Here is a 576716-nt window from a genome sequence, read left to right on the forward strand (position 1 = left end):
ATTTTTTGGATGGCCTGGCAGGGACGTTGCTGATCTTCTTTTATCACACTATAGCTGGTTCAATGGTGCAATGATGGGATGCCTAATATTGCTGCTTCACCATTATCTCTCTTGGAGCTGAAGGCACTAGCATGGAAACAAACCACTTTGCTTCTGCTCCCCATTCTGCTTGATTAAATCTGTGCCACCTTTTCTGATGTCAACACTGTTGCTGCAGAAGAGAAAAAACCATCCCAGGGTCTGGGGATCCATCTTCTTCAGGGATAGGAAGCCTGTGGCCCTCCAAGCATTGTAGGATTTCAACTCCCATCAGTCCCAGCCAGCATGGTCAATGGTCAGAGATGATGGGAATTGTAGTTCAACAACACCTGGAAGGCCAATAAGTTCCCCACTTCAATCTACTTCCTAAGCAGAAACACCACCAACCATCCTGTGATCTTGCATGAAGGGTGGTATAGAAATTTAATGAATAAAATAAGCACCTCACATGAAACTGAGCTGTGCTCCCCTGCCAGCCCATACTGCTCTGCTGCAGCACCTTTTCAATAAACAGGTACTTGCTTGGAAAAAGGGTAGTCCTTTGGTGGGTTTTTGGTACTGTTTGGTTATAATATTTTATATATTTTATATATAGTCAACAATCTAATGTTCATAGTGTCATTTACGTTCATTTGGTCTCTTTTATCAAATCATTTGATTTACTTAGATTGTGAGGCCCTGGGCAAGCGATTGTTCCAAGAGAACTGGCTTCTCTGCCACGCAGGTAACACTCTTACTTTATCAGATTTGTACCTAACATTTTGTTCACAGCAGCTCAGGATCTCTTGAACAGGTTTTCACATTTTGTGCTCAAAACTGCCTGGGGTGGGATGGGGACAGATGGGGATGTTGGGCTGAGAGATTGTGAGTGGCTGAAGGACGCTCAATAATCTTTAGGATTTAGCGAGTTTCTCTGGTCCAAACCCAACTCTCCATCCACCATAACTTGCTAGCATCATTCATGAGTCAATGGGGACATCTGTAGCATAAATTTAAAGCGCATCAAATGCCCATTTAAAGTTCATGGCTCTCTCCAAAGAATTGTGGGAACTGTAGTTTGTGAAAGGTGCTGGGGAGGGAGTGCTGTGAGGGAGAAGTTTTTCTCAGGATTCTTGGGGGGTGGGGTCAGGGCCAGATTTAGGGTTGATGAGGCCCTAAGCTACTGAAGGTAGTGGGGCTCTTTATATGTCCAGCTGTCCTTTGTCAATAACAAATTGTCACTGTTTTTTGTGTTGGATATATGCTATATGGTAATTCAAATTCAAAATCCTTTATTAGGCATAGCACACCACACATAAATAACATAATACAATATAATATAAAATAATAATACAACGCAACATCATCACCTATTATATGGTAATTTATGGACCTAATAGGTTTCTAAAGCCATTTGCACATGTTGCCATGCAATCAGCCCATGCAGAATGTAGGCACCCAAATATAGGTAAAGGTAAAGGGACCCTGACCATTAGGTCCAGTCGTGACCGACTCTGAGGTTGCAGCGCTCATCTCGCTTTACTGGCCGAGGGAGCCGGCGTACAGCTTCTGGGTCATGTGGCCAGCATGACTAAGCTGCTTCTGGCAAACCAGAGCAGCACACGGAAACACCATTTACCTTCCTGCCAGAGCGGTACTTATTTATCTACTTGCACTTTGACGTGCTTTCAAACTGCTAGGTGGGCAGGAGCTGGGACCAAGCAACAGGAGCTCACCCCATTGCGGGGATTTTAACTGCCGACCTTCTGATTGGCAAGTCCTAGGCTCTGTGGTTTAACCCACAGTGAGCAGGGTGGCAGGCGGGGCCCATTTCTTACATCATAGGAGCCTACACAACACAAAACACTGTTGCTGTATGTAGGTTTTATTTTATTTGTTTTTTATCTTATATTTTGGAAATGTACATCCAGGTCTTTTTTTCTTTAATTATTTGGGGGAGGGGGCAAGAGAGCCCTAAGCTATAGTTTGTTTAGCTTATACATAAATCCAGCACTGGGCGTGTGTGTGTGTGTGTGTGTGTTAAATGAAAGTTGTAGATCTGCCCTTCAGGTTGTCAGAGCTGCTCAGGAGAAAGCTGGAAGAATTGGCACAGTCTTTCGCTTGAACTTACAAAACAGGCCTGCTGTTCTGACGCTGGTAAAAAAGAAGGTTATTATTTAATCTCCCCAGCTGAGTTCACAATGACTCTCCACAAAACCCTGATCTTGTATCTGATGCAGGAGGTAACCCCCTGCTTACCCCACCATGAAAAAGAATCTGATTGCCTGAGTGTTCTGCTTGATACTAAAGAGGAGTATTAAGGTTCTCGTCTCCATGGTGACCGATGTCAACACTGAAGCCTTGTCAGGGAGGGAGAATTCAGAACCTGAGGAAATGATGTATGAATGTAGTGGGATCAGAAGAGTTTCCCCATTGTTGTGACATTTTACATGGGACCTGTCAAGTCCACTTCTCATGAACATACACGCTGGGGGGAGATCTAGCCATGGACAGATGAAATTCAGGATTCAGCTTACACAGGCAAGCGAGCAAGAGCACCGTGAGGGACGGACAATTTGCATTAGGGGTTAGCAAACTTTTTCAGCAGGGGGCCGGTCCACTGACCCTCAGACCTGGGGGGGGGGGGGCGGACTATATTTTGAAAAAAAGGTGAATGAATTCCTATGCCCCACAAATAACCCAGAGGTGCATTTTAAATAAAAGGACACATTCTACTCATGTAAAAGCATGTTGATTCCCGGACTGCCCGCAGGGTGGATTTAGAGGGCGATTGGGTCAGATCTGGCCCCCGGGCCTTAGTTTGCCTACCCATGCATTCGGCAGACCCCAGTTGAGAAGAGGTGGAGATGCTTCCTCTGGGAACTTTACAACAAAACAGAACAAAGCCATGCTTTTCAGGGCCGGCCCAATTCTCGTTGGCACCTGGGGAAACCGCAAAATGCCTCCCCACCAACAAAAAGGGGGGGGTGTAAAGCTCTACATTGGGACCTGCTGTCCTTGTGGATCTTCACATTGCCTCCTGTGTGGACTAGCGTGGACTCTTTGGGGCAACAGGTTGGAGCAAGAGTTTAAGGAGCAGTACTTTGGGGATAGAAATGAACCTGTATCCCAAAGAAAACGATCAGACCTAAGCATTTAAGGATAGAGTGAAGTCTCACTGACTTCCATGCAACAGTCCTGCGCATACATGGATGGGAATAATGCCCATTCAGCATAGTAGGGCTTATTTCAAACAAAGTGTTATACGTAGGGTCGCCTCTGGAGATAGTTCGGAAACTTCAGCTGATGCAGAATTCAGCAGCCAGGCTGCTCACGGGAGCAAGACAGCATGGTCACATGACATCAATCCTGGTCTGACTGCACTGGCTACCAGTTAGTTTCCGGGCCCAATTCAAAGTGCTGGTTTGGACCTATGAAGCCTTAGAAGGCTGAGGACCGCGATACCTCAAGGAACGCCTCTCCCCACATGAACCGACCCAGACCCTGCGGTAATCATCTGAGGCCATTCTTCATGTGCCTCCTCCACAAGAGGTCTGGAGGGGGGCAACAGCAGAAAGGGCCTTTTCTATAGTGGCTGCCCATTTGTGGGATGCTCTCCCCAGGGAAGTTTCCTTTGTTATATATTTTTAGGCTCCAGGCGAAAATGTTCATAACAGTGTACTGTATGTCCTTTTAAATGTGATTGTGAAAGGGGACAATTTCCTTTCCTTTCCTTTTTTTTATTGTGTCTGCGGTTTCATCTCTACACATTAAAAAGCTTCCTTATACAGGGCTGGCTTCAGATGTCTTCTAAACAACAACAATAAAGTTCTAGATCTTTGGCTGAAGTATACAAGTAATAATAATAATAATAATAATAATAATAATAATAGGCTGATCATTTTGCTAGAATGTAATACATAAGCTAGTATACAATGTATATTTCTTATTAAACTAGGGCCATGATCTGTTTTTCTAGAATGACAAAAGGGGGCGAGGGAGCTTTCAGCCAACTGTTGATTGGCTTATTTTTTTGTGATCTTTTTCACTGCATGGTTCCTCGAATAACTGCTGGTGTTACCAAAACAATTGAGAAATCCAAGGGAGAGTGTGCAACATGGATGATGCCAGCTCGCCCTCCTGTGGCTGAAGCATGTATCTTCATCCATACTGATAAAGAATCTTGTCTTATAATTTCGCTTTCTGTCTTTTGCCCTTTGTACAGGCTCCTGTTCTTCCCCCATCTATGATATGCAGGACATGTTTTGGATGTGTTTTCCTGCAAGTAATAACTTGAAATGATGTGCTCTTAGAGGTTTCTGTGTGCTTGGTACCCCTCCTGGAGTTTCCTAGCATGTACCAATTCACCAAATTGTGGCCTGAACTTGGCCCAGACCTCCTGGACAAATACTAGACTCATATATTGGTTCTGTGTAGGGATGTATGAACCTGTTGATTTTGGATCTCTACATTTCTCATTTTTCCAAATTTTAATTCAGGTTTCCACATTTCCTTTGCAATTTGCAATTGTGTATGCTTCTGCATAAAAAGGGACGTGGGTGGCGCTGTGGTCTAAACTACTGAGCCTTTGGTTTGCCGATTGGAAGGTTGGTGGTTCGAATCCCCACAACAGGGTGAGCTCCTGTTGCTCACTCCCTGCTCCTGTCAACCTAGCAGTTCGAAAGCACACCAAAAAGTGCAAGTAGATTAATAGGTACCGCTCTGGCGGGAAGGTGAACAGTGTTTCTGTGCGCTGCTCTGCTTTTCATGTTCTGTTGCACCAGAAGCGGCTTAGTCATGCTGGCCACATGACTCGGAAAAAGTGTCTGCAGATGAAGGCTTGCTCCCTCAGCCTGTAAAGCGAGATGAGCTCTACAACCCCAGAGTCGTTTGCGACTGGACTTAACTGTCAGGGGTCCCTTTACCTTTACCTTTATGTTCCTGCATAAGGGCTGGCTCAAAGACCAGTGCTTGACCACAGTGACAACAGATAATATATGTGTATATGAATGAGATATCACAGATATTACACTACAGACACTTCATTATCCTAAAATGTAATGCTTTCCAAAGGAGTACCCTAACACATTCAGCTGCTTGTCATTATTATTTTAGTAATCAAGTGCAGAAAAGTAAATTGATGTACATTAGTGTGTGAATAGGTCAAAGTATTTATGGATAACTAATTAAAGTATTAAACTCAGCTCTTCCTGCCTAGTTCATTACATACAGGGGCGGAGCTACCTGCCCAGGCACCCAGAGTGGCGCGGGGGCGGGGCTAGCCATCCGCACGGCAAGCGTGGGGGGGGGCACTGCTAGCTGCCTGCACGGCGAGCATACCTAGCTGCTTGCCACCTGCACGGAGAGCAGGGGGGGCGCTGCTAGCCACCCGGGACAGCAATATCCCTAGCGGTCCACCACCCGCGCAATGAGCGTGGGGTGGGGTGGCGTGGCGATGTCCCCCGCCCTCACGGCTGACACCCACTGTGCACCACACCCTCTACACCTTCCTCTGTCAGTGATTACACCTCGCCATTGTTGACTGTTCTCTAATCGAAGGTTTTGAACTCATTATCCAGAAAATGCATTTCACAATATCAGTGTTCTGTACTAATAAAGAGCTTATATGAGGTTTCCCTCTTCTCTGAAAACCCAACTTTTCTGCAGCCTTCTGATGCCATTTCAAATTAAATTTAAATAGTACAGCAAACACACTATTTCTAGTTTTATTTAACAGAGTATGAGGAGCTCTTCTTCTCAGTTGGCCTCACCTAGAAGGTGGGAAGACATCTTCACCTTCAGAGTCTATCTCCCATGGGATAGCCCAACACATGAGGAATTAGCAGGATGGCACAGATTAGCCCCACCCCCTGTGCCAGCAGGCTTACTAGCCAAGGTCCTGCCAGCTGCTCCTATAAGGGCTGAGTGAAGAGTTCCTGTGCACACATGGACTGATCCCTCACATGGAGAAGTTCCAGAAACATAGCTTGGTACGTGCATAGGGTCCTTTCTCACAGTTGACCAATATGCATATGGTTTAGGAGGGGTGTTTAATGGGGGGCCCCGGAAGCCCCATGGTCCTCTCCTGCCTGCTTTTAATACTTTAAGGACATTGTCTGAACATCCTCATAGCTTCTGGTGGGTCAATGGGGAGGATCTGCCCTCACCTATGCCCCCTTCTGGAGCTTCGGTGGAAAAAACTGGCATGATTATGAACACTACTAAAGACAACAAGCAAAGGAATCTCCAAACTGGGTGAGACCCACTGGTCAGCTGTCTAAAATTTCACAGAGCAGTAGCGGATGGTGCGGTCCTGCAGTGATTCTCACTTGACCTCCAGTTGGTCCTGTTGCTCCTGCTGCTTACTGAGAAGTAGGGGTGAGGGTGAGCTGATGGCTTGGTCAGCACAGTACCATGCATTGCTGGAGCCAACCCACTGCTCTTGGCATGCATTTGCAGCACACCAACCTCACGGCCACCTTGCCCATCTCTCTCCTAGTAAGCACCAGTGAAGCAACCAGCCAGAGCTCAAGTGACTACTGCAGTCCTGTCATGCTTTGCACTCCTGGCAAACAGGATTATAATGTGCTTTCCATAACAAGGCAGATACTTATTCTGGGCATCTGCTTATCTTTGACAAAATGTGGTAATAATTTGAATAAGGCTGCTGTTCATTTCTTTCTTTCCCTTTTAAAATAGCTATTTTAATAAAGATTTACTTGAGTGCAGTTTGCTGCACAATGATGAAAAGAATAGATGGAACCCGACCATCATTCTTTTGCATTAAGAGCATTGCGGTAGGAAGTCGAAATGTTGGGTTTTGCAGTTCCTTTTCCACGCTGTTGAGCTATGCTACTGTGGTATTCAAATATTTATACTGGGAGGCTTTTTAAGGAAACTTCCTATTGACAGTATTTACTTTAGAAATAATTCATCGAACAACAGCATTCAGCAATGCAGATAATAAATCAGTGAAAGTGCTGGATTTCAAAAGCTCATAGGTGTGCATATTGCGGATGTGGCAGAGGTCACTTGGGTCAGCATATACCATGTCCTTTCACTATTGATTCACCACTGTTGTGCATGTGTCAGCACCAGAGCTTCCGCTGGGTCTTGGACTAGAGACTGAAAGAATGGCAGGGTTTCTGCCTCTGCATCACCACCTCAGCAAGGAATGAAAGGCTAACTAGCCACATGGCCCTTGTTTGTGTCCAGGGCCGGATTTCGGTTTGATGAGGCTCTAAGCTACTGAAGGTAATGGGGCCTTTTATTTGTCCAGCTGTCCTTTGTCAACAACAAATTGTCACTGTTTTGTGTGTTGAATATATGCTATATGGTAATTTGTGGACCTAATAGGTATCTAAAGCCAATTGCACATAACAAAATATGTATTTTATCAAAGTAAATCCAGTTTTTTCCCTTTAATTTTTTTGGGAGCCCCCAAGAGAGTGGAGCCGTAAGCTATAGCTTGTTTAGCTTATACGTAAACCCGGCACTGTTTGTGTTGTCCACAGCTGGTCAGGTAACACTACGGCTGAGCTTAAGTTTCTACAGGAGTGAAACGGGCACCAGGGGTCTCAGAAATGCCCCCCAAAGCACCTGAACTGCCTTTAAACTTGCTTCTTCTAGGAATGTTCACAAACTCTTCAGCCACCAAAGAAGAAGAGGAGACAGGCAGCACAGCACTGAAAGAGACAAGGGGCCACCCAATTGCTAGGCAACCAGGCAACTCACACTGTGCTGTACCAGATGAATGGGAGAGCTCTCTGTCCAGTCAGCTGAATAACTCTCCCGTCGTTGTGTTACAAACTGCAGAAGAACATAAAGAGAGAGAGACTTGCCCTGGCATTGCCTCCACGTGCCCCGAACTCTTCCTGCGCCAGACCGTGAGACTGCAGCACAGTGCAGGAAGAGAAGGAAGTGCCCCCTGGTTGTGAAGACAGAGCTCCTTTCCTCCAAGCTATGCCCATCTTCAAAGCTCCTTCAGCACTAATGAAAGCTTGTAAATGGGACTACTGATTTCATAAAGAAAATCTGCTTCTGTTGACCAGCTTTACCTTGTCACAATCCCAACAGCTCATCGGCTGGATCTGGTAGAGGGACTTGTTCTGTCCAATTGAAATTCCCACGTAAGTGTCATGACCTCGGTGCTGATGGGATTGATTCCTTCTTGAAAGGGGCGTGTCTTTCCTCCCCCCTCCCCTGGCTGGAGGTGGCTTATGCATGTGGTGGAAGAAGAGCAGAAGTTCATCCCACAGAGCCTCTCCAGGGCAAACTGACAATATCAACTATTTTCTACCAGCCTGGAAGACATGAAGAGTGTTATGCTATCACCTCTGTCACAGACATTAGAGTCCCCTCTATGCATTCATGGGGTAAATGACCAGTCACAATGGTCCACCTCTCAGAGATGGAGAGATCTGATTGGTTTTTAGAACTCTTCTGGGGATTTTTACGTTAATGCTGATGGCTGCTCTGCAGGTGGTCTGGTCCTCCTCGAGAGCCAAAGGACCATACATGCAGTTGCTTTGCAATATGTTGCTGTGCAACATTATGTTCTACAGGTTGTCATCTATATCCATTGCTGCCTCTATCTATATGAAGCTGCTGCAAGAGATATGCTGAAGTTTTGGAGTGAGCTGACATTTCCATGCTGATGACAACCAGTTCTACTCTTTTTGGTTCCATAGCACCATCCTAAACTTGTATATGGCAGGGCCAGGGAACCTGTGGCTTCCTTGATGTTGCTGGGCTACAGTTTCTGTTGGCTTCAGCCCCCATGGCCAATGGTTTGGGACAGGGGTCAGCAAACTTTTCCAGCAGGGGGCCAGTCCACGGTCCCTCAGATCTTGTGGGGGGTGGGACTATATTTTTGGGGGGGAAATGAACGAATTCCTATGCCCCAGAGATGCATTTTAAATAAAAGGACACACTCTACTCATGTAAAAACATGCTGATTCCCGGACCGTCCATGGGCCGGATTTAGAAGGCAGTTGGGCCAGATATGCCCCCCAGGCCTTAGTTTGCCTACCATGGTCTGGGATAATGGATGTTGTATCCCAACAATAGCTTGTGGGCCATGGATTTCCCCATCTCTGGTGTGGTTACTAATAGACTGGATAGGAAAAAACAGCCTTGAGTTCAATATAGTCAAGAATTATGGAACTTCTAGGATCTTTAGACTTAGGAAGAAAAAACCTCATAGATCAAAATTATGTCTCCTATGGCGCATCAGGTGATCCGAGTTTTGGTGTGTGGCAGCAGTTGCTGTGGCAGCAGTAGCTCCAAGTGCCGTTTGCCAATTATACATCATCTTACATCTTCAACCTTTACTACAAGATGAGGGCCTGGCCACTGTTGTCCATGCATCTGTAACCTCAGTAACAGACTACTGTGATACAGTGGTACCTCGGTTTACGAACGTAATCCATTCTGGGAGTCCGTTCTTAAACCGAAAGTGTTCTTAATCCGAGGCGCGCTTTCCCTAATGAGGCCTCCTGCTGTCAGTGCCCTTCCACCGTTCAGCTTCCGTTCTTAGACCGAGGTAAAGTTCACAATCCGGGACACTGCTTCCTGTTTTGCGGAGTTTGTAAACTGAATAGTTCATAAACAGGGCTGTTCTTAAACTGAGGTACCACTGTTTATGTTATGTCAGGCTGTCCTTCAAGAGGGGTCAGAAACTGCAATAAGTGAAGAATGAAGCAATCTGTCTCTTGATGTGAATCAACAGCAAGTCGTGTTGACTTCCTATGAGCTTCTGCACTCCATTTAACTTTTTGAAGCCTTAAACCAGCCTAATACTTGCACAGCTTAGTGCTGACGTCTCCATAGAGGGACCCCCTGCTTGTTTCAGATTGAGCCAATGAGTTTTTGTAAGTTCAGCAAAACCAGGAAGCACAACATTATCTATCATGCTCCCACTCTGGCATTACAGAGTTTATGTAGGCAAATTAAAACCTACTTAACCAAACAAGCTTTTGGTGATATAGCAACATTTGCATACATTTTATTGACAAAAACTGCTTTGGTTTTCTATTAAGAGAGACCATACTATGAAATTTAACCCAACAGATAGACAAATGTGTCAGAAGACTTGCCACTTAAGACTTGGGGGGGGGGGGTTAGGGGGAGAAGACAGCTGCCCTCTTATCCAGATGATGCTATCACAAACAGTAAGAATTTCTTTTATTTATCATTTTTCTATTAATCCTGCTGATGTGATAGCAAGGGCATTTTTATTTCAGCATGTGCAAGGAAAAAAATTAGGACATGATCCAGTCAACATGATCCAATGGATTTCACCAGTTAATCCACAGGCTTCATTGTCTTCCACTGTGATCAACTGAACTTAACAGTGCTTAACTTTGGCAGAATTGTGTTCTTTATATATTTTGCTTCCCCACAACTTATCATGAAGCTTGTAGCACCAGTTAATCGACACCCATGAAGCAATGCCAATCACAACTCCGTGTCAACATTTTAGATAGAGATTTGTGGCACTGTAAGCAAATTTGCCAATGGAAAAGTTTAGAATTTCAGATTGCAGTAGGGTACAGGCAAACAAAAATTCTCAGTAAGATCGAAAGAATTGTGGGAAATTAAATTAGAAGGGAGGGAGAACATTGTGCCTCCAATGAAGTTACTCTACCCAATTTGGCTGTGTTAAATTGTGGTTTGACACAAACATTTTAGCAAGTCAAAAAGGACTAGTATTTACAATATTGTGTCTACTCCTCTCTTTTTGCTTTTGCAACTCAGACCAATGCATGTTTACTTCACAGTAGGGATGGAGGAAGTGGGATGCGGGTGGTGTTGTGGTCTAAACCACATAGCCTAGGGCTTGCCGATCAGAAGGTCAGTGGTTTGAATCCCCGCGACAGGGTGAGCTCCAGTTGCTCGGTCCCTGCTCCTGCCAACCTAGCAGTTTGAAAACACATCAAAGTCCAAGTAGAGAAATAGGTACCACTCCGGCAGGAAGGTAAATGGTGTTTCCGTGCGCTGCTCTGGTTTGCCACAAGCGACTTAGTCATGCTGGCCACATGACCCGGAAGCTGTCTACGGACAAACGCCGGCTCCTATGGCCTATAGAGCAGGATGAGCGTGCAACCCTAGAGTCGTCCACAACTGGACCTAACGGTCAGGGGTACCTTTACCATTACCTTTTAGGGATGGAAGAAAAAAATTCTAGCTCACATATTTGAGCAAATCAACCTACCTTCCAGATTAATCCATAGATCACAATGTAAATATCCTTCAGAGTTCTCAGTTCTCTGAGTTTTGCTAGGTCAGCTGAAAAATGCTCAAAGAGCATATTTTAGGATTATATGTGATTAGAAAGGTGTGCATTTGAGATAGATGATGTATTTAAATATGTATCTTGTTCAAATACATATTTTTGAACTTTCAATTTTTTTAAAAAAAGCACTTTTTTTGAGAAATGGGATAAAAGAGACTTATGAACACACACGGGGAACTGACACAAACTAGTAGCAGACTGATCCATCCATCCCTACTCAAAAGTAAGCCCAAGAGGTTGCAATGAAAGCTTACTTTGAGGAATGTATGGCATCCTTAACCAGAAAGAGAGAAAGAGCAGGATGAAGGTGGCCCAGGGGGAAGAGCTAAAAGAGCCCACAGTCCTTCAGATTCTCTTTGATGATTATATCTGTCACAGCATCAAACACAAACTTAACATTCTGCGTATCGGTGGCACAGGTCATGTGGGAGTAGATCTCCTTGTCCTCTTTTCTTAAATTCAGATCTAAGAATTGGTTCTTGATGTAATTTCCTGCATCTTCAAATGTGTTTGATCCTAGTCAGAGGAAGACAGAAGGAACTGTCAGTAAAATGCCATACTAATTAATTTGTTAGAAATAGCGCTTTCCCTTCTCTTGGCACACAATCTGTCGGGTTCAGCCTCCACTGACCTCTGCCCTCCTCCCCAAACAAAAAGTACGGCGTGCATGAAATCTTCAGTGCACATGTAACTATCTCTACAATTCTCATTTACTGCATGCAAGGGATCCCTTTTTCATTCATATAGAAAAGTAATGAACCATGAGTAAGATTAAAAAATTATTTCCCTTTCCCAAAACTATCCCATTGCATTCTTTTAATCGTTATCCTTATGGGAGTCATGAAAATGCACAACTGCGTCCAGAGATGGACCACACATCTGGACTCACTAAGCTGGACACAGCCTAGTCTTTTGGTGCTGTGGGTTAAACCACAGAGCCTAGGACTTGCCGATCAGTAGGTCGGCGGTTCAAATCCCCGCGATGGGGTGAGCTCCCGTTGCTCGGTCCCTGCTCCTGCCAACCTAGCAGTTCGAAAGCATGTCAAAGTGCAAGTAGATAAATAGGTACCGCTCCGGCGGGAAGGTAAATGGCGTTTCCGTGCGCTGCTCTGGTTCACCAGAAGTGGCTTAGTCATGCTCCCTCGGCCAATTAAGCGAGATGAGTGCCGCAACCCTAGAGTCGGCCACGACTGGACCTAATGGTCAGGGGTCCCTTTACCTTTACCAAGGGCTTAAGAAAGCGGTCTCAAGAACATGTATCTTAATTCAGCAGTGGAAAATCATTTCAATCTGGGGACTATGTTCCTCATGAGCAGTCTTCAGAAACCAAAGAAGTGGGGTGTGTAAGCCAGCACTGGCTCATCTGTGGCCCTCCAGATGTTGCTGGACTGCAACTCCCATCATCCCAGATTCTTGTTCCTGCTGGCTGGGACTGATGAGAGTTCAACAACATCTAGAGGAGCACAGGTTCTAAACTTACCATCATATTCTGGAAAGCAGACACTGAGATGAACTTTCAATATTTTTTCTTGGAAGAGATCCTTCTTATTTAGGAAGAGCACAATAGAAGTGGTTGCAAAGTACTTGTGGTTACAGATGCTGTTGAACAGGTGGAGACTCTCATGCATTCGGTTCTGTAAAAGGCAGGGAAATGTGGCTATTAGGCCCCATTACCTGGTGACATGCAAAGTCCAATGTTCTTTTTAAATCAAATAAATAGGAATTCAGTGGGTTAGGGTTATCAGAGCAGGGAATGTGAATAATGTTCTTAAGGAACCATGCAAGGTTACCTTAAATGCTTTCCTCAAATTGCAACTCCCTTGCCCCCCCTGCCCCCCCCACATTTGCTGTTCTGACTCACCACTTCTTCATCTTCCACCAGGACCATGTCATAAGCGCTTAAAGCTGCACAGAATATTATGCAAGTAACTCCTTCAAAGCAATGAATCCACTTTTTCCTCTCTGATCTTTGTCCTCCCACATCAAACATCCTAGGAAATGAAACAAAAGATAAACATGTACGTCCATTCACTGCATCTCTGACACTAGTTATGTTGGGCGTGTGGGGGGGGGGTGAGTGTGTGTCAGGATTCTTTCATCACTACAAGTCTCAGAGATTTGCTGTGTGGTGTCTGCATGAGAAGTATTGTATTCAGTGGTACCTCAGGTTACAGATGCTTTAGGTTACAGACGCTTCAGGTTACAGACTCCGCCAACCCAGAAATAGTGCTTCAGGTTAAGAACTTTGCTTCAGGATGAGAACAGAAATCGTGCTCTGGTGGCGCGGCGGCAGCGGGAGGCCCCATTAACTAAAGTGGTACCTCAGGTTAAGAACAGTTTCAGGTTAAGAATGGACCTCCAGAACGAATTAAGTTCTTAACCCGAAGTACCACTGTACACAGTGAGCCAAGAAATCCTTCTATCTCCAGTATGGGACTCCTGATCACAAATTATCTATGTGAAGTGCTATGGAAACTCAAATGCAGAGCTTTTGTCAAACCAATCCATGCCTCTTGCATGGCAGTTTGTTGTTTCTTTGCTATTTGCTTGCCTAGATTTGTAAATAGCATGCAAAGCATTTCACAAATATTTATTTGCTTCCACCTCCAACAAGAACCACTTTTCAAATATTAGAATTGGAAATGATATGTTCAGCATGAAATCCAACATGCCTCTCACACAGCATGATGGATACAGCAGGCAAAACAGTTTGCTCCATAGAGCTTACCAGGCAAAAATGAGAGGGGATGGGAGGGATTGGATTTGCACATGACACCAGGCTGCACAGGTGTACATGAACAGTTGCAAGTTATGGACAAGTACAGAGGTAAGACTAAGACGAAATGAGCTAGCTGCAAAGGTACGGCAGGCAGCAGGAAGCCTGCAGTTCCAATAATGGTTTGAGTTTCTCCTGAGCACGGGCTTTTAAATTGTTCCCTACCACAAATAAGCTAACTGAGACTGCTCTGCATGTGAGCTGTTTATGTGCAGCATCTTAGTTCATGAATTGGGCAGTTTCCACCATGTTGCATCAAATCCTACCAGCTAAATCCTCCAGCAGTTTGGAGGAAAATCACCTATCTGCATCTTGAACTGATCCACATGACTGGCCCAATGTAATGTAATCTGCGCAGCTCAACCATAATATGTAAAGCAGCTGAGAAGAGAACAGCCAGAGATTCAGAGACTTTCCAAATTCAGTAGCCCATGTGCCGCAACCCACAATTTTAATTCTATTACTATTTTTTTACCTGCCAACATCACGGAAGCTGACTGTGTACAGCTGTAAAGTTTCCATAGGTGGAATAGAGAGAGAGCATTTACAAAATGAAACTGCAAGATTTCCTGGTAGAACATTGGATGTGGGGAGGCTCAGATTGCTGGCTGTGACCATAGCCATACCAAAGCCTCCAACTGCCCTTTAAGCTGTTTAAAATGTCAGAAATCCAGCAGCCTGAATCAGGTAAACTGCTTTGGCCTCTAATCTCAAACCACATGCATATCTGTGTATCTGAAGAAGTGTGCATGCACACGAAAGCTCATACCAAGAACTAACTTAGTTGGTCTTTAAGGTGCTACTGGAAGGATTTTTGTTTTGTTTTGACTATGGCAGACCAACATGGCTACCTATCTGTAACTGGAACACATGCATATCTGTCATACTTAGGAAGAAACACGGAAGAACAGCTTTCATACCTAAAGTGCAAATCTTTGAATGAAAACTGTGTCTCAATAATTCCTGTTGTCTTTACTCGTGAGCGAAGGACATCTTGCTCATTTGGGACATAGCCAGGAGCTGTTATCCTCTCCAGATCATTGAGATAGCTACAGAATCAGAAAGAGAGAGAGAGAGAGAGATAAAGCATTGCAGCTCCATCTTCCTGCAAGGTGGAAACAGGGACACTCTTGTGCATGAGGAGGTGAGGCTGGGGCAGCGTCTGGAAGTCCAGTGCCATGGCCTGGGGGATAAGGGTAGGCCAATACAATCCAGCCATAAATAGGGCACAAGCGGAAATAAGAAACCAAATCTGCATCCAACTGGATGGTTCTACATGACAAACGTTTTGGGGGAAGTCACATATAGAAAATACACATTCATGCCAGGGGTGTGTAATAGTCCCAGGATCCACCTTGCATCTGTGCATTAAAAAAAATCCGATCTGTTTCTGAGTTACTGGCCCATCTGCACTCTCCATTTAAAACAGTGCCATACCATTTAAATGGCGATAGCTTCCCCCAAAGCATCTTGGGCAATGTGGTTTGTTAATGGTGCTGAGAGGAGTTAGGAGACTTCTCTTCCCCTCAGAGCTACATCTCTCAGAAAGGTTTAACAATCAGTTGCAAAGTCATGTCAAAAATATATTTTTTTTACTGCTTTTTATTCTTTGTTTTTCATATCCTTTCTCACATTGCCTCCTCCTTCTTATTATTATTTAATTCGATTCTGCAGTTTATTTACTGTGTTCAGTATTCATTGGCTTGTATCAAACCTGGTCACTCCCAAGGAGAATAGACTTCTGTTCAGGCAAGAAGACTCTACCTTCCTCCCTTCCCTCTGCTGTCCCCTGTGCACTCCCATGTGGAGGGTTGGGGGATTCTCTGGAGAAGATTTTGGGAAACATGCAGGGGGCTGCAAGGGGGAGGAGCAAAGTGAAGCCCCACCGTGTGAGCAGAAGTCTTCTCATGCCATTTGGATTCTACTCACAACATTGGTATTTCAGCATTGGCTCACATTGTATGCCTTCCGGCCTGTTTGAATGTTTGCAACTGTAAAGGCCTTTAAAAAATTGAACTGCAAAATAGTAGCATTAACCAGGATGGAATTGGTCTCAAAGATACAGAGATACATGTATTCAGTAACACACACACACAAGCACACAAACACACATGAGAGAGAGAGAGGGAGGGAGGGAGGGAGGGAGGGAGGGAGGGAGAGAGAGAGAGGTTATAGGTACAATTTGATTTGTGATTCCTGCGCTAGGTGTCATCTTTAGCTGGCTGCCACAGGGACATACAATGTGAGGAAGATGAAGAAAGAGGAGGAGTTGCTGAAGGAAAGAAGAGTGCAGTTGATAAATGAAAACTGGGATGTTTGGAGGGTGGTTTACAAGGCTCTACTGGAGAAGAGGATAATTAATAGTGTAATTCTGTTGTGCTTATGCTAGTTTAATAGCATCATAACAATTGCTTAATACCATAAATACAGAGCCAGCACCCTGAAGGCGGAATCAATTAAGTAACTTCTAAGCATATCATTGTGAAAAGCAACAGGCATTAAACACACACACACACACACGGTTTAGGATTACAGAATTCAGTTGTAAACTGGCCCCTTACTAGGCAGCTGAGTCATTGAGTTGGTACTCTGATGCTCTTTCAAAGCAGGCCTGAATCCCTGAATCCTTCCACAAACGTTTGATGATCCCAGCCAGTTCAGAAGACATGGTGCCATCTTCCATGGAATCTGCAATTGCCAAAAGCTGCCTTTCATCTTCCTGAAACGAGATTTCTGTGAATCAGGCTTGACCATTGGGGCTGATACTTTATTTTTTAAGTAATGAAAAATGATCTGCCATATTAGGAATATGGGGGTGTGGGGAGAGGGAAGCAGGGAGCAAAAGGGCATGGAGAAAAGTTAAACATCTAAAACATTTATCAGGTTCTTAATCAGGGAATTTCAAATGCAGAAGCTCATTTTTTGCTTTTGTTATCTTTAGAGATAATAAGATATCCTTGTGGTTTTGTTGTTCTTCCGGGACACAACGCTACCTCTTGCTTCTGTTGGTCTTCTCAGGTTCAGAAGAGCAGCAGGGAGGATAAATAAGGGGTCACAGAAAAACAGTGGTCTATATATGGCTCTGGGCCATAGCCCACCCTGGTGCCTGTCTTGGCATACATAAACTTATAAGAAGATAACAGCCCAGCTAGTTGTGCCAAAGGTCCATTTAGTTCAGAATCCTGTTCTCACAGCAGCCCATGGGAAGCCTGCAAGCTCCCCCCCCCCTTGTGATTCCAGGCAGCTGGTGTTCAGAGGATGCTGCCACCATCAGTGAAGGCAGAGTATAGTTGTCAGGCCTTGTAGTCACTGGTAGTCCAGACCTCCAAGGATTTGTCTAGTTCTCTTTTAAAGCCATCCAAGCTGGCAGTCAACACAACATCTTGTCAGCCTTATTCATGACTGCTGTGAACCTCTGTTCCTCAGTTGTTTTGAAGAAAGGTCATGGCAATTACCAGGTTTGCTTAATGCCACCCTTAACAGTTCTGCATCTAAATCTATGAGGTCACTAAAAGTACTCTGTCACCTTGTGACTGCAAGCAACAATCCTTTCTTAGCATTTTTTTTGTACAGCTTTGACTCATTATCTGAATGGTTTACGGGTCTTTCAGATTAAACTGACAGCCATAGCCGAATGTGAATAATTGAAATTACCGCATTTTTTGCTCTATAAGACGCACCAGACCACAAGACACACCTAGTTTTTGGAGGAGGAAAACAAGAAAAAAAATATTCTGAATCTCAGAAGCCAGAACAGCAAGAGAGATCGCTGCGCAGTGAAAGCAGCAATCCCTCTTGCTGTTCTGGCTTCTGGGATAGCTGCGCAGCCTGCATTCGCTCCATAAGATGCACACACATTTCCCCTTACTTTTTAGGAGGGAAAAAGTGAGTCTTATAGAACAAAAAATACGGTATGTTCAAAGCAGTTTTCAAAAGGATAAGGAAATCTCTCACTGGTGTCTTATCTCTGCTGCAATAATATGAGGTCTGTTCAAAGCCACAACTTCTTCACATTTTCATTTGAAGGAGTTGGGTCATGTCTGCCCATGTCTAACCCTAACCCTTGTATATTGCATAAGAATAAAGGTCTGCACAAGAACTATGAGATCCTTTGCTCTCATATACAGAAATATATACGTATGAGAATTAAGGGTTTTTCAGAGCAATGGTCACTTGGTGACCCTGAGGCTGTTACTGTCTGGGCAGAATGTCTCAGGCAAGCTTGTGAGTGGGATAATGTGCTTGAATGGCTGGATGAGGGCCAATAAACTGAAACGGACCTTATTCAACAGAATGGCAGCTCCGCTTCCCAGAGGTGAACTGAATGGCACTGCTGTGAAAGACCAAAAAATGAAAATAAAATAAAAAAGAAAAGTTTGTGCAGGAGGAGAGCAAGGCTGCAATCTTCCCATGTTAGAGCATCTTGAGGTTCTGATGTGAGAATTCAAAACTGGTGTCCTGGGGTGACACTGGTTCAGAGACAAAATAATACTAGTTGAGAGAGACATTATACTCACTTTGCTTTCTGAGTTCCCATATTCAATTCCTAATGTGGACATTGCCTTGACAATGGCCAGAATGGATTGTAGCATATTGCTGTAAACCACAGATCTATACTCTCTGCATTCCTGATCTGTATAGCCATCTTTATGGATGATCCTAGGAAGCAAAGAAGGAGACAAATCTCACAATAATCTAAAAGAAGAAGAGGGTGAGAGGGCAGGATTCTGAGAACTGGAACTGGGGAGAGACTGGCAGTCATAGACATGGCTGCATAATCAGATTTGAATGTCCCATAGCCTTCCAGATGTTGTTGGCCTACAAATCTCACCATCTCCAACCATTGGTCATGCTGGCTATGGCAGATGCAAGTTGTATTCGATCAACATCTGGAGGGCACCGCATTGGCTACCCCTGCTCTAAGCAATGACATCTGGCACACCTGTCACTGGGGAGGAACACGAGCCCTGCCCATGCTTAAAGTCAGCAGGACCAGGGTTTGCTTTCTGGGGGTACTCAGGGGTACCCAGTACCGGCACTTTTTCCCTAGAAGAAAAGTGCTGAGCAGAACCACATCATCCAGCCCCAGCCCTGATACCCACTGGTGGAGAAAGAGGAGTGCAGGGGGGCGCACCTCCCCTGGCAGCGCGATCCGAGTGGGGTGCCATCGCGGCTGCCCCCTGCCTGCACTGGGTGCCACGCCCCCACAGGTGGCGTGCCACGGCCCCAGGATGTACGCCAGCCCCGCCCCTGCCTGCTCTCCGCCCCCCCGGTGCCGGAGCATGAAACTCTGCCACTGCTGATACCTGCACACTTCCTGGCCCTGTGCCACTCCTTTTAAAAAATGATCCAAGGGAAGGGTGTACTCATATGCACATTTCCATGTGCTTTGATGAGAACAAGCATTACAATGTTCAGATGTGAACTAATATGCCATTGAACACATCGGAAAGTCCTGCCAATGTAAGAAAAAGGCATATTTGTTTTTGTTGATAAATACATTGAGCAGTGAATATGACTTTCAACGGCAGGAAAATAACTGCAAAGCTTTTAGGAAAGGGTGTGGTGTGTGTTTGTGTGTGTTTGTGTGTGTGTGTGTGTGTGTGTGTGTGTGTGGCATCTCTCCCCTCCACTCTAATACCTATCTTATCTGTCCCTCTGTCTTTAAACTGGTATCCTTGGCTTCAGATGGAAGGGGCCAAGCACATATTGATATATTGGGTAAAACATCAGGTTAGTGAATGAGGTATAAAGGATTGCTTTTTTGCATCCTCATGTACAGTATCTGTTAGGATTAGATTGTCAAGCTTGATTTGTTTGATCGCTCCCCCACCTCACGCCCTTTGGCATTGTGCCTCATGCAGCACTTTGTGCTACCCAATGTGATATGAATATTGATGCACCTACTTCATTTGTTTCACAATAGTGCTCTTCCCTGATTCTCCAGCTCCTGCGGACAAAGAACATGCACATATTGGTCACATTTAATGTCGTTAAAAAGGAGTCAAGTGGGAAAACGAGACAAAGAAAGTAAGTGATGGAGGGAAAAAAGCACATAAAAATATGCCAAAGTGGTGGGTTTGTTTGCTTTTTTTTTTTAAAAAAAAACAACAACAATTCTACTTGGAGAAGAGGCATTCTGTTTCACCAGCACATGTTGGTCCAACAAAGGCTTTTGTGTGTGTCCCTCAAGCAGTGCGTGTGCTTTAGTCAAGTGGGCAATTTGCACTAGCCATGGTTTGGGGACATTTGTTTATGGACCAGGGTATTTAGCAAACCCTAGAGGAGTATGGATTGCCTCTAGAAACATGCTGATTTGTAGCTACAACACATTTAGCTACTCCAAACAAAAGCACTCAGTTTATGGAAGCCACTGTGAGCATATCAAGCTCTGATAAGCATCAAATAAAAGTGTTTGATCTTACAGGGTGAATGTATGGGGAAAGGGCAGACCTGCTGGACCAGAAATCTAAGCGTCTTTATTTTACTACTCTCTGGATTTCTTCTGATATGACTGTGGGGGTGGATGTAGATAAGGATCAAATGGAAAGGCTTTCACTGCACTGTCAGACCGATGTCCCCCCCAAAAAAAACCCCCACTTTAGTATTAGTGCTTGTTAAATACATACATATATATATATATATATATATATATATATATATATATATATATGTTGCAGTAGCTGAAAAGACAGCCATAAGCAGTCAAAACAGAGAATGATTGGGCAGAGAAACCATTGCAAGGGCAGTTTTGTGGAGCTGAAAAATCAAAAAGCACGGCAACGATTTCTCATTTTGTTCAACCTAAATTGTCACATATTATGAGCCAGAGATCTCAGATAATCACATCTAAACATTTTCCACCATAGACTCCCCAAGTCTTTAGACATATGTGACAATCCAGGTTTAAGGGTTTTATTTTAAGTACAGATTTCTTTCTTTAAAAAAATCCGACATTAATGCAAAATCTTGAGCACATTTTTATTTAGCACATGTATTAAGAGATCTCTTGACCTACTCACAGAACTGCAGTGGAAAAGAGGCAATTCCTTCTATTCTAGTTTAGGAATGTCAGGGTAGTCTGAAAAACGCCCTCCAGATATTGATGAACTTCAAGCCCCATCAGCTCCAACCACGATGGCCAATGGTGAGGGAAGATGGGAGTTGTAGTCCAACAACATCTGGAGGGTACCATGACAGTACCTTCCAGTACTACAGTACATTGTCTCCCCTATTATTTCCTGTTTAGATGGTCTCCCTGGGAGACATCTCAAGTTTCAAAAGTCAGGATAAAGAGGTGCATCTTCAGCATTTGAGGAAAACTAGTTCCACAACTTAGGGGTTGCCACAAAGAATGCCCTTTCCCAGGTCACCCCACCCAAGTTTATAAGACAGTGGGGCTACCAGAAGGACCTCTTCTGCTGATATTAAACTGTAGGGAAGGAGATGGTCTTTCAGATATTGGGGTCTAAATGGTTTAGGGCTTTAAACACTATCCTTAGCACTAGGGTAGTGCTAAGGGCCCAGAAATGAACTGGCAGCCATGTAATTTTTAAATTTGGAGGCAGAGGACATCTAGGTGGAATGCCAGCCAATCTGGAAGTTACCAGAGCATGGAGTACAGCTGCCAAGTCATTTCTGTTCAAAAGAGACCATGGCTGGCAAACCAACCAGAGCTGGAAAAAGACACTCCCAGTCACCAAGGCCAACTGAGTCTCTAGGGACTATCCCCAAGCTAATGACCTGCTCCTTCAGGGAGGTGCAATCCCCAGGCTGCCTCCCCACCTCCTGGACTAGAAAACTAACCCTTACACTTCTGTCTTTTAGGATTCCATTTCAGTTTATTGGCCCAAGTCCAGCTCATCACCACATCTTAGAAATGGTTTAACAGCTTAGCCACCTCCTTCAATTCAGATGGAACAGAGAGATTGAGCGGGGTGTCATCTGCTTATTGATGACCATTCACTCTCAATCCCTCACTGATAGATCTCAGTTTATGGCACTCTGTAAAGCACCAAGAAATTGATGCTGCCAGTGTATTCACTTACAAGCACAAACTTAGGGCTCACCTGCACATACATGTACTTTATGGGTTGTTAGTCATGACAAAATTAAGTCCATTGATTTCATTGGGTCTGCTCTGAGTATGTTAGTCAGATACAATCCAGTGTTTCATCACTTATTAATTTCTGGCAGAATTGCCTCCACTGGAAATGGCTGAATGAGATGCAATATGGGAGTTCTGTAGGTGGTGTTCATCCACACTGCTGCTTTCAAACACAGCAAGCCATCACTCAAGGACTGCAGCATGTATGTGAGACCTCACTCTTAGTGGAACAGACCCAGTCTCAGGACCCACTTAGTTTAAAGTCGTAGGGAAAGGAGACTGGGGCGGATGACCTCCAAAACGTTTTCAGCCCTGCATCCTCATTAGTTAGAATGGAACAGTCTCAAAAAATATTGTTGAAAACAAATTTCAGCAAGTTAGCAACAGTCAACTGTGAGTGATAAAGGGACAAATGATCCATGTTACAAAAATGTATGTAACAAAGAAACGGTATTACAGTGGTGCCCCACAAGACGAATGCCTCGCAAGATGGAAAACCAGCTAGACGAAAGGGTTTTCCGTTTTGGAGGCGCTTCGCAAAATGAATTTCCCTATGGGGTTGCTTCGCAAGACGAAAAAATCTTGCGAGTCCCCGCAGGTTTTTTCGCTCCCCCCCTTTTCCTAAGCCGCTAAGCCGCTTAATAGCTGATCCGCTGATAAGCCGCTTAACAACTGATCGCTAGAAGCCGCTAGACCGCTGTAGCGCTAATCCGTCAATGGGCTTGCTTCGCAAGACGAAAAAACCGCTAGACGAAGAGAATCGCGGAACGGCTTCTTTTCGTCTTGCGAGGCACCACTGTATTCCTTTTTAAATGAAAAACCTTTTGGAGGCTGAGATTTTGAGCTGGGAAGTCAAGTGATGCTTAACCCTTTCCCTGCCAGCCCATTCCATCTCTCCAGCTTTATTTCCTTGCCATGAGTTCCAGGCATGTGTTTACAGGAGTGAGCATATTTCTGATCCGGTGGCGGTGATGGTGAGAGCAGCTTGAGGGGTGAAAGGGAGGCACTGAGTAGAAAAATGGCTTCACTCCAAATATGAGGCTGCTGAGGTTACCTTTTATTTATTCATTCATTTTCAAAGGCTGAGCTTCATGATATGAATTTGCGTGTAATATGTAGCTTGCCCTAACTCAAGCAAATGAATCATGACAAATGACCCAATATATGGAAAGTGATCCCTAAAACCCACGATGTAAGAAAGAGAGAGAAACACAAGCAGCAGGTTCCATGATTATGCAAAGTTCCTGCCTGCCAAGTTTGTATAAATAATGACAACTTTGTCAACAAAAGTTTTGCATCTGAGACTTGCAAATTCAGAATTGCTCCCTGCTATTTCCCAAATGCATTTCTGAATAAACACAAATGCCATTAGGCACAATGTTTTTACTATGGAGCAGAAAGAGCACATGAGCATCGTATACATGCAAAGTACAGGGAAGGCTGAAGAATCACAGTAAAAAAATGTAAGCAAATGAAGCCCTTTCCTGGGCATCTGAATGGCAACGCTAAACTACAGTAAGTCTTATGTTGGTAATTCCCAGGTTGTGTGTCGAAGCTCTTGAATGTGCTATGAGAGTGCGTGCACAGGTGCCATGAGCCCCAAAGGGCATCAAATGCTGTGTCTGCAGCAATAAAGGACACACTGACACTTGTTTTGGTTCAAATCAGGCTACAGTTTTAACAATTACAGATGGAGGTTTGTTTGGCTTAGGAACTGGGTATCTCCCATATCATCCAGCCCCCCTGCCAGAAGATTTATTGGGGTCGATCCTGGGATGAGGTTAGCCTATGACATACATCAGGTAGGTGCAACCTTGACTGGATCACCTCGCTAGCAATGCTATGGCCCTCAGCCCCTGCCTGGGCATTTGGACAGATGTACCTCCCCTAGGATTCCTTTAGCAGGATACCCTACAACCCGGAGGGGTGGCAGAGGCATACAAGCTCAGCTCCTTCCTCGGCTAAGGATCATACCCAATGCCTATCCTGCCAAAGTTGTGACAATTGCAATGAGGGAGACAAAACCTGCAGAACGAGGCAATAAGTCTTGGGGGGGGGGGAATCCTCCCTGGCCCTAAAATATGGCGGCTGAAGAATATCAAGGTTGTAGCAAAAGACCACCCTTTGATGAGAGGGTACATTACAAGCAAAGAGGGAAGGGTGTGGGTGGGAGATCACATGACAACTGTGGCACTGAGGAGAGGAGGCAGGTTGAATTTAAGCCAAATTTTAGTTGAATTTAAGCAGACCTGAGTGAAGACTCTGACTCTGGACCAATCAGGTCCACTCCCCGGAAGCCCATCTCCAGGCCTGCCTATGCTTGGCCAAAGTCAGGCACGCAAAAAAATTTGAATTCCCAATGGCCAATAGGAGAGGACATTATGTCTCCTGCCAGCTGCTGGGTACCATCTGCAGTGCCGAACATGAAGTAATGGAGATCAGTGGGATTCCCAGGAAATGGATTTCTACAGCATTGGAGCAATTACTGGGAAGGTTGTTTCCCAGCTGGACACACACCTTACCTCAAGGCAGGAGACTGCAGAGCAGTCCCTCCGAAGAAGAACAGAGTGAATGATTATGCTCGTGTCCAGGTACTTTTTGTGCACTTCTGGTGTGCCGGTGCACTCCACATTTGCCAAAGCACCACAGAGGAAGAATCTTGTTATAGCCATATGCACAATCACCTTTATTACAATTTTAATTTTGCAGAGCTCAGCTGATGCACACATGTACATCCTTGAATTAAATTTGGAAAGTTATAAATGAGCTGAAAGAACTGAAATAAATGCAACAACAAAACAGTGGGAAATTCTCAGTGCGCAGTGGGGAAGGGCCACAGCTTAGTGTGGGTTTCCACACTAGAGTGCAAGGGGAAGATTCACCTCTGGCACTCTGCCCACATTTGCCTCTGGACCCACCCACTTTTGCCTTGGTCTCTGTCCACCTTTGGGAAAGTGGCTCCCAAAGGTTCTCTGTGAGAGAATGTGGTTCTCTACCCCTGTTTTAGCTGTAGGGATTAGAAAACAAACAAACCCCATTTTGTAGGAGGGTTAAAAAATGATGTTGCAACCTGGAATGGTAGAGTCTGGATTCTACCACCTGATTCTGCTGCACCTGTCAACCAAACTTCAGGTTGTGATAAGGAAGCAGCTGTCTGTCCTGTAAAATTTAGGGAACCAGAAAATGACAGCTGTATAGTTCCCCCTTATCTTTTGCTCCAGAAGTTCAGGATGGAATCACTCCACTTTTTTATGGCAATAAATATTCCACAAGCAAATTCCCCTTTCCATTGACAGGCGTCATTTTGGTGTGTGATGAAAAGGGTCTGTGTGAGCCGCCTGAAAGAAACATCAAATGTCAAGCTCCCATGTGGTAGCTGTGATAATTCTATTCAAATCCCTGGGGTGCGATTCCATCCTCAGAGTGATGTCTTCCATAGACAATGGAGTGCTGGTGAATTAGACTCCCTAAATTTTGCAGGAAGAAAACCCCCAACCTATCTGAAGTAAAATAAAAAACAAAAAATGCTAATGACAGAAATTAATACAGCTACAAATGACCCCTTTCATAAATTCAGAACTAGAAGCAATATAAACAGTGTACTGTTTTCCTTAGGTATACCAGGACTCTTAGTCAATAGTCATTTATCTTTTCTCCCTGGTGCTTTATTGCTGCTACAGGAACAATACTGACATCTGGTCCTTAATATGGTGGTAAAATAAGACATGGGAGTGTGATAATCATCCTTCTGCATTAAGCTCAGGATAATCCTTGTGAAACTATTGCAGAATAAATTGGTTTTGAGATCATTCCTAGCAAGCAATATTGAAAACTGAGTATGAATTCTTTGGTGTCCACCCACCACAAAGTAAAAAAATACAGGAGAAAAAAATCAGAAGCAACCACAAATTGTCTAAAGGAAATATAATTACCATCTACAAAGTGTCCCAGAGTTACCCCTAAATCTGGAGGTTCTTACTCTGGCAAAAAATGGAAGAAATTTCACAGGACGCAAGAAGAGTTTCAATAGCCCAACAAACCCATTTTTCTGTGGCACAGAATGCACCCCTCTCCCATCCCATCAAGGTTCACATAAAGCAAACATTTCAAGGCAAGTCTGATTGGGAATTCTAAAGAAGCAAAAGGTCTAAGACTAGTGAAATTTACAAGGTTTCCACACATCCTTAGTACTGCAAAATAATAATATTTTTTTTTAAATGACCCAGGATCAGCTGAAGTTACTGAAACATCAACAAACACTACTCTGATCCACATGTGGCACTCCCATTCATTTCCATGGAGCTCCAGCCTGAATGCTTCCTGGCTAAACATGCCTATAAAGATTTTCAGGATTGCAGTTAGCAGCGTTTGAGCAAAATATTTTGAGCTGAAGATTTTTTAAGCTGCAGGCAGAACGTGCATTTCCCCTCACTATATCATCTGTTAAGTGTTTGATTCAACAAGCTGTAACAGCTTTATAAAACTATAAAACTAACCAGTAGCATCTGGTGTTTTTAAAAATTATTATTAATCAGAGAAACCATTAAAAACATTTACAAGTGCTAGCTTTTAACTTTTTAGAATGTATTTTAGGTGATATGCTATATATTCCCCCCAAAAGCAGACAGTTTTACTATCAGATAATTATCCAGACAGTATACTGTTCACAATTTGTTCTATTCACAAATTCACATTTTCATATCCCAGGAAACCATATAAATCAACAGTCACAATTTGGCTAACATGATCTGCAAGCAAGTCTCTTTAGATTTATTGAAACATGTTTCTTTTCCTGTGTGCACATTCCTTATATAATATTTATATCATATTAAGGCTACAGGGGCCGTCCACTCTGAACGTTCTCCGGAACTGAACTCTATGGTCCTGTCCCAGAATCATCCATGCACTGTCATTTGCTCGGCCCATTGCGATGCAGGAGGAAATGCACATTTATACCACAAGCTTTTTTGTTTGTTTTTTTAAATAGACATCTTCCATGTGCATTGCCAAGGATGCTATTCAACTCAGTTTCACCCTAAGTCGGCACATGACTCAGTTAAGGACAGTAAAACTCAGTGGGTGTACCCTGAGTAAAACCTAGTTGAATGCCACCCCCAGTGTCACACTCGCTGATATGGATTGTGCATCCACGTCCATTCTGCGCATGCAGATCCAACAAGGGAGCGCACCTGTGAAGGCTGCAGCCACACAAATATCTCCATTGTTGGTCTGAGTGTCTGGATCATCTCCAGGCTGATGAGTGTCTTGTGACTTGCAGCAAATATCTGAAAACAAAAACCACTCATTTCCAGTTCCTACCAGTCTCTATCATTCGATTTCATGATTAAAATAAGTGGCATGCCCAAAGTGAGAGCTCAGAACACTTCGGACTATCAAACAACTTCTCCCATTCATGCAAAGGTTAATGTAGCCGTTTCATGAATGAAATGACACATATTTACCCAACAAGAGCAACTTGACTGTCCTGGCATCTCTCACGGCATCTTCTTGGAGTCTTTTTTCAAGTTCCCGTGACCTTTTGGCTGATTCTTTAGACTCAGAGCTGACTCCACTGCCCATAACTGTGGAGCTAAATTATTAGCTTATTGTCCAAGCAAGCTGGCAATGTCTAATCACAAGGAGCCTAGTGCAGAAGTCTTACAATGGAGCTTAGTTATTCCCTAGTCAGCCTTCTTTCTGCTGCCTGCCTTCACTCCAAAGAGCAGCTTCTGGTCTGTCACATGTCTCAGAGGACAGGACAGAAGGGATTTTGTAGATGCCCATGAAGTCAGCTTGCTATGATGTCAGACATGTAAATGTACCACATTGCTGCTTTACCTTTGGAAAAACATGTGTAAAAAGCACAGCAATGAAGGCGACGACTCTGTGTTTGTGACACCAGCGGTGCTTGTAGCGCAGAGCAATTTCATAGGGGAGGGGGGATATGTGGTGCAACCAAAGTAAAGCAGTATGTTTTATTCCCATTGATCAAAACAGTTAGGCACATGCTTAATAGAATGAGAAAATCAGGGACCATGTCAGATGCTGCTGTTGCTGCTGATTTATCTACCCATCACCTTGTGGTCCCAGGGCAGCTTATAACATTAAAACACAGAAGTTTTAAAAAACTTACATGTTGTGTTCACCTCCATGCCTTTTTATCCTTAGCCCCCCTTTTTTGGCTTCATAACCCCCCACATTGTTTGCTTTTTATTCAGCTGTGTTTTTATTCCATGACACAGAAGGCTTACCTTTTCCAAATGTACTCTTCACAACAACCCCGTGAGGTAGGTTTGACTGAGCAGGAATAATATCTGGCTGAAAATCGCGCCAATGCAATTCATAATTGAGCTGAGATTTGAACCTGGGCCACCCCCACCGAAGTCGAACGCTAGAGCTACTGCACCATACTGGTTCTTTATTGTAAGCTCTTTGGGGCAGGGATTTGTGTTTTGGGGGATTTAATGTCATATACATACTTGGATGGTTCACTAATGACAACAACAACTGTCAGACCACAAAAGTCAGTGGGACCTTTAAAGTGATTGGAGTGTCTGTTTGTCTGGTTGTGTCCTTTGCTATTGAGGGGGGAATAGCACTCTCTGTCAGCAGGCAAACCAACTCCATTGGTGTCTCCCTGTTCAATGAGGCCAGTTCATTAAACTTCACAGCTATGGCAGAAGGCTACGTAACAACAGGGTGGGAGCTCTGTCTTCCCCCAAAACTCTTCCTTCCCATGCTGCTCTGCATGCATGTGGCAAATGAGGCAGTTGCTTCTCTTGCAACTCTCATCCAGAAGGAGAAAAGGTGGTATTCATGTGGGAAAGGGACAACGTAATTGATCCAACACCTATACATGACGTTGTTGGCATTCCACTGTCTCAAGAAGCAATGGAGTGTGCCTCTGGGGTGAGGTCAAACCACTGCGTCAGTAGCACTGAAGTGACCTCCCTGGGGCATAAGCCTGGGCAGTATGTATGGAGGTCCTGGGCTGCCCAGACAACATGACCCCCCTCTTGCCTCACTGAAGTGATCCAAAGGAAAGCAGAGCAATCCGTTTGGCACCAGCTTGGCTGCAGGAGTTGCCAGAAGGAGGCGTACAATGCGTCTTGCATTTGTGTAGGGTTTACTCCTTAGCCTTTTCTTCTCCTGAAGACGTCCCACAAGGCAGGAGAGGTTTAGGATCAGAGTGACCCTCTTAGCCACTGCTGTCAATGGAAGGCAATATTCAGTGCACAAGAGCAGGAGCTGGGCCTTTGCACAGGAATGGAGACCTGGAACCCCAGCAGCATACAAGCAGCCTGCTCTGTGAGTGCCAATTGCCCCTGCCTTGCCTGCCTTGCTTCCAGTCATCCTATGCTGCTGAGGTTTTGCATCCTTTTTTGCATTGTTTGAAAGCCCAATGCAGTGATAAGCATATCTGGGGGCCTCATTTATTTTTCAAAATTACAAACAGACCACAAGATTTGGTTTGGACCTCACTTCTTCAGAAAACAGCCAATTTGGTCTGGTGCGTCAGAAGCTGCCTGGTTTGGTTTCACTCCACACCCAAATCCTAGTTTCGAAAAGCAAAGTTTGGTGACTTCCCAATGCACTATAGGGAAATCTAGAATCAACTATACCCCTCCCCCCTTTAAAGTGTTAGGTAGACTTTGCAGGCACAGTAGCCTTTCCATCCATCCAAATGTCCGAGAAATAGGTCCAGGGTTTTTTCTTCCATGAATTGTCTATACTTTTATTATTTATTATTCTTTCATTTTTGGCAAAAACTAATAAAATTTGCCTCTTTGGAGGAGATGGATCCTGTCAAATTTCAGAAAGATAACCGTAGCGATTTTTCTCACACGGCCTTTACAGTTTGGAGATGGTTAAAAAATGACTCACTTAATCTTCCCTATTGTTTGTTAGCAATATATACATCCAGTAGTAATATACATCCAAGAAGTGTAAAAAAAAATCCTGCCAAAGAGATGAAAGGGGGCTGTGGTGGGTGCTTTAAAGTGGATTTTGGGGGTATCCCTTCTCTCCCTGGGTTTTTGGGAGAGCAAAAGGTTTTCTGTGATGAACATGGCATTCAATGAAGAGATGCGCCAGAAGAGTAACCTGCAATATTTCAGAAAGAGGAGTGCAGGGACCAGAGAGTTAAGATGAGTGGAACAAAACAGCTTCAGGACTGTGTTCTGCTCAGCTGGCACCAAAAATCACATAAACTAAATTGCAGATTTGACAGGAGCAGAAATGTGAGCCTGTGGCACCCAGGCAGGAGGACTGGAAAGCCCAGTGCTACCCAAACCATGAGCAGAACTAGCAAAGAGCACAAAACAGACAAGAACAAGGCTGGATTTAGACCACGTCAAAGTAACAATTCAGTTAAACGCGTTGTAAACTCACACAGGGAAATCCAGTAGGGAAAGACGGGACTCCACAGTGCCACCTGGTGTCACAGTGTTATATCGCACATAAAATGCTTTTTCTTTATCAATCTAGCTGAGTCCAAAGTGATACATTGCTTCAACCACCATGCCCCAAACTTCTGCAGTTGAAGAGCCTTGGTAAAATTATTTCCTCTGTTTAGAAGTTAAACCTGTCAGTCACAAAAGAGCTCTCTCTCTCTCTCCCTCTCTCTCTCTCTCTCTCTCTCCCCCCCCCCCCCCCCCGCTACTCTCAGTCACCCTGTCATTTCACATGTCAAACTTTGGGAACAAATGTTTCTGGTTTTTTTGCAGACATGGTGCCTTATCAGAAATGCCGGTGTATTATCTGGATACCATTTACAAAACAACAACATTTATCATCTTTGAAACATGCAAATCTAAAACACCATACAACCCTGCCCCCCTCAAACCCTACACAACAAATGGCATTTTGAAATGATGGCTCTATTCTCTTCCATGTAGTGGCTGGTGCACCAAAAGCCATTTTGAGCCACAGGTGAGAACTCAGTTGTTTTCACTGAAAGCAGAACACTGGAAAATCTTTCCATGGCTTCACTTTAAGCAAATTGAAATGACAGTATGGGCCTGGAGATCCTGGGATGTCATCATTTAGGATAGAGTGTCTGTGAGATGGCATGTCACGGCCCATCCCAGATAAAGAAGAAGCACACGCCTGATATTTTACTGTCTATTAGCAAGAGAAACCTTTGCAGCAGCTTCCGTGGTGCTCCAGATACACACGACGCATGCCTGCTTCTCGCCTGTAGACAGTGGTCCACCGGTCTGGGCCTTATGAAGCAGTTGCAGCAACAGTGGGGCCCCTCTGCTCCTTTGGCTTATATACCCTCCTCCGATGGGCTGCGTGCCCACCACCTGAGACGTTTCCTGCATGGAAGTCATTGCTGCTCTGCCTTTTTCATGCCCCTCCTGGTTCCAGGAGACTCTGGGGTGGGGGGAGGTGGGGGATCTACTGACCCATCCATTGCCTGAACTGCCCCTTCTTCCTCAGCTACATCCTGCACATCTTCCTCTGCCTTTGACTGCCCTGACTCTCCCTCCTCCCCTAGCTCCTGCCTTGTGGGTGGCACGACTGGTCCCCTCTCCTGGGTCACTCCCCTGGTCTCCTGCCTTCACCACATTCTTTTCAGGAGCCCTGCAAGGCTCTGACATGGCAGATTTGGCCCAACAGCTTTCTTCAAGCCTAATTTTGGGAGAGGCGAGAGAGTGGGAATGTGTGGTTGCAGAGTGAGCACAATGCCCACAACATGCTCTCTGGTTTGCAAATGTGCCCACGAGCCCCAAGTGTTGGAAGCCCCCGAGACTGTGTTTTTCTATGTTGCTTTCTCTCAAAATACACATTTTCAAATGCATTTTGAGAGCTCATTTGGGTCAAGAACTGGGTTGGAACAGTATGTAACAAAGTTCTGGTATGCACATTTGTCCAGGGTTGCCCTCCTGCAATAAGTGAAAATCCGGACACATATTCCAAAAAGTGAAAACCCGGACATTTGAGCAATTTACGGCCGGACATTGTTTCCGACGACTGAATCCCAGCTGTGTCCAGGAAATTCCAGGCGCATAGCAACCCTACCTTTGCCCATCAATCTGGATGAGAATTCACAAAGATTAAATTTGCCAAGCATCCTCCACAGTCCTGGATGACTTTACTGATGGCTTACCTCAGTTTTAAAGCAGCTTCCTATTTTTACTGTGGCCTTGCTTAAAAGAAGAGTCTTTTTTAAAAAAAGAATTAGAGACACTCCTGATCTCCCTGAAAAACAAAGTCGGAGCTCTTCCAGGTTTAGTCAGCCTTCATCCTGATTTGTTTGTACTGCAGTTATACAGCCTCACCATCATTCCCACTTTCCCAGCTATTTTCTTACCACATTCATCCATGTTTCATTTAATTAGTTGGCCTGTTACACAAGTGCACCAATCCCAACTTAATTGTACTGTATAACTTAAATCTGTCATTAAATGATCTGAAGATCTGATACAAAATACTGCTGTTGTGCACTAGATGGCAGGATAAACACCTGCAGATAATTGCTGCGGAAACTGACACACTGTTCATACTGTTTTTTGAAACAAGAACAGCAGGCAACCCACACAACTATATCGAACTTGGAATGTGGAAAACCTCCACACCATTTGGTCTGCCGTGTCTTTTCATTTGAGCCACCTGGTATCAGGTGCAGAGCACGTCAAGGTAGGGAACGCTCGTGCAAAGTTCTGCCCTTCCCAAGCACTGAGCACAGGGTTTGCACAGCCTTTGAGCAGTGCTGGGTGCCAGGCGTTTGGGAATTGCTGTCAATTACCTGATGCCTTGGGACACGGGTGGCGCTGTGGGTTAAACCACAGAGCCTAGGACTTGCTGATCAGAAGGTCGGCGGTTCAAATCCCCGTGATGGGCGAGCTCCCGTTGCTCGGTCCCAGCTCCTGCCAACCTAGCAGTTCGAAAGCATGAAGTGCAAGTAGATAAATAGGTCCGGCGGGATGGTAAACGGCGTTTCCGTGCACTGCTCTGGTTCGCCAGAAGCGACTTAGTCATGCTGGACACATGACCTGGAAGCTGTACGCCGGCTCCCTCGGCCAATAAAGCAAGATGAGTGCTGCAACCCCAGAGTCGGTCACGACTGGACCTAATGGTCAGGGGTCCCTTTACCCTTTACCTGATGCCTTTATGATGTCAGATGACTGCCAGGTGGGTTGTCCCGCCCACCTGCCAAAGTTGGTGCTTGTCAGTGAGAGAAGTAAGGATCTGGCCCTCTGTTTTCTACCTGAGCTGTTGGAGGTAAAGGGTGAAGATTGCAATCCAACTTGGGAGTAAGTCCCATTGAATTCTAAAGTATTTATTTCAGAGTAGACAGAGGGGCGTGCACTCTGTCCTGCTAATTCCAGTGAAAATCTGGAGTATTCCTCCCAGTGCAAATGATTCTCCTCATTTCTAGCTAAGCCCTAAGGCTGCAACTACATAAGGTACACAGGAAAAGCTAATGGGTGCGCCAGGCCTGGGGTTAAACCAAGCAACACGGTCCAGGAACGGTCCCAAATCCAAGGGTTCCATGAGGAGTCAGTCCGATAGGGCCAAGGCAGGACACAAGGCAGAAAACCAGGCAAGGTCAGGCACAAGGTCACAGGCAGGGTCTGGCAGACAGCAATGTTGCTCCCGTAACCTGGGGTGGAGTCCAACAGCCTTTTATCTTTGTCGGGGTAACGACTGGTCCTGATCTCTCGGTGACTCACCTCCCTGTTTCTCCCGAAGGCGAGCACTCCTCCTGTGAGTACTCAGGTCTCTCCTTCTCTCAGACCTGAGTCTCTGCAGCTTGGGAGACGTAGGTGGGTTACTAGACCCAGGGGCCGTCTCAGCCTCCCCTGACCCAACCGGTACTGGAGCAGGTGTAAGTGATTGGCCAGCTGGAGGCAATGAAGTAATCCCCGCATCTGGAGCCAGGGCTGGCTCAGGCCCCTGACTCAGCCCAGCTGGTGCTTGTTGCAGGGGAACCTGTGCAGACTGGGGCTCTTCAGAATCTGGCCCGAGACTAGGTTCAGCTGCCGCCTGAGGCAAAGGATCCGGTGCGGACTGAGACTCCTCTGGCTCTGAGTCTGAGCCTGGGTCCCAGGCCATCACAATGGGTGGCAAACAGTGCGAAGTTTCCATTTTGAAGGAAATGTTAATAGTGATCAGCATCTGGGGCAATGCAACATGCTCTTTCCAAGAATCACTGCGTGGGTAGATGGGGCAATGCCTGATACAGAATGTTCCATAAATTTGTTCCTCAATCCATTAGGTGATTGAACTGAATATCGATGCGTGCAAGTTGCAACAGGATATGCTTTCCACAGTCTTTTAAACAGGAAGATTGCACACTTATAGTAAAACAACAGTGCAGAATATATGTGTGTGTGTGCATGCGCACATGCGCGCACTACTTAAAGCTATTTTGTACCTATAATTTTCAGGGACCACAGTGCCAACAACATTTACATTCCAAGGCTAGAATGTATTTCTGGGCCTCTAGGGGTACATTTTCTGCTGATGGTGTATGTTGTCACCCAGAATCTAAGGACAGCAAAAGAAGATGAACAGAATACAGCACAGACTTCTTTAAGAATGTCTGAACTGCATATTTCCATTCAGAAGGGTATGGGCCCAGCTCAACCCGGTGTCAGACTTTTTGAATTCAGAACGTTCACATCATGAGTTCCCCTCACTGTGAATATACCCCATCCCTATCTCTCTGATGCCTTGAGGAAATCTTTGGGAAAAGAAAAGGCCATGGAGTAAACCCTACACAAATCTGGAGTGGAGGTCCTAAGACGGTTGGTACACCTGCTACAGGCAAGCTGGTGCCAAACAGATTACTCTGCTTTCCTTTGGACCACATCAGTGAGACTGAGAAGGGAGTCTTGCTGTCTGGGCAGCCTAGGACCTCCATACCCGCTGCCCAGGCTTGTGCCCCTGGGAAGTCACTTTGGTTTCTGGTTTGACTTCACCCCCAGAGGCACACTCCATTGTCTCTCAAGACAGAGGGATGCTAACAGCAACAACTGGTAGTGGCTTTCAAGGATTTCAGGCTGGGTTTGAACCTAGGACCTTCTGATTGCAAAACAGATGCTGTCCTATTGCCCTTCCTCCTTGCACCACAACATTCCTGCTCTAATAAAGCAAAGGGATTTATGTGTGGTTATGTGTTTACCATAGAGAAGCTTGCAGAAACTCTCCTCTGTGCAACTCTCACCTGATCCCTACTTCCTACGCTAATGCAAAAACAATGCAGCTAACCATTAGATGCTGCCCGGCTCCAAATCTTGCAACATTATCTGTGGGCTCAGCTCTAGGCAGGAACATTGTCCTGAGAGGAGAAGAAGAAGGGGAGTTTGGATTTAATATCCCGCCTTTCACTCTCCTTAAGGAGTCTCAAAGCGGCTAACATTCTCCTTTCCCTTCCTCTGTGAGGTGAGTGGGGCTGAGAGACTTCAGAGAAGTGTGAGTAGCCCAAGGTCACCCAGCAGCTGCATGTGGAGGAGCGGGGAAGCGAACCCGGTTCACCAGGTTACGAGTCCACCGCTCTTAACCACTACACCACACTGGCTTAAAAGACGCTGATACAAAAGACCTTCATCCTAAAAGAGTTTTGCCTTTTACCAGGTGCAACTCGTTTTCAGTGCGGAAGCTTCAGTTAGTGCAGAATGCAGCAGCACAATTGCTGACAGGAGTGAGGCCTTGTGAGTGAGTAACACGTGTTCTCAGAGAGCTGCACTGGTTGCCAATTTGCTACAGGGCCAATTTCACGGTGTTACTATTAGCATACAAAGCCCTTAGCTTACCTACAAGATCGCCTTACTCTGCATGTGCCCAGTTGACTGCTTCAATCCGCAGAACAGGCACGACTGCAGATGCCACAGAATACCCTTTCTGCATTTGTAAGAACTGGATCATTTAGTGTGGCTGTGCATCAACTTTGGAACTCCCTCCCTATTAAGATCTAGCTGGTGCCTTCACTGTACTCTTTTTGCTGCCTGCTAAAATCAGTCCTGTTTGGACAGGCCTACCCAGGTGCTTAGAAAGCTGAGGTAATTTTCATTTGTTTTAGTATTTTGACTTTTGTATGTCTTAAAGCATGGTTGTGATTTTTTTCTTGATCTTGCTGTTTCATCCCTGGTATGCCGCTTTGAGGTTTTTGTGTGTGCAAATTTATGAAATAAATAAATTATATTGGTGAGAATTGCTTGCGAAGATGTGTATATTAAAAGAAATATGCACAAGATTCTTATAATTATTACTGAGGACTTCCTTTTGTAAATAAAAAAAACACCATGAATTGATGTGGAATGTGGAGAAGTGAATTTAGTAATTGCGGGGGGGCGGGGCGGGGGAACAACATTAATCCCTTGTTGCTCCTTTGTTTTCCTTTGTGGCTCTTTTGAGAGCTCAAAAAATCTGACTTGTGGGTTTGAGGAGAGGAGGAAGAGCTGCCCCATCTCTCTGGGGTATGAGTAGGAAAACTGGCAACTGAAGCTCTTCGTGAAATGAGGACTCAGGAAGCTGAACGAAGTCTTAGAGAGGCCCCGCCTTTCTCAATTGCTTGACATGAATTTCCTGTCAAAGGAACATTTTGTGTCCTGCGACAAAACACCTCCACCCTAAAAGAGTTTTGGCCCCTTTAACCTTTTTCTTTAAAAACTTAATTTTAATCCCCACATCAATTCACATTTTAATCAACAGTGCGTTGCAATCATAAATCATGCCTACTCTGAAAAGCAAACCTCATTGAGTTCAGGGGGGCTTACTCCCAAGTAAGTGTGTGTTGGATTGCAGGCTATGCAGTTATATAACTTTTAAAGTACTCCACACCTATTAAGCCCTTTTTAATGATAACCCTGTGGCTCAAATTTAACACCACCTTATAAAAGGGAAAGGTTGAAGAATATGCTTCGGCCAGAGCCATTAAGCGCCTAAGCATCTGTAACTGTATATTATGGGACTAGCAAACATGTTACTGGTCTTCTAAAAATTGAATATCAGGTTTGTGGATGTGTGTGCGCGCACACACACACAAGATATTCATCAGGTTGCCCCCAAGATTGAGGAGGCCCAGCACATGTAGTACATGTATGACATCATATGTGCGAAATGCATCACATGACATCACACGTGTCTCCCAACTTCGTGTAGGCTGGTGCCGCCTTCTGCTAAGCTCTGCTGGTTTCTGCAGCATCCCCTGCCACCATGCAGGCCAGGGCAGCTTTCTGTGACATTCAAACAAATATTGAGGGGGGCCAAGTCTCTTGCAAACATATTATATAAAATTGTTGAATAATACAAATAAAATCATTGACTGCCTTTTCATTACCTCAACCCACACGGTTCCAGGAAAGAACAGCAAGACCTTTCTTGATATTTACTAATCAGTTATGTTATCTTAAAGGACAGCCGAAGGCATAATAATTTGCTTTTCTATAAATACCCCTAGGCCTGGGCATTTGTTAATGGATAATCCCTTTGATTTCTGGAAAATAAATTGCTAGCAGGGTAGGAGTGTAGGGCTTCTAACCTGGGCATACTTCTTCCAAAACTTGCATTTGGATCAATATAACAAATGGCAGAAAGTAACATCTAGATTTATCTGGTAGAGGAAGACACCAAGAATAAAATATAAATTACTAATTGATTCTAAAGAAAGAGGGGGCTGAATATAATCTGAAGTTATATTATGAAGCGTCCTGCCTCTGCTGGTTGCGGGAATGGATTTTGTTAAAAAATACAGATTTACTAGACCTGGAAGGTCATGATAATAGATTTGGGTGGCACGCATATTTGTGGTGTAATAAAACAAAAGTACATAAAGGATTCCTGCACCTTTGATACAAGGTATGGGATAGGTATAAGAATTTATTAGAATGGAGAACACCATAGTGGCTCTCTCCATTGGAAGCAATTTCGGTAAAAAAAGTAAACATGAGAGGCCAGTGGGCCACCTATAGAGATTTGTTAAAAGAGGCAGGAAACCAATTAAAATTGGGGGGGGGGGGAATTGAAGATATTAGAGAATTGTTAATGGACTGGCCTCAGTATCACCAATTAAATGATGTGTTTAAGGTTGGACTTCCGGGTTGGCGCCATCGCCGAATGGCGGACTCCCTCCGAGCTCCGGAGGGAGCCTGCTCGGCAGGGGCTGGGTCCTACCGCGCCGGCAACGCGGGGACCCTCAAAAACCATGGGCGCTGAAACCCATGGGCATGGTGACTCGGCGGGCACCGTTTGCGCCCCCCCGACCCGCGAAGGAGCCTTTTTAAAGGCTACGGAGTGGGTGACAGGGGGTGGTGGTGCTATGAGTCCTCTGCTTTCCCTGCCGAGCGAGCGGGGGAGGTGCAAAAAGGAAGTCAGCCCCCCCCGTTGTAGAGGAGTTAAAGCAAAGGATTTGACAACTAAGATCGAGTGCAACCTTATTTTGATAAAGTTATTAATTTCGCGATGGAAAATTACAAGACTGGGCTGGAGGAGAAAAGTGGAATGTGAATTAAAATGCAACCCCCCCCCCGGAAACCCCGGGAGCGATCCGTGAGAGTGCCGGGAGAGGAGAAATAGAGGTTTTGACAGCTGTCAAAGGAGCTGTCAAAGCGGAAGAACAAAAAGAGAACTTTGTTACGAGGACTTTGCTGGTTACATTTGTTACAAATTGGATATAAATTGTTTAAAACAAGGAATAATAAGTTACTTTGACTGTTGGGTGTGATCGGGAAGGAAACTGAGTTATTATAATCCCTCTAGAGGAGCTGTGGGACACTACAAGTATTGTTGGCATGGAATTTGAATAAGACTTTTTATCTCCTGGGAAACTGCAGAAATGGAACACTATTTTGTCTACAGAGGTCTACACACTAAAGGAGACAATAGATTTATCTATTGATGAATGGAAGGGACTTGACGTAATGTTTCGTTCCTGAATAACAAAGCCTCTGCAGAGGAATTAGAAGCTTTTGGAATTAGAACATTTGTGCAGGAGAGCAGGGGGGAAAAAAAAGGAGGAGAGAGATCAACAAGAACAACAAGAATAACAAGAACTGGACAAAGTTGGAATTGGGAACATTTGGGACATCCAGATCTGAAAGGTCTAAAGAAATAAAATTGGAGTTTCTACTCTTAAAATACAAAGATCTGGATGGAAAGAATGGACCTTTTTGAGACAGACTCCTTCCAAGATTGGACATTCGAAACTAAAGATGACTAAAAGACGGCAAAGACTATTAAAAAGATGGCAAAGCGGACTGCTGAAAGTCTATGGCTTAGATGCGGGAGCTCCAGGAGGACAGTAGACATTGATGGACATTGGGAACACAACTGGGAAAGGGGGGAGGGAAATTTGGAATCCAAAGGGTGTTAAATTACATTTTATTCTTTTTTCTATTTTTTTTTTATTCTAATCTGTATTGCATATCAAAGAGGGGAATTCGTGGAAGGGAACAGGTCGATTTTAGGGGATGGGAAAATATTTTTAAATTGGGACAATGGTAATAATTTTAAAATTTGGGGTAAGAATTTGTTGAATTTATTTGAAAGAATTGGAATACAAGAGGGGGAGGGGAGGGGAAGTCCTGGAAAGATGCCAATGAAAATATGGTTTTAAATTTGGATGTTTTTCTTTTTCTGTTATATTTGAAAATCTTTAATAAATATTATTATAAAAAAAATGATGTGTTTAAGGTTGATAAAAATGGTTTTGATACAATGAGATTGAGGTTTGAAATAGATCTGTTGGAAAATAATGTCAAAGTGTTATCAAAAATGTACAAATTACTTTTAGAATGGCATACAAAGGATGAAGAAGGCAAGGCAGTGATGATACATTGGGCTAGAGATTTTGGGTATAATATCCAACTTTCATCTTGGGAAAAGCTATGGAAAGAAGAAATAAAGTTTACTGCATCCTGTTCATTGAAAGAAAACTATGTGAAAAATGACATATCACTGGTAAAATTGCTGAAATGTACAAAACAAGTTCAAAATTGTGTTGGAAATGTAAAGAGAAGAAGGTTACTTTTTACCATATGTGGTGGACATGTACTTTCTGGCAAATGTTATATAATGAACTAAAGAAAATGTTTAAAAATACATTTGTTAAAAAACCAGAAGCCTTCTTACTAGGTATAATAAGTGAAGAGTTACCAAGAGAAGATAAAAGACTTTTTATGTATGCAACAACAGCAGCGAGAATGCTACTAGCCCAGAGATGGAAAGAGAAATACCAAAAAAAGAAGAATGGCAGATGAAACTGATGGAGTACGCAGAGCAGTGGCGTAGCGTGGGGGGTGCAGGGGGGGGCGGCCGCACCGGGCGCAACATCTGGGGGTTAGGGTTAGGGGGCGCAAATCCACGGGTTAGGGGGTGCAAATTACTTGCCAACCCACGCTACGCCACTGACGCAGAGATGGTGAAACTGCCGGGGAAGATCCGAAACCAGGAACATCAAGTATGGTTAAGTTTTATATATATAAAATTATCAAAAACCCATATATATTTCATATATTTCAATATCTATCTATCTATCATCTATCTAATCTATCTTTCTATCTATATCATCTCTATCTATCATCTATCTATCTATCTATCTATCATCTATCTAATCTATCTTTCTATCTATATCATCTCTATCTATCATCTATCTATCTATCTCTACTATATCTATATCTATCTATCATCTATCTATATCTATCTATCATCTATCTATCTATCTATCTATCTATCTATCTATCTATCTATCTATCCATCATCTATCTATCCATCATCTATCTATCTATCTATCTATCTATCTATCTATCTATCTATCTATCTATCATCTATCTATCTATCTATCATCTATCTATATCTATCTATCATCTATCCATCTCACAAATCTTCCCTTCTTTTCTGTTGGAGCATATCTGGAAATTATTAGGATGGGTAACAAATTCAGGAGTCTTATGGCTCAAAAACCTCCTGCTCTTTTCTCTCAAGTTGCCTTTTCCAGATTGCAATTCTCTTTCTCTAGTTGATACAACTTGCCATTGGGCAGGTGGGTTATTTGAGCAACCTTTTAATTTGAATAACATCTCCCTGTCAGCAAACATATGAATCAGAAACCAAAATTTATTCCATTCATCAGTTCAGATTCTGTTTTCATTATTCTGCTGGATTTCTTCACTGGCCTGTTATGAATGATCACTGCAAGATCATCTGGGGCCCTCTTCCTAGAAGAATCACCATGGGAATTTGAACTTTTCCCCTTGTTCAGTTCCTTTCCAAGTATATTTATTCATCCACCATTTGCTGCTTTTCCCTCCAGTCTTCGCTGTAGGACAGGAAATGAGGTGTGTCAATCTGAAGTCCCCAAAGTTCCATCAAAACACGCCTGATTGGGGCTTGAACAAATCAGATTAGGTGAAGGGCTGAGATCATTTCCTTGGAAGGCAGCAAGTGGGTGGTCACTATACTCCTCTCCTGTCTATAGCCTTGGATCCAGAGGGGTTAGGTTAAGAATGAAAAGCGACTCCTCCAAGCCCATCTCTTGAGCATTCATACTGATGTGAAAGCAAGTTTCCGAGTTCAGGTTCAGATCTTGATAGATATCATTTAATTGTTTTGCTACTGTATTTCATAGGGACTTACTGAGCTCAGACCCATCCCAATCTTGATGTACCTTCAAAACTTCACTAACTTCAGTTTCTTTGCTGGTAGGTCTTTGCTGTGGTGATACAGTGATAATTTGTTGTCTCCACTAACCTGGCCAATGTACCATTTATGGCATTCAAACCTGAAACTTCTTTTTCCAATTCTGCTAAAGATTTACTGTTTGTTTAGACAGGAGACACTGGTTGTGTAAAACTTCCCATAGTGAGGGAGTTTCAGTCTCTGTTGTGGCCAAGTCTGTTGTGCCAAGTTTATTATTACACACAGTTGATGTTTCATTATATGGAAGAAGTTGGCGTTTGCCTGGGAACATATGTATCAGCTCCTAATAAACCCAGATCAACTGACTAGTTAGCTAACCTTTCATTAAAGGAGTATGTAGCAAATCCTCTTATTTTGAATAAGGCACCTCCAGCCCCATTCCTTGCACACTCGCCAATGTAAAGGATCAAGGCTGTCCATATAAAACAGGTTAAGTACCTTTTGCCACAATTGCTTTGCAGGTACTGCTGCCTTCCTTGCTCCAGCTGCTGAGTCATAGTTCAGCATAAACTTCTGTATTAAATTTGGCAATGGAGTTCTGGAAGACTTGTTTGAAGCACTGTATGTCTGTGCTAGCACGTTAATCATGATGAAAGTGTCAAAACTGCAGCGTATCCTTCAGGCAAGATGGGTGGTTAAGCGTTCCTTATCAGCTGAACACTGAGCTGAATCAGCTGTTTTCCCATCACCTCTCCAATTAAAATATATGGCCATTAAACCCACATAGAAGTAAAACAGATAAAACTCATACACTCCTTGCCTGTATGTTACAATTAACACTGCTGAGGCAACTAGAACTATTAAAAAACAAATTTAACTAGAACAGAAGGCAGACCTCAAAGACAAGCAGGCTTCCTTGTTGCTAACTTCACCTCATCTTAGTAATAAATATTCCCTCCCTGCATGATACGGCACCAGTGGCAAGTTTTATCCTCATATCTCACCAGGAAAAGGACAACTTAAACACCTTCTCCCTTCATATTGTGGGGAAGACTACTGACCACCTCCGACTAGTATTTAATTTTTAAAGAACAACAACATGCTAATTTTGTTACTCTCATATTGTGTACTTAGTAAGAATCTGAGTGTTCAATTTACAATTGATGTGAAATTTGAATTGGGAATTTACAGCTAGGGAGTGAGTGGAGGGATTCAATTCAGTTTGCAATTAAAGGCAAACTTATCTAATTTGGACTTTCTGAAACAATGAGCAAACCGAAACAGAGTCATCTTCAAAATTCTTATTTCTCCAAAATATGCAGTGCAGTTCTCCAGCCAAATAAGGTGTGCACAAAATGCATATATTAGTAAAATAACATACCAAAAATGCATTATTAGGGACAATTGCTTGTTAAAAAGTGCATATTGGACAAAAATGCAAAAAAAAAAAAATGCATTAAGTGGAAGAAATTTGCATCAAATTCTGGTAATTTTCAAAAGGACTTTTCTAACAAATATATTTAAAAATGAAAAAGAAAACATTGCAAACTGATGTGGAAATGTGGAGAACAGAATTTAGGACTGGAAAAATGAGAAAGGGAGATAAAGTGAAATTGACAGATTTGCCCATCCCTTTTTCCAGTTTACAGTCCATGAACATACCCACTGCATGATATAACCAGTTGTAGTTGCTAGTAGCAGTCATCTCAGTACCCAGACAGTAATCTGAAGAGAGTATCACATGCCCAGAATATTCTCTCCACCTCATCTAATTAATATCTTCAAGAATCCTATTTGTATTTTGGTTTCACTCCTCCAGCAGTAGTTGCTATTGCTGGAAATAGGTCAAAGCATTATGTATATGAGACGCAACTCCCTGAAACGAACCTCTTGCCGTCTTAATTCTTGTAACCATCTGGATTTAGCCAGGCTTTCATTTATGGATTCTTCCCACTCTTGATCCTGCAGCTTCTCCTGGGACAATAGGCCTAATTTCATTCAGTTCATGACAGTAGATATTAAAAGGGACAGGTAGGCGGGCATCTACAAAAGTTCAGGTAAGCACACAAGTCAAGAGGCTGGCTCATTAGGGCAATGGGGCACTGCCACACCAACGTCATTCTGACCTCATTCAGACCCCACATGTCTGCCTTTTTCTTATAACCAGCCCAGAGGGTGGAACTGGCTAATCAATGGTTCCTCGTCATCCCGGAAACAAGTGACAAGTGGGGTGCCGCACGGTTCCACCTTGGGCCCATTGTTGTTCAAGAGCTTTATAAATAACTAGCGTGAGGGTATCAAGGGGCTGCCTATCAAATTTGCAGATGACACCAAACTGGGAGGGAGAGCCAATGCTACAGAGGACAGAATTGGGATTCAAGATGACCTTAAGAGATTGAAGAGCCGGGCCAAAATGAATTTCAGTAGGGACAAATGTAAGGTTTTACACTTAGTCAGCAAAAACCAGCTGCACAATTATAAAATGGGGGACACCTGGCTTACTAGCAGTACATGTGAAAAGGATATAGCGGTCTTGGTAGACCACAAGTTTAATATGATACAGCAGCAAAAAAAAAAAGCTAATGTTATTCTAGACATCATCAACAGAAGCATCCAGATCAAGGGAAGTAACAGTACCACTCTATTCTGCCTTGTTCAGACCACACCTGGAATGCTGTGTCCAGTTCTGGGCATAACAATTTAAGAAGGATTTTGACAAACTGGAATGTGTGCAGAGGAGAGGGTGACCAAGATGACGGTTCTGGAAAACAAGCCTTATGAGAAATGGCTGAGGCAATTTGTATGATAAGGAGATAAGATAGCCATCTTCAAATATCTCAACGACTCTCACATGGAAGATGGTGCAAGCTTGTTTTCTCCTGCTCATGAGGTTAGGGCCAGAACCAATGGATTCAAGTTACAATAAAGGAGATTCCAACTAAACATCAGGAATGACTTTCAGACAGTAAGAGCTGTTTGACAGTGGTACGGAGTCCCACAAGGGGTGATAGACTTTCCTTCCTTGGAGGCTTTTAAGCAAAGGTTGGATGGCCATTTGTCATGCATGATCTAGTTGAGATTCCTGAGGTTGGACTAGATGACCCTTGGGGTCCCTTCCACTACAGTGGTGCCTCGCAAGACAAAATTCATTCATTCCGCAAGTTTTTTCTTCTGGTGAGTTTTTCGTCTTGCGAAGCACGGTTTCCCATAGGAATGCAATGAAAATCAATCAATGCGTTCCTATGGAGACCGTCCGGGGACAGAGGGGAAGCGCCGCGCGCCTTCCCCTCTGTCCCCGGACGTGTTTTAAAGCAAGGGGCAGCGGGGAGAAGATTGCTTCTCCCCGTTGCCTGACCCGCAATCTCCGGGGACAGAGGGGAAGGCGTGCGCGCCTTCCCCTCTGTCCCCGGACCTGTTTAAAGCAAGGGGTGGCGGGGAGAAGATCGCTTCTCCCCGTTGCCGCCCCTTGGTTCAAAAGGGGCGCGCGCCTTCCCCTCTGTCCCCGGAGATTGCGTGGCTGGCAACGGGGAGAAGCGATCTTCTCCCCGTTGCCGCCCCTTGCTTCAAAAGAGGTCTGGGGACAGAGGGGAAGACGCGCTGCGCTTCCCCGCTATCCCCGGAGCTTGCGGGGCAAGCTTCTTTTTGCGAAGCAAGCCCATAGGGAAATGCGTCTTGCGAAGCGGCTTAGTAAACGAAAAACTCCTTCGTCTAGCGAGTTTTTCGTCTTCCGAGGCGTTCGTCTTGCGGGGTACCACTGTATACAATTTTTTGATTCTATGAAAATGGGGACAACATTAGAATTAGTTGGCTTTGCCTGTCACTGACTCTAGCTCCATCTTTCTGCTTTATGCCCTACCAGTTCTGATGGGCACCAGCCACCTGTGACTGAAGCCAATGAAAATGTCCAAGTACTGCCACAATAATTTCATACTGACCAGTCTGCAAACTTGTTGCCATGTTCTGGATCCCCTGCATTTAGGGTGCTTCTAGGCAGTCACTATTTTAAGGTTTGGGTTCAATCTCATGCCAACAAATTCAGTTTGTTCAGTTAAGATTGATTTGGCATCTTATGCAGCAAAACTGTCCCCCTCCCCAACCCCACACTCTGACATTTCACAAAAAGGAAAGAAAAGGGGAAATGCTCTATGGAGTAATGATTGTTTGATGCCTTATCATATAACCTCCTCACAAACAAATCAGAAGGAACACTCAATAAATACCCAGTGTTGTTTAACCTCCCTGCAAATTTCTGCAAACTAACCAGCAGGAATATTCCATAAACAGGCTGCTTGGAAGTGACCTTAGTCAACAACTTAAAAGAAGAACAACAACAACTCTGGTTTACACATAAAATTTAGGGCAATTTGTGGCAAAGGTTCTGAATGGAGCTCCTCATATAGCTTTGAGGACATTTATGGGGGGGAAAGCCACTAACTTTTGGATCAGATGATCAAGGCTAGGCATTAACCATTAGCTGCTGTGCTGCTCCTGAGGTACGTTTTCCAGTCTTATTTTGGGAGGAGGGAAATGAGGCTTTCCTGTTGCTTCAAGGCAGCTGGCATTTATCCTCCTAGGTTTGCCTTTGCATTGTATTTGCGGCAGGTCTGGGTGTAAGCCTTCAGACAAGATTGCAGTTAACTGGTGTATTTACAAGAGGGCGGTGGGGAAGGGCCGTGTAAAGAACATCTACTTCCGGAATACACCCATTCCCATTGTAGCACCTAAGGCTGTGCAATCCATCAGTCCCCCCACCGTGCTTTGGTACACAAAATGGAACAATAAGAACACAACCTTTCCTCTTACCTTTCCTCCAATAATATGAGGGGAAATGGGCACAAATATTTATAAGTATGCTGTTTAGGCATAGCTCATTCGTTGCTTTCCATATCTAAAGAAGTTCTTTCATCTTTACATTTATGTTTACTTCAGTCCTGGGGGTGGGATGCGGCCTGTACAGCTGCCTGCCACCCACAATCCAGCCTACGGACTCCTCTTCTTGGCTTGCTCCGGGCACAGCAATGAGGCTTCTCCACTGGAAGCTGATCTTAAACCTAATTTCCATGCAGATCATTTGGATGAAGGCAGAGCATGGGGTGGGTTTTAAATGGTATTACAGCTTCCTTCGTATGCATTGTGACCCTCCGCTGTCCACCCCCTTCAGTGTGGCAATTAGGCTTGAATATTCATGGCAATTGTTTTCAAATTTAATTGCCACGTGAATGGTGGGGGGGGGGAGCTCTGTGGAGACTACAGTTAGTAGGAATGGATTAACCCTTCCTTTCCCACATAATATTAATAATAAATATTTTATTATTTATACCCCGCCCATCTGTCTGGGTTCCCCGAGTCACTCTGGGTGGCTTATAGCATATATAGAAACATAGGAAAATACTATGTTGGCATCTCCACAAAGATCACTACACACACACACACACACACACACACACACACAGTATAATGTGTGAACATGGCTTTGTGTGAGCATGGATTTGTGTGAACACTATCAGACCTTCCAAGTGTCCCTATTTTCCAGTGATGTCCCTGATTTAGAGAAGCCGTCCTGGTTTCTGATTTGATCCTGGAATGTCCCGCTTTTCCTTAGGATGTCACTATTTTCATCAGAGAAATGTTGGAGGGCATGCACTGTGTGTGAATGTGTAGGAATGCATGTGGGAAGGGTACAAGAGAGAGAGAGAGAGAGAGAGAGAGAGAGAGAGAGAGAGAGAGATTTTTTTCTCCTGTGGGAAGGTCAGTAATACACTGAAAGGGGAACACAGGCTAATATTTTACAAAAAAGAAGAAGAGAAGAACAGTGCCTATACATTCCCCCTCATATCTCAGGTTCCACAAATGCTAGAAACATGCTTTAAAAAAAATGAAACTAGCAATCCAAGTGGTGTGAGAGGCTGAGACACTGCCCCCTTGCACCCCACTTCCACTGTTGTGGAAGTGTCCCTGTCCACTACTGTCATGTAGCTCCCTGATGGCCCTCAATTGGGGGGGGGGGGAAACACCCCTTCCCACTTTTTGCCCAGGCAATAAAAAGGATTGGGCTCTTCCTTTATGCTCCTGGGCCATATTAGAGGCTCCTGTGTTGCTCTACAGAGCCCTGAACAACTTGGGCCAAGGTTCCCTTAAGGACCACCTCAGGATCCAGAGGAGCACTGTTAGTGGTTCCTCCTGTTGCGGAGGACCAACTGGCCTCAGATAAGAGTTTGGGCAATTCACAATGTTGTTCACATGTTGTGGAACACACTTCTGGCAGAGATTGGGCAGCCCGCCTCCCCTTTGACTTCCAGGTGCCTTTTGAATACCTTTTTGTGTCAGCAGACCTAATGAACTGTACTTTTGTTGTTGTTGAAATGGTGTTTTATGTTTGAATATTGCAAATAGCCATGATATTTTGTGGCAGGATGGCACAGAAATGGTTTTATAAGTAAATAAACAGGGAATCTCACTACTGCAACTGGATCTGGATCGTGCTCATGTCTTGGCAAACCTTCTCAGAGCAAGCATATGGTAGTTGCCAGCTGTATGAGCCATGAAATTTTGATTCAGACCTCACCTTAGTTGTGAACTTAGCAGGTGGTTTCATAAAGTGCTTTCATAAAGCAGCTCCAGCCTTCCATATTTAATAGGGATAATCTATGGGGCTTTTGCAGGGATTCTTGAGAAGTGCATGTGAAACACTTTGAACTGGTGCCAGGTATTATTGTTTCTCCCTCGCCCATGTCCAGGGCCACCAAAACCTCAATAAAGGTGTGCCTTCTCCATTGTCTGGCATTAAACTGCTTTCTCTCTATCCCTGCCATACCTTCTTCAAGCCAGGAATAATGCCTTCCTGTTGGCATGTAGATAATTACAGCTGGGACCCATTGGACCATTCTGGTATTGTTGGCCTTAGACTCCTGGCAGCTCTTGTAAGCTGACGTGGGGAGGTGAAGCTGTTGTTTGGTCAAGCCTGGTCTTGCTTATCCCTCGCGGGCATCCTTGTCAGTGACTCACACTGTCCGCAAGCAAATTATTTTCAAGGCAACAGTGTAACACACAGCCTGGAATTGCTGAAACAGATCCCTTTTCAGGATTCTCCCCTGCCAAAGGTGCTTTCCCATTTTACTCCTGCCTAGTTAAGAATAGATGAAGCTGCCATATAATGAGCTAGACAATTGTCCCATCCGAGATGAAGGTGATGGACTGGCGGAAATGACTGGCAGAATCCGAGACCAGGGAGAAGAGTCGGTGGAAGAAGATTGGAAGAAATTTAAAGTTTATTTACAGAAACATTGTAAAATTAAGGAATGTTAGAAGGATGTTGGAATGAAGTTATGTGGTTTTAGCAGAAATGTTATAAAAGATTAAGTAAAAATAGATTGTTAACTGGTAAGAATGTAAAGCTACGGTACATTATATTAAGATAAATTATTAGGATAAAAACAAAGATGGAAAGGATTTGCTGAAATAGCTAATTGAACTAGAATACAAAAAAGGGAGGTGTGAGGAGGTGAAGGAAACAAGCAAATGAAAGATAAGTTATGGAAGGATTGATTTGTTTTGTTTTTTCTTAATTGTTTTTTATTTCTCTGTATTTTTGTATTTTTGTTTTTTCCTTTTCTTTTTCTTTAATTTTGTAACCTTTCAAAACCTTAATAAATATTATTTTTTTTAAAAAAAGACAATTGTCCCATCTGCCTCAGCAGCTCAGTATTGTCTCCAATGACTGGCAGCTACTCTCTTAAGATTTCAGGCAGGAAACATTCAACCTGTGACCTCCGCAGGTAAGGCTGATGCTCCGCCATGGCCTATGGAGGGTCAGCTCGAGATCTAAGGAAGCGTTACGCATCCTCTGATGGACCCGCTTCCTCTGGTGGTGAGATTACCTGGTTGCAGTGGCATCGTTCCAAGCTTCACTAAAGGGTGTTCAGCCACCCTTTTTATCTCCCACAACTCCCCAAATTGGTGCTACATCAGAGACCCTGAGGGAAATGAAGAGAGAAGAAAGAGCCAGCTGAATGGCAATGTTTGGAGTTCATATCTGCATATTTCAAGGGAGAGCTGGGCAAGCATCAACAGTGAGCCCTGGCAGCTGTCCAAGTGTGCCAGTGTCATCACTTTGGCTTTGCTCCAGTCCTGCTAAAAGGGACATCCTTGGCCCCGATCCCAGTGAATGTTTCCCACGTTCCTGTGTACAGCATCTACTATGACAATGAACATGACGGAAACATTTCCTCTCAAGGGGACCTTCGCCCACAAGTGTTACATTGCAGCTTCAGATGAAAACAAAAGCTTACCACTTATCCCTAAAAGCAATTAGCATTGCATTATGCCTCCCTGAATGCTTCGATACAGGAATAATGTGTTTCCTGTCTAAAATACATGAGGCCCACCCCTCTGAGGAATTTGAAAGAAATAAGAAAAAATAGAATGGCATATTTGTGGCTAGGACTGTAGCAATACCCTTTGCTCACTTACTGGGGCTGGGCCCCTGATTAGGCCCCAGCTAAATTTGGCATATTTAATGGGATTTTGATGAACTAGGTACAGACAGTCATGAATGAGCCCAGAGGTGGGATGAGCCCAGAGCTCATTGCTTTCAGGCAGGAGGAAGAGGGAGGCAAAGCAAAAAAGTATTAATAAAGAAAAACACTGAAAAATGGTTATATATAATTATATGATATGATAAGGGCTTATCTAAAGAGCTAAATGATTTTAGTTGGTTCAAGATGATGACACTGAGTTACAACTGCTATGGGAAGATTGGTGTGACCCTTTGATTGGTGAATAGAATTTACATGTGTAATCTGGAGGTGAATAAGGATCGTTGCTTTGGATATGGTTCCTGGCAGCAGCTTCCTGATTTATTTTAGGAAGCTGATCCTACATACATTTGTATTCAATAAAGGCCTATTCTTTCACTTGGAGCCCACATCCTTTTCTTTGGGGTTTCTGTGAAGGATTCATCCAGTCTAAGAACCCCTTTTAAATTTATCCATCATGGACACTGCAAAAAATTGTCTATGTGATGAGCACTGATCCAACAATAAACAGTAAATGCTCATCACAAAGCACCCATAGAGTCTTAAGACTAACAAATATACCAAAGCGTAAGTTTTTGTAGGATACTGCCAACATTGACAGATGGGTTTTCTGCAGCTGGAGTGTTATGAACTGAGTTGAATAGGATCCAAAAGGCAGCAGTCTGATTGGTCCTAGAACAATAGGACTCAGAATGCAGCAGTGTGATTGGTTCACAGGAGCCACCCACTCCAGCTCCAGGTGAAAGGGAATCCGCAACCTGATTGGCCTACAGGAGAATCCCGGAATTAGCCAATCACGTGGGGCCCATTGTGTAAATAATGCATATAAGACAGACATTCTGGGGGAACTTCCATTCCTCCTCACCACAATGAGATGAATAAAGAGCAGGAAATCCACTCTTAACTCCAAGTATATTTCATGGAGATCCATCATTTGATCAATACACAGACATATTATCTACAAAGTGAGGTCAGATCCTCATTCAGGTTATAGGTGCGTCAAGCAGAAAACAAGTTCCAGTTCAAAGAATAGAAGATCATATCAGAGTGGGTGTGACCCATTCTCAAGAGGTTAGCAAAATAAGCTGAGTAGGGTTCATCAACACAGTATATGTGGCAACAATTATATTCTTATAATGCCTATAGAACACCACATTGAACCCATCCAGTCCTGGTGCCGATTGCACATTCATAGAGTCGATTGCTGAGCTAACTTCCTCCTCTGATATATCCTTATCCAATTCCCTTCTATTTTCTTCATTTAATTCTGGGAGTTCCAATCCTTCACAAAATTGATCCACCTCTTTGTCTTTAATTCCTTTATTTGCATACAATCTATTACAGAAACCTAAAAAGGTCTCCAATATTTTCTTAGGGTCTTTTTCCAATTCCCCTTTATTATCTCTAATAGCTCTAATATTTTTCCTTACCTGATCATTCTTAATTTTATTTGCCAATATTTCCCCTCCTTTCCCTTCAAATTCGTAATATTTTTGTTTAAGTGGTACAAAGCAAGGATGCCCACTTTCTCCCATGCTCTTTATTTTAGCACTGGAACCATTAGTAATTAAACTCAAAAAGAATAATGAGATTAAAGGATTTCAAATCCCAGGGAAAGGGAGAACAGAAGGGGAGTTATTGACAATGTATGCGGATGACATGATGGTGACAGTTAGGGACCTGGGGACCCCAATGGTGCCATTAAAAAGAATTTTGCAAGGATTTTCAAAAGTATCAGGGTTAAAAGTTAATTTTAATAAATCATCAATTATATGTTTAAATGTGAAACCTAAAATTCAACTAGAAGCCTCTAAATTATTGGGTATTCCTATAGCAAATAAGATGGTGAAATATTTAGGGGTAAGGATAACTAAAAATGTGAAGAAAATATTTGAATATAATTATAAAAAACTTGGAGCAGTATTCAGTCAAAATTGAAAATATGGGAGAAAAGGAAGGAATCAATTAGTACAAGAATTGCATTAGTTAAAATGTTTTTATTACCCAGATTAATGTATCTTTTTTATGTATTATCCTGGCACATAGTGGAATGAATATTGAAAGAGTGGCAAGGGAAAACTGATAGGTTTGTTTTTGCATCTAAGAAACCAAGGACGGCAGGAAGCTATAGGTATCATAGGATCCAAGATGGAAGATGGGGGATTACCAACTTGGTTTTATATTACAAAGCCTACCAACTGAGGCATCTTATAGAATCATAGAATCATAGAGTTGGAAGAGACCACAAGGGCCATCGAGGCCATCAAGTGGTTGGAGGGAGAACAGGGGGAAGATTTGGGGTGTATTGAGCGGGAGAATTTGGAAGTAGTAGGAGGGAAAATAAGAATATTTGATAGGAGGAAAAGGAAAAGGGAAGTATATAAAATATCAACATTTACGGGGTCCATTTGGGTATGGGAGAACTGGAAAAGGGAGCTTTTTCCTGACCTCTCTTCCCTTACCAAAATGTGGTATTATGATAAAATGGCCCCGTTATGGGAGCTCATCCCAAAGGAGGTAGGGGATAAATTAAAGGATATATTGAGGAGATGGAGAATTGAGATGGAGAATAGTTGGGGAATACAAGGTACAATGGAACAGGAAAGTGGTATTTGGAATAAAATGAATTGGTTACAGAAAAGACAAATTTCCTCTCTGCTAAAGGAAGAAGAAGTTTAAAAATGTAGTAAAATAATTATTACACCCTTCGAAGAATTAGTGAAAGGATATAGGACAGATAGGGCCAAAATAGTTTCAAAATTGTACAGTATAAGGTGTTATTAAACAAGGGGAAATCACCAAAGGAAAGTTTGAAAGAATATTGGAGGTTAGCTACTCAGGAACTGATTTTAGATGAAGATTGGGAAAGAATCTTTCGACAACCACCCTTTGTAGCGACCTCTAGGATAATCCAGGAACAGGGGTTGAAGTTGGTACAAAAATGGTACTATATACCAGTAAGGGTATATCATTTTACAAAATCTGGAAGTAAGAATTGCTGGAGGAAATGTGGAGTGATGGGAACGTACAGTCATATGTGGTGGGATTGTCTGTTAGTTAATGAATTTTGGAAACAGATTGGTATAGAAATATTGGGAATTGTGGGAAGGAACATGGAAATAACTAAATTAATGGTTCTTATTACCCTGAGTAGTACCGAGTTAAAAACAAAAGAGGAATGTGAATGGGTAAAATTGATAGTAATTGCAGCCAGACAGGTTATAGCGAGTAAAATGCAGAAGAGCTAGGGGTGAACCAATGGAGGAAAAAAGTGAATAATATTATAATTTTAAAATACAGTGGTACCTCGGGTTACATACACTTCAGGTTACATACGCTTCAGGTTACACACTCCGCTAACCGAGAAATAGTACCTCGGGTTAAGAACTTTGCTTCAGGATGAGAACAGAAATCGTGCTCCAGCGGCGCAGCGGCAGCAGGAGGCCCCATTAGCTAAAGAGGTGCTTCAGGTTAAGAACAGTTTCAGGTTAAGAACGGACCTCTGGAACAAATTAAGTACTTAACCCGAGGTACCACTGTACCTAACTGTGAAGATACATAGAATGAAAGGGTTTAAGGTCAGTGAGAAAGAGGAGGATTGGTTTGAGAAGATATTTGAGTAGCTTGGAACAATTTGGGGCAATTAACATGTTAAAAGTAAAATAAACCTTGTGGAAGGAGGAGTGTTAAGGTATATAGAAGTGAGCATATGGTTAATTTGAATATGTTATTATTGAATATTATTGAATATGTATATTATTGAATATTGTATACCCAATGTATCAGCTGCCTGGGAGGTTTCACTGTTTGTGTTTTGGTGGTTGGTAAAAAATAAAATATTTTTTAAAAAGAAGAAAAAAGAAAAATCCCGAGGTATTAAAAAAATTACTAACAGATTGGTTACAGATACATCCGATTAACCAACTGTTTAAAATGCATAAAAAAATGGATTTTCCCAATTTACAAGGGATTTATTAGTTAAAAGTATTATCAAAAATGTACAAAGTGCTGCTAGAGTGGGATACAAAAGAGGAATTTGTGAAATCAATTATGATTAAGTGGGCACAGGGTATGGGCCATAACATTGATTATGAGCTGTGGGAGAATCTATGGACGGTAAACATGAATTTTATGGCATGTTATGCATTAAAGGAAAATATGATGAAAATGACACACAGATGCTACTCAACACCTCCCAAACTAGAGATAATGTTTTAAAAAGAAAAAGATACATGTTGGAAATGCAATGAAGTAGAGGTATCCTTTTTCCACATGTGGTGGTCCTGTAAAGTAATCAGGGAATTCTGGGAAATAATTTACAACGAATTAAGCAAAGATATTTTAAAAAAAACAACACCTTCCCACAAAAGCCTGATACATTCCTTTTTGGAATGGTAACAACAGAAGTCCCTAAAAAACCAAAATTATTATTATATGCCACCACTGCGGCTATAGTTTTATTGGCACAAAAGTGGAGAATGAGTACAGTACCCATTAAGGAAGAGTGGCAGTTTATAATGCTTGAATATGCTGAATTGCCAGGTACAGCAAATAGGATAAGAGAAAAGGATGATAAAGAATATAAGGAGAATTGGAAAATGTTTATTGACTATTTTAAGAATCAGTATAAAAATGTAAATAACGTAACAGGCATTGAGTAAATCCAGCAGAATGGGAGTTAGTAGAATTTAACAGAGGAAGAAATTTGAAGATGACAAATTTGGAATATGCAATTTAGTAGAAAAGTAAAGAAACCAGGAAAAGGATGGAAGGGGAGTCACTAGGTATTTAGTTGTATGTTGTGACTGAAATGAAAGTTGAACAATTGGTGGATGGAGAGAAGGGGATGTGGGAGGTGTGTGTTTTGTTCTGTATTAAAAATGCAAATTATATATATATATATAGAGAGAGAGAGATTGTTGTACTCCAACTCACATGTCTAGTGGTCAGACATGTGGTCCATCAGTTTTCTATCACTGTTATAAATAAATCCAACTCAGCCTGGAGCTTTGAAGCTCTGCCCCCCTCTAATGTTTCCAGTACTACATGGGCCACTAACCTTCTAAACTTGGATTGCTGGCATGCTTTGTATCGGATCCTGGTTATATGAGCAATATTACTCTAGACTGGGGTAGCCAATGTGGTCTTCTCCAAATGTTGTGAATCCCAGCTCCCACCAGCCCCAGTCAGCATGGTCAGTGTTGATTGAGACTGATGGTAGTTTCAGTCCAACATCTGGAGGGTACTGCTTTGGATACATGCTTTGATCTAAGGCCACAGTATCTTACAGACCTCCTCCTTCGCCTAAGTTCTTCATTCTGGACTTGGTTCCATGCATATGCTAAGCCCATCAAGATGGAATGGGAGCCTATCCACTCAGTGTGTAGTGTTGATTGTCAGTGCCCAGGACAAGACACAAAAGGGGCGGGTGCTGCAGCTCACCTATAGGAAGCCCTACTGGTCTGGCCCAGAAGCCAGTGCACTGCCAGTCAGGGCTCACACAGTGGCCTCTTTGTCTGTGCTGGGTGCTCCAGTGGCACCCACTGTGCCTGCCGTCTCCCACATGGGGGCCTTGCCTGGGGGCTCTGTGGCAGCCCCAGTAAGAGGGAGCAACTGGGGCATGCAACATTGGGGCAGAGCCAGTGGGAGCTTCTCCTCCTCCACATGTTTAGCATGCATCTGGAGGCAAAGTACCTGAATGGGGATAAGGCTGGTAGCACTTCACATAAAAATCAGACAAAATTTCTTGTCAAGATGGAAAAATAGTTGGGCTGCCTTCAGATTTGAGGGGAGCAGTGCATCCATTACTACAAAGTGAACAGAAAGGTTGATCAGCCGTTTGAGCCCCACCCCCAGGCCAAGTTAGAAACCACTGGTTCTGGTGTGATAACATGGCTGTGTTACCAACTCAGTGCAAAAGGGTTTACTCTTCATAAAGGTGTGTGTCAAAAAAAAGTTCCCATGAATTAACCATAAAGCATTATATTTATTAGATCAGAATTTTCCGAGTGCTGAATGGGCATGGTTAACTTGAGCTTCTTCTGTTTTGTTTGCTTACTACAGCCAACATGTTGATAGTGTTTTTGCAGAGTCCCTGCACTTTGACTTACATTAGGTGGTGAAAATAACATTTGTTCTATAAAGGCATGCAGGCTATTAACCTGAGGCAATTTCCTAACATTGTCATTACTTCCTATTTACATGCGAACCTCCCCAAAGAAGAGGGCTTATTGACAAAGGTGGGGGGTGGCTTTGGCTGTCCAAATGATGGTGGGTGATGGCTTTTTATGGAATATATTACTTCATGCTTTATCAGTTTTGGGTCATTCTCACAGGAAGTAGCTTGCCACGGAAAAGTATTCAGTCCACCTTCTTCCAGACATGCTATTTATTTATTTTTTTATTCAGTTTTTCTGTATGCTATTTTTCTGTATGCCCTGTATGGAACACAGAGCCAGTTCGCTCAAGAGGCATATCAGTTTGCCTTGGGTGGCAGGATCCCATGGGGCAGTGCCCCCACAGGGAAACCCCACCCTGGCTGCTGCCAGAGTTTTATGGTATTGGTGGCAGTGGCAGCAGCTGCAGCTTCCAGCAAAATTTCACTGCTGCCACATGACCGCAATATGTGAGGCTACAAAGAGGGGGGGGGGCACATTCACATTTCACCTCAGGCAGGAGACGGGGTGGGCCATCCCTGGTGGAACAGTATTCAGATGTATAAATCTTCATATACAACCTGAGCAGATTAGTCCAGGGGCACTTAAAAATACTGGTTTTTCACACCACACATTTACAGTTTCTCTCTATTGTCAGTGCTGGGAGAATTATTAATTCTGAAATGGGCTCAGAAAACCACCCCCAAAGGGCTATTTTTCTTTTTCTGTACACAATAAAATTTGGAGCCTGTTGGTTTTTCTGGGTGTGTGTGGGTTAGAGTGGCTTCCTGTGACCAGACTGCAGATGCAAAGCATTAGAGCAGGGGTAGATAAGATGGTCTCAACATTAAAAACAAAGATCTTGGTCACTTGGCCCATCACCTCCTGACAAATAGAAGGGGAAGAAATGGGGGCAGTGAGAGGTTTTTCTTTCTTGGGTTCTATGATCACTGCAGATGGTGACAGCAGTCACGAAATTAAAAGACGCCTGCTTCTTGGGAGAAAAGCAATGACAAACCTAGACAGCATCTTAAAAAGCAGAGACATCACGTTGCCGACAAAGGTCCATATAGTTAAAGCTATGGTTTTCCCAGTAGTGATGTATGGAAGTGAGAGCTGGATCATAAAGAAGGCTGATTGCCGAAGAATTGATGTTTTTGAATTATGAGTCTCATGGACTGCAAGACCTCTCCATTCTGAAGGAAATCAGCCCTGAGTGCTCACTGGAAGGACAGGTCCTGAAGCTGAGGCTCCAGTACTTTGGCCACCTCATGAGAAGAGAAGACTCCCTGGAAAAGACCTTGTTGTTGGGAATGATGGAGGGCACAAGGAGAATGGGATGACAGAGAACAAGATGGCTGGATAGTGTTCTCGAAGCTACCAGCCTGAGTTTGACCAAACTGCGGGAGGCAGTGGAAGACAGGAGTGCCTGGCGTGCTCTGGTCCATGGGGTCACAAAGAGTTGGACATGACTAAATGACTAAACAACAACAACAAAGATAATATGGTGCCAGATGTCATGGACTTCAACTCCCATCAGCCTCAGCAAGCATGGCCAACGTTCAGGAATGATGGGAGATGTAGCCACAACATTGGATGGTCTCTGCATACATGGATTTCCAGGAGACATCGTGCTTCATGTCCTCATAAAACCTTTGCAAGGGTTAGTGTTAAATTAAATTATAAAATATATTCTCTGCTGCTCTAGGAAGAGATGCAAATGGGGACACTCACCCGCATCTGCAATAATCATATTGACTTACCTTTCACAATTATTGGAAGGAAGGGATTGCCAGTGTGGTGGCGCAATTGCACCTACGGAGTCCTTCACTGGCATTTGCCTGGTCCCCTCCCCTGCTGAAATGTGGCTTTTTTAAAAAAAAAGGTATGCCGGGGGGGGGGGGCTTCAAGGATAGTCAGTGGTGATGTGGCAACACTGGCCTCTGTCCCTCTTTCCCTCCCTCCTCTGATGTCCTCTTGCCTCCCCAAGGCTTGCACAGCTGTTTCTTGTAGCAGCCCTGGCTATAAGCTCTGCAGGTGAAGGAGAGGAACCTCTCTTTGGGGTGGGGTGGGGGCAGCTCAGAGACCAGGGACGGCGGCAGCAGTTGCCCAGAGGACTCCCAAGGAGATAGGAGAGGAGGTGAGGCTGAGGGAACACTCCACAAGGGAGGGTGTTCGAAAAAGGGTGAGAGGCTACTAGGCAGGCAAGGAGTGACATAGCTGGGCTCCTGAGCCCAACAGGCATGACGCAGAAAGAATGCAGTTGGTCAAGGGAACCATGGATGCAAAAAAGTTGAAAACATCTGGACTAGGAATACATCTGGACTAGGAATACAACTAGATCAGTCATAGGCAAACTCGGCCCTCCAGATGTTTTGGGACTACAACTCCCATCATCCCTAACAGGACCAGTGGTCAGGGATGATGGGAGTTGTAGTTCCAAAACATCTGGAGGGCCAAGTTTGCCTATGCCTGAACTAGATCATGCATGTAATGTGCTTTGAACTCTTGGAATTGTTATTGATCTTTCCTCTGCAGAGGTTTCTAGGAATTGCTCCACACTTCAGCAACCCAGCGAAGAGCTTAGCCTTTGTTAATATGTGTCTGTCCTCCCTTTCCTCAGGGCAGAATGGGAACCATATTTAAGCAGAATCTTCTCTGAGGCGTAAGGAGACTCCTCGTAAAAACCTCCAGGTAGGCCAAAGGTAAAAGAGACTTCCCAGAATGTGATAATGTTTTCTGGGGAAGATGGGAGTTGTAGGTCAGTGACATTAACTTTATTGTGTTGAGTTTCTGCACAGCACTGTTGTAATGAAGTGGCATATAAACTGTTGAAATGAATAAATGAATAACATCTGGAGGACTCGCGGTTTTCCCCACCTTGTGTATAGGATTGTGGCCCTACCAGCTATGCTACACTAGCTCTGTTACATCACAATCTGCACTTCTACTCAGAGGTAAGTCCTATGGTATCAAGCAGGATTTACTTTCAAACAAGTGTAAGCTGCAAAGTCCTGCATTTCGTAGTATACATTTTTAAAAGTGTGCACCTAAAGTGGTGATATGCAAAAGAGGAGACCTTTAGTAGCTGAGTGAAATGAAAAAGGGCAGAAAATGCAGCTTGTTCTGGTGTCCTCTTTTGCATCTCACCACCTTATGTGCACCTAGAAGAGGGATAGCCAATGGGGTGTTGTCCAGACGTTGTTAGGGATGTTGGTAGTTAAAATCTATCAGCATATGAAGGGCACCATGTTGGCTATTTCAGACCTAAAAATATAATATGTAACTGAAACACGCATGTTGGAAGCACATGCCAGGTTACTGTTTATTCATATACATAATATAGCACATGTATTATTTAAGTACCCTCAACACAGATCCAAAATCCACTATAATATGTTGTCAAGTGTATACAGAGATCCGAAATCAACTGTAGAGTGCTGTCAAGTGTGGGTGGGTGTGTAAACACACACACACACACACACACACAGAGAGAGAGAGAGAGAGAGAGGGAGGGAGAGAGAGAGAGAGAGAGAGAGAGAGAGAGAGAGAGAGAGAGTGAGTCCATGCTATTTTTCTAGAAAAAAGGGTGCTGGAACTCACCATGAATACCTGTATACCTGAAGGAGCGTCTCCACCCCCATTGTTCAGTCCGGACACTGAGGGCCTTCTGGCACTTCCCTCAGTGCGAGAAGTGAAGACACAGGGAACCAGGCAGAGGGCCTTCTGGGTAATGGTGCCCACCCTGTGGAATGCCCTCCCATCAGGTGTCAAGGAAATAAACAACTATCTGACTTTTAGAAGACATGTGAAGGCAACCCTGGTTAGGGAAGCTTTTAATATCTATTGTATTTTAATATTTTGTTGGAAGCCACCCAGAGTGGCTGGGGAAACCCAGCCAGATGTGCGGGATATAACTATTATTATTATTATTATTACTACTACTACTGCTACTACTACTACTACCTCCTTTGTTCTCTTACAATGACAATGGCACCTACCTGAGAGGGGCCGGAACTGAGTTCCAGTGAGTTCTGGTTGAAAAAAAGCCCTGCATACAGTACACACACACACACACACACACACACACACACACACAGCAAGAGCGAGAGCTGCAGACCTAAATTTGCTGCCACATAATGAAAGCCCATACATTAATATCCCCTTTAAACAGATTTCATACATATGGTCTCATGGCAAAAATGCATCTTCTGGCTGCCTAACATCAGAAGAGAACCAGCCCCCAATCCAGTTCATAATACATCCATGTACATAACAGTAATATTTTGGATAATAAAGCACAGTGGAAGAAAGATGAGTGCATAAAATACACAGAGACTTGGGATCCCATCGTGTTATCATACTAACTACAGTAAAGTAGGGATGGCCCTACTATTAGGCTGAGTGAGGCAGCTGCCTCAGGCACCCAAGTCTGGGTGTCATGGAAGGCCAGCAGATAGATAGCTCACTGAGTGCGGTGGAACAGCTGCACTAGTTTCCCATGAGCTGGACTGGTGTTGCTTACTGGGTGGGAGAGGTGGAGGGGCCACGTGGTGTGGAGGTTGGTGTAGCACCTTGGGAAAATGGGGGGGGGGGCAGCATCTGCAAGGCTTCAAAATGTGCTTATAAAGCACATATAAAGATTCATATTTCCCACTCTCTCAAACCATGTCCTAGTTTAAGAGTACAAACCCAGCTGTGGCGGCTGGTGTCCAATGGGGTAGGTAGAGTGTAAGGCAGGAGGTCAACAGCAGGTGGAGCCAGACTGAGTGGCAGCCTATGTGACATGATTTTTCATGACTATTTAGTCCTAGAGTTACTTGTGCATAGCTGGAAGGGGTTTGGGTTTTCAGATCATGCAATGCCCTTCTGCGGTTTGGCTCAAGCAATAAATTAACTAAGGAAGAAGATGCATAAAAGCAATAATGTTAATACAGAGGCCATGCCTGTGGCAACTAATGATGAAGGAAAGTTGCTGAATGCATCAGGTTTGCGACTCCAGTGTAATGCTTTAGAAAAAAAGCTGAGTTTGTGCCATTTTAGTTTCCAGAAAATTTGCTGCGTCAGTTTCTTGCAGCAAAACCAGCAACATATCTCATGACACTTTGAAAGCAAACCCATTCACTAGAGCATAAGATTAGTGGAAAACAGTTTGATGGAGAGTGGACCGTATTTGATACATCCATTGAAGAGGACACAGGAGCTTATGCCATAACAAATACGTTTTTATAAAGATCCAGGCTTTTGGCCTATCATAATAATTTAATAATAATAATTTATTATTTATACCCTGCCCATCTGGCTGGGTTTCTCCAGCCACTCTGGGGGCTTCCAACAGAATATTGTATTTTAATATTCTATTAAAAAATCTATTAAACATTAAAAGCTTCCCTAAAAACAGAACAGAATCTATCCATAAAAATATTGTTCTATATGTGGTCCTGACTTTTGAAGAAATGTAGAAGCTTGCAAAATCAATGTCAAAACATGGTAGTGGGCAAAAGAGAAAAGATACCAAGAGACCAGGTTGCTTGGAGTGTCAAATGAGGGCTGCACTGTTGTCTACACCTGAAATGAATTATAAACAACTTAGTATTGTGGCAAAAAGAATGAAGGATACTGTTATTGGGGGGGGGGGGAGAGTTGAGACCCTTCTAACCCCTGGACCCAGCAAGTGTTAAAATATAAGATAGGCTGGCTTCCTGTGCTGAGGTGATTGCCTGGGTGACAGGCCACTAAGAGAACAAAAGCTCAGTGGAAGACAGCAAATGGGTGGGTTTCCCCTCCCTGAACAGACAACGCCAGAATTTGAAGTGGAGTTTTGCAGGAATGGGACCGAGAAACAAAGCAGCAAGTTGGAAAGCCAGAGAGGCAGAACAATGGTTTATTTCTGCTTGAATCCAAGGCTGTGGCTATGTGAAAACAAGACATTTTTGGGGTGTTGAGGCTGTGAAGCCCTCCATCATAGGCTCAGGTTGTATATATGTGTAAATAAAGCATGTATCATAAAGGCACCACAGCCTCCACTGCCCCTCATTCCAAAATATTCATTTGAATGCAAAGCAGCGCAGAAATGTAATAAATCAAATCCATTCTATCAAATCAAAAGGAAACACGAGTCCTGGGAAAGCGCCTGGAACCGCTGAAATATCAAACCGCTTGGAGGGTGGCGTGGCGTGCGACAGTATTCCTTAACTGTGGGAGAAAATACACTGTGTAAACTAGGTACTAAACTCCTTTGGGAGGAAGGACAGGATATAAATCGCATAAACAAATACATTCATAAATAGACTTCCTGCACATGAAAAGAACACAGAACATAAAACTTGCTACTGCCAGTGGGAGGAATTACAGCAATTATCGTCACAGGTAGGGATGGGAGACTGGTTTGATTCAGTCCAGATTTAAAGGACAACCTGCTTCATTTGTACTAACTGATACACAGGAAACTTTCAAAATTCATGTTTGTCTGAATTTTGCAATACAGTTCTCCTGTCAAGTAATGTGTGTGAATGGTGTGAATAAAGTAAAGTGTGTAAAGAAATGCATGTTGTTGTTGTTGTTGTTGTTGTTTAGTCGTTTAGTCATGTTCGACTCTTCGTGACCCCATGGACCAGAGAATGCCAGGCACCTCTGTCCTCCACTGCCTCCCGCAGTTTGGTCAAACTCATGCTGGTAACCTCAAGAACACTATCCAACCATCTCATCCTCTGTCGCCCCCTTCTCCTTGTGCCCTCCATCTTTCCCAACATCAGGGTCTTCTCCAGGGAGTCTTCTCTTCTCATGAGGTGGCCAAAGTACTGGAGCCTCAGCTTCACAATCTGTCCTTCCAGTGAGCACTCAGGGTTGATTTCCTTCAGTATGGAGAAGTTTGATCTTCTTGCAGTCCATGGGACAAAAATAGCCTGCAAAGGTGCATTATATTTGGGGGAGGAAACTTTGCAAAAACATTTATGCAGTATTAGCAGAAATGGCATATAGAAATATATATTTCTGTAGAATTAGCAAAAATGTTGATGAATTTTCAATATTTTTTTTTGCTAACTGATGTGGAAATGTGGAGAAAGGAACTTAAGAGTGGAAAATAAGAAACTGAAATGAATAAATTTGCCCATCCCTAGTCATAGTGAGGTTTGAAAACCAAATACTAACAGATACTACAAGTTGAAAAGAAATATTGGAAAGACTGTTAGATGTTACCTTATATCTTGCTACCAGGGCCTCCAGTGACAGTGCTGGCTCCAGAAGTACCCATAGTTGTCAACTTTTCCCTTTTCTTGCGAGGAATCCTATTCGGAATAAGGGAATTTCCCTTAAAAAAAGGGAAGCTATGGAAGGACCCAGGATGCAAACCTGGTCCTTCAAAGGGAGTGCAGCTCCCCCAAGGTAGGCAGTTGACCACCATCTCGGACATGGGAGCTACTCACCCCCAGTGCCTCCATCTTGCCAGGATTCAAGCTCAGCTTGTTTCTCCTCATCCATCTCACCACTGTGGCCAGGCCCTGATCCAAGGACTGCACGGCCTCTCCTGATTCAGATGTTATGGAGAGACAGAGCTGAGGGTCATCAGCAGATTGAGAGCACCTTGTCCCCAGCCTCCAAATGACCACTCCCAGCAGGACTCATGAGATTATCTGCGTGTAATTTGATCATGGTATGTGTGTATGCAGGGGCGCCAACTTGAATAAAATATGGGGGGGCAGGCAAGCCCCACCCCACATAATCACATGACGTGATGCAGACACACCATTTGGATGGCAGTGCCCATCAACTTGCCCCCCTCAAATATTTTATGGGGGGTGGGGCTGAAGGGACCTTAGCGTCTAGGAGTTGGCTCCTATATGTGTACGAGAGAGAGAGTGGAGGGGAGCAGGTTACAAATTTGTATTGGGAATGAGAAAAATGCTCCCTGGTCTCTGCTCTACAGGTACCAGCAGCTTCTCTGACAAAATGCAGGGAGCACAGCATCGTACTTTGAGATGATGGGAGGCAGAGGTTTTTTGTGTGCAACGGTGCTCACCAGTACAGAGTACTGTCTCCTCTTATTTTGCCGCCCAGGTAGCCATTTTGTGCACTGCACTTTTATTAAGACATGAGTATCAGCACTTCATTTTTTTTTTTCTAACCAGAAAAAGTTTCATATATGGGGTTAGATTTCTGAGGAGTCATTCACTTTCTCACTCTCTCACACACAAATCATCACTTGATACTGAAGTCACCAAGTGACTAACAGGCACAAGAGAATCAGGTTTAAGAGTTACACAGAGGGGGAAGTTGCACTCAGCGTGGGTTGGTCTGTTTTTCTCCAGGATTTGGAAACTCCGCCTGGTGAAATTCTACTTCCTATGGCACTTGGGGGTCTGGACCTGGCCACCCTAGATTTAGCTAACCATGTGTGGGGAAACTTGGGCCCTCCCATCATGCCAGACCATTGGGCATGCTTGCATCTGCTTTACTGGTTTAGGCTGTAACCCTAACCATGTCTACTCAGGCAAAACTTTTATTAAATTCGATGGGGCTTACTCCCAGGTAAGCAGGATTAAGACTGCAGCCTTAAACATTTCTCTGTAAGAAAAAAACAGAGAAGCCAGCTGATGTGCTCAAGTTGTTGCAGAGTTTGATCTTTCTGTAGATTTCTTGGAAGTGCAGCTGAGTAAAGCTTGATTAGCATTTGACCCAGATGGAGGAGGTTAAGTACTTGAGAAACAAACTTTTAGGACACAGCCAACTTCCCTACTAGGCAAGCTGTAAGTCTGGTGATTGAAAGAGTGATATGCGTATTTCATGTCCTGCTAGGCCTGAAGTAAGGTAGGTACTTACTGTGATGCAAGGTCTGGAAAAGTACATCTTTCCACATAGAGGGGAAATGGCATTTTAGGAAAATAACAGCTATTAATAATATATTAAGACAAGCATTGCTTGGTGTATGATTTTGAGATTTATTATTAAGTAGGCCAAAGTAATTGATTTATCTCTATGAATGCTTATGTTTTAATAAATCTCTGTTAAAAGTAAAGCTTAACAAGAGTGGTTTATTCAAAACTTCATGCTATTTTTGAGCAGTAACATCTGGCAAACTGTTTGGTGAACATTTTCCAGGAGGCTTCTGTGACACTTTTTTCTTCTTAGTAGATGTTGCGATTGGCTTAAGAACAGTATAGTTTTGGGTCCCCTCCCCACTTTCCCCTAAGTTTTGTTCTGCTTTTGCTGTGCTTGTGTGGGTATCCTGCCCACATCTTGTTTCCATAATACAATTTCATAGTATTGTCTGGACACAGTGGTGGTTGACACACACACAGACACGTCAGAAATCTTGGGGAGAGTTCATCAAAGAGGCAGTTGTTTGTTCTCAAATTTTACTGGGAAAAAATCTGTCTTGAGTAACTTTTGCTTTTTATCTAGTTAAAAGACAAAGTGGCTGGAGAGAAATTTCACAAGCTCTTTTATTTTTAGATGTGCATCTGAGATAAATTCCAAGGGTCCCAAGTAGACCTCTTTAAGTTAATTTGCATAAATTAGTAATGTGTATTAATTCCAGTGGGTCTATTCAGTAGAATTTATGAGGCTACAACCCTGTGTGTGTGTGCCGCAAAGTAACTGATAATTGTCTATAGGCCTGCATAAAGTAACAAGGTTAAATATCACTAAATGTTAGTTTTCTTGAGCTTATCAAATGAGGTATAGGGGTTAGAGTGGTCAACTTGCCACTAGATGTGGGGGATAAATCTGATTCCGTTTGCCTTTTAATGTGAACCTACCAAATTCATGCTTCTGAAACAATAAGTGACCTGAAATGCAGTAATCCTTTGAGTTCCCTGACCCCAGAGTATGTATGAAAACAGTGCAGTGTTGTATAGTGGTTAGAGTGTCAGACTAGTACCTGGGAGAACGGGGTTCACATCCCCACTCAGCCTTGAAACTCACTCTCAACCTAACCTCCCTCACAGGGTTATTGGAAAGATATAAGTGCAAAAAACCCCTAAGTAATAAATAGAAACGTGTACTAGGGGAAAATGTGAAAGGGGCTTGTAAAAATGGATTACATTAGGAGAAATTGCTAGGCAAAAGGGCATTTAAAAATGTACCCTTTATGAGTAAAGGACACAGTTTCATGCAAATTTCACCCACCCTCAAACTAAAGCGGAAATGTTAATAACAGGACATAGAATTGGAAAAAAGGAGAAAATGAAATAGACTTACCGATACAGCCCTCATTACAGTCTCCTTTTCTTTAGAAAAGTTTCTTTGGGGAGGGACAGCTGAGACTGAAGAAGTTGCAGAGGTGCATAAATAAAATATTGAATAATACTGAATATTGAATAAAATATTGTGGGTGGGGGCAGGCCTGGCTCCCTCGGATATTTTATTGGGGGCTGAAGGGACCTTGGCCCTAAGAGTTGGCTCCTATGAGAAGATGTAATGGGGGTGTAACACCTCCTCACCTGCTCTTTCTTTATTCCATTAGCAAATTGATATTAAGCTTGAGAACATGCTAAATGTAATCCCCCCCCCCATCATGAAGACTGAGGTTGGGCAGGGACAGAAAAGCCCTGGGACTCTTTAATATGTACATTTACAGAGAGTTTGCCCCTTAGAGGCTGCTTCTAAGTCCCTTTATCAAAATCTGCAAAGTTATCAGGGGAGTGTTAAGCTCGCAAATAAGCAGAAATACCATGTGCAACAGCTGTGTCTCTTGAACCTCATGTGGTGGGAAGGGAGAGAAGAAATCTTTGCTGAATACCTTTTCCTGGTTTTTCTTTTCTTGATCAGCACATGAGCTGTGTCACGGATGGGAGGAAAACTGCTCCATAAATGCAAGGAACTTATTAAAAGGCTTATGCAATATACTTCTGGTACAGTGGACTTCCTGAGAACGCTGCCTGTCGATATGATTTAACGATTATCTGCCTGAGACTTTCCAGTAGTTATTTTGGTCGTGCCTCTCCCCTAGGCCTGACTGATTTGCCCTAACTGGGCCACTAGTTACAGAAAGGGATAAGAAAATGCAAGATGTAACTAGGAGAGCAAGAGGAACAAAATAGAAGCTGCAATGGTAAACAAAAAAGAGGAATTAAGATGCAATTCAAGCTTTGATTTATGAGCCTGAGTCACCCTTAATCTTGCTTGTCATGTGCTTCTTCTGTTAACATTCAGTGTACTCTAGTGAACTTCCAGTCTAAGGAATTGGAACTTTGTCCCTATTTCTGCAGATGTACAGGTCTTCGTGGATTTCACAGACGCTTACAGGGGGATTGGACAAATTCAGGGAGAGAGCTCTATCAAAGGCCATTAGATTTTTTTTTTATGGTGTGAAGGGAGTGTTCATATTCTCTTAATTTCACTTTAGACAAAATTTGGCAATTCTACTGTTGGGGAGAACCTTTGAACTCAAATCGTATAGCTCAGCTTTGAACGCTGTTGTACCCATTAACACAAAGCAAGATTGGGAGCATAATATCCAGTGCTATTTTTCTAGAAAAAGAGGTGCCGGAACTCACTGTGAGCCCCTCCCTTGTTCTCTTAGAATGACAATGGTGCCCACCTGAGAAGGACCAGAATTGAGTTCTGTCGAGTTCTGTCTGGGGGAAAAAAGCTATGATAATAACTGTAGGTGAAGTGATCTGGGAAGGGTTAAGACTGCTGTGGTGAACCTAGGTGTCCCTCCTCGTCATGTTTATTTGGATGGGGAAACTCTGGTCCTTAGATGGTTGGCCTGTGTGAGAACCCTGAAATGTCCAGAGCATTTCTTTATTAACCCACAAGCTCAGGAGGGATGGAACATCGTTGTGAAACTTGGCATTTGTAGGCAATGTAAATTGGGGAGTTTTCTCCGCATTCTTGGGCAACGCTTGTGGGCTTGTGGTTGACACTAGCATATTTTGGGTGCAAGAGCAGCAGATGTGATGTTATGGTCAAAGATAAGGAAAAGCAAAGCACTTTTGATATGCTTAGGTGACTGAACATGTGCATGGGAGAACTCTGTTAAGAGGGCTAGTGGGTGTGAAAGATGAACGCCGCCTATGAAGTGGCTTTAAAGGAGCCAGGGCTGTTCTGCCACACCTTTGGAAAACACATCACAAGGTGGGAAGGTGGGAAATGATGTGTATGGTTTGAGCTCTCTGAGGCTCTAGTGCAAATAAAATGAGTTTCTGTGGGCAGGAAGGAGGCCAGCTTATGTGGGAGTTCATGCCGTTTGAGTCAGGCAAGATCTCCTCCAGCCAGCTGCAAAACATTAGCTTCTTGTTAAATGACAGGCCAAGCAAATGCCTTCACTTCTGATTTGGGGAAAAAATGATAATGAGGCATTGGGAGTACAGTGGAAGAGACACGTGTCCTTGCTAACTGTAAAAACCTCTTCAGTTTTCAAGTTTTGCTTTCCCCCTCAAGAAGCAGCCTTGAAAGACGTCACTCTCTTGCAGCAGAATGTGCACATTTTGCATGGGGGTGTGTGTGTGGAGAGAATGAATGGCCTTCATTCGGGAATGGAAAGGCCAAACTCTTTTTTCAAAAGCAGACTGCTGTTTCCTTGCTGAATGACAAGAGGTGGTGGATCCAGAAGGCAGTGCTGTGAGTCAAACTAAATATGACTTCAAGTGCCGTTTTATATTGTAATTTTATGGTGTGATTCATGCTGAGATCTATGGATGGAGGGTGGTATAAAATTTTAATAAAATAAAATGAATAAAATTTTAAACGGCATCTGCAAGACTGGCTAAATCAAGTTCTCTGGCTTTTTTAAACAGCCAGGGGCCTGGGAACAAGGTGTAAAAGGAGGAAATCAGCACTTCCTGTTTCCCCGTGCTTTCTAGGTACAGTTCTGAGTGTTTTTCAGTTTGCCCCACTGCTTTCCCCAGGAAAACCCACTGTTTAGCGCTGAGTTGGAATAAACATTAATCTGCAGAAATACAATTGCCCACTTTTTAAACTCAACAGCAGCCTGAAGTACAGAAAGCCAGCAAAGCTTTTCCTGGCTTGGGCTTCAAGAAACCAGACTCCTGCAGCCTCTCTGGTTGGATGTTGTTGGACCTCAGCTCCTGTCAGCTCCAGGCAGAATGGCCAACAGTAGGAACCGCAGTTCCAAATGTCTGGGGAGCTGCTGTACTTGTGGGGTTATGGGCTGAAGACATAGGGGTGGAACTAGTAAATTGGTACGCCTCTGCTCAGATGCATCTCTTCTTCTTTGGCGGTCACTCGTAGCTGAATAAGATTTGTCTTCCATAAACACAGTTTTAAAAGTGAGTCCGTAAGTGACTGTGGAGGCCAATTCTGGATCCACATGTCCTTCCACAGTGGGGACATGGGTTTATGGGCAGGAGTTGATCATGGAGAGGTTTTGCCAAACGTGCCTTCTTCCTGATTCATTTTTCCCTTTCGTCCTGAGTTTGAGTGTCTTCAAAACCCATGACACCTTTGGTAAAGGCTGTTCTCCAATTGGAGCACTCGCAGATCAGGGTTTCCCAGTTGTCAGTGTTTATATTACGCTTTCCATTTTTAAGTTTGGAATAGAGTAGTTGCTTTGGAAGACAATAATCAGGCATCTGCACAATATGACCAGTTCAACGAAGTTGATGTTGAAGAATCATTGGTGATCTTTGCTTCTTCCAGTATACTGGCATTAGTTTGCCTGTCATCCCAGGTGATGTGTAAAACTTTTCGGAGACACTGTTGATGGAATCTTTCACGGAGTTGGAGATGGTGTTTATAAGTGGTCCACGTTTCACAAGCATACAGTAAGGTTGCATCTACCGCTAGCTAGCAAAAGTGGCTGTGGATGAAGTCCTTTGATGGGAGATCTGTGACTGACAGCAGGCACATGGCTCAAATGTTAAACACAGTGCTTTTCTTCTAGAAAAAGAGGTGCTGGTACTGCGTACCCTTGAGGACCCCCACAAAAAAGCAGTGGTTAAACCCTACTTATTTCACTGTGTGTGTTTCTGTTTTCCCTATTCAAAAGGACTCTGTCTCTACCAAACAAAATCCCTCCCCCCATTCTTTCAGTCTAGATTTCTTCTACTAGGGCTTCCATTCTCTCCTTTGGATGCAATCCAAGATGCTGCAGGACTTTTCCTGAACATATTCTAAGGCCTGCTAAATGAGCATATTCGATTTCTGTATAATTTAAAGATTTATTGGAACAAACAACCGAGCCTTAAAATGCTACCCAGCTGTTGCCAATGAGGACTCTCTCGCAGGTGTCTAAACTGCATGGTGTTCTGCATGGATAAGTGCTGGATAAGGTTTCCAAACTTGTGTACAGGTTAACTTATAAAATTCTTGTGCTGAAATGCCTTTCTCTCTGCGTGTAGGCATTAATATCAAACCTTTATACAAAACATAATGGCTGCTCAAGTGGGGACCCATCCTACTGGGGAGAAAGGGGGTGGGCTTCTGGTTTTCCCCAATTCTGTTGGAGCCACTGCAACAGACCAGGTAGGCACTGACACTGCACCCTCTTGTGCTTGGGGTGGACCTCTCCTGCACTGGACTGCAAGACTTGTTTCTGGTCTGTCGTCTTATCCCCGTTCTGAGTGCCATCATTTTCTTCATTGGTAGTTTGGGGCCACAAGGATATCATTAGGAATGGCAGGGAAGTCGATTCAGTTCTCCTTTAAAGATTAGCCTACCTAATTCACATTTTCTGAAACAATATGCTAACTGAAACGCAGCCATTCTTTGACATTCGCTCTTCCTCTGCAAAAGTGCAAGCCAAGCCAAGTGTGCATAAAATGCATTTATTAGTGAGAATAACATACTGTTGAATCCAACCCAGTGTCTGAGTGGTGCAAGATTCTAGCAGTTCCAGGTGCTTACCCAACGTTCATGTTTGCTTTGTAATGAGGTATAATGCAGACTATGGTGTCTTTATGATACATGGTCTATTTACATATATACACAACCCGCTTCTACAATGGAGGGGTTCACAGCATCTACACCCCAAGAGGGTCTTGCTTCTTCCATAGCCACCATCTTGGATTCCCCTGCTTGGGGAAATTGTTTTGTACTGCTGCTATCAGGTGGTGTTCAGCCTCAGCTGCTGGTGGGGAATCCAAGGAGATGAGTCTTCTCCTGTGTTGGGCCCCTGCCACACGTCAGGGTTTCTCAGCAGTTGGGTTGTGCTTGTGTGCAGGTGCAGATTAAAGCCTCTTCTAATTGTTTCATACCCAACCAACTAGAAGTGTGGTTAGGCACAGCGGTGTTCTGTTTGTTCTCCTACTTCTGCGTTGTGTTCTCAGTGAGAGAGTAAGATGGAAGTCAATGTGCATCATGCATTTTGGAATTTCTCCCATCTGTTTATTCCCTAAATTGAAGGGTGTGTGGTGAAACCTTTTAACAACTCCACAGGTGACTAGGTGTGGCCACCACATTGAACCAAAACTTTAGTGATGGATTTTATACTTTGGTAAGAAGTTAACAATTGAAATGATATGATACATACACACACACACACACACACACACACACACACACAAAATATTTGAAGAGTCTACATTTAAAATAAACCGAAATTTGAATGTAGTGGCAGGTTAATTCTCCCTCTGCTGACAGCTCTTCTGGGAAGATCTACTCCTGCCTACTTCATACTGATTTGTTTAAGGGAGGTATCCTGCTGTGCCATTCTGAACTTGATGCAGATGCAGGCAATGTGCTGGCGCCAAGCACCTGGTGATGAGCAGCTTTCTTTGTGTTCAGAAGCCATTTCTTCTGACCCTCTAATAGGCTGCAGTTCCAGCCCCATGAAACCATCTCCACTCCACCCTGTAAATGTGGCTTAAGCCATGTATCATGATTAAACAGGGAAATGTGGCAGTTATTTCTCTGTTCTCTTTCTTCAAGGCCTATTCTTTCTCTGTTCCGTATCAGCAAGGATGGTGGCAAGGAGAGTGATTGATTAGTTATTTCAAAGGCTTCCATTGTCCTCCAAGTGCCTTCTAGCACAATGCTCAAGGTATCTTAGGAATTCGTCTTACAGCCATAGTTTTCACCGTGCAGTAGATCTCTCCTCCCCCCTCCCCCGGGCCAGATGAAGAGGAATGGGAAGAGATTTTAGACTGGAGGTAGTTGGCAGGATAGTTACCCTACTTTCCAGCAGGGCTTCAATGACTTTGACAGTTCACTGAATGATACAAGATTCAGCAGGTGACATTCTTTCTTTGCATTGAGATTTGCAGTGCAATCCTATGAACATCTACTTTGAAGTAAACACAACTGAGTTCAATAGTTCTCACTCCAAGGTAAGCATGGAGAGATTTTGAGCCACAAAGATAAGTTGAAAAGGGCACAAACGTCCTGCAAAGGAGTTAAAAGAAAAGGCTGGTGGCTTGCTCTTTGTGTCCAGTAGGTTTTATAGTTCAAAATAGACCGAGCACAACAAGCTATTTGAATATTTCCACGATTGTTGTTCAGTCAATTGACTGTAAATGAAGCCTATGCAAATTTGGTTAACTGCCTGCAGTACTATGGCACCTCTCATATTTATATGACTACTTGAAGATTTTAAAATTTTGTTTTAAGCTCCATAAAATAAACGGGATTCAATCTTACTGTGTCAAGTCCAAACATACATTTGTATGTTGGCTGCCTCTAACTGTGACTGCAAGCCTCTTGCTTTTCTTCAGCCTTGGTCTTAGGTTAGTTCTCTTACCAATAAGTTCCTTATCAGTTTAATAGTCAGGTGCTTCTTAGATAGGGCTGGATGGTGTTGTCTTACAGAAGAATTGGTACATAACTCACCCACTAAGTAAAGGAATTCTTCTCGTGGAAAAAAAAAGACCTTGGTTCTCTGGTGGCTGATGAGGTGAGTTTAATTATTTTGCTTCTAAACACATCAGTTGGATTACAGTCTTTAGCATTCACATACAACAGATCCCAGTGATTAAACCCCTACATTGACAGAGTGGAGAAAAAGCCTTTGAGGTTTTTGGGGATGGTGAAGGGGGGGGCGAGGATGTTTCCAAATGCTTAAACTGGAATCAGTGACTTTTTCTAATGTTGCCATCCCTGGGGGTGATAACAAGCTTGCTGCCACTGTCATTAGCCATTCTGGGCTGGATCCAGACACATCAAAGAAGCGTTTGAGTTAAATGCGTTGTAAATTTAAACAGGGAAAATGGGTAGAGAAAACTGGACTCCACAGCACCATCTGGTGACACAATGTTATATCACATACACAACGCATGTAAATCACTTTTTCTTTACCAATCTAGCTGAGTCTTTGATCTTGCCATTCCTTAGCTGTTCCTGAGTATTTTCCTGTCTTGCCCAAAGGCACGTAATGGAAGACATTAAAGCTCCTAACCCATTTCCGTTGGCTAAGGGGCAGCTATGTGTGCAGATGAGGGAGAAATTTGCACTTCTCCTAATTTTGCAATGTAGTTCTCCAGCTAATTGATGTGCACACAAATGCCTGTACTACATTAAAGTGTGCATAAAAATGCATGCATTACTTTAAGTAAGGCAAATCTATTTGACAAACTAGCATTGGTTTGCAAAACTGTATGCACTGGGCAAAATATCATGTGTATACTGGAAGAAATTTGGAATAAACTGCTGGTATTCCCCCCTACAAAGTCACACTTTAAACAACAACAACAGTATCACTAACTGATATGGAATTGTGGAGAACTAAACCTAAAATTGGAAGAAATTGGAATTGGAATTGGAAGAAAAAAAAATTGGAAGAAAAAAAAATGAGAGAAACCAAAATGGACACATTTGCCCATTTCTAGCTACATGTAATGCGAAGATTGTGGGTATCATTAGCCCTTAGCACCTCAATAAATATAGAGATGTACCACCCTTATTCTGTGCTTCATGAGGTGCTGACTGCAGGGGAAAAGAGAGGCGACAACTTAGCCCCATATCACTAGAGATGCCTCTAGGTTGGTGGCATCACGGGATCTTGTTATAATGTGCAGTTTGCTAGTTGTAGGTTGTTGTTTTGCCTACCTTGGAGCCCCTCAGATGTATTGGGACCAAATCTTCCATCAGTTCCATCCAGCATGACCATGGCACATAAATGCTGCAAGGGAGACAGTTATACCTGCTTCAAAAATTCAGTTTAATCTCTCTCTTTCAGAAGGCTGACTTAGGGCCAGTGAAACATATTGTTCACATTTCCTTTTCCAATGTTTTTGTATTAAAATGGAATGTAAAAACATTAAAAAATATGAAAAGGGTGTATTGTTGCCCATTCTGCATGCTGGTTGTTTAGTGTTTCTCTTTCTATGAACTTCTGTATTCCTGCATTTCTCTGTTGAAAAGGCCATTGGGCTGCATGTTTGCAATAGCATTTGGAGACATTTTGTCCTTGTAAGTTGTGGAGTCCTTGGGGCGATTATAGTTTAATACAGATTGCTTAATGGATATGACGTTGTGTACTTTAGGAACTGATAGGATTCTACCCCAGTGCTTTGTTTTGTCCCTGCAAAAGTTTATAAGACAGCAGTTCCCTTCTATTTAATGGACTTAATATTCTGACCTTCTTCCTGTTTCAGGGTTGCCAGGAACCATATCTGTCAGCTTTCAAGCACCTGGGTCCATTGTTTTATGTTACCATATGTTCCAGAGGGCAAAATATGTCATGGGAAAATTGTCCCAAATTATTTTTTATAAGGAAGCCTGCAGTTTAAATCTTATACAGTGGTACCTCGGGTTACAGACGCTTCAAGTTAGACTCCGCTAACCCAGAAACAGTACCTCTGGTTAAGAACTTTGCTTCAGGATGAGAACAGAAACCGCACGGCGGTAGCAGGAGGCCCTATTAGCTAAAGTGGTACCTCAGGTTAAGAACAGTTTCAGGTTAAGAACAGACTTTCAGAACGAATTAAGTTCTTAACCAGAGGTACCACTGTATAGCAACAACTTGTTGGGTCACAGCCATGCTTGGATGTAGCCCATTACATTGTTAGGTGTTTTAAAACTAATTCACTACAGCCCTTTGGGGGAGTTATATAACTTCTGTAATAGCCAATAATGTTTTGGATGGTTGGTGGAGAATTTGCCCCCAATCTGAGCCCTATGATCAGCTGCAGAGGCCTTGCTTGCAGACCTTGCATGGCAGGAACATGGAGTGAGGTCTTCTTCATGGTGGCTCTGTGGTAAAACAGAAACCTGTCAGAATGGAGATAGTTCAGTATCCAAGGATGCTAACTCTATAAAATAAAGGATAGAGGGGGATGTATTGGTGGTGATGGGTAACACTGTAAGTGAGAGGGCATGCAAACTAGAAAAATAAGAGGAGTAGCTGCCTCCACAGATCACTGTGGGTAGTAATTGTAGACCCAAAAAGATTTTTTTTACTGGAAACTTTCATTTCTAAAGAGGAGCTCAAGCTGGAGAAAGAAAACAGGAAGTGAAACTGCTGTAAGAAGTGACTTCAATTAACCTCACAGTTTGCAAAACAGCACCCTCCTGCTCTCCATGGTTAGGATGTTGGGAAGAGGTGCAGGGTTTTAATAAGCCTAATTAGCTCTGCCCCCAATAAAATTCAGCTCAGGTGTTCCCCAGGTTAGGTTGTGGTGATCTGCGTCTCTCATTGGATCAGGGAAAGGGGCACAGCTCTAGTATTTTCTGTTCCACAGGCCTGGTAAACAGGTTTTTTTTGTTTCTAAACTTGTGTATGTGTCTAATATATTTCTTTAAACATTTGTACTCTTGCTTTAGGAGTTTAAAGGTTTGCAAATGTCAGGAGCTGGAGTCAATGGTAGATTAATCAAAGAAAAACACAGTGTCAATGAAGTTAACCAAAACAGTGCAGGCCTAGTGATCCCAGAAACTCTTCCCAATGAGGCAGCTGCAAGGACGGAAGGTTCCTGCCTTCCCAGTGCTCCCTAAGGCTCCTTCCCCAGCAGCCTAAAGCTCCTTTGCTTGACTCTTTGCTCCACCGCCATCATTTTTCTGTGTGTTCTAGGAGACTAGTGGGGAGGGGAGCTTATCACAGCAGCAGGAGGAGACCCCCTGGCTTCTTCAGCAGCCTGCTTCATCTTTGCCTCTTTGCCCCCTCCTCTCCAGCTTCCTCTTCTGCTTCTGATTCTGGACTGCCCTCTTCCACAGTGTCTTCCTGTTCACTAAACCCTGTTAGCTCTTCAGCTTCTGACACCGCCTCATCCTAGTCTGCTCCCTCTTCTCCCTCTGACCATTCATTGTCATCCCACCACCAATCCCTTGGCTCTGAGCCTTTCCCCCCAGGGCATTCCCTTTGGGATTCCCCAGCTGGTGCCTCTCATCACTTCATCCAGCCTCTCCATGACAACAAAGGAGTGTGTGTGTGTGTGTGTGTGTGCACGCTAGTGCATGTCATAGGTTTCCATTTACGTGGAATGTTTCCTACTCTTATAGGGAGTCATAGCTTCTCCCCCATCTACTCACATGCTTATTAAATGACTCTAATTGAATAGATGCTTATAGAATAAATCCACATTGGGATTTAACATAAGTTATTAAACGGGCTGAAAGGCAATGGTTAGTTTTAATTAGAAATGCAAATAATCTGGGGTCTCAAAGCCTATACCTATTGAGCAGGGTTGAGACAACAGTTGTATGGAGGGTAAAAGCCCACCTCCAAAACTACGTTGGGGGCAAAACCCCTCCAAAGCCATACCATTCAAGGGAATCTTTTTGGGGGTGTCATAAGAGGGGAGAGGAATCCTAAAATGGGGCACAACTTATGGTGAAAGGGGGTCAGCTGTCACTTTTAGTTTGTGATGGATGCATACCTATCATGTTTTCTTCATTTGGGTCCATAAATACATAAATACTTTAGTTAGGTAACAGGTTCTGCCAAACTTATAATGTTTGCATAACTGCCTGAAACTTTCTGATATAGAGGACTTCTGCTGAACCTGATTATTACCTAAGAGTGAAGGAACTCCAGATGAGCAAGGATGATTTCTGTTAGCTGATATGGCTGGCATTATCTGTCTGAACCAGAACTGCATGTCATGTGTCACATTGCTAGCAATTTCATTGGTCAACAAATAGACCTGAAGGGGTTATATCACCAATGTGGTGCATGAGGGGGGAAAGAGAAAGGACCAAGGAAGAGGGGACCTAAGACCATCTTCACATGTTCTGACCAGACCATTAACCTGTTTGGAGATTTGATCGATCTCTCAGCGAGGGCTGGAGAGTTGGTGAGACAGTCTTGTTTTGTAGTAGATATTCTCATATATTGTGTGAGCAATGAAGGCTTTGAACTTTATTACTGAATGAAGTATTCCCTTGGGCTGGAGGGTGCCTGACTATTTCTGGGAGAAATATGTAAGATCTGCTGGAGGTGATATGATTTCCTGAGCTCGGCATTTGTGTACTAAGCATCTGCAGAAGAGAAGTGAGGTGTGGTGACCCTGTCCACTTGTCTAAGACGGTTTGATGTTTTGAACAAATAATAATAATAATAATAAATAATATATTTATATCCCGCCCCTCTGGCTGGGTTTCCCTGGTGATAAATTGTGTGCATCTTCTTTCTGCACACTAGATCCAGAAGCTTTTTCCAGCCCAGTTTATTAAGTAAACATTTAGGGAATAAGTGCTGTGTTTCATTAGCTGCTGCTTACTAGAGCTTTGGCATTTGGTGGTTTTCTTTTGGTTTTTGGTTTAGCTGTTTAACGAAAGACTAAATAGTTTCTGGGCTGTATTTTCCCCCTGATAGAATCTCTCTCTTGCCTTCTCGCTTCGTCTGATAGAATATTATTTCATAAGATCAAATTTTGCTAGACCAGAAATGTTAGGAGTGGGGACAACGTGTTCCTCAATGTTATTGTCCCACTTAGCACATTTTCTAGTTCAGGAAGCATTGGCTTTCTGCTTCTACCCTTTCCTCTCCATCCGGTTTTCATTTTGCAAATTTCTGAACTTATGACCATGCCAGAGGACATGAAAGGGGTAAGAAAATGCTTCTGGCTTTCCCCACTTGCTCGTGTGTCAAAATAGAAATAAGATCCATCTCACTCTTTCCATCTTGTTTTCTTCAGAAATTATCTATGCACGTCATATATGTTTTGATACTTGTATAATGGTAAGTGTGCTCTTCTCCATATTTGAGGGCTGTTTTACAGCCTAGGTTTGTTTCCTTAAGGGTGCCTGTAAAATGTGGGCGGTAAAATGATGTTGCAAGCACACAAAAAAGCCTCTTCTGTATGTACGTGCACTACATGGGAGCATGAGGCAGAAAACGGGGAGTTTCCGACAAGCAGAGGCATGTTGGATAACAAAGGTTTTGCCATGTCCATGTGATGTATGAAACAATCCAAAAGATGGGAAATCCTGCTGTGAGGGCAGCATATATTGTACCCAAATCACTTCAGCCAATTGTGTGGTGGTTGGATTGCAAGGAAAATGAGCATTATTAGATTGGCATTACTTTAACCCATAAAAATAATAGGCAGTTAACCTAGTCACCTGCAGTGGTAAGAATTTCCTCCAGGTGAGCAGGGAGAGCAGAGAGTCTCCCTCCTTATCTTGAGGATGGTGCAAGTGCATGAAAATTTGTAGATTAACTACGCATTCATTACCAGTAACTTTACTTGGACCTAATGCTCCATGATTTCTGAAAGATGAATGTTGTTAAGAGGCCTTATCGCCCCAGCACTTATCTGAATGTTTTTCTTATAAGTCTTCAGGCGCCTGATAAAGAATGCGGTTTGATTTTCTGCAGACCTCATTGAATCTGTTCCTTTCTCTTCTGAGCTTTTAATAACAAGCAATAATGCCTCTGTGTTGCTTTCTGTCACATGCTTGGAATTTGATGATTAAGAAGAGCCAAGTCAACATGTCTCAATGACCTCTTGAGAAATCTTGGCCTGTCCTCCGATTATCATTCATTGCCACTTCAAGAAAATATCCACAGTGCTTCTGTTTCCCCCATGAGCTCCAAACTCTGACAAAGTGAAAAGGGCCTTGCAGTGTGGGCATACCATCAACCGAGGGACTGCTGAATGGCTTTCTCCTTATGATCTCTTTAAGGTAAAGGGACCCCTGACCATTAGGTCCAGTCGCGGACGACTCCGGGGTTGCAGCGCTCATCTCGCTTTATTGGCTGAGGGAGCCGGCGTACAGCTTCCGGGTCATGTGGCCAGCATGACTAAACCACTTCTGGCGAACCAGAGCAGCGCACAGAAATGCCGTTTACCTTCCCGCCAGAGCGGTACCTATTTATCTACTTGCACTTTGACGTGCTTTCAAACTGCTAGGTGGGCAGGAGCAGGGACCAAGCAATGGGAGCTCACCCCATCATGGGGATTCGAACCGCTGACCTTCTGATCGGCAAGCTCTAGGCTCTGTGGTTTAGACCACAGTGCCACCCGCATCCCTAATGATCTCTTTAGGTTACTACAAATTGTTTTAGCTGTGGAAGCAAAATGTAAGACCATTCATGAGGGATAAGGCTAGTCACACTGGCTATGTCCTCCCTCCACTGTCGGAGGTCCTGTGTCTCCGAATACCCATTGCTGTGGTCCACAAGTAGGAGGAGGACTGTTGAGCTTCCTGTTGGCCTCTGCTGGCCTCTGTTAGAACAGGATGCTGGACTAGATGGGCCTCTGCTCTTAGAGACCTAGTCAAAGCATTTTGTCTTTCTTTGCCTGTTTCATGCATGCTGCATGTCTGTGCTGAAAGCAATTCACAATTTACAGTGATATAACTTTATATGGTCTAATGGACAGAATACGGAATGAAATCTGGATGGGTAGAAAAGCTCCTTCAGGTACCAATTCTTGCCATGCAATGGCACATGGCTCCAGCCAAAGTTCAAAGGCTGTTCAATACCCCCAATAAAAACACGTGTGTTGAATAGCTGTGGTTGATAACATATCTGTCATTATGGTCTATGTTAAAGAAATCAGCTTGGGTAAAAAAGTTCTTCCTTTTGCCAACACAGGTAAACAGCTGTTCCTTCTTGCTGAAGACATAGTACTTGCCCTGTTTAACTTGCTCCTGTATCCAGTAGGAATGGGCAAATCTATTAGTTTGCTTTCTTTTGCTTTTCTTACCTTTCCAGTCTCAAATACAGCTTTTTTACATTTCCACATCAGTTTATTTTTTAAAAGTTCTCTGGAAGATTCACCGGCATTTTAGAGCAGTTTTCCTCCTGTATGCAACTTTGCTCTAATCTTCGTATTTCTGCAAAACATGATGTATTTTTGTGTGCATGTCTGGAGAACTGCCTTGGAGAAGGGTAAATTTAAAGGGATTCAGTTTGCCTATTGTTTTGGAATGTGCACAATAGGTAGGTTTGCCTTTAAATAAAACCCGAATTGAATTTATCCACCATTCCTAGTAGCCACTCAAGTGTGTCAAAACAGTGTCTGTAAGAAATACAGGTTCTCCAGACTATTAAGGGAATGTTTTCTCAACATTGCCTAAAATCCCATATCTGCTGATGGGAACTCTGTGGGAATGGCCTTGTTTGTTTTCACTTTGGGCTATTCTGTGGCAACTTGGATTCAACAGGAATAGTTTACATGTAGAAACGTGTCTTGCATATTCAGAACGTTTTCCCATAGAACGGATTATTTTTATTTTAAAAAATCCTGGCTCTATTAGCACTTGATATGGGAGGGCTAGAAGCCTACCCTGCCTGCTCTTGACTGGAGATGGGCAAATAGGTCAGTTTCTCATTTTTCTAGTCTTCAGTTTTCCACATTTCTGCATCAGCTTGCAAATTGATTTTTAAAAAAGTTTTCATGAAATTTCATTATTTCAGTGTGAGTTTCTCCTAATATTTGTATGCCTAATGCATACAATTTTTGCAAAGCTATGCTCCCCAATTTTGTGCAGTGTTGCATGTATGTTTTCACTAATATGTACATAGCTATGCACACCGTACCTCGGGTCCAGTATTGGACCACTTTGACCGGATATTCCCAGCCGATGTAGACAGACTCCTCCGAGCTGGAAAGCCCACCACCTGTCCTCTTGACCCGTGCCCGTATTGGCTGATTAGAGCGTGTCTAGACAAGGTGTGGGCCCCCCAGGGGATATCATCAATTTGTCCCTTGGCACTGGGACATTCCCAGGGGAACTGAAGGAGGCAGTGGTGCGCCCATTCTTAAAGAAAACATCATTAGATCCCTTAGATCTACCCAATTACCGCCCGATTTCAAATCTTCTGTTCCTGGGTAAGGTGATTGAGAGAGCGGTTGCTGAACAGCTTTGTGGGTTTCTGGATGAAACATTGGCTCTGGATCCATTCCAGTCCGGATTCCGCACTGGTCATGGGACCGAGACGGCCCTGGTCGCCCTAACAGATGATCTCCGCAGGGAGCCAGATCAAGGCGGGTCGGGGCTGCTGACTCTTCTAGACCTGTCAGCAGCCTTTGACATGGTCGATCACAAACTCCTGGACCACCGCCTTGCCGATGTGGGGATCCAGGTCACAGTCCCTCAATGGCTGCGCTCGTTTCTCTCTGGTCGGGGACAGAGGGTGGCGCTTGGGGGGGGATTGTCATCGCGCCACTCCTTGGTGTGTGGAGTTCCTCAGGGTGCAATACTCTCCCCGATGCTTTTCAACATCTTTATGTGCCCCCTCGCCCAGCTTGTCCAGAGTTTTGGGCTGGGCTGCCACCAGTATGCTGATGACACCCAACTCTATCTGATGCATCAACTCTATTGATGGATGGCCATCCTGACTCAGCCCCAGACACACTGATCAGATGTTTGGAAGCTGTGGCTGGATGGTTACGTGGGAGCAGGTTGAAGTTAAATCCTTCAAAGACAGAGGTCCTTTGGCTGGGTTGGGACCATATGGGATTGGGGGGGCAACTCCCATCTCTTGCGGGGGCGCAATTAGTGCCAGCACCATCCATCAAGAGTTTGGGTGTAATCTTCGACACCTCCCTTTCCATGGAGGCGCAGATTGCAGCTATAACAAAGGTGGCATTTTTTCATCTCCGCCAAGCTAAGCAGTTGGCTCCTTACCTCTCTCGCCCTGACCTAGCCACAGTGATCCATGCGAAGGTCACCTCCAGACTTGATTATTGTAACTCGCTCTACGTGGGGCTGCCCTTGAGACTGACCCGGAAACTCCAGCGGGTGCAGAATGCCACAGCGAGTGAGCACCAACACAGAAATAATTCAGGACTTGGTACAGGAATCTATTTTGGCAGGACAAATTGTAGAGGAGAAGAAGAAAGCACCTAAAATAATACAAGTGGGATCCTTAGTCTTACAGAAGCAAATTGAGGACTACAAGTTGAGGCCTTTTATGATTGAATCTAGAAAAAGTCAGATTTTGAGGATTGGATCCCGGCTCGGACTGAAGAAGGAAAGTTGGAAAGATCCCTCTATGCAGGGATTAACTGACTTCTGGGACATGGACTTGGGTGAGGAGATTGAAGTTTTGGGGGCCTTTGGATTTGGAGGAATCTTGAAACATGTCCTGAAATACTCTATGGATCTTAGCTTCAACTATGGAAATTTGGCTGACCTGTCCAGAAGGAATAAAAGTATTGTTAGGTTGGAGTTTTCCCGAGATTTGCTCTTTAACATTAAAGAATATGAAGAAGACCTGCAGAAGGGACCTGGAAAAGAGTTAAGAGCCTCGGACATAAGATCTCCAGGTTAATGGACTATATGGAATTGACGGAAAGGACTGGCAGAATCCGAAACCAGGGAGAGGAGATGGTGGAAGAAGATTGGAAAATTTAAAGTTTATATATAGAAATATTGCAAAATTAATGAGTGATAGAAAAATGGTGGAATGATATTTTATGGCCTTAGCAGAAATGTTATAAGGAGTTAAGCATATATAAGTATTTTAGTTTTAATGGAAAATAAGGTTAAAAAATATGTTATTTATAATATGATAAAAATAGAGGAAGATGGAAAGGATTTGCTGAAACAATTAACAGAAGTGGAATACAAAAAGGGAGGTGAGAGGAGGTCGAGGAAACAAGGGAATGAAAAATAGAGTATGGAAAAGATGTGATGTATGTTTTTAAATTTTTTTTTTTCATTTAGGGTTAGGGATTGGGTTTTGTTTAGTTTAGTTTAATGTGTTTAGTTTAATGGGTTTAGGTTGTGTTTTGTATTGTCTATATATTGTATTGTATTGTCTTTCCCCCCTCTTTTGTCTTCTTTTCTTTTCTTTTCTTTTCTTTCCCTTTTTTGTAATCCTTAAAAGCAATAAATATTATTTAAAAAACAAAACAGAATGCCACGGCGAAACTCCTTACGGGGTCCTCGCTGTGAGATCACATTCACCCGGTGCTATACCAGCTGCACTGGCTCCCGGTGGAGTACAGGATCAGGTTTAAGGTGCTGGTTTTAACCTTTAAAACCCTATACAGCCTAGGACCCTCGTACCTACGGGACCGCCTCTCCTGGTATGTCCCACAGAGGAACTTACAGTCTTCAAACAAAAACATCTCGAAGGTCCCAGGCCACAGAGAGGTTAGGCTGGCCTCAACCAGAGCCAGGGCTTTTTCGGCTGTGGCCCCGATCTGGTGGAACGCTCTGTCACAAGAGACTAGGGCCCTGCGGGACTTGACATCTTTCCGCAGGCCCTGCGAGACAGAGCTGTTCCACCAGGCCTTTGGTCAGGGCACAGCCTGACTCCCACCTTTGGCAATCTTCACAGAATGCTAGCCCAATGGTTGCCATCAATTTGATTTGAATTAATTTTATAATGAAAAGATTTTAGAATGTTGTATTATTTTATTGTTGTTAGCCGCCCTGAGCCCGGCTTCGGCTGGGGAGGGTAGGATATAAATAATAATTATTATTATTACCTCAGTATGCACATTTTTTATGCATTGTTTGGCTGAAGAGCTGCATTGCAAAATTCAGAGCTGTGTGAATTTTAAAAGGCTTCCTTTCGGTTTGCATCTTGTTTTGAAAAGTGTATATTAGGTAGATGCCTTTAAATTTTTATTGATTTATATTTATTTATTAAATTTGTACACCGCCCTTCACCCATAAATATCAGGGCGGTTCACAGCATAAAAATACAAGATAAAAGCACAAGATGAAGTGATCAAATTTCTGTACTGATGACCATTGTTTTATTATTTTATCAAAGCACAGGTAGCTAGCATGTTTGGGGGACTAAGGGCTGCAACATCATAATTTGTTGGCATTTGTCTGTCTTGAGGTGAATGGAGTGATAGCAGCACCAAAGTGACCTCCTTGGGGCGCAAGGCTGGGCAGTGTGCATGGAGATCCTGGGCTGCCCACACAATAACCCACGTCCCTCAGCCTCACTGATGTGGTCCAAAGGAAAGCAGAGCAAGTTGTTTGGCACCAGCTTGGCTGCAGGAGTTGCCAGAAGGAAGCGTGCAAGGCACCACTCAACCATCTTAGGCAGTGCACTTTGGATTTGTGTAGGGTTTACTCCTGAGTCCTTTCTTCTCCTGAAGATGTCCCTGGGCTGCCTTCTCAGGTGGACAAGCCCCATCTGCCCCTCAATTTCTTCTACTGCACATTCAGAAACCACCACCTTGACTGTTGGACCCACTATTGGTCTCCTCCGCTCAATCCACCAGAGGTACTACTCCAACGTGGCCCCTGCCAGAGGTACTACTCTTTCCCTAACACCCTAACACCCCATAATATACGTTCGTGTGGCCAGAGAATAGAAACAGGCATGGCAAGAACTGCTGTTCTCAAAGCTGCCTTCCAGAAGATCTTATCAGCTTTTCAACAGTATTTTAAGCCATTTTATTGCTCATTGTTTTGTTTTGTTTTGTTTTGTTTTGTGAGACAATTTGGGGGCCCTGCAAAACACTTTTGGTATCACCATGAGGGATCTCCAGAAATATTCATCTTTTTCAGAATAAAACTATTTTTCAGTGACAAGCTTGGGGGAGCCTTGATGGTCTTTGCCCATTTTTTAAGGGGGTCAGATACAGGCCACAGGTTCATTCCATACCATGGAATGAAGTTCATTCCATTTTAAGCAAGGAAGTTTTATCCTGCCTTTCAGCAGAGATGCTTTTAAAGTAGCTAATAAATCCAGGCAGTTGAAGTAACATACATTAAAATAGCATAAAAACAAAGCAGAAGTAAATTGTAAAAGCATAGCAATTGTATAAAATCACGAGACACAAGGTTTTTTAAACGTGATAAGGTTAGGTCAGCTTTCTTGGGGTGAGCACTCTAGAGGTGTGACTGCAAGTAGACCCCTTTCTTGGTTGCCAGCTGTTTCTGGAAACTAGTGGTGACCTTTATATGCTCCCTTTATCCTGTTTGAAATGAATTCATTGTCCTGTTTGCTTCATATCTCAAAGGGAAGGCGGGAACAGGTCTTCTCACAGTTTTCTGACAGTTCATTGCTTCTCTGATGTTTGCAGAAAGAGTCAACTTCCTTTAAATAGAAAAAAAAATAGAGGTGGGTGATTAGAATATAAAAACAGACAACACAGCAGAGATACCACAGGGCTAGGAAATTTTTCCTCTCCCCTGAACTACAGAAGTGGACAGGGGTGCCAACTTGAATAAAATATTTGGGGGGAGAGCAACATAATCCATCACAAGTCATGACGCATGCATGTCATTTGGATGGCAGTGCCCATCGACTTGGGGCTGCCCTCTCATATATTTTATTGGAGGGTGAAGGGACCTCAGCCCCTTGCAGTTGGCTCCTATGGAAGTGGATATTTTTTTAGTAGTTGCCATTTCCTGGTCGATAGCCCTCAAACCCCATAGCCCTACAGTCTGTGGAGTCTTCATTATGCACCCATCTGGACCTTGTGAAGCATCAACATTTAATGACCTGCCAGTTGTTTGTGATATAATCACAATGTGAGATACAGCTTACAAGCCCTGGCTGGTCATAAAGCACATGACTGGTGGGCTGCCTTCAGATTGGTGAGTCACACAATTTGTGTGTCCATACTGGGTAATCACTAGGGGATGGGAAAATGTGTCAATTTTGATGTTTCCCGGTTTCTCATTTCCCCCCAAGTTTAAATTCTGTTCTCCAGATTTAGGCAAGTTTGTAGGGGAAAAGGTGTCAGTCTGTTAAATGCAGCATAGCATAGCGTTAACGTTAAAAAATGACAATATTGCCAAGCAGTTGTATTAACTTTGCAACACTGACTTTCAGACATTGTGTATGCGACCATGATAGAAATATAATGGTGTTTATTTGGTATCCTGGGTTTAGCTGTTCTTTGTCCAATGTAGGAAACAGGGTGCTGAACTGCCTTTTCTCTGACCAAGCAGAACTCTTGTGTTCTCATGATCTGAGTAATTGTTGAGCATGTTTGTTATTGCTTTAGACATGACGGCCTGACAAGTCCCTGAGCTGGCTGCACCCCTGTAAATCCATGTTCTTTGGGTTCCTAAGAGATCTCTTGAGCTAGGGTGTTGTTGTCTTTCAACCTACCCCAGCTGTTTCCAGTTTGGCACCCTTATTTGCGGAAGCAAAATTGGTGTGCTTAAAATTGGAAACAGAGAATTTCAGAAGGGCAGCTGTGCAGATTTAGGCAGCTGTGATACCATGTATGAAATAACCTTATTGAGTGCAGTGATGGTGTATCATACACAAAACCATAACTAGAGAGAAAAGCTTTATGTCCCTTTTCCTTTTTTTAAAAAAGAGGAAACTCCCTCTAGAACCAAGGGATCTTGTGACTTTGCTTTCTTTAATAAAAGTCTCTCTTGCTGTCACAGCCCGAGCCAGCTTTGCTTTGCTGGCATGCTTGCTTCTCCCCACTCCGATGCCCTTGCAAAAGTGTGGCTGTAACCACTGCTTCCTGAGAGGGTGTGTCTGTTTGGGAACAGGGATGTAATTACAGGGAGCGGTTGCTTGTCACACCGCAAGCAGGCTACAAGACCTTATGGTCTGGAGCAGCCAGTTCATTATGCTTTCATCTCATTTCTCTCCCCCCCCCCCGCATATAATTTCAAAAAGTGAAGTTGAATAACGACACCCCCTTTCCCCAAACAGTCTCATCTTCAGTTGCATTTTAACTGAATGCTTAAAAAAGGGCAGAAGAGAGCAGATTGTGTGCCAGCCAGGCTGAGAGAGGATCGTACAGTGTCTCTGTCAAGACATTTCTCTGTGTTGCTGTGCCTTCCTTCCTTCCATTTCCTCTTATGATGCATCCTTTGCTCCCATCAGATCTTATCACTCTAGGCAGAAATCTCTTCCTTTGGCAACTGTTCAGCAGGTAGGTGAGTGGCTAGCAAGTGTGCTGCTTTAGCCTGCTCATCTGGTCTGAGCAGGTGTGCCTCCTCTTTCCTTGTCTCTCAGTGCTGTTGTGGACCAGAGTCTCCAGGCAAAACTGAATCAGCCTCCTTGAAGGAAGCAGCAGCTCCACAGTTCTCCTCCCGTGTGAAGTTAGTGGAGAAAAGGAAGAGGACTGGAGACAATCTTGCTGGTGGGTTCTTAAGAGGACACTGTAAGGAGGGGAAGGGAGAGTGTTTACTTGAGACAGTGGTAATGTTCTCTCTGTAAACAGAGAGTTGGCTTGGGACCCAGTTGCCTAAAGGATCACCTCCTCCCACGCACACCTGTGTGGCCTCTCTGGATGCTCTCACCAAAGGACATGTGGCTGGTGGCAATTAGAGAAGAGGGTCTTTGCAGTGGTAGGACATGGCTGTGCAATTAACTTCCAAGACTAGCACTAATGGTGAAGACCTTTTCGAGTCTTCTAATCTTTTCAATCTTGAAACATGTTATAGTAATATTTGAAGATCTTTTGGGTGTTCTTGGAATTCTTAAGGTGTATGATATTTTGGTGTTCCTGGTTTTATTTGCTGCATATGGTTTTCTGCTCTCTTTTTTCAGTGGTTTCAGATCCTGCATTAGCATTGGAAGCTGCCTGGAGAACCTTTGGGTGACATATAAGCATTGGTTTTATCCAATGAAGTTCCCCTGTTTGTGCAAGGCATTTACACCATGGAATGTCCCTTCCCTCAATTATCTGGAACAGATTTGAGGATGTATAGGGAGAGCATGGGGAAGAGAAGGGACATTCTGTTGTACAAGTGACTGTCCTTGCGCAAACAAGGTGACTTGGGTTAGATACAACATACTGTAATGAATGGAAATGGAAAAGAGAGAGAAACATCAAAAAGGTTCTCTGGTTAAGTGAACATCGGGGAAGGAACAGCTGGACCAGAAGAACCTATGCTCACTGCTCATGGACCCGGCATACTGTTTTGACACTTAAAATAGACTTTTCTACAACTTTGTAATATCTTTGACAATGAAAAATTGCTAATTTTACCATTGTGAGCACTCCTGACCTATTATTGCCTTTGCTGAAATTGTGGATGCTCCTTCTTGTTTTTAAAGTACAGTACCAATTTCCTTCCATCCCCATATTTAGAAAAAAAAAAATGAATGAAGCTTTAGTGGAACTGTTTAAAGGGTAAGTGGCTGCACATTTTGTTTTGAATGTGCCCAGTCTAGCTTGGCTCTGGGTTTGTAGGAAATGGTTCTTGAATGATTTCCATGGTTGCTCAACCATTTGCTTACATGTAACACATGCTTTGCTTGGCAAGGTGGAATATTATATCTGGCCTGTGGGCAAGATCCTTATCTCTCCTGTTGCCCATGGGCAAAGATTGGCAGCCCCACCTGTCAGTCTGATGCTGACTGAATTTTACAAGGGCGATTCGAAATTAAACTATGCATGGCGTGTGGCACTTTGAAGGCCCAACAATCTATTGATCATTGGGGCTTCAAAGCACTGTGCAGGGCTCTCTGCAAGCCCTGACCATCTCCTGATTTGTCTGTGCTCCCAAAGAGCTACACAGGGTACTCTACACCGTGGTGCAGATCAGCTGATCGATAGTACTTGCAACCCCACTTTTAAAAAGTAATGTATTTGCATCTTATGTATGACAGGGGGGTGGGGCTTTCCCAAAACTCTCACCAACTCAATGGCAGACTAATTAGGCCCACATGGAAGAAGTTCTGCACTGCTGTTTTATGACAAATGAACAAAGTGCCTAAAAGGAATAAATGCTGTACCAACCATCTGCCATATTAGGCATTTCAGGTGGATAGAGGTCTTTTTTTAAATATGCCTGCCTTGTATCTTATCCTTTTGTTTTCCTTGATATTTCTGGAATATGTCCATTTTGAAAAGGAAGACAAATGTTTTCCAGCAGCATTATAGAGCTACAAAATGTGGTGGTACTCAATTTGTCTAGTTATTTTTAAACTGATTTTCAAAATTTTAATTTACGAAGTGGTTTACAATAAACAACAAGGTGAAACAATAAGCAGGATCTTCTCCCCCCCCCAAAAAAAAGAGACTAAAAAGGCAAGAATCGTGGAATAGGAAGGAACTCCAAGGGTCATCTAGTCCAACCCCCTGCAATGCAGGAATCTCAGCTACAGCATCCTCAACTAATGGCCACCCAACCTCTGCTTAAAACCTCCAAGGAAGGAGAGTCTACCACCCCCTGAGGGAGATGGTTCCACTGTCAAACAGCTCCTACTGTCAGAAATATTTTCTGTGTATTTAGTTGGAATCTCTTTTCTTGTAACTTGAAGCTATTGGTTCGAGTCCTATCTTCTAGAGTAGGAGAAAACCAGCTTGTTCTGTCTTCCATGTGATAGCCCTTGGCTATTGTATCCCCTCTCAGTCTAATCTTGTCCAGGCCGAACATATCCAGCTCTTTCAAATGCTTCTTATAAGACTTGATTTCCAGATCCCATCATCTTGGTCGCCCTTCTCTGCACATGTTTCTGCAGAAAGTCCCAAGTTCAACCCCCAGGTGGGGCTGGAAGAGAACCTTGTCTGAAAACCTGGAAAACCACTGCTGGTCAGTATAGACCAGGCATCCCCAACCTTCAGCCCTCCAGATGTTTTGGACTACAATTCCCATCATCCCTGACCTGTTAGCTAGGGATCATGGGAGTTGTAGGCCAAAACATTTGGAGGGCCACAAGTTGGGGATGCCTGGTATAGACAATGGCATGCTAGATGGACCCAGTGAAGTGACTCAGGGGTCATCCAGACTTCCTTTTGTACTACGCTTTCCAGGTGCAGGTCTGTGATACAGTGGTAAAACACAGGTTTTCCTGGGGAGAGCACTGGGAGGGGGTAAAAAGCCCCACTCCACTCAGACATGGAGCTTTAAAGTCTGGACCTGTGCCTAGAATTGCAACACAAAAGTAAGTCTAGGTGAGTCTTCTGTATGAGACATTCTGGAAGCCAAAGCAGTTGCTGGAGAGAAAAGGTATGTTAATTGAAGCTTTGGAACTTTCTTGAAGGGCAGTCCCACAAAGAGTGCATTGCAGTCATCTAATCCGTGTGTTATCAAGGTGTGATAACCTCAGTTTACCTCAGTTGTTTGGAGCATGAGTGATTCTGGCACATGTTCAGGGACTTCACGGCTCCATCCAGATCCAATGAAAAGGGAAATGGCATTGGAAATAATCATCATACTGTTGGCTGGATATTTCAAACTATGTGACCTAGAGGAATCTCATGGGTGGGGAATATCAGGCTTGGGAACTGAAAGACAGGGCTGCAGTTTGGCTCTGAGCAATCCTACAGCCACAACCACAATCCTTGCTGGTCCGGCTTTACAACTTGTGCTTTTGTATGGCTGTGATGTGTCCTTGAATTCTGATAAGTCTTGCTGTTCTGAATAGAGAGGAGTATGTGTTTAGGCTAGAAAGTAGCCTAAAATTCACATTTGTTTCTCTGTCCACATTTGCTTCTGCTCTTCACTGGCATCTAGACTTAGGAAGGTGGCTCTCAAGCTGGCCTAGAGGCTTCATAGTAGACAAAATGGTACCCTGAGGAGGACCAAAGACAACTCCAATAGGGTGTCAAACTAGCTTCCCAGTGCTGCCTTCTGAAACTTACTGTCCCATGAAGAACTAGAGTTGCTATAAAGCCGTGCCCTTCAGCCATATCTCCAAGTGATTTCAAGGGACCCTAGAGTTATCAGACCGCCTAAATCTCTTGGGAGGTGCAGGAGAGATCACAGTTCTCTGGATTGAAGTAGCAATTGTACGCCAACACTAAGGAAGACTGACTGGGTGGGGGAAAGCCTTGACTCGGTTGGTAATGGACCACCAGGGAACTGGAGGGATGGCAGCAGTGTTAATTTTGTGTAAAGTTCTTAAGCTTCAGACTATTACCAAGCCAACTTTTCAGTACAGCAACCTTGCTCTCCCGTGTGTCTTGTGCTCTCAGTCTTCCCCTCTCTCTCAAGTAGTAACCTGAGCAGGCTTTAGTATACTGAGTGTGGAAATAAATATTGTACCTTCCCTCTTTGTTTACCTCCCATGTATATTGGAGAGGATTAGTGAAGTATTAAGGTTAATATCTGTGAAGAGTTTTGTAGACCAAAAGTGCCACATAATTGTTGAGTGTGATTAGTGTAATTTCTTCATTCAAACCTGTTCTCCTGGATTGTCCAATCCAATATATACTTGATACTTTGCCTTTTGGTTAAAGGCCACTGTACTGGAAGAAGGGAACTGGATGCAGTGTGAGTTTGTCTTATTCCACCACCACGCCTGCTGTGGTCGGTGCTTGTTGTGAAAAGTAGGGGAGAGGGTTTACTGTCCTGACGTCTGGCAGTAAGTCTTGATCTCTGGAGACTATTAAGCCACTCAGGCATTTAAGTCTCTGCAACTTGCCTTTTTTTGTCCCTACTGAGGCTGATGAAAGATCAACGGACTCTTGGAGAACTGGGCAGTCTTGTGGTGCCATAGGTTGCTATAGGGTTGCTACAGCAACCTAATTTCTCTGTGAATAAGGGCTCGGCAAGCTTTTCTGCAACTCTACAACTCCTTTTGGCAGGGCTATTGAGAGAGAGAAGTTCATCCATTCTTCATCCAGGTTTGTTGGCATCTTCAGGCAAAGATGGTGCAGGCCCTCAACTAATGGATAAGCTTTGCAGTGGTCTTAGATGCCAAGGGGCTATGTGGACTGGGAGATAGGTGTCAAAACTCATCTAGAAAGTTAAATTTCTAATGAAAGGAAACTTCACATGTGAGGACTCCTAAGAGAAAATGTTAACTTGTGTTCACGTGAATGTACATATAACTTTATGTGCTCCTCTTGATACTAGGGAATAGGTGTCTTTTTTATGTCAAAATATTGTTTGGATTTGGGCCTGCAGATAATCATGTATGCATTAATGTTTTTTAAATTACTCTAAGAGGTCAACAAGTGTCGATAGATGCATTCAAATTCTAAGTTTTAATTTGTTTCTAATGTTTCTAATCTGATTGAGCTAAATGACTTCATCTAATTAATTTCTAAAGCTAATGAGTGTATGAACAAGTGGCAGTCTTTTCTATCTTTGTGAATCTGTGATGCTGCAATTCTAAACATGCCTGCTACAAAGTTAGTACCATTTTGAAATCTATGATTGAGCAATGCAAAGTTTTCCCCTTGTTTCTAGTTTTATTCTCTCTCCAGCCTTTCTTCCTTATAACTACATAGTAAATCTAAAACATGTAATTTGAACGATGCAACTAGATTACCATCTTAAAAAGCGTTTTCACTCACAGGAAAGCATAAAACTAGGGAGGGCAGAGTCAATCTCTTGTATTCAATATTTCTTTTGCATATGGGAGGGTCACTGCAGGAAAACAATGACCTGGAAATATTTTAGGCATATTGCAGTGGGATTTTTTAAAAATAAAGGAACTATGCAAAGTAAAGTAGAATCTGACTGGAGAGAAATGACTTTGTATGTATGGCCCTATCCTCTTGTGGACTCTTACGGGTTTTCAACATTGTGCTTTCCAGTTGCTGTGGACTACCAGTCCCATAATCTTTGAACATGCTGGTTGTGGCCAATGGGACTTAGAGTCCAGCAACTTCTGGTGGGCCGCCACAATGGCTACATCTGCTCAAAGGGTTCTTCCAGCATCAACACTTTTTATTCTTGCAGGTGTTCCTCTTTCCCCCCGGTGTGTTTCTATCCAATGATGGTTTTCGTTACAGATAAGTGCCCACGTTAAGACACCTGATGTGCTGATATTGTCACACGCACCCAACTTTGTGCCACAACCTATTCTTTCCAAATAGTTTCCATTTCCTTGGAATCAAAGAGGTTAAGTAGGAGAGAGGTCAGCATAAAGAGAGTGCCCTTTCCTGCCTTGCATAAGCAGAAGTGCTTTCTCTAAGACAAAACCTCAACCCCTCCTGAAGCCATGGGGAAGGTAGCTGCACCTTTATCTGCCTGCGGAAGGGCAGCATAATCTGCACACAACACTCCTTGCAGGTGGGTGGAGGATCCAAAGACAGGGAGCCACCAGAAAGGAATCCTGTCCATGTCAGGGTAGCCAAATCTGTCAATTTGGGTTTCTCACTTTTCCAATCTTAAATCCAATTCTCCATAATTCTGCAACATTTGGTGATACATCTTTTAAAATCCTTGTGAATACCTCCGGTTACAAATGGGATCTGTTCCAGAGGTCTGGCCTCATCCCAAGGAATTCGCAACTAGAGGACCGCTTCTGCACATGCGTGTGGAGCGTAAAGCACTTCTGCACATGCACGCCTCCAAAACCCGGAAAAATACTTCTGGGTTTGTCGCGTTCGCATCCCAGAGTTTATGTATCCAGAGGGATTTTAACTCATGGGCAAGTTGATACGAAAGGAAGTGCTCCTTCAGATATTTAGGTCCCAAGATGCTGCAGGTTTTATATATCCACATCAGCACCTTGACTTGGGCTTTGAAATAATTTGGCAGCAGGTGCAGTTTGTTCAATGCCAATAGTATGTCTGAGTTTGAACAGTTGTGCCCACTAGGATGCATTTTGCACAAACTGGATAGCCTTCAAGGCACACAAACTATGTTGCACTGTGTAGCAATTCATGTGCCATTTGCCAGCCCAGGTGACTTCAAGAAGCTGGTTTTCTCCCTCAACTCCTAGAAACGTTCACCATTCCGCCCCCCCATTGCTACCATGCTTTTTAAAAACATTCTTTTCTGTCCAAAACTTTTAAAAATGGGGGAATCTCATTTTCTCCAGAATGGAAGCCTGTGCTGTCATGTTCAAACTTTCTGTGGGGGGCAAAAGCATGTGACTAGCTAAATTAACTGAGCAGCCAGATGGATATATGCACAGAGAGACAATAGCTTATTTCCTTTTTGGCTCTTTCACTCTGGAGGAATTTGATTACATTTCTGTGACAAAAGAAGGAGTTAAGATAGCACTGTGGTTGCCTGCAGGATGCTCTGTTTAGCTAGCAAAACAATGGCCTTACACAAATGTTTACAAAGCTCCAGAAACTGTCTGAAAGGAACATGAAAGTGGAACATCTTACTATACTGTGTGAGAGGGAAGCAGCCTTGGGTGTGACGCTTCTTACAGGGACAACTGGTCTGCTTTAGGAGTTTCCCTTCTCTCACCCTGGCCCTTGCCTTACTTGGATCACCAATTCAGCCCCCTCCTTGCAAAAAGCAACACTGTCAGTAAAGCTTTTTTCGCTGGTATAAATAGCCATTAAATGGCAATGCATGTTCAGAGCATCTTCTGGCAATAAATGGAGAAGTCAAATCAGCCATCTACCCCATGAGTTAATGGATTTTATTTTTGTCTTTAGTAAGGATATGCATTTGTTCTATTGACAGAGTTTCTCTCAAACTCCTTTACAAGGAGGGGTCTCCTCTCTCTAGAGGTAAGGAGTTTCTTATGCTGGTGTTTAGAAGTTGTTTAAACATATTCAGTATCTGTGGCAACTTCGAGGATATTTCATATATTGGAAAAATTGTTTCTCTGCATTATTTGAAAGGCATCTGGCTATTTAAGCAGCTTCAGTAGGCTTGTTCTATGTGTTTATCCTTGGTTCCTTTATGATTTTAGACAATTGGAGAAATACAGTTAAAGACCCCCCCACCTTCTGTGCTGAGGGAATTCTTCTCTGAGTTTGGATTATTCCCTGAATACTCAAGAAAAGCTTGGCAATTTTATTTGAGTACTTGTATTTAATATCCTGGGATATTTGGGTTCAGTTTTGGGCAGCTTATGTGTACTGGCATTTTGTTACTGACCATTTGGCAACTGAGAGATCATATTTGTTTGCTAAAGCAAGCTATGCCCAGAAGTCTGGAGCTCTTTGATTTTGAATCCAAAACTTGAATGGAAGGATTGGAAACTCTTTTGTTGTTGCTCAGAATTTGGAACCTTTCTAAATACTCCATTTAGTGGTGCTGTAATTCTCACATATAAAATGGCAACACCTTAACTTGTTTATACTTAACTTATTATAAGAAAAACAAATAAACTCAAGGTGTATACAGATATCATTTTAGCCCTTTGTTGCTGCCTGATGTACTTGGGTTTCTCAGGTGCAAAGGAAGACAGGGTTTGTAGGAACAGAGGAAGCTGCCTCATAAGGAGCCAGACTTTTGGTCCACGCAACCCTATATTTCATACACTGACTGGCAGCAGGTCTCCTACCTAGGGCTGGAAGAGATGCTAGGTATTTAATCTGTGACCTTCTGTGTGCAAAGCATGCATACTGCCACTAAGCTATAGATCTACTCAAAGAATAGATAGGTGTCACTTGTCAAAAGGGGTGGGCGCCAGCTGTACAATTATTTTAGCCGTACAGGAGTCCTCATCTAATCAGACCCTACAAGGCTTCAATTTCCAAGTGTACCTATTAAATAGAGCCAAGGGATAGAGAAGGTGTCCCTGAAATTCTACCAAGTATGCCTGCAGCATGTCACTAATGAGGGGAGAGATGACTGCAACTTCTTGAGTAAAACTAATGCATAAATATTGTGAAACATGAGGTTTGCACAAGCCTTCTGCAATATGCTCTCTGGCTCAAATGATTGGCAGGGACCCCATAGTGCTGTGGCAGCTAAATGAATATCTGTCCAGATAGAAAATCATGTAGGATTCTCTGGACTTTGTCACAATAATTCTGTATGGAAATACAGAGACTGTACTGAAAGCTTCCTTACTTTCTTTCCTTACTTTTCTGTAAGATCTTCTGAAACCTTCCAAGGTTTGCATACTTGTGAGTTTTACCCCAGTGGTTGTCTATTTTTTGAATTGTTTCTTTAATCTCCTTGTAACAGTAATCTGTGTTGTCAGTAGCTCAATCACTAATGGTCTCTTATTGACCCTCAACTGCAGTTATCAATAACCTTGTTACTATCTGAATACATTGAACTATTGTGAAACATTAATCAACATTGTGTAACTTGAAGGATGAGTCTCGACTGGCTGTTTTTTTACAGTTACAGTGGTGGATAGAACTTTCAGTAGTTGGCAGACTTTGCTAAATAGCTTGTTGCAAAATCTTGACAGTAGTTCAGAGCAGGCTGCCCTGCATTATGTAGCTGAAAAGAAGATTATCTGCTAGTACCAGTATGTTTTTCAAGAGGTGGTTTGCCAGTATATTACCATGCAGGTTCACAAGAGTGTTGGGTAGACAAATATGGAAAAGGTGTTTCCTTCTGAAGAAGAAGAAGAAGAAGAAGAAGAAGAAGAAGAAGAGGAGGAGGAGGAGGACTTTGGATTTGATACCCCGCCTTTCACTCCCTTTAAGGAGTCTCAAAGCGGCTAACATTCTCCTCTCCCTTCCTCCCCCACAACAAACACTCTGTGAGGTGAGTGGGGCTGAGAGTCTTCAAAGAAGTGTGACTGGCCCAAGGTCACCCAGCAGCTGCATGTGGAAGAGCGGAGACGCGAACCCGGTTCCCCAGATTACGAGACTACTGCTCTTAACCACTACACCACATTGGCTCTCCTGAAATTAGGATGACTTTTTTTCAAAAAAAAATGAACAGTGGATAGAGACTTCTTTCCCTAATCTATCAAATTGCTGTTTAAGCATCTCACAGCATGGACCCAAATAAGTAGTTATTATTAGGTGCAGATAGGTAGCCGTGTTGGTCTGCCATAGTCAAAACAAAAAAAATTCCTTCCAGTAGCACCTTAAAGACCAACTAAGTCAGTTCTTGGTATGAGCTTTCGTGTGCATGCACACTTCTTCAGATACGTATGCATGCACACGAAAGCTCATACCAAGAACTGACTTAGTTGGTCTTTAAGGTGCTACTGGAAGGAATTTTTTTTGTTTCTATTATTAGGTGTGCACTTATAAGGAGGAGAACTGAGATCACACCTACTGTACCTAACTTTTACATGGCGATGCAACGGGGGCCTTGTTCACATATAACTGTGGGTTCACCCACTGAGCAACTGGATGAACACTTCATTCACATGTTTGGGTGACTGCATGGAGGTCAACACTGAGGGGGTGGGAACTGTCCTCTCCTTTCTCCATATCCCCACTTCACAAGTGGTCCTTAGAGTGATTTGTCTGTTGCCTGTGTTGGAATTGCTGGATGCAGCTCGGGTCCCATCTGCACTACGCTGTCATCAGTGGTTTGATTGCACTGGGCATGGAACTTTGGGGTGCCACAGGGGGTGCTACAACTATGAGGTAGCAAGGAAGGTAGAGGCAGGCGGGGGCACCAAATGTTGGCATCACATAGGGCACTGTTGAAATTTGAGACAGTGGAGCTGACTCCCACAAGAGGTGGTGGACTCTCTTTCCTTGGAGGTTTTTAAGCAGAGGTCAGATGGCCATCTGCCATGGATGTTTTAATTGAGATTCCTGTGTTGCAGGGGCTTGCACTGCATAACCCTCAGGGTCCCTTCCAACTCTCTAATTCTATGTTTCTATGATTCGATCATAAACATCTTTGTAGAATTATGTCCCTGCATCTCAAGCTACACAAGTACAGTTTGGAGTGTATATAATCATAATCTCCAGTGCGGCATTTGAATCTTGAAATTAACTTTAAAAATAGATTTTAACTCCTCTGTCTCCGCAGCAGACATTTTGGTGCTCCGTTCTTGCCAGGAAGTAACGTTACACGTGTGGAAAAACAGTTGAATCTGGAAAATTAGCATGCAGATATCTGTTTCTGTGTGTTCCTGTATGAACTGACCCAGACCCTGAACTCAAAATCTGAGGCCCTTCTTAGTGTGCTCTTTCCATGAGATGTCCGGGGGGGGGGGGGGGCTTTTCTGCAGTGGCTCCCTGCTTGTGGAATCCTCTCCCCAGGGAGGCTCAGCTGGTGCCTTTGTGACATATCTTTAGGCACCAGGCAAAAACATTCCTCTCCTACCAGGCCTTTGGCTTATTCAACAATCTATGGTGTTTTAAACCATATTTTTATTGTTGGGTATTGCTTTGTTTGTTATTGTATTATGTATTTCTTTATACTGTGGTCCTTGGATGAATGGTTGTGTATAAATTTGTTGTTGTTGTTTAGTCGTGTCTGACTCTTCGTGACCCCCTGGACCAGAGCACGCCAGGCACTCCTGTCTTCCACTGCCTCCCACAGTTTGGTCAAACTCATGTTCGTAGCTTCGAGAACACTCTCCAACCATCTCGTCCTCTGTCGTCCCCTTCTCCTTGTGCCCTCCATCTTTCCCAACATCAGGGTCTTTTCCAGGGAATCTTCTCATGAGTTGGCCAAAGTATTGGAGCCTCAGCTTCAGGATCTGTCCTTCCAGTGAGCACTCAGGGCTGATTTCCTTCAGAATGGATAGGTTTGATCTTCTTGCAGTCCATGGGACTCTCAAGAGTCTCCTCCAGCACCATGTATAGATTTAATAAATAATTAATACAGACCTGCTGAAGAATGCAGCAATTGATGAAGAATTGTGTGTGCAGATTATGCTGCCATAGTTCAAATTGGAGGTTTAAATGCTTTATTAAGCATGGTGCCTTTTCAGTGTTGTGGTCCCCCATGTTCAGCCGCAGGTTGAGTGTTGAGTGACCACAGGAGAACCTGGTCCCCTAAGACTAATCTTTTGATCCATTTTTCTGACGCTTCTTGCTCCAGTTTTGGGTACAGAGTTTCCTGTGTGGAGAGAGAGCTTAGTACTAAGTAGTTAGCAATCAGCACATGAGTATGCATGAGTATTTGCTGTGCTTGAGTACTTACTTATCTGTGTTGCGAAATGTAATAATAATAGAAGCGAAAGGGTGCATAACTGAATTCTCTGCTACAACCTGCAAGAAAACTATTAAGTGTGTGTGTGTGTGTGTGTGTGTGTGTGCAACAATTTTTTTTAATGGTTAGATTGATGTGAGTGTGTTGGGTGATATCTCCAGCTGTTGCTCATACTGTACTTTGTACTTTGATCTCTTTTGAAAGCTCATTTAGGACCTTGCTGTGTTAGAGGCTGCTGCTGCTGCTGAGAGGGTGCATGTGTTCCTGGACGACAAAGTTGTAAGAGCTCCCAGAGGTGGAAGAAATTGCAGACCAGAAGGATGGGCGGTTTGCTGAACTGTGGTTTGCTGAGTGGAGCAGTCATTGGAGCAATTCTAGCCATCCTTGGAGGTGCCTTGATACCACTTGGAAACTATTTTGTTGAAAAGACAGTAAAAAAGGTAATGAGCTTCTATAAATCCTGTACATTTTGGTATTGTTTTAATTCCCTCTTTGGTCTCCTTATTGCAGTGCCATCCCCCAAACACACCTGAAACAAAAGTGGCTTTACGTGTGAAAAGAGTAAACCCTGTTCCAATACTAAAAATGAATTCCAGGATTGAGATGCATGCAGAAGTGTCCCAATTCTATGCCCTTGTTATGCATTCTGCTTTGGCTTGTGGACTTTGGGTTTCCAGCTTGAAGTCCTCTCATCTTTCCAATTCAGTGATGCCTTTTTTGGGGAGAAGGCCTGTAATGACAGCCTATGTAACTTGTGATATTAAGATAAAGGAACTTTCCCCAAATCTATCTACACCTATGAATGAGGGAGGGAGGGAAAGAATACAATTACTTGCTTCATTTTAAATGACTCCAGCACTCTATTTGTGGATAGGGTAGAGGGTTGGGAGACCATTTTACCAAATCTATCCAGGTAGAGGAGAAATTCAACAGTTCCTTGCAAGTGGAGCCCACCATGTAGTGTCATTCTGGGGCATTTTGTGGCATGTGGAAACAGTGAGAAGTGGCCCTTTTTCTTGAGGAGGGTGAAAGAAAATAATATAAAAATGACTTCTGAGAAAATTCAGCTCGGAAAACCAAAACTTTAATATCCCATTCCATGCTCTTTGGTATGAATTTGGAGTGCATTTAATGAAATTTGAAGTTTCAGGCTGACAAGACGAAACTTTCCACACAACTTTCTACTGAATGTTGGCATGCATATGTCAACCCTGACAATCTCTGCTTATGTTCAGAAACTGAGACGTCATGATAAATGTTGACTGTCATTGAATTCTGGTTGGCACCAGATCAGTGCAGATCAAATTGAGGAATTATGTTTTATTTTTGGTCCTTGGAGAAATTCATTTGGGATTCACATGTGAATTCACATGTGACTTTCAGTGTTCACCAAGGTTTAGATGTTCACTGTACACACTACAGCCTAACATTCAATTGTATGTTAACAAGAGCACGTTATTGAGGAAGTTAATTTGACACCCCCCACTAATAATATACATCTCAAATCTGTGAGCATGCAGCTACTTTCTTCAAACACTGAATACTTCGGGTGATCATTGAATGCTTGTGCAATGAGACTTGCCTTCCTATCTGCTCCCCACATCTTTTCCATAACCTTTTCTGGAGGGTCTGCTACCCCTACAGAGCTGATTTTAGAAGGACACAAGGGGCTTCAATGGGGAAGAGAGGAAGGAGAGTCCTCTTTCACCAGGGGAAGTCCATTCTGCTGGTGGATGGTCTCAGCTAGATATCACATGGAGTGTTTAAATATATATTAGTTGCCAACAGCAACATGCTTTCTCAATCATAATTTAACAGCCTTATAAAGCATTATTCCATGTTGCTAAAGACACTGACAGAACAGAAGCTTTATTTGAATCTGGGATCTGCTAGTTTTCATTTTTTTTTCTTCCTGCCTGCACTGACCGATTTTATTGGCACTGTACAGGAGTGCCAGCTTGACCCTGTGACTGTAGGTGCCCTGGCTTGTGGGTGCCGTGCAGCATGCATGGCCCTGGCCCTGAAATTTGTGGGTGCCCAGCCCCTTTATGGAGAATTTTGTGGGTGCTTGGGCATCCAGAGCCCCAGGGAGTTGGCACCTATGGCGCTGTAGATGACATTTGAAAAGTGGTTTGCTTGAAATTTTTGAAACCCGGTTACAACAAGCCATGTGAGAACTTACGGGGTGGAGTTTATAGTCAATTTAAAAACTATTCCCCCCCCAAAAAAAAAACCCACTGTAAAGTGCATGTTTATGTACTGCTGTGTGCTGAATTTCTCTGGTATCTTTTCAAGAGCCAACATTTCATAACACTTATCTTTTTATCGGTAGCTAATCTTTATGGCACAATACCCTCTGGTTGGTTCCAACACTGTCATAAAAGCTAGGGAACTTGACTTTAAATATAGATAAAATGGGTTTCAATCCGAGAAGATGGAATCAGCTGGTGGGATACTATATAAAGTTGGTTTTTGCTCAATATTAGCTGCGGCAGAATTATTACTAAAGTGTTTTTCCAGCAAAGCACTTTTGATTTCAATTACTCTTTTTGCTTGTACAGGGGCTCTTAGAGTAAAATGAGTTCCAATGTCATGGATATTTTTTTTAAAGCATTAAGGCATCCTAAAATTTCAGAAAGCTAAATTCAGGCTGTAGGCTAGAATATTGTTGCTATTGATGTGTGCTTGCCTTCCTGATATGAAATACATTTCTTTGAACAGTGGTTTCCAAATGGGCTTTTAAAAAATGGGTTAAAAAAAAACCCTGGGCTTACTCTAAACTGCTTGGAGTTCCTCCAATGACAATATCAAAGGGGTTTGCCTATAATTACTAGTCTTCTCAGAGGAGGAAGAGGAGGAGGAGGAGGATTCTGGGATGCATTCAACAAGCTTGGCCAGATCTCCATATGAACTATATGTTTCCTAGAACACTTCCCCAGAAGCTGGGCATTACTCAGCAGGTTAGTTACTTGTTGTATGTTTTTTGTTGTTGAAACACACTGGGTGCTCCCAGAGGGTGGATGTTGTGGGATTAGTGCTCTTCAAGCATGCAAGTTTCTTTGAAGCATCCACATGATATTTTATGTTTACCTGTTTTTAATATTGCTTAGAGCATTTGCTGCCTGCTTTTTAGCCAAGAATGACTTATGCACAATCGATTAAAGCAGGGGGGGGGGGAGCCATGGATCAGTCTCTCCCCCCCCCCCGGGATCCAATATGGCTTGTGAGGTCATTTCACCCAAACCACACACACCTGTCAATCAGTTGACATCACTTGTGATATCAGCTGGTGGGTGGGAGTGTGGGGCTCAATTGTGGGTGTCTGATCCCAGCAAAATTTAAACAGCTTAGCAGTCTACAGGTGATGGTTTAGCCCTGCATAATTTGGCCAAGCCATCTTCGGGGGAAATGTACACAGCCAAAGGAAGCAGCAACACGCCCCCCCCCCCCGGTCTGCTTGCTTTTAACTGCATGCACCTGATCTCTGGGAAGGGGCGACTGGTGAAAGCAAGCAGACATCATTGCAGAAAGGAGAAGTACCATCTCCTTAGAACTGTTTTGGGGAGGCTGGACTGTGCAGAAGGGTTTATCGTTCTCCTTTCCCTAGGAGGCCTGTATTGAAAAAGGGTTAAGTTCTGCTCAGTTTTACTTCATGTAGCTCCCCAGGAAAGTAGAAAAAGAACTGCTTTTGCAAGTCTTCCCCAAGTGCTGTGGTGAGGGGCCCATCCACATGCCAATCTTGCCACACAATGATAATATCACATGAGTGACAGGTGGGTGATCCCTCCCACATGTCAAAGTTGACCTGCCAGGCTGATCCTGACCAGCGACACTAAACACCTGACTTCTAGTTGAGGCCAGTTGGACCTCTGTAATATGACAGTGGTGCTTATCGGGTCTGGAATCATCCATTTAAGATTTATACCATTGCCAATCCAAAAACTGCATTCTATCTCTTCCACATTTAGATACTGGGGTTCCATATAAAATGTTTGGTACTGCATGTGGGAAACAGAGTTGGTATGAGCAGGGAGCCACAGTGCCTGGAAAAAAGTAGACCTTAGAACCTGAACACACCCACAAAGAGCACATTTTAAAATATTTACTGTGACCCACATGAAGAGCAGTCTTTCAGTGTTAGGACTCAGAAGTGGATTGGCAGCATTGTACAGATCTCTTGGCTGATTGTGTTTGTGCTCTTGAACAGTCACTCAGACAATACTTTTGAAGTGTTGCCCAAACACTGATGAACTTGTGTTCTACTGGGGCTTTCTTGTATTTGCAATTTAAATTACTTTGGGTTTTTGTTTTGTTTTGTTTTAAAAAAAAGTTCAAAGGGAAGAATTCAACTTTGTCCTAAGGTGCTCCTTCTGCCAGGGCAAGCATTTTTGCTTGTCAGATGGAACTATCCCAGCTTTCCTCCCATTGTGTTCTGTTCTGGGGGTTCCCCAATCCCCCAAGTCAATTTCAGGGACACAGCAGGACATGGTGTGAGGAGAGGAGGAAACCCCATTGCTCAAGCAGATGCCATTGCACAGGGCTTCCCCTGATGGGACTTGTTGAATCCTGCCCCGTATTTTTAGGGGAAATCTTTGAACTATTTGTAGGACATCAGCTTTTCTACCAAAGGAAGCTGAGGTCTGTTCAGCATAGAACTTCCTTAAGTCATCTGTGGCTCCACTGCACTATTCTTGTTTCCTGTGATTTTTGTGTGCCGATGAAACACAGCTTTGCTAATGTGTCAGATTTTCTGCCCCCACCTCCCCTTCCACCCAGTCCCCCATCTTCATCTACCTGTGTGATTTCTGCTTAGATGTTCTGCGCCATCTTGGAAATGTCTAAATATAGATTGTAAGCTTCGCAGAGCAGGAATTGGACTCTTTGCATTTGTATGTTCTGTAAAGCATCACACATGCTGATAGAGCTGCATACATTAAAGCAGAGGTTTTCAACCTTTTTGAGTCCATGTCTCCCTTGACCAACTGCATTATTTCTGTGGCAGCCCTGTGGGGCTCAGGAGCCCAGTTCTGTCACCCCTTGCCTGCAGAGCTGGCAGCCTCTTACCCTTTTCCAAACACCCTTCCTTGTGAGATGTTCTCTCAGCCTCCTCTCCTCTCCCTTCTCCTTGGGAGTCCTTCGGGTAGCTCCTGCTTCCATCCCTGGTCTCTGAGCTGCACCCCCCCCACCCTAAAGAGAGGCACCTCCCAGAGGCACCAATTGCAAGAGGGCATTGGAGGAGGGAGGGAAGGAAAGAGGGACAGAGGCCAGTATTGCCTGTGGCACTCCTGACCAACCTTCAAGGCAACCCAGGGTGCCAAGGTACATTGGTTGAAAACCACTGCATTAAAGTGTTCAATGTCCAGCCTTCATCCTTGTTCTGAGAATCTGTGTTGGGGAAACCCTGGTAGCAACACTGTCCTCCGAGACTTTGCAGTACTTGACTGTGTTTAAACAAATGCAATATAGCAGGCTGGTAGTTCTGAACAGAAGCTTCAAATTAAAGCGTAGGACTCCAGGGCAACCTGAAATGTCCAGGTGTGTATAGAGTATCATCCAAGAAACTAAGGTGTGCCCATATCTCTATTATTTAAGAGGCTGAACTGCAATTAAGCTTCCCAGTAAGGGGTAATTTTCTTTAACCAGCTTAGGTTTCGGAGGCTGGTGGCAAGAAAATGTAAAGGAAACTGAAACAGGCTTATTTGGGGTTTTGGAAGTAGGGAAGGAGATTGCTAAGTGGAATTGGCACAAAGGTTTTAAACTTGGTGGAGTTTCTGTGTTCTCGTTTAGAAATGGGTTGGCAAAAGAGGCTTTTTAATGTGGCATTTTTGTCATATTTCCTTGAATTGCTTACTCCAGAATGAGCAGCCAAGTAGCCAAATTTTTATTGTCAGTCTAGATAATTCTTTAGCACTACTGGAAGGCATACGAATAGTATTGCAATGTGTGGTGCTATTTTATCAGTTTTGGCCTCCCCTTCTGATCTTTAAATAGTGGCTTGCTCAAGATTGACTGGCTTTACGGATTACCAGGGACAGCACGGCCCAAGTCCTTTAGTCACTATACTGACACTAATTTTTAAGTGCCTCAATCTAAAGGAAACAAGACATAACAAGCAATATTATGCATAGCAATCTCGGGTCAGTTTCTTGATTTTCATATCTGATAGGCAGTATCTGGTGAGTTTTTTGTTTTGCAAAGAATGCAGTTCTTTATGAAAACTTATTCTGCACACTGCTATCTACTGATTTGAAAAGTGGCCTGACTTTGCCCTTGGCTAGATAAATAAAATGACTGCAAGCTATTCTGAGATAATGACTTGCGTTGCATAACTGACTTGGGTTACTCAGTTTAAACGGGGGGGGGGGGGGGAGTAGTTGAGATGCCCCTACCAAAACTTGTAACAGTTAACTCATCTCTTTTCTGCAAAAGTGAGAAAAAGCAGCTCATGAGTGTCCTGCATCAGACTCCTGATCCAAGAAACACTATGGCGTGTGTAGTTCTATATAATGGAATTGTGGGTGATTCCCCACTTCTTCCTCCATTTCATCTCCATATTTGCTTCTGTTAGGGCTGTGTAAAGGGACCCCTGACCATTAGGTCCAGTTGTGGACGACTCCGGGGTTGCAGCGCTCATTTCGCTTTACTGGCAAAGGGAGCCAGCGAACAGCTTCCAGGTCATGTGGCCAGCATGACTAAGCCACTAAGCCGTTTACCTTCCCGCCGGAGTGGTACCTATTTATCTACTTGCACTTTGACGTGCTTTTTCGGAGCTCACCCCGTCACGGGGATTCGAACCGCCGACCTTCTGATCGGCAAGCCTTAGGCTCTGTGGTTTAGATCCATGGCCAATTCAGGGAGAGTGGCCAGCAGGAGGGCCAATTGACCAGGGCCTCAAGATCAAAAGTGGACCTCAAATGTAGACACTTGTTAATGTTTTGGCATTTGATCAGTTTTGCAACTTGTTTTTATGTGCATTGGACCAAAATGTGACATGGTCTTTCAGCTTTGAGCTGCAAATTATAGCAAATAAGAGATGTGATTTGGTAGAAGGCATAATTATTCTCTTACCTGGTATGTCTCACAGTCTTCTTTTTGTGGTGTCTTATTCTGTCTTAATAATAATAATAATAATAATAATAATAATAATAATAATAATAATAATAAATTTTATTTATACTCCGCCTTCCCTGGCCAGAGCTAGGCTCAGGGTGGCTAACATCAGTAAAATTACACTAAAGTCATGAGTCATTGTTTCTTATTTTTATTGTGGCAAGGTACCTTAAGGACTGAAAGTGGCCTGGGCCTCTCTGGACCTCTGAGAAGTCTTGCATACATCTGTCTGGCACTGAGTCAAGTGCTACTATGCAGCCCAGAACAAATGTCACATTGAACTAGCTTAAAACAATCCACAGTTTATTGTGAAGTTCTTGCAGTGCTGCTGTAATGTTGCAGATGAAAGAAGCCACAGACTGAATCTGGGCTCTTGGCTCATTTCTCTCCAAACTGTGAGCAGTAGCCAAGGTTTGTTTTTGACTTACCAATCATGAGCCCAGATTCAGATGACACAACAAGCCAGACTTTGGTTTGCTTCATTTGAGGCATGACAGGATTGCTGTAGGAGCGTTTGAGCACCGTGCAAAACTTTCACATTGCAATATAGTTCATTTTACAAAAGCAACTGATGCGGAGCAACAATCAGTTATAGGTTAAATGTACATTTTTGCAAGGAGTATCAAGACACTGTTGAAAACTGGAGGCACTTTTTTGGCAATGTTGAAAGATCTTCAGAAGCATTTTTGGAACATATCTGACTCCTCACCTGTGAAGAATGGCTACATGTGTGGTAGAAATACACCAAGTTAACATGGTTGAACAATTGCCAACTTTTTAAAAATAGAAGACAATCTGGGAAATTTGCCAGCATTTTAGTATAAATTTCTCATAATCAACACATTTTTGCATGCAATTTTGACTAACGTACACATTCCCCCAAATATATAATGCATTTTAGTATACTATTACTTTCACTTTTACATTAGCACCAGTGGCGTAGCGTGGGTTGTCAGCACCCGGGGCAAGGCAAGTAATTTGCACCCCCTAACCCATGGATTTGTGCCCCCTAACCTGTGGATTTGCACCCCCTAACCCTAACTCCCAGATGTTGTGCCCGGTGCGGCCGGGCCCCCCTGCACCCCCCACGCTACGCCACTGATTAGCACACTTTCCCCTAAAATATGCATTTTTGTAAATATTGTGTGGTTGGAGAAATCCACTGCAAAACTTGTAAGTGCAAATTTTGAAAGATGGCAGTTTTCATATGCTTTTAGGAAGTGCAAATTTTATAGATCTACATTTGAATGTGAACCGAATAAAATTTCTCACCCATCCCACACTTTTGACTGCTGCAGTAGGACTTCCCTTGCAGGCTAAAAAAACCCTCATGTGTAGGTCATTAACTAGATGTACAGTGAACTGGAATTGCTTCTGGCAGTGCTGAGTAAATAAGGAAGGCGCCCAGAACGCTCATCTAAATTAATTTTAGAACAAGCCCTCTTTCTGGCACTGGGTGCCATTTTGGCTCAGGGATGGGGAAGCTGTTGCCCTCTGGGTGTTGCTGCCCTGCAGCTCCCCTCATCCCTGACCACTGGGCTTGCTGGCTGGGTCTGATGGAAAGTTCAACAAAACCTGGATGCACAAGTTCCCCAACCCAAGTTTAGCCTAACAATCCTAGTTTATTTCTCTTTGAGATTTCTATTGCATATGAGAGACTGACAACATTTAGCGTAGCCACAGGAATGCAAGCCTCAAAGTCTTTCAGGCAATAGCTATCACTACTAGCAGGTTATTTTAAAATGGCATATAAGTAACTTCCAAGTAGAAAGTAACAATCTTGTTTTACTATTTTTTTCTTCCCACATAAAAATGCTTGGTCTTGCAGAATATGCAAAGCCCTTTTGCCAGGAATTGCAAGCACACAATAGTCTCTCTCGCCCACCTACCTCTGCCACAGTTTCACTGTTTCAAGAAAAAAGAGGAAAAATAGGATACACAGGAGCTGCATGTGTATGTGCAGATACACACACACACACACACACACACACACACACACACACATACACACAATGTGATGCATTGAATGTGATCCAGCCTTTATATTTATCCTGCTTTAAGAATGTTCAGAATTAATGTGGATGTTGCTAACTTGACCAACTCATTCAAAGGCCAACCCTCAGTGCTGGAGAGCAGAAGGTCTCTGGGTCAGACTGAGTAAGCCTCTTGTCTGATACCTCAGAGAGTTGCTGCCAGCCAGTGCAGGAAACTCATCCATTGGTCAGGCTCTATATAAGGCAGGTTCATTGGTTCCACATTCACGGGTGGAATGTTCCCTTGCATTTTGGGTGCTTCCTAACTCTTGCTTGGTTTCTGACTTGCCTTGCACACCCACCCTGAGTTCTCTGACTCCAACAAGGCTTCTGAGTTGACCGCTAAGGAAAAGATGATGTCTCTCTGTAGCATAGGAATGACACACTGCGCAACATCAGTGGACGGTTGACACAAAGAGTGCTTTGAGAAGGTGGGTCTCTCTAGGCTGGTCTTCCTCTTGCCTTCCTTCTGCATCTTGAAATGTGTTTCCTTCCCTGGTAGGCCAGTTTAGGACTAGCCCCAACTTTTCTTTACATCAGCCAGGAGATGAAGCAGAATAGTCACTATGCTTTTTTTTTTTTTTTTTTTTTAATGAATTCAGTTTCATTGGATGTCCCCAAGTTCTAGAAGAGTAATTTGATAAGAATATAATATAAATTCTCCCTGAGGGTGCATGGAGTAATTGAGATGCTTCTTATTGCAGGTTTCCCCATGCAAATCTAGACGCCTTTTTCATAGGAAAAAGCTCTAGGAGAAAGTTGTTCTTCCTAAGAGGCTGCTTTTCTCTGTGTGGATCATAGGGAAAACCTGAGGCCCCACCTGCAGCTTGAAGTGGGAGACCTGGGTCTCAGGAATACCGTCGCAGAATTCTCTAAATAAAATGACTGAAGGCTTGAATTTCCTGTCCAACCTCACAGCGCAGGGGAGTGGGGAGCATTTTCTTTGATGCATATTTCAGGGATATGATCGGAATGGCAAGTGCTAGCATGTGCACCCTGGCTTTTTATTGCTTCATGTTGATGCTGTTAACACCCTTTTAATCTGTTTGTGGAGATTAAGGGTTGTTCTGGAAAGGGCAAGGAGGCCTTTGCTATAGGCTGGTTCTGAATGTTGAATTTCCATCCGGGTGACTGTTGCTCCATCCCTTCCAGTTGTGGCCCAAATCAGGCTGCCAGATGTGTTTACCAAACAGCCTGACTTCCCGCTCAAGGAATTAACTGTACCCTGTTAACATGGGATGAGCAATAGGAGAAAACGGCTGTCAGCTGTTTAGCCGCAGTTAGTGCCTGTGAACTTTCTGTATGCTTGTGTCTCATAGGTCATGTAAAGATGGCCTTTTCCCCTCTGAAGGCCTTATCCAAAGACCCAGACAAAGCATGTTGACCTTTCCCCAGTAGATTCCTGACTTTTCATTTCAACTCCTCCTCCTCTTTCTCAGTGCTCCACATAATCCCTGGCCTCCTGGGACCTGCTCAGTGTTGAAAAGCTGCAAATGTTGAGTCAGGGTGACACGAGTTTGTAAGAGAGTACATGAACAAGCAAGTCTATTGCCATCAGGATTTGGCCTTCTGGAACACTTCAGGCAGATCCTGTGACAAAGCTTTTTAAATAACAAAAATGGGTTACCTTCTCTATCAGGTTCTGCTACCTCCCCCCCCAATGCATCTTACATTTCCTTTCTGTCTGGCTGTTTGTAAAGGGACTACGGACACTGAAGTGCAGTGGTTCCAGCATTCAATGGAGTTGTGGCATTTGCTTAGCAGGTTTTGACAGCATTGGGAAATGCACACAAAGTACATTGCCTGACCCTGAATAGCTTAAGTTCAGCTCAGTGCAGTGTATGCCTGCTGTACAGATACAATCCTTGGTTGCATATTTTGGAGTGAAGGTTAAGTCCTTGGCAAAAAGATGAAGCAAATTCCCACAGGAGCCTTATGAGGACTTGCTCAAAAGTTGCTCTTTCGCAAACTTTGAAAAGACATGTGAAAATCCTTCCTTTTTTTCCACTCTGACGTGTCTTCATTTCCTGATGTTTAAAAAAATAAATGGTAATTCAGACAAATGGATTCTGAATGGGAACCTGTTTTGCTATTGGGATGAAGAAATGAAACCAGCTATATACAAGTCAGAAAAGATGGTGGCAGGAGGGGGAGCAGTGAATAGATATAAAATAGGACTGAAAATTTGCAGGTTTGATCCTTCGGAAGGGTAATAGTTTGACCCGAATTTCATGGGATCTAAAATACAAAAGTTATAAGTGACAGAAGATTGGTGGGGTGTCCATTGAATTAAATGGGAAATGAAAGTGAATGAACTGCTTCAGTTGTTAAAATGAATAAATTATAGAATTAATGATAGTTTATCCTATCTCCACGCTTCAGTTGTCACTTGAGTAGTGAAGCCAAGAGGCAAGATGAGTATCGCCAAAGTTATGTATTTAATATCACTTTAAAAATGCTAAGGCCAAATTCTTTGGGGGTTCTTTGTATTAGTCCTTCTGTTTGCACAGAAGATTCTGATCTGCTGTTTTCTTCTTCTAATTTAGAAATTAGGTCTAATTAACTTTCAGGCAACGTGCTAAAGTCTACTTCAAAAATCGTGGATCTAACTTTTCACTTTCTTTATTTCAAATGAGATTTTGTATCAGTATCTGTACATTACTAGTTCAGAGTCTTCAGTAATTCTTATTATTCTCTTAACTTGCAGGATTATCCTGACAAAGTGTGTTTCTCCTTTTTGGGAAAGACCGGTCCTAGAACAGCTATTTGTAATTGATGAGCACTATTTTAGGAAATGTTGAAGGAGAATCTTGCTATAACCACCACAACTCCTACTGCATGTCAAATAAGATACTTTTAAGGCCACTATTCCTTAATGTAGTAGTTGAACTAGTTTGTTTTGACTTCACTAGAAGCTCCCCCCCCCTTTCTCCCCTTCTCACACATACATATTGACCTGGAATAAAAAGGAACAGAGTTTAAATCTGCACTGATAAATGGAATACTTAGTTAAAATGTTTCCTAAGATGTACAGTGGTACCTCAAGTTAAGTACTTAATTTGTTCCAGAGGTCCATTCTTAACCTGAAACTGTTCTTAACCTGAAGCACCACTTTAGCTAATGGGGCCTCCCGCTGCCACCGCACCGTCGGAGCACAATTTCTGTGCTCATCCTGAAGTTCTTAACCTGAAGCACTATTTTTGGCTTAGCGGAGCTTGTAACCTGAAGCGTATGTAACCTGAAGCGTATGTAACCTGAGGGACCACTGTATTAATCAATTATTAGTTTGAGCAATTATAATCTACTTTTATAACATATTTTCCAATTCTTGTGTCTTTTTTTTAAAAAAAGTAACTTTTTTTTACATCAGGTTGAAATGTATGAAGGTTCACACTACTGTATTAGCCTGATTGGAGGGAGCACAGCACACAACACTCCTCCTTTTCTCCTTGTTCTTTTCTTCTTCCAGGAAACAGTCATTGAAAATGGTACAATTGCATATGAGAACTGGCTTGTACCCGGGAGTCCAGTCTACAGGCAATTTTGGTTCTTTGATGTGCAAAACCCAAAAGAAGTAATGGAAAATGGATCACATCCAATACTCAAGCAGAAAGGGCCTTACACTTACAGGTAGGCAAGGTTTTTTTTGTTAAATGTGTGTTTCCTTCTGTTCTTTTTTGAGGGTGAGTTGGTGGGCAGACCTGATTATTCCAAATCTGCTGGTTCTAGTGTTGTGCCAAAAACCTCTTCTCCAATTACACAAAAGTCTTCTGTGAAAAATGAGTCCCCCCTCCCACCCCTTGTGTTTTTCCTAATACCGTATTTTTTTGCTCCATAAGATGCATTTTTCCTCCTAAAAAGTAAGGGGAAATGTGAGTGCATCTTATGGAGCGAATAGCACTGCGCAGAGAGGGAGAGCTGTGCAGCGCCCCTTCAGCGAAACGCCTCTCCTGGCTTCTGCCTTAGCCACGTGCAGCATCTTCAGGCAGGGGGAGTCTTCATCCCGCTACCTGGGAGAGGCTTGGCGCGGCTATCCCAGAAGCCAGAACAACCAGAGGCTATCCCAGAAGCCAGATCCCTCTTGCTGTTCTGGCTTCTGGGATTCAGAATTATTTTTTTTCTTGTTTTCCTCCTCCCAAAACTAGGTGTGCCTTATGGTCTGGTGCATCTTATGGAGCGAAAAATACGGTAATCTTCCTGGGTTCAGGACTGAGGTTACCCTGTCTTTGTGAGGTGGCTATCTTTCTATTAAACACTCATTCAGACTCCCAAGCAGCCTTCATTTCCTGATTTATTTATTTTTAATCTCCATGAGAGGAACTACATTTTGTTGCCTTCCCTGAGCTTTAGTTGGGGAAACTGAGTTTGGCCACCAGCCTCCATTGCACTATTTTCATCTTTGTTTTGAAGGAGAACATAGGCGCCAACTCCATGGGGCCTGAGGGGGCCCAAGCCCCCTCAAAAATTCGTTTGGGGGGGCAGAGCCCCCCCAATAATTTAAGAAAATTATTACCGTAAATTTTGCTCTATAAGACACAGATTTTTTCTCCTAAAAAGTAAGGGGAAATGTCTGTGCGTGTTATTGAGTGAATGTGTGGTCCCTGGAGCTGACTCGCCGGAGCGCAGGGGCAAAAATAGGCAAAAATCAGGCAAAAATCAGATCGGGCGGTCGGGCGGAGGGAAGGCGGAAGCTGCTGCTTTCCTGCATTCTGCCTCAGGGTCTTACTGCCCACCCGCTTCTGTTGCTGCGTTTGCTCAAACTCAACAAAGAGCAGGGAATCCCCTGCCCTCCTGGCAAGCAGAGGGTTAAGGAAAGGATGAGTCCTTCCTTCTAATTCTTTCCTAGTCACACTGCGTGCAGGCTCCAGCCCACCACCTCCTCCTCTCCGTGCTCTAGGGACTCGCAGGTGGGAGAGAGAGAGAGAGGGCTGGCTTGGGGGGGGGGACTTTTGCCTTCCTTTCCTCCCCCCCACCCCGTTAAACTCCTCCCCTGCATTCTTAGCCAGCTGCTTCTCCGCACACCCTCTTGTGCTTCTTGTCCCTTCTGTGTTTTTCCTTCCCTCCCCATTTAAAACGTGGTGACAAAGCACGGATCCACATGGATCCTCAGGATTTTTGCATTGGGTCACTCCAAATTCACCATCAGATCACATTACATGTCCATGGCTACAGTCTGTACCAAAAAAATCACGCACCCACTGTTGCCTGGGGCTGCAATGGTGCAAAAACGTGGTTACAAAGCATGGATCCTCAGGATTTTTGCATTGGGTCACCCCAAATTCACCATCAGATCACATAGCATTTTCATGGCTACATCTTGCACCAAAAAAATCACGCACCCACTGTTGCCTAGGGTCACAGTGGTGCAAAAACGTGGTTACAAAGCACGGATCCACATGGATCCTCAGGATCTTTGCATTGGGTCACCCCAAATTCACCATCAGATCACATAGCATGTCCATGGCTACATCTTGCACCAAAAAAATCACGCACCCACTGTTGCCTAGGGTCACAGTGGTGCAAAAACATGGTTACAAAGCACGGATCCACATGGATCCTCAGGATCTTTGCATTGGGTCACCCCAAATTCACCATCAGATCACATAGCATGTCCATGGCTACATCTTGCACCAAAAAAATCACGCACCCACTGTTGCCTAGGGTCACAGTGGTGCAAAAACGTGGTTACAAAGCACGGATCCACATGGATCCTCAGGATCTTTGCATTGGGTCACCCCAAATTCACCATCAGATCACATAGCATGTCCATGGCTACATCTTGCACCAAAAAAATCACGCACCCACTGTTGCCTAGGGTCACAGTGGTGCAAAAACGTGGTTACAAACCATGGGTCCACATGGATCCTCAGGATTTTTGCATTGGGCTACTCCAAACTCACTGTCAGATATTAAAAATCTTTATAAAATAGAGAATTAAATACATACAGAATGTTAAATTTTCAGTTTCGAAATATTAGTACTAGTTTAGTACTGTATTTCTATATTACTATAGTACTGTACTAGTTATTTTCAAATACTTAAATATTTTTAGGGTGTAAGACCCAATTAAAGCCCGTTATTTACATACAGTATTACAGTATTTACATACAGTATTAGGCATACTGTATTAACTTTATTAACTGTATTAAAGCATTAACTTTGAGATATTATATTTATTTAATGAACCCTCAGCCTTATTCAAAGTAAGCTTAAATTAGCTATTTCACTTATTAATCAAAGTGCTATTACTGTGCGACAGCAATATTTTATGTTTTATTCTTTTAATGATAGTTTAGGATTTATTTAAATATCATTTCAGTCTTTTCAGAGCTATATATTCACTGCTCTGTAATAGTCTATAAGCATAATTGTTACTGTAAATTAAATTAGCTTTTTACGAAAATACCGTGCGTGTTTTTGTTTTGTTTCTTTTTTCCAAAGACAAAAAGTGTTTCAGGCTTGTCGAGTTTCCCGGAGTGTGGAGTTATAGAGAGTCGAGTTTTCGGGGTTCTAATGTTGATCATATGACTTTAAAATACTTTTAAAAAACTTTAAAACTCACTAATTTTCATCTAAAATTTAGAAAACTTCCCGGGGCAGGACCCCGGTATGCACCTCCCAAATATTTTTTATAAGTCGGCGCCCCTGAAGGAGAACAAACCTTCATCTTCACTTTAAAAATAATAATAACAATAATAATGAAGCCCAGCAGTCAGGTGCACAGTAGCTGGCACCTCTGCCTTCCCCTGCTTATGGGACAGACTGGCTGATGTCACTGGGGAGGTTGCAGGAAGTGCACGTGGGTGGGAAGGCTGAACAGTTCAGGTCACTGAAGAGATGATTTGTAAAGTAAAACAAGTGTAGCGCCCCTCGACCACCTCAGAAGAACAAAAACCCTGCACCCAACCTATGACTTAGAATAGGTAAAAGAAAGGACTTCTTCACGCAGCACATAAATTATGGACCCTCTTCGCCCAGGAGGCAGTGATGGCCACCAACTTAGATGGCTTTGAAAGAGGATTATTCAAATTCCTGGAGGAGAGGACTATTGATGGCTACTAGCCAAGATGCCTGGGCTCTGCAGCAATGCTGCTGAATACCAGTTGCTGGAAACGACAGGAGGGAAGAGGGCTCTTGTGCTCATGTTCTGCTCCCTGGTCTCCCACAGACACCTGGTTGGCTCCTGTGAGTGCAGAATGCTGGCCTAGATGAGCCACTGGCCTGATCCAGCAGGCTCTTCTGCTCTTATGTAAAAAATTTTTGGGGAACTCTTCTGAAAGTATTGACTTGAGCTGGATTTATGCACAGATACATGTTCAGGATTACTATATAAAACTCATTATGAGGGCAAATTTAATGCGGCCTTAAATATGCATTGCTCGGCTTTATTTTCTCACTGCCTGCTGCTCCCCACTTGTAACAAAGGTTCTTTACCATAACGGGGTAAGAATAAAAATAAAGCATAGGAGCACTTTTTGGAGGTGATGTCTGTGTTGTCATAAGGTGGTATTCAACTAAGTTTAACTCAGAGCAGACTCATTGAAATTAACCAATAATCAATACAGTGGTGCCCCGCAAGACGAATGCCTCGAAAAACGAAAAACGCCAAGACAAAAGGGTTTTTCGGTTTTTGCGTCGCTTCGCTAGACGAATTTCCCTATGGGCTTGCTTTGCAAGACGAAACGTCTTACGAGTTCTTGCGAGTTCTTTTCTTTTTTCTTAAAGCCTCTAAGCCGTTAATAGCCGCTAAGCCGTTAATAGCCGCTAAGCCGCTAAGCCACTAAGCTGCTAATAGCCGCTAAGCCGTTAATAGCCGCTAAGCCGCTAATAGCCGTGCTTCGCAAGACGAAAAAACCGCAAGACGAAGAGACTCGCGGAACGGATTAATTTCATCTTGCGAGACACCACTGTAATAAAAATAAGTCATGTTCATTACTTTCAGTGGGTCTATTCGGAGTAAAACTTAGTTGGATACCACCTATATATTTTTTGAACAAAGCATTGCGATGCAAACTTATACCCAAAGGAACCCTAACGATGTTAAGAGTGTTTGGGTGGAGGGAATGCTCTGGCACTGGGAAGAAATGCTGATTCAGCTGGCTGGTGCTAAATCGGCATTCTTTCAATTCAGCTTTTGCAGTTAAATTTCTTCTTTGATTTCTAAGGGTGCGCTATTTGCCGAAAGAAAACATCACTCAACATAACGACTCCACAGTGTCTTTCTACCAGCCAAATATTGCTCTCTTTCAGCCTGATCTCTCAGTTGGGCCAGAAAACGACACTTTCACAATAGTCAACCTTGCCGTTGTGGTACGTAAGCCAGGCAAATTACCTAATTATGTAATATTAAAACTTTCTCATCTTCAGATTACCTTTTTCTCACACATGCATCTTTCCAAATGCACAGGTTGAGTAATGAGGACAAAAGTTGTCCTCCAGCTACAAAATTAAATCAGTTTACAAATAGTGTGGTTGTCTTTTTGTTTTCTTTTTCCACCACAGAAAAGGCACTGTGTGGAGTTTGCGTGATTGTAGCCATACTCTGCTGCTTGAGCCTTCTTTGCCTTAGCCGCTGGGGATGGAGAACCTTTCGCAAATCCCTTGTCCAGCCTATACTTGGCTTCTATGACAAGGCTACTAACAATGGTGCCAATTAGTGCCAGAGTGAGGCATCTCCAGAGCCATCCAGCCCTACTGAGACTGGAGCTCTTAAGAAAAGCACATTGCCAAACCCCCTTGGGGCCTGATTTGTAGAACGATACACTGCATGTTTGCATCAATTTGAATTGTTTGTTTCTTTATACGGGAAGAGTGTTTCACCCTTCTTAAACCCTCTGATTACACCACAGTAGCGCTAATTTCTTCCAGAGTTGACTGCTAAAACAGGTAGGGCTGGGAATAGCTTTCATTTTCCCAGATTAGAATTTGAGGTTAGAGATCTGGTGATGATCTTGATCTAATGAGACTACTTTTCTTTGTGAACTGATGTTAAAGCTGCATAGTTATTGATGATTAGGTGAATATAGTTATGTGAAGGGCTTGAAATTATCTCAGAAATCTTGAGCATCCCTGTAATAGGCCCCTCCCCTCTTCTCTCTCTTCTGAGGCTGAGAAAGTAGTAGCTAAGTGTCGTAGGTAAGATTGGAGTGTCAACTGTGGTGCAGTCGCTCCATTGATTGGCTGTCTCTCCCTTCTCCAATATTTACCAGAAATATCCCTTCAGGAATTATAATGCTCCATTCTATTTTTAGGGGCAGAAATGAAAGGTGTTGTGGGCTCTCCATTATAGTTGAGAGAGCCAGGATGGTGTGGGGGTTTCTGCATCAGATTAGGAGAGGGGAGACCAAGCCTGAAATCCGCACTCAGCTACGAAGCTCACTTGGTGGCCTTGGGCCAGTTGCCATTTCCCAGCCTCACCAATCTCTCAGGTTGTTGTGGGGACACAAGGGAGTGTGTGGGGAGAATTCTTGGAGGAAAGGTGGGATTTATGCACCTTTCCGCAGAGCTGTAGCTACGGGGGGCCTATCCCAGATGAAGCCTCCCAAGGAGCACTATTGAGGCTTCCAGCCAAACTGGGTCTTTGACCCAGGTGAAAATGAGCCTAGTTTTGATGCAGCCTTTCTGTTACAAATATGTTTCATTGCATCTTGACTCTAGCAGCTTCCCCTTAAAGAATCCTGGAATTTGTAATTTTGTGAGGCCCTAAGAATATGCTCTTTACAGAAGCCGGGGTAAGTTTGCACCTGGCCTTGCAGTTGCCAAAATAGAAGTTTCCTCCTGGCCCTTCGTTGTCTGAATGATGAGCAGCTTTCATAATACAGTGGTACCTCAGGTTACATACGCTTCAGGTTACAGGCTCCGCTAACCCAGAAATAGTGCTTCAGGTTCAGAGCTTTGCTTCAGGATAAGAACAGAAATCGGGCTCCGGTGGTGCGGTGGCAGCAGGAGGCCCCATTAGCTAAAGTGGTCCTTCAGGTTAAGAACAGTTTCAGGTTAAGAACGGACCTCCGGAACGAATTAAGTACTTAACCCGAGGTACCACTGTACAAACTGCGGGAGGCAGTGGAAGACAGAAATGCCTGGCGTGCTCTGGTCCATGGGGTCACGAAGAGTCGGGCATGACAAAATGACTAAACAACAACAACACCACCACTGTACAGCCTATAAATAAATTCTGTAGCAAATGGAAGAGAACTGTGAAGCTGTTGATCATGTGGCTCCACACTTAGAGTCTTAAACCTCAGTTTCCTCTTTCCTTCTCACAGAATAGATATCCCTAATGTAGACATCCACCATATTCTGTCATACTTAATAGCATGAAATCATGTCAAGCAATTAGATTCATTGTAGAATCAGAAGTTGGAAGGATCTTTGATTTGTGTGTGTGTTTAAAAATCCAGACATATTTTTTTCCCTAGAAGACTAGGGCAGGTTTCTAGTTCTTTTTGTACATGGTGGGCTTTTAAAACATTGGGGAATGCTTCAAGATTTCCTTCCAAAATGAAATACAGCAGACAGTGCACCAAAACTTGAACCATGTCACTGCTCTGATTCCAATCAACCATAATGCTTATCACTAGTGTTCAAAAGTTTTCATTGCCTGGTCTCTGGCTGGGTTATTGCAGCCTCCCCCCGCCCCAAAAGAGGGGAGGCATCTTGGTCGCAACCTGAATGCAAGTAGGTTAGTCAGAGGGAATACAGTGGTACCTCAGGATGCGAACAGGATCCGTTCCAGAGCCCCGTTTGCATCCAGAAGCAAACGTAACTAGCGACGGCACGTCTGCGCAAGCACGGGTTGTGATTCGCTGCTTCTGCGCATGCGCGTGACATCACTTTGAGCATCTACGCATGCATGATGTGCAGAGGCTTGAAAACCATGTGTCAGGAGTGCTCTGATGGTGTTTCCTGCTTGGCAGGGGGTTGGACTCGATGGCCCTTGTGGTCTCTTCCAACTCTATGATTCTATGAGCGGTGAAAAGCGGAAATAACATGCTCCATTACTTCCGGGTTGTCACAGAGCGCAACTCGAACGCGCTCAACATGAAGCATATTCAACCCGAGGGATGACTGTATATGTGTTTGTGTTTGTCTCAGGCCGCACCTGCTTTGTATCAAAGTGGCTTCATACAAGCGTTGTTGGACATTTGGGTGAAGTCATCGAAGTCCCACTTCCTTCAAAACAGAACTGTGAAAGAAATACTCTGGGGCTATGAAGATCCTTTCTTGAAGAAAATTCCACTTCCAGGAGTTGAAAGGGTTGTTGGCGTATTCCTTCCTGTACGTATGTGTCCCAAAAGGGAAATAAACCACTTGTCTTGGTGCTGGGGGAGAATGGAAAGGCCCTTAGAAATCAGATCTTACAACCAGGCTGGGCAAAAAGAGAGGGTAGGGTCGAAGAAGGGGAGGGGAGGGTGAAACAACTCAGCTGTGTCTTCCTCGGCTGAGCTTGCTGTTTCTCAGCCTTAAAGTAGCAAACCTGCTCCTTAGGGCCTTGTTCCGCCATTGCTGGGGGCAGCGGCAAAGATTGTCTTTCCACAGGCCACCATGTTGCCTCAGTCCACCCCCGCTGGACTAAACAGTGATCATGTACCCAGCCTGGCCTCTCCAGACCACACTTCCCATCAGCCTCAGCCAGCATGTTGGGAGTTGTAGTCCGGCACCATCTGTAGTCCACCCCACTGGCTAATTCTGATGCAAAAGGAGCAGGTGGTCTCGTTCCATTAGTGCCCACCCTTGAGAAATGAATAGAGTGATTTTCATTTCTGTGTCATCCTGTTGACTGAGGCTTTGAATTGAACATGAGTATTTCAGTATCTTACTTTGGGTTATTTTTAAAAGATGCAAATTCTTGGTGGTGTCTAGCCCATTTTAAATAGATATATTGCTGATAGATCTACTTTTCTTGCCTTCAGTTTTGGCAAATCCATGCTTTAGAATGGTATGTCTGCATGCAAAAATGTGTAAGAGAAATAAATTGATTGATAAGAAGCATGAAATGAGGAATGGTGTACATTTATTTGAACATAGAAAAGATCCCTGGGATTTACATTCATTATCAAACCCGTTTGTACTGAAAATTGTGCATTTTCTCTCCTCTCTCAAGTATAATGAGACACTGGACGGCCTTTATAGAATCCACAATGGGAAAAATGACACAAGCAAGACGGCACTCATCGAGACTTATAAAGACAAAACGTAATGTATATCTGAAAAATGTGCATAGATTTTTTTTCAATGCTTTGTAAAAGATCCAGTAATCATGTACTTTGGATCCTTTCTTACTTTGCTGTTGCAAACTTTCGTGTCTCTGCATGCTTTTACAGCCACCTGTTAGAAAATCCAGGATGGAATAAAGGGCTTTCTCACACAGCACATGGTTGAAATATGGAATTTCCTCCCCCAGGAGGCAGTGATGGCCACCAATTTGGGTGGCTTTGAAAGAGGATTGGACATTGGGGATAAAGCTATGTCCTGCCTCGACTGTTGGAGGCAGGATGCTTCTGAGTGGCCCTTGCAGGGAGGGTGGTGTTGTGCCCCAAGTCCTTCTTTCAGGCTTCCCGTGGGCACCTGGTTGGGAGAACAGGATGCTGACCTTTGGCCAGATCCAGCAGGTTCTTCTCAGATTGTTATTTCAGTGCAGAAAGATGGAACACAGGAGATTGCTAGGCTTGAAACTACTCTATTGCAGAGATGTGTTTGACAGCACTTGTTCGGGATAAATATATTCTGTTGGCTTTATGAGCAGATACAGGGCCAAGATGACTGTCATTGGGTCCACATGCCTCCCTGCCTTGAAGCTATGGAGGAGAATGAAACTTGCCACCACTAAGGTTCTGGTGCAAAAATTAACTTTAAGGGGATCACTTCTTCTCAGCATACGCTACCTCACAAGATGGTTTTAAATATAAAATCAAATGTCCTATGTACGCCTTCCTGAGTTCTTTTTTTGGAGGGAGGGATACAGATGAGATTTTAATTATTATTATTATTATTATTATTATTATTATTATTATTATTATTATTATTATAAATTTTATTTATATCCCGCCCTCCCCAGCCGAAGCCGGGCTCAGGGCGGCTAACAACAATAAAACAGTACAAAAGTACAGCACAAACAACACTCTAAAATCATTCATTATAAAATTGATTCAATTTTAATTTTGTGGATCAACAGCACACTACAGCCAAGCCTTGATTTTTACACTAGTATTCTTGACAGAGGTGAGTTTTGTAGACCTTCAAAGCCATTCCTACCTTTGGCTCATAGAAGCAGGTCCTTCAAATGCAATGTGTATATATAGCAATGCTTCACCTAGCACAGCACCCACCCTTCTAATGCACTGGTTTGGGCAGTTCTGTTTTGTTAAATGTTTCGCTTAGGCTGGTTTCGCAAGTCTTGAAAGAGCAAGTAGTGTAGAGGGCAATGAGGAAATAATCGCCTTGGCTTCCCTCACTAACAAGTAAGATGTAAACCCAGCCTCCAAATGATAAGGCTCTGGCAGTAAGGATGCAGATGTACCTTCTTGCGAGTAGGCCATAGAATCCTAGAACTGTAGAGTTGGAAGGGACCACGGGGACCATCAGGTCCAACCCCCTGCAATAATAAATTATATTATATATATTTAGGGAAGCTTTTAACACTTAATAGACTATTTTTGTATTTTAATATTCTGTTGGACGCCACCCAGAGTGGCTGGGGAAACCCAGCCAGATGGGCGAGGTATAAATAATAAATTATATTATATATATTATTTTATATGCAGAAATCTTTTGTCCAATGTGGGGCTCAAACCCACGACCCTGAGATTAAGCATCTCATGCTCTACTGACTGAGCTCTCCAACATGCACGGCTCCTTTCCATTTAGCTGTGCCTGAGGCGTGACATGGGTTGTCCATTCTTGACATGGCTGACACCTGCCAGTGTAAGCCAGGCTTGTGAATCCTGTAGCAGCCCTAGACTCTGGGGTAGGAAACTGCATTATTGGATCAGGCCTTGGATTGCATCAGAGAATCCTTCTAGAAAGAAGGCACTGTGCCATGAATCAAACTCCTATATTAATATAGAAAAATGTATAGCAAAATGGATCTTTCTTTGAAGTTCTGTCACCTGACCTGTATCATCCCACTTTTTTTCTTTTAAAGCACCCTTTCATACTGGGCCGGAGGTTGTGCTATGATCAACGGCACAGGTAAGTAAGTGTGGGTGGGTGTAAACTACTGATATTTAGGACCAATTTCTTACTAAAAATCTTGAGCCAGAGGGATAAGAGCACAAGTGTTCTGCATTGTCAGTACACTTAATGGTTCTTCGATATGGGTCTGTCCCAAGCACATTCCTACATGTCATGCACCTTGCAAAGAAAGACTCTGTCCTGCAAATGCATTGTCATATCCATGGGGTTATTTGTGGGCTGCACTGCGGATCTCTGTAGATAGAAGGCGGAGCAGCAGATCTGCCTGTTCCTACAGTTGCTGTGCATGACAAACTGATGCTCCACACCCTGAAGAGGTTTGCTTGAAAATGAGGCCATGGGCGGGGGACGGACGGACACAGGAGCGCCCTTCTACAACTTTGGATTTAGAGGCACAAAAATTAGTGCTGGTAGGGCCTTCCCCTGGTGACCAATTTGAGTGCATTGATGAGCACAGAAAACAAACAACTGTATGAGAAGGGTTTTTTTTTAATTTGTATTTTGCACTGCTGTTTGCATTGTGTTTTTGGTGGAAACTACACACACATAAAAAATGCTGTGAAAATGTTTTATTTTAAGACATTTTAAAAATACATTGAATCTTGCACAGCTCACTGTTGCCTTCTAGTGTCACATTTGTATATTGTACATTACAGCACCTTTAAAATGTTTTATTTGCAGCTGTGTAGCTGAGTCCCTGGGGACGCAGGTGGCGCTGTGGGTTAAAGCCTCAGCGCTTAGGACTTGCCGATCGAAAGGTCGGCGGTTCGAATCCCTGCGGCGGGGTGCGCTCCCGCTGCTCGGTCCCAGCGCCTGCCAACCTAGGAGTTCGAAAGCACCTCCGGGTGCAAGTAGATAAATAGGGACCGCTTACCAGCGGGAAGGTAAACGGTGTTTCCGTGTGCGGCTCTGGCTCGCCAGAGCAGCGATGTCACGCTGGCCACGTGACCCGGAAGTGTCTCCGGACAGCGCTGGCCCCTGGCCTCTTAAGTGAGATGGGCGCACAACCCCAGAGTCTGGCAAGACTGGCCCGTACGGGCAGGGGTACCTTTACCTTTACCTTTACTAGCTGAGTCCCTAATGTGCTGTGTTCTGCCCTGAGACCCTCTGGTGCAGGGCAAGTAGGAAAAATATAACAAATAATATTAAGTAGCACACAAAGCCTGAGGTGAAAGCTTTGAAAGGTCTTCTTGGGCAGGAGCCACTCTGCCAAGAGAATCATTACTTTGCTTGAGCTTGTCTCTTCCTCCCTGTTTTGGCTGCTGCTGTTCTCCTATTACGTGCAGAAATGCACTGCGAACACAGGAGGTTGGTGACGTTTGTACCTGAGATGCCTGGTGATGCCTCTTATCCCACATGCCTCACCTCTAGGATGTCTTCTTGGCGGGGGAGAGGGATAGAGAAATATGGAGCAACAAGACAACTAAGCTAAAAGCGGACAAGTGCCAATAAACAAACTTTGTGAGATTTTATTGCAGCACCATCTCTTGGGAGCTCCTGTGTGCTGTGTTTGTCCTTCAGCCAGATGCTGTGTGTTCCCTGCAGGCCATGGAAGCCTGCGGGAATTGAAGGAGTGTGTGCTTGTTATGAGTCAATGGAGACAGTGCTCCTTATGCCATGGGGCTGGCAGCCATAGCTCTGCTGTGAAATCACAGAGAATATTCAGATTTAGATGTGATCAAAAAAGCTGGTGCTACCTCTGCAGCTCATTTATTTCAACAATCACAAACAGAAACACTACTTACCCTTGGAATTGGTTCAGAGTACTTCTGACCTAGAGAATGGTAATTGTTCTTACTGTGGGCACCAATTATGAGTTGTTAATGCTCCAGTCAAACAAGTACCCACAAGTCTAGTTCAATGAGGTAGTAAAGTCCCATTCACTTATAGGAATGAGTCATCTAGGAATGCTTATGAAATTTCTACTTGGCCGAACTCCACCTATTTGGGGTTTCTAAATTACCCAGCCTTAGTTCTTGGATTGGCACCAATAAATTAACCTAGCATTATCAGGTGACATCAGTTTTCTTATTCTACTGTAGATTGTTTTCCTGTAGGTGCATGTTGGGTCATGATAGCCTTTCCTCCAGTTTTGTCGGTGTACGTTTGATTTCCCTCCTCTATTTTCAAGCCACTAAATAAGCATGACTGAAAACGCTTGCAGATATGAGCAATTGCTGTCGCTCTCCCTATATCCTACAATAAGGGTGGCTGTGGGTTGTAAGAAGGTAGCACAGTCCCTTCTGTCATTCTGCATGGTGTTACCATTTGAAATTGGTAGCTGTGCTCAGTGAATAATTCCCAAGCACTCTTAACTTGCTTTTCTTAAACACACACCAGGAGGTTGCAAGTTCTCTTACCACAGGTCTTTTTAGTTCCTATCCTGTGACTATTTAATTGCAGGCCCAGGCCGCACACTTTCCCCTCAAATAAAATGCCAGTAAAAGACACAAGAGTTGAAGTCAGGCCACAATTGTATTGACTACAGATCAAGAGACTTGGGATAGGCAATGGGTACCCATTTATTTCCCACCCGCCTGCCAGAAATGACATCAGGGTCAACCCAATAGTGGGAATTCCTATGACTTACATCAAACAGAGGGATCCCCACAAGGATCGCTGCTGAGGCCCAAAGACCCTGTCAGGGCATATGGACAGAAGCAACTCCTTCACTGATCCCTTTAACGGGATACCCTATTTTTGGGGGGGGGGGGAGCGAGGGTACAACCCCTCCTCCAACCAGGACTAAGGTTACCCAGTGCCTAAACCACCAAAGTTGTGATGATTGCTATGAGGTAGGCAAAACCTCCAGGTCAATTCGCCTGATAGACAAATTCCTACCTGGCCCCGCTAATATGGCGACCGCACCACCCATAGCAAGGCCAATTCATTAAGTGAAATACGAAATTAATGGAGTGGGTGGGTGGGTTGATCTGACGTAGAAGAGCTGGGTGTCGGGGGCTGTTTAAATCCCCTGGGAGAGGACCTGAGGGAAGTCCGATTGTTCCTTCAGGCCCTCAGGATTTGCAGACCAAAGACAACATACCTCTGCACTCCTTTCACCATTTTGTCATTTGGAGTTTTGAACAATAGCTCAGTGCCATACGCAAAAGCAGGCTGGTCAGCATTTTAAGCAGTAAGCGCTGCAGTTTTGCTGGGATGTGTGCTCATATTTAAACAAGAGGTAGTCATGGTAACCTTCAGATGTTGTGGATCACAACCTCCATCATCCCCAGACATCCTGGCCAAGGGATAGCCAGGGATGATGGCAGTTGTGGTCCACAATATCTGGAGAGCACAAACCCATTTAAATTATGAATAAGATCCTACCTATGTGGACAGAATGTATCTCGCCTACTTTTTACAATCCATGTCTCCAGTCATTGGATGTATCACCTCCTGCCGCCCCTCCAAGGCAGTGAAGTAGAAAAATAAGAAAATATCTGTCACCCCTAATCATTACAATAACATGCGAACTGGTCTGTTCATTATCCTGCTTCCCTGATATCTGGGATAGCTGAGAGGTGGAATCAGCCTCACTTGCTAGTCAACAAGATGTGGGTGGTGTTTGTTTAAATCCAAGGAATGGTTTCTTCTTTGCCATGGACTCTGTGTAACCTTAGATGACTTTCTGTATCTTGGCTTCAGGTCAACCAATGGGTGGTTTCCAAATTAACTCCGACAATATTTTGAAAAGTACCATTAAAAAGCTTCAGATCTTGCACTCTAATGTTAAAAGCCTTGGGAAGATGTCAGATGTATGTTTTTCTTGCCTTCCTCTGAAACGTCTGCCTGCAGTGTCTCTTAATCCAGTTGTGAAAATTGGCCAGATGAGATAGATGAACACAAGTGAACTGGCAGCTGAGTTTTGCACTTACATGTGTGTTGTGCAAACCTGAGCGCAAGTTGGGAATTTATATGATATTTCTCATTTTATTTGCAGATGGGGCTTCCTTTCCCCCTTTTGTCCAAAAGACTGCAAGACTTGACTTATTTTCTTCTGATATTTGCAGGTAAAGGCCATCATAAAATCCTTTTCTATGCTTGAGTTAGGAAGGATATAATGATTAAAAGTTTGTTTTTGTTTTTTATATATAAAAAAATCTGGTTTATAGTCAGCTTGGGGTAACACTGAAGAGAACCAACATTGATCTGGCAAAGCTTCTGCATTGTTTGGGCCGAATTTGGGCATCATATGAGAGATCAATGACCAAATTCTTCCACATTTTTTAAAGTTAAAGGCAGGCACAGAATGCCCCAAATCACACAACTACAGTGCTATTTGCCAATAGAAACCGTCCCCCAAAGTTACTATTTACCCATATGGAAAACTAGTGTGTGAACTCCTCTGGTGCCATTCTTTTCACCAGTTTTTTTTTATGGCAGCCCATCAATTTTTTGGTCCCACTGTATCAAAAACTGCTGTGAGGTAATACTACTGAAGCAATATTTCTTCAGGCCTTCCCAGGAGGAAAATCATCCATAAGGGTTGCAAATTTAAATTAGCTCTTCAAATGTGTTTAGGCTTGTTTTGGTCACCTCATGCGTTTGGAGAGGTGTTGAAAACACACTGAAAGTAATGGGCAGGTTGAAATCTCTGGCTCGTATTTTAATTTTGCAGATAGCCACCAAATGTATGGGAAGTATATGGATAGCAGATTAGGATAATAGAAATTATGAAATTACAGGTGCCTGTATGTTTGCTCCTAAATTAAGACGCTACCTTCCTGCCCCATTTCATATCCAGATCCATCTACAGCAACTTTGACAGTGAACAGACTGTGAAGGACATCCCACTCTATCGCTTCATTGTCCCTCCAGGTGCTTTTGCATCTCCTCTTGTCAATCCTGACAACATCTGCTTCTGCACAGAGAAAGAGATATCCCAGAATTGCACATTAGCTGGGGCACTGGACATCAGTTCTTGCAAACAAGGTATCTGCCTGCAATTTGAGATGAGCAAGCTACTGGAGTGGTTAATATAAAGATTTGGAGCTCTGGACAATATGAACTTGGGAAGGGTGCTGCCATAGGCTGTGCCCTCTGCTATCCAACTAACAGCTCTTTGCTGAGAACGGAGGCACCAGGGGCAAGGCTCTGCACTGGGTCCAACTTGCACTGAGTTCTCACTGATTTCATTGTCTTAAGTTGTCCCATTAGATTCAAAAGGGAACCAACAGCCCTTTCTCTATAGCAATACTGCTAAAATGGAGTTGATCTATTAAGAGTAAATCTATTAAGGGCTGCGTCTGAACTCACTTGCCAGGGCACTTTGTGATTGAGGCTTTATAATGTAAAGCTGAGTAAAATTCAACAATGGGGTAAATTGAAAAAAGAGAACTGAAACACTTGTGAGAGTTTTGTTTTTATCTTTTAAAATGCAACAGATCTTATTCACTGTACACAAACTTTTAATACTTCAAATGTACACACATTCATACATCTACATATAGGTGTGTGCATGTGTACACGGAGCAGAATTCCACATTGTAAAAGTTTTGCTTGCATATACAACAACCTGTACAACATTACTCATAAGAATTGCAGGTGTGCCTGGACTCCCACTGGAGGAAAAGTGAGATGAAAATGAAATAATTTGAAAAGTCTTTCTTTTTTTGATGTTAAGCCATGTTAGTATCCTGAGCTATACACATTCAAAACTTATATCTGATCGTGTGGTGGGGGCAAAACAGACCTGAATTGTGGTTGCATGTCACAGGTTTATTAGCTGTGGTTGCATCATTTTTTTTACAGTATAAATTAATGTACATCTAAATTGTCACTGTTGCACAATGCAACGTCTTGTGCAATTTAAGTAGAGATGTCATTATACTTGCCACAATGCTTACTGTGAGTCCAAAATCCTTTTTCAACTCAGTTTTTAAAAATGAGAATAACTCAAGGACTTCTGCCTTTTCTTTCCTCACTACCTGCATACCTTTGAGCCCCCTCCACCTCTTACCCAATTAACCTGACCATTGTTGGCACTCTGGCAGCTGCAAGCATGAAGAAAATGGCCTTCAGTTCCATTCTGAGCCCCTGGCATGCTGCTGCATAGGGTCTGTTTGGTGGTGGCCCCTGGAACAGATGTAGTTTTCCCCATATAGGCTGAGTAGCATGGTTTTTAGCATGCTAGGTGCTAGAAAGAGAAGGGAGAAAGTAATCTTGCTTGCTTACTGCTGTGGGATTGTACTGATGTTTTTTCTCCTCTTCCTCCTCAGGAAAACCTGTATATGTCACACTCCCCCACTTCCTCTATGCAAGTGAAGAAATTGCTCAAGGCGTTGAAGGCTTGCACCCAAATCCACCTGAGCATATGACCTTTTTGGATGTAGAGCCAGTAAGTAATCACACTGTACCCTTTCGCTCTCTCCCCCTCCCTAAGTGCCTCAGTTCTGTCATTTAGAAAAACTAGGATTTGGCTTGCAGTAGAGCTCAGACTGATATCCTTTACATTCATAACTTAAACATAACTTAAATGTAGCCCCACAAAGGGGGTGAGGTGGGATCTCAGCATCTTCTGTCTTGTCACACAGGATCTTGGCACCAGCGCTCTGGTGCAGTAGCAGCCTGTAACTTATGGATACTGCATGTGATCTTGGGATTAACTTTTGGGGTTCGTGAAAGAGGGGCCAGAGTGTTTGCCTCAGGAAAAGCTCCTTGAGGGACCTGTTGTTGCCAGATGTTTCTGAAGCTGGGCAGGGCCTAGTTTGCTTCAGCCATGTGAGACAAGGGACAATTATTCTCCACTCTTGGCAGAGGTCTCCCCTGCCTCCCCTGCCCCATTTCTTGATATCAAAGAACATAGGAATCTGCTTTAGACCAAGTGAGACATCTAGCTCAGTCCTGACCACGCCGACTGTGCAGCTCTCCATGGTTTCAGGTGCGGAATATTTCGAGCCCTAACTGGCAGTGCCAGAGATTGGACGTGCACACAAAGTCCTTCCCATATTGAACAAAAGCCTGATACAAAATCTTAAAGCGAAATGTCTTAAAATTGGCTGCCATCACTTTAGGGCTGTGGTCAAATTTTGCACTGTGGGCTCGTGCACACCTCCTCTTGTGTGGGGCGGGCAAGCCCATATCCTGCAAGCCGGACCAGGCATGACAACCCTCCTCCCTATCACAGCACTTCCAGGCCAGCAATGCAGATGGGATGGGGGATTCACTGCCTGTGTTCCCCCACCCAGCACTGCACAGGGGCATGGGGGATGGGGGGAGCAAGTGAGTGCAGGTTTGGGGGCATTTAGCCCCGGGAGGTTTGAATATAACCCTCAGGTCAAACAAGGACTTAGCTACTCTGATGTAACTCATGTGGAATCATGATAAATAGCCTCTGTTCAAGGTGTTGCTGCTAGGAATTCACTCTTCCGAAAAGAAAAAGTGGACTGAAACACAGCCCTCCTTCAAAATTCTTCATAGCTCTTCTCCAGATTTTTGCAATGCAGTTCTCTCGCCAAGTATTGTCTACAGAAATGCATATACGACAATTAAGTCTACGTATCAATGCATATATTGCCAAAAACATCTTCAGGACGCATTATAGTTGGGGAAATTGCATACAGACATGTAGATTAGGATAAATTTGCACATAAATGCTGACAAACATTAATGAGAGTTTCAAAATGCTGTGGAAATGTGAAAAACCAGACCTAAGATTGGGAAAATGAGCAACTAGGGAAATCTGAAATTGCAGTAGTGCTGGGATTGCCAATGTCTAGTTGCAGCTAAAGATAAATCGTGTAACTTTGGCCATTTCCTGTTCAGCTGCTCTTATAATAGGAAATGCTCTAATTTTGGATCCAAATAAAAACATGTTACTGTATTTTAATGCTGCTAATTACTAGTGTCCCCCCCCCCCCCGCGGCATCAATTGTTCATGGCACTTCATATTTATTTGTGTTGTGTTTTTTAGACCACAGGGTTTACACTGCAGTTTGCCAAAAGACTGCAGATCAATTTGTTGGTGAGGCCTACTACAAAAATTACGTAAGTTGCTGTTTTAATTGAATTAAAAAGTAGTGCATGTGCTTCTCTGTAAATTCTCAGTGTTGGGTTTGTAAGTCCCTCTGCATTCTTGAACCTGATCATTTTCAGGGTTGGACACTTTGTTCCTCAACATGTTATGGATACAGTAGAAATTATCACTCATTGTATGTCTGGGCAGTTAATTTGAATATGTAGTGTGACATAACTGGACCCAACTCTATCCCAGGTCCCCTGCAATCTAACGTAGAGTTTAGATGACAAGGAAAAGACAGAAGTTTCCTGGTACATAGCTCCTTTCTGAAGAATACACAGTATTCAAGTCAATATTATTGGCTTGAATAGGAATGGAGAGAAATCAGATACAGTTTTCAGTTAAAGCCAGACTTGCTGAAGTTGCACTTTCTGAACCAAAGCACGTCCATCCTGTGATGGCAGCAGGGGCTGATGGGAGTTGGAGTCCAGCAACATCCGAAGGGGACCCAATTGGCTCCTGCTGCTTTAGGTTTTCTGCTGAAGATGAAACTTCAGAAAGAACTTCTATTCCTGCTTAATGCAACGTAATTTTGACGAAAACCAAAGGAAAAGCATCACATGTGCTCTGGACACCTGTAGCTTCCCACCAGACATGCTGAAGTGAAATTTTGGGAGAATCTTTATTTAGGTTTTAACTTGGTGAAAAATGTGAGGAAATTTGTGACAAGTCATATCGTTCTTTTCTTCCATGCTACCTTGAAGAATATTCAGGTCTAGCCTTAGGACAGCACACAATAGTGACAATATTGTCTAAAATGCAATAGGAAATACAGATCATTCTCTTTAGCCGCCCATACTGGGCTGGTTCCAATGATCATAGCTATATATGTATGCAAATAATTTAATAATTTGGTTTATTAGAGAGATGAATGAGTCTTTTGCCTGGTCACAGGACCTTTGCTCCTCCCTTCGCAGCACAATCAATTGAACCAAGAAAGCTCTGGAACCTTAGCCTCCTCTTCTGTCCAAAGCAGGGAACTATGGTTACCAGCCTCGGACACTAAGGTTAGAGTTTTTACGGTTTGATGGCTCACACTGTGAAAAGGGTATGTGTGTGGGCTTTTAATTATTATTAAAGACTGCTTCATAAGATGTGATCATCTGAACATATCAGGATGTAGGTAGTTCTTTTTAGGTTTATTCCTGTTGAACATGCAAAAACTGCTGCATAAATGCTATTCTGACTTATGGATCTTTGCCCAATTTTTTCATTCTAATTATATTTTCATATGTTTTATTGCAGCGCCCTAAAACAGGTCAAGTTGCCATTTCTCTTTCCTATTTTGTGGCTGAATGAGGTAAATTCTGTTTGTTGTTGTTCTCTGTTGCTCTTTATTAGTTATATAAGTACTGTTGTGACTAGCTATTCCTACCCCTTTAAAAATGTTGGCCAAGATTTGAAGACTTTCTTTCTATCACAGTTAATCTATATATTATGCTTGTCCTACTTCTTTAGTGTTGATGAGTTCCATGGGTGCAGCAGTGGTGGAATTTAGTTTTTAATATTGGAGGTTATTTGCAGCTGAGGCCCTGGCGACAGCAAATCCACCTGCCCCCCATCAGATCTCCAAAGGAGCAGCAGCTGCTCCCAAGGACACTCTCCTGTGTTTCTCTCTGAGGCCTCACTCAGAGTAAATCCTCTTCCCAAAATTCTTTCTACTGTGTTTTCTGCTTAAACTTGCTTGCAATATGGCTGGATATATGGAAAAATAAGTCTGAGTCATCATCTTCAAGTGTCGCCTTGGACCACTTTTCTGTTGCTTCCCAAATGGAAGGTGTGCCTTGCAAACTTCACTGCATGAGAAATGCCTAAAGCAGGCATGGCCAAACATGGCCCTCCAGATGTTTTGGGACTACAGGTCCCATCATCCCTAGCTAACAAGACCAGTGGTCAGGGATGATGGGAATTCTTGCCCCAAAACACCTGGAGGGCCAAGTTTGGCCATGCCTGGCCTGAAGTCATCCTGGCTCCATTAACCCTCTCCAATCCAACCTGCCGTATCCCAACACCATTGGGTGAACTGAAGTGGCACAATCTTGGATGGTGTCCCTTCCCTTCAGGGGCTCATCTTTTCTGAATGCTTTGTGTTGTAAACCAGCTGCCCTATTAGAGTTGTTTACCACAGCCTTCTCCCGTGTGTTTGGCTTCCCAGCTGTCTTCTCTGTCTGTCTTCTCTATCTGGTCCCCTTCAGAAATTGCTGAATGACATGATCCTTAACCCTTGGCCATACTAGCTGGAAGTCCCAAGAGCACCTGAAGGCCAGCGCTGCTGTAGAGCACCTGGGTTCCCAGGGTGTGGCCTTGAGACATCACTTTGTTGACTAAGCAGGTGGGAGTCTGGGTCATTGCCCAGATGGGAGGCCTCCTGGAAACCACATTCCCAAACTTCAATCAAGAAGATAGATAGATATGACATTTATCTTCCACTGCACTATGTGCAGCATGTGCTGGTAAAACATTTTGAGCAATGTATGGATAACCACTTAAGTCCCTGACTCTCTTCTTGCACCCACTCCTGGGTGGGGAATCTCCAACACATGAGTCTGTATAGGCCCACTGAGCCTCCCCAGTTGTCCCGCAATGCTATACTCACTGAGCAAACCTGCCCATCATGATGCCAGGTGTGGGGCAGGTAAAAGCCTGATGGCCACAAGCAGGTTTGCAGTTCTTAGGTAGCACTTTGAAAGAAGATGTGCCAATCAGCTGGTTGTTGTTCCTCCCCCTCCTTTCACCATTCCATTTATTATTATTTTTATGCAATGGAACTGGGTGTAATCAGGGATGTAAGCAGGTTCCTTTTCGTAGATCCAAGATGGAAATAACTTGACATTGCAGTTCCCACATGTAGGGAGGAAACTGCTTGTGGACTTCTGTGTGGAATAATGTTGCTCTTGGTCTCCCTCGTCTTCCTCCAGACGGCCATTATTGATGATAAGAAAGCTGAGTTTTTCCGAGAGAAAGTGACCAATAAGATCAAGCTTTTGCATCTGTTGGAAGCGGTGCTCATCATTGCTGGCAGCGTGATGTTCCTTGGATTCCTCGTCTCGTTCTTAGTATGCCGAGCGCAGAAATCAAAATAAGTAAGGAAACAGGGCTCTGGCAGGATTTCCTTTGATGATTATTTCTGAGATTCTTTGGCTGAAATAATAACAGCAATTGGGCACCCACAGTTCTGTGTAGATGAGACCACTTTGCACATGTCGAAGGCAAGGCTTGGAAAAAGATGTATTGATTTTTATCAAGCAAATCTATACCTTGGGTGAACATTAAATGTGCCGCTACTCTGATTCCAGACACCGGGTGGTATATCCAATGAAACTGTACTGTCAATAGCAGATAGCTTTTTAGAAGGGTTGTATATAGATGGTGCTCAGAAATGAAACTTCCAGTGGCCTCTTGGGCTCCCAATATCCTTATGCAGTGGCTTAAGGCTTAGTGTGTGTCTTCACACAATCCTCTTAAATTTCAGCTTTAAATAAGCATACACTTAAAAACATAATGCAAGAAATAATTTTTTTACCAGCGAATCCAAATTTGCTGCAGTTTTCCAGTGAGTTTACATTAATGGGAAGCTGGAAAACCGAAGCAGATTTGGATTTGCTGGTAAAAATCACAAGTTTTGCCTCCACATGATATATGGGTTGCTTCCAAACCTACCCCTCTCTCACCACTCCCTTCAGGAAATCCATATAGACTAGCCTTGGTCCCTAGAAGTTGTTGGACTACAACTCCTATCATTCATAGCCAGCATGGCCAGTGATGATGGGAGTTGTAGTCAACAACATCTGGGGACCGAAGGATGAGAAAGGCATTAATATAGATAGTAGTAGTTGGTCCTGGAGCACTGCTTTCCTGACCTCCCTTCCACTGGGTGTGAGGCAGCAGTGAGCTTGGCATGATGGAAATGCACCAGTGGGAGACCAGATCCACGACTGCATTTGCACTGTGCCAGCCTTGCCACTCCCCCTCCTGGTAAGCCACAGCAATGACAGTGATGGGAAGTCGGGCAAGCAGTGTTGCCCCATCAACCACTACCAACAGCCACTGACTCCAGCTCCTGATATATGTGGGGCGGACCATCTCCAGCGCTCCAGGCTTTGGCCTATAAGAAGTGTTGGCATTCATAGTTCTGTCGCTGAATTTCCACATCATGCTAAGTCATGCTTTACTGTTAATACGCAGATCACTTTTGCTATGCTTCTCCCTAGCAGCTAGTGGAAGCAACCCCCGCCCCCCCCCCTTGGCTTAGTGTTACATCTGACCTGGGGACTGTGGTGCCAAATGACCCCTGCATGGCAAGCCAAGAACAAATATTGGCTTCAGATCACAATTCCCAATTCAGATGTAATTGTTGTCAAGAATTGTTGTCTTCGCTCTCGCTTTTTATCGGGGAAGAGCGATGTGGGAGAGATCTGCATATTCATAGGAAAACATTTACTATGATGCAAGAATCCAGCCATTGTCCTCTTCCCCAAAAGTCAGAAACATACTTAACAGAGTTTGCCTATGGTATGAAGGCCCTGTGCAATATAAGTTTCAAAAAATTACAGAAAGGTTACTCCTTTCCCCAATGAATGTTGCTTTTCACATTAAGCGGGTTTCTATCTTTAGCCCAATTAATACAATGCGAAGGATGCTATCTGAGGCTTCTGATAAACGATCAAAAGGCCTTTATGGTTCTATTATAGAACCACAATCTCTGCTGTGATATGTCTGCTAAAGCCTTCCATGAGAAAATGATCCAGATACCCCGGATCTGCTGAACTAACTTGGGGTGATTTCTTTTCTCAGGTATCAAGCTACTTCAGGTATCAAGCTACTGCAGATGTAGGCAATAGTCATTTCAGACTTTAAGCAAGGGAGGGTAATGATCCTTCCAGATGAACCTTCCTGATGGCATTGCTGGACTGTGCTTTGTATGTGGCAAATCAGCTTAGGATGAAGCCCTGCCTCAGTGTGTTGAGTGAAGTGCGTGCCTTTGCCTGCCAGAACACCAAAGATGTTCTGAAGAGAGACTATCGTTAAATCTGACTTTCTGGCATTCTATGAACCTTTTATAAGACATCCATCAAACCTGTGCTACCTTTTATGCAGCTTGCTGCTGCTGCCACAGTCTCGTCCCACCTGGGGAATTCAAGAATGGGAAGAGAAGTTCTTTGCCTTAACTGTGTCCAGAAAGCACAGAATCTTGCTCTCAAACATGTTCAGTCATTTGTTTTTCATCCACATCTTCAAGAAGTTGAAGAAGCCTCTAAAATTAAGCTGTGTTCTTTTTTTCTCTCCAAAGATGTGATTTTAGAAGATGAGAAATGTAAAACACCATTAATTGTAACATATTGATTTCAGTAAAGGGTTTGTCAAAAAGACTGTCTGTATTTCCTTGTTTTTGTACCCATGCTTGCAAGTATATGTGCAACTACACTCCTGCTCAACGCCAAAGTGGAGATGGGTAAATCTGCTAATTTCAGTATCTCCATTTCACCTCCACTGCATTTTAGTTCAATTACCCACATCTCCACACCAGCTTGTGGATTTTTTTAAAAAAGAAGTCCTTGTGAAAATTCACCAGAGAATTCCTCCTAATAAGCACCTTTGTTTGCAATTTTGGCCTAATGTAACACATTTTTGCAAAGCAATTTTGTGTATTCATGTATGTTAGTTTCACTAATACACACATATTGATGTACATTTGTATTTTTGCACACATTACCTGGCTGGAGAACTGCATTGTCAAATCTGAAGAAGTGCCTATTTCAAAGGATTCAGTTGGTGTCTTGTTTCAGAAAGGGCAGATTTTGGTATGTTTACCTTTAAATGTGCAAGGAATCCAATTTATCCCCTGTTGCTGTGTTGCAGCCATGAAAAGTAGACTCTGTAGCATATTGGGAACTTCTCTTCACCAGATATACTGTATCCAAATGGCATCCATTGGACTAGCTGTCTGTTAGCTCTCAAAGTCCCCATCTGTGCTGCTGCAGACCTTCACATGGGAAGGTAGGGGAGCTCAGTGTTCCACATCCATTTTCACATACATACATCATCTCATAGGCTGCTATAAGAAGTGGGACACTGCACTTAGATTCGCCTTTGGTTCTTGCAGCAGGCCTCTTGCGTCTGGTTGTCAAAACAAACCCAGTGATGGTTCAGCTACAATTGCCATATTGCAAATGATGGGGCTGAGGATAAAGAATGGAGTTTTTATTTGCTTGCTTACAGTAGTTTTCTTGGTTGTCTACTAACAGATCTAGGTAGATCACAAAGATAAAATAAAAACAGGATATTAAAAGTATAAGAAAGTTGCATAATAAAAATATCCAGCAGAAAACCCTAAATCCAAGTTCACCTTTATCAGAATAGGCTTTGTTTATGTTCTCAGGACGTCGATTGCATGAAGCATATCTTACTGCATTGTGGGCAGTACGAGCAAGCAAGGGACCAACTGATCAACCCCCTACTGGCAAATCTGCCGGGAAAGTCTGAAGCCTCCCATATTAAATATCTGCTGGAGGACAGGTCTAATGATATTACACTACCCGTGGCAAAGTTTCTTTTGGAAGTTAAAAGAAACAAAGCTCATCATGCTTGAGACATAACAAAATGACTGCCTCGGTTTCTCTCTCTCTCTTGTGGTTGGCTGTCTTAACTGTATTTTGTTCTGTACTTGTTCTATGGGTCTTTGGACCGCAATAAAGATTTAAAATAAAAATAAAAATGCAATATGGAGGCAGTGGGATAAAAATTCAGATTTCACATGGTGCGGAGAAGACTGTATTTAAGGTGCCAGACAAGGTTGTCTGAGGAGGTTTATCCATAAGTAGGGTGCTATCACTGAGAAGGTCCTGTCCTTGGTTGTCATGCCTCTCCACAACCTGCGCAACCTTAGTGGCTAAGGTGAAAGTTGAGCTGCCCATCTGCTCCACCTGGTCCTGCTAATGCACAACTATAATTCACTTCTGTGCAGCACAAGTAGACTTCATTTTTGTTGCCTGAGATTCTCAGAGCCTGTGTGTTGTGACTTGTACGCTCACCACCAGAATCAAATCTTGGTCGTGGCGAAGTAATAAGCCATGTTTCCATTATTAACTAGCCGCAACATGACATCAAGGCATCAGTTAATTGAAACTCTCATTTTCACGTTATCTGGGAAGTGTGAATGTTGAATATGTGCAACTTAAGCAATGACCGCTAGGTGGCAATGGTGCATTTCAAAGTCAACTATTTTCTTCCATACTATTTCAGATGAAATCTTGCACATTTTCCAGAATGCTGAACACTATCACCTCAGCAAAATTATGATCTTGAAAGATTTGGAATACTACATGCCAAAGGAAGTAAAAGATACAGGATTATTATTGAGAAGGAGTTAAGTAGTAGTTAACACAAGTTAAGGCTGAGTCAGTCCCTGTTTCACAGCTTACCAGTAAGTGAAAATGCCCAGGATAGAACCAGTAGAACAAGCCAGATTTCTCTGCCATAATCTCACTAGGCTGCATCCAGATTCTTAGTATTTTGTGGGAGGAGTTCAACTGCATGCTTTAAATTAAATTTAGGGTTCTGCAATTAAAGTGGATTAAAACTCTGGCACAACAAATCCACTTTAACAGAAACAGATTACTGGTAGTTTGCGGAAGTGATGCCCCCAAATGTGTGGGTCTATGATTGATAAATGGGGAGGCATAAGATCTCCAGGCAAACTTTTCTGAACAAATGCTCAATAAAGAGTGGATGCTGTAGGACAGTGGTGTCCAAACTTTTTTCAAAGAGGGCCAGATTTGATGAAGCGAAAGGTTGTTGACCTTTTTTTAGGATTTGAAGTTGTTGAAGGTTTTTTTAGGATTTTACCCCAGCAAATAAACTGCCACAGGGGCCAGATTAAACTGACCGGCGGTCTGGATTAGGCCCCCGAAATGGACTTTGGACATGCCTGCTGTAGGATTTCCACATAAACATTCTGCAAGCCAAGCTGGATGCTGACTTGACTCCAATAGAATTGTAAGGATTACCAGGGGATAAAAAGCATGTGAGGGTTTCAAAGCGCTACACAAATGTTGTGATAATATTTGGAGGGCTCCGTCACTTTTATCATGTCTTTTTTGCAAGATATTAGAATCCAAATACAGGCTGCCAATATTTGTGTATGTTTATATTATAATCTAAGGGACGCGGGTGGTGCTGTGGGTTAAATCACAGAGCCTAGGGCTTGCTGATCAGAAGGTCGGCGGTTCGAATCCCCACGACGGGATGAGCTCCCATTGCTCGGTCCCTGCTCCTGACAACCTAGCAGTCTGAAAGCACGAAGTGCAAGTAGATAAATAGGTACCACTCCGGCAGGAAGGTAAATGGCGTTTCCGTGTGCTGCTCTGGTTTGCCAGAAGCGGCTTAGTCATGCTGGCCACATGACCCGGAAGCTGTATGCTGGCTCCCACGGCCAGTAAAGCGAGATGAGCGCCGCAACCCCAGAGTAGTCTGCAACTGGACCTAATGGTCAGGGGTCCCTTTACCTACATTATAATGTAATCCAAGATCAGGTTCGTGCAAGTATTATGCCTTTAAAGGTGAGTGTCGAAACAGTATGTGGTCCTTCATGTTTCATTTTGAACTAGTTCTGCCAGCCAACAACTTTGCCCCAATACTGAAGGCCAACCTCTTGCATCTGAATTCAGCACAATTAAAGGTAAACTCTACTTTTAAAACTTAGGCACACTGAACAGCTATTTAATATGTTGTGCAACTGGAATTTCTGTAGTGGAACTATTTGTGCCATAATGTGAGTTTTCCCTTTCTGATCAGAGTTTTGAATTCCGCTGAGAAACATGAACAAGTCATGCTGGCCCATTAACTCTACACTTGTCCAAACCCCAGATTATTCAAAGCAGTTGGCCTGTTCTTGGCTGTAATCATTTTTATTCAGAAGAGTTTAGGTTCCTAGGTCTCTGTTCTATTCGCTCCATAATCACCTTTATACTGTGTACCTGTTGTCTGCAGCACATTTTATGGTTCAGATCTAGGGAAAGGCTTCTGGGTGATTTTTGCAATAATAATAATAATAATAATAATAATAATAATAATAATAATTATTATTATTATTATTATTATTATTATTATTATTATTATTTATACCCCGCCCATCTGGCTGAGTTTCCCCAGCCACTCTGGGCGGCTCCCAATAAAATGTTAAAAACAGTATACCATTAAATATTAAAAACTCCCCTAAACAGGGCTGCCTTCAGATGTCTTTTAAAGATAGGATAGCTGCTTATTTCCTTCACATCTGAAGGGACGGCGTTCCACAGGGTGGGCGCCACTACCCAGAAGGCCCTCTGTCTGGTTCTCTGTAACCTCACTTCTCGCAATGAGGGAACCGCCAGAAGGCCCTCGGTGCTGGATCTCAGTGTCCAGGCTGAACGATGGGGGGTGGAGACGCTCCTTCAGGTATACAGGACCGAGGCCGTTTAGGGCTTTAAAGGTCAGTACCAACACTTTGAAATGTGCTCGGAAATGTACTGGGAGCCAATGCAGATCTCTCAGGATCTGCCAACAGGACATGTTGAATTTTTCAACTTTCAAATTCCAAAAATGAGGAGTGCTAAAAAGTTGTAACATGTGTGTAAAATTGCATAGAAATGATTAAAAATGATTGCCGGTTATGTTATTACCTGACACTCTCAGAAGGTAAAACTAAAATTCTTTGGTTTTCCAAGAGCAATTTATTTGCTCCTTAACCAAACAAAGACATACCAAGCTAAATGACCAGTCACAAAAATAATAGCAGATTTGAATCGCTCACACCCAAAGGCATGTTTTTAAGATCCCTTACTGAAGGGATGTGCAAAAATTGAGTTTCACCCCCTAAAAGCACATGCCCTGCTCTGCCAATAATGACCAGATGGTCTTCTAGTTCTTCTCCAATGCTGCTTCGATGAAACTATGGATTATCATTATCTAAGCAGATGCCAATTGATTTGGGGGTGAGGAGAGATAGTGCAGAGTATATTTTTGTTCTGCTTTAGCTAATGATGCTTAAAATGCCTGGCACTAAGTGGTTTAAATTTGATTGATTGCTGGCATTTGCTAAAGTGCAAAATAACACTCTGGGGAAGAATTGATTCCTTCTGAGAGCTGCCTGCACTTTTGTTTAGTCCTGGATTTATCAAGACACACCATCTTTGAGCATCTGGAGTAGTAGGAGTCCAAAACAAATTGTCCGCTCCCCACATTGTTTAGCCCTGGCGTGGTCATTTGATTCCTGAGAAATGAACACATTTGGCATGTGCAGGACAAACTCTTCACCTCCAAGAATGGCCGTCTAGCAAACACCAGCTGCAGAGAGCACTGAGCCAACTGAGCAAGGAGGGGGAAGCCCCAGCCCTGTGTTCACAGCTGCATTAGCACTTAATAACCGGGATGCCTTTTAAACACCGACCAAAACCGGCCAGCAGGAATTAGGGGATTTGGGTCTTAGAACAGAAGAACATGACCGGGTTTTGTGACAAGCCCACTTGGGCCAGCAGCCTCCCTTTCATACAGCTGCATCACCATCCCAAAGGGATACTAAATCCCCCCCCACCTCCTTGGTTTGGACAGAATGGATTATGCAGTGCTTTCAAGTAACAGCCATAAGGTCAGACAGACGTAACGATCTTGCAATCTGTGGTGCAAAGTGCACCGAATCCTGAGATTGGCTTGTCTACATAGCTCTCCTTGGATAGTTATGGATAGCTAACTTCATTCTATGAAACAATTTCGCTTTCTTAAACTGCCCCAAATAGGCCTTTCTAGTTAATAGCCATTTCACCACTGAAGGTGATGCCTCAGAAATATGGCTGTGATGAGGGGACATTGGACAACTGCTTCATAAAATCCACACAAGGCAATCATGGTCACCGGCGTACAAAGAGCCAAATTCACAGAGGCTAAGTCAGAGGCAGTGGGAATCATAGAAGGGGAGAGGGAAGGCTGTAGCCCTCAGGTCCTGTGAGAACACATTTTAAATGGGCATCGAATGTCAATTAATCAAAGGCCTGGTTGATGACGAACGTTTTTGCCTGGTGCCTAAGGGTGTATAATGAAGGCACTGTAGTCACTTGTCTCAGAAACCTGGACTGGACTGTTCTCCATTAGTGTGCCCACAGCCTATGCAGGTTGTTTAGGCAAAAACTCATCCTTCCAACCCTCCAAGTGTCAGGGACAGTCTGAGATTTATAGATGTTGCCTCACTTTCTGATTTGCTCCCAGAATGTCTCATTTTTCCTTGGACATCCCTACATATTTTCATCAGAAAAATGTTGGAGTGTATGGAGTTACAGTGGTGCCTCGCAAGACGAAATTAATCCGTTCCGTGAGGCTCTTCATATAGCGGTTTTTTCGTCTTGTGAAGCAAGCCCATTGACAGCTTAGCGGATTAGCGCTACAGCTGTCAAGCGGCTTCCAGCGATCAGCTGTTAAGCGGCTTATCAGCGGAACAGCTGATAAGCGGCTTAGCGGCTTAAGAAAAGGGTGGAAAAAGCGGAAAAAACCCGCGGGGGATGCAAGATTTTTTTCGGCTTGCGAAGCAACCCCATAGGGGAATTCGTTTTGCGAAGCGCATCGAAAAACGGAAAACCCTTTCGTCTAGCGGGTTTTTCGTCTTGCGAGGCGTTCGTCTTGCGGGGCACCACTGTATGTGGCACCTGAGCCAAGGATCTAAGCAACTATACAACCTTTAGAAGACATCTGAAGGCAGCCCTGAATCATTTTGTTATGTTTTTATAGATGTTGGAAGCTGCCCAGAGTGGCTGGGGCAAACCAGTCAGATGGGCGGGGTATTATAATTATTATTATGGAATGGGACATCCCTATTTTTGTCAGAGAAATGTTGGAGGATATGCATCCTTGAGAGAGGAAGCAGGTGGGAGGTTTCTGAGACAAAGGGATGAGGAACGGCCCCTTGGAAGTACATCTGAGTGACCTTGCTTCTAGCTGCTGAAATAGTGCAATGTTGAATTTCTCCCACAGTCTATATGGCACTCAAAAAGCTCTCCTCTTCCATGAGAGAGTGAAGCATCTGCCTTGGGACAGCAGGTGCTGGCCACCATTTAAAAGCCAGCATGCTGTTGGTGCCCTTCCAGCGAGAGTTACATTTTCTGGATTTTCTGCCTTTGGGGTGGCCAAATCTCCCAGTGACCTATTCTGTACGACTCTCTTCAGGAACTGCAACTGGCTTCCTTTCTCACATGTGCATGGCAGACAGAGTCAAGTCTTGATTCTGAAATGGGCTAATTCTCTCCATGCCTGTTCTGGACTAGGGGTGAGGAATGGGATCTGTCCAGTGTCAATCACCCACTCTCAGGCAACCTTTTTGCCTGGAAGTATCTCACGGAGAGCTTTGAAAGGGGCTTCTCATGATTGCCAGTCAGCTGACTGTCGGGTCCTCCTGAACCCCTTGCAAAACACTTTGCAACTGCCTGCATTCAGCTGATTGACAAGGCCCACACACTCCCTTTCAGTTGAGCCGGGTTTTAACCTGTTTTACCCCAGATGTCATACACAACATCAGGTGTAGGACAGTGGGCAAGACTTGGGCAAAATGGCCTTGTGGGTCAAATGGGGAGGCCGAGGAGGTTTAATTTGGTCCCTGGGACAAAGGTCCCCAAAGCCGAAGGGTTTCAACACCTGTATTTTGGGCTTTTCTTCTTGGCCATGAGCTGCTTCCAGGATTTTAAATTTTTTAGTTTTTGCTTGGCACTAACATGATGAAGACAGCAGACAGCAATCTGGACAGGCTTTCTCTCCCCCGCCCCTTTTTTTGTAGGAGTGCTAGGAAAACAAACTGAACATATGACAATCCACTTAGAAAACTTCTCTTAAGGTCTCTCTTCACCTTACAGGCCTGTCAACAATATTTGCTTGCTTCCCTCTCCCCAAGCAGCTGGATGTTGAGGCAGCTCTCTGTGGCTGTGTGGTTTATGGATCAAAACCCCAGAAAGGTAATTTCTTCCTCTTTGAATTCTTAGATATAAATGTTTATACCACAAGATGTACATAGAGGATGACATATAGACTTCCTTGCTTCTCCCCTTCCACTTTCTATTCTCCAAACAGCCCTGTGAGGTAGGTCAGGCTGCCGGACAGTGATTGGCCCAAGGTCACCCACTGAACCTTGTGGCTGTGTGGGGATTTGAACTCCGACCTCCCAGGTTCTAGCCCAACACTAACCACTGCACCACACTGGATAATGAATGAAGGATGACGCAGAACCAAATACAGATCTGGCTGATGTAAAACCATGAGCAATGCTTTTAAAGCAGGCATCCCCAAACACGGCCCTCCAGATGCTTTGGGACTACAGCTCCCATCATCCCTAGTTATCAGGACCAGTGGTCAGGGATGATGGGAGTTGTAGTCACAAAAACACCTGGAGGGCCGAGTTTGGGGCTGCCTGTTTTAAAGTCCTGTGTCCGTCTACTCAGAAGTAAGTTTGGCTAGAAATCAATGGGGCTTACTTCCAAGTAAGTGAGCATAGGGTGGCAGTTTAAGCTTCTTCCAAAAATAAGGTATTTATTATTTCTTTATTTTATATAATAATACGGTATATAATAGTAATCTTAATCATTAAATTGAAAACAAACAAGCAAACACCAAGCAACACATAATTCATTCTTTTGGAATCCCCAAAGCAAATATATGTATGAGCACATTTAATGTCTCCAAAATAACCCCCTACCACTTTTAATTTGCTTTAGAATTGTTTTATATTGTAAACCACCCTATGATCTTTAGATGAAGATGGTATCCTCTCACCCTCTGCTTTGTATGGCTGTTTGGAAATCTACCTGCTTATTTTTTCAGAACTGCTTTGGAGCATTGGCAAATCATTTGGCAGCAGCCCCATCTAGAGTCTGTTTCAAGAATCACACCTCTGAACTTGAACTGTTCTAAGTATTCAAAGCATACTTCCTGCTCTGTTCAGCAACTCATTTCTACCAGTGCTGCATCCGAGTTGGCTAAGTGGCTGTGGACCTGAACAGAAACTTGGGTGGAAGACTATTGCAAAGCCTCTGTGTGTAACAGAAGTATAACACTTTGTTTAATTATACTTTGTTGCTATAAAAAAAGTTTTTTAAAAAACCATTTCACCCAATTGTCCACTCTAAATGCCTTGCTTGTGTACCCTCAATAACCATGTTCTTTCTAATCTACACTGTGTGAGATGGATGTATATCCATAAATGGCATTGGGACGATTTATCATGAATCCCTTCAGCTGTAATCAATGGGAAGCAATAAAACATGCAAGGCATGCAAAAAAAGAAACTTTAATTAACCTTAGAAGGGACCTTTGCTAAAGGGGATTTACTAATGGGACACATTATGGAAGCATCTTGGTCACAATCAAACACATTGTTGGATAATATAGCCATATACTGCACGGTGTTCAGAAAGTTGCAGAAATAGGAAGGTCAAATATCACTACTGAACTGAACACGGACCAGTTGGAGAGTCAGTTCAGTGGTTGCAGAACAAGTGAATATGTTCCTGTGTCACCCAGCCATAACATGATGTGAGCTGTTCTTCATGAGCAGCTGTCCCTAGACAACAAATTGGAAACTTGTGGCCCTCTAGATCAGGGGTCAGCATACTTTTTCAGCAGGGAGCTGGTCCACTGTCCCTCAGACCTTGTGGGGGGCCGGATTATATTTTGAAGGGGGGGGGATGAACGAATTCCTATGCCCCACAAATAATCCAGAGGTGCATTTTAAATAAAAGCACACATTCTACTCATGTAAAAACACGCTGATTCCTGGACAGTCCGCAGGCCAGATTTAGAAGACGATTGGGCCGAATCCGGCCCCTGGGCCTTAGGTTGCCTGCCCATGCTCTAGATGTTGTTGGACTACAACTCCCATCACTCCTGATCATTGTCCTTGCTGGCTGGGGCTGAGGGGAGCTGGAGTTCTACAACAGCTGGAGGGCCAAAGGTTCCCTCCCCTTGCCTTGGACCAATCTTTCTCATTTTTCCACCCTGATAATAAAGATTAAAAGGATATGGTGGTGATCAGATTCTTGATATCCTTTAGGGGTCCAATCTGCTCCTTGCAAATAAGTTGTGAACTTCACCAACTTGGTCTGTGGAGCTAATATATATGGCCACTTGCAGCCCTGCTAATGTTGCTGTGGGCTGGCTTTGGTCCAGAGCCTCCCATCTGAACGTAGCTCTTTGGAGACAGGCAACACTTTCATCTTCCCTTCAGGCTCTCAGTTTGTTTGGCAAGCGAGAGATGTGGGCTTATGGCTGGTACTGCCTACTTGAGACAGATCCAGTTTCAGCATCAAGTACCAGTTTAATTTATGATGATTAATGTAAAGATTTTTGCCCAGGGGTGGTTTTTATTATTATTCAAAAATCCCAACTCTTGGCATAGTGCTATGAAAACTCTCAGGCAACATTACTTGTATGATTTCCAAGGGCGTTGCTGGCTTGACTTGAAATCGGTTGGGAAGATGTAGAAACCATTTCTGTTCACCTTAGAACATTTTTCTTCCTCCGCTTTCCCATTCCAAAGTATCGTGCAGTTTAGCTCCTCTTGACTTGCCTTGTTAACAGCAAAGAATAAACAGGCCTGGTGGTTCTTTGCCAGACTAATGGCAACACTGAGAAATGATATGTAATTTTCCACCCTTTGAGGTGAAATTGGGATGAGTCCAGTGGAAGCAGGTAATTTTCAAGCCTCTTGTGCCTGTGCCCCCCTCCAGAGTGGTGGGGTGGGGTTTTTTTGCTAGTGTTGTGCAGCATGTTGGTAGAATAATTGTGCGTCAGTGGTGGACTTATTCTGGATTGTCCACACATCATTCTGCTTTAATAGTTCTTCTGTGATGCTTCCCCAATGTTGCTGCTTTATTGCCAACTGGACAGGCCCTCTTGGCACTATAGCGCAACAGAAGCAGGACAGGATACAGAACATCTGTGGTATAAACTGTTACAGTATTTCCACAGGAAGTTTTGCATACCCTCCAAGTATCCCGATTTCCCTGGGACATCCCAGAATTACAGAAGCCACCTTAGCTTCTGATTTGATCCCAGAATGTCCTGTCTCCTCCCTCCAGCACTGCCGCTGTTGTGCTCGGGGAGGAGGATGAGTCAGAGCTTGCAGTGGTGCCACTGAGCCAGCTGGCTCCCACAACAGCGCTGTACCAAAAGGCACATGTCCTTTTCCACTGCGCTGCTGCACAGGTCAGCTGGTTCCTGCAAGAGTGCCACACCAAAAGACACACATCCCAATTTTCATCAGGCTAATAAACCACAGAGCCTAGGACTTGACGATCGGAAGGCCGACGGTTTGAATCCCCGTGACGGGGTGAGCTCCCGTTGCTCGGTCCCTGCTCCTGCCAACCTAGCAGTTCAAAAGCACGTCAAAGTCAAGTATATAAATAGGTACCGCTCTGGTGGGAAGGTAAACAGTGTTTCCATGCGCTGCTCTGGTTCTCCAGAAGTGGCTTAGTCATGCTGGCCACATGACCTGGAAGCTCCCTTGGCCAGTAAAGCGAGATGAGCACCGCAACCCCAGAGTCAGTCATGACTGGACCTAATGGTCAGGGGTCCCTTTACCTTTAATGTTGGAGGGTATTAGTTCTGGGACATGGACCTATTGGAAATGAAGTGGTATGTCGGCCCTAAAACTCTTACAGGCACACAGAGTATTAAAGTGAGATTGCCCTGTTCCCATCACAAGCACAAATGGTCACAAAAGCCCAAGGAAAAGGGCATGTGGAAGAGCATTGTGTTCCTTCCAGCTCCAGCTAGGATACTGCAGCAATATCCCTTTTGCTTCCTTACTTTTGTTTCCTGACAGGCCAGCAGCTAAGAGGTGCCAGGCTCCACCCAAACAGCAGAATTACTGTACAAGGTACAACTTGTCACTTCAGCCTGCAAGAGACAAGAGATGACATGTTTGACTCCTCCTGTATATTAAAAAATTCTCATTGAATGTAGAAAACGTGCATGTGGTGACCAGGCAAAGGACCTGACTTGCTACTTTTCTATAGGCAGAGAGTTTTTAAATTGGAGGCTGCCTTCTGGCATGCAACCCCTGCTCAGTGTGGTTCTGTGTTCCTGTACATCCAGATTCCACACTGTGATGCTGTTCTTCCTCTGGAAGGACCAGAGGTTGCATATGTGTCATGTGGTATTGTAAGTATTTAACTCTGAGACACATTATGGTTATGCTTTAGTCCCTTAACAGGCTTTCAGACCTTTTAAGACACCATGGAGACAGGCTGCATCGCATCTGTGTCCATGCGCTTGACAAACACTTGTTCATAGGCTCACTTCAACCGCTGAAATGAAGATGTGTAGTTCAGGGGACAGAGCCTGCCACTGCAGTGCTGATTCTCTCTACCACCAGTGCATTCATTTGATATAGCTGGGCTTTCGTAGCAGTAATCGTGAATTTGGTGGGCATCATAGTTCATGCATCTTTTGACTACAACTTGCAAGGTGCATGCCACAATAAACTATTTAATTCCCATGACTACACAACCTGCACATATGAAGAACATGGACGCCTTGCTGGATATGTCTTGTGTGCATTGGCTGCTATGCTGTAAACAGTGGACTTGAAGCACGGCTCTTTGGTTGAGATCAAGGACCACAGTCTACCTTGGCTTTGCCCAGCACTAGTGATGGGACCCCCAACTACTGTGATGGTCTTTACTTGTTGACACTTATTTGTGGGGAATCCAACATGGCGGATGCAGCAGTGCAGCTAACGTGAACAGTTGCACTGTGGTTTGATTCCTAAAGGGAAATGTACAGAATGTCCACCAGCAGAATTTCTGAGGTTGAGCAGCTGCTAATTTAGCAAGCTGGTCATAGGGGGAAACAGATGCTCATCTGTGAGAAACTTTTGAGAATTAGTAGTGGTCTTTTGCTCCAAAGGGTTTGGGAATGGTGGGGCAAGAGCCTCAGCAATTATACGCATCTGATGAGAAACTGTGTGGGACAAATCCGATTGGGCACTGAACAGAATTCATTTGGGGAGTTGGCTGAGCTTTCCTACATCCACCTCTCCCTTGCTAATCTTGGTTTTGCACAGCTGCGTCTGATTAGAAAGATTAACTCTGGTGGAGATGGTGAAATAATCCTAGAGAATCAGCACAATTAACACGCCATTGCAGCTTTATCCCAAGAGAAACACACCCGGATTGATTAATTCATTTGATTTCTCAGCTGCCCTTCATGATGAGATCCTAGAACAGATTACAGCAATTTAAAAATACAGGATTAAAAACGGTTTAATGAAACAGGGTGGACCCTAAAATGTACTGTATATATCAGGTGTCAAAGGTCAGGGTAACATCTTCGGCATACAATGAAAGCTACATAGTGAAAGTGCTAGACAGGAATTCCATAATTCAGCGGCAGCTGCAGGGAATGTCCTCTCCTGAGCGGCTACCCCCAAAACTTGTAAGGGTGGTGGAACTACTGGGAAGCTCCCACTGCTGATCTCAACACTTCAGAGAGTCTGTAGGGAAGGAGGCCCAAGTCAGGCTTTAAATACTAATTACATATCCTCAATTAGGCCAGGAAATGTACTGAAACTAGTGCAGCTGTTTTAAAACAGGGGCTTCATGAATTCTAAACAGAACCCTGGCCAGTAGTCTGGCTGCCACATTTTGGACAAGATGAAGTTTCTGAATCATCTTTAAGGCAACCCCGCATAAAGTACATTGCAACAATCCAGTATGAAACTTACCAGAGCACAGAACACAATGGCTAAGCCACTGCCTTTTCAGGGATATTGAAGAGCCCATGGTCCTAGTTGGTGGGAAAAGATATACTACCCTGGACTGAGTTTTCTACTGCATTGTGTATTTTAAAAAGGACAAACCTGTGTGTGTTGATGTGCCCGTGTGATTTTAAAAGAATAGGGTGCAGAATATTATACCATTTTGATGGGATTTCTGCAACATTTGCGTTAAATGCAAAGAGAAAAAGAGACATGGATGTCCTCTGATTCAAAGAGCCTGAATTCCCCCCCCCCCCAATCTTGCCTCTTCCAAAGAGGAAGATCAGTGTTTGATGTGGAAAGCGTCCAGAAATGAGTTGCAAGCAGAGGCCAAAGGCTAGGTCATGAGTAAAACAGATCTGAGGCCAAGATGCTTAGAACACTGTCCACCACAGGCAAGAGGCTGAGGTTTAACTCTATATGTAATTTTCCTTTATTGCTACAAGCTGTCAATTTCCTCTTGACACCCTTGTATACATAATCTCTTAATATGGTAAATATGTTTGCCAAGGTTTAAGCATCTTTTAATTTGTGCCAGTTGGCATGTTTCAACTTGTTCTAGAGTACTTAGCAGTGTAGAATTTTGTTTCAAATCCCCCTTGGCTTTACACGTTAGGCCTACAACTTCCTTTAATGCAAGGGCCAAGGTATCTTCTGGTTCATATTTAAGTCTGGCATTCAGATCTGATTTAATGAAGCGGATACAGTTCGAAGTGCTCACAAAATGCTTATTTGCTCTGTACATTGACTCCAGTACCAATCCCTGAGACACAAATGCAATCCCTTAGTTGACTTGTTCGTAAGGTAGTTTTGAGTTGAACCAATTTTCTTTGCTTCACCAAATTCCATCTCAGCCTTTAAGTTCTCATTGGGCACAAAAAAGTCTGATTGTACATCAATTGATTCCACAGACTTAGAAGGTTGGAGGAAGAAGGCAAATTATAAAGCTCTTTGGTTGCTTCCTTAGCCTGAAGCCTCTAATGTTTGATTCAGTTGCCATGATAACTTAGACTGTATTCAGACGTGGGGTTTATTGCGCTAGCTTCCCTACTTTTAATGCTAGTGCTTCTGTCCCAATTTCTGACATTCCCTTTGCAGTACCCGTCACATTATGGAACTGTGGCTTTTTGACTGATATGCTGACCATGTCCTAGTTAATTTTCAAAAGTTTGAAAGAAGTGTATGCTACCTCATAGTTTATCACATGAAATTACAATGCAAAACTCCTAGAATTTTACAAGTTAGCTGGTTTGCAAATGGATTTTTTAATATATATTTTTACAATTAACACAGAAATGAATTCTAAACCTTCACTAGATTTCCAGGACTGGCTTTTGCATCATGTGAAAGGTGGCATAAAACACAGAATTTGTCAGGTAAGGAAGTATCAGGAGAACAGCATAAGCTCTGGCTCATGACTGAAATAGGCCTGAATGCCTATCTTGAAGGCAGAAATGTTTTTCAGTCCGGAGTGTGTGAGAAGCACAAATGTTGACAAGGCCTTAATCAAGCTAAGATAATGCACCAGTTTGAAGAAGGTGCAATATTTGTTGCTCCCTGTGGCTAGCAGCACTGAGTGGCCTTCATGCCTCTCCCTGTATCCTAATAAGACTTGGGACCATGTCCACCAATGGAAAACTGTTTCTGCAGATGTTTACCCCGTGGCCTTTCATTTGCTAACAGAAAGAAGTTACGTTGTGATAAAAGGAGGAATTAAAGGGAAGCAATCAGTGAGGAGCAAACGGTTTCTGGGATGTTTGGTAATAGAGAGTTGAGTAGAAGTTAATTTAATCTGGCATACTGTTCTTCTGAGTAGAGTACTGTTTAAAAGCATATTCATATTCTATTTTGCATTTCCATATAATCATTATTTGCATATGCTGTGTATCATTTCTCCCTTACCCAAGATTCATCACTGCATAATGTACTTTTCTTTTTTCTTTTGTATTATGCTTATATGTGAAATGCATTCACTAGTCTTCTGTTGAGGGATTTGAAATGATTATTTCCAAACGGATTTTTGCCTCTTGGGTCCTGTTTGGCCTCCATCCATTGGAGCAAATTAAGAACATAATTTCTGTCTCATTCTAGGCTATGTATTACATGTGGTCAAATGCTTCTAGCAAAAGAGTTACCGTACATATTCCCCCACAACCCCTCCATGCCCCCCCCATGCAAAACCATTCATGAAATTGACCAAACACCCTTTATTTTTCAGGCAAATAACATTTGAGATATTCAGTTAAATAGCATTGTGTTACTTTTATTTTTAATCCAAGGGCTACTGAGTATTCACCGTAATTGGTTTCATCATGCTAAATTTGTACACGTTACCATACTTGGTTGAAAAAGGGGGTGTTGGTTGTTTTTTTTTAAAAAAAATGAAATACACATATCTACAGTAGCAATTATCACAAAGAACACATGGTTGAATGAAGATTTCAATCCAACTTTACAAACGACAACAAAGGCATCATAAAACAAATTTCGTACACACTGATGAATAGTATTGACTTTCTTTACATTTGGCAAAGTTATGACCAGAAGACGGCATTTAAAACATTTTTTAAACAAATGCAAATATATACAGGGGGTTGCTTCCAATGCCTCTTTTCTGTTCATGCAGCAGAGTTCCACTTGCGCAACAGAACTTCCCCTTCCCTGAAGCCCCCTTCACACCCTCAAAATCTGCTCCAAACAGTTGCAGACCCCCCCCCCCGACAGAGCAGATTTTGGGTGTGTTCAGGAAGAGGAGAGGAAAGGGAAGTCATAGAACCCATTGGATACAACACTTTTGTCAGTATCCTCAAAACAGGAAGACATTAAATAGCAACAAACAAACAAACCAATATTATAAACATAAGTGTTCATGTTACGTATATGGGGATAAACTCTGAACATGTAAAAACTCTAACGGAAACTACCCTGTACATGTAAAAAATAGGTTTGTTCATCACATTTTAGCAACTCTGTGTTCGGAGGTAAACCTGGTGGTAGGGTCTCAGGACAGAATAGGCCAAATATTCCTAAGGTTTGTTGCCCTTAATTCCAAATGAGAACAATGACAAATTAATCATCACGTGAGTTCAGTTCAATTGCTTCCAGTGGGACTCCAGCTTGAAGCGTCTTTGTGGGATGGTGCACACACTCGCCAGGAACAGAACAAAAATTGAAAGGTCTGGTTTTCTTTCCATTTGGCATGTGTTGATGGTAACTTGTTAAAGAGGAGGAAGCAGAGAGCAAGAAAAATGGTCAGTTCCCATAATAAAGGGATGTAGGAAATCCTCCGCTTGCTTTTTAAACTTGTTCATAAATGATCTGAAGTGAGGGATGAACAGTCACACGACCATTTTTTTTTTTTTTGCAGTGGCATCAACTTATTCAGGGTGGTCAAAACAAAAGTGGATTGTGAAGAGCCCCAGAATGATCTCTCCAAGCTAAGCAAACAGGCAATGAAATGGCAAATGTCGTTCCAGGCAACCAAGTGCAATGTCATGCACACTGCACCAAAAAATCCTAATTCCACATATCCACTGATGGAGTCGTGGTTGGCAGCTTAATTGAAAAGACTGACCCAGTGTGCAGCAGCTGTGGATTCTGTGTTTGGAATCATTAGGAAAAGGATTACAAATCAAACCGGCAATACTGTAATACCTTTATACATAGCTATGCATTGTGTGACAACACTTGGAATACTATATACAGATCTGGTCACCACATATCAAAGGAGATCTTGTAGAGATGGAAAAGGCAACCAAAATGATGAATGGATTGCGGCCATGCCCATACCTTGGGTTACCTACCATATGTACATATAAGACTTACTCCTGCTATCTATCTCTGACAAGAAAGGATAAACACGTTACTAGATTTGGGCCAAGCAAGCAGGCCTTGCCTCGTACAAGATGGTGAAGGAAGCTAGCATGAGCCCAAGACTGGCTTCCAAGCAGGACATTTGGTTTATTTCCATGACCCTGGAGTCGCTCTGCTCCACAGGCTACTGTAAAGCATAATGGGTGAACAAAGCCTTAGACACATTATTGCCATCTAGTGTAAGCTAGTTCACAGTCATCTATAATGATTATACTTAGCTGAAGACCTGGATTTCATAAATGCTGGAGATCTGTTGCAGCGTGGAAGTGGCTACAAACCAATAAAAGGTCTTTATCTAGATACACACATTTTTCATGCAGCAGGTGTGTGGGGAAAATGTTTAAGTTTTATCCCTTAAACAGTCATACCATTGTAACTATATATAAAGCAGCTTTAAAAATATTATTATGGAAAAGAAAGCTCTACTGATTTTGTTAACTGAACCACACATATTGCCAACATTTTGTTTTTAATAAAGCATGTTAACTGTTGTCATTCCTCGGGCCTAATGGGCGCCAAGTCAGATACAACCATACTTGGCTGTTAAGAGAAATAAATTGTGCCCTTGAAAGCTTATCAGCCGCCGTCCTTCATCTGGAAGCAATTACGTTATAAATGATATTAAATGTTGTATCAACTGTACTTTGAATGTGCTTGGTAGAAGAAGAAAAAAGCCAAACAAGTAACTGCAGCACTCAGAAAATAGGACCTATAAAGGACCAGCGTTCAGACTACAGGAGGTAGCTTCATTTTGTGAAGGCCCAAAGTATTTTGGTTTTGTAACTTGGATGTCTCTGTGACATTGTATAGTTTTACACACACACACACACACACACACACACACACACACCATGATCCCATCATGCCATGGTTTAGTGTCCCTAAATGTTGCAAGGGAAAGGAGGACAACTCACAATGTGGATTCTGTTTTCAATAGCATCTCATGAGACACATCAGGTGCACCTCAGTCCTGTGCTTTCCAATTGACAATTGGGTGTCATGTCTAAGGCTGGAATGCACTGAGGAGCTGTGAAGACTGGAAGGCAGATTATGTAGTTTGGCAGAAGTGGTTTCTTCATGATCACTGGGAGAAGAGCAAAACCTCTGGTTGACAGAAGTTATTTGAAGGTAGAAGGAAAGAGTCTAAAATGGCAGCAGAATGGTGGTGGTCTTAAACAAACGTGCTTACCTAATGGAGGCTGTAAATTCTATAAAGTCTCATAGAAGTTTTCAACTTCAAAATTATCTCTCCCCTCATTCAAATATACAAAGGAGGGGAGAGGTGGGTGTGTTTTGATACAGGGGTGGGCAGATGGTAGATCAGTGGGTGATTTGAAGCAGATCAGTGAGGATTTCTGACACTTCATGGCTTAAAAACAATGGCAACAACAAAATGACTTTCCTCTTATAATTATACTGCTGACATGAGTAAAAGGGAGTGACTAAGTGAATTTTTGAATAGGAGGACTGTGAGCTCTGTTCAGTTCTGTTACTCAAAACAAATTCCTGGGCTCTTTTAACTCTAATCCTTTACCTCTGGATCCACTTGGTGAGTCTCAGTGTTCCAGTAAGAAAATAAGGTAGATCCCACAAACCTGAAGTCTATTTTAATGTGTTCAACCTCCAAGTCTGCTGGAGACATCAAAATTACAACATTGCCAAAACACAGCTCCACTGAGTTCAATAGGACTGAATCTCAGGTAGGGATGGGTGAATTTATGCATTTGTATGTATTACTTGGTTGTAGAACTGCATTGCAAAATTGTGAGAAGTGCAAACTTTGAATGATGCCTGTGTATGGCCTCCGAAAGTGTGAATTAGGTAGCTTCTCCTTTCAATGCAAACTGAATCAAATTCCTCCCCCATCCCTACTCCCAGGTAAGTGTGGATTGCAGCCTCAAAAGTGCTTAACTTTGGTCCTATTGCCCTCCTGCACCCACCTTTGCTGGTTTCCCAAGGCAAATGCCCCCCCAAAAATTGAAATACCAAAGGGCACAGGACTACTAATAGCAGCTCAACACCACCTGCCTCTACAGCCCATGTGATTTTATCCTGGTTTTAAAAGGTATAGTACTGCCAGTGCTCTGTTCTTGCATTCATAAAGTATATTCATTGCCTACAATTAACTGGCTACATAAGGATCAAATAACACATAGCACAGTTTGACTCCTGAAACCTAGCAGTTCTGTCCCTGGACTGGGAATCCAAAGGTAAGCTGCACTGAAGCTTTCTGAGGAAGAAAAGATATATTTAAAAGCAAGAGAGTCACATGACATAGAGTTTACCATGTCAAAAAAGATTGGGAGTGAGCTGTACATGTAATGAATCCCACTACGAGGGAAGGAGATATAATCGTTACCGCTCCCACGTTACATTTGAGAAGCCCTGAGCTGTGTTTTCAATACTAATATGAGAAACGGACTTCTAAGTGCTTGCTTCAGAGCTTTTCAATGCAATGTACCATAAACAGAGACATATATGGAAGAGACGTTCGTACAACACTTAGTACATCCCTCTTAACCCAAACGCTTCCTTTGCATTGCCACCAAGTTTGAGATCTGGCGTGTCTATTTCTGTGTCCCTTCTCAGGAAGAGAAAGATGGCATCTAAACGTCATGCAAGAAAGTGGGTTAAGGCAAACCATCTGGTGTTAAAGTTAAGGATCTATCTGGTGTCAGTGGGCACTTCACAAATAAATCTCTTTGGATTTGTGGTTTCCCGCCTGCCCTCCTCTTTAGCTTATGTAGGTTGTATTTCGTGATCTTTTATCTTTTTTCGGGCTTGCTTTGCTAATGTTTTGTCTATGCTCTCAGCAGGAAAACAAACAACCCCCCCCCCCAAAAAAAACCCCAAAATCCCTTGAGGGAGGGTATGAAAAAAAGTTTGATGCTCCAAGACAAAACCTTAGGACCCAGGCAATTGATTTCTTCGGTTCCTGCTTTTCCTGCTGTTGATGAGAGCCTTCAACTTGCCATAATCCCCTCTCATCTTCTGCGAATCTTCGGCCTGCTGGCCAAGTTGCCTCGTGTCTTTGCAATATTGATTAATCATCTGCAGTTCCGAGTGGCTGAAGGCTCCCGCCAAGTCCTTTGGATGGAACGGCAGAGACTGGAGTGAACTAGCCCAGGTCCACGGGGACCACTTTTCAGTCATGAAGGCCACCGTGTCTGAATCTAACACCTTGAAGTTCACCTTTGCTATCGTTTGCTTGAAGCCATTTTCCGTCGCAATGCAGTGATAAAGCCCTCGGTCAGCATCCTGGACAGAGCGAATCAAGAGCCCTTGTTCGGTTGATATGATTCTTTCATTAAGTTTGACCTAGAAGACAGACAGGCAGCATGTGATCTAATGTCATGGGTTTGAATATGACCAGTATACTAAAAGAAAAATCCATATTTATCTAGATATACAAGATATATAAGCCAAGCAAGCCATTTTCTTTCCACTAGACATAGACTCCCTGCTTGAAATGTATTTCTAAGGGAGAGCTAATTAACACAGCAGTGCCTTTAATATTCTTAACTAATAAGTTTAGTCTTGTTTTTACATCCTCATTATTATTTATTAAAGGGATTAGTCACTTTTTTGCCCTGCAACTTGAGGTGACTTACAATATTTTAAGCCAACAAACATTAAAATCGTACATTAAAAGATTTCACCCAAGCAGGAAGGCCTAATGGTTAAAAGCCAAGTTGGTTAAAAACTTGGTTAAAAAGGAATGTTTTGGTTTGTCAGCTGAAGATATGTAATGACGGCGCAGAGGCAAGCCTCCCCAGGGAGAACATTGCACAAGCAGGGAGCCACCACTGAAAACTTAAGACCTGGAACATACTGTTTCTCGTGTTGTGTGCCATTAGAAAGAAATTGACAACACAGAGCTCATGTCCTGGTGAGTCAGGAAAATCATAGGACTTGAACTCACAACTACATACCTCACTGGTGAGGCTTAAACCATAAAAACACATTTTCCAGAAGACAATTTCAAACTGGGGGTGTAAAGCAGAGGTGGGGAACCTATAGCCCTGCAGACATTTTTGGACTTCAGCTGCCATCGGCCTCGGGCAGCCTAGCCAGTGGGAAGGGGTGACGGAATTTGTAGTCCAGTGTTTCTCAAACTTGGGTCTCCAGCTGTTGTTGAACTACAACTCCCATCTTCCCTAGTTAGGAGGACTGGTGGCTAGGGATGATGAAAGTTGTAGTCCAACAACAGCCACATCTTCCCCACCCCTTTCCGCTTGCTATTATTCAGACAGGTTCATTCACAAAGAACAGGAGCATTTTTCCTCCTGCAGAGACACTGCTTGAGATATGTAAATAGCAATAATTTCATTTTTTATTTATTTAAGGAAGGATAAATATGGATCCAACTTGGATCCATATACACAATCGCACTGTATATCATCAGAGTTGAAATTTGAGAGCTTTGGAAAGGAGAGTAATGGAAAATGTGATTACACAACGGTCAGGAAAATTCTTGTTGCTGTGAGTATTTTTAGTTCAGGCTAAATCCTTGCTACAAAAGCTTTCCATATCATCTTCTCTCTCGGCTCCTCAGACTTAACTCCTCTGTTATGCCTGTTGTTCCTTTCTCACATTGGCAGCACGTTTTAACTGCTGGAGACATTCCCATGCTGCATACAGAAGGCAGCATCCAGCCAAAGCCAAGTCCCCACTGATTTCAGTGTTATAAGGTTAAGCACATTTAGTGATAAGAGGATGCCCCGGGGTGGGAGGGGGAAAAATTATTTATTTATTTTGCAAACTGATCAATTTGCATTTCCCAAACCAAAACACAGCTATGAATTTTGTGAAATGGGTCTCCAACCAAAAATGCATACCAGAATTATCTATCTATCTGAGGAAAGTGCATACAAAAATGTTTATATTGGTGAAAGTAATGCACAAAAGCTTATTACATTGAGGAAAAGTGTTTGCTTTGAAAGAGTTTACAAACATATTATGCTGGTTGTGGGTATATGCTGGTTGTATGTCTAGAGTCTCAGCAACTCAGATGGGTTCGGTGCCTTGTATTTTAAGTTTCATGCTACACTGCCATGGGCATTTGGACACTGGCGTAACTCGAGAGAATATTCTATATGGACAGAAGACCCAGCCTTTATCTTCAGGGTTCCCAGCTGAGTGCACCCTCTTGCCTTCGACCCTCCAATGCTTTTGAGTGAATTTCTCACCTCTTTCCTTCTGTCATTGTCCTTCTGCAAGAGCCATTTAACGGAGGCCTGTGGCGATTTCGGCGTACACTCAAGGAAGGTGGTGTTATTCTTCACTCCGTACTGAATTACCTCTGCTGCATTGCGGTAAGCTGGAATGTGAGAGAGGCCAGATGAGAATTATGCTTCCTCTTGACTTGGAAATGCATTGCACTGTTTATAAAACTGGGAAGTGCATGATCACACCTGAAACAAGGAGGATCTCAGGCAGACAATATTCAAGAGCAAGAAATCCGGGGCAGAAACACAGAACTGGAGCTGTTTTAGGAAAATGCTATTTTATTCAATTAATAGCGTGGCTACAATAGATGGTTTAGTCACCTGGACTAATTCAGGATCCTATTTCCAACACTGCCCCTGTGAGTGGGATGGAGCTGGTAGTAGACCACATAATTAGATGTTAAAATATCCTAGCCTAGATTCCAAATGTATACCAGATAACTGAAATAAAAAATATCCATTGAGTTGTTCAGGTTTCATAATAGTGCAGTTTGGATAAATGTATCTAAAATTAGGGACACAATATTGGAGAATTACAAAATAAGAATTGAAACAAGGTGATAAATTGCTGGTTAAAGTTTTATAAACCAGGAACGCAGGAATGAGAGATGTGAGGAAGTCCAAAAAAGTGAAGAAAATATGGCTATTATAAGAAGTAAGGGTTTTTTCTTTATTGTTGTTATTTTGTTTTTTCTTCTTTATTGTATTAAGAAAATCTTTAATAAATATTTTATTAAAAAAAAACATAATAGTGCAGTTTAGACAAATAATTCCTGATCACCCCTCTTCCACAAAAATTCACTCTTCCATTATTTGCTTTAACCATTTATTTTTAATATTGCTTGACAGATTGCATTTTTATCCTGTTCTTCTTCCAAGAAGCTACATTTCACACCCACCCACCCCAAATCTTATCCTTTTCACTATCAAAAACACCCTGTGATGTGGGTTAGACCAAGATGGGAGTGACTGGCTTTGTGGCTGAGTAGGATATTGAACCTGTATCTCCTTGATCTTAGCTCATATTAGTATAAACATGATTAAAGCAACATGATTATGTGCAACTATGGTATGCAAATCCACTTCAACTCATGAACTCACAGTTCAGTTACCATTGCATGGTTTGCTTTTACCATGGTCACCAAGAAACATGGATCCTATTCTTCACTATGGTTAAATCAAATCATGGGGAGAGGGAGGTATATATAATCATAGTTAGGGGGACAATATATGCATGTACTGGATTGTAGTATCCAGAAATGGTTAGAAATAGCTTAGAACATCACAAACAGAAGGGTGGGAAGATACTTTGTCCCAGATGTATCCAGAGGCAGGCATTTGGTACATCCTTAGTAAAAAAATAAAAATGTTTTTTTTAAAAAAATATATAAATATTTTGGAAGCCAACAGTAATTTAGCATTCCTAATTGTTTTTGTGAACAGAATGTTTGTGTGATCATTAGCAGCCTCCAGCATTCTATTTTTAGAAATTTGTGCTCATTAAAGTCAAAATGCTACAGCTTTATATACTCTTAAATATGGGATCAAGCACGGGTTAAGCATCACAGTTAAAACCCAAGGCTGGGGAGAGAAAACCATAGACTTTGAGCAATAAAAGTAAATGGTGATTTTTGTTTTTGTATTTGTCCATTTAAATTTTGTTGTACTGTAGCTTCCTCCAATGACCACTCCAGGATTTTTGGGAGCCTCAGAGAAGGAGCCTCTCATGGTCACTTTTAACAGCAATGGGGGGGGGGGTCTCTAAAAATGACTGATCCTAACTCTGAATATATTATCCAGACGTATTTCCCAACCATGACTCTGGATTTACCTTTTTGGGAGGATATCCAATTTTTATTTTTTTAAAAAAGTTGCCAATTGCAGTATCTCAAGGACCTCCTTCCTTACAGTATTAATTACTCCCCCCCCCCCAATAGATATGGAAACACTAAGGAAAATAACAGCAGCTGTACTCCATGTGACCATGGATGTATCTTCATTTGTGATGCTGTGATACCATACTGAGACAACATTATAGTCACAGACTGTCTCAGGATCAAACCTTTTGTTTCTTGCATTGCTGTTGTTTAAAAAGATCAACATTAAATCTCCCAAACAAACATAGCACATGAAAAGGAGAAAGGAATGCTAAAAATACATGGGTACTATACTAATTTTTACCACTAAGCCACAGGGATATTATGATTCACTTATAAGAATGACCACATGAGTTTATAGCTCGTCATATTTCAGTTCAAATTACCTTTTAGGTTAAATCCTCGGCACTGAGTCATAGGGTTTCCATGCTTCACATCTTGTCTTCGGCTTCTCCTAAGATATTAAGGGAAAGGAGCAAGATGGAATTGCAAAAATGACTTTCAGTTCCTAGGTAGCTTTAAAAGGAAATGCAGTACTCAGGTCATTTCAAACAGTAAGGTCAATGAGCTTCCTATAAATAATTGCCCAGTCTCTATGAGAAGATAAAGTCTCATTAAGCCACTTTATCCAGATCATGATGAACCCTTACAAGTGATTCTATACAGTGGAAAGAATGAAAATAACTTGCATTTCATCCAAACATCTGCCTTCAGGTTTTGGGGATTCAACAAAATGTTGCATTTTGAGCAAGGAAACTAGAAACTACTTCCACATTTATGAAGCATAAGCAGTAGCAGCAGATTGTTTACTTAGGCTTTCCGCATAACACTGTGGTTCTGAATGAACGCTGTAATGTTCTGATTGAGTACCACCCACCTACCCACGTTTACTTGGTGCAGTGGCATAGCGTGGGGGGTGCAGGGGGGGCCGGCCGCACCGGTCGCAACATCTGGGGGTTAGGGGGCGCAAATCCACGGGTTAGGGGGCGCAAATTACTTGCCTTGCCCCGGGTGCTGACAACCCACGCTATGCCACTGACTTGGTGCCACTGCAATTTATGCAGTTCTCAAATACGATGGTATTCTTTGAGCTCAGTGCTCACATAGATCCCCATTGGTTGCCCCATGCCAATGTTTCACCCTCTCCCCTATGCACATTGTGCATTCTTCCCCACAGCAGTGGCCCAAGTTCTAGAGTGCGAATGGGAAAACAAACCAATTCGTGATGCTAGAACTAAACATTACCGAAACATTATCAGAGAAGCGGGAGGAATGGAAATGTCACTTTTGGCAGCATCTCAATGTCACTTGCAATGTGCAGTTCTGTATCGATTAGCAATATGAAGTTTGGAAGAGTGGACATTAACTAAATTGAACTTAAAGCACTTATGAACATAGGAAATTGCCTTCTATGGACCATTGTCCCATCCAGCTGAGTACTCTCCACTCTGACTGGCAGCAACTCTCAAAATTAACAGGAAGAAGTCTTTACAAGCTCTTTCTCTGGAGAGGCTTTTAAATTGGCGATCTTGTGGGCTGAACATGGGAACTTCTACGTGCAAGGTGTGAGCTCTGTGGCTGCACAAAGCTCCTATACATACACAAGAGACACAGTGCTATGTAAATATTAGCACCTCAGAAGAAGGATGACAGAATTTCTCAGCCAAACCTTCACTGAGAAAGTTTCTACAAGTTGAATGTTACTCAAGGCTGGCTCAAGATTTTTTGCTGCCTCGGGTGGCTGCACTACAAAATCCATGCAGCTTCCCTATAGTCGTGTAGATGAACTTGAAGCACTTATGTCCAACTTTATTCATGCTGCTAAAAATATTACTGTCCTAAGTGTCACCTGAGTTAGTGTGCAGTTAGATGTCACTATATAAACTGCATATGTGTGGACTCATATAGTATGATATTTAGTTGTCTTTCATTATTGTGGTCTGTATTATAATTGCAAATGGGACAATGTGCCATATGATGAGTGATAATATTTTAATTATATATTTTTCATAGAAAGTATTCTCTTTATATGGAAGTGTGGTGATTTCCCTTTCGTTGGGTAGCAACGTCAACAAGCTTACATGGTTTGAAATGCCATGTCCCCTCCACTTCCCTTTATAGAAAACTGTCAGAATTATAGTTATGGATCAAGTTGATGGATTTCCAACAGAGTTCTCAGCAGTGTTACAAAACTCTAATTCCTGCTGTTGTTGGTGGGGAGGAGGGGGAAGATGACAAAATAGTTAAGAACATAAGAAGAACCTGCTCAATCAGGCCAGTGACCCACCTAGTCCAGCAATCAGGTGCCAAGGGGAAGGCTGCAAGCAGGAAGAACCCCTCCTGTGGTTCGCAGCAAGTAATTTTCAGAAGCCTATTGCCTCTGACAGTGAGGGCAGAACATGGCAATCAGGTTTAGGAGTCACTGCTAGCCTTATCACCCATGAATTTATCAAACTCTCTTTTAAAGACATTCAAGTTGGTGGCCATCACTGCCTCCAGTAGAAGCAAATGCAATGTGTGCAATGATTAGGCAACTACACTGTCTTTCCTTCAGGGTGGTCATTCTAAGGATTCATCCCATAGAAGGAACCTCTATTTATCCATTCATAAAACCTTGCCTTAACAGAAGCCAGAAATATGTGGTTTGTATCCAATGTTCGTCATACACAGAGTAAGCCCACTGTAATTTATGGACATGACTAAGCGGCTAATTAATTTCAAGGGGTGTGCTCTGAGCTGAATTTAGTTGGATACAACACACTGGCTCTTAAAAGAAAATTATTGAAGAGAAATACTTACAGCATGCTGATCCATGATCTTTAATACTAACAATCATAACTTGGCTGGGGTGCTCTGATCATCTCAAGAGAATATTGTAAGCACAAGAAATGAGATGCATCTACAAATTCTAGCACTGCTTGCTTGTCCTCCCCCCCCCCCCGAAGTTCCATGCAGACACTAATTCATGGAGGAGGGGGCTAATGACAGCTGTTGTCCATGATAACTATGTTCTGCCTTCAGACTTAAGAGGCTCTTGTGCTCAAATCCTGCTTGTGGGTTTCTCATGGGCATCTAGTTGGCCACAGTGAGAGAACAGGATGATGGTGGACTAGTGGAGCCATCAGACTGCTCCAGCAAGCGTTTATGTTCATACTGAAATCTGCATTTTAAAGGAGCCTATAACCCTGGTGAAGAATGGACAAGTAGAAACATTTGTTAAGAAAGATGTGTCATGAGTGTATTTTGGAAATAAGGACATGATCAGATATCCTGAAGTTCTGTTTTGGGAACAAAATTTAGTAGGAATCCAAAGGGCAAAGTAATAACAAATGCAGCCTATATAAAAGCTACTACTACTGTCTAGACTTTGAGACTTGACTTCACTCCAATTACTGATGTTTTCTCAATCATAATCTGTTGTTTTTTTTAAAGATAAAGGAACAACTTATTTCCTAAACATATGAAAACCAGACTTCATTCAATATGCATTTATTTTTTTCTCCCCACTATAAAAAGCAAAGGATATGCAAAACATTATCTCAACTAGATGATGTATTCTGCTAACATGCTGGAGATATTAAGAAATCCATAGGCATTTGTAAATGTTTGGCTAGGTTCAGTCCACACCTATACTATACTTGGCAACTGGATAAAACATCTGAAACCAGCAATTGTCATACATCCCTTGTAGGAAGGACATGCTGCCTTACTCCAAAGCACAAGAGCACCGCTGGGAAATAAAGTAACTATAGTAACACAGGGAACTAAAGTAATGCTCTGTGTCTTAGCTTCCAGAATAGACAAGGCTTTATTGAGCCTTATTTTTGATATGGCTTTAATACCACTTCCAAATGCTGGCAGAGAAGAGAACTTAGTATTGATGAATGCAGTTGTTCATTGGCAGGCACAAATTCTGCTTTTGCTCATTTCAGAATAGAGAGATAGTAATGAGAGATAGTAATGGCTCCGTGATGAGAGGACATCTTTTGCTCACCAAATGGAGCCTATCAGCCACCAGGTAAGATGGTTCCCTAGGGACTTGTGAAATCACAGGAACAAAAGAAGCTTCCTTATATTGAATAAGGCTAATGATCCAGCTGGCTCAGGGCAGTCTACACTGATTGGCAGCAGCTCTCCAGGATTTTAGACTGGGATCCGTCAGGTTGAAAACTCCTCAATAAAGCAGAATCAGAAAGGGCTCAAATCTGCCTGAATCATCTTCCTTGGCTACGTATTAAAAATGGACACTAGTATTAGAAACTGATGTCCTGTAACTTTAGATACTCCCTCCAGATAGTGGCAAATGAAATCACGACAGCAGCAAAAACAATTTCTGATAGTCTTTTTTTTTAAAAAAAATGTGATCAGTAAACTATTCTGTTGTGTTGATTATCTATCAATGAAGAGTCTTCTATGGTTCTATCCAATGCTGCATGGTCAGTATTCCACTCATGCAACAGGATTTGCCTTTGCCCTTCCTCTTCGTCCCCTTCCCTCACCTCCCTGCAACGCCCCAAAAGCTGTTCCATTGAGGCCCTCAATACTATGGAACAGATTTTGAGGGTGCCCAAGGATCGGAGAGGAGGGTCAAGTTCTGTTGCACAAGGGGACGAGTGGAATGGCAGGGTTGGATACAACCACTATATGGAATCTGTTTGGCGGGGGAAAAAACAGACCCTCAGTACTTTCAAGGAAGTGCAACACCTTTGCAGTGCAAAGACTTCAACTAGCAATGCTTTGCCAATAAAAATGGGTGGTATTTTTTAGCCCTTAAAACATTAGCAGTGAAAAATACTCCATTCCAATATTGTATTAAATGCCTAGCAAAGGTTAAATGTTGTCTTGTGGTTTGTTTTTTTCTTCCAAAGACAATCTAACACTTTGTCACCTTTTCCCTGTTGGGTAGAACCTGGAGCAGGAATTGCCATCCCAAGCACAGTAAGGGTCTCTGGCGAGGCAGCAGTCGGCACAGGCCGTCCCGTAAAAATGACAGCGGTGGAAGGAAACCTGGGTGACCCCTTCGTCCGAGCTCACGTACAACTGTTGCTGTTTGACAGGAAAGGGAGAGATTTATTTCAGGCACGGAGATTAGAAGAGGAACTTTAGCCAGGATGCAACTAATAAAGGACTAAGCTCTCCCATTCTTTAGGTATTAACAGTGAAACCAAGAGGTGAGCTACCTATGGGTAAAAGGCCAAAATAAACATAAGAGATCTGTGTTATAATATGCCTATAACATTATACCTTCCTGTTAGAAAATACTTAGGGGAGAATGTTAATGCTTTTGAAACACTGAGGGTCATTGTTCTCCTTTGTCAGGCAGAGGGCTGCACTCAGCTTTGGAGATCTGATATGCTACTTCTTTCTGATATGCTACTTTAAAGTTCTTGGGCCATTTTACCCAGAATAGACCCACTGAAATTAATGAGCACGGCTAAATTAGGCCCATTAATTTCAATAGGTCATCCTGAGTAAAACTTAGCTGAGTACCACCTATTGCCCCATAAGAACCATTATGCTGCATGTGGTCTTCAGCTCCTACTCCCCCTCCCCCGAATAACATGTCAAAAGAACCACTTTATATTATGAATGATGAATGCACATATGAAGTTGTTACCCACAAGCATTCCATAGTATATATGTACAATAGAATGGACACATGTAGCTGCTTTGGATATGACAATAAGTACTATGAGTACAATCCAGCCACCTCAAAGCACTTTGAGCCGCCCTTAATTTCAATGTCAGAGAATTAAGCATGCATTTTTAAGCCAATGATGTAAAAGAGGATGTAAAAGTGCTCATCTTTGACTGGGTTGTGTCCCATGTCTACATCTGCGGAAATCCCTTAATCTACAGCATGGTGGCCCACAGCAATATAGTTCAAATTGTTTGAACACGGGAGAGTCTGTTTTAAAGTCCTGCTCACATATGGAGCTTTTTGGCAATCATAGAGCAAGTCACTTTCTCTCACCCTAACCAACCTCATAGGTTGGTGCAAATATAGCTTCAAAGAGGACACAATAAAATGGGTTGGGCCCAGACTAAGCCAAATGCATATGCAGTTGAAATCTATGTGGCACGTTAGTCGTGATCTACAATATCTGCAAGTTATATATATCTCTCTATATATCTATAGAGATGCATTTAAAATTACATTAACCCCAGACCACGGCTGCTGAATGAATATTATTCCTTTCCTTACCTTTTTAGATGAAATGGCCATTGTTGTTATAGGAACATTATTCTGCAAGACAAAAATAAATGATAGCTCCAAACTCCAGTCTTCTATTTTGGTTAACCACAGTCATAACATTTTCCAGTACACAGAACGGCACCCCATTCTTCTAGAAATACTTTTTTCCCCTTCACGGTCTCATCGTTTGCCCCTCATCATTCTCTTTGACAAAGCAATGTTTGACATGGATAAAATATTGATGCTATGCGCATGAGCCCCTTGTCTTGACAACTTTGAGCCCCTCACCACAAACACTTGCAGCTTAGACAATTCTAGATGAAGAGCCCATCAATAGCCACCTCAGGACTGAAGATAGCCAGCTTATGCCTTCAAACCATCACGTTCTGTTGGCAACAAATCCCTGTATTTATGCTTTGAAGATAATAGTAAGGAACATTTTATGCCACAGCTCATATTTAATTAGCACATTAGGAAGATGAAGGGGAATATCTAACATTTCCTGCATGCAATACCTAACGTTGCACACTATTTCATGGTGTGAGCTTTAGATTATCGATGGAAAACGTCAGCATTAAAAACGAAGTGTTGCTCTGTTTGACGTTTTGTTTGCATTTGGGTTATTCAAAGGACACATGGAGTTATCCAGCACATTGCTCTCTTTTGCTCCACTGGCCTTCGGTTGAACACAAAAAGGGCAAAAGACTCCACCAAAGTGTTAACAAGCATGCCATGTTGAATTAGAGAGACAGTATGCACTCTATTTGTATATATAATAGACAAGAGTGTGAATCATTATTCTGGGGCTCAGGGATTAACTAGAATGAGAAAAATGAAGTTATGGCAGATCATGTTGAACTGGATCCAGCTGCATGGAAGATATGAAGTGGAACAGACAAGGCGGGGTAGACAGAAGATAGACTTGTGGTGGCCCATCGGCCAATATTTTGACCACTTTGTATCTGCTGGTTGTTGGGATTCTTGCAAAGAATGCTAGGTGGGCCTGGGTCTGATTCTGCATTCTACTTCTTATGCATGCTCAGGATCACTGAAGACAAATTAGTTATGTCTTAATTGTTAGGCAGCTCTATGAATGCACTGTTGCTTGTTAAGCAACTCAGTTTGTTGGATGAGAGGGTTTCTTTCTAATAGTTGTTCTGCTGCTGCTGCTGCTGCTGCTGCTGCTGCTGCTGCACAATACAGAAGACTGAAATGGGTCCATGTCTGAAGACCATACTGGGGAACACTTATTTTGACACGAATGATCACATTTGCTGTTTTAAACCTAACATTGCAGGTCATACACAGCAAATGCTTCACATTGCACCATGGAATATCCCCCTCAACAAGAAAGGCCACAACATTTGTGACTCTCTAAAATGGCAAGTAAGCAGGGGTGTGTGTGACAAAAGTTTTTAAAATTTTGTATGGTGTTGAGAAAGTGAACAGAGAGAAGCCTCTCTTCTTCACTCATGGCATTAGAATCTCATGAACAGACAAAAAGAAGAACTGACCCAGCCAGGCAACTGAGGGAGGCTCTGGTGAACTCCAAGGTTTGCAGAAGTACGGTACAAACAAAACCCCTCCTAAACTGTCTGTTTGGGGTAGAAGATGGGGAATATGGAAGCAGGCAGAGAATGGAATGAATCATCCTGCAAAATGACATGACCAGCTGGGACCTTAAACAGGAGCAGACCGCATCACAACATTTTGTTGTGGAACCCACTTGCTAACTTGTTCTGAACAGTCAGTGGAGTGAGCAAGGCCTACTGGCTTACCATAAACCACTTCAAACACACTGGTGTGTGTGTGTGGGGGGGGGGAGGAACAGGAGTGGCTCTCACTGCCATTGCCCCTCTACTGATCTGATCTTACAAAAGGTAGCTGCTGCTGGACCAATTCCAAGCATATCGGCTCCAATTCTGGATATCTATCACAAACATAATAGCAAGGTGAATTCAGGCTCTGATTTAAGAATCCTAAAACCTGCCCCAGACAGAAAGTAAAGCAGAAGAGGATCAGATAGAGGATCAGATAGTGATTATTCACCTGCCTCTTGGTTATTTATGCTTATCTTAGATCTCATTTAGATGCATATTTTCCTTAGGAACTAAGAAGAGGAGTGGCAGGGATAATTAGCTGAAAGAAAAGAAGGCTGGATAACAAACTGGTAGAAAAAGGTTGCCAAATGTTCTAAAATTCCCCTCCGGCATTCTCTACTCATCTCTGGAAGAGCTTTCAGAAGACTTAATAGTCATGCCAATGAAGTTGTCCAAATTATTGCTGGAAACAAGCTTTCTGTGCTTATAAAACCCCCCCTTGAAATGACAGGTGAACTGTACAAGCCTCAACATTCTTTTCTGGTTTGGATGAAATCCAGGTCAAAGAGGAAATCCTAGTTTCCCTTCCACATCTGAATCCACTGCACTTTCCATCTCAAAAAGCTGTGCCTCACCACACATATGCTTCCCTCTCCCTCAAAGCTGGGAAGCGGCATCCAGAGTTTTTTGGGGGGCATTGCTTAGGTTTGTTTGTTTATTGTCTCCCTTCCCCTTCCCCACCATTCCATCACACTGGCTAGCAGTATGTACCAGACTGTGAAAGGAGTAATTCTCCCAAGGGCTTCTGATAGGTGAGCTATTCCCTGATTTGGGGATGGGGGTGTTAAATCCAATTCAAGCAGAAGGAGGCTATTAGTCAGATCCTGGCTTACAAGTAGGTACATTTAATCTGATGAGAATAAATTATAGCCAGGATTTTGTTCTATGAACTGCCCTGAGACCTCAGAGTATAGCACGGTATATAAATAAAATGATGATGATGATGATGATGATGATGATAATAATAATAATAATATACAAAGGCAGTCACAACTGCTGAGAGTGAGCTGATAGGAGCCAGATAGTGCCAGATTATCTTCACTCCATGAAAGAGAATGAGGCAAGTGATGGCAATCTAATAAGCTTGTCTTCTCCTATCAGCTGTTCAGAATGATGATCAATAGGAACATGTTGATCTATTCTGATTTCCAAACAACTAAAGAAAGACTCCTAGGAAAGTGGTGGAATAAGTATACACAAACTGGGATAGCCATTTAGGAGCATAGGTGCACAAGAAGTTGTTTTATACTGGGTAAGAGCACTGATCCATCTAGCTTATTATTACCTACACGGTCTCTCCAGGGTTTAAAGGTACAAGAAAAGATTTTCCTTTTTTGCTCTAATGGAGGAGCATGTCTACCTGTCAAGGCGGGAGCCGGTAAGAAATAACTCACAAGGTGTCAGTGAAGTTAACTTTTTATTCCAAGAAACAAAAACAGCTCACCTCTTCCCAGTAGGTCTTGCCCCAATGAGGCAGTTGTGAGAACTGAAGGTCCCTGCTTCCCTACAGCTCCCTATGTCTCCTCCCTTGGGTCCTCCCCAAGTGACCTGAGAACTTCTCCGCTTTATCTGTCTTTGCTCTGCCCTCGTCACACCTCTGCAGGTTCTGGGAGACCGGGGGTGAGGGGACTTGTTCACAGCAGGAGGGGGAGACCCCCTGGCTTCTTCAGTAGCCTGCCACATCTTTGCCTCTTGGCCCCCTCATCTCCAGCCTCTGATTCTGGACTGTTCTCTGCCACAGGCCCTTCCTACTCATTAAACCCTGTTACCTCTTCGGTTTCTGACACCTCCTGCTCCTAGTCTGCTCCCTCTTCTGCCTTGGACCATTCACCATCATCCCACCACCAATCCCCAGGCTCTGAGTCTTCTTTTCTTGGAGGTTCCCAAGCTGGTGCCTCCCACCACCACCCTGTTCCATTACGTTCCGTTATAGAGGGATTCAGCAAGATGATTATTTATTTATTTAATTTATTTAATTTGTAGACTGCCCTCCATCCAAAAATCCCAATGTGGTTCATAGCAGAGAAATACAAAATGACTGACAAGGCCTGGTTCATTTCCTTTCTCAACTATTTATCCCAGGTCTATGGTTTTCTAACACCAGGAACATCTGGGCTTTCAATACATACAGGAGAGCAAAACTAAGCCTATTTTCCTTAAGATTTGTAGCTTGCCATCAGAAATCCTATCAGATCAACAAAAAAGCAAGAGAATTTGGCATTCCTCTGCAGGCGGTTGAAAGAAAAATAACAATATAGCAAAAAGGCCCGTTTCTGGAAGCCGTTGTATCGTGGGGAGGGGAGGAGAAACAGTTATCGAAATCCTTTAAGCCAGGATGACAACATAAGAAAAATAAGCAATTTAAATGCAGTATAGAAGATTTAAGACTCTTCACTTGGAGAACTCCAGCCTCAAAAAAAGTTACACTGTTCCTCATTTGATCTTTTATCGAAGACATTTCAGTCAAACCAAGCTATATTAGATCAAAGTGTTTTGTACAGATGAAGACACCCATGAGACAAATAAGGCCGAGGGAGAGAGAGACCAACCTTAAAAACTTCCAGTTCTTCTAATATGAGTTCTCCAGTTGCAGAGGAGTTAGTGGGCAGGACTACAACCTTCTGTACTGTACCCTGGTCTGGAACAGAGAAAGGGTAGAAGGAGAGGGAGGAAAGGAAGAAAGAGGGAGAGAACAAAAAATAATTAAAAGGATGCAATGCTGAAAACAATAGATGAGAGAGCTGTGGCTGCCCTGTGTCTAACAGCATGCAGGAACTTCATGATAAAACCAACGTCTTCCAATGGAATATCTTGCAACTGCTATGTATAATATCTTCCATCATAGTTTTAAAAATACTAATGTATTTATATCTTGCATAACAGGTTGTGTGTGTGTTTTTTAAAAAATTATTAATATTTATCTCATGTTCTTCCAATGGAAAAGTCCCGTCCCCCCCAATTGCTAATTGTTGCATGTGTGGCTACCATTGCAATTTCCCCTCCTCATACACTGCAGCCCTGATGACAACCCCACAATACTGAACATGACTGCTAATAACATCATCAATGTTAAGTGTAGCTGGGCCCTAAGTTTTTGTGAAATAGCAACCTTTGCAGGCTAATTTGCAAGGCTATGTTCAGCCAGGGTTGAAAGCTACAAGAATCATGAACACTGCCAAAAGGAGTGATACTTATAAATCATGCTTTTCAGAAAGGAAAAAGAGTTGGATCAAACATACTTCTCTGCATGGAATTTCTGCCTATGCTACCAGTGGAAGGAGTAATATTTTAACTCCCCCTCTCACGCCCACTGGGCCCATCCAATCACTGAGGCAACCTCACTAGTATTACACTTCATGGGGCTGGTACATCGGAGAGTGTGGTTCAAACTAGAAACGTAGGAAACTCCTTAAATATTGGAAAACTCCATCACCTTTCCTAAATTTCTTGGTTTGCCAAGGAAGAACCCCCAAATTCACAACCAAAATTCACTTTAGCTTAAAGGTGGTAGTGCCTTTGGGCCAGGCATGTGATAGCCTTATTCTTTGTTCAGCCCCATGCAATATAGAGACACTCCCAAATTTGGGTACACATAGCACCAAAGCAGATACGACATAAATTGGGGCTTCCCCTGAAATGCAAAAAGCAGCGTAGGATAGGTGTTTTTTTGGGGGGTGGGTGGGTGGAGGACTATGGCAGGGAGAGGAATAGTTAACATTTCCCAGCCCCAACCTGCATGATCCCAAGGCTGGCCAGGCTTCTCTGTGAATAGTTTTTGCACAAGAAGGAGCTAGGCACATTACTTACTTACTTAATTTCAAGACCACTTTCTATCCATCAGGATCACAGGGCACTCATTCATACTAAAGCACCAATAAAACAGCATTTAAAAAACACACCACACAACACCCATGAGATCATAACTGAGCCAGTTAAGACAACTGTATCATTAAAATGACAACTATTTCTGCAGCAAAGTGATGATTTCATTTTCAGATGATTTCATCCCACGACACAGCTCTCCCATAGTCCTGGGTCTTAAGGCAAGGGTAGAAGAAGCCCACCAACAAAGGTGTCATGTGTGCTTCCGGGGGTGGGAGTTCTACAAGGTTGATAAAATGAGAGAACGAAATTGACAGATTAATCCATCCCTACTTGCAGATGTTTAGGACTACATCTCTTTCTTATCTGCTCTAGCCAGTCAAGGTTCCCAGATACCATTTGCTCAGTTACAGTCAAAGAACTATGACGGTTTACATCAGGCTACGGTTTGCATCACACTATACACAACACTTAGGTGGTATGGAACACCCAGATGTTTGGCTGTTTATGCAGTAAGTTCAACTTTCTAATTTAAGGGAAAAGTTCAACTCTTTCCATATATTTGTAATATAAGCCAGCCAAAAGAGAACGTTCTAGTCAGTATCGTCAAAAGAGAGACGTCAAAACAGACCTATAAAAGCCCTTCCCTAAGAAAACAAACAAACAAGTAAGCAAAAGACAACATCTGAAAGGACAAGCTAAGCCACATCATAAAAACCACCATCAGCACCACAATGGTAAGAAGTGCTGACCCGGGTGGCAGTTTTATGAGGGAACCTTCTCCTTTGTGGTGGTCCCAGTTCCCCACCTCCCAGCCCAAGGATGAGACAAATTACAATTGCAGTTCTGGCTCAGATATGTATGTCTGACCTCAAGGTCAAGAAAACAAAAAGAAGAGAAAAGGGAAAACCTAAAAATAAAAATAAATTCTGCTTGGAACATTTCTGTCAAGTGAAAGTACAAGGATCCACTGGGATGACAAACGATGCCTCCAGAATCTTTTTGCTGGTGTTGACAAAACTCCCACTCTGCTGCCCTCAGGACTGTTCAGATGTTTCCCATCACAACCATCCAAAATTATTTCAGAAACTTGGTGGCAATTTAGGGAGACTTGTGCTCCTGTGTGAAATGTTAATTTATTAAATTTATATCCTGCTGTAGCAGATCCCACCTTCCTGACTACCAATGGCAGCAGACCCACCGCTCTGTATACCACCACAGGTTTGGTGCAAAGTAAAACTGATGCTTGGAGACTCAGGCAGAAGTTGAACAATTACTCTGAATATATAACAGACCCAGGAGATACCCACTAACTGGATTGAGAGTCTTCTCTTTCTAAAAGATCTCTCCCCTCCTGACTGGAATGAGACCCAAGGAGACTCATAGCTTCTACTTCTCCTGCTCAAACTCAGCCCTCCAGTTAACTCCTGTCTCCATACTCTCCGAAGACACTAAACACTGTCTTCCAATCTAAGCTCAGAGACTCCTTTCTCTAGTTGTAGACATTTTCCTCAGAGTGGATGTTACACACAGATTAGCTCTAACTCTCCTTCTTTCCCACCTTCTCTCTCTTCAACTATCTCCCTCTCTGAACTCTCTCTCAGAAATAGCTCCTTTTACCCCCCCCCCAGTACTGCTCCACCCCCTCCGTCTTGGTAGCCAATCAGAGAGAGGCTCCAGCCCTCTGGTAGAATCCCAAGTCACTGCATCACCAGACTCTGGTCTGGCTCAGCTGTCCATCACAGCTGTCCTTCCTCCCAAAGTTGCTCAGGGCAGCAGATCTTATCCAAACCCCTTTTTGTTTCCAATTTGAGACATGCTGGAAGGTTGCTGCTGAGGCAGACAAGAAAGTTATATGGAGTGAAGCAAAAAAGGGGTTTCAATAAGGCCAGCACATTGTTTTTGGCAGGCAAATGTACCTGGTGATGAGCCTTTATTACGCAGTTGCCCCAGGGGTGGCCCATCCCATTTCGCCACATGAGGTGAATTGATAAAGATGCCTCTTTCCCCTGCTGCTGCCCCCCCCAAAGCCTTGCTTACTAGGGTTGCACACAGTAGTGCAATTCTGGCAGTTTTATTTTTCATTCTTTTCCCAATGATCTTGTGCATGGAATGAGCCTTTTCCCCATCTGCCGCACACTTTTGTAAAAGTTATCACTAATGCCCCACCACATCCCAGCAAAAGCCTGCTTTGGCGTGGGAAGAATGGTCTGATCAACTTGGTGAGCACTTGAACAGCACACTGTGAGTTGACATCTGCTAGACTGAGTATTTTTTAAATGGCCTCCACACAACGGCAAAAAGTGTGATTCACCTTTGGCCAGAGAATCACAGAGTGTCTGTCTGCATATGCTGATGTCTCTCTGCTTTACTGTCTGATCTGTAAAAGTTACAGATAGGTAGCCGTGTTGGTCTGCCATAGTCAGAACAAAAAAAAATTTCCTTCCAGTAGCACCTTAAAGACCAACTAAGTTAGTTCTTGGTATGAGCTTTCGTGTGCATGCACACTTCTTCAGATACATGACTCTTAACGACTGCAATAGGTCTTACAGGAAAAAGCAAGGGGTGAGAAGGTGAAAAATGGCTTTGTCATGTATAATGAGATAAGAATCCAATGTCTTTGTTCAGACCAGGTCCCTCCATGGTTTTAAGTTTGGTAATAAGTTGCAATTCAGCAGCTTCTCTTTCCAGTCTATTTCTGAAATTCCTGATTCCTGATGTCAGACAGAGAAACCAGTAGGAGAACACTTCAATCTCCCAGGACATTCTATACAAGATCTCAAAGTAGCTGTTTTACTACAAAGGAATTTCACCTTCTCACCCCTTGCTTTTTCCTGTAAGACCTATTGCAGTCGTTAAGAGTCGTCAACAGGCTCATCACAGCTATCTGCCAATCACCCATTCCCACCACCCTTCTGAGTAATACCCCTCCCCACCTTCTCACTATATAGAAGGGTCTGGAAACTTCTGTTTCAGTGTATCTGAAGAAGTGTGCATACACACGAAAGCTCATACCAAGAACTAACTTAGTTGGTCTTTAAGGTGCTACTGGAAGGAATTTTTTTTTTGTTTTGATCTGTAAAATACACTTTTGCAGGGCCATGGTGAACATTTCTATTATAGCTTCTCCACCACTTACTACATCTAGTGTCAAAAAATACTTTACACACCCTGTCTGCACAGTTCTCGGCGGGACAAGTCACTCCTCTTCCTGTTGCACAGATGGACTCTGAGGCTGGAACTGAACATTTGTGTTTGTTGGTGCTGTGCCGAAACCTCAAAATTTCCTCAAAAGATTTATTCTCCTGCAAAAGATGCTTCTATTTTTCTCTCTCATTCTCAAGAGCACTTTTAAAGTTCTCTCAAATTCCTTCAGCATTTTGGGAAGTAGAGGATTGATCTTACTTCATCGTTGCAAGGTGGCCAAGGGTAGCATATGTTCCCCTGAACAGCTCTAACAAACCTCCACCTGCAGCTCTGTGCATGAGATTTATCTGCATGAGTAGATCAAGTCCTAAAGCTACATGGGAGGAGGTATTTCTGAACCTGGCAAGCAAACAACCTAGCTGGAAGAATGACTCACTTCTTAGGCCGAGAGAGACAGAACTGGCAACATTTCTGTCCCGCTTCGTAACTCATCCATGCTGCCTCGTGTCACCACGCTGCCAAGTCCCTCTTGCCCTTGCCAAAGGGATGCCGGGGCCTGTACCACCAGTGATCAAGCCTGCCAGTATCACACAATGCACTTGTCAACACTCGTAAGAAGGAAATTTGACACAAATCTTTTAATTAACCCATGATCCCCATTCCTTTTGCTCGCTTGCTTTTTGTTGGTGATTGCGTTCTCTAGCAAATCCCTTTAGTCCTATTGAAAGGACAAAACACTGGAACAGAAGAAAAAAATGCCACACCCTTGGGCTTCATTTATTTTTCATCAGTTGTTGTGTGCCACCCATGTTCATGACATCAGAGACATGGTTGGTGGTGACATGAGAGCCCTTTTGTGGCTGCTCCCTTCCAAGCCTCCCTCCTCGTTATCCTTCTGCCAGAAGACTAAGACCTTCCTACTCGGACAAGTGTATGAAAACGAGGTGCAGACTAAATATCTAATATAAATGAGATTACTTGACAAAAGCAAGTTCACACATCTCATTCAGCTTGTATACATACTCAAGGTACATATGTAAGAGGCTTGTTTATAATTATATTTTGGAAATGATTCGTGTTCTTATGTAGCTGCATTGTTTTATACTTTCTGGATGTTCCACAAACATTATAAAGTTGCTGTGTTCTATGTTATAGATCAAGCACTGCTAGGAGTTATTTCCTTTTGTTTTCTCTTTTTATCAATTTAAGAAATTGGTGCGGCATGAGCAAATATTTATTCTGAAAGTGTGGCCCAGAGAAAAAAGTTTGAGAACCTCTGCTTTAAATAAACGACAGCAGCAACAATTTTAAGGAAGCAAAGCCAGGGGGAAGAGCAGGGACCTATGGAAAACACTTCCATTATCAGGCTGGGCTGGAATATGGATGGACCAGTTCAAAGAAAGAGGAGCCCTTTACTGGTGTCAAGGCAATAAGAGCTAGGGCTCTTCCCTGGCTACCAGAAATGCAAATCATGTCGGAGTGTGTGGCGTCACATTGACAAGCCACACAGACTATCACCTTAGTCCTGTTTACATCCTTCCATGAGTTGGAGTGTGAATTTGTGAGGGGCGGGGGTCATGCAGGGCTAACAGACAGTGAACAGCCCCCCCTTACATTTTGGCAGATGTGTCCAACACTGCCTTAACCTGATTATTAGGAGAGAAGCCTTGTTTAGCCACTGGTGCTCTGAGAGAATGTTCTTTTAACGGTTGTTAGTAATTATCAAAATGATGGGCAGCGTGAACAAGGAGGGAGGGCTCAGACAATGCAGTGGATGAAGTGAGGAGGAGACAGGTGGCTTTGCTCTCAGCGCACTGTCTCCACGTGCAGCCTTTTCTCCTTTGATGTGGAAGAAGGGAAATGCCTCGGGTGGACTAAACCTGCCCTTGGTGCCTCTAAGCACCGAGAATCAAGCGTTCACCTTCTTAGCCCCAACTTGTCTTCTTGCAAGCCCAAGTGGCGTGATGTGTGACACAAAGCCCCTCTCCGCAGCTAAGGGCTGGCACACCAGCGCCAACTTCTCCTGGGCAGAGACCCATCAGCCAACATTATCCATGCTGTGGCAACGTCTAGGTTAGACTACCACTGTATGTGCTATATTTGAACGGGGCTTCCTTTAGTTATCATAATAGGGCTGGTAGTTGCTGACTGCGACCAGCCAAACAGACCCCATTTTGCCAGTCCTTTAAACAGTTGCACTGGCTGCTGCTTCTTTTCCACCTCATCCGCTGAAATGGGACAGCTGTGTCACGAAAGTATAACATTTGTATAGACACCATAAGATTCTACTCTCAGTTGACCAGAGTATTGGCATGTTTGAACATTGGAAAGCATAGCTGTTCCTGAAAGAAGATCAAGAATTTTCTAGGAGGCTACAGTGTGAAACTATGAGAACGCTGAGCTGGAATGCTGGTTTAAGATTTCTCCAGAGGTGACTATAGTATTCATCAGACTGTATTTTTAAGAAAAACAAATCCAAAGCCTTCAATATGAATACAACTTTAATTTAGAGCAGATGACAACAATCCCCCCTTTAAAAAACATATTTTAAAACACTTTTAGGAGATCTATAGCATTGATTAAGATACCTAAAGAATGGGAGGATAACCTTCTAGGCCTCTTTATCTGGCATCCATAACTCTTCTCAGGCCACACCCTTCACTGGCCCTTGCTTTGCTCTCTGATTCCACCCCCCACCCCCCGGCTGCAATGTGTCCTTAAATTCCGATTATGCCTGTTGTTTGACTGGATGGAGGATAGAGGTGGATGGGTGTAGAAACTGCCTACTGCACAAAGGTGAAATTTGCATCCATTACTCTTCCCATTTTTGCCCCTGGTCCTAGCTACCATGAACAGGGAACACAGCCTTCATATTGAGAAAAGCTCCCCTGACTACCGTATTGGTGGGGATCGCATCCATATAACAGCAAAGTGGCAGTGGTTGATCTCAAGGCAACCTGTTGTGGAAAACAGATGCCTGCAGATTACTAAAACAGCAGGTGTTTGTTTGTCCTACCTGTTCCAAGAAACAAGACGTGGTATTTTCCATCCGCCGCATTGACACGATCGACAGCAATCTTTGTATATTTGTAGTCTGTGCCTGTGCGGATTATTAATGGCCTCTTATGGACTGGATAGATGGGATTAAACATCAAGGGATGGTTCCTGATGAAGGTGACCACATCATCTGGAAACTCCTTGGTGGTCCGTATGTTGGGTGTGAAGGCTCCTCCAGGACACTGTAAAAGAGGCACTGGAAGTCATCACTTAGTAACTATACCAAGGATCTTTCAGTTCCCAGTTCTTTTAAATACCCCCTGAATTGCAGAAATGTGCATTAATTCTCCTTTGTCCTTGGGATAAGGCAGGCAAATCTAAATCAATACGAGAGCATGAGCTGGCATTCAAGCATTTCAAGGTGTACTTAAGCTTACTTCATCAAAATATGATTTCATTCCCGTGCCCTTAAAGCTGTGTTTGAAGAACCGCAACTACAAAATTCCAGTGAATCCTAACACTGAATTTGTGAAGTTCCTGCAAATAATATATTTGTGGTGGGAAAACAAGCGACCTACTGCTAAATGATACCGACTTGTTCCAGTAAGAATATTAATTAACCTGATGTTGATGCCTATCAAAATCTAGTCGCCATTTAATTTGACGGATGCAGAAAAGGCTGCACAATCCTTTACGTGGCTACTAATCACTCACAATAATGCATACTCAAAAGCTGGGCTGGGGCCTTTAACCAGGACACATAACTCACCACAGATGTACACATGTAATGTACTGCAGCAATCTGTCACATGCATACCTTCACCCAAGTTTAGTTCTAGTACTAATGTACCAATTCTAATTGTACAAACAACTCTGATGGCTTATGGAGTGGTCTGCGTGTGCACAAACTACGTGGATGCAGAATGCAATGCTGAAAGTTAGCTTGCAATAGCGTTCAACGAGTTACTTCAGGCATACAGGTGGCTGGGTGAAATACGTTAAAACACTTTCTCACAAACAAGTCCTCCCCCCCCCCTGCCCCCAGTGTAACCTCAACCCGATCCTGGCAAATCCCTGTCTGCTTTTTAATGAAATTACATCATTTTGGGGAATGGGCTGTTTCTAGCATCAGAAAAGGGAAGGGAAGGATAGGACCACTTTGTTGATCTATTCTGAGGTTTACTTATACTGCAAGGGCAGTGACAAATCTTAGTGCAGCTGCTCATTTGACTGAGTCTCAAACAGTGTGGTGACCAGGCCCGTCATAGCCATGCTGCATTTTAACAGCTTCCTGTAACTGCTGTAAGAAGGGAATGATTGCAAGATATGTCAGCACTCACTGTAAAACCACAATACAGGCTAAAATGTCCTTGAAAGGCAATGTCAAAGTCAAGACAGTTTAACACGGTTTTACATTTTGCTTGAGCAAATTATCTGATTGCCAACAGTTGATGAAAGTATAAACTTCCAAAATAAGAAAGAAAAGAAAGGCAAAAAAAGAAAAAGCAATCCTGTTAAGCATCAGCTTGTCTTGTTTTTTTCCACCTGTTGTGATGATTGGAGGTGCAGGTTCCTACATCCAAGGCCACAATTCTAGCTGCTGTTTTAGCATGCTACTTCTGACCCTCTGACTCCTTTCTGCTGTTTCAGTATGAACTGGAACAGCCCAAGTAAACCCATCTTATTCACCTGATTTACACTCCACTTATTTCACAAAACCTTTCCTGGGCCATCATAGCCCCACGGACTCACTCATTACAATATGCTAGTGGCCTGGGAACTGCAGTGACACCAGTCTTTCCTGAACCATAGGGAAGAGATAGCCAATGTGGCACCCTCCAGCTGTGGTTGGACTACAACTCCCACCATCCCTGACCACTGGTCCTGCTAGCTAGGGATGATGGGAGTTGTAGTGCAACAACAGCTGGTGACCCACACTGCCCTAAAACTATACCTCAGTTGTAAAGGACATGTAGGGGGTGGTCAGGAAAAGGAGGGCCTTCCAGGTTAGAGGCTGAGAGTCACAGTGGGAGTGCAGACTCAAGACAGAGGAGTCAGAGGTTGTCCCAGCAGCAGGGCAGTCCTAGCCCTGTTGGCTCGCCTCCTCCTCTGACACCCCCCTCGAGGAGAGTCCTGCACGTTGCTGAGAAATGGGCCAGACAGGCTCATACTCTTGATGCAGCCTTCGTCTGCTTGGGAGGGATCCAGTGTGAGAGGCTAGAGGGGGAAGGGAGGAGGGACCAGTGGTCAGTTTCAGCAATGTCTCAGTTGGATTAAGATGTGTTGCTATTTTAGGTTAAAAAAATGCTATTTGCACCCCATGCTTTCCTGCCCTGTGGATCACTTGAGAGCTCCTTGTCAGGCTAGTCTAACTCAACAGAAGGCAACTTCATTTATCCAGCTTTTACTTCACTTTCACATTGAGGAAGCAGAGCGGTACTGTACCCGATTCCCTCGAGACAAGTTCCAACAATGCTCAAGAGAGAAAAATCTGTTCCATCTATTTTATGCACACACAGAGAAACATCACAGTCCATGCCAGAAATGGCCCACTTATTGATCACACTTATACATGATGTAAACAGCATTATAAAATATGATTCCTTGGCAGAATTATTTATACATTTGCCACGGGGCAATTAATGCACCAGGGAGACAAAATAAATGGGCCTCAGACCATGAAAAATGACCAGCCTCTTGTACTACTTCAAAGCTACACCTCTATTCAGTTTCGCAAATGCAGAATTAGAGACTGATTGATGCAGGAGTTCAGCCTTGGTATGAAAGAGAAGTAACTGGCCAATGGCTGACATAGACACAAGGTAGAGTGTTCTAAGACAGTAGGACTTTAGTTAGTAAGTTGTAGTCTCATGACTGAGTTACCTCATTCGTGTCACAAGCGCCATGTCTGTGGAAAGTTAATATGCCAAGTTTCTAATGTAGCTTTTTCCTGGTTCAGCTATTGTTCTGCATTTAGTGAGTTATGCACACACAGAGAGGTGTGCAGGAAACATTCAAATATGCAATCCCTTATCTGCTGTACAATTCTGGGAGGACTTGAGTTACTACCTAATGCTTTATCTACACATATGGTTTGGCCGTAAACTGCTCATTTAGGACAGGGATAACTAATATGACGCTCTCCAGCTGTTATACTGCAGCTTCCACCATCCCTGACCATTAGTCATGCTGACTGCGCTGAGGAGCATTGCAGTCTAACAACATCTGGAGGACTCCTATCTCTGATTGAGATGAGCAAACTGGCTTTGCTATCTTCTTCCATAACAATTAATAATGGCTCAATTAGGTCCTTTGGCAACAGGCTGATGCTTTGTTAATGTAAAGAAGAAAGTGCTCTTGTGAGCTTTCCAGAGGCTTCTGCTCACTGAAATGGAATGGTGAACTAGGCAAAGCTCAGGCTGATTTGAGAAGCCAGCACTAACCTCCTAAGGTACTCATTTCAGCAATAGTTTTACGTGGATTTGAATATGCAATATATTCACTGGGCAAAAGCCAAGCCCTGCAGACTTGGCATTCCTGCAATACATACCAGTCATTGCAGATATTTCTTCCACGATTGAATATAAGTCAAAGGAAACATTAATGACGTAACATACTGGTTCATGCTGGGTTGGCGGCTGTGTTTTAAATCTTGTTAGTCAACTGGACTTTATACAAATCATGTCATAGAATACGTTATGAGCCTTACATCATTCCTTGTGTAAGGGAATATTCTTTGCGTCCAGTGACTATATAACTGGTTCATTTCTTTAGGGTACAGAAGAGTTCGCTGCCTCCAGATAGTGCTTATTTAAAAGTTGTTTTACGTCTGCAATAAGCCATTCTTTCTGCCAGTTAAGAAATGCAAAGCCAAATAATACAGGAACTCATCTCAGCTGTAACCGAATAACATCCCTTTCCCCCGCCAGTTTGCCCTGGGCATACCCACATGCTTTTCTTGGAGATGAATGCTATGTTGTAGTTCCTAGGAGAGGGCTGTTCTTCGAATTGAACAAATACGGGAATGTTTTATCCTCTTCCAAGCATGACCCCCTGCTTAAGATGTGACCACAGGAAAAGTACAGTGTTCTTAACCGTTAGTCTTCTGTCAAACGTAAGAACCAAACTGCATATCCTAAAACCTCACATAGCACAACCTTTCCCAGACTGTACCACTTTGGAGGGTCATGGGTTTGAGCCCTGCGTTGGGCAAACGATTCCTGCATTGCAAGGCATTGGGCTGGATGATCTTTGTGGTCCCTTCCAACTCTACAATTCTATGATTCAATGAACCCAAGGCAGTATATTGCTAATAATGTCTGTGATATTGTGTCAGAAGCTGTTATTCTAATAGGATTACTCTATTTAAAATATTCATAGAGCACAAATGTAACTTTAACATGTAACTTTGTTATGTATATTTGCTTTAAAATTGTTGATTTTATTCATATTTTGATAAATTCCACATCAATTTGTTTTACTTTTCCAGATTTTTAAAATGCATATTATACAGTGGTACCTCGGTTTATGAACTTAATCCGTTCCGGAAAAGCGTTCTTAAACCAAGGCACACTTTCCCTAATGAGGCCTCCTGCCACCAGTGTCCTTCCACCATTCAGATTCCATTCATAAACCGAGGTAAGGTTCTCAAACCGGGACACTATTTCCAGTTTTGCGGAGTTTGTAAACCGAATCGTTCTTAAACCGGACTGTTCTTAAACCAAGGTACCACTCTATATCTTTTCTAGGTAAACTGCTTATTGTTTTTTTGTTTTGTTAATGTTATTGATTAAATAATCTCTCAAACTTTTCAAATAAATAAACAAATGGATATGTGTTAATTATTTGCTTGCATAAAAATGTCCCAACACACCAGTCCTAGGCACAGATATGGTATACATACATAGTACATATCTCATTGCGTTCCATTACTTCTGAGCTTGGGAAGAGAGTGTATTTTAGAAGCTATATTCTTTCATATAACTCAACTTTAACTTTTGCATATGGAACATCTGTCTTTTTCCAGAAGCATTTAACAATCCCAGGCCCACTAAACTTCCTTGCAAAAGGAGTAACTTGATTTGTATATCCCAAGAATACTATTAAAATAATGAACCTCTGAAATGCAAGCTATTCGTTACTATGATCCTTCATTCACCTTTTATCTGTTAAAAATGGCTTAAAGTGTAACCTGCATTCATCTTTATGTAAAGCCGCACTGATACGCTTGGCGCTAAAGGGAATTCCATTTCACTTGTGTCTAGTATTGTTCGCCGTCGAAAACCCCAGATGCAGGAACCGGATCTGTCTAAGCTAATCAAATTATTTTAATCATCAGTGCCATTAACAGCCATTACACTTCGGTTACAAGTTTATCAGCAAAGCTCTCATTGCTAATCAGCAGAGTAACTGATCTTTGCTAACAAGGCTGCTGCACTTTCTCTATCTGAAATCACTGAAATGTTATTGTAAGTTCCCCTAGGACCAAGAAAAAGGAAGACAGGATATTGAGGAATAAATTGGCCATGACCTTAGTAGAGAGCTGCAATGTCATTCATTTGCTGCTTAAGGAAAACCAGTGTACGCTATTACTCCTGTAACTTGGGAAAGTGCAGCACATATGAGGTTGCCCTCTGAACACTGATCCATTTAACCCAGCGCTACTTCAACTGGCAGTGGCTCTCCATCTTCTCAGGCAGATCTCTGAGCCAATCTAGCCATCACAATGAATGGTGCTATCCTAAGAAAGCTTGTGGAGATTTGAGTCTTACTGGCCTTGCATAGGATTTCAGTCTGAAAGATGGAGACTGAACTGTATGCCCTACTGCTGAGCTCCCTGCTGTTGTCACCACTGTGTCCAAACAGTGTGACACGGCAGCTAAAAAAGCCAATGCAATTCTGGGCTGCATCAATAGGAGTATAACATCTAGATCAAGGGAAGTAATAGTGCCACTGTATTCTGCTCTGGTCAGACCTCACCTGGAGTACTGTGTCCAGTTCTGGGCACCACAGTTCAAGAATGACACGGACAAACTGGAACGTGTCCAGAGGAGGGCAACCAAAATGGTCAAAGGCCTGGAAACGATGCCTTATGAGGAACGGCTAAGGGAGCTGGGCATGTTTAGCCTGGAGAAGAGGAGGTTAAGGGGTGATATGATAGCCATGTTCAAATATATAAAAGGATGTCACATAGAGGAGGGAGAAAGGTTGTTTTCTGCTGCTCCAGAGAAGCGGACACGGAGCAATGGTTCCAATCTACAAGAAAGAAGATTCCACCTAAACATTAGGAAGAACTTCCTGACAGTAAGAGCTGTTCGACAGTGGAATTTGCTGCCAAGGAGTGTGGTGGAGTCTCCTTCTTTGGAGGTCTTTAAGCAGAGGCTTGACAACCATATGTCAGGAGTGCTCTGATGGTGTTTCCTGCTTGGCAGGGGGTTGGACTCGATGGCCCTTGTGGTCTCTTCCAACTCTATGATTCTATGATTCTAATTATTTCCTATGTGCAAGGAGGAAAGCGGAGTAGCTGGCTGGCTGGCTGGCTGGCTGGGGGCAGGAGAAAGTGCTAAATGAAGGTTGGGGAGATTCAGCCTCCAGGGATGAGCCTCCAGCCCTCTCTTTCCAGCCCTTGAGACCACACCCCTCATTGGCGCTGCTTGGCACTCTCCTCAAGTGCAACCTGGTTGCAATGTGTACTTCACCTCTGATAATGCCTCTTGCCTGCTTGGATACAGGACAGAGAGGCTGTCTGTGATTGTATGCAGAAACCATCCCACTGTAAAAAGGGGATCCAGGCCTTCATTGTCCACTTTTGCCTCTGGCCGCTCACTGCCATTGATGGAACTGCCCTCATAAGGTTAAACAGAAGGTACTGTGGCTCTCAGGCTGAAGAAGGTTCCCCCTTGCACTAAATCAGCTTGAAATCATAGAGTACCACAAGAAAATTGTCTCACTTCCTCCCCCTTATCTATTTTATCTTTTCTTTCAGTCTTGTCACAGACAGATAGCCCACCTTTTCCTAAGTGAATCCAGAACTTTTAAATGTTTTTAAAATATTCTTCAATGTTTTAAATAGGTTTTTATCTGACTTTAAATTGTACAGTTTTAACATATTGCTGCTTGCCGCCCCAGGCTCCTTTAGGCAGAAGGGTGGGATAAAAATCTAATAAATAAATGAAACTTCTCTAGATAAGTCACTTCCATTAGCTAAATGTTTTTACAGGTTAACAACTTTCTAACAATTTAAAAGTCATGTTGCCATAGCCTAGGCTCAGTGGTTTTCATCTCTTAGCGCTGAGGAATATGCAGTAAATTGTTCTCCTTCCCTTTAGATCAGGGGTCAGCAAACCTTTCCAGCAGGGGGCCGGTCCACTGTCCCTCAGACCTTGAGGGGGGACTAGACTGTATTTTGAAGGGGGGGAAGAACGAATTCCTATGCCCCACAAATAACCCAGAGGTGCATTTTAAATAAAAGCACACATTTTACTCATGTAAAAACACGCTGATTCCCGGACCATCTGGGGGCCGGATTTAGAAGGCAATTGGGCCAGATCTGGCCCCCAGGCCTTAGTTTGCCTACCCATGCTTTAGATGACTGTCTTTTAAAAACAGCTATCTTCTCTCTAGGCTAAACACACTGCAGAACTATCCACTTCCCCAATTCTGTCAAAATCCCCCACAGCTTCCTTTTATCAGCTTTACTGCTTCTTAATCCTAGCCAATTTGTCCACATGCCTTCTGAAATGTGGCCAAATGAAATAAAACCGAAGGGAGCAGTCCGGGAACAGACCAAAGCGATGCTGAGTGAAGGATCATGCCTAAGGCTGATAAAGATAACACAAAGGCAAGTTGGACTTGTAAAACCTTGTTTAGATGAGTACTTACAGTCCCAGGTCGTGGATAAGGAATTCTTCCCTGATAGGGAATCAGCTGGTGGTTTGGCCCTTCCTTGTGTGCAAACGGCCCATTGAACACTCTCTGGATATCAGACAAGTGATACACACAGACTGCTGAACCTTTAAATACAGAGCTGGGGAAGAAAAAGAAACAAACAAAAATCTGTTCATGCTACCTTCTTGTTAATGTGCACACAAAATCATTGACACCATTCTAGCTTGCTTACAGAATCACAGAACTGGCAAAATTGACACAAGGCTAACTGTGACTTTAAAGAGGAATGGGAACCTTTTACAAAGTACCTAAAGATGCAACAAAGTGAACTGGACTCCTTGGCAGCCTTTGAATAAACACTCACAAATTTTTTTATTGATAATAATTAGTTAGATAAATTAAGGACTTATACAATTCTGTAACATGCAGAGAATAGCATTCATAGAGAAACCAGAGATTGGAACTGAGGGAAGTCGGTGTGTGTGTGTGTGTGTGTGTGTGACAGCAGGTTGTTTATGGGAGGGAGGGGGTGGGGGGAAATGAGGGGAGGGGGAAATAAGAATGATATGTTTTAAGATGTTTTGTTGAATTACCTAATAAAAATTTAAAAAACAACAAAACAATAACAACATTTTGCTGTGTTTTTCACAGTGTTTGTCCAAAGCACTTTGCCAGCACTATTGAGTTGTAATTCTTACAACAACCCTTTAAGGTAAATCAGCCTTATTATCCCCATGCAAAGGACTGAGACTGAGGAAAAGCATCTTGCCTAAGGCCACCTAGTGACTTTGTGGTAGATGCAAGATCCACACAGGATTGTTGTAAGGATAAAGAAGATTATGAGGAAATACTTTGAATGCTCTGAAGTATTACATTTCTATTGACTATTGACAGCCACTTTGCTTAGAAACAGGGATAAGTAAATTCTAAATAAGATTAATGAAATGTCGATCTTGGTAAAAAAATTTTTTTTTTCATTTTTTCCCAATTTTTCTGAAATAGATTTAAAAAATTTAAGCCGTGGCTGAAAAACACGAGAACCCAAAAGGAGACCTGAAAGAACACAGAGTAATAGCAACCCCTGACTTTTCAGTTGCTTCCAAATGTCTGCACACAGAATGGCTAAGAGGTAAATGGGCCTCATTAAAGGGGTAATTAGTTTTCCCAGGTTGATTATGGAGTTAAAGGATGCAATCTTGGACTGCAGAAGGATGCATCCTGTTTAATCTTCATTCTCCAGTTTATGCAAATATATCTGCTGAAATGCTTATCATGGCAGCTTGAAGCTAAACACTACAACAAAGTTTTTTTTTTAAAAAAGCAACTACACTTAAGCAAATTAGAATTTAATTAAGGCTGCACTCTGAATGATTAGATGCAAATCTCATGCCACTTGGTGATTCTAGACGTTAATAAAATCAGCGATATTGAGTTGGGAGTAAGTGCATTTGAGACTGGAGTTTAAATGTAAAACACATAGATATTTATGTTTGGTAAGACAGTTTAAGATGTAAGACCTTGCCCTCCCAAAATTTACATTGTATCTTCCTTACCACCCAAATATTCCCTTCTCTGTACCACCAGTGAAGCATGAATATATCCATGCTGTACAAGTGGATATGCTCAGTGTGAGTCCTTCAAATTTTATGGGAAATGCTGCCAACAGAATGCGGAAACAGAATGTGCATTTTGCTGGCAGTGCTTATTCACTTGTAGCCACTTTGCTTTTCTAAACATTAATCAAATTTTACATAGTACGGCATGAAGCTATGTGGAGGGGGCTAAAAAATGTCTTTCACAAATGGAATGGAAATTGGCCCCTGCAGAGAGGAATATAATTGCTCCCATAGTGTTGATGGGCCTCCAGAGACCTAAAGCAGTGAAGTGGCTGCACATCACAGAAATTCCCTCTTTAGTCCAAGGAATAATGTGCTAGACCTGGAGGCAGAACATGTGGGCAGATGGAAGTGGCAGGAAAGTCTGCCTCTTAAGGAGGGTAATTCGTGTTTCTGGAAGTGGCCTCTTCATGCCTTGTGGAGCAGCTAAGGATCGGAGGTGGCAGGAAGCTGTCTTGCCGACAAGCCAGTGCAAATGATTGCAAACGTCAGTCCTCTCACAGTGTGCGACATGAGTAGCTGCTCTGTATCAAGGTGCTGGTGTCACAACTGGGCATTCAGAAGAGCAAGACCCTTTGAGTAAGGCGGCTCCATTTAGCTATCCTAGTTGATAGTCACTGACAGGCAGATCCATCGTGAAATGGACAGTTCCTTTTCTAAAGCCACCTGCGTGAGAGGCCATCCCTGCAAATTGTGGTACAACTGCTGTAAGAATTACCTATTTTCTCTCTGTGTGAAGAGCTGCTTGTTTTGTCTGTGCTAAACTGGCTGCCAATCAGCTTCTCTGGATGCCTCTCAATACAATCCTTAAGGAGGAATGTTGTAAAAGTGCCGCAGAAATAAGTGCCCAAAGGAACATGCATTTGGTGACAGTAGGACATGGCCCAGCCAGGCCAGCTAAGCTTCCCACTCATGTGACAGAGACCAATGCCCATGTATACACCTTGGGTTCCTTCACACTACTATGTTCTACCTCTGCAGGCAGAGGCCAGTTGCTGAGGACCACAAGTGGGGAGACTGGTGTCTCACTCAGGTCTTGCTTGTGGGCTTCCTATAGGCTTCTGGTTGGTTACTGTGAGAAAAGGTAAAGGTAAAGGTACCCCTGCCCGTACGGGCCAGTCTTGCCAAACTCTAGGGTTGTGCGCTCATCTCACTCTATAGGCCGGGAGCCAGCGCTGTCCGCAGACACTTCCGGGTCACGTGGCCAGCGTGACAAGCTGCATCTGGCGAGCCAGCACAGCACACGGAACACCGTTTACCTTCCTGCTGGTAAGCGGTTCCTATCTATCTACTTGCACCCGGAGGTGCTTTCGAACTGCTAGGTTGGCAGGCGCTGGAACCGAACGACGGGAGCGCACCCCGCCGCGGGGATTCGAACCGCCGACCATACGATCAGCAAGTCCTAGGCGCTGAGGTTTTACCCACAGCGCCACCCGCGTCCCATACTGTGAGAAAAGGATACTGAATTAGATGAGCATTTGGCCAGATTCAGCAGGCTTCCTCTTAAGTTATTACTTCTGAATGAACGGTTTCAGGGTGGGTACGACCAGCAGGTCCTAACCCACTAGCTTCTTTGCACTGGATGTATTTGAAGAGGGCTGCTGTGTTCACAAAAACAGGGTTTGGCCTAAAGTGCAGCCTAGCTGGAACCAAACAAGCATACGTGAAATCCTGCATGTGAGATAAAAGAGCTTTTAATAAGGTGCCTAAAAAGCCAAGTAATATACGATGCACTTAAACTCAAATGGCGCTGCCATTATGTTGTGTACATGAAAGCAGATGGATCCCTAGGCTTATGTTAGAATGGACAGGAAAAAGCAATAGGAATGTACATTGCCTGCACTTTCTTATGTGAGAACCAAAAACAAAAAGAAACAAACAACTAAAAACAACATTTAAAACAACAACAACGAAAAACATTTCTGGGAGTCTGGTCAAGCATGAGAAGTGTGAGAGCTGACCTGCCTTTTATTTGCAATAAACTCAGCCTGAAATGAAAGGATTTATAACAAAAACTGAAACTCTAAAACTGAGCACGGTGCTGGTGGTGGGGTAGAGAGAAAGGAAATTACAGCTGACGATGAAACTAAGGGAACACTCTCCAAAGGAGATTAACCAGTGATCATTAGGGCATGCCTACGTTACAGACTTAGTTTAATGGTTATTAACTCACTCCAGAGACACCTGGAAGTATAATTCTTTGCCAGGCGAGGATTCTCCAACAAAGGTTTTCTGCTCTGTAAATTTGAATATTGCTTTGGATGAAGACATGACAGTGAAGCTGGGGGTACCTCAGGCTCAGGAGTCCAGTGGGGCCTGTCAACACTCCACAACTGCCCCACCACCACATACCTTTCTCCCCAGGGAACAAGGCTCCCTGATGCAGAAACAAGCCTGCTGTCTACAGCCGAGGTGGTACAACTGGGTCCACCTGAGGGCCACCCTCCCTTTTGGGCAGCCTTCTGGAGTGCTGTGGGGCTCCAGGCAAAAGCAGGGAGAGCAATGAATTTTACCTTAGCCTAGATTCCACGTGCACTCACTCACACACCTCTCTCTGTTCTCCATCCAGGCAAGGAAGAGCCATGAGCAGAGTTCAAGGGCACAATCCAGCCAGGGGGGAAAAAAGACTCAAGGAGGCTGCAAAATAGAGCTGATGAGGGTTTCCCTTGGGTTGTGGGGAGGATAAAGGTTCAGTTCCTGGGCCTGAGGTCCCCCACCTTGGGAATTTAGGTAAAATTTACATTCACTGCTTCACCCACTTTTGTGTCTCTCCCAACCTGCCCCTGGCATGTAGCCCGCAGAAGTTTGCCCCCAAAGGAATGGGGTCCTTGAGCCAAATAACCTTTCCCCTCTGTGCCTGGATGTAGCTCCCTCACTGGAATGGAGAGAAAATGGCAGACACACCAACTGAACAACTTCTTAAGTTGTATCCTGCTTTCCATGTGGGATTTGAGACGTGGCCTTCTGATGGATGTGTGCATGTGGGGTTTGCATTTGGATGCAGGAACTTAAACTGCAAACGGGAGTGATATTACACTAGGTATGTAATGATTACAATAATATAAGCCTTGGCATAGTAATTCAACATGGGCTCGGAAAGGCAGAATATTTACCAGACACTGGACTATATCCTGCATTTCAGTGCTGTACAAACCTTACATCAGGTTCTAATCTGATATTAAAGTTTTCAGCTTACTGAACCTTCCCTTCCCTCTCTGAATCTTGCAAGATAAGCAAATCTGATTCTACATCACATGTGGGTTCCAAGGAAAAATGTACCAGGATCTGTTGTCCTAAAATCACTGTTCCACTGCTCATATAAGTGTGAGCATAAATCAGGTACAAAATGCATTACAGTAATCACTTCAGGCTATGCACCCTATGTTGAATTTATTATGTTTTCTTCAGCACAAAAAAACCTGATTCATTTCAGAAACACCCATAGAAACATGGGCTTCAATTAAAACTAATTACAATCCTGTGTTCTAACATGTATCTGCTGTTTGGAGCATGCAGAGGTTGAAAATAAAATAGGCTCTGCTGCCAAATGAAATCCATTAAGACCTTTAGTTTTAATTATACTGCATGTTTGGAATGGGGTGTGTGTGTGTGAGAGAGAGAGAGAAAGAGAGAGAGAGAGAGAGGGAGGGAGGGGGAGAGGGAGAGATCCTTAGGGTCATGTGGAGAAAAACATGTACAGCAGAATAAACTCCTGCACACAGGACAGGAAACGTCTCCAGGGCCTGGAATAGAGTCAGTGCTCCCTTGCTTACCACCTTATATGGCCTGCCTGAGCCTAACCCATTTTCCACTTCACCATATGCATTAGGCAAACCAATTTCTAGCTCACACATACTGCGTATGTAATCATAAATATGGTCTTTCTGCCCCCCCCCCCATCCCCCTGCCTCTACTCCGGCTGGTAAACTTTATTCTTTCACTGTTGACAGTTGCTCAAAAGAAAAAAAGGCGGCTCAGCTGCTTAAATGATACCTTTTTGATTGCCAAGCAATTAAGAAAGAAAGAAAATTATCATATTTATTAGTCTGATGACAACTGAAAATGCATGCTACCAATGTAATTTGGTGATGTGCCTAGACAGGGAGCAGTTTCAGATTATTCAGTACACACACATACAGTACAAACCAACCTCAATGAAAATTGAGCTGTTAAAGCTTTGGGCGGTGGGTCCTTTCAATTTGATTTGTCTTTTGACAGTGAAGTGTCTTACTGTATTTTTTGAGCCCAACGGACAGAGTTAGAATTTAAATTATTGGTTATAGATCACATCACTAAGAGATAACTAACTGTTCTCTGTTGTCAACAAAACAGCTACAGTGTTGGCTGATACAGAACAACAGGTAAGAAGGTAGGGAAAGGTTCATCTCCAATTTTAGAACGACATTCATGAAAAGCAATGGGAAGATGGCAGACAAAAGTGTCTTCCAGTTAACAAATGTGTGGAAGCCATTTATCTGACCCAATGCCTATTTAGAGATGTCGCTGGAGCATGTGAGACCAGACACATGGAAAAGGTTGAAATGCTGCTCCAGTATTGTGTGACTGGACCAGAGGGAACGGACGATGAATGGTTTCAGGGGAAAACCTCATAAGAAGCTTGGAGAGGTGTGTGTGTGTGCAGAAAGCTCTCACTTTTTTCATGGCTGCAATGCCACCCACTGTGGGGTCGAGGGGTCTGTGGTTCCCACTCTTCTCTTTGCTGTATCTCTCGCTCTACCCATTGCCTCAGGCCCTGTGGTCCCCAGACGTTAGCGAATGAAGAAATACAGTCCTGGGGCTGGAAAAGGTCCTGCATCCCTGGCCAAGGCAATCAGACCACCACCTTTGATGTCCTGATGCAGCTTTATTGTACAGAAAGCCTTTGGGTGCTGCTATTCCATGATAAAAGCTATACTGTGATGTATGGAAGTGAGAGCTGGATCCCAAAGAAGGCTGATCGCCGAAGAATGGATGCTTTTGAATTCTGGTGCTGGAGGAGACTCTTGAGAGTCCCATGGACTGCAAGAAGATCAAACGTATCCATTCTGAAGGAAATCAGCCCTGAGTGCTCACTGGAAGGACAGATCCTGAAGCTGAGGCTCCAATACTTTGGCTACTTCATGAGAAGAGAAGACTCCCTGGAAAAGACCCTGATGTTGGGAAAGATTGAGGGCACAAGGAGAAGGGGACGACAGAGGATGAGATGGTTGGACAGTGTTCTCAAAGCTACCAGCATGAGTTTGACCAAACTGCAGGAGGCAGTGGAAGACAGGAGTGCCTGGAGTGCTCTGGTCCAGGGGGTCATGAAGAGTCGGACATGACTAAATGACTAAACAGCAACAACAACAATTCCATGATAATTTAAATTACGGCAATATTGGAAACATTTGCTTGCCATGTTACATAAAACCCCCACCTATTCCTATGTGCGGATATCCCCTTAGACAAGAGGCATTTGTAAAACATGGGAATCGCCTCACCACAACTGCTCTCAGGCGTAATATTTAATCTGTGGATTTTCATTCACAAACGTGTAAGATTACCTGGATGTTGTGAAAATGCCATATATCAGCGTTGTTCTGGGGTTATCTGTTTCTAGCAGGAACACATCCTCTGTGGGAAAGAAGCAAAACAGAGGCTGAATATATCTGCGTGTGATTTCCAAACTGCACCACACATACCCTGACCTTATTCCATCTGAAGCCAATGGAATTTTTTGTTTAGGCTACAAACCCATGTTGCACAATACTTTTATTATGTCACTGACAAGACAGTCTGTCTGATGGAAGGAGGAGAAAAATGTTTAAAAGTGTATGTAGCTTATATGATAATCAAATTGGTGCAAGTTTCAAATGGATGACTCCCAATCCTTGATTGCGCTGAGGACATCACTTGCTCTATGCTCCTGAAGGCACCTCAGTGCAAATGCAAAAATCAGAGGGAAATTAGAGGAAAAAATATTTTTTTCTGTTTAGAAATTACTACAATTATATACTTTAGCCTGTAATGTGGATGTATCTGAATCTGTCATTTTAGCTTATAATGTGCATTATAAGGGCTGATTTTGTTCATATTTTGATTCTGATTTTAGCACTGACTTTCATTGACAATTTTAATACATATTTCACATGCTTTGTAAACCACTTAAAGGTTTTGGCCACAACAAGTAAGCAGGAAATAATAAATTGTACCTAATTCATCAAAGTACGTTTCTGTGCCATCGTCATCCATTACTGAACACACAAGTCTTGCTTTCAAATAAGTTGTCCACTTGTTCACAAGGCTGCGTTGTCCACCAGTGTCATTCTGGGGGTGGGGGGAGCAGAGAAGAAACCACTTACTAACTCCAAAAACTACACGGACATCTACTAGCACTTTCAACATTAGTTAGTGAGGTGTTTGGTGTTTTTTTTTTTAAAAAAATGCATGAAAATACACCAGCATTTTACTGTCAATTTCTCCTAAAACATGCATTTTTGCAAAGCAATCTTTTCACCACACGTATATATATTCTAACACATGAATTTTTGTACATATTACTTGGCTGAAGAACTGCTTTGCTAAATCTGGAGAAGTGTGAATTTCAAAAGATGACTGTGTTTCGGTTCTGTGTTTACCTCTTACTGTGAGTGGAAGCAGAACGATGGGGGTGGAGACGCTCCTTCAGGTATACTGGACTGAGGCCGTTTAGGGCTTTAAAGGTCAGCACCAACACTTTGAATTGTGCTCGGAAACGTACTGGGAGCCAGTGTAGGTCTTTCAAGACCGGTGTATGTGGTCTCGGCAGCCACTCCCAGTCACCAGTCTAACTGCCGCATTCTGAATTAGTTGTAGTTTCCGGGTCACCTTCAAAGGTAGCCCCACACAGAGCGCATTACAAAAGATTCCTGTTGCTGACTTCTAGTAAGGTCATCAGATACAGAGCATCACACACATCCATCCCATGTTCTTTTGAAGCCTGGTTTTGCAAGTTTTGGCATAGACAAATGCAAGTGGAATTGTGCCCCGGGACTTTTAGCAAGTCATCTGGGTTTCATTATGACAATAATGGTTTAATAATATTTAGTGTTTTCTGCCTCTGGGTGCCTTCACAGCAACAACAACAACAGCAACAACAAAGAAGAACCAGATAAAAGCACAACAGGCCTTTTTCCATTGCTCAGCCCTACCACTGAAATGAAAAGACCCAACTCACCAACCAGTTAGACCATGTGCTAGGGAAACTGTTTGTACCAAGGAGATTTGTGATGTTGAAAGCTTTCCTATTACAATGCAGCGTTTGATGAAGGGAAGAGCTGTTTTCATGTGTTTTGGAGAGGGAGGCTATGTCATGCTTGAGCCACCTTGTCGTCTGCCACCTACAGTGATCCCAGGCGAACAGGAGCACATTTGCTGCCCAGAAGAAGGACCCTACAATATCAACAATACTTGCATAGAGCCAGCCGGCCCTGGGCCTTATGAAACTAGCTGCGATTAAGAACCAAAGATGAGTCTACTGGATAAGACCAATGGCCCATCTAATCCAGCATCATGTTTTCACAGTAATTAATCCACTAGATACCGGTGGGAAATCCACAAAAAGGACCTGAGCACAAGAGCACTTTCCCCTCATACAGTTTGACGTAAAATCGACTCATTCCTGCCTTCCTTCCTAAAGGAAAGCACAGAACTGTATCTAATTCCAGCCATTTCCAGAGACGTCTTTGGATGCTGCTTCTGTTGAAACATCATATCTATTTATGCAAGGGAGAAGCGATCAAGCAAGTCAATAATGCTAAATAGAAGCTCACGGTAAATATAGACTCAAGCAGAATAATTTTGCTGACTCAGGCAACTACTCCACTGCAGGAACACTGTGCAAAACCAGGCACAGGGTATTGACAGCTGTCCTTCCTACACCACTCCCTGCTTACCGGGCATATTCTAGCAATCATAGAGTGGATCTGCTTGGTGCTGCCACTGTTGTCCGTCAGTTTCTCCTTGAAAAAGAAGTAGACTTTAGCATCGTTGGGGTCAGTGCCATCTGGGATGAGGTGGGCATCCACAAACACAGGCTCTGAAATGACACAAAACATGCACCATGGAGAGCAAGAATCTACACCACAGACCAACTCTGCAGAAGCCTGCAACAAAATGGGACTCCCTGTGGTCATACAGCTGTTGCCTGCTGTGAGCTGTGGGGAATGTATATTCCAAAAGTCTGATTTGTTACCTGCATGTCAATTATTAATAAATTTATCAAGCCTAACTCGATAGTCCTGGAGAAAAGGTTTGCTTCAAGATACATATTCCAAGCATCTGATGCTATTTTTGTCTGAGAAATTATTAATTATGCAAAGTTTACTTTCTCTCCTCTTTCTCTTGTGTAAATTGATAGAATATTTGATTGAGTGAGGGACACTGCAAAAAAGACTTAAATCTTAACTTTGAAATCTATGAAATTTGAAAAGTGCTACTTAGTTTCAAGAGTACTACCTTGGAGTTTGGCTTGTCACACAAACCACATTGCAGATTACATGTCACCTGAGCAGAGATGTGTAAAAAGACATGCATACATAGTGTTGGATAGCAGATCAAATACTATGGCTGACAAATCACATGCCTGATATAGTCTGATGATCCATTTGAAAAATTGTATATATTGAAACTTGTCAAATTTGCCAATCAATTTGTCAAATGTGCCAAATTAATCTCTTGTTTTGCAGAAAAGCCAACCAAGCTTATTTATCTGTTTATAAAAGCATTTCCATGTCACCACTTACATGCTGCAACATGCACAACAATGAAACTCAAAACCTGGCCCTCTTACCACTCAGCCATTTGGAATTGTGTTGGTCGGTCCTCACAGCATTCCGCCTGGTTAAACTGCGGAAAATGGCAGCGTCAGTCCCCATGAAATCAATGTACATCCCTGAAAATAGTTCTTCATCTGCAGAAAGGAAAAAAGAGGGGGGAAATAAATGCATCCTCATTTACTTTGGGACAAATTCAGCAGTCATTTCCTATTTGATCCATGCACACTTTCTAATTCTGTCAGAAGTGGGATGAGAGCGGGGCTTCCCTCTGACTCACGATTCCAGGTCTGCAACAGAGCATCCCATCTTCATGGAAACCTTTGGGCAACCATATAATTAAACAGAATAGCGTAACCAACCACAAATGTGGAGGAAATGTTTCGCGTGGAAGATCGTTTAGTGGTTGAAGTTGCCAGGGGAGTCAGCTTCGGAAGATGGAAAAAATTAACATGATGCTACTTCCAACAGAAACAGCCATCCCAGTTTATGTGCTATAAAAGTGGCAAAGTGGGGTGAAGGAGGCTCAAAATAGTTTTGTTTCTGGTGTGGGTAGGCAATGCAGCAGACCAAAGCCACACCCTAGTTCAGTCTCATGGGTGATAGAGTCTAGAGCTATACATAATCAGGAGTGCAACCCGACCCTCAGGATACTTCGTGTTCCCAAGGGCCCATGCACGACTGTGCACCCTAGCCACTTACTGTGGCAAAGGCAGAGACTGTCTGACTGTTTCCTCCAATAAAAGGGACTGTTTCCTCCCCATTTCGTAGCAAGGGGAGATGAAGAAGCAAAGATGAGCAAATAAAAGCACACGGCTGAGGTGAACAATGAAGAGAAGGCCGTACCAAAGCTCCTGTTACTGGAGTTCATTAAATACTTGAGTTTGCTAAAGACATGGGAGTTCATTAAATAAGTCACGGCTTGTGTTCTGGTGTTCATGGCCACTGATCAGAGATGGGAAACTCAAGCTTGGGGGCAACATATGGCTCTTTAGGCCTCTCCCTCTGCTCAAGACTCTCCCCAGGTCACAGCCCTCCCAAGCCACACTCCCTCCCCACGGATCACATCCTTCACCATCCCTACTTTGCCCCCTCCTTGAATTTTTTCGCCTGGCTGGAATGTGTCCTTGAATTTTGATAAAGATTCTTGCTTGCCTGCATGGGAGTGGTAGTGTTTAGAAACCAGTCTATTGTACAAAGAAACATTCACATACATTGTTCTCCCCGCTTTTGCCTCTGGCCCCACACATCACATGGGCCCCAAAAAGGTTGTCCAGAAAGAAATGTGGGCCTCAGGCTGAAAATGTTCCTCTACGCTTGCTGTAGATGCCTTCCTCCTTGGAAATGGGGGCCAGACAGGAAACCTTTCTAGGGAAATAGCCAACACACAAGGAAGAGGATTCAAGAGTCCTGGATCCCGAAATGAGAAATTCTGAATCTGGGCCATTTTGCCTTTGTTTCCCTTCATGCGTGATGAACATCTGACAATACTACTGGTCCTTCCGGTCTTCTCAAGGGGCAGAGGCTTGAGAAAGAACTGCGAGCAGAGGGCTGTCTTTTTTCCACTCTCGGGACCCCCTGGGAAACTCACCAAACCCACTGCACCCGGAGCTGGGTGCGGAGAGTGCAGCTGCTTCTTAAGGCGCCACAGCAGTGGGCAACATGAGGAAACACCACCCAGCTTCTTTACCACCCCATAAAAGCAAACTCTGCCCATGGGGTGGTAAAGAAGCTGGAGGAGAAGCAGGCAGAGGCCGGATAAAGAATGATGAGCAGAGGGGGACTATTTGTATTTGCAATGTTTTTATATGTTAACTGTATTTCTGTAATATTTATGGTTCTTTAAGTTGTTGGTGGCATGCATATATATATATATATATATATATATATATATATATATATATGTAGTGGTACAGAGATTGTGTGGGGGACAGGGACACACATCTCAATTTCAGTGTGGCACTCTGCAGATGGAAGCCACAGGAAAGATCTAGCCATGTATCCTTCAGGTTTCAACCAGCTAATAAGACTGAACAAAAGCTGAACATATTAAATTGGAGCCAAAGTGAATTTCAGTCTCAAAATGTTTCCGTAAAGGGAATTAGGCCTGTAACGTTCACTTGTAATAACAGGATTATGGACCAAAATTCTTTTGCGCTGAAGGATTCAGCTCATGTATCACAAAGTGTGTACACTGTACATAGGTATGAATTACAATTCCCCTCCTGTCTGGGGCCCTCAACACAAGTCTGGTGGGTTGGCGAGGCAGTTCATAGAAACAAACCATTAGGAAAAAATAATCACTCACTTTTACAGTTACTGTGAAGAACTGGCTGAATTCCCTCCCCTCCAATGGTATCATTTTTACTTTGGTTTGCAGATTGCCCACCAGCAACAGGAAATGGCCATTCGTCCACTTAACTATTGTTAGTTGCTGTCAAGATCACCAACTCAACACCCACTCTTCATGCAATCACGGACAACTTTCAGCCTCAAGGCACCTTCCATTTCCTCTCTTTCAACAAAAGCAACACGGAACCTGTTGCCGAGGGACAGGGCAGCAGCCGAAAAGTGAGCTTTGCTTCTTTGTCCAGGTACATAGAAGCAAGGTGGCTTGAGTCATATTGTATAGCTTTAGCACTGGCCTTGAGTGCAAGTGAAGATGGAAAGTTTAAAGCAGCTGCAGCCAATAATAATAATAATAATAATAATAATAATAATAATAATAATAATTTATTATTTGTACCCCGCCCATCTGGCTGGGTTTCCCCAGCCACTCTGGGCGGCTTCCATAGAAACCAAAAATACACTAAAATATCACAGATTAAAAACTTCCCTGAACAGGGCTGCCTTAAGATGTCTTCTGAATGTCAGGTAGTTATTTATCACTTTGACATCTGTGGTGCCTTTCAGGTGCTCTTGGGCTACAACTCCCAACAGCCCCAGTCAGAGTCGCCAATGGCCATGGATGACAGGGTCCAACAATCTCTGAAGGTCACTCACAACAACATCTGGCTGCCCCTGGCATAGAGCCTGAGTTCAGGTAACTTCCCTCTGCCAGAGGCTTACCAGTGCCTTCTGTAGATGTAACACTGGATCTCTGTAAACTACGGTTTGCAACCATGAACCCGTCTTGGGAATAATGCTCCCTTTCACTTCAGCACATATCCCATCACACTTTAATCAGCTTTAATCACAGGCTAGTTTTATAGCCAGGCATTTATTTATTTAAATGTAAGTCAATGTCCTGCCTCTTTTCCCCATAAAAGCCTAAAAGTGGCTTATAAAAAAACAAAAGCCTAAAAACCGCAGTAAGTGGGATGAAACATTTCAATTTAGTAGGACTAGTTAATATACAGGGAGGCAGCAGCAGCAGCATACTAATGTCAGCAAACTCAATAGCTACAGAATATTTGCCAATTAGTCATCTGAATTGGCCTGTCAGTTCTTATTGTGAAGGCAGCTCCATAGCAGAGATGCATCATTGAAATGCTTCTGCTCCTGTTAGACAACTACTAGCTGCAGGTGATATTCCAGTAAAAGTTTCCAAGCTGTCTTAAAACCACAGATATGGCGGCATTTGAACTAGTGGTATTAATAACTGTATCATAAATTGGTATTGTTATAATGAGGCTATTACTGGATTGTAATTGAAAACTAATCAAAATTATTATAAAATAAAATAAAACCACAGATATGGAGAACGACTTTTAGGTCTGATAATGCACACTCCTCCTTGATGTAGGAGATCTATAGGGATAACATTCCCAACCGATGGCTGTTCAGTCTCTGCCTGAAGACCTCTAGCAAGTGAGAGACTATGCCACCCAAGTAAATGGTTCCATTGTCAAACTGCTTTTTCGATTAAAACAGGGGCAAGGAACCTTTGGCTTGCCAGATATTGCTGAAACACAGTTCCCATCATCCCTGGCCATTGGCCACAGCTGCTGGGCATGATGGGAGTTCAGCCAGAGAGGAAGGAAGGAAGGAAGGAAGGAAGGAAGGAAGGAAGGAAGGAAGGAAAAGAAAATGTACCCTAAATGGATGGAAGGAAGGAAGGAAGGAAGGAAGGAAGGAAAGAAAGAAAGAAAGAAAGAAAGAAAGAAAGAAAGAAAGGGAGGTATTGTACATTCCTGAAGCTGGTTCCTGATTTGTACACCATAGTTTGCCAGTGTTTTGTCTGCAATGAAAAAGGGCTATATAAATCTGAAACACATTTTAATTAACCTTTCCACTGCAAACACAATTACCCCATATTTTCCTGTCATTGATTTCCTACAGGATTGCCTGTTACAGCTCAGCTTTATACCGTAGTTCTCACAAAGCTCTTATGTTTATCACTGATCCAGTTTTTTAATATAAAAAATTAAACACTGGAAAAAAATGGTGCTATTCTTAATCCCACTGCATACCAGCTTTATTAGTTATGTCTTAAGCATTCCAAGAGCCTACTTGTCTAATCAGGCACCAATAATATCTGTCAGCTCCACTTCCTTTTGGCTTAATTGTTAAATTCCCCCAAACAATTTGTCTTGGTGAGTGCAGTAACCAGCTCACACACTTTGGTATTGCTTCTCTCCAATGCATACCTGAAAGAACACACAATTAAGTTTTTGGGGTTTTTTCATTGCCAAAAAGATAGAAAACAAACCATAAACTAGTATTTAAAACCATAGTTTGAATATGGACATGAGGACAAGAAGAAGAAGAAGAAGAGTTTGGATTTGATATCCCGCCTTTCACTCCCTTTAAGGAGTCTCAAAGCGGCTCACATTCTCCTTTCCCTTCCTTCCCCACAACAAACACTCTGTGAGGTGAGTGAGGCTGAGAGACTTCAAAGAAGTGTGACTGGCCCAAGGTCACCCAGCAGCTGCATGTGGAGGAGCGGAGACACGAACCCGGTTCCCCAGATTACGAGACTACTGCTCTTAACCACTACACCACACTGGCTCCACAACCAGTGCAACTCCACAACCAGTTAGTTAACCATGGTTACCAATGGTGCACATATTACTCTACACCAGTAAAGGAAAGGAGACCAGAGGAGGAGGAGGAGAAGTTACATGTTATGGTAAACCATGGTTTGCAGGAAGCCAGCATTATATTTGCACCAGACTGTACTGATATATATGTTGAAAAGGTTTAGCTGTTCAAGATGCAAAATTATAACTTGTATTTAAAATCATGTTGATGCGTTTGCATTTGGCTATGACTGATTTTAACACAACTTTCATTATTTATCCCGTTGCCAGTGAACTTTTAGGGTTTCATTAAAAAAAAATCAGTTGACCACCAGTGAATCCCTATTTATTCATTAGAATAAACGTACATATTTCAGAGTGCTACTGTTGTTGTTTTTAAACTCCTAGGAATAGTAGGAGCTGCCACTCTACAGTATCCCCCCCCCCCCTTTTCCTTTCTTTTTTGAAATATTCATCTGGCAACCCAGTGCAGAGGTCAAACAAATGATCCTCTTCCCGCTGCCAAACGCCTGTTGATCTTGGTGTGAGCAGAAGGCCTAAAGCTACAAGACATGCTACACTGAAATCACAGAGCTAAACAGCCTCTGCAGTTTGTTTTCAGTTGCTACGAAGGACAAAAACCGTATGCTAAGGTCAATGCCATTTTTTGCTTTGTCCAGGAGAATCTGAAATCCGGACAACGATGGCTTTCTCCTTTGGCTAGGAACGCCGGCGTGCTGTGCTGCTGGCTTAGGGACGGTGGGATTAGATACAGAGTCATGATCCTAGACTTTTGAATCAAAGGTTCTTCCTGCCCCCTGCTGAAGACAGTGCAACTCTTTGCATCCATAGTAGAGAAAGTTGCTTCTGATACATTCATAGGGATGGGGAGGAAATTTGATTCAGCTCACATTTAAAGGCACAGCTACCTCAATTGCACTTTCTGAAACAACAGGTGAACTGAAGAAAAAGCTAGAACTGAAGATTTGCACCGCCAAATTTTGCAATGCAGTTCTCCATTCAAATGATGCACACAAAAATGTATATGCTGGTTAAAGTCACATGCCAAAAAAATGCACTACATCAGGAGAAATCCCTTGGTGAAAGTGTGTACTTTGGGCAGAAATTCACACTAAGAGGCTGATGAATCTGCATGAGGACTTTTAAAAAATGGCAAGCTGATATGTAAACATGGAGCACCAAACACAAGGCAGGAAAAAAATGAGCAAGGAAGAGAAACTGAAATTTACAGTTCTGCCCATCCCTAATTGAAAATCATGTGTAGGCAATACTGCTGTGGGAATAAGTACACAGCCATTTCCAGCCAGGCAACTAACACAGCTCTGATGATAACTTGAGAACTGTGAACAGGCAAAGGGGAAAAGATTACACACAAACACACCTGTTTATATAATCATTTGGATGCAACAAATAAATTCAAGATATTATCCAACCTCCAGAGAGGTCCATTATGCCTCAAAGCTTATCTTTCATCCCAAAACAAAATTCCTATCATTTCTTTCTTGGGAAATCAGTGAGGGATGAGGTCACAATGCAAATGGACCAATTGTATTGGGAACATTTCTTTTCATAGACTAACCTGTCCTGGGGCCTTTGATCAGCTGCTCTGCACTCTAGTACAAAAGCGAGGTATGTAACATCGAAAGAAAGAAAGCCCTAGTTTGACTGAAAGCATATGGGTGAAAGATGGGGAGGTGTGAGGGACATGCCTGAAAGCCCCACCCATTGCTGCCCATGTCTGCTCCACCTTCAGGCCTTCTTGTGTCTCAAGAGGGATTCTAAGCATGTTTGTCAAGGTTCCTGATCTCAACACAGGAAGGTCTGGAACTCAGGGCACACAGGGAACATTGGCGTCAGGACCTGCATACCCTCCCCACTTTTGAGCCACACAATTTTAAGTGAACATCTGAATGGAGCTCAAATGAACCAGCATTGATGAGCCAGTAGAACTTGGTCCAGTTCCAGCATCTGATAAAGTATGATGGAACTGACGAAGTGGGCTCTACTCCAAGACGATCCTGGTGTCTCAGTAAATCTGTCACAATAAATATGATAATCTTTATAGCAGAATAGGACTTACTGTGGTTTGGACCAAAAGATTTATACCTCAGCTTTATAATAGGGTACAGTTGGAAGCAGAGGAAGACCACTGGGAACAGAGGAGGAATTGCTGAACGCTTGAATTCAGGAGCCTTGGATTCACCATGAAACTTTTAATGTGTAGCAGATTTAACCAACGTCATGATCCCCAGGCCATATATGGCAGGCCAGCCATCTCAAGCTGCAAAAGCCATGTGCTGTTAGGTGCTTTTAAACTTAGAGTTGACATGCTGTCAACAGGTAACAAGTTGCCTTACAAAGGCCATCAGGCTAATAGCATCTGTGTATAGAGCATTTGCAGCAGAACAAAATCTGGGGAAAATTCCTTTGGGAGGAAGGGTGGGATATAAATTCACTCACTCAATAAACTTGAATGTGAATTAAGTTCATTTTGCAGAGGAACATGGGGCAAGGTTCAATTCATTTTAACTTTAATTTTAGTGCAATAATTTATGAACATATAAGGGTTTCATTAAATTAAGCTCTGTGGCCATTGCACTGACAATTTTTACTGATCTTAAAAGTTGGATTGCTGTTTAAGTTTAAGTATCACAATTATTGGGAAGAATAAATATAGCAAGTGCTTATGTTACACTATATGTGTGTTTTGATATTTTCTCAGCCTTCTTAAGTATATTTTATACTTTAGCAGAGCAGAATTCTGTAGAATTCAGAGGGCTGGGGGAAATGCTATGGATCAGGCATAGGCAAACTCAGCCCTCCAGATGTTTTGGGACTATAACTCCCATCATCCCTGACCACTGGTCCTGTTAGCTAGGGATGATGGGAGTTGTAGTCCCCAAACATCTGGAGGGTCGAGTTTGCCTATGCCTGCTATGGACGTTGTGAACTGAACTGTGAATTAGTTCCTTTTTGGAAGGGATGAACTTGAGCTGAAATTAATGTTACTGGCCTGCTGGTGACTGGAAGAGCTCTGTCCTCCCTCTGTATTTCTATGATGAGTGTGTGCAAAAGCCCATTTGGGTCTGTACTGTGCTCAGAAAAGAGATATCCACCATTCAGCCAACAGCCCACTTCCATGTGGGCATGGAATTTGATGCATTCACCTCCATGCTTCCTATGGCTACCAGGCAAGTGCTCAAATGCCTAAGGGAGCAACCACCTTTTTTTCCATACAATGTCTTGCAAAGGTATCATGGATGTTGTATGGGGTAAGATGCATGCCCCTATAAGGAATTGGGAGCGCTCATCTTTTTCGCCATGCAATCTCCAGGAAGGGGCTGCATTTTGAACCAGGTATTTTACTACATGGCCCCAGGGGAGGCACTGGTGTTCTAAGCAGCCGTAAAATGTTAGAGAAAGAAAAGGGCAGTCCTTGGTCTACCTTTCAAGCACTTAAAAAACAACAACTGCATTGATTTTGTGGGATTTTTCATTATCAAAAAATCTGCCTGCAAAAAAGGACAACATTGAGCTTTTTTTGCATTGGAACTAAGTTAATCCACTCTTTCCTAGCAATACATTTTCCTACAATTCTAAAATCAATCTCTCAAAATCTACAGCAACCACTAAAACCTAGTCACGTCTCTTTCCTTACTTTATTAAACTAAATCAAATATTCTTTTATAAACATTAAGGTTGGAAAAATTATGCAAGGCAATCTTGTTTCCCCCCCCACCCTCAAATTACACTAAAGTGCCTTTGGACCCACATATTATCTGCTCCAATAGACAGCTGAAGATCTCTAACATATTTCCTGAACTCAGCAATCACTTTTACATGGAATTCAGCCTAAAATAATGGAAACATGTTGCTGGAAGTGGCCTGTAGTCCAATTCCCTTAACTGAGGAAAGATTCACTAGAACTAAACAGTCACTGACAGATAATTTTTTCCAGTTTCTTCTCTTACCCTGTGGCTCAATTTGTTTACAACACCCTCTCATTTCACTCTCGGCACCTAATGATTTAAGCCCCAAGAAACCCTAGTTGTTTTCACTTACTGATCATAACAGAGACGGTATTCACATTAGGGTTGAAAGAGCAGCGGCCCTTCCCAGATTCACATTTGGAATCGATCTTGAAAACTTGCTCCTGTAACAGAGAAATAACATGCAATTGGTAGGGAACAGTTGAAGGTTAATTTTAAAATGCCTGGCTTGGGTGGTGTACTGTGTGGAAAAGCAGTTAACGACTACCATAAGACCTGCAAAAATAGTGCCTGAAACAACAGCAGGTCTTCTGGCATCTTAAAGGCTAAAACATTTATTGCAGCATACAGCAACCCCTGCGCAATTGGTCCTTGTTATTCTGAATTTTCATTTGATTCCGTGGCTATAGCTGAATATCAAAACCAAAATGAAGGAAGGAATGGCTCTCCACTTTTCTGTGGAATTTTGCCTGATCCAACAGACCTCTTCATTTAGGTCTACTTTCAATTAAGAATGGACAAATAAGCTTATTTCCCTTCTGTGTCAGTTTCAAATGCATCCATTAGTAAGTCCATCCCATCCTGTTTTCTGTTTATATATTTTTAACTACATGAAAAATCCACACTTTTCCCTAAAATATACACTTTGTATGCTTTTCATTCACTTTTACATGCATTTCCTCCATAAAATTAATTCAGTTTGCTTTAAAATGTGGACCAAATGAAATTATCAGTCACACACAACCATTTATTTATTTGGATAGATGAAACACTTATTTTCCAGATTCCCAGACTGAGATTCCTCAGTCTCCAGTACTAAGAGCTGTTCCACAGCCAGGCTCCCATTCCATTTCACAGAGTGACTGTGTTTCACAATCTCCACATGTTCTGCACAGTCATGTGACTATAGACAAGGGCTGGAGAGCCTATGGCCTCTCAGAGCCTCTCAGACTCCAGCTCCTATCATCCCACACTACTGGCCATCTTGGCTGCACCTGATGAGAGTTGTAGTCTAACAACATAGGGGCAATGGCGATGATATTAAACCTCTAAGAAAAACTACAGCTTGGACCCAGAAAGTCTTGCATTGGTACCCACTCTGAATTCTGTCAGCCTGGTTCAAACTTTACAGCACAGGCTAGCTCTGTGAGTCCTGAAATGATATACTGTCAGTAAAAGTCTATTGAGGAGTCTTGTAGGAAGCTGTGAAAGTCAATGACCACCCTAGCAATCAATCATTTATGTGTTCCCTGCAGGCAACACCGTTGTAAACACAGCAACTGCACCTGCTACTGGAGCTGAATCCTTGGTCACAATAATGTGATATGAATGAGGCAAAAATAATAAGGCCTAGCCTTCTCTAGCCCACCTTTGATGGCTAGATGTTCAGTGCCAGCTGCCATGCAGAGACACGTGTTATAGCTAGGAATGGAAGGATCTGCCATTTTTGTTCTTCTCCCCTTTCTCAGTTTCCCAACACAGTTTTCCACATTTGGCAGCAATTTGTGTGTGTGTGTTTTTTAATCTCCATGAAAATACAGAAGCATTTTAGTGTGAATTTCCCCAAAGAAACGCATATTTATATGCAGTTTTCACAAATGTACACATTTTTGTAAGCATTTTTTCTTAATATAATGAACTTTTGTCTGCTATTGTCTGCTGAAGGCTTTCTTTTTTGTGCACCCTTTCCCCTAGGACATGTGTTTTTTGCAAACTTTGGTTGGAAAGCTGCATCACAAAAATTTGGATAAGTGTGAAGGGTACCTATGCATTTTGTTTTGGAAAACACACATTTGATCAATTCGGCTTTCCGTGTATACTGCATCAAATTGCTTCCCCATCCCTAGTTATGGCAAGGTGGGCTCTCAGTCCAGTTTCATGCAGGTGATGAAGGGAGGTGGGTAGGAGAAAGAAGAAGCGAGTGAAAAGGGGTGACACAGAGAGAAAAGGGGTGTGGGAGAGAGAGAGAGAAAAGGAAGGGGCTCTGCCCATTGCTGGCTCTGATCCTGCCATTGCTGGCATGTCCCTTCCCCAGACAGATTATCCTCAAGGAAAAGGTGGCCTTCAATGGAAAAAAAGTTGCCAGTGTTATAGCGTTAGGAGAGATTCTAGCTCTGCAGATAAAGCAAAAGAAATTGCTTTTCAGCCTCTTTTTCTTTCTCTCCCTTTTCACCTGGAAAAACAGCCTTTCACCTATGAAAAACGATGGCATTACTTGCTGATAAGCAGTGCAATTTTCTCACTAGTCTTGCTAAAAATAAATCCCCTCTGTTCTGCTAATTAGGCCCATACATGCAAAGGGGGGGGGGAGGCTCACATTAAACCCTGATACTCCAAGCGGCTTTGCTGTTGTTGGCCATCACCATCCCAGCAAGGAAAGTAGAAGGCCTAACAGTCCAGTGCCTAACAGACTCCAGACGTCTGAGGCAGCAGTTTATTTAATCAATGGATCACAGGCATACACTCAGGAGACAGGCGCGCTGAAGCCCAATTCCAGTATGCTCAAGATGCGTATCTATATTTTGCCACTTAAGAGCACCACTATTTCCTCCTCACTGCGAAATCTTGCATTTGATTGTAAATTAATTACGCCAACAAAAAGTGTCTGCTGGGTGCAAGCTTGTTGAAGAATAAATTGAAGGTTCCTTTAAAAATGGGGCAAGATTCCTCTCACATTCGTTTCAAGCTGCGATGGGGAGGGAGAAATGCGATGCCTTTCGTCACCCAGTGCGAAGCGCCCCTCCGACTTTTCGGCAATTTTTAACAGAGGTGTTGAGAAAGGGGTGAAAGTATTTGCAGGCATGGGGGGGGGGGAGCTCACGGCTCAGTGCCAAAGCAACTGGGCAAGTCTTGCTGCATCACACTGTGCTGCTGACAAAAAGAGGGGCACTGAAACCACCGCAGAGCAGCACTAGGCAGTCTTCCACCCAGCGAACTCACGCACCACTACTTGACTGGCATACGTACCTCTGCCCTTCGCCCTCTGTTGAGATATGCACACACAGGGCTAAACGCGCCACTTCCACAAACATATAAATGGGTGCGGTTGAATGTCTGTATCACACGAACAAAGTTGCCGCAACCGTGCTGCAGAGGGAAGAAGAAAACAAACAAAAGGGGGTTGTAAATCTGCTCCCAGAGGTGACTGATTTCCACTGGGACCATAGGAGCCAACTTCCAGGGGCTGTGGGGGCTTCAACCCCCCACAAAAAATATTTGAGGGGGCTGGGCCCCCACAAAGTCGATGGGCATTCCCGTTCAAATGGCGTGCATGTGCTGCATCATGTGATCGATTATGCGGGGTGGTGCTTACCTGGGCTCCCACAATATTTTATTCAAGTTGGCAGCCCTGACTGGGACTGATGGGTGAAACATTTGGGAGCCCACCAGCAGGTGGAGCCAGAGCCAATGGCAGACAGAACCAACCAACTCTAATTTTGCCCCTGTCCTCCTCCCTGCTGAATTCCACAAGTGGCATCACTGAGACTACAGAGGAGGAACCTGAAGGACAGCGCCACCCTCTGGACTGCTTGTTAGTAATAAGGCTGGAGGGTGGCTGAAGGCAGACTCCTGTTGGTGGGGCAGTGCCCCATTTGTCCTAGTGGACCAACCTACACTACTTGCTCCCCAGTACCATAGACAGGAACCATACTACCTTAAGGCATAAGGAAGAGGAGCAGAATAGGTGCTCTAACAGATGCCTCCCAGATTATGGACTTGACTTGGCATACTAGGTGGCACAAGATTGGCTAACCCTGTGGCTAAGGAGCCACAAGATTCTCAGCGCCACCTGTAGATCAGGATCTGGACACTGACAGTTTCCATACAACGTTCCTACCTGCGGTAACCGAGTCCAACTCGTTGACAGCTATACTTGTACATGAGGACTTACCAGAAGAACCATTACAGTTGAGAATTGGTATACATGCACATCATAAATGAAAGGCAATGGCTGAGATAGCCCCTGAAGAACTTAAAGCAAAACGAAACAAGATCTCTCCTTTTCCCTTTTTGGCTCTTGCTATCACTTTGAGGCTGGAAGTGTCAGCAACATGTTAGTAGTCCTTTCTTGTCCAGACAGAGCCAACCCCACCCCACCCTCCAGTATCGAAAGCCTGGCATGCTTGTAGCATAGGCCCCAGTAAACATGAAATATTTAGCCACATTTTCAACATGTGGCAAGGTTTTCAAAGCCACACTCATAGGGAAAAACTGTAAACCAGTAGTTGGCTGATCCAAGTTCTGATCTCTTTCCTTCCTGCTATACTTTCACATTCTTCCTCATTCTACCTTTCAGGAGCCTGAAATGTGCCTTAGTACACAGATGTTTCCTTTCAGATGTGATGCTATGGAGGACCCATGAGTGGGCCCGTATGCCAGTTGTCAGAGCATCACATTCATGTTCCATTCTACATTCCATTCCATTGCACTTGTTTTACATGACACCCAGATATGGACGCATAGATTAGTTAAGCAAATTCAATTATAATTTTGCTGGCTCTCCCTCGTAGGTCTGTTCTGTCCCATTTGGCTTCCCTTTGGATTTTTATTTTTTTAAAAACCTTCCAGCTAGTCTCTGTTGCTCCTCAGCATCTCATGCATCCTGGAATGTCCACAGACAAATGTCCATTAGGACATCTTCTATGGGTATTCTGTGAAGCATGGAAGGCCGAAGGCTGCCTGGAGAACACCAAAAGGCAGTGAAGGATCTTATTTTAAATTAAAAGAAAGCTTTAACTTTACAACTTGTTAAAAAAAACTAAACAAAAACATATCCACTGTTCTTTGGCACCCTGCTGCCAGTCTCCCTGCTAGATGCACATAGAATCCTCTTTGTAGAAGTGCAACTTAGCCTCCCAGAAGTTTGCATCATTGACCTCCAGTGATTCTTACTTCTGGGAAAGTGTGTGCAGAAATGCAGCCTAAGTCTCATGCAAAATTCAGCCACATATTGCTCTCCCTTGAATACTGACTTCATTAATGACATACAGCATACCACTAGATTCAAATAAACATTCTTAATATATAAAGTACATTGCATTTTGCACAGTATGGGGAAATACTGGAGCTTGGTATATATGATGTATTAGATTGTTATAGTCATCTGGGAAGGGAAGCAGACACCATGCTAACATTTTCAATGCTAATTTAATTAAACAGAAATCACTTGAATCCATTACTGGTGACATTTTAATGGAAAATGCTACGCTCCATTACGCTCTGCAGATCCAATATTTTCCTCCCTTGAGAAGTGTGGATCAAGATAAGATCAAAATGGAAAAAGTATTTGCCGTATACTCCTTTTAATTACAAGTCCACAACCAAATGAATCCTTATTAGAACATAGCATAATATGCTATTATTTAATTAAGATTAGAAATTGTGCACCTTATTCAAATGCTGGTGGGAAAAAAGACCTGATACAACACCTAGATATATTTAATGGATCAACATAGAAGCCCTTTCTGAGCTGCCGCCTAGATGCATCACAAACAATTATTTATTTGGGGGCTGGAAAACTTTGACCAATCAAGTGGAATTTATTTATTACTATTTCTAAGTCATAAATAAGATGCGGGTGGCGCTGTGGGTTAAACCACAGAGCCTAGGGCTTGCCGATCAGAAGGTCGGCGGTTCGAATCCCCGCGACGGGGTGAGCTCCCGTTGCTCGGTCCCAGCTCCTGCCAACCTAGCAGTTCGAAAGCACGTCAGAGTGCAAGTAGATAAATAGGAACCACCTGGGTGGGAAGGTAAACGGCGTTTCCGTGCGCTGCTCTGGTTTCGCCAGAAGTGGCTTAGTCATGCTGGCCACATGACCTGGAAGCTGTATGCCGGCTCCCTCAGGCAATAACGCGAGATGAGCACCGCAACCCCAGAGTCGTCTGCGACTGGACCTAACAGTCAGGGGTCCCTTTACCATTTACCTATTTCTAAGTCCACCCTTTAGCACCAAAACAGTCCTCTAGATAACTTACAAAATATAAAAACAACAATCCAATCCATGGAAAACTGTATCAACAGATAAAATAAGTTGGACCACTCCAAGAGGAATAGTAAAAGACTATGAGAGGGATCAAAAGTCCCATTCAGTCAAGAACTTCAAATGTCTTCTCAGATGGACAAATTTTAGTAGTCATCTAAAGGCAGCTGTGATTGCTGCTGTAGATTTGCAACTGCGTGGCCCCTGTTCTCCATTTATATATTTACATTATTATTTAAATTATTAATTAAATTTGTATACCACCTTTCATCCAAAGATCCCTGGGTATCTCACAACAGAAAGATAGAAAATGAGAATACAAAATACACAATGAAACAAAAGCAAACAAATAATTCCCCTCTTACAAACACATTTTAAAAGCCATAGAATGTTAACCAGCAGAATGCCTGGCTGAAGAGAAACGTTTTCACCTGGTGCCTAAGGATCTGTAATGAAGGCACCAGGTGAGACTCCCTAGGGAGAGCATTCCACAGATGGGGAGCCACTGCATAATTTTTAATTCATTTAATAAAATCTTTGTACCACTCCATCATCAAAACCTATGAGATCTACCTACAATATAAAATAAATTAAAATTGCTGATATTTAAAACTGTTAGCCTATTTCCTCTCTCAAAAATGTGTACAAAACCAAAAGTTTCAAAATAGACATTATAAAATAAGATAACGCTTAAAAATCCAGGTAAAATTTACATGCCTGGGTAGGCTTGCTTGAACAAAGAAGTTTTTGGCAAGTGTTGAAAACAGCACCGTGAAGGTGCCTGGCTAATATCAATGGGCAAGGAGTTATTTTCTTAGGGTTCCTTATCTTTGAGCCAGACGGCCTCCTTAGAGTTCTTTCTTTGTCAGAGCAGCCTCTCAAATAGAGGACAGCTTCAGATCGAGAACTGCCCTCTGTAAAACTGGCCACCCTACTTGCACTTGGCACACTGAAATCATTTATTGTTATAGCTGCTACTAATATAATTTCCAAGTGCCTTTTCCCTAGTATTGCCTGAGGTGATGTACAAGTTATTAAGCTCGTAACAATTAAAGGAGTGGTTTGTTCGTTTGAGCAAGAATCACTCTGAGATTTGGAAGAGGTAATTGGCTCAGCAGATGGTTCTCGTGCAGTATTCTTGCTTTGACTCCAGTAACAGTCATGCCACATTTACCTGCGTTAAGGAAGTTCTGCTTTTTTTCAGGCATCTGTTCAAAATGTTGCTTTATAAAACCAATAAAAGGGTCTTTATGATCAAGCAGTAAGTGCTGTTGGAATGTACAGGGATTATTATTTTTTTCCATACAAAAGGCTGCCTGTACCATCTGGGAGTCTGTCCAGGCACTTACATTAGCATTAGCTCAACAGTCTGCAATATATTCTCTAGGAGATACGCAGAGCAAGCCTTATTAATGATATCCATCACTAGCAACAAGGTAAGCAAGAAATGGGTTTCCTTTTTTAAAAGGGGGGGGGGGAAATGTCCTGAACATAAGCAATGTGCTCATTTTTCCAGACATCAGGAGGGAAATCCAGGCTGTGTCAATATCTTGCTTGTTTCAGAATTTTGCATGACTCTTTCAGCCTGCAGAGTATTCAACAAAAACACGCCTCTTCCGCTACGCTTTTGGCTGCACCCAAGGCGCTCTTTCTCGGTAGCCAAACATTTAATTAAAAAAGGGGGAGAATACTTACTGTAGGATCTTTGCCAGCCATTTTGCACTCATCAACTTTGGTTGTTGATGCTGGCCAGAATATCTGTGTGGAAAGAAAATACATACATATACAAATATGAATTACATAATATTCAATGCGCATTTAAAGGGGTTGGGGAAATGTATCATTTCCACCTTGTTCAAACTACCACACTGCCTGCAAGGCATGCCTAAACTCGCAAGATCAATATTTTCACAGACCTGTGTTGCTGGGGAAAGTATTTTATCCAAGTTTTTCTTGCTCAGAGAAACTCTGAGCAAGCAAGCCTCCCACAATGCTGCGTTAGTTCAGTAACAACTGATAAAATGCATCCCAAATAGATCGTTTCAGTTACAAGCTGGCGTACGTTACAGCCTTCCAGAAAGTAGAACTTTTGAAGCTAATGGGTTTGTCATCTGAAGGTGGTGCAGGCCTTGCAAATCTGTGCCATGAGGAAGACAGTTATTGGGCAGATGACTGCCCTAACATTTGTTAACCTGAGTACAGCAAGGATGAAGGGATCCCAAATTGTAGCGTGGGGCCAGTTCACATCCCCACCCAAATATGAATTGTTGTTTGGGGTGGAGGGGGTGGCACACACATTCCCCCACCACCTGCATAAGGCACCATGGGACCTGGGTACCTTTCCCCATCAGTCAAGGGTTGGGTGAAAACGTGTGAATGAAAACTATGCATGCACAAATTTTGGCTGCTCATTTCTTGCTCTGTAACATAGCATCCACTGAGACAGTGGAATGAAATTTGGCACACACATTCAGAACACAGCCTCTCCATTTCAAGATGTATAAGCTCACACAGTGCCTATAAGGTCCTTCCACCGTAGGACAATGGGATTGTTCTAACTGGGTAAGTGAATGAAACAGTCTATTGAAAGCCTCCTCGGGTGTAGGAAAGATTGTGGACTGTGCCACTCAATTTCACCTATCAACAAAATCTGAAGTACATTGGAAGATCCTTCCGAGTTGAAACGTCTGCAGGGATTTCAAGGGAAACTAACAAGAATTTTTATCAGGTCTCTGGAGTTTTTCAGAATGTAGTAAGAAGCTATATCTTGGTTCCAACAAATGTGACCTAAAGCACAAAAGCTGTGCCCAGTCAAAGTTCTGCCTCATCAGAACATTCTGCCTAGCCAAAACATCTGTGGGGAAGTCAAAGTAGTGATTAGATTTGGGAACTAGGTCAGGATATCTATGCTCTGCAGCATAAAAATGTTAATCAAATAAAATGAGAGATAAAGTAGTGATGGCTGAACTCGGTCCTCCAGCTGTTTTGGGACTACAATTCCCATCATCCCTGACCACTGGTCCTGTTAACGAGCGATGATGGGAGTTGTAGTCCAAAAACAGCTAGAAGGCCAAGTTTAGCCATCCCTGCTTTAAGGGTTTTCAGATCAAGCACCCTTCAAAAGCACAAAGCTCACAAGTATGATCTGCAACAAAATGTCACATGAGGAGTGCTGCTGTTAGGATTCTAGCCACTCCATTTCACGCCCAGCAGCCAATTTTCTGTGCTCCCCACCCCTTTCATCAGTTGAGACCTATGTTCAAAATACCCCAGGCGCCAGGCACGTTTTGTGACTGGAGCGGGTCCAATTGCAACCATGTGGAGTTCTCTGGATGCCACGTTGGTGACGGACATCTCCATCTGGCTGGCCTCTCCAGAAAAGTACATGGTTCACCTCCCTCCTCCGTTAATCCCTACAACAAGCCTGTGAGGTAAGTTAAGAGGCTGTGACTGGCCCAAGCTAGATGGAAGTTACCTCCTATGTGTGGTGTGCAAATGCCGTTTTGGCTACAGCATGTATGTCAGAAACAGAGGGAATCATGGTACCTCTTCTATTTATCTCTCCAACTGCAATGGGGACCTTCTGTCCATATCACACTGACTGTAAGGATGTCTTTTGGGTGTTCTGTTTCCTGCCTTTTAAGATAGACATGAAAAGTAAGTTGATTGAAGCAATGGAACAGCTTGGACCTCCCTTGAAAATGCCTAAACCTCCTCAGGGAAGCTGACCTCCCACACTGAGAATCCCAGAAAAATATAAAGTTGCCCTCTGACCTTTGGTGTTGTTAGGAGTGGAACTGAAGGCGAATGAGAATAATCAGACATAAATATGTTTAAAATGATTGCACAAAGTTTGGTTGTTGTCATTGTTGTTTTTAACATGGACGCTGCTCATTTCTTTCAAAGTCTAGATCAACTATGTGCAAAAATGCTTCAAAATGAGGCTGATGTCGAAGAGTTTCTTTTTAGATGCCAAAGTATAACACAGGGTGTCACATAAGAAAATATGCTCCACTAAGCTTCCAGCTGAACTGAGCCCAAGAGCTTTAGTTAATTTCTAGATAAACATCTCAGCTTCAGAAGAATCCTCAACCAGCACACACCCAAAATCAGAACAATGGAGGGTTCATCTCTCTAGCAGGCTCCAGTTTAGACAAGCAGTAGAGAAAAATATATTTCCAAGCAGTCAGAAGGCAAACTCTTCATGTCATGCACATGCTAACGCTTGCATTTGATAGAAAGAAAGAAAGAAAGAAAGAAAGAAAGAAAGAAAGGTTGTAAAAAAGGCTTTTTGTATTTAATCTTATGGTACACCACTTTGATAACCACTGGCTGTGAAGTGGATTATAAATTTGTAAAGCAAATAAGTAGTAAATAATAATAATCCATTGTCATAAGCAGCATGACATGTCTGCTGTAGAATGCAGCAACATCTGGAGGTTCTCCACACCTGCTATAGAAGGAGACCTTAAAAATGCTTTTTTGAGGGTTCCATGTGCTTTCTCAGCAATCTTTATACCAAAATCTGTACTTGATCAGGCTGATACTAAAAGGACAGTGTCTACATTTCCCAATAAGTTACATGGGACTTGCTTCCAAGTAAATAGCTATTAGGCAGCCTGATTTGTCTAATGCACCTAATACTCTACCAGTGAGTTAATAGTTGTGAGATGTGGATAAGAGACTTTGCATCTCCCACTCTTAAACAGCTTTGCGTGATATTTCCATTGATATTTATCAAATTCAATTTTAATATTTTCTTCACCACTATCATATATTTTATCCCTCATAATGGCAGATTTTTATTGTTTATTTATTTATTTCAGAAGAAGAAAAAAATAACACCCCTTACCCTCAAGCTTGAAATCTAAAAAGACATGACACAAAGGGGGAAAAGAGAGGAAGGGGAAAGGAAAAATGAAAACTATGGCCTTGGTTGTAAAGAACACTAAGTAAAGAACAGTTAGATGTGAAAACAGAAAAAGGAATAGCAAAGAAGCACAGTTTCCATGAATAATGAGCAAGTGTCAGTTCTTTATGACTGTTGGACATATTCCAGTGTGTAGCAGTCTAATGTCTGGTGATGCTATACCCTGCCAATAATATATGGAGCTACAGCTTCATTTACTGTGTCTATAAAGTTGGGTAGCAATTATCTGGATTCCGGTTCACTCTGTGATGTTTCAGCAAATTCTGCTCAGACGATTCCACATAAAATAAATCCCTAATTTCTTTAATCGATTTAGCACTGTCAGTGTGACAACATTTTTTCCAGTGAGATGTTAAAGGGGGATTAGTGAGTGCAGTAAGGACCTGCATGTGGTTGTTCCAAAATCCAGATACTAGGATACAGCCTCAAGCAACACATGTTAACGTAGGAGACTGAATAAGGAGCCAAGCAGCATATTATAGAAAGACAATTTCTGTGCTTAGGAAGTCAGGAAACTGCTCATAATTGCTAACACTGTCTCTAAAAGTCAAGACTCCTCCTTTGTTCCATGGGATTAGTTTGAGTGCTGTACCAAAGCATTTCTTGAAATTTTTCCTCCCCTGCTAAATAAACTTCTATGTTTCTGCTATATTTTCAGGGAAGCATCAGAGTTTCTTTATAATCATAGGTGATGTAGATTGTGGAAACAATCCCTATTTTTGGAAGACTTTAAAGATGCCTTTTAAAAATGTTGCTGGCATGTCCATTAATGTCATTTCCGTCAGGCGTCCTCATTGCCAGATAACACATGTTGATGAATTTGTTTGCAGCTAGCTTGTAATATGTGCAATCAGATCCACCGTGGAGTTAAACACTGTTAATTAAAAGTAAAGAAAGTAAAGAAAACTCTACTGCCAGCTTACTAACACTCCCTGCCTCAGAAGCCAGGGCAGGACATGGTATTGCAGAGCAAATAAATATAGTGTGATGCAAAGACATGGGACGCGGGTGGCACTGTGATCTAAACCACTGAGCCTCTGGGCTTGCCAATCGGAAGGTCAGCAGTTCGAATCCCCGGGACGGGGTGAGCTCCCGTGGCTCGGTCCCAGCTCCTGCCAACCTAGCAGTTTGAAAGCACGTCAAAGTGCAAGTAGATAAATAGGTACTACTCTGGCGGGAAGGTAAACGGCATTTCCATGCGCTGCTCTAGTTTCGTCAGAAGCAACTTAGTCATGCTGGCCACATGACCTGGAAAAACTGTCTGGAGACAACCCTCAGCCAGTAAAGCAAGATGAGCGCTGCAACCCCAGAGTCGTTCGCAACTGGACTTAACTGTCAGGGGTCCTTTACCTTTTTTTAATGCAAAGACAAGAGCCTTCAGCAGCGTACAATAGAAAGTGAGGGACTATTTTGGCAGCAATTATTGGTGTAGGAATAGGGTGTTGTAAATACACAAATGTGTCCCTGTTTTGCATCTGTGAAATAAGGAAGAGTATTTTCTCTGCTGCCCATGATATGATTTCGTAGCCCAGTGAAGAGCAGTAGGAAAAAGACCCAGCATCTTCACAAACTATAGTTGGGCTGCTCTCAGGATGCAAGCCACCTGGAACGATCCAACTCCTGCTGCCTGTCCTGGGACTCCTTTTAAATTAGTTAAAACCACGTTGTTAACTCTCCATCACTGATGATCTGGGACTGAGCAGTTTCCAGTCACAATCTGTCTTTTGCCTTAAATGTTCCTGATATTGTCATTTCAGGACAATGTCAGGTCAATGTTCCACCTTCCAAGGGTGGAAGATGGCCACCATCAAAAAAAGCATGGCAGCCACTATACTATTGAGTTTACCTCTATTTGGACTCTGGCAGTCATTTTCCTTCTCATGGCAAAATAAGCAGAGATAAAAGAAGTAACAACTTTGTTTGGAAAGGTGGAGAACGTGCATTCACAGGTTGTACTTGGAAGAACTGGAGAGCAAATTTCCAGGGAGGAATTACACACCCCCAGGGAGAAAACTGCAATTAAGAGGCCATGTGCTTTTGCCTCTTACAAGTTTCATGGACTGGTTGGACACAGAAGAATGGTGGGAGGAACCAGCGAGGGAACCACCAAGGTCCAGGGGCTTTTTGTGTAGGAAGTAAAAGGCTCAGAGTCTGGGGAATGATGGTGAGATGATGAGTGGTCAGAGGGAGAAGACTGGGAGGATGTGTCAGAAGCTGAAGAGGTAACAGGGCTTGGTGATCTGGGTGAGTTTGTGGCAGGGAGCAAACCAGAATCAGAGGCAGAAGCAGGGGAGGAGAGCGGTCAAGAGGCAAAGATGAGTCAGGCTAGTGATGAGGAATGGATCTCCCCCTCCTTCTGAGAAAACCTCCCCACCCCCCTGGTCTCCAAGAACCAGAAGAGGCATGAAGAGGGTGAAGGATAGGTTGACTTCATGCAGGTGCAGTCTCTGATTGCTTGGGGAAAACACTCAAGATGAGGGGACTTTCAGTCTCAGCAACTGATCCATTATCTGCTGTGCTCATTAGGTGTGTCTGTCAAGTCTGTACGAATCGGATTCTTGCTAATAAAGAGTTAACTCCAACTTGCACAGTGTGATTTACTGCAGGCTCACTCTGTCCCCAGATGCAGCTGAGCTTTTCAAAGCAGCATCCTGAGAAGCCAGTAGACATGTTTCCCTGCTAGTTTACCTAAAGAGCTCCTTTAATGAGGTGCACCTGGGGGGAAAAGACTGCTGCTGAGAGACATCCTTACACAGGGATCCTCCTGCTCTGAAAGGCTTTCACCCTCCACACTCAGCAGCAGTCTCTCTGGCCATGGCTTGTCTTCACCAGCTGCTACCTCATCCCTTTTCCCCAAGACTAGGGTCCTTTTTTGTTGTTTTGAAGCGGAGCAAGGTAGCAGTCAGTGGTCAGGTATGAGTAGACTTAAGGAGATGAACCTGCTTAGGGTGGGCTCTCCTCACCTGGATTCTGCTTATAATAATCTAAGTGGGGTATTCACATAGCCAGCAACCCCTACTTCTAATTTTTGACCCATCACCGGACAATTTGTCAAAAGCACTGGTTGTAAGTCTAGGTTCACTAAAATAATAATACCCTAAATATCAGACAAACATATTTTCCAGCTTTGGACAGGAGCCCCCTCTCCAGAGTGGATCAGGCCTACCAAACTGCAGACAAATAGGTCCAGGGCCTTCTTGTGCTGGAAGTCAAAGGGATTCGTTTTCCTCCACAGTCCCAAATGAGGGGGCGGGGCGGGGAATGAGGCTCTGTCTTAAATATGCTGTTTGAACATATTGTTCTGCTAATGTACAAGCAGCAACTGTTCTGAGCAGGCGTGGAGCTGGCATGTTGCCTGACAATGGGATAATGATGAAACACCCTCCTTCCTCTTTTCTTTGAAAGCAGAAGCATGCAGTAAAACGATCCCAGCTTCCCAAAGCGCTTTGTGGACTTACACTCAGAGGGTCCTGGCTTATATTATTGATATTCAAAGACAGAATGTGATCTTTGCTGCCAACGTAGATGCGGTCCTGATCTTCATCCATCACCAATATCCTGTAGTCTAAGGGGTGGTGGGAAAGAGCATAAAACTGAGCGGTCTTCGTTTCCTGCAGTTCTGCGAAAGAAAGAGGAAGCATAGCTTAATAGATGCATTCATTTGTTTCCCTTGCTTGTATAACCGCATCTTGATAAAAGATGTAGCGTGCCAATAAAAAAGCAGATTTAGTTGTACCCTCAGCAACTTAAGAATTTAAATGCATCATTCTTAGACTGAAGTAAAGCATCTGAAATAGCCTTATTCATTCATCCAAATGTTGTCTTAATGGAAATTAATATTTACAGCTGTGCCTTCTAAAGCACATCATATATCAAATTAATCAATGAGAACTTTGCATATTATGGCCCACAGAAATAAACTTCATCTAACATAACTAAGATATAGATTAGCAGAATCAATTGAGGCTTATTTTCTGGGGAACTATTATGTCACAAAGAAATGTTTTCCCCAGTCTCTTAACAGCCCAACCCTGCGCATATCTACTCAAAGGTAAGTTCCACTGGCTTCTCTGGAACTTGCTCTAAGATAAGTATGTACAGGATTGCAGTATAAACTGATTTTAACTCTTTCATGTATAACTTTTTTTCACTTTTAAAAGTGCCTGACTTTTTAAAAAAGGAACAATCACACACACAAACACATACAGAGAGATATGTTTGTGTGTGCACAGAGACATTTATGAGCTACGTTCTTATTTTCTTGCTAACTAGGAATCATATTCAGATTGTCTAACTTTGCATACCATCGGGCTGCTACAACTCAACATTATGAATATTGCTAGAGGACAACACTGCTGGCATCAAACATAGCTTTGGTACTTCAAAATAAGCCACCAGCATTTTAGTGTGTATTTCTTCTAATAGACACATTTTTGCAAGCAATTTTCCTTAATAGAAAGAATTTGTGCATGTTATTTTTGCAAAAGCAGGCATTTCTATAGACATGTTCCCCCTAATATGTGCATTTTTGTGGAAATAATTTGACTGAAGCACTGCACTACAAAATTCAGAGAATTGTAATTTCAAAGGAGAGCTGTGTTTCTGTTCACATATTGTTTCAAGCCAACCATGCAAACTGCAGCATGACAGCATCCTTAGGATAATTTGTATTAGGACAGGTGTAGGGAACCTTCTGACTTGCAGATGTGGGTGAGCTACAACTCTTATCATCCCTGGTCACTGGCCATGTTTGCTACAGCTAATGGAAGCTGTTGTTCCAGCAAGTTAAAGATTCCCCACTCCTGCATTACAATTTTCAGTGGTGGTAAATTTGTGGTTGTTCATTCACACATGCCTATGTTCACCGATGAATACCCCCTCTTTCCACATAAGTTCAAGTGATCAAAGTCGAAGGATCTGCTATCATTTCATTAGAAATAATATGTTCTTTTTAAAAATAATAACTTTTAGTAATGACTCTCTCTCTCTTTCTTTCTCTCTCTCTCTCTCTCTCTCTCTCTCTCTCTCTCTGTGTGTGTGTGTGTGTGCGCATGATGGCCAGATCTGCAACTTTGATCTCCTGAAAAACAATCCAAGTCGCATGCCTTATGAATCTGGGAATGTCACCAAGGAAAGCATTCAAGCTTAGATGTTAAATGAGCCATTAGAAAGTAAAGCCTCTTAGCACTTTTGCAAGTAATATTTTTGCATGCCGATCAAAACAAGGCTCCAGTGTACTCCTTCAGTAAATAACTACTGACCCTTTCTCTACAAGAGTTACCTTTGTTCTCTCTGCCTAAAAATGGTCAATGAATAAAGTCTTGGCTGTCCTGAGGTGATTAAGTCAATACCAATGACAATCACACACTCAGAAATCTGATCTATAACAAACCAGTTACTTAGTGCTCCCATTTCTTAAATAACAATAGATTATAAATATTTGCTTTCCAGTACACTCTGAAGCTATTATCTGAAGGCAAACTGGAGTTGTACTGAGGCCAAACCATATGATGTGTGAAATATGTGGATACATGTTGATGTGTGTGTGTGTGGGGGGGTGAAATAGCAACCAACAGTAGGAGGAAACAGGTCATCAGGCTTGCACAAAGCAGGAAGTATGGGTTTAATCTTTTTGCTCCATGCCATTGTCCTCACAAATATGCCCCATAGCTGCTTTTTACCCTAGGAAGATCTACTGGAGCCAATTGAAACATCTCTCTGGAAGCAAACAGCAGCTTGAGAGGAGGGAATTTGTGCTGGGAACTCAGTGTTGAGAAAAAGAGGGTTTTAAATAATAAACCTTCCCTACAAGGCTTGATCTCCGTCTCCCAGATGTTATTTAATTGTGTTTGTTTTCTTCAAAAAAGAACAACAAACCACCAGCAGCTTGACCCATTGCCTACTGGCTTTGCCATAACACCAAGATCCACATCAACAGTTGAAAACAGAAGATGAAATAGAAGTGGCGGACAATGAATTCTGCATTGCTCCTCAAGGTTAGCCATCTTAACATTCCTTTTAATTTATCTGGACTCTACATCAAGCAAGTTCACATCTGCACATTTAGAGCACAACGGTAGCTTGCATGTGTGAATGAGCCACCACAGACCTGACACCAGAGATAGCTTATTTGTATCACACACAATACTTCTCAGCGGAATTGCCTCATTCAGCCAGCTGCAAATGATCAAGTCCTGAGTGGCAGGGGATTGAGAAATCAAATGATGTACAACCATGTGTAAACCAGACCGGTACCATACATTTCATTCTCACTGTTATGCTTTGGTTGCTGCCACAACAGACACTGAAATAATTTGTCTATGTGTCCATTCTCTGCATGAGGCATGCTGAACTGGAAGGCATAGGAATGACTCCCATGGCAGTGAGGATAGGCTTGCAGGCATTATCCTGCAACCATATTTGGGCAGAAAAAGATTGAGACTTAAAAGATAAACCCCAATATAGAACAGAAGAGGGGAGATAGATAGAGGGGAGATAGATAGATAGATGATAGATAGATAGATGATAGATAGATAGATGATAGATAGATAGATAGATAGATAGATAGATAGATAGATAGATAGATAGATAGATATAGATGATAGATAGATAGATTATAGATTCCTTTTTTTAAAAAGCATATAAGACATAGGGCCAATTCTTATTTGATTGTATTGATTATATTGGTCAATATTTTGCAAGTTGCTAGCTTTAATTAAAGGAGCATATAGAAATTACGAATTTCTTTAAAGGCTCCAGTGGAACTGCAATCCAGCACACACACAAAACCCCCACACCCACCATTTATGCAGTATCATTTGAATATAGACCCCGTAGAGAGTGTGGTGGCTAACCTGATTCAAAACACCCACCCACCCCACTCACACATGAAAACAAAGACCACCACAGCCAACCACAAATGAACAACCACACCCTAGGCCAACCCCAACCTCTCTCACCACCAAAGGAACACAAGTGAACAGCAGAAAACCCGCACAAGCAACGTTGACACAAATCCCCACATATATTAACTAAAATAGAAACATCGCCACCCGATCCCATCCCCACTCACCTTTCCCCCCTCCACCTAGGACATTTTTAGACCTTGTCCTAGAGTTGAGCTGAAAACACTACCCTACTGGGGCTGCAAAGGGGCCCATGAAAGTGAGGCAGCATTTTCTGCTCAGTATTATTAGCATGATGGAAGGATGGGCTCTTCCACTGACTGAACAGAAGGGATGGTGTCCCTCTGGCCTTCTAGATGTTGTTGGACTCCAACTCCCATCAGCTCCAGCCAGCCTGGCCAGAGGACCCAAAGTTTCATAGCATTTTGAGAGTCAAAGGTTTCCTATTCCTGCTCTGCTGCCAATGTGCAGTGGCTCAGAGCCAAACACTCAAGGGTTGATTCAAGTGAAAATCTTTGTTTGGAGGATTGCATAAACTGAGCCTATGTGCATCCGTGCATCCATGCTACACAGTAATTTAAACACACATTGGGATATATGCATCCCTACTATCCTTCGTGACATGGAAAAGATCCTGTGTAGGCATGCAAACAAGCCTTAAGTTAGGCTTATTATATGTGTGCAAAGAAAATTATAAAAGGCCACTCACTCATATATTAAAAAGAAAGACAAAAAGCAGTAAGCAAGGGTGTCAGTCTGCAGTTACGCACCATGTTTGATTAAAGACTTCTCTGAGTCCATATAGTAGCAATATGTGTGTCAGCATTTCCCCCCTTAATAGATTGAGTACCCTCCAAAAATCTATTTCTTATTTATTACAAAAAGATTGCTCTGTTGGCTTTTTAGCCAATAAAATATACAAACACTGGAGCTTAATTAAAAAGGTGCCATGATCAAAGCTTCTGCCGTATAACAAAGGAATGGATTTTAATTCCCCAAGATGCTGTTTAGAATTAAGATTTATTGTCCCAGTGTAGGATATGGGCTTTCTCAAGGTGCCCTTGGAAGTGGGGGAGAAGCCGGGAAGGGGGGGACATAGATATGGAACATTTTCTCCTTAACTCTAATGGTTATAGAAATATTTATTGTGCAGTAAGTTTAAACAGCAATACAAGGCAATAAATCCATGCCTGTCATGGATTGAGAGGGGACGAGAGCTGTTCATAAAACAGGAGGAGGGATCCAACCGTCCTCCAGATGTTGTTGGACTCCACCTCCTACCACCTCTGGAGAAATACCACAGTAGCTGGGGCTGATGCAAGTTGGAGTCCCACAATACCTGGGGGGGGGGCACAAGTTCCCCATCTCTGCTGTCTTGGACAAGTGCTTTGATATGACACACCTTTTCGAGCATCTCTTCGGCTTGTTTGCAATGTGCATTTTTGGGTGTCCAGATAAGAAATTCTTCACACACACAGAGAGAGAGCTGCAATCAATGAGAATGAATATTTACACAAATTCCTTAAATCATCGTGTAACTATGATCATGACTCAGACAAAGTTAGGTGCTAAACTATGCATGTCAAATCAGAAGTAAGTCCCTTATAGTTGAATGGAACTTACTTACTCCAGACCCTCCAAGGGTCCCTATTCTCCAGGGACGTCCCAGATTTTATCAGGGAATGTCCCACTTTTCCTTAGGATGTCCCTATTTTCATTGGAGAAATATTGGAGGGTATGGAATTATCCAATCCCTGAGCTATCTGAAGGCAATCCTGTATAGGGAAGTTTTTTTAAAAAATAATAATAATATTGTTTTTTATATATGTTGGAAGCTGCCCAGAGTAACTGGGGCAATCCAGTAAGATGTGTGGGGTACAACTAATAAAGCTGAATTACTGTGTCATGAAATGATGCATGTCTTAAAAGTGTGTCAACAACATGGAATGTTTGGAAAGCTCTGCTCCACACCGTGATCCAGCCAACACGAGCAACTTTACTCATGTTTTCTAGGTACTGCATAAGACTTATGACACATTTAGTGGTTAGGGCACGATCCTAACCTTCCCCTGGTTGGCATCCATCTGTCTCGGGAGAAACTGAAGGAGTCCGCCTTTGGGGGTGAGGTCAAGCTGTTGGAAGGTTGCAGCACCTGCTGTGGCTGTAGAGTAACCTTCCCCTACTCCACCCACAACCAGGTGGTAGTAGAGGGCTTTGCAGCATTGTGGGTTCATCTCCATATCCATGGCTCTGTAGCTCGTGGAGGCCACAGTGGAAGATGGGAGGGGCAGGACAATTGGGTCAGGCCCCATGCCTTTGTGTGATGACAGTAAGTCTAGCTCAGGATCCTGCAGAATCCAGACTGCCCCTGCACCAGAACTGCCCCACCCTCAGGATACCCTGTTTGGGGATTTCTGCTGACTCCTGCCACTGCAAATCCTACCACTAGGCCTCCCACCTGCCTGCACACCTCCACTCATTTCAGCACCTCCTCCAGTCCAGCAGAAGGGTGTTTGCATTGCTCTGTTATTCAGGTAAGGATTGAAGAGCGTGAAGTGAAAGTTCCTTTCTCACTGGATACAGCAGCTATTTTGCCCCCATGTCTGGCTTCAGGTTTGGTCGCTAGTAAGGTTTTGTGGTGTGTTTTGTTTTTTCAATTAACTGCTACCGAGCTGTTCATCTACCCCATGCTGAGTGAATGTACGGAACAGGAAATTGTTAAAATGCTGAAGCTCTCCAAGTCACTGGGGATACACAACTTCTCCACAACAATTCAAAGCTTTAACCGGCCCCACAGTTATGCATTTGTAAGTCTCATTTGTTTTAGTATGACTTTCTGTTTGTGCCTGTGTGCAGATAGCAGGTCAAATATGAACATCACACATGACTGTGAAAACTATTCCCCATCCCCTTTCCAGCCACTCTCTTCTCTACTTGTACATAATCACAGAGCCCCACTCCTTACATAGACTTGAACAGTCACAGCTTCCTCCAAAGAACCCTGGGAACCACAGTTTGTTCATCACAGAGCCATAATTCCCAGCAACCCTGTATAAAGCCAGATGAAGCACCTTCATCACACACTCTTCATCAAATACATTAATAGTAAGGTAAAGGTAGAGGGACCCCTGACCGTTAGGTCCATTCGTGGATGACTCTGGGGTTGTGGTGCTCATCTTGCTTTACTGGCCAAGGGAGCCGACATTTGTCCGCAGAAAGTTTTTCCGGGTCATGTGGCCGGCATGACTAAGCCGCTTCTGGCAAAACCAGAGCAGCGCACGGAAGCGCCGTTTACCTTCCCGCTGGAGCGGTACCTATTTATCTACTTGCACTTTGACGTGCTTTCAAACTGCTAAGTTGGCAGGAGCCAGGAACCGAGCAACGGGAGCTCACCCCGTCGCGGGGATTCGAACCGCCGACCTTCCGATCGGCAAGCCCAAGGCTCAGTGGTTTAGACCACAGTGCCACCCGCATGGCAGTACTGTGCTAAAACCTCTCTTCCTGTTTCTTGAAACTTCTCTTGCAAAAGAGGCTTCTGTTTTTCTGCTTCATTTGCATGCTGCTTTAGGATTTCTAAAGAACAGTAAGGTACTTATCATTGCAAGATGGCGAAGGGTGGGGTTTGTTTGTCTTTCCATTAGCCATTTCCCCAGTGCAGCCTAGGTAATCCTCCCCTGAGCTATAACTGAAGCCCAGGAAGCCCAGGAGGCCTGGCTACCAAGCACCTGAGATTAGGGTGCTTGCTGGGTTTCTTTTAAAAGGAAATTCTTCCTTTGACCTTTATAAAACACATCTTTCAGTACTTCAGAAGTAAATAATAATAAAAAAAGAAAATTAACTGTCGGGAGCATGGTGTCAGGGCTGCCCTACCATTAGGCATACTGAGGCAGCCTCCTCTGTGCCCCATAAACCTGCCTGCTGCCCTCATTTGTGGTGGGCCATGCTGTCCTACTGCCAGTGCTGAAGCTGACTTTGGTACATGGAACTGGGGAGGGAAATGCCATATTGTCCTTTGCAGGTATTGGGATGCTCTGAGAGGCAGCCTATCCATCATTTTGTTCATAGCAAAGTCCAGCAAAGGAGCACCTGGGAGGGCTGCAGACCACCAGACGGATTGTGAAATGAAAAGAAAAAACACTCACAAAACAACTTGGCCACTTCAAGGTAAGCACAAAAAAACCCACCCTGCTCCCCACTCATAAGAATTTTGTAAAAAAAAAAATCCCCCTCCTCTTTCATAATTTTTGAGAGCAATTTCTTTTCTCATTAATTGATGGAGTATAGCCAGACAAAAATGAGAAGACCTTTTTTTTTGGCAAAGCAATAATTAATAGACTTTTTGCACCTTTGAAAGGGGTGATTTAACCCCTTTTAGTCCTGATCCTGTTCAACCACCCTCCTGCCCAAAAAGCTCTTTGACAGTGAGGGTGAATGACACATTTAATGCAGCATAGAGTTTGGCCTTGTGACAAAGCATTAACAGAGCGTTTCTGAAAAACATCCAAGCACAATGGTATTCTTCTGACCTAAATAAACACCCAGAGCACCACAGAATGGGAGCGTATAATACCTGTTTGCACAAGAAAAGTTTCCATTTGCCTTTTGCAAATAATTTTGAAGCATTCCATGTACTGATCTGTGTTCATGACAAATGAGTATGTCAACTGGCTTGCAACGTTTGGAGCGGACTCAGAATCCAACTGTAGCTCAGGGGCACTGTGGTTAATGCGAATTGGCTCCTTATTGGTTCCTCTTCTACATCCCAATGAGACATCATATTATTACGCCACTTCTACCCCTCACAATTGTGAAAGAGAACCATATAATCCTAGAGCTAGAAGGGACCTCAAGGAACATCTTCCAATCCAACCCTCTGCCATTGCAGAACATTCAATACTATAGCCTCCATGAACCTCCTGCAAATAGTTTTGAAACGGAATGAACTACTTTTATTCCAAGCTGTGTATGAAAGAAGCACAAGTCCGTTGTCTCTCCTCTCCCGTGACTCCCCCGAAAAAATATCTCAGCTTAGGTTTAGCCAAAACATTGGTTAGGATTTAAGAGATAACTTGTGTGCTTTTCTGTTTAGGTTTCATCCGAACAGAGAGCAATTTAAATAAATAAGCCATCTGCAATCACTCACACCATGTTTAAACTAAACTTGCCATATTTATTCAGAGGCAGCAGAAAAGCCATACTTTGGTCTAGAAAAAAAATTTAAATGGAATTTACTCTCCTCTTACCCTTTGATTAAGCATAAAATTGCTTCAGATAAGAGCCACTGTGTTTAGAAATCAAACCTTACGAGTTATTTTAGCATACACAATGTTTTAAGCAATAAGAGTTACTCATATTATCAAGCTATTTCTCTCCTTGGTTGTTAATAATCACAAAGAATGCAATATAGAGTCCTTTTTTATGATGCGCTGGCATGGACATTAAGGTAGAACCTAAAGGGGATGGATTCTTGAGAAGCACAATGTGCGAGCCAGCTTATCCATCAATCAAGGGGGAAAATTAGATGTGACCCATTCAGTAATGGCTGGCACAGCAGGAGCACCTTCCTGACCTCCTATCATCAGCATTACTCTAGCTTATAGGAGAGATGGAAGGATGAAGAGGCAGTTAGGTGGACACAGTGAAAACACACAGGAGAAAATAATCTATTGGCACCAACCAGGTATTCCCTCCCAACACAAGCAGCACTTTCAGAGAATTTTTCCTCAGGACTCTCAAAATTCATTAGATGTTTCACCCCAAACGGACCCTCTATTTTACAGTTAGTAATTGAGTTGTGCAAGGCCATTCAGTGAATACATTCATGAGAAGTCCAAAGGCATGTAAAATAGCATGGTGTCTGCACAAAATATTGTGGCAGAACTAACAAGTGAAAAAACAAGTCCCACTAGGACAGTGATGGCCAAACTTGGCCCTCCAGCTGTTTTGGGACTACAACTCCCATCATTCCTAGCTAACAGGACCAGTGGTCAGGGATGATGGGATTGTAGTCCCAAAACAGCAGGAGGGCCAAGTTTGGCCATCACTGTACTAGGAGAACATCTGAGAAACAGCTGCCTTCAAATATTGGTTTCCAGGCCAATACAGGCACTCCAGCTGGTGAGTCAGGTATTTCTCAATGTGATGAATAACAATTGATATTCTTTCCAACTCCACCTGGTACGCAGGCTGAGACCCTACCTGCCCGCGGACTGTCTCGCCAGAGTGGTGCAGGCTCTGGTTATCTCCCGCTTGGACTACTGCAATGCGCTCTACGTGGGGCTACCTTTGAAGGTGACTCGGAAACTACAGCTAATCCAGAATGCGGCAGCTAGACTGGTGACTGGGGGCGGCCGCCGAGACCACATAACACTGGTCTTGAAAGACCTACATTGGCTCCCAGTACGTTTCCAATCACAATTCAAAGTGTTGGTGTTGACCTTTAAAGCCGTAAACGGCCTCGGCCCAGTATACCTGAAGGAGCGTCTCCTCCCCCATCGTTCTGCCCGGACACTGAGGTCCAGCTCCGAGGGCCTTCTGGCGGTTCCCTCACTGCGAGAGGCCAAGTTACAGGGAACCAGGCAGAGGGCCTTTTCGGTAGTGGCGCCCACCCTGTGGAACGCCCTCCCATCAGATGTCAAAACGATAAACAACTACTTGACATTCAGAAGACATCTTAAGGCAGCCCTGTTCAGGGAAGATTTTAATGTATGATATTTTAGTGTTTTCTGGTTTCTATGGAAGCCGCCCAGAGTGGCTGGGGAAACCCAGCCAGATGGGCGGGGTACAAATAATAAATTATTATTATTATTATTTCCTGAAAGTTTAGCATTACAAAACTCTTCTCTAAAAAGCACAAACATGGGTGAGTGCTGGATATCCTGTTAGCTTGTACAGATCAGAAGTGAAGCCTAACAGGCCTGGCTTGTGCCCCATGTAAATGGTATGTGCTCTAGAATTTGCCCGAGAATAGTGGTTGTCAGTGTGGGACTCTCCAGCTGTTTAAAATACAATTCCCATCAGCCTCAGCGAGCAGGACCAGTTGTCAGGAATTATGGAAGTTAGAGTCCAAAACGTCTGGTTGGGTACCATGTTGGGGACTCTTAGCAGAAAAATAAGTGCATCATGAGTTCTCTGAAGTTAGGGTGCCCTCTAAGACACAAATCAGAATATGCCCTTTATATGTGTTTTCTCTATTTCTTTCTATGAGGCAGCCTGACAAAACATACACATCTGTAGCTAATCCTGTTTCCTATTCATTACTGCCTGAAAAGGTCTCCTTCCATCGACTTGTGTAATCCTGGGCATTCCCCCCCCCCCCCATCTTCCTGGGTCTTGGTTGTCAGTAGTGTTTATCTGTTAGGTTTATTGCTGGCTTAAGCTAATAAACGGTTAAAATTTTCACACGCAGAACTTCAGGTGCAAAGCAACTCGCACAGCCAGTAAACAGACAATGCCTTTGGTTTCACTTCTACAGATGGGACTGTGACTTTCTTTCCAGAGAATGCCAACTATTCCGAAGCCAAGACTGCATTTAAATGCATTAAACAGGCATGACAATTACTTGAGTAGGGCAAATGCTTTCTTCACCCAATTTAAACCTATCAGATGCATCAGCAATAGATCCATATGAATCACTCTGGGATTTTTGCAGAGGACAAAAGGGACATGCTTTGCTGTTGAGCTCAGTCGAAATGTTTTGTTTTTCAGCCTTTTGCATCCTTTCCTCTCATCTCTTCTCACATCATTTACAGTTTTCATTATTAAAGCACAGGCGGCAACCATTTTGTTCCATTCCCGGCCCCCACACGCATCGATGTAGTGTGTATAAGCAAGCCCCTTCCACCCCCCTTCTGCCTTCTTCCGGGTCCAAAAGGACCAGTGTGTTGGCGATTGTGCATCCAAACACACCTAAAATGGTCACTGCTCTGTATATTAAATAGTTGGTAGTGCGCAAACATTATGAGTCTCTTTGGAGACTCCAGGCAAAAAAGGAAGGTGAAAAAATATTTTAGTTCCACACTATTTATAGGCTGCTTAACATCAAAATGGTCTCTTAGTGGTTCACAAAGAAGGAGAAGGAGAATGGCAAAGAAAACAAAAAGCAAAACATGCCACCAATGAACCCTGCTGTTGCTAGGTATGTTAGGAGGCTTCCTGTGAGACACATGCGTTCTTAGGTTTTCCTGCCACATGCAAAGCAGGGATAAAATGTGATTTAAAGCTTGAAGTGTGTGCATGAAGGATGAGGACTAAGATCTCCCAATGTCTTCCACTTTTCCCATCCCCAGCAGTCTGTTGCTCAAGGGAACAGTGATTTCATCCCAGCTGGACTTTAATGCTAGAAATGAGCTTGGTTAGTAGAACAAAATGGTGGCATGGGACGAAGCGGGTGGGCAGCCTAGTTCATGCCCCCATTTCTCACTTTAAATGATGCCCTCCATCCATGAACATCTATGGGGGGCCCAAGGAGAGCATTCACCTCCGCCCATATGAACCATAACCCCCAGAGTCCCAAGCTTAAATTTTAAAAAAGTGAAAGTTGCCACCATCTGTAGAACCTGAGACATCAGGCAAAACATACATTGTTCTTCTCATTTCTAGCCAGCTCCTCCCTTACACTGTCTTGCTTCCCCAGTGCTCCCATGGAAAAAAATGTTGTGGGTGCCCTTGCCTCCACATCTGCCACTGTAATAAGCTGATTTCCCATCTGCCCCATTGATTTCAACAGAATTAAGGACAGTTTACTTTCTTTCACTTTAAAGAGCACTTCACTTTCACTGAGTCATGCCCTAACTTTTTTAAAAGTCCATACTATATTATTTAACAAGGATTTACTTGTGTCAGCGGAAGTCCTCTCAAAACATTTATGTTCAATCATCTTGGTTAATCAGTTGGCTCCTTTTGAGCAAATAAAATGTAGTCCACACTGTTTTCCCTTGGCTGTATTAATCCTTCCCACCCCCTGCCTGCCAATGATCACAGAAGGGGCTTCAGACTGGTCCCAGTATCACTGAGCTATGATCTGATTGGTATGTGAACTCTGTGGTGTAGATACTGGTAATCTTTTTAACGGTGAAAGGTTCCTGAAAACAGGTTTTCCTGTTTAAACAATATCTTTAAATTATGCAAAAGGTTAAAATAAAATCTTTATCATAAAATATTTGCCATTGATCAGATGCGTTTTGAATACGATAGAGTCATTTCAGTAACTTCATCACAGTTTAGATATGGCTTATCAGTCTGCTCACAATGGCTGTTTGTTTTCTGGTTAACAAAATGTGCCCTAGTACATTGCCAACCATGAATGATTGATTGTTAAACTGTGGTACTGTAGCAAGCACAAGGTGAACAGTACGAAGTGTGTGAACTAATTCTCCTGCGGTGATATTACTGCTTACTCTGGGGCTTTATCATTTGCATGGGAACAAAAGAACGCTCTGTTAATATCTTCAAGGGAAATGTTCTAATCAGAAATGAGCAGGGTTTGGGGTTCGGGGAAGACTGTCAATGCAAAAGCCAGAAAAATTAGGCAAAGGACCATAGCTCAGAGATAAGAGTATCTGCTTTGCATTCAGAAGGTCCCATGCTCAATTCCTGGAATCTCTAGGTAGAACTGGAAGACACCAGTGCCTGAAATCCTGGAGACCCACTTTCGGTCACCGAAGGCAATTCTGAGCTCAACAGACCAATAGTCTAACTCAATATAAGTTATATATATATATATATGTTCCTGCAATGCCATATATATATATTTTTTTACCACTTAATGACTCAAGATAGCAGTGTTAGATAGCATCTGGTTAGGAAGGTTTATATAATTGAAATACACTAGATTTCTCCCCAAAAGAGGATGAATCAGGACTCCTATCTGCATGAAGTTTATGAATGTCAATTAGCATGCAATGCTATCAATTTAGAAATAATTACTGTAACTTCAACGGAGGTCTAATCCATCTCATCATCGTGGGGGAGACCTGGCGACCTATGTGCCTAAGTCAGTCTGCTGTCCAGGTGTTCTCTGTTGATGGACAACTTCCAGGCTCCTGTTCTCCCTCCGCAGTGGTCTTTCTCTTTAAACCAGACATGGAGCAGACAGGGCTTCAAACAGAGGACATTTACAAAAAGGGGACTGTCCCCTGAGAGAACCTCGGAGAGATGACTGCCCTCTGTAAAGCAGCACACATGACCACTCTAGATTTCTTTTATCCAACAAGTAGCTTTACTGAAAAGTTTGTTTTGAAATAAAGCTTTTGGGGCTCATGGAAGTGACTTACCTAAATTAAACAGCAACCACAAAGGTCTGACCTGGCATCACTTGCGGTTAACAAACATCCAAGCCCACATTTACAAACATATGGTGTCATTGATATCTGAATCTGTTTATTTCGGCATCTCAGAAGTGTTTATTTTCCCATCTGTCTTTCCTGAATGCATCTGGAATTTTCCTTCCACCTTCATTGATGGTATACTAAACACTTTTCCAACCCGTTTCCCATTATTACAGGCATGCATGATCTCCCTAATAAATTGGAAGAAAATAATGCCCATTCCCTAAAACCATCCCTGTTTCCAGGTCCCCATCCTATAATAAATTACCATCCCTACTGCTGCTACTGCGAAGAAGAATAAAGATAAAAACAATATCCTCATCATATTTCTTAAACCTCCTCTTTCCTCTCAGGAGAGCCCAGTGTGGATAATCTGCTTTAAATGTTTTTAATACTCTATTTTAAATTGTTGCAAGCCATCCTGGGACCTTATGGAGACAAGTGGGTAAGAAATCAAATAAATAACAACAATAAAAATTGAGTATTAAAAATAAAAGTAGATCATTGACTCAAAATGCAATGATCTAAAGGCCTGTCAGAATAAATTGGTCTTAAACCACCCCTGGAATTAATACAGTGTGATCACTGTTGGGAGGGAGGTCCATAGCCAGGGTGTCCCTATAAGATCACATCTTTAAAAGTCCCCAGGACGTTTTCCAGGTTGAGAAGAGATACCACCAACATGGTAGTGTCTTTCGCAGTAACAAGAATCAAGGCCCCCCTTCTGTCTTGACATATACTGTACAGGCCCACAGTTCCATTCTGTTCTTCTTATGCCTACTTCTGGGTAGTTTTAGTGTAATGAATGGGTGGCATTGTGAAACCAGTCCTCTAATAAAGAGCCTTTTGATTGCATGTTCCAGTTCAAGATTCTTACAGCACTTAAAATTTGTTCTGCAGCACTAAGTAGGGAAATCATAAACACCAGCTTAAGTGTATACAGGTCTTTGTGGGCCCTTAACAATATTCTACCTGTGATTAATGGATGTCTGCAGACTATATAATAGCATGCTTTAATTAGTATGTTAAGGCTGCATGGAAAAAATCACCCCTCTTAATACATAATAATTCTGATTCAATGGTACTACAGAATGGCAAACCTTTTTTTCATTAGATGCAAGTAGCAAATAAAGGTTTGCAGCAACTACAACTAGACCAATAAAAAATGCATCCAAAAATCTGAGCAATAAAGCTTGATTCTTTAGCCTCCCAAATAATGAAACATTTTTTTGTTTACACCAGTTAGACAATGATTGGATATTTTAGCCCCTGAAAAAGGATTCTATTGCTGCTTGAACCCATAAGAATTTTACTTATCAAATGATCCGTACAATGCCCACCACTAAAGATGTGGGTATAATAGTAAGAACTGAGCATTTGCAGAGTTTGTATTGTAATGATCAGCCATTGTTAGGGAAGCACAGAGGCTTCAGAAAGCTTTTTACCTTTCTTCATTAATGCATGTCTCTAAAAAGACCATACCAAACAGAGCTGACAAATGTTCCATTAATAGAGCAGCATTCTTGATATCTGAAAATGTCACTCATACACACTTTATTATTACTTAATGCTTCAGTAGATTTGAAATGTAAATTTGAAAATCGTCAGAAATATTAGGTGTAAGCCTTAAGAAATGCCAAACCATGCTGGATAACAAATCAACAGCTTTGTACAATTAGATTTGGCAAGGCTGAATACAAGCCTTAGATAAGTGCTCACAATTAACGTTGATTAATTGGCTAAATGCTAATGAAAGGATGCTGCAAATGAGCAGAATTTACAACCAAGGAAAATGCTACATAGCTCTAAAATCATTTCAGGCTTTGTGCTAATTCCCTGCATTTTCAGATAACAGAGAAGGACAAGGGCAGGTTGTGACAGGATCTACAACCAGGAAGTTTCCTTTCTTCAAAATACTTATTTATAAGATTATTTATTTATTACTCCTTCCATAGTTTCTGCCCAAAATGGCTGCCACTGATTAGCAAAACACAAACAAGTAAGGAAGCGGGCAAACTCCAGACATTTGGATATCTGAACATCCATGTCGTGAGGTTTGGGTTGAATTCTTTGTGTTTCTATAACTCAGGTTTCAAATAACAAGAATTCTGATAGTGGGGACTGTGTGTATACACTAACCCTCTGGCAGCTTTCTCCTCCCAGTACAGTAGATATTAATTAAAGCCTATTCCAACATTTAGGAAGCCACTTTACACTGGACTTAGGAAGCCATTGTACACTGTCAACAAACATTTGAAAAGTAGGGCATGCATGGCACTCAAAGGGGTTGCACAATCCAGTTGCACATGGTACCCCCATGAATAGGGCTAAGCAAAGAGCCCAGAATGAGCAAAGGCAGAACCTTCTGGTTAAGAGCAGAATCTGGAGAAATCTGGCTGGAAAAATATCGCTGCTGGGAGGTAACACACAGAGATCCAGCCATAGGAAGCCTCAGCAGCGCTTGGTCCATCATCTTTATCCTCCTTGACTATGCTGCCCTGAGCCATTTGTACCTGTCCCAACCAGGCAGAGCTGGGTGTCTCCACAACCGCCACCTGTGCCAATTAGGGCTCCTAATCTGGGCAATCCAGCCCGAGCTGGGCCACCCTCAAGGCCAGGAGTGCTCCTATGAGGACTCACAGGAAGGGTTGGCTGCGCAAGGCCAAACCTACACCTCCTTGATCTTCTTGCAAGTTTCCCACTACAGCTGGTGACCGTGCGGGTCCAGCTGGCCAGGAAGGAGGCAGAGAGTGAAGGTCCAGGGAAGTGGTGAGCATCCGTTATGTGAACAAGGCCCAATGTGGCTTCCACAAGCCTAGAGAGTTTGGATCCCAGGTCCTAATGCCTACTCTGTATCAGTAAAACAAAGAAACAAATAAATAAATGATAACATGAGATGACCGTGTGCCTCTGCTCATAAACGTTGGCATTTTATACTCCCCTCTTCCCCCAATGCATCCTCCAGCAAAAGGGTGCCAAACACTAATTGGGCCACCACAGAGACGCTTCAAGACAGCACACTTACTAGCTTGTGGTATTGTTGACACACAGCCATGTGCAGAGATAAGAGGATGCCATCTGTTGCAGGAAGGGAGACAGTATACTTGTTGTCATGATTCAGGTGGCCTCAGTGAGTATCAGTACGTCTTAAGCTGCCCAGGTTAGTCCATAGTTGTCAATGCAGAAAACTCTTCTGTGGGAGGAACGGGGCAAAACTGACCATTCCAGAACAGGAGAGTGAGAGGATGTGAACAGAGGGATTTTCAAGTTTTGTCAGGAAACACTCAAGCTTCCAACCTCCAAAGTTGTGCTCTTATTTGCAAGACTGAGTTTTCACCTCACACACACTTACAATAAATCATCCCTGTGGACGATATATTTACTAAGTATAAAATAAAATTATACACCATCTTTTATCAGAGATGTCAAGGCAGTCTGCAAACAATTAAAATAACTAAGTAGAAGAACAAATATGCTCAAACCAGCCAGCGGATAAAAGCAACACAAAAAGACAAGAGTCCTTGGTTGGGATACAAGGCAGAAAAATGAGGTGCATTCAAAAGAAGTTTTTTAAAAAATAAACTGACACAGAAGGAAATTCTCCTCCAGTCCATTCTCAGCAGCTACACTAGTCTTTTTAATTTGAGAGGTGTTTTTTTTCCAAAGTGAGCATTAAAAAAGCAGACGCTCCACCCATTCTAGTACCTCAGACTCTGCCACATTATTCACACCTCAGTCTGTTGCAGGCAGAAATTCTGAGAGGTAGAAATGATCAAACAACTCTAACTGGAGTGGAGTAGGTGGCCAGGCCTACAATAGTCCGTTGAGTCTTAGCTGTGACTTGAACAAAAGCACTATAATATTGTGATACCTTAAAGTGTTCACTTCAAATTATTCTGCTCTGCTTGGGGTCTCAGAGCTGGACAGCCAAAAGAATGCTGTTAAATTTATCAGAAATGCAAACAAAAGTTTCTTCTTCAATTGCCTCATGAAGAAATAGGACCATTTTTATGACAGGCAGCCCAAAGTATTTTGCTGCCTGTATCGAAAAATACAAAATAGTGGTTGAAATTATATAAATAAAAGAAATGACAATTTGCTCTCTTTTAATGCACTCTGATTCCATCTTGAGATAGGCTGCCTCACTCTGCTTGATGGTAGGACTTGATGATTACTAAATGCAAGGAGGCCAGCAGGCTTTTCTGGGCCTGGTACACTGCATGCAGTCCCCTCCCCATTATGAAAAAAGGAAACAAATTTGCATAAAATGCACATAATCATTGTGTTGCATCTCCATCCTTTTTTGCAGGTGAAGTGTACAGCCCCAAATCAATTCTCTACTAGGGAGGACAAAAAAGAAGCAGCCAACAAAGCATCAGCAGCTTGAAAATGAACCGGGAAGCCCCTTCCAAGCAAGCCATTGCCAAAATCTACACACCAAGAAAGACCTGAAAACCAAATCAATTTTCTTAGTCATTTTGAAGTCATTTTCAGGACTTCTCTTGGGATTGTATGGTTGTAAAAGTCTCTGCAGCACTCATCAGTCACAGCTCACACTGAAGGAGGGGAGCAGGCTCATAATTCACAAAGTAATTGGTTCAAATGGTAACTGCACATTTTGCTTCGTAACTTTATTTCTAAAGGAGGCAGAGAATTACCCCCTTTTTAAAGAAAGCTCTGAGTCTAGGCTGCTGCTGGCCATGGCCCCAGTACAACAGCACCCCTGTACAGTGGTACCACGGGTTAAGAACTTAATTCATTCCAGAGGTCTGTTCTTAATCTGAAACTGTTCTTAACCTGAAGCACCACTTTAGTTAATGGGGCCTCCTGCTGCCGCCACTGTGCAGTTTCTGTTCTCATCCTGAAGCAAAGTTCTTGAGTTACTATTTTTGGGTTAGCAGAGTCTGTAACCTGAAGCGTCTGTAACCCAAGGTACCGCTGTACCTTTTCTTGGCATCCCTGTCTACATGTACTACACTAATGAGAGTCAGCATGTCTTATTTATTTTGGTAGCTTATCCAGTTTTCCTACTATGGTGGCACCATTATATTTCTAAACTGGAAGATTCAAAATACTCCAAGAGCTTCTCACTGTGGAGCCTGAACAGTGTCAGCAGCTATCCCTGAGGTAATTCGCACATGGCCAAGGAAAACTGCCAACAACCACACCCCGGGCTTTCTTTCTGTGAAATGGAAGGTCAGTTCCAAGAACAGCTCCTTGGCTACAGGCTACATATGTCAACTTGGAAAATCAGATCTGATTCTGATCCAAACCAGAAGCAAGCGAAGGAAACCGCCGCGCCTCAGATTCAGCAGACACGTCTCCTCTGATACCAATATCTAAAGTTCATGCCACTAAAAAGTTTGCTATCTTATAACATCAGTGGCACAATTCTTTTTTGGTTCCACCACACACACTCCAGCAACTATTTCAAACAATAATTCTAGTGTGTGGGTTTGGGAGCAGGCAACACGGGCCATTTTATATTTTAAAATTTTCAGTACTGTATGTCATATACCAGCATGCAAAGGCACCCAGCTTGCTCTAATAGGGAGAAATGAAGGGGGTGGCTTTATAACTTGAGAGCTGTGAAAACACTTCCACTTAATGCTAGGCTCTAGTAACAGACAAGGATATCACATGTATAAAAGAGATCCAGCTAGTGTTGGAGAAGGAATCAATTCAGTCTGCTTCTGGCTGCAATTTGACCCAATTCAACATTTGCAAACTTGGTTACAGTTCAGAATAAAATTATGAGTCAGATGATGGATTTCAGTCCCAAAAAGTACACCCCCAAAATATGGATTTTATATTGTTGCTATTTTAAAAAGAATGCAAAATGTGTCTTTGTGGGGAAGAAATGCATAGATATTATGAACAAATGCATGCAACTTATATGCAGATTCTTTGTGTATTCTTTCAGAAAGTTTGCAACCCGAAAAAGGGGGCTGGAACAAACCTATGACTAAATGCCAGAAAATCTGACACAAAACAGACATGGGCTGTATCAGTTCATCCCTAAAGCAACAAGATAGCACTTGTACATCTTCCAACAGTTGAAGAGAAGGCTTGTTATTGGGAGGCTTGTTATGTAATATAAGAAAAACTTATTTTGCTAAAAATCTCCTCTACAGGAGCTCTGGCCTTTATAGCCAGAGGTGGGAGGGAGGAAACAGGCCTGAAGCAACTACCCAATGCCTTCAGCATTATTAAGATAGTGAGAGATGGTCCATGCCTGACTCTGTGGATCACATTTCCACATCAGGAGAGCCTTTTCCGTGGCTGCTCCTAAATTGTGTAATTTCTTCCCTTGTTATATTTCCGCTGGCAGGCTAAGACTTCCCTATTCAGACAGCCCTTTGGAGACTAGATGCTGCTGTCAGGGCAATTGTTGTTTTAATGCTGGTTGTTGTTGTTTAGCTGTTGTAAATATCTAGTTTGCTTTTGATAGTTTGCATTCGTAAGGGTGTTTTTAGTATGTTGTAAGATGACTTGAATCCCAAGTTGGGAGAAAGGTGGGATAGGAATCCAGACAAAATGACAATCTCAAAATTACCTCAATAGTGAATCATAGTAAATTTCAACTTTTTATTTCAGTTTGGATGGTTGCTGTACGCACTTGTCTACTGAGAGTAAAGCATGAAGCCCTGATCTAAGGTAGCCCAGATCTTTGATGTCAACTATAAACACATGTGTGGCAGGAATAAATGCAGGAGCGCTAGCTTTGTGCTGGAGGAAGCTTTCGCTTGCCTTAGAACACCCTTTGATGTCTGTCGTAAATTTGCGAACCAGATGCCACAGGTCCTTTTAAAATAAAGTTCAAATGCAGCATGGTGGGCATAAATGTAATTTGTAAAGCAAACTGTTTAAAGACTTGTGGAATAAATAAACAAAAATTAAGGCAGATGCAGAAGGGGAAAAGTCTAGCCGAGTTATCTCAAAACGTTTTGACAATGCAATATTTAGTTCCCTTGAACTACATAGTAGAACAGAGCTAAAGAAGACTACAAACTACAGCAGAACACAGACTGGGGTTTAAAATGGAACTCTCGCCCACCAGGTTGAAAACTGAATACTGCAGGCAGGGCACATACATTCAAATAAGAGTCCCACTCGAACAGGAGTGGGAAAGGGGCTGTCAGAAAGGGGCTTTGCTGAAGCAAAGGCCGTCAGCTGATGGGTGGGCTTTGCTCAATGAGGTGGAAGTGGCTTCCATTCAGTGGACCCCACTTCTCTACCCAGCACTGCTCTTTGAGGGAGAGACTCAAACAGAAAAGCATCTTGCAAATCAGGACTCCTAAGCCCCACTTGATCTGATGTCACCGTGACATCAGATGATTGAAACAGATGATTGGTATCTGAAGTGGTATCTGAAGAAGTGTGCATGCACATGAAAGCTCATACCAAGAACTAACTTAGTTGGTCTTTAAGGTGCTACTGGAAGGAATTTTTTTTGTTTTGACTATGGCAGACCAACACGGCTACCTATCTGTAATCAGATGATTGGTAAGTGTGGCCTTGTACACCTGTCAAATTTTGCCCCCCAGACAATGGGGAGATAATCATGGGGAAATAATGAACAGATAGAAAATGTCCCCACCCCTGATGTAGGAATCAGAGGGTGAGGGAGAATTACCCAGAGAGTGAACCATGGTGGTCCTCACTGCCCTGGAAACACTCCAGCGTATGAGGAGGAAGCCATCTTGTCAACACCTCTCCAGCCTCAGGAAGGATGTATTGCTCATTTCTGACCCTGAGGACTTCAGTCCAGCAGCTCCAACAGAAACACATTCTGCCCTGCGCCATAGAAGTCTACAGCTGCTGAAATGCACAAGGCCCTCTTAACCTGATGGGTCTCTTTTAACTACCCAGACTGAGCTACAACCTGACGTAAGGGTCAGACAAGGGATAATTGTTGCCGAAGGAACATTCTTAACTTGCTCCAACTCATACTCCACACAGAGCTGCCCAATTTGAATGCCTTGCTTTATCTCTTCTGTGTACCAGAGCTGTTTGGCTAAGGTCTTTCAAATCCCTGCTTCTCAAAACCCCTTGAAGAGACTGAATCCAAGACCTTGCAGATATGCAGCACATCCTCAGCTGCCGAGGTTTGTTTCCCTCCACCTTCCATTCAAGAGTGGGCCTTTGAACCTGTCTGCTTTCTTTAAATCTCCTGACAGACAACCTTGTGACCGAAATCCAAAGGCGCAACCCTTTAAGCATATGGACACAACTGCTTCATACACCCATAACACGCGAGAACAGCTTGGAAAAGAAAAGGCAATATGAATTGGAAGCGTTTCACAACTGCCTCTCAAGCAAAGCCAAGTAGACAGTCTGCTTTCCAAGGAACAAATTACACTTCTGATTATGGTTACCAGCTTCTTTTCATTTTTTTTAACAGCCCGGAGGAATAGGTCATTAAAAATAAAGGGGCCTCGGCATTCAAAGGCCAGCCGGGCTGGTCAAAAGCTGCCCAGGTGGCAACCCTACTTCTGATTAGCCCTTATGAGGATCCATCTTTTTGTTGCCTCCATTCAAGCCACAAAACCCTTTCATCTAAATGAGTTGCTGTTGCTGGTTGGGCTATTAGCAGAGAAAACCTGCTGCTGTAAGCATCCATTACCACCAAGCTGCTTATGACATATTGATTTCCAAGCTGGAGTCACTTCCCTCGAGGCTGCAGAGCATATGGCTGTTTGCTCAAACCTGCTGGCGGAAGCATGGCGAGGGTAGGGAAAGGAGAAGGCAGCCCTAATACAGGTGCATATTTCCATATTTTGAACACTTTGATTAATTAAATGGCATTCTCTTCGGGGAGGGTTCAGGTCGTCTTTGTTACTTGACATATTACAGCTTCGTGCTGTTGTGACATTTGTGTCATAAATACAAAAGTTATTATGGGGGGGGACATGGTTTAAATGTGGGTTGCTACCCACATTTAATGTGGGAAATGCTAATACAAAAATTAAGAGCAGCACCAGAGGACAGTGTTTTGTGGTAGCTTTAGATGCTTCAGTATTCAAAATGCAGTTGTCGTGACTTCCTGGCCTGCCATCTTCCTTTCAATGGAAAAAAAACAAATTATTTATTTGTGCAAAGGAAGACATGATGTACTGAAGTTCTCTTTCTGTTAAAGCAAATGGTGATTATCAGCACAACCAGGCCTCCATGTGGGATCTTGAACATGTACAATGCTTTGGACTGAGTCAATGAAACAAGCAATGTCTTACTTAATGGGTCATGAATTCTTTGTAAGAATAAAAGTATACAAGTTGTACAAGTGGCAATAAAGTATTTCAATCAATATTTCAATTTCAAGTAGTACACTGTGCTAATTTTTTACCTGTTACTATTTTAAAAGCAAGTGTGAGAGGGAAGCATTTGTGTGACAGGTTTCTTGCCACACAAACATTATCCTTATCTTATCCCCTCTTTGCAGCTTCTTCTCCCCATGATCTGCAGGGAGGTTGTTTTTTTTAAAATGAAAATAGAAACTTCTCTTTGAGGCAATCCCATCTCTAGGGGGATCATTTAGGAAGCATAATTATTTTATGTCATCATGCAGCTAATCGGATTTGGCTATGTGACCGGTTCCTTCAGACACGGTGCTTACAGAAAACATTGCCTGATAAGACCGCACCATGCCTCAAAGTCAATCATATTTGGCTATATGATCATCTAATGAAGGCACATCAGAGAGAAAGTGTTGCTTGCTGTCCTCACATTTTCTCCCCTTTTTGTGTGCATGCACCCCAACAATTTCCCAAAAAACAGAGAAAGTTTATAATGAAATGCACTTTCAACCTCCTCTGTTTAACTCAGCTTTAAAAAAGAGGTCAGGCTACCAACATAAACACACGTGACAACAAAAGAGGTAGCCCCCAAGGTGTAATGAAAGCTGATTGGGCCCAAGATTTTTCAAGGATAGACTTCATCAACCACACCATTTTAGTTCCATCCCTGGAAGCTATATATTTCTTGGAGGCTTCCTGTTTTGCTCTTTTAAGCTTTTAAAAAGAATTACTATTTATGCAAGACACATGGAATAAACTAAAATGTTGGCATGAGTGGGCTCATTGCATAGTACTATAAACCAGGACGGATTTTTTTCCAGCCTTCTTTATTTTTGTTAAACAAAATAAGCTAAAGAAACAAATGAAGTCCTCCTCTACTGCAGAATATACCAGACTGGAAGAAAGATCAAACCAGTTAAATCTAAAACCACCACAGTGATCATATACAAACCCATGTTTAGCTATTATTAACTGAGCTGTAACTCAAGGGTGGGCCTCTCCACCTGGCACTGGGAACTGTCTTTGGGGCAACCCTGCACTCGCCTTGCCCATGCCCCAGTTGCTTTTGTGAGGCTGAAATGCATCCTTGAACTCTGATCATGCCTCTTGCTTGTCCGGACAGTGGATAAAGAAGAGCGTGCGAGTGTGTGTGGAAACTAGCCATCCTGTCTAAAGGTAAAATTTACATTTGTTGATCTGGCTCCACCCACCACTAGCATGTGGCCCTCAGGAAAGGAATGTTGGCCTCAGATTGAAAAAGGTTTCTCACTCCTGCTGTAAGTCATTTGTTCATCATCTGAAACCTGCGCACACAAGTATCAATCTGTTTTTAAAAGGTGCAGATTCTGTATCATTTGTTCCACTGGGAATGGGGGGAAATCAAGATTGCAGTCAAGATTCCACCATCAGCCATATGATTTATTCACATTCACTGAATGTCAAATAGGACAGATTTAAAACTGATGAATATTGCATGGAGAGGTGTGGAATGCTGCAATCACTAGGCCATTTTCCATTTGCATTTATAGGGCAAACGTTTAACCCTTCATTTTTAACAGGAAGAAAGGAACATTGAGAGAAACTTCACATAGGCAATGAATGGGCATCTCGCTTTTCCTTTATTATTATTATTATTATTACTCCTGTGCCTTAATCATTTAAAGTAAATGTGCAGTTTCTGAACATTATAGATTGTTTTCCGAACTGTACAATAAGGAAAGGCAGATCAAACATCTGAAGAAAATTAAGGCTTAAAAGGAAGCAATAAATCTCCACGCAACTGAAAGTACAGTTGAACCAAGCATGTCAAGACAAGATAGCTGCGTGCACACAGGACCTCTAAAAGTTGCACAGGGCATCTTTGATTTGGGTCTGATCAGCGCCTGGATGAGTGACTAGGAACCATACATGCTTTGGGTTTCATGGGAATCCTGGGGTCCATTAAGAAAGCATCCAAGAAGGGCCCAGCTGGATCAACCCAGTAGCAAATCTAGTCCAGGGTTCTGTTCTCACATTGGTCAGCCAGATGCATATGGGAAGCCAGGATAGAAAGGCAGAACAGAAAAATAATAATTAATTAATGGTGTGTGGTTCTTGATTGATCTCTTTGCGTTCTGGTATAATCCTTTCAAAATACCAGCTTGATTTATTTATTTTAATTGTTTTTATGCAGGGGGGACCTGGTCCTTGGGACTGGAAGAAATAAATCCAAATGCATGATGGCAAAATGTTCCAGTGAGGTCCTTGATGCCAAGCATAGTGTTCCTCTTGACTTAAAGCTACAGCTGTTGACCAAGTCATGCAATATGTAGCTGTACTTCTGAGGCCAATTTCTTTCAATGGCCTCATTGTGGACACGGGATACAGCTGCAGAAAACTGCTCCAACAATCCCAACAACTGGTTGTAGGTTTCAGCAATGTGGCTACCAGCAACTGTTTGTGAAATGCTTCTGTTAAGTTCTCTCTAACATGGAGAAATGAAGGCAGAATTCTGAAAGGTCCAAGGAAAGGAAAGAGTGCTCGTTGTTGGTTTAAATAAGCTCAAGAATCAACAACTTCCCCTCAGGTTTGTCCCTATGGATCAAACTTTATACAACTGAGAAATCACCTCGGTACCACCGCGGCTCCATGTCCAGTGCAACCAAACTGGTTGCGCTCCCCTAATTCCACCTCTGTCGTGGGGAAGTTGTCTAAGCCTCAAAGGATCAGATTAAAGAGTTGGAGGGGTAATTAAGACTTATCCTAAGTAGATAACATTCTTCAGCCCTTGTTTGCCGAGGCCAATGGATTATCCCTGGCCCTCATCAAAAGAAGAGGGAGGCATCAGAAGATCTCCATGTAACTGAGCTAAGAAACCCAACTTTCCAAAGACAGTTGCACATGTGGTTGAAAAACCATCACTCAGATTTTTGGGAACTTCAAAAAAATGCACAAAGCAAAAATGCACAAAACCTGTTAGACTTTTTGATATTTTGAGTACCATGGTTTTTATTGTTTAAACACAAAATCTCCACCATTTTTTTCTTAATAGAATTTTTGTATGTTCTTTGCAGCAGGTGCTGAAAACTGTTGACAGTGTTAGGTGCCTAAACTGTACACATGGTACAGGTATTATGGTTAAATACTATAATATTAGTTCAATAAAAGTTACTGTATTGGGGATCATTGTTTGACTCCTGTCTTGACCTACTGTTAACTTCATCTTTTTTGTGTTTTTCTCATGAAAAGATACTGACTGTTCACATTTTTTCAAGCTCTAGGCTATGCACTAATCTGTATATGTACTGTAAGAATACAACCCAATGCCCACTTATCTTGGATTAAGCCCCACTGTAGGCATTGTCACCTGCTGACAGCTTCTAGCAGCCACAGGTGAGAACTCAGTGCTCAGTGGTGGGGATCAAAGGTGGACGGACTATCCCAGAAGGAGCATGACATGCCTCCCATCAAATGTACTACCCTTCCCCTAACACCCCATAAATATTTGCCACCCACACCAAAAATATTTGCAGGCCCTTTCAAGCTCCGTCCCAACCCCAAACCCCACTCCTCAAATTGCCCAAAAACATTCAGTGCATCTTTTGAAGGACATGAAATTTCTGAATAGCTCTCACACAGGAAGACCTTGAATGGCCCTTGTTACCCAGGGTAACCTTATTTTGGAAGCCATACAATAGGATGAGACTGAAGCTCATGGACTTTTGAACTTTCCCAAACTAGTTTGGCACATCTTTCATTATAAAGTTCACGGCCTTCCAGAAATAATATCGTGTCTGAAATGCAGCAGTCCAGTATCGTTTTGCAGCTCTCCTGCCACCCGTAAATGTCGGGTGAGCTTGGAAAACTGAAGGAGTTAGAGGCAACTGAGTGGGAATCTGCCAATAGATCTGGCAGCTGAAAGAGATCTAGGCTAAAGGTCACAACCTACATTTGTGAACAGTGTGGAGTAGACAAAAACTAAAGTTGTCACTAGCCCATTCTGGTTGCCTGGTGCCACAGCACAGAAGAAGCAATGCATGACTCAGATCACCTCAGTCATCCTTTGAAAGTCTGAATTTTGCAATGCAATTCTCCAACCAAATACTGCTGTACAAAAATGCATATACTAGGCTAAGTTTTGTATTAAAGTATTTTTATTGTTTTATTGCTTGGTGTTTGCTACCTTGGGCTTTGGGAGGAAGAGCAGGATATGCATTTAATGAATTCTATTACTGCTGCTACTACTAATGATAATAATAATAATAATAAAATAATCTATTTGTGAAAATAACATAGGAAAATGCTTATTAGGGAAAAATTTCTTGCAAAAATGTGTATATTAGGGGAAATTTCATACACAAATGTGTATATTTGAATAAAGTTACACTAAAATGCTCCAATGACTTTGGGGAAATTAATGACATGTTACATGTATGCCTAATGGGTCCAAGATGTGGAGGAACTAAAGGAAGTTGGTTGCAGATGGATGGACTACATTACCCTTGGAGGTCCCTTCCAACTCTAAAGTTCTATGATCCTCAATATCAACCATCTTGGGCACTATGGTCAGCAGGGAAGGTCTTGTCAATGGTGTTGCTGCTGGGGGTTGTTCAGCTGGTGCTCAGCTGTGATGGGGCCTTCATGTGGTGCTTTCCTGCTTGTGGAAGGCATTCCCTAGGGATGTGTATCTGTATCCCTTCTTCTTAACATTTCAGAGGAATTTAAAATAATTCCTGATCACTTAGGCATTTGATGGCTGAAAGAGACTGTTCCTATAAACCTTGAGATTTTTAGCTTTGAGGATAGGTGGCTTTTGTTAAAAGTTTTCAATGTGCGGGTTTTTAAAAATTGTACTGGTTTGCTATTTTGTTGTTTACACGCATAAATCATAGTCCAGCCAAGTCGATGTAGCTGTAAGATTAACAGAGAAGAGGAGGAGGAGGAAGAGGAGAGATGCCATGATCAGAGGATCTGATCACATCTTGCAGAAATGTACCGATGCAGGACAGAGAAGCCTTACTCTGTAAATTCAGGGTGAATCACCAGCTTCTCTTAATATGAACCCAGCAAAGCCTTCCATATATGGCTACATACAAGGACAGGCCCACTGAAGCCACAAGACAAGAACGTTCCTTTCAAAGAGCTTCCCTTAGGCTCTAAACTGCTTGAAATGTTTGGCAACATGCACACATTAAAGCTGCCACATGAAGCTTGCGTTTACAAGTCCACCGTAGGGCTTGGCGACCTTGACAGACCACACGGTTCAAATTTCCATGCATCAATGGTTCTTGAATGATTCCCCAACCCCAAAGGGGCAGACAACAAATAAGCTTTCTTTCTCAACACAAGGTCTCCCTATATTCTATAAATACTTTTGCTTCCTGTATTGCATTTCACTGTATTCCACAAATTAAAATAACCAACACACTGGGCTAATGTTACAAAAGGGGTGATTCCCCCCCCCCCGTCCCTTTGTCATCTACATGCTGCACTTTTTACAGTTCTCTCTCACTCCTTCCAGTGACCAGGGGCTCGTCCACACTTCAAGCAGTTTCCCACTTGACCTGCACTTTCTAGGCATGGATCCAAGTGGTTTCCCCCTTGACCCGCTCCTTCCCCAAGGAAACCTCACTCTTAGGTGCTAAATTGGAGCAAACATCAACCCGGGGAAAACCTGAATTGCCATTTTCTCCGACGGAGCTCTATAGAACACTTCTCCCCAAGAGAAAGCAACAGGACAAGAGGAAGTGTGGCTGAACCCTAGGAATGCAACAAATACACACAACCACCAAGGATAAAATGCATATCCACAGCTACAGAGTTCAGGTCTCTTAAAAGTAATAATAACCCAACTAATTAGTGTCTTCTTGTACAGGATGTTTCACTTTTAAGTCAATTGCACAGAACAACACAGGAATAGACAGGTGTTTGGGATACAGCTCAGCAGATACCTGTCGATTTCAGAAAAAATCATTTGCTGTTCAGATGATGAACAGCAAATGATGTGGATTTAAGCTAATCATTGCTTGAATAATTTCCGTCTTGAAGCAACTACTAAACAATTTCACTGGACAATCCGAGTGAAAACAACCATGCTATTTTCAGAGGCAAGAAAACAGTTCTCTCCATTCATTGTCTCCATGCTGCCCCTAACTTTGTAATTGTTTATTATGATTTCTCACTGTTACCGTAATCATCACCCCCCTCAACCTCACAGAGAGTCTGAAGAACAGAAGCTGAGCAAGAGAATGGATGCCAGCAAATATGCAGTCCTGTTCTCAGACACTAATGGGTGTCTGGCAGTTGTTAAGTAAAGCCAGAGTCTTCCTTTTGTGTAGTCTCTTTCTTTCCTAACACATTTCAAGGACACAGGTTCTGCTCTGACAAGTGTGGGTAAGCATCTGATCATCTTCCCAAAACTTTCCAGCAGAGTCTAAACAAATTTGCAATGTTACCACCCTTCCTTTTCAACCCTGTTCTCCTCTGTTTCCCTTCTGTTCCCAAGGACACACCTAATGAAGAAGATTGTTCTCCGGGCATACAGCACATCCATCAAGAGGACAGGAACTATTTGCTAATTGGCAAACATGCTTTCATTGCCAGTACACATAAGCATTTGGTGGTCATTGTAAACCAGAGTGCTGGACCAGGTGGGCCCAATCTAGCAGGGCTTTTCTTAATGTTCTTTAAAAATACTAGTTTATTTTAGGGCGACCTTGCACATTCCTTTTCTAATTTTTAATGCCTACACTTAAACCCTTATGAAGACCATGTAAAGATAAATAAAGTCTGCTAACATCTGCCTCATTTCAGGTTCTATGCACAGTTTGAAAGCTGGAAGGCTGGATCCTGATCAAGTCAGATGCCCTAAGGTTCTATGGAAATCCATGGCACCAGTGCTCAAAGTTGGGGGGAGATTGGAGAGAAGTCATCCCACTTCTTTTTGGGTGGAACTAATTGAGTGTGATGGCCTAACTATCTCATCTTCTGTATTTCTCCCACTTTCTTCAAAGCCATCCCACTTTGGGCACTGAGTGGGTCTTAAGCCAGGAAATGGAAGCTAAGCATGTCTAACTCAATAGGTCATCCAGCCCATAGTCTCTTCTTTCGTCTCTGCTTTTCCATTTTCTGAACCACTACCTCACACGAACAAGAAGACAGAAACAAGAAGGCAAGGCAGCTGGGAAAACAAGATGACTCTGAACTAGGGGACCCCAAGTTAATTCATGAAAGAAGATAAATGGTTGGGCTTGGGCTGATGTTGAGGAATACTTTTTCCAGTGTAAACACTGGTAACAATTCAGCCTTCAGCTTCATCATTTCTTCTGGATGTACTATTTAAATATTGCATCTCATTAATATGATATCATTCCTGGTTCTTTCTTTTTTTTAATGCTTATTCTCTCTCTCTCTCTCTCTCTCTCTCACACACACACACACACACACACACACACAAGTACCTCCAGCTTCATTGGAATTTATTACACTAGGTAACACCTGCTAGGAGCCTTCTATCGCAAAGCTTTCAAAGGCAGATGGGAGCACCATGCTAATACCCTTCAATGACTCTGGGATTTAAACCTACATCCTCAGGATTAAGTAAGATCAACTGGAAATGAATAACTCTTTATTGCAAATAGCCCTATGTAATTCACCATATGGAGAATGAACCTTCTTCGAAAGGGGGATTCTACATCAATCCATCATTTCAGACAACACTTTCACACCCTCTTTGTATAGATTTAGTTGGGGCTTCTTCTTCTTCTTTTTCTCTCTCTCTCCCGCCTTCCCAGTTTTATCATCCTCATATGTTGTGATGAAACATTCCCTTCTTTAACCCAGTCAGTAGCAAAGCTGTAATTAAATTTCAGTGCCAGCTCCAGTTTTGGGGGGTCTTTGGGCAAATTAGCCTAGAAAGTCCCCCTCACTGACTAGCTGCTCTTGGTGTGCATATCCACAACTGAATGGGGAAAGGGGACATAATAGGCGGCTACTGCCCAGGCATTTCCTAAACCACAAAAGCCCCATATACAGGTCAGATTAGCAGAAACATTTGTTTGTTGCACACATTAGTCACTCAGTTAACGCAACATGCTCTGCCATGAAGAACAAGTAAAAATTATTTTTTAAAAAAGAAAAGAAAATTGACCAAACACACAGAAAGAGAGCCAAATATCACAGCACCTCAAACAATGCAAGCACAAATAACAGGCATCCCTTTGGTATCACTTCTATGGGGAACTGTAAAGACAAGGACCCAAAATGTCATGGGTTTTCCCTTTTTCTGCCCATGAAGAAAGATATTTATGTATGCATTTACTTACTTACTTACTTACTTACTTACACTTCTGCAGAAGAGCCCAGAGTGATAAATGCATCTCAAATATGAACAAGTGCTGGTCCCTACCAATATGATGTTATTGTTGCTTTTATGATCTTTAAAAAATCTTCTGCAAGGGGTGGGGAATTATTTCTCTTGATTCTGACGCCGATGCCTTACGTAAGTATTGATCCGCTTTTAAATAATGGCTGGACCACATCTGGGGAGCAGAGTAGATAGTAATAGGGGCTTGGGTGGGACCAAGTGTTGGGATAGAAGTGATAGTGGGATGCTACAAACTATACCTTTAAAGCACATTCAAAATACCTCCCCCCCCCCCATGCATTCTTTGAGAGAAAGAACATGTTTTGAAATGATTTAAAGGTGCAGTGTGGATACAACCTAAAGGGCAGCTCAGTAACTGATTTAACCCTGGATGCGTAGGCAGACCTGGAATGAGTAGATGAAAAGGTAGGATTACTCTCTCCCAATTGGACCCACACTGACATCCACTGGAACAGAAGGAACCTCGGACACACCTTACTTTGCCCAGAGTGCATTTGTATTCTAATTAGAAATTGCAAAGTTAAACCCTGTCTCCAGTTATTGTTGAGCGGGAGATAAAACTCCACCATTCAACTTGATCTTGTAGTTACTGTCACTTCTCTGTGTTGTCATATGCTAGCCTGTTCATCAGTAAACAGCCTTCTGTTCTGGGCCTACAAAATGAGTGGTTTAATAGTGTAACTCTATAATTACTAATTACTATCCTAAGCAACTTCTTGGGTTGCTTGTGCAGGTTGGATAGGCACTAATGTTATTGCAGGGTTTTGTTCCAGATAAGCATATTTGAGATAAGTCACTTGGTTGTCAGACATCCATATTCCTGCTTCAGTTCTCCTGTCTCTTTCAAATGGTCAGCCTTGAGGACCTGAGCCCAGTTTCCTCAGATCCAGCCCTAGCAAATATGCTACACTGGGGCCCAATTTCTGTACATACATATTGCAGACATATGTTAGCCGTGTGTACAGCATTCCTGCTATACAGTCACACATTGTTAAGTGCCGTTGATTGAAGTGGAAATCTAGTCAAATCAGATATAGCTGGAAGGCAAATGTCTAAAGCTTTAAGTGCAAATGTTTATTGTAAAAATGTGAGCTAATTGAAGAGCATGTCTTGACGCTGAATGGGGATGAAAGCATGTAGAACATAAACTACACAATACAGCTACAATGGGGTGTGCTACAGAGGGTGGCCTTTCAATGCCATTTAATCCCTCAAAATTTAGCTTGCAATGCATTCAGTTTTTCTGTCAACAAGATCACCAAAATAGCAAAGATAAAATCCCCTCTCTTCCATTTGAATGAGACAGCTATCGTTGGCGACAGCACGCTTTCGTCTAGCTTTATGTCACTCACAGCACAAAGCATCTTGGACAGCAATCTTTGTTAGGATGGAATTGTGTCAGGAAAAGAAATGGACACATGGGGCATTTCCCCCTCTTTGGGCTGAAAGCACCACACTGTCTTGTAAAATAAACAGAATTGGCTCTTGACAATGTGCAATATGCCAAATGTTGGATTTCCTAGTGGAAAGAAAGATCCATTCTCTAACACACAAACAGCTGCCCTTAAGTAGTTAGGAGAAAAGGCTATTGTGAACACAAAACTCAGGGTGGATCTAGATTAATTCCAGAGAAGACAAAATACTGCCATGTTGTAGGAACCGCTCCAAACATTGGCTAGGACTGCAAGCTCTTGAAATAAAAAAATCTGGTCACCTTGGTGGGGTCTGGAAGCATATAAGAGAGTCTGTGTACTGGTCCAGTAAATGCTTCCGCTGCGCAACCAGCAACAGTTCTCTTTGCAGAGTATTAATTAAGTCCAGTGCAGAGATTCTTGTTACAGTACAAGCTTCAGAGTCTCAGTAGCAAAGAAATAACGACACAGGGAAGCCTGTCTTTCCAAAGACAGGTTTATTGCAGAAAGATAACAGAAACACCTCCAGAGCTTTCAGACATTTTTGCTTCACGCCCCGCAGGCAGAGAAAACAAACACTCTTTATATACTGAGCAACTTAACAACTTAACGAGCTTGACTACTTAAAGTCACATGACATTGCTAACTTGCCAGCGTCTTAGGTTTCACACCCTAACACCCCCTCTCGCTGGCAATACAAAAACAAAATTACTTCAGACCCATTTCTTCACAAAAGTTTTCATGCCGCTGAAACCCAAGCGGTTTTGTAAAACCATCAGCTTGATTTTCATGACTGGGACAGTAATTTAATTTAACAATTCCTGCTTTTACCGTTTGACAAACATTTTGAAAGCGGATATCCAAATGTTTTGTATGACCTTTAAACTGCCCATTTTGTGCTAACTTAAGACACGGTTGATTATCACCCCATACAGTGATTGGAGTGATGGCCTTTTCATACATCTCTTGTGCCAAGCATTTGTAAAATTCTAGATCTCTACATAACTCAGATAAGGCACAGAACTCAGCTTCCGTTGACGACAAAGCAATCAGGTTCTGTTTCTTGGATCTCCACCCAATCAGAGAGTTACCAAATTTTATTACACAGCCAGACACTGATTTTCTATCCTTTAAATTTCCCCAATCACTATCTGCCCAACAAGTAATCTGTGCTTCTCCTTCAGCAGATAATTCAAGGCAAAAATCTTTGGTGTATTGTAAATATCTTAACACTCTTTGAATTCCTTTCCATGCATTTACACTAGGTTTTGAAGCTTCTCTGCTGAGTAAGTTAACAGCGTAAGCAATATCTGGTCTACTCCATTGCGAAAGATGAAGTAAGCTTCCCAGAGCTGACTGAAAGATTTCAGCACGCTTGAATTCAGCACTATCCTTGAACTCATTGTCTTTTACAAAACCCATTTCCACTGGTGTTCTAACACCTGCACACTCTGTCATGCCAAACTTTTTCAACATTTGCAATATCTTGCCTTTTTGATTCAGTAGAAAACTGCCATTTTTGGTCCTATCTATCTGAACACCAAGATAGACCTTTACATCACCAAGATTCTTAACTTTGAAGTGTTTATTTAACTCTTTGGCTAGTTTTTTTACTTGTTCTTGTGTCTTTGAAGTATAAATCAGGTCATCTACATAAACAAGCAAAGATTCTTGAGCATCTCCTGAACCTCTGAAATATAAGCAATTGTCAGCCTTGCTCCTGCTAAAGCCAATGCCTACCAAAACGTCATTCAAACACTCATTCCAATTATGAGCAGATTGCTTGAGTCCATAAATAGATTTATGTAGTTTCCATACCTGATTTGATTTACCAACTTTCAATCCTGGCGGTAGCTCCATATAGAGCTCTTCAGCCAAGTCTGAATGAAGATAAGCTGTAGAGACATCAAATTGATTCACTTTGAACCCTTTATGAGCAGCAACTGCTAATAGTGCCCGTAGGGTTTCACTCCTTGAAGTGGGCGCATAGACTTCAGAATAATGTAACCCCTCTCTTTGCGTAAAACCTCGAGCTACAAGCCTTGCTTTGTACTCTGGTTTCCCCATCGCTGTTGTCTTTATGCTGTACACCCACCTACAACTTACTGCCTTGGTACCTTCTGGCAGTTTGGTGATGGAAAACACACCCAGTTCTTTCATAGAATTCAACTCTTTTTGCATGGCCTCACGCCACCTACTGGCCTCGTCCTGGGGTAATTGCTCAACCTCCTCAAAACTTTCAGGTTCGCAATTTGCCAAACCAGCCCAAACACTAATAGCTTGGTACCTTTCAGGAGGTATACCTTTGTTGGCACGCTTGGAACGCCTTAACAGTTCCTGTGATGTTCCTTCAGTTTCCCCCTCTGACCCAGAATCACTGGTCGTCACCTGTTTGTCACTAGTAGTTGAAGAACTTTCTGATTCTGACTTTACACTCTCTTGCTGTACAGGTGAACTTTTAGAGCTAGAAGATTCTGACTTTACAGGTCTTTCTTGCTGTACAGGTGAACTTTTAGAGCTAGAAGATTCTGACTTTACAGACTTGGGTGAACTAAACGATTTCTCACCCTTGTCCTCAGACTCAAATTCCTCAGCCTGTTCTGGAACTAATACCTGCCCTGGGGCCTGAGTTTCATTGTTACTGTTCACCACGTCAAATAGTATGTCAGGATTTCCATGAATTTTATTCCAACCATCCTGTTCACAAAATTCTGCACTTCTGCTGATTGTGATTTTCGTTTGATTGCCTTCTACATTCACAAATCTCCAACCTTTTGTGTTTGCTTGATAACCACAGAAAAGCATTTCTTTAGATCTAGGATCGCCTTTCCTACGTTGTGCCCTAGGCACCAGCACATAAGCACGACATCCAAAAACTCTTAGATGATCAATTTTTGGTTTTTTCCCAAATAGCATAAAGTAAGGAGTGTTGCCTACTGTGCTATTGTACACTCTGTTAAAAGTATAATTCGCATACAGTGCAGCCTCAGCCCAAAACCGCTGTGGAAGTCCAGAATCAAACAGCAAAGCAGCAATGGCTTCCTGTAATGTTCGAAATTTTCTTTCAGCAACTGCATTCTCCTGTGGTGAATAGGGATTAGTAAGTCTATGAACTATACCTTTCCTTTTTAACCACGTCTCCAGCGTGTGGTTCACTTATTCCCCACCACGATCTGATTGTATTTTACGCACCCTGGTGTCAAATTTACATTCGACTTCTTCAATCCAATCCATCAGGATGGAAGCTGCTTGTGATTTTTCTTTCAGAAAGAAAACCCAACTAGCCCTTGAAAAATCATCCACCAAAATTTGCATAAATCTCGCACCTCCAAGCGATTTGACTGGCATAGGGCCACACACGTCTGTGTGTACAAGTTCAAAGGGTTTCTTGCTTACTCTATCAGATCTAGGATAGTTACATGTCTTAACCTTAGCATGTTTACAAGCACAACAATCCAGAAAATTTGGACAGGGTTTAATGTTACACTCCTCAGCTAAATCTGGCATCTTGCTTACATACTTAAAGCATATATGAGCTAACCTTCTGTGTAGTAGATGTGCACAACCTGTATGAGGAGCCTTATTTACACACTTAGCTTGCGCTTCACCTGTTGAACATCTACCTGCTGCTAACTGCTCTTCATCCAAAACAAAAAGCCCATCCTCACAGGGAATTTTAACTAGCTCCTTCCCCTGTTTCGAAATGGTGCACACATCATTTTCAAACTCAACCTTAAAACCACTTTTTACCAGGCATGACACACTCAAAAGTCCATTCTTCATTCCTGGAAGAACAAAAACAGGAAGGTTAGTTTGCAAACAATTAACATAAATTGTGCCTTTAAGGTTCATCTCTCGTTTACTATTGTCTGCTATAGTCACAGTTTTTGCAACTGGCAATGTCTTGCAGTTCTTCAAGCTGCCACTAGATGTCGCTGGAACTAAACTGTGACTGGCTCCACTGTCAATTATCCACTTCAAGGTTTGTTGGCTCCTTTTAGGACTCTGTTGTGCTGCCATTGCAGATAGTCCCTTATCAGCACCTGCTCCCCCTCTGGATCGTTGATTCTTGTAGCTCTCACTTCGTCTTCCCCTGTAGCTCCGGAAACTGACCTTGGGCTGTTGAAATTCCTGTTGCTTTTCAGGACACTTTGCTATCAAATGAAACCTGCTGCCACATCGAAAACATGACTTGCTGGCCATAGCAGACACTTGTGAGGCTTCCTTACAGCTCTGCCTGCTAGTTCCCCCACGCTCTATGGTGGCTCTATGGTGAATTCGCCTAAGAGCTTCCCAAATTTCAAATGCAGACCTTAAATTTTCCACATGAGGTAATTGGGAATCGTCTATCGATACCATCAACATGCATCTAGCTTTAGTGTCCATTTTATCATGTTCCCTGTTCTGAGCATGTGCAACAGCCTCTTGCTCTGCTGTGGCATCTGCTGCAACAGCCACAAACGGCTTTCACCTCTGGACATAGTCAGCCCACACTTCTTTGGCTTCCAACCAGACTTGAGCCCTCTTAGACCACTGCACGTAATTAGCAGAGTTCAACTTTGTAAAGGGAACCTGGAAATTTTCCACTGCCATTCTTGGGGTCTGCTGCTACTCCCTCTGTGTGCCCTTGCTTCTCTTTCCCCTTGGGATTTGTTTTACTCACTTTTCAGACGCCTCCAGCCTCCTCTGAAGCCTTTTAAACTTTTTTCCTTCGTCTCTTCACTAGCAACCTACCACCGTCCTCTGTTTTTATTAACAAAACAAAAACACAACGGGAGGTCAAGCTAGCCTTTTGCAGCTAATGAAGCTGTAAATCTTCACTTACGCAGCTCTCTCAACTTTCTGCAGCCTCTCAGTTCCTTTAAGAGCTGGATTTACGACCAAGCCGGTCTTCTCTCATCCGAAAGCTGCTTTCACTTTCTCTGCACACAATACAGCTGTAGAAACGTAGAAGGAGCCATAACCTAAGAGAGTCTGTGTACTGGTCCAGTAAATGCTTCCGCTGCGCAACCAGCAACAGTTCTCTTTGCAGAGTATTAATTAAGTCCAGTGCAGAGATTCTTGTTACAGTACAAGCTTCAGAGTCTCAGTAGCAAAGAAATAACGACACAGGGAAGCCTGTCTTTCCAAAGACAGGTTTATTGCAGAAAGATAACAGAAACACCTCCAGAGCTTTCAGACATTTTTGCTTCACGCCCCGCAGGCAGAGAAAACAAACACTCTTTATATACTGAGCAACTTAACAACTTAACGAGCTTGACTACTTAAAGTCACATGACATTGCTAACTTGCCAGCGTCTTAGGTTTCACACCCTAACAGCATAGCCCATTGCAGAGGTAGCCAATGTGTTGTCCCCAGGCATGTAGCATAGGGGGCGGGGGGGCCATAGCCCCAGGCACATGACTTTGAGGGGGTACAAACTAGGCGCTGCCATGCAGGGAACCCTATCCCGCCCTGCCTACTGCCAGGGGCCTTTGGGCCCCGAAGCCTGTCCTCGTCTTGCCGCCACATCCCCGGCTCCCTTGCTCAATGGTTGCCTGGCCAGAGTTGGGGGCATGCGCCTGCCAAGGGCCATGTCGGCTAGCCAGGCTTCCCCCTGAGTGGGCAGGCAGGGGGCACAGTGTGGCCCTGTGAACCTTCACCTCCCTGGCAGCATCGGTACCAAGGCTGGGCTGGCGCAGCAAGTTCTGTTCACCCTCCACACCCTGCCCTCGCTCCTGCTCAGTGCTGGCCAAGCAAACAATGCTACTGGTTGCCTCCGTATGTTGTTGGAATCCAACTCCCATCAGCCCCAGTCAGCATGATCCATGGGGAGGGATGGTGGGAGTTGTAGTCCAGTAACATCTAGAAGTCACCACATTGGCTATCCCTGGTCCAGTGCAAAAGCTGCCCCATTCCCCTATGGACAGTGTAGCCAACATAGCATGCCCAGTGGAGCTACAGCAGAAACTCAAAGAAGGTCGTTCTCTCCATATTGTGGAATGACCTCCCTTTAGAGATACAACGGGAACCTACAGTACAGTTCTTCCAGTTGGTAAAATGTTATTTATTCATGTGGACATGCCCAGGCACCTTAGCACCAACTTGACTGAACTCCAGATATTCCGCTGTATGCTTTATCGTTCTTTTATTGCAGGTTTTATTTTATAAATTGACTTTTTTATTTTTTACAGTTAATGATAGCCTATAAATTATTTTCAATCAAATGAATGAATGCAAGTAGAGTTATTACTGACTGTTCCCTGCTGAGCGAACATTCTGTGTTAAACCTGGTTTGGCCTTTTCTGGTCCATCTAAGAAAGATTTTGCTATGTTCAAAATTATAGTATGTCATGTAGCTCAAAAATAATCATCAGGCCAACTCTTTTCTGAGCCGCCTACAAATTAAAGCCCATAAGACGCAATCTACAAAAGTAAGGGGAAATCCCAACACAGTATCTGGTGTGAAGGGAGTATGAGCATCTCAAATTGACCTTTCATGGCAGTGACTGACATTTTGGGCATGTATAATACTTGCATTATTCATATGGTCATCCTTGACCCCAACACTGCCTGTTGCTTAATGCCATGCATATATAATGCAAAGTTTATGAGAGTCAAATCAGTATCTTCACACGCGACAAAGCCAAGATTTCTACTGAGCAATTCTATGTGACCACATAGACAACCTGTCATTTCAATATGCAATGATGATAAACTCATAAGCATAGCAGTCACACAGCCACAACAACTTTAAGCTTCCAGAGATGTTGCAAAACTGCCATCTTAGTCCTAAGACAATTTGCACAAGGCATGCCAAGTGGGAATTGCAGCCCCTCTAAAACTTTGCAGGAAAGGTCATTCATTCTGAAAATGCTACACATTTGACTGAGGAATCTACACTGCGCCTTCCACATGGCACTTACAATGATGGACTACCCAATCACAACTCCTGGCTCCACCCATATTATATAATTTGTCCGAATTTCCTGGAAATTTGGGCACAAACACCGCCTACTTTTCTACCAGTTCACATCAGAAGAAACAAGATAGTTTGCTTCAAACCCAGCTTCTTCTGTGACCTCACAGAGTGGTATTCACATAGGTTTTTCTCAGAGCAGACCCACTGAAATTAATAGATCTAACGTCATTAACACCAATGGCTCTGCTCTGAATAAAACTTAACAAACTACCACCCACTAGGACTAGGTGGTCTTAGGCAACCTGCTTCTCCATTTGCAATATGGATGATATAATACTGACTTGCTTAGAGAGTCGCTGTAAGGGTTGCAAGGATGACACATTCGCACTTTGCACACCTGAAAGCACTATATCAGTACTAACTATCATCATTCACACAAAGCCAAGGACAGACATGCAGCCTTACTCCTCCACCCCTTCAACTTTTCAGTCCCCTAAACTGAAAATTGCCCTATCACCATAGTACCCCATCACCAGAGCCCCCCCCCCCCCCCGGTCTGGACCTTATGAATTCTAAGTATGCAAGCCATAAGACTGGAGAAACAGAGCCTCATGCTGCAAATCTCATCTGTGTGGGCTTTAGCTAGGGGTCTAGATGTGCTCCGATAAGAAGCTGAGTTACCCACACCCTGAACTCAGTCATCCCAAGATGGGAGGTGTGGGGACAGCTTTGCCATTCACCTCCCACTAAAAACAAAGGGGGGGGGGAATTGCACACATCAGTTCCTGATGTAAAGTTATGCTGTTCTTGGAAGAGTGTTGCCAAAATGAGAGGGCTTAGGCTATGCCATGCTCACATCCCAATCTGCTCTGCAAGTATAGCCTCTAGAGTGGAGCATGCATGCCGCCATACTGTGGGAGTTCTGCCAGCTGAACATCATTCCACTGATGTGATTCCATCTCACAGGGGAGATCTCACCATCCCCACTGCTTCCTAAGGCTGCTCAGCCAGTATAAGTGTGGTGGCAAAGTTACCCCCTAAATGGTGCAGTCTTTCTTGTATATACCATGCTGGTATCTAATGCATCTCTGTCTCGATTTTCTTGCAATATAGGACACAGATAGAGAATTAAGGTTGGACTTGCATGCCTTCATGTCCCCAGGGCACCTATCACAGTAGCTCCAGAAGTTTCAGAGGAGATGCAGCTCAAACAATCACACTGTGGCCCATAGAATGAGATGAAACAGAGGCATTTTTCACAGTTGATCACAATGTTATGGTGCATGATTAGCACTTCATAAAGCACATAAAGTGTCTTCTTGTGCATGATCTGGAAATGCTCTCCATCACTAAATCCAGACACATAGCCTGAATTAAAAGACAATAAAGACTAACTAAGGGATGCCTTTAGTCTTAGCAGTAGGTTGCATGCATTACAGAAATGGTGCATTGGAAGCAATTAGAATGAATTCTTGCTAGTGGCAGGAAGTGGGTTTATAACAGAATCAGCTTAAGAAATTCCAGCTGTGTTCACATTAAACACACCCTCAAAAGATCTAAACCCAGGATCAAGTTTTCCATGCCAACTAAGCCTTTATCAGGCCTCTGAAAGTGACTTTTTGAAGGAACGCCAGCCATGAAAACAACTTAATTGGTTCATATGAATAAAGGCGGCAAATGCCACTTTCCGCAATGACAGTGCTGGCATTGTTTCCTGCTGACTTGACATTTTCATTTCCAAGAATGCCGTGCATCTGTACAAACTCCAAAAGACCATTCCCTTTGCTGAAATGAGGACCAATTGATTAAGTTGGGATGATGACAACAGGATGACGAAAAGGCTTTTTATAACACTACATGGTCAGAAAGTATCAGATTTGGACAGGGGCAAGAAATCTAAAATACCACAGGTAACAGCTACTTGCATAATCAGCATTCTGTAGAGTAGGACACAACAGATTGCATAGATGGAAACATCATGCATTAAAGACTCTTTTGTGCAGTGCTTCAATCATCCCATGTGTGAACCTGGGCACAGTGGCATCATGCCTAGCCCTGACCTGGTGCCAAGCACAGAGTCCTTGTAGGATGAACGTGACACCTCACAGGTCAAGGACCTTGGAAAGAAAGGTTTCTCAAGCCCAATGCTGATGATTCCTTTGAGGAGCCCTCTGAGTTGGTACCCTAGTAAGAACCTCAGTACATTGTAGGAGTAGAAGGTGGAACTGCCCCACAGTTCACACTTTTGGAACCAAGAGACAGCTATTCTTCAATATTCATACATCTCTGAATTTTGCAATGTTGGTCTCTGTAACAGGGAAATGCACACAGAAATGCATACATTCATGAGAATAGTACACAAACATGCATTATAAGTTAAGTTGCTTACAAAAATACATATATTAAGCAAACAAATGCAGCATTGGGGTGAATGTGAAGACTGGTCAATGAGGGAGGCAGAGAAGCCCAAACTAACAGATTTTTTCCATCCAAAATAATGGAGAATACCCCAATTCAGATGTGGGGAAATTATTCCTTATTCCTACTCACAGTAACAAAGATTAGCTACTCATCCTACCCTTGAGCCAATTATTATTTCCACTGTAAGACTCCAGACTGGAGCTGTCAGAGTTCTTCCTTTTCCTCCAAGCAGGCAGGCAAATTGAAGGAGTGGCGGACCCAAGGACTTGCAGTTGTGCTTTTCACTTTTGCTGGGAGCAGTGAGCCTCCGTAGCACAGCCTAAACTGCTTTTGAACTTCCCTTAAGTTTCAAGATCAGTTTGCCATGTGGTGTGGGATGTTGTTGGTTTAGAAAGTTAAGTAGAAAGCACAGCTGGGGTTATGGATCTAGATGCATCGTTCTCTGGATTGTGCCCTACAAGTACATTTTGCTTGGGTTTCTGGCAGCATCTGATCAGGTCCATCAGCAAGATGAAAGTCATATGTTTCTTCCCTCTTCCCCGCTGAAGAGGTTTGTGATGTGGTGTATCCATTGCAAGCCTAGAAGACCAGTGTTGATCTAACCACATTAAAAAGACCAGATATATATTGCTTTATAGCTAGACAATCTGATCCAACCAATCTATCAGGGTTAAACCATCGTTAAAACCACCTAACAACATGCTGGATTTAAATTTGCAAATCTCATTCCCTTGCTCATTTCAGCTGGGCCACAAGCAGAGTAGCAGCAAGATTTATGCAGATGTTCAAAGAAGGAAAATATCTGCCAAATCGAATCTCCATCTATCAGATTATTCTGCTACTTGCAAAAGCTGCTGCCATAACAAACATTTTTCAAAAATATGAAGAATAAGGGAACATTCACCACAGAGCCATGTTCAGGGTCAGGGGGAGAGAGAAAAGGAGCCGAAGAAGACCACTTCATCCACATGAAAGATGAGGTGGTTTTATTTCCATTATTCTTTTGGAAACTCCTGGAATATGAAAGTAATGAATCCAAAGCCTGAAAGAAATGATTTCTCCAATAACAGACCACAGAAAACACTGAAGAGGAGAAAATGTAGAGTTTTGAATGTTAGCATAGTGTATGCAGTATGATGATAAAAATCTGCATGCAGATTCGATGATAAAAAATAAAGCAAGTCTTTGTAGGATATATTAGGTATAGGTAAATTAGGAAAAGGATGCATCTTGTTCCTTCCAAATCCTTTCCATTTCAAAAGAAGCTTGCCTTAGAATTTGAGGAAAAAGAGAGCCACTGTTTCAGAAACACAAGCTAAAGGTCCCTGGAGCAAAGCACAGTAGCACTGGTCTTTGGATCCTAGCCTACAAGTGTATAATGTTGGCTATGCAGAACAAGGGATTCCTATATAGGAAATTCATGGGGGGACCACAGATCCCCCTCCCTGCCTTACATGAATCTACCCTCCATTATGCATATGATCAGCCCTAACTGGATCAGTATAACCATGGCCTGGATCCAAAAGTGACCTGCATGAGCAAAAGGCTCTTCTGTTAATCGAAGAAACAGTCTCAGATTTCCGCTTACCCCAAGAGGACATTTGAATGAGCACTTATACAACACCAATAGCAATGCCTTTTGAGCATTCGTTCAGGATGCCATAGTTTAAAAATCATAATTAAGTGACTGCTCTGAAAGATTTTTTTTTTTCAAAACTCCTGCAATAATAAATTACATAGGGAAACGTAATCAATTTGCAGACTTATGGCACCCTCTGTAATTACAGGTAACACACAGTTCAAAGCACTCTGCAGGGAATATAATATTCTCTTAGGGCTGTGCATTTCAAGTCATTAAAGACGTCTCCTACTGCAAAGTTGTGCTTGGCCTGTGGTCTGATCTTTACTGCAAGATGGTCTGATCAGCAAGGGACGGGGAAGGTCTTCAGTTCAGTTTGCATTTTCACATGAAACTACCTAATCTGCACTGCCTGAGCCAATAAGTGAATTGAAACACAGAGATAGCTCAAAAATTGCTGTTTTCCAGATTTTGTGGTCCAGTTCTTCAACCAAAAACATACACTACCTGCACATTAGTAAAAATAATGTACCAAACAAATTTATATTGGGGAAAATTGCTTGCAAAAATGCTTGTGTTAGTTCAAAAATGCATATATTAGAATTCTGCACAAAAATGCATATGGGTTTTTTATTTTGTAAAGAAAAATGCAGATTGATGAACTAGGTGAACTGGACTTAAAAGTTGGAAAAATGAGAAAGCAACACTGGCAGATTTGTACACCCCCAGTACTGGTTTACAATGCCAGCTCAAGAGGAATGTGTTATTTGTCACATAGAGCTGTGTTTTGTTCCCTGGGATATACACAACGGCTTCTGTGGAAGTTGTCAAAATAAGCTCTGAGCTCTTCCAACATGTAGACTTTTGTGCCCAGAATGTCACCGTGAACACGTCCTGCTGTGAGGCATTTATTACCAATGTTCACAGTGTAGTCAGAGTGTTTGGATATTAGGAACGCCTCTGACCTTTGCCTTTCTCCTTTAGAAGGGAAAGAGAAAGAGCTATTTACCCGAGTCAGCATGGCTTTTCGCTGCAAGGCCCAGAGCCTCAGACAGGGGGGAAATGAAGAATTCAGAAGAGTAACCAAGGTACTTGTTTCATCAATAATGAGGACTTTCTTCACTTTAGTCTTCTGGTCAGACTCAGGAATGCCATGGAAACTCTAAATTTTCTGGAACTAAATCTTAAGTTTTCCCTGAGAAAAATGACACACACACACACACACCCTTTCACTGAAAATATCAGGATAGGTACTCAGGAACATAAAGCTGCAATCTAACTAGGTCCAGTGGGTTCTCCCAACTCTATGGGTCTTCAGAAGGAATTCTTAAGGGCGTATTGGTGCAAGAGGAGGTGGACACCAAATAATGTTGAAAATGTTCTTCTGTTTTATTTATAATCCCTATCCATGATGCCAGAAATTAGATCCGTGAGGAGTGACTACTTGAGCAACAGCAAGATTGTAGTTGTAAATCTGGAACCAGCATACATTACATCAGATATGGGGGAACTGGGGACCTCCAATTGTTTGTTGGACAAAAACTCCCAATGTCTCTTAGGACCATCAGCCATGCTGGATGCCCTTCAGCCCCAGCCAGGAACATCTATCAGCCACATGTGAATCACTCCACCATTCTGCGCATGAGCAACCCTAGCAGGATCAGGATGGTCACGAAAAAGGTTGAGCACAAGGGGCAGTCTGAGATTTCTGCTCACCCTTCATTTGATTTCATGCCACACACCCCATCAAGTGCAGAGAAATTTTGGTTTTTTGCACCTCTGGGGGTTGTGACATTGCTATGAGAAAAATGAGCTGGAAAAGTTGTTCTTGCAATCCTAGCCTGCAAGTGTGTACAGGCAGACCCAAGGTGATCCCAAGCAAGTGTGCAAACATTGTGGTGTTTTTTTTTAAAGGACTGACTTGATTTGGGCTAATCATGTCCATTATTATCTGAATTCGGTAAGCAGAGCTACACTAAGCACAGCGACAAAACAGCAAGACAAAGGAGCAGATTTGGGGGGGGGGGATTTTCTTAGACAAAAAAGAGCTATGCGTATGGATTTTTGTACAGTCCACTGTTCTAGAAGAAGCAAAGACAAATGAGAGGAGAAATGGTTAGAACTAAATCTCCTGGCTAGAGTTTATGTGGATTCACTTGAGCCAGCAGAAAGCCACTAAGATTTTAACGGGAGAAAAATCAGTTAATTCTGAAGATGGACACTTCATGACACTGTGCACAGACAGTAACAAAGAATGGTTGTCTGAATGCACTTTAAAGACACGTCCTTAAAATTTAGATACAATTTTAATCCAAATATAAAGCTTACTCAATAAAGCAACATGCCTCGATTTAAATGTGCTTTTAAATTAACTATGTAATTTACAATATTCCCAACGAGCCATCAAAACAAAAAGAAATGTGCATTTTTAAAAACCCTTTATTTCCTTTACAGCTCAGCATTCTTATTTCTTTTGGAAGCAACTTTAAAGGGGGGGAAAGCTTGACCACAGTCTCCCTGACCTTTTCAGCAAAGAAAAGCTTCTACTGGCTACTGGCTTGTCATCAACACAAAGTGCCCCAAATAATAAATGAATGCTTTATGAGCTGTGGGGCAACATTAGCATTACAATGCGGGATTGTTTGGGAAAGAGGTATATTACTGTTGCTCAGGGAGATAAAAGAACGTCTCTCAAGGGTGAATTAAAAAAAAGAAAAGAAATAAAGAATGATCCATGGGGGTTATATTAAATCTTTCTTTAAGATGTTGACACTTGGGGAAAGTGCTTTCCTTTGCTCAAGTGACCTTCCCCGATTTTTAATTGCTTTTAATGAAGTGAGTGGGTTGCTTGGATATTTTTGATTTTTTTAAAATGCTAGGTACAATTCAGCTGAAGCCAAGCTCTTTAAAGTTCTGTTGGTTTCAATTCAGAGTCAGTAGCGTTTTTAAATGGTTGGATTGTCTCACTGTTTGCTTATTTGACAAGGATAATTGTATAAAAATGCTTTCATATATTTAGAGCTGACCTGGCAATCGTTAACTATTTCCTGTGCAGAACAGAGAGCAAAGATAGAGCAGTAGGTGAAAAAGCTGCTCAAATCAAGATGTTGTGGATAAACACAAATGAAATGCAGGCTACGAAGCCGAGATCAGGATGGTTTTTGAGTCCGCAAAACATTTGAGACTAGCCTGTGTTGCTGAGGAACCAATCAAAGGACCCAGGGTTCATATAACTTTTAATCCGTCAATTTATTAATTCATTTAATCAAATTTCTACACTGCCCTTCATCCAAGGGTCACAGGGTAGTTTACAATATAAAGCACAAACATACATACCATAGCAGAAACAAAAACAATACCCCCCCCAGTTTTAAAAACCATAAGATTATTTAATTAGCCAAAGGGCTGGGAGGAGGAGAATATTTCTGCCTGGCATCTAAAGATATATAATGATGGAAACAGGCAAGCCCCTCCCTGGGGACAGCATTCCACAAATGAGGAGCCACCACGGAAAAGGTCAAGTCTTGTGTTGCCACCCTCCAGACATGGGCGAAGCTAGGGGGGTTGGGGGACAGCTGCCCCCCCCAAATCTAGTAAATAAATAAGAATACTTAACTAAAAGTTGAAATAATCAGAATATTTGAAATTGAAATGCTTGCTGCGGTCCCTTGGATGATGTTGTGGCGCATTCTAGCGATGCAACTGGCAACCCAACTGAGTGATAGATTATTTTAAAATAAGGTGATTTTGTAATTTGATAAAATAAACTAGTTAAACACAAGGGAAGTAAAAAGGAGAGTTTCTTAAAGAAAAGTATTCTACTGTACATTTGAGCAGCATGATATGACATTGTTCTCATAAACGCTGTTCTTACCATCTGGACAACATACTTTAAAAACAGCAACTTAAATTTTTCATTTTACAGGAGACACCTGCCACTTTGTGTTCCAGAGAACACCAAACATGTTTCTTTTCGAAAGTCTTTCACAAAACTGTTAAAAGCGTCTCCCTTAACTGTTAAAAAAAAGTCTCATACTCCTTTGTGAAAATGGAAAAGAAAATTGCTCTTGGATTGACATTTTCATGTACACAACTCAGATCATGTTCAAGGAAAATCTTTGAACATCACTAATAGCTCTCCTCAATTTATGGAACAGTTAAAAGAAATCAGCCTGTTCAAGAGAACTCATTTTTCTTCAATTCTTCTCACCTTTTTTCTTTGTCTCCTTGTGAATGAATGAATGAATGAATGAATGAATGAATGAATGAATTTATTTATTTATTTATTTATTTATTTATTTATTTATTTATTTATTATTTATTTATTTAAAGGATACCTATACTAAGAGTGTTTACATTATCAATATTTCTTAAATACCAGGATGTCAACAGCTCTGTACTGGGGCCAAATAACAAGGTGAATCAGGGTTATTTCACCCCTCTACAAGTCAAACCAGAAAATCAGTGTCCTCACAAAGCCTCCGACTGTCATGTGGTTCCGTACTCTCTACTTTTCTATACATTTTCTCTCTGTGTTTTTTCCTATGTCTCTGCATTTCTCTCCTCTGGATCCATGGGCTTTGCGCAAGGTGAAGTGGTGTAAATACTTGCTCTGGGTGATTTATGTTGCTGTTAAAGCAGAGCTTCATTCTCCTAAGCTCCTAGGTCCTCTGGACCCTCCTTCATCTGAGCTCCTGAGCCCTTGGCCAGTGCCTGACCTGGCCAGCTGCTGCTGCTGCTGAAGCTGTGCACCACAATTAGGCTTGAAAGAAGTGTTATTGGCTACAGCAGAACACTTTTTCTCAAAGTTAATTTCAGCAGGGTGGGAGCGATGCTGCACTGACTGGGTGGGGAGTCCCAAGGTTTCCGCCAGGGCATCAGGACACAGGCTGGTGATCCCTGAATTACAGCTCTGCATCTGCCCAAACAGCAGCTTGCACCAGTTCAAACCATCATAGAGTGTTCTATAGAATCAATTCACACTGCCTTTGTAGCTGATCATCCACTCCTTTAAATTCTGATCACTTGGGGAAGCCTATCTTTACATATGAATGTGTTATTGCATGACGAATATACAGTTCCAAATTTTTGTGGCTGTGATTTTTCTTCCATGATAAACAAGCCCAAGTCCTCTGTGGTGTGATAACCTTTTTCAAAATTGAATTTCACAGATGCACCAGTAACTGGGCATCCCCACTCTACTGATACTCTATACTTGTACACAGATACAGTACAGATATGCTTAAATATGCAATGACCAGACAAATCTCTCCCCCTCCCCACCTGAGGCCTATCTGGAAATGCTAGTACCTTACACATCTAGCAGAATGGACCAAGGAACTCTGCCCAGATATTTCTGTTGAGCCAACAAGATTACTAACTTTAGTTGTTAAACATGATATGCTTAAGACATAAAACTTTGCTGGTTCAGGGCAAAACACTATGCAAATATAGTTCCCAGTGGCACCTACACCAGTTGCCAGATGTCTTCTAAGTGTGCAGATGGGGATGAGGTGTCAGGGTTGGACAGGGGAAATTTGGAATCCAATCTCCACTCAGCCATGAAGCTCAGCGGGTGATCCTGGGTAGCCACAATCTCACATGATTGTTGCAAGGATAAAACGGGACCGATGAACAATGTAAAGCACCCCAGGCAGTCAACTGCCAAGCTAAAAATATACTAACTCGGCTAACTAGTTAGCAAAACAGACACACCTTGGGTTGGGGCTGAAGCAGAGACACACCATGAACATTGGCAAGAACTGCCCTCTCGTTGCCATCACAACAATGAGTCTACACAGCTCAAACATTATGGAAAATATAAGAAAAGAAGCTGTCATGGTGCCTAGACTTGACACCTTCAAGGTAACCAAGAAGGAAACAAAGGGAAATTTGCTCTTTGCCCCATTGAAACCGTGCTTGCTGTTTGCATGTAATGAACGGAATTTATATAACAATATTGAGTCTGAAAGCGTAGGCGTATATGAGGCTGCTTCACATATACTGAGACAGACCACAGGTTCTTCCAGCTCACCACTGCCACCCTGGCCAGCAGAGGACATAAGACATAGGGTCTTTCCCCACATATATTTCCCCACTCTTTACTGTTAAAGAAGCCTTTCTCTGGCCTCATTCCCTGCATAAAATAAAACCAAACAGGGTCAATTGTACACCATTGTGTGGCTGCACCCTAATTTTGGAACCAGCTTCCCAGGGAGACCTTACAAGCATTACAGCACCCCCTCTAAGCATATTTTTAAAAGGTGAAGGTACCCCTGACCGTTAGGCCCAGTCACGGACGACTCTGGGGTTGCAGCGCTCATCTCGCTCTATAGGCCGAGGGAGCCGGTGTTTGTCCGCAGACAGCTTCTGGGTCATGTGGCCGGCAGCGCACGGAAACACCGTTTACCTTCCCACCAGAGCGGTACCTATTCATCTACTTGGACATTTTTACGTGCTTTCGAACTGTTAGGTGGGCAGGAGCTGGGACCGAACAATGGGAGCTCACCCCGTTGTGGGGATTCGAACTGCTGACCTTTTGATTGGCAAGCCCTAGGCTCTGTGGTTTAGACCACAGCGCACCCGCGTCCCTCCTAAGCATGTTTACTCAGAAGTAAATTCCTCTGCATTCAACTTAATCTCTGGTTAAGGGCATTTAGAGTTGCAGCCTGAAGCGCAAACATAACTCCCTTTTATTTTCTTGTGCATTGCAAAACTTCAAATTCCGTGATGTAATTTTCCACTTCCGTTGTCTCAGTTACCTACAGCACATTCCTATACATGATTATGCAGAAGCAAGTCCTACCATGTTAAGTGGAACCTATGTCCAGTTAAGTGCATAGGACTGCAGTCTTAGCTTTCTTTAGAAATCAGCTTAAATGTTTTGTGTCCCTGTTTTTAAGAGAATGGCCATTTGCAGCATTTTATAAAGGGCATGCATGCATTAGCGGCTGAAAACACAAAAGGGTCATTTTCCCTCCGCTACATTTCAAGCTGCATTTTACATTGCCAACACACCCCATCACTCAATTATCTGATTGGTTTCCCTACACCTGCAACCCCTGTAAACTCCTATTCAATGAAGCTGTCCTCTGCACATGTGCAACGGTTGTTTCAAATGGACACACCTCAGCTTCACTGCAGCTTACATTTTTTTAACCTGATGGAAGCTGCTTTGAGGGTAAGCACATCATTCAGAAGTATTTCTCACGAAACAACAGGATACCTACGGACTGGGGCTAATGTCATTTGCACTTAGTTTCAAACACCAACAGTGGGAGCACATGGCAGCCGGAGTAAACACTAATGTGTACACAACAAAAGGAATGAAAGGAAAAGATAAATATGCATTCCTGGGTTTCATCTAGATTTTGCTATCAGCATACAAGTCAGCTGGGGTGGCAATTTTAAGCAGAGAATAATGAAGCACAAGAGCAACCTTCTAGACACTTGGGTGACTGTAGCAACAGGGGAGCAAACAGCCAGTAATTAAAATGGAATGGGGGTGGCAGAGAACCTGAATGGATTGACTGACAGAAAGCCTTATCCCATTTATTCCTCTGGTGTTTCTTTCTGTTCCGTTTATTACCTCTGGATTTTCTTTTCTTTCTTTTTTTCTTTACAAGCTGAATGACTCACACATTCATTCCACTTAACAAGTGGTTTGGATTGTATGGGCTGCTGCTACATGCGCTTGGCAGCTTGAGCTTTTAAAATTCGCCTGAATTTTGTGATCGCTGGTAATTCCTTACATGCCCCAGAAGATACACATGTAAAACAGAAATCCAAACAGAAAGCATATTTGCTAGCCTTACGTTTTATTCACCCTGAAATGCAGGCGTTGGCAACAAAGTCGAGAGACACCACACACCCACACCCCTTTTTTTTTTTTTTGCAGAAATACAGACAATTGACTACTCAAATGACACATGGGATCATCAGTCTATTGGCACATAGCCAGCATGCTATTTGAGACCTTCTAAAGAGAATGCTTCAATGGTTAACACACAGCTAGACACTAATTATGCAGTTTTGCTCTGTAAGTGGGTAAGTGACAAAAATCAACAGCAGCGTTTGGAGTCTATCCAGAATGTGCAGCAACCCAGGCTCAAAGATGATGAAAGATTCAGTTTACATCCATGCCCAACACAATGTTGATAGGAAACTTTCATATACATGTTTCCCCACTCCACATGGACACCTGGGTCAGGATGACCCTGGCTGCCCACCAATATTAACATGCATTCAGCACGCTTTGATCATACCAGTATACTCGCTCCCAAATACAGCTGATTAGCTTCAAGTCAAGTGAATCCATGGATATAAGGACCTGCTTTAGATCAAGTGGGACCAGTGGTCCATCCGCCTCAGACGTCCATGGTTCACCGGTCCCAGAAAGAGCTCTTCACTGCTCTCACAAGTGAATGGGGATATTAACATTCAAACCTAACACTCCCACTTGGTTCAAGGTAAAGACACATTCCTTTCTGACAGTTCAGGATCTTTCACATTTAGCATTTTGCAGTCATAAAAGTTGCCACTTCAAAAATGTGCTGGGTTTTGTACACAGATAGCTTCATTTTTCTTTTCTCAAAGCATGCAAACCACATGTTGTATACATATTTCTTTTTAAAATTCTGCAAAGTAAGGGCAGTCAACAGCTGTTTTGAATTCTGCATTTGTCACTGCGTCCCTCCAAGGCTTTCAGGAACAAAAGACCACATAAATGGACCAAGGAACAGCATGAACAAGGAGACAGGGTGTGTGTACGATGACAACAGTAAGAAAAACCCCTTCTGACATGGAAAAAATATTTTCCTCTGAGCACAGGAGAGTGAGCAGCAAAAGATTGTTTTGAAGCTCCCTGGGATCTTCAGATATATGGCAGTATACAAATTTAATAAATATTAATAATATTTATTAATAAATATATGAGGGAAACTCTCAGCTCAGTTGATACAGGAACAGATACCCAGATGCTTAGACAGTTGAGGTGATTTTAATCTGTTTTAGTATTTTAACTTTGGTGTGCTTTTAAGTATAGTTGTACATTTTTTCTTGATTTTATCATTTTACCTTTTTGTAAACCACTTGGAGGTTGTTGTTGTTGCTGCTGCTGTTTCTTACAATCAAACGGTGTATAAATGTTATGAAATAAAAACAAAATGTGCAGGTGACCCTCTTCTCCTGCCCACACACTCCAGACTTGTGGTATCAGGCCAGCTGATGTTAAGTGGCACATCAGTGACATGGTGTGCGGAAGTCATATTGAACATAACGTGTAGACAAGGGGTAGTCAACATGAGGCCCTTCCAGATGTTGTTGAACTCCCATCTACTCCAGCCAGCATGGCTGAAGATGGAGGATGATGGGAATTGGAGTCCAACAACATCTGGAGGCCCAGCTCCCATTTATATTCTTGGGAAGCCACTGCTAACTGCAGCTTCCTTGCATATGTGCCTTCAGTGAAACACACAGATAATGAAGTTTGCCAAGTTTGCAAATATTTTCTATTAAAGGTAAAAGTAAAAGGACCCCTAACCATGAGGTCCAGTCGTGACCGACTCTGGGGTTGCGCGCTCATCTTGTTTTATTGGCCGAGGGAGCCGGCATACAGCTTCCGGGTCATGTGGCCAGCATGACTAAGCCGCTTCTGGCGAACCAGAGCAGCGCACGGAAATGCTGTTTACCTTCCTGCCAGAGTGGTACCTATTTATCTACTTGCACTTTGACGTGCTTTCGAACTGCTAGGTTGGCAGGAGCAGGGACCGAGCAACAGGAGCTCAGCCCGTTGTGGGGATTCAAACTGCCAACCTTCTGATCAGCATGTCCTAGGCTCTGTGGTTTAATCCACAGCGCCACCCGCGTCCTAATTTTCTATTAGGGATGTGCTACTCATACAGAGGTTTTATCATCTCAGAAGCAGCTCTACTAGCCGCTTGAAATGCCTCTCTGTATATCCTCCTGAAGGCATTCCCATTTCAAAAAATAAAAGGATCCAGTGAATACTCAGGATTACATTTGTGCTAAAGTACCTTTAAACTTTTCAAAGTCAAAGAACATGCCACCCTTTAACCTAAATAACCAAGCATGCTTTATAAACGTTGGTAAGATCAGACCTAAGGCAGAACATTAAACTTAGCAGATCAAGCAAGGCAAGTTAGGAAGATGAAGCCATAATTTCCTTTCTTGCTTAGTTACTGGCGTAAAAGGAACGAAGACAATGTTCTACAATAACATTTGCCTAGGAATGTTTATCTGCTTTCTTACCATTGAATGTTAAGAACACCCTGGCCTGCGGCAGCGAAGATCCGTTTACAGTGCAAAAGAAAATAAACAGCCCAATCAACACTTGGAGACTTAGAAATGCCATTATCTTCAGATGCAAAATGTAATATCCAAGATATGAAACCTAAAACAAAGCACAGGGAAAGAGAGAGAGAGAAAGGTCACTGGAGATTCTACACATTTTGCAAGATACAACGTCCACAGTATGCAATGTCATTGGAAAGCATGTTTGTACCATTTTCTCTAAAATGAGAAAAGCCTGGCACAGGCAGCAGCAAAATAAAAAAGCACTGGAAGTAAAAAAAGGGGGGCTGCAGTAAGGATTAGTCTCAGTTTATTTCAATAAGGATGATTCCCACCTGCTGGAAAAATAATTACGTTAAATGTCAAGGCAGAGCAAATCAAGGCCAAGAGATCAGGTTTCATGAATGAAAACGTCTTGATATTTTTAGACCTGTCTTTACTGTGCTCTTTTTCAAACATATATAAAGGACCTACTCTGCTTGAGGAGACCACAATAAAAACTTTGGGGTGGCATTAGCATTCTATAAAACAAAGGACAGAAAAACGCCTCCAGGCAATGCATGCAGCCCAGTTCTGTCTGGAGAGCTGGAGCAGGATGACTAACTAAGGGCCTCCCCCATCTCGATGCTTTTGCACAGGGTACAAGTGACACCTGAGAAGGCTGGAGGCAGAAGGAGAAGATTCTTGGCTGGCAGGCTGCCTTTCACCCAGCAAAAGGCACCGGTTAAGGGGCCCTCCTTCAAGATGCTTTGCCTCCCAAAACCTGGAACTGGCACTGAAAGCGTGCGCTCCTTTAAAGCCAACAAAAGGATGAACACGAACTTTAAGAGCAGAGAGCTCATATACTCCAGACTTGTCTCTTGAGCAATCAGACATGCACTGTGGCTTTGGCAAGATCTATTCTTGAACAGCTCAGCTAAAGACCAAATGTTGCTTCTGTGAAAACTGAACAGCAGAGCCATTTATCGATGACAAGTATTCAGGCTACTATAATCCATAATCCATAATACAGATTATGCACATTGCTGGGTAACATGCATAATGAACATGCAGACGATACATGTTTATTGGGTGATGTACAAAATACCCTAACCCTATAGATACTGTCAGGTTTTGCATATTGTCTCTGTCTTCAGGTGAATGTGCACAATCACTGATAGTCATTTGTTAGTTAACTAACCCAGAAATAAATACAGATATATGCAGGCTTAACAAAAGATGTAAAGCAAACGACAAAAAAATAATCAGAACAATTAATACAAGCCACTAAAGTCATAGTAATTTATAGTATTGCCAGGATACTTCCTAATCACATGGAACCTTATTCCAGAACAACAGAAAATGGGATTAGCTGTTGGAAATCAAATGCATTGCTTTTCAACACTGCAATGGGTGGAAGCCTCATTCACTGTACATGAACTATACACTTACATGGAACTATACATTAGGTGGGCACCTTGCTAATGTATCAAGGTACAGTATAGTCAGAAGTAGAAATGGGAGAGAGCTAGCAGCTTTGATATCTACTTTCTAAACAATTATTTTACACAATGTAGAGAAGCTACTTTGAATGAACATTATCTATTAGCTGCGTACATTTAAAAAAAAAATACAGAGCATCATTTTCACCCAATAAATAGACCATTACAGCCTATATATAAAACAAGGGTGCTAGTTCCTGAGGGCCCAGCCCTTTTGGGGTCCCAAAATATTTTGGGTGTGGGGTTCCAAAAAGCACTGAGGCAAAGCCAAGCATGGAGTGGCTCCAGTAGTTATTTCCTTCTCCTTCTCCTCTTGCCGCAGAAGAGAAAGAGGGTCAAAGCAGGCTGCCATCAGTGGCGGTGCCGAGAGGAGGCGGAGGAGGAGCTGCCAGCCTTTGAAGCTGCACGGCCGCCACGTTCAGCTCCGCCCCCAGCTCCTGCCAATGTCCTAATGTCACACACACGACATTGCCCCACCCCAGTCACCCTCATAAGCTGGCACCTCTGATATAAAATATTGCATATAGCCAGGAATGTGTGGTGGTGAATGACTCATTCATGGATTTACTCATCCATGGAGTTACACTTTTGTTTGTGGGTTTTAAAACTCAAAAACTGTAAGCGAAGCAGCAAACGGATTGAAGTCATAGTGACTGCATATTAGGCTGAAGAGCAAGAAAGAAATAACTTACAGCCCTAAGAAACTGACAGAATAGATGCCACTTTGAATTCGTCACACTGGCAGCTAGCCCATTCCTTTGGGCTAGTTCACTACATCAATCAGGGGGACTTTCTTTGTCACCGACAACCAGTACAGGGCATGATTAAACCAGCCTCTACGTGGTCACTGTACAACATGCACTGCCCGCAATGCCATGTCACTGAAGCAGATCACATCCCCTGCAAACAGTACTATGAAACAGGAAATGGGTTTCTACGTATTCAGAGAAAAAGAGATGATGGCATAGAGACTTGGGAGTCTTAGAGCAGAAGTTTTGCTCATCCACAATGCTTGATGGAAACGTCAGTATGTCAATCACCACCTCTCAACCTGATGTGCTTCACCAGTTTGTTACCAAGAAAACCCTAAAGTACACACTCTTGAATGCGAATGCTTTTAGGACTGATATGGAAAAGGAACATTTTTTGGCCAAGATTTTAATCACCTCTTAGAAGTGCCGCCAGCCATTTTTTCAACAGGAGCAGCTGAATAATTGCCTACCATGGTTGCCTACTGAAAGAAGGGCAGAATTGCCTGGACTCTGAACTGGCTTTATGATGCTATCAGATAGCCAACTTCCAACAAACTGCATTCTGACTCCATGCTGCCATGCTGTTATCAGACTATATACTTGCTCCCCAACTGGTTGGGATTGCATAACTAGGAAGAAATTGTGCAGGTTTAAACAGAAAAACGATGTTGAAGATGTGCTGCAAAAGACCAAAAAAATGCTGAGGAATTTCAAGGGATGCTATAGTCCCCTTAAAACTGAGAATTTAACACCAAACATGTTTGCATGTGAAACTCTGGCAATGTTCTGGAGGATTTGCAATGCATGGGACATTGTAGAACATGTGAATATGAAAAAGAGCCATGCTGGAACTGGCCAGTGGTCTGTCTCGTGTCTTCAGCCTGCCGCTTCTCACAGTGACCACCAACTAGTGCATCCTCCTGGACGTACATACAGGACCTGTGCAGCTCCTGCTCATTTCAAGAGGGCTTGAGCAAGAGTACTTTTTAGAATAAGGGCAGAATTGATCTCCATTTCACTCACCACATTCCCCTTTGTAATTCACATGTATAATTCAGACATTGTACACATAAGACCAATGTGTGAGCAGGAATTGGGGCCACACGGAGTAGCCACTCTCCTAATGTTGCACTTCGTTGTTTAAACCTGGGCAATTTTTTGCCCAACCAACTGGCGAGCAGGTGCCTAGAAACGTAACAAGGGAGTCAGCCCTTTGGTCCTGAAATCAGTTGACTTTGAGGCAGAAATTACTTCGGGATCAAGCCCATTGATTTCAGTAGCGTTGTTGCAGAATGAGCTGTTTAAGTGCCCTGAGGTTCGTACCTTTGCTGCACAGTATTAACTTCCCACTGCAGCATGCGGGAGCCGAAAGCACTCTGCACCTGCCCCTTAACACTGTGAACATTATACTCCCCAGAGTGTTGACAGCAAGCCATAAGCTTTTTATCCTCATATTACATGGATCATTCACAGCCTCTGAGTTCTACGGGGGCAAACTCAAGGAGATATATTTCCCCCCTCCGTGCACATTTAGACTTCACCGTCCTTGAAGGGAGAGAACACCTGCTTCAAAAGAACCACAGCAAATCCTTTTGCACAGCGTGGCCAAGGAGGGTGGACTGATGTGACCACGTCCAGTGCATGAGCCAGAGCGACAATTTAGGCTGCAGTCTTAATCGCCACACTTAGCAGAGAATGGGTTGGGGAGTGCGGGGGGCTGAAGCGAAAGGCTCATAATCCCACTTTCAGCCAGCAAATCGCCATGCACCCGCCATCATTTGAAAGGAGCGACAGGCTTCATCAAAGTGACCTGGAGAGAAATGACGCCTGACACAACCATTTCCAATTGGCATTGACTGATGGGGGACTCCCAGCGGCCCCTGGACCTGCCCACTCAGTTAGAGCGGGATTTCTGTATTCCCCCACGAAGCTGGCACACCCTCAAAATAGCCCTGTTCGTTTCTTCCCATTTTATACCTGGGGTTCAGGAAAAGGATCCATTTGGAGTGCAGGTCAAGTTTCTCACCTTACTTTCAAATAACATTATCAGAAAAATGCACAAATATCACAAGGAAGAAAAAATGTCTCAGTGCCAGTATTGACACATTTTCCCAAAAAAAGCCTTCAGCTTTGTCGTCATCCCGCCCCCCATTACTTCTGACATATCCACTAGCTGATAGGATATCCTTCACTATCATCCTTTTGTCTTTTCTTTCTTTGGCAAGGGAAGAAAATGCTATTAAGTCCCATTAAGATTGCTTTGTTCAACCCAAACAAATGGCCAATTACGCTGAATTTGCAAGTTTAATAGAAGCAACAGGATTAGTATTCCACAGTTGTCAGATGTATTCCTTTTAATATATTAAGGGAAGAGAGGATGGAGTTATGCAATGCGCATTCCAATTATATTGGAAAGAAACAGCCACAACAAGTGCTCTTTCCAATTTATGTATTCTAATTTAATTTAGGATGTGTATGACCAAATTTTACTTGTTATTTTCTATTTCAGCTTTGCTATGCTCCACTGACAATCCCCTACGAAACCAATTTTTTTAACAAACAAATAATGTGGGCAAGACTGCAATATCAGGCACAAGTTGAAACCGAATGGGGCTTACTTCTGAGTAAATATGGATAGCATCAGACTGGAGGCTGCAGTATTATAGGCATTCACTTTGGAAAAAGCCATATTTAAAGCACAGTGAGATTTACTCCTGAGTAAATATGCAAAGCACCAGTCTGCACGTGGCATTGCTATGTTATTACAGCATTGTGTGCCATGTGAATTTGAGGGCGGAAACAGAATTTTTGAAACAGTCTCTTTTTAAAATTCCATTCTTTCACAGAAAACCATATCGTTTTAATTCACAAAAAAGGAGCATCGCTTTTGAGCTTGCAGTCCAAGTGAGAACTTGATCTTGCCCAAAACCAAGGCAGTAAAATATTCGCATGTGTCTTAATAACGCACCATCTCTCCCGGCAAGCAGGGAGATCCTTGCAGAAGCAGAGCGCCCAAGAAAAGGGAGATCCTTCCTGATCCCAATGCTCACTGCTCCTTAGTTAGCAGACCATGAGGAGGAGGAGGAGGAGGAAGGGACCCAAGGCGCTCAAGTTCAGGCACTGCTCTAGGGGAAGCGGAGGGGGAAACAGCAACCTTTTGCCTGCTGCTTTTGGAAAGCGCTTTACAGCTTCCCTGGGAAGGCAGGTGTCAGGCGCTCGCGCCGGCACTAAGGGGGGGGGGGGGAGAATTAGTCTGTGGAAGGAAAATAAAAATATTCACATTCAGCGGCTATGAGAAATGTGTGTGTGTGTGTGTGTGTGTGTGTGTGTGTACATACACACAAATATATTTACACATACACAACGCACACATTTTCTACACAAGCACAATATTGGCGTCCACTAAGAGTTAAAATAAAATCCCAATATTCAGTCATCAGTTTCCTCATCCATTTGCCAGGCTGAAAGGGAACTTTCGATGGTACTCACCGACCCACGGAAGGATTGAGTCCTGAAGGGGCCCGGAGGTGCCCAGCGGTTCCGGTTTGGGGGAGCCAAAGAAGACTTTTTAAAATCCCAGGGCTCCGAAAGCACTTTTTCCTTTCCTGGGTTGCGCTCAGGAGAGTCCCAGCTCGTGCGCGGTGCCGAGAGAGAGCCGCGACTGGCGGAGTTGGCGCCGGATCCTGGCAGGTCCCCGCAGCCTCTTGCGCGCAGAGCCGGAATGGCCAGCAGGAGCGGCGGCGGCGCGGCGCGCTGGAGGCTGCGCTTCCCCGCCCAGGACCCGCCTCACTCGCCCCGGCAGCGCCCACCAGCCTTTGCATACATCCCTGGCCGAGCAAATCGGCGGGCTGAGCCGGCGGGGCGCCTCGCAAAGAAACGCCCGAAGCCCCACCTACGAGGAAGGAGCCCCGGCGAGAAGGAGGGAGCGCGCGAGTCCGGGGCGCCATGGCCGGCGGGCAGGTCGAAGCGCCGCCCTCGCCGAGAGCCCAGCCCGGCCTGCCTCGGAAGGAAGGGAGCACAGGAGCCCCCCTTCGGGAACCGGGGGCTTCAGCCCTCGCAAGAAAACGTCGGAGGGGGCCGGGACCCCACCAAGTTGAGGGGCGCTCCCATTCCAACGGTGAGCGTACACGGCATCACGTGAAAGATATAACCTGGGTCCCCACAACATTTTACTGAAGTTGGCACCCCTGGAAGGAACCCCAAGGGTCATCTAGACCAACCCCCGCAATGCAGGAATCTCAGCTCAAGCATCCAAGACAGATGCTTAAAAACCTCCAAGGAAGGAGAGTCCACAACCTCATGAAGGAGTCTGTTCCACTGCTGAACATGTCTTACTATCAAAGTTCTTTCTGGTGTTTAGTCGGAATCTCCTTTCTTGTAACTTGAAGCCATGGGTTCAAATCCTACCCTCCAGAGCAAGAGAAATCAAGCTTGTTCCCTCTTCCATGTGACAGCCCTTGATATATTTGAAGATGGCTATCATATCTCCTGTCAGTCCCCTCTTTTCCATGCCATGCTAAACATTACCAGCTCCTTCAACCGCTCCTCATAAGGCTTAGATTCCAGACCCTTGATCATCTTGCTGGCCCTCCTCTGTGCACATTCCAGCTTGTCAACATCCTTCCTAAATTGTGGTGCCCAGAATTAGACACAGTATTCCAGGCGGGGTCTGATTAAGGAAGAATGGAGTGGTACTATTGTATAAGATTCCGCTGCTGGGCTGCAAACCCCTGCAAGTAAACGTGGAAGTAAATCCCATAGGACTTTAGGATTCCTATAACATCCTTAGGAATGGCTTGTTTTCCATTTGTTATTGGCTCAGAGATACAGCAGGACCTTGAAAACAGACAGATTCACTTTCATCACAGACTCCCACTGATAATTGTTCCCCCCCCCCAAAGAAAAGATGGCTTTGCATTCCCACCCCCATATTATTTCAAGGCTAATCTGTTGTGTTGGGGCCTCTAAATAAATGTCAAGTTCAGGTTCCAGCAGCAGGCAAGCCTCTGAAAGCAAAACTGCAGAGTAATTAAGATGAGCCATAATGGCCGGTGTGCATACAGTGGCATACCTCTCGCAGACCCTCAAGCACCTCTGCCAGCCGTTCAATCCTTCAGTCAATTCGCACCTCCCAGCCATTGATTTCTGCAACCAGATGTCATTCCAAACATTTGCAAAGGACCTCCTTGGATCCTGGGCTCCGTTCCAGAACTCGATGCTATGAATGCTGGGGCTCAATCTTAGAACAAGCGAAAGAAAGAACATCCCTGAGCATGTGCAGAGTGCATCTTGCCCATTTATAATCAGCAACATCCCAAGTAAGGGTCAGAATCCATAACACCAAAAAGGGTTGGACAAATATCAGTGCCATCAAAAGCTTTCAACGCTTCAAAGAGTTCCCAGAACTTTGAGCAAACTCCTGCCTTCTCGCTCCAATAGACCAAAGGGGTTAAAGTTGGTATGGGAAACCTGTTCCACTTTGGATGTCATCAGACTCCCATTCCAATCAACCCCAGCCAATGTTGTTGGCATCCCTCTGTTTCATGAGACAATGGAGTGCACCTCTGGGATGAAGTCAGCACTGAAGTGACCCACCCCCCTCCTGGGCACAAGCCTAGGCAGTAGGTACGGTCCTGAGCTGCCTAGATGACACAACCTCCCTCTCAGCTTTGCTGATGTGGTCCAAAGGAAAGCAGAGCAATACATTGGGTACCAGCTTGGCTGCAGACACCATCCAATTACTCCAGATTTGTGTAGGGTTTACTCCTCAGCTTTTTCTTCTCTTAAAGTTATCCTGCACAGCAGTGGAGGTTTAGGATCAGAGTTTTCCTTCTCCTAGATTGGCTACCTTCCCAAGTTGACCAGCTCTCGTCTGCTTCTCACTTCCCTCTACACCATGTGCAGAAACTACCTTCTTGACTGTTGGACCCAATATTGGTTTCGTCCACCCAATCCCCTGGAACCTGTCTTCTCATGCAGGGGAAGTTCGTAACTCACTGAGGGTTTGAGACCCATCAGCTACACTCACCTGTTTTAGCCAGCCACTCGAAGCTGATTCCTGGGGAGTGACTGCTGCTGCATGCTGACAGCTTCTTGGAGCCACAGGTGAGAGCTGAGTGCAGGGTGAGGACCTAAGGTGGATCAACTACCCTAGAAGAAGCATGACATGTCCCCCAGCAGAAGAACTACCCCTTCCCTAACCCCCCATGTATTCAGTAGTGACTACATTAACAACTGGAGTTCAATAACATCTTGAGGGAACTATGTTGGCTACTCCAGGTTAAATAATGCCTTCTTTTACCCATGGAGATGGTCTTAGGGATGCACTAATAGGATCACTGTCAAATATTTATTTGAGTTTGGATCCAGAGAGGCTGACCCAGAAAGTCCCAGACAAACTAGGGAAAAACTAGGCTTTATTTCACTTGGGTTAAAGACCCGGTTTGGCACACACCTCAAGCACATTTGCGCGCGCGCGCACACACACACACACACACACACACACACACACACACAGAGAGAGGCTGGGAGCCTCAATGGCACCCCCTGGAGGCTTCACCCGGGGCAAAGAACCCAGCTAGCCCCCTCTGCCCATAGCTACTGCACTGATTGAAGGTTCCGGTTTGTTTGCATGGAGGTTATGTAACAATGAGGACTCATCTTGATTTGCTTAAATTATTTGAGCAAATAATTATTTGCTATTAGTCATTCATTCATCCCATATTTTTTAATGCATTTCTCTCTCACTTTCTTAGTTGCAAAAAACTCTTTTCTTTATCTCAAGCAGATATGTTGTGCTATGATGACGGAGTGCTTTATTCCACTTAATCACACAATGCTAAATTTCCTGGTATGCATGTGAATCCCTCTCACAAAATACTGACATGCTGGAGGTGTGCTCAGTAGGGAAAGAAAGGCACCGCACATGCTTAGAGGCACTCCAGTCTTTCCTGATTTTTCCTGAGAAAATGTTACTGCAAGGAGGGGTTGGGGCTAAAATCTGGTGAGCCTTGATTCAGATTAATGACTGTGGGGCAAGAGGAGGAGACATGGAGCATCACAGTCCATTTGTTGTCTCTGGAGCTCATATCTCTGTGATTCTCCTGCGACTCTAAACAATAAATCTGTTCTGTACTACATTTGTGAGAGCCGTTGTCTCCTTGGCAATATTTTCTTCCCAAGTCTCTGGAAAGTGAAAACACATACTTCAATGGCATGCCAAGTTAGATAAGTATTGCCAAAGTAGAAAGGGACAGGCCCACGGCCCTCCCAAAGCTTGCTCACTCCTTCACTTGGCTACAGTGTTGAGATTGTGGGCTTATCATTGCTTGCCTCAAAAGAGCAAAGCAAATTCCCCAGGGTTCAAAAGCCATCAGAGTGCTAAGAAAAATGTAATCTTGCACTAAGTGTTTCTCTTCTCTCTCACTTTTACAGAGGTAGTAAGAGAGAAAATCCTAGCATGGCCAATTTCATGAAAAGCCAACGTAATGGGGACATGCCCTGGATTTTCTCATTAGGAAGAGGTCCATGCCTGCCTTCTATTAAATGCTCGAGATGAGATATCCCCCCCATCAGTACAGAGGAAGGACAAGGCTTCAATATATTATGATCCAGTAGATGTCACTACACTGTGAAGAGAGGGTAGATTAAGTAAAGCTGTGCTTACATGCAGAGAGCAAATCTCAAATCTGGTGTTGACTGTTTTTTTTAAAGTGACTTTTACTGTAAAACTTTCATTTGTATGTTTGTGTATCCAGGGTGCATACAGGATGGAACAGGATTCCTAAATATTTCAGAGATTCCAAGGCCCTTTGATACCCCTTGGTCTTAGGAAACTATGCTATACAGAGTCAGACCAGTGATCCATCTAGCTCAATATTGTCTGCATTGGCAGAAGGTGTCCAGTTGTTTTGCAGCCCTACTTGATGATGCCGGGGATTGAACTTTGAATCTTCTGAATGCAAAACAGATACACTACCAACGAACTATGACCTTTCCGCATCGGTTCTAAATGTTCTGCTTCTTTGTTGAGAGGTGACCATGTCAGAACTCTATAGACACTTTTCTGGATCCCAGCTGGAGACATACCAGACCAAGGATGCAGATGGGGCAGCACTAGCATTTATGCACACAGCACAAGGAGTGAAGGAAGCCTTCCAGGTGCATTTTGTTTTTCCAGCTCCCACAAGGAGCCGGAGCATTTCTGTTGTAGCAGAGGAGGGGAGGTGTTGATCCTAAGCATTGCATAGCATCCTTTGGCCTTCTGTGGGGTCAGAGAACTTCACCCTCTCTCTACAGATATAGAGGACAGGGCCCCTACTATACCGCTTAAGGGTGTCATCTTCTTCACTCTTCTGCTTAAGTGGAAGGTTTGAACTTTCTTAAAGATGATTGCAGTGGCAGAAGGGCTTGCTCAACCCCTAAAGCTCCTTTTTGAATATGAGAAGGGAGACAAAAGGAAGAGCAGCTGCAGCAGAAAAAGTGGGAGAGGGTAAGGGTGAAAGTGACTTGAGCACACACACACCCCTTCCCTGCCCTCCATCTGACACATCATGGTCTTTTACCCACTGGTGGAGGAAGAGGAGTGGGGGGGGGAGCGCACCGCCCCCGGCAGTGCGATCCTGGTAGGGTGCCATCGTGGCTGCCCCTCCTGCCCACACTGGTTGCCCCTGCAACCGGCATGCCACACCCCCAGGATGCCCGCCAGCCCCGGCCCCGCCTGCTCTCCGCCCCCCAGTGCCAGAGCATGAAGCTCCGCCACTGCTTTTACCTACTTATAAAAAGAGTTAAAGCTGACTGTGCTCTCATAATCACAGATCAAAATAAAGCTCACCTCTCTCTGAAGTTATCACAAATTTCCATAAAAAAAGCTTCTTTCTAATGTCAGCCAGTTATCTTACATTAACTGACTGCTGTTTGTATTTTTGGTCATAATGTTACATGCAATTTGAACAGAGAATGCAGTCCCTCTTTCATTCATGTGGACATCCTGTTGCTTTCAAAGTAGCCATTTGTGGCTGGCAACATACCTAGGAGAGATTTCTGGAGGCTGGTCAGTTCACTCATGCACATTACTTGATTACTCAATATTTCATTGCTGAGCATGTGAATTGACTCCACTGAAAGCCCAAAGCTGGAGGTAGTGTGAGATAATGTGAAAATTATAGGCATCCGTACATGCAAGTCACAGCTTGATACAGCCATCACCTATCAAGCAATAACCATTGGTGTGTGAACCAGCCCCTGCAAATCCATCATACTGAACCGTCAAAGCATTTTGCAGTTATTATGGCAGCATCATTAACTATGACGTTCACAGAATCTTGACTGGAAACTTGATATAGAACAGAAGTTCTTACTAAAACCTCAAGATCCTTCACTCAGAGCCAGTTGCAAAAGTCATATAGTTAAAAATGAAAGCGTTCCAAGCCCAGGAATTTATTCAGAGTACCAGAACTAAAACAACATTCAAAGTCCTTCCCCACCTCCCTAAAGTTTCTTCATTTCAGCAGCCTAATTTAGGATGGCAGCAAAGCAGGGAGGGTCATTTTGTTGTTTAAACAATTGGTAGTCAGAAATACTTGCCAATCTAGTGCACATCACCTCCATCACTGGATCCCAATCTAACCTTTGTCCACATCTGATTTAATGTGACTTGTCAGTCAATGCACTCTAATATTTTCTCAGCTGAGTAACAGAGACCTTATAATAGATATGCTATTAAAACTTGCAAAATAATCACGATCCTTTATGTGCAAGCAATAGATCAACACAGCAACATCTAACATTTAAAGGCATCACCTTTGTCACCTCCTAGTGCTCTCAAATCGAGGGTCTTAAGGTTTTATATGTCATTGTGTTGACATATTTCTCCCACATAAAAGATTGTGATAATTTTGAAAGTCCTGAGCACAAATAATCCTAATAATCTGGGCACATTTATTTTATGAGCAAGAAATAGTAAGAATGTGAGCTCATGCTATATTTTCAACATTAGACATCTAGCTTAAGTAGCATGCCTCAGTTTTTGTTTCAGTTGCACTGCAACAATATGAGTTAATGTTAAACCAGATGTATGAATAGTTGTCCAAAACCTGGGGTTTCGATACAAGCAGATATCAGGCTTGTGAGTGAAGGAGTGGGGAGCAAGATTTGCTTCTGGCTGCAATTTTTAAAGCAATCCAAGAAAGGAGAAACACAATAACTTTTATCTGAAGACGAAATAAAATGTGTGAAAGCCCTACTGAAATGAATGAAGGGGTTAAAACTAGAATTAGCTGGCTCTGCCTGTCATTGGCTCTGGCTCTACCTCCCGGTGGTCTCCACATTTTTCACCCTACGGGGCACCAACCACCACTGGACAATCACCTTTCCCATCACAGCCATGTAAGAGACAGAAGAGCCTTATAGGATCCAGTCTAAAGGGGAAAGAATTTTGGGCCAGAAAGCCTCATAATGATATTACCGAGAAAAAGATGAACAGCGGGTTCCCTTGTTTTATTGAGAGACAGTCAGGTTGTATATCCACAGCAGTGACTAGAGGAGAAATAACTGCTGGGAGGAGCATAGAGAGAAGAAATGCCATGGTACACCTGCATCAGCACAACCAGATGCCTTCATCTACCCCAGATGCAACAAAACATGTCTCTCCTGCATCAGTCTCTACAGCCACAGCAGGCACTGCAACTCTCCAACAGTTTGACTTCACACCCAAAGGTTCACTCCTCCATTGTCTCCTGAGACAGAGAGATGCCAAGCACCAATGGTGAGCCCAAGAGAAGGGCAGCTTCATATAGATGCAGGCAGTTCTTCAAATCACTTGGTCCCAACTTAGTCCTTATTTCATCTTCCTTATTTACATTTTTTAAAAGTTGATCAAAGATACTATTGTTCCAATGACATCATGGAAAGAGTGCAGATGCCAAAAAGACAATAGAGAAGACATGGCGAGAGGGCAGGCAATAGTAACAACAACAATGGAAAAAGTTTTTAAAAAACAAAACAAAACCCTGTTTCATGACTCCCACTTTAAGCGTTCATCTTGGCACTTGGCAACTTGCTTCATGAGGGTGTATTGTGAAGGCGCCAATTAGTATAATAATTGAAAGCAAGTTGTTAGGAGGCATTTGGGACCAGGATGGATCGTGATGGTGGAAGAAGTTGTGGCTCTACAGTTTGGTCTGCAGAGGATCTGAGTATGTACCCATGTGCTGGAGAAATCCCCTGGGGCCAGTAGCAAGCCAGGCCACTGTATACAGGTGCCCATAATTCCTCTTACACCTTGAGTCAGAGTCCTTCAAAGCAATACCACTTCTTTTGCTCAAAGAATGCTTCATAGTTTCTCCTCCCATCTCACTAAAGATGCCAACAGATTCATCAGGAAATGACACAATAGTGGTGGAGTAGAAGACTGAAGACTTGGATGATAAATCTTGAAGAATGCCCTTGGCAAGAGGCAGGGTTTGGGATAGGCAGCAGAGCGGATGTGTTGGCAGCAAGGCTTAGTCTTGGTGTGCAACTCTTTGGAGTTGTCTGCTAAGTTCGAGCTCTACTTGAGGTCTCCAACTCTATGCTTCTTGTTGTCTTACTGATTTCTGTCTGGCCTTTGCTGTCAGGAGGACACCAAGTGGACCGCCCTTGCCCACTGCATCCCAGCCACCCTTCTTCAGGTGGGCTCTGCTTAGTCCCCCCCCCCCAGTGTTGGTTTTGTCCTGATAGGACTAGACAAATCCACTGAATTGTGCTGAAAATCTGTCTTCTAAGACGGTGAAGGCCCATGCTAAGGTAGTGTCTGGTCTGATCTGACACTGTTGCAAACCACATGCAGAAAGGATTAAATAAAGTAGAGCAAAGTTTTTCAGATGAAAAAATAAATATGAGAAAAGGGGGAAAGGGAATGTGAAGTAGGAAAGTGTAAGGATAAGCAGCATGGTTACATGAAAGGGAAAGGTGGGCATTTATCTAATTGGAATGTGAAGCCCTTCAGAAGATCAAGAGGCACAGCAATGAGCTTTGTGTGCTTTGATTGTAATCAAACACGTTTCTGATAAATTGTGTAATTATTGGCTCTTACTGATGCACTAAAATCAACATCAAACATTAGCTGCAGCACAAGAGGAAAAAAACCTTACAGACATAGCCAATATCCTCAGACCAAGGTTTGTATCCAATGTTGGTCCTATTCAGAGGAGACCTATTGAAATTAATAAACATGAATAACATAGGCCCATTCTTTTCAGTGGGTCAGCACTGAGTATAACTTAGTAGTACACAATAGAATAGCCAGCATGTCATAGAATCCCATGCTAATTAAACTGTGTTGCAGGCTAACAGAATGATCTTTCAAGCACTCTTCCAGAGACATCCTTTGCAAATGGATGAAATGCTAGAACTGCTGGGTAGCATGACACCCATATAGCAAACTATGCATTAAAGATGTAGAATCACACTGTAAATGAAAAATAAGAAATGTGTTAGGTTTCATTAGCCTCACACATATCAGGAAGTCAAAGCTGACGCTGTTTAACGAGGGGGTTTTAAAAGTCAAATGCACAGTGATCATCTGTATTCAGAAGAGCACATAGGCTGTCATCTATTCATGTATTCAATTTTCAGATAAAGCCAATTAGAATTTGCTGTTATTTTGCAAGCTTGATGCAGCGCTCCATGGCAGATGAAGTAACTATAGGTTTCAGTGGCAGCAGGTTTTTGAGCAGGAGTGTGTGGCTCACTTCCTACGTAGTCCTGTATGTGTAACCTCTTGCAATGTCCTTTTAGTTCCTGGGCTATATCCCAAGAGAATAGAGAAGAAAAGATATAAAAAGATAGGGAAATAGAACAGAGAGGAACTGCAAGAAGACTGCTGTGCTCTATTGATCTGTCTGCAGCATCTTAGCTACTAGCTAGGGATGACTGCAGACTTCTACACATCCAGTCCTGAACCCTGCAGTGATGATGAGTTAGACTAGCTGTCCCCAACCTGGTGCCCTCCAGAACTTTTGGACTACAACTCTCACCAGACCCAGCCATCACGGCTGTACTGGCTGAGGATACTGGAAGCTTTGTGTTCAGCAATGGGAATAGTCAGAAAGATCTCACATTAAAATACGAAAAGGGTTAAAAATCAAGGTCTATTCATAGATGTTCTAAGAAACATGAGAATGGATCTTTGTTCTTTTTACAGTTGCTTTCTGAATAATTAGCTGTAGCCTATGTACAGCATGCAAAAAATGTTGATATCCCTGGAAAGATGCCAAAATACACATTTGCTTTTGTCCCATTTGTGCTGATGTAAAATTTGGAACTGATAATTTTCTTCTTCAAAAATGCCAATTTCCCGCTCTTTCCTATTAACAAATGTTAGCGTGACAATCTGGTCTTTCTGAAAGATATAGCCAAGACCTTCCCATCCCCTTCCCCAGCCACCATTATCTTTTAGCCTTGTCGTTGTTCATAGTCTTCAAGTATTCTTCTTTGGTTGCTTTCTCATGCAATGCTACTTTTCCTCTTAAGCTTCTTTATCATTCTTAATGCTTAACAGAAAAGGAGACTTAGGAAATTGATTTGTATTGTGAAAACCATCTTGGCAGACGTGCCCTGGACTGTAAGCCAAGTCCACTGCAAAGTGAGTAGCAATCATGTGAATGAATCCCAAATCTAATACAAGGTAGTATGAGTGGTCTCCCCTTATCATCATGGCTCCAGAGTGATCTCTGTCTCCCAGACAAAGAAGAAGAAGAAGAAGAAGGAGGAGGAGGAGGAGGAGGAGAAGAGGAGGAGGAGGAGGAGGAGGAGGAGGAAAAAAGTGTTATCATTGTTAAAAGTTTGGCAACAAATAAGACCTCTGACAAACTCTGGGCTAAATTGTGGGAATCATGAGTGTGTTCACACTTGATCAGGAATGCTACTAATGCCAGCCTGGATATGTGATAAGCGATAATGTCACTCGCTGCACACCAGACCTTTGCAAGAGAATGCAGAAGAAACTCTCCAGCTCAGGGAAGACCCAAAACTGGACAGGAGGGAAGGAACGTGGCAGGGATTTGGTTTGGCTCATATTTTGATTTAAACCTAACCAGTGCCTTCCCTCCCCCCTAGAAAAAAGGTGGCACCATGAAGTTGTTACAGTAAGTGCCACACTTTTAACATATCCTCTGATGTACCCTCATCTTCTCTAGATCACTTCCTGCTTTTTGTATCAACTGCAGAATGACATCCTTGTAGCAGCTATTATTCCACACATTTGGTAGGGCAAGATAAGGTCCTACCATCCTGATGAACGTCAGCAAAGAAGTTGTCCATATAAGCATTGCCATTCAAATGGTGTGCATGAACTGTATCTTGTGATTGATTATGTGGGCTGGGGCTCCCCCCCCCCCCATATTTTATTCAACTTGGCAGCCCTGGTTTGGACCTTGTTTACTTTTTGCCCAAGGTTTCCACATGCTGCAACTCTCAGTAATGGAGAGTGAGAGACGTTGCCTAGAAAAAAAAAAAAATGCTGATTAACACCTTTTATTAATCTAGCCTTAGTTAAGAACAAAAGAATGCAGAACTCACACATCAACTCCCCCTACTAGGACTGAAGTTCACATAACAGCATGTCTTCAAACAGCACTTGTGCAGCAGACTAAACAGTTCCTCAGCGAGTGGGGCTTGGCCAGGAATGCAGTTTTTGGAGCCTTCTGCTTTGCTGATGGACAATTTACAGAAGAGCCCTGGCTCTCGCCTTTCAGTCTAATCTTAAACAACTTTAGGTATTCCTAGAACATCAGTCGGCCTAATGATTGACAGGTGAAAGCATGCTTCTTTTTTTGCAAATAAATAGCAGAAACCAAAACAGCTCACCAGCAAGAAAAACCAAGAATGTGAAAGTTTATTTCTTGGGAAAGGTTTCGGGAAAAGACTGGCTGGCATCTCTCAAAGATGCTCTAGATCAATGTCAAAGAACATTTTTGAACCAGAGGAACTCATTCCCTTCTGGACTGTTTTACAGGGGCCATGTACCAATGGCAGGCAGGACCTGACACGCAGCGTAAATGAATAACGCAGAGTTTTTAAGTGAAAGAATAAGAATTTTACTGAGTTAAACTTCTTCATAAACAACATGGTTCCATACAGTTTGACTGAGATTACATGCTGACTCTGTTCACAACTCAGGCAGACTGACTCTGACTGAAATTTTACAGAGGATACAGAGAGAAAATGGCTGCTACTTATAAGGAGAATGAGTCACATGTCAGAGTGACTCCACAGTTAGCAGTTAGGCCTGAATAACTTTAGTAGGTCTGAATGATTGTGAAGTCCCAGCACTTCCCAGCCTGTTTTCCTGCTTCTGCTCTCGTGTGTCTTTGTCACATGACAGGACCAGAGGCAAATGGGGTGGGAGCAACACCAATTTTTTAGTCCAGTGGAGTACCGTATTTTACACTCCATAAGACGCACCTGACCATAAGATGCACCTAGTTTTTAGAGGAGGAAAAACGGGGGGGAAATATTCTGAATCAAATGTTGTACTAAACTATTTAAAACAGCAAAGCGGTCGGCTCCTGTCTGCTTTGCTGCTTTAAAGCAAGCCTCAGAGAGAAGGGAAGGAAGGGAAGGGAAGCCATGGCTGCCGTCCGTCCCTCCTCCTCAGCTCGCTTTAAAGCAGCAAAGCAGACAGGAACCGCTTACACGTCCCTCCTCCGCGCAGCATTCACTTCATAAGACGAACAGACATTTCCCCTTACTTTTTAGGAGGAAAAAAGTGCGTCTTATGGAGCAAAAAAATACGGTAATTTCTTCACACACTCACACACCCCTCTCTGGCCCCCTCCCAGGCAAAAAAATGGTGAGAAGCAGAGTCCACGAGGACTGTGGTCTGGGGAGAAGTTGTGGGGGGTGGTTTTTTTTTGCCAGGAAGAGGCATGGAGGTCCACAATTGGCCCCCAAGCCCCTCACTGCTGGTGTATACAATCTGTTTGAAACAGGCACAGCTTCAAAACTGTCTCTGAAACAATAGGGAGATGGGAAGAAAAATTGTGCTAGCAAATGGTCATGCAGAAGCTATCGACTTACCACATTCCTGAAGGTTTTTGCTCTTGCTCCCCCCCCCTTCTACTTCTCTCTGCATGTCACAGCCTGGGGCTCTGCACATCCAAAGCGGGAAGACCAAAAAAAAAAAAAAAATTAAGAAGGTCAAAAGTGAATAATAAGGAGTCCTAGCATTCCATCTCTTCACATGACAATAGAGGGGGAAGCCAAGGGCTCTCAGGCATGCATCTTCTCAGGGACAAAGCAGTGCAAACAGGTGCTGAAGGAGACAGAGAACTGCCCTGGGAGGCATCTGTATCATTCTAGCTTTACCGCGGTGGGTCAGGCTGCCTTGAAAGCCACAGAAACAGCAGGGCCAATTAAAAAGAAAAGAAAGGGCATTGAAGCACCCTAATTAGTACAGAGGGACACACACACATGTAAAAACAAGCATTTCATTACAGCCCTTTTCAGGTGTTCTAGCCTGCATTGCACAAAGAAAGATCTGGAGCGGAGACCCCCACCCAGGATGGGTGAATCTGCCCATTTTCGTTCTTCTCCATTTCTCATTTTCCCAGCCATAAGTTTCATTCTTCACATTCCTACATCAGGTTATTTTTTTAAAGGTCCTCATGAAAATTCACCAGAACTATAGTGAGGATTTCTCCTAATATACGTGTTTGTATGCTATCTTGCCTACCAGGCACAGCTTTGCACAGCAATACCCCCTAATATAATGCATTTTTTGTCCATTATTCTCTCCAAGATATGTATTTTACTCTACTATATGCCTTTTGTGTGCCATTACTGGGCTGGAGAACTGTATTGCAAAATTCAGAGAAGTGTGAATTTTGAAGGAGGAGGCTTTTGCAGAAGGCTGCATTTTGGTTCATGTATTGTTATGGAAAGTGCAAATTAGGTAAGTTCTCCTTTAAATGCAGACACAATTCCATTCTATTTGCATTTAAAGGCAGATCTACCTAATTTGCACCTTCTTAAACTTTATGCAAACCAAAGCATAGTCATCCTCCAACATTTGTACATCTCTAAATTTTGCAATGAAATTCTCCAGCCAAGCAATGTGTGCAAAAATGCATATACTAGGTTAAAGTGTGCATATAAATGTTCATATTAGTAAATTAACATCCAAAACCACATGATATTAGGTAATTCCCACCCCCACAAAAATGTGTCTATAGTGGAAAAATACAGACAAAAATATGTGTATTAAAAGAAAAACCCAGAAAACTGCCAATTAACTTTCAGAAGAACTGTTTTTCAATAGAAAATTTTTTAAAAATCTCAAACCAATGTGGAAATGTAGATATCCAAATTCAAGACTGGAAAAAATGAGAATCTGGGAAAAGCTTATATTGAAATATTCAGTCATTCCTACCTGGATGTAAACTTCATTGGACAAAGTGGGGCTTACTTCTGAGTAGACATGCATAGGGTGCACTGTTAGCAATTTCTTGGCAATTGCAGCTTGGAAACTGCTGTATGTGGTGTCACAGAAGCTGCCCTAGTTAATAATAATAATAATAATAATAATAATAATAATAATAATAATAAATTTTATTTGTATCCCGCCCTCCCCGGCCAAAGCTGGGCTAACATCATACAAATAAGCCGATATGCCGAATACAAGCCATCAATCAATTAAGATACATCCCACAATTAAGTCAAACAATTAAAATTAAAACTGTGGCAATCTTCAGTTAAGAGATTTCAAATTGCCACATTTGCATTATAGTCTTAACCCCCACCCCAATGATCATTGAAAGCAAGCTCTAATTTGCACAAAATAAAGTAATTCAAATCTAGGACTGTATTTTAGATCAATAAATCCAATATTCCCATGTGCATGTTCCTTGACAACAGTGACACGTAGCTGACACACATACAGTAGACTTTGGAAAACAAGTAGCCGGCCTCTTATTCTTCTGCTACACGTTCAGGATGACTGTGCCAAGGACATGTGATTCACTCACCGTTGAAGTTGATAAATATGTACATAGGTCAAGGCAACACTCCCAGGAGCTCTACCTAGGAGTGTCTTAACCTCAATTCCCCATTTTGCCTGAGGCGCAAAAAAGCAACACAACTTTATGGCCTTACAGTGCAAATATGGGATTATTGCTTGCACTAAGCCATCATCATGGCAAAGTCCAAAGAGTAACTGAAATGGCTGGTATGCCAGCTTGGGTTTTAAAAAATAAAATAAATGAAAACATCATAAAAGCAGAGTGTTTTACAATTAGGTCACTCAGAAGGGTTAAATCATTTTTATTTATGGATTCATTTATTATATTTCCCTACTGCTTATCTATTCTCTGGGCAGTTTCCATAAAAATAAAACACAAAATTCACAGTAGCTTTGTTCACACTTAACCCTAAGCACAGGTACAACAACCAATTGTGCACACAAGTACCCAGACTGCACACTCACCGAATGTAACGTGTCAACAGCCCTAAGAGAAAGGCCAAAATCCTAAAGAAAATGAATCAGGGGGAAAACCAACCATAACCAGCAAATTTAACAAACCGCCTTTTAATGAAAGAAGTGGTTCATTTTGAAATTCTATAGTGAGGAGGACTAAACACACGCAGAGGTGTGCAGAAAGGCACCCATGGGAACCTTTGGGAGTCTCGATGAATGGGGTCCCAGGTTATGTGCGAGGAGGCCAAGTTTAGGTGCCAAGTTTTTCTCTCTACGCATATTCATACTGAATGCACAATCATGACATGACTTAAGCCAGCGTATGTGATAAAGGGTGGGTGGCCTTTCAACACAGCCCAGCTCCCCAGTACAACGAACATGTGAGCATTCTTACTAAACGGGGCTTAGGGTAATTTGCAATTTTGTAAACAGAACGTACCCCTTAGTGCTAGAAGAAAGGCGTTATTCAGATTCTCTTTTTTATTTCATGTTATAGTAACAGAATATTATTATTTTAAACTAAAAAAACCCCGAGAGCCTTTTTTTACAGCTCCCCAGATTCACCTTTGCTAATTAACCAGTTATGAATGAATAGGTTTAATGGGCAGACGGAGGCATGTCACTCTAGCGATAACGCTCTGAGTCCTCAGCATTCCTCCCATTCAGAAACACCACATCTAGCTTCCTCCTACATCCTCTCAGCCAAGGATTGTATTTCAATCGATTACGCTGCTGCCTGCCACACCTTCCACATTTTCCAGCTCCAGAGAAAGAGGCGTAGCGATCAGCGGCTGCTCATTTCAGAAAGTTCAATGCCTCCTGCCGTAAAATCAGTTTCCTCTTTCATAGACCTTGGACAACTGGCTTGACTCAAGATGTAACAAATGTTTGCAGAAGAAAAGCAAACTGTAATTTTCTTTCAGCAGTAGCCAGAGTGCTGACAACAGATGCCTGATTAAGTAGACGAGGGGGTCAAGGAGGCATTTAGGATTCCAGTTCTCGTTTCAAAGAGGGAGTCAATTTTAGACATCTGCTCTTTCAGCACCAGAAGGCAAATGTATCAGTGAATTAGGATCTATGTGGTAGACTGAGAAACTGGAGTTCTTGGTTATCACTCCTTCACAGTGGAAAATGTCGAAACCATCAGTGGCAATAAAAGAAGCAACTAATACCCATGATTTTTTAAATAAAAAATTGTTTTTCAACTTAAGATTTTTCAGAGAGAAAGAGCTATAATTTCCATATTTGTTTGCTCTTACATTTCTCACATTTCTTTTCAGAGTAAATGAGGTGTCTAGGGTAAAAAAAACCCCCAAAAACAAAAAAACCATACCTTTTACATCCATCTATAAGTGAAAAGCGTAATGCCAGCTAAAGTATTTTGAAGTCCCACTGATTTAAATGTTAATTCTCTCCAGGTGCAATAAGTGGGGATTGCATTTCACTTTGGCTGGACTATAGTGGGCCCACAACTTACGCAAGAGTTCGATTCACAGGAACCACATGTAAAGGAAAAAAACCTTAAACAACTTGAGGAAATATCTCTGCTTTTAACTTTCCCACCAGTAGCGGAAGAAGCTGCCTTGCTCTCAGACAGAAAGTCTGCTTGATCTCAGACCACCTTCCACTTCTTCAGCTCCCCTCCCCTCCATAGGAGCCAACTCCTAGAGGCTGAGATTCCTCCCCCCCAAAATAACTGAGAGGGCTGGGCATTGCCATTCAAATGGTATGTGCGCACTGCATCTTGTGATTGAGCATGTGGAGGCTCACTTGCCCCCCCAATATGTTATTCAAGTCAGCACCCCTGCTCCCCTTGCTCTCGGGCTACCTCTGCTTGTTCTCTGTGCTCTCACTAGACCCTATTACTCTCTGACATTCTGACGATGCCCAAACACTCTCCCAGGGTGAGTGCAATGGCTGATGGGAATGCCAAATGTTGTTTCTGCTCTCCCACCACCTTCTGACATTTTCCTACTGTATATTTTGATTTCCCCCACATTCCTTGCCCTGTTCCTGCAGCTTGTCAACGGCCGGAGAACTGGTGGCATCTCACCAGTACTCGGATGCTGCAAATGGATTCAGTAGAGGGAAGAGCCATAGTTCAGTGGTAGAGCATCTGCTTTGAGTGCACAAGGTCCCAGGTTCGATCCCTGGCATCTCCAGGTAGTGCTGGACAAAGATCCATGCCTTTGAGCCTGGAGAGCCACTGCCAGTCACTGTAGACAATACTCGGCAAGATGGACCAATGCTGTGACTCAGTGGGAGAAGTGAGCCAATAGTCAATCAATCACACGGAGTTATTAGCAAAAATTGGATCTGCACAGGAGTGTCAGACCTAATGAGCCCAGTGACTCATCTCCAGTAGGGCTTGCCCCATGAAACACTTGCTGAAACTGAAGGTCCCGACCTCTCTCTAGGGTTTCCCCCAAGCAAGCAGAGGCATGCAGCCAACCTCTCCTCTGCCCTTTTCATGTCTTTTCTGGTTCTTGGAGACAAGAGGGTAGGGGAGCTTGTTGCAGCAGGAGGGGCAGACACCCATGACTCCTCACCAGCTTGACTCATCTCTGCCTCTTGGCGTCTCTCTTCCTACCCTCAGGCTTCTGCTCAGCCTCTGACTCTGGACTTCTCTCTGCCATTGACTCTCCCAGCTCACTAAGCCCTGTTACTTCTTCAGCTTCCAACACCTCCTCTCCCCATTCCCCCCCTCTCACCATTCATCATTGTCCCACCACTTGGGCTCTGAATCATCTTCTCTTGGTGGTTCCTCCCACCATTCCTCTGCGTCCAACCAGCCTCTGACACTCAGTTTAAGGCATGTGATGGGCAGTCACAGTGGAGGCAAGGGGGTGTCAAAGCAACATTAACCAAAATGACAACAATAATGGTGGTTTCTTAGAATATCAGTGAGCTGGATCCTGGCTTGCTCAACAAACCATCGACAAACAACAGCAATTGTCTAGCATTGTGTCCAGACACAGCCAACGCCACCCTCTTCTGAATCTCACTAATCTTGTTCAAACAAAAACTCACTTCCCTTGAAATTCCTGCAGACATTTATCCCAGGAAGGGCCCTCCAAGTGCAGTCTGAATTTTACTTTAGGAAAACTTCAGAGGTAGCTCTATTTTCTTGGTCAGAATTTTAAAGTATACTTGAAAACGAGGTGCAAAGAAATGCAGCCATCTGTAGCCAGGAGATGAAAGGTCTACTTCATTAGAAGCTAAGCCAAAAATGTTTGAATAAAGCTTCACTGAGGCAAAACTACTGAAGAGGATTTGGTAACTGTGCAAAGCAAATGAGATATGTATTTTAATTATATAATCAGAAAAGTCTTTTTGCACCCTCCTCCGCCTGCCAAGATCAAAGCATATAATAAAGACAACTGTCTTTTGCAACTGTTAGGACAAATGCAACAATGTCGGGCATTCAGTTCGATACCAAAGCATTCCTGCCAAGAGACGCAAAAGTGAGGAATGCAAGCACGTTCATCACAGCTGTAAATTTATCGTAAAACCATTTCTTTATCCCAGCATTCTTGGCATTTTTATTCAGCTTGCCTGCAACCTAACGCTGACTCAGATGCAGCAAAATCGTTCTATGGCTCACCATCAGCACCAATGAGGAACAAGGACTCCATTCTCATCGTCACTGTAAACCCTTCATTTTTGTCAGTTGTTACAAAGCAATCAATACGGCTAGCAGACCAAAATATGGTCCTTAATGTCTTGGCGTTAATGCCTTGGGTCTTAATCATTAATGCCTGTGTTGGCCATGCCTCAACCAACTTTTTTTATTCTCTCTCCAGAGTTCAATAATAATTCTATTCCCTGCAGAGTTCATTTGCTTAAATATATGGCTTGGGAATTCCATAGGAGCATTGGGGAAATGTAGTTAAAATATGCTTTGTGGTTTATTACTAGGAGAAATTCAACCCATGAAAACAAAGAAGCCCAACTTTATATGGCAGAGAGCTACGCCTAGCAGTCTAGTACTACACCAGTGTGATATAGTAGTTAGAGCAGCCTTTCTCAACCTTGGGTCCCCAGGTGTTGTTGTACTACATCTCCCACCATCCCTCGCTAGCAGGACCAGTGGGTCAAGGATGATTGGAGTTGCAGTCCAGCTTCTGGGGACCCCAAGGTTGAGAAAGCCTGTGTATTAGACTAGGACCAAAGAAATCAGCATCAAATTCCCACTTGGCTGTGAAACTGGCTGGGTTTCCTTGAGTTGGTTACTGCCTCTCAGCTTCACTTACCTCATAGGGTTGTTGTGGGGATTCAATGAGGAGAGGTAGAATCATGTATGGCACCTTGCGATCCGTGGGGGGGAAGGTGGGCTACAAATGCAAAGAAGCAAGCAAGCAGCCCTGGCTCATGGGTTGGAACAGGATGTGAGCGTTGAGCAGGGTGCTGCTCATTACGCCTCCCCCACCATGGCTTACTCTGATTGGCCCCATCCTGGTCAACCACACATGGACAGCTTGGGTGTCTGCAGGGAATGTGGATGCTTTGGCTGGTACAAATGACCCCCTTTCCCTTTGCCTCCTTCTGCACAATCTTGCCTGTCCACTCAGGTAATCAAGAAAGGTCCTGTTTGAAGTCCCACCACTATTAGGCAAGTGATTGGTTGGTGTACCAGACACGACCTTCCCTACCAGACTATGGAATTCCTTGTCCTAGAAGATTCAGTTGCTTGTCTCCCTTCCTTATGGTTTTCAGGCAACAAAATAAAGATGATCTTAGCAGGAACATAGGAACAAAAGCAGCCCCCTTGCCCTCAATTGCTCAGGGTGACTGATAGCATCTGTCAGGGAACTGCCATCAGTGCCGGAGGGAGAGAGCAAAAGCCAGAGGGATTATAGAGAGCCTCCAGGGATCGCAAGAAGCAGCTCCTCTTCTGGGGAAGAGAATAAACGCAGCTCCAGTGGAGAGGGGGTGCAGGAGTCGGATGTGGCGAGGCAGTCCCACGACTCCTTGCCTGGGACAAGCGGGGAAGGAAGGGGTTCTCCGCTGCCCACGCCCTCTCTGCGCAGAAGGCTTTCGCACAGAGAGGGAAGGCGGAGACTGGGCGTCAAGGAGCTTCTTTGCTGGAAGAAGTTTAAGAAACGCCCACTCACGGATTCTGCCAGCGATTGAGACAGCCACGGGTGAGTGGCTCTCCGGACAGATAAAGTTTACATTAGCAGCCAGCCAGGGAGAGATTTGCCTGCTTGCACACGAGCAACCCCTTGGAAATCTAACAGCATCACTTCAGAATTTCAGATGGGATCCCTTCCTGCCCTCCTTCTGCATGTGACATATGTGCTCTGCCACTGAGCCCTCAATCATGATTGCTGAATACTCACCTCCCTTTGCTGTTTTATTTGGTGCCTCTGTTTTGTACTTTTAAAACTGTGTTTGTTCTCAACTAACCTGGAAGGTTGGGCATTGTAGAACTGTGCTTTAAACAAACAAAACTATGACAGTGGGCAGTTATGAGGCATGCTGTGTCAGATAAAAATGATCTTTCCATTCTTATATTATTGGGGGTTGGGGTGCGGGTAGGGAGAGACCCATAATCTTTCCATTCTTATATTATTGGGGGTTGGGGTGCGGGTAGGGAGAGACCCATAATCTTTTAATAGAGCAGTCGGAGTTAAATAATTCCAGACTCCCTGAGTAGCTCATGAGGATGTTGCCTTTTGTTTGTGTTTTTTAGGAAACTGCTGCCAGCTCAGAGGTCTGGAGCTTATTACAATGAGGCCTATGATAAATATATATAAATATATTACAAAAATGGGCTGACTGAAGTTTTAACCAAAAGCAAGAAGCACAAACTGCCTGGATGATCTCAGACATAACAAGCAATAACAAGCATCTCTCTGGGCAACCAATGCCTTGTAAAAAGGCAGTTACAAATATATCAGTTCAATTTGCACATAGTTGAGATTCAGTTGTGAGAAAGAACAATGGGAGCCAGCTTGATCCGACGCATGTTTATCCAGAAGTAAGTTCCATTGAGACCAGTGTGTCGGGGGGGGGGGTTATATTTAATTAAATGTACATGAGATTATAACTTAAAATGGGAAAGTGCCAGTTCTTCATGAAAAATGTTGTATTCAATTTTTTTTAAAAAAACTTTTCATTTATGCATTAATATTTATTCTTAAATAATTTTTCAAATTAGTTTTGGTTACAGTCACTTTGCATTTTTATTTTTGTCTCAAGAAAGATAAAAAAGATGGAAATAAGGTTAAAGAATTACGAAGCTATTGCTTATGATAGCCTAGTTAAAACATTTCAGAAATTAGCATAACATATTCTTTGAATCATTTCCAAAGAAATAAAAGTTATATAATATATAGAAAATAAATAGTTATATTCACATTTTTTAAAAATCAGTGGAAGCTGTTGTACTAGGGCTACAAACACTCACTTCTGCCATATTTCAAAAAGTGAAAATCCAGACAGAAAAGTTAGAGCTTTTTTGACTTAGGGCAACCCTAGGCCCAACCCCAAATTGTATACTTCCATTTGAACTCTGAGAAGATCTAGAGATGTTTCTGCCAGTGTCCTGTTCTCTGTTCTTCTGCATCTGGGCAGAAAAAAAATCCACACGAGATTTGAATGTTAGGAGGACTGCTGGTTATTCATCACCTCTTGTGCAGCTTCCCATTCTCTTCAGTTGTTCTCAGGGCAATCCAGCCACAGTTCAACGCTAGGCAGTGCTGCCAGTCCAGCAGGCCTGCCTTCCTCTGTTCTGAGCATGCACAGAGCTCTTTCCTTGAAGGCTGCATCTCCTCACAAATCTTAGCATGTTCTGGTAACCAGAAAGGAAACAGGGAGTGTTTCCTACTTTGAGAAGCGTCTTTGTTGTCCTTTGTTTAGTCTTTCATGACACAGTGACTGAGAGATAATTAATAGACACAATGTGAGTCTCTTTCTTTAATAAATATCTATTTTTCACTTAATCATTTTGTATGAATTGGATTGGGAGAAGAAATGGGAAATGACTTGTATATGTGTTGCAACAAACTCTGTAATAATCTGCAGCGGACGGATGTGAGCCTCATGCAATTCCAGAGCATTTCCTGGTCTATTTCCAGAGGTGTGTGGCTCTGTTTGCAACAAGTCCCTCCCCTAGCTTATGTCTGGCTTGCTTTTTTGTGAGTTTGTCAATGAATTCCTAAAATGAAAAGTTTGTGTTCTGCCTGTCTGGATATCACAGACCCTCCTGGGATGTCCCACTTTCCCCTAGAATGTCCCTATTTCATCACAGAATTGTTGGCGCGTATGGAGTTATCCAACCCCCGAGCTGTCTGAAGGCAATCCTGTATAGGGAAGTTTTTTTAAATGTTTAATGTTTTATTATTTATGTTTTTATATATGTTGGAAGCTGCCTAGAGTGGCTGGGGCAAACAAGTAAGCTGAGTGGGGTATAAATAGTAAAATTATCATTATGGAATGGGATGTCATCGGAGAAATGTTGGAGGGTATGATATCACACTGACTGACTCCACATCCTTCCCCATATATTTAAGACATTTCCCCTAATCTAATACATAAGTAACTGATTGTGACCATTCTGGTGTAATGAACTCTGTAACATGAACAGAGACTATTACTGCACATTTTCAGGAATGAGCAATGCATTTCTAATATTTTCTGTTGTGCTCTGATGTGCCCTGGATCAAATGCTCTGTCATTTGGAATATTTTTAGAGGAAAAAAAGAGGTTTTTTGATAGCAAAAAGTTAATTTGATATTTTTGAGAAAGAAAACTGCATGCAACCACAAGTGAATATTCACCAAATTTCAAAAAGTCATTTTTTGTGTTTAGTTTTTTGGCATATCCAGCAAATCCTCTATGTTAATGAGATATATATTTTTTAATCAAGAGAAAGGGACAGTGGGGAGTGCCTTGTGCATACTATGTAGGCCTCAGAATATGCAGAGACTCTTCCCAACCGACCTTTAGTTCTGCAGAGTTCATGTTCATCTTGTGAACTCAGAAGGCCACTGTTGAAATAGAGAACTCTTCTGATCTTCCATGGCAGTACTGTAACTGCATTTTAATTACAAAAAGAAATGGCAATTTGTACTGAAAGTAATAGGATTTCTGTGTGTGCAGCTGTGTATATAACTACAATCTATGTATGAGATGCAGGCAACGTTCAGCACTTGCCTCAAACTCTTCAGGAATTGAGTACCGGTATTTTATAGACACCAAACAATGGAATATATACATTACAAATGCCTCTAGTATGACCTAATAGTTTGATTCAATACAGCAGTCAAACCAAAGATCCCAGGTTTAATCCCTGGGGTCTCCAGTTGGGGCTGGGGCTGCCCCCTTGCCTGAAACCTTGGAGACCCACTGCTGGTCAGTGCTGACAATTCTGAGGGAGAGGGATCAGTGGTTAGATGTGGCACAAAGCAGCTTCTTAGGTTCCTAAGAAACACAGCCCTGTTCACTGTCTGTGGTTGCTCTCTCTTTCTTCTTGAGGGGTATTTTTCCTGCTTTGCTACTGTATATTCCAAAGATGGTGCCGCTGCCAAGTGTGCTTCTATAGTTTAAGCAATTCACAAAAAGGCTAAAGTTTAATCAAAACCACATTGCAGTCTGATAAGATGACAAATCTTAAAGATGAAATTAGGTTAAAAGAGATTGGTTCCATATTCATTTCCCCTCTGTTATTCTGTTGGTTCTATCTTCCCACATGTTTTGCTTTGCTAAATACATGAGCGCACTACATGTTGTGAGAGTCTGTGGCAAACACAAGGGATTCTCCCGGTTATGCTGTGTCCTTTCTGAAGCTGGCCTCTGATAAGACTGCGATTCTGTAACTGTTCCAAGCATGAATTCTTCTATAGTTAGCAATAGCTCAGGCGCAAGCCAAGTTTGAATGAATGAACATGGATTAAATCAAGTGGTGTGATATCACCGAAAACCTTTCCCTTGATAATTGTAGGTAACACAACTTTGCTATAAATTAAACTGGAAGGGAACTTCCATTTTTCAAAGAGATTGGCATGAAATTCATGTTAAAACAAAATAGTCCTTTGTGAATTTTGCCATTCCTGGGACTAAAGTCAGCAAAGACTGAATTTGCCAGTTAAATTGGTTACAGATTTTTTTTTATTATTATTATTTAGCACCTCCAGAATGTCAGTATTTTGCACTAGGGATTCAAACACATACCGGGTGTATTAAGATTAGTGGCAGTTCTAACTCAGGGCCACCAGTATGTAAATGAAGGATTGAAAACTGTTGCTCCTGATTGGTTAGCTAGTTGTGAGTTGTTACTGTTGCAAGTTACTTAGTATTATATAAAGCAGCCAGCTTGGTTGCAGTCAGTCTGATTCCAGGAGCAGTTCTAAGTGCTGCAATAAAGAGCTGTGAATCCAACAGAGCCGTGTCCTTCGTCCATCTTTTCCACTATTCAACACTGAGATTTAAGGTTTGCACAATTAAATTGTATTAAAACACTCTTATCACCCTAGTACTGCAAACTGACTGTAAAAAACAGGTTTGCTTTTTTAAAAAAAGTGATGTGAAAATGCATTGAAAACTTTAGAATGAATGATGAATGAAAAGCTGCTTAAAAACCCAGTAATGTATGTATGCTTATTGTCATATAATAATATGACAATGTATAATATGTACAATATAATATGACAATGTATGCTTATTGTCATTTAATCTCCCCACAAACAAATCAGAATGCATTGATATAGTCTAATTATTCCCCTTGCCCTCCATGATCTGATGGGGAAAGCCCCTCGCACTGCTTCCTAGGCAGCAAAGGCGGTCCTTGGGCTGAGCTTGCTGCCCAGGAGACAGATCCCGCCCACTCACCCAATTGGCCTCCTGCAAACGGGCATGGGGATTGCCACTCCCGGCAGGTGGCTCTGCCAGGCCCTTGACATATAAGGGAAGCACTACAGTGTGCACTGTTAGAATTCCTGCTCCGTGATTGCAGTCATGGGATTTTTGTCTATCACATGACGTGGTATGTTTTGACTCCACAAAGCTCCTGACATGCACTTACATCCACTTCCTACAAGAACAACAATTTATTTTTTACACCCTTTCCACCTGACTGGGTTGCCCTAGCCACTTGGGGCAGCTTTCAAAGAAATACAAATAAAACAAATAAAAACAAACAAACAAACGAACAAACGAAAAACATCAAACATTAAAAGCTTCCTGTGTTCAGATGTCTACAGAAATTTATATAGTTGCTTAACTCTTTCACATCTGCCAGGATGGAATAAAATAGTCTTCATCTGCCAGAGGAAGAACCACAAAAAGGGAGTGAGTCTATAGCTTCTCTGGGAAGGGAGTTCCAAAATACAGTATGAGAACAGCAACCAAGAAGGCCCTCTCCTATGTCTCCACCAAACATACCTGTGAGGGTGGTGGGATTGAGAGAAGGGCCTCCTCAAAGATAGAATCATAGAATCATAGAGTTGGAAGAGACCACAAGGGCCATCGAGTCCAACCCCCTGCCAAGCAGGAAACACCATCAGAGCACTCCTGACATATGGTTGTCAAGCCTCTGCTTAAACACCTCCAAAGAAGGAGACTCCACCACACTCCTTGGCAGCTAATTCCACTGTCAAACAGCTCTTACTGTCAGGAAGTTCTTCCTAATGTTTAGGTGGAATCTTCTTTCTTGTAGTTTGGATCCATTGCTCCATGTCCGCTTCTCTGGAGCAGCAGAAAACAACCTTTCTCCCTCCTCTATGTGACATCCTTTAATATATTTGAACATGGCTATCATATCACCCCTTAACCTCCTCTTCTCCAGGCTAAACATGCCCGGCTCCCTTAGCCGTTCCTCATAAGGCATCGTTTCCAGGCCTTTGACCATTCTGGTTGCCCTCCCCTGGACACGTTCCAGTTTGTCAGTGTCCTTCTTGAACTGTGGTGCCCAGAACTGGACACAGTACTCCAGGTGAGGTCTGACCAGAGCAGAATACAGTGGCACTATTACTTCCCTTGATCTAGATGCTATACTCCTAGTGATGCAGCCCAGAATTGCATTGGCTTTTTTAGCTGCCGCGTCACACTGTTGGCTCATGTCAAGTTTGTGGTCAACCAAGACTCCTAGATCCTTTTCACATGTACTGCTCTCAAGCCAGGTGTCACCCATCTTGTATTTGTGCCTCTCATTTTTTTTGCCCAAGTGCAATACTTTACATTTCTCCCTGTTAAAATTCATCTTGTTTGTTTTGGCCCAGTTCTCTAATCTGTCAAGGTCGTTTTGAAGTGTGATCCTGTCCTCTGGGGTGTTAGCCACCCCAGAGGACAGGAAAGTGGGAAAATCTGGAGCAAACTAGTCAGATGGGTGGGGTAGCAAAAAATAATTTATCATTATCATCATCATCATCAGCATCATCTCAGAGCCCAGGCAGATTCACATGGGAGCATACACTCCTTCAGGTAGCCTGAGCCTTAGCCATACACAGCCTCAATATTTTATACCATTCCCTGGAAATTGTTCATCAGGTTAGCATTTGCATAACAAGCCAGCGATTTCCATTGATTCCTATGGGGAAAATTCTAAGGCTTTCCTGACCAAAGAATTTTGATCACAAAAAGAAAAGAAAGAGAAAACCCAGAAAACAAAACGAAAAATTCTTGTGGGGAAACCCAGGGCGGGATGCTCTTTGGTTTGTCTGATTGCTCCCCACTCTGCTTTCCTCAGTCAATGAGCAAAAAGCAAAGAAGGAAACAAAAAATGCTCTCTGTTCAGATCTGTGGCTTGGGTACTAGTTCCTCATGTTCAGATAAGCGAATTTGCACATAGCCAATGTTCATAAAGAGGGACCTATTTTTTGGTGTCACATTTTTGCTCTGGAATATTGCTTGGTTTACCTGCCTGAATTATCTGCTTTATGAATATACCTCTTAACCTGCAAAGCTTATTTTTTTCTTGCTTCTCTTCCCCTTCCTTATCTTCTGCTAGGTTTTTGTGACTACGCCACTTCCCTGTTGGTATTTTGTAATTTGGTTAAAGAATAAAAGGAGAATTTCCTCGATGCTCAGATCCTGGTTTGGGATGAGTACTTTGGTGAGAGAGCCTGAGCAGATTTATAATCACAAAACATGCAGTAAAGTGTGGAAATATAGGCTGTTCAACCCCTTCTAAGTTGCTTCCAAATTTTCCCACTTTCCTTAGCCTAGAAAGAGACCACATGTTTGATAAGTTTAAAATTGTTTAGTTCTAAACTCTCCAAAAGTCAGATTCATGTGCTTTTCCATACAACAGCAAGAAAAGACACACAGTACAATTTAGTTTCAAAAAGGGGTAAATGTTTTTAAATTAAATTAGCCCAAAAATGGCTTGCTAAAGCCATCCAGTCTAAGCTTGGAGCATCCAGCGTAGACACTCTTACTGATTGAGTTCCCACGGTGGAAGAAAAACGTGTTTGGTAACCCTTCCTCCCAAGGTGAGGGGGTGCAACCTAGCTAAGCCTGGCAGAATAGCTTTCTCTATTGTCTTAACCCCTTCATGTATTAATTAGAATTAAGCATGTTGAGAGACTGATTTATCCCATATTACCTTCATAACCAGTCCTGTGCCCTCAACCTTTGCATGTTTCTTTGCTCTCTCTTCCTTTCTCCTCCTCTCCTCTGTCTTTCTTTGCTTCTGGTTCTGTCGCCCTCCTCTTTCTGCTTTCTACGGGGATCAAGAGAGAACACTCTAATGCTGTGGGATTCTCACAGCATCCACCACAACCTCTCTGGGTTCTTACTCCCTTGGCTGTGGGTTGGGTCAGCCATGGAACTGCACAGGGTGTGACACTAGAGTCCCTTATAAATGCTAATTGATTTAATCTAGTATGGCAGTTCTAGTCTGAAAATACCAGGATGCACAAGAGAGGAAATGAGAGAGGAAATCATTCTTCCTAGCACTACTGATCTGACACGTTCAGTGCAGAGTTATGCCAGAATTGGTTTCTTTGATATTTTAAAGTCTTTCCTCTCCCTGCTCAGCCAGACATATCACAAGCACTTTTTTGGCATTTCGGTTGTTTATGTGGGCTACAAAAGCCCAAAGAGAAGCAAAAAGGATATTTTAAAATAATAGGTGACTTGCAGTCCTCCCAAATTTCTTTTTTAGTTCATACTCAAATATTAGAGAAAAAATTAGGGGTTGGGTGAATCTATATCACTTTCACATGTGTTCATCCAAAATTCCCTTAGGTTTCATTTATCATTTCCACCATTACTCTGAATTTAAAAAGAAAAAAGAAATCTGCACAGAAATTTGCATTTGAATACATATTTAAATATGTCATTTAATCTCTGCAGCATGCATTTCTATTTTCTCTCAAAATACAGATTTTAAATAATTTTATGTGTTTCTTGAGCCAAGAAATATGTCAGAAGGTTCAGGAAGAACAAAACTGGTAAAATGAAAGTCTATGCACACTTACTTGAGAGTAAACCCTATTGAATTCAGTGGTGCTTATTTTCTAAGTAGACATGTAGAGGCTTATGCTAGTTCAAGAGGTGCAAACTAATTCAGTTTATACTGGAAACTGCAAAGGCCCCCAGTTCTCAGCGCAGTAGTCCCAAAGCCATATCTTTTCTACATGCAAGCCAAGCTGGATAGATCTAGGCTAGGCAACCAGTGGCTCTCCAGATGTTGTTGGACTTTAACTTCCACCAGCCTCAGCCAAATGTCTAATGGTCTGAGTCCAGAGATGATGTAGTCCAATAACATATGGAGAGCCCCAAGTTCCTCATCCCTGAGACAAATTCATGGATAAATTAAAACATCTTGCCACTATAGAAGGCATATGGTTGAAAGCTATATTTTACTGCATAACATGAGTTCCAAATTGAGTGTAAGAAGCTTGCTGGGAAATTGTGGGAAGCTTCAATTCCACTTTGAATAAGAAAGTGGAAAATAGCTGTCCAAGATCGTCTCCTCAAAGTTAATAGCTTCAGTGGTCACAATTAGCAAAGAATAAGAGTGCGCTAGAAGAAAAGTCAGAAGCTGAGGACCTACAAGTTCAACTGCCTGTCAGAAAATGTCCTTTCAGGCTTTTGATAGAATTCAGCCTTTTACTGAACTCTCACAGGAAGAGATGCATGTTTCCATTTTCTAATGAAATAGAGCATTGCAGCCTGGCCACACACACAAAAAGGATGCTCTTTAACATGAAAGACAGCAATGCCACAGATGTTTGAAGAAGTCACATTCTGGGGGATCGTTAGACTACTTAGTTGGTTCTAATTAAACAACATCTCAACCCTCCTGTTTTATATTTTTGTCATTGTTTTGTCAAAGGGTACCTCCAGTAGCAACAGCGGGATATTTCTGCTGGGAACTGAAGAGCCATGCCTATTCACCCAGGTCTTTCCTGACTTGAGCACTGATACCTTGCGTCCTGGTTAGCATGCTTATGCTCTCACCCCCCCCCCCCACCTCCCAGTTTTACTGATTGCTTTTAATGGAGATTGAGTTGCTTTTACCATGCTGTGAGCTGCTTTGGTGTATATATTTTCCAGAAATCAAAAGTGGGATATAAATTCTAGTAACAAACAAATAAATAATTACTGAAACTCAGAGATGTTTCAGAAAAAGAATGCCATGCTTACCCCACACCACTAACTACCAAAAGGTTGGAGGTTTCTGCACAAAACACACACCTCTCCATCTTCCATCTCAGCAAGCAAGAGACTTTATCATAGTTCCATGATGCATTCCTGCTACTAGGCAAAAACACTCCAAGTCTATGAATCTCAATACAATATACCAGCACTTTTATGTGGAATCCAAATGCCCTGGCAATCATTATTGGAACACCATTCCCATTTTACAGATGGGACCATAGGTAACTGTCTCAAAAGCAATCTCTGTAAAGAAAAAGAAAAAAGTAACATATAAATACAGTGGTACCTCGGGTTCAGAACTTAATTCATTCCAGAGGTCTGTTCTTAACATGAAACTGTTCTTAACCTGAAGCACCACTTTAGCTAATGGGGCCTCCTGCTGCCGCTGCACCGCCGGAGCACGATTTCTGTTCTCCTCCTGAAGCAAAGTTCTTAACCCGAGGTACTATTTCTGGGTTAGCGGAGTCTGTAACCTGAAGCGTATGCAACCTGAAGCGTATGTAACCCGAGGTACCACTGTAATAGTAATAAACCAAATAGTGGCATAGCAATGGCTGCAAAATCAGTCTGTAGCACAGGTTAATTTAGCTTGTTCATCTCTATAGCTCAGTTTCTGTCCCTTGGATCAAATTGATTCAGAAAACTCCAAAGGGAATGCCTGGGTTTCTTGTTGCAAGATCATTCCACTGAGCACCATGGATTTTTCACCTGATTTTTTCAGCAGTACATGAAATGGAAGGAAAAGTCCCCCATGAAGGTGCACAGCCAACCAATCCCTCCCCACTAAAAGAGGAAATAGATCCTAATAAGGCCTCTGGGTGTCCAAATGCACAGCTTCAGTGAGCACCACTTTAGATTATCATTACTTAAGCAATCTTCTTTCAATAAAATTAATGAAAGACACATGAAAATATGCTCAAGCAGAGCAGAGTTATTGTAGAATATTGTGTGTGAAGGCAGCACAGGAAGCCTATAGGACTGCTGCCAATGGAAAGGCCTTCCAAATTTCCATCTGGGAAACTGGAGTCTGAAGCAGACATGGGAATTCCAGACCTCGGAATAAATGTGTTAGAGTGTTGGGAAAAGAGGTCACTTTCGGTAACTCTATATAAAAAAGAGCTTGCCACTTGAGTCTGGGCTCTCCTCGTAGAGTGAAATTCTAGCATCCAAGAAACTGTTGCCAGTGTTGTGCATAGGTAGTACCTTGGGGTGCTTGAGGATTCTGCGTGGTCCACATTGTGAAGCAAACAAACCTGACCCACACCTCCTGGACCAATATGCAGGTTGGAATGCAGTTACCCAAATCTTCTAATTTGAGTTGCAAGTCTCAGTTTACAAAAACTGTATAAAAAGTATTCTATCAGAAAATACACTTAAAAATCCATCATTTATGAGAATATACATTTAAAAAATACATATTTAAATAAACATTTTGCAAATTAATTCAGAAATTATAAGTGAGTGGATTTATCAGTGAAAATATGTGCAGCCAGATTAAACTAACAAGTCCCACTAGTGGCAGCCCACACAAGGACTTCAGCTGGTGCCACGAGGCTGGCCACCTCTCCTTCACCCCGTGCCCCTCAAATTGGCTCTGGGAGGGTCGGGAGGAAAAGTGGGGGGTCATTCCAACTGGCAAGCTTAAATGCTTGCACTGACCTCCCCCTCCCTTATAATTGCCATAATAATTGTTGAATTCCTCCCAAAGAAATGGTACAGAATAGACATATGTGAAACTGACATGGACTAGAAAAAGGCATCTCCATCCCTAGTGGGACTGTGCTCTAGGATTTGTTGTGTCCTGGAGCAAGATGTCCTCAAACAGCCTCCCCCTCTGGGCAGTAGCGTGGATTGAACCTTAAAATATCGGACTTCAATGCATTACTTACTCAGACCTTTAACAAAACTTGCTCCTGCCTGGTTGAATTTTGGGTTCAAGTTTAAGAGCTCACTCTTCAATTTTAAGTGACATGCCCAGGTGGTAAGTCAAAGTTTGAAATGTAAAATTGGGACAGGACTTTCTAGTTCACACCTAACAATATAATATTGTTTGGTACAATGTCCCTTTTTAACAGAGTTATATTCTGAGACTTACTGTGCCAGGAACTTCTAGGTTTGTACAATGTTGTTTTCCTTGACCTCCCCCTCCCTTATACTTTAAAGGATAAGGCGCCAGAGCAAGAGATTCTCTCTTCCAAGGCAGAAGGCTAGGCGCAAGTCCCAGAAGTCTCAGTGCTGAAATTAACCTCTGCTCCCTTATGTTGTGTCAAGAGGACCAAGAAAAGAGAAGAAAGATGTAAGCCATGAAATATAGTTCTACCTTCAGTTATTTGTGCTTGCCCTTTTCTGAAGTCTCGGTGAAAAACAGATCAATATGAAAAGCAAAACTGTCCTGATCTTCCACTGGAGTACAAAAAGAGCGCAGCCAGCTCTTCATGGATAAGAAAGGTGAACATAAAGACACAGAGGTCACGAGACAAAAGCAGAACCTCTTTATGTGATCCTGTCACTTTAACTCCACCCGGAAAGCATCCCACATTACTCAGGAGATCAATTTCAGCCAGCATATTGATTTCAGCTCTCATTGACCTTATTAGCCTCCTGAACCAGAACCAAACCTGGCTTCTCCGTGAACAACATATCAAGTGACTGGCCCACTTCAGTCTCAGATACATGAGCACAATTTTTACTCCTTTCCAACCATTTATTTCACATTTTTGTAATTGACCAAAACTGTTTGGCTCAAAAGGAAAAGTGTGGGGACCACACCACTATGGATGCTTGAGGAATTTGTTTTGGTTTTTTTTTGTGTGTGTGTAAATTGACCTCATTCATTTCTTCCAGACTAATGTACAGCTCACAATTCACCAAAGTTTGCACTCCCCTCAGCCAATAATAATAATAATTCATGAAAGGTGCTTTTTTTTGGGAGGGGGACATTTTTTTAATGCATTTCATGTGGATTTATTTATTTTTAATCATTATTAATGCAGAAACGGGACCAAACTAATGGACGAACATGTATGAAAGTGACAGATTCATCCTTTGAATCTGCTTTCCGAAAGCAAGATGTTAAAAATGTACAAGTCCAAAGCCTTGAGCATACTCAAAGTATTCTTTAGAACTCAGCTACTATGTTTGGGTATAAATGTCTTTGTTTCCAAAAAAACAACAACAACATTGCTCCCTGCCTGCCTTGACTTTCCATAGACAGACAGGTAATAAATCTCTCAAATAGATTGACGACCAAAGTTCTCATTTTGGTTTTATTCCAGTGTAACCTTGCGGATGCTAATTTAAATTCCTCAGTAGTCTGAAAACAATTTGTATCTGAAACATAATTACATTTTAAAGGTGGAGGTGGGGCGGGAGAGCGGTTTCCTTGCTGTTTGTTTTGTTATGAGCTAATGGTAAAATTTAATGGGTCTTTTATTGGCCAGAAATGTTTCCCTCCTACTGCCGAGCACAAATACAGTTTCCCTCACACTTGTGTTTATTTCACAAGCCAGAGAAAGGACTCACTGTTCAGCTCCAGCCTTCCCTTCTGAAATTATGAACTCTAATTATTGCAGCAGAAGTATATCATATTAACTAGCACAGTTGGCTTACGGAGCACGAAAACCAAGAGTCTGTAAAAGGTTTCGGAGACCTTACCTCACACAACAGCTATGAGACAAAGACCATCTATTGTCATTTGTTCATCCCCTCCCATGTGGAACTCTCAGGACAGGACCAGGGAGGCAGTCAATGCAGCCATTCATGCCACAGTTTAAACAGATTTATTTAAAATGGCCACATGTCACAAGTGGAAGGTCAAGCAGGGGGGAAAGTTTGTTTCTTTCGAAACAAGACGAGAAAAGAGAGTCAGCACCCGCTTGCGATTAAACAGCCCCACAGCTGTAAAATATACTTTATGATTTGAGAGTTAAGGTATTTCATCTGATAAGGAAAAGCCTCCTGAAGCGAGTTGCTAGACAGCATGTGTCTGCCATGATTATACTAGGAACAGCAATTTATATAGGCAAGGGTGTGCGTATCACATGCCAGCAGAAAACAATTTCCCTTTCAAAAGAAGAAAAAAAACATGCTACCTTGAGTGAGAAAAATGCTTTAATAAGCTCAGCCAATAAAGATTTAGCTCTGTACCAGGCTTATAAATATTTAGCTTTACCGGGCCTGGATACAGCTAATAAATATTTAGCTTTGCCAGTTTTGTGAAATCACACTGTTTGGTAAGTATTTACAGGATTTGCCACACACCCTTCTCCCAGAGCAATAACATTTAGAAATCTCATTTCTGCCATTTCCACATCATGGATCTGGGGTTCGAAAAGCTACACGCAGTCCGATCCCATGAAAGTTTACTCATAAGTAAATCCTATGGAGCTCAATGGGACTTCTTCCTTGTGTGATATATTGAAGCTTGAGCTTGGCTATGTCTACTCAAAAGTAAAGCTGCATGCTTTTCTGTGGAACTTATAGTGTAAGTCTAAACATTTTTACCTCAAAGTAAGACCCATTGAATTCATTGAGGATTGTTCCCAGTAGAGAAATTTCATTCAGTTTGCATATTGCTTCAGAAAGTGCAAATTAGGTAAGTTTGTATTTAAATGTGAACTGAAACACAGGCATATTTCAAAATCCACACGTCTTTGAATTTTGCAATGCAATTCACCAGTCAAGTAATATGCATAAAAATGGATATACAGGGGTATAGGTTAGGTTCTCATGTGTGTTGTTTTTTTTTTAAAAAAAGAAGAAGATTGCACACAGATGTAAAAATGTGAAGAACTTAGGAATGTAAAAATGACGAACTGGAAGATACCAAAATGGACAGATCCACCCAACCCTTCTCCCAGGTAAGTAGGGTTACTGCTGCAGTTTTCTCCAGCATTGCAGCATTAGTGCACTTGCAAAGGTCTTGCATAAACCCAGTGAAATCCATGACTTTTATTTTTCCTATAAGTGTTTGACTCCCCTGGCATATCATAAACTGCTTTTGAAGCTCACCATCATTTCAAAAAGCCATTTGCAGGAGAAGGGGTACTGTTAAAATAAGAACAATCCTAAAGCTCCCTTGGCCTCACAGAACTATTTTCCTGGTTCTTTGGCCCTCATCCATGGCGTTCCTCTCACACATTGACTGAGATGCGCTAATAGCAGCGGTAATGCACTTTGCTGATGCCAGGATGAAAGCAGGAGGAGAATGAATTCTAACAATGGTGCTCTCCAACCTTCTATTTATTTGTAGAGAAACTGAATGTTAAGAGAATCTATGGGAATGGATTTCTCAATGCTTTAGCCTCACAGTCAGAAGGTCCTTTATAGAGAACATTGACTTAAACGAACAGGAGCACAACCTACATCCACCGGGGTCGACCCAGTCCTTCCTGCTTGCTGCTTCAGCTGCTATAGGATATGAGAAAGGGCCTTGTAGCAGCAGCTGAAATGACATTGTATGCTAGGCAGGTGGGTGCACAGCCAGTCGCTCTATAAATCACATGGTACATGAGCACACCTTCCTTCCTGTGCAAATTAGAAGTCTTGTTTCAAACATAACTTGTCAGCTGTATGCCCTGAAACAGCCCCATTATTAGAGATGGGTGAATCTGCTAGATTTACTCTGTTTCTCATTTCTACAGCTCTGCATCCATTTGCATTTTTTTAAGACTTCATGAAAATTCACTAGTGTTTTAGTGCAAAATTCTCTTAATATACACCTTTTTGCAGATAATTTTGCTTAATATGCACATTGTAAAGCACTGCAGGCTATATTAGCTTGGCTGAAGAAATGGTGGTCTACCTTGGTCCCCTGGGTTCTGTAATATTATAAAAAAAATTATGATTGAAATCACTAAATGTAATGACTAGTTTGTTTATGGAAGTAGATTTTTTCCTCTATGGGGACCATTCCAATTATTGCAATCACATAGCAAATATACCATGCTATACTGGAATTATATCATTAATCATGACCACTTTAAAAAATTGACCGCAGAAAGCACTACAGCTGTTGAATGTATCTGTACACCACCTGTTGACATAATGGGCTTGACATAATGTGCATGATAATACTGTTGAGTTCCTCAGTAGATTAGTCATCCCAAAGAACAATCTGAACTGGACTGTAAGGAGACAGTGAAATAATTTACTACAGTTTTGTTTTGCAGTGCTTATGACAGGCTTTCTCAACCTCGGCCCTCCAGATGTTTTGAGACTACAATTCCCATCATCCCTGACCACTGGTCCTGCTAGCTAGGGATCATGGGAGTTATAGGCCAAAAACATCTGGAGGGCTGAGGTTGAGGAAGCCTGGCTTATGATTTCAAAGCTTAGTGAACAATGTGCTTGGCTAAACTGGGTGCCCATAAAGACCCCATGTTCTTGGTTGTCTCAATACTAATGCAATATATGAAAATCAAGGCATAATTTGATGACTGGCAGTTGAAGCAGACTCCCCAATTTTCCTGTCCTATTTGGAGGTCCATTTCTGCTTCTTTTTCAGAGTTGGGGCAATAAATGGCAAAAATGTTTCAAGAGAGAGCCTTGCTATAGCTCTCCTGCCAGGTGGTAGCACTTTCTGTATGAGAGAGCAAGGCCCCATCTGCATTATCCCACTTCAAACAGTCATGGCTTCCCTCCAAAGATTTACACAATGACAAAAGCACAGTAAAACACAAGCAGTCATAGACAATAAATGAAAACATCTCAGTTAAGTGTGCAATAAAATTAAAGACACCCCTATGTAATTCATAGTAATATCTAACTGCATAAGATGAAAAAACATGATCCAATAACTGCAAAAAATTAAGCATTTCCATAATTAATTATTGACCCCAACAAAAACTCCTAAACAATTCCTCACCCCAAGTCTCTCAGCATCCCGAGAAGCAAGTTTGTAGGATCCACATCAATCAACCTCTAGTCTTTTCTGCAGCTGCAGTCAGTCAGTCAGAACCTCACCCTTCCAGCTCAGATGGAAATAGGCCACCAAAGCAGGGAGCAGGTCTTGTAGGACTTGCAGCAGAGGTGGTCTCAAAGATACAGACAACAAGGGCAAAGAATGAGGAAAATGGGGGAGTAGTTTGGACCCTAGTTTGACCCTAAAAGCATCTGCTGCAGTTTTAAAACCAGTAGTTCTCTTGGAATAATTTTCAGCCTGCAAGAGCAGCCTCTCTTTATTTTTTATTTTAAATAGTCTTTAAATGTGCATTCACATGGACACCTGCTCTCAGTAATATGGAGGGCAGTGAGCTTTCAAGTAAAATAGAAATGTTGCAGATTCTGAAGTAGACTTGGGAAAGTGAAATGGTAGAACTCTCTTAGCCTTTTTTTAAATACCCAAACAATACAGTGTGTTGGTGCAGTGCTTGTTGTGCTTATGCTTTTCTGATCAAGGTTGATCTGGAGCCCCCATGAACACATGGCATCCAGGAAAAGACACAAACAACTGTTGAGGAAGACCTTTGAGGGAGATTGGCATGGGTCCCTCCACACTGAAAGAAGCTTGGCCTCTAAAGCAAAGGCTGAACACCCAAGTGCCAGTGCCTCACAAGGTAGACCAAGACTCTCATAGCCAGGAGAAGTGCTTGGTTGCAGAGAGGATTCCTCATGAGTAAAGGGCCTTCAAGAGTAAAGCCCTCCCCAAAAAGAGGGCTTTCTGCAGAAATGCCTATAGGACTTCAGCTGAGCTCTGGATGAGGGTTCAGGCTTTTCTGGCTTAAAAGTCTCAATGTGAGGCTGGGAGAACTGCTGGAACAAGATCTTCCCACCAGCTGGATACTTTGCTTGAGCTACTAGCTCCATATGAGCCGTTTGTGGACTGCCTCTTGACCTTGCCTTTGCCTGAACTACTGCCTTTGTGTGACCAAACTGTGGACTGCATATTGGCTTTGCTTTCACCTGTGCCTTCACCTGAACTGCTAAGCTAGGCATTGCTGTGGATTCTTGCCAGACAGAGCCTGGCCTGAAACAAATTCATATGTTCATCTGGCATGCCTAAACTTTCTTACAACAGCAGTTTTAATATGCTCCTTTGAGGACAACTTCCAGCCCTGCTGTGCCCTGCATTCTTATGGCTCCATTGCAACAGGACCATTAAAAGTTTCCTTGCCTTTCTTTAGTGTCAGGTTAACAGTGGTCTGCCTTTGGAATGGCTGTAATTAGACATGCACAGTAACACCACTGGAATAGAAGTCGCCTTAATGTGTATGGAGATATGTGCCAGTTTAGGTACCTCACGGAAGGTGCATTAGTGTTTATCATTCTACACACACACACACACACACACACACACACCCAAAGCACCATAGAAGGAAATTCTGAAATAGTTAAACATTTGCTATGAGCTGGGAAAGAATTATATGATTGTTTGAAAAGTGACAAGTGATCATCTTATTTAGTTGAACAAGACACATAACAAAGATGCTAGGAGATTTAACAAAAACAACCCCATCAAAGACATTCATTTGATTTAGTGCATACAAGTCTAGGAAATTAGTGTGTGATCTGGCATAACTCCACTAAAACATTTCACATCAAACAAAATTAGTTGTTGCTTACCAGTGGCAGGGCTATGGTTTAGATTTACATCCTTGTTTTATTCGGGTGTGTGGTTTTGGAAATGATCTGAGTATGTGCTGAACAGATCATTATTTATTTCTTGCTCTGTGTGCAACATGCTCTACTGTATAAAAGCCTGAAGAAAATATAATTTTTCTTCCAATTGAAGCAGTCAGCTTTTTATTTATTCACATATCTGGTGGTGGCAGGTAACTAACAGGCTGGAAGTCAGGGAGCCAAACTGCAGGTGAACCCAGAGTCAATGATAAGCAGGGCCAACTAATTCTAGTTTTGTCCCATCTGCCTGAATTCTATGAGGACCACACTGAGACCAAGGAGTAGGACTGACGACCAGGACAGATCCCTGGACATGTCAGCAAGAAGACAGGCAGATGGGACTGTCTGAGAGTAGATTGATATTACCGAGACAGTGTCCCACTCGCCCTGTTGAACCAGCCTCCACCACAATGTCCAGATATTTAGCAAAGTGGCATATTCGGGCCCAGATTTTACTTATCAGTTCCACTAGTTGGAGCCAGCACAATGAGTCCAGCTAACACAATGGGTTTTTTCCCCCACCCGTTCTCCTGAGACCCCGCAATCACTTCGGGGGGTGGTGGTGTTGAGATCCCCCAGAGCAGCAAGGGGAAAGAGGGGAGGTGGTTCCATCTGGCAAGCAGAAACACAGGTGCAATGATGTGAATTCCTCCCATTGACGAGGGATGACGCTTCCAATTTTGGTTCTCTTGGTTTCTCATTGTTTCCATCTTAAATTCAGTTCTCCACATTTTCACAGCAAGTTGTGACTCTTTTAAAATCCTCTGAAAATTTGTTAGCATTTAGTATAAATTTCTCCTAATTAACATATTTGTACTTGCAGTTTTGAAAAAGTATGCATGTATTTTGCAAGCAAATTTCCCTAATGTAATACATGTATTTCACTAATACATACATTCTAATGCATGTTTCCTCTAATACATGTATTTTTGTAAACGTTGGCTAGACAACTGCACCACAAAATTCAGAGGAGCATAAATTTCAAAGGATAGCTGTGCTTTGGTTCACATACTGGTCTGAGAAATGTTGGTTAGATTGTTTCTCATCAAAATGCAAACAAAATCAGATTTCTCTCCAAGCCCAAATTCTGTTCCAGGCATAGCAAGTCCAGTGCAACAGCTAGGAAGAACAGTTTTATGGGAAGCTTTGAAGATCATAAGACAATAGCAATGCTAAGGCTCATTTACAGTATGAGACTTTTTAATATTGTTTAGAAAGATGCTGTTAGTTTAGAAGGTGACTGCACTTGTGATCACAAGATATCTGGATACGTTTTCCCATCAATGTGTCAGAAGTTAAATTTCCACAGGGATTTTGTGATGATGATGTGTCACCAGAGACAATATTGAATGTTGTGCAGCCTAATGTCTGTCAGGAAAGTCATCATTATGAGTGAGTTAGAGGCTGTCTTGCCAAAATAAACCCAGTGAGACCACTATGAAATTTTAGGAGCGCTTTATACACTCCAGTGCTTTAGACCAGTGTTTCCCAACCTTGGGCCTCCAGATGTTTTTGGCCTACAACTCCCATCATCCCTAGCTAGCAAGACCATTGGTCAGGGATGATGGGAATTGTAGTTCAAAAACAGCTGGAGGCCCAAGGTTGGGAAACACTGCTTTAGACACCTTCATACACATCTCATGGTACAATCCGCTACCTAGACACTATTATATTGGAGACACTAATCTGAATGAACTGGTGCCAACAAGTGTAAGCGGAACATGGGGGTTGTACATATCATATTATTTATCTTTATTTATTTAAAATAGTTTTGAATCTAAATCATAGATCACTAAGCAATTAGCAATTAGCAGCAAAATAAAAGAGAGATTAACACACATCCTAAATAAAACAGTGGCGTACGACTATGGCGGCAAGGTTATTAATTGCCAAAAACTGGAAAAGCAGCAGCGTCTCAACTAAAAAAGACTCGCTATCTAAAATGATGGAATACTGTCATATTGCCAAGTTAACAGGGAGGATAAGAGGAGACATGGTACAAAAAGTGAATAAGGAGTGGGCTATCTTCAAGGAATACATTAAAATCTATGCGGAAAAAGTAGAACTTTTGACAGATATTGAACGAACCCAGGAAAAGATTAGAGTGAAAGGAGAGTAAAGTTAAGATGGAAGAAGAGATTAAAGAAATAACGAAATGCATTAAAATAAATTGGAAAAATAAAGTAGTGTAACAAGAATGGTTGGAAGTCAAGTCACTTTGTTGCTGTGGGTGTGGGGTAGGTTTGTAGGCAAGTATAGTATAGGTGTGTATAATATAGAGCGGTGTAGGTGTGATTTATGTTATGTTATGAAAATAAGGTATCGTGAAGTGTATATGTACCGTGTATATGTATATGTTTGTGTTTTATATGTTAATAAAAAAACAAAAAAACCCAGCAGAGTATTAAAAGTGACCAGATAAAATTAATGTTCTGAAATGCTTATTGAAATAAAAATGTTTTCATGGCATAAAATCCATTCAGTACCAACATCTGCCTCACCTCCACAGAGACGACTGCACTGAATGCTTTCTTTTGAGAATAGAGAGAATAGAGAGGACATATGGCAGCTCAAGAGTATGGCTGCCATATGTCCCATTACCAGAATTTCTAAGACAGAATTGACGTCTGGAGGGAATTTCCGAAAGGTGGCGCTTTGTCCTGGGTGTTAGGCAGAAAAAACAACAACAACAATTTTTGGGGTGTCCTGGTTTTTACTTTTTGAAATATGTCAACCCTAAAGGCACCTCCAAGAGCTTAGCTCCAGACTATCTCACTAAAGAGTGAGACACTCTTTAAGGTACTCTGGTTCCAAGTTGTTCAGGGTTTTCTCATCAGTACTGAAACCTGGAACCTGTTCTAGTAGCATCCAGGCAGCCAGCACAGTCCTTGCAGCACAGGTGTTATATGCTGTCAGAAAGTTACTTCCATCAGCAATTGAGCCAGTACATTCTGCAGCAACTGAGACTTCACAACCCACATTGCAATCATCAAGTCTTGGTACGAATGATGCCAACTACCCCAATCCAGGAATGGCCATAGACTCGACTGGGTTGGCCCACAGAATCTCACCAGTCAAAGCTGGTAAAAGGTTCTCTGAACCGCTGAAGACACTCATGTCTCCAATGATAGTGCTGGATCTGGGAATACTCTCCAGATTATAAACTTGCTCCTTTAAATGTGCAACCCCATCTAGAGCAGATAGTTTACCAATCCCTGACTTGAAGAACATTCACAGTGCCTTCATCTTGCCAGGTTTCCAGGTCAGTGTAGTGGCCCTTATCCAGTCTATCATGGAGCCCAGACATTGAGCTATGGTTTATTTTTTAATAATCAATCAATCAATCAATCAATCAATCAATCAAATAATTAAGATTGGTGACATTTTTCAGATGTTCCCACTCTTCCATAGTTTATCACCAGATTTCACCTAAAGTGAAATTCAAAGCACATTTAAAGAGGTTGGCTTTTTTTGCAAGTGGAGGGGATCTGAGAAATGTCATGGGAAGCCAGAAATTTTTATAAAAACTGTCCGTGTCTTGTGGAGGGTGGAGGTATCAACAATCCGTACTCTCATGGCAAATAAGCTGATTTTATATGAATGTAGATTGAGATTGAGAGATACAATAATTCACTCTTTCCAGGGGTCAAGAGGAAGTTTAAGTGCTCCTTTTATCTTCAAAAGATGTTTCAGTTCCTGGACTCCCCTTATTAAATGTCTTTATTCTCATAGCAAGTGAACAGAATGTACTGTCTTGTCCCAGATTGTGGGATCTTTTGGCACAAAGATTCAAGTTTGGCAACAAAGCCACTTGTGATTTTTCTCAACAGGATGGCAATCTGTGCTCTGTAATTAAATTAGGTTCTGTCTACGTCTTGTTTTGGCTTATAAAAACAGAAAGCATGAGATCAGATTCATCCACTTGGAGGCTCATCAACACAAAACATCCCCAATTCATTGAGGCTCTTTGGCTCTGGGAATACTAGTAGACAACACATTAATCAATAAAGCAATGATAGAACAAGGGCAGATTCAAAACACATGTCTGTATAGGTATCTGCAGATTGGGGGCCTTCAATGTTACACCCGGTACAGATTAAACATCTGATTTGATTTTATCCATTTTGGCTCTTTGTGGGTGATTTAAGCCTTCATGAATCTTGTGACAGACAATTGTTCCTCAAATATTGTTGAGTTTGCAGAAAGTCCTAAAATTGTGTATTGGCCACACAAACATAATCTGACAGAAATCAATGCATGTTTACAGTCTGCATGCACACATATTCGCTCCTTATACCGGATACTATGATGTGGACTCATTTTGTTTACTGAAGGAGCTAATGATCTGTGCTGAGTTGAAGTTCTTGCTATGCAATAAAGTGTTTAGGAACAGGGTTTGCTTCGATGTGCGGGAGTGGAGACACTTAGGGAGGTATGCTTGAGGAATTTAATAAAACTTCTGTAATGCAAATGACCTGATACACATTTCTTTGAGCAAACTGGAGTTTGGCTATCCACTGCATTTCACACTATTTTAATGCCACAGCACAGTTATTATCAGTTTAAGCACAGTAAAATGTACTTTTTGAAAAAATCATTTTGAAAGGAAATGACAAAAAATACTTATTTTGAGAGAAACAATTAAGAAGTCAGCAGATTAATGAGAAAAAGGGATAAAATTATGGGCAAATTATTTTTAAAGTGACATGAACTGGAAATAAACATATTTCCTTATTCCTACATCTAGGTAGGTCAGTAGCTAAGATGTACTCCTGTGACTATAAATGGTTTTAACTGTTTTAAATTCTGAATTTCAAATTGTTGCAACATACCTTGGGATCTGCTAGTGAAGAGCTGGCAATAAACTTATTATTATAATTATTACTGCAGTTCTAACCCCACTTACCTGGATTTAAGCCCCATTGAATTAAACAGGATATACTTCTGAGTACGGAGGGACATGGGTGGCGCTGTGGGTTAAACCACAGAGCCTAGGACTTGCTGATCAGAAGGTCAGCAGTTCGAATCCCCGCGACGGGGTGAGCTCCCGTTGCTTGGTCCCTGCTCCTGCCAACCTAGCAGTTCGAAAGCATGTCAAAGTGCAAGTAGATAAATACTTGCGGGAAGGTAAACGGCGTTTCCGTGCGCTGCTCTGGTTCGCCACAAGTGGCTTAGTCATGCTGGCCACATGACCCGGAAGCTGTACGCCGGCTCCCTCGGCCAATAAAGCGAGATGAGCACTACAACCCCAGAGTCGGTCATGACTGGACCTAATGGCCAGGGGTCCCTTTACCTTTACTTTACTTCTGAGTAGATATGCTTAGGGAGGCAGTCATTACAGTAATGCGCCAAATGCAATAATACATGGCATGGATATAGTGCTCTTTGAGGAGCCAGGCTAGAATTGTGTTTGTATATGTGTATAAAGGTCTCCAAAGTGAGGTACAACAACTGGAAATATAATAATAGCAATAAAAAACATAAAATGTGCCATAATGTGTGTATCATTGTATTTTAATATTCTGTTGGAAGCCACCCAGAGTGGCTGGGGAAACCCAGCTAGATGGGCGGGGTATAAATAATAAATTATTGTTATTATTATTAATCTGAGCAGCAAACAAAAAGCAAACAAACCAATCTGCATAGTTAGAGCAGGTACATGTGTTTAGTAAGAGAAAGGCCCTCAGCAGCATAAACTTATCTTTCTAGTAAGGTTCTTCTGTTCCAACTATGATTTCCTTACTTTTAATTGCTTTAATCACGAATGTCCAAATCACACAGCACAACATGCCTCGAAAGAGCACATTTTGAGGTTGAGATGTGAGAGGGAGGCTCAGCTGTTGAGTGCAGACTATTCATGCTCAATGAGGAAGCGCTTGATTTTCCTTTTCTTCCGCAGAAGGGAGGGGGAGCGGAGGGAGAAGGTCTGTGCAGATTAAAGCAAAGAAGAAGAGTTGTGTCTTCCTTAACAGGACCCATTCGGAGACAAATTGAGATTGATTCAGTCATCAGCTTTCTGACAAATGGCAGCTATTAGCTCCCACTTCCTCACCTCCCCACCTCAACTGCTACAGCTGGGCTTCATTTAAGGCGTATCAGGTGCTCTGGTAACCAGTCAGCAGGAATAAGGCGGCAAAACATGAGCAATATGTCCTCTTAAAGATGTGGTGTGAATGAAAAAGTCTCGTCAGACATGGGAGAGAAAGATTGAATGTGGCGTATATATATGCTGCCTAGTCCATTCATATTCTGCGCCCAACCCAAACATGGCACCAGTACTTTGGAACACTGATCCCACTGAAATCAGCCACCGCTGGAAATGTTTCTGTTTTAATAAGTGTTTTCAAAGAATTGCTTTGATTCGGTGTTGATTCTTTGATCTTGTATTTTATAATTCTATGATGTTTAAATGATTTTATTGTACAGTGCCCCCCCACCCCAATATATATATTCTGAAGGATTTTTTAAAAACCATTTTATAAGTTGCCCACAATTGAATTCTGTGACAAATTATACAAAGGTACCTTTAAAAACAACAAGAAAAGTATTCTTTTCTTATAAAAAGAAATACCATTGTAAAGAACGAGAGCAAGTCAGGCAGAATTGAAATAAATGGAGCAAGTCTTTCTCCAGACCATATAAGAAAGCCATCAGAAATTAATTCCTGCTAATAAATTTACATGAATATAATACAGAAAGCAACATTTAAGACTTCACGTGTCCTTAAGAATATATATTCAGACATTTCAATAAATGCTATTATATTTAACGAGTAGGGACTTGACATTTATACAGAAAACTCAAATATCAAAATATTCCTAGATGTCTTATCAACTAAATCAGTGAGCAAAGGAGATCTTTCACGGACTGATCTCAAGAAGTAGTGCATTAACTGGCTGCATTAGTAATTTTATAGGTTTCTAAATGGAGTGAAGCGTGGGTGATCAGGATTTTGCTTTTAGTCATGGCTGCTTTTACTGCTAACGGGACAGTGTGAGTGGCTAGGGATTTGTTTATTTTTTACTAAGAGAATGCTGATAAACCAAACAATTTACTTAACATATCCTTTCACTGTATCTTTATAACAACTCGATATGGCTGTTTTCCATGAACTTTTGCCTTAATGAGATTAGTCTTCCTGAACGGGAAACATCTGTCAATAAATCATATATTTTTATGCATCTGTGGGGTTTTTTAAAACCTTAAATTGGTTAATATTTCATGTCAACGTAAGTTATATTATCTTGGGAATGAATTCTAATCCTCTTTAAGTGGTTGGTTAGGAGAATTTGCCCAGCTTATTCCAGCACAATTGGGGGTCGGTTCACACAACCGTTGTAAAAAAAGTCTATGGATTTTGAACATCCTATTAACTTTCCAAATGTATGTTGGAAATTAGCAGACAGATATGCCACCAGATCCTATGTATACCTACTTTATCCACTTGGATAGCATTTACTTTCATAGGATTGCAACCTTATGGCCAGCCAGATAATCTGTTCACAGAAAACAAAAATGCTAACACCCAAGTAAGAAATTCTCCCGTGGGCCTCAGGAAATATCTTGCACATTCTCTGGTCATTATGCGTAATCTCCAACTAGCTATACAGGTCCCCCAAGTCCTGTTGGGGACTCTGCATATTGGCCAGAGAATATGCAGAATTCTGTCTCTGTAGGCAGGCTATGTGCACATTCTCCACAAGATCTGATTAAATGTGCGCAGTGGGCTAGTGGTTCTTACTCACAGCTACTATTCACATGACTCCTAATTTACACATCCTTCCCTTCTTCCCCACCCCCACCCACAATCAAGCAGTTCTACGGAAAGCTTATTGGTTCTAAGGTGGGTTTTTATTAGCCGGCTTTTCTAAGCAGGATAAAAGAAAGATAAAGCTTTATATCAGGAAGTACAGTTAAAATGTGGAAAAAGCTAATAAAAACCTTAACTGGTTAAATCACCAATGCCTTCCTGCTACAAGATTCCCTTCTTGTCCTCATGAGAGATTAGCGAAGGTGATAAAAACTGCGGTCTTGTTATTATTGAGATAACAGAAAAGCAATGAAGAGACAACAAGTGATTTAAGGAGATTGTGTCTAAGCAGGCCATACGGAGGAGTAATTGTGGGTCTTCGAAAAGAGGTTGTTTGGCATCAAACCATTTTATCTGTGTTCTGTACTGTTGGCCCAAAGCAGGGATGTAACTTACAGTTTGGTGGCAGTTTCTGGCTGAAAAATAAGCTTGAACATAACAATAAAGAGTGTTAAATTGTTTCACCTTCAAGGTCAGCAAATGTACTGCGCCACTTGGTTAGATGCATGCGGTGTTCCTCTCAGAAGCCTCATTTGTGTGTGTTATGTGTTCTTTTTCCATATCAATCTAATGAGCCAAATTCCTACAAAGGCTAACTTCAGGCCCTCCAAGTATTTTTCAGGAATAGTCCTGGATTTGCAGAAACTGTCCCAGTTTCTGATTTGATCTTGGAACATCCTGCTTTTCCTTAGGACGTTTCAATTTTCATCAGACAAATGTTGGATGGTATGGGAAGACATCCCTATTTTCATTGGAGAAATGATGGAGGGTATGGACTTAGGCAACCCCTGAGCCAAGAAGATAAGAAACTATGCAACCTTTAGAAGATATCTGAAGGCAGCCCTGTATAGGGAAGTTTTTAATGTTTATTGTTTTATTATGATTTATATATGCTGGAAGCTGCCCAGAGTGGCTGGGGCAACGCAGTCAGATGGGTGAGGTATCATCATCATCACTGAATAGGGCGTCTATTTTCATCAGAGAAATGTTGGAGAATATGTAGACTTCAACCACAGTTGGCAAATCAAATGACAAAACCAATTCAGAATAGTATGTCCAATACGTTGCAGCAGATTCCCCTTTGATAAACTTTCTAAAACTGGAGCTGGTGGCAGGAAGCAGGAGAGGTGAGGTGAGGCAGAGGACATGGCTGGACCAGTCTTGCAGCAGTTTTGGCTCCAATAGTCCATACTCTCACTGGAGGAAAGAAAGACAGTGTCCATCCCTGTTACCCGTGGAACTAAGACAATGGGCCTGGCCTTACTCTGCTGCATGAACCTTGCCAGCCAGGAGTGCAGGTCTGCTGTCATCACCCAGCATGGCTCTTGAGTAAGCTGACGTGTCACATCAGCAGAGAAAGCAGTGGAGGGGTAATGAACACACCTTGCCAGGATCCCTTCAAGGCGGGGCTGACTTTCATCCTGATCCCTCTGTGGATCAGGGTGATGAAATATCACTGCAACAGCCTTGGCGACATGGACATAGTCCCTCCCCTCCTGAACGCTTCCCCTTGTGAACAATTTTACACCCACTGGGAAAAATCATTGGGGGGGGGGGGGAGGAGTTGTTTGATGAGAAGCAAAACATTTGCTAAATGTGTCTCCCTGTTTCAGCTCAGCACTAACATTATGTCCATGTATAGTTTGTAGATCCAAATAAGAAGGAATTATTTACTTAAGTTAATGGGTTTCCTGTTTTTATCATCCATTGAACTGCACATAAACAAAAAGCAATGTTAACAAGAAGGGGAGTGGAGAAAGGGAGATTTATGTATTATGTTTATGGAGGGTATATGCGACCTCAGAATTGAAGGCTTTAATAGCGGGTGGTGGGGTGAGGTCTGGAGTGATGGTAACATCCCTACCCCATTGCAAGCAGATTCAGTTTCGCTCTTGGCTCAAGGCCTGTGGAAATAGAACAGGGCAAAGGGAGTGTTGGGTTGAGAGCATGGTTCTTAGTGCCTTAGGGAGAATATTGTTCAGCAGCAGTACTTAACAAATGCAGGTTCTTCAGGTCACATGACCTCTTCGTTAATGCTGAAATCATCAGCATGCAATTTGTCTTCAGACAGTTTGGTTCTGCCCTCAAAAGACCAGAAAGAGCAGCAGGTGCAGCAGTGGAGCTTGAGTCAAGTGAATGAATCAGAGCCATGGATTGCATACTCTGGGGATGGGCTTGGTCAAGGCCTTCTTAGATTTCTGCAGAGTTCAGCCTTTCTGAGATGCTTTAAATCCAAGAGCTGATGCCTGAGGGACTTAACAGGCACAGACTAATTAATCTGGTTTACATAAAAGTTACACTTAGGCTTCAGATTCAATCAGATCGTGAATCATTTCAGTCAACAGCATGTAAGTGCCTGCCTCTCCCAAACCAAAAGTATTCTAAGGATTTTTGCAGGGACAAAAGGCATTGACATCTGAACAAAAGAGTTTAGCATTCAGCTGATTCTGCATCTGCAGCACAAGCATTCCTGGAGTGCTGCGATGACTTTGGGAGAGTATCGCCTCTGGCTGTCAAAAAAAGAGAGGGTTGCCAGAGTAGGTCCATGGGCAATGAAAAATGAGTCGCTTTGCGCATTGAAAGGCACAATTTCATAATCTGCCTTATTATGCCCACAGTGGCCCAATTCACTGGGTTATTTTTTAATGCAGTAACTGAATAGCAGTTTGAACATGATGGGTTGGTCTATATGGGGACAGTGTCTTCTGCTCATTGAAAAATTGGTTTACGTCACCAGAACACTGGTGCAAATGTTCTGCATCAGAAACGAAACCCAAATATGTTCCCTTTTTGTACGCATTTGCGGGATAGTCTTAATGGCTATTCTGCTCATGTTTTTCTTGATCTGATTGAACACTTTCTATGGGTAGCAAAGCTGAACCACGTGTTCCCATGATTCTGTCCCACATGAATTCCATGACATTAAACCAAATTCAAATGAGCACCAGGCCATAAAAGTTTTACAAATCTGTTCCTCAGAATTAAAAGTCCACATTTCTGAGGAATTGTTAGGAAAGGACTGGCAAACTGCTCAATTCTTATGAGTGATCCCTGATTGGCTGGGACCATGAGAGTGACTAATATAGGAAGATGCTTTCACTCATGGAATTAATAATATCAGTGCATGCCTAAATTTGACTGATCACAAGGTGACAGCTTCACATATAGTATATGCTCCCTGAGTGGCTGAAATTATTTGAACTGGTGGGGAAATGGCTAGTGAGGCAGCAGCAGATGAGGAAAACTACTGGGAAGCTACTGTGAACAGACTTGAACAATTGTGAACAGTTAGGGAAAAGATAGGACCCTCCATGAAAAATTAAAATTAAGTTCTGGGCAAAAATCTGACTTAGAGAACAAGCTAGGTTCAGCACTATCCTGTATGCATGCAATTCTTGCATACCAGAAGACGTCATACACATATGGTTAGACTTACAAGATAAGAAAGGGACACGGGTGGCGCTGTGGTCTAAACCACTGAGCCTCTTGGGCTTGCTGAGTGGAAGGTCAGCAGTTTGAATCCCCGCGACGGGGTGAGCTCCTGTTGTTCGGTCCCAGCTTCTGCCCACTAAGCAGTTCAAAAGCACGTCAAAGTGCAAGTAGATAAATAGGTAAATAGATACTGCTCTATTTCCATGTGCTGCTCTGGTTTGCCAGAAGTGGCTTAGTCATGCTGGCCACATGATGCGGAAGCTGTCTGCGGACAAACGCCAGCTTCCTCAGCCTATAGAGTGAGATGAGCGTGCAACCCCAGAGTCGTCCAATTGTGATTGGGAAAAGTGCATGTTGTGCATGTGTCTTCACCATCAAAAAAGCTCAAGGAAAGAAGTCACTAATTATAGAAACTGATGGGCAATACATTCAATAGTGTACAAGATGTGCAAAAATGAGTCACACAGTATTCTATGGTTCTCACTGCTTTTGAATGAGGAACATGATGCAGTTAAGCCAGCTACTGATAGTATACCTGCAATGTGCAGCAATGACGAGACCTGCACTTCAAGGCACATGGACTCTCACAGCATTTTCTATGAACGCAACTACAAAAAAAAAAAGGTTAAATCAGTTTTTTGCACAGGATACTGACCAAAGAATTTAACCACATAACTCAATTTGACTCTTCATTCTCTTCTCCCCTTGAGATGGTAGTTCAGCAAGAGGCCAGTCAAGTAAAGATCTCCTGGTTGAATTCTGCGGTCAGACCTTTCCTGAAATTACAGGGTGGGGTTGACAATGCAAAAAGTTATTATTTCCAGGTTTGATAATCTCAGAACAGATGTGCAGGGCAATAAAACATTCTTAAGGGGGGGGGGTTGCCCTTGTTTAGATGCACTTTCCAGAAGAGATTTTCTAATCATGACAACATACTTCTGAGTGGTTCAGAACTGAGCCACAAGCTCACCTTCCAGACTCTTTTGGGAATCATAGTTTAAATGCAGTAATAAATGGAAAATGTCTGGCTATTGCCAGCACTGCTTTGCAGGATGTATTGTCTTCTATTTTAATGCATTTTGAGCAGTAAATTCAAATGGGATAAAAGGTACTTTTCCACAGACAGGCATTCTAGGTGGAGACAATTTGATGGAAGTGGTTTGCTTTTGCATTTTGGTCTTGATTCACTGAGCTGGATCTGATTACTGGATTTTTATTCTAAGCCATCTTGATGGGGGGGGGATGATTTGTGTATTCTTTGTTTGTTTTGCTGTTGCCACCCCTTCAAAGGCTATTCTAAATGTTATCTTTTGTTATCAGCTGTTAACACTTCTGTTATCAGTTGCAATGCTCTGCACCCCCCCCCCTTTAAAGCAGCATCAAGAGAGTATGTATGTTTTGCTATTACAATGTAAGAACATACCTGTGCCAAGCAGAGAAGCGAATAGCCAGTTCCTTACTTTGTGGCTAATTCTGAGCTCCTTGAAGGAGAGTGTAGAATCCATCCCCTTCCTTTAAACCAGTGTAGTTTCTAAAGGCAAGGTTGTAGGATTACCTTAGGAACACCTGAAGCTGCTTTAGGTAAAATCAGCCCATTGGTCCATCTGGCAGTGGCTCTCCAGGATTCCAGACATGGCCTCCTCCCAGCCCTGCTTGGGGACATTCTGCATGTAACTGAGCTACAGCAGCCCTTCTCCCTCTTGTTACATGTGTCAGATCCTAGCTATGTGGGAGAAGAGGCGCCACTGCTGTTCCAGTTTCTCAATACCAATCTCTTGGCCACCTATAGGGCATGGAGAATTGTACCTTCTTGTGCTGAAACAGTGATGCTCTCTCTGCATTGCTGCACAACATACTTTGCTAATGGGTACCATACTTTGACAAAACGCCTATGTCATCTGAGACATTAAAATGTCAACATGTGTCTAGATGCACTGGTGATAGATTAAAATTTAAAATGGTGACATAAAACTTTAACGTTACTTCCGATCCTGAGACATAGTATGTAGGGAAGTGGTTTTAACTGCCTTGCCCATTACTGTTTGGCATTTTCATCCTTTTTGGTTCCGCTGATATATGGAAGTGGCCTGTCAAGTAATTTATGTCAAGTTCAAATGTTAAGGGGATCCTGAAATGAGAAGCAAAGAGTGTAGATAAAAGAGTATGAAAACCCTACAATCAACTAGATATCAATGAGAAAGAGATTCTAAGAGGTATTATTCCTTTAAGGCCGTTGTTATTGCAGACCTTCCCAGGTTATGAAATCAACAGTTAGAGGCTCCAACAGATGAAATGATGACATAAAAATAGATGGTTCTCCTGCTGGTTTTGTCAGGGCTGGCAAGCAGACAGGAAACAGTCAGTCAGTGAAACTGTTGGGTTGTCAAGCTTGTCAGTAGGTAAAAAGGCATGGGCAGATCAAGAGCCACACAGTCCCTTTTGTATCTGATCAGTGAGTAACTCAGAATGAGAAGCCAAGCAAGAATCAACCCCCTTCATGCATTACTTGTGCGAAAGCACACAATTAAAGTGGGGGCACAGCGTGGTGTAGCTTCCATGGACCACCCTTGAGTGGGTGGGTGTAGAGGGTGCACATGTGCATGTAGGATTCTCTGGGAGCTGCAATCCTTTCCATCAGGATTCCTGGTTCCCTGGAGGTCTTTGCAGATAGCTTCCCTGCTGAGCACATCCATGCTCAATGCATGGACATTGAGGACTGGAAAGCCTTGCAAACTCAGGCGTGGTGTCAGTGGCACAGCCCCACATCCTTAGAACTACATTGTTATGGGTTTGTGAGCTCCTTGACTCCTCTAAATTCCTGGATAACAGATCCTCCCCTAAATTCCTCAGTGTCATGGGTGTTGGAGTTTAATCAATGCACAGAGTATTAAGATGGGCTGCCATATGCTGGATTTAGCAATGTCAAAATAAAGGCCAAGCCAGTTTTTTGTGCTCAGGAAATTGCCTGGGAGAAGAGCCATCGTGGAAAGCAAAAGGAAGGTGATGGGCAATTAACAAAGCAGATACTCTGTGCTGAATGGCAGATGGGAGTGAGTCTTTCCTTCCACTGAGAGATTGTTAGCAGAGAAAAGGGGTCAGTCTGTAACAGAGCAGAGGGACAGAGAGCCCTGTTTGGTTTCTTTTTGGATCCAAGGCTGCAGCAATGGGAGAAACAGGATCCTCTGAGATGGAAATGGCAAAATAACAATGGAGGCATGGAAGTGCAGCAGAGAGCACAGCGGGACTATTATAAAAGCACCTAGGCATCCCATTGCAAAGCTTGTTTGGACACTCCAGGCAGTGCCTTAACTCCCTGTACAGTTTGATTCAACCCAGGACCAAGCAGATCAGAAGATGCAAGTGACCAGCACCATGACACTTACAGTGTATAGTCCCCATCCAGTAAAGTATCAATACTATTTAAACTGTATTTTGCTCCCCAGACAACACTGTTTTGTAGTGCATAGAAGCTGAGATTTCTACTGCAACCTTGTGATCTAGTCCTTCCACTCATAATCTGGAAGGCACAGGGCCCCCAATTTCTAGTTTCTTATGCTATTTAGGGCCAAAATGAAATGTGATGAAGACTGCCATTAGCATGTCTGTAATATTAATGCATATAGTGTGGGGTTGGGGTCTAATCTTTATGTTGAAATGGGTCTGTTGGTGGGAGGAGAGGAATTCTACTTCTCCCACACATTCAGGAACCAGTCAATGTGGTACTTTCCAGGTGTTTCTGGGTTCCCATCAGCCTCTGCCAGCATGGCCAATGACCCAGGATTAGGGCAGTTGCAGTCCAACAGCAAATTAAGATTCCAAGGTTCCCCATCCCTCATCTAGAACTACAACACACATGATGGACCATCCCCAACTTTCTGCATGGTGACAATGACCAGCCTTCACCAGCAAGTTACCTCCCATCATCCCTGGCCAGCATGGCCAGGGATGATGGGAGCCGTGGTCCCAATGTCTGGAGAGCACCAGTTGGATTTGCCCTGATATACCCAAATGGGCAAAGGTGAATAAGCAAACGCAGCCCCCAATTCAGTCTGACTTGGCCCTGAAAGGTATTCTTCTCGGTCGAGTAATATACCTGAGTCCTTCCTTTTGTCCCTACAGACTGCCACTCTCCTCCTGCCCCTATTCCACCTCTTTGCATTTTCTATGCTTTTCAGTATGGATGGTTTGCAAAGGAGGGGTGGGGTGAAAAGGAAATTTCTAAATGTTGCTTAGAAATAGCATAGGTGGGGATTGTTAGAATGCAGTCTGGGACCTAGAAGAGTACTGTACCCCTCTGACTTAAATATAATACAGACCTATTTATGGCCGAGTTTTCTATCCATAATGCAAAAGAAGATGAAACATTCATGCCCCAACATTACATCAAAGGCAAAACCACTTAAAGCAACCTTCGGGGCATTCCCATCATTAAGGAATTCTTGAGCATTTTTCGGGGCAAACGTCTTTTCTGAATCTGGATTGCATTTTAACTTTCATGCTACATCAGTTGTTGAATGAGGGATCACTTTTTATTGCTCCTTACGATGAGTATTGCCCTTGATTGCCCACAAATGTTGGGAGTTGAGAAGACATGCTGAAGGCAATCTGTCTTAAAACTCTGACAAAGGACATTTGGAATTTATAGATACCTATAGGCCTTTTTTGAGATTTGAAACATGGTGTCAGCGTGAATTATTTGGGGCAAGGAATGGATGTACACTTACCTTCCCAATTTTTTTAGGTATTGTGTGAACAAGCCATGGACCAAGCTGTAATTAATTACTGGCATATGCTACACCTCTCCTAGGAGAATTCCAGCAGCAACAACTAAACTTCACAGGCAAAATAATTCCTCCTCTTGATGGCTCTGTGATTTAATATTCTCCTTTTTATATTATTTTTAAAGGATGTAATTATTTAACACTGAGGTTGCAGAAACCTATTTAAATAAGCAGACACCACTTTTTAACATTCCAGTCTTCTTAACAAACTCATGATCCATGGGAATCCGAAAGACGTTAAGAATAAAAAGGTAAAGGTACCCCTGCCCGTTTGGGCCAGTCTTGCCAGACTCTAGGGTTATGCGCTCATCTCACTCTATAGGCCGGGAGCCAGCGATGTCCGCAGACACTTCCGGGTCACGTGGCCAGCGTGACAAGCTGCATCTGGCGAGCCAGCGCAGCACACGGAACGCCGTTTACCTTCCTGCTATAAAGCGGTACCTTATTTATCTACTTGCACTTAAGAGTGCTTTCGAACTGCTAGGTGGGCAGGAGCTGGGACCGAACGACGGGAGCTCACCCCGCCACGGGGATTCGAACCGCCGACCATACGATCGGCGTCCTAGGCACTGAGGTTTTACCCACAGCGCCACCCGCGCAATAAGAATTTCCTATGCCAATAACTAAAGATGTTCCTGTGCCTTTAATAGCCACGTGGAAACAGGGACAGATCTGGGTGGGAGGTAGTCTTCAGGTAAGATTTTCCCCACAACTGCAACTGTCACAAAGACATAGCCACTAATCCTTTCCTGATTTTCAGAGCAATAGTAACCTGCAGCAGCAGCAGTTGAACCCAGTTGGGCAGACAGATTGGGTCTGACTTTATGGCAGCTTCAGGCTAGCTCAGCAATCAAGTCCAGTGCAGGCTTAATGGATCAGGTCTAGATCAGGCCCAGAGGTCTGGTTTAGCCTTGCCCTGACCCCAGAATGCCCTGTTTGGGGGAGTTTGCCAGGCTCTGTTAGTGGTGGGGAGACCACTGGTGAGCCTTCTGCTGATACATTTGGGTGATCTGTGCCAGCAGAGTGATGAGAACAAACGGCTATGGAAATTTGGAGACTGGGAAACTGAGAGAGACTAAAATTGACATATTCATCCATCCCTATGGGCCAGGCAGGAAGGCTTCTCCAGTTGATCACAGTTATCTGGCTGGTATATAGGAAGAAAGCAATTCTCCAGGCAACCTGGTCCAAGGCCAGCTACACATGCAGAAGCTGTCAGTATCAGGGCAACAGAAAAGTTCACCCATTCTATGTTTTGAAAGAAGAGGAAGAAGAAGAGTTTGGATTTGATATCCCGCCTTTCACTCCCTTTAATGAGTCTCAAAGCGGCTAACAATCTCCTTTCCCTTCCTCCCCCACAACAAACACTCTGTGAGGTGAGTGGGGCTGAGAGACTTCAGAGAAGTGTGACTGGCCCAAGGCCACCCAGCAGCTGCATGTGGAGGAGCGGAGACGCGAACCCGGTTCCCCAGATTACGAGACTACCGCTCTTAACCACTGCACCACACTGGCTCTCGAAAACAATATTAACATTGTTCAATATATCAGAGGATGGGAAAACCATTTTCTTCTTTTTTACAAATGTTAATGAACCAGTAAGTAATTTTAAATTATCCTAAATAATGCTGTCTAACTGTGAAAACCACTTGTTTCTAAAGAGGCCAGCTTGTTAATTAAAGCAAAGCATATTTTATGCATTTCTGTTTAATGACTGGATCAGTAGTAAAAAATGCAAATGTACCACTAAAAAATTATTGCCATAAACTAAACTTAATCTCTTTTAATTGTGTTGTTCATAAGTGAGAATTGTTTGTATTTTAGTGAAAAATGTGGAAAAGACATTGCTTCTCATCAATATAAAGGAGATGGGAGTGTGTGACATCTATATTTTCAGAAAATTTCATCCATTTATAGTTTTTGGTGCAATATGCAAAAATACAGCAAGATGGCCATGTTTGCGGATAACATCAATTTTTTCAGAGTGGTGAAACAAACAGGGACTACATTAGTCAATCTCAGAGTAGACCCATTGAAATAAATTGAGCTACTCTCAAGTATCACTAATGTTGGCCATCACCCTATATACGTAATCCTAGCCTAACACAGCACTTTGCTATTCCCAGAGCCATAAAAATAGGGCAATAAAATATTTAAAGGAAACTAAAGTGAAAGTTGGGAAATGAATCAACTTTTGCCCAAGAACACGAGGGCAATAGTTAAGATGAATTGACGTGAGGCAACATTTTCCCAGCAACACATTTTTAGAGCTTTGGTATTCTGGAGAATGAGACATTAGATGAAATGATTAAACAGAGCAAACAAAATAGGTGTATAAATGTAAGAAAACCAGTGGTATGGGGTGAGAGCTAAAAGAGATCTGTTAAATCAGAGATCACACCTACTTTTTAATTTCCTGTTCTAGCTAGCTGTGATCTGTTCCCCATTTTGTCTACAAACAGGAATAATAGAATTCCCCCCCCCCACGCACACTTAAAGCAGAGGTTAGCAGGGACTACACATTAATAGGTATCTATGTATATTTTATGGGGGAAATATGCTGTGCAATTGTGGGGAATAAAATTGTATTGTGGAAGTTTAAAGTTTCAGATATGGCTGCAGTGCATAACCAGCCCTTTGCTTTTAAGCATACACACAACTCCAGACGGAATGGGTATCACTGTCTGATCTGAATTATTAGATCTGCATGCCTTGGTTAGAGGAGTATTGCCTGTGAAGACATGAAGTAGAGAATTCATAGCAGAATTGCCACTAACATTTTTGCCTAAAGCAGTTTGGTTATAGGCTTCAATCAAACCTTTATTGCATTAGCATACAGCCATAGCAGGATAAAATAAAATAAAATAAAATAAAAATGCTAGAGACAAACAACCAAACAAAATTCAAAGCGATATTACTGCGAATGTATATAAAGCATATAATGGCCCCAAAATAGGCTCGGGACATTAGGTTAAAAAGGTAATAAAAGAATTAAGACAGGTCCAGGTCTAGGACACACTACCCCGTCAGAGTAGCCCTGAGTTTCAAGGCCTGCACTATAAAGATTGCCACCCCACGTGTAACTTGGGGATTTGCGTCCACAAGAAGCGATTTCAAACAGTCTTCCTTAGATGTGATGGTGGACGGGATCAAGAGGAGGAGCTTAGTTCTTATTAGCTCATAAATAGGGCAGTAGAAAAAGAAATGTATGAAGTCCTCTACTTCATTCATTGTGCATGGACATAGACGCTGAGTAATAGGGGTCTTAGAGTAGATCCCCTGCAGGAAGGCCGTGGGTATAGAATGGAAACGGGCCATGGTAAACGCTCTTCTCAAATTGGGCTCCGTCAGGTCTATCAAGTAGTTGGCAAGTGATCTTACCACTTTCACTTTAGGGAGCCACATGGAGAGGCGAGCTGTGGTGGACTGTGCCCGGTCCATGGCCTCGTCTCTTGTAAGAATCCAGGCCCAGATTTTATGTTGGTCCCAAGATGACAGCGTGTCCAGATCTGGGAGAGAGTAGCGTGCAGTAATAGTCTCCATGGCCTTGGACCATTTATTGCTTATAGGCTTGTTGACCCCTGACACTGAACACAGGTACAAGCTGTCTCTCATACAAAAACATCTGTATGTGACTTGTTTATTTGTTCATTGCTTTTATATCTTGCCCTTCTTCCCAAAAGGAGTCCATGGTATCAAATAGGGTGTCTATATAATATATATATATATATATATATTTGCTTTCGTAGATTTTCACAGCCATCTTCTCAGGAAAACTCTTCACAAAGTTCAAGAGGTCAAGACACAAAGACTTTAGCAACTAATCCACACCTAATGACCCACCTAAGTGGTACTCAGGATATCACTCAAGAAATCACTCAAGGTATCTCTCAAGTAATTAAGGAACAAAAGAAGAAAAGGCACACTAGCCTGGGAACTTCCTCTCTGCCCAGAACATTGGAGGCTAGACACCACACCCCCTCTACAGTATTTATAGGAACTCAAACATTGAGATCCCGCTCTGTTCCAGTAACAAGAAGCCGAAAGCACCAGCCTGAAGATGACGAGTGAGACCTCGTCGAAACGTCGCCTAGACACCCCAACTTTTACACGGGAAGACACCCGAGGACACCAAAACCTCCATATATATATATATATATATATATATATATAAATAATAAGTTGTGATTGTTTGTATGTTTTTAATAGATTTGAGAGATTTAATTCTATTTATGCTTAATTATTCTTTTTCTATGTTTTTAGCCGTTCTTATTTCATCTGTAAGGGGAAAAGGTGGGGTATATATGTGAAAAGAGATCAAGAAGAGACATCAAGAAGAGGTGGCAAGAATACACAGAGGAATTATACCAGAAAGAAATGGATGTCTCGTACACCCCAGGTAGTGTGGTTGCTGACCTTGAGCCAGACATCCTGGAGAGTGAAGTCAAATGGGCCTTAGAAAGCACTGCTAATAACAAGGCCAGTAGAAGTGATGATATTCCAGCTGAACTATTTAAAATTTTAAACGATGATGCTGTTAAGGTGCTACACTCAATATGCCAGCAAATTTGGAAAACTCAGCAGTGGCCAGAGGATTGGAGAAGATCAGTCTACATTCCAATCCCAAAGAAGGGCAGTGCCAAAGAATGCTCCAACTACTGCACAATTGCACTCATTTCACACGGTAGCAAGGTTATGCTAAAAATTCTACAAAGCAGGCTTAAGCAGTATGTGGACCGAGAACTCCCAGAAGTGCAAGCTGGATTTCGAAGGGGCAGAGGAACCAGAGACCAAATTGCAAACATGCGCTGGATTATGGAGAAAACTAGAGAGTTCCAGAAAATCATCTACTTCTGCTTCATTGACTATGCAAAAGCCTTTGACTGTGTCGACCACAGCAAACTATGGCAAGTTCTTAAAGAAATGGGACTGCCTGATCACTTCATCTGTCTCCTGAGAAATCTCTATGTGGGACAAGAAGCTACAGGTAGAACTGAATATGGAACAACTGACTGGTTCAAAATTGGGAAAGGAGTACGGCAAGGCTGTATATTGTCTCTCTGCTTATTTAACTTATATGCAGAATTCATCATGCGAAAGGCTGGGCTGGATGAATCCCAAGCCGGAATTAAGATCACCGGAAGAAATATCAACAACCTCAGCATAGGCGCCGACTCCATGGGGCCTGAGGGGGCCCGAGCCCCCTCAAAAATTCGTTTGGGGGGGCTCTGCCCCCCCAATAATTTAAGAAAATTATTAGTTATATTATGCTTTGTAAAATCACAAAATTATGTTGGTATTTTTTATTTTCCTTGTTTGATGATAGTTACCTTTTAAAATACATTCAGTAATGAGTTAAAACAAAGCCACTCCCGATCTAGAGAGAGGGTGGGGTTGCGGGCTCTCGACCCATCAACAATCTCGCGGGGCTGGCGTCAGCCCCACGAAAAGTGGGGATTCCCCCTAGCTCATTAATATTCACCGCCCACGGTGGCAGCCAATCGACTGCCGCAAAGGGCAGGCCCTCACAGGTTCACTTAAGGTTGGGGCAGCCCGGGGCTCGCCCCTTTCATTCCCCCAGCAGCAGCGGTTTGGAGGTCTTGGGCCCCCCCAATATTTTTTATAAGTCGGTATGGGCCCCCGCCCCCCCAATATTTTTTATAAGTCGGCGCCCCTGAACCTCAGATATACAGATGACACAACCTTGATGGCAGAAATTGAGGAGGAATTAAATAACCTTTTAATGAGGGTGAAAGAGGAGAGCGCAAAATATGGTCTGAAGTTCAACATCAAAAAAACGAAGATCATGGCCACTGGTCCCATCACCTCCTGGCAGACAGAAGGGGAAGAAATGGAGGCAGTGAGAGATTTTACTTTCTTGGGCTCCATGATCACGGCAGATGGTGACAGCAGTCACGAAATTAAAAGACGCCTGCTCCTTGGGAGAAAGGCGATGGCAAACCTAGACAGCATCTTAAAAAGCAGAGACATCACCTTACCAACAAAGGTCCGTATAGTTAAAGCCATGGTTTTCCCAGTAGTGATGTATGGAAGTGAGAGCTGGACCATAAAGAAGGCTGATCGCCGAAGAATTGATGCTTTTGAATTATGGTGCTGGAAGAGACTCTTGAGAGTCCCACGGACTGCAAGAAAATCAAACGCATCCATTCTTAAGGAAATTAGCCCTGAGTGCTTACTGGAAGGACAGATTGTGAAGCTGAGACTCCAATACATTGGCCACCTCGTGAGAAAAGAGGACTCCCTGGAAAAGACCCTGATGTTGGGAAAGATTGAGGGCACAAGGAGAAGGGGATGACAGAGGACGAGATGGTGGGACAGTGTTCTCGAAGCTACCAGTCTGAGTCTGACCAAACTGCGGGAGGCAGTGGAAGACAGGAGTGCCTGGCGTGCTCTGGTCCATGGGGTCACGAAGAGTCGGACACGACTAAACAACTAAACAACAACAACATGTGAAAAGAGTATACACTTGTTGATTTGTACAGTTCAGCTACTGTACACACAGGTACACAGATTGTACGCTCAATGAATGCAGTCTGCAAACACCTCTTATATGTGGCCACGTCCAAGGAGACTGAGGACCACAAGAAAGAAAATCCCCATAGTTCTCGGTACCCTTCTTATAGGGGCTGCTTATGTAACACAGAGGGACGCAGGTGGCGCTGTGGTCTAAACCACAGAGCCTAGGGCTTGACGATCAGAAGGTTGGCGGTTCGAATCCCCGCAACGGGATGAGCTCCTGTTGTTCGGTCCCTGCTCCTGCCCACCTAGCAGTTCGAAAGCACGTCAAGTGCAAGTAGATAAATAGGTACCGCTCCGGTGGGAAGGTAAATGCCATTTCCGTGCGCTGCTCTGGTTCGCCAGAAGTGGCTTAGTCCTGCTGGCCACATGACCCAGAAGCTGTACGCCGGCTCCCTCGGCCAATAAAGCAAGATGAGCGCCGCAACCCCAGAGTCGGCCACGACTGGACCTAATGGTCAGGGGTACCTTTACCTTATGTAACACAGAAGAGAAAGTGCATCAATAGAAAGAGGGTAATGGTTTGCATAAAATTAGCATGTGCTAAGTTATATGTAGAGATGAAAATTTAGAAATAATGACTATCATTTTAATGATAATGATAATAATTTTATTATTTAACCCCGCCCATCAGGCAGGGTTGCCCCAGCCACTCTGAGTGAATTCCAACACATACAAAAACATTACATAGCAAACATTAAAAACCTCCCAATACAGGCTGCCTTCAGATGTCTTCTAAAAGTTGTATAGCTTTTTATCTCCTTGACATTTGATGAGAGGGCGTTCCACAGGGAGGGCACCACTGCCAAGAAGAGTAACTTCACTTTTCACAGTGAGGGAACCGCCAGAAGGCCCTCAGAGCTGGATCTCAGTATCCGGCCTGAACAATGGGGGTGGAGACACTTCAGGCAGAAGACTCTCTCTTTCAGCTATAGAAATAGAATACACATTTAAACAGTGCAGGAGATTGGGCACAATCAGCCCACTAACAGCTGAAGAGCAACTTGATTGTCCCTGTTCTTCCTTCTTATCTTTGTTTATCTTAAACCAGACTTTGACTGGGCAGCCCTTCAAAAAGGAGAATATTTTCTAGCAGCCTACGTCAAGTAGGGCATACAGCCATCCTAGACTCTGTGTATGTTCATAGCAGTATATACAGTCCGAAGCCTAATGCCCCAGCTCAGAGGCTCCTGGGAGCCCTCCACCCCTCACCTTGGTGAGCTAGGAAAAGGAGGAAAAGGCGAATGCCAAAGAGGGCATTCAGAGAGTGCATGCTTCTAGGCCTCTGCTGTGACAGGACCAAGAATCCTGGCCAATAATTTACAGTCATATTAGTCTTGGATTTCCCTCCAAATTAATAATGATTTAAGGAGATTTATTTCCCGTTGGACTTGGGGGACACACACCCATGTCTTTGAACCTTGCGAAAAGATAAACTTGTATTAATCGCTGTTCTGTCATTACATATTTACTGCATCCAGCTGTTATTCTGCATAGATTAATAACAATGGCTGAAATCTTATTCCTAGGCTGCCTGAGGCCCATCAACTTTGAACAGATTTAAGCCAAAGTACAACTGAGGGCATCTTACAAATAATTTATACCCCAAACAGATGAACAAGGATAGGATCAGTCTGCCCATCTGCCTGGTGTGAGGAACACACGCATCCAAAAATGAAACGGCATCTTTACAAGTAGTTGTGCTGACTCCAGTGTCATTTCCTGCAAATGGCTTCAGGAAGTACCTCTGCTTTGAACATTGGGCTGGCCATAAACATTCATTAGGAACAAAACCTGAAAAACAAAACAGTTTATCTTATAATCAACTGGATATGGTAAGCAGATACTTTGAAACTTTGCTTTCAAAGGTGATTAACGGGAGGGTAGGATGATCATTTTCATGCAATCTACAAAGATGTAAATATTTGAGAAAGGAGGAGCAAGCCAATAGGTAGCTCATAGGCTATCCTGTGTTATTTGAAATTTCATCTTGTGCATGGTCCTGATCACAGGCTTTGCATGCCAGGCTTTCTCCATATACAGGACTAGGACTGGTTACAGCCCTGGCTTACGCACCAGTTATCCCAACAATTACATAGGGGGGATTACCAGGAAATGAAGAAACCTAACGGGACTTGACATCTTTCTGCAGGGCCTGCAAGACAGAGTTGTTCCACCAGGCCTTTGGCCAGGGCACAGCCTGACTCCCTCCTTTGGCAATCTTCGCGGAGCTCTGGCCCAATGGTTGCAATTGGTTTGATTTGAATTAATTTCATAATGAATGATTTTAGAGTGTTGTGTTGTGTTGTACTGTTGTACTGTTTTATTGTTGTTAGCCGCCCTGAGCCGGGCTTCGGCTGGGGAGGGCGGGATATAAATAAAATTTATTTTTAATATATTATTAATTATTAATTATTATTATATTTTTGCACAACCCGTGTGTGTTCTCTGGGGGTTTTGTGGTCCTGTGGGACTTTATAGCCTCTGGTACCTTTTAAAATGCTCCCTTGGACCTACCTGCACAGCTCTCTCTAAGCCACATAGTTGTGTGCTGGGCTTGTCTGAAAACCAGCAACTAAAATTTTAGATGACAAATGGGTTTTTCAATGAGAAGGAAACTGAAACTACATAAATAATTTCAGCTGAACTCCAGCTCTTTTCAAGCGTTCTAAGTCAAGGATGGAGAGCTCACCCCCCAGATGCTGTTGGGCAGCCATCAGCCCCAGCCAGCAGGACTCACGGACAGCCAAGAAGGAAGCTTCGGTCCAGCATCATCTGCAGAGAACCACAGCTTCCCTATCCCTGTTCTAAGGGACTGTGCACAGCTTAATGGGTCTGGAGGGCTCTTTCCAATTTAATAAATGCATCTTGGCCAGCTGCCATGGTCTCCTCCTCCTCCTCCCCTCCCCATGCCTTCCCTGTAATCACTCAGAATGTCTATAAAGGCTTCTCATACTTCGTCAACAAAACAAAACAAAACGGTGAGTGACTTGGGAAAGGCTAATTGTCTCCTTGGAAGGAAATCTGAGGGAGCCTCTCTCCCCCTGCCCTCCTATCTGACTTCTCCAGAGTATTTGATTTCCATGGTATTGAAGCAAACGACCCTACAGACATTTGGAGACAATAGTTGCACAGTGGCACTGGCACTGAGTTTCGTATCCGTCAAACATGCAAACATACCCTTGAGTTGATGCAACTCATATACCTTGAATGGGGTGAATTGGTTCTCTTTCATTCAGGTTTGATGCCCCCTTCAATGCCTTATTCAGGACTTCCATTGATGTCCAAATCTCATGATTCCAATCAAGTTTAAATACTCTTTCACAATTTACATGCGATCAAAAACCCGAGGAACCAAGGGAGTGGCAATCCTACCACCAGCACTTGGCATGACAATACAGTTCAGTCAGCTTAGTAAGTGGTAAGTTACCACTTCAACAACAATTGCCTATGTTCACCTGCAGCATGGCCTGAAGATGCAGTTTCAAATCAACCAACTATACTTTTCTTAAGTATTTGTCATCCAGCTGTTGGATCCAATCATTCTATCAATGTTAATTGACTTTTTATGACCTGGAGGGATTTCCATGAAACTCAGACTCCTTTTGTAGGATGGAGGAGAAATTCCACTTAAAGGCAAACCCGCCTAATTCACACTTCAGTACATGAACAAAAACACAGCTAGCCATTGAAATTCACACTTTGCTGAACTTTGCAATGGAAAGGGTGCCTAAGAATGTATGAAGGTAAAGGACCGCTGACAGTTAAGTCCAGTCGCGAACGACTCTGGGCTCACGGTGCTCATCTCGCTTTACTGGCCGAGGGAGCCGACGTTTGTCCGCAGACAGTTTTTCCAGGTCATGTGACCAGCATGACTAAGCCGCTTCTGGCGAAACCAGAGCAGTGCACAGAAACACTGTTTACCTTCCCACTGGAGCAGTACCTATTTATCTACTTGCACTTTGAGACATGCTTTCGGACAGCTAGGTTGGCAGGAGCTGGGACAGAACAATGGGAGCTCACCCCGTCGCAGGGATTCAAACCACCGATTGGCAAGAGCTAGGCTCCGTGGTTTAGATCACAGCGCCACCCACTGCATACACTATACACTGGTGTATACTGAAAATAACATGCAAAAGGGCTATTTATTATGGGAAATTGCTTTGCAAAAATGTGTCTGTAAGCAGATGCGAAAAACCAAAGCTGACATATTTACCCATCTGTAGTAGAAATCATATTGGCATAAATCTTCCATTTAGCATCAGTGATGACAGGATAGTTTCTGTCTCCTACAATAGATTATGTTTCTTTGGGTTTGGATTTTAGCAAAGGCACGGAGGAATTTTGAAGCCACTCTTTGGTAAGTAGACATCCAAAATAGCAGCATTCATAGCTTAAGATTTGTAATTGGGCCTGGTAAATTAGATTTGCCTTTGCTGCAACCTCCTCTGCTACCTCAACAAAACCCTAGTTCTTCCATCAGAATTTCCCATGGGTCCCCTAAATTTAGTAAAATATAATCACAAGGCTTTTCACAGCTCTCTTTGCTCACTGGGCTCGCTGTACTGATTGCTTCCTCAAGTAAAGCAGAAAACTCCCTGGGGAACGGCTTTTGAAAAAAGGAAGAAAGCCCAATATGGTTGCAAGCTTGCTCCCCTAATTCAAGCTACCAAAGCCAGCCAACTTGGAGGGCTCCATCCAAACTCAGAGAATAAAGAGGCAATTGTAATCGAGGTAGCCAAGGCAAAACATGTCACAGAGCTGCATATATTTAGCAAGATGCTAAACCTGAGGTAGAAACTTCTAACTTTAATTGTTTTCATTATTTTTGCACAAAAAGTTTTTTTTAAAGAACAGAAACTCTATATAGCTTAAATATAAGAAGTTAAAAAAATAATAATTATGAAGTTGTGTGTGAAATAAACAGGGACCAAGATCAGAAATGTAAATAGATGTGGATCTGTTAATATGGCGGACATAAGTGAGCACATTTAATGGTGAAAGGAAACCATGGAATCAAACTATAAGGTAAATATTACAAAGTTTAACAAATGTATAGAGTTTTGTATTGCCTTCAGTCTGTGCTGCTGATCTCTGGCACGCAGGTAACGGTAAGGAGAAATGCATAGTAACCTGTTTCACTCTGATCATATCTATCCTATCATTATAGACTAATAGTGGACCCAATTCTCCATATGTTGGTCCTTATGTAGGCAAAACGACTCCACCCATGCACAAGAGCAGGGCTTTTTTTCAGCCAGAACTCACCAGAACTCAGTTCCGGCCCCTTTCAGGTAGGCACCATTGCCATTACAAGAGAACAAGTGGGGTGTTCACTGTGAGTTCTGGCAACTCTTTTTCTAGAAAGAGGTCAGGCTTGGGTGGTAGGGAAACCCTGATTTATGGAATTACAATAAATAAAAACTTAGAGAGAAGACAAACACAGCTCAAAGTGGAACGAGCATGCTCAGGGAGCATGGAATGCAAGGGAGCGGGCAACAGAAAACCCGAGGAAAGTAGGAAAGGAATGGAGTGGCCGGAATCCTGAACTGTAGCACTTCACACTTCAACCTTTTGTTCCCGGTCCTGTTTGTCCTAACTTATTCTTCTTTTAAAGACACTTATAATACCAATGTTTTCCAAAGTCTTGCAGATGAGCCTCCATCCAGAGAAAGACTAAGGAGGCAACTCCCTTCAAGATGGAGATTTGCGATTGAATACCTTAATCACATGGTCAAAGGTTAAACACTCATGTGTAAAGAGCAGAGAACATTAATCATTAACTCAGTGAGAGAGCTGCTTCTTGCTTACTTACCATACTCCACTGGACTATTCCAGTGTTCAACCCATAGAGGCATTTTTCATTTCAGTGTGAATTAAAAAAATATACTTAACAGGGAAAGCCTGCTCCATTTTGCAGTCCTTTCTTTTTCTTCTGCTTTAGTTGTGACCCCCGTGGCAGACATTTTGTGACTGGCCCCCAGAGCACTTTCTGAAAATTCCAAACATGCCCACAGGCCCCAAAAGCTTGTCAATATAGAAGTCTAGGGCACAGTAGATAATTCAGTTTGTACTAAAATAAATAAATAAATTGTACTTTAAAAGCTTGGTATAAAGGCAAGGAAAGTTTTTGATGGGGAAAGTAAAGAGGACGAGAAATATAACACCATGGTACTCCCAGAAAATATAATTACATCAGGGGAACCTTTCCTTGAAGTGCAGGGGCCAGAAATGTACTCTTTTAATCCCCTCTGCTTCAATGAATTAAGCTAACCTGTTTTATTGCCAATACACTTTAAATCATATTATCAAGGAACTGAGAATGGAATCTTTATATGTCTTCAAAAGATCAGTAAAATCTGCCAGACTTTTGGTAGGCTCTCATTTCCCCTACCTGTGGGGTCTTTCAGGGAATATGTGTGCAAATTAGCAATTAAAGCAGCTGACAAGAGCTATACATGGTATATACAATAGGGACAGGTATTAATGTGCCGAGATTGGTTGCAATTAGAAAAACCAGCTGAAACATAGCAGCACATCCATAAAAGAAGACAGCTAGACTAAAAATGAAACCTTTCACTGAGAGAGCACGTCAGTATTGCCCAGAATGTGGTAAGTAGCTCTGGCATGTAACAAAAGAGCCAAAAATATCAGCATTAATAGTTTAACAATAAAACCTGAAATGCTATTGTCAGGGGTTCAGAAGGAGAGACACAGGAGGGGGAGCAAATGGAGAGTGAGGAGGAGGAGTACGAGGGGGGCGCAGGCAGTGACAGTGGCCAGAGTTATTCCACAAGCCTCTCTAGCGAATCGGAGGACTCACAGAAGGGAGCGCCGGTGGCCAGAGCGAGGGGGGTTCCAGGGGGGAAGCCCCAGGAGGAAGGGGCTAGCGGGGAGTCCCTGAGCAGCAGTTGGAAATCAGGACCAGCTTCTCCACCAGAGCGCAGTGGGGAGGGGGAGTCCCAGGAGTCGGGACCAGTGTCCTCACCACCAGAGGGAGGAGAGGAGTCAGGTTTGGCAACGCCCACATCAGGAAGCGGGGAAACGGTCAGAAGGAAAGTCACCGGCTGGGCGCGCGCACCAAGTTCAAATGTACAGGAGCGCGGCACAGCAGGGAGCCCGGAAAGGGAGCCAGGTCCTAAAGCCCGCTGGAGGGAGGGGCAAGACTCAGGAGGCTCAGCGTCAGAGGAGTCCAGGAAGGAGGGAACCCCAGAGGGCAGAAAGACCCAGCGAAGGAAAGAACAGCGTAGGAGGTGGAGCCGGGCTAGAATCTTAAACTGGTGTGGGTGGAGCAGTGAGTCAGAGGGGACTTAGCCGGTCTAGCGTCGAGACGTGGGTCTGCGCGCCCAGAGCTTGGAAATGGAAACTAAACTTTAATAAAGACTTTTGTATATAACATCCACTGGGCGTTGGTCCTCTGTGAGCTGGGACCTAGCGGCAGTCCTGACAGCTATAATTAACACAGTAAGATAAGAAACAGGCCATCGTGGATTTGCTAATGGGTTCTCACTTTATTGGTACTATTAAAGCTATGTTTATCCACCCAGATTCAGAATTTTGTCCATATTTTTATTTGTAAAAATAAAACCTCAGAGAGGTTAGGCTGGCCTCAACTAGAGCCAGGGCCTTCTCGGCTGCGGCTCCAATCTGGTGGAACGCTCTGTCACAAGAGACTAGGGCCCTGCGGGACCTGACATCTTTCCGCAGGGCCTGCAAGACAGAGTTGTTCCACCAGGCCTTTGGTCAGGGCGCAGCCTGACTCCCTCCTCTGGCAACCTGTACAGAATCTTGCTTAATCGGTTGCCATTAATTTGATTTTAACTAATTTTTATAATGAAATATTTTGAATGTGTGACTATTTGATTGTTTGATTATTTGATTATTGTTAGCCGCCCTGAGCCCGGCTTCGGCTGGGGAGGGCGGGATATAAATAAAATTTATTATTATTATTATTATTATTATTATTATTATTATTGTATATTATATACTTCATCCAGAAGCATCATAAACTCTGTGGGAGATATTCAGTGTTAGGCATACGTAGAGTAGACAATTGGAATCTATGAACTGGAATGTGCTTTTCCAGAGTATGGCTTTATTGGATATCAACTGAAATCTGGGGTTGGGATCCTAAAGACCTCCCCATGTTGTTGGGCCACAATTCCCATCCGCCCTGACCATTGGCCATGGAGCCAAAAACTCTCAACTGAAGGCCCACAGGAAGCTTCTATATTTTAGCGTCCAAATGGGACCAGCTTGGGACCAGTTTACCTGCAAGACCGCCTTAAACCATATATGCCCATTCAACTGCTTGAGTCTGTGCAACTGGCAGTCTTGCCACATGAAACTTGTTCTGCATTGGTAAGAAATTGATCTTTTAATGTGATAGCACCAACACTTTGGAACTCCCTGCCTATTGAAATAAGGCCGGTTCCTTCACTGCTAAAAATATTTTTGTTTAGGCAAGCCTACACAGATATGTAGAATTTTGACACGTGTTTTAATCTGGGTTTTAGCCTACTGTTGATCTTAATTATTTTTTGAATGTTTTAAATTGTTTTTTACTGCTAATTTCCTTGTTTTATTCTTTTTGTTAACTGTTTTGAAGTTATTTTTACAATCAAGTGGTATATAAAGTAAGCAAGTAATAAATACTGTAAATGCATTATGTGGCAACATGCCATGCCAGTCTGAGTGGAGACCTAAGACAGATTCCTATGCATCTCCAGACTTCAAGGAAATGTGTTTGGCTATGTCATAATTCCATATTAATAAAGCCTTCATTGACCATTTCCTTCACATAATCCTTATTGTCCTGAACAGGTTTGTTGTTTGTATTGCTTCACCCAGCTGGCCAGTCCACTGAATGCCCAATTATTTTAAAAATTACTTCAAGAGAAGTCTTGCTATAATGGTGTCTTATATGGGTATACACATGGATTTTGTGTGCAGAGAAGTCTGCTAAAATTAAGCAAAAACACTGAGTATTCTTTGGGATTCTTGGAAGTGGTCCGCATTTTGATAATGTTCAGTAATGCCGGTGAAAAGTTTAACCATGGATTTATTTCTCTCTTTCTTGCTTTTTCAATGGGCTTAAATTGTCCTCATTGACATCCTTATATTGCCTGATTTGGTACACAGAAATGTGACATCATTCCATCCCTGATGGTCTGAGATTGACATATAAGAGAGACAAAAGAATTTTATATTGGGGGGTGGGTGAGAATAGGGTGCTGCAACAGTAACACATAAGCAGGGAGGCAGGGAAGACATGGGGGCAGGGAAATATCCAGAACATGTAAACAGGAAAATCTGATGCTAGTCTTTGATTATAATTTGCTAAAGAAACTACATAAGCAGATGAACAAGTCTTTCACTGATTTTGATTATAGTACTTCTTCACTGCTAAAATCACATGATTCATTAGCATAAGTGCAATTCATTCCTCCTGCAATAGGGATTTGTACCCGAGTAAAGGAATGTCAAATGCATGTCAAAAAGAGCTTCGCCACCTAAGATAAAGGGTGACAGCTCATATGTCAGCCGCTTCCACTGCTGTCTTGGATTCTCGATTCATAGTGCAGCTATTTTTCAAATAGCTGGCCTGTCTGAAATATGAGGAGCAAGGGAAAGTAGAATATATATATATATATATTTATTCTACTTTTTATATTTATTCTATATATATATATATGGCACTAAGGATTTATGAGCCTTGATTAAATTAACTGCAGTGGAAAAACATCAACAACAAGATGAAGAGTTCAGCCTAGGAAAACCAGGCTGCTATACACAGCACCTTGTTCCTTGTCGAGCACATCTACCAAAATGTAAATGTAGGGATGGATGCAGCATGGCAACTATTTTCCCCGCAGGAAGGCCATCCATCACGTCACAACAGTATCATTGCTCATAAAGGAATTGATGTAATGTCAAGCTAAGCATGAAATATGATGGGGGCATAATTTCAATGATGATTCCAAAAGGCCCAAGGTTTGAAACATTTCCGTTTATTGTATTTGGCCTTTTAAAAGCCACAGCCCTTGAAGGAGGGCAGTGTTCATGTAGTACCTTACAGGATATGCTTTTTAAAAATCAACATAGATCTTAAGACCTGGGGATAGAATGGCTACCCACATCCTCAAATAGCTGAAGGGTAGCAACAGAAATGGAACCAAAACGAGGCCACTGGGATAAACTCTGTTTGGATGCATGCTTGGATGAACTCTGAGGTTTTCAGAAGTACAAAGAACTATTCTTTTCTAAAAACCACCACCACCTAAGATGGCAATTCCACCTCCTGCAAAATAAAATAAAAAAGCAGCCCAATGAGAACTGTGCACACTCAGTGGTCTGATTCAATAAAACAGGAAGTGTTACTAATTATGTTATTCAGACATGGAATTCTAGGTGACATGCCCAAAGTATGGTAGGAGCTGCCCCATCCTTCTGGCCTGGACATAGTCACCATGGAAGGTTTACTAGTACAGTGGTACCTCTGGTTATGAACTTACTTCGTTCTGGAGTTCCATTCTTAACCTGAAACTGTTCTTAACTACAGGCGTGCTTTCACTAATGGGGCCTCTTGCTGCCACTGTACCGCCGGCACACGATTTCCGTTCTCATCCTGGGGCAAAGTTCTCAATTTCCGTTCTCATCCTGGGGCAAAGTTCTCAATTCGAGGTAACTCTTCCAGGTTAGTGGAGTTTGTAACCTGAAGCGTTTGTAACCTGAGGCATTTGTAACTTGAGGTACCACTGTAAAGTGCATGCGCTTTGTGGAAGGGTGTGGAAACCTAGGTGGAATCTACACACATATAAAAAACACTGAGAAAATGCTTTTTAAATAATGTTTTGAAAAAAATCTATTGAATTTACCATAGCTCACTGTCACCATCTAGTGTCACATTTGTATATCACATTTTACAACACACTTAAAACGTTTTATTTGCAGCTGCATAGCTGAGTCCCTAGTGTAAGGATCCAAAGCACTGACCATTTGAGTAGTGTGAGTTAAAGGCAGCTGTCCTATTCCCACTTATCTAGGAGAAAGCACAGCCGAACTCACTGAAACTACCTCTGTATAGATATGTATAATTGTTTTGTCTGCAAAGTTCTCCACAGAGGTAAGAGGACAAAAGTGTCACCAGAGAATGCAGAAGGAAGGAATCTAAGCAGTAGCGGCCGCACCAGTAGGGCTCACAGGGCACTGCCCCACCAGCCTCAGCCTGCCCTCATCCAGTCCCATCCATCTTTCTTTATTACTTGCAACCAACCCGGAAGTGGCTCTGTCTGTTACTGGCTCTCTCCCCATCTACAGTTGGTCTCCCTCCCTTTCCCAATGGACACCAGACACTGCTGGATAGAAGGGACATTCATAATATTTAAAAACTTGAGACCACTTCTTTCTCCAGTAAGTGCATACCCTCCAACAGCCCAAGTGATAAAATTGCCACTACTCACCAATTTCAATATATCAAATTTTACCTTGAAGTGGCAGATCATCCTCATTATCCTCATCATTTTTTTATTTGTATACAGTGGTACCTCGCAAGACGAATGCCTCGCAAGACGAAAAACGCGCAAGACGAAAGAGTTTTCCGTTTTTTGAGTCGTTCCGCAAGACGAATTTCCCTATGGGCTTGCTTCGCAAGACGAAACGTCTTGCGAGTTCTTGCGAGTTTGTTTCCTTTTTCTTAAAGCCGCTAAGCCGTTAATAGCCGCTAAGCCACTAATAGCCGTGCTTCGCAAGACGAAAAAACCGCAAGACGAAGAGACTCGCGGAACGGATTAATTTCGTCTTGCGAGACACCACTGTACCGTCTTTCTATCTTACAATACTCAAGGCGGTTTACAAGCTGAAGAAACAAAAAATGTACATCTTATAACAATCTAATGCAATGCAAAAATGTGATAATAAAACTTTAAAATAAGCAACCTACATCAAAAAGTAACATCCAACAATTATTATAGTATATAATAATAATATCAACATATAAAAGTTAAACAGAAATCCACACAACTTACAATAAACAATTTCTAAACTATAATCAATAAAACAACGACAAGCCACAGTACATAAAATAATACAATACAAATTGAGAAGCAGAGACTGGAGGGTGGGGCAAGGCTGGGGGACGAAGGCCTTGCCTGATGGAGTCTCTCCCCTCACAGTTCTTCCTCCAGGCACAGCATAATAATAATAATAATAATAATAATAATAATAATTTATTTATATCCTGCCATCCCTAGCCGCAGCTGGGCTCAGAGTGGCTAACAACAATAAAATCACAATCAATTAATTAAAATAAATTATAAAATCAATACAGAAAATAAAATAATAATAATAATAATAATAATAATAATAATAATAATAATAATTTTATTTATTTATTTATGAGGAGTCCCAGGGCTGGGGGTGGGGCAAGGCAGGCGGAAGAAGGCTCCCCCCCAATACCTGCACCCTACCCAATCCAGACCATCACCCCCAGCCCATGTTTTCCCTTCCCCTCTGCACCCCCCCTTTGCAGGACTGCTTGCCCCCCCCTGTGCCAAGTCCAGCCCAGTCTACCTCCCTCATTCCTCCACTCTTTGCCTCCCCCACACCCCTCTCTAGTGAATGCTCTGGCCACCCACCCTCCTCCCAGCTGCACTAACCCCTGGAAGACGGTCACCCTTCCCACTTCCTTCCCTCCACATTCTGGCTCCAATATTTGCTTGCTGCGCCCCCCTCCAGATTACGTTCTCCACTATCCCCCTCGTAGCTGCTATTGCCATTTGCCATTTGCCTTCCCTACCTGCCGCCAATGAGCACCTGCCCACAGATCTCCAGAGCAACCATAGAGAGGGGAAGTGGAAGGTGGAGTGGCATGCCTGGACACCATCACATTGACCAGAGGTAAGGAGGGGGGAGTCTTTGTTCTATTGGCAGTGTCTGAGACATTCTGGGATCCAATCAGAAGCCTGGAATGGATTCTGTCAATCTGGAATGTCCCAGTCAAAATCGGGCAGTTGCAGGGTATGTAAGCGTGAAAGTGTGAAATCATACTGTTTTAGCAACCCTGGTAAATGATCTTTTTCAGTGAAGTTAAGAATGAGTAAGAGAATCTGAAGGAAGACTAGAGACCCAGAACCCCCACCCCTTCCCAAAATGCTTTGGAATAAAATTAATCTGTTTCCCAGAGCGATCCAGAATGAGATTGTGTTGCCCTCCTCAAAGCCAAAGACAACACTCTTTAACTTCCAGGACTAGTAGGAGATGACTGAAGAAAAAGTTCACAACTTATATGTCTTAATTATTAAATTAACTCTATTCAGAGCAGCTGCTCTGTGATTCAACAAATATGGTTTCCACAAAGGCAGCTGTTAGCAAGTGCTAATTATTAAGTTTCCACAAGACCTTTTACCCTCAACAAATTTTCATCTGCACATCAGGCCACTATAAACGGGTTCCATTATCTTAAATTTTACACAAAACATTTAGTTAACTAGGACTGCAGTCCCTGACCACACATACCACAGAATAAGCCTCCCTAAACATAGTGGGACTTACTTCTGAGGAGGCTGGAGAAGAAATTCAATTCAGTACTTATTTTAAGCCAAATCTATCAAATTCACACTTTCTGAAACAATATACAAACCAAATAACCTCTGGTCATATCTGAATTTCACAATCTAGTTCCACAGCAAAGCAATGTGTACAAAAATGCATATAGTACGGCAGAATGTGCTTAAAAATAAAGATATTAGTGAAAATAACATGAAGGAAGATGGGGACCTTCAGTCCTTGCAACTGCCACATTGGGGCAAGACCTACTGGGAAGAATTGCTGGGATCACCATGCCTGCCCTGGTTTGGTTTCTTTGAATAAAGAGTTAATTTCACTGACACCAGTGGGTTTTTTTTTATTGCTGACCTACACCTGACTCTGGCTCCCAACCCATAGGAGGGCTATTCCATGATTCTCATAGCCATGAAGTCCTTTGCTACTTCCGAGAAGACAGCCTTGTCATGGATGTTGAGATCTCTCAGGACCACCACCTAAGGGGTCCTTGGCACTAGGCGTGAAACCACAACTGTGAGTTAAGCTGGCAAAACGGTTGGGCAATAGAGCCTAAAGGGCTGCAGCTGCAAGAGATAAACTTCTCCCAACACATCCAACTAGGATTTGACCATTATTGACAAACCACAATAATTTCTAAGCAACATGCATCCTCTCCCTAATGCATAGCTTTTGGTTTCAGAGGGGTTTCCCCATAGAGCTTTATTCAGAGGGGTTTCCCCATAGAGGGAGAGTCCTCTCTCTGTCCTACAGTTAGATTCTTGTGTGCCTCTCTCAGATAGACCCAGTGGCACTGTCCTGAAGCTGAGATCAGGAATTGCTTCCTGCAAACAAGCCAGGATTTACAAGCCTATAACAAACCTTGGTTTAAGACTGACTAGCAATTCTGGCTTGTTAGGGAAAAACAAACCCTGAACTCTGGTTCAGATGCAACACTACATTATTCCCTTTCTGGGTTTTTTACCCGCTCACCTATGCACCTATGGAGAATCTACTCTCACACAGGAAGAGCTCAGCTTCTCTTCAGAGTTCTGTACCAGGGTTTCTCAAACTTGGGTCTCCAGCTGTTTTTGGACTACTGTTCCCACCATCCCTGACCACTGGTCCTGCTAGCTCAGGATGATTGGATTTGTAGTCCAAAAACAGCTGGAGACCCAAGTTTGGGAAACCCTGTTCTATACCTTTGGAAGGATGGACCTTGCTTGTGCTGAATAAACTGAGCAAAGTCTTTTAGACAATACCACGCCCATAGTTGTAACATAAATGGCACAATATCCAAAGGTGGAAGTCAGAAGGTAGAGAACATCCATCCTGCTTTTAATCAGTCATCACCAGAATGAAGTCTGCAGTATAACTTTAGTTAATTAAGGCCACAAATTCAAGTGCACTGTGAATGTTATCAGTGAAACATCTGCTCCCTTAAGTACTTTATAGATTCCCCACCCCCCTAGGCAGGAAAAGCCTATTGATTTATTTTATGTTTAACGTATTGCCAACAATATATTCTCAGAATGGGGACAGACTACTTTCCTTATGTACGCTGAGCTGACATAACTCTTCATTGCTGTCAGTTTTATATTAGGAAAACAATAATTAACATGACACAGCGTGTGGAGCGTTAGACACTGCTCAACGGTCTGGTCGTTAGGTGATATTCTAGGTGGACTATCCAGTTGCTCAGGTCACATTAAACTGCGGTTGCTTAATAACCCAGCAGCAGAGCAGTCGACATGACCTAATCGCTTGGCACAAAAATACACTAAACTGTATTCAATTATGAATGTGTATATTTCACATTGTGCACAGGAAAGTGATGGAGCCCAAGTCATTTGGTGCTTCAGGGGTTAGTTAAGCTGACTGTGGGTCACTTGACTGAATCATATCTAGATTAGTAATAATGAACTGCAAGAGCTATCTGCTTGATTGCTGATGAGACCCAGTTCATATCAACTCAGTTTCTCAATCATAGCTGTAAATGGAAAATGCAGCATTTCACCACGTTGATTTTAAATGCACCTCTGTTTCCCAAAGATTATTACAGAACAGAAAAAGGGGCCTCCTTGACTACTTTTAACTTAGTCAGTTACAATGTTCAAGAGGACTCGATTCAGATTCCACAATGCATTTTGCATCTTTCCTCCTCCTGTTAGAAATGGGTGCAGAGGTCAGGCTCTAAATAGAGAAATTTCAACAGAAATCTCTTATTAACATACATATTAAGTTTTATATTAAGTTTTATTGTGTCCAAGAAAATCATATTTACATATTATTAACACCCTTAAAAATGGGTGCTATAGTCAAGCTGGATTTAAAACATGAAACACAGATTTGCATCCTGAACATGCATACCAAGTTCAAATAGAAAGAAAGGTCTTCAAACAAACATCTCAAAAGATAAAAAAGGTTTCTTCATTATCAACAGAATGGATTCCCACAATTCCAGTGAAACCACACTAAAAGCCTTGCCACTGGTAACTACATGCCCAACACATGGCACCATGTCAAGGACACTCCCCAGCTAAAGGAAGGCACATGGCAGATAGTTAACTCTTTATTTTCAAAGCTGACAGAGTTATTTCTATGGCTCCAACCCCCCCCCCCCAGTCTAACATCTAGGCAGCTATTCCGAGGTTTGTGCTCTATGGAGCAGTTGCAGCAACAAGAGGCCATTCCGCTTCCACCAGTTTATGTACCTCCTCCTGATGGGCTGTATGCATGCAGTTGGAGACTATGCCTGCATGGAAGCTTCCTCTGCTCATCCCTTTTCAATCCCCTCCTTGTTCTGTGAGACAGTGGTGCAGGAGAGGGTGGAGAAGCACCTGGCCCTCCACTTTCCTGACCTGTCTCTTCCTCCTCCTCTCCTTTTCTGACCCATCCTGTGCTCCACCCTCTGGTGCTGAAGCTTCCCCTGCTTCTGACTCTTGCCTCCTGGCAGGAACAGTTCCCCACAAATCAGTGACCCCCTCTTCCCAATCAGACTCCAGTCCTGCTTCCCCCAATACACCCTCTCAATGTCCTTCCAGTCCCTGAATGCAGAGATCAAAGAAGGACGAGGGTCTTATGGACTCATTGTTAAAACCATGTTCATGGAAGACAATCTTCCTCAGATACAAGTGATCGAAGAAGAAGAAGAAGAAGAAGAAGAAGAAGAAGAAGAAGAAGAAGAAGAAGAAGAAGATCTAAAGTCACATTACTCCAAGAGGCATTGATTGGGCTGTTTCATGTAGAAATTTGCAAAGTTCAAAATATCTGAAACACTCCTAGGTTGCATTGAGTTTCCCTGTGTCTATTGGAGACTCTCCTGTGTGCAGGAGAGAATCCTGTGCTCAAGACTGCAACACAATGCTCAGTTCCACATCTGTTGGTCCACATTTATTTTGATAGGACTTAACATGAGCAATTGGGTACCGAACTGCAGCCAAAGAAAGCAAACCAAATCCCAATAAATCAAGCTAAAAAGTAATCCATTGCAAAAGTATAATAAATAAAATTGATAGTGTTATAGGTGAAGTAATTAAAGGTCTCCCGAACTGTAACAAGGCCAAAGGTTGTACTGCTTTGTAATCCAATGCTATTGAAATACCCTGACATGACAGCTCATATCATCAGAGCAGTGCTTCCCAAACCTGTTGGTTGATCATGTAATTCTGTGCATGTCTTATTTAGAAACAAGTGCCATCAAACTAAAAAGGATTTGTTCCCAGGTAAGTGGGCACAAGATTGCAACCTTAGACACACATAGAGACACACACATGCCCCTACTTGAATTAACAATGAAGGCATTCGCTGTTAAAACCACAAAAGATTACTTTTAGGGTGGGTAAGAATAAGAGCTATCTACCCTCAGCCCAGACACGGGTGGTGCTGTGGGTTAAACCACAGAGCCTAGGGCTTGCCGATCAGAAGGTTGGCGGTTCGAATCCCCGCGATGGGGTGAGCTCCCGTTGCTTGGTCCCTGCTCCTAGCAGTTCGAAAGCACGTCAAAGTGCTAGTAGATAAATAGGTACCGCTCCGGTGGGATGGTAAACGGTGTTTCCGTGCGCTGCTCTGGTTCGCCAGAAGCAGCTTAGTCATGCTGGTCACATGACCTGGAAGCTGTATGCCGGCTCCCTCGGCCAATAAAGTGAGATGAGCGCCACAACTCCAGAGTCATCCGCGACTGGACCTAATGGTCAGGGGTCCCTTTACCTTTTGCCCTTAATGTGTCTCTCTCTGCGACTCACTGTTCTAGGTGGTTCATCTGACAAGAAGCCCAAACTCTTCCCATTTGTCTTGCAAGACATTTTGGACCAATATATGCCCACCTACCCTGAACCTGACATTGCATATATGGCAATATATGACATTGCATATCAGGCAGGTAAAGATGATGTCACAGGCCCAAAAGGAAGATTGCAGGCACCACTCATGAGCTGATTGGTGGCACCTGCAAAGCCCTGTACATGATGCTTTGCAGGCCCTGGCAATCAGCTGATTGTTGAGTCTTGCAGAGCAACTGTACGGCATGATGGCAAACCACACAAACAAAAATGAGTCATTTGATGTCATTGCGACATCAGATTATTGACAAGTGGGCATCTCTGGATAGCTAGCAAAAGACCTTTTGCTGCTTAGCATCTCATTCACTCCAGAGAGAGGGAAGCTTTTCTGGCCAAATTTGACATCACTGTGGGAAGTTTGAAAGCTCCTTTGCAAACAGTCCTGCACTGCTCTTTAAACCTTCAAAAACAAGGTTCAAAGAGTAGGGTAGAGTGGCTTTCAAACAGCCCTACTCTGTCCATTGAACCTTCAAAAACCAGAAGTTAAAAGAGCAGTGTGGGACTATTTGCAAAAGGATTTTAAAACAGCCCCATGCTGTGCTTTGGTTGTGCACACCAGCTCCCCATGGGTTGGGGGCTCCGCATCCCTGATTTACTACCTGCATCACCTCAAGTGAAAAATCGGCTGTTTGCGCCGAGTTATTGTCAAGCTCTTGCCTGCTACTTGCGAAAATCCTACAATGCCTGGTGTTACCCTGCAGGAATTACAGGCCACACTGAGAGCTTTTAACTATTCTGCAGCAACAGAAAAGTGAGCTGTTTTGTTTCATAGAGAGAATTGCAGCATTTCAAAGGTATGCACACATGTCATCATTGTTTGCCAGTTTATCCAGCCTATTGAATTATTTAAAGGGAATTGTTTATCATGGCCAAGCTTTCGCTCAGTACGGACTTAAAAAAATCGCATTAAAGAAAATGGCTGTTTTACAAGCCCGAGTTGTGACCCCCTTAGTAGATTACAAATTACTAAGAAGGAAAAAAGAATTTATGCTTTTATCAACAACACATGTAACCACTGGGGGGAGGTTGGATATTGAGTGACTAATACCTTTTATTATATTTCACAAGTATGTGTTTTCTGAATGAAGAATCAACTATGCTATTAGAGTAAGCCTATCTACAATAATTATAATTCCAACCTTGGCTAGACTACTTTCATCATCTCAAAAACTTAGAAAGGTATGCATGGGAGATGTGAATCCTGGTGCAAGTCTAGCTGCCTACCACAGAGATGCTTTTCAGACTTCTTTTGCACACCCAAGGGCTTTCCCCGCATGAGTGGCCAGCTTTCTTTATGCCTCTTGACCACTGCCGTGAAAAGCCTGCTCCACATTTGTAAGAACTCCATCTCTTAGCGTGGCTGCACCTCCACTTTGGAACTCCCTCTCTACTGAGATAAAGTGGGCGCCTTCACTGTACTCTTTCCAGTGCCTGCTAAAAACATTCTTGTTTAGAGAAGCCTACCCAGAGACTTGGAAAGCTGAGGTCATTATAGAACTGTTGGAAGGGACCACGAGGGTCATCTAGTCCAACCCCCTGCAATACAGGAATCTCTTGCCTAACGTGGAGCTCAAACCCACAACCATGAGATTAAGAGCCTCATACTCTATCAACGGAGCTATCCCAATTTAAACCTCCAGTGTCTCAAAAATCAGAGCAGTGGATCACACATAAAGGCTTCACATAGTATAAAATAAAATCTAGCCATTGAGAACACCTTGTCAAACTCCAGATGAAGATTGTCCAGCAAGCAACTACACCCACTCCATTTCCTACTAAGATCGTGAGCAAGATTGGAAAAACTCAAGAATGTCTCTTCTAGCAACATATCACCGCAGTCCATTTAACTTTATTTTCCTTTAAAATAGGCATAATTTATACACAATTACAGAAGGGTTGTAAATTCTCCCCTTGCTATTATCAATGTGTTACAATAACTGTGGTCTAAGCAATTAGAAAGTATGCATCCGTGTAATTTTAGCACTGTCTGGGATCCCCCCCCCCCCAAGCTAAGGCTTATGTTTTGTAGAAATTGCAGCTAAACTCATTGACAGTAGAATACAGTCTGCAATATTGACTGAGTGAAACAGTCAGCAAAGTTCTTTGGTGCTGGAAAATATTTCATCTCAGACAATGGACAGGTCACACATGCATGTATCATTCAACTCTGGATGACTCACAGCTGAATGTGTGAAGTGGCCCATTGGGTCTCCAGTGTGATGCAAGGTGAAATTAACATTCTCTCTGTAGTTTGATCTACATTCACAAATGCCGCTCCCTACTTACTGCTGCCCTCCAAAGCCCTGCTGAGACATTCTAAATCCCTCACAGGATGTGGGAGAACAAGGATGAGTGTGCTTTGGCACCACCACCCTGTCACAAGTTGAAGCTCCCACAAGTTTGAACTTCTGAAACTTTACTTATTGTAGAGCTTGTTACATGAGTTAGAACCCTCAAGTCTTGGTAGGGACACAAGTGGGGTGAGGGTACAGCTGGCACACTCGTTCTCATTCTACCTCATTTACAATACCTGAACAGGGCAAAAGTGGTAGATGCACGCTTCAACAAACCTGTAATACAAATTCCCCTTCCCCCAAATTTAAACTGAAAATAAGGATGTGCTGAGGGGATGCAGGTGGCGGTTCGAATCCCCACGACGAGGTGAGTTCACGTTGCTTGGTCCCAGCTCCTGCCAACCTAGCAGTTCGAAAGCACATCAAAGCACAAGTAGATAAATAGGTACTGTTCCGGCAGAAGGTAAACGCCGTTTCCGGGCGCTGCTCTGGTTTTGCCAGAAGCGGCTTAGTCATGCTGGCCACATGACCCGGAAAAACTGTCTGCAGACAAACGCCAGCTCCCTCGGTAAAGTGAGATGAGCGCTGCAACCCCAGAGTCATCTGGGACTGGACTTAACTGTCAGGGGTCCCTTTACCTTTTTAAGGATGTGCTGAACTCCCTCAGACATTTCTGATCTTGACCAATGAATACTCTTTAATATTATGCATTGGTTTATTTGCAAAAAAATTATATGCTGTCTTTTAAGCCAGCTTTGCAAAGCGGTTCATGAGGGAGCCAATGGCAAACTCCAACACATTGTCAATATGCTACAGCTGCCTGAAAAAAGTTCCTACAAGTGCAGCAAGGCCATGTTTTCTGCCTCATATACTTAAGCAAACCGCAGGTGGGGAACTATGGCTCCATGGATCATTTCCTTTATGGTAAGGTTACCAGATTTTTTTTCAATGAATCTGGGGACACTTTTCATCTTCCTACTAAATAGATGGATTTGTCAGGGGACTGATATGTAAATCCGGGGACTGTCCCCGGGAAACGGGGACGTTCAAGAAGGACACAGACAAACTGGAACGTGTCCAGAGGAGGGCAACCAAAATGGTCAAAGGCCTGGAAACGATGCCTTATGGTGAACGGCTAAGGGAGCTGGGCATGTTTAGCCTGGAGAAGAGGAGCTTAAGGGGTGATATGATAGCCATGTTCAAATATATAAAAGGATGTCACATAGAGGAGGGAGAAAGGTTGTTTTCTGCTGCTCCAGAGAAGCGGACACGGAGCAATGGTTCCAAACTACAAGAAAGAAGATTCCACCTAAACATTAGGAAGAACTTCCTGACAGTAAGAGCTGTTTGACAGTGGAATTAGCTGCCAAGGAGTGTGGTGGAGTCTCCTTCTTTGGAGGTCTGTAAGCAGAGGCTTGACAGCCATATGTCAGGAGTGCTCTGATGGTGTTTCCTGCTTGGCAGGGGGTTAGACTCGATGGCCCTTGTGGTCTCTTCCAACTCTATGATTCTACGTCTGGTAACCTTATGAGCTGCAGCCATAGAGCTGCTCCATCTGGGTGAGTTACCACGTACATCTCAGACATTATTACCAAATGACAGTATTTTTGAGCCCATATTATGGATGGATGGATGTGTGTGAGAGAAAACGAGGCAGAAGCAGACTGAGATTATGGCAACCTAAAACCAACAGATCTGAAATTAGAGACTTGGTGGATCAGAGCACAGGCCCTATATCTTCAAATAAAGTCTTGCATCCAGGTGGCTTATCCCCACACTGAGACAAGTCGCTAGAGCAAGGGAGACACAGTAAGAAAGGCTAGGATCAAGCACTACACCAATGCAGGAAAGCTGTGTCCCATCATACCTGACCATCGACCATGGCTGATAGGAGTTGGAGTCCCACAATGACATGCCTGGAGGACCACAGATTCCCCACCTCTTCACTAGACCAAGGAAGACACAGCAGGAGGGTCTAGGGTCAGTCTTTTTATTTGGAAGTAATTTAGTCATATGAATGAGTGTGGATAGTGTCATTGTAAGGTTTACACATCAGGTGGACTTGGCTTTTGCAGCCAGGCAGAGTTAGAGGAGTTTCCTGTGTCTACTGAGAGATGGTAAAAGTTATTGTCTATCGTCCTAGTTGGTCCTACAGCCACCCACATGGGAGTTGACATGCACAGGATCATATTATAAGTTTTCCAAAAGCAGAAGATTTAGATGGAAATTTGAAAGTTATTCCCATTCAAAACCAACTGCAGGCAAATCACACAAGCCACAAAATGTGGATGTCACACACTAGCTGTTTCTCCTAGGACATTTTACTTAGACCATCCAATGCGTGTTCCATATTTATAGACTTCTCAAATAATGCCACATGTCACATTACATTCCTGTAAGCACATTCAGGAACAACTATTCTGGCTAGTGAACACACGTTCTGGTATTTCTCTGTTATCTTTATCTCTTCCAAATATGCTGTTATACTGTTTTCTGACAAGGATTCATAACAGATTTCTCTCTCTCTCTCTCTCTCTCTCTCTCTCTCTCTCTCTCTCTCTCTGCTGTATTAATTCTTTTCAAGGCACCCCTCATTATCAGTCTTCACATGAAACTCATTGTATATTAAATCTACTAAGAAAAGGCAGTAAAAAGCAATTATACCTCTGCAATCACCACATTTTATTAACTGTCAATTACAGAGCAAACAGGTGGCCTATAAACCATTGTTAGTAAATTCTCCTTTCAAAAACCACTTACTCAACAATTTCCTACAGTAAATGCTACTTGAAGACATTTATTGAAGTGCAGAAAAAAATAAAAACAGGAAAGCTGAAATTCTAATGGGTAAAGCAGTACAATCCAACAGATTATCAGTCCCCAGGCTACAGTAACCTACTTTCTTCTTCTTTTGCTATCATTTACTGGTCTGTAAAGTGAAGATATGAAGATGTCTTAGACTACTAGAACAGCCTTTTTTGATCTGATGCCTTCCAGAGGTTTTGGACCACAGCTCCCATCAGCCTCAATCAGAATAGCCATGTGATGGTGAGGGGGGCTGATGGGAGATGTAAACCAAACATCTGGGGGAGGCGGCGCTAGGCTGGACAATGCTGGCTTGGACTGAGTCAGATCATTGGTCTATGTGAGGCCCTCCAGATGTTTGGGACTACAACTCCCATCATCCCTAGCTAACAGGACCAGTGGTAAGGCATGATGGGCATTGTAGTCCCAAACATCTGGAGAGCTGAGTTTGCCTTTGCCTGGTCTATGGAGCTAGGGAGGCTTTATCTACTCTGTCTGACAGCAGCTCTTAAAGGCTTGGGGCAGCAGGGTGTGTCATTTTAGGGGGGATACTTAATGTTGGCAAATTTCTTCAAAATATTTTTGCTAGAAATATATTTTGGGGTGTGAGGAATCCAAATTTGTTATTATTATTGTGACAAGAGAACATTTAACTTGATAAATCTACGTTTGATGAAGCATATAAATTGCTTTTGGAAAACCAAAGAATTTTACTGAAAATGTCAGTTAATGCTAAATCAAATAATAAAATAAATAAATAAATAAATTATTAATATATAATTTAATGGCAAGCACTTGGAAATCATTATTAATGATTTTTATGCAATTTTACACACACCTTACCAAGCAAAATTATATTAATTTAACCACAATATCTTTTGAATTCCCAAGTCACGTTACCATTTTTTAGCATGCTCATACTATGGATAATATGGATAGATATAAAATATAGATTATGAAATAATATGCAGTTGAAAATGTTGAAAATAGGACCCATTGAGGGGGTGGGGGAAAGTCTCTGGATTCAGAGAAATCTCTTTATATGGATATGTATTTCGGTATTGTTATAATTTTATATTTTTAAAATCAAAGAAAAATGATTTCAAAAAAAGAAAAATGAAAAAATGAGCATGCTCTACTGAGGCAGAGATCCTTTTCCTCACCTGGTTACCTAAGGTCCGTTTGAACTGGATAACAGACATTGTATCTGGACACTTTTACCTGCGAAGCAGAGGCCCTCCTTCTGTGTTCCTGTAGTCTTTTAAAAAGCTAGTGCTAAACATTTTCCCCACTTGGATATTACAGTCTCTATGCAAGATTATGACATATAAAAAGGAGCAAGGCAGTACATGTCTTGCATAGACTGTAATATCTAAGTGGAGAAAATGTTTAGGAACTCAGGGACTGGCCTATTTGTGGGACTTTCTCTTTTCAAATCATAGAGGTGGGGGGAGTTTTATCTCCTAGGCAGGCCCCACTACAGGTACCTTAGAATGGCAAAGTCTTCTTGTGTTTCCACCAGGACCTTCTCTATACAGTGGTATCTCTGGTTGCGAACGGGATCTGTTCCGGAGGCCCATTTGCAACATGAGCAGAACGCAACCCGCAGTGGCGCGTCTGCACACGCGCAGGTTGCAATTCGCAGCTTCGCGTGACATCATTTTGCGCGTCTGTGCAAGCGCGAGTGCCGAAGAGTGGTGAAACCCGGAAGTAACCCTTTCCGGTACTTTCCGGTTGCCGCGGGACGCAACCTGAAAAAACGTATCATGAAGCAAACGTAACATGAGGTATGGCTGTACTGACATTTTTTCCCGCCTCACCTTTCCTCCAAATGCAGCTCAAGGTGGCTAAGGCTGGAGTACTAACGGAGGGTAGTGATGAAAATGGAAGTCCATAGCCCATGGGTAGGCAACCTAAAGCCCAGGAACCGGATGTGGCCCAATCGCCTTCTCAATTCGGCCCGCGGACGGTCCAGGAATCAGCGTATTTTTACATGAGTAGAACATGTCCTTTTATTTATAATACATCTCTGGGGTATTTGTGGGGCCTGCCTGGTGTTTTTACATAAGTAGAATGTGTGCTTTTATTTAAAGTGCATCTCTGGGTTATCTGTGGGGCATAGGAATTCATTCATTTTTCCGTCCAAAATATAGTCCGCCCCCCCCACACAAGGTCTGAGGGACAATGGACTGGCCCCCTGCTGAAAAAGTTTGCTGACCCCTGCATAGACCTTGCAGCTCTTCAGAGTGTTTCCACTTAAATGGGGGATGGGGTGGGACTGTCTGTGGATAACCCTGGTGACTAGGACCTGCTCTGTCACCAAGACATCTCTTCCCCAAATTCCCAGAGAAACTTTGCAACAGTTTTTTAAAATGTGAATTGCTTTTAATAATATATAAATGTATAGCAAATGTATACACCACTAAATTAATAAAAAAACAAAGGGTGGGCAGCTCCCCTGAAGAATGAAGGGAAGGGCAAGATGGATGGTTTGCCCACCATAAAATTCACCGTTACGTTCATGGAAAGTGAAAGATCAAGAACAACAAGTCTTTGCATCTAGTCTCATTGGGTGGATAGCAGAGTTGTCGAATAATTTTTATTTTATTCTATTAGAAATATTCAACCAATGAGAACATATATATATATGTTTATGGAAATGAACAAGTCTTGGGGAGGCAGATAGCGGCTCCTATCTTGGAGATATCAGAGGCTGGTTTCTTTCCAGCCAAATCTTTAAAACATTCTCTCTCTCTTCAAGCCTGAATATAAATCTGCTGACACCAGTTGTATTTAGGGAGAAAGCAAAGGCTTTATTAAAAGCATTCTGATTTTCTATTGATTCCAGAAGATCCTTACTCTGCCTTTTTCTACTGCATTGCCATCCACATGTCCATTTCCTTTGTTTCAGGTTAAGTTATTATTTGCCTGAGTCAACAGTTGAACAGATACCTATTTCTTCCTCTTCCTTTCATCAGCTTTGCATAATTCAAATGTCTCTACTAAAAACACTTGTCAAAAGATACACATTTCCAACCTTCTAGCAGCAGAATACTTTATCCAAATCAAAACCTTATCTATTCAGAGGAAATTGAGCAATTTCTTTAGCTGGGATTCTCAGCATTTCTGGGAACTGTTTGATGAGATTTCTATGGAAATTGTAAGGGCCAAAACAATATTAATAACATTTCTGTGAAAGAACTGTTGAAATTTTGGACTTTTGTTGTGATGCCCCATATGTCCTGACCACTGGAGATTAATACAGGAGTCTGCAACTAATAACTTGCATTTATGAAACTGACATCATAATTATAACTACGTATGTTGGTCATTTCTTTTGTCAAGTGGCAAGGAGATTTTTTCAATGCCTTCTCTTCTCTCCCATTTCCAATCCAGTAAGGGTGTGTGGTAAAATTATCTATACCCATAGCTGTCAACATTTCCCTTTTTTAAAGGGAAATTCCCTTATTCCAAATAGGATTCCTTGCAAGAAAAGGGAAAGGTTGACAGCTATGTCTATACCACTTCATAGGACATCAAGGTGATACTAAGTGCTAAGCTTAGTAGCAGTGGGCAGGAATACATTTGTCTCTTAACATTATTAACTAGAGCCTTAACATCATACTGCACCACACATTCCTGTGTAGAATTTCAGTTTTTAAACCTAAATTTAAAAAACCAACAATGCTGTACTTCTGTGCAACGTTGTCAGTTAAAAATGAGGAGCAGCCTACATCTGTAAAGAGTTGAATCGGGTTGAATCGGTCACAGTCTGAGCATGTCGAATATACAGCTTGCCAGTAATTGCATAGGAAATTCCACTGGCTGGTTGTTTGCAAAAGAGACCCTTCATTGACAGTTAACAGATACCATTCTGAAGCAGGCTTGCTAAAATTCAATATTTACAGTATATGTTTTCAATAAACATTTGGAATGCAATTAGCCTTACAATAGGTTTTTCTGGTAGAATAGCTCCACAAATGCAATCTTGTACATTTATCTTTGACACTGAAATCCCAGGGCTCTCTTAATATTAATAAATTGCTAATGTTTACTTATTTGTCTCTTAATGTTATTAAATTGAGCTTATTCTCTAAACATGCAGGAATTAATAGATATTTATTATATTATGGCAAGCAGGGCACACTCACAAAATTACTAGAGAAAAAAGGCTGTTTCATCTGCAGCCCTCAGTCATGCAGAGTTTCTTCCTAAAGGAGTATTAAAACAAGGTAATTCTCTTAAATTTGATTGAAAGGAAACTTAGTCCCCAAATGCAAAGAACTTCACAAAATGTCATTAAGTTTGCGTACAAAGTATGCCTTTTAAAATAAGAATATAAAGAAGAGAGGTAGGAATAGTTTAAAATGTAGACAATTTTGATTCAAAATTCACGTTCCCTTGAATAGTTATGACCTGGTTTTGTTGGCTACTACTTGGCTATATTTCTGCAACCTTAGACTTGGTGTCTGCTATTATAACCAAAACGCAGAATTCACCTGAGTTCCCAAACTATAAAAAAGGTACTGGGGAGATAAATTGGGACTTCAAGATTATGTCAAGGAAAGCCAATCTCTTTGTTCCCTCCTCTACCTTTTGAAAGAAGAAGCTGTCAGCAATTCATGTCGGCAAGTTGCTGGAGATTCCATGCTTAGTGGAGTCTCTCACCCAGTCAGCCTCAGGGTAGCTGAAGTTCTCCATTGGCACATTTTCTGCAGGGCCGTCTTAAGCATATCCGGCGCTGTGGTGCAAAGATCCTTCCGGCACACACACACACACACACACACACACACACACACACACACACCCCGTTTCCCAGAGTTGGCAACCTTTTCCCAAGCCTCTGCGGGGATTGCTCTCCTCCCACAGAGGCTTGGAAAGGAAGCTGCACACCATATGGTTGACGGGGCGCAGCTAGCGGGCGTACAGGGAAAGGGGCCGTCTTAAGCATATCCGGCGCTGTGGTGCAAAGATCCTTCCGGCACACACACACACACACACACACACACACACACACACCCCGTTTCCCAGAGTTGGCAACCTTTTCCCAAGCCTCTGCGGGGATTGCTCTCCTCCCACAGAGGCTTGGAAAGGAAGCTGCACACCATATGGTTGACGGGGCGCAGCTAGCGGGCGTACAGGGAAAGGGGAGACTGCCGGCAAAGCCGCGCAGCTCCCCCACTTGCTTTGGTACCCCTGAGAAGCTGGCATCCTGGCGCAATGCATCACTAAGCCCAATGGAAAAGACGGCTCTGATTTTCTGGCTTCCTTGAAACTTGTGAAGCAACATGTCTTGCTAACAAAAGCAGTTACAGCTCTGATTTATGTGACTAGAGGGGAAGGGCCACAGCTCATTGGTAGATACTCTTCTGCTTTGCATGTGGAAGGTCTCTGGTTCAATCTCCAGCATCTCCCTGTAGGGCTGGCAGAGCCCCCTGCCTGAATCCCTGGACAGCCATTGCCAGTTAGTGAAGACAATACTTTTCTAGGTGGACCAGGAGTCTGACTTGGTCTAAGGCAGCTTCTAATGTCCCAGGCTGGTGGCCGCTGAATTAAATGCAAAAATTCATCAAGAACTTCATTCACAAGTCATTTAATTGAGACAGAGGATGGTTCTAATCATTAAGCTGTTAGACACCTGAAGAAATGGAAACCATTGAAAACTAAAGCATAGGTGTGGAAAATGAATTGTGAGGATTTCTTCCCCTCTTCATCAAATTACTTACAAAATATATACAGTGGTACCTCAGGTTAAGTACTTAATTCGTTCCGGAGGTCCATTCTTAACCTGAAACTGTTCTTAACCTGAAGCACCACTTTAGCTAATGGGGCCTCCTGCTGCCGCCAGTGCACGATTTTTGTTTTCATCCTGAAGCAAAGTTCTTAACCTGAGGTAATATTTCTGAGTTAGTGGAGTCTGTAACTTGAAGCGTATGTAACCCGAGGTACCACTGTACTCACAAGTAATTTAACTGAGGCAAAAGGTGGTTCTAATAACTAAGTATAAAAGATATTGGTCAGCTAAAAAAACTGAAGCCATTTAAAACTAAAGCATAGATATTTCAGTGTGGAAAATGAATTGTGAGGATTTTCTCTCTCCTCATCAGCTCACTTACAAATCCTCATCAAATCACATATTTATGCACACAAGAAAGTCAGTCCAAATGTCAGTCATTTTCCATATGTGAACTCAACCAGAAAGGTCAGTCTGATATACAAGTATCTCTTTACCCTCAGTATCTGACTATTTTCAATGAAACATTGGCACCCTGTTAAGGTATTTGGCCTCTCCTGTTTACATCTGGCAAATGATAAGAATACCTCTCTTCTTCAGGGGAAAACCCAGAAAATTAAACAAACTGATTAGAGACAGTGTGGCCAAAGCAAGCAGAGAAACAACGTATCTGTTGCTCTAAATAATAATAAAGACTCACTTTTAAAATACCGGGTCATGGAACTTAATAGACAGCAAAATGACCTCCAGAGAATGGGAGAGGTTTGCTGCAAGCAAGGTAACAAAAGTCAAGAAAACAAATAATAATCTGATTTGGAGAAAATAAAAGACAGGTTTTGGCAAGCAGGGTTGTGAACATTGGAGTAACACTTGCATTTTTTTGCAATTAATTCAAACTGAGGGTGCGTAGAAGTTTGACTTCTTTCAGCTAACCATGGTTATTACTAACCAGTTTGTTAGTCTAAAACAGCATGAGACCACAATCCCAAGGTGTTCTGCGAATTCACTCTTTGTATCTTCGCTGATTCTGATTTTACAGCAGTGGTCATAGGCATAAGACTATGGAAATGTTTACATGTTCAGTTTCTGGGTAAAATGTGGGATAAATTCTCACCCAGTTTTGAGAAGCTTTCCTGTTCAACTGCCTGGAGGTGACCCTATCACAAGAGAGTAGCTATTACATGTCTGTTCTTGTAAATAATCAATAGAAATCATTTTCACATTTTCACTGGTCATAGAGCAATTCCCCCCCCCCCCCCTAACATCTTATACACAGGGCAATGCAGAGTTACAGTCACTTCCTACAGAACCATTAAACTAAACACATTGAATAACTAAAGCTGAGGAGGGAAGCAAAATCATTTTTTAGTTCTTAAGCTTCTGAGACCCATTGCCAAAATAATTTCATATATCAGGATGGTTTTGAGTGCAGGAGATTAGTTGCAAAGTCTCAGCCCTGGCAGATGTTTTTGACTGTTCATTAGAACTGTCTCTTTTACACTTCTATTTTGTTTTTCTTTTTTCTTTTGAGGGGATATATTTAACAAAATCAAAATGTATATTTAATTTCTATATTACAAGTAGTTTCCCCTTGCATATATTAATAGAATGTTAAACAAAGGCTGTATATCAGCAAACAATTCCTTCCAACAATTTTTAAATGGGAAAAGGTGTGAAATCCAATGAGAATTTATAGGAATGCATTTGTAGAAATGCATACTTTAGAAAGCTGACACACTTTCCCTAGCATATTAGATTTACAACACATGCCAAATCATGGTTTATTATTTACACTCTAGGATTTTTGATGCACATTCTAGAATATCTATGCCTGATGTTTAGAATCATAAATGTATTTTATTTAGTGTAGCTGTTGCTTCAAATAGTTTCTTGTTGATATCATAATGACAAAAAACTTCAGAATTACTTTAAATTCTAACAGCAGATTGCTTGGTCTATTTGGGCTATCTGGTACCATGTTAATTAGAGCTGGGGATTGTTGCTAACAGAGAATTCTATAGAAAACTCATGCAAATAGCATAGATAAGTAATGATGATTTGGAAAGGTCAAAATTACAGACAGAGGTATGTGTTCATTTCATTTCAACCATGTTTTTCACATGCTCCTTGACAGCCCTTTATCTATATCTTTGTATTATTAAAATATTTGTGCATATTGTAGATCTATCATTTTATTCTATACATATTGGTGTGTATGGCGTTGTTTGGGGTGGCTTGGTACCTCTGGTGGCAGACACACGTGCTTCTTCGAGGGTAGTTTGTTGGGATTAATTGGGATTAAGGGATTTTCTCAGGACAGTGAAGCGTGTGGGTGCTCTGTCCTGTTGGTCTGGTGGTGGCGGCGACACTCACCCTTCTTCTGCTAGGAAATGCTCTGTGGTGAGGGGAATAAAAAATGGGGGGGAGGGTCAGTTGGGGGAAGTGAAGGATGTTGGAGGGTATGGGATGCTGGCAGCTTCTCCCTCCCTCTCACTTTTGAGACCTACCTGGTTCAAGCAAAATCTATCCAACTGACATTCGGCTTGGTGTGGTCTGTGCTCTGTTACTGTTACCTTCAGTTACAAAGTCAAAATCTCCAGTTTAAGAGGGCACAGTGTTTACTAGTTCCCTGCAAAGGAAACCAGTAAAATGGTCTAATTCTGTGCCAGAAGACATTCAGTTCCACATCCCTGTAAACAGTGTTCACTGTGGGGAAGAAAGCCTATTTTTCAACAGTGAGAGATGTCCATTTCTTTCATATTCAAATAATGAATCCTAATGATTAATGACTTTAGACAGCAAGGCACTAATCCTGAAACAGGAGAGTGTGGTGCAGTGGTTTGAGAACTGGACGAGGACTTGGGAGACCAGGGTTCAAATCCCTGCTCAGCCATGAAGTTCTCTGGGTGACCTTGGAGTCAGTGACAGCCGCACACAGCCTACTTCACAGGGTTGTTGTGAGGATAAAATGGGGGGGGGGGGACCACATATGCTACCTTGAGCTTATATCTATCTCATCTATATCTATCTATCTATCTATCTATCTATCTATCTATCTATCTATCTGTCTATCTATCATCTATCTATATCTATCTATCTATCATCTATCTATCATCTATCTATCTATCTATCTATCTATCTATCTATCTATCTATCATCTATCTATCTAATCTATATCTATCTATCTATCTATCTATCTATCTATCTAATCTATCTATCTATCTATCTATCTATCTATCTATCTATCATCTATCTATCTATCATCTATCTATCTATTATCTATCATCTATCTATCATTAATCTATCATCTATCTATCTATCATCTATCTATCTATCATCTATCTATCTATTATCTATCATCTATCTATCATTAATCTATCATCTATCTATCTATCATCTATCTATCTATCATCTATCTATCATCTATCTATCTATCTATCTATCTATCTATCTATCTATCTATCTATCATCTATCTATCTATCTATCTATCTATATCTATCATCTATCTATCATCTATCTCTCATCTATCTATCTATCTATCTATCTATCTATCATCTATCTATCTATCTATCATCTATCTATCATCTATCTATCTATCATCTACCTATCATCTATCTATCTATCTATCTATCTATCTATCTATCTATCTATCTATCATCTAATCTATATCTATCTATATCTATCTAATCTATATCTATCTATCTATCTATCTATCTATCTATCTATCTATCTATATCTATCTATCTATCTATCTATCATCTATTATCTATCATCTATCTATCATTAATCTATCATCTATCTATCTATCATCTATCTATCTATCATCTATCTATCATCTATCTATCATCTATCTATCTATCTATCATCTATCTATCATCTATCTATCTATCTATCTATCATCTATCTATCTATCTATCATCTATCTATCTATCTATCTATCTATCTATCTATCTATCTATCTATCTATATCTATATCTATCTATCTATATCTATCTATCATCTATCTATCATCTATCTATCTATCCTTATCCTGCTATTTCCCCCTTCCTCCTGACGTGAAAGCTAACTTAATCATCCCCCAATGTATACTGAATAGACCTGTGGTGCTTCTTTTTCTGAACTATTTCCAAACTTTTCACTGTAAGAACATTTCACACTGTTGCCATTCACGTCCGAAGCATCAAAACATGGAATTACTTATCAAAGCTTCTTTGGGGAAAATCTTCACTCTTCCAAAGCTAATTCAACCCTTCCTTCCTCTGCTTCAGTTGCTGCAATTTATTATTCCCAATCAGCTAAAACAATTCCTCTCTTAGTACCCGTGCGGCTAATAGCTATTAGTAGTTGGTAACTAGGTTGCTATTGACAAGTCACAATTTCTTTAGACTGCCTCTGCCCTGCCCTAGAATGGGCATCCACTTTTATCAGTGTTTACTTCTCTTCACCTGGTGCTGATGCCTAGGATTTCTGTAAGAAACTAAAAAATAAAAGAGCAGACTGGTCTTCCCACACATGTCCTACGTGAACACACTTACTGGGAGATCTAGACCATGCCCACCAGCCTCACCTCTGCCTTCACACATGCACAGGCTCTGTACATGTGAGAGGTACACTTGCAAAACAGGGATGCAGTCTCATGGACAGTTTGTATGCATGTGGGCACTTTTCAAAAGCAGTGAGAAACGAGCATAGGCAGGGCTAGCATGTAAACAACAACAACAACTTGTTCTCTCTATGCACAAGTAATATATGGCATATGGATAATGGCAGGAGACCTCAAAATGTATTCGGTACTGCATGCATCTCTTTCCAACAATAAATCATACACAGCAGATTTCTCAAGGGTATATTATGAATATCCCCACAATTACGAGATGGAAACATTAGATGAACACAGATCGGTTTGATTAAATTGCTAGAAGTATATTTCCTTCAGAATTCCAGTGACACTTTAAAGAGAAGTAGTCATTAGCAGAAAGAAATCACTTTATTTTAATTAAAGTAAAGCTTCGTAAACAATCCAAGCAATTGGAAAATGCATGAGCTCCAATGACAATAAATTTATAGGCTCAATTGCCAAGACTTTGCTTTTGCTCTTGTCTCCCTTACTGAACATTCATTTATAGGAAGGTCTTTTTATGTTCAGCTTTGACAAAATTAAAAATGTTCATATCCATTTAAATAAATGAGGCTTCCTCATCATGAAGTTAAAAACCACCGTATTTAATGGGAAATCAGTACATTAAGTTTGCAATTGTATTCCTTATCTGGGACCAATCTCCACTGAAGTCAATGGGACCTGCTTCTGAGTAAATAGGTACAGAATTGCACTGTTGATGTAGGTGGAAGGAATTTGTGAGACTACAGCTCCCATCATCCCTTACCAATGGCCTTGTTGGCAGGGGCTGATGGGAACTGGAGGCCAATAACACCTGAAGGCCACAGGCGTCCCACCTATGTTCTGTGGTTTAGCTCTGTGTCTACGGTCACATATTGAGCCTGACCAGAGATAATGGTGATCAACCAAAAGAAATCAAATCATCACCCAAGAGCAAATTGGTACATAAAAAGAATAAATCAGTAATGAAAAGAAAAAACATTCGGGAATATTAGTAGGTATTATGATGACCCAACTCCAGTGGGCAATTTATATTATATCTGGCGTGGCAGCCCTGTCAAATAAAAAATACCAAACTGAAGCTAGTGACTCTGGAGGTATTCAGATGCCTTCTAAAGTGAAGCAGACCTTCCCCAAAGTGGTTTGAAGTTCAATGGGCTCGTCCCAGCTTCTAGATTCATTTATAGCTTTTAAATCATTGGAACATCTGTGAAAACCACAAACCACTTAGAAGCCTATTCTGGCAATAAGCACTCTAAATGAATAAATAAAGCATACCTTTCAGAGCTCACACTATCAGCTTTCAGAGGCTTTATTCCCAACCCAATTCCATGCTGTCTTCATGGCTGACCACTCTGTCTCAACTGACTTGTTGGGAGATAATAACGGATCCTCTGAAAACGGAATCCCACCTGCCAGCAAGGATCCAGGGACCTATGGGCTGGACCTCCCCACACACATGTATTTGGAAGCACATCCCCACTGCCAAAGTCAACAAAAGCAGTAGATCTGTTTAGCTGCAGACAGCACCCCACCATTCCTGCCAAGGATCCAGTTGCCCCCAGATGGGGAAGGAAGTGGGGAAGGGCTGTTATGCAGCCATTTTTAGAAGTGCAGCTCCTAATCCCTAATCCTGTGGGTCAGTGCATCTGGCTGTAAACCAGAAGGTTGGTGGTTCAAGCCCACTCAGGGATGGCTGTGGACAGGAGTCCTGCATTGCAGGGGTTGGGCTAGAGGGCCCTTGCAGTCTCTTTCAACTCTATGATTCTATTATTCTCTTCCCAGGAAAGCAAATGTAAATTTCTTCATTGACTTGCATGTGAAAAATGGCTGGGGGAGGGTTCAGCCTTCACACAGCCATTCTTCAGGGGCATGCAAGCTTTATTTTCCCATTGACTTGCCTAGGAAGGAAGATGTCTGAAGCTTTGGGAAACTATGGCCAGGCTCTTGCTCAGATCTGCCTCAAAGCAAAGCTGGCCCAAAGCAGGCTGAAGTAAAGCAGCCCCCATCCAAAGCCATTTCCCCCCTGTGTCCAGCAGCAGCCCTAACATCCCCTTCACTGTGTCCAGAACAATGGCACAGAACTGGTGTGAGGCTCTTAATCGCTCTATCTAACCATTACCACGTGAACTGTTCAATTGCCATTCTTATTCATAACTCTTTCTCCATTTCCAGGAATCTTAGGTGCATTAGTTAGTCTAATTAAAAGGCAAGCCAACAAATGAAATCACCCTGCCCTCCCCGCGGTGCTCCATAAACCTGTATTTAAAAGAGTGCCAAATGATTTATCTCATCAGAAATCATCAGAGAGAACTATTAAGGAGGGACGTTCGTGCTTCTAGCTGAAGTCATCCGGAAAGCTGACAGCTGAAATAAAAATTATTCAGTGTGACAAATCATTGAGCAAGATCCAGCCACAGTTAACACTCTGATGCCCCATTGACTTCTAAGGGTTTAACTCTCTTCCACTAAAATCCAGTGGACTCTGAGGCCTTGTACAAATTAAAGTTCACTCCACTGCTGGTGTCTGAAGAGACACGGCATTAACTACAATCCATCTATATCAAGGGTCAACAAGGTTTACCTTGCCTGGGCCGGTTCACTCCAGCAGAGATCCCTCCGTGTGCGATTTCCGGCGCCTGTGCAGACGCAATTTCCGGCACAATTCTGGTGCCTGCGCAGATGCAATTTCTGGCATCTGCGTCTGCACAGACGCGATTTCCAGCACTGCAGAAGTTGCTTGTGTCGCGTGTCACGCTGTGCCAGTTTAGCGCGGTGCGTGGGGACTCGCCGAGCGGGCGGCTTGGTTTGGGGGTGGCTCGTGGGCTGGTTAAACGACTCCTGTGCGCCACTTGTGGCCCATGGGCCCTAGGTTGCCTACCCCTGATCTATATCCTATAGCTTCTTGAGAAATGCTCCTGTGTGATGTGTTTTCCCTCAGGCCAGTTTATATCCAATCTGAAAACACAGGCCTCAGTTAAGCTGAGGTGTGTACAGTTCAGATAGCCATTGTGCAAATGAAGAGGAGTTTAGGGTGGGAGGGGAAAACAAATCAGGTAATGCATTTTAAGCTCCTCATGTGTCCAGAGCATGAAACACATGACTGGATCATGCAGTTTAACTTACAATACTCTCTCACACATTATTATCCACAGTAAGCAAGTTTCAGATAAGGTTTAAACTTGGACTGCTTAGGTAAGTTTATAACCATCACCAAGAATGGTTGCCAAATCCTGCAAATCATGCACCAACCTTCTAACTCCAAAAGTTAACAAAAACAGAGTTCTTATCCAACATTCAATAAATATCTTTGTCTTTCAGCTCAAGGAACAAGAGGTTCACTGCTGGTCTTGGCTTATTATGGGCCTTCCCGTACTTTATAGTGGAATAGTTGCTGGTGGGTTCTCTTCCAGATTTTATGACATGTCGCTACACGACATCAGACCATATAAGCTAGTATTCTAGAATAATGTACTTAAATGTACTAAATGTATTAAAAAGCCCACTTTGTTTTTTTTCCTGATCTTTGTGAAAGATCAGTTGTGGATCCTCAATATTTTCATTTGTGAGGCATGTGTACAAACATTGCTAGTTTCTTGGTAACCGCCACCTGAGCTGCTATCAGTCAAGCGCAGGTAATGCTATGTTATACTACCCTAGTATGGTAGAGAACAGTTTCCTATGCTTTCTCCAGTTCCTCAAATCCAGGTTTTACAGCACCTTGAACTTTGTGGCTGTTACCTTCTCAGAGCAGCTCTTTTATGTAATGTGTGAATAATGAGTAATGTGTGAATAGACTGCTAGATTATCTACCATGGTGTATGGCGGTCATAACCATCACTTCAAATTGTAGGTGCTGGTGATACTCATCTAAAGTGGACCAGCACCTTCTGTGTGTTATGTAACCATGCAGTCTATGCTGTGGGTGGACGGACCAGCCTCATTCCATCCAGTTTTGGTCTCACTGGTGCTCAACCATAAATCCAATTTTGAAAGAATGCACAAAAAGTATGCATCTAAAGAGCAAGCATTATTGACATAAAATGGGCACTTTTCAATGCATTTGTCTGTATACAAGTCATCTTGTATGACACACACACACACACACACACACACACATTTGTGCGTCTACTTTTTGTTTGCCAAGACTGCACTGAAAAATCCAGAGAAGTGTACAATTCCAACTGGAAGTTGAATTCCAGTCCACAAGCAAGTTTGGGGCAAAGCCTATAGGAACCATGATGACAACAAATGGATGCAAAATACAGAAATACAACAGAGACAACCAGCCCCACCCACCAAATATACAAGGTTGCATTTATAGACAGTAGCAGCACCCTCACTCATAGAATCACAGTTGGAAAGGCCCCAGGCTCATCTAGTCCAACCTCCTGCAGTGCAGGAATCTCCTGCTGCTCTCTCTCCAAACTTCAGCTCTCATCAAAAGGTGGGGACAAGATTACAAACTCCCCACCCCTACAACTCTCTGCTCTCCCCAGAAGCATCCACAATCACTCCTTCCCGGTGTTCATAAAGGAAAAAGGAGTGGGGGTTCCCTCTGTGCTTCCCAGAAGTATGATCTGCAATGCCACTTCTTTGACATTCATGAACACAAAAATTCATTTATATAAACCAAATATGAAAATGCTGGCTGGAAATATTCAGAAGTCCTCTCTGTTTTGGTTCTCCCATTACAGTATGTGGGGATAACGCAAAGACTGATAAAACGGTTCCAGTGTAAACAGCCTTTTGAGTTGCCCCTTCAGAAATATGACTGTTGAAAGTGAAATAATCAAGATTTTGAAAACCAGATTAATAACCTGCAGGACTTGGAAGGGTTTTCTAGGCAAGATTTAACTATGCTGCCATGTCCAAGCCATAAGAAGATATGAATCTTGAGTTTCCAAAGCAGGGAATGGTTCTTTAGTATAAGCAGTGTAGTGTATATGTTTATTGGGTTAAAGCTTGGTTAAATAACTTTCATAAGCCTCAAGAATTAAGGACTAATAAAAATTAGTTACTTGTAGTCAGCATGCAGCCAAGTGGACAGTAAAGTGTATACGGTATACTTTATGGCGGACAGCCATGGCTGGCTTGAAACCAGGTTCTCTATACATCAATAAGCTGCAATTACATTTATTGCCTTATAAAGATGTATTCTTGTGTTTATTCTGAAAAGCTGAGAGCGTAAGTACTATTGAAAGGCCTTTTTAAAAAAGCACATTGACCTCACAACCACCACCACCAATTCTGTGGCTTTAAGGCAGGCTGGGGAGAACCAAGATTAACAAGGTATATTGCAGGCAGCTTTTAATTCCGTGGGCACTTGGAGGATGACTTTCAAGTCTTAAAATTTGAATAATATCAAATTGTGGACCCTGGAGCTGATCTGCAGGAAATGAAAGCAGGTTTGCGTGATTTGATGCCTTTAAGTCTGTGAACAAAAGACTTTGGCAAACGTGAAATATAGCACAAGCAACTCTACAACTGCTCTGAAACACCTCACTTTATAGTGGGGAACCAAGCGCCATGTTTGTATCAGCATTCAGACGGAGCTTTGGTGTGATCAAAGTGTTTCATATTCACCTTTTGTCTGGGTATTTCCCAGCCTTTACCGCTGGGCCCTGAAATCTATAAATTATTATGAATTTGGTGGGAAGGCAGTAGGCTGTATGCAAGATACGTCTAACTGCTGGATTGAGCAAGTGTTAAAATATAAGCCAGGATAGATTTCTGTGTTGAGGTGATCGCCTGGTGATGGGCTTTTAAGGGAATGGTCTCTGTGAAACACGGCAAATGGGTAGGGCCCCTTCCCCAGCTTATAGTTAGTTAGAAGGACAAAGCCTGTGTTCAGTTGCAGTGATGTGGGCTAGAAGCCAAGCAGTAAGCATAGAGAGACTGCCTTGCCAGATCTCCACTTGAATCCAAGGCTGTGGCTATGGGAGAAGCAAGACACTTTCTGGGTGTTAATGCTGTAAACCCCTCCATAGTAGACTCAGGTTGTAAAGGTAAAGGTAAAGGACCCCTGACAGTTAAGTCCAGTCGCAGACGACTCTGGGATTGCGGCGCTCATCTCGCTTTACTGACCAAGGGAGCCAACATTTGTCCGCAGACAGTTTTTCCTGGTCATGGGGCCAGCATGACTAAGTCACTTCTTCAGGTTGTATATGTGTGTAAATAAACCATATAGCTTAAAGATACCACAATCTTTGCTGTGCCTCAGAGCATCAACCCTGGGTAATAGCTTGGAATCCCTAGAATTTTGCAACACTTGGAGATTGGGCTGGCATGCAAAATATATTTTTTAACTGTTGCCCAATATACAGTGGTACCTCTGGTTACGTACTTAATTCGTTCTGGAAGTCCATTCTTAACCTGAACCTGTTCTTAACCTGAAGCACCACTTTAGCTAATGGGGCCTCCCGCTGCTGCCGCACGATTTCTGTTCTCATCCTGAAGCAAAGTTCTTAACCCAAGGTACTATTCCTGGGTTAGCAGAATCTGTATCCTGAAGCATATGTAACCTGAACCGTATGTAACCCAAGGTTCCACTGTATGTCTGTATCATCATACATTTTACAGTAACTTTTATATTAGCGGTGGGTTAATACTTCTGGCTAGTGGACCACATCATTATCTCTCCACCATCACTTCCAGGCTGCCTACCTGTCAATCACCTGGTGTCAAGTGATCCATTTTTGCTTTCTCCAACAACCAGCTGGTTGTCATGACTTGCATAGCACAAAAAGGACAGCACACTGATTTTTTTTGCAAGCACCAACAATCAGCTGATAGTTGATTCTGGCAAAGCACTGCACACACCTTTCCACTGGGCTTTCCAGGCACAAACCTTATGATGCCAGGTATAGGACAGGTGGCAAAAACAACCTCACAGGCCAGATCAAGAGGGTAGGTGGGCCTAACTAGGCCTGAGGAACAGGGGTTCGCCAATACTATTTAATATTGTACACTGCTTTGAGATTTATTTTAATAACTGGCTTATAAATGCTTTTAAAGAAAATAACTTAAATAAATAATAAACTCATTCAGCAATCCTTACAACAGCAGCCGCCACCCACTAAAGCAAGGCCAAGGTGTTATTAAGGGCTGAAGCTGAGGGCATGTCAAGTCTCTTATTGCACTCACAGCAGGAGGAAATAGGTTTATTAATAGGTTTGCGGCTTGCTGTCTCAAAGTCACTATATTACCCTAGTTCTTAAGATTAAATTAAGATTAAATTAAGCAACCTGCTATCAATGCCATGGGGTGCTTTAACATGCCAACAAGAGGAAATGTAACTGTAAACAGAAATAATAATAATAGCCTGGGTGGCAGGATACAAGGGTGAGTGAGGATCTTATCAGTGTTCTAAAGGGAGAGATCTGCACGTGGACTGAACTCATGTGACAATGGAGAGAGGCGTGAAACACACACACACACACACGTAGCATAAGAGCAGAATGGGTAGGCAGTGGTTTTGACAGATACAGAAAGCAGACAAGAGGAAGTAGTGAACATAGGAAGCAAGATGAAATGTCACAAGTCATCTTGGCAAGTGTTTCGACAGCCATTGGAAGTGTGGGATGGGATGGAATGAAAATGATCTAGGATATTGTAGACCCTTGATCACTGACATGTTGGTATGTGGACCCTGAGAAGGGAAAGCAGTGAATGGGAGAAATAAGGAGCGCTTCATCTCCCTAGTTCCACATGCAGATTGGAGAGTCAGAAAAGTACCTACAATACCAAGCGAAAAGCCTCACCCGTTTATGTGAGCGCAGCATATCCTGGATGGCAACCTAAAGTTTTGCAAACTATTCTGAAAGTATGTTGTTGTTGTTTAGTAGAGTATGTTGTTGTTGTTTAGTAGTTTAGTCGTGTCTGACTCTTCGTGACCCCATGGACCAGAGAACGCCAGGCACCTCTGTCCTCCACTGCCTCCCGCAGTTTGGTCAAACTCATGCTGGTAGCTTCGAGAACACTATCCAGCCATGTCATCCTCTGTCGTCCCCTACTCCTTGTGCCCTCCATCTTTCCCAACATCAGGGTCTTTCCCAGGGAGTCTTCTCTTCTCATGAGGTGGCCAAAGTATTGGAGCCTCAGCTTCATGATCTGTCCTTCCAGTGACCACTCAGGGCTGATTTCCTTTTTGAAGAAATGGATAGGTTTGATCTTCTTGCAGCCCATGGGACTCTCAAGAGTCTCCTCCAGCACCATAATTCAAAAGCATCAATTCTTCTGCAATCAGCCTTCTTTATGGCCCTGCTCTCACTTCCATACATTCCACTGAATTACTTCCAAATGCAAGTGTTTATTAGTGAAAATGTTTTGAACATAACACTGGAAGTTATGGCTGAGTAAGTTAAGACAGAGAGAGACTCAATCAACATCTACCTTTCTGCCAAATCTCAATCTGCAGTTAACATTCCATACAGGGAAAGTTAGAGGAAGGAAACAGCCAGGCAGTAAAAGCTGAAGCTTCATCAAAGTAGTTAAAAATGAAGTGTTTAAGGCACTTCCTCCTTGCCAGCATTATGGTTATTTATTGCACCAAGTGTTTTAAGGTAGCAGACAGCACCTGCTGAATTTTAGGAATAGCCAAGTAGTGGCAGATGGGCAAGAATTCACAGATTTTATTTTGGGCTTACTTCCCAAAACCCAAAAGGGAAAGAGGGCAGCATCAGCATTAGCAAGGGAAGCAAAAAGCAAAAGGAGAGGAGAAGAGAAAATTGATGGGTTCAGATTTACTGCTCAACATGTTTCTTAAGAAGAAAAGCCCCACTGGGTCAGATCAAAGGCCACCTCTTCCAGCATCTTGTCACAGTGCCTATGGAAAGGACGTGAGTTCAACAGCGCTCTTCCCACCAGTAATTCCCAGTAACTGGTATTCAAAGCCACACTGTGTCTGATGGTGGAGGTAGAACATAGAAACTGGGGCTAGTTGCCATTCATTGACTTATACTCCATGAGTTAGTCTAACCCTCTTCTAAAGCCATGCAAGTTGGTGGCCATCGCTGCATCTTGTGGGAGAAAATTCTCTGCATGTTGTACTTTCTTTCATCTCTCCAGAATCTTCCAACAATCAGCTTCATTAGATGGTCCAAAGTTCTAATATTATGAAGGGGGGAAAACATCTCCCTTTCCACATCCTCAGGGGGGAAATGACAACTGCTTCTATTTCAAAAGTGCATCCTCCAAGACCTAGTCCACTCACATAGGCTGTGAAATGAGAAACCTTATTTCTCCACAGTATGGAAGCACCAGGCACTGTTTTTCAGGCAATCAGCCCCTCTCAGGATGAACCACTTTGAGCCTCAACTCAATTCTGCTTCCTTGTCTTGAGACAAACCAGACAAGGCTCCTGGAGATGGGCCTCGATGATTTGTTTGCTTCCTATTGAAATGTGGAGATTAAATCAGTTAAGTTCACATTTTAATTAGAATCTAATTTGCATTCCCAGAGAAATAGGCAAAAGCAAAATCAGCTATCTTTCATAATTGTACTTCTCAAAAATGTGCAATGTAGCTGACCAACCAAACATGGTATACAAAAATGTATTTTGCGGGGTGGGGTGGATATATTTGTGAAAATCACATTAAAACACATAATATTAAGGGAGAATAAATTGCTTGCCAAAATCTGTATGGGCAAAACTGAATATAAATATGCATAGGAGAAATGCACATGAAAGTGCTGTTTTTTTGAAGATTTCTGCTATATGCATTTATGAACACATTGGATGGAAAACTGCACCACAGAATTCTGAAATTGGAAATCTCAAAGGATACTCGTGTTTCAATTTGCATATTGGCTTAAGAAATGAAAATTAAATAACTGCCCATTAAAATGTAAACAAAGTCTGATTTCACCTCCATTCCTACTTTTCAGTAGGCAATGGAAAAGGAAGAATCAACAAAAGAGATCTGTTGCTAAGCTATCAGGCCCCTGCATCCAACATATTTACTGTAAGTGGTAAAGCATCACTGCCTGAAGCATAATACTGAACTGTAACATATACATATGCTAAATGCCACTTAAATAAATCAAAGTGCAGAAATAATCCTTTGACTACTTGCACTACCTATTTTATACAAATCTGCATTACTCCTCCATTTGTAAAAATAATCTGGCAAAGCCAAAGACTTTCCCCTTCATGCAGACATCTGCAAAAATGTGCAAATTAGATCACAGAATGTTATGAGACCTGTTAGAACTGGTCATTGCCTTGTTGGATTAGAGACTGGCAATGTGCAGTGTGAGTAGCTCAGATCCATAGAGGCTCATGGTGCAACCCAGGCACCACTCAACTTTAGGTTTCTGGAACACAGTTCTGAAGAGAAAATAGCTCCTTGCACTGGAGACAGGGATCTATAGAAGGCCCTCGCGAAATGGCACTAGTGCTATCAAAATCATACTACTAGTATGATTCTGATAACACTATTAGTAGTAGTTGTATCTGTAAACTGCTCATCAACAAAAATCCTCAGATGTTGTGCCTGAATAGGAAGAAGCAGAACACCCGCTATCTTCTCGAATGCCCTTCAGGGAAAGGTTTGGTAGTAAATCTAGAGAGGAGGCCAGTTTGTATGATTCTCTGACTTTCTTGAATGGCTTTTGCAGGGCATGAAGAACACAAAGAGAAGGTGGGTGGAAATCTTCTTACAGAACTTTGGATCTCAGTTTTGGAAGCTTATACCAAAACAGGGAATATACACTTCAGTCTAAAACAGCCTGAGAACTCAGAAACAGGACACTCTTCCTGCATTTCTCCCCTAAATCTTAATTTACGTGAAATGGGAAGAAATGTGGTGGGGATTTCATTTAACAAAGTAGCTCTGACAATTCAATCTTCATTCCCACACTCATTCTGCTGTGCTTAAACTCCATTTCCCCTCAAAAGAAAATAATCTTAGTAAGCACATCCTTCAGAAAGCAGCTGAATGCTTTATTATCTGACTGCAGATACCTGCTTGGGAGCTGATAAGTGGATTTGTGCAGCTAAGGTATTGATTCCGCTTGGTTAGCAAATGATGGAAAAATGAAAGGAAAAGGTCCATTTTTCTGAAAGTCATGCTGAATAAAAACCTCACTGGGCCAAACTGTACACTGAGCATTGTGTGACTTTTCAAGAATATATATGTTTAAATTTGCTTAATGTGAAGAAGCACATGCATATTCAAAACGAGTAAGCATATGGTTCCACATCTGTACTGCATTAGGGGCGAATCAAAGATTTTATACTGTATGTTACACTTGCAACCTATTAATAGGAATAGCAGATTCTGATATATTGCTTAGATTAGGAGGAGTTTTGTGGCCTAAGGGGTGCTGGAATAAACAGTTCATTGCAGCTGAATCTAATTCCGGTTTTAAATGTGAAGAATGAAAAGGCAGAGAAGAGGCACATTAGAAAAAGGCTGTGATTCATTGCTGTCTGTCCCATATATAAAGCCTCATTGTATGGTGCACACATCTTTACTCAATATATATATTCCAATCTATCAGCCTATTAAATGAAATAAAAAACTGAATGTCAGGTACAACAGAGAAAGCTGCTGTAGGCTCTCTCCGCATATTCCATACTTGCTTAATCTTCCTTAAGGGATTGTCTTCTCAGATCACATCATAGCTGGCCATAAGGTTCAAGCACATTGAAACATATTTCCCCGAAATGTAATAAAAGCATTCCTGTGGTGTGCGTGCAAAGGTATTGGATATAACCTAACACTAGTGGGAATTGCAGGAGTGCAGAGCATTCTTTAGCTCGTGTCCCAATTGAAATCAAGGAAAGCAGAGTCAGACCAAAATGGAGAGCCTATGAAAATTATGATGGAGTTCATCAGAGTGATTTCTCAACATCTGTCTCCAGCCAGCAAAGTCCTCCACCCATCCCAGTCTCCCCGAGTCCTTTGGTTTGCACATCTGCTAGTATGATCACATTTGCAACAGCTGCATCCATTCCATGCAAGTTTAGGAAATAAGCAGCTGTCCAGAGCTGCGCCTATATATTGAATTCAGTGCCATTGCAAGCCAAACACTGCAAGGAGACTATAGCAGCATCCCTGTGCAACTAGGACTGGAGGCATCCCAGCAGTCACAACTTCTACCAGAGTTCTACCCGGATTCCAAAAATCACACTGGCATGTGGTTGACAAACAATATAGGATTTAATAAAGCAAATAGCACAGGGAAGCTTGCAAGTGCCTGGCCACCCGAGTATCTGCCAAGGCCAGATTATTTTTACTGCTTCCAGTATTTAACTTGTTCTTTCTATTCCATATTTTGCTGCTATTGTGGTTTTAAGGTTGTTTCAATAGCAAGCCTGAACAGGTCCAGCAGCATATATGAGCTAGGCAAACGGAGGGCAACCTGTTGTTGCAAGGGCAATGATCAAAGATGATGGGAGTTGTAGTGCAACGAAATCCGGAATCTTCTTCCTATTAAAACACTTGCACCAAGACATGGTGAACCAATGGACTGAGCAGCAGAGGCATTTTTTTCTTGAAATAAATCTGGCTTCACCGTTCAAATATATAAATAATTGTTAGAATATCAATGGATTGGAAAAAGAAAGAAGTGAAGGCTCATTCTTGATCTCACATGGGTGACGGAAGGAGTAGCATGTGAATATACTCAAAGATAATTGTGGTGGGTGGGTGTGGTGGAGAGACAGAGACAGAGAGAGAGAGAGAGAGAGAGAGAGAGAGAGAGAGAGAATCACTTGTCTAAAATTATATTTTAAACCACCCTGTAATATTCGGATGAAAGGCATAGCATAGGAATTTAATAAATAAAATAATAACAATAATAAAATCTTACAACTCTCTGCTTGTAACATTAATCAAATTAAATCTTAAAAACGTAAGGTCTACCCTTATAAACTGCAACATTACTATTTGCCTTTGAAACACTTACATGAAAGAACGGAACGCAGCTGCTTAAAGTTCCACCACTTACTACATGGATGTTTGCAACCAATTAGCACTGTGAGTTGTTCAACTTAACCAAAAACCAGTGTAATTCTTTCCTAATGTGACTCCTTTTACAGAATGCCACCTCTCTTATTTGGCTGGGATGTTTCTCTTTTGATCTAGACATATAATAGTGAATTATGTTGGCTCAAATATTGTTTACACTATGAGTGGTCCAAACCCCAGATGTGTGTAAACAAATGGAATGGGTTTATTTAGTTGCCTTCTTCATCCTCTATTATAACTGAGAAATGATTAAGCTGATCCAGATGTGCTCTTCTAATTCATCCCACCCACTGCTGCCAGGGAGTGCCGTACCCAACAGATTCCAGAATATGAGCCTCCTAGGAGGTTCCTTTGATGTTAGATTTCTCCTCTATCGCAGATATAAAGATTTGTAGGTTTCTTCCTCCTGCACTTATGTATCCTGAAATCTTCTAGAAAAACAAACCACATTTTTCCACCTAAAAATACTTTTGGTTCAACAGAAGCATAAATTTTGAACTGGGGGTGGGAATCAACTGGTCAAAACGGTTTGATCGCACAAATCATATTCTCACCCAATTCTTATTACTGTAATGGGTTAGAGGGCTTCTGAGCAAGTATACCTTTTATCCCCACCATGCTTTGGACAAATGTAATTATTATTCTATAGGAAACCCACACATCTAGCAGGTTCACATAGAATCAAAGAATTGTAGAATTGGAAGGGATCTCGGGGGTCATATAATCCAACCTCCTGCAAGCAGGAATATATATTGCCATATATTGAGCTATACAGTCATATCTCTGGTTGCGAACGTGATCCGTGCGGGAGGCATGTTCGCAACCCGCAGCGTTCACAGCCTGAAGCGCAGCGTCTGTGCACGTGCGTGACACAATTCGGTGCTTCTGCACATGATGTCATTTTGTCCTTTTGCACATGCACGAGTGCCAAAACCCAGAAGTAACTCGTTCTGGTACTTCCAGGTTCAGTGCAGTCAGCAACCCAAAACTGTGCAACCCGCAGCGTTCGTAACCTGAGGTATAACTGTATATTGATTGAAAGAAGGCTGACTGCAGAAGAATCAGTGCTTTTGAATTCTGGTGCTGGAGGAGACTCTTGAGAGCCTCATGGACTGCAAGAAGATCAAACCTCTCCATTCTGAAGGAAATCATCCCTGAGTGCTCACTGGAAGGACAGATCCTGAAGCTGAGGCTCCAAGGCTTTGGCCACCTCATGAGAAGAGAAGACTCCCTGGAAAAGACCCTGATGTTGGGAAAGATGGAGGGCACAAGGAGAAGGGGACAACAGAGGACGAGATGGTTGGATGGTGTTCTCGAAGCTACAAACATGAGTTTGACCAAACTGTGGGAGGCAGTGGAAGACAGGAGTGCCTGGCGTGCTCTGGTCCAGGGGGTCACGATGATGCGGACACAACAATATATTGAGCTGAATTGGCCTGTGAACTAGATCTGCCTGGTAAAGATTACAAAAGGAGGAGATTGCTGTGCCATAAGACTACTATTGTTACCATGAGTTACAATTAGGAGGCTTAAAATGACAACATTTCAATTTGAACATATCAATGTCCAGGTAAAAAGGTAAAGGTACCCCTGCCCATACGGGCCAGTCTTGCCAGACTCTAGGGTTGTGTGCTCATCTCATTCTAGAGGCCAGGAGCCAGCGCTGTCCGCAGACACTTCCGGGTCACGTGGCCAGCGTGCCGAGGCTACTCTGGCGAGCCAGAACTGCACACGGAAACGCCGTTTACCTTCCCGCTAGTAAGCTGTCCCTATTTATCTACTTGCACCCGGGGGTGCTCTCGAACTGCTAGGTTGGCAGGAGCAGGGACCGAACGACGGGAGCTCACCCCACCGCGGGGATTTGAACCGCCGACCATGCGATCAGCAAGTCCTAGGCGCTGAGGTTTAACCCACAGCGCCACCCGCGTCCCTAAATGTCCAGGTAGTCAGACCTTATTGTCAATCTTGTTCCATTCAACTTTGCTTCCCCTACTGAAATCCAAAATGGCATTTCACTGGCTCCTAATACCCCAAATCAACTCCCAGAAATAAATCCGAAAACATTAACTGTACATTCTTGCTCAAACGTGGAACTAAAATCAAATTATGAATAAATCCAATCTTCGTTTACAGATTTTGTAACAGCAAAATTAATCTTATTCCAGTCCCTTGCTCCTCCCGATTTGCTGAGCCTGAATTGAACATCATCATCTTTCAAAGCTGTTTAATGAAAATGGCATTGTATATCTCTTAATCTATGTGAATTATGATCACTTCCTGCAGACTTGCTGTTAAAGAGGCTTTTCCTCCTCAAAAATGATAGCTTTGTTATTATAAGAGATTACCATTTAGAGAAAGATGACTTTACATTATGGTACTATTTTCTTGGATTAAAAACAAAATCTGATTTTTGTTTATATAAACAAGGCAGCAAAATTTCACACTTGTTCAACTTAATCAAAAAGTAGAGCTGGCAGAAGTGTCATTTTAAGATATGAGACTGAGTCTTATTATGGTCTGAAGGCACATGAGGCTAAAGCTAAGATGGTCTGGCTGGTCCCTGGATGGAAGACTGCTTGGGAGCTACACATATGTTGTCTTGTGTACCATGAAGGAAGGAAGGTAGGATCTAAAATGCATGAAAAATAAATAATTGCAAGGCAGGTTTTTATTCTTCCAAATATATAATATATAAAATTATATTATATATTGTATATTACACACACACACACAAATATATAAATTTTACTCTGCTGTTCTAATATTTGCACGTGCTTCTGCACTGCTTTCATTCTTCCACTGTGGAAGCATGTACTGTGCTGAAACTAATAAATAAACAATAATTTTTTTTAAAAAATCACATTGCAGTCTTTACTGCCCCCCCCAAGTCCTGGTGGGCCTTGCCCAAGGACGAAACTGGACCTGAGGGTGAAAGCAGAAAAATTCACAAAGAAGAATTTAATAACCACAGAGCCAATTAATACCATTTTGTTCTTGACAGATTCCTAGTATAAAAAAGGAGCTGATGCTGGAACTAAGGGACCATCAAACTGGAGTGAAAACAGACCATTCATCTGAAAACTAGGAGCCTGTTGGTTTTGTTCTGTTTTCCCTCAACATCAGAGCAGCAGTTCAAAGCACTGACTAAATAGCATGAAGGGAGGGAGAGAAATTAGGGCCCCATCTGCACCATATATTTAAAGTAGTATCATACCACTTTAAACAATCCTGGTTTCTCCCAAAGAATCCTGGGAACTGTAGTTTGTTATAAGATTGCTGAGAGTTGTTAAAACTCCTGTTCCCCTCACAGAGGTACAATTCACAGATTTTTCTGTGAAGAGGGGTTGTTAAACCACTCAGAGAAGTGTAGCTCTTTGAGGGGAAGCAGGAGAAAGTGGCCCAAGACTACTTTAAATGCATACCCTCCAACATTTCTCAAATGAGAATAGGGACGTCCTGTTCCATAATAATATTATGAATATATATATATATATATTACTATTTATACCCCACCCATCTGACTGGGTTGCCCCACCCACTCTAGGTGGCTTCAAACATATATAAAAGCATAATAAAACATCAAAAAAAACTTCACATGTCTGGGGGGGGGGGGAGTCTCATAACTCCACACTCTCCAACATTTCTCTGATGAAAATAGGGACATCCTAAGGAAAAGTGGGACATTCCAGGTTTCTGTAAATCCAGGACTGTCTCTGGACACTTGGAGGGTCTGTTAGAGTAGCTGGTGGTGCAATTCAGGGGTCACCAACAGGGCGCCCACAGGCACCCAGTTACCTCCTATGGCGTCTGTGTCTTCTAAAGGTTATATAGCTACTTATCTCCTTGTCTTGGAGGTTGCAGAACTCCATACCCTCCAACATTTTTCCAATGAAAATAGGGACATCATAAGGGAAAATGGGAAATCAGAAACTGGGTCGGCTTCTGTAAATCCAGGACTGCCTTTGGAAAATAGGGGTACTTGGAAGGTCTGTAAATGTATTGGGCAGATGGGGCATAAATCTGCACCTCTTCTTAATTTCACCTCATAAGGATGAGGTACTCAGTGAATGCTACTCTAATGTTTTCATTTCCTTATGTTTTAAATGTTGTACACTATGTTTTGGGGGGACATAAGTAGAAAGCAGGGTACAATATGTAAATATGGCAGAACTGCAGAATTAAATGCTCCTCCTCGAAGTTTACATTGAAAAAGCAATGCTGTACTGCTGAAGGAAAATTCATGGTACTGTATATCTGTTAGAAAGATAATTTCCAAGAGAGAGAACAAGGCTGACTGGATTCCAGGGGAGAGCTGTTTGCTGAAATCATGAACGTTATTCTATTTTCCTCCAAAGGAAATGACATATTTGTTATTTTTTCTAACACCAGCAAGTGTGCGGCAATTAATTTATCACTGGGATTATAAGGAAAGGAAGACATGGGGAGCAAAGGACTTTGCCCATTTCTGTTTTTGATTTAAAGCAAAAGTGCAGCTAGTGACAAATCTCAATGTTATAGAATCGAGTCTAAAATTTGTATCAGTGATAAGGTACTAGACTGATAGACCAATTTGTATTTGAGGTTACTGTGAAGTTTTTGTGTCTATATCTTACCAATGCAGATTAATTTGCAACTACAGGAAATACTTGTTTAATGGTCATCCTTGCTATTCAGTTCAACCCACCTTTACTGTGAATAACCAGCTTCTTTACACCAAGATCAAAAATATAGACAGTTTACGTTGCTTCATATTCTTCATATCCTGACAGATTCACAACCACACCCATGCTAGTGCGAGAAAAAGAACAAATTTGTCATTTCCTTTTGGAAGAGGGTAAACACTCATAGTATTTCAGTAAATATTCCAGTCGTGTTCCAGCCCTTTTCCAAGAAAGGAAAACAGTTTCCATCCCTGCAACAGCTATTCTGCAGTGAATAAAAGCAATGTCACAGGAAACTAGGCTTTGACTGGTTCATGCTGCCTTTAAATACTTGCAGAACAAAGATAGGGAACCTATGGTCCTCCAAATGCTATTGGACTACAACACCCATCTTCCTTGACCTGACCACTGGATATGCTGGTTGGGGCTGATGGGACTCAGACTCCAACAACAATTGGAGGGCCACAGGCTTCCTATCCCAGCTCTAAAATAATTTCAATTGTTTAGCATCATAGAAAGATTTCTGTTAAAGCCCAGCCAATAAGGTGCGGAGAAACTGGGGGCATGAAAGAAACTGCTTGACCCCTTTTGCTGAAGATGCATCAAACTACAAACTAAATTTATGGTGAATGTGCTGTACAATGATTAGTCTTTCCAACATTTCTCAGTGTGTTGAACATATATACACATGGTTCCCATTGTAAATCTTTTTTGCTTTGTTTACCAGCTTCTGTTCCAAAGGATGCTGGAGTATTGGTCATCCTTGGTCCACATTCAGTGTACTAATGGACCAGCATGTTATTGTGCAGGTAGTTAGGCTATGGTGAAGGCTATGGTGAATCCTTTCCCATTCTGCAAAACAGGCTTAAATGAGGAATACCACTTTTCCCACATTTGTATTTCTTTGGGTGGGGAAACACAGAAGGTGCTCAACAAACTTTTTGGAAGCCATGTTCAGAATACTTAATGGTTAGTGCAGATACTAGCTTTTCACTCTGGAAAATGAAAATTACCTATCTGATGTATTGCTGCATCTCTGAAAACATTTTGAACCATGAAAGGGCCTCAAAATGCGAGAACTTGGTGTGTTTTCCTTCCCCCAATTACTCCACAGTGATAAACTACATGGTTTCAGCTTTGCAGCTTGCATTAGTATCACAGATAAAGACTAGGCAAATTGTGTCTCACTCCAGTGATACAACACAACACTGTTAAAACAGAAAAACTGCCAATTTTCCTGACCTCTCCTCCAAAACCATCTCCTCACACTTTTTGTAGGCAGATCTGAAAGGGGGAAAATAAACTGTATCAACATTTTCATTATTTCAACCTCAGAAAGACTCTCCAATTACAGTCCATTCCCCCCACTACAGTAAACAATGAATTATGTCATAACTATAGGTGGTACAGAGGATAAAACAACATTTTTATCTTATGAGAACATGTGTCTGCTCTGCATACTTGATTCATACCAGACTTCAGATTAAAAAATGAATTTTGTGACCCAGTGGCCCAAAAATTTTGTCAGATGGGGTTTTTTTTGGGGGGGAGGGGGGGTTACATGTGTAATACTGGTATTTTATGGACAACCAGGTATTCATACATTTTTCAAAAAAAAATGTGTGAACATCAATCCAATATAAACACTCAATAGGTAAGGGTAACAATAATGGAATGTTTGCATCCTTGCTTTGCTGAGGGATCATTATTAAGAAATGTGTCAGATTCAAAGTTCATTCTATTACAGAATCCTTTCCTCTCAGTCCTGCTCTAGTTGAGAATAGTTAAAGGTAAAGGTAAAGGTACCCCTGCCCGTACGGGCCAGTCTTGACAGACTCGGGGGTTGTGCGCCCATCTCACTTAAGAGGCCAGGGGCCAGCGCTGTCCGGAGACACTTCCGGGTCACGTGGCCAGCGTGACAAAGCTGCATCTGGCGAGCCAGAGCCGCACACGGAAACGCCGTTTACCTTCCCGCTGGTAAGCGGTCCCTATTTATCTACTTGCACCCGGAGGTGCTTTCGAACTGCTAGGTTGGCAGGCGCTGGGACCGAGCAGCAGGAGCGCACCCCGCCGCAGGGATTCGAACCGCCGACCTTTCGATCGGCAAGTCCTAGGCGCTGAGGCTTTAACCCACAGCGCCACCTGCGTCCCTTGAGAATAGTTACCTGGATTCAAAAACAAAAACAAAAAAACGGAGTGTGGATGGGAAAGTGTGTTCTCCCTAACAGAGAGCACGTGTTGCGGTGGGGCTAGCAGGCCACCCCACTGTTGCTTGGCAGTTACGTTTGGATGGCCACAGGCAGTGAGTGGATAGTTTGAGTCTCTGGGGAGATTTTGATGTTGCCAATTTGGAGGAGGGGCCAAAGGTTTTAAATACTGGACACACAGCTTTGGGCGTCCTCTTGGGCTGCATGCACCAGATCACCCGCCCACCCTCCCTGAATTGGGGGGGGGGGGGGTTCTGTGCTTTGACCTTGCTATGCCTGTCATGGAGTCACCTGCTTTTGGGGCAGGGGCCCCGTAGGAATTTTGTCCATTTGGCTGATTGGCTGGTGCCATTTGGTTTTTGCCTACTGCGTAGCAATTCGTCACAACTTGTAATATTGGTGGTTGTTGTTGTTTAGTCGTTTAGTCGTGTCCGACTCTTCGTGACCCCATGGACCAGAGAACGCCAGGCACCTCTGTCCTCCACTGCCTCCCGCAGTTTGGTCAAACTCATGCTGGTAACCTCGAAAACACTATCCAACCATCTTGTCCTCTGCCGTCCCCTTGTCCTTGTGCCCTCCATCTTTCCCAACATCAGGGTCTTCTCCAGGGAGTCCTCTCTTCTCATGAGGTGGCCAAAGTACTGGAGCCTCAGCTTCACAATCTGTCCTTCCAGTGAGCACTCAGGGTTGATTTCCTTCAGTATGGAGAGGTTTGATCTTCTTGCAGTCCATGGGACTCTCAAGAGTCTCCTCCAGCACCATAATTCAAAAGCATCAATTCTTCGGCGATCAGCCTTCTTTATGGTCCAGCTCTCACTTCCATACATCACTACTGGGAAAACCATAGCTTTAACTATACGAACCTTTGTTGGCAAGGTGATGTCTCTACTTCTCAAGATGCTGTCTAGGCCTGTCATTGCCCTTCTCCCAAGAAGCAGGCGTCTTTTAATTTCGTGGCTGCTGTCACCATCTGCAGTGATCATTGAGCCCAAGAAAGTAAAATCTCTCACTACCTCCATTTCTTCCCCTTCTATTTGCCAGGAGGTGATGGGACCAGTGGCCATGATCTTCGTTTTTTTGATGTTGAGCTTCAGACCATATTTTGCGCTCTCCTCTTTCACCCTCATTAAAAGGTTCTTTAATTCCTCCTCACTTTCTGCCATCAAGGTTGTGTCATCTGCATATCTGAGGTTGTTGATATTTCTTCCGGCAATCTTAATTCCGGCTAGGGATTCATCCAGCCCAGCCTTTCGCATGATGAATTCTGCATATAAGTTAAATAAGCAGGGAGACAAAATACAGCCTTGTCGTACTCCTTTCCCAATTTTGAACCAATCAGTTGTTCCATATCCAGTTCTAACTGTAGCTTCTTGTCCCACATAGAGATTTCTCAGGAGACAGATGAGGTGATCATGGACAAAGACAACAGGCATATTGGTGGTTAGGCATTGGTTAAAATTGGTTGGTGGAGGGGTAAGTGCCTACCCCTCCAATGGTGGTGCGGAAAGGGAATTCCGTTAAAGGAATCCAGGGGCTTGCCATGCTTTCGTCCAAGTCCCTGGCTTCCGGCTTGAGCCGCGCAAGCCTCTGGGAGCATGCGGGGAGAGGTGAGGGTCTGGTGCCCAGCTTCATTTCCCCCCAATATTGTTTTCCCTGACTGGCTTCCGCTGGAATCCGGAAGTCAGTTCTGTCCCTGGGGCAAGGACAGATAATCATAACCAATGCCTAAGCAACCACTCACATGTGTGTATTTGAATAAAGTTGTGGCCAAAATCATGCCAACAACCTTAAACAAAATTGATTTGTGAAGTTTGAGTTTATTTGGGGTGGCTTGGTGATCTCGACACGCAATGACCACCCAACTGAACAGAATTCAATATCAATACTGTTGGCCTCTGATCTAGCAAATAATATCCATGTGAACACTTGAAACCTTACTGAATCAGGGCATTTGTGTAGAAAAGTAACAAACAGTGAATGACAGACAAATAATGCAGTTTCTTAGCACTTCCATATTGTTACCAAGCCTTCTCTCCCCCCCTTAGAAATCAATGATATTAACCATTTTATTCACTATAGATCACAATAGATGGCACCACACACAAATTCAGACTTTTAAGCACACTAAAAGGCAGCAGCAGTTTCAAAAACCGCAAAATTTACAGCTCTTTTCCCTCCCACCCCACCATAGCAGATGCCTAGCTCCTGACATATCCTACATGCCACATATTCAAAACAAGTGCCTTTAAGGAGGGGGGAGGCCTCATCTGTTCTGGGCAAAAGAGGTTTTCATGTAAGACTGCAGCATACATATGCTGTGAGCAACAGTGAATTCCCAGCTTGCTTTTAGGAATGCATAAACATACCATGTTTAATCCAAACTTTACTTTCCCCAGTGACAAGATGTAGGACCCGTTCCAAAGTCCAGTGGAATCAGTGGAAACACACCGTTTGGAAGACAGCCAGAAGCCTCCACCTAAACTCATTGACTCTGAGCCTGATTTCCTCAGGGAACATGTTTGCTTCCTCCTATGACCTAGTTAGAGTTCATATGCTGCATCTGCCATTGAGCTTTACAACAATTAATGTGCCTCTTTAGACAAGGTTCTGACACCTGAACTTAAAAGTTGTCCAACAACCCATCCTTCTCCTATAAATCAGTCACATCCCTGCAGTTTTTGATAAAGCATACGCAACCGTAGCCAACGCTTCATGACTATACATGTTGTTGCATGATCCCCATTTGAGCCTTAAGGTATAGCTTTGAGATGATGGGCATTTGGTTCCCATTTAACAGACTTTTAAAGTTAATTAGATTAATACCACAACCATTCTGTTAAGTCTTCCATGTGTGGGATAACAAGCCTCATATAATGAACATGCTTAAGTTTAATAAATGCATGGCAGGGTTAATGCCATAGAGTAGCAAGCCGTCCTGCCAGGCTTAGCTAGGTCACTCCCCCTCTCCTTGGGAGGAAGGTCATCAAGCCTATTGTTGTACTTCAGTTTACCTAAGAAGCTCAGTGCGTAAAGAGGTCTGAGCTGGTTACTCAAAGCTCAGGCTGCATGGCTCTTACAAGCCATTCTTGTGTTCCTATACCAATAAATTAGGAACTTTCACCACCAAAACAAAGCCAAGTTTTACTGCCTGCATTTTTGACTGATGTCAATGAACCTGGCCTTTGGAGAGTTTGTAAATAAACCATTTTTAACTTACCAAATTGTGGTCTTTTCTATGCTAAAGGAAAGGGGAAGTTTGGGAACCCACAAGGGCATCTTTTAAACGTCTAACATCCTATATTGCCATGTTATACTTTGCTACATATTTTGTGGTTTTAAAACTATGGGGATTCTTTCACCAAAGAGTACTTGACCCAAACCTGGATCTTGGCATCCAGGGAATTCTCCTTTTTTTAATCTCAATTCTCCTTGCCACTAACACCATGTTCATCTGCAAGGCCAGCAAAATAAGGTCAGATTCAGAAACATACCTATTTACCTAAAAAGCACATTTTATATCTTTGACCACTATATTTCCTCCCCTGTCTGTCTTTCCCATTTCCTCTTTGGTTTTTACATGTACTGTAAGTATTTGCTGCTGCAAATAACCATATTAAGGTTACTGCAGTCATATATGGATGTGCTTCCTTAACACCTCTTAGCTGGGGATTTAGTCCTCTAGGCCACTTGAGTTTAACACACCTATTTTATGAAATGGGAGGTTTTTTCCTGCATATGCTACGTATCTTAGAATAGCAACAAGAGGCCGATTCTTACTGTCCCAGGAGCAGAGAGGATGCATAAAAACGGCCATAAAAGCTAACTTTTAAAAGTATAAAGCAAATGCAGAACTACATCTTGAACTGATTATACTATAGACACAGACCTGTCAACGCATCCTTTCCAGTCACATCTTCACCTGATCGTGTGCCGTACATATGTGGCCTCTGTAAAGGCAATGAGTTGGTTATGCCGTGGGAGAATCTTCGGTTCAAAGCAAATTTCATTCTCTTCTGTCTCAATTTAGCTGCTGTTCTTATTCTTATTGGCTGTGCCATTACATAACCAGTATCAACATGTATCCAATTTGAAACCTTTTGAGCTTAAAATGTGACTTCCAATGGATCTTAAATCTCTATCTAAGCATCATTGACATGATTTCAACAGAAACCAATTAGAACAACAATGTTAGTCAGGTCTGAAAATCAGGTCTGAATCCTCCCCTTTCCTCTTAAATCAGTGGAAATAATCCCTATTGACAACAGCAGCCACTCTTGCATGGGTAAATGTTTCCATGTCTTAAAGAGGACAGGAGACTTCGTAGAATTAGGGCCTTTTCATCCACTGCTTTGCTTTTGGTTCTAAAATAGGCCTGCACAGCCTGTGGTCCAGCAAACAGACCACCAGCCAGGTATGGTGGCCCATCACGGGCTCTAACTCTGCCTCCCTCTCCTTTTTTGCTGCCTATCTATCTGGGACTATGAATGCTATACATGCTGGCGGGTTGCGTCAGCTTGGCCAGTCACATGTCGTGCAGCTAGAAGCTAATCCCAGCATGTCCAGATATCTCCATCTGCTGTGTGGAGCTCCCCCACCCCTCGTCTGGTGGAGAAGTAGCCTCCATATTGGAGGGCCTTGCCTCTTCACCCAGAGCCAAGGAAGAGCAGGCCTGTTAGATTCAAGAGGGAGAGGCTCAACAAAGGGGCTCAGCTCCAAGGCAGGGATTCGTCAAGGAAGGCCCCTTCCTCCACTTTGTCTTTCTGATAGGAGTCTTTGGGGAGGGCCATGACAGTAAGGAACTACTTATGCCAATCTGGTAAACGTTCAGGGCTTTTCCTCCTGCAATATTTAGTCACAGATTTCACTGTTGGAAGACTCGTCCTGTAAGCACTTATCCACAATGCATGCATGAAACATCTGGGACACGGCTGTTATGAAACACTTCATTACCGTGTGCAGATAGTCAGACATAAAACTATATATCACTCTGCCATAGCAGCCCAAAGAACATGCGTCTTAGACTCAGGTGTTTCCTACAGGCTACCTTTGGCCCCTTCCTGTGCCTTTAACATTCATGTCCATTGCTCTGCCCACTTTTGCCTCTGGCCCCACCCAGAGGGGCTCCCAAAAGTTGCCCAGAAAGAAATACAGTCCTGGTGCTTTAAAATGGTTAACTGTCATTATAACCAGTGATATGTGTACCCCTGAGGAATAATAACGTGTGATCTGAAATAATTTCCAAGACTCCCTTTGCTTTCCTAAGTGGACATAGATTTGACAGCAGATAGCAGGGATCCCCCCCCCAAGTTATAAATAGGTTGTGTGTATAAAGCGAATTATTGAGAAATATGTATGTGCATTTAGTATTAAATATGTACTGTTCCATTTGTGCAGTAAACAAACTGGAATTGCCTGCCTCTAGGTAGAGTATGACCCAGAAATGGTAGACAGCTACTTTTAGAGTGCATTTGTGTGTCGCCAGGTGGGAGGCGAGGTCATGTTGCTAGTTTCTATTGTATCTTCTTTTAAAAAAACTACCTACCTCACCAGCATGTGATGTGCGCAGATAGAACAGGGTTGCCACCCCACCTCAAAATGTATGCTTTCCTTCCCCTATCATTTATTTCAATGCCCGACTATTACTGAAGGTGCAGGAACAGATTCAGAAAAGGGGAGGGAAGTAGTTATATTAATCCTGAAGTAAATACCTGAAAAATAAGTTGTACTGGGTTTTCATGAGATGTGCTGTAGGCAGCCACACGACTGGTTTCAGCATGTTCAAATCAAAGAAGGAAAGCACAACTTAGATGAGCTTCAGATCGCAAAAGATCATCATCATCAGGGCTTTTTTTCCCAGCCAGAACTCATTGGAACTCAGTTCTGGCACCTCTCAGGTGGGTGCCATTGCCAGTGGTACCTCGTGTTATGGACAGGATTCGTTCCAGAGGTCCATCCGTAACGTGAAATGCCTGCAACTTGAAGCGCTGTGTCTGCGCAGGTGCACGGCATGATTTGGCACTTCTGTACATGCACGAGCAACAAAACCCGGAAGTAACCGTTCCGGTACTTCCGGGTTGCCGTGGGACATAACGTGAAAAGACGCAAACATGAAGCAAATGCAACACAAGGTATGACTGTATAAGAGAACAAGGGAGGCGTTCATGGTGAGTTCTGGCACCTCTTTTTCTAGAAAAATAGCACTGATAAGAATACAAGAGCCAAACTCAGCTTCCACTTACTCAAGCTGTTCCTCACATGCATTAGGACTAATTACGATTTTGGGGAATAATTGAGGCAGCTGATTGCATTCCAGCACTGAATTAACAGGAAAACCCAGCCGTGCAGTGGAAGGAAATAGCATGGTAAAATATCATTCACATAGCAATTCTCAAGTGTTAATCCTGACTAAGGTCAGATGAGAATGAATCATTAACACTAGGAGAGAAAGTGAGACTTTATGGAGTTTTGGACAGTCACATAATCCATCGTTTTATAGCTTCCTTCAGTCAAAATCCTAGAACTCTGGTTTACCTCATGAAATTTATTGGCAGCAGTGTGAAGGTTGCAGGAAGAGGAAGTATTGCGTCATATAATGCACAATAAATGTATGGAATCAACTTTTTGTTTATTTAAAAGATCTCTATCCCACCTTTGAGAGTATAGCTCTCCCAAAGCAGTTCACATAAAAGCCTTCATAAAACTGCATACAAATCACACAAACAATTCACAAAATTGTTGAGCAGCCAATAAAACTCCAAAACCAATATACCAAATGAACCTGGCCTTCAAGGTCTTATTAACAGCCAATACCAAGTCAGCCAAACATAGCCTCTTGTAAAGGGAATTTCAAAGGTGAGTGTGGAGGTGCCACTAAAAAGGCCCTGCCTCTGGTACCCACCAGTCTAAGAGGTCACAATGGTCAGCCAGAAAACAGGCTCTCTGAAGCTGCAATGTGATGATGACTGGAAGCAGAGATGACTTTAAAAATGATTATACAATCCATACAGGATAAGGTGTGTGGTGTCTGTTAGTAATAATAGCTGGAAGAAATCTCTGGATGTAGGTTTGGGAACAGAAAGCAGGATAAAGTGTTAGTCTCATACTGTTGGGAGAAGTTACCATCTGCTGCTGGAAAAAAGAATACTATGCGGACTTTTAGTTTGATGTGTCAGTGAATTGCCCAGTGCTCTTGTTTGACTCAGCCAAGTTATAAGCAAAAGGAGAAAGCTGTCCGGTATTTGGAATTTGCAAAATATGCAGATGATTACAAGATTAATCTATTTGACTAAGAGTAGCAGAAGAAAGCCTTCTTGTGTACACAAATGTGACTAATGAGATGCCATAATCATCCCTGCCACAAAGAGATTCCAAACTACCTACGCCGGACAATGCTAAATGGACTGCTGCACTGCACTTTACCCTGTTGTTTTATTTACAATAATGAGGATATTAGGATTGTCAGCACAGCCATTGTTTATTGATATTTTAGTGACACTGGCTTTTAGCACATGGGAGTTGTGTCTGTGTGGTCTACAGTCATTTAGTCTTAAGATGCAGAGCAGCCAGCCAAATCCCAAACATATCCAGTTGACAGATGAGCTTAGTACTTTGCTCTTTTTTGTTAGCAGTGCTATGTGCTTTTCCCCCAACATGGCATTGAAATGGAAGAATTTACAATGAAATTCTGTGAATGCCTCTTCAGAAGTAAGCCGGTGTCTAGGATTGCAACCACAGTGATCCCTATTAATAACAGAAAATTCAAAATGCTAGAACTTTCCTTCATCACATTACAGTGGTACCTCTGGTTACAAACTTAATTCGTTCCAGAGGTCCGTTCTTAACCTGAAACTGTTCTTAACCTGAGGTACCACTTTAGGTAATGCGGCCTCCCGCTGCCACTGTGCCGCTGGCGCAAAAATTCTGTTCCCATTCTGAGGTAAAGTTCTTAACCCGAGGTACTATTTCTGGGTTAGCAGAGTCTGTAACCTGAAGTATTTGTAACCCGAGGTACCACTGTATTATCTTTAGTGTTACAATATTCTCCACAAGACTGTCTTGAATTAGAGGAGAAATCACAACTATGTTTTCCTAGATAATTAACCTATGTTAAGTGACCCTTATATTATTCTGTGTTCTATGTAAAGAGCTCTGATTTTTCCATTTTTAAAAATATGGTCCTTATAGTCCTCTGTATTCAATAAAAGACTGTAGCCCATGTGATTTTGTTCCCCCAGCACATGTTCCTCACAAGCAAGCTGAAACCCTCATCTGCCTCTGGGAGTGTCCTGTTTTATACACGCTATTTGTATCACTGCATGCAAGTGTATGGAAGAAGGAAGCAATTTATGTATCTATTTCCATATAATATGCTCATGTTTTTAAAAAAATGATTTTTGTTGTAGAGAACTGAGATGAAAGGCATTCATAGCTTGAGTTCACGCTGTGTTGGGATTCCAATGAGCAGACAGATGGAAATCTAATTGAGAGTCCACTTCCAGTGGGTTGCTCTGGGGCTGCCTGCAGCTCGGGCACTCCCATCGTTGGCTTCCCTGCCTTCCTGCTCTCTAATGGGCATTTCATTGATTACTGTTACTTTGTGAAGGACTGAGGTTAGCCACCAGATTGACAAGGCTGGGAAGGAATTTTACCCACAGTTGTGACTGGATCTGGTGATCCGAGGTTTCCCGCCTTCTCCATGCACTTGCTCTTAAACAGAGAAACATGAACAAGTTTTGTCTCAGCTTTTTGTTGTGGGTGTTGGAGGCACCAGGAAGGGTACTTAGTTGGGGTAACCAGGGGTGGTGATGCCTGCTTCCCTACTGAAGGGATCTCTTTGCGGAGCCTCAGGGAAGTCACCTAACACCTCAGCCCCAGATCATGGGTGGTGCAGCTGCTACTCCTCCAGGCTGCATGAGCCTCCCCAGGAGTGGTTTGTGTGTTTGGCAGGGTGGAACATGAACAACACCTCCAACATTATCCCAGCAGGCAGGGTGGAAAGGTGATATCACCCAGCATTTGACTACGCAGTGAGAAGATCCCTGTCCCAGACCACGTCAAACTATAGGAGCCGTAACCTATAAAGTTGTGGCCATTTTGAACGTATCTGAGACCTATGTGTCATTATTTACTCCCACATGCCGTGCCCTATGGTGCAAGGGGTGCACAATTTTATCTTGTATTTAAATATTATCTGTATAGGCTTTATTTTGCTATGACAAATCATCTAGGTCTTGTGAACTGGGATCTTCCACTTGAAAAATAATTTCCATAACTTAAAATAGCACCTGAAACTTAACATAGTTATGTTTAGTATCTACACTATCATATATAAAGGTAAAGGTACCCCTGCCCATACGGGCCAGTCGTGTCTGACTCTGGGGTTGCGTGCTCATCTCGCTTAAGAGGCCGGGAGCCAGCGCTGTCCGAAGACACTTCCGGGTCACGTGGCCAGCGTGACGAAGCTGCTCTGGCGAGCCAGCACCAGCGCAGCGCACAGAAACGCCATTACCTTCCCGCTATAAAGCGGTACCTATTTATCTGCTTGCACTTGGGAGTGCTTTCGAACTGCTAGGTGGGCAGGAGCTGGGACCGAACGACGGGAGCTCACCCCGCCGTGGGGATTCGAACCGCCGACCATGCAATCGGCAAGTCCTAGGCACTGAGGTTTTACCACCCGCGTCCCTTATTATATATATATATATATATGAAATATATGAGACACATGAGACACACTCACACATAAACATAATGCCTGCCTGCAAGCATTTTTATGAAAAAAGAAAACCCAAATTATAGACTATGAGGTTTCTGCATAAAGGCCTTTAAAGTTATAAAAGAGTGCAAACACGTATCCAGGCATCATAAAAATGCAATAAAGGCAGCCTTTGGCTTTTTGTATTTTATATCTCAGTACAAAACTGAGCTTATCTATAACACATGGCCTTAAAATTTGATCCCAAATGATTAGTCAGGCCTTAAACAATGATTCCCCCCGCCCCCAATTTAAGGTAGTCTGAACTCTGATTAGGTTGGCAATATCTATGACGGCATCTGGAAGGCATTTTGCTAACAGAAGCACAGCCAAAGTATCACAGGAATGAAACATGTGGACCAAGTGTGCTAACTTCAGCTACGTGACAAAGTAACTACTACCCTGTTGCAGTGGGACCTCAGGCTTCCCTTTGATGTCCACTCCTAAGATTTGGGAGGGGGATGTGCTGCTCACGCTGTATGGATTTATTTTGCAAACTATTATTACAGCCTCAAGTGTATGCCAGGATTTGATTGCCTGTTAAGGATGCTTGAGACCTGTGGCTTGAATTCTAATAGACATGGTACAAAAGGAGAAACAGGAAAATAAGTGAATTGGGGTGCCAACTCTTTCGCATGATTGCATCATGAAGTTATATAGTGGAATTATACCTGACTGCTCTGCGATGGGAGGAACTAAGCTGCACTTGGTCCAATCAAGGTTTTGCTGTCTAGCAGCTAAGGCAGGGAACCAGTCCTGGCTGGGTGGAGCTCCTGGAGGTTTTGTACCAGCCAAAACAATATGCAGGATCTCATCTTCTCACAGGCCATTCATAACATTTTAAAATGAGCATACTCAGTGGTATTTAGATGTGCCTAATGGAACAGGATCACAGTGTGTGAGTGATTCTAAGCTGCAATCCATATAAAGGTGTCGCCTGCATTTCTCATCCATCATCATAAAATGGGCCTCATGTGCTTTTCCTTATGAAGATGGACCACTAAAGGCAATAACTACCATTGGCAATGGTGGCTAGTTGCAACAGTACAATGGTACCTTGGGTTAAGTACTTAATTCGTTCCGGAGGTCCGTTCTTAACCTGAAACTGTTCTTAACCTGAAGCACCACTTTAGTTAATGGGGCCTCCTGCTGCTGCTGCGCCACCGGAGCACGATTTCTGTTCTCATCCTGAAGCAAAGTTCTTAACCTGAGGTAACTATTTCTGGGTTAGTGGAGTCTGTAACTTGAAGCGTAAGTAACCTGAAGCGTATGTAACCCAAGGTACCACTGCACTGTCAACACTCAAGTATTATGATTGCAATGATTGCCGCCGTCCACCAAAGCTTATTCTGTATTCAACACTAATGTTTCATTTCAAATGTAAAAAAGACTCTGCAACCTGAAAAAAATAGACAATGCACGTACTTTTGTAAACCAAGAAAATCTTTAATAAAAATTATCTCTTTTTTAAACAAAAAAACAAAGCCATCTCCTCCTACCACTCACCAAAGCCACCCCTCAGCTGAAGCCATTGCCACTCAGCTGCTGCCACCCCAGAAAGTTTGCTGAACATTTTTCTATGTTATGCTCACCCAGAAAGAGAGAAACAGTTCACCAGTGATGTGTGATTCTGGTGTTGTGTGTGTGTGACAGACAGAAAGACAGACAGACAGACAGACAGATAAAGATAGATTTGTTGTGGTACTATGCTTTGATAATAATAAAAAAAATGAAACTGTGGTTTAAAGGTAGTTTTATAAATAAATGAATGTAAAACCATTCCCTTTTACAGGGGGAGGGGAAATCTGCAAATATTGTTTTACCTTCAGCATGTATTTCTTTTCATCTCTATAAATACTTCAGATTTGGGCCTGCATGATGACGGAAGGGAGATAAATATTATGTACTTTAACAAGCAAACAGAGTTGCTTTACTAAATCGGATGGGCATTTGCACGAACCTGAAGACTAATAAACACAGGTACCCCATAAATTGAACTACAGAAGAGCACTTTGAAAGGGATCTTTGTAGAACATATTCTTTTTTTTTTTTTACTAAACTCTTAAAAAGGAAATTCCTGCATCAGTTGGGAAAGCAATTAAGAAAGAATCTTGCCATATGCCTTCATTGTATTAGTATTCAATTCACTGTTTTCGGTATTCCAATGCCAGGTTAATGATTACTTCTTTCCTCTAGCATCTGCTTGAACTAGCAGATTTATCATTTTAAAAATATGTATTTTAACAATGATTTATTGTCCTCATAAAGACAATGGGAAAAACAGATCAATCTGTGATGGAGAAGAACAATTTGGGTACATCATTTGAAGTTACATCCCTATCAAAAGCCAAGATAAACATCCACGGAAGGACTGCAAGACCATATGTAATTATAATATATGTTTTGGTGAAACCCCCATGCAGTATGGTCAAGGTGCAAACAAAAAGCAGCCATACCACTCCATATTCTTAAGCACGTTTTAAAATACTATTATTTTTATTTCCTTTTGTGATCATATGGTAACGCTTCACACGTTTGCTACCTTGGCTCTCTCCCTATAAATCAACCAGGCTGTCAGCTCTGAGAAGTTTGCTCTGCTCTCTGGGGTATGCTTCCTTTCAATTTGCAAATTGTTTCTGGTAGCAAAAGAGTTGTGCCATTCAACATGTGGTATCCCTGTTGCCATGCAGAGAGATCCTCCTTTGGTTGAAATGTCTTACGACTTCCAGCTGGGGCAGACTAACTTTGTCTGCTAATCTTCTATCAAGACATTTATAGCATTCTTCACCTCTTTTGTTATATTGCTTTGCACTGGAGTTGAGGCCAGCTCCAGGTTTCACGGGGTGTGCAGCAAAGAAACCATAGTCCACCTACACCATTGAGCCTCAGTCATGGGAATAGCTTGCATCAGTGGCTGGTAGCATGGAGCAGCCATTTTTATTTCCCACAATGCCCTGGGGTGGCATTGGGGGACTATGGGAAAATTTGAAATGGCTGTCTGTAAACTAATGAAAGCAGATGTTCAGAGGCGCTGGGGGGTTAACCTGGGCCTGAATGGATTTGTTCCATTGAATTCACTCTACAACTAGAACCTAACACCCCAGTGTGATATTTGAGTTTTTTCCCCCCTTTGAATTGCAGACATCCTTCCCACCAGGCCCTATCACAACCTGATATAAAACTGAGCTTCAGAAGAGGCACAAAGGGCTACTTACAAAAATGCATGCCCAAACAAGGGTTGGGATGGATATTAAGCAAGTCATCGATTACTTGAGGATTTCCTCCAGAAATGTGCAGGCAGTTTTGGTGGGGGCAGGGCAAGTTATTTATTCATTTTTATTGTTTTTATTTATATCCTGCCTTTCTCCCACAGTGCCTTTCTCTAAGACGGTCACCTCCTTAAGGAGGCAAAAGAGGGGGGAGTGCACCAGAGCGACAGAAGAAAGTCTTTTCCTTTCTTTTTAAAATTAACTTTGTAAAACACTTGCTGTAAAATATCTCTCTCTTTGTCAATCGCAGGGAATATCTTCCTTTCTACAGATTCACTACAGGAGGCATTTTGCAAAGATAATTTTTTTTAATTGTCAGATGATAACCTGTTTTCCCCTATTATTTTAGGTCTGAGCAAAAAGCTTGGATATTTCCCAGCACACAATCATTTCTTTTTTAGCTTTTTTGAAAGAAAGAAAGAAAGAAAGAAAGAAAGAAAGAAAGAAAGAAAGAAAGAAAGAAAGAAACTTTATGGAATGGTGAGTCAGAAAAACAAGTGAGCCTAGATCTAATGAGTCGGACGATAGGTTCATCCAATCCAAAGTGTCCACCAAAAATTTCATGAGAAACCCACAGGCAAGAGCAGGGCCATCCCACCCATTAGGCAAAGTGAGGCAACTGCCTCAGACGGCAAGATCCAGAGGGGCAGCAGATCCCAATATAAATATTTATTCTGCTTTTGTTCCTGCTGTAGATCTTCACTCACCCCTTCTTCCCTGGCAGGGAAGGGAGCGTCATTTTGTGGTTTGCCTCAGGTGCCAGAACGTCCTGGGCCAGCCCTGAGCAAGAGACAATGATGTGCCACATGGGCTGAAAAGAATGTGGAATAAAGGGAGTGGTGATTGCTTAAACAATTCATTTCAGAAATGAGACAGCTTCAAAGGTCTTATATAGCCTATACTTTTATGTAGAAAACAGTAGGCAAACCCTGGGTTTGTCACAATGTGTGGTGAGCACCCATGCACTGAACTGTGGCCTCCTAGCATGTGTACACTGGAAGTATGTGTAGCAAAATAAACACTTGTGTAAGCAGAGCAACCACCTAATGTTTGCCTGATGTTTTGCTAAGCCAACAAAAATGGTGCTAATTGAGTTTCAGCTTTTCTCTGGCAGTGATCTCCCTTCCCAATAAACTTCTCGTTGCAAAATATTTCTTGCTTTTTCCAGCAAATCAATGGTAATTCCAATATTAGGTGTGGCTGTTTTCCATTTCTCTAGCTGGAACATCCAAAACTTTGGTATTTATGCCTGGTATTTTTATGACTATCATATGCAACAAATGAAATGAGTCAATATGATACATCTTACAGGAACCGTCCCAAAAAAGGGACAGTGAGAGAGAGAGAGGGAGTGGTGGTTGGTTGGGGGGGGGGGACTTTTGAAGGCCAACATCTTTTAAGAAAAAAAATGGAGTTGATTCATGTCTTTATAAATCCCCACTGGGCTTGGCTGTTTTCATGACTAATTTCTTTCACTAACCGCAGCTTCACAGCCTCTGACCTTACGACAGCAAGCCGGCTGTAGGAAAACACGGGCCTGATGCAAGAGGGCATGCTTTAGCTCATGCACCAAATCCCTTGTGGCTTGTTAACTATCCTCACAAATACCCCTTGCCAAATGAAGTTGTTAAATTGCTGTGGATGGTGCCTATAACCTGACTTCCATGAAGACTGGGCTGCAAAATGGAAGGAATCAAATTAGATACATTCAGTTACTTTAAAAACAGAATATTATGTGCATTAAGACATTTCATTTCAGTGTGCATGTGTGATATTGAGGCAGCAAATTCATAAGGGGGAGGGGCAGGTTGAGAATAATGCTATATACCAGTGTGGGGAATTTCAGGTCTGGGCGTTGAATGCAGTGCTCTTAGCTTTTGTCTCTGGGCCTTGGAATTCTCTCTAGCCACACACCCCACAGCCCTCACTGGTCATTCTTGGCACACTGGTTCAGTGTTTTTGCATGGCTAAGATGTGTTCCTGAACTCTGAAAACCCACTTGCTTGTTCAGATGGAGGACAGAGAGGAGTGTAGGAGTCAGTGTAGAAACTAGCTTACTGCAGAAAGGTAAAATTTGCATGTGACCAGAGATGGGAATTGGAATCAGTTCTTAGCTGAAGGCAAACTCACCTAATTTATACTCTCTGAAACAATCTGTGAACTGAAACACAGCTGTCCTTTGAAATTCACACATTTCTGAATTTTGCAATGCAGTTCGCCAGCCAAGTATTGTGTACAAAGGATGCATATACTATGGTAAAATGCACGTGTTAGTAAAAATTAATATACAAAACCACATTTTATTAAGGGAAACTGCTTTGCAAGAATGTGTATATTAGGGGAAGTTTACACTCAAGTTCTGAGGACTTTTCATGAGGTGAATTGTAGACAGATGTGGAAATGTAGACAACCAAACTTAAGACTAGAAAGATGAGCAACAAGAGAATCTGAAATGATGCATTGCCCACTGCTACATGTGGCTCTTGCATGGTTCACTAAAAGGGAATGTAGCCCTCTAGCCCCTTCCCACTATATAATTATAGAGAGAAAAATCCTAATTCCCAAGCCTTATGTAGCCAAAGCAGCAGCATCCATCTTTCAGCAGGCTTGAGAAAACAGCAAGGTTTGTAGAAGGACAATTTTTAAAAAGAAAAAACAACAACAACAACACCATGAGAGTTTGGGGAGGAAACAGCTGGATGGGAACTGGACATTCTCAGTAACCATGGAAGGTTGGTTGGCTGTTGGGGGAACAGAATGGAAATAGAATAGAAATAGAATAGCATGGTGCTACCTGAAAGAGTCCATGGCTGGTTGCTGTGAGCATCCCTGAAAGGAGAACAAAGTCCCTGTGGGATACTTTTCTGTTGTACCTACCAAGGTGGAGTTGAGGAGTAAGGAAGAGAATAGACAGCGTGGCCTTGGTCCTCAGTGTTCTGTCTGGCTTCTTCCTTATGCCTTCTTGTCCAGTTTGGGGAGTGCAGGAGTCTTAGTGATGCCTTTCCAGATCTTTCTCACCCTTCTACCAACAAAACTGTATTGCCACAATGAGCTTGAGCTGAGCTAACTGAGATGCCCCTTCCAAAAGTTTGGAGAATCCACCATTCCCGCCTCAAAGCATGGCATATATGCATTGCAAGCCCTAGGGTTGGGTGTGGGTGAAGTTCCTTTGCATGCCTGGTTTTAAGTGGTCACACTCTTCCACCCATCAGGGTAGTACATGCAGAAGCTTCTGTGCTTGCCCTCCATGCATGCAAAGAAGGAAGGCTCCTTCATGTCCCAAACTGGTAAGTGTTCTCATGCCAATTACTTCCTACCGCCCATTACATTGCAGGCTTTTGCACTGAAAAACACCACATATGCAGGTGAAGGCAAGTTGCTAAACCTTACCTGAGCATAACACCATCTGCTTATAACTAACACCTTTTTGATGGTGCCTTAGAGAAATGCTTCATATCTAGATAATGCTACTTAACATTGTTTAAAATGGGCACAAGGAATGTGCAAGAGAATAAAACCACAGGCTCAGGAATAAATATTACCTTCTTTCCTGAGGAAACTTTCAGTGCCTTGAGTTATGCTGTGTTCTTCTCCCACTGGGACATTTTTTGACAAGGGATTAATTTATTTGTGAGGAAACCAGAACCAGATCTTCTTTAATGTCCTCTCTCTTCCTCATCCCCGTTGGAGCTGAAAGACAGCTGATACTTTATAGTGTCACCTGGAGGATTTTATATGATTTCTATAGAGCCAAAGCTACTGTGTATGGTGCTTCTTCCACATCTGGACTTTTGGCTAACGTTATGGAGGAACTGGTTAAGGAAGCAAATAACCTTCCTACAAACTAAGCCTCTACAGCAAACATTACAAATTTTATCTTAGCTCATTGCAAGATGCTTCTTGGGGTGGATGTAGCTATATTTGCACATTTTCACCCTGAAATTAACAGAAGATCCCATTCACAAGCAGCAACACAGAATGGTTCCCCCCGCATGAGATGTGCACAAAGCAAAGGATGCTGTGCTCATATCCCATCATGCTTTGCCAATGCTGCGGTGAAAACTCTTAGGCCATGCTACCTTCCCATCTGATGATCCCACCTGAACACGATCAGTTATGGACGCCTGTTCTGCTGCCTGCCATGTCAAAGCCAACCAGGCTCCATGACCCACCCAAACTCTACCATGCTCCACCACTTGTCCAGACAAAGATATCACTGGATTCACCCACTGTCTCATGGGTAGGGAACCTTGATCAGCCTGAGGACCACATTCCCCTCTATGTAATCTTCCAAAGGCCATAGGCCAGTGGCAGTGGGCAGGAGTGAAGCAAGCAGGGCAGCATATTCTTCCCTAGCCTCTACTGAGGCAGGGAAGGACCATTATTGGGGTTCAAAGAAACATCCTAGCCAAGCAAGGAGTGTGCGAAGCAGGAGGACCAAGGAGGGGTGTGTCTGGGGAGAGTCCCAGGGACCAGACAGAGAAGCATAGAACCATAGAATAGAATATATATTTTTGCCCAACGTGGGGCTCAAACTCATAGCCTTGAGATTAAGAGACTCATGCTCTACCGACTGAGCTATTCCAGTGCAGGGTCAGATGTTTTCTCTGAGCCTGAGCTTTCCCATTCCTCCGCTACATGATGTCTCTCGATGTTAGACATCACTGTTTATGGCATGTCATCACAATGCTTGGCATCAGTGCTTTCACATGGGGTGCCCCAGGCTATACTGCCTGTACTGCACTGCTTTCCCTTCACAACAGCATGACCAGTAGAAGTCAATCCAGGAATGCTTTCCCCATCACTTTATATGCCAGCTGAGAAAGCTGTGCCTGCACAATTTCTGTTTATTAAACTGTCTAATAAGCACACAACAGGCACAGGGAAACTTTACTCGGACACTATCCCCAATTACTCTTTTTTTCCTTTTTTGTTCCTTCTCCTGTTTTTGTCTCTTTGTGTGTTTCCCTTATCAAAACTCATATGGGCGAAGCAATAGTTTTTATTTACTTACTTCATATATGGTCTTCTGTATCATTTTAAACGAGATGTATTCTGCTTTGGAAATTTTTTGTATATGCAATCTAAATAGAAAATGGGGGGGGGGAGAGAAAAGTGAGACTGAAATGGTTAAATGCTTGTTTAAGCACTTTATACCTTTAATTACTTTGGATCCCATGAAATATTTCATTCAGCTGCAGCTTTTCCCAGGGCAATGGGAGATCATAATCTTCCTTCCATGCTGATGATTTTTTAAAAGCATCAGATTGTAACACTGTGCAGACAAATGCAATCGTTTCAAGAAATTTAATAAAACAAACGGCTACTTTGGGTGGGTGTGTATGTTATATCTACGTGGGATTTTGAATCTGAAGCAAACGGCAGCCTCACTTTATCAAGCATCCTACAGAACTGGCATCACCTGCAGTCTTGAGAGAACAATGCATTTTATATTCTCCCCAAAATAGACTGTGGGAAAATAAAAATAGATTATTTCCTCCAACTGTTGGAATACTATTATGAATTTTATACTGGGGGAGCGGGGGACTTGATTGAAGAACAAAGGCTTATATCATCTGCCATTGCAACTGATGAACCCCCTTGCTGAGGAGATAATGAGGTTTCAAGTTTGCCTGTGACAGACTCCACAGAGGAATTCAAGGAGTGATCAATGGGAGAGCATCTTCTTTACATGCCGAAGATCCCAGGTTCAATTATTAGCATCTCCCAGTAGGGCTGGGAATGCCTCCTGCCCCAAACCCTGGAGAGTTGTTGCCAGTCAGTGTGGACATAGTATAATTCTGAGTTATTGTTCTGCCACAGTGATGTCCACGTTGCCTCCACATTGCGGCAAGTGCCGTATTTTCCTAGTGCAAGTCGGTAGCTTACAGAGAAGGCCCCAGAAGGTTCCATATGGCTCGGCATGAAAGACGCTTTAGACAGGGGGAAGTGCAAACATCACAAAAAGCATTTAAAATGTCGACTTTGATATTTTCCTCCCTTTTCTTATGTTCTGGCTTTCTGTTGTGGTGCCTTTTCCTTTTTCTGGATAAACCCATTTCTACTTGGGGGAGATAAGTGCAGAGGGAGGTATCTCACATATGTAAAGATAAAGAAAATGCTGATTTTTATTGAGCCCCAGATTAGTAGGAAAGGACATCAAGATAATGAGCTAATAAAAGAGATGCTGAAAGTGCACATGAAAGGACATTTACTTGGATCAGCAGAATTATAGAGATTCTTTAATCCTCCTTCTGGGATATATTTATGATGGAAGATCCCAAATTGGCTTTCATTTTCATCCAGGGATGCTGCCAAATTCTTCTCATCTGAATTTCTTTCCAGATTTTGGAGTTCTGAGATATTTCGTCTCTCCGCCCCCCCCCCCCAGTGGAAACAATGCAACAAGAATTCTTCATTGTTCTATTCCACCCCACCCCAAAAGGTTGCACAGAGCACTATGCAGAGTTTGTCAAAGTGTTCACTGATTTCCGTTGGGCAAGATCTAGTTGTGGCAGCCCATCAGTTCAGCAGCCACTCCTGCTAGCAGAAGTGCCAGTGGAAGTATTGCTCAGTGCTAACATATACTTTTTTTTACTATTACTATTACACGGGTGGTGCTGTGGCCTAAACCACAGAGCCTAGGAGTTGCCAATCAGGTCGGCGGTTCGAATCCCTGCGACAGGGTGAGCTCCCATTGCTCAGTCCCTGCTCCTGCCAACCTAGCATTTCAAAAGCATGTCAGAGTGCAAGTAGATAAATAGGTACTGCTCCGGCGGGAAGATAAACGCCATTTCCGTGCGCTGCTCTGGTTTTGCCAGAAGCGGCTTAGTCCTGCTGGCCACATGACCTGGAAGCTGTCTGCGGACAAACGTCGGCTCCCTCAGCCAGTAAAGCAAGATGAGCACTGCAACCCCAGAGTCGTCCACGGCTGGACTTAATGGTCAGGGGTCTCTTTACCTTTACTCCTGATGGTGCTACTGCTTGTGCAAATGTAATAGCTGGCACAACAATGCCGAATCTCCCACTTTTTACACTAACATTATAATGGATAGCACCTATTCATTTTCACCTATCTACATTAGCGCTGTATGCATGTGCAATCATAAAACACTGCAAAGAAGCAATGCTGTGAACAAAAGTAAACTTGAGGTGATTAGTTATACGGTTACATCAGGATTCTTTTTTCTTCAGTAGTTTACATGCAAGAGTACATGTGCTCATTAATAAAACACTCTGCAATCATGCATTTCATTGTCACAAGTTTACTTCTTTGCAGTGTTTCATCAATGTTCCCATGTGCCTGGGTAATGCACAGCTGGAAAAAAGAAGCATATGATATTCTAAGGAACTTCAGCAGTATACAGTTAGAGTTGGTTTGGTTTAACCAGCTGTAAATATCCGTGAATTATCATTGCCAAACAAACCAGTCTGCCTACTTGGGGCAAGAATGGGTTGGCTTTCAAGATACAGGTGAGAAAGGGGAGCAGCAAGGCTTACTGTTTTCCCTAAAACTTTTGCTATGTTAAATCTAAATACTATGCGCCATATATATATATATATATATATGCTATAGATATATGCCCTCACCACACAAACATTGATACCACACAAACATTGGCCTGTGTGACTGTTTCTTTTAAACCACACCCATCTGTCCCACACCTGATATCATTGGTGTAGGGTAGTTAGCCTCATATAACCAGCATGCTTAAGTCTAATTTATGCATGAAGGGGTTAATGTCATAGAGTAAGCTGTCCTGCCAGGTTTAGCCTATGCCACTTCCCCTCACCAAATGGTCAACCAAGCCTTTTGTTGTACTCTGTCTATATGTGAATTTGGTGTGTGAGGAGCACTGAGCTGCTCCTTCCAGCTACATGTCTTTAAGCAGCCTCTTTTGCTTCAGACAAGAATGGAGTCTGAAACTAGCATGTTTTGCATATCAGTCGTTTAGGAACTTTAACCATTTTGCAACAAGGCAATAGTTTACAGCCTGTCCAACTTTTTCCGACTGCTATATGGAAAAACACATGAATTTGAAGAGTTTTGTAAGTAAAGCATTTTATAACTAGCTTTTTGCTAGGGAAGTGAAATACTTTGGAGAGAACTATTTAAAAAGAAAGTTTTGGAATTCGGTAGAAAGGGCCCATTTCTAAGGTCATACAGCCTATATTTCATGCTTTTCTTTGCAGCGTGTTTTGTGATTTTGCTATTTATTCTGTTAAGACAGCATTTGTTTAGTTAGTGATTTGTTTAAATGGCATTCGTTTCCATTACTCACATCAATTTTCCGTTTCTCTCATTTCTTTTTCTTCTCCTTCTCCTTCTCCTTCTCCTTCTCCTTCTCCTTCTCCTCCTCCTCCTCCTCCTCCCCCGTGCTGATTCCCTCTCTCCCACTGCAATGCCCTGGAAGGGCACAACATTCAGAGAAGAAAATGGCTGTTGCAGAAGGTGGCCAATCAAATCAGCTGCTGTTGCCAATGCAAATGGAATAACAGAAAAAGAACCCTTTTGTACATTTGTTTTCGAGTGAATGAAAACTCACACATCAAATGAAATAATAATAGGACAAACAACAACGAAAAAGTAGATGCTGTTGCCACATGGAAATAATCCATTTTCCTTCATAATACCATCCAATCCCCCATATGATCTAAAGGACATATCATTAAAAGTTCAGGAAAGAGATTTAGCTTACCTTTATATGGTTGGAAAATGCACTGTTCCACTTTCAAAAAGGAGATAAACTAATGAATTAGCCACTTCAACTTCTTACTTCCTCTGCCTGAAAATAAAATAAATAGGATTACAAAAAGAAAAATGATTGTGTCCTCCAACTGAATATAGAATAATTGGTGCAAAATAACACCTACAAGCTATATAATTGGTGTATTGGTTTATAGTGATATTTGTTAAATATAAATCAATGTGGAGCTATGCAATTCAGTTTTTCAGTTGTTCCAAAACAAATGCACACCCTTAAATCTCAATCTTCCTCTCTCTCCAAATTTGCATTTCTTCTCTGTGACAACTAATGCCTAAATCAATAAAAAACATATTAAAAATGAAATTTGTCTCTATTCACACTGGAGGAGGGGGGAATACTCTGTGTTTGAGCCAGTTTCCCCTCTCACAAGCTCTTACATTTTCTGGAATTGGCCATGCCGATAACATACCACCAATAGTTAACTGCTTGCATATGTGAACAGAAGATAAATGACTCCCTATTCACTCAGGGCCCAGAAACATATTTCTGCTTGGCCGAGAGCTTTAATGACCAGTTGAGTGTGAAAGTGTGCCCGCCACAAGTTCAGGGTAGACCTATGGGGTCAGACATAAGCTTTCTTTTCAAATGCCAGTGTGCATTGCTTACCTAACGCCCCCCCCCCCATGCAGCTAAGCTTCCTTCTTTTTCAGAAGCCCGGCCAGCTGTCCCCTAGGCATAATGTGTGCATTGGGACAGATGGCCTGAGTATTTCACAAGCAGATGTCGGCTGACCTGCGTGGTGTTCCAGGTCACCTGCATCGTCATCGTGGGGAACTGCTTGCAATTCTTGCACACTGACTTCTATCCATGAGAGAAACCCACTTTTATCTAGCGCATTGGGAAGGCAACTGATAGGAAAGCATTCCAGCTCGCCTCTAATCATTGGTTTGCAATGGGCTGGGGAAATGGATATAGCCAGCATAGGGACTGAGCAAACAGAGAGCCAGGTGTCAGGTGACATAAGCTGGATATATCGCCTTGGCCTCTGAACTATTCCTGTGGCACAGAAACTTGGAACATAAAATCACCTTTGATGGATCTCCTAAGCAACTCACTTGCCTGACGTTGAGTCTTCAGGCGTTTCAGATTCCTTGAATGCTCCCTTTGTCCACCGTACATCTGAGATGGCACAGAACCAAATCCAAGTGTTGGGTGTTGGGCAGGAAGTGAACTGTTATTGTACTGTTTTAGCAATATTTTAAAGTCAAATCTGCATAACTTTATATACAATTAATATTATATGAACAAGCTGTTTCTTTTTCTTGGGGAATTAGCTGGATTTCAAGAAGGGTGATTAAATGGGAATATTATTATAGCTCAGGGCTTCATAGACAAGATAGTTGATCCCAAAACATATTGGATGAGGAAGATCAGTCACAGTTAGATGGATATATTATTTATCAGGAATAAGTGGTTTTTTGGGGGGAGGGGAGAATCTAGACTTTGGCAATAAGGAAATCTAAATTTTCTATCAAGAAACACTGGGATTCATTGCCTCTCTAAGGAATGCAAATGAGACATATTTGCATAATTGCTGGCATAATTTCTTCTTGTAATCCTAGAAAGACACAGTCCTACGTGTTCCTGCCCATGGAAAATTCTGCTTCACTCCTCCTCTAACTTCTGAGAATTCAATGGCCCCTGCTTTCTTTCAATCAAGCCTATTTTTGCTGTCATAAGGAGAAGAGAGATGAGGTTCTCAGGATGCCAAGTTCTGCAGTATCATCTTCTACACTGTATGGTAAAACTTCATGGAATACATACAGGCCAGTCACAAGCTCAGTATATCTGCATCTTCTCCCAATCTGCAACACAATGCAAGCACAGTCACCGATATTCTTTCCCTTTCTACGGGTGAGGAGTGATAATTTACAAACTGATTCCCTCCCCCCAATTAACCTTCCCACCTTCAACAGCACCACCACAGGTTCAACTCAATTTGTCCCCCAATTCCCAGCGGCTGCTTATAACCTTTTCAAAGCACTATGGAAGCTCCCATCAGGGATTGACTACCCCCCCCCATACTCCCTAAATACTAGCCCTCTAAGAGAGAGCTGCACCCATATGCTTTCATTTCTGTTCATTTCCTCTGCGAGGGTTTTTGTTTTCCTGCACAGATTTCATGAACTCAGACTGCAGAATTCTTGCAACAGCTGGGAAGTTTGCTTATTCAGTTTGGCACCTAAAGAAGTTGCGACGAGAGCAAAAAGCAAAGGAGGGAACCAGCAGCAGAAGATGAGCAGCTCCACGGAGTGATTAATTCCAGAGGGGAGCTGTGTCAGTCTTTCACAGCAAACACAGCCCCTTTTTGATGGAATGAATTTATCATCACATTCTGGCTCATCAGGAAATATTTTCCATCTATAAACATAAAAATATTGGAGTGCGGTCTCTGGAAATATTACAATTAAATTGCCATTGCTCGGTTCATGATGGATTAGTCACACAACTGCTCAGAGCAATAAAGGCCAAATTTGCCCCACCGTGAGCTAAGCCCATTGAACTCAGTGGGGCTTACTTCTGAGTAGGCATGGCTAGGATTACACCGTAAGGTGAGATTCGAAGCAAGGACTTGCCAGTTCAAAGTCTTGCATATTCTGGGGCAAAGGAAAAACCCTGAAATAAGGGCAAATGTCTGTTTCCAGCTCATGTCATTTTCACATGTGTTCACTCATAGGTGAGTCTGTTCTACCCCATTTCAGCATTAATTTGATAGATTTTTATTATTTTAAAATAATACTTTTCAGTGAGCATCTCATATGCTGTTGCTACATTAGTGTCTCAATGCTCCAGCCCCCTGGGTGGTGGCCAGTTGCATGGGGTCCTTATCATGGAAGTATCATCTCACTGGGAAGGAAAAGACCCGTGTGATTTGCCCATACAGACATGACCACTTAGGCAAAAGCAGGTCCCATGTGATGTGTAATGGGGTGATGTGACTCCAAAGCTGCGGTTGTTTATTGCAGGGCCTGGGTGACAATGTGCAGTGTCCCACAAATGTGTCTCTCGAGAAATGGTGAAGAGGTGCTTGAAGCCTATGTTCCTCTGACCCTGTTCAAATCTCATGTGAAAATTCCAGTACTGCAAAGAACGCCTCTTTTGAATCATGGACAGCATTTAAATCTGAATACCCCCTACCATTATTAGAAACAGATTTCAGAAGAAAGACTGCAGATGCACATAAGAAGGGCCTTGACCTTGATATACAGCCGATCACAGGCCACAGTTTGGAGAGCGCCCCATTGGGCTTTTCCTATGTATTAAATTAGCTTAAAACATCACAAGACTTCATTTAACGAAATGGTTATTTTTCATTCCAGTACATCTCCAGCTATGAAAACACTGTCTGTTTCTTTTGCAGCCTTAACTGGGAGAGGAGCTCGCACTACAGAGCTGGACTCCGAATCCTTAATATATATACATCCATGACTGGAAGAGATTCTCAAGCCATACTCTTACCCAGTTGAAGACTTTACAGCTTTAGTGCCTCAGGTTGTACAGGCTAGGGTGTGCATTGGCTCTGCTCCTACACGGAATAAGGCAAGTTGGGGTGATTTGGGGTAGTCTTTCACATTACTGTATCAGACTGCACTGTTAACATTGCATGTTGAGGTGGAACAAGGAGTGCCTGAGTAGCTCTGGTGTATTGGTTTTCCCATAAATGTAAACATACGGGGGGGGGGGTTGTGTTTCTCATTTTTACTGAAAATTAAAACCTGACTGGGGACATGTCTGGAGCTCAGTAGCAGAGTGGGTGGAGAGGTGGGGAGAACTTTTGTCTTGAGGGACAGGGAGAGTGAATTATTGTCACTTGGTTCTTTTTATGTTATCGCAGGATGAGCACTTTTACAGAGCACCCTCTCTATAGGAAGCTTACCAGAGTAATTTATGCTGGTGTAAATTGTTCCTATTCCACACTCCCTTCAGGAGCCAGTAGGTCAGCCCAGGTTTTGACCGTAGGTCACATGAACAAATTGAATGGGTTTGGAAGAAGTGCCAATCTCTCATTGCCCTGAGCTACCCATGTAGTACCCACTTTTTTGAGTTTACAGCCGCTTAGGTTCCACCAGCTGAGCTCTGGGAGTGAAGGACTTATGCCATCGTGTCTCCAGCTCAGCCTAAGTGAGGGACTTAGGTGGGTAGGAAAACCCAAGATCCACTAAAACCGAAATCCAAATTCTCACTCCAGCACTTCTCAGGTTTTGATTGTGCTGATTGTCAATAATGTTCTTTTATCATTTCATTGCCATTAATTTTTTTGTATTATGCATTCTTTTATAATTGTAGATGACTTTGAGACATTTTATGTAGTAAAGGACAAATAAATGCAATAAATTAGAACAGCTCTCAAGCATAAAAAGTAGATTTCCTAATGGTTTCTGTTTTTAAAGGATGAATACTTGAATGAAATAAAAGATTGTATGTGCAAAACCTTGTAACTTGAAAAGTTCTCTTTAGAAGGACATCTATGGCAGAAAAGTAATCATGTATACTATCACAATATATGTAAGTCTGACGATAAGAAAAATCCATGTTTTACTTTTTCTGATTAGGGCTGCCCACAAAATTTAATCATGGGATGTTGTGTATAAACAAGACCCCTCTCAGTTACATGCAGCTATAGATGCAGGTTGGGCAGAAAGAAAGGAGCACATCTTTAAGCCATTATGGAGTTTTATTTTGTGAATGTTCAGTGAGCTATTGAAAGTCATCTGGAGGAAGGACCACACAAGGCCTGATGTTCAAAAGACAGTGAAATCATAATGGGCTGAGATTTTTAGCTGCTCTAAGCTTTGAAGGTTTGCAGCAGTCTCTGGCTATTAATCCCCTCCTGTTTATTCGGACAGAATACAGCACTTTAAATGACTAAATTGAAATTTAATAAGTCACTTTGGAGTTAGGCTTCAGGAGCACATTAGACACTTTATGATGTTTTTGTATCAGATGGTTGGCATTTTTTCTTTTAAGCAAGGATTTTTTTGCATCAAACACCTCAGTTCGCTCCTAGTGTTGAGAATGGATTTGCAAGGCTTAACTTTCAGGATATTTGGCTTCCTTTAGGACATTCTTTTTAAGCAGTGTGGATGTTGTAAGATCTTTTAAAGTACAAGACACACACTGTGTTGAGCTGCACTCAACACTTTTACAGCAAATGAGCCAAGGGCCATAAAGAATAGTTCCAGTCTTTATCAGAAATGTATTCAGAATTCGGTCCAAGTAATGTTTCTTACACACACATGGACAGGTGTCCCAAATGTATAGATTTGTAGAATTTCTAAGCTGTTTTATGACATTCAAGGTAGTTTGCAAATCATTAAGTTTGAAACAATGGGGAGATTGTCTTTTTTAATTTGAAAAATCAACCAAATTTTAAAAGCAATTTCAATTTAATCATTTAAAAAAATTAAGCATCCAATTTGTTTTGAAGGTAATGACATTTCATACCTTTAGATCAGGCTGGAAGCATGACTGTCAGGTCTCCTTAATATGGATATATTTCCATAAGTTTTTGGCACTAATTCCTCTCCACCAAAAATGTATTATCTAATAGGTTTATATGAAGGTTCTCAGAGATCAACTACCTACCATTTTGAAAGCCACAACTTCATTAGTACAGCTGTTATTTAATTAAGACAGAGGGTTAGACCCCAAATTCCCATTTGGAAGAAAGCAGCTCTTACTATATCCGGGTCCCAGGGGTGTCAACTTGAATAAAATATGGGGGGGGGGCAGATCACATGACACGGTGCATGTACACCATTTGAATGGTAATGCCCATCAACTTGGGGGGGGACTGTCCCCTCAAATATTTTATGAAGGGGTGATGACCCCTCAGCCCCTAGAAGTGGGCTCCTATGCCAGATCCTGAGCTCTTAAACCTTCAGTTAAGTGTGGAAGACAACCAGCTGCCAATGCAAGTCACACAAAATTCTCATGAAAGAACCAGAGTACCTGACACTCGCCTCCAACATGACTGCAGCATTTTGTATTAACTGAGATTTCTTAAAAAGTTTTCAAGGGTGAGTTGCAGTAGTCTATTCCTGAGCTCATTAGAGCATGATGGGAAGGCCCAGTTTGAGCAGGAAAGCCGCAGTTAAGCCAACCAGCTGAAGATGCTAAAGGCTACCAACACTACTTGATAACCTTAGACTACAGTTTCCAAGATGCTTTGGGCATCATGTTTAGTGCAGATAGGGCTATTCATTTTCAAACTTGCTGCTGCTTCAGAAGTGCTGAATTGGACAGTGTGCCAGCCAATTGCCAACCCATAGACAAACTATTATCCTGTAGTGAGCATGGGCAAAGTGGTCACAATCCAGTCTATGCAATGTTGACTGATGAGCAAAATCAGAGCCTGGAAAAGAATTGAGGAGGAAGACATGAAAGAAAACCATAGATAAATTAAGGAACAGCATCTGGACAAATGGAAGAGCTTTTGAGGGGAAATAGTCAGGAAAGTGACTTGTTACAGCGATGTGAACAACATCTGTTTGCTGTGTATTTTTAAAAGAATGGAACTGATCAATGGTATAATTTACAAAGGGCTATTCTGCATAAGATGTCTGTGGTTTTCGTCTAGTCTTGATGAAAGAAGCGTAAGAGAGTTTTACTTGTAGCCCTGAGGGGGAAAGACAATGCCACAACTTATTAATCCTCATAAAATGGTACAACTACAGATTTAGAAGCTTACATTTAATTTCATTGTACTTGCCAGAAAATATGAAGGATTGAATTCAACTAAGTTCTACTCAGAGTAAACCCACTGAAATTAATGTACTTAAGTAACTCGTGTCCATTAACTTCATTGGGTCTACTTTGTGTGAAGACTAAAGTTGAATACTGCCCTAAATATTTATATTGTGGTTTTGTATGCAAGCACACATACACACACACACACACACACACACACACACACACACACACTGCTAAAAGTAGATTAGTTTAATAGAGATTATACATGGGCACTTGGCTATGCCATATCTGTGCCAAGATGTCAGCTCATTTCAATGGTGGCCAGACTTTACCAAAATACGTGTTCAGTGTTATTACACAGATAACAAGATGCAATTAATAACTCCAAGAAATCACCAGCTGGGCCAAAAGGGCAACAAGCTGTTACAACTGTACTTCTCACTCTATACTACATAAAATTTATGGTCTGAATTTCAGATTTTAAATGCCATTAAATCATCATGCACCATTGCAAGAAAAGAAACAGGCTTCCTTCTTGCTAGAACAAAGCAAAATGTTTTGTTTCCTGGAAGAGCAAACAGAAAAATGATCGTGACTTTGTCTCCCAAATGTACCCTTTGAATTCTAGTTCCTAAGCCACTAGGAGCATGTGGACTGGATATGAATTCTTTAGCAGTGACAATTCAAGGCAACTGCCATTTTCAGGTTCCAGTAATTGAGCTTCAAATCTGTTGTTCTTTAATTGCCCATCCATACTGTTGAGACAAAAATGGAAATATCTAAACATACAAAAAGTATGATACTGATCATTAAAATAAACTTTCATTTTATATAAACATTAAAGTTCTCAAAATACCCATTTGCCTTTTTGCTTGTCTTGGAAAAACTAGTGTAAAGCTATACACACACAAATGAGATGTGGATTCCTCTCTGGCCCTATTGAATCATTCTCCCCACACTCCGGCACCCTGAATCTGTGTCACTGTCTAAATCACATGGGTAACCCCAGCTCTGGGCTGTGCACTCACTATTTAAAGCACATTCTTTGCTCCCAAGAAATTCTGGGAACTCTCATTTTCCCCTCACAGGGTTACAGCTCTCAGCAACCCTTAAGAAACTAGAGGGCAAAAAAATCCCTTGAGGGAAATATTGTGCTTTGAATGTGTGTTGAAGGTAGCCTGTGGATGCAACCTCACATTACCTCTTAGAGCATTAGCACAGTTAAGGATGCATGGATTTCAAAATACTCATTTGCCACTGATGAGCCCACGTAGTAGAGCTCTGTCCCGCAGTATCTTAAATGAATGTGTGGGCCACGGGGACAACAGATTGTAAATCTATTCACTATTAGGCCTTGCCGAGATTTTATAGTTCATGTCTGTGTTCCCAAGTCACTGAACTGGGGTCACGAACCAGGACCCAAGCGTGAATGCTCAACAATATCTACTTACAGTCACACTGTTGTATAGAAATCCATGCTTATGCACATTCAGATTTCAGGCACATGTTCTTTTTAAGGTACCACATCTGCACATATCAGCCTTTTCCAAAGCCTTCTGCATATTTTCAGGATCATGATGTTCAAATGGCCTGAGAAATTGTCATAAATATATAATGATTAAGAGATGAAGATAAACTGTTTTTCATTCATATCAAGAAGTGCTTTGTTTAGAACATTTCCAATCATATTCCAGGCTCTTAAAATAAATGATACAAGCAGTGCTAACTGCAACCGAGTCTGTTTGTTTAAATGGTGGTCATGTTTATGACATGCTTCTTATGGATTATTTGACATGTTAATGTAGCAAAGCCCTTCATTTGTTATCACCAGCTAATGAAAAGAATGAATAATATTTGGCAGCATGCAAGATACTAGTTCAGATAATTCAGTATGTGTGTGGGGGCGGGGTGCTAAGGGAGCTGTCCAAGATTACTATATTTTAAAAGCTGTAAATACTTGAAATAATGGCTTTGCTGGAATGGGCCAAATATTGTTAGAAAGGGAGTAGCCTCTTTAGCTGACAGTCTTCCAGAAAGGGGTATAACTCTTCATCAGCTGCATATGTAAATGCACACACGACCAGATGACTCCTTTCAGCATTCTGAACCATTCTCCCTTTCGAATAAAATAAATTTACATTTCATTCTCTGTACTGGCACTTATTATGACAGCTATATGTACACCCAAAGGAGATACATAATTGAGCAATGGATTCATCTGGCTGTATTTTACTATTTGGAATAAGTTTTAATATAAGGCATACTTCAAGATTCATAACCTCATCTAAAGAGGGAACTGGGTAGCATGCAGATAAAATATTGTAAGAGGCACTAGCATGATCAGGCAAAATCTCTAAGATGAGCTAATTCCATCTGTATCGTAAGGGCAGAAACTCAAGTGAAATCCAAGTGATGAAAGATGAATATGTCACTGGCATGCTTGATTCAAGCGTGCTTTGTTTACTCATACACAGGCAATCCTTGTTATTTTACGCAAATCTGTTTCAGAACACTGATTTTTTTGTTCCCTCCAAGCACATACAATTGTGAGTCACCCTAGACTGAGGAAGAGCATACACCCTCCAGTTATTATTGTTGTTACTAACCAGAGCTATTTTTCTAGAAAAAGAGGTGCCAGAATTCACCATAAATGCCTCTCTCTTAAAATGACAATGGCACCCACCTGAGTTCTGGCGAATTCCCCCTGAAAAAAAAGCCCTGTTACTAACTTATTTTCCATTTTTATTTAAGAAGATTTATTAGGGTTGCCATATTCTGAAGATCAAAAAAAGAGGACACATTTGCCACCAAGAGGACTCTCATTTTATATGCCCAGGAAAAAGAGGATGTGTCCTGGAAAAAGAGGCCATATGGCAACCCTTGATTTATATACAGCTTAATTTTATCTTTTAAGAATTCCAAAGACTACTCGGTCAGAAGGTTGTCAAGGCAGTATATATAATAACGTGATATTACAATATAATAAGATTCCAAAAGAGGAGTGTTCACACAACCATCCTTCATGCATTGAGTGGGGCATAAGGGCAGTGATGGGCTGGCTGAAAGCCAGCAAACTGAATCTGAATTCTGGTAAGACAAGAGTCCTGTTGGATTTGAAAATTTCAGCCACTGCAGAATGCTGCCGCCTGGGTTTTGAGTGAGAGCAACCCCATATGAGTGTAAACACTGGTGCTGAAAGCTCTCAATTCATGCTGAAAGCTTCTCAGTGGCTGCTGGTGTTTTACTGAGCTAAGTTCAAGGTATAAGGCTTTAAATAGACTAGGACCAGGCTACCTGACCACGTTGTCTTTTTTAAAAAAAATAATTATTATTAACCGACCAATCAAATCAAATCAAATCAAATCAAATCACATCACATAAATTCTGAATTACAAAGCCGAATTTTAAATTTTTTGTTGGGGGTACCCATATTTCAAGTTCTGAAGGGGATTCCAATCATCTTCTTACTGCTGCGTTACTATCCACAAATCTGTCCAAACAATGTTCATATTTCTATCCAGTCCTATTTTGCTGTTCCCACGTATCATCTTATTCATATATTTTTCTTTTTTCTTTGTGTTCTCTTCTGATAATCTCCTTAAGCAAGTAAACACCAGTTATAATCCTGTGTGAATTTTCCCGTTCATCCAATCACCATATCGAGATGGTTTCCATATATCATCACTTCCATAAATAAAAGCACTCTTTCCATCATTAAACTTCGCAAATCTGTCGCCTTCTTTTAGTCCTCTGAAGAGGCTCGCCCGCAATATGAAAGCAGATCCATTCCTCCTCCCAGACATAAGTCTTTCGACAGAACTTGCCAAAATGGCGACGCTGTTTTTTACTGCGTCATCCCAAAGCTCTTATACTTTCCACGATCTCCTTAAAAACATGCTTTTGGTTAGAAAATTATCTCCACACAGTCTTAAATCATCAGCTTAGGTCATTTAAGCGGCATTTCTGACACGGCTCTGTACTTTATGATTTTTTGATGTTTAAATAATTTTATTGTGCGCTGCCATGATATTTTTTATTTTAAGTTGGTGGCTTATAAACACTCTTATAATCACATGGAGACCTGTCACTGTTTGAACAGGAGCCAAGTCCCTGAATATGATGAAACTCATTTAAAACCCATTTGGAAATCTGAACACAAAGATAAGAAAGCTCATGAGCTTGGCCTCTCTCTTTTATTTAAGCTATTAATCACAGCCTGTCATCACAGCAATTGAGAAGCCCACTATCTTTCTTACATATTTGCCATGCCTCATATACCTGCTATTTTGCACTGTGCTCTGCACATAAACTATTGTTCCAATAATGTTATTTGATCGCCTTTGTCTTGTGATTTTACCGCAGACTGCCATAATCCATCACAGGCTGGAAAAGGGAAACATGCTTCACTAAAGCGACTATATTTTGACTATTTTGCATCATATTGGAGGCAAACCCCTTGCTATCTATGGAATGGAATAAATGATATAACTTGAGTGTTGGTATTACATTTCACTCGTGAAACATCAGTCATTTGCAATTGCACCTTTCTTTCCAGATTTTCTCTCTCTGGTGCTGTATGGTCTGATATGTTTAAAACTATTGCATGAGAAAATAGCCCCAGTAACCATTTATACAGGCATTAAGGGAGCGGGAGTCGCTGTGATCTAAACCACTGAGCCTCTTGGGCTTGCCGATCGGAAGGTCACTGGTTCGAATCCTCGCAACAGGGTGAGCTCCTGTTGCTCTGTCCCAGCTCCTGCCAATCTAGCAGTTCGAAAGCACACCAGTGCAAGTAGATAAAAAGGTACCACTGTGGCAGTAAGGTAAACAGTGTTTCTGTGTGCTCTGGTTTCCGTCACGGTGCCCTGTTGTGCCAGAAGCAGTTTAGCCCTGCTGGCCAAGTGACCAGGAAAGCTGTCTGTGGACAAACGCTGGCCCCCTTCGGCCTGAAAGCGAGATGAGTGCCACAACCCCATAGTCACCTTTGACTGGTCTTAACTGTCCAGGGGTCCTTTACCTATACAGGAATTAAAACAACAACCCCAAAACAGTTGTGTAAGAAGCTGCAGCAAGTTAATATGCACTCATGATAAGCTAATGACTGTCGTGATGATTAAACAGAAGGGCTGCATTTGACCCCAAGGCCTGAGGTTCCTGAATGCTCTGTAAATAATACTGAGCAAAAAGGTGGTCTCTCCCCCATGAATTGCTTGGACCCTTTGATCACCCTCTGAGACCCTTCTTCCCATGCTTCCCCTATGAGAAATTCAGAAGGTGGCAACAAGGGAACAGGGCCTTTTCTTCTGTGGCTCCCCATTTGTAGAATGCTCTTCACAGGGAGGCTCACCTGGTGCTCTCTCTCCCTCTCCCTCTCCCTCTCTCTCTCTCTCTCTCTCTCTCTCTCTCTCTCTCGTGTGTATGTGTGTGTGTGGTTTGTGTGTGTGTGTGTGTGTGTGTGTGTGTGTGTGTGTGTGTATACACACACAGACACCAGGCATTCAGTTGATTATCTTTCTAAAATGTGTCTGTGGAAGGGAGCGTTATTGGCTTGTTTTGCTTTTGCTTTTCTATTAATAATAATAATAATAATAATAATAATAATAATAATAATAATATACAGTCCTATATCCGGAGGTCTCAGAGTGGTTCACAGAAGAAAATCAAAATATAAAACCACAAAATATATAATCAAAATAAAAACAGCAACCCAATAACTCCCCTTCCCCACAAAACCCCCACATTTTAAAAGGGCATTTTATTATGTATTTTGTTTTTCATTTTGTATTTTTATGTCATGAACTGCCCTGTGGTCTTTGGATAAAGGGTAGTATACAAATATATAAATCTGTGAGCATTGGAAACCACATTAATTAAACCAACACCAGATGTTTAGAGACTACCACAGGTTAAAACATATACAGAAGTCAAATTAAAATCAGTATCGCTTCTTTAAGTAAACAAGTGCTAAATTCTACAAAATGACACATAAATCAGTCACACACTTTAAATGCCAGGCTTTGGGTTATTTTGAAGGGGCTCCATTTATCTCGACATATATCAGTTTGCCATGAGGAGAGCATCAGTGTATTTAATCACAAAGCAGAAGAATCCTGTATGTGCATATAATTATAATTACGGCTGAAACTGAACTCCACAGAATCAGCCACATAAGCATAGCTGTCAACTTTTCCCTTTTCTTGTGAGAAATCCTATTCGGAATAAGGGAATTTCCCTTTAAAAAAGGGAAGCATTGACAGCTATGCTCATAAGTCATTTAATTTTTATCATTGGACTCAGCTACATTGGCAAAGAAAAAGTGCTTTGTATGCGTTGTATATGCATTATAACACTGTGACACCAGATGGCTCTGTGGAATTCCATTTTTGTCAACCTGATTTCTCGTACAAAGTTTACTACGCGTTTAATGCTTCTTTGATGCGTCTAGATCTAGCCTTCATGAAATATACTACAAATATTTTAATCCCAATTATTTTTCATACTGTTAACGTTACTTTTCATTATGATTGTACAAATGGTTTTCCAGCAACTAAAACTGGTGACAATTTGCAGGTCATCTTTTGACAAATAGAAAAAATAGAAAATAGAAAAAGAAATAGAGCATTACATTGCAAAGTGTTGGTGTTTTTTTAAGCCACTGAACGGTTTATGGAGTTGATAGTTCTTTAGATGAATAGATGCCCTTGAAGAGGTTGAAGGGAGATGGAATTGCTGGCAGTCATAGCTTCTGTTAAAATTATAGAAGACTCTCCCAGTTTACAAGATGCTACTGGTTGAGGAGGGCAAGATTTTCAAGAAAACATGATGCCAGGTGGTTTCTAAGATTCCAAAATGAATGTCAAGGGAGGGGATGGACAGGACTTGGTCAGTTGACAGGGGTGGGCAGATCCAAACAACCATCTCGCCAGAAGAAAATATAATGGCCCCATCAATCATATTAGATACAGGAAGGCTCATAGCTTAGCCTAGTAAGTAGAGCATTTGTTGTTGCCGTTGTTATTTCATTTATATGCCGCTCATTTTCCTGTGTTTCCCCAGCCACCCTGGGTGGCTCCCAACAAAATACTTTGCATGTGGAAGGTTCCAGCTTCAATAGCAACAGAAATTGAAATTAGCATATTGATGCCAAGTCAAGAATACATGAAGGGGTAAAATTGGCAAGTGCATTTTGAAAAGATGACTGTCCTGTGGCAGCAGCTTAGACAGTAAGACTTCTCTGAACCAGAAGACACATAGGTGTGCATGCACATCCTTAGCAAATGCCATTTTACTTGACCTTCAGCAAAAGGCCTTGACAAATTTTTCATTCTGACGACTATCCAGGCAGGACTTTTCTAAAGTCAAGTCCTGCCCTGCACCAAAAGCATGGCTCAGAATGATATACATGCATTTTCCCTTAGGGAGTAAATATTTCAGGCATGTACCAAAGAACGTCTTTCGCATGATCTGAAATGGCAATTACAATTCTGTTCAGGAAGGGATAAAGCACTGAAACTCCAGATTTTATGAAATCTGTTGTAGCATTGTGGCTATAAGACTGAGCAGTGCAGTAGAAAGCCTCTCAATCTGTAATAGGAGGAGAATTCAGTATTCCAGTCTAGTCTACATAGGTTGCTATAAGATTGCCGGTTATGTACATAAAATACTAAGAACAGTCTTAAAACACTGTATAAAAGCGATGTATTAAGTAACCCTTCTTAGAATAGGTGCTCTCAAGAGGATTCTGATTAATGTTCCAGTGATATTCTGGTATTAACACATAAACCTTCTTTAAGGCAGCATCGATTCAAGATGGGTTTCAATGAGACAGTTTTATGAGCTAGGAAAACAAGATTTCTCTCACATCATCTAGCTGCATATTTATGCTGAGGGTTTATAAATGCATAAGCTGGAACGTAAATGCAAGAATGTAAAATATACACATTAAAATGAACCACATCATGGAGGTTTGAAGTCACACACACACACATTCAGAAATCACACAAAAAATAAAACCAGAAAAAATATCATTTGCTTTTAAAGCCTTTTGTACTTTATTTTAGTCATTAGACAAACAAAACCTGCTATGTATCCATATTTTATCAGCTAACCAATATGTAATTTTATGTTGGGATCTGCATATCTGTAGTTTTATTCTTCCAGGCTCTTTGAAGAAGGCTGTTCCCTGATAATCCTTGGCACAAACTGAGACCTCAATCAAGGTGTTAAAAGAAAGTGTGCAAAGAATGTAGCAGCAGTAGGGTGTGAATTATTCCATGTTAAATTAGATGACATTTTAGATGCCCCATGGTTAATCCTATTATTGTTGTTGTTGTTGTTGTTGTTGTTGTTGTTGTTGTTGTTGTTCCATTTAGCTTTCCATTAGTTATATTTTCAATCTGGGTGCTTGACCAAACAGCTTTTTTCGGGTTTGCACAGGACTGGAGGCATTCCTCCTCACAGGTGGTGTTGCATTGCACACAACTCGCCCACTTGAACTAAGTTGAACCGCACAATTAGTTCCTTGATTACTTTCCTGACCTCCCCTAATTTATGAGCTTGGAGGTCAAGCAAGCAAAAGACCAAAACTGACACAAATATAGGAAGCAACAAGAGAGGTCAAAGGTCAAAGGTCAGGCCAAATGGTCAAATGGAGATGACAGCAATAGTCTACATGACGAATAATCCACACGCTGGTTCTCTGTAAACAAAGCCTTTTCCCCCTGCATAGCAACCTTGACAGAAAGAAAAGTTACTTCACCCGGGGAAATATATTGATTTTCTCTTTATCGCAGTAAAAATGTTCTTATAGTTGTTAAACTTGGGTAGGGGCAAGGAAAGTTCAGACCAGTCCCATGCTGAGAAAGTTCTTTAACGCTTAAAAATATATGGTTGGTGCCTAGTTCTTATTTTATCAAAAAATAAAATGTGATCTGAGTATTCAAAATCCCAGAAATGGCAGAATAGTTATTCATGTCATCATAAATAACCAAACAGAAATACAACCTACAGTATGTATCATGCATGAGGAACTGAAAGAGTCTAAAATCTAAATGTTTCATCCTGCTCGCACCAGATATGCGGGCACCTTTTGGGGACAGATGACTCTTGCCCACACTCTTCTTGGTGTTAAGGAATATCTGCCCTCCTGGAAAAGTGTCCAGATGGATGCCTCAAGGGAGCCCAAGAAACAGCAACCCGCCTGGGGTCCAGCCTGATGGAGTTCTTCCTCAGAAGCACCCGCACTACCACCTCCGGGATCGGAGGGAAACTTAGATACCCCATTGTAGGACCCGTCAACTGAACCAGGATGTCTCTGCAGCTTCTTAGCTGGAATATAAATGGCGGAAACTCCCCGGAGAAAAGAAGAAAAGTTTTTCATATCTTGAAAAAGGAACAATTGGACGTTATTTGCCTACAAGAAACACATGTGACAAGGCTCCACAGAAAAGTGCTAATTAATAAAAGACTAGGCCAAGAATTTATTTCTTCGGATAAAGTTAAGAAAAGAGGAGTGGTGATATATGCAAAGGAGAGCCTGTCACCGAAATTCTTATTTAAAGATGAACATGGCCGAATTTTGGCGATTGAAATACAGACACAAGGAGAAAAATTTTTGATATTAGGAATATACGCTCCAAATGAGGGAAAATTGGAATTTTTCAGGAAGCTGCATGAGACTATGCTGGATTACTTGGACTACAATAACATCATTATGTTGGGTGATATGAATGGGGTTGTGTCTGTAAACATGGATAAGTCACAAAGTGTCAACATATCGAAAGATGGCAGACTACCTAAAACTTTTTTTGAAATGACTGACAATATGGATTTAATTGACATATGGAGGGTTAAGAACCCTCTAGGGAAAGAAGGAACTTTCTTTTCTGAAGCTCATCTGACATGGACACGAATCGACCAAATATGGACAACTAGAGGACTGGTACCTAAGACTAGAAAAGTGGAAATCTGCCCAAAAACTTGCTCCGACCATAACGCTTTGAAAGTGGAATTGAGACTAAATACAACCGGATCCTTTAGATGGAAAATGAATGACACCATATTAAGAGACCAGGAGATTGTGAAGAAGGCCCAAAAAACTTTAAAGGACTATTTTGAGATAAATTTGAATACCACTGTGGAAAAAAGAATAATCTGGGACGCAAGTAAAGCAGTCATGAGAGGGTTTCTAATACAACAAAACACGATTAAGAAAAAGACTCTGGAATGAAAAGAAGGAGAAGATATTGGAGAAAATAAGAGAAGGAGAGAAAAAATTAAGATCTAGGCCTAAGTCGAAGGATGTGCTAAGAGAAGTGAAATTTTTCCAGGCGCAATACTCGAATTTGATAAATCAAGAGGTGGAATGGAAAATTAAACAAATGAAACAAAGATCCTTTGAATCGGCGAATAAGTGTGGGAAACTGCTAGCATGGCAGTTGAAAAAGAGACAAAAACTTAATACAGTTACAAATCTAGAGATTGAAGGGAGAATGGTTCAGAAACCTGAGGAAATTAGAAAGTGTTTCCAGAGATATTTCAAAGAACTTTACTCACAAGGGCCGCAAAAAGCTTCCGAGGTGGATCAATTTCTTAAAACTAATGGATTACAAAAAATATCCCAGGAAATGAGAACAATCCTGAATTGTAACATCACACAGCAAGAAATTGAAAGTGCCATTCAGAATCTCCAATTGGGCAAATCTCCAGACCCTGATGGACTAACCTCCAAATACTACAAGGTTTTAAAGGATTATTTGATACAACCCTTGATGGAGGTTTGTAACCAGATCATGGAGGGGAGGAAGGCACCGGAAACGTGGAAAGAAGCTTTCATCACATTGATACCTAAACTAGAAACTGAAAAGACTCAGCTTAAGAACTACCGCCCCATCTCACTCCTAAATGTGGATTACAAAATTTTTGCGGATATCCTGGCAAATAGATTTAAAAAAGTATTAAATGAAGTGATCCATAAGGACCAGGCTGGCTTTCTCCCTGGTAGGCATTTGTTTGATAATACAAGAAACATTATTGATATTTTGGAGCTTCTACAAACAAATCTTAACACTAGAGCGGTCTTAATCTTTATTGATGCTGAGAAGGCCTTTGATAATATTTCTTGGATGTTTATGAAGAAAAACTTGGAAGGGATGGGAGTGGGGCGGGGGTTTGAAAATGGTATAGAAGCAATTTATTCAGAACAAAAAGCGAAATTGATTGTAAACAATGTGGTGACAGAGGAGTTTAAAATTGAAAAAGGGACACGCCAGGGGTGCCCCCTATCCCCCCTATTGTTTATTTCAGTTCTGGAGGTGTTGCTAAACATGATTAGAAAGGACCGGTTGGTTCAGGGAATTGAGGTCGGAGTGAAACAATATAAATTGAAAGCATTTGCAGATGACCTGGTATTAACATTACAGGAACCAGTCTCTAGCACTAAAAGAGTGTTAGAATTAATTTCTGACTTTGGTCGGGTGGCGGGGTTTAAGTTAAATAAGCAAAAAACTAAAGTTTTAGCAAAAAATTTGACAGTTACAGAAACAGATGAGTTCTCTAAAGAAACAGAACTAAATGTGGTTAAAAAAGTAAAATACCTAGGGGTGCACTTGACCTCCAAAAATTTGAATTTGTTTAAAGACAACTATGAGAAATGTTGGTCAGAAATCAAAAGAGATTTGGAAATATGGTCAAGACTGAAACTTTCCTTGTTAGGCCGAATAGCTGCTGTAAAGATGAATGTATTGCCGAAAATGTTATTCTTGTTTCAGGCCCTACAGATTGTGGACAAGGTGGAATGTTTTGGAAAGTGGCAGAAGGATATATCTAAGTTTGTTTGGCAGGGCAAAAAGCCCCAAATAAAGTTTAAGATATTAACTGATGCGAAAGAAAGAGGGGGATTTGCCCTGCCAGACTTGAGGTTATATTACGAAGCTGCAGCCTTCTGCTGGTTGAAAGATTGGATTTTACTGGAGAACACTGATGTCCTAGATCTGGAAGGGTTTGATAATGCGTTTGGGTGGCATGCATATTTGTGGTATGACAAGGTTAAAGTGCACAAATTGTTCAAAAACCATATTGTCAGAAGAGCAATTTTGATGGTCTGGACAAAATATAAAGACTTATTGGAGAGTAAGACTCCGAGGTGGCTCTCACCGGTGGAGGCCAAGGCACGTAAGAGACTTAACATGGAGGCCCACTGGCCTAAATATTGGGAAATAATTGAGAAAATTGGAGACAATTGGAGGTTGCTGAGCTTGGAAAAACTGAAAACCAAGGTGCGAGATTGGTTGCACTATGCCCAAATCCAGGAGGTCTTTAAAATTGATAAAAAGGCTGGATTCCAGGTGGAAAAATCGAAACTAGAGACAGAATTGTTAGAGCCAAAAAATAAACTACTTTCGAGAATGTATAACTTGCTGCTTAAGTGGAATACACAGGATGAGACAGTTAAATCCGCCATGATAAAATGGGCGCAGGATGTGGGGCACAACATTATGTTTGCAGACTGGGAAAGGTTATGGAACACCGGAATGAAATTTACGGCATGTAGTGCCTTGAAGGAAAACATTATGAAAATGGTATACCGGTGGTACATGACCCCAGTCAAACTAGCTAAGATATACCACCTGTCTGACAATAAATGTTGGAAATGCAGAGAGGCGGAAGGGACCTCTGGTGGACTTGCCCGAAAGTGAAGGCCTTTTGGGAGATGATCCATAATGAACTAAAAAAGGTACTTAGATTTACCCTACCTAAGAAACCGGAGGCCTTTCTTTTGGGCATTGTAGACCAGAGAGTACTTAAGAAAGATAGAATCTTTTTTATGTATGCTACCACGGCAGCCAGGATCTTGATTGCAAAGCATTGGAAGACACAAGATCTACCCACACTGGAGGAATGGCAATCGCAGTTGATGGACTACATGGAATTGGCCGAAATGACTGGCAGAATCCGAGACTTGGGAGAAGAAACAATTGAGGAGGACTGGATAAAGTTTAAGGACTATTTGAAAAAATACTATAAGCTGTATGAATGTTAAAAAAAAATGCACCTTTTAGGAAATTCTAGCTTCAGCAAATGTAAGTTAATGAAATGGAAATTAAGACACAAGAATTTAGAGGTAAAATAATGAAACAACTTTATTGTGTTTAATATAAAACATACAAAAATTGAGTTATAGTATATTTGAAATTAGGGAACACGATAAAATGCAAGATACAATAAGCTTTGAAATAAGTTAACAAATTGCTGATGTTTTATAGTACAGAGAATGCAGGGTTTGGAGGATGCAGGGAAGTCCTTTAGATTTGATGAAAAAAGAACATGGAAATTTGTTATTCTCTTTTTCTACTTTCTTATATCTATTCTTTATTCTTTTTTCTGTATTTCTTAAACTCAATAAAAATATTATAAAAAAGAAAAAAAGAAAAAGAGCATAATTACAGAAAGTCCGTTCTAAATATGTGGTCTTTGCCATTTAAACCTCAGTGTACCAGTCCTTTGTTAAATCTTGACTTCGTCTCTCTCTCTCTCCTTGACGTCCTGCTTTGGCAAAGTCTAAAGCCTGCCCTGAAATCTACACAACTCTGCCCACCCCAACATAAACATCCCTTTTGCCTCTACAAGGCTGGAACCAGAGGGAAGGGCTCAGTGTGAGAGCATCTGTTTTGCATGAAAGAGGTCCCAGGTGCAATCCTTCACATCTCCAGAACATACCGTTTGAGACACTGGCGAGATGCTGCCACTCAGTGTAGATGATTCTGAGCTGGACGGAGAAGTTTCCCATCTCATTATAAGGCAGCACCATGTCTCCATCTCCTAGCACTGCATAACACACCACTACTTATTTTTCAAAGCATTTTTTTTTAAAAAACCTGTCCCTTCACCCACATTGTTCAGGGACATATTGGTCCCTATTTTCACCTCACAGCGAGCTTGTACCTGGAAGATGGTGGCTGGCCTAGGCCATGCTGCAACCTTCATGGCTGAGTGACGGCTTGAATCTTGGCCTCGCCAGTCAAAGTCCCAATGCAGTATATCCACTGCACCTCTGTGGCATGAGGTGACGTCATTGCACAGTGTTTTTCTCAGCAGCAACCCCCACCAAAAAAACAAACCACAAACCCACATGGGATATGGCCTTTGCCAAACCTGTTGACCTCCAGACGTTCTGGACTACAACTCCCATCAGCCTGACTGCAAAAGGTGTGGCTGACGTTTGTCAAATCACACTCTTTGCAGTTCAAGACCAAGGATAAGGAACCTGTGGTCCTCCAGATATGGTTGGGATTCAACCCCAAGTCTTCCTTGAAATTGGCCATGCCGGCCAGGGCTGACGACAGTTGGAATCCAACAACATCTGGATGGCCACAAGTTCCCCAAGCCTGTTCCAGACATTACCAGGCAAGAGAGAAGAAGGGTATACAGGACCATTGCCTTCTATGGCAACAACACAGCTTCTCTAGCTTGAGTGTCTGTCTATTTCTTATATGTAAATTGGTAAATAAACAAAATTAAAAAATTCCTTCCAGTAGCACCTTAGAGATCAACTAAGTTTGTTATTGTGCATGCACACGAAAGCTCATACCAAGAACTAACTTAGTTGGTCTTTAAGGTGCTACTGGAAGGAATTATTTTTGTTTTGACTATGGCAGACCAACACGGCTACCTACCTGTAACTAGGTAAATAAACAGATATGACAAAGACACCAAAAGCCTCCAGGGAAGTTCCCTCACAAGGGAAAACGCCCTCTTGGTCCTTCCTTATGCTCTGGGAACACGAAACAATAAGTTCCTGCTGTGACTTCTTAGGAATGCTTTATGAACTTGTGTCTAACAGGCAGATTTACTTCAACGATGATGTCGTTCAATAAAATATAACTTTCTTCCTTCCTTCTTTTTTGTTACAAATGTTATGGTCAGACACATGACAATTGAAGAAGGTGCCTTCAGCTGTTGATATCTGGATGAAATACGGGTCCCACAGAACTTTCACTTGACATTAAAATGGGGGAGGGGGTTAACAGGTTTCCTGGTTATCAGCATCTGATGTTTTGAAATATACACTTTGACAGGCTTTGAGGTGTTTGCCAAACCAGTCTGGGATATTCTTGGCTGTAAACGAATGTTTCTCAGGTATTTGGCTAGACGTTTCTGTCTGTGGAAAAATGGAAACAGGCTGACTTCAGTACTTCTAAAAATGAGAGGTGTGCCTTGCTTGCAATTGATTTTGCAGAAGTTTCTTAAAAATACAGATAGAATTTCCCATGTGTATTTCCTTTTTTCCCCTCCTGGTTCACTCTGCCCCACATTCCACTCTTCCTGAACTCCGGTTTAACTAGGATAATTTCTATAGTTTATTTCAGAATCAGAGCTTTCCATTCCTTCAGTTCATTCTCCATCCTATTTGCGGCCAGAGAAACTGAGGGGACCATATCTCTGAATTTCTTCAGAGAGAGGAGAAATTCCTCGAAAAGTTTATTGGGCAGGGGGTGGAATTCACCATCAGAAGTGATAGTGACAGCTTCTCTCTTTCGCCAAAGGATACTGCAGGCGGTAGCAGTAGCAACTGTGGGAAATCAGAGCTTCCACAAAGAAAAGAAAAAGTTGGTGTATATTTAGAGAAAAGTTTATAAAGGGTCAGAAGAAGAGAAATCTCAGCAATTTTCCTTAAAAAAAAAAAGTTTTCTGAAAAAATTCAGCTCAACAAAAGCTGATCTAACTACCCATGTAGCTAGGTGCAGAGATGGAGCATAATAAGAGAGGGAATATTCTTGAGGTATCGCTTTAGCAGAAGGTCACAAATTATTTCCATTCCAGTTTTTGTGGGCTACCAAGGCCTTATGTGATTGCTGTATATGTAAGATGCCACTCAAATACATTGCAATGGCTCAGATCTTGGCACAGTCTTGACACGCAGCTCATAATGTTGTAAAACAATTCCTTAAACTGGTTTTTACCACTTAAGACTACAGGGTGGAGGGTTGCACAACTCTAGTACTAAAATATTTCAAAAAATATGCAGAACTTTCCAACTTTTCCACTCAACTGTGAAGTTTTCAGTTGAGAATGGAGGGGGAGGGTGTACACACACACACACACACACACACACACATTTTGCCTCAGCCTTTGAAAGTTGAATGCTTTAGACACATGTTGGCATCTTCTGATTGTTTTGCCAGGCCTGAAATGTAAAAATCACATAAGCACTTATCAAAGTTGCCAGATACCAAAAGCTACTGCATGTGAACAACTGAATACTGACAAGTCCTGCATACTATTGTATGTGAACTGTCAAATCCACACAACTTTGAAAAAACTATTTCTCTTCTACTGATAATTGTTGTCAGGCATGAAGACTGTTGCATGTCAGTTACTATAAACCATGTGCAGAGCAATCCTATGGGGATGTTGGTGAGAGAGAAGTAATTCAAGGTTCAGGAAAAAAAATCAAATCTATTGCTCTGAGGATGGAGAGTCATATTTCCCACTTTTCCATAATCTTTTTTTTTTTTTTTCCTGGGGAGACATCCTGATTCACACATTTTCCCTTCATCGTTCGTGGCTCCAGAGCGGGTGTACCTCTGTGACGGAAAAGTTTGTTTTTGTGGGGCAGGTGGGTCCCGAGGTCTCTGATTGACCGAGGTTCCAGGAGGGGGAGTTGAAAAGAGAGGATATGGAGAGACAGGGAGTGAGTTTTGGAGGGAGTGTTGGGAGAAGGTTTTGGAGCAGGTTGGGATTGAGGTTGGAAGGATAGGTAGGAAGACAGGGAGTGAGAGTTGGTTCTGGGTAGAAATATCCACTCTGAGGAATATATCACATGTTAGAGAAAGGAGTCTGTGAGCTTAGTGTGAAGGACAGTGTTGTGTTGTGGTGTCCTGTAAGAGTAATTAGGCCAGGAATTTTCTGGGAGGCTGAGGTTGAGACAGGAGAAGTAGAAGTTGTAAAGAGACAGTCTACTTAGGTCTCATTCCAGTCAGGAGGGGAGAGATTCTTCTAGTAAGAGAAGACTCCCAAATCAGAGATCCCTTGGGTCTGTTACCTGGATGTACTTCAGGAGTAGGGTTGTCTAAGGGGTGTGTAACTGACTTAAAGTACCACCCTGTTAAGAACCAAAGTATTAAGAACCAAAGTATTAAGTGTGAAACAACTGAGAAAACCTTGAAGTGAAATAACATTGTAAACTGAAGTATCCTCAGTTTTATCCACTTGTGTCATAAACTTCCTTGTTAAATAAAGTTGTTATTGTTAATTTAAACAGATCCTACCTGAGATTCCTAATTATTAAGTTTTACCTCACACAAGTCCCCCACAAGATAATCTGAGGTAGTCTGTGGGAATCTAGGGGACTGGTGTTCGGTGAGTTGGGTGCACACTCTATTTTTTAAGAGGACGGGCCCAATGGCGCCAAGGGAAAAAGTGCTGTTGCGCCATCACAACCATGGGCGTGTCAAAAGAACCAAAGGTTCCTGGGTCCAGAAGATCCCAAGCTTCTCCTGATCTGCCCTAGTACGCCCTCTTTCTGCCATTACTGCTGCCTGAGCACCCATGGCAGAGCAGCAAGGGTGATGACACTTTCTGCAACTGTAATAGGGAAGCTTCCTGTGGTCTCTGGAATGCCACCCCCAAGACCCTAGGATTGCATTCTTAACTGTTTACAGTATATCAAATATTGAAAGCCAATATTGGATCTTTCTGCTAGGGAAAACTATGTTCAAAATTAAAAAATGAGCATGAAAATCCATATGAATATTCATGCAAAACTTTTTTGGAGGGTATGCATGGAATTATAATGGGATGAATCAAACATAAGATTGGGAAACTCAGAAATGAAGAGAAACTGAAATCAACAGATGCCACCACCCCTACCTTGCATACAATGCCTTGCAAGCTATCGCTCATATGTCTAACACTGCTAAAATCAGCACGTTAGCAAACCCATGATGAAAATGTTTGACTAATCCTTTCCCATCCCTCGTACTATTTTTCCTTTGTTTTGTTGCTGTTGATTCTCATCTTCCATGTTATTGTTCTCTCCCCCCCGCTCCCGCCCCCCCATCTGTTCTCCTTTTCCCTTCCAGTAATACTAGTGTCTGGAGCAGAAAAGTTGAGCCACAAATGTCAAAATGGAGGGACGCGGGTGGGGCTGTGGTCTGAACCACAGAGCCTAGGGCTTGCTGATCAGAAGGTCGGCGGTTTGAATCCCCGCAATGGGGTGAGCTCCCGTTGCTCAGTCCCTGCTCCTGCCAACCTAGCAGTTCGAAAGCACAAAGTGCAAGTAGACAAATAGGTACTGCTCCGGCAGGAAGGTAAACGGCGTTTCCGTGCGCTGCTCTGGTTCGCCAGAAGCGGCTTAGTCATGCTGGCCACATGACCCTGAAGCTGTACGCCTGCTCCCTCAGCCAATAAAGTGAGATGAGTGCCGCAACCTCAGAGTCGGCCACGAGTAGACATAATGGTCAGGGGTCCCTTTACCTTTAAATGTCAAAATACCTGCCCCATTCCTACCCATCCCCAATTCAACACTTTTCCTGATACTGGGGCTGCATTTTTCAGATGCATACAGTGAAAACCTATAGGTATCTACTCAGATGTAAGCCCCATTAAGTTTAATGGGACTTGTTTCCAGGTAATAATAATAATAATAATAATAATAATAATAATAATAATAATAAATTTATACCCTGCCCATCTGGATGAGTTTCCCCAGCCACTCTGGGCGGCTCCCAATCGAGTGTTAAAAACAATACAGCATTAAATATTAAAAACTTCCCTAAACAGGGCTGCCTTCAGATGTCTTTTAAAAATAAGACAGCTGCTTATTTCCTTGACATCTGATGGGATGGTGTTCCACAGGGTGGGTGCCACTACCAAGAGGGCCCTCTGCCTGGTTCCTTCTCGCAATGAGGGAACCGCCAGAAAGCCCTCGGCGCTGGATCTCAGTTTCCGGGCTGAACAATGGGGGTGGAGATGCTCCTTCAGGTATATAGGACCGAGGTAAAGAATTAAAAAAGAAGTGCAGCCTGAAATTCTGTTGCAAAGGATGACTCAGGCAAAAGCTGAACCATTTGAAATGGGAAAGAAGCACAACAATGAAACAAAATCTGGAAACACTCATCTTAAAACCAAATAGTTCACAATAGGTTTAGGGGAAAGAGGAAGCTGCTATTTTCTTTAATGGTCTGTAAACGAAACGTTTGTAATTTGAAAATCCCGCACTAAGGTGTAAATTACAGAATGACAAATCAGCCCATTGAGATATGCAAAGGTCGCCATTCTTTCATCTGAGACTTCTTTTTCATTAGGAACTCCTATTCTATCAGGAGTTTTTAGGGATGACGTTCCGTCTGTACTTATTGGAATGACTTATTTATAAATACAAAGCAGCATTGCATCACTGGTACTGGGAGCCAAAATGTGTCTGGGACACAAAAGTGACTTTCTTTAATGCTTAATTGTTTTACTGTCCCTCATGAAGAAAACCAATGACACTTTTTCAACCGTTCCTGGGAACCCTTCCTGGGTCCTTCGTAATCACCATGAACAAAACATACCATACACACATCACATGCACACATGTTTGGAGAGAGAAAAAATTCTTTCTTTCTTTCTTTCTTTCTTTCTTTCTTTCTTTCTTTCTTTCTTTCTTTCTTTCTTTCTTGTGTCTATGTGTTTATTTATAATCTTTAGACTGAATTAGAGCTAGCAGTAGGTGCTGTGTATGAAACTAAACGTAATGGTATCTGAGGATTCTATTTCAACACTTGTATAAATCTTAAATCACTCTTAACTGAGTGTGCATATGATGCTGTATGGATCATATTTTATGACAGAATCTTTTTGATAAACCAATCCAGTTTACACTTGAAATGATATCAGTTTTCCTAGCAGGCAGCTGAGAGACAAAAATATTTTATAACCACAAGACATTGTGGCAGTGAGGTATCTGATACCAGGTTGCTTTTTTGTTATGTTCAACACCGCACGCACGCATGCACGAGCACACACACAACCCAATGTGTGAATAAATGAATGCATGCAGTTTCATTATGCACACCTGGTACAACACCCCCACCTGTGTACACTTTGGGACAGACCATCCAACTGACTTTTACGCTTGTAAAAATGGTGTGGGATCACTTGGTTCATTTCTTGAAAATCAGTTTTGGGATTCTGTGTGATTTCTGCACGTAGCCGAGGCAATCCTATCACCCATCCTCGTGTATATGCAGGTATGGGGAGCTGGGATGAGGGGGAGAAGCTTGTGCACTTCAGACATTGGACTGGTTAAGGGAGTAGATATCATCAGAACCAACTCACTGGTTGGCTGAGATGTTGCATGGTCTTCTCAGCCTAATGACAGAGGGCACAAAGCAATCAGCACAGTTCTGATTATGTGAGAAGGGGCGATTGTCAGTCTGGCTGGTTTTTTGTGCCTTCCTCCCATGAAGGAGAAGACAATAGATTGATGGTGAGGGAAGAATCCCAGAAAGAAGGGAACCTATAGAGAGAAACCACAGCGAATGGGGTGGGGAGAAAGAGAGAAGGTGCAGAGCATGCAACAGAATGATAAACAGTGGTGCCCCGCAAGACGAACGCCTTGCAAGACGGAAAACCCGCTAGACGAAAGGGTTTTCCCTTTTGGAGGCGCTTCGCAAAAGGAATTTCCCTATGGGCTTGCTTCGCAAGACGAAAAAGTCTTGCGAGTTCCTTCGGTTTTTTTCCCCTTTTCCCCCTTTTCCTAAGCCGCTTATCAGCTGATCTGCTGATAAGCCGCTTAACAGCTGATTGCTAAAAGCCGCTAAACCGCTAATAGCGCTAATCCGCTAAGCTGTCAATGGGCTTGCTTCGCAAGGCGAAAAAACCACTATACGGAGAGCCTCACGGAACAAATTAATTTCGTCTTGCGAGGCACCACTGTTTATGAAGCTGAGGAAAGACAGAGATATGAGGGGAAAGACTAATGGATTACAGGCAAGGAAGCAAAAACCAGGCCATTTTTTCTTAGCTCAAATTGTTTGTTTCCATATGTTGCCATACTTTAGCAAACAGGTCATTAAGGCAAAATGCAAGCATTATCCTGACAAGAAACAAAATATCTGTATACAATGTAGAAAAGAAGAAATAAAAAATTAAAGGCACAGGCCTGCTAAGGTTAAGCACTTTGAACTCTAACCAACTGTAACTGGAAAAAGCATAGATGTGTGTAATTCTCCAAGTGAAAGCAGTGATTATTTTTTTTTAAGTCTAGTAAAGCAGATCGGTAGTTGGGTGTCGATTGAGGGTATTTAATGAGCACCAACATGACAACGATGGGGGATTGAGGATTGGAGTCATTGTTCTGTGGTATTATGGCACTGGGCAAGGCTGTGGTGTAATTCTTGATTTTGTGGGGAACATAATGTTATTATTTGTTTTAATATTAAATAAATGTGTTAAAGAAAAGAAAAGAAAAGAAAGCTTTAACTTTGGCAGAATCATGCGTCGAGTTTGAACAATGGGATGAAATAAATATGTGCCACACAGGAACTTTGGTCCAGGCTGTCTAGTGACTGAGGCTGGCTGTGTTTGAACAATAATTCACTGTGAAAAGTGAGGGATTTAATCCATTCTTGAAGATGCACTGTGGCGCTGGGACAAAGGTAAGCCAGAGCATTCTCTCCTGTATTGGACAATATTAGGAAAATACATCAGTAAGATGGATGTCTGTCCACTCACACCAATGAACTACACAAAAGTGCAAGGGGGAGGGTGGAATACGAGTGATTATATCAATAGCTGCAAATGAAAAAGGCCATCAGCAGAAGATTAATTGCTCCACACCCTCTACCCCTAATTGTCCCGAAAAGAAAAGAGAGGCACTTCTGTTATCAGTGAAATGCCTGCTAAAGAGTGGGAAAGTTTGGATTCTGCAGTACAACCCAGCATGCCATTGTGAAACCAGGGATTTTCAAAGATGCAGTTAGGAAGAAAAGGGAGAGGACATCAGAAAGCCACTTTGCTGTGTTTCAAGATACACTTTTCCCTGCTGCTGTTCCTACTGGGATTTAGCACTTGGAGTGCCTTTGCCCTGGAGAAAAGTCCATTACATTCCTGCCCCTCTCAACATTCTGAGGGTACCTCTCCTGCCTGTTCCAATGAGACAATTCAGGAAGAAGTAGGTGCTCCCTGTTCACTTCAGTGAACATTGCACTGGTGCATACCTTTGTGTGCATGGTGCCCGGGGAGGTGCCCCAGTGAGCATGGTGCTCCAGCTCACTGCCATCTCTGCAGCAGGCTCTTCTGTGCTGCCCATGCTGTGAGCCGGAAAGGAGGAATCAGGTCCTGGTAAAAGGTGGTACTTAGGCAAAGGGCAGCCTCTTGCCCCATCAGAGCCAATCGGGGACAGAGCCTGGCAGCAAAGCTGAGGAAGAACTTTAACCCTGTGCTCTCCTCCTAGACTATAAGACTTCAGGTTGCTGGTGGGGCTGACAGATTGGGCTGACGGTGATGGGCCTGTAAGCCTGGCAGCTCCATCTTGGTGCCCAGCTTGTGGACTGGGGGTGAGACATCAGTTAGTTAGCAGGTGGGCTGGCCAATAGTCATATCCTTGCACTATGCCATGTCAGACTCTTCTATGCTGTACCCACACATGGTCATATTCCTTTTGTAAACCACTTTGAGGTTTCATTCACAATCAAACAGGTATATACATTTTATGAAATAAAAGGAATGAATAAATATTTAACCCATCTCATGCCCTGGTGTGTCCACCACTCTTGAACTAGTCTCTCATTTGTGTACAGGGCAGAACACAGGGAGATAAATCAGTATCAACTCCTGTGAACAACCTGCAATTTAGTTTCTAACAGCTATAAAGAAACCCTTTGTTCTAGATCGATTAACATCTCTTCCGTTTATGCTTTGGAATCTCTGGAAGAGTACCAGAATATAAGATGTGACAAAGATTCTCTCTTAGTTTTCTTTACCGTGATCTAGTAGAATCATTTTTTACAGTTTCACCTCTCTGACTGCATTATGCTCTTCTGAAGAGATGCTAATATCTATGTGGTCAGAATAGTTAGTGGGTTAAATCCTCCCCCTGCTGGTACATAGATGCAATTAGCTAATACCAGGCAGCATGGAAACAATGAAATGCCAAACACTGCATCTGTCCCTGTTTATCAGGGCAAGCCCCCGTTGCACAAGTGTCTCCATTTTCACCTGTGAAATACTGGGAGGTATGAAATGCAAAAGGAAAATGAACTTTCTAAAGTATACTTATTTATCCTTTGGTCATAATTCCTTACTTTTAAGAAGAATGCTGGCAGAGAGTGGGAGTTGGCAGTAGGAATCTTCCTCAGGTGGAGCAGAGATGGCTATGACATGTGCCATAGGAACAGGATAAGGCCCATGATTTATAGCTCACCTTTCAAACCCAGTGGATTTTGCAAGGCAGCTTGCATAAATACCTTCAACAACTTAACATCACTATATTTATTTAAAAGATAAAACTGTTTCATTAGGTTTTGTATCAATCTTTATGTACTCCGTACCTTGCAAAATGAAAAGCAGCACTAATCAAGTTTATCCAGGTTTATCCATCAAAAGTCTTTCTTTGAAAGCATAATAACTGGCTTCTCCTAAAGTCAGAGAGAGGGGAAATTGCTGGGAGGAGCTCCATACCTCTACTGAGGACAAAGTGCTAAACCCAGCTGGGCAGCAGCAAAGCTTACCAGAGTGGTGAAGCCCCTACTGCATCCACAGCCCCAGTCCTCACTCTGGCCAGGAAAAAGCAGGTGCTTTTGGTGTGGAAGCTCCACACCTGACACAGCAAAGAGGCCCTGCTGCAGCTTGTGCATTGCTGGGCTGGCTTAGACTCCAGCGGATCCTTGGCAGTCCTGACTCTGTTCCCTCCCCACTTCCAAGATGGGGGTTTATACTAGCTGCTGGTGGTGATGGCTTCTGCACATCCATGCTTTCAAGGAGCACAGCAGGGATCTCAGTCCCCCTGCCTGCGGAGCCAGGTGCAATCAGGCAAAACTGGGAAGAAGGACCACTTCTTCTCATCCAAATTCCTGACAGTGTTTGGATTGCTTTGCTCTGTGAGTTCATAAGTCACCTGAGATTTGAACCATTGCTTCCTTCAATTCAAGGTCTTGGTTGAAAGACAGAGAAGCTAACATAGCAAAGAACATAGGAAGCTACCTGTGCTGGTCCCGTGCCCTAACCAAGCGGTGAGGTCCAATTCCAGTCTGAGGTCGAAGGTGCAGTATGAAGGCAGTCTGCAAAAGTTGAAGCTGGATGCAGGGCAGGTAGTTGGGTGAGGTCAGGAGCTCCGGCAGGGTAGCAGGACAGGGTTCAGGCAGGAACTGACAACCAACAAAGTTGCTCCCACAACTTAGGACTGGGGCTGGCTGGCTTTTATCTGCCCCGAGGCACAGGGTGGCCCCGATCCTCAGGTGACTCACCTCTCCTGGCCTGGAGGCGAGCACTCCTCCTGCGGGAACTTAGTTCCCTCCGCCTCTCTGCCCTGAGCCTCTGCAGGTGAGGAGAGGCTGGAGGGTTACCGGACCCAGAGGCAACCTCAGCTTCCCCTGATGGGCTGAGAGTGGAGCACCTGCAGGCAATGGGTCCTCCACCCCCTCAGGAGCCAGAGCAGACTCAGCTGGTGCCTGCACCTGAGGATCCAGCACAGGTGAGGACCCTTCAGGCTCATGCCCCAACCCCGGCTCAGCTGGTTCTGGAGGTGGGGAATCCTGTGCAGGCTGGGATTCCTCAGGTTCAGCTTCTGAATCCGAATCCCAAGCCATCACACTGCCTTATCCCAAGTTGGACCATTGGATTGTCTAGCTCAGTAGTGTCCACACCGACTTGCAGTGGCTCTCTGGGGTTTCAGACAGGGATCTCTTCTAGACCTGCCAGGAGATTCCAGGGATTGAACCTGGGACCTTCCACATGCCAAGCCAGAGCTCTACCACTGAGCCACAATCCTTCCACACAGCTTCCTTTTCACACTTGTGGAAGGTGACTATGGCAAAGGAGTCACTTATGGCTTTTACTTCCAATATTGTTTACCCAGCAGCGCTTCTCAGATGCTTCGGCCATAGCCACTTCCTTGATGCATATCCATCATCACCACACATTGCAAAGTAGAATTTGGCACAACCATGTAGATACATTTTACCCCATATTGAACATCAAAAAAGGAGCAGGGTGGGGGGACCACCACAATGCCCATGCTCCCCTCCACAGACGGTTATGCCTCTACGGTTGTGTGAAACATTACCACCCGGATTCTATGGGTCCCTGGTAAAAATGAGAAAGAACAGGAAAACATTCCCAAAGTGTTAGATAGCTGAGGAGAAATAGTGAGAAGGTGCAAAATGCGTAACAGGATTATAGCTCATAATGTGCAAATGCTACACATTCCAGCCTGCTCATTAAACAACCTGCCTCAGAAAGTGGGTGGAAATTATCTTTCTGGGTCAACTCTCCAGTAGCAAGCTGTTGAAGCAGAGAGAGAGAGAGAGCACAGCCTGTGTGAGAATCACAATAATATATATTTATTGTTCATTTTTAGAGGGAGAAAGACTTGCCTTGACTTGGAGAGCCCATTTGTTGACCACAGGAAGTGGTGCTTTTGTTGTGCAGGTTTGGTGTATGAAAATGTGTGTGTTGGTGACATGGGGTTGAGGCAGGGAGAAGAGCGAGTTTTAGCTATTAAAGCGCAACTTGGTATTTCAGAACCCTTTAATGATCCACAAGTGATAGAAGGAATAGTAAAGACTGAGGCAAGTGTTGACATAAATAAACAGAAAACATTAAAATGAATGGACTGTATTAAGAGACCTCAACATTTACATGATCCTCCAAGGCAGATGATCTCCCAGTAACCCGATTCACTAGCCACAGTTCAGCATTTCAGGAGAATCCATCTATTAAGCGGAAGGCTTTCATATATGGCAGGAGTAGCTAACACAGAGCCCTCTAGATGCCAGTGAACTACAACTCCCATCAACCCTGTCGTGCAAGCTGAGACTGATGGAGCCTGGGGCCCAGAAGCTCTGGAGGTTGCCACATTGACTACCCTGATGTATAGTAAGGCTGTGCATTGGCTGTGTGTATCCTGAATAATGAAGAAAATTCTGTAGCTATGGAGCAGGCTTTCACATTCTAGAATTGGACTGTTAGCAAGGTGTGTTGAGGCAGACCAGGAAGTCCTCAGTCTTCAGAGTAACTCTGTTGCCTTGTTCCCCATCCCCAAAAAGTTAAAAACCCAACCTGCCCCCCTTTTCTGAGAAATGAACCTAAGATGACTGAGATCAAGGGGGACGGGCTGTAGAGTGGATAGATGGGGGGTGGTGATGATGATGATGAGAATAATAATTATAATAATTTATACCCTGCCCGTCTGGCTGGGTTTCCTGAGCCACTACGGGCGGCTCCCAACAGAATTAAAAGCACAATAGAACATCAAACACTAAAAGCTTCCCTAAAGAGGGCTGCCTTCAGATGTCTTCTAAAAGTCTGGTAGTTGTTCTTCTTTTTGACATCTGGTGGGAGGGCGTTCCACAGGGTGGGTGCCACTACCGAGAAGGCCCTCTGCCTGGTTCCCTGTAATTTGGCTTCTCACAGTGAGGGAACCACCAGAAGGCCCTCAGTGCTGGACCTCAGTTTCCGGGCTGAACGATGGGGGTGAAGACACTCCTTCAGGTATACTGGGCCAAGGCCATTTAGGGCTTTCACGGTCAGCACCAACACTTTGAATTGTGCTCGGAAATGTACTGGGATCCAATGCAGGTCTTTCAGGACCGGTGTTATGTGGTCTCGGCGGCCGCTCCCAGTCACCGGTCTAGCTGCCGCATTCTGAATTAGTTGTAGTTTCTGGGTCACCTTCAAAGGTGACATTGCACATTGCAGTAGCCCAAGATTTGAAGCACAGGTCTACCTTTTAATATGAGTGAATTATTTTCCCAGTGTGATCCAATCACAGTGATTTGGAGGAGAGAATTTGAAGTAAATAAGCAGAGTTCTTCATGTGGATTATCATTCTCCTCCACGTTTTGGCTGCAAGATCAGGGCACAAGTGGTAGTCAGACAATTGAGATGGTCTGCTTCTTTCCCAGCCATTATTTTCCTGAACAAACAGATCAGAGTCATGCCCCTCTTTCTTTTATATTCACAAAGGGTAAAGGCAGCTGGTGAGGGGGGAAAGCTGACTTTTCCTCTCAATTTTTATAATGAAGGTAAAATAACCTCACACAATAGCACTTACTCCTATTTGTCTGAACTTTGCCAGATTTCTCACCCAGGGGCACCTCCTTCATGCCCTCAGGTTTCAAACTGATTGCCCAAAATATTAAGGGAGGGAATAGGATTTCTATTCACACAGAGAGAGGCCCAGGTAGTGTCTGCCCTTGAAGGAGAAATGCTATACCTATCTTTCTGAAATTTAGAAGACTTCATCTTCTCAGAAGATTTGTGTCCAATTCTGGCCGGGGGGGGGGGGGACAGAGACTCTTTCTTAAAAAAAGGAAAAGATAAATGTCCCCTGCATGAAAATCCTTGGGTGATCTGCCAGAAATTTGGCAGTTTTAACCCACTCTTAAGGAATCCATTTGCCTGCAAATTTCAACCACTAGCGTAAAAGGGGAAACAAAAGGCAGAGCCATCTTTACATGCCCATTATAGTCAACAGAGCTTCAGATTTAAGAAATCAGATGGAGACCCAGAAGAGTGAATTGACTCAGAGGAGATGTGAATGCCACAGATATAAGACAACTCTTGTGGTTGCTGCCTACTCATAATATATAATTAACAGCATTTTTAAGCAGATATTGTAACTAAAAATGCCAATTAGGTATATATTATTTATTTTTAAGCATTCTCCATTCATTTCCTGCAATGGGATAAACTAGAGTTATCTTTTTTTTTATAATGTTTTTTATTAGTTTTATGAAATACAGAAAAAAGAATAAAAAGCATATTATAAAAGTAGAAAAAGAAAGTTACAAGTTTTTCTTATTCTTTTTTCCAAATCTACTGGACTTCCCCGCGTCCTCCCAACCCTGCATTCTCTGTAATACATAACATCTGCAATTTGTTAACTTGTTTCAATACTTATTGTATCTTCCATTTTATCATGTTACCCAATTTCAAATATATTATAACCCAAATCATGCACGTTTTCATTTTAACACAATAAAGTTGTTTCATTATTCTATCTCTGACTTCCTGTACCTTAATTTCCATTTCTTTAATTTAACATTACTGAAGCTAGAATTTCCTAAAAGGTGCGTTTTTTAACATTCATACAACTTATAATGTTTTTCCAAATAGTCTTTAATTTTTTTCCAGTCCTCCTCAATTGTTTCTTCTCCCAAGTCTCGGATTCTGCCAGTCATTTCGGCCAGTTCCATGTAGTCCATCAACTGCGTGTGCCATTCCTCCAGTGTGGGTAAATCTTGTGTCTTCCAATGTTTTGCAATCAGGATCCTTGCTGCTGTAGTAGCATACATAAAAAAGGTTCTGTCCTTCTTAAGCACTCTCTGGTCCACCATGCCCAGGAGGAAGGCCTCTGGTTTCTTAGGTAAGGTAAATCTAAGTACCTTTTTTAGTTCATTATGAATCATTTCCCAAAAGGCCTTCACTTTCGGGCAGGTCCACCAGAGGTGAAAAAATGTCCCTTCCGCCTCTTTACATTTCCAACATTTATTATCAGACAGGTGATATATCTTAGCAAGCTTGACTGGGGTCATGTACCACCGGTATATCATTTTCATAATGTTTTCCTTCAAGGCACTACATGCCGTAAATTTCATTCCGGTGTTCCATAACCTTTCCCAGTCTTCAAACATAATGTTATGCCCCAAATCCTGCGCCCACTTTATCATGGCGGATTTGACTGTCTCATCCTGAGTATTCCATTTAAGCAGCAGGTTATACATTCTCGAAAGTAGTTTACTGATAAACTAGAGTTATCAAAACATAAGGCCCACAGCATTCATCAAAATACTGAGCCATCTTAAGGACTCAAAAAGTGACGCTCTTAGCAGGAGAAAGGGAATGATTCACCAAAGGCACCGACCTTGTGGTGTAACAGTTAATATCTAGAAATAAAATTGCTTAGGGTCAAACCCAGCTGGAAGTTGCATCATTCCCTGATTTGAAAGCCCCTCCCTTGATCCAGATATAATTGCAGAGATTAGTCAGTAGGGAACAAAACTGCAAAGTCCTGAAAGCACACCAGTGCAATATGTGCATGTATGATTAAAAAACACTTCTGGAAGAATAAAAGAGCAGTGAAAGGGAGGTTCCAATTAAATACAGCTTTTAAAATAAAATAAAATAAAAAACACTTCTGGTTATCATGCATAAACCTCACTGGGCATCAGTGCTCTGAAGTAGGCAAAGTAGGCAACTAAGAGAGAACTCAGGGCCAGCTTTAGTATTAGGCAGCATGAAGCAACCACTGCAGGTGGCAGGTTCTGGGGGCAGCAGCATCAGCATCTTGACTGTATTATTCTTTTGGGGGTCAGAGTTGTATGTCGTGGGGCACTCAACGCCATAAGTACCTGCTGCTGTCATATCCAGCAAAGGGCACTACCATATCACCAACATTAAAATAAGGTCCAGCTGCCATTCTGGTCAGCTTCTGCACCATGACTGGGGCTCCTTTTTGCCCTTCACCACACATGGAGTCATAACCCAAAGTTGTTGTGACCTTCAGTGAGAAAGAAGCTATGTACATTACCATATGTTCCTTGTAGGAAAGGCACAAAGACAAACAATTATACATTATGACATGCTTCATGCCACCTGTTCAATACATTAGGCATACAAATTCATTAAAAACATTTCCAGCCCATGCAGACTTTTGCCTTCTATGGATTTTCCAGCTGATGAGTTCTTGAGGGCAGGGGAAACAAATGGAAATGCTCATCTAACTTTAACAGTCTTGGGATGTTTAGCAATTGCTGGCAAAGTGATTTCCAAAATTGAAGGATTGCTATGTATGTACAACACGCCTTCAGCTTATGCTTTCCAACCATGCGGCTACAAGCTCAATTACAACTACAGTAGTAAAACACTGAGGAGGAAAACAGTGTCAATTAGCTAAGGCTTGTAACCACCAGGTCATGCATAATGTAGTTTTTTGGATGCATCAGGGGAGAACAAAACCATGCAAGTGCACCCACTTGTGGCAAATCTCATTAAGCCAAAAGATGGCTGGAATGAAGTTGCCATTGCTTCGGAAGTCCAACATATTTGTTAATTCCTCCCCCTGCGCATAAGCGATGCTGGCATCTCATGACCCCGTAATGACTTAAGTGAGTCTTGCATTTCTATCACTTTTTAATTCCTATCCAGGAATGCTTCTGATATTGCATTCGCCATTTGTGGCTGGGTGGATTAATTTGTCTTTGTGTTTCCTTCGTTGTGGCTCTCCTTTCTCATTCTGAATATATTCTGCATTTGGGAAAGTTAGGATCCTTGCCCCAGAAGCAGAAGAACAGGAGTAATACCTTCCTGAAACATGCGAGACTGGCTTCATTATTATCAAATAATGGAGGTTTACAAGTTGGACAGGAAAACTGGCTTCCAGGTGGAAAAATCAAAATTGGAAACAGAATTGTTAGAATCCAATACTAAAAATTTGTCAAAAATGTATAACTTGCTGTTGAAATGGAATACGCAGGATGAAACGGTGAAGTCAGCCATGATTAAGTGGGCACAAGATATTGGTCATAACATTATGTTTGCTGACTGGGAAAAGTTGTGGACCACTGGTATGAAATGTATGGCATGTAATGCCCTAAGAGAGAACATTATGAAAATGATTTATAGGTGGTACATGACCCCAGTCAAGCTTGCAAAAATTTACCACTTGCCTGATAATAAATGTTGGAAATGTAAAGAAAATGAAGGTACATTCTTTCACCTTTGGTGGATGTGCCCAAAGATTAAGGCGTTCTGGGAAATGATATATAATGAACTGAAAAAGGTATTTAAATGTACCTTTCTGGAGAAACCAGAGGCCTTTCTCTTGGGTATTGTCGGCCAACTGGTGTCAAAGAAGGATAGAACATTCTTTATGTATGCTACAACAGCAGCAAGAATACTCATCGCAAAGTATTGGAAGACACAAGACCTACCCACCTTGGAAGAATGGCAGATGAAGGTGATAGACTATATGGGACTGGCAGAAATGACTGGCAGAATCCGAGACCAGGGGAGAGAGACAGCCGAAGAAGATTGGAAGAAATTTAAGGACTATCTTAAGAAACATTGTAAAATTAATGAATGTTAGAATGCCGTTGGTTTAGAAATTACGTGGTTTTCAGCTGTAATGGATAAGTAAAAAGAAAAGAAAAGCTAAAAAATAAATGAAAATTAAGGGAAAGGATTTGCTGAACTAATAAATAAGAAATTGGAATACAGAAAGGGGGAGGTATGAGGAAGTCGGGGAAGTAAGTTGTAAGAAAAAAAGGGATTGAAATTATACTTGTTTTTAATTTTGTCTAGTTACAGATAGGTAGCCGTGTTGGTCTGCCATAGTCAAAACAAAAAAATTCCTTCCAGTAGCACCTTAAAGACCAACTAAGTTAGTTCTTGGTATGAGCTTTCGTGTGCATGCACACTTCTTCAAATACAGTGTGTATCTGAAGAAGTGTGCATGCACACGAAAGCTCATACCAAGAACTAACTTAGTTGGTCTTTAAGGTGCTACTGGAAGGAATTTTTTTGTTTTAATTTTGTCTGTTTGTATTATTGTTTTGTTTTGTTTTTATATAATGTTTTGAAAACTTAATAAAAATCTTTAAAAAAAAAAAAAAACCTTCCTGAAACAACCTAGGGACCAGAGGTGGATTTAGGGTAGTGTGACTGGTTCCTTGGTGCCGAGCTGAGGGAGGAGAGGGCAGTGGTGAGTAGCCAGCCCTCCTGCTTGCCCCTGGGCTCTCCTTCACTGACCGGACCCCCCCCCCCCGATAATCCCTTTTATTTGGGACATTTCGGATTGCTGAGCAGCAGATGGCACAGAGCATGCACCCCAAGTTGCTTGCACCAATGAGCTTGTTCTGCCATCACTGGAGGAGGAGACTGCCAGATTTTGTCCTTGCACATATTCTGCCCCTGTAGGCACCATCTAGTCCATAATTCCACTGGGTTGCCAGCTACCTCTGAGCTAGGACAAGCAAGGCATGAAGATGGTGAGAAGGAAGCTGGTTTGTATGAAAAAGATCATTGAACCACCCAGCCTACACTAGGAGGAGCCAAAATGGTGCTCTCCAGATGCGACTGGATGTCAGCTCCCAAAAGCACCAGGTAGCATGGCCAATGGGCAGGGATGTTGGGAGTTGTGGCCTGACACATCAGAGAGCACCTCAGAGAGCAACCATGTTGGTGACCCCTGGTCTCTGCTGACTGGCAACAGCTGTCTGAGGTTTCAGAAAGGGATGTCTCGCAATGTTACCTAGAGATTAATTGGTTTTATTACAATAGTTGCAGGCCACCTCTTAGAGCTTTCCCTCCCAAGGCAGAATCCAATGTATAAATTCACAATATAAAAATCAACAACAAATCTAAAACTATAAAACACCGTAAGGATACAATTCATGGGCAAGAATCAGCAACGGCACTGATCACAGTCAACCCAGTAAGGACATTAAAACCAAATAAATAATTATAAACTACCTCAGCACCGCATTTACACAGCCACCCAATAAAATCCTGATTTAGGAAGAGGCCCTTGTAAACAAATGGGTCTTTAGGGTCCACTTAAAGGCCTGCAGTGATGGGGTCAGGCATATTTCAAAGAAAATCACCCCTGCTCATAAGTTGTGATTTGACAAGGGAGGGAGGGAAGCCGCTGTTGGCACCAGGAATTGCTGCTGCTGCTTTACTGCACAAACACACACACAATTTAAATGACCAAAAAAATGTTAAGTGTATATACAGGCATTCAGTATATTATCTACTTTGCCTATATACGTAAACTTTGCAGTATGATGGTACTGAAATATTAAGATTAATTAGTTACAGATAGGTAGCCGTGTTGGTCTGCCATAGTCAAAACAAATAGTCAAAACAAGATACCGTGTATCTGAAGAAGTGTGCATGCACATGAAAGCTCATACCAAGAACTGACTTAGTTGGTCTTTAAGGTGCTACTGGAAGGAATTTTTTTTGTTAAGATTAATTAGGTTATTAATACCCTCCTAGTAGCTCTTCCTTTTCACCATAGTTCTTCTCCCTGAAGCTTTTCTTTAGTGTTGGGGCTGGGAATTCACTGGACTACAGCTTCCATCATCCCTGGACAGACTGGGGCTGATGGGAGTTGGAGTCAAACAATACCTGTGTTGGAGCTGGGTAAATATATTGCAGGGCTGTGCAGAGAGAAATAGTCTGGTGCAGTGGTGGCCAAACTCGGCCCTCCAGATGTTTTGGGACTACAGTTCCCATCATCCCTGACCACTGGTTGTGTTAGCTAGGGGTGATGGGAGTTGTAGTCTCAAAACATCTGGAGTTTGGCCACCACTGGTCTAGTGAGACCACTGGTTGAAAGGATAAAGAAAACTTAAGATTTATTATTCATGGCAAACAAAGCCATTCTGAATAAAGGTTTTGCAAGATGGAGTCAAGAAGTTAACACCACATGCTAACTTATACTGACTCTGGCTGAGCTTGGAGATGCAGCAGGAAGGAAGGAAAGCCTGAAATGGCATGATCAACTTTACCACCAAGCAGTTACTTATCAGTGAGGATGAAGAACAGGTTGCTTTTCTGTCTGTAGCCCCTACTGGTTCAGGTAGCTTATTGCAAACATTGTTGCTGTACTCCCAACTATCTGGAGGGCCACAGGTTCCCCACCCCAGCTTTAGTCCTTTCCTTCCCGCATGACCTGCCTAAGATTACAAGCTTAGGGCATTCACTCAAAATGCACACCTTCCTTGAATTTTTGTCCAATCAGATCTAGTTTCTCAGAGCTGCAGGTAGCTAGTTATGAATTGTGGGGAGGGGGGGGGGGATCTACAAGGTGGTTTGGACAATCCATTTCGGATGAATCGAGCTATGTCAACTAATTTGAATGTTCTTGATGAGAAACATTCAAGCTGGCAGTTTTAAAAGATTCTGGCAGACCATTTCAAAGGTCCTTGGGTGAGCGAAAAACCCTTTTCATGCAACAGTAACAGGAATCTATCATCCTGGAACTCTGTAAGGTATTTCCCCTGAGGAAAGGAGTCTAAATTATCTCCAGAGAGGGAGTGTTTCACTTTCAAAAATTATAGCCAAATGGGAAAGTTGACCAAGTTCAAGTAAAACATGGGAGAGGGTCTTGTCTCATCATGTTATCTTGCTTTGTAAAGGTAATGAAAGTTTGCTTGAAATATTTGGCATGCCTAATAGTTAACATGAAACAGAAAGACTGTCAGTTTTTGTTCTTTAAAAAAAAACTGCTTTGAAGAACAAGTTTCAAGCACTGGATTCCACCTTACAGGGTTCTCATCATCGGTTTGTGGTGCCATTACTCTAACAAAATTGCTGTTAACTAAGGAACGGATGGACCCACCTGTTTCTGTTCCATATCAGTTGTGCATGCATTCAAATACAGGCCTGTTCCATCCCATTTTGTAGATTTACAAGAGCAGTACACACATGGGTTTTTCTAGTGTACAAAATAAGTATTAACAGGTTGGGGTGTATGGGGTGTTAGGGGAGAAGTAGTACCTCTGGTGGGGGGCACGTTATGCTCCTTCTGGGGTAGTTTGTCCTTTTTTGACCCCATCCTGCACTCAATTCTCACCTGTGACTCCTAGAAGCTGGGTGAATCTGTTAATTTCAGCTTCTTTCAATTTCACATTTTGCCAATCCTGTTTCTTGATCATCTTTTGGGCCCTAAAGCATACCCAATCCATCTCTGGCTTTAGTACCCATCCTGAGTACTAAAATCCTCTAGCTATCAAGTCAACACATTTCTTTGGCTCTGGACGTCTTGCCAGGCTTAGCCCCACCTCCAGAGGAGCGTCTGGTGGATTCTCTATGTGGGGTAATCAGAGGTGCCATGCAAGGCGTGTTTGGGGCTGGATACTTTGTGCTGTTTGACTATGACAGAGGGCTCCACAGTAGCAATGGAGATCTCTGTGGAGTCCTACAGATGAGGCTCCCCTGGAGTTATGGTTGGGTTTGACTCTTGCATAGACTGAGGAGCAAAGTTCAGAGTCAGAAGTTTTGTAAGACCGAACAGAATCCTCTTGACCCTTTATGTCCCCTGATCCCTACTGAACTGGTACCTGCAGTACCACTTTCTAACCATCTGCAGAGGTGGCACTGAAGCATCACAGAGAGAAGGCCATGTGTTCTTCCTTCCCACAAGCTGTTCAATAAGCATCCCTCAGCTAGGCTCCCCAGCTTAAGACCTGCTGCTACCCAAAAGGGGGCTTAACATATCTTTCTATTTTTCATCATTTGTATTTTAATTATCAGGATTTGCTGAACATATAAGCATGACTTTCTAATCAACTATCTCTCCCCTCTTTGCCTCTATTTGTCATGCATAGGTACTTCATTTTGCTACTCAATGAGCTCATTTCTTAGCCCCTACGTGTACACTAAGGCTTAACTTGAACTTTAGAACCTTAGGAGTATTTATTAGCTTTAAGAAGCCATATGTTTTATAACCCCTTCTTGTTAGGTCATACTTTTCCCCCTTAGTACAGATTCTGAGCTGGCCCTCAGATTTAAGATTTCTTACAGCTATCAGATTGCACCCAGAGTGGAAAAAGCCATGCAATTATTGGGTGTTACTCATTAATGGGAATTCAAATGGCGACTGTTAACAGTCTATAACACCAGGAAGTAGGGTGTGTGTTTTTCCATGAGTCATAAAAAGAAAGAGTCTCAGTTACCACACGACTTTCCTTTCACTTCCAGTGTGACAGTTTATGTCTGGGTCAGTTTATTATTGCAAGGAGAATCTGCATACTAGCTGCAAAGTGCTTGACCAAGAGGATTTAGGAAAGGGGAAAAAAATAAACACTTGCAATTAAAAGATTCAGACCCATTAAAGAAGTCATACTACATTATGCATTTAAACAAACAAGCAAAAAAGGTTTAAAAGCACTTCAGGGCAAGATTGTGTCCAGTGAAGGCTCTTAGTTCCATTTAAAATGACAGAACACACATGGATTAGTCCAGCGTATAAAATCAGTGTTAATGGGTTGACTACAGGGAACTTGTTCTTTACCTATTTTAGCCTCCTAAAATGAATGACTTCTTGGATGTCCTTGTCCCCCCCCCCCCCCCATGAATGAAAGCACCATTATAGGCTTCTCAAATGGTTTTCATCAAAAAGCATCACAAAGTGTGTCACATGTATGGAGCTCATTATTCCTACAGCATATTTACCAGATGCTTCACAAACTTTATCTAGGGATGCATGAATCTGTAGATTTTGGCTTCTCTCAGTTTCTCATTTGGTCCATTCTTCAGTTCTCCAAATTTTCACAGGTTGTTCATTTTAACTATATTCAAAATGATTCTTGAAAAGTCATCAACTTTTTATGCATAGTTTTGTATTTGTTTTTGCCTAATATACACAATTTCTGCAAATCAGTTTTCCTAATATAGTGCAGTTTTGTATGTTATGTATTTTTATGTGTGCTTAGCCCCCCTAGTGTTTGCATTTTTGTATACCTTACTTGGCTGGAGAACTACATTGCAAAGTCCAGAGAACTGTGGGTTTTGAAAGATGGCTGTGTTTTGGTTTGCGAAAGTGCAAACTTGGCAGGCTTGTCTTTAAAGGCAAACAAATTTCTCCCCCACACCTCTCCTTACCTCACAAACAATCATGTGAAATAGGTAGCTGAAAATTCCTTTTTTTTATAATATTTTTTATTAGTTTTATAAAATACAGAAAAAAGAATAAAGAACGTGTTATAAAAGTAAAAAAGAAAAGTTACAAATTTTTCTTACTCTTTTTTCCAAATCTGTTGGACTTCCCCACGTCCTCCCAACCCTGCATTCTCTGTGATACATAACGTCTGCAATTTGTTAACTTATTTCAATACTTATTGTATCTTCCTTTTTATCATGTTACTCAATTTCAAATGTATTATACCCCAAATCATGTACATTTTCATTTTAACACAATAAAGTTGTTTCATTATTCTATCTCTGACTTCTTGTACCTTAATTTCCATTTCTTTAATTTAACATTACTGAAGCTAGAATTTCCTAAAAGGTGCGTTTTTTAACATTCATACAACTTATAATGTTTTTCCAAATAGTCTTTAAATTTTCTCCAATCCTCCTCGAATGTTTCTTCTCCCAAGTCTCGGATTCTGCCAGTCATTTTGGCCAGTTCCATATAATCCACCAACTGCGTGTGCCATTCCTCCAGTGTGGGTAAATCTTGTGTCAAATAGAGGACATATCAGATATTAAACTGATAAGAACAGATACTACACTTGATCTTAGCCAAAAGGCCGAGAAGCGATCGAAAATTCCATTTTAAAGACTGGACTTGCTCACATCATTTGATCATGGCGACTGGCAAGCAAGGGCCAGCCATCGCATAGACATAACACATCAGAGATAAAATTTTCACATGAAGTATGCCAGTTTTTTTCACTTCTGACCCCCCTCCCTAAAAAAAAAAAACCCCTGCTTTGAGAAACAAGCTGCAATCATTAGAATCCACCATATAGGGATCTCATCGTCAATTTATGGTGCCACCAAAATCATTTTAAAGCAGTGGCAAAACGAGGGGGATTTAAATCATGGATTCGACCAACACAGAAGAAGACCTTATCCGCACAAACTAAAATTACTGATTTCTTTATGGGTCCTCCTCCTACCTCCAAGAACCTATTAAACAACTCAAAGTGACAATTGCCGGGACAGCACAAGGATCTGACATTATCAATACTTAGCTGGAACATTGCTGGTTGGAGAACCAAAAAATCAGATCCCGAATTCAGGAAGTACATAAATTCATTTAATATCATTCTATTCCAAGAAACATGGGATGAGGAAGAGATTACCATAGACGGCTTTGATCTTCTAACACTTCCGGCCTCCCCTTCCTTGAAAGGTGGTCGCCCCAAAGGGGGTCTTTTGATTGGGATCTCACTCCAACTTCATGCCAAATTCACTCTGGTACGGGCTTCCCCGCCTTTTGCTCTATCTGGACTGATCGCGGAAGGGAAGTCCTCATTACTAATTACTAATGTTTATCTCCCCCCTGAAGGCTCTGCACCTGATCTTGATTGGAGATGGGAATCATTTGAAAATCACCTATTGTCATGTCATACCAAATGCCCTAACTCGTACTCCTTAATTGGGGGAGACTTTAATGCTCGTATTGCCACAAACTGGGACCTACTAACCAAGTCCAAACGGTGGACTCCCCCATGCTTGGACAACTTTGACTTGGAACATGCCAGAATTAGAACTTCAAAGGACAACAGAGTAAACAAAGCAGGAGTGACCCTTTACCAAATGGCCATTCGCCTGAATCTAGTCTTCTTGAACGGCACCTTCCCCCCCCGACATACCGGGGGAGTTCACTCACCTGGGACTAGCATCTAACAGTGTTATCGATTACTTCTTGATCTCTGCAAATTTGGCCGTTAATGTACTTTCCTTCCAAGTTGAAAACCAACATTTCAGTGACCACCTTCCAATAGTGACCACTTTGTCATTGCTCCGGTGCCAGAAGGACTATAAATACTCAGTCCTTCTGGAAACCTCATCATCGACCAAAATAAGAGGGATCAAATGGTCGGAGGCTGTGGCCCAAAAATACCAGGAATTTTTTCATAGGGAAATCATTGCCTATCTACCTCAAGTAACTACTGATTTACAAGACTTCAATTCGGTTTTGAAACTTTTTAACCTTCTTATAACAAACCTTACCACTTTTTTTACATCACCTCCTCAAAAGGCGAAAGTGGCGCATTGCAGTACTGGGGCCCCTTGGTTTAACACCTCTTGCAAACAAGCAAGATCCCTTCTTCATTCCATCTATAATGAATACAAAAACTCTAATGCCCAGGCTCTACCACCCTCCTATTTACAAGCCAAAAGAGCATACAAACAGACTTTAAAGCTGGCCAAACGCGAATGGTACCAAAAGCGTTGGCGAGCCTTGATTGCGGCCTCTAGATCCCGCAGACCACAGGAATTTTGGGCTCTGATAAACAAAAGAGGAAGGAAGTACCCACTGGCGATTATCCCTGCGCCCACATGGGAACAATTCTTGAGTAAATATTTCTCTTTGGCAGAGGAATCCAACTCATCCACGGAATTCCGAGCCGACCATCTACCTTTGTGGCCCTCTACCGACCCAGAGCTGATAATGGACTTGATACTAGATCTGAAAACGGGCAAAGCCCCTGGGCCGGATCTAGTCCCTGCTGAGGCTATTGTTGCGCAACCGAGGTGGTGGGCTGAAATTCTGGCCAAAGTCTTTGATGCAATTAATTCTACGGGGCTTATCCCTAGGTCATGGAAGGAGGCCGTGATCGTACCAGTCCATAAAAAGGGTCCCCCTGCTGACCCAGAGAACTACCGGAACATCAGCCTTTTGTCTATCATCGGGAAAATCTATGCAAAATTTTTGCTGTCTAAGCTGTCCCATTGGGCATACGACTCAAATTTGATTGGCCATGAGCAAGCGGGCTTTAGGAACAATTATTCGACCACGGACCATATGGTAATTATGTATCATCTTGCCAGAAAATATTCTGCCCCGAGTCGGGGGCGCCTATGTGTCGCTTTCATAGACTTAAAGGCCGCCTTCGACAGTATCCCAAGAAACTGTCTATGGAAGAAATTAGAGAGATGGGGCATAGATAGAAGGCTGTTATGGCTTATAACCCAATTACACCACGGGTCGTCGGCTAGAGTGAGACTCACACCGGCGGGAAACCTATCCAATGAGGTCCCAATAAATAGAGGAGTGCGCCAAGGCTGCATTTTGGCCCCACTCCTCTTCAACTTGTTTATTAGCGACATGAAGCTCTTTCTGAGTGAGTCTCAAGCCAACATTCATGCCCCCCGCCTAGCTGATTTTCGCTGCCCTCTGCTCCTATATGCTGACGATGCAGCGATCCTTTCCTACACTAGAGTCGGTTTATGCAGAGCTCTAAAGATTTTTGCGGCTTATTGCAAACTCAACCATCTGACAATTAATCATGGAAAATCTAAAGTACTGGTCTTTACCAGGTCTCGGAAAACTTACAGCTGGAAGTTAGATGGAGTCCAATTAGAACAGGTTTTCAAATTTAAATACCTGGGAGTCTTTTTTCACTACAACCTAAGCTGGAAGCCACAGATACAGTATTTACTGAACAAAGGGAAAACAATACTTTACACTCTACTCCAATTTTTTGCGGTCGACGGAGCCTCCCACATCCCTTCTGCATTGAAGGTGTACCACGCAAAAGTGGTTTCCACCCTCTGTTATGCTGCCCCACTCTGGGCCCCAGGGTCCAATTTAACATCGCTGGGGACATTGCAGAATCAGTTTCTCCGTCGCCTCCTGAAACTCCCCATGTGTGTGAGCAATGCAGCCATACATCTGGAGCTAAGGATTGCATCATTGGAGACTGTCATCTGGAAGCGAGTCTTTGGCTACTGGCTGTCCAGCTAGCATAGGCTTCCCGACCATTACCTCTTTCAGTGCCTCTGGCGGGATGACTTTGTTAATCCGTGGGTAGGAAAAATCCATGCCAAACTTCTGAGCATCGGAATTTCCCCAGCAGACTCCTTAAAGATGAACCTACGCTCAGCCAAAAGCCTTATCGAGCAAAGATTAGCAGACATTGAAAATCAACACAACCTCTCCAGGGGTGGGGGTGTCTGCTCCCCCAGGTATCATGGAATAACCCCACCACTTGGCCTTCCATCATATATGTCATCTCTTTCATCTGTACCACACCGACTTGCATTTATTCGTGCAAGGTTCAATGTTTTTCCATGGAACCTGCTGAGCCACAGATTTTCCAAGGGTTTGGTGTCTCCGCTATGCGAGTGTGACGGGAAAACAGTTGAATCTCTTCCACATATAATGTTCAACTGTCCCTTACATAGCATAGCCAGGACTAAATTCCTGGGTCCTGCTTTACTGCGCTTGGTTGGCAGGCCTGTTGAGTCACATGCCGCACTGCTTTTGCAGGATACAGATCCTTCTGTAACTCTGCAGGTGGCGAGATTCCTGAATGCGGTTATCTCACACACAAAAACCACCAAAAACCAACATCAACAACAAAAACTAATCGGACAGTTATGATGAGAGTGCATGACGGATCTCGTCTCCAGTTCTCCTTTTGCTGTGAACCGTCCCTTGGATCTTTCCGGGCCCCAAGCTGTTATTTGTCACTGCTCAATGACCCACCCTTGCATCGTGGTGTTCCCCTTCTGTTGTTAGATGTATTGGTTTTTATGTTTCTGTGCTTTTATGTTTGTACATATTTTATGGGCTAATAGCCGTAAATAAATAAATTTGAATTTGAGGGGGATTTAGCTGGGAATTTTGCCCCCGATGGGTGCCATTGGGTGGGTGCCATTGAAACTCTGAGCTTCCCAGCCAACCTGGGATGAGCCTGGACTGCCCAGCCATGCTGCTCCATAGCTCCAAAGCAATTTGCTTTTGGCTTTCTCAGCTCCCTCATGTGCCGCTGCACTCCTTGGCTGCAGGCAGCTCCCTCTGTCCCTCCAGGGCTCTTTAGCTGGGGCAGCTATTTCTCTCCCTGCACCCCAGGATTGGCACTACTTCAGACTAGTGACATGAATGTGCTAGCCTACTTTCATGGTGGATTAGACCAGGGGTAGGCAACCTAAGGCCTGGGGTCGCATTCTAAATCCGGCCCACGGACGGTCTGGGAATCAGCATGTTTTTACATGAGTAGAATGTGTCCTTTTATTTAAAATGCATCTCTGGGTTATTTGTGGGGCATAGGAATTTGTTCATCCCCCCCCCAAAAAAAATAGTCTGGCCCCCCACATGGTCTGAGGGACGGTGGACCATGGCTGAAAAAGGTTGCTGACCCCTGGATTAGACTATTGATCACTGCTACAGTTGGTTTCATATTATCAGGAAAGGACTTAGGGATATGCTTAAATGAACTAGTGAATTGAGATCCTTTGGAGGGGAAGTCCTGATTTAACTGCTGCATAAATGAGGAAGGAACAGAATATGGTCTCCAAGAATCCACAAAGTTAGCCACAATATGCAATCTGTTTAGGAAAACCTGTAAATGGGCCCTGGTAAATCCCTTCCAAAGTATAACCAAACTCTTCTGAGTGCAATGGAGAGTGGGAAAATGTGTCAGACTTTTTCAGCTCTGCCAAAGAAACATTTAGAACCGCTTTAGAGTGTATTTACGAGCTAAGGCCAATAGCAAAACTTCCCCACTCTGCAGTGTATACAGGCAGCATCATCTGGGCTGAGTTTATGTGTCAAGACAAGTGATGACAGATTGTTACAATTAAACACAAATGGTAGTTAGATGGAGGAGAAAGAAGAGAAAATAGTTGGCCAAATTCTGTAGAAGCAAGTAACTCCGCACGTGGGTGGTGGGTGTTGACACAATCATCCCTTGCTCAGATTCATCTCTGCTTTCTATTGGTTTCCCTTTTCATATCCACATTCTTTCATATCCACCTCTTTGATTTGTAAGTGCTGAGGGATGAGGGCTGCATTTACTTCTCAGCAACCTTCTAGGGAACACAAACCAATAATGGGCAGGACCAGATGGGAACATGGGTAAAGCAGCACATGTGAATTCTACCTTTGTACAGTAGACTAGATTCAACACTCTTTTGGTCCTCCATCCAGGGAAGCAAACAGCATTCGCAGAATTCAGGGACACTTTCCAACCAGGCAAAACCACTCTAAGAGGCGGCAACTGGGAAGGGGATGCAACCCAGGAGACTCTCAGGTGCCACAGAGAGAGGTTCCCCACATCTTTTAAAAACACACACACCCCAAACGAATGCAAATCAGTCATCAATCCAGGACTATACACTGCACCCACCAATTTCCTATTATTGTAAGCAAGGGGTTGGCAACCTAAGGCCCATATGCCACAAACGACCCACAGGGGTCGTTTAACCGGCCCCTGAACTGCCCCCGAACTGAGCCGCCCACTTGGCAAGTCCCTGCATGCAGCGCTAAACCAGCACAGCGCGGTGCGGGGACTCGCTTCTGCGGTGCCAGAAATCGCATCTGCGCAGACAACGGAAATCCAGCCCATGGAGGGATCTCCGCTGGAGTGAACCGGCCCAGGCGAGGTAAACCTTGCCGACTCCTGTTGTAAGTTGCTGATCATATCAGAAAGACTGTGAATTTGAGGAAGTCTAGAAAGATAAAAGGCCGGAAAAGAAGATTTTTTCCCCCAAGGGACTGATCAAAGAGAGAAGATGATGTTTAAGACCTCACTACCGTGGAATGAAAACTTACAGCTAGAAACAGAATGAAATGTTGTTAAAACTGATGCTCAATCCGCTGGGATTCAAATCAGAGGAAATCAATTGCTTTTTGTCAACTGCTATTCTCTTACCTATTGATTTCAGCACAGCTTTCCCATGTACCACACAACTGAGTGTGATTTCACCGTTCAAATTAAATTACTTCAAGTGCACCTAAGGGTTGGGACTTAAATGTTTTTGTATACTGAATCGCTTTAAAAACAACAACAGAACCAGAAGCCACAGAAATATTACCATGCACTGCATAAATATTACACCTTTGTATACTGTGCAGGTATGAATGTACCTGCTTCTGTTATATACCAAGAGCTATGTTCACAATTGGCCAACCTTCTTCTGCCCCATGCTCTCATATGCACATGTAAACACACAGAAAGAGACAGGCAGACCCTTCTCTCTGGTTGGATCATTACCCTCTCTCATCCCTGCTTACTCTATTTATTTGTTTTGCTGCCACTGGAAGAATCAGTAGGGTCTTGCAGTGGGTGGTGGTGGTTTCAGGGGTCATATAATAATAATAATAATAATAATAATAATAATAATAATAATAATAATTTATTTATATCCTGCCCTCCCCAGCCAATGCCAGGTTCAGAGCAGCTAACAACAGTAAAAATAGCACAGTTTACATAAAATCACAGCCAATTAATTGAAATACATTCTAAAATCAATTCAGAATCAAATTAATGGCAACCATTGAGGTAGAGTTCTATGATGATTACAGAAGGAGGGGGTCAGACTGTGCCTTGGCCAGAGGCCTGGTGGAACAGCTCTATCTTGCAGTCCCTGCAGAAAGATGTCAAGTCCCGCAGGGCCCTAGTCTCTTGTGACAGAACGTTCCACCAGATCGGGGCCATGGCCGAAAAAGCCCTGGCTCTGGTTGAGGTCAGCCTAACTTCCCTGTGGCTCGGGATCTCCAAGATGTTTTTATTTGAAGACCGTAAGGTTCTCCGTGGGACATACCAGGAGAGGTGGTCCCGTAGGTACGAGAGTCCTAGGCTGCATAGGGCTTTAAAGGTTGAAACCAGCACCTTAAACCTGATCCTGTACTCCACCGGGAGCCAGTGCAGCTGGTATAGCACCGGGAGAATGTGATATATAAAGCCACTCTTGTTACAAACAGTCATTACACTTTTTCCATCACAATATATTGCACACCATTGCTTTTCCTCTCATCTGGCTGGCCCAGATGAACTTCATGGCTGAATCCAGACCACATTGGTATGGAGCTAGGCTAGAAAGTGCCTGAAGCAGTAGATTATGGGGAGGGGAGGTGTGGGATTATTCAGATCAGCTCACTTGTGCACTCCTTTTGATATTAAAACCAATCCCCGCTTTATATCTGAACTAGACAAATTGTGTCTAGTTGTTCCCTTGGCTATACTTTCAAAATTGGTCATGCTGGGAAATGATCTCAGTTATTCAAGGGCCCACTTGGACAGAGTGCTGAAGACAGGTCTCATTTCCTCCACCAACAGCTGCCAGTTGACTTAATCTAAACATTCTGACCTGGAAACAGTGTGGGCAGGAAACCATAGACAGCAAGCACAGATCTCACACAAATCATGATCAAAGTGGAGGACTCCATAATCTCTAGTTCTTGTTTATGCTACATGGTGAATGCAACATGCAAGATCTCATGCTTCCTTGCCTGAAAATGCAATATTGGTAGAAGAGCAGTAACCCATTTTAAAGCTGACAGGATCTTTTCCCACAGAGGATCACAGGGGTTAAACTGCAACACACATGACTTTGTAGTGGGAAATGATGCTGGCCTTTCTACTGCGAAGAACATGACCTTTAAAGGTGTTTCAACATATTTGAAATAAAGAAATAATACTAAAAAGGAATATAATGGCATTTAAATAAACAATAAAATAAATTGTAATCCATTTTAATTTACACAAATTTTAATATAAATTAAATAATATGCTATGGGTAGCATTCAGCTAATAGACACATTGAAATGAATAAAGATGACTTAGCTGCATTGATTTCAGTATATGAAATCGGTTGAATAACACCCTGTAATTCCCTTGCCATGTCACTGAATATGGAAATCATATTCAGCAAAGGCTTCTGAGATTTCCCTAAGCATTGCCCTCCCTCTTTCAAGGATATGCTTCCAGCCATAAGAAATAGAAGCATGTTGAGTTCAAAACTGTGTCCCTGAGCAGCTAAGTTCTGCACCTCCTGGGACTCCATCTGTGCTTTTATAAACTCATGGTATACTGTTCACATTGTGCTGCCTAAAGATGCAGTACAATAAAGTAGCCTTCATATGATTCCTTGTGGAAGATAGCTACTGGAATAGCATTCATGCTGGCTTGCAATAGTTCCACAACAGGACAACTCCAAAGAATTAAGGCCTTCTGTTTAGGCCCTTTTCCAAGGAAACTTTTTTTTTTACACTTCTACTCATATAAAGCGGCAATTCCACATATTTTTTTTCCCTTTCCCAATCCTTCCCAGGCCCTCTTCCAAATGATTTCTTCCACCCGACCCTTCCCACTTCTATAATCAATGCAAAAAAAGTTTCTTTGACTCAACAGGCTTAATCAATTCCTGAAATGAATTTCAAATAGGCAGGAAAGATCATAGTTCAGCAATGCATTATGAACACTGAGCATTGTAGTCTGGCACTGTCTCCCTCGCTTCTCCACTTGAAGGGCCCAGTGGCAAGCTAACCATCTATTTATAAAGAAGAATGCTTTGATATATTTGAACAGCTCAAGTTTTAACACAGTTTTGGCCCATATTCCCCATTAATATGAAATATACTTAGAAAATCTATCCTGACATTTTTATGAATGGAGCCCTTTGTTGAGTTTCAGCTCTGAGACATTATTTATGGATTTTGCTTAACGTTTCTGGGAAGCTGATTGAGCCAGGTATCATTTATTTATTTTTTATTTTTTTAAAAAAGCATTCCTTGTGACCAGCAAGATTCCTGGAATGTGACAGTTTATAAATTACTTTCAGCTTTGTAGAACAAATGACATCTTAATTGGAAACAACACTTTTTATCCCAATATATTGTGATGGAATCCTATACATGTCTACTCATAAGTAATTGGATCTAAGTGCTTTAGGATTTAGGATTACAGCCTCAGTCTCTCTAAGTTTTCTGTTTAAATGTTAGACAATGGAAAATGGCCACATTGTGCCATTGAAAATACTAGATTATTCCCCTAACCCCAAGAAAGAGATACACTCCCCAAGAGAGGTTTAACAGCAGTGATCAGAAGATTTCATCTGTTTCTCTTTAACCCCACTACATATCTGAAGTCATAACCAAACTGAAAGGGATATGAAGTAGGAAGAAATCTAAGTCTCACACTCCATGCATACTGCTATGATCAGGAGACCTATTGTTCTATTGTTTTTGAATTCTCCCTCCCATTGTCTGTGTGATTTTAATTTAAAGGCTTCACTAAAAGGGCATTGGGGTCACCTAGATCCCCCCCATTAAAGTGAATGGGGGGGGCAACGACGATGAACCCTCCACATTCAACTGTAATTTAATTCCACAACAAGTACTTTCTGTGAGTGAAGGAAGTCAAAATACGGGTGTGTTAATGATTGTTGTTGTAATTTTAAAAAATGCCTTGAGGTATTTTTCTAGGGGGGAAATTGTGGGTAAATATCAAGGTATATAAGACCCCCTAGGAATGAACATTAATAATGCTGATTCTGGTAGGCAGCCCTTCAAGGATGGGAGAGACAAAACTCATAAACTGATGAGAGAATTCTCTTAGGCTGCATCTGAACTTTTTTGATATTTGATGCAAAGTGGAAATGGTAGTATTGTAGGCTCTTTCCTGGTCTTGGACCCCTAGGAAACACCCATCCTTTCTACCTTCTGACTGTCATGATTACATATCCCAGATACCATTTCTGTATAGTTGTAACCTGTGCTACAAAAATATACCATTATAAAACTTCTTATTTAAAAATGAAAGATTAAATGGAGCTTTTGTCAAGTACACCTCATCAAAAGCACATTTCTTAAAACTTTAATTAAGGTCAGATTGGTTAAATTTTATTACAGTCAGATTAGCAAAATGCTTTTTTAAAAGCAAGTTTAGAAGGCTTAAGATCTTGCATGATTAAATTTAAAGATCTTGTCATTAAATTTAGTTGTCAAGACAGTAGCCACCAAATGGTCCTGTCCTAATCTTGAAAAGTAGTCCACAGGGCAGCACCATGGAGAGTTCCAAGTGAGCCGTTCACTCCCATTAATCCTAAAACTGAATTGAAGCACTGTATGCTTCCAGGGCCAGATCTCCCTTTTCAGGCTTAGCCCTTCCTCAAGGGATGGAAATCTAAAGGGACAGGACTCTGCCTTGGAGTCTAACCCTTTGAACTCTTGGACAAGTCTCTCAAACACTTGTTGCCTGTGCTGACAAATGGAAAGTGGAGACTCTGAGGGCGTGGACTTCTGAGGGTTCCAGTTCAAGAGTTCCTGGGTCAAGGGTACATGATCCAAAAGGCTTGGGTTCTGGTTCACACCTGGTCAAGGCACTGGGGTCTGGGTTGGTTTTCAGAATCTCTGGCTCTTGTGAGGCTGGTCCACAGGATCCGGCTCTCTGCCCATCTGAGACAAATCCAATTTTTTGCTCAGGGTGGTGACACAATTAAAGGAAAATGTGGAACTTATCCACATGCATACACAAGGCTTTCTCTACACTTTTCTGAATCTAGCCCATTGTTCTCACCAGCTGAGCATATGATATGTGCTATTGCTGATGTTCCCACTGGTGTTATGGATGCTCAACTCAAGCTGCTGGGTTGGCAGGCAGAAAGTGAATGCAAGGCACCCATCTGCACACTCAGGTTGTGTTGCAGCTAGAGATAATGACTATGTCAGTTTCAGTTCTCTTGGTTTCCAATTTTCCAATCTTAAGTTCTGTTCTCCACAATTCAACTTCAGTTTGCAATTTTTTTAAAAAGGCACCATGAAAATTAATCAGCATTTTGGTGCAAATATATCTTAATATAAACATTTATGCATGCAATTTCGCCTAATATATGCACTTTTGCAAAGCAATTTCCTGTAATATAATGCATTTGTGTATGTTCTTATCACTAATACATGCATTTAAATGCACACTTTATTGTAGCATATGCTTTTTGAGCACATTACATCACTGGAGAAATGCACTGCAGAATTCAGAGAAGTGTGAATTTTGATGGATGGCTGTATTTCACTTCACACTGCTGCAGAAAGTATAAATTTGATAACATGGCCTTTAAATGTGAACTGGATCAAATTTCTCCACCACCCCTACTTACAGCTAGGAATATGTGTATGGAAGCCAGCTTATTGGGGCATGGTGGGGTTGCATGCCTGCAGTGCTGGAATAAACATTAGCTCAGTTGGCATGAGATTCTTAATCTCAGGGTCGTGGGTTCAAGGTCCACGTTGGGCAAAAGAGGGGTGGACTAGATGGCCATTGAGATCCCTTCCAATTCTATAATTCTATTATTCTAATACTCCCTGGGGTTGGAGAAAGATACTGAGTCATAATAATAATAATAATAATTTATTATTTGTACCCCGCCCATCTGGCTGGGTTTCCCCAGCTACTCTGGGCGGCTTCCAACAGAGATGAAAAATACACTAAAATGTCACATATTAAAAACTTCCCTGAACAGGGCTGCCTTCAGATGTCTTCTGAATGTCAGGTAGTTGTTTATCGCTTTGACATCTGATGAGAGGGCATTCCACAGGGCGGGCGCCACTACCGAGAAGGCCCTCTGCCTGGTTCCCTGTAACTTGGCCTCTCGCAGTGAGGGAACCGCCAGAAGGCCCTCGGAGCTGGACCTCAGTGTCCGGGCAGAACGATGGGGGAGGAGACGCTCCTTCAGATATACTGGACCGAGGCCATTTAGGGCTTTAAAGGTCAGCACCAACACTTTGAATTGTGCTCGGAAACGTACTGGGAGCCAATGTAGGTCATTCAAGACTGGTGTTATATGGTCTCGGCGGCCGCTCCCAGTCACCAGTCTAGCTGCCGCATTCTGGATTAGTTGTAGTTTCCGGGTCACCTTCAAAGGTAGCCCCACGTAGAGCGCATTGCAGTAGTCCAAGCGGGAGATAACCAGAGCATGTACCACTCTGGCGAGACAGTCTGCAGGCAGATAGGGTCTCAGCCTACGTACCAGATGGAGCTGGTAAACAGCTGCCCTGGATACAGATTTGACCTGTGCCTCCATGGACAGCTGTGAGTCCAAAATGACTCCCAGGCTGCGCACCTGGTCCTTCAGGGGCACAGTTACCCCATTCAGGACCAGGGAATCCTCCACACCTGCCCGCCTCCTGTCCCCCAAAAACAGTACTTCTGTCTTGTCAGGATTCAACCTCAATCTGTTAGCCGCCATCCATCCTCCAACCGCTTCCAGACACTCACACAGGACCTTCACCACCTTCACTGGTTCTGATTTAAAAGAGAGGTAGAGCTGGGTATCATCTGCATACTGATGAACACCCAGCCCAAACCTCCTGATGATCCCTCCCAGCGGCTGCATGTAGATGTTGAAAAGCATGGGGGAGAGGACAGAACCCTGAGGCACCCCACAAGTGAGAGCCCAGGGGTCTGAACACTCATCCCCCACCACCACTTTCTGAACACGGCCCAGGAGGAAGGAGCGGAACCACTGTATGACAGTGCCCCCAGCTCCCAGCCCCTCAAGACGGTCCAGAAGGATGTCATGGTCGATGGTATCAAACGCCGCTGAGAGATCCAGCAGAACTAGGAAACAGCTCTCACCTTTGTCCCTAGCCCGCCGGAGATCATCAACCAGTGCGACCAAGGCAGTTTCAGTCCCATGATGAGGCCTGAATCCCGACTGGAAGGGATCCAAATGGTCCGCTTCTTCCAGGCGTGCCTGGAGTTGTTCAGCAACCACTCGCTCAATCACCTTGCCCAAGAATGGAAGGTTTGAGACTGGGCGATAATTGGCCATCGTGGCCGCATCCAAAGATGGTTTTTTAAGAAGCGGTTTAATAACCGCCTCTTTCAGCGGGTCTGGGAAGGCTCCCTCACGGAGGGAAGCATTCACCACCCCATGAAGCCCATCGCCCAGTCCTTCCCGGCTAGCTTTTATAAGCCAGGATGGGCAAGGATCCAGGAGACAGGTGGTTGGCTTCACTCGTCCAAGCAGCCTGTCCACTCCTCGGAGGTAACAGATTGGAATTGATCCCACACAACTTGACCAGACAGGACTCTAGCACTCTCCCGCCCCGGCCCTGCTCCTACGGTGGAGTCTACTTCTTCCCGAATCTGAGCGATTTTATCTGCAAAAAAATTTGCAAAATCATTGCAGGAGAACATGTGGCCCGTACTGGGCCCCGATGTTACAGGTGGTTCCGCTAAATTGTGAACCACCTGAAAGAGTCTCCTGCTGCTGTTTTCTGCAGATGCAATAGAGGCGGTGAAGAAAGTCTTCTTCGCCGTCGCTATCGCCACTTGGTAGGCTCGACGTTGAGCTCTAACCTGTGTCCGGTCAGATTCAGAATGAGTTATCCGCCACCGGCGCTCTAGCCGTCTCAACGATTGTTTCATTGCCCTCAAATCCGTGGAAAACCACGGGGCTCTCCGGGCTCCATGCAATCGGAGAGGGCGCTTCGGAGCCAAACAGTCAATAGCCCTGGTTAACTCCGCATTCCAGCGGGCCACCAGGGAATCGGCTGAAAGGCCATCAACATGGGATAAAGCATCCCCTACCACTCTCTGGAAACCATTTGGATCCATTAAGTGGCGGGGGCGGACCATCCGAATCGGTCCCACCTCCCTGCAGAGGGGATGGGTCGCACCAGGAAGTGGTCTGACCATGGCACTTCTTTCGTTTCACTTTTACTTAGTGTCAGATCACCAACATCCGTAGAGGTAAACACCAGGTCCAAGGCATGTCCGCGGCTATGGGTTGGGCCAGACTTATTCAGGGACAGCCCCATGGAGGCCATGCTTTCCACGAAGTCCCGAGCGGCCCCTTGTAAGGTCGTGTCGGCATGGATGTTAAAATCCCCTAGGACAACCAAGCTAGGTGTCTCCAGGAAAACATCCGCCACGACCTGAAGCAGCTCGGGCAGGGAATCCTTGGTGCAGCGGGGAGGTCGGTACACCAAAAGGAATCCTGTACTGCCCCTATTGCCCAACTTCCAGAACATGCACTCAGAAAACTGGGTCTTCCCAATAGGACGCCTGGTGCAAACTAATGACTTCCTAAAAATCACTGCAACCTCCCCGCCCACATGACCTGGGTTGCTGTGCGTAAGAGAAACCTGGTGGACAAGCAGCGGCAAGGACAGGCCCATCTGCTTCATCCAACCAAGTCTCTGTTACACATGCCAGGTCAAGTCCTCCATCCATGATCAAGTCATGGATGGCAGTGGTCTTATGAATCATTGACCTGGCATTGCACAGCAACACTTTCAGGTCATGTGGGTATCCCTTGCTGATTCTAGTATTCATCCGGTCAGGACCAGACCCGGAGGCAGGGATAGTCCTCAGACAACGACTAAACCTGCCTCCTCTGTAATCAGGAAACATAAATGGCCATTAGTCCAGCAAACCAGCTTGGGAAACTCTTGACTATGGGCTGCAACTGACATTTTGGAGGAAATTTTGGAGGATATATATATATTGTTGAAATATATTGTTCCTGGCAACCTTGAACTTATTAGCTACAAAATAATAATAATAATAATAATAATAATAATAATAATAATAATAATAATAATAATTGTGTGTGTATATAAAAATGTGTGTATAAAAATGTATAGTTTGGCTTGTTTGTTGTTTTCCAGCCTGCACTTCCTTGGGAAGACTGGTGGGATATAACACTAACAAATAAATAAATATTTCTTGGAATATACTGTGTCTTTAAATTTTTAAGGGAGAATTTAGTTGGGTGTGCATGAAAAGGGCTCAGAGTCAATCTGAAATGTCGAAGGGGGAGACACTCGGAATATCAAATTTGCTGCGATAAGATAACCTCGCTGTTCAGCTGTGCGAAAATATTTTTTTAAAATTCTGGCATTCACCCTTCAATCAGTCTATCTCTGCACACATTTTTATTTAATCATCCCCAGCTGGAAGATTGGCTGTTGCTCCTTGCCTTTCCCCTGCCTCTGCCATTCTCCCCCTGACAAAGACTTTCCTCATACAGTTTGTTATTTCAGTTTAAAATGGCAAGACAGTTAAGCACTTAGGGCCCATGTTCTGTTGACCTCACTCCCCGTGTGAGGTGTTCCATGGCTGTGATGTACAGGAACCTCCTAGGACTGGTCTCAGAGAACAGTGAGTGCTGAGGTTCAAGCCAGTCCTGTGGAGGTTTTGTTTTCTGGAAGTAAAGGTAAAGGACCCTTGGATGTTTAAGTCCAGTCAAAGACTTAAGACTTATGGGGTTGCAGCGCTCATCTCACTTTAGGCTGAGGGAGCCAGGAAAACACCACCTTCTGGGCCGTTCAAATCCGCATGATGGTGGTGAGCTCCCATCGCTCTGCCCCAACTTACTTTACCTGCGATGGGAAGGTAAATGGCATTTCCATGCGCTCTGGTTTCCATCACGGTGTCCCATTGCACTAGAAGCAGTTTAGTTAGTTCTGCTGGCCACATGACATGGAAAGCTGTCTGTGGACAAACGCCGGCTCCCTCAGCCTGAAAGTGAGATGAGCGCCACATCCCCATAGACGCCTATGACTGGACTTAACCACACAGGGGTCCTTTACCTTTCTCTTTTTTACCTATGCTTGTGAAACATGGACCAACACCATAAACACCATCTCCAACTCCTCGAAAGATTGCATCAATGTTGTCTCCAAAAAATTCTACATATCACTTGGGAAGACAGGATGTAGTATAAATGTAGTATAAACACAGACAATTGGGAAACACTGGCCTGCAAGCACTCCAACTGGAGAACAGCCGTTATCAAACATGTCATGGGCTTCGAAGACACACAAACTCAGGACAAAAGGGATAAACGTGCTAAGAGGAAGGCATGCTTGGCAAACCCTCAACATTGATCAACTCCCGCCCGGAAACCTATGTCCCCACTGTAGTGGATCCAGAATTGTGTGGATTGTGTGGATCCAGAATTGGCCTCCACAGTCACTTACAGACTCACTGTTTAGTTGATATGTTTCTTTCTTCTTCTTCTTTGTAGTAAAGTACACTGGTTTATTTAGTTGTACAGACTCACTGTTAAGAAGACACTGTTCATTGAAGACAATCTTACTTGGCTATGAGTGTTAGAGGAAGAAGAAGAAGAAGACACACAATATAAATGGACAACCCCCAATACACAATTCAACTACCACACACAATTTATTGTAGCTTTTCTACAACTAGGAATGAAAATAAGGATGCTTGTACATTCTTTTTTCTGTTAAAGCTCCCCAAACAAAGGTGTAAATTGCCTTGGGAGGTGAGATTGTCTCTTATCAAACTTATTTCTAAACCTATTGGAAGGCTCAGAGGTCAACATCACTCATCCAGAGAACAGAAAAGACTTTCAACTTTAATGTAGAACAACATTTCTGTTAAAAAATAATGGGGTGAACCCAAAGGGTGCATACATTTCTGGAACTAAGAGGTTCAGGAAGAAAAATAATTTGATGCTGTTAGCATCAAAGAAGCAGAGAAACAAAAATGTAACTAAATCATTCAGCAATCTGAATTTCATTGCCACAATGGGAACATATAAAGATTCTTTAATGATTCCCATTACCTTTTCTCTTCCCAATATACTACTGTTATTTCTCTAGGAATTATAGTAGCTGCTTAGATCTGACAGTACTAATAGATCTCAAGATAGAAAGCCTGTTTGCCTATGAGATTTGGGAGCCAAGCTCTGAAAGAAGTTTGGCAGTACTTTTCCGATTGACACAGTCTGGGGCTGGTTACAGCACACGTACCGAACAACAGCATTTAGCCGACAGCTACCACATTCTCCACTGAGTGCAACAATAAGGGAGCCAACTTGAACACTGTGACTGCAACCCGCGAAAATCAATACAGAGATTTCTTTCTCTGTGTGCTTCCACCCCCTGCAACACATGTGGCATGGATGAGATCACCTGCTGCTCAGGAGTGGGAGGTCTCTGCAGGAAACACAAGTCCAGTTGCCTTGTTTGTTTTCCCAGAGAAAGTCATCCTTTGGAATTACAACAAAGCCAGCACAGCGTGGCTTTTACAGCATGCGCCGCACGACAAAATAAAAATGCCTGGGAATGTGATCTGCGGGAATAGGCTTGGAGCAGCTTGCAAAAAGCAGTTGAGAACAGCTAGGCCAAGGGTTGCATTAGCAACCATGAAATGCCAACTTGGGGGGAAGAAAGTTGGAATGCATGCAAGAATGTTTATTCCCACGTTGTCATATCTTGGCAATGAAGAGCGGCAAAGGTCATTTCGCATCTCCTTTGCCCATCTGGCATTTTAGCACACTGCTGTGGGGCTTGGAACCTCGGTCACCAGCAATCGCTTCATATGTGTTGGGTAGATTCTGTTAAATACTTCTTGGATGCTCAAGCCCAACCTATACACTATGGGAGAAGTGTAGTGGAGCCCCTGCTCCAAACCACATCTCTTTGTGAGAGAAAATGTATGACACGTGACATCACCACAGTCAGCATTTTCCCATCCCATGGCGAGCGGCAGGCAATGAAGCTGTGTGGGAGAAGTAATGGAGTCTTTTCACACATCTTCTTCCGGTAGCTGAGGTGGAAGTGATTTAGAACAGAATTGTCAAGTCCTGGCTTGTTTTTCATGCAGCCCTAGATGCAGGTACACGAAATGGAAGATTTCCTAAAGACAATGTATTCTAGAATCATAGAATCGTAGAACTGTAGAGTTGGAAGGGACCCCGAGGGTCATCTAGTCCAACCCCCTGCAATGCAGGAATCTCAGCTAAAGCATCCATGATAGATGGGTGCCCAACCTGGTGCCCTCCATCAGCTCCAACCAGCCCCAGCCCAAAATATCTGGGTAAAAGCAGGTTGGTGAGAGCACAAGGGATTTGGGACTTGCTTTCAATGCTGGTCAGCTGAGGAGTGCTGACTGCAGACCTCATTTGTCAGGGCACTATGAGGAGCATGCCTTAAGGCTCCCAATTGTTTCTTTGCAGCCATGTTGTTTGGATGCTTGATTATCGTCTTCCAAAGCAACTACTCTATTCCCAAATCAAGAATGGAAAGAGAAATACCGGTGGACAACAAAGGAGGTTTAAAGATGATCTCAAATCTAAAACATAAGCACTGATAAATGGGAAACACTGGCCTGTGAGTGCCCCAATTGGAGAACAGCCTCTGCCAAAGGTGTCATGGACTTTGAAGAAGCACAAAGGGGAGAAATGTGCTAAGAGGAAGGCACATTTGACAAACCCTCACCATGATCAACTCCCGCCCAGAAATCTATGTCCCCACTGTGGAAGGATGTGTGGATCCAGAATTGGCCTCCACAGTCACTCACTGTTCAGATTGTGCTCATGGAAGACAATCTTACTCGGCTATGAGTGATCACCAAACAAGAACCACCCCTATGTGTATGTGCATAAGAAAAACCAGGATGCAGTCATGCATACGCTGACATCAAGATTGCAATTTTTTTAATGCATGCATAAGCAAAGGTAATGTGGAAAGGGGAAAAGATGAAAAAACTGAAAGCTGCATTACAACACTCAGAAATAAATACATAAATGTGTAAATACATAGATGAAGATAAACAGCAGCAGAACACTAGAGAATTTGAATGAGTCACTTCCACTGAGAACAAGACAAAGTATATCAGTATTCCCAACTCTGGAGAGAATAACTGGGCAATGAGGACAGAAAGTAAAGGTCCAACTGCCCTTCTAGTCAGTCTCCTGCTACAAATGTATTTAAACAGTATTTTCTTGCTGATATTGGTTTTAAACAATGCCCTCTTTAAAAAAAAAACCAATTTTTTTTCTTCCTGGTGGAGTATAAGGTCAGGTTTAAGGTGCTGCTTTTGTCCTTTAAAGCCCTATGCAGCCTAGGACCCTCGTACTTACGGGACCACCTCTCCTGGTATGTCCCGCAGAGGACCCTAAGGTCCATGAATAAAAATAGCTTAAAGGTCCCAGGCCCTAAGGAAGCCAGACTATCCTCCACCAGGGCCAGGGCTTTTTCAGTGACGGCTCCAACCTGGTGGAATGCTCTGTCCCATGAGACTAGGGCCCTGCAGGACTTGATCTCCTTCCACAGGGCCTGTAAGACAGAGCTATTCTGCCTGGCCTTCAGTTTGACTTAGCCTGATCCTCTATTCCCTTTTCCCTTTCCTCTTCTATGAAGAAACCCTCTCTGGGACCCCACATTTAAATTCTTATCCACACACCTCCTTGATGGCCCTAGTAGGACCAACTTGGCCAGTTAGCCCTGGTGATCATTTGATGTCTACTGACTGGGTTTTTTTTTTGTTTTTCCCCCAAAAAGATCCCTGAATTTTTTAATTTTATTGATATTGATGCTGCATTTTATGTTGTATTCTATGCTGTTTTATGCTGTCTTTAAGTTGCATTTTAATCAATGTTTGCTGTTAGCCGCCCTGAGCCCGGTTTTTAAACCGGGAAGGGCGGGGTATAAATAAAAATGTATCATCATCATCATCATCATCATCATCATCTTACATTTCTTTGGTCAACATTTGTGGGGGTTTTTCTTCTCAGTTGGACAAGACTTCTATCCATGCACAAGAGACTCGGGGAACCCCCAAGGGTCAAAGAAGCACAAGAAGTCTTTAGAAAAGCACCAAGTGAGAGGGAGACCCTCCGAACAGCCAGAGGAGGACTGTCGGAGGGGTAGAAGAGGGGAAAGGGGTGATGGACTGTGCGAATAGCAGCACTTCACACTGGAATATTATGTTGTACTTGTTTTGATAATTACAGTCCACTCTAATCCGAAACCTATCATTTCTCTTTTTAACATTTTAAATATTTCAAAACTGGCTTTACAAATTCACCACATCTGTTTTCCATCTGATAAGAATCCATTATCCAAAGCACAGTAGTCTGATTTTTATGATGGTTTGTGGAAACTCTTAGCTAAGCTAATTTATTTTCTATTTCATTTTCTACATTCCTATCCAACAGTCTTCCAGTTCCCCCCCTCTTAATATTGGTCCCCCACCTTCATTTGCTGTCCATTTACATCAGCAAATCTCACAGTTCAGAAAGATAATTGCATTTTTATCTGAAAGTCTTTGTCAGTCAAATATTTAAAAGTATTTTAAGATTACATGGGTATTATACCATTCTTTCGCATTTAGGAATAGAACAGGAATAGGAATAGGAATATTAGAACTAGAAATAATAGAAACAGAAACAGAAATTGAAAGAAATAGAAATAGAAATAGAAATAGAAATAACTACTGTTAACTCACTGTTCTGTGATGTTTACTGTATTATTGCTGTTTGCAGTAAACTGCACTACAGTAGGAAAAAATGAGAGGGGGGCATCATGCATAACCACCTTGAAGTCACCATGAGCACAAATAATCATGGATGAACAATACAAAGGGAGTCTGGAAGGGCACCCTGAGCTCATGAAGAGCCCATGCAAATGCCAACATTTGTGGGAAGAACGTACAGTATGTGGGAGGAATATTGCCCTGATGCCATCATAAGCAGAAACCTTCATGTATGCACATTGAAAAGGACATCTGGAGAGGCCCTAGGTTCTGCTGGTGAAAAATTGAAACCTCTCAAGTTATTTTAAGGGGGAGGAGGAAGAGGGGAGAAATGAACAATCTGAAGCTTGTGAATTCTTCTACACAATAAGCAAGAGAACTTGTCTCTTGCAATATTATTGTAACCTTATATATTTGTCTCCTGGAATTTTACCCTCCACAGCACTTCTCACTTTTTCAAAATAGTAAACTCAGTAAGTGAGTGTTATTCTGGTAAGAGCTTGGCTTATTCGGATGATGTACTAGAGGAAGAATATACTGCAGATTTTCTATCTTTAGCATATATGGGACAAAGCAGGGGCTGAATTTCTATCCAGAATAAACCAATAGTAGTTTTTCAATGTGCTACAGATTTTAATTCCATCTATCATTTACAATTCGAGGAACATGAAACCAGGAAAGCTTTAACATATTTATTCCCGTGTAACTGCTAGGTTAACGAGATGTAATACTGAATTTGAATGGTGATGGCATATCTACTGATGTGTTTGTCCTTCCTTTTTATTGGCTGGTCACTCCACATTAGATTATTGCATCACTGCAGGAGGACCCTGGCAAAGTTCTCCATGCTTGGGATTTGTTTAAAACTTGCCTCAAAGGAGATGTGTGTTTTACAAGCCTTTGAATTATGTTCCCGCTCAGATGCAAATCTGACAAGAAATTTGGCCTTGCCTCCTTATGGATCCTCACTGATACCCCAAACACCCCTCTTTCCCTGAAAGCTTTCTATTGTGGGTAGTGGACTTTATCCAATGAGAGGGGAAAGGGCATCCTCCCGTCCCCCATTGCTGCCCAAGCTGGTAGCCCATGAGAGTTGTATTATAGTGGCATCATTGCAGCTTTCAGTAGGAGAGCCAATAAGCCTGCAATATCCAGTGCCCTGTCCCTGCAGTCAAAGAAACCAGCAGAAAAGCAGTTCATTGGTGGGCAAAATTACATGTGACATTAATCCCATGGTTTGTCCTTGAGGCATTTGTCTTGTAAGAATAGGCTGTGGGGGTGTGGGGGTGAAGTGGGAATGAAGACCCCACGCCCTCTCTGATCCCAATCTAGATAAATTGTTTTAGTTAATTTATATATTTCCATAATTCATAATTACAGCACTGCTATCAGTACAAGACAGTTTCAGATTTTAGAGCAAATAATTTTTGTCATGGACAGCCGTCAGCTCAAAATGACCCTGAGGCTGAGAACCTGGTCCTTTAGACACACAGTTACCCTGTGGGGAACCAGGGAGTCCCCCACATTTGCCCTCCCCCAGAAACAGTCCTTTTGTTTTGTCAGGATTCAACCTCAATCTGTTGGCCTCCATCCATGATCCATAAATATATTTGGCATCACATCTGGAATTAAGTTGGATAATTCTTCAACATCTCCAAAATCAGTCAGCTCTGATTGTGACCGACTCTGGGGTTGCGGTGCTCATCTCGCTTTATTGGCCGAGGGAGCCGGCGTACAGCTTCCGGGTCATGTGGCCAGCAGGACTAAGCTGCTTCTGGAGAACCAGAGCAGTGCACGGAAACGCCGTTTACCTTCCCGCCGGAGCGGTACCTATTTATCTACTTGCACTATAATGTCCTTTCGAACTGCTAGGTTGGCAGGAGCAGGGACCGAGCAACAGGAGCTCACCCTGTCGCGGGGATTCGAATCGCCAACCTTCTGATCGGCAAGTCCTGGGCTCTGTGGTTTAACCCACAGCGCCACCCCTGTCCCCTAATTTTCAAGTAGGTAAGCACAATTTTTTTTAAAAAAAGTGAGACAACAGTCGCATCTGAACTTTGAGATGGGAAAACAGAAGCTCTCAGTCAAAATAGCACAAATCGCCTCTGAATTTATGAAACTCTTTTGTGAATAGTAATGCTTATCCTATTCCTATGTAGACACAAGGAGAGAGGAACCTGTTCAGCTAGAACTGCCACAATCTCTGGCTGCGATTGGTGAGAACTGCATTCCAGATGTTGCCTCTATCTGCTAGAGAGAGAGAAAAGGAGATCCAGTATTCACTTAGGTTTACAGAAAATTAATCAGCAAGCCTGAGCAATTGCTGTTGAGATCAATACTTTAAATGTACTGAGGAAAAGCACCAGCTCAGCATTTTCACAATCAGCTCAGTTGGTGTCACTGCTCACAGGTCTGGCTACTTTTAGAATTGTTATTCTTTCAAATGCCAGAGGTCGGATTGAATTCTGATAGCCTGGGGATTTGGTCATTGACAGGCACCTTCTCCCGGAAAGCTAGAAATGCAAGGCAGGGCAAAGACAGGTTGAATCCCCTCGAGGATCATGCCATAGCAACTGCAGCCCAGAAGCACTGGGAGAGGTCAGTCAGGATCACACAACCTCTTCAGACATACTGCTGTCCAGTCCTCTTTGCTTCTCTGCCTCATTTTACTTGTGCTTGGCCAGAGGCTGCCTCAAGCCACAAATTTTCAATGCGAGCAGCATCTAGTTCTAAGAGGTTTTATGTGCCGTTTTTATGGAAACCACCATTTGCATTCCATAGAAAAATCCTAGAAAAAACATATATGGAATAGAAGCTAAAGTGTGTGTACATACATGCTAATGTGATGAAATATTCAGCATTACTTTAATGAAAAATAAAATGTCTCAATCCTGAATATCATGAAATAATGAAGGAAGCTGGTTAATGTTCTACAAAAGTGTCTTATTATGGCATCTCCTGAAAGAGAGAAATACTGCGAACATGTTATTAATATGGTCAATTATGTATTGTTGATACACGGATCACATCCAACCTTTGTGGGATTTGTGGGGATTTATGTGGCTTAAGCAACTGCACATTCTTTTTGATAACTGTAATAAAATTCAGGCACTGCATGAAACTCACGTTTGGTTTACTGGGGTTTCATATGATGGTTTGATAGATTCACTGCCTAAAGAAAACAGCATGCTCATTACTTTGCTTATATAAAACAAAGGTATTTGAATAGCGGCAGGACTTTGTCTTCTAAATATTATCTTTATAAAGAGGAGTTTTAAAAAGGCCCTAAGAAATGCACAGATCATTTCCACCCAAAATTCCACGGCTGGAAAAGTTGTTTTTGGAAGCATCCTTACAACTCCCCAGTAAAACCTATGGGAGTTGCAGACTTCTGTTTGAAAACAGAATGTGGCTGCTTCACTATCAGTTGTACGAAATGATCAAGGACAGATAGAATTTGCTCAAAATATGCACAATAACGTAGGTCGGGGGGGGGGACGGGACTTAACCACGCTGACCTCTCTCCATACCTGATGTCCAAGAAAAAACCTCCGCCTGCCTCCAACTGCAAAATAGCTCATTCTTGGTAACGTAAGAGAATTACAGTAGATACTTAAAATAAAACCAGAATTCCTTCCAAAAGGAATAATAACCATGCATTTCAATTGTGTGTTCATAGAAACAGATCCAAAACAAGCTAGCAAACCTCTTAGCAGGGAGCAGCTTGAACTAGAGTTCACCACAAAACCTAGTTTCAGTATTGCAACTCCGGCTTGGAGCCCATAAAAGTTACCAAAATACCAAAAAATGAGCTCCAATACCCTTATTGCTTCCATTTAGATTATTATTACAATTATTATTACAGTTATTGTTTCCATTAATTCAGAGGCATAGCATGGGCAGGGCGAGGGGGAACGTTGCCCCGGGCACATTCTTATTTTATTTTTTGAGGGCACATTTTGCTTCTCATGCTGCCCTTGCCAGCCCTGCTCTGCTTTGTGAGTCTGCTCCCATCTCCCAGGCTCGTGAAGCAGCGTGGGGCTGGCAGGGCGCCAGGAGGAGGCAAAAGCTGATTGCAAGGGGGCCTGCCTGCCTGCCTTGCTGTGTCCTTCTCTCGTTGCCCTCCCAGCCCGCACTGGCAGAGCACTGTGAGAAGGAGGCAACGGCCACGTGCCCTTTGATCCCAGCCTCACAAAGCCAGTCCGTGACAATAAATAAACCCAGGGAGCTACTGCCAGCGTAAATCATGTGGAATGTAATCCGCTGGGAACAGTCAAATACCACATTCCTTGTTTTGCTAGAGTGGGCATGCAAGGGGATTTTTGGTCCAGCCAGTTGAAACTTCCTGTTCCTCCTGGCCTGGAGCATCTTTCTAGTGGGTGACTAGTGGGTGGGTGTGACCTTTCCAGACCTGCTAGAAGGCCAAGGCAGGCTGCCACACTCTGTCTTTTCATCCTGTGAACTGCTGGACTGCTAGCCGGCAGTCACTAGGCAAATCTCCCTTATGGGGTAAACCTGTTTGTATATGTTTGAAACTTTAAGCCTAAAGCCTGTCTTCAGGGATCACACTGTGTTTGTTACTTTTGAATAAGACTGTGGTGTCTTTATTCTTTCAGGAGGGATTCAAGGGGTCTTACCTGGAAAATATTAGAATACATTCAAATAGGGACAAGCCAGATTGAATTGCGTACAGTGGTACCTCGGGTTAAGTACTTAATTCATTCCGGAGGTCTGTTCTTAACCTGAAACGGTTCTTAACCTGAAGCACCCTTTAGCTAATGGGACCTCCTGCTGCTGCCGCACCGCCGGAGCACGATTTCTGTTCTCATCCTGAAGCAAAGTATAACCTGAAGCGTCTATAACCTGAGGTACCACTGTATTGTCTTAAGAAACTCAAACGAGTTTGCAACTAGTTTTCTGCTGTGTAAAGGGGAATGCACTCTGCTAAGTAAAGGAACTGGCTAGCGCAAGTTAGGAAGGATATTAATAAAAAATATATCCTCTCCTGCCACCCTGTACATTCCCACAAATCAGGGGTGAGGAGCCTCAGGCCATGGGGCTAAATGGGGGCCCCCAGGCCTCTCTGTCTGGACCAAAGGACTCTCCCCAGGGGTATCCTCCTCCACAGCACCCTCCTCACACCTCCTCCTTTGCATCCTCTTTGGGTGTTTCTGCCTATTTGGAATTTTGCCTCTTGCTCGGCCGCTTGCTTTTCCTGTTATTTGCATGTCACCGTTGCTTGTCCTATTATTTCAGAGCAAGTGAGAGACAAAAGAAAGATAAAAATTTTGGAGTGTTTAGCTCCCAGTAGAACACCCACTGTCATTCATCAAAATCATGCTGGTAAAATAATAATCTTTTGACAGGAATTTTCAAACTCATGAAATTAGAATTTGGGGGCCAAGAACATCAGATAAATGTACAAACAGATGCTTGCTATTTCTGAGGTATTAATATCATGCATTTATCCATTTTCAAAAAAGAGAATTCACTCAAAGACAAACAGTATCAAACACTATTTCTTGGAAATATCACATCCTTTCTTTCTTAAGATTCAGCAACATGATAAATGATGTGTTGGATTAACCGAAGGTATGAAAATATTGCCATAGCCAAATGCAGATAGAGACAATTAACTATGCCAAGAAGCACACAGAAAAACTTTCATTGACCTTGAGTAACAGCAACATCTGTAGATATGCATCTCTCAGATATTTGCAGATTCCCACTGGGTGAGATGTGGTGCCATACCTTGTGCTTCCAGTCTAGCAAAGAGTGGTATACTGGAAGCAATGGGGAAGGGAGGTGGGTCTGGTTGTGGTCTATAAGCCACCAGCTTAATTGAGAGCATGAAAGATATGAAATTGGGAAGAGAAACATAAGTGTTTTAAAGCAGCTGTGTACATAATACCAAATGAGTTGGGTGGTTTGAAGGCGCATGATTCTCCAGCTTGCTGAAGCTAAATGGGTCAATGTCTGGTTCCACAAAACCCCAGGTAAGGTGCCTTGAGTGCCATGATGTGCTAAATAAATCTCAACCTAGCAGAAGCCCCGGGGGCCACAATGTAATTTCCACAATGTCCATTCCATCTCAGTTTGATGAACATCCTTCAGAAGACACTGGGGAAGGAGAGAAACAAGCCATTGAAAGAGGATCTGCTTCCCAATCTCTGTCTGTAGCAACGCAGAACTAGCCTTCAGTCTTTTAAGTTTCTTTGATCATCTCCTCCATTTTGCAGAATCCCATTTTTTTATCTCTGTTCTTGGCCAAGTGCTAATAAATGCATTTACAAGGACAACATAGCATTTTCCTTAAATCTCTGATATGTGGAGACACCCCACACCTCAATTCCAACCTTCTATCACATTTCAAAGAAGCAGTCGGCCTTTCCAAACAGAGAGTGGGTATTAAAACATTGTCATCCTGAACCCAAGTAGGGCTCAAATTCCTGGCCCCACACAGATCTGTTGGACTTGTGTCTCTGACATCAGTGAAGCCAGGTTTTTCCACATGTGCCTTTAACTACAAGCTCTGGGAACTTCACTATTTCCATTATTTTCACCAGATGAATTAAGTCATCATGTCCAATTCCATTAGTCACACTGCAAAATGACAATACACACACACATAACCAAATGAACAGCTGTGGACAAACATATTAATGGATGAGGGCAGGAATTTAAAACCTTAGGGTACATATGTGAGTTTTTTGGGTGGGGGGCTGTATGCCTGAGTCCTTTCTGATTCCTGGATCCAGCAAGGGTTAAAATCCAATGGATGATTCAATTGTTGGAACAGGCCAGGCCAGCTTCTTGGCAATGGCCCTACATATAGCCCGTTTGTATAATAAAGGAAGCTGTTCTGTGCCAGAGAGTAAATGGGTGCCCCGCCTCCCTCACCCGGCTGGTGGTGAGAAGACAAAGGTCAGAGGCGTGGGAGAGAGCTAGCCAAGAGGCAGGAGACCGAGAGTGGCTGTGCCTAGGGGAGAAGCAAGGCCTGCTGGGGTGCTAATGCTGTGAGCCCCCCCCCCCCCATCATAGGCTCAGGTTGCATAGCTGTGTAAATAAGCCATAAAGAGGCTGCAGTCTCCGCTGCCCCTCATTCCAAGGAAACCAAACCCTGGGTAAGTGCCTGGAAGATTGGAGTGGCTGCAACAATACTGGCTATACCCTATTCCTGTAATTGTATTTTATTTTAACTGTCCTGGAACTTGCTGGTTAAGGGCAAGTCATAAATTCTATTGTTGCTGCTGTTGTTGTTGTTGTTGTTGTTGTTGTGAATTATTGTTCACAATTTCTTTCTTTGAACCAATTGAAAACTGATCTGCTGAATCCTGCATTTGGACCTTATTCATTTCTCCTTTCTGAAACATTTCCCAGGCAGTTGGGAAAAGTTTCCTACCATAATACATCATAGGAATGTGCAGGGGAAATGACAGGTAGGTCTTTTTCAATTAATTCGATAAATTGAAAAGCTGCAAATAAACAGAATGACAACTTTATAAAATATACAACCGGGTTGTGTTATGACATCACCAGAAAGAAAAAGGCACCAGATCAGATAATAGAAAAAAGGCCAGCGTTTACCCCGTTAATCAGGCTTGTTCTTTTGCAGACCAGAATGTAAACAAGTCATGGGAGTGTGTGTTAGTGATATATGTTTATTATCATATCCTCTCAACCCAAGAACCATTTTGCATCTATAATAATGGATGGCTTGGTTGATTGCTTAAAAACAAAATCCCAACTGCACTCAAGTGTGCAAACATCACTCAACAATATTAAAAAGTTGTGCCCAGTTGATTTATCTTATTGTTTGTCTAAGCATCATGACCTTTGGTCCATGGCCAGCTTGTCATTAAAGGTAAAGCTCTGATTTCACTGGCGAGTAAATTATTATGGCATTTTAAATATATGCTCCATTGGTCTCTATTTACCAGGACCATCCCTGCTTTCTGGTACTTGCCCCTAGTAAATCACCAATTTTTGCTTGGGAGAGCCTTTTTTCAAAGTATGTTAGTGAGAGTGACTGAAGTTACCATTCTCTTCTGTTTTCAGCCATTTCCTGAATTTTCTAGAAGTCAAATATCGGGGGGTTAAACATATCCCCGCCTCCAGCAAGACGCCTTTGGAATGATGATACATTATTTCCTAGCATTACTCCCATTGGACCACTCTGTGGCAAATTAAAGATGGCGGCAGGCTGTTCTGCCATTGCAAACAGCCTTTGAACACTCCACCGCCTGCTTCCCCAAAATTCCCAGTATTGACCATAATGCCCCCTACCTCCTGGCTGGTGAAGGGCTATGCCCAGATGGTGGCGATTGGGATGAGCAGTGAAAAAGGTGGGATATAAATGGCAATAAATAAATGGAAAAGGGGAGTGACAACATCACAGGCTTCTTCCCAGTTCACCTGCATCCTATTAGGATGCAGGGGGATGAACAGCTGTGTTAAATGTTATGAAAATTGATGATTTAATTTTTAGAGGTTTGGAGAAATAAAGAAGAAAAGCAAATAATGATGATGATGATGATGATGTCCCCCAATCCTATCAAAGGCACCAATGTTATTCTGGCCTTGGCAATTTATTGAACAAATCAAGGGGAAAACACTTCAAAACAATCAAGGAAATAAATGAAATTGTATTTGGCAACAAAGTACAAGTTTAACAACCACATAAGCCAGGTAAATAATTCTATGGAAACATTCAAAATGAGAACATTACTTTCAGTGCCCAAATTCCATAAAGACTTCATTATTGACTATTAGATGGTCAGGTAGTTTAATCAATAACTTCCCACTTCAGGTGAATTGTTTGAAAGCCATGTTGTCCATACATCTGGGGCTGTCAGACAGCAGAGATGTGAGAAGTGTTGGCATTAGCAGGAAACAGTAGAGGTCTTCTGGTTTAGCCACTGGACTTCACCCGTTTTACTGTTAAAGAGGTACTGCAGTCCTGTTGCTAGAGAAGGGAAAAATGACTTGGTCTTAGTATTATTTTTATAAATAAACAAATAGCACTTTTTCAGCACATCCAAGTATGTCCTATACATTATCTTCTTGTAATCTTTATAACACTATTGCTGTGCATGGATGCAGCCCAAATCGTACAAGAAGTGTTTGAAAAAGATGGGCATGATTAGCCTGGAGAAGAAGAGATCAGAGAGACATAAGGACCATCACACAGAAGATGGGGCAGACTTGTTCACTGCAGTTCCAGGGGCAGGAGGAGAACAACTGGGTAAGAACCTTCACAGATGTAGATGCTGGCCAGGCTTTAGAAGAACCTTTTTAACAGTGAGAACTCTTCAAAAAAACGGGAACAGTCTGTACACTGGGTGATTCATGGTACACTAGCGACACCATGTGGACAGGCTTAAAAGGTCTACTGTTTGGATTTGAGCAGTTTTCTCTCATTTTTATGGCTTCTCTCAATCAATATTCCGTTTTGTGCTGCCCATCACAAGAGCTGGAACCTTGATAGACCGATTGCTCTGGGAAGCTGCATGTTTTGTTGTTAAATTTATTAAACAAAATGAATGTACATAGAATTTGAATTCCAAAATACACAGTGGAATGAAACCTTTATTGGAAGGAAGTGTTCAGAGTTTCCCAAAATGCCAAGTTACTTAACCAACATGAAGCTGATTCGATTTACAGATAAAGGTAAAGGTAAAGGGGCCCCTGACCATTAGGTCCGGTCGTGACCGACTCTGGGGTTGTGGCACTCATCTCGCTTTACTGGCCGAGGGAGCCAGCGTACAGCTTCCAGGTCATGTGGCCAGCATGACTAAGCCGCTTCTGGCGAACCAGAGTAGCACACGGAAACGCCATTTACCTTCCTGCCAGAGTGGTACCTATTTATCTACTTGCACTTTGACTGCTAGGTTGGCAGGAGCAGGGACCAAGCAACGGGAGCTCACCCCGTTGCGGGGATTTGAACCGCCAACCTTCTGATCAGCAAGTCCTAGGCTCTGTGGTTTAACCCACAGCACCACCCGCGTCCCCAATTTACAGATACCATGAAACAAAACCCCTGGTGTTGGAATCAGTAGTTCAGGAACACCTGAAGCAGCCTTAAAACAATTGGTTAGTTTGTTTCTTTAAAATTGCCAATAATGTGCACTTTTGTGAAGAAATAGGTGAGTGAGGAAATCAGAATTCTCTCCTGGGGAAAAACTGATGTGTCAGAATTTTAGTGTTAAACTATTGTGTGGGGATTCAGCTTCAATGCCTTCCGTTGTAGACTCTACATTGTCACCTCCATAATTAGGCAGATATTCTGTAGGCACCAGCTGAAGATGCATTTATTCCTTTGGGCTTTGGGGATCAATATGTTGTTGAAGTTCAAAAACTGAGGGTTTTTGTCTGCTGGGTTTTACTATTTTGCTTTTAGATATATAGTTTTAAATATTTTAATCTGGGGTTTTTTTGAGAGTTGCTGAATTTAACAGATTGTCAACCTGCCAGGGCTCTTTTGGGAGGAAAGACAATATATTAACACAGCAGATCATTGCCATCAGTACCACCACCATAGGGAGGGACGGATCCAGAAGAGGCTTGCTGGGGGGGGGGCAGAGCTGCCATGCTAGCCTCCTGGCATGTGGGTGACTGTTGCTTACTAGGAGAGGGACGGCATGGTGCAAATAGGCACACTTGATAGTTTCCCTCATGTGACCTTTGAGAGTTTAAGCCAAATTGATCTCAAGGTGCATATTCTGTGAGATTCAACAAAAGTAAACTTGCAAGTGTACTTTAAAACCCATATTGATATTTACCTGGATCCATTGCACAACCGTCATAAATGATAGAGGGCTGAAAGGCAACATAAATCACTACCGTTAGCACACCTGTACTCTCAATGCTTCTGGTCACCATTGACTTTTGAACTAACAGAAGGTATTTTTGTTTATTTTATAGATTTATATGCTGCTTTGCAGCTTGGGGCCATGAAAGCAGTCTACAACAATAGAATTATTATTTTCTAAACAAATTCTATAATGCACTAAAAGCATTTATATGAAATTCTAAAAACAATGAAACAATTCCTACAGGTATACAATTAATATTCCATAAAATGACTGATTCACACTTCAGGGAAAGCTTTCTTAAACAAAAGCATTTTAGGTAGTGACTTAAACATCAAGATCCTAGCTACCTGTCCAACTTCAGCGGGTAATTGATTCCAGAGGACTGGAGCTGCAAGACTAAAAGGCTGGTTTCTAGCACAAACTAAACTAAACCCCTGTTCTAACCACTATACCTTGACAATCCTTTCCACAGATATAGGCACACCTCAGCCAGTGCAGTACAGTGGTTAGAACAGGGGTGGGAACCCTTTTTTATTTTGAGGGCCACAGCCCCTTCTGGGCATCCTTTTTTGGGGGGGGCAGATGCCAGTGGTGGATGGGACAAGAGGCAAAAGTGGGCAGGGCAATAAATGTGAATGCTCATAGACTCATAGAATGGTAGAATTGGAAGGAACCATGAGGGTCAACTAGTCCATTGCATGAATCTTTTGCCCAACATGGGACTTGAACCCACAATCCTGAGATTAAGAGTCTCCTTCTCTACTGACTGAGCTATCCCAGCTGAACAAGAGACTTCAAAACTGCCAGAGCTCTCTCTGGGACCTTGGAAAAAACCACACCTTTCTCTACACTCAAACATCCCTTTCTACCCTTTGCCCAGACAAGCAGGAAGCATTGCCAGAGTTCAAGGGCACATTCTAGCCAGGCAAAGGCACAGAAGGAGGGTGCAATGCAAGGCTGGCAAAGGGCTTCAGGAGGGTGTGTCACTTGAGGAGAGTCTGAAGAGCCAGACAGAATTGCCTGGAGGGCCACATTTGGCCTCTGAGACCCCCAATCTCTGGCTTAGAGTTTCAGGCCAGGGCGGCAGAGACCCTGGTTCAGATTCCCAGTCAGTCATGCAGCACACTGGGTGACCTTGAGCCAGTTGCTATCTGCCAGCATGACCTACTTCACAGGGCTGTTGTGAGGATAAAATGGGGGCAGACCATATACACTGACTCAAGCTCCTTAGAAGGAGGATGGGAAATAAATGTAAAGAAATGTAAAGAAAGAAAGATCCTTGGCCAGTCCAATGAAAAAGGGGTGAGAGAGGTTTTCTCTCTTGAAACGCAGCTACGTTCATGGCTGGCAGACAAAATGTGCAGCCTAAAACTTCTTCCCACACCCACATGGAATTTTGATTGGCAGCACAATGAGCAGGGGTGTTTCCACTTGCAAATAGCAAGCGCAACTCCACTTACTTCGGAGCTCACAGACAGTTTTCTGAATGTCGCATCTGATTGCAGTAGATTCACAGTTGGATTCATTTTGCTGGTAGGGAGAAACAGGAAAAGCAGCATTAGACAAGTGTTCCCCAACTCAGCCACAGTGTGTGCAGGGGAGACACTTGCGAAGCAGGATCAGGCCAGCTGTTAGGAAGCAGGATCTACTCCTATGCGGTGCCAGATGCTGCTCCTTTGTGACTCTTTGAAATACCTCCTAAATCCCTGTCTTGCACAAGTGGGATCCACTGGGATCTTTCAAAGTGTGAGCACTGTGGCAGAAGTATTGGCCTCACCAAGCCACCAGCACAGCACTGGCCTCCTGGCCGCCTCCCCCTCCCTCCTCTTCTGCTGCTGACAGGAGGCCAGATGTGTAGCATCCCCTCTTTCTGCCTGTCACTCCTGAGTGCAGCATCTGTGTTGCCATTTACACACCATCATTTGGCATTGTTCCAGAATGTGGAGAGTTATGGCACAAGTTTCACAGAATCTTAGATGGTAATATTCATATCTGAGTGGATGCCATCATCTTCTGTGTTCTAAAACAATAATAATCTATTGTCATAAGACTCAGAAGAACTCATGGTTGTGGATGCAGTACTGCCTGTAACATCAGAAATCCCTTCACAGGAATATTGTCCTTGTAGGTGTTCTACCAGGGATGCGGGTGGCGCTGTGGGTTAAACCACAGAGCCTAGGACTTGCCGATCAGAAGGTCGGCGGTTCGAATCCCTGCGACGGGGTGAGCTCAGTCCCTGCTCCTGCCAAACTAGCAATTCAAAAGCATGTCAAAGTGCAAGTAGATAAATAGGTACCGCTCCGGCGGGAAGGTAAACAGCGTTTCCGTCCACTGCTCTGGTTCGCCAGAAGCTGCTTAGTCATGCTGGCCGCATGACCCAGAAACTGTATGCCGGCTCCCTCGGCCAATAAAGCGAGATGAGCGCCACAACCCCAGAGTCGGTCACAACTGGACCTAATGGTCAGGGGTCCCTTTATCTTTACCTTAGGTGTTCTACCAGGAGGCCTTACAAACAGCAGGGGAGAGAAGGCAAGCAAAATGCACGGGAGATAGTGAAAGATACAGGAAATTGAATGCAGATTTCCAAAGAATAGCAAGGAGAGACAAGAGGGCCTTCTTCAACAAGCAATGCAAAGAAATAGAGGAAAACAATAGAATGGGAAAAACCAGAGCTCTGTTCAAGAAAATTGGAGATATGAAAGGAACTTCGTGAGGAGGCAAGAATACACAGACAAGCAACATAAAGAGGTACAAAGCAGCCTTGAATTCATGCCTATTAAAACATATGCTGTAAGAGATAAATGAAAATCTTGGAGGTTTCTGACAACTCTTCTTTGACTCCAAACCACATGGAAGAAATGAGTGTCATTTATATTTTCTGGCAATATTCCTAAAGTGGCTACACAATTTGTGCTAAAGTAGCCCAGTGAGACACAATGCACATGAGACAGAAAAGGACCCTTACCCTGGAGAACTGGCATGTTTTTCAGCGTTCAGGACTGGAGGTTGGTTTTGGTCGATACAGCACTGTGGAAAGAATCTTCCACATTTGGGAACGCTGTTGAGGGTAAAAATGCCATCTACATTAGAATCACGGGGGGTGTATTGGGGAGCAACACATGGAGAGGTGGAAGTTTATTGGAAAGGGCTGGCACAAAATGTATTGTCAGTAATCTTCTGAGGTTGGGGCAAGGGAGATTGTGGGCAGAAGAACCTCCTCTCCTGGCCGTCTTGTCCTGGCCAGGGAAAATGGTGTGCAGGAGGCAGCAGCAGGAGAAATATGCACTCCAGGTGCAGGTCGCTCATACAGCCCCCACACCAATCCCATGGAAAACATTGGGGAAAGATGAGGGCTTTGGATCCAGATCCTGCAATCTGCACCCCCTTTTGGGTCACTCTCATCAGTGGAGTGGTAAGGTTAGGAGACATTTCCACAACGGGAAGGTTTGTGAGGCCAGACCTTCTTCTCTACCTATGGGCTTCACTCTCTGCAGGAACAGAGGGAGATTCACTCTATTCCATAGCCGCTCAGATTCCCTTCCACAGACCAGAAGACTGCACCCTTAGCTCCTAAGAGAACTGAACAAGGGCATGCAGGAACATCCATATTACCTACCAACACATTTGTGTTGCTGTAGTATATGAAATGTGGTGCTTATTTGTATCAAACACAATTCCCTCTTGATGAACAGCAAACCACTTTAAAAACTCCTCTAAGTCTCAGGACTGGTGTCTCATGAGACATGGGGGGAAATGGGAAACTTCTATTGCAGTGGGTGGAATATCTATCAACAGACTAGTCTAGGTGTACATTTTCATATTCATTGTCTCCTCTGAGCTGTCCCCAAAACTGAAGGAGTCCTTACTCTTTGAAGCAACCCCACACCGCCATATACAAGCACATCAGTAGGAGGGCTGCTGCTATAGTTAGGACAACAGGAAACCAGTTTTCGGGATGCCAATAATATAAAGTCTGAATCAGCACTGAGGTGGTAGCCTAGAAATAAACAAACAACAGACATTTGCAAATCAGGAATGGATGTCCATTAGATTTTTCAAAATACAATATAATCTGGAAAACAAAATTCAAATTCAAAGTTAATTCCAATTAAACGTGAATATGATTGGGTCCAGAACGGAAGCATCGTGGTTCATAGAACACCCTGAATAAAAGGCATGTGGCATGCTTTTAAAACTTATTCATAAGCAAAAATGCTCTAAAGAAATCTCAGATTCAGTTAGCCCGGTGTGCTAGTGGAAGCCATTGCAGGTCCTCTAGCTAGCAAAGCAGATGATTGTGCTAATGGAATGATTGTATTAGCACAGGCATAGGCAAACTCAGCCCTCCAGGTGTTTTGGGACTACAATTCCCATCATCCCTGACCACTGGTCCTGTTAGCTAGGGATGATGGGAGTTGTTGTCCCAAAACAGCTGGAGGGCCGAGTTTGCCTATGCCTGTATTAGCACACTGCTGAATCCCACCACCCTCAGTCTCCATAATGGTGAAAACTATGAAAAACTTGTAGTATGGTTGGGGAACCTGCAACTATGGCTAGGTTCCAACTCCCAAATGGAGGACTGAGTCTAACAAAATCTGTGGAGGTCACAGGTCCCCCATCTCTGGTAATGGCAGGAAAGGGCCAAAGATTTTCTGGGTGGTTCACAATATCAAAAACAAAAACACAAAATGCACAATAAAACAAGAACAGAACAAATAACCCTCCTCCCACAAACACATTTAAAAGGCCGCAGAATGTTAATCCGACAAAGGTCCGGTTACAGAGAAACGTAACCAGAGAAACTTGGGGAGTGCATTCCACAAACAGGGAGCCACAGCAGGAAAGGCCCTCTCTCATGTTGTCACCCTCAGAAGATGATCTCCAGGTCTGAATAGGTTCATATGGGGAGAGAGATGGTCCTTGAGGTATTTAAAGCTTTATAGATCAAAATCAGTGCTTTGAATTGGACCTGGAACATAACTGTTTGCCAGTGCAGTCAGGCCAGATTGAAATATGGCCCTCAGCTTGAAAAAGTTCCCACACCCCTGGATTATACCCTCTTTTTCCAATTTTACACCCCCTCACTTGCTGTTAGGTTTTTTTTTAATGTGGGAAATCCTAACCACAGTTTCCCCATCCTGTCTTCCTCCATCCTAAACTCACATTAAAAAGGAAGTTTTGAAAAGGCTTAGAAATTTGTAATAATGACAGACCTATATTTTGTCCAGTAGGTGGCAGTGTTCCTATGTTAAAAGAACAATTGTGTATTGTAGAACATGAAGCACTTATTGGAGGGGAAATAAGTGAAAACTTAAGTTTCCAAATACTCTTGAGAAGTTGCAAAATAAAAGCAGAAAATTGTCGTGGGTGTTTTATTTTTCTTTTAAATTTGTGGGCGGTGCAGCATTCTTAGTACCAGAAAAGAAAAAACCTAGCTAACAGAAAATAGAAGACATTAATTTCAGATTTTAGAAGAGAGAGAAAATGCACTAATTATATAACATTAAATTCAAAAAAAGCATTCCCAGAAAACACCAGCAACTGGTGAGCCCCCTGAAAAATGTGTTCCTGGCTGTTAAGTCGAGATTGTGGCAAATTCTACACATTGTGTAGACATTAAATAGACATTGGGTCTACTTAATTATTGTAAAATTATATAAGTATTTTTATGAATGTGTGACATATATTTTTATAAATAATTATTTTGCATGAAGACCATCTGGACTAAGTATATATGGGCAATACTGAGGGCTTCGTGCTCTTGGCTGAGTCGTGAGATATGGAGCCCCTTCGCCTTCCCTCAAGCAGCAACCAGTGTGCCTTGGATCTAGACGTGTATCAGCCTGGGGTCACAGAGGCTCCAAGTTCTGCCACTATTTCTGCAATAGAGTCTCAGCTGAGTCCCTGTCTACAGCATCCTAGAGCTGCCCCATCAGCATGAATGGGGAGTTTTAAGCCTCTGGGAAGAAGTACCGTAAATTTCGCTCCATAACACGCAGATTTTTCCTCCTAGAAAGTAAGGGGAAATGTCTGTGCGTGTTATGGAGCGAATGCCTACGGATGGCGGGGGAATCTGCTGCAGTCGTGAGCAGTCTGTGGCTCGCTTTGAAACAGCAAAGCGGGTGTAAGCGGCTCCTGTCAGCTAGCGGAGCCGGGGAGGAGGGAGAGAAGCAGAGCGGGAGTTGGCTGCTTTAAAACAACACCTGCTCTCTGTCCCTGCCTGCAGTTTTTTGCTGTCCGATTTTGGATTAGCCACTGTAGGGGCTGTGTGTGTGTGTGTCTGTGTGAGGGCTCCTTCTCCTTCTCTTGCTTCCCGTTCACTCTCCCTGCGCCCCTGCGACTTTAGAATTGACACTCTGTGTGTCTCTGTGTGTGTGAGGCATCGTTCTCCTTCTCTTGCTTCCCGTTCACTCCCCCAGCGCCCCTGCGACTTCCAGCGCCCTGCGACTTTAGGGCCAGTTCTCTCTCTGCGTGCGTGTGTGTTTTGACCTCACTGCGCTTCTTGGGGGAGAGTGTTGGTCGCAATTTTTCTTGATTTGTCTCAGAGTGGTTACTATCGTGGTTTCCTTGCCGGGGAGGAGGGAGAGACGCAGAGCTTGCTTGTTCTAAAGGATCAAAGCCGGAGAGGAGCCTCTCCTGCATTATTAGCAGCATCCTTCTCCACACCCCCCACGCGTGCTCCTTGTCCCTTGAGTGCTTTTCCTTCCCTCCCCACTTAAAACGTGGTTACAAAGCACAGATCCACATGGATCCTCAGGATTTTTGCACTGGGTCACCCCAAATTCACCATCAGATCACCTAGCATGTCCATGGCTACAGCCTGCACCAAAAAACACACCCACCCACTGTTTCATGGGGCCGCAATGGTGCAAAAATGTGGTTACGAAGCATGGATCCACATGGATCCTCAGGATTTTTGCATTGGGCTACCCCAAACTCACCGTCAGATCACATGTCTGTGGCCACAGCATGAACCACAAAAATCATACATCCACTGTTTTGTTTAGAATATTTTTTTTCTTGTTTTCCTCCTCTAAAAACTACGTCCGTGTTATGGTCAGGTGCGTGTTATAAAGCGAAAAATGCGGTATTCTTATCTCCTGTTCTGCAGCTCTAGGATCAGCTAATCAGAGTAAAAGGAGGTGAATCAGCCACTGAGCCTGGGCTCCTGGGGTCACTCTGAAGAAAAGCACCAAAGAGGATTTGCTCTGGCTGCTCTTAAGCACCAAAAACACAACATGATTTTGTTTCAAGAGAATGGTGTGCAAGTTCTGTTACAAAGGAACTTCAAGGAAAGCACAACATGAGTGACCCTGAAAGAAGACACTGGCGCTGTCCAAATCATTTGCACATGTGCGCAGACAGAAAATAGGAGATCTGGCTAAAAGGCAAGACCTGCAGATCGGCACTGATGGTTGCAAGGCAACCCTAATTATTAATATTGTTTAAATGTAGGATTATTGTATGATCTTAGAAGGGGGTGTGGTTATGAGGGGGCCTGGCTGTGACCCTGTACTTCTGAATTTGCCACTCCACTACTGTTCCCAATTATCTCCAGAGCAGAGTTAGGTGAGCAAGATAATTCTAGAGAAGATCTGGCTAGCTCAACATCCTTATGTCAGTTCCCACCCCCCACCATTAATCTTCTCAGCTCTCTTTGAAGGACTGCTCTGCCTACTTCTGAAGATTCCCGCCAGAAAACTGCCACAAACTTAAGAGGCTGTTCCGCTGTGTCTGCTGAGAGTCACTCACGTCTCTATCCAACTGTTCTCTTCAGTGCTATCTTACTAGAAAAAGAGGAGCTGGAACCCGTGACGAACGCCTCCCTCGTTCTCTCTTAGGATGGCAATGGCGCCCACCTGAGAGGTCCTGAGTTCCAATGAGTTCCAGCTCTAAAAAAGCCCTGGTTCTCTTTTAACCATCTCCCTTCCTCCTGAACATTCTCTCTCTCATCTTCATAGTAACCAGCCCTTCCCTCTGGTTGGACTCTGTCTCAACTGCCCTCCACCACATATGAGATTCACTATTCAGCCTCTTTAGCACTACAACATGGCTTTGTTGAGGGGCGACCACCCCATACTAATCATTATTTCAGATGAAGACAGTGTGGACCTGGGACATGCTTCGAAATTCAAGCCAGTGAAGTACTACTTCCCTTTCATTTTTAAAATATATTTTAAGATACAGTTCATGAAAGATATCAGCCTTTCCCTCCTTCATTGACTTCCCTTCCCCAGAGATACCAGACAGATGAGCATGTGCAGATTCTCCTGTGTGATAAAACAGGCTGTCACCAGCCTACGATACAGATATTTTGGGGCTATTGAAGTAAACTGGCTGCTATTGGTCAAGGCACTGAACAAACAAAGGATCTGAATACAGTTTGCATGAGTGTCCGATACTTATCTCAACATTATGTCACCATATGATGAAACTAAAGGATTTAGACAGTTAACATCTGCTGTGTCTGTTTTGCCAGTGGACTCGGATGTAAAAGTTCCCTATGAGTGTGGCCAGTTAATTTGATTTCCTGGCTTAACATCTTAATGATTCAGCTGGCTATCTCGCTTTAGACTTACATTATTTATATGTATAGGCACAGGATATGCGTATCCATGAACGTGGCTTTCTGCCCCAGGGAAAACATGCGAAATAGAAGATTCTGAGGGGGGCCTCACACCAAGCAATAGAGCTTAGCTATCAGATCAGATGCTGCGAATAACACACAAGGGATTAACCATCATAATCGACGTGGGACTTCTACAGCAAGCCCATAACCATTTGGGGGGATATCCCCCAACAGAAAACCAGTAGGTCCTATGAGGAAGGTCCCCCCTATCATGGCCACAACTGGCAGAAGACCCAGCAAACCAGCCCTGCCATGCACAACATGTCACACACAGACCACACCACCTCTTCTTGCCACCAGACTGGAGTGGGGCAAAGCATGTGGTCTCACCATTGCTGAATGAGAGCAGCTCATCAGCTCTCACGTGCGCAGTGCTGTCTAACATAAAACTGCAGCTGGGGCATTGCATGTTGGGTAGTTTTATGATGGACAGCCACCGTTTATGGAAGCTGACAATTCGCTCCCATTACAAAACACAGACACTGTGTGCCTTCACACCCACAGTGCTGACATTTCTATTCTGGCCCCAGATGCCGGATGAGCCAAAAAAGGACTGAGGAAGAGACACACAGCATGGAGCAGAGAATCAGCTCCTTTCTGTAATGTAAGCAGGCCTTAATAATATTTATTTTTCCAAAAAAATCTGCACCAGTTTTTAACTTGAATACCTTGAAGTAGATTTACTTGCCTTTAATATAAATAAGAATCAGGTTGGTTTCCACCAAAAGAGCAAAACTTCCATTGTGTTATTGAGCATATATATAATAGAGTTGTACAAATTTCAAAAGCAAATGAAACCTCTTAGCAATGGAGGAGTCACAATCCGGATTATCGTTAGTGTTTTGAATTTTCAAAAACTACTACTGAAAGCTTTTAAAAATAACACTACATCATTATTTAATCACGAACATCTACTTTACTGACACAGAGGAATAAAGAAAAAGCTAAACAAGTGATAAATTCAGTGGAGAGTCTTGTTCATTTTGTTTTATTCCATCTGTTACAGTAGCTGCACTTGTGTTTGGGTGATAAACTAGGGAAATATTGTGTGTGACATGATACTGGGAGAGAAAATCATGAGTGGGGATAACTTAATGGTATAGAAGAAATTAGCATATTGACAGTTAATTTAACAGGAATTTTACCTCAGTAATGAATCTTTGAGAAACTGATCCAGGGCTGATCTTCCTATTTGATAATAATAGTCATTGTAAACCTATAAAATGTCTCCAATTGCCCAACACTTTACCTGTAACAGTGACCACCCAAATGCCACTGGGAATCTTAAAAGCAACAGAGCATGAGGGAAAGCGTATTCTCTTGCTGGTCCTCAGCAACTGATAATCCAGAGAGAGAGAGGAGGGGGAAGAGAAGGTGTCCTGGATTGAGGAATAAACTCTGAGAAACAGAGAAGGCTGCGGATGGCTCTGTGTGTTGTCATCTCAGGATGTTATGTACTGTACCCACTCCCCCTTTGTAAAACGGGTAAATGTCTTCTAAACTTCAAAAAACAAACAGAAAGCAAGCCCATATCACCCATGCTACCCCTAGCATGTATTAGCTCTAAACCTCCCTCAAGCTTACCAGTGCCTCATTCGTGGACATAGATGATGCTCTTTTGGCTATACAGGAAATGGCACTCACAGCCCGAACATCAGAAATAGAGCAAATAGGGCAGCAAGATTGTCACAAGAGCGCCTGGGCTAAAATTGTCTATCAAGAACTTCACTCTTGTGGTTTATCACCACAACAGCTACTCACTCTGGGTTTTAGTAAAGCAAACAGCATGATTTGTCAGCCCCTAAATGATATTGAGCGTCAAAACAACTTGGCCACAATAAGGAAATTTTGCCCATGGCATGACTATTTTCCACCCTCCCATTTCGACTCTCTGGCACCTTATCTGCATAACCTAGCAATTCTAAAACATAGGCGCACTTTTACTCTTGTAAGATTGAATGTACTGCCTTCAGTTGTACTCAAGGGATGATTCCAAGAGATTCCACACGAAAAACGCTTATGTCTCTGAGGAGATGGCAGTCCTGAATCAGTGGCGCATGCCCTTCTGGCTTGCCCTCTTTATAAAGACTTGAGGAATGAGATTATCACTCCTCTTTTATTGTCCATTCTGGGTCGCCCAGCCACTGCCACAGTGTCCCTTCTCTTGGCAGATCAAGATGAGCAGGTGACAGCAAAGGTGGCAAGGTTTTTAGCTGGGGCAATCAGAATAAGATCCACCATTTGACTACTGATTCAAAACCCTAAAATGTATTTTATATAATTGACTTTTTATTTTTAGTCTTTGTATATCATATTGTTGTTTTATTGCTATGTTTTATTCATTCAGAGCAAATAGTGAGGTGGAAGATTTAGGGGGAAGCATTTAAGTAGTAGCCGCCCGGCGGATGTTCCAAGGGTGTGACGATGCCGGCACAGTCTAAACACACCAGCAGAGTCAGTCCAGTTCTCTCTCCTGCGCATTTGCACCACAATGCCCTGGCTGCCACCCCATCCCTCCCCCTCTCTGTAAGTCACAGAGATACCAGAAACATTTTGAACTGTGCTCTCCTCTATCAACTGCCTCAGATGTCTCTTGACATCCTGAAAAAAAGAAGTATGCTTCAAAACTTACGGCAGTTGTGGTTGTTTTTGTGGTGGTTGAAGGCCTGGTTGTGCTCCAGGGAACCACATGCAGTATTACAGTTGCTGTTGTGGACAAGCGGTGAGCTAAACTGCCATGCAGTTCATCAGCCACTTCTATCAGTAGCTGAAATGTGGTGGGATCCTGAATTCCTCGAAACACATCATACTGGAAGTTCTGTGTCGTCATCAAAGAAGGTAAGCCAGAGCCTAATCTCTGAAGTTTGAACCGAGAATGGATATTGCCTAGAAAGAATGGGGTTTGAAGTACCATAAAAATAAAAATGGCATCCTATTACAATTCATATCTAGCTCTCCAGCTTTCAGAATCTTGCACTTCAGGTGAATATGGCATCTCTTAATAAATGTCTGAATTGTGATGGGATGATGCAAAGAGCCTCTTAGGCACTGGTACAAGAGAACAGCAGCTTTTCTTCCCTTAAAGAAATGAAGGAAGCAAAAGAGATTGCAGCTTAGAGCAGGTTTCCCTCCCAACGCCAGGCCACTGTTCAGAGAACAGAGGTGTCTCCCTCAAAGCACAGAAGGTATATATATTCATATATAGCTGAGTTGGTTAGAACATGGTACTGATAATGCCAAGGTTGCAGGTTCGATTCCCCAGTGTGGTGTAGTGGTTAAGAGCGGTAGTCTTGTAATCTGGGGAACCGGGTTCGATTCCCCGCTCCTCCACATGCAGCTGCTGGGTGACCCTGGGCTAGTCACACTTCTCTGAAGTCTCTCAGCCCCACTCAGCTCAGAGAGTGTTTGTTGTTGGGGAGGAAGGGAAAGGAGAATGTTAGCCGCTTTGAGACTCCTGAAGGGGAGTGATAAAGCGGGATATCAAATCCAAACTCCTCCTCTTCTTCTTCTTCTTCTTCTTCTTCTTCTTCTTCTTCTTCATATGGGATGGCTGCATATTCCTGAGGTGCAGGGGGTTGGATTAGATGTCCCTCAGGGACCTTTCCAACTTATGATTCTATGATTTAAGGCCAGATGTGCGGAGCCTGAGGCCCTTCACATGCTGAGGGACTTCAATTCCCATCAGCCCCACTCAGCATGGCCAACAGTCTGGGATGATGGGACTTGTAGTCCAGAAACATCTAGAGAGTTCCTTATCCTTGATTTCAACAAAACACTCTTGGTGTGTGCTCTTTAGCAACTGGCCTACTCCAAGTTGGCATATTTCTATGGTTAGAACAACCTCTGGCTTGCTAATATTTTCATAAGGTGTGTGTTTTTTAGGTCCTAATTTCTGTGCAGCTCCCAAATGGCTCACCTTTGAAGGGGAATACACTTGAAGGTGCTTCACCAATTCTATTCACACAAAAAGAATGAATGAAAACTAATGAATGGTCATTACAAAAACTAAGCTATATATAGTCTTACCTCCCACAATTGTGTAGCTGAGCTGATGAGGGGGAGAATCTTTGTCTGAGCAATTCAACTGCAAGATGGGTGTTTTAATAGTAGAGTATATAGGTTTGCTATAATAGGGTGGCCTACAGACCGGAGGTTCATCGTTCACATTCTGCAAAAGAAGAAAATAGCAGGTCGCTTGAAAACCCTCTGACAAAAAGTTAGGAACAAGAACATTCTAGCAGGGAGAGCCGCAAGCTCCCAGCATTTTCCTACAATCATTACATAGCAACTTCAAAAGTCAGTTTCTGCAGACACTGACACATTAAGCCTGATGGTGGCAGAAGCACTTTTCTGATTATTCAGATTATTCCTAGCCTTCTTCAGAAAATTGCAATGTACATATGCACAAAGAATAAAAGTTTGTGTCTTGGGCAACAGGTTTACAGAGTCAATAAACACACAATTATTCAAACTGAACATGCATTACGATATTTAAAAAAAATTAGTTCCATACTATTGGAAAGCCGATTTGAAGTTCCCTTGTCACACCTCAGAGCAACCTCTGTTGTTGAAAGCCTTCTCTCAAAAAAACATGTGACTCTCCTTTCCCAGGTCCTAGGTATACTGTAAACCAGGTGTGTAATAAAAACATGATGGTCTGCAAAGCAGCACAAGCAGAAGGCAATTTGGAGTGGAGAAGCTGTGGAGAAGTCCCAGTCACCCCCTCCCCACACTGCTTTGCAACAAAGAAACAGGGTATCAAGCTTTTAATAGATATATTGCCATGCTAGTGTGGTTAGACCTGAATGCTACTGCAGGACACCAGCAGTAGCAAGAGATGATGTGCACAAATGTTTATGGTCTATGCTATGTGCCTTTATGTGCTGCTGAGGCTTTGCTTTTTTGTAATTAGCTGCAAGTGGGATTGAAGTGGAGGTTCTGCATCTTTATTTATTTAAAGCATTTTGACCCTGGTCTTCAGAAACGAATGGCTCTCACAGGCATGACACAAAAGGAAGGAGGATAGCAAACTTAGGCACTACACCTGTTGAACAGCAGCTGAAGAATTAGTGATGAATAGACTCTTAGCAGTCCCTGACTGTTTCTGTTGGGGGGGGGCATTAATCACTAGTTTCCTTGCATTGATTCCCCCCCCCCATTGTCATATCCAAATTTATTCATTTAAATGTTAAATCGGGTCCTCCCTTAAAGAGGGGACGTAGTGCAGTGAGCCCTGGAAAACCAACACCCTGTGTTGTGGGTGGGTACGATTGGTCAGCCACAACACCCGATTGGTAGGTCCCTTGAAGCTGGGTGCAATCTGGCCAATAGGACGCAGTCCAAATGGTTTGAGGGACCTATTTATACCCATGCATGTGACCCAGAGCTTCCTCTTTCGGTGTGTGCATTTGGAACACCTGCCCACCTCTCCCTACTTTTAGGGCTTTGCACTTGACCTTGCTATGCCGTCGTGTGTCATCTGTCATTGGGACAGGGGCATGGCAGGAATTTTCCCCACTTGGCTGATTGGCTGTTGCCATTTGGGTTTCGCTTGCCGCGTAGCAAATCATCACAACTTGTAAGGTTGAAGATAGGCTCTGGTTCAGGTGATAGGGATGGGAGAGCGCTCTCGCCATCCCTATATGAAGGGTAGTCCGTTAAAGGAATCCAGGGACTCAACTTGGTTTGGTCAACCCCCAAGAGGGGGTTGTGCCCGTGCCTGATTCCAGGGGGGCATTTGGGTAGCAGAGTTAGCCCGTTACCAGCTTTCCGCTATCCAGGTGTTCACCCTTGGTTGACCTGTGCTGGTGCCCTGGGTCAGCGCTACCTGCAAGGCAGGGAGCTAGTCAAACCAGAACCTATGCAACCAGTCACTTTCTGTAATCAACAAAGTTGTGGCCTAAATTCTGCCAAAAACCAAAACCAAAATTTGAGTCAAGTGTGAATTTATTTGGGGGGAGGTTTTTGGGTCTGAACATGCAAATAGTTTCTATTTGTCCCCCAGTGATGACTCTTTTGCTACTTAAAATGGGAAGAAAGGAAGAAAGAGGACCAGCGATCTGCTAGCATGGAGAAAGTACGCAAAGCTTTGAGAAGTTTTACCAGTTGCCTATGTAATTTCTTGCTTTATTCTTCTACAGTAAGACAGCCAACGCAACACAAGCTCTGTTTTCTGACAGAAAAACCATGCAATGCTTTATGGATATAGCATTTTATGCCGCCACTCAGGGCTCAGCTGCAAATCTTATCAATCAGCATGAAGAAAACATGGCTTCTTTTATTGTCTGCTCTCAATTAAAGGAAAATCAATCAATCAGACAGGCTTTGCTCAACATTACATTACAAAGAGAAATGGCCCAGACTGTTTATCTTACTAAATGCTCCATTAAATTATTTGATAAGGTATATAAAGCTTTTGTACACTTCCCCCGAGAGTTATTTTCTTGGGTACAAAATAAGATACCACCAATCCATATTTATTAAGTGGATTGACACAGCTCATAGAAAAGCAGGTGAACCATGAAGCCCTATTAGCTGCAGCAAACATGGTTTATTAGTGAACAAGACACAGAACTGAATGTATGACACACAAAAGGGCAGGGCTTTAGCGACCTCTTTAGTGCCCTAGAGAAAAGGCCCCAAATCCAGAACATGGTAGCAGAATTGGGGCCTGGGCCCTCTGGGCTTCCATTTCAGACCTGGACATAATGAAATCACCCAGATCTAAAAGAGGTCCAGTATGTTTGGAGGATTGCTACCCCCTGGCATGAGCTGATTATGTCTCTAACATGCTTCAAGACCTGCAGCCTTAAGAACAGACTGAACAGCAGGGATGAGGATATGAGCTGATCTCCTTTGCTTAGGTTATCACCTGCTCTCAGCATCACGGAAAATGTAGCTCCTGTTTAAAACACTTGCTTAAATCATATGTTTACCAAGGTTTCCTGGACCTTTTTCATGTTTTGTACACTTCTCAGATGAGGTTGTTGAATTTTTATTGGCTTTATGCAAGTTGATGAAAGATGTTTTAATGATAATAAGCATAATTCAAGGGTTTAGCACAGGAATGGGAAGGTAAATATGTATCTTTCTGTCCTCTGTTCCACTCCGTCTTGCTCCATTACACGATACAGGGGGATGGAGATTTCCCAATTGCTTAGGGCTCTCCCTGGAATGCCTGACAGGCCCCTAATTTGTATTTATAGTTTATTTGAGCCTTGGTGCCTGAATTACAAACTGGAAGCATAATTTTAAACCCACACATTTGTACCTGATCATTTCATTCATGTTTTGTTGATAGAAGTTTTATTGCTAAGCCTCCATTCATCAAAAGAAGTCCAATATCCATTTACATAGCTTCTATAAGGAAGGCCAGAGTCTCAGAAGGTCTTTGCTCCCACTCAAAGCATTTTAATAATACTCTCTGATTTTTAAGCCTCCCACGATAAGATATAAGACTTTTTGCAGTGTTATTAGCTTGGAGCTAAATTTACATCAAAGCACTATTGCTAAATGCCCACACTGGAAGGATCCACTTGAAATGTTGCTTCTATTACCGCCTTTATCTACATTGCCATTATTTGTATTTTCATATTCACTTATGTCTGCATCTTCTTGGAAAAGTGGCGTTGCCCAAATGGAAATGAATTGTGGAGGAGCCTAATAGTTTGTCTTGTGTTTGCTATTTCAAGCCTTCATTTCAGGAACAAAAGTGGATGATTTAGGAAGTGGGGGTTTGGGGAAAGTTTTAGGAATCACATGTTTGTTGCGGAAGGTGGAAGGAGCGGAAGGAGGCTTTGGAGAGCTGGCTGGGAGAAAGTGTGAACTAGAGGACATGGCAAGGAGACCCACCACAGCAGGAACCACCACCACCGCTCTCCAGGTGTTCTCAACTGTACTTCTGCTGTAGTGGGAAATCATAATTCTCCATAGTCAATAGAGGTTTGCAAAGTGATGGGAACCACTGTTGGTGATCCATATGGAGACAATTTGGGACTTCTAGATTCCACAACACAGCCCTCAAATTTAAGGAACTCATTATCACCCCCATGTCCAAAAAATGTGAGATGTGTCCCTCTGCATCACTCAGTTCTCAGAGGTCACTCAGAGGTCACATGGGACATGACACAATGAGAACGAGGCTGCACTACGAATGGTACATTGTCTCCAATCCAGATAGCTTATATCTAACTCTTTTCTGCTATTCTATAATGAAATCATGATTACTTGAGTGAAAGTAGTTATTTGCTGATTGACTTTACTAGAAGTGTTTCAGAGCATTCATTTGCAGTGTTGAAACATCCGCAGCAGCATTGCAGAGCTATAGCATTGCCATATATGTTGACATCGCTGGAGAATAATATCCAGTGGTCAATATAGCCAGTACTATTTCTGGGGGTATGTAGGGGTACGCATACCCCTAAACATTTTATGAATCTTTGTACTTTTGTCCATTTACTGTATTTATTTTTCCCCAATTTGAACTATAAAATGGTATTTTTCTTGAGTCAAAATAAGAGTACACCTAAACATTTTTAGAGGTGAAAAAGCACTGGATATAGCCCAGGGCACCCTCACCATAGGTAACTCTCATTCCTCCATTACATTACAGGTGCAGATTCCCAAAAGGTATCTGCAGTAACAATCAGGAAGCTCACATTTGGCTATCTCTGTGCAGATCTAAATTGGCTTAACTTCTAGCAACTCCACTGCAGTCCAGGAGTCTCAGACTATTGAACATGCTTTGAAGGCTGATCTGCAGAGAAAGATCGAGATAAGATTTTTGCATCTGAGAGGCATCTTCATTGTGCAAGTGAGCAGGATGATATCATTTTTCTTCTCAACAATTATTGTTTTCCTTCTTAAAATCTAATCAGCACTTTTCTTTTTAGAAAACAATTCCTCTTCCTATTACATTTAACTACGTTTAGTGAAGAAGGCAAAGGTGTTGTTGTCATGACGTAATCCCAAACATGAGAGTTCCTGGATTTCTTCTATAATTACCCGGTTTCCAACCTATAAATGCCTTTGTGTTGATTAATGGCATCTGTTTACACAGATAGTTAAATAATTTATGTGCCCTGCACCTTATCTTTAAGCAGAACAACACTTTGAGCATCATTTTAATTGTTCTTTGAGGGTTGTGTGATACATGTGGTTACAATTAATGGAAATACAAACAAAGATAAATGATAGCTACTGTAGCTTTTTCTGAGAGGTCTCTCTTAACTTGATAAGGCTATCAATGACTACAAGCCATCATGGCTCCAGTATTGGAGGCAGTGTGCAGCTGTATGCCAGTTGCCACAAGCAATTTCCCCTAAGATTTTGTATGCTATTTTCACTAATGTGTGCATTTTATTCACACTTTCCCCTAATATACACATTTTTGTACATATGGATTGGAGAACTGCATCACAAAATATGGAGAACTGTGAATTTCGAAGGATTATCATGTTTCAGTTTCCATAGTGGTTTGAGAGGTGTGAATTAGCTATTTACTCATTAAAATGCAAACAAAATCAAAATTCTCTCCCATCCCTATTTGGGCATGAGGTAGGTTTACTCTGGAAAAAAATGCAATAATCATCAGCCTTCTAAAATCTGAAAGAAAGCCACATTTACAAGGGTGAGTCATTGCAGAGACAGATTAGGAGCGTGCATGTCTTGGATTTTTACTAGCAGGGTTTTGTTATTTAAAGCCATGTTTGGGTATTTGAAAATATTAAAACATAATCTCCAATGGCCACATAATGATAAGTGAATATAAGAAACCTTATTAGGGCCATGGACATTACCCATTGCACTAAGAATCCCATTGATGTGGTCTGTTTCATACTTAACGGCTTCTGCTAGAACATAACAAACGGATCTATGGCTGGAGATTTTCTTCCCCCAGCCATTCCACCCCACAAATACATCCAACCTGTGCCTGAGGCGCTAAGAACATCAATCCCACAGAGACCCTGAGTCAGCATGAGGAACGACGGATGAGTCAGATTCAAAGTCTCACTAGGAATACATCAGGCAATAAACAGTGCTTGTGGGTAACCTGCAAAAACCATTGTGTGACCCCCCCAGTACTGTTAGGCTTACTCCTTCACTGATTAACTATAAACTCGATAGGCTCAAGGAAAACACTACAGCATTAGGAAAACATGGCTGAGGTTGGAGCCTCTAACATTTGGAAGAACTATTGGGTTGGACTTTATGTGCCCTAATACTAAGTTGGCCTCCTAAACAAGACTATATACTTCAGCCTATTATAAGAAAGAAAAGAAAAGAAATTTCTGGTGGCATTCAGCTGAGGGTGCATTCAGATATAGGGATTATTGGGTTAGTTTTCCTGGTTGTGGGTTAGTTTTCCTGGTTGTGGGTTGAGATCCCCAAGCCACCCCAATAACTCAAACATCACACATAATTTTTGTTTAAGGTTTTTTTTGGCATAATTTTGGCCACAACTTTATTTAAATACATAACTGTGAGTGGTTGCTTAGGCATTGGTTCTGATTATCTGCCCCCCTGTCCAGGGACAGAACTGACTTCTGGATTCCAGCAGAAGCCAGTCAGGGAAAACAATATTGGGGGGGGATGAAGCTGGGCACCAGACCCTCACCTCTCCCCCCATGCTCCCAGAGGCTTGCGCAGCTCAAGCCCGATGCCAGGGACTTGGACGAAAGCATGGCAAGTGCCCGGATTCCTTTAATGGAATTCCCTTGCAACACCAGCATTGGAGGGGTAGGCACTTACCCCTCCACCAACCAATTTTTTAAACCAATGCCTAACCACAAACCTTGGGACGCGGGTGACGCTGTGGGTAAAACCTCAGCGCCTAGGATTTGCCGATCTTATGGTCAGCAGTCAAATCGGTCCCAGCTCCTGCCCACCTAGCAGTTCGAAAGCACTCTTAATTGCAAGTAGATAAATAGGTACCGCTTTCTAGCAGCTTCGTCACGCTGGCCACGTGACCCGGAAGTGTCTCCAGGCAGTGCTGGCCCCCGGTCTCTTAAGTTAGATGGGCACACAACCCTAGAGTCGGACACGACTGGCCCGTACGGGCAGGGGTACCTTTACCTTTTAACCGCAAACCTTACAAGTTGTTATGATTTGCTACACAGTAGGCAAAAACCAAATGGCTCCAGCCAAATGGACAAAATTCCTACCAGGCCCCTGCCCCAAAAGCAGGTGACCCCATGACAGGCATAGCAAGGTCAAGGGCAAAATCCCCAGTTCAGGGAGGGTGGGCAGGTGATCAGGTGCACGCAGCAAAAGAGAAAGCCCAAAGCTGTGTGCCCAATATTTAAAACCTTTGAGCCCAACCCACAAATTGGTAACATCAAAATTTCCCCAGAAACACAAGTACCCAATCACAGCCTGTGGCCATCCAAACAGATCTGCCCAGCAACAGTGGGCTGGCCTGCTAGACCCCAGCGCAACACATGCTCTCTATTAAGGAGAACACGCTTTATAAGGCTAGAGCTTCCTTTTGGGTTTCTAATCTTCTTTTTGCATTGCATTATCTCTTGCATTGTTGCATTGTATCTTTTTGATCAATATACTGCCATGCCACACTTTTATTCACACCAGTGGGCATAGGATGCTACATCAGTAGACCTCATTTGACATGTTGCCAGCCTCTGTGTTAATGTGTTTTTCTGTTCCCCCAGGTGGGAAAGAACTGACTGGTGGAATACCACCCCAAATTTTGCAACACGGCATGATCTATGAAAGCAGTGGGAACATTATACAGCAAAACTCCCATGGTTTGCTGAGTTCGCAAGGTTGCAAACAGATTTTTGCCTAAGATCCAGGACAAAGCGAAGCCTTTCAGAAATCCCGGTAATGTCCAGGGAAATCCAGACATATGGCAGTCCTAACGATGCCACAGACATCAAAATCAGCAATAAGATTCAGTGCATGGATCCACAACTCATGCCACACATTTGTTCATAGTCAGTGATTTCACTGAAATCGCTGCTGGTTTACATATGAATAAGTGGATTTGATTGCAATACTATGACATTGAAATTGTTGAAATTTTTTTGATGTCCAGATTTTAAAGATGGGAACAACATGATGGTGAAGGAGGTTCTACTTTGTGCATCTGTATCTTTTTCTGCCAGTGTGTACAAGTGTGCAAGAGATCTTTGTTATAAAAGGTAGAATTCAAGCTTCATTCAAGTGACTGCAGTGACCTCAGCTAGCATCAGTTACTGTTCTCAGTTTTAGCCCTTAAATGTACATATGAAATGCAGCAGAGATAACTGTCTCAGGGGGCTGTTACAACCCACATGAAGTCATGCACTTTATATGAAATTCCTATCATGTAAGATGTATTTGGATCAAGTTCACTAAGAAACATCTCTTTGTTTTAAGAAAGATGAATCTATTACTTGAAACTAAAGACTAAGAGAATGAGCAAATTACTAGGGTAGAAAATTGACACTGGAACACACTGTGGCATAATTAAGGATCCCATTTTATTGTAGGGAATTATTGATATATAAATGTATTTCTGTGCCACATTATAAAATATCAAGACAACGTTCACTATGAAATATAAAACACTATTTCAAGGTGTGTTTTTTTTAAAAAAATATACAGATAATCATTAAAGTGACTGGTTAATCAGGAATTAAATGGCTGAAAAGCCTGTCTTTGGGTGGATCTACACGCAGGAAAACCCCCCGCTATAAATAAGTCAGAAATTAAATCATTGTAATAAAAGAAAAAAACGCTATGTGACAATCACATAGAAAATGTTTTTGCTGTCTGGCACCATCTGGTGTTGTGTGTTTATAATGCATTCAGAACATTGTGTGTGTGTTTTTACTAATGTAGCTGAGTCCTTTAAGAGATGCCTGAAATTCGCAAGTGAGAATGTCTGCTGATTCTTTGCTGGAAGAGTGTTCCCCAGCATGTAATCTAAATGTCCAACTCATTTTTCTGTTCTCACCTAATTGCATATAATAATCCTTAAGGAATATAATGAAGAATGAACAAACAAGCAAATAAATGAAAAGAGGAGCTGAAGTTATTTGGTACAGGGGTGTTGCTTCAATTTTTCATGTAATCAATTAAATCTAATTTGTGCCTTGTGTCTCTGCATAATACTTGGTTATAACTTTTAGGCAAATGGCTACTTCAGCTGTCAGTTTAGAGTGAGCTGGGCTCCACATCCTCCTCTGACACTGATTTATATTGAGCCATTAACTTCAAATAAGGCGAAAGCTGACTTTAAGCAGACTGATCGTGTGAGCTTAAAAGCAAATCCTTTAACAATGCCATAATTTCCCCTAATGAATATTTCTTGTCTCTAAAATTCTGCTTTCTGTTAAAGGAACAAAGCACACACACCCCAAAGCCTCTGCTGGGTCACTGATGTAGTTTGACACAATAAATTGCCAGTCCCCAATTCCCATATTGTATAATGCAAAAGGAGACATGGTTATTGTCTGTTAAATAAACATTGTAAAATAAATACCCTGCCATATTGCTCACTCGTGCTACAATGTCATCACTGTGTCGGATTCAACATAAGTACAATAATGCATTTTCTTAATAGTAGCTTTATATGGGACATGCAGAAATGGCTGCTGTTTTCTGTTATAGGGAGAAATGGCATCAGGCGTGCAAAGATAGGCCTTTAAGGGCTAACAGTCACAATAATTAAACTGAAATATTACATCCAGAGGTGATGTATCTCTATGTATGAGATGCTGAGGACCAATTAAGAGAGGGGTAGCCATTGCTCTCGTACTGTGAGTTTCCTAGAGGCTATTTATTTACTGTATTTTTAGGTCACCCTTCAGCAATGCTGTCAGAATGGCTTATAATAAAATAAGAAAACCCACAATTTGAAAACAATCATCATTAAAACTGGGGGATAACTAGCATCATATAGCCAACATGCTTACATCTAATTAATGCATGAAGGGATTAATAGAGTAAGCTGTCGTCTTCCCATCACCTTGGAACTAGGTAATCAAGCCTTTGGTCTCTGTCTACCTGATGAACTTTACAACAGATACATATAAAATCAAATGCTCCAAACTTCCCATAACAAACCCTTTACTTACCAGAATGTAGACTGTGACCATAGCAATGCTGGATCTCTGCCGGACAGGGTCTGGTTCAATATCATTGTCCAGGTCAATAGCTTTCACCCAGAGAAAATACTGAGACTCACTTTCTCTATCAAGCATGTTCAAAACTTTTATAATGCCTGGCATGGACACACACACCATTAAATCATTTTAAAAAAATACATTTCTATTTTTTTGAGCAGAGAAATACATTAATCAACCTTAGTGTACCAATAACAGGATCCTTTAAAACTTTGTTTTGTGAGAACAAAAGAGATGGTGCTTGAAAGCTGCTTGAACAGCATCCTCAAATCTCAGTGGATTTTGCATAAGCTCACATATAGAAGATGCAAAGTCTTGTACTAATGTAAATTTTCATGAAGGCCTTTCTGATGAGGGGTGAGGGGGCTGGCAGGGCAAAGAGCAGAAGGGGGGGCCTATGCGGCACTGGATCCTTCACCACATTTTAGGCAAGAGCATGGCAGGATTCCGCATCTTACTAAAGCAATGGGATGGCAAATCTCATTGACTGTGGTCAGAGAGGAGGAATCTGTGGCTTTTCAGCTCCCATCAGCCCATGGTTAACAATCAAGGGGTGTGGGAGATGTAGTCCAACCACATCTGGAAAGCCACAGGTTCCCCATCTCTTCCCTAGGTAGCGCAAGAAAATCTTGGATCAGATAAAATGGTGTTACAGCATGATAAACATTACAGAACAGCACACATGACAGATTTATTTTCACCCTGCCTTTTCAAGGTGGCTTAATGATGAAAACAAGAATCACTAAAAATGAAGAAAAAAATCATTAAAATATGAAACCTCAATAGAATTAAAACTAATATATAAAATCTATTTAAAACATACAAAGAATGCCAATAAAAATAGCATGGCACCAGCCCCACATAGAGCACATTACAGTAATCCAAACATGATGTAACTGAGCCGTGTGTCACTTGGCCAAATTGGGCATCTCAAGGAATGGGCGCAGCTGGTGCACTAGCTTTAACTGTGCAAATGCCAACAGCAAAGACCTGGGCATCCAGGATCAGGGCTGAGTCCAGGAGCCCAAACTGCAAAGCTGTGTCTTCAGGGGGAGTGTTACTCCATCCAGCACAGGCTGAATCCCTATTCCCTGTTATGGCTTCTGACTGACCAAGAGCACCTCTGTCTTGTCTGGATTAAGTTTCAATTTGTTGACCCTTATCTGGTCCATGACTGATGACAGAGACCAGTTTAGAACCAAGACCACTTTAGTAAGGTCCAGGATTGAATCTTGCCTAAAACCATGTTCTTTTCTTAACTCCAGTAAAATGCTGGATGAAAGCTAAGGCAAATTTTCTTCCTGTGGCATTCATTCCTCTTGAGCAGAGAAGCCTTTAAAAGAATTGGCAGTACCTGTATCTGGTTCTATATAAAATTTAGGAGGATGTCCTGCACCATCGCCAACGAGTGTGTACTTCAAATTATTGAATGGCCAGTCTTCATCTGTAAAGGCGACTCTTCCAACCACAGTGCCAATGCTGCTGTTTTCAAGCACGTGGAATATATTTGTGCCAGTATGAGGATCTATTTCATTAGTACGGGTTACTTTCACAATAACCCTAATTGTGCCTGAAAGGGGGTTTAAAAAAAGAAGATGAGCAATAAACAAGTTTCAAAGAATGTTGCTGGAGAACTTTGCCTCATAGATTGTCGGCAGTGTATTGCTATAGGATTATGATCTGACTGCCATGAAGGTGCCTAGGCTTGGGCAGAAAAGGGCTACTGGAATCAGAAGGATTAAAATTCAGCAGCCAGGTGTGTCAGCTAGGTCTTGCCTACCTAATGGGCCAGAGTGGCTGCTGAATGATTCCCCAAATCAGCTGGATCTTCCTTGAGGGCTTCAAAAGGGGTAGGTGGTATACCTCCCTTCTCTTTTCCCATCTCCCATCTCGGTCCCTCTGCCCAGTCAACAGGTGAACAATAGAAGTTGCAGTTTTGCTGTGGACATCTAATCCTGCCAAGGCCTGTTAGTGGCCCTGGCTGGCATCTTTAAAAAAACACCATGAAAAGCCTTCAGTGGTGATTGCACGGCTTAGTAGTCAGAGGGCTTATTTATACAGTCTTTGCACTTGTCGTTCTAGCTGTGAGCTCTCCCCCTCCTTTTATGTCCCTAGAACACAGACCCTTCTGTTTGTTAGAGCTACTGCAAATGAAGAATCCCTGATCTGGACCTTGTGCAAAATAGAAATGAATTTGCTCTCCACCACAAGAATGAGTTTCAAAGCTTCACTGCAAAACAGTCTTAACATATTTACAAATAAACATCACAAAATACAAAATAACACATTGCTCTTAAACAAGCAAGTAATGTGGTCCACTCTTCTTTATAGCCCTTCGTGCAAACCACAAAGCCTCAGTAGGTAGTCCTTCTATGAAATTCCCAAAGTGACTGAGATTCCCATCCCTGTTGGATGTTCCCTTAGTGCTGGTGTGGGGAGAAGAGTACAGGGGTTCCTCTGATTGTGCTAATATGGGGAGGGGCATAAAGGCTCTCCATTGAGAGTGGAGAGGTGACTGAATTAGAACAAACATTTAATCATCTATGTTCCCATCACCAGAAATATTTGTTTTCATACTAGTGATAGAATAATGAGAATTACACTCTGATTGAGATTGCATTTTTCTGGTAACAAAAAGTGCCAAGAGCTTTCAGTGGGGTATCATATTTTTTATATTCCCTTTTCGGCTAGTATTGCTGCAACACTGAGGTTTTAGGGTGTGCCTGGCATACAGCGATGAAATTGGATCCTATGGTGTTGGAGAAGAGAGCAAGACTTGGATTCATGGGAGGGAAAGAATACGGAAGGAAGACAAGTCTAGTTGATGGAAGATAGTTTAGATGCCTACAAGCTTTCCCCCTTTTCAGTCCTTCTCCAAAAATTCTGATCCCAGAGAAAGCCCCATTTTCAGTCCACAAAACCTTCAACTGCTCTTTTATAAATGCCAGATCAGTGCTTCAAAAACAACTATTATTAAGGGATTTTACTGAATGAGCCAGAATTAAAATGTGGGTGGCAAGAGCTATGCATCTTGTGGGAGGTTGACAGGTAGGGGGAATCTTTTATTTCAGTTTTTAATCACAGTGAATTGTTTTCCCAGGGCACTCCAATCACAGTGATTTGGGAGAAGGATTGAAAACATTTCCTTTTCATGTGGCTTTATGCCTTTCTATGTCAGTGGAGATATTTCTATTGTATCCCCCCAAACCCATGGTGGGTAATCAGAAGCCTGTCTAGCCCCAGATTCCTGGGGTAACAGGGTCCTTGCTGAGAGGGTGATCTTCCCTCACATGAATCTAGATAAATCTAGGTCTTCCACATGCTCAGGACAACTAGATTCCTAGGGTAACAGGGTCTTTGCTGAGAGGGTGATCTTCCCTCACATGAATCTAGATAAATCTAGGTCTTCCACATGCTCAGGACAACTAGATTCCTGGGGTAACAGGGTCCTTGCTGAGAGGGTGATCTTCCCTCACATGAATCTAGATAAATCTAGGTCTTCCACATGCTCAGGACAACTAGATTCCTAGGGTAACAGGGTCTTTGCTGAGAGGGTGATCTTCCCTCACATGAATCTAGATAAATCTAGGTCTTCCACATGCTCAGGACAACTAGATTCCTGGGGTAACAGGGTCCTTGCTGAGAGGGTGATCTTCCCTCACATGAATCTAGATAAATCTAGGTCTTCCACATGCTCAGGACAACTAGATTCCTGGGGTAACAGGGTCCTTGCTGAGAGGGTGATCTTCCCTCACATGAATCTAGATAAATCTAGGTCCTCCACATGCTCAGGACAACTAGATTCCTGGGGTAACAGGGTCCTTGCTGAGAGGGTGATCTTCCCTCACATGAATCTAGATAAATCTAGGTCCTCCACATGCTCAGGACAACTAGATTCCTGGGGTAACAGGGTCCTTGCTGAGAGGGTGATCTTCCCTCACATGAATCTAGATAAATCTAGGTCTTCCACATGCTCAGGACAACTAGATTCCTGGGGTAACAGGGTCCTTGCTGAGAGGGTGATCTTCCCTCACATGAATCTAGATAAATCTAGGTCTTCCACATGCTCAAGACAACTAGATTCCGGGGTAACAGGGTCCTTGCTGAGAGGGTGATCTTCCCTCACATGAATCTAGATAAATCTAGGTCTTCCACATGCTCAAGACAACTAGATTCCGGGGTAACAGGGTCCTTGCTGAGAGGGTGATCTTCCCTCACATGAATCTAGATAAATCTAGGTCTTCCACATGCTCAGGACAACTAGATTCCTGGGGTAACAGGGTCCTTGCTGAGAGGGTGATCTTCCCTCACATGAATCTAGATAAATCTAGGTCTTCCACATGCTCAGGACAACTAGATTCCTGGGGTAACAGGGTCCTTGCTGAGAGGGTGATCTTCCCTCACATGAATCTAGATAAATCTAGGTCTTCCACATGCTCAGGACAACTAGATACCTGGGGTAACAGGGTCTTTGCTGAGAGGGTGATCTTCCCTCACATGAATCTAGATAAATCTAGGTCTTCCACATGCTCAGGACAACTAGATTTCTGGGGTAACAGGGTCCTTGCTGAGAGGGTGATCTTCCCTCACATGAATCTAGATAAATCTAGGTCTTCCACATGCTCAGGACAACTAGATACCTGGGGTAACAGGGTCCTTGCTGAGAGGGTGATCTTCCCTCACATGAATCTAGATAAATCTAGGTCTTCCACATGCTCAGGACAACTAGATTCCTGGGGTAACAGGGTCCTTGCTGAGAGGGTGATCTTCCCTCACATGAATCTAGATAAATCTAGGTCTTCCACATGCTCAGGACAACTAGATACCTGGGGTAACAGGGTCTTTGCTGAGAGGGTGATCTTCCCTCACATGAATCTAGATAAATCTAGGTCTTCCACATGCTCAGGACAACTAGATACCTGGGGTAACAGGGTCTTTGCTGAGAGGGTGATCTTCCCTCACATGAATCTAGATAAATCTAGGTCTTCCACATGCTCAGGACAACTAGATTCCTGGGGTAACAGGGTCTTTGCTGAGAGGGTGATCTTCCCTCACATGAATCTAGATAAATCTAGGTCTTCCACATGCTCAGGACAACTAGATTCCTGGGGTAACAGGGTCCTTGCTGAGAGGGTGATCTTCCCTCACATGAATCTAGATAAATCTAGGTCCTCCACATGTTCAGGACAACTTACTTGTTTGTGGTGGCTCACCACCATCAGAAACTTGGATCATCAGTATATGCTTGAACTGCATTGCGGCAAACAGATCAGAATCACAGTTTAGGTGCTGAGGACCAACCTATAGGGAAATGATTTTTTAAAAAATACCTTTTTAATGAAACATTAATTCATTTGTGAATTACTGGGAAGGAATTTTATATATCAATTGTACACAGCTTTTGCTATTGGGCGAACTGAGCCCAAGCTAACAAAATGAATTTCAATAGAGAGAAATGTAAAGTTCTAAATTACGCAGCTGTACAAATATAAAATGGGGAACCCCTGGCTTGCCAGTAGTACGTGTGAAAAAGATCTAGGGGTCTTAGTAGACCACAAGCTTAACATGAATCAAGAGTGTGATGCAGCAGCAAAAAAAGTTAATGCTATTCTAGGCTGCAGGGGGTTGGACTTGATGGTCCCTTCCAACTCTACAATTCTATGATCTATGATCATTAAAATTGCTACAACAGGCAGAAAAAAACCATTAATTGGTATACCAAGAACTACAGCAATTTTTAAGTGGTGCATGAGAAAAACCAGCTTAAGAACAACGAGACTAGAATAAATACAAGTTGGGATATTGTGGTTTTCCTGCTTTGTCATTTGATGACTGCAGCAGCAAATGAGATCCACATAAGTGAAAAACTCATTACAGATCTAACACCATAGATGACAGCATCATGTCACCTCCAACCACTTACATTCCCCCCCCCCCCCATGGAGATAGTTCACACATTCAATTTCCAAGTGTTATATAATAAAATGACAAGTGACCAAACTATGTAGATGCATATCTGGGTCAGATGTTTTGGTGTTGATTTTCAAGAGCTGTTCAGCGCAGAATTACTGTCCCAAACAACACCACCGTGATCTCTTACTTCTGCATAGTCAAGCACCTACCCTTCTGTATTAATATCTATGTCAACACAAATTCTCTTTCAATTAACAATTGTAATTAACAATCAGACTGGAGTTATATTTCAAAAATGTGCATAGTTAAAAGCTACAATCTAGTTGGCTAACACACACTTGTGCACAGTAAAGTGTTTTGTGATAGTACATACTTTGATTTCATTGTCAGCTAGCGTGAAAAAATTATTGGAGTAATCATCCAGTGTGAAGGTGAGAACATTGTCGGGAGGTGTTCCATCTCTATCTCCACACTCTAAGGTGCACAAGGGAGTCCCAATAGCAATTGTTTCAGGCACTTCAATGCTATAAATGAGAAAATCCATAGAGAACATGCATGTAACTCTAATTGACATAACTATGATAAAAACAGGACATCATGCACAGAGGCATAAGAAGGTCAGGTGGTACCCGGTGCGGAAAATTTCTTGTCACCCCCCCCCCACATTTATTTATTTATTTATTGCCTGAAAAAATGGCTTAACATTATTTCATATTTTCTTACAAAGGAATGTGGATTCTGGGCCTCTGATAACAAGTAGGCAACTATGGACAGGTACTTAAATCTACAGGATGGATTGTATTTTGGCTTGTTATTTTATTTATATTTGTTGTTTATTTATTTCATAAAATTTATTTTTAAAAACCTGCAAAGTGGTTTACCAAAACAAAACAAAACAAAAAACCACAGCAGTAAAATCATGAAAAATCGGCTGTGTGCAGGGGGCGGGGCGAAGGCAAGGCAAGGCCGAATCTACTCAGCCTTGTCTCATTTTCTTCACATAGGCCGACTTTCCAGGACCCAGGAAGCCCAGCGGAGGGTAGGGCAGTAGGGCGGTTCATAAAGAACTTTTTAAAAAAAATGCCTGTTTGAAAGGTCTTATCTTACTAAACTAGATATTATATAGCTATATCGGAAACTTCATGCATATCAGTTAATATATTGACCCTGCTCCACTGAATTGAAATTTCAGCCTTCACCACATCGGAAAACGGCCAAGTAAACAGCTATTTTCATGGATGAGGGTCAAGATATTAACTGATATGCATGGAATTTCATATATAGCTATATAATCCCTAGTGTAGTAAGATAAGACTTTCGGAGCAGACATTTTAAAAAAATATAAAAAATGAACCACCCTAGTAGGGCAGTAATTGTTCCTTGATAATTTGTCACCCCCCTCCATGATGGCACCTGGGGCGGACCACCACCCCCTTTCCTACGCCCCTGATCATGCTTTTTTGGGTGTGTGTGTGAACATCCTACATTCAGAACTTTGGCTTCACTGAATACTCTTGGACTTGCTTTGATATTTGGGTTTTGCAGTGTCAACTAGTAGCCAATACTGCTTCCCCAAATGCCATGCTTGAAATTGGTTTGTAAGTGCCAGACAACACATTCAGATTGAAGAGGTTGAACATTTACATAAACCATTTTTTTTCCTGTGGCACCTTTTCTCCTTGGATTGTTCCTGCTTCCTCCTGTAAAGTTTCAGGGATTTTAAACCCGGATGTCTGCTCCCCACACCACTCTGGAAGCATGCATGTAGGAGCTTTAACCTGATTCCTTGAGTACTACACTAGTGCAGATGGTCGAAGGTAGTACTTCAGTGTGCAATCTACCAGAGATCAGGTCACGTAATGGATCCAGAAAAACACATCTGGCCTTATAATTCTGTTGGCTCCGGCTAAGATCTTTATTCTGGGGAGAAACAGCTTGATCTGCTTATAGACTTACTCCATTATTGATTCCTTAATGTACCACCCGACTTGCTTGCTTGTTTGCTTCCTTGATTTCCCATTGCGCCTTCTGGTCTGCCTCCTTGCTGAATCATTTGGCTGTTTCCCTCTACTTGGAAATCTCCCTTCTGGGTTAATCAACAAGGGTGATTACACTAACCGGACCTCCATGGTGAACTGGATGTCACAGCATTGCATGGCCAGGTCAGGCTGCATGCTGATGTCATGGGGGGGGGGGAGGAACATTTGAGAGTAATCAAAATGAGCAAACATTTTAAACTTGGCATTTGTGGAGGGTGTCACATTTTTTTTCTGTGCAGCTGAAAATGTACATGGGGAAAAAATGACCTCAGCCATGTTCGCAACACCCAGATAAGTCAGAACTGAACAGATATGATAGGGTTGCCATATTTCAAACAATGAAAATCCATGTTGAGATTATTTTGGCAAAGTTGTTGAGTTTTTGTGGAAATACGGCACTGCCGATATTTACAGACATATGGCAACCCTTACAATTAAAATTGAGCACTTTTTTTCTACTACTGAAAACAACGACTATAGAAAGTACTTCAGACACTTACATGTAAAGGTCTTGGGTGCAAAATGGAGAATTATCATTTACATCCTGCAGTGTGATAATCAGCAGAACAGTGGAAGAATGCAACCTATCATTGTCAAAAGCTCTGATTTCCAATGCCGTTTTATGGGGGAAACTGAGATCTTCATAGTCCAAACGATAGGTGGTTGTAATTTCACCAGTATCTAGGTACCAAAATATATATATATTGGGGGTAGGGGAGAGAATGCCTTGATTGACACTGCAAAACATTTTAAAGTAATGGAAGCAGAAGCAAGATATAAGAAACCAGTTTAGAATGATAATAGAACATATTAGGTATAAGCAAAGGTATAAGCTTCCTCTATAGGTGGATAACTTTATTTTATAGGAATTGTGTTTATATCAGATTGGATTCAAGTCCCATTGATCTGCTTATTTATAATAATAATAATAATAATTTATTATTTATACCCCGCCCATCTGGCTGGGCCTCCCCAGCCACTCTGGGCGGCTTCCATAGAAACCAAAAATACAGTAAAATCACACGTTAAAAACTTCCCTGAACAGGGCAGCCTTAAGATGTCTTCTGGATGTCAGGTAGTTGTTTATCGCTTTGACATCTGCTGGAAGGACGTTCCACAGGGCGGGCGCCACTACCGAGAAGGCCCTCTGCCTGGTTCCCTGTAGCTTTGCTTCTCGCAATGAGGGAACCGCCAGAAGGCCCTCGGCGCTGGACCTCAGCGTCCAGGCAGAATGATGGGGGTGGAGATGCTCCTTCAGGTATACTGGACCGAGGCCGTTTAGGGCTTTAAAGGTCAGCACCAACACTTTGAATTGTGCTCGGAAATGTACTGGGAGCCAATGTAGGTCTTTCAAGACCGGTGTTATATGGTCTCGGCAGCCGCCCCCAGTCACCAGTCTAGCTGCCGCATTCTGGATTAGTTGTAGTTTCCAAGTCACCTTCAAAGGTAGCCCCATGTAGAGTGCATTGCAGTAGTCCAAGTAGTCCAAGTACTATTTGAGCTAGGCATGCTGATAGCATTACTACACTGCTATCAATTAGGTATAAATAGGCCTAAAAGATGAGCATGAGTCAAATATGCATAATTGCCTTTCAGGTCACAAAGCGGTTTAGATTAAGTTTTAAATACATAAAAATATCAGTTTCAACATAATCATTAATTTTACATCAAAAGCAGCTAAACACATTGTAGCATATTAATCAGTCAGTTGATTGTATTTTATAGTTTGCATTAGTATTATATTATAAATAACATAGTTTATTATCATCTCCAAATAGTCTCTCAACATCTATTGAGAATGTCCTCTCATAGTATTAAATTAAATACTACAGACCTTTGATGTTTATATTCTTATCGCCTCTAATGTCCACCATCTAATCCTCCATGCTTAAAATTTCCAGAATTCATGATTAAGGGAACCAAATCTTTGCAGTAAGAAATTGACAATGAAATCCTTTCCACCATATTTGAGTCTATGGGCAGGTGCGTGGAAAGGGGAGCGTTGTCCGCCCTGGGTGTCATTCTTGAGGGGGGTGACATATTGGCACACCGCCTGGGCCTGCAGAGCGCCCAAGCCATGTGTCTTTCCTGGGAGTGATGCGGTGACTTAGAGCCCTGTGCTGTCCGAAATGGCAGCGTGGGGCCTGCTTCTGCCAGGCGGACTCTGTGCGTGGATTGCCGTGCCGCCCCCATGTGTGGATCACCCCGCCCCCATGGGCAGATCGCCCCGCCCCACTGCTCCAGGTGCTGGAGCAGCTAGCTACGCCCCTGTCTATGGGGAAAGGCTGAAAGTGAGTGCTGGAGGACAAACATTGTAGGAAAATGTCCCAGGTTAAATCTCTGACATCTCCAGTTCAAAGAATCAGGCATACAGGTTGGGAGACACCTCTGCCCTAGACTCTGCAGAGCTGCTCCTGGTCAGAATGGAGAACTTTGGGCAAGATGGGCCAATAATGTCACTTTTCTTAAAATATAAGGCAGCCAGTTGGGCAGGATAGGCCAATATTCTCACTTTTAAAAATATCTAAGGTAGCTTCCTGTATTCTTCCCACCCTCTTTCAGGACACTGGAGCCTTTTGTTGAATACTTCAAAGTTAAATGAAACCAGCCATTTTTGGTGGCCGTCCAATGAGACATGATAAAACTCCTGGTTGTGTTGCTTGCTTGGTATGCAAGGTGGAGGGTGGGCCTAGCACCATGTAGTGATGCTGTAGTCTATTTGGCTTAGTGTACCACAGGTTGGGTTGGGCTCGGCTGGTTGAGTGGATGCATTCTGCTGTTCTTCATAACTTAGATTTGGAAGCATTTTTCCCAGTTTTGAAATGTTTGATGATCCTACCTTACCAGAATCAATAGTAAAACCTCTGTAACTGCCCACAAATTCATAGTAGACTCTGTCCCCTATATCTCTGTCCACTGCAACCAGTCTTGCCACCGATGTCCCAAAAGGCAGATCTTCCAAAATAGTAATATGAATTACAGATGAATTCCTGTGGGAAAATGAAAGACTGCTTCAAGCTTTGACCCAAATCATCAAGTTGTTTAAAATATGCACAATACGTAGAGGTGGCCAATGACAGCAACACTACTGCCGCTTAGCTCAATGGGGCTGGTGAAGTCAAGGCTGCTGAGGTGCACCAATGGGAATGCCAGATTGGTGGAAGTGATCCTGCTGGGACAACCATGTGGCCCTGAGCTTGCCACTGCCTCACTTTACTGCAGCCCCATCAAGGTGCACAGCAGTGGCACAGATGCTGGAAAGGCAGCCATGCCTCATTATGTACCACTACCACATATAATGCAGAAACATGTACAATATACCATGCTGTTTTTGAGGCATGCAGTAGAGTTGCACAGTCCATAGAAGCTTTCAAATGGGGTGACCTTTGACCATCGTTTTCTCTTAGCCTAACCTTCCTCTTAGACTACCGACCTTAGTCTAGCCTAAAGTGACTGTTATGAGGATAAAAGGCAGGCTCATGTATTGTATGTCGCTCCTTAGAGCACGAGTTGCTAGCATGGTCCTCATGGGTGCCCATGAAACCTGGTGCCCACAGGGTCCTAGGATTGAAAGAAGCCTTCTCTTAGCCAGTGTGGTTTTTCCCAAGCTTGATTGCCATACAGAGGGTTTTTTTGGTGGGGGTGTTACAGCTGTGACTTCTCTACAGGACACCCCCACACACACACACATTGGGTTTAAAAAGATTATCCCCTTGGTTCCCAGCTGAGACCTTCCTCACCACATTTGGCTCAAATGAAGCCTTCCATGATAGCCAACAGAAGGGGTAATTGGGGGGTGGGCAGTCAACTGGAGAGCTGTGACCCCATCCAAAAAGAAAGAAATAGCTGGCCCTCCATTGTAATCAGGCTTGAAAATGGCTTTGTGTTGGCTCCAAGCCATATTGGTGGGTAGGAAGGGGGCGTGGAGTGATCACTGTGCCCCTGGGGGAGGGAAGGTTAACTCTTGCCTCCTCAGCTGCACTTTCCAAGTCTAATTGCTTGTGGGGAGAATGAGTGTGTGGTGTTCATGGTGCCTGCAGCAGTTCCTATTGTTCATAAATGGTCCCATGAGTCCAGAAGGTTTTCCAGTGCCTGCCTGGGCAGAATGAAAATGCAATGCAATGTAGAAAAAACTCAAGGGCCTCATTTGGCCCCCGTTCTATTTGACCTCCAGGGCTCTTAGCAGGCCATACCTGCTCTCTCCCTTTGCCATCTCTACTCTGCAGCTTCCTTGGGCATTTCTTGCTGCCTAGATTGTGTCCTTGAACTGCAATGATGCTTCTTGCTTGCCAAGATGGAGAGGACCTGTTTGTGTGCAAAGCTGGAATGTAGCCTACTGAACCAAGGTATGTGCCATATCTATTGATCCACCCAATGCTTTTTTCTGGGGGTATGCAGGGGTACGCATACCCCTAAACATTTTGTGAATATAACAGGAAAAGAAACTAAAAAAATTTAAAAAATAGTTTCTTCTCTAGCACAGTGAACCGTCAGTTCTTTCGCCACCCCCAATGGCGGCCTCATTTCCTTTCCCAGTGTTTCCTGAGTCTCAGATGGAAGTGAGCATTTAATGTGTGAAGCAGTGTGGAATGTGGATGAGTGGTGTTTTACTGATGAAACCTCATGCCAATGTGTAACTTACTGTGAGCTGTCAGTTGTGTAACATGAGGTAATGCATGTTCTTTGTACTTTGTATTTATTTCCCCCGATTTGAACTACAAAATGGTGATTTTCTTGAATCAAAATGAAAGTACCCCTAAACATTTTTTAAAGAAAAAAAAGCACTGGATCCACCCACGTTTGCCTTTGGCTCTGCTCTCCATTGGTATGTAGTTCCAAAAGGTTTCTCACAAATCCCTATTCTAGAACATACTGCAATCTGTATAACACCTTTCATCAATCCATAAGGAAGTCTGAAATCTGACCTTATTGTATTTTGGTCATGGCATGGACTATTAAGGAAGGCAGTCATCTAAATATACTTACCTGGATATTATTAATCCAAGGTAACTGAAAACACACCATTCTGATATCAGAACCCCATATTTTCCCAAAAAGAACACTGCATCAAAGAATACATTGTTAAAATAGTGGACGAAAGAATATTGCTTCTGAATGGTCCCTTAACATACGTTTGAGATGACAGTTAATCTATCTTGACATCTCTGTCTAGCTGCGAGCAAAATAAATTCTGTCTTTTTTCACTTTCAGAAGAGAGCTGATATCCAAGATGTCTCCCTTGGCTCTTTTGTTTTGTTTCTAATGCATATTTTATTCATAACCCTCACTCACTTTCTTTTCCTTCAGTGACCCACCGGGATGGTAGATATTTGGAGGGGGATATTGAGGGAACCACACGTTTATTCAAAGGGGCTCTGATGTTCTGGAACGGGGGAAGTACCTCTGTTTTAAACAACTGTGACAATTCTTTTTAAAATACTGGTTATTTAATTATTTTAAAAGCAATCAGCACGTTTGTCGGGGGAGACCTAGGGTTTTTTTGGTGGGGAGTTATTTGTCCTGTCTGCACGCTTCTTATGATGGAGGACCGCTGTAGTCACCCCCAACGACACATTCTCAAGATGGAGAGTGAGGGAACAGCTGCAGTCGCCTGCGGTTCCTGCACAATGTTTGCCATCTTGCCAAAGGTTGCAGGCAGCTTTACCTGCAGCAATTGCATGTTGATTGCCCTCTTAAAAGACAAAGTCCAGCAACTGGAGGAACGTGTAGCTACCCTCCAAAGAATTAGAGAGCTGGAGCTCTTCTTGGAAGCAACAGAGCACACCATCTCCACCAAGGAGGAGACAGGGGACTCCCCTGGGAAGGAGGCTAGTTCACCAACACAGGAGCCAGATATATGGAGAAACGTGACTCAAAGAAGTAGGAAGCCCAGGGTTCGCTCTGATTGTTTAGAAATACACAATCGCTTTGAGGTCCTCTCCCCTAGCATGGAAGACGAAGAGCAGACTCCGTTTGAGGATCTCTCCCTCATTACAGTCGATCAGGTATATGAAGACGAGAAGCAAAGTCAGTCCTCAGGGAACGTGCAGGCGACCTTGGAATGGACAGCTCACGGAAGAACCCCGACCAAACCTAAGAGGAGGCGTGTAGTGGTGACAGGGGATTCCCTACTGAGGGGAACAGAAGCAGTGATCTGTGGGCCTGACAAGATGTCTCGGGAAGTGTGCTGTCTCCCCGGGGCTAAGATCCAAGATGTAACTGAACGACTGCAAGGAATCATAAAACCCACTGACAAATAGCCCTTCCTCTTGGTTCATGTGGGAACCAATGACACTGCAAGCAATAGCCTCCAGAAGATCAAAAGAGACTATGAGGCTCTGGGCAGGAAATTGAAGCAATTAAATGCACAAATTGTCATCTCATCTGTCCTCCCAGTTGAACGACGTGGCCCAGGGAGAGAGAGAAAAATAGTGGAAGTGAACAGCTGGCTTCGCAAATGGTGTAAACAGGAACGGCTTGGATTCTTAGATCACGGACAGCAGTTTCTTGAAGATGGACTTCTGGCAAGCGATGGGCTGCACCTCACAACGGTTGGGCGGAATGTTTTTGCCAAAAATCTCAGAAACCTCATCAGGAGGGCTTTAAACTGACTAATGTGGGGGAGGGAGACAGTGCTCCTGAAGGTAGGAGTCCAAATGTCATAGACCGAATGGAGCAAACAGCACGCAGACCTAGTGATGGGAGGAAAAAATCCTTAAATAAGAGACACGGGGGAATGATTAATGGACTTCAATGTCTGTACACTAATGCGCAAAGCATGGGTAATAAACAAGATGAGCTTGAGCTCTTGGTACAGCAAACTAAATATGACATAATAGGCATCACTGAAACCTGGTGGGATAAGTCCCACGACTGGAATGTAATAATGGAGGGATACAATCTATTTCAGAGAAACAGACCAGACAAGAAAGGAGGAGGAGTGGCGTTATATGTCAGGGATGTGTATACCTGTGAAGAGATCCAAGATTTAGAACCTCAAAGCCAAAGTGAGAGCATTTGGGTCAAAATTAAGGGAGAGAAGAATAACAGGGACCTCATTGTGGGAGTTTACTATAGATCCCCAAGCCAAACGGAGGACATAGATGATGCCTTCCTGGAACAGATGGCCAAGCATGCAAAAGGAAGGGAGATAGTAGTAATGGGGGACTTCAATTACCCGGATATTTGCTGGATGTCAAACTCAGCCAAGAGCATAAGGTCAAACAGATTCCTCACTGGCCTTGCAGACAACTTCATTGTCCAGAAAGTGGGAGAAGCAACAAGAGGAACAGCCATTTTAGATCTGGTCCTAACCAATGTCGATGACCTGATTAGTGGGGTAGAAGTGGAAGGATCATTAGGCGCGAGTGATCATGCTCTTCTGAAGTTTACTATACAGCGGAAAGGATCAGCCAAGCATACTAGGACTCAATTTCTTGACTTTAAGAAAGCCGACTTCATAAAACTTAGGGAAGTGCTGGGTGAGATCCCATGGACAGTAATACTAAAAGGAAAGGGAGTTCATGATGGCTGGGAGTTTGTTAAGAGGGAGATAGTAAAAGCACAACTTCAGGCAATACCAATGAGACGGAAACATGGAAGGTGCCTAAAGAAGCCAGGGTGGCTATCTAAAGATCTCTTAACTGAGTTAAGATTAAAAAAGGATGTGTACAAAAAATGGAAAAGGGGGGAAACCACCAAAGAGGAATTCAAACAAATAACCAGCACGTGTAGACACAAAGTCAGAAAAGTTAAAGCACAGAATGAACTCAGGCTTGCTAGAGAGGTTAAAAGCAACAAAAAAGGCTTTTATGGGTATGTTCGTAGCAAAAGGAAGAACAAAGAAACAGTGGGGTCGCTCAGAGGAGAAGATGGTGAAATGCAAACAGGGGATACAGAAAGGGCTGAACTCCTCAATGCCTTCTTTGCCTCAGTCTTCTCCGATAAAGAAAACAATGCCCGACCTGAAGAATTTGGAGCAAATGGGACCAAACAGGCTTTCTCCCAGGGAGATATATGTCAAGTAATGTGAGAAATATTTTAGACATTCTGGAACTGTTGGAAATGGACATTAACAAAAAGGCAGTTTTGATCTTTGTGGATGCGGAGAAAGCCTTTGACAATATCAATTGGAGTTTTATGATGAAGAATCTCCAGGGAATGGGGGTAGGCCAAAGATTTCAAAATGGTATAGGTGCGATATATGCAGAACAAAAAGCAAAATTAATCGTGAATGGTATGGTGATGGATGATATATCAATAGAAAAGGGTACACGACAGGGATGCCCTATGTCTCCCCTCCTGTTTATATCTGTCCTGGAGGTTTTGTTAAACATGATTAGAATGGACCCGCTGGTTAAAGGTATTCAGGTCGGAGCGAAACATTATAAATTAAGGGCATTTGCAGACGACTTAGTTCTAACATTACAACAGCCAGAGGAGAGTACGAAAAGAGTGTTGGACCTAATTGAGATATTTGGTCAAGTGGCAGGATTCAAATTGAACAGACAAAAAACCAAAGTGTTGGGGAAAAATTTGACACCGGAAGAAAAAGATAGATTTCAAAATGTAACGGGTTTGGAAATTGTTAAAAAAGTTAAATATCTGGGGGTAAACTTAACATCAAAAAATGCTAATTTATTTAAGGACAATTATGAGAAATGTTGGACAGAAGTCAAAAGGGATCTAGATATATGGTCTAGACTGAAACTTTCCTTGTTAGGCCGTATAGCTGTTATCAAAATGAATGTATTGCCGAGAGTGTTATTCTTGTTTCAGACTTTACAAATTCTGGACAAGATGGAGTGTTTCAAGAGGTGGCAAAAAGATATATCTAAATTTGTCTGGCAGGGCAAAAAGCCCAGAATTAAGTTTAAGATCTTAACAGACGCAAAAGATAGAGGGGGGTTTGCCCTGCCGGACTTGAGGCTCTACTATGAGGCAGCAGCTTTCTGCTGGTTAAAACAATGGCTACTTCTTGAGGACACAGACATCTTAGATCTAGAAGGTTATGATAATAACCTCGGCTGGCATGCGTATCTGTGGTATGACAAGGTGAAAGTGCATAAGAGTTTTAAAAACCATATGGTACGGAAGGCATTGTATAATGTCTGGATCAGGTACAAAGATTTAATGGAAAATAAAACCCCCAGATGGTTATCACCAATGGAAGCAAAAGCAGTTAAAAAACTTAACATGGACTCAAATTGGTTAAAATATGATGAAATGCTAGAAAAGGATGGAGAAAAGTTTAAATTAAAGAGCTATGAAAAATTAAAACATAGAGTTAGAGATTGGCTACATTACCACCAAATAAATGAAGTGTTTAAGCTGGACAGGAAAGTAGGATTCCAGAGTGAAAAGTCAAAGCTAGAAACGGAACTGTTAGAACCCAATACAAAAAACTTATCTAGAATGTATAACCTGCTGCTGAAATGGAATGTACAGGATGAAACGGTAAAATCAGCTATGATTAAATGGGCACAAGATGTTGGTCATGACATTATGTTTGCTGACTGGGAACAGTTATGGACCACCGGTTTGAAATTCACAGCATGTACTGCTTTGAAAGAAAATATTATGAAAATGATTTACAGGTGGTACATGACTCCAGTCAAGCTTGCTAAGATCTATCATTTGCCCAATAACAAATGTTGGAAATGTAAGGAAGCTGAAGGAACCTTCTATCACCTTTGGTGGACCTGCCCAAAAATTAAGGCCTACTGGGAAATGATCTATAATGAAATTAAGAAAGTCCTTAAATGGACGTTTTCAAAGAAACCAGAGGCTTTTCTTCTGGGCATGGTGGGCCAATTGGTACCGAAGAAGGATAAGACTTTCTTTATGTATGCTACCACGGCAGCAAGAATTCTTTTAGCAAAGTATTGGAAGATGCAAGAACTACCCACTCTGGAGGAATGGCAGATGAAGGTGATCGAATATATGGGATTGGCAGAGATGACCGGCAGAATCCGCGACCAGAGGAAGGAGGCGGTGGAGGAAGATTGGAGAAAATTTAAAGTATACCTTAAGAACTACTGTAAAATATTGGACGGTTAAGATGTCGAGAGGCTAGAAACAAAGAACTACAGCTGTAAATCGTAAATTAAAGGGGGAAACTTAATGAGAATATATAGAGAAATAGACTGAAGGGTTGCTGACACATTATAAAATAATGATGCAGAGAAGGGGAGGTATGGGGAAGTCATGTTTTATGTATTTGTCTGTGATTTGTTTGTTTTTCCTATACCCTTGTTCCCTGTTTTTTTGTTTTGTAAAAATAATAAAAAATTATTATAAAAAAAAAAAGAGGGAAGAATTTGGAGCAAATGATTCAGCAGAGGAAACACAGCCCAGAATAACTAAGGAGATAGTACAAGAATACTTGGCTAGTTTAGATGTATTCAAGTCTCCAGGGCCAGATGAACTGCATCCAAGAGTATTAAAAGAACTGGCAGATGTGATCTCAGAACCACTGGCACTCATCTTTGAGAATTCCTGGAGAACAGGCGAAGTCCCGGCAGACTGGAGGAGGGCATATGTTGTCCCTATTTTCAAAAAGGGGGAAAGAGAGGACCCAAATAATTACCGCCCAGTCAGTCTGACATCAATACCAGGGAAGATTCTGGAGCAGATCATTAAGCAAACAGTCTATGAGCACCTAGAAAGGAATGCTGTGTTCACCAATAGTCAGCATGGATTTCTGAAAAATAAGTCATGTCAGACTAACCTGATCTCGTTTTTTGACAGAATTACAAGCCTGGTAGATGAAGGGAACGCAGTGGATGTAGCCTACCTTGATTTCAGCAAGGCATTTGACAAGGTGCCCCATGATATTCTTGTAAAGAAGCTGGTAAAATGTGGTCTTGACTATGCTACCACTCAGTGGATTTGTAACTGGCTGACTGACCGAACCCAAAGGGTGCTCATCAATGGTTCCTCTTCATCCTGGAGAAGAGTGACTAGTGGGGTGCCACAGGGTTCTGTCTTGGGCCCGGTCTTATTCAACATCTTTATCAACAACTTGGATGATGGACTCAAGGGCATCCTGATCAAATTTGCAGATGACACCAAACTGGGAGGGGTGGCTAACACCCCAGAGGGCAGGATCACACTTCAAAACGACCTTGACAGATTAGAGAACTGGGCCAAAACAAACAAGATGAATTTTAACAGGGAGAAATGTAAAGTATTGCACTTGGGCAAAAAAAAGAAGAGGCACAAATACAAGATGGGTGACACCTGGCTTGGGGAGGCCCAGCCAGATGGGTGGGGTATAAATAATAAATTATTATTATTATTATTATTAGTGTGACGCGGCAGCTAAAAAAGCCAATGCAATTCTGGGCTGCATCAATAGGAGTATAGCATCTAGATCAAGGGAAGTAATAGTGCCACTGTATTCTGCTCTGGTCAGACCTCACCTGGAGTACTGTGTCCAGTTCTGGGCACCACAGTTCAAGAAGGACACTGACAAACTGGAACGTGTCCAGAGGAGGGCAACCAAAATGGTCAAAGGCCTGGAAATGATGCCTTATGAGGAACGGCTAAAGGAGCTGGGCATGTTTAGCCTGGAGAAGAGGAGGTTAAGGGGTGATATGATAGCCATGTTCAAATATATAAAAAGATGTCACATAGAGGAGGGAGAAAGGTTGTTTTCTGCTGCTCCAGAGAAGCGGACACGGAGCAATGGTTCCAAACTACAAGAAAAAAGATTCCACCTAAACATTAGGAGGAACTTCCTGACAGTGAGAGCTGTTCGACAGTGGAATTTGCTGCCAAGGAGTGTGGCGGAGGAGTACTCTGATGGCGTTTCCTGCTTGGCAGGGGGTTGGACTCGATGGCCCTTGTGGTCTCTTCCAACTCTATGATTCTATGATTCTATGATTCTATGATCCCTTTCCTACTCCAATTTTATCATTTAAGGAATACCACAGTAGTCCATATCTTTCAATGTACCACCAGGAGTATTTCCCACATGATCAGGCACCAAACCCAACCAAGTCTACATCACAAATGGTACACTTTGCCACCAAGGGTGCAACGGCAGACATCTTTGTTCTCTGGTGAGCATTCTGGTATGATACTTGTGCTTTCAAATGCATTTGTCTTTCCCCATTCACACAAACATTATTTTCCCATTCACACAAACATTATTAGGTATAAAGGTAAAGTTAAAGGGACCCCTGACCATTAGGTCCAGTCATGTACAACTCTGGGGTTGTGGTGCTCATCTCGCTTTATTGGCCAAGGGAGCCGGCGTACAGCTTCCGGGTCATGTGGCCAGCATGACTAAGCCGCTTCTGGCGAACCAGAGCAGCACACGGAAACACCATTGACCTTCCCGCCGGAGCGGTGCCTATTTATCTACTTGCACTTTTACATGCTTTCGAACTGCTAGGTTGGCAGGAGCAGGGACCAAGCAACGGGAGCTCACCCCGTCGTGTGAATTCAAGCTGTGACCTTCTGATCGGCAAGCCCCAGGCTCTGTGGTTTAACCCACAGCGCCATGCGCGTGCCATTATTATTAGGTATATACTTTCATAATTCTTACACCTCCAAATGTAACTATGAACTAATCAGAAGCCAAAGGAGACAGCTCAGAAAAGGCTTACCTAAAAACAGGAGCCTCGTCATTTTCATTCTGGATACTGATAGTTATGGTTCCAGTACATGACCCAGGGCTTGCTTTTTCTTTCTCTTTGGCAGCAACCACCATTCGGAAATGCTAAAATCAACGACATTCATAAATTCTTAGTATTCTGCATATTACATCATTCATTCCAAACTTTTGTCTCCCAAGTTAGGAAAAGCAGGCAGCTGGATACCTGAATACACACTGTACAAGTGTGATGTAGGATAGACAAAGTATTGAACTTGAGCCAGCCAAAACTGGATACAGATCCCTGCTCAGCAGATGTGAAAATCACAAAGTGACCTTTAGCTAATCAGACGTTTCAAGATTTCTGCTCCTCCCTTGGGTTGTTGAGAGACTGGTGCTGGATCACATAGACACTGCTTGGAGTTCATGGGAATAATAGGTATTATGCAAATGCTACAAACAGTTGATGTGGAATGAATGATTTTCCCTATTTCTGCAGGAAATGTATGGGTTGGATCCAGAAATCCCCATCCGTGATTAGAAAGACTCCTCCTCCTAGCAGAATGGAGTTTGACCCAGCACAGGCTCCCCCTGAGGAGGTGAATTTTCCCAGTTTCCCTTCCTACTTTCCCCATGCCACCTCCTACATTGTTCCAGAGGGGATTTTCAGGAGGATGTAGAAACAATCATTTTGTTTTTATTTTGATTACGTATTCTGTGTTTTTATATTGTGATTTTATCTTGTGAAGCGCCCTGAGACCTGTGGGTATAGAGCAGTATACAAATGTAATAAATCACCATCATCATCAGTGAGAACCACCTTGTTTCTCATCCCATGAGAGAAGTTCTGCTCACGTGAACCAAACCTTTGGGTTCTATACAAATCAGACTCATACCGCATCTGTCCCAATAGTAATTACACAGCCTACCAGCAGGGACCCAATGCTTCAGACTGATCTTTCCCAGCCCTTTCTGGGGATGCCAAGGAATGGATTAGAATGCAGGGATAGGCAGGCAGGCAGATGATAGACAGATGATAGATGATTAGATAGATAGATGATAGATAGATAGATAGATAGATAGATAGATAGATAGATAGATAGATATAGATAGATAGGTGATAGATATAGATAGATGATAGATGATAGATGATAGATAGATAGATAGATAGATAGATAGATGATAGATGATAGAGATGATGATGATAGATAGATAGATAGATAGATAGATAGATAGATAGATAGATAGATAGATGATAGATGATAGATAGATAGATAAGATAGATGATAGATAGATAGATAGATAGATAGATAGATGATAGATAGATAGATAGATAGATAGATAGATGATAGATAGATAGATAGATAGATGATAGATATAGATTGATTGATTGATTGATTGATAGATGATAGATAGATAGATAGATAGATAGATAGATGATAGATAGATAGATATAGATGATAGATGATAGATAGATAGATAGATAGATAGATAGATAGATAGATAGATAGATGATAGATAGAGATAGATAGATAGATAGATAGATAGATGATAGATAGATAGATAGATAGATAGATAGATAGATAGATAGATGATAGATAGATGATAGATAGATAGATAGATAGATATAGATAGATGATATAGATAGATAGATAGATAGATAGATAGATAGATAGATAGATAGATAGATGATAGATGATAGATAGATAGATAGATAGATGATAGATTTCCCCCCCCCCCCCATATCACATAGATCAATCTATCTATGTATCTGAGCCAATTAGCACTGTACAATTCATTTGGGGGCAAAAGCTAAAATAGTGGAAAGTACACCACTTTAGAACAAATGTCAGTTCTGAGCATTATGAACGGATCTGTATCTGGGTAACCTTACTTTAGGGTCTGCTTCATAATCCAGAGCTGCTTCAGCTTTTCGATAAATCCCACCATTTTCTGGATCCAGTGCAAAATAAGTTGTGGTGTTGGCTGAAGAAGAGATAATAGAAAACTGAGGAAGAAAGGGGGGAAACAGTTAAAAGGTAGAAAAGGACAAAGTAGCCTTGCGTGCTTTTTGTATGTGACGTTTTAAAGAGCACTCTGAAAAAAAAACACTGCAAATTAACATTAATCTGATGAGCACAGTTTATGTAAACTAAGCCTTTCCACTCATCCTATTCCAAACATCAAATGGACTTCATGAGGGTTGTTAAGTCCTCAGTTGTAAGTTTCTAAATTATTTCTTTATACTATCCCATTCATTTTTAATAATGGGATTTATGTGCATAAGTCATAATATTTAATGGCTCCCTAAATCCTCAGATTTATTAATAAGGAGAAAATCTGGATCATATTTGTGCCCTCTACCAATTGAAATTAAATGCCAGTAGATGAAATCTGTTCCCCAGATTTTGAGGGGATGAGAGTTACTACACACCAGGGTCATCCTGGTTAGATGCCGCTGGTCCACAGAACAGAGAAAACCTGGCATGCCTCTTGGCTGTTATGGAACAACCATTGAGTGTTTGCTCTGAAATGGAAAGCGGATGTAATTATACACAGATGGGGGACCCATGTTTATAGTAGTTTCACCTTTGTCGACTGCAGGAGCAGTCAAATTTCAGGAGCAGTCAAATGATTATATAACCCATTCCACCTGGCATTTGTCTCCCCTCACCATGCAGAGGGTTCATGAGTCTGCTAGCAGAGAACGTTCTTTGTCAGTGTGAAGAGATCAAGCTTTGATATAGGCCTTGATATAAAACTGGACCAGAAATTATCTCACTGCTGCCTGATTCATATAGTACATTTGCAGCATTGGTTTGTAGAATTAGGGAAACGAATAAGACATCTGAACAGTTTCTGCTGCAGCAACATGGATTACCCATTTTTGGGGGGGAGAGGATTGGAGGTGGATTTGGGATTTAAGACAGGAAGAACCCTCCATGGAATTTGAGGGGACCAAGCAACTCATATACAAAGTTCAATTTGCATCCCCTGAGTTTCCCATTGTACCACACATACATGCTTTAAGTACACTTGGGTGGAATCCAGACACACATAAAAAACCCCGCTGTGAAAATACCCTTTTTTTTAGTGTTTTGAAAACTATATTGAATTTGCCATGAGCTCACCATCTCCATCTAGTGTCACATTTGTATAATGCACTTAAAACACACTTAAAATGTTATATTTGTATCTGTATAGCCGAGCCCTTGGTTTTGGTTTGTGCCAAAGTTCCCAAGATTCAACATTAATTTAAAAGCTAAAAAGCTAGAAACTAAAATTAAAAAACCTAACAGCTGTGCAGTTCCCAGCAGCACTTCACAGCAGTGCTAAAGTACATTTGATGCCCTCACCTCCTGCAACGGAGCCAAGACTCATTAAGGTTTTCCTATTATCTTTTATTGAGAGAAAGCTTTGGAACATCAGCCCCTCGAGACATTCCAGGCATTACGCAAAGATTAGTCCCTATTCTGAAGTGTGTAGTAAAGAACAGAGGCTAATCAGTGTGCATTCCTAATCACCTCTTTTACTACTCCGATTACCAGGCTGTGGAGAGCAGGATGAAAGGGTTCAATCCTGATGGGTCCTGCTTCACCAGTGTCTACACTGTAGGAAACATGCTGACAAGGCAGAACCCTCCTGCCACCGCCCCAGCTTTGACATCTGGTTCTGGAGGGGGTGTAAAGATGTGGTCCAGCTGGCCAAAAGGGCTCCCCTCCCCTGTGTAAGGGGGGATGGACTAATGTTAAATATCTAGAAAGCCCTTGTAAACTCTCCTGTGTTCAATACACAACTTAATTTTGTACAGTCAGGACACATCGTCCAGACTGCAGTTTAGACTCACAAAGCATATCTGAAACACAAATACAAAAGTTGTTAATCACACCAGGTATTTCAGTTCTCAAGAGAGGCTTTAATTGGCTAGTCAGAGAATTTTATTCCTTTCCATTTTCAGGGCTTCTAAAGGAAGTATTTGCAAGAGAAGGAAGAGCACTTGAACAATTCTCCTTCAATTTTGTTTGCTGTTGAGTACTAATGGTTATGCTTATGTAATTAGTTGCAAAATGCAATATCAGTAGAATCACTGAAATCACTTCTTTTCCTTCTGTTTGCAAAACCAGAACTACTCTCCCCCCTCCCCAAATGCATACTTTCAGTTGTTTGAAACAAAAAGAGAATGCCAAGGAATACTTGTGGTGCAAAAACAATGGCTAGAATGTTTATCTTACGCCAACGCATAATTTGTTCCCTATCCTTTTACCCTCTCTTTCAAACACCCTTGACCTTCATGTGATAAAATATTGTGTTCGTAAAACAAATCAGCTTATGAGAGAAGAGCTAAACAAATCCATTATCTCAGAATAAACAGTTAATTGCCAAACAAGAGGGCTTAATATGGCATATTATCCTATAGTGATGGATGAATGACAACGTCTTTCTATTCAGCTGATACTTTATATCTCAGAATTAGGCTTCTTACAGCCAATAGCAATGGAAAACCTGAGCATGAGATCACAAGGATATAGTCTGACTATAATCAGCATTTCTCTCTCCTTTTCTTGGTGGTGGTGTGGCACTAGAAAGTCTTCAATCATAAGCAGTACGCTTCAGCAGGGATCCATGAAGTCTATTGTTTTGCAGCTTGTCTGCTAAGGTCCCTTGCCCTAAATCACAACACAGAAAGGGCAGGGAATAGGCTGTAAAAGTGAATTGGGGTTGCTGTTTTATCAATGCAGGTGGAACTAAGGAAGAACGTTAGGAAAGCCGGCAGGAAGAATGACGCAGTGACACAGAGGAGAACGGCAATTGGAAGAATCAGAACACCAAGAGAAGGAGCGCAGAAGGAGCCCAGAAGGTGGGAGATTCAGCAGACTGGTTTCATAAAAATAGCTTTAGCTAATTTTTGACTCGGGCATTATTAGTAGCAAGCATAATTTGCAAAATCTCTACAAGTGCCCCAAAGCCCCATTTTGAATATGGGCAAATATTACCCTACAGGCCACTTGTGTTGTGTTGTGTTGTGTTGTGTTCTGAGACTCACAGCTTGTGCTTAGGGTGGCTTTTGTTCCCAAGGTCTTTCAATGATGTTTGGGAAATAGGTCCTTAGTCAGATAATAGTCCCATATATCAATATGAGGGTAGGTATAGGGTCTTGTTTTACAGGTGAAAGTTCTCTTTTTGAAGGGATCTCAGAGATTAGTCTTCCCCAAGAGGACTACTTCAAATAAAAGGACTCTCCTGCCTACATCCAGTGTGTTGTAATGGTTATAGTACGAGACTAGAACCTGGGAGACTCAGCCATGGCGCTCACCCTGGGCCAGTCACCATCTCTCAGCAAAACCCACAGTGCAGCATTGTTGTGAGGATAAAATGGGGAGAATCATGTGTGCCATCTTGAACATACTAAATATACCACTGAGGAGAATGCTAAATCATTGAAGCAGCTTCAAATGCCCAGAAGGTCACATAAAAAGTAAAAATGGCTATTTGGAGTAACAGGAAAACAAAACAAAAACCACCTGCATTTTAATGGGAATGTCTTGGAGTACAAGGCTGCAACCACCTTACTTGGCCCAGGAATATTCCCTATTCTTCATGCCCTGTTTGCAAACTTCCAGAGGCATCTTGCTAGTTACTGCTGGAAAGAAAAGTACTGGGCTACCGGGACTGTTGGTCCAATCGAATACAGCTTTTCTCAGGACCAGTTCTTCTTTAACCCAAACCAAATGTTTGAAAAACTCAAGAAAAACTTTGAGACTGCTTCAAAAAATCCATGATTTTTGGGAAGTATTACTTTACTAGGGCTGCAATCATATACTCACTTATTTGTGACAAGGGGTGGGCAAATATGACAATTTAAGTTTCTTGTTTCCCCAAATTTCTAAATCAGTTTGCAGTTTTTTTTTAAAAAGTAGTGAAAATTCACCAGAATTTTAGAGTGAATTTATCCTACTATACATTTTTCTCCATGTAATGTCGCCTAATTTACACAGTTTTGCAAATAATGTTCCTTATTATAATGCATGTTGTATGTTGTTTTCATTAATGTATGCATTTATCTGAACATTTTACCATAGTACATGCACTTTTGTACACATGACTTGGCTGGAAAACTACAGTGCAAAATTCAGAGAAGTGCAAATTTCGAAGGTTAGCTGCATTTTGGTTCACAGATTGTTTTGGAAAATGCTGATTTGGCAAGTTCACCTTTAAATGTGAAGTGAATTGAATTTCACACATCCTCACCTGAGAGAAACCCCATTAAAGCCAATGAGACTTACTTGTGAATAGTCATGTACTGAACATGGAAATTCCTTAAGCAAGAGGGGGGAAATTGCAATCTCAGGTTCTGCATTATGAACCCAGATACATAAAGTTGCATTTGTAGGGTATTGAGAACTTAGTAGAGGCAAGTTCCTACTGTGGCATACTCCATTCACGGACTAAAACATTTCTGGAACACCCCTTGTCCACATACTTCAATTTCTTCGCCTGGGTCCGGATCTCTTGCCAGAACTGTGTAGACAGCTGGGGCAGCTGGAAATGTTTCAGGAACTGATACAGAAATGCCTGGGCAATAAGAATAACAAACCAGACCCATTAAAATAAGTCAGGCAAACAGAATTTGTGTAACAACCATAAATGGTTTATTTGAATGTAGAAATCGTCTATACCCATTTGCAATGGGGGAGCAGGAAAAACATAGATTCCTTGCAAATAATAGGCCCAGTCTAAGGCTGTGCTGTCCTTGTGTAGGTCAATAGCAGGTGAGCATCCCACTGACATAATAATAAATAAGGAATGTAGGAGCTCGGACTGAAACGAAAATTGAGCAGAGCTAGGCTATTCTCTAGTGAAACCAAGCTAAATCTCATTGTGAAGCCAGAACTTTAGCACTAAAATTCTACCTCACAAGATTTCCCAGCTAGCCAAGAAAAACAGATGTTTGTACACAGAGCAAGGCTTCAGCATTTTTGCACCCCAGGCAAAATAAAACGCTACTCCTGACCTCCCACCTATACTAGGCCATGAAATGTCCTCTTCTTGGCAGTGATAGTTCAGCATCTTTATGGCTGCATTCAGAAATGAGGTTTATTACATTAGTTTCACTGACTATAAAGGCAGTCCTTTGGTCCCAATTTCTAACATTCTTTTCACACCGTAGTGTCTGTTGCATTATGGATTTGTGGCTTTTTGAACGATATACCAGCATGTGGCCCTAAATTTCATTTACACCAATAGAGTGTTGTGACACAGCAACAAATGTCATTGGACAAGTCACTACCCCCCTTACCCATTCCTTACATCTCTGCCCCCCCTTAATTCACCCATAACAGAGCTGTATGCCCGTACACCATGTACCCAAATCCCATCTCTTCCACAATTTTCTGGGTTAATGGGTTTGGAAATATTCTTTTCTGGAAGGAATTAAGGCAGAAATGAATGCTGAACTTTCACTAGATCTGCTTTTATGTTGTGTGAAAATGGAGTAATATGCTGTCTGAATGCAGCCTACATTGGATCACTACAGTCTCTTCTAAAACTAACCGCTGTCCTCTCAATTGCTGATGAACTTTCCACTTCATATCATTTCTCTCTTCTTGTACAATTAGCTTAATGTTTCCACTGTGCTCAAAGACAGCATTAATGCCAAAAAACCCACCTTCTAATGTCAGTCGGATGAATGCAGAGCTAAAGGACGTGTAAATCTACTGATTTTTTTCATAATATGTAATGTTCAAATTACCCACGTTAGTTTACATACTTTTAAGTCCCACTGTAGTCAAAGAAGATTAAAAGAGTTTAACTTTGCCTGTTGAGACCTGATTTTCAATGACTTTGAGTTAATAGACGCAGTCAGCATCAACTTACCTGTTCCTGTAGAAAAACTTGGATCACACACTGGTTGGTCATTCACATCTTCTACAAATACGATTAGTGTGTAAGAGGCAGTGTGAATGTTTCCATCGTCCCTTGCCTCAATTTCCAGTGGGTAAACTCTGACATGTTTAGTACTGACTGAATCCAAAGGCTCTAAAACAGTAATTGTGCCTCTTTCTGATTGTAGGGGAAAAGGAACAGAAATAAGGAAATTGCGATGGAGAGATCATACTGAATGTCACTCTGAAATGTTCCTAATTTAGTTCTTGGTATGAGCTTTCGTGTGCATGCACACTTCTTCAGATACACTGAAACAGAAGTTACCAGACCCTTCTATATAGTGAGAAGGTGGGGAGGGGTATTACTCAGAAGGGTGGTGGGAATGGGTGATTGGCAGATAGCTGTGATGAGCCTGTTGACGACTCTTAACGACTGCAATAGGTCTTACAGGAAAAGCAAGGGGTGAGAAGGTGAAAAATGGCTTTGTCATGTATAATGAGATAAGAATCCAATGTCTTTGTTCAGACCAGGTCTCTCCATGGTTTTAAGTCTGGTAATAAGTTGCAATTCAGCAGCTTCTCTTTCCAGTCTATTTCTGAAATTCCTTTGTAGTAAAACAGCTACTTTGAGATCTTGTATAGAATGTCCTGGGAGATTGAAGTGTTCTCCTACTGGTTTCTCTGTCTTGTGATTCCTGATGTCAGATTTATGTCTGTTTATTGCAACCCATTCCCACCACCCTTCTGAGTAATACCCCTCCCCACCTTCTCACTATATAGAAGGGTCTGGTAACTTCTGTTTCAGTGTATCTGAAGAAGTGTGCATGCACACGAAAGCTCATACCAAGAACTAACTTAGTTGGTCTTTAAGGTGCTACTGGAAGGAATTTTTTTTGTTTTGACTATGGCAGACCAACACGGCTACCTATCTGTAACTGAAATGTTCCTGCAAGAAAAGAGAGTACGGTGCAATAGACTAAGTCCTATCACTTGTAACCTTTAAGGTAATTTATTGGGACAAAATGGACTAGTTCATAGTGTACTCGAGGTACTACACATAGTGGGACCGTAGATGATTGCACAGTGCAGTGGCAGACATAGAAGCAAGCTGCATTAAGATCATCTGAACTGGTTGTGTAAATCATCAAGGCACAAAGAAGTACGGTAGTTAGACATATTATCGGGAGATTTTGTGTGAATAAAAATTCTAGAAAGGGACACTGAGGAAATTAAACCATTTTACAATTCTTATGAGGCCTATGCTGAAAATGTGCAAAGATATCGCTTACTTTGGTCCAAGCCAAACAGTGCCTGTGGCTTTATGAATGCATAGGTAATGTTGCTGTTCTCATCTCGATCCACCGCTTTCACTGTGGCAATAATACTTCCCACCGGCACGTTTTCGGTCACATTCGCAGAATCTGAAGGAAGGGGTCTAAATGCAGTGGCAAACATGAAAGTAAGATATATTTACTGGTGAAGCTGGGGTCTCGTGATTTCTTATGCTTTGTTCAAAAACCTATGGCTCCATCATGTGCAACACCGGCAAGTAAATGCTTACAATACAGCAAAATGCCCTTCTGCACATTACAAAGCAGCAAACCCAAATATATCACCAATTGCCCAATTATTGGGAATCTTCAGCCAATCCCAACTCCCTGATGTGTGCATCCTTATTATTAACATTGGGTTGTTGTTCTTGTTACTATTTTTACTATTACTACTATATTAACAGCCCTTCACCCTATAATTACAATTACAAAAAAAAATATGCAATCACCAAGAATAGGGTGGGTTCTGAAACTATATATCTCAGGAATCAAATCAGGGCAGTGGCGTAGTGTGGGGGGTGCAGGGGGGCCAGCCGCACCGGGCGCAACATCTGGGGGGGGGGCGCGCTTGCACTTGCAGCTCTATGGCCCTACTATAATCCACGGGTTAGGGGGCGCAAATTACTTGCCTTGCCCCGGGTGCTGACAACCCATGCTACGCCACTGAATCAGGGCAAAGATTTGCATCCTCAGCATTCATTGAAAACTGTTCAATGAAGTGGGAAGACGGATCTCCGTGGGGAGGGAATTCCATGGTTGTGGGCTATACAGCCTTAAACGGAAAATGGAGACACATCTAAAACCTCCATTTAACAAAACCATTTTTTATAGTCTTATTTTAGTCAAATTTCATCAAGCTTTGAGTAAAAGCCAAGACCATATAAGTCACAATAGCATATTATCTTTCAAGTGTTTATAAACATTTCTGTATTCAAGCAAACTTGGATAAAACAGTCCTTTTTTGTTTTATTCCTTGATAAAAAGAAGCACATTTCTTACTCAAATTCAGGTTTTTCATCATTTAAGTCTTGAATATTCACGGTTAATGTTCCTTGACAGAAGTTTCCTGTTGTATCTGTGGCTCTCATCAGGAACAGAAATTTCTAGGAGAAAATATTGGTGGAACAGAACATCACATTTATTACAGCCATAATTAAATAACCATCTAAAATTTTAAAAAATAACCGTCTAAAATTTACAATTATGAATATAGGACATTCATAGGAACAGCTATAGTGGAGTAAATCAATCTATTATTATTATTATTATTATTATTATTATTATTATTATTATTATTATTTACAAAGAAGGGTGACATTTTGGTTTGTCACTTAATTCAAAATGGTGGCTGGTGTTCAAATATTGATGAAGACCGCTGCCCCCACCTCAGGAACCCAAGAGGCATATCTAAACCCATAGAGAACAGATGGACAATCAAACCACTTTCAGAAATATATAGTAGATGTGCATATTTATATACTTCCCTTCATCTTATGGTCACAAGGGAAGAATCCAACAAGAACAAACTTAATACTAAATATACTAAATATTTTATTATTACTTAACTGATTTCTGAGCTATCTTTTATAGTATTTCACCCTTTTGGGAAATTCCAATTTCTCTTCTGGTTTCACTCTATGTGAAATTTGGTGACGGGTCTAACTGAGCAATCTAACATCAGCAATCCCACTGAAGCATTTCACAGAGGAGCATTTTAAAAACAGCAACAGTTGTGTATGGGATATATCCTGCACAGAGTAAACCTACTAAAATCAGTGGTAACCTTTAACTTCAGTCCCATGGGTGGTATCCATCAAAGTCATCTGGATATCACAAAGACTTCCACCAGCACAACAGGACTTCCTCTCCCTCTCCAATCCTCATGGTTCCACCAACTCTCCAGGGCATCTATGGGAGAGGGACATGGGGAGAAGAAGTTCCATTGCACAAGCAGAAGTCCTTGGGCGAACATGACGACCTCATTAGATACAACTCATTGATTTTAGTGGGTCTACTCTAAACCAAACCAGATGCAACCATTTGTTCTGCTGGTGAAGGAGAGGCATGGTTGAGATTTTTGGCCACAACACATGTATAAGGTGGCAATCCTGGCACATCTAGTCATTCTATGCTAGCTAACCTTACTTACACGACTCCTTTCCTCTCCCCCGCCCTGAGCTAGACGACAGATTCATTTATTTTCAAAGAAATCCTTTTCCTGCCACCCTTCAGCATTGCACAGTATTACATCGCAGTGACTCATCATTATTACATGATATCCTTGATCATAGTCCAGGGGCTGGTTTGCATTCCGTCTCAAAACACCAGTATCTGGATCCAGGACAAAAAACTCTCCCCCTTCCTTGGGTGCAGACAACGTTCTCTCCACAGTAAACTGCAAAACAGCATACCTATCATTTGCACGGTGTAGACATATCATGGGTACAGCTGAGATTCAGAAACAAATAATTCAAAAGAGGAGCAAATGCTGTAGAAATTCCAGCAAGAAGGGACCTTTTGGTGACATAGCCAGGAAAATGCAGCCCCTCCCCAATAAGGAAACTGGGGGCTGTTTTTTTCCTGAAAACCTAGTAGAAGCACTTCAGCTTTTTAAAAACAACATCTATGGAATGTACTCTACTACAACAGGAAAAAGAGAACTACAAACCGTTAAATGATCACCATTTACAAGATCCTCATCTACTGCTTCCATTCTGTAGATTGACGTAAATACTGGCGAGTTTTCATCAACAATTACATTAGCTGTGAAGCAAATAAATAAACAAAAACTAAAATGTGCTTTTACAAGTAGTTTACCTCAGAATACTGATACCAACAGCAAGGCTCTACTGGTGAGATGCTAAAGGCACGGGATTGGCTGATTGTTAGCAGTTACTTGTACCATGTGCAGAAGCCCCATGTGATGGAACTACTGGTGGAAACTTCTCAGTGAAGAACCTTCTGGTCCTGAAATGACTTTGCCTACTCAGGGTGGCTATTGGATCTTCCTAGAAAGGAAGGAGTATAACAGGATTGAGGGACCTTTGGCATCTCCAGATGTTGCTGATCTACAACTCGCATCAGTCTCAGCAAGCATGGCCAGTGCCCAAGGATGGTGGGGATTGTAATTCAGTAACATCTGGAGGATCCAAGGTTCCCCACCCCTGGAGTATAAGAATACTTCCTGTTCCAGTAGAGCATTGCTTGAGCAATGTGGCAGCTCTAATGTGTTCTTGTATACTTGGCTGATTTTTTGCTCTACCTTCCTCTTTTTCCTCTGGTCTAGAATGGGCTTCTCCCACAATTTCTGGTTCCCAGCTCCTGGGTCACCTCAGACTGCTGCTCACAGCTCAGCGCCAGCACTAACTTTGCAAGTGGGGTACTGGAATAGATGGAGCTAGCGTTGTTAAGATTAGCACTTTATGCATTCATTTATGGTTGGGGTTTGTTGGGGAACTGAATGAGATTTTTTATTTTTCTGCTATATTAAGAACTGTACTGTATTGGATCAAATTTAGTATTTCTCACCTGTTCCTAAAACAAACTCAGGGTCTGTACAGTTGGGTTTTTCAGGAACATCATGAATGTTGATGATGAGAAGTTTCCTTTTTGTGAGAAGGCCCGACTTAATGAGCAGCTCATAATGTTTGTCATCTCTTTCAAAATTAAATACTTTCTTGTTTTTAATGATGCCTGAAACTTAGAAGAGAGATAGCTGCTTTAGATTTTACCACTGTTGTTTTGTCTTTAGATTAAAACATACATGGACCAATAAACCAGAGCATTTGGGGTGGGGGCAAGCACATTTTATATATCAATTTGTATCAAGTGCATGCACTGCTGTGTGGTAACCTCTGTAGTTGCAACATTAATGGCTACTGTTGTGAATTCAATGATTCTAGCTACACCTAGCTACTAGCTACACCTGCCAAGGCTAAAATAAAGGGCCTTTCAGAAAGGGGTGACTTTGTCTATGTCAGTGATACTGTTATGGTTAAAATAAGTTGGGGGTTTAAAAAAAAAAAATCACTTCTGCTTTTTTAGAAAAACAAAAAACAGGTTTTGGAGGGTTGTACCTGAGCCTTGAATGAGCAACTTGTTAAAATTTACTGAACCTTGCCCGCCCCCCTGAAATGCTGATCCTGGGACCCTCAAGGAGGAGGCGCTGTAACCAATTTGCTACGCACACGGCAGATAATATTGCTCCCATCTGGGTGTTGTTGTTGTGACAGAGCAGGAGATGGATGGGATCAGCATACTATGTAGCACTCACTGTGAGAGCGGATATGTTCCCGCTTGTTTTGCACGACCATGGAAACAAGCCGCTTGAAGCAGTGAGGCTTATGACCTGCTTACTTGACTTTTGACCTTCGGAACTTTTGAGATAAGAAAGATCAGGTCCTGAATCAAAACACCGAGAAAAGCCCACTATCTAAAGCATCCAAGCAACTAAAATGGTCTGTGCCTGGTGCTGAAAATATATCAGGCTCTGTGTCAGGTGAGTCTCCCAAGGGAGGAAATTCCAAAGTCAATAGCCTCACAAAGGAACCAATAGATTTATTTTAATTTTTTTGGTTAAAGAGCAAGTACTCATGAAAACTCACCAACATTTTGGTGCAAATTTCTCCGGATATACAGTTTTGTGTGCAATTTTGCCTAATAACCATATTTTTGCAAAATGATTTTCCTTTATATAATGCATTTTTTATTATTTTCACTAATATTTGAAATTTTCTGTGCACTTCGTGCTTGTATATTTATTTTTGTACACATTGCTTGGCTGGAGAACTGAACTGCAGAATTCAGAGGAGTGGATTTCAAAGGATGGCTGTATTTCAGTTCACTTATTGTTTGGGCAAGGGCAAACGTGAGCCTCCATCCCCAATTGTACATCATCACTGGGCTCACTTCTTAAGGCAGGAGAATCCAAAGAAGAGCCAATGAAAGCGATGGGAGCATCTGGATCTCCAGGCATTATTGGACTATGACTTCCATCATCCTAACCATATGCAATCCTGCCTGGGGGTGATGGGAGCAGAAATTTAACAACATCTGGAGTGCTGTAGGTTCCCCATTCTTGGCCTTTCAGGAGGATCTGAATAGTCAGAAATTTATTTTTGTAGAGGATGCAGTTCTCAAGTTACTCTTGTCTCAAGCTGTTTGGTGCTATAAGGCTGCAATCCCAACTCATTTCACTAGGAATAAGACCAACTGGACGAAGTGGAGCTTAGCCTCTGAGTAAATATGCAGAAGATTGTGCAGTAAGGTTAAACCAGCCCTCTGAATTGAGCCCAGAAACATTCCAGTAGCCGGTACAACTGCTTTAAGAATGGAGTGATATGATCCATACATCTGGTCCAAAGCAGTAACCCACCTGCCTTATTAACTACTAACTATAGCTTCTAAGGGACTCAGGTGGCGCTGTGGGTTAAATCACAGAGCTTAGGACTTGCAGATCAGAAGGTCAGCAGTTCAAATCCCTGCGACAGGGTGAGCTCCTGCTGCTCGGTGCCTGCTCCTGTCAACCTTGCAGTTCAAAAGCACGTCAAAGTACAAATAGATCAATAGGTATCGCTCCGGCAGGAAGGTAAACGGCGTTTCCGTGCACTGCTCTGGTTTGCCAGAAGTGGCTTAGTCATGCTGGCCACATGACCCAGAAGCTGTATGCCGGCTCCCTCGGCCAATAAAGCGAGATGAGCGCTGCAACCCGAGAGTTGGCCACGACTGGACCTAATGGTGAGGGGTCCCTTTACCTTTACCTATAGCTTCTAAAGGGACGCAGGTGGCGCTGTGGTGTAAACCACTGAGCCTTGGGCTTGCCGATCAGCAGGTTGGCGGTTCGAATCCCCACGACAGGGTGAGCTCCCGTTGTTTGGTCCGAGCTCCTGCCAACCTAGCAGTTTGAAAGCATGTCAAAGTGCAAGTAGATAAATAGGTACCACCCCAACGGGAAGGTAAACGGCGTTTCCATGCGCTGCTCTGGTTTTGCCAGAAGCTGCTTAGTCATGCTGGCCATATGACCCGGAAAAACTGCAGACAAATGCCTGCTCCCTTGGCGAGTAAAGCGAGATGAGCACCGCAACCCCAGAGTCGTCCGCGACTGGCCTTAACTGTCAGGGGTCCTTTACCTTTATAGCTTCTAAACTTTCTTCAAGGGCAGCCCCATACACCAGATGTTGCAGAATGTTGCCAGAGATCTGCAGTGTGGGATGGCATGGTTTACCACATGGGCAGGCCTTTTGAAGCTAAAGAATGATAGTGAAGCATTCCTGAAGTTATGGTGCTCTCAGTGAGTTCAGTGTTTGGTCAGGCCCTTGTTGCGATTTTCGCTTTTGCCTTGTCTCTCACCTTCTGTAACCTGCACATTTTTAGCTGCTCTCAATAACACCATTGACACTTTCCCTTGCATGTACACACACAGAAGAACTCCAGTCCGCACTCTGCCGTGATCTCGTTCCTCCAGTGCCCCTGCCAAAAGCATATCCTGTATATTTGGCATACAGTGTGTGTATTTTAATTTCATAATAAGAAATAATAATTCAGTGGCCAGCAATGGCCCTGTTTACCCTGTTCTCAGTTCAGGAAATGGTTTTGGTTGCAAAAGATACTTTTGTTTACTGCAAAATTGATTTATGGAATGGGAGTGCATTTGCAGGGAAGCCCTGTAAAAAAAAAAAAAAAAAAAAGTGAATTGTTCCCAAAGAGTAGACACCGTGTGGTAACCAATTAAGTTCTGCTCAGAGCAGACCCATTGAAATTAATGGATGAAAATTAATTGTATTCAAAAAATTCAGTGGGTCTACTCAGAGTACGGATAGTATTGCAAAGAACCCATTATGGTTCTTGACCTACCTGAAGTATTTGCTTCATTTTGCTAGTTTCCTTTAAATTCATTAGGGGGAGGGGGGGCTGATACAACTTTGAAGGGGAAATTTGGGGCAAAACTATTTTAAAAGCCAAAAGGATAAAGAAGCAACACTGCAAAATGAATTGGGAGGAAAGGCTCACCGTTGAGGCCAGGACAACCTCTTACGTCCTGCCCATTTTCTTTTATATTGTCTGTACTTATAAAAATACTTTATAAAGCCACAACGCACACACTTGTGATTTCACCCTCTTGTTTTTCATTCATTCTTCATACCAAAATTAAATTACGAAGATACTGAACATGCCCAAATGAAAAAGCATTGCATACTTACCTGGATCAATGCTAAATTTGTCCAAGTGATCATCCGTCATGTAATTATTTGTAGTGTCATTAACATCAGGGTCAGAAACTTGACTTAGCACCGTTCCTACAGGTGTCGACTCATTCAGATTGACTGGGTTGAAAGTAAATATGAGGTCAGCTGTCATCCTTGAAACTGCTAAAATAGGATAGGGAGAAAGGTCAAAGGAAGAAAATCTACTTCTTTCTCTTTGATTTGTCAGATTTCAGGTTTGAACTACAGATACTGCTTACCAAGATCCTTATCTGAGAAAGTATTTCTTAAGTACAATTTCTCTCAATATATTCACCTGCCTCTGTCATAGTCCAACTTACCTGTACACATTAAAAGGGCAATAAGACTGTTTCTTGCTAATGCCATGACGCACAGATTCAAACATCCAAGATCCATAAAACCAACAGCTCATGGGAAATGTATGTGCTGCTGCACTTGCGAGAAACTGAGTGCAGATTAAGGAAGCAGCACTCCATAATCATGTTGTTACCAAGCACAAAAGATCAGCATTGTCTTGAGGGTGTGTTGCACGTTCCAAGTTCACATAAATGCTGATAATGTTAAGTTTGCTTCTCTGCCAAATTTCAACGGGCAGGGCAAACTCAACCCAAATCCCATTCAAAGTCGTGGAGGCCTTTAAATCAGCCACAGTTGCTAAGGGCCAAGCTACATATTACACTAATGTAACATGTACTAATGTACTAATCTACTCAGGTTTGCCCCTGAGTACAATACTTTTCTTTCAAAAACAGCCACCATATATGAGCCACCATCTCTAACACAGCAGAGGACAGAGAGATGGACCTCTTGATCCTCCATGCCAATGTCAGAATCCAAGTTGCTTCCCTCCTGACCCTCTCCTATATTGGCTATTGGAAAGAAAAATCTTTCACTGAAAGGCAAACTAGATGATTAATGTAGCATGCAGTTTGGTCCTTAAAGACTTAGGTCCCATCTGCACTATACTTTTAAAGCAGTATCATGCCACTTTAAATTGCCATTGCTTCCCCTGAAGAAGCCTGGGAATTGTGGTTTGCTAAGCATGCTCAAAATTGTTGGCACACCCCTATTCCCCTCCAGGAGCTACAATTCCCAGAGCTCCCTGGGAAGGATTGCCATTTAAGCCGATCTGAGACATATTTGGTTTTCAGTTCAGAAAACATGTCTAGAGTCTAGTCTTCCAAGGCCTTATGTTAGCTTTGTTCAATATAATGGTTCCAGAATGGAGGAAATAACAGCAACACTCGCGAGTCCAAGTGAACTGGACATTGAAACAGCAAAGCCAGTAGCTTGAAGGAAATATATCTCACAGCAGGGGGAAGACACTAAGGATCAGCAGCAAATGGACACCCTTGAAGCAAAACTAGAAACCTCTGGGCTGCAAACTGAGGCCTCAGAGCAGCTTAATGAAGATCTCAGAGCAAATGCAGCAATCTATGAAGTACATCGCCTAGTCAAAATTAACATCACTGCCCATCTATAAACAGGAAGACCACCATTTTCTAGAGAGACTACAGATTAATTCAACACACCTTAAGGTCAAAACTGGATCATCCCTTATTCCTTTGATGTTCACCTCTTTCTCCTGTTGTTTTCCCCATTGTCTACCTTTGATTGTAAGCTCCTTGTGGGTGGGGACCTGCATATCCTGCCTTTGTAACTCTGTAAGGCGTTATGTATGGAATCAGATTCTTTTGTATTTACTAAGACCTTTTTGACGACTCAGCAGCTGCGATAATAAAAGGGAACTTGCCCATTACATCCAGGTGGCTGTTATCTTTTATGCACACAGGCATACTGTAATTATTATGAACTAATGGCTTATCAACTGAACATCTGCTGCAACGTGTAGAAGTCAAAAATGTGAAAAAGCTATTAAACCATCAACTCATCTCCCAGCAAGGGAGGAGATCAGTTGCAGACAATGGATGAGATGCTCAATTAATGGGCTGGCAGTGGGATTTACAGACATAGAGAAGCACTGTTCATGGACTCTCTATCCTGTTGATGACCGAGTCTCAGTATTATCCAGGGATCAGTGTACGTTCTTTGTTTTGTCATTCTGTTACTCCAGTCTCCTACTTCACCCAGACTTTCCTTATTTGTTTTGTTACCTGCAGAAGCTCCAGGTAACCATGTAAGTATAATGCCTAGATACAAAGGAATACATGACTCTCCCTCTCTCCCTCCCTCTGTGCTGGATCTGGTTTTGCAGGGATAGAGATACAAGAATTCATAAGCATCATGTTAGAACAGGATCTTCAAGATCTTCATGGGGATCTTCCATCCCCCAGATCAATGCAGGATCTGCTGTAGAGAATGCAAAAAAACAGCATGCCTGGTATTTAGCCATCCAATTGCTGCTTAAATAGCTATAGTGAAGGAGTGTCTGCCAACTCCTGATACAGTCTCCCAGATATCCAATGCCTTTCACCATTAGGAAATTTAGCCCCATGGTGCTTTCCTACTCTTTCCACCCATTGGTCTTAGTCCTACCAGTCTGTTTCATTTTCTTGTGTGTCAGCACTTAAAGAGAGACATCAAGCAAGCTCAAATATAAACACATGAAGCTGTCTTCCATCGATTGTCAGGCCATTGGTCCTTCTCTTCTAGTTGGCCATGCTCTATGGCCAAGGGCCTTTCTCGGGCCCACTACTAAGGATCTTTTTAATGACACTGGGCCGAGGATTGAACCAAATTACCAAAGACACAGTTTTACCACAAAGCCATGGCCCATATCCAGACCATCAATTCAAGGCCAAACCAGGCATGTCCTCAGAAATGCACAAATTCATCTCCAAAAACTTTGTGTGTGTTTGCTTAAAAAAAGCAAAAAAACAAAACAAGCCAAAAACAAAACCTGAAGGAAATTTGGATCAGGCTTGTGGCAAAGGGGGTGGCAAGTTTAACCCTGACATAATTTCCTGACATAAATTAAGTCCCATCTAGATCTGTTCCTAGTTACGCAGGGGGAAAAAACAGGCAGGCATCTGCATTGTCCCTTTATATATATATATATTTCTTCCATAGCTAATAGGAGGTCCGGGAGCAACTGTCGTGATTTGGGGCTGGGGTTGGACCACAACCCTGATACCAATCAGCACACCCAAAGTTGCACACATAAAAGGAGACAAAGACATCAGAGATGAATTCATGTATCTCCAAGGCCACAACTAGCTTTGTCCTCATAGGTGTTTAAAAAGCAAAATTATGCTGCCCATGTCATCTACTTCAGGGATGAAGAACCTGTGGCCCTCCAGAGGTTGCTGGACTCCTATCTCCCATCAATCCCAGCCACTAATAGTGTTGGGTTGCCAGTGGGACCGGTAGGCCAGAAGGCAGGGCACCTGAGCCACTCCCTGGCTAGTTATAAGTAAGAAGGCAGACAGGTTGGGACTTGCTGAGGGAAGAATGAGATTGGTGGGGCAGCTCTAACTGTCATCCACTGCCAGCCAGCATGGACAGTGGAGACGAATGATTGGATCTTTCTCCAACATCTGATCTACTGCCTGTGGTGCATGTTGGAGCTCCAAAACCCAGCCACCATTTTAATTATATGCTCAGTATTGAAGAAACAAGTGAAGGGCACCAGCAGCCAGCAGAAGATTTGGAGAAAGGCACGGTGCAGTGGTGATAAGGAGAAAAGAGACAGTCTTGGCAGGTTATCTGAGGAGCATTTTCTCTTTAGTGGTAAGCGGAGCTGGCTGAAGAAAATGCTATTAAAAGCAGATGTCCCACTATTTTGTGCAACTCCTCATGCCCCAAGTACTTCACTAGGCATTGTTCAAAAATGAACAATGAGCTCATTTTTGCTCATTGTTCATCCACACACTTGATTTGCATGGTTTCTATTTTGATGTTTTGCATGACTTTTGTCCAGGTGCCCTGCCAAAGAATCAGCATCAAGATGTTCTAAAAGGAATGCAAAAGCAAAATAATAATAATTTTTGTGGGGACTTGTTTTATATGGGCCTGGACAGAACAGATGATTCCTTCAACCTTAGATATCTTCTAAATTTCACTCTCTTCAAGTATTGGCACTTCCAAAAATTTCATGATGGATTGGATTTAAGATCTGCCTACAAATATAATATAAAGGTGTGATACTGTATAGACACAGGAAGCAGAGGGGTGTGGTCTCTCTTGCCACCTATATGACCTCTCTTGTCAGATTCTTGAATCTCACTTTTATCTAGGCACCAGTGTGGGGCTCCCCTTGAGTATTTGGTGAAGAATATCAGCAGTAAGTGAGCATTTCTGAAAGGAAAGGAAAGCTGTCAAAGAGGACTTAGAGTCCTGGTTGGAATGGAGATATGGGGAGAATGGGGTGTGGTCCATTTTAGCACCAATGTGAATCTCCTGATGGACTCATAATTCTCATTTTTCCTCAACTGTAGTTGTGCAGCTGGTCTTAAGTGTTTGGTAAAGCAGACTGGCTCTGCGTGAGTATTTCTGGGTCAACTGAATAGCATATTAGTATTGAGGCAAGAGAACAGTTATAAAAGAAGTCTTAGGGTGCTGGGTGATGTGCCACCAGAGGAGTACAATTAGAAGGGTGAGCTCCTTTGGTGCGTACAAAGGTGAAGAACCATGGTCAGTTGAAGAAAAGACTGAGCAATTATTGTGCTCTGCCCTTTTTTCCAAGAAGCAGTTTACTGTTGTGATATAATTAACAGAAAGAGAGAGAGAGAGAGAGAGAGAGAGAGAGAGAGAGAGAGAGAGATGTATTATGCTTAGACATTGTGCAATACTGAGTGTAAATACCTTTTACTGTAATATTATGTAAGGTGATAGGAGTATAACTAAATTTGAAGGGGACTTGTGAATTATACAAACAGTGGTATAGTTCATTAATGCTCAAGTCTAGTGAAATCTATTCAGGGCTTAAGGGTAATTTAATAATTGGGTGGTGGAATGCATAATTAGTTGATGAAAATTGTGAATGTTCTAATGCAATTGATGAAGCGTATGTATATAAAATGTGCACATATATATATACATAGATAATAATAATAATAATAATAATAATAATAATAATAATAATAATAATAATGGCGGCTAACAACAATAAAATATGAAGAGAATAATCATGAATATGTTTTGGAATATTAATACTGAAGCTTTTGAAAAAATAACACAATGCAAACTAATTTGAAAAAAGAAAGGCAGACTCAGAATTTTAAAAATTAAAACTTTCTGAGAAAGATTTGAAAATCTAACCAAGGGAAAATAAGTAAGGAATTACAAACAGCAGAGGAAGTACACAGAAAATCAAGACAAGTGGAAAAGACAGAATCCCTGACTTATCGATGTGCTTAGCAAGATCAATGTTACAAAAGACAGATTAGTTAGAAAGTCATAAAGATATTATTGATGATAAAAAGAGTCGTGCTAGCATTAAGGTCAAAGGTATTAAAGAGAAAGAGAAAGCAAATGATTTAAAGATGTTTCTATAAGAATTCTTTGTTACAATCCTAGGAAGAAATGCAGACAATGTGGTGATCAAATCAGTATGTAGAATTAACTCAGCCCTTTCATGAAAGAAAAAATTAGATAGAGACATCTTGATAGTCTTTTCTGACATTAATTCAAGAGCTATAGTAATGAGATCTGTTCAAGAAAACCCCAACATAGAAATTGATGAGGAAATTATCTGCTTTCTGGCAGATTTATTGCATATTATTTTATGGGGAGTAAAAAATATATCAATGTATACAAAAGAAGAATATAATTTATAAACTGGGATTTCTTTTTAAGTTAACTTTTAAACTTAGACGAAATAAAATAAATAGTGTGAGAAAATAGAAATCACAGTCTGTGAGGCAAAGAAAAATAACTATCTCTTGCCATTGCTGAAGAACTCAGTTGTGAAATGACAAGCTCCAGCCCTGCATCTCTGGTGTCTATACAGAGCCTCCAGAGAAGGAGCTTCATATGAGCAAGACCTTCAATGCACAAAAGAAACTTCATATGAGCCAGGGTTAAGGCAAAAAAAGATATATTAAAAAAATAAAGGGAACACTTCACAAAGATAATTGTCTTTTCGTGGAGACCTTTTTCTTCTCCAAGATCCATCATAGTTCCATTAAAAGTTCAATGTGGAACTTTCAACCCATCTCTAAATAGAACAGCAACAGAGCCAATTCGTTTATTTCCTTATGAGATCCTGGAAGACTGCTCAACTAAGGAATGGAGAACATGAAGCACACACTCAAAGCAGAATGAAAATATATGGAACAAAAAACCAGCCAGGTGTCTGGGGAAAGAAGAACTCACTTTAGTATGGAAACTTCTTCCTAAATTATATTACTTTTTGTTTGTTTGCTCTGCAGTGTTTTTGGCCCCATGAAATACCCAGCATAAACTATGAGTTTACTTTTTTTTTTGACACACTCCAGAAATGTTTGTGCTCTTAGTGACTAATTTCATTTCCTTAATATGTCACAAGATCCTCTTGGCGAGTGAAGTTACAATGCAACAAAATGTGTTAGAGATAATTGGATGTATAACAATCACAAGTCATTATCTAAAACGACATCCAACCATCTTCCCCTATTTTTAATACTACACCCTGACCTAGTGAAGTTGCAGCTAACCCCCCCCCCCACACACACACACTGCATAATGAAGAACCATGACACAGAACATCTTGGTCCCGTGCACATGTTAAATCTCAGGCTTACATTGGCACTGCCTTCAAACATCTCAGTGGCTTTGAACTAGCTCCACTGAAAAGCTATGACTATGAACTGCCACAGCAAGGAGGATCCAATAGAATTATGGAATTGTCAAGGCATCAACAGGTGATACAACTCTGAACATTATTTGGTTCCCATTATTTGGGAATCATAGTTTGTCAAGGGTGCTAAGAATTATTAGGTCACCATTGTTCTCATGGAGCTACAATTCTTAGAGCTTCCTGGGAAGAGGGATTGATTGTTAAGGAAAACTGGGAAATGTAAGATCTGTGAGGAGAATGGGGGATCTCCCCACACCTCTCAGCACCCTTCACAAACTTCAATTGCTAGGAGTCTTTGAGAGAAGTCATGACCATTTATAGTGGGGTCATAATGATCTAAATGTTTGCTGCAGACAAGACCTATAAAAGAAAGACAGAAACAGAGCACCTAGCAAATGTGTAGTTAAGCCCTTAGTGCCATGAGGCGATTGATGGCAGTATGAAAAAATATCATCTAAACAGTCCATCCTAATCAGCTAAGATCTGAATGCAATTTCTAATGAAATGAAATGCAGTGCATTGTAATTTTTTTATTATTTTTAGGAACCTGGAATCCATTTAATGTGTTGGCCCATGCTGGTAAATAGGTGACATCATTTCTTTTTGAACAACAAAACAGAAAAGAAATATAATTTCTTCCTGATGTTAGGTGTAATAAGCGGTGAAGAAACGGGTTTTCTTCCTTTCACATTAAGCTTCCTCACCCACACAAACAGACCATAGGGCTGTCTGTGAAGCAGGAAAGCAGAATGTGACCTTATTAGCTTCATCCTGTAGAAGAAGCTTGGGCAGAATGAGTAATAGCACAAGCAAACGTTTCATCAGGATGTTCCAGGACAAAAACAAAGCCACTGAGCTCTTTAAAACTAGCCCATTAATGAGTTAAGATGCTAGACCATCCAGTTCATCCTAAACTGATGTTAGGATGGACCTGTGGTCCAATCCAGAAAGATGTTTTCCATGTTTTTAACATTGGGTGTCATGGGCAAGGCTTCAACTCTGCTTTTTTAATGGCATGCTATTTTTCTACAATCCAATAGGTCTCTTTCATGGGGGAACATGGAAATATTAATCTCTATTCCCTCAAGTGGACAGTCCAGGAAGATAGTTAGGATTTGATTATGCTGTTTGTATAATTTGTGCCAAGGTTTGAGCTATTTTTTACAGGGGTAGCTAATGTGTTGCCCTCCACATGTTTTTGGACTTCAGTTCTCATCAGCTGCAGCCAGCATGATTAGTGGTCAGAAATGGTGGGCTGGAGTCTGACAACAGTGAGAGGCTACCATGTTGGTTATCCCAGTTTCCTTAATACTTAGGTACAGCTCTTGTACATAATTTGTATTATAGAAGTACATGCTGCTTTCTGGCATGTGTGACCTCACAGCAGTTTATAGGTAACAATATCAATACAAAACACAATCAAAGCATCAGTGATAAAACAATTGCATTCAATTCCACAGTGCAAAAGGAGAGTAAAGGCTAAAATGATTGACACGTGGCCATCAGAAGTTTTAGAAAAGAGAGGTAACTTTATCATGTGATAAAACCCCATCAAAGTTGCAGCCATCCATGCCCCTCAGCCATCCATGCTCTAAAACTGGGGGCCAGTACAAGAAAGCCCCCCCTCCAGGTCCCCACATGATGGGCTTCAGCTCTTGGTGGGGCTGTAAGCATCTTAGGGCTTGGGCTGCGTAGAATAGAAAGGGGTGACATGTGGAGAAGTGCTGGCCATGCAGCAGGATTTTTCTTTCTTTCACTTCAGCAGTGACAGTGGCAGTTGTAGCCACACCAGTGGCATTCAAGCCAGCCAGTGCCAGCTGGCCCCCACCATTTAACATACACTGCCCCCCACCCCACCCTACCTAGTGCAATGATGTGATGTTGGTTGAGAGGAATTGGGGTGCACGGCAGATGCCAACCAGCCCTCATTGGCTAGAACACTGTTTCAGCAGCAGAAGGAGCGAGGAAAGACATCCTAACCCTGTTATACTTTCGCCATGATAGTGAAAAGGGGGCTCAGCTGGGGGTTGCTGGCCGAGACAAATCACCTTCCGGGAATAGGGTGGGCATTAGTCATTGGGCCTACCAGGGTACCAGGCTCTGGCAATGGCCTGAGGTTGCCCCCTATCACCACCCCTGCCTTTGAGCCCCTTCTTCTGTAGGAACTGCCTTTGGCAAATGCTTTCACCCATGTTTAAAACACCATGCTGATGACCTGGCTGCTGTTTTCCGATCAGGTGTATTACAAAACGTGGATGAGATGCTCCCTGCCTCCACTGGGCTGGTCTTCTTTAGCTTGTCTGTACAGAGATCTGTCCCAATGGTTAGATCTGCTCCTTGACTATTTCTCTCAGCTATCTGAAGCATTCCCCTCACCCCCACTCCCCTGCTCACCCCCTCCCCTTTATGACAGGAAAAATCCTAGACAAAAGAGATGACAGCTATAAAAAGTACAGATTGCTGTAACTTTTGGATGACAAATACGATGATGGAACAGGGGGGATTTCCAACAAAAATAAACCACATGTCAACTTGCAGCTATGATTTCAGCCCCTCTCTCGGCAAAGGAAAGCATGCCTCAGTTATAGATCATGGCGTAAACACTGGGCTACTTTTCTCCAAGCCATCGGTAGAGAAACAAACAGAAATATAAGAGCTAAAGCTAAGGAAAAGAATAAACAGAAGACAGTGCCAAGAGCAGGTCACCACATGCCTCTTTCCATTGTACCTCCCTGAAAGGAACAAACCAACATGTCTCCATGCCCTCGGCAAGGCTTAATTTGTTTACACCAACACTATAGATCTTCAGATTAGATTTTGCTTGGCTGCTCTGGCTCTTTTGCTACTACAATTGAGGCCACAATTGAGAGTTAGCATTCAACCGTGGTCTTTGTCACATCCAGGAATCCTTCCCCGTTTCAAGTACACTCACTGTTGGATCCATGCCAAAGTGGATGGAGGAATAAAACCTGGATGAAATGAACCAATTTATTATGCAGAGATCAAGAGGGGATAAGCAGTTTGAAAACTGGCCCTTGTTACCCGGAAAGCTAGCTTGTAAGCAAAGATTTAGAGCCCAGTCCCCTGCAGATAAGAACCAGTACATAAGGATTAAACTAGCATTGCTGGTTTCACATGATTGCTAAATTAGAAAGTTAGCTGTCTTGAGAAGTATTTGAATGTTACATCAGATGACAAGTGCCTATAATTTGATACAATGAATACAAGTCTGCAAAATAATTAATGTACTTTGCATTACCAAATTAACCAGAGCCAAGATGATGTAAATAACAGCATGTTATGGATTGACATTGATCAAGAGTGATGTAGTGGTTTAAGTGTTGGACTATGACCAGGGAGACCCAGGCTCAACTAAACCATGAAGCTGATTCAGTGATATTGAGACGGCCACTTGCTCTCGGCCTTACTTACCTCACTAGGTTGTTGTGAAGATAAAATAAGGAGATCCATGCACACCATCTTATGCTCCTTGGAAGAAAGCTGCGTTATAAATCATAAAGTAAAATAAATAGCGGATCCATATTTTGTCAGTGTTTTCAAAAGAGATGTTTTTTAAAATGAGCATATTGGGGCAGAAGCGACTGTACAAGACTGTGTAAGAAAAGCCTGCTGGATCAAGCCAATGGCCCATCTAGTCAGTGGCCAACCAGATGCCTATGGGAAGCCAAAATCTGTCTCATTCTTTTTAAACCCACCCACGTTGGTGGACCATCACTGCCTCCTGAGGGAGCAAGGTCTTCCGCCAGTTGTGAGGGGAAGAGATTGAAAGCTTCCCTTTTCAGCTTTGAATGGACCATCGCTTTCTGCTAGATCTGAACTTTGTGGTTTATTCTAACTTTCTAAGCAAAGTTTATTCTGAACCAATAGGGAGCTTTGGGGTTATTCTCCTTGTGCACAAAGGAATAGGAAAGAAGAGAGGGAAGTGGTCGAGGCTTCCCGACATCACGCCAAACCATCTTTTCATATTCTGTCTGAATGTTATTATATCATTCCACACATCATTACATGTGGTGATCTATATTCAGGTCACTTTCTTTATTTTTTCACATGAATATTTGAAGTATTTCTCACTAGCTAACAAAAGAGGCCTTGAGATTCATGGTTGGTGGAGTACCATGATCCTAAAGAAAAGCTCACATCATTCTACACGTTTGTGTGTGAGAGCTGAATAAGTGAAGTGGGGAGGCTATTAAGGTGGGGGGGGAGAGAAAGCCCTCGACACTCCTCTAATTCCAGCAAAATAAATGTGTCAATGAGAAAGAAAACAGGGTTTTCAAAGGCATTCCCCAGAAGCAATAAATAAGCACTCCCAGGCTGGTGCCTTAAAAAAAAGGGGGGGGGGAGAGAAGAAAACCCTTATGCTTTAGAAATACAAATGCAGTTAAGGTCCACATTAGCATGGCTCAGTTTTCTTTAGATGATTAATTCTGTTAACAGTTTTAGGCACCCACCACTTTTGCCCATATGCCCGCTTACTCATAGTGCTTTCCAGGAAGGTAGATGACTTAGATATACTTTTACATTTTAAGAGATGTTGTTTGGAATTTGAGATGCTCTATTGGTCCTTTAAAATCAACAACACACAACTAGCTCACTCCTTTTTCTTATTTGGATTACTCATGTTCTTTTTCTAGCCCCATTTTAGATACTCCTAAATATTTACATTGTGAATAGGATTGTGTACAAGCAAAGTATGCAGAAGGGAATGCCTCCATCCCAGAGTTCCTCGAGTTTTCTTTAATGATACTTGAATCCATGGTGCTATGAGTAATCACCTGTGGAGTCATCAGATGGACCGGGTTTAGGATGCCTTCGGTTACACAAAACTTAAGTCTTCACAGTACTCCACAACAATTAGTCAATTTGCCTCCAGTGAGGATGTGTGGCTCATACCATTGGGAAGTACTGGTTGAGTCCACCACAGTGCAGCTGGCTGATGGGGCAGGGCAGCAAGGTGAAAGAACTTACTAGAATGTCCTTAGCTAGGAAGGGGGGATAAATTCAGTTTAGTTTGCATTTTAATGTGAACCTACCTAATTCTTGCTTTCTGAACTTTAAAACACAGGTATCCCTCCAAATATGTACAAAAGTGCATCTGCTGGGGGAAAGTGTAGCTAATATGCATATATTCATGGAAATACAATACGGTGATGAGTTTTTGCGAGGACCTCTCTTTAAAAAGAATCAGAAACTGATGTGGAAATGTAATGAACTGAACCTATGATTGGGAAAATAAGAAACGGAGAGGGACTGAAACGGGCAGATTCACCCATCCTGCCTTTAGGGATTTCCCTGTGCACACAATGGGACAGGAGACACTGCTTCCCAGGGAAGCAGATTCACAGAAACCATTTGCTGGGTAAATGTAAATATCCTTTTATTTGTAAATAACAGCTTAGTACTAATTCACAAGTAGGAACAGAACCAAAGTTTCAGTTTAGAACTTCACTGGATCCTTGAAACGTCGTCCTGGATGAGTTGCCTTTCTTGTGTGGTAACTTGCTTTTCCTAAAACCGTATGGGGTAATGAGGAGAATAATGATGAATGTATTGACGGATGGCTTCCTGTTCTAAATGACTTTAGGAACCTCCTGGGATTCCCTCCCCCTCCCTTTTTGTACATCTGGTAGATTGTGATTAATGCAGGATAATCAAATTAGAAATCATTCAGACAGCAAAAGGTCTAGTGACCACAGCATGGTCCACTGCTTTCAATGAGATTAGAAGTCTGCATGTGTAAATCACAACCAATTCTAATAAAGTCCAGATGTATGAATTCAGATAGGTCATTTTGAGGAAGATGTTAGAAAAGATTAGCAAATAACCGAGTGGCTAGAAATAATGAAATATGATCTATCTTGGAGTGAAAATAACTACTGAAGGTTGTACGAATCTTGAATAATCTCAAATTGGACAATAAAAGTTTTCGGCTCATTAAAAAAGCAATAGAACATTGCTCTCCAAATACTTAGCAAAAACCCTACAATTATTCACTGCACTATTCAAACAATGACTGTCACAAATTGTGTGAAAGCTACAGGTGTAAAAAGCCTTCATATCTTCATTTTATTAGTCTGGATCAAATCCATAAGGGGCATGTGTGTATTTCTAATCTCTAGAAAATCCATGCTGCAGTCAGCACTTTTATGCTTGGGGAGGTGGTGTAGCCTAGTTACTAAGGCCAAACAAGGTTACGTTAAATGTCCAGTTGTATTTAATATATCTGCTTGCTTGCTTTATTTAGAAGGGGTTTTTTTTTGGGAGGGGGGGGACAAATCTAGCAACTGGAGCAGCAGATCAGCATTGGCCTGCATGGAAGTGCAGTAGCCCTTTCCCCGATGTTGTAGTCCTGACAAAAAATCACTGCCTGAGATGGAAGTTGCTGTTGAACTTTAAGGGTTCAGCTCACCAGCTTAACTGTGATCTTGTTGCTCCTGTTTTATTTGACTCTTTCGCACAGCTCTAGATAGTTCTGAATGTTGCTCTGCACAGGTTCACAAACCCAGCAGGAATGGGGGACATTTTTCCAGTCTAGGGGCCATCTTTTGAGGGCCACTTGCCACTGGGCGGTGACGGTGGGAGGCAAAAGTTGGCAGAGCAGAAAATGCAAATTTCACCTTTGGACAGTAGTCTTCTTCCTTCCCACTCACACGGCCCTCTATTCCAGTCAGGCAAAAAAGCCAAGCAGGGGGCCAAGCAGGGCTAGTTAGGGCTGTGCCCAGGGGCCATTTTGAGAGGGCTGCATTTGGCCCCAAGCCTGAGGTTTCTTATCCCTGTTGTACAGAGACCACAAAGAAGAATTAGGGAGAAATCCGAAACTGCTATCAATGAAAACAAAATGTTATTATTAGGTTCAGCCAACTCTAGCACCAAAGTTGAAGCTTCAACTCTCATTTAACTTTCTTTACTCTTTGGCTCACAATTAACAAGGGAGAGTCTCTTTATTTCAAGACTCATTCATGCGTGTAAGTAGGCAAAGGCTCAACAACCAGAACACTGGGAGGCCAACATCCAGCCTTCCTCTGTTTTAAATTTAATAAAAATCTCCTTATAAATAGTAAGCGAAGCCTTGTGAATATTTGATGTCCCTAAAGTTATTGCAGTCCATTCCACAATCCTATTGATTATACATCTGGAGAAGTTGTATTTCTGGCCAACAGGAGTTGTAATGATGTAGTGAATATGATTTTAAACAATTCAATGAGTGATAGATATGCATAGTGAAAGGTACAAATCTGTTTGCCTTCCACCCAAAGAGGTTGACCCAAAGAGTGAAACATGCAGGAATGAAAGACAAACAGAATGAACCATGGAAGGAGAAAGATGGAAGTCGCTGGATATTTAACAGCATGTAAAATGTTTATTCTGAGATGTATAATTGAAAACTTAATAAACATTATTATAAACAAAAAACAAAGAGGTGACTGTTCTATATTGCTGCAGCCATTATTGCATGAAAAACCATGAAAAATTTTTTAAAAAACACAATCAGGGCTTGTTTTGCAACAGTCCTCACCAGTATGGTGAACTCTGATCATGCTTCTCGCTTGTCTGGACAGAGGACAGAGATGAGTCTGTGAGTGTGAGTAGGAACTAGCCAACTGCATGCAAGTAACATGTTCATTGGTTGTGGAGCCCACTTTTTCCTTTGGCTACATCCACAACTCACATGTGGCCTTCAGAAGATTTTCCATCCCTGCTATGGATAAATGAATGCAAGGGGCCTAATTAAGGCCAATAAAGCAAGTTACTTAAAATAGCTGGCCATGGTAATGAGTCACTATTGTGAGTCACATGGTATTTCTGCTTTCAGTAAAGACAGTAAAGTAAAGAAAAGTAAAGTAAAGTAGGTATGTGTGTTAGATTTCTGTAGTCTTGTGAAATGTTATCAGCAAGCATTCAAAAAATTGATGTTCTGCACCCCTAGTTTACAGCAACCCATATAGTGGGATTGGGCCAACCACAGTTGTCCACAGAACATGAATCCACAGTCTTGTAAATTCGCTCCCAAATGTTACATCGCCAACATTGTTTACTCCTCCGTGTTTTACTCATAAGGGAGTCTAGTGGAGGGTGAAAACAGGTCCACTCTCTTTGCCAGCCCCTGTTTTGAGTAAAAAGCAATGTACTAAAAAAAAAAAAAGAATGACAAGCTAGAAACACAGCAGGGTGGTGGAGTAAGCACTGAGTACTCTCTACCTCTTACCCCTTGGGAGGGATCCACACTGTACATTGAAGGCAGTCTTATATCACTTCAACAGTCATGGAGAATCCTGGAGACTGCAATTTGTTAAGGGTGCTAGCAGAGAGCAGGGAAGATAAAATTTAAGTCTGCTTTAGGTGTTGATAATGTAGGCCTTTCTGCCCATTTCAGCATTAATCTTCCTTAAAAGAAAAAATCCACATTCAAATTTCACTCAACATACATAATTCTACAATGCATTTTGATAAGTTATTTGAGCCAAGAACTGGCCCATTCAGGAAGTGTGAAAGCAGGTGGAGAATGAAGACCCAAACCACACATTAGGCCAGCAGCTGTGGCTCAGATCAACTGATGCTGAAATTCACAAAGCTCATGTTCTTCAAGTATCCCATTCCTAAGAACATAAGAGGAGTCTGCTGGATCAGGCCAATGGCCCATCAAGTCCAGCATCCTGTTCTCAAGGTGGCCATCCAGATGTCCACAGGAAACCTGGAAGCAGGATTCGAGCACAACAACATTCTCCCCTCCTGTGGTTTCCAACACAGAAAGATTGCTGCCTCCCACTGTGGTTCCTATCAGGACGCTGTTTCTTTTCCCAAGCGAAGCAGCCTTGCGATTCTATAATAAGCCAAATATTGGCTTTGAGTACAAATACCTCCCTCCCAAAAAAACTTCTTTATCACTTTGAAACCTGTCAGGTGAGCTTATTTTTTATGTCCACTGAAACCAAAGGAAAGGACATGAGATATCTAAGAAAAACAAAAGATATCCCATAAACATTTCACTGTTCTTTTCATTCCCAGTCTAAGGATATTTCCCAGTTAGCACTCTAGAGAAATACACTAGACCAATAAAAAGAAATAAAGTTAATGTATTAATTTATAGCTTCTGTCTAACTCATTCCTACGCATCAGGTATTTTCAATAGCCCCAAATGACAAGAAAGTAAGTAACTCACATGATATACTGCAAAGTCCGGGATCAAAGCAACACCCCTTTAGCATGAATGTGCAGCTTGCTGAGAATTAACTAGATGGCTGCATAATGGTAGCTAGCATGATTTAGAAGGCTGCTGGAGAGCAACAATACAAATTGTGTAAAGAAATGCAAATATACAATTAAAACACAGATGGCTATTGAACTTTGGGTAGCAGTTTTGAATAGGATTAAGTGACTTTTATTTCTCCAACCACCATTTCAAAGATATAACCCCACATACACTGAGTAATGGAGGAAAGAACAAGAAGATTCTCAGTACGGGGTCGCCAAGAAGGCCAGGTCTGTGTCCCGCTCTTACTTGCCACATAACCTACCTTTGTTATGATATCACCACACTTTGCTTCTCCATTCCCAACCCACATGATTACCAGCTCCAACATGGGTATTTGTTTCTAAGCATTACAAGGTGGAAGAATTCAAGACCAAGCTTCGATTTTAGCAGTGGTTCCAGGCCAACTGTCACATTTATTTCTACCCGGAGCATTGTAAAAGGTAAAGGTACCCCTGCCCGTACGGGCCAGTCTTGACAGACTCTGGGGTTGTGTGCCCATCTCACTTAAGAGGCCAGGGGCCAGCGCTGTCCGGAGACACTTCCGGGTCACGTGGCCAGCGTGACAAAGCTGCATCTGGCGAGCCAGAGCCGCACACGGAAACGCCGTTTACCTTCCCGCTGGTAAGCGGTCCCTATTTATCTACTTGCACCTGGAGGTGCTTTCGAACTGCTAGGTTGGCAGGCGCTGGGACCGAGCAGCGGGAGCGCACCCCGCCGCAGGGATTCGAACCGCCGACCTTTCGATCGGCAAGTCCTAGGCGCTGAGGCTTTAACCCACAGCGCCACCTGCGTCCCACCCGGAGCATTGACCGTGCCTGAAATCTGAAACTGCCACCTTGATCTGATGTCCAGGGAGGGAAAGAAACAAGGAAAGAGGCTGCTGAAGGCTATCTGCCTTAGGCAAAGGCTGACGCATTATGAGCGGCATCAAATTTGAGGCCTACCACTTTACATCCTGAAAATTAGGGTGGGCTATAAATCTAAATTACTGTTCCAAAATTTAATTTCCCATTGGATCAAGGCAAATTACAAAGTATTTTAAAAACATACAAAAAAGCAAGATTCAAAGTGGGGTAGAACCCCCCTCCCACCTCGTCCCCAAACGAATTACAAATAAAACATCCGATGAGCCCTTAGAGGAAGATTTGCCACCCACAAAATGAATTACCATGCCAGACATAAATCCTGTAAGTTTCAATAACGGCAATTGCTTAACAAAAGCCTGATGTTTTCCGATGGAGTTTCTCCCAGCTAGTGTGTGAACCTACCAGATCCCAGAAGTTGACCCCTGTCTGAACAATGCAGTTCAGTTTTTGCTGGTAGCGTGCTAGTGACCTGCGCTAATCAGACGTGCCTGCTGATAAAACACCATTTGAAATGTGATGCCTGAAAATCACTAATAGGTCTGTTTTGCAGCTGTCACTGGACATCTGGAATTTCTCTGCTCTCCTAGTTTTTTTGGGGTGGTTAGCTGCTCTGCAACGATGTGTAACAGAAAGACTTCGGACTTCATTCCTCTCACAAAACTCATATTCTATGTTCTCAGCAGGAGAAATGCTGGTACAATTGCATGCCTTCAGCATTTCTTTTCTGAATGTCCAAAAATCAGTCATTTGAGGTTGATAAAGCATAAAACACAGCCAGAGTTGACTGCCTCATGGTGACTCTCCATGCCCTGTTCAAAAGCCAGCCCTAAGTCAGAGTTCAGTTGTCCCGCCTAAGGCAGTATACGCTGATAGCTATTGAAGGATAGCAAATGCTTAATTATTTTCATTTATTATTATATACAAGATCATTGTTTTCAATATTATTAGCAAGATACTGGGGATGGGGGCAGCAGACATGGGTGGTATAGGATGGGCAGCAATTCACTTCCAAAACATGTTCCACTTCTCTAGCCAATGAACAGAAGTCCAACTGCTCAGTTGGGGCTGCATTGGAATTGGAGCAGAGTTCATTTGCTGGAGCTCCTTGCTCTGTGACAAGCCCAAACGGCAATATAGTGTCTGTAGACGAGAATCAAGGACAAGAAGGGCATGTAGCAAAGAACTATCAAGGAAGCATTAATTCAACTTTGCAACAGCTAAAAGCAAAGGGATGCAGGTGGCGATGTGGTCTAAACCACTAAGCCTAGGGCTTGCCGATTGGACCGGCGGGAAGGTAAACGGCGTTTCCGTGCGCTGCTCTGGTTTCGCCAAAAGAGGCTTAGCCATGCTGGCCACATGATCCGGAAAAACTGCCTGCAGACAAATGACGGCTCCCTCGGCCAGTAAAGCAAGATGAGCACCGCAACCCCAGAGTTCTTTGCGACTGGACTTAACCGTCAGGGGTCCTTTACCTTAAAAGCAAAGCAATAAAGTGTGCCAGATTGGCCTTTAGGAATGGGAGGGGGCTGGCTTAGATGTGTTTGGAAATAAATCAAGTCATTCTCCACTTTTGTGAAAACAGCATGGCTCATTTCTCAGCCAATTTGACATGAGCATCTCTAAAAAGAATTTAAAACCAGACAGATTTGAACCAGAATTTCTGTAGATAGCGGCTGTTTTTCCTGCAGCAAAGTTCTGAAACTAAAGCACAGCACTGTTTATGTAAAATTGACAACTCCTAATTCAGTGTATCTGCTCCATCCATTCATCTGATTTCACCAAGGAGGAAAAGGTGAAGGGAGACTTGCCATGCCTTGGAAAGCTTTCAACCGCAGAACTGTTTACTACAGTCCAATTAGATGGATCTGTTCAAATTCATCTCATGGACCAGGCTGAGTCTACTGGGATGAAAATTAGAAAAAGGTTCTTGTTTAAAACATGAAATACTTAAAATGTATTGAGCTGCTACGCTAGACATATTTACCTATGAGCAAGTCCCACTGAATTCAGTGGGCTTACTTCTGTGTAACCGTGCAGAAGTATTAAAGCATTTTAAATTAAAAGGAAGTCACCTAAAATTTGACCATGTTAATTTATTCTTGTTTTTTTAAATCATTAACAAATATTTGCATTGTTACAGAATGTGGGCATGAAGAAAAAACTTGATATTCTGATTGTATACTATAAAAATCAAATAAGTTTCTTTCCTTACAGTTGCACAACAGCAGGCTATATTATTTAAAAGGGGATCAGAAATAGATGGCATCTTTAGGAGAATCAGAAATATGATTGGTCTGATCTTGCAAGGTATATCTCACAATTCTGGTGTCCTTTACCACTTAGACAGCAAATATTCCATCCTAAGTCATTTCTACACCTGCAGCAATCTCTCAGACTTCTGCACTCCCTGGGTAGGAGTTACCCACATTTTGATTTTATTTAATATTGGTATTCTGCTTTTCCAAGAACAAAGCAGCTTACAATTAAAATGAGATTTAAAATGAGCAGACATTACAGTCACTATAATCATATAAAAAGCACAAGACAGAAAATGAAGAAATTCACTCAACAATTAATGTAACAGTACCAACCCATTAGGGACGTGGGTGGCGCTGTGGGTTAAACCACAGAGCCTAGGACTTGCCGATCAGAAAGTTGGCGGTTTGAATCCCTGCGACGGGGTGAGCTCCCGTTGCTCAGTCCCAGCTCCTGCCAACCTAGCAATTCGAAAGCATGTCAAAATGCAAGTAGATAAATAGGTACCGCTTTGGCAGGAAGGTAAATGGCATTTCCATGCGCTGCTCTGATTCGCCAGAAGCAGCTTAGTCATGCTGGCCACATGACCCAGAAGCTGCACGCCGGCTCCTTCGGCCAATAAAGCGAGATGAGCGCCGCAACCCCAGAGTGGGCCACGACTGGACCTAATAGTCAGGGGTCCCTTTACCTTTACCTTTACCAACCCACTGTGATTCAAGGTATCAGAAATAGCTGCTGGCAGCGGCGCTGACTTGGGCCCCAGACTGTGGGGGCCCAGCGCAGCACCGTGTAGTGACATCATGACAGTGATGTGCGCCATGACGGTGTGGTGGTGGGTGTGTGCATGTTCCGGCTCCACAGTAACGACTCATCTGGAGCCTGCGCCTCCAGAAGCACATCCATGACTGCAATGGGCCCCAACAAAGGCCCTGCTGTGGAGGCCCCGGCCCAGTTGCTGCTGGTGTGAGAGCGCCAGAGGCAAGGAGGTGGCCAGTGGCAGCCGACAATGGAGGCTGGGCACCCACACCAATTTGTGTGTGTGTGTGTGTGTCCAGGCCCCTGGGGCCCCCTGGAGTTGGCGCCACCGGCTGCTGAGTGTCACCCCTGTGTTAGCTGACACACACTATCTGGAATGTATACAGGATTAGTTATTTAAATACATATTTAAAAGTGATTTGTGTATGTATGTGTTCAGATTAATGCAAAAACAAGACATTGTGGATTTAAGAATCCATGTATGTGAAAGACATGGATTAGATATAGACTGATGCGACTTGGGATGTTGTAATGGAGCAACAATTTGTCCACCCAGTTCTATGTACATTTTGTTTTATACTGGAAACTACAAGATTATGTTGTTTGATTTAGTATTATCAAGCTAAATGCAATAACTAAACTGGAAAGCCTTCAAAAATGCATTTCATTTTTGCATTACAAGCCTGATAATCAAGCCAAGTTGACTAAAAAGGTTCACTCTGTTGGACTCTATTTCAAGAAAAATCTGGCTGGCTTTAAGTGGAAATGAATTAAGGCTCAGTCACAAATTTTTCATCAGATTAGATCCAATATATGACTTTGGATAGAATCTTCAGTTTGTACACAGCATCATTTAACAGGAAATCCTTGGTTGAATGTTCACATGTTATTTGCCACTGTGGGGAACTTGAAAAATCAGTAAGCAGCATTCTGTTTCTCCTTAGTGTGTGTCATGTCATTTCCTTACATTCAAATTATTCCATTTGCTTCAGCAGAGGCCATCTGCCCAGATATGGAGAAAATGAACTAAAACAACAACAACATGGCCCAAATACAAGGAATTCATCATTGATTTGGTTAGATTTTCTGCCCTTTACTCTCAATTGGCATCAGTCTGTTGCAAGCTGTGCAGTACTCAAACTGTAGCACCCTGCTTGTGGTTAACACTTAGCTGGAATGAAATATTCAACGCAGCAATAGAGAAATTAAAATAATAATTTATTTGTCAGACAAATAAATGAGAGGCACAGTGGTATATGGTTACCAAGCTCTGGCCTGGCCTCCTGCCATTATGGCCAGCACTTATATTTCCTTAATCCAGCCCCCTTGCTCCTCCTGTGGCTGCCTCTGTCCAATCAGCCTGGTTGAAATTCCTATTGGCTGTTTGCTAGAACCAATCACAAAAGATACACCCATTTCCTTTTGCCTTTTATGGAAAATAAAAAGCTATATATTCTTCTATCTATAAATGACAAATAAGTAGTCATATATCTTACATTTGTCTCAACAAGGAACCTTAATTACCAGCTCACCTCTTGCCCTCCTTGCCCTATTGCCCTCCAAAACAGATGGATATTAGTTTTAAATTTTTATCTTAAACAGATGTCAAGGATCTTGAGTTCACATCATCATTGAAAGATCTCCTTCTTTTGGAGGTCTTTAAACAAAGGCCTGACAACCATATGTGTGCTCTAATGATGTTTCCTGCTTGACAGGGGGGCTGGGCTGGTGGCCCCTGTGATCTCTTCCAACTATATGAAATAAGAATCTAGCATAAGGATTTAACATTTCTTAGTTTCTAAATCCTTTGCATAATTACATTTAAGCCAATATATTTAATACATAACATAAATAACCTTTTAAAAGGAAAAGAAATCTTAAAAGGATCTCAGTTTAAGAAAGAAACAACTTTAGAAAAAGACTTCCCAAAATACTCCCTCCCTTTCTGCCAGCCAGATGCTTTTCCATTGCTCTTGACCTTTTAACCTTAGGAAAATATGGCTCAAGTTTAATGGGAGGCACATGGTTTTATTTTACTATTTACCAACTCTTAATTATGTTTTCTCAGCCTTTTTTATATTCTATAATATGTAGGGTCAGTGTAACCTTGGCTCTCAGCCTGTAATTCCCTTTTTACAACTTTGAGAATTGTTTTCTGCTATAAATCAGGGGGGGCCCTTGTCCAGGAGGATAAACATCTTGCCAAGGTTCTTAGGCAGCTGGTCTTCTGCCTGGCATGAAACATTTGTGAATTTTTAAGCTCATTTTAAAATACAGGCCCTAATCAAAAATATAAGCTTTGATAAAAATGCAGGCTATGATTAGATGCCTCAAAACCAATGTAGGTTGTTCTGTGAAAACCAAATTCATGTCATACAGTCCCAGTCAGTAATGTAGTGGGGGCTGCCGGTGCCCAGGGCAACACAGAGGGAGGGTGGGAGCAAGGGAAACAGACAGAGGACACATGCATATGCAACTACCCTGCTGAGAGCCTGGGGGCCCCGTTCCTCCCTCTCTCCACCTGGCCCAGGTGAAGAGGCCTGACTGGCCTCATCAGGACTGCTGCTGCTGCACAGCAAGGCCTGGGGTATTTTAGGGGAAGTTTTGTCGGGAGATTTTGCTGTTATTGATATTAATTTCTTTATTTTAATGTAGAAATTGTTAAATTTGGTTGTGTAGATTTTGGTGTGTTTTATTTATTTTTATGACTGTAACTTTTTATATTTTTATATTTTTATATTTTATCTTTTATCTTTTATATTTTTATGTTTGTAACTAAGTATGTTTGTAACTAAGTAAATATTGTAAGCTGCCTTGAGCATTGCTTTAACTGTGGAAAGGCAGCATAAAAATAAAATGATGATGATGATGACGATGACGAACTGCCTAATGGCATCCACGTCACCCAGGAGATTGCAGCCACAGAGATAAGAAGAATCATTCCATTGCGTGGAGACATCACTTCCTGGTTCTCATGGAGAAGCCCAGCAAAGGAAGCTCACAGCTTGCGCCCCTAACAATTTTGCACCCAGGGCGACCATCCTTGTCTCCCCCAAACACACACACACACTACGCCACTGGCCCCATCTACCTCTGTGGAATGTTATAGGTAATTAGCCATGCACATTTCACCAATGAAATTAACATGCCTTGCATGTTGAACCAAAACGGGTTGCCTCATTTTCAGTGATGAGAGAGTGTTATCTATTTTCTGAAATGTTCTGAACATATTTATATTTCAGAAATTAGTGTTTCCATGTTGCTATACCCCTTTGAATGTCATTTTCTTCCTCCTTTGTCACTGTCCTTGGTCTCCTTTACTAACAATGCCAGATAGTTGCCATGATCCACACAACTTTGTTGATGGTCTCATGGCACTATATTTGATATGATATCATGGATTATGTGTTATGTTGTTTTAAAAAATCACCTTAGGCAACTGTATATGAAGAAATATGGATTAAGCTTTGAAAATTCTGTCTGGATTTTGGTGGCCTTGAGCTTTTAAAGTCTATCTCAAATTCAGGTGAGGATGGCCTTTGAATTGGAGGAGGTGATTTATCAGAGCTCCCTCACAACTTTGTTGGGCTTCCCCCCACCAAACACCCTAGACTGGGGGTTGCCATAATGGGCCAGGGAGAGATAGCAGCCACAAACCCAACAGAGCTGTGAGGCAACTGGTGCAATATTTGTCAATCCCTTCCAAATATTCCCAGCACCTGTCCCCAAAGCCAACCCACCCCCCTTATTTGGGTCCTATGAATGGGGCTGCAAAAAACAGACCATTTCCCTCCCTCCCCCGGATTGAGCAGTGGTATGCAGACAAAATAGATGGAAAATGATGCTGAAAAGAGCAGCCAAATGAGTACAAGATTGCCAAACAGGATTTAAACAATGTGAAGTGAGTATTTTTGTTGGCTACTTTTTCAGCAGCTTGGAAGGTGCAACTTTTCAAGCAAATAGAGGGTGATACCCAATGTTAATCATACTCAGAGTAGATTCATTGAAATAAATGTATTGAAGTAACTTAAATTCACTGATCTAGTCTGAGGATGAATAACACTTGATATAACCCATAGGAATTACAGAATACTCTGTAGCTCTGTAACCTTTGCCCTGCACAGTTTTGCTACATTTATGAAGTACCCCTTCTTTAAGTCAGCTTAAGCACTCCATAGATATGAGGCATAATTAGGAATGTGCTATTTTGCATTACTCAAAATTCAGTGAAGCCTATTTTACAAAATGGAGAAGTTCAGTGGCCTGGTCTTTTCAGCAATAGCTCAGTGCTGTTCCCATACCAAACTTTTCAGCCTTCTCATTGGGAACAAGAAGAAGCAATAGCAAACCACTCAGCATTTATATGGGGACAATGACAGCACAGCGAACACTCAGGTCTTAAATTCGGAACAAGGGCAAGTCATAACAAACTGGCCAGCGGAATTTTGAATGGGGAATGATGCAAACTTACACAAGAGCACTAGCATTCAAACTAAGCATTTAGAAAATTCTAGCCTTGAAAAACAAATCTCTTTATTTGCCAACCAGTGTCCTTCAGTTGCAATGTCACTTTTTGGACAAGGCTGGCTAAAATATCAACTAATATCAACAATAAGCAAGCTCTTGCACAGCCCTAGCAGAAAAGCATACAGAACAAACTCAGAAACAAAGGCTTATTTGTTCTTACTTCATAAATGCATTTAGGCACCTGGTCCATCCACACATCAAAGCAGAAACGTTATTTGTTTGTGCCAGGTACAAACCCGTCACTCAAGGGCTCTGCCTCTGCTGTGACTGTCCAGGTGTTGTTTCACTCCAGCTCCACCCAGCATGACCAATGATTGGGGATTATGGGAGTTGTTGTCCAAATGTCCTACCTTTGACCTGCGCACCATGGAGACCAGAGGCCTAATTCATCAACTCTCTCATCTATGGCATGGGTCCTATAGATCCTGCCTGGTTCTTTGAGATCTTGATGATCCTGACTTCTTAAGGTGCTTCTCCCTTGTCTACCAACCAGCTTTTGCATCTAATGGCTTCCCTTCTTGCTAGCAGGAAGTAAAAACTATTGAACTTGCAGCTCTGTAGGAAGCATGTCACATAGTGGAACACTCCACTCTCTTCTCTCAAATGACAATTCTAGAGTTTTCTCCACAAGGGCTCCCTCTCCACCTCCCTCTCAGAGCACACTTTCCCACCACACAATTGGGGATCATGTGTATATAGCAGAACACGGTCCAGAGCTACTCGGAGCAACTCTGACTGTCTACAGTAATTCTAGCCTTTCCTTACCAGAGATATTTAAAACAAAAGACTTGTCTTTTAGATAACATTACAATATTTTATTTTACTTTTAAAAAGCTAATTGTCAGACTGATATGCAGCCTGCTGAATTAATACAGGTTGTCGCCAATTAGAAAGGTCTCCTGCACCCACTCTGCTGAAATTCATGGTCTGATGGTTTTTTCCCCTGATTTTTGATACACTTTTTCTCTCTCTACTGCTTTCCTTTATTGTATGACATTTTTACTGATGTCTTGTTTCATTTTTATGGTAAACCAATTTAAGAGGTTGCTTATGCCTCAAAAGTAATATAAAAATAATTGCAGTAATACTAAAAACAACCATAATAGCCCCTCTGCTAGGTGAATGTAACAGCAGAGCCTCTACTCATACTCAGAGGTCCCATCTGCCTAACTTAATGAATGGTGTTTTTCTACATACATCAAGTGACTGCAGACCTTCATAGTCTCCCTATATTTTGGCAAGAACAACAAAAGGAGTATTAGACAAGGTAACGTTCTTCCACAAGCACAAATGTATTGTGCTTGCCATTATATGGAAATAACAGATCTGCAGAGATTATAATGTTGAGCATAACAGAGTTGATGGTTTCTCAGCTATGGCCGTGTGAGTGTAGCAAGAATCCTAAGCGCAGTCTTAAATGTGCAACTGTGGGAGTCAAACAGCTTTGTCAGGCCAGGTTTTCCTTACAGAGCGTCTTAGTTCATGTAGCTGGGTTTTAAAACTGTTCTGGGCCCCGTTAAATTG

At 42.6% G+C, this 576716-nt stretch overlaps 4 protein-coding genes and 1 long non-coding RNA gene across 19 annotated transcripts; 1 reads left to right on the plus strand and 4 right to left on the minus strand.

The window, feature by feature from the left end:
• Positions 1–10868: 10868 nt before the first annotated feature.
• On the minus strand, positions 10869–64024 carry LOC310826547 (guanine nucleotide-binding protein G(t) subunit alpha-3). Of its 5 annotated transcripts, none has more exons than XM_083701628.1 (9): positions 63901–64024; positions 63674–63762; positions 19998–20040; positions 18608–18749; positions 16652–16809; positions 15011–15139; positions 13176–13305; positions 12795–12948; positions 10869–11830 (listed from the first exon to the last, which is right to left on the minus strand). In XM_083701628.1, exons 3-9 carry the CDS (start codon positions 20000–20002, stop codon positions 11640–11642), a joined length of 909 nt encoding a protein of 302 aa, XP_083557754.1. In that variant the 5' UTR covers positions 20003–20040; positions 63674–63762; positions 63901–64024; the 3' UTR covers positions 10869–11639. The 5 variants fall into 5 exon arrangements, with proteins under 5 accessions (XP_083557754.1, XP_083557755.1, XP_083557753.1 ...); XM_083701629.1 differs by adding an exon at positions 60475–60524 and having other exon boundaries at positions 63674–64019; XM_083701627.1 differs by having other exon boundaries at positions 63674–64018.
• A 1113-nt stretch (positions 64025–65137) lies between these two features.
• On the plus strand, positions 65138–136063 carry CD36 (CD36 molecule (CD36 blood group)). Of its 10 annotated transcripts, none has more exons than XM_083701560.1 (16): positions 65258–65281; positions 87669–87795; positions 88206–88791; positions 99545–99780; positions 111953–112113; positions 116649–116793; positions 119578–119760; positions 120587–120678; positions 122627–122673; positions 126620–126689; positions 127424–127611; positions 128898–129016; positions 130592–130665; positions 131942–131996; positions 133615–133779; positions 135491–136063. In XM_083701560.1, the coding sequence occupies exons 4-15, from the start codon at positions 99661–99663 to the stop codon at positions 133777–133779; spliced, it is 1419 nt and encodes a 472-aa protein (XP_083557686.1). In that variant the 5' UTR covers positions 65258–65281; positions 87669–87795; positions 88206–88791; positions 99545–99660; the 3' UTR covers positions 135491–136063. The 10 variants fall into 10 exon arrangements, 8 of the variants coding, with proteins under 8 accessions (XP_083557690.1, XP_083557686.1, XP_083557693.1 ...); XM_083701566.1 differs by lacking the exon at positions 65258–65281 and adding an exon at positions 77494–77604; XM_083701562.1 differs by lacking the exons at positions 65258–65281; positions 88206–88791 and adding an exon at positions 77487–77604.
• A 15591-nt stretch (positions 136064–151654) lies between these two features.
• Positions 151655–280305, minus strand: SEMA3C (semaphorin 3C). Of its 2 annotated transcripts, XR_014555829.1 has the most exons (19): positions 279900–280254; positions 274136–274277; positions 220117–220277; positions 213424–213486; positions 208716–208835; positions 205822–205912; positions 196795–196914; positions 195899–196041; positions 194177–194291; positions 193529–193598; positions 186364–186508; positions 178502–178724; positions 171066–171154; positions 166646–166687; positions 165329–165486; positions 160827–160894; positions 158525–158655; positions 155208–156653; positions 151655–155030 (listed from the first exon to the last, which is right to left on the minus strand). XR_014555829.1 is itself a non-coding variant. In XM_083701486.1 (18 exons), exons 2-18 carry the CDS (start codon positions 274236–274238, stop codon positions 156240–156242), a joined length of 2256 nt encoding a protein of 751 aa, XP_083557612.1. In that variant the 5' UTR covers positions 274239–274277; positions 279900–280305; the 3' UTR covers positions 151655–156239. The 2 variants fall into 2 exon arrangements, 1 of the variants encoding a protein (XP_083557612.1); XM_083701486.1 differs by having other exon boundaries at positions 151655–156653; positions 279900–280305.
• Positions 280306–341237: 60932 nt separating this feature from the next.
• On the minus strand, positions 341238–375413 carry LOC310826685. The gene is made up of 3 exons (XR_014555928.1): positions 375260–375413; positions 342343–342444; positions 341238–341579 (listed from the first exon to the last, which is right to left on the minus strand). It is a non-coding gene; the product is annotated as an uncharacterized lncRNA (long non-coding RNA).
• Positions 375414–488916: 113503 nt separating this feature from the next.
• On the minus strand, positions 488917–551140 carry LOC310825834 (cadherin-related family member 4-like; the record flags this gene model as incomplete). Its single annotated transcript, XM_083699653.1, has 24 exons — positions 488917–489180; positions 490997–491033; positions 492490–492559; positions 493995–494087; positions 494896–495026; positions 502291–502544; positions 503685–503826; positions 513737–513882; positions 515139–515354; positions 518980–519085; positions 520071–520221; positions 522237–522417; positions 524581–524726; positions 534351–534463; positions 536232–536345; positions 540819–540910; positions 542213–542398; positions 543510–543655; positions 544551–544654; positions 545824–545946; positions 546220–546314; positions 547080–547244; positions 550751–550918; positions 551095–551140. 24 exons carry the CDS (start codon positions 551138–551140, stop codon positions 489098–489100), a joined length of 3108 nt encoding a protein of 1035 aa, XP_083555779.1. The 3' UTR covers positions 488917–489097.
• Between the last annotated feature and the right edge of the window lie 25576 nt (positions 551141–576716).

This window comes from Podarcis gaigeae, assembly GCF_964106915.1.
Source record: "Podarcis gaigeae genome assembly, chromosome: 10".
Classification (NCBI taxonomy): domain Eukaryota; kingdom Metazoa; phylum Chordata; class Lepidosauria; order Squamata; family Lacertidae; genus Podarcis; species Podarcis gaigeae.

Coding starts and splice junctions, on each gene's coding strand:
- LOC310826547 (XM_083701625.1), bottom strand. CDS start 27,777: ATGGGCAGTGGAGTCAGCTCTGAGTCTAAAGAATCAGCCAAAAGGTCA. Junction 18,750..19,997: donor ACTATTGTGAAACAAATGAA/GTAGGTGCATCA, acceptor TTTGCTTCCTAG/GATCATCCATAAAGATGGCT. Junction 11,831..12,794: donor CTGCTTTCCAGAATATGATG/GTAAGTTTAGAA, acceptor TCCTCTGACTAG/GATCAAACACATTTGAAGAT.
- CD36 (XM_083701564.1), top strand. CDS start 99,661: ATGGGCGGTTTGCTGAACTGTGGTTTGCTGAGTGGAGCAGTCATTGGA. Junction 120,679..122,626: donor GAGACTTATAAAGACAAAAC/GTAATGTATATC, acceptor TTTCTTTTAAAG/CACCCTTTCATACTGGGCCG. Junction 127,612..128,897: donor CATCAGTTCTTGCAAACAAG/GTATCTGCCTGC, acceptor CTTCCTCCTCAG/GAAAACCTGTATATGTCACA.
- SEMA3C (XM_083701486.1), bottom strand. CDS start 274,238: ATGGCATTTCTAAGTCTCCAAGTGTTGATTGGGCTGTTTATTTTCTTT. Junction 193,599..194,176: donor AACGTACTTTGATGAATTAG/GTACAATTTATT, acceptor TCTTTCCCACAG/AGGATGTGTTCCTGCTAGAA. Junction 160,895..165,328: donor TTCTACCCAACAGGGAAAAG/GTGACAAAGTGT, acceptor TTAATATCTTAG/GAGAAGCCGAAGACAAGATG.